The sequence below is a fragment of the Camponotus vicinus genome, unplaced genomic scaffold (genome assembly GCF_025532165.1).
Source record: "Camponotus vicinus isolate PSW18456_S1 unplaced genomic scaffold, iyCamVici1.0 SCAF_11, whole genome shotgun sequence".
In the NCBI taxonomy this organism is placed as follows: Eukaryota; Metazoa; Arthropoda; class Insecta; order Hymenoptera; family Formicidae; genus Camponotus; species Camponotus vicinus.
In genome coordinates this window covers 15,021,143-15,479,209 of record NW_028141947.1, presented here as the reverse complement: position 1 = coordinate 15,479,209, position 458,067 = coordinate 15,021,143, and the positions used below count along the sequence as shown (strand labels likewise).

The following is a 458,067-nucleotide window of genomic DNA, read 5'->3' as shown; positions in this document are numbered from 1 at the left end:
CGCGAACGAGACGAGAACAGATTGCCGCGGTCTGCCATAATCTCGGATAGCTTGCCGAAGAAAGCGATTCTCTCGTAAATTATATAACGTGTTATTCTGTGTAAGGGTTTCCGATACCGATCTATCCACATCATCGTGAACCATATGACGCCTGAGGCGAAGAAATTCAAGCGGGAAAAATATATGCAAATAATTCTTGCCGGCATGATGGATCTTTTTACGAAAAGTTTTTTATTCAATAAGCTTTCTAATATTATATACAGTATAAATTGAAGGAAAAAGGAGAGTATAACAATTCGATATGTTACGCGAAAAAAGAAATACATATAAATAATGGCGGTACGGTACTCACTTTATAATAAATCTGACACGAAGTGCGATACGTATATTGTAAAATACGAAAATGAGAAATTTATTATTTAAAAGTATATTTAAAAATATTTTTAATAAATACCTTAAACGATAATTGCACATGCATAAGGATAAGATTTAAATAAAGATTAGTGATTGATAAATTAAAATTTAGAATAAATTGTATGTGAAAAATTATGATTAAGTATATATACAAGTTTTTTGAGAGAAAATATTTTTTTTTATTTAAAAGATACAATTAATTATTTCCGAAAAAGTTTAAGCTTAATAAATCCTGTATCTCTTTCTCACGAGATTGTGTTTAAAAAAATATCTGGTTTTATAAATTAAAAACCTTTTACATGTACAGTTAAATATTCATACAAATAAAAAGTATTATACGAGAATAATCATTTGAGGTATAGATTAGGAAATATATCTTGCACAGTATAATAAAAATTTTTTATGAGGCAAAAATATAACCATGAGAAATCTTATTAAAAAGAGAGAAATATTGAGAGGTATAAAAACTAGGAGTTAAAACTAGTGGATATATTTAATAGTTCTTCTTAAAAGTGAGGAGGGATGTCTAAATATATATAACACGCGCGTATGCGTGATAGATTAAGCTCGTTTTAGTAGAAGATAGAGAGGGAAAGACAGGAGAAGATTATCCAGGCGTTAAGGTCCGTATGGGGATCTGAAACCTAATTAAACGGAACTTTAAGCGAGAGTCTTATCGCATAATACGCTATATATCCTAATGTCCTCATGCTAAATAAATTTTATACGAATGTAGGAATTACTTTGTCGAGAATATCGGAAATCTTTTGGACGTGAGTTGAGAATCTTCCTCCCGTTGACATTCGTGTGAGAGAATTGAATGGTTTATTTCCTCAATATATACTTATGACATATGGGTTATTTTTATAAAAGTCTACACTAATAATATTTTTGCATATATTTAATAATGACAATGTTTCAGAAATTTTTTATACGAAATTATATTAATTCAATGTTATATATCTCGTAATCGTTATGGAAATCGTTGAAATTTTGCAATTCACTTTGCTCGAGAATAATCAAAAAATTATCGTGTATTATATCATGCAATAAGTTTCACGTATAAAAAAAATCTTGCACGATTTACAAAGACATGCATACAACTATTCTCGAATCAACGTTGAAATCCGATGAAAGCGAGACTTTGCATAATCCTAACGAGATTAATTGTAGAGAATTTAAAGCTATCTTCAAAACAGAATTCCGTTATCTCTCCATAAATATGAGAAACCTTGGAAAATGCAAATTAGATTAGTCCATAACCCTGGAATACATTTTTTTAATCACACAACTTGAAAGACGTGATGTATTTCCTGGAAATAAAATGTGAGAGAAACCACTTTTTAAGACCACTTTTTTGTATCAAATTATATGAAATTTTAATTACATTTTAATATCTACGATATGCGTACGAAAATTAACTTGCAAAAAAATTTAATTACCATAGAATGTAAATTTTATTTGTCGATTTCTATAACACAAAAACACGACTTTCTCTCTCTCTCATCCGTTTATTTTATTTCACCTTACGAGAGTTTTCGCCATTCCTGTTAAAGGCATTATCTTGTTTAAAGACAACTATTCAGTGATAGTCGCCAGTTATCCTGATCGACGGGGAGCGGGCGCTTGCGTGATTACAACAAGATTATCCTGATACAGAGAAGGAAGAGGAGGGCGAGCAAGGGTTGAAGGGAAGGGAAAGCTCGGGGAGAGGCCTGCGCGACGTCGCGCCGCAACGTCCTCGAGGCTTTGGCCAACGCTCGGAATCATCCGAGGCATCTAGTCTTCGGCCGCGATATACGTCGAAGAGAATTCAAGACGGCTCCAAGTCACATCGGATTACATCGGAAACTACGCGCCGCGGCGGCGCGAAAGGACGTCTCCTTGCCAACGCGAGGCGGCCTGCTAACAGCCCTCCCTTCATCCCTTATATTTTTTTTATTATACATGTATCTTTCTCCAGGCTTTCCCGGGGCTCCCGATTCTGAATTCAGAAAAATTCAGAATTTTAATTAGAAATAAAAGAAGAGTGATTATCTATTGAAAGTAATTGATTATTGTGAAAAAATATCTTGAGACAGGAGTTGGTTATTATTTGATAATTTTTTAAATAATATTAAGACAAATTATAATAGTGATATTTCTCAGATATATTGAACAGAAGTATAATTGATGGGAGAATTTTTTTAATGTTTGAAGAAGTAGCTTGAAGATTTTGATTTTATTTTCAAATTTTTACGTATGCGATTGCGTTTTGACTGCATGTGACACAAGAAAAAATTACGCTCTTTGCGAGGTGAAATTCCGAGACTTTTAAATCTTCTTCCTTCTCCTGCTAACTTTTCACTCGCTAATAAAAATTTATTGACATTTTTCACTTACCCTACTACGCTCTCGCGAGCTTTCAAGGATGCCGGAAAATTGGTTCGAAAAACAAAAATCCGCGCGAGCAAAAAGGCGAACCGCTCGGCACAAAGACATCGCTCCGCGATGATGCCCCCGTAAAAGTGGGCGAGGCATTGCCCTCCCGTGAACTTTGGCAGATGTAGGTATTCCAGCCAGCCGCCGAATCCTGAAAGGAGGCGAGAGTGACCCGTTTTGCGTCTCGCTCCTCAGGGTTGTACTCTTTGCGATCCCGCGATCCTCCCGCTCCCTTCCTCTGCACATCCTACTCCTCTTCCTCCTTCTCTCGACCCCAGCGCGAGACGAGCACATCCGAGCCGCGCCGAGCTTCCACGATGAAAGGGTGCGAAAGGGAGAACTACCCTTCGTGTTTGCGAATGCGCGCGCGCGCGCGCTCGCTCGCGTGTCTGCGGCTGCGTATATGTGTGTGTGTGTATGTACAGTATGCGGGAATGCAAGCTCTCTCATGTAGGTCTCCGGGTTTGTACCACTGGACGGCGAATGAAAAATGAAGTTCGGAGCCTCCGGACTTTTCGCGCGGTTGTTTGCGGGAGGGTGGAAGGGGGAGATTGCGCGAAGGGCGCGTCTTTATTCCCTAGATGTATGTATACGACGTCGTTCGAAACGTAGAATGGTGAGAAGGCGGAGGGAGGTGGGGTTCGGAGGAAGAGATCGGAAGGGAAAAGAGAGGGATGGAACCGGCACTCTCATCTCGCGGATTTCTCTAACGTCGTCCGATAATAACCGCTTTTAACGATAATTGGCCTTGTCTCTTCTGACAGGTACCGGGACTGCGGAATCGCGCGGATGGGATTTTAATAGAAGTCCATGTCGCGTGCGCGAATGTGTGCGGGCTATTTCGTGTCGGGCTGTGTTAGTTTTCTTTACTAGAGAGACAATCTCCATTATATATCGGTGTGCACTTTGACGTACCTTTGTATAGTTTTCAAACGCGAGAGTTTTCATGGAAAATGTATATCGCCAACTTTCCCGTATTTAATCTTGCTTAGTTTAACGTCTTTCGATGGAATTTTATAACCGTAAATTGATCGATATAGTCTGATTCTGTACGAACAATTGAAAAGAGGAGAAACTTTCGAAATAAAGCTATATGTATGCAGATAGAAAACGAAATATTATGTGCAGTGTATAGAGCAATTGCGAGAGAAATGGACTAGAAATTTCTCAATAGTGTTAATCAATAGTCATTTTCGATATAATATATTAATATATTAATATATTAATAACTATATTAATCATTGAATTAGCATAGTTCATCAATTATTGGATAATTTTGGACAAATAAGGCGATTCAATCATTATTTTGCTACAAAAACAAGATTATTAATGTTAATTCTCTAATAGCGATATAGGCAATGATATAATTTGAAATACACATGTATCGTTATCACAGATTTTTTTTTCTCATCCCTTTCTTCATTATACTCGATTAAAAAAAACTTTGAATTTCTAGGACACCGCGTTTATCGAAAACTCCTTTGCTATAATTGTCATAATTGCGATGATGTCCGGGATTCTCAACGTGAACTCAAGACTCACGACTGATTAGACGTTCGATCGTGTTGCTCCGCCGCGAGAGAACCGAGATGATCCACCCTCAACGGGGAACGCCACCCCTATTTCCGCGTAATCTCGTGGAGTGCGAGAGCGGATTATTACTACAGGGCGATCGGCATTTCGGCGAAAACGTGTAGACTAAAACTTTACTCCGTTTTCTATCTTCATACGTCTGGATCGCTGCCAGGGGGTAATTTTAGCTTTTATTCGACGCTCAATAGTCTATTTTAATTCCCGTGAAAGCGGAGCATAAAATGTGACAGACGGCGCTGGATTTACATAAAGTTTACGTATCCGCGTAATCGGCGGCGAGGACCAGTAGCAATCTCTCTATAGGCGTGTCTCTGCCTCTCTCTCTCTCTCTCTCTCTATATATATATATATATATATATATATATATATATATATATAAGGCGTTTCAAAAATCATTGCATGTTCCATTCGATAACAAATTCCTCGGTTCTAATTCGGAATTGATTTTTCCTGCGCGAAAATGTCGAAAAGATCACATCGATGATTTTCGAATTACAAACGATAGAGGAGGAAATGAGCGGTCTTTCGCAAAGTAAACTTTGGGGAGGCGAGGAGAAACAAAACTTTCCCCATTAATTACAACTTGAGTTTATTTTAATAGAATTTTAATTTCGGACTTAATTATATAAAGCTATATGATGGAAAAGATTGGGAACTTTGCAACAAACAATCGATATCGAGGAAAAATCTGCTACTGAAAGGATATGGTTTTGGAGCATCCTATGCTCCTAAAGTTGAACTGTGTATATATGAAACACCCTATATGTATATAGGAGTAATAGCTCCTGCTCTCTCCAATCAGACCGCAAATCGGATCGACTATCGAACGCGTATTGGAATATCTGTCAAAAACCACGACCCACCGTAATGAACATCTCTTTTTGTTAGCGTGTTCGACTGTAAACCAGTACATTTCAGTTAAGTATTCCCGAATAACCGAAACTGCTGCGGCGAGCCGCAGAAATACACGATAGTTGGATAAAATATAATCGACGCAATTCAATCAGAGACTAATCAAATCGATTCTCGGAGTTAATGATTAGACGAAAAACTTATGTAAGATAATTTATCAGAAGTATAAAAGAAATCTCTCTTGGACGAAAGAATCTTTTTAAATTGAACTCTTCCTTTGATAATCTTTTTGAAATTTCAAGATTCTCCTAAAGAAAAATGCAATCTCAGGAGTTTAATTACATTTTAACAATTTTTCGTGAGAGAAAAAATCTATGGTCGGAATGCTTTTTTTATTTATCGAACGTTAAATTGTACCAAACAATAAACTGATAAAGAAATTGACACATTGATTAGTTTTGTTGATTTTTCTTTTTTCTTTTTTGCAAATGGTATATCTGATTCTTTTCCTATCAGAGAACGATAATCTAGAATAGTTTGAAAAAATTATATATGTTTATTTATTAATAATTTCGCAGATATTGCTACCAAATAAAAACAGTAATTAATATGTGATAAGTGATTATCTTTTTCTGGAAGAGGTCGGAAGCAAGAGACGGAGAAATCTCAATCAATCATCTCGATAACAGTCTTTAGTTGATTAGCACTTGGTTTGGTTTATTATGGTTTCAGACCGGTGTTGATTTAAACTCCCCGAAAGTTCTCGCCCCAGCCGGAGACTCTATCCGATGAGAATCTAACTCTTATTAATGATTAAACCACACCCCGTGATGAGTCCCTGCCAAACTCACGCATCTATGACAGTCCGAGAGGCGGACCCGAAGACAATTTTCGTCGGTCGCGATTGGTTGGACGTTCTTAAAAATAGTCATCTCGGGGTGTGACTGTCGACGATACACACATGTAAATGCATGTAAAATATTTCTACTCGCGTCTCTCTTTCGGCGAGACGCGAGTGCGTGTGCGTGACGCGCGCCTAAGAAGAGATGCCATGTGGCGGAGGAACCGATACTACACGGCAAGGCATCTTCGCTCCGTGATCTCCGGCTACGAGATTTTCGGATCTGTCGCGTCTGGTCCGACGACCGGCTCGGTTTAGTCACGTCGGATTCGTAAGGAAGGAAGTCGCGCTGCCGGTTGAAGATCGACCTCCTTCCTCCCACGCTACCGGGTTTCGCTGGAACGCCGATTTGGAGTCTCTTTCAAGTTGAGTGCGGGATTTATCTCCTTATTTTCTCGTCGTTTCCGCAATCTCTATCTGCGGAATAAAAGTGCATTAAAATGCGCGACCATCGAGTCCATTGACGTGAAACATCTCGTGCTTTGAAATCTCTCAATTCAGCTTCCGAAAAATCGAATCTTTTATCTTCATGATTGAGATTGCTCGAACTGTGGATCCAGTCATCCGATATACGAAGATTCACGGAAAACCGGGCAACGATAAAGTGAATTGACTAAACTTAAATAACGAGCGACGAGGGAGGAATCTGTCCAGCGGTTCTAGAGAATCGGAGCGGAAATTCCGCGCCTCGGGACGAAACCGGTCTGGAACGACTTGGACAAAGTTAACGAGAAAGTTGAAGGAAGAAGAGTTAACTGTACCGAATATATATCGAGAACGTCTGTGTCCTCGCTGAGACCAGCGACTCATATCTTTCCCAGAAAAGAAGCGACAGTTAAATGGGATAGAGAAAAGAGCGCTTTCGCAATTTTACGAGTATCTTTAGCGTCAATCAGCTTCACCCTTGGTCGATTTCTTCATCTATTGTAGCCACTGCTGCATAATTTCAAAGGATCTATCTTCTGAATATTAATATCTGACGAATACATAATCGTTTGATGGAGAATCTGATGATGCAAGTGATTATGCACATACGTCACTCGAGAGGGAAATTCAATTAAATCGCCGCAGAATACAATTTCGCTCGTGATGAGGTCGCGCGAGATCGAACGCGTGGACGATCGGTGCGTTTTCGCTTCGGGCGATCGAGTACAGTGACGAGTCCGTTTCTTCTCGACGAAACTTCGTGAAATGATGACCCTCGTGACGGACGCGGTGCCCTACGCCTACGAAGCGGCCGCGAGAACGCCCTACGACGGTTACCGTCATCACTTGCACCACCATCATCACCATCATCACCATCCTCACCCTCATCGGTATCGGCGCGTTTATGCACCAACGGAATCCGAGTATCTGCAGGAGGGATACATCGCTACTCAGGTGGATACGGACGATCGCGCGAGGCTTATCGGCAATAATGCCCTGGTGTCAGCCGGCTCGTTGAATTATCGCAACGATCGAATCAGGTGAGCCTTTACTTTATCTGGGCTGCATTTCCGTATTGTTTAACTGAGTGCTAATCTATACTATTGATAAAACAAAATGAGGAGAAATAAAGTCATTACGACAAATTCAACTTTTTCAATATGTATTATATTTAACAATAAAAGAATAATAATAAAAGTTAAAATATTAAAATATTATAATCAAAATAATGAAATATAACTTTTAACTAAATGAAATATAATTAATTATAAATAAAATGAATATATAATTGACAACTATTAAAATTAATAAAATATATAATTAATAAAATATTAAAATATAATTAAATATTAGATATTAAATATTAAAAACAATCAGATTAAATATTAAAAACAATAAATAATTCCTGCCTCTCTCTCCCGAAATATTCGATCAACTGAGAAAAATGCATTTAAAATTATTATCTTATTTCAGCAAGCTTGATTAATTAATTTTGCGGAGTATCTGTTCGTAATCTGTGTCTATATTTTATAATTTTACGGATACAATTTAGTTTAAATAAAAAAACATATTCTATATTGATGTCAGTCTCAGTCTGACATCAAACTATTTTTAATTCCATTCGATTTTTCTCTTTTATACCTTCTATTTTTATATCTTCTATTTTCGATAACTATTTAACAGAAGAGATGGAAGGGAAATTTGCAAGAGTTGTATAGTCAATCCTTTTATATGTGGCACTTTCAATATTGCATCTCTCACACTAGACATTTACTCAGATGATCAATTTACGTAATGTAAAAACTTATTTAATCAATTTACGTAATGTAAAAACTTGTCTAATATATTACAGAATATTACAGTTTTTTTAAGAATATTCAAAAGATGACATCGGCTCGAAATTAAATATTGTGTGGATTCCACACCTTTTTTCCCGTAGAATTAGTTGTCTTAGGGAGAATCCAGTGCGTTACTCCGATATAGAATGTCACGTTAATAAATTTAAATTAGTAACATTAAAAAGTAGAAAAATTTTTTTAGTGTTTCTCTCTTTAAATTAATAAGTCACGATATTTGCTGACGTTAGTATTGTAATAAACTCTCTCTCGCACTAAAGGAATCCCTCTTTTGCCGTTTATACATATACAAATATACAATTGTATATAAAGTTTCATTGTACGAGACTCTATTATAGCGGTTAACGATTTAAGTCAGCTTATTCCTTTGTAGCGGTTTCCATTTCCGTCAGTGCGTCGCAACTTTGTAGTGTTTCGCTTGTAGATATACATATATATACAAGCTATTTCATGAAATGTAGATGTAACTTTAGAAGCGAATTCAGCACACGGAAATAATGAAAGACATTCCGACGAGACATCCCGCATATTCGCATGTACATTCTGCAAAGGACCATTTGAACTGTGTATTAGTCGGCAAAATACATGCCTTATCGCGAAACGAGAGAAAGAAAAAAATTACTTTTATCAATTTAACTATCAATTTCTCTCTCTTTGGAACATGTTTCATTTCAGATATCGTGTAGAAGCGCCTCTCCTCACAAATAGCTCCAACATGAATAAAAAATAATTTAAGAGCTTGCAAGTATGTATGATTATTACTGATTTTTCAATGAAATCTTACTGCCATTATTAAAATGACAGAAGAAAATATAAATGTTTTCATTGAAAATCATTGATCTTCAGTGAAATGTTATATTACTGGTTTAATCAGTGACATTTTCACTTATTTAATTTAGAAAAGTAGATATCTCGAATATACCTTGAAGAGTTTGACGCATTCGATATATATTGTCGAAAAGAATTTGATACCTTTATCTCGACTTGAAATATATCGGGTTTTCACAAGAGAAATGTGACACTTGATGAATTAGCGCTTTCAAAAGCTTCAGCTTCTGATGGATACACTCTCTAAAATATGACTAATTGTACTTCATTCGCGAGACGCCACGTGACAAGATTGATCGTCTCTTAGAGAATTTTCTTTTTTTCCCACTTTCTTCATCTTTTTCCTTTGCGGCATTCATCGCATTGAAATTGAAATCCATTGAATTTGAATTACAATTAATCTACCATCCCACTATCTACTGTTCTATCATCCTATTACAGTATAAAGCTAGCAAAAAATGCTTTATTGAATAAAGCATATAGAATAACAATGAGATACGATGATTTTTGAAATTCCTTTCAAATTATCATGATAAAGGTTTCAAATAAAAACACATGTTGTTAATGTTTATTTGCGTTACTTATTTGTATGACAATTTTTCCATCACTACCTTTTGTATTGTATGATGTACTAACAAAAAGATTAAGATCAATCTCTTCGAAACAAACATTTTTCTTACTTTTTACCTTTATAGTATTGATTTCGCAAATCACATTTATTTGACAAAAATTGTTTTATTAAAATGCATAAAACCGCAATATATCATTTTCATATTAATATAACAGTTTTAGACTTACGTTTGTATAATAAAATATACGAATAATGATTACATATTGTATATAAATTATGTAATAATTTTGTATGTGTATTATTTTCTAAGTATTTGATGGAACTATTCTTTTAAAAAATATTCTTTCTTTTTTTTCACTATGTTAAAAATTACATTTATTAAAAATTTCACAAAAAATTCAATTTCATCAAAATCTATTAACGCGTTTTTTTAGATATTAAGATACTATGTAAAAGTACGTGAGATTATCTCTTGGATTGTATAAGAGATTGAAAGTTACATTATACGGTTTGCATTTTTGCATTTTGTTTTCAACGCTTCTTCTTTTTTCCTATACGAATCGATTTCTCTTTTTTTTCTCTTTTTCGACTTGTCTTGTGATACGCATTTGTGTTGAATCGAGAAGCGACGCAGTCGTTATCTTTCGATGAACCCGACGACGGCTTTACCACATATTAAACCATTTTCACTTCGTTCATCGCTTTTCGCCTTTACTCCCGAGGGGAGAAAATGAGAAGAAGGGAAGAGGGCAACATCTCCTCGCGAGAAAATACGTTCGCCGCGGGACCACCTGGAACGTGTCCAATCGCGGAAATCGCCTCGTGATGGACCTACGCGCCTGCGTCCATTATTAACCGCCGTCGCGATAACTAAAGGATGATTAAGGCAAGAATTCGTTCTCTTACTAAACGCCTATACCGGATCTTTCAGCGCACGTTTGCGTCACGACTCTTACGCTCGGTGGTGCAACAATTCGTTTTACGTGAAACGGTGACATGCACGCGGAAAATTTATATACATTTATACATTCTCGCATAAAAGCGTAACGTTTTTTTTGCAATTGCGTTATATTATCTCGTGTTATATTATCTCGAAAGATGAATATTTTTACAGATAAAAGATACCAAGCGAAGAGGTACTCGAGTTTATCTTTGAAAACTCTATAGCTTAAAAATAAAAATTCAAATTCACAAATAATTATTTACAGAATGTGCCCTCTAATATCATATTACAGTTTTTATAATAATATTATATTCCAATTTTTTTAGCAGACATATTTTTTTAAAAATGGACAAAAAATGAAACGGACGAAAGTTGAGGTCTGTGGAATTGATTTCAAAAACTGACATACTGAAAACTACTAGAATATAATGAAATATGGTATAATATGAATTATGTGATATTATATATTGAATTTATAAAATAAAATATTGCACTTTTTTTTTTTAATTTGTTCATGAAAGTACACATTTTTGAATACACATTTCTTTTCCTTTTATATCTTAAAATTGAATCTTTGAGAGAGCAAGAAATGATCTCATCTCGACAGATGTCAATAAAAATAAATTACAGATCAAATCAGTCAATCGTATTTACACATTTTTTGAATCGACACTTCAAAGCAAAGATGTTAAATTACATTAATATACAAATTGCAAAATACAGTTTGCAGGAAACATCCTGATGTAATTTCCTTCATCGCACTGCGAGATAAAGATAAAAAGAAAAATGAAACAAAACTATTTCATTAAAAAAAAAGCAGTAAAACGTCAAATTATGAATGCTGACAGTTTATAAGGGATGAAAATTACTGTTTTTTTTTTGTTTTTTTTAAGAATTCAATTACATTGATGTACAATTGTACTAAAAAACAGTAGTAACATCAAATTATGAATGCTGACAGTTGATAAAGGATAAAAGTTCTCTGTTTTTTTTTTTCAAGGATTCGATTTCTCTGATCCAATGAATACTTATAGATTAATGCTTTCAGATCGCAGTCCCGCTACGCCCTCGATTCGGACGACGCTTCGTCAGTGATATCGGCGGACGCTTCGGCCGACCTCGAGTCCGGTTCCGCGGACGCCGACGAGACCAACGAGACTAGCGAGACCAACGAGACGAACGAAAGCGAGTCGATCGAGCACGTGCCGCATCCGCACGTTTTGGACGCCGGTTCGCCGCATGGTCCACGCAGATGCCTCCTGTGGGCCTGCAAGGCTTGCAAGAAGAAGACGGTCACCGTCGATCGGAGGAAAGCCGCCACTTTGCGCGAGAGACGGCGCTTGAGAAAGGTCAGTTTCCACTCATTCTCGAAATGCATTTCCGTTCCGGAAACGTCGCGTGCACTTTTCATCCTGTGCGTGTTCCATTTATATCTCTTATTACCGTCCCCTCTCTTTCTACTTCTGTCAACATTTTAAAGAATCTTGGTAAATTAATTATCTGGATTCTTTGAAAAATTGTAAGTATATTTTTAAAATGACGGAGAGAGTCGATTGTAATGTCTCTCTGATGCACGTTTATGTATCGTATTTCTCATTTACCGAATTTACGCACGTTGCTGTTTTGGCTCGTCTGTAATTACTTAAAACATGCCGGGCGCGAATCGTGTTTTCGAAGTAAACAACCTCAAAGAGAGCGCGCTGACGGAAGGAAAACATCTGCGAAGTGGATCGGTCGCGACTAAACGCCGCTCTTTGGACGATTCGAATGACGAATGATGTTTCGAGAATGGGCACGAGAATATTAAATCTCACAGAGTCATTTGAAATTCGACACTACACCGGGGGCTACACGAGGAGGAATTTTTAGAGAAATTTTTTATCCCTTCACATACTCAATAGTAGAAAAAACTTTATTACATATAAACTCGATGTTTGATATTTTAAAAAAATTTGGACGATAAATGAAAGCGCGATTCGCTCGTACTTTTTTAAATTGAATCAGTGAAAATGTCATTGATTAAAACACTGATATAAGATTTCCTACAAAATCAATGAGTATTTTACCGATCTTTAGTGAAAACATTCAACTGATTGAAAAATTAATTCATATTTGAAAAATTAGTAATAATCATATATATATTATTCATAATATATGTTGTAAGAAACAGCGACGTGTCCTTGTTTACATATTTGGCGACATGTCAGTACAGTTTATTGTAGTGGGACATGTCCCACTACACAGGCATCGAGAAGGCGAAAAGGACAAGGACGCAGATGAAAACATTGTATTAATCAGTCAATATTCGTACAGTGAGAAAAGCGTACGTTGTTATCCATCAACAAAGTTCTTCTAGCTTGGTAGTCTTTGATAGTAATTCCATTTGGTTCTCTCGTAAAGCTAATTTTCTTTATATTATTTGCAAGATGTAGCTTTTAAAACTTTCGCGATTTTTTCACACCTATTTATCCGGAATAAAACAAATATATTTAATTCTAATATTTAAACTCAGAATTATTTTTTTACTTTTAAGATAATAAATCCACAAAAAACGAACAAGATTCTTGATTATATTCAGATGTTTTTTAATAAAATATATTACTTTCTCTCTAATATTATATAAATTTATCTCAAATATAATATTATAAGAGTCACATTTTTAAGATATCTTTTTTTTCTGATTGAAACAATCACTACGAATCGATTCTTTTAATTGATTTTATTGAGATTTAGTACATTTATAATTATTCATTGCTTTTCAGCGATAATACATTAATTTAAGAGAGTACTTACCAAAATAAAAAAAAACACGCGTATCGTGTATCGCTATGTCTATACGTATTGCTTAAGCAATCGGCGGTATATTAATGGTTAATCGTGCAATTTCTATTGTAGGTCAATGAGGCCTTTGAGGTGCTTAAGAGGAGAACGAGCAACAACCCTAATCAGCGTTTACCGAAAGTGGAGATACTGCGGAATGCTATCGAGTACATCGAGAGTCTCGAGGCGCTACTGCAGGGAAATCGGTCCCCCGGACATCAGGATCACCCTTCCGCCGAGAATATGGTATGTAAGACGTGCGATAGTGCAAATTAATAAGATTAGCATACACACGGGATTAGGCTCAGCGGGGAATTTCATATTCCACATTCAAATCGAGCTTGTTGAAAACACCATTCATTAATTAAGATTATCTGTTTGATTTATGATTGCTGATAAAAATTGCCGAGTAAATTTTACCATTTTTTTACATTAAATACCTTATGATTTAATAGAAGAGATTTTTTAATTAAGCAAAGTTTTTTTTTATAAAAACAAATAAATATAGATGAGAAAATAAAAAAAAATATTTTATAATTAATGATATTGCAAATATGATGTTGCACTATAATAAAATTAACGATTCTTGTGTAAAATTTATAAAAAACAATTAAGAAATTATGATTAAATTTTATGTCATATTTATTTCATAATTATTTGAAAGAACGAAAACATTGTATTCTTCTGCAACGAGATGCATTTAGGAGTTACACAGTTCACGCACATGTCTGACACGTGCATCGCACACAAGCGACCAACTCTAATGGTTTTTGACCCGCGACACCATTAGCTCAGATCATCGTTTTTTTAGTGGTAAAATGAATTTTGCTCGAGTTTCTCGCTCTTAAAAGGACGCGCTGTCGCTTGTAATAATTACCACAGCGAAAACATTGTTTGCGCAAATGCATTTTGCGTGTATACAAGGAAACATTCGGAAAAGAAATATTGGTATAATTTTTCAAACGCATATTAAAAATAAAACTTCATAAAATATATACTTAAATCCCATAAAATTTTGTTTGCAAAAGCAATTTTCTTTTTTAATCACCTATAACTCGGAAATTATTGATGTGTCAATATTTTTGCTGAGAAAAAATTGTCTCCAAATTGTCTCGAGAATCTGTCCTTAGAGGGATTTCGGGTTTTAAGACACTCCATTATTAAACATATATAATTTTAATTAAAATTTGGCAATTGTGGTCAAAGAATATCATTAATTAAGTTATATCGAAATATCAATTTATATCTATTAATAACATTATAACGTTAAAGAATTATAATTTCACAATATGTAATATGATATTCTTGCGTCAAAATTCAGAATTTACGCGTATCTCGGATATATTCGAATGATGAAACCGCGAATGGAGATTTTCAATTTGCTGGGTTCGTTAATTTTCGCGTCGAGCAACCGTCAGCGATACATCGCGGAGAGATGGACGTCTCGGAGCCATTTCGATTTCAGACGTTAATTGGAATGTAATTGTGTTTTTTTCTTTTTCGTCGAATCCGTTACCTCCGAACACGTTACATCCGACAGGTTTTATCCACTGTTATGAAAGATCTATCGACATTGCGTCTCGCGTTCATTCGAATCGAGAATTTTATTATCTCTTTAAATATATGTGTGTATTATCGAAAAATATAAAAAACCTATAAAATATTCAGTAAGGAAGTATTATTAACGTAATATATCTAATTTCAAAGGATACTAATTCCTGTATAATTCAACGATAAAAATTCTTTCATCGCGTTTCGCAAAGACGGTCTCAAATTCCAAGAGAATCTGGTATGTCTCGAGTACAACCTGCTGTTTGATGTTGGATCGCGGTTGACATTCCGGTTTAGGTCGAAGGGCAGAAGGGTTTGAATGACTCCGGAGATTCAGAGGATCACATAAATTATCCGGTTTTCGTAGCCAGGAGAAAGAAATAGGTCTGTGTGCTCGCGATCGTCGACGAGAGCGGAATTCAATTGAACTCCGAGCTCACTTTCCTCGGGAAAATCGTGAGCTCGCTTCTCCGTCCGGCGTTTAAAGTGCTTTTAAGTAACATTATCGAGCGATCTCCGATCGTTAATACTCTCCTCCGGCAAGGTGAGAAAACGGACGAGAGGAGGGATTGACCTGATGGGATCCGATGCGAGAGAGAATCTCTCTTTCGATTTCGTTGCTTTTTCGCCATCGAGATTTGTTGGATCTTGCGCGGAGATTATATTTAGCGAGGATACAGAGAAAACGGGGAAATATATATTTCATTGTGTAATCTCCTCGGACGGGTGGGAGGAAGGGGAGGAAGGGGAGAGATAGACTCCCGTGGATGGCGGCGAGTCGCGCCGCGAAATTCCTGCGCTCGCTCGCTCTCTCAGGAATTCCTTTTCCGCTCCTCTCAGGATGACGTTCCGCGGTCTGGGCGTTCCGCGTCTTACAAAGCCTCCCCCGGATTCTGTAATTTGTCTCGCGCTTTCGTCGACCCTATCCCTCCACCGCCTCGACGGACTCGCTTAACCCTCTAAGCACGACGAGAAGGAGAGAGAGAGAGAGAACGCGTGAAACGCCGCCGAGGGATTTTCGTTCGATATTAATACTCGGGGATACTTCGGGGTGTTCGAATCTCGGGATACATAGGTAGATATAATCGCCGTCGCGTTGATTGAGAGATTCGCAGCAGAGGGAGTCGATGCACGTCCGAGTGTTTGCGTATAAGATACGCACAGAGTGAGTTGCGTTAGTTGCGTTTATTAAAATGAGAAGATTTTTAGGGAAGATTGTTAATTGATCGTAAAGGTGTATATTAATTATCATTGTCTATTTAATAAATATCATATAAAATAATGTTTTCGAAAAAGACGAGCGGATAAACGATAACTCTTGCACGGTTTTTTGCTGTCAAAGAGATGAAATAAAGAGATGAGACGGTTCTTTATATATTTTTATTTATATACTAGATATACTTCAAGTCAATTAATATTTTAAATAATAGAGACAAGATGCCAAAAATTTATCATAGATTTTCTAGATCGATTAAATTCTGCATGTTTCATCAGAACTGATATGAACCAAATTATTTTTCTTATTAAATCTCTTCTTATAATTATTTTTCTTATTAAAAGTCCAAAGTTTCTGTTTGTTTCTGCTGAATTTGTCGCTTATACTTTTTTGTTAAAATTTAAAATTTTTTTCTTTGTAGATAATTTAAACAGCAAAGTAGTAGAGTATCTTTTTGATAATATTACCTACATGCGTATGATTTTTTAAATGATAAGTTCTGTGTTTTTGCTTTTGCCTTAACCATGATTTTTACTACATTCTCATAATTTTCAGTAGTTTAACCGAACAATTTTACAGACTTGAATTTTTTCGTTTGCTTGTCAAAAAATAAAAAAGAAATAGATTTCGCGAAATCAACTGCGATAGGAATCTGATAGGAAGTAGTAAATATGTGTGTGTATAAACTTTTATTTTGAATTCTCGGCTATATATATATACATACATACATACAGAGAGGGACTAGAATTCAAAAACGAAATAGTGCAAAGATAAATTTTAATAGTTTCTCTCTCGCTGTTATCGTAAAGCGACCGTTTTCCCCTTGGCTCTCGGCCGATTGCGATCGATAACGTTATTTACACCCTGAACACGTATCTCCCTATCGTCGAAAGGGTATATCGCGCTGAATGTGTCGCAGAGTGTTTCACGAAACACACGGTTACAGGACAGTAGGAGAGTCTCTTTCATTCCGAGAATAGTTCGCCACATATAGATGCACGTCTTAGGGACAAATAGATGATACGGGACCGAATGAAATGCTTAACGTGTGTTTTGTGCCGCTTGTGGATGCGAAGGGAATAAATGAGAGAAAGAGGGAAAAAGAGAACCGAATTCCGCGGATAGAGAGATGCGATCGATATTCGATGACGCGTCACGTTGATCGATCGAAAAGGAAAGAGAGGGAGAGAGAGAGGGAGAATGCGGCCGATTCTCTGGAGAAGTGATTCCCAGTCACGGATTTGATTCCGCAGACTTCCCTCGCATCCCCGGAATGCATCGATGCGCATTCGCCGACCGTGCTCCGATGGTAGCCACTGAGGGGGAAAACGAGCTTTCAATGCCGATCGAAACGATCGCCTTCCCGTTAAGCTCTGATTTCTGGCCGCCTGGTTGCATTCACATCCATCTAGTCTCTCTCTCTCTCGTATCTTCGGTTCCTCTCTGTTCGTTTTATTCCTTAATATATTTTTTATGTTTCCCTATATGTGTGGTCACTTGCGTTTTTATGCTTTCATAAATATCTGAAAAAGACACGGTTAGAAAAGCGAGATTGAGATGAAAGTTCTAATTTTTCGAGTGATAATTTTATTGACAAATAGAATCAGATAATTATATCAGATTATTATTTATTTCAAAATATAGAATATAATCGCGAAAAACTTTGACGTCTATCCGCTCTTGCTTCTTCGAGATTACATTGTAAAATGATGACAAAGATGACATGGACGCACTAGATTCTTCGTATATAACACAGCGACAATTCAGATCTGTTTCTGACGTACTATTAGTTTTGCATCAAATTAAGCTCTCTTGTTTAGTGAAATGTTCGCTATCAAACATTGCGTAGATATTACAACAATATATATGCGAAGGGAAAATCTTCAAATATTTTTTAATATTCACGCGATAAATTTCAGCAAAGGCTGATTTTCTATTTAGATTTTTTTCGAGAATTTATTTATTATTTTGATACAAATAAAAGATTTTATTTAATGTGATTCGGAGATCGATTGGTAACATATAAACAATTTTAATCGAGGGATAATCGATAAAAAATTATCTCTAAGCTACCTCTGCTGTTATCAAACTTGTATCTAAATTAACATTGTATATAAATTTATTATCTTTAAATTATTATAATTATAATTAACTACCAATAAGATAAAATTGATTTAGCTTGCAAGAACCATTCTCATTATCTTACACAATCGATTAAATACATACATGATTATACGCCTTGTGGAGAAAGAAAAAAAGAGGGGGAGGAGCAAGAGGGAGAGGAAAGAAAGAAAGAGAAAAATATGTAAGAGATTTATGCGGCGTCAAAGTCATTTTCTCGAATATCCTTTCCCCTTGTACGTCTTCGGAGATTTCCTGTAACAGGAGTGAGCGATCTGAAAATCACGCGCGCGCGAGAATATCTCTAAAACGCGCTTCGTATTCCCGGTCGCGCGATTATTCGGAATTTATTCAGTCGTCGCGATCTACGGGGTGCATTATCGCGCCTGTCGGCGGATACATTAGCGACGTTTATATATCCCCCATATAGATGCGCTCGCGCGCGCATCTCCGCCAGAATCTACAATTCGTAAGTAACAATCCGGGAACATTTCGTTTGGGTTAAACGCTCTCTCTGACCTTCTCTCTTTTTCCCTCTCGGTTTGTAACCACGTAGTCCTAAATCGCGTGCGCGCGAAGCAAGACGACGTATCCTTCGGGGTTTACGACGCTCGCTGGCATAAGACGGAGGAAAAATTGTTCTACGCCACGTGCGCCCCGGCGCATATAAATATTCATTGCGCGATACACGAGACGTGCTTAATTCGCTTTTCCATCACCGGAAGAATCCCCGAAGATATTTCTGTGTTTAAGAAAATTCGTAAAAAACGCAGACGTTCAAACTGTTTAATTAATTACACATGTTCAATAAATATCTTTTCTTTTTAAATTAAAAAAAACAAATTTTATTCCTCGTAATTTCTTTTACGGTGGTTCCAAATTGCTTACTGGGCGTAAAATTTTAAATTGTTAAAAAAAAAGAGTATTTTAACGTACCTTAATATCAGATTACAATTTTCATAAATATGTAACGTATTTAAAAAAAAGATTTTTTTTCAAAATTGAATATATCTATTCTTGGAAATTTTAGTTTTCAAATTAATTTGTAAAAGTTAAAATAAAATGAAAAGTTGAAATAAAATGAAATCTTTCACGCATGTCATAGCTAGAAATAACATAAATTGACTGCTTTGCATAACTTTAATTCGAATTTCTAAAAATTCTGACGTATCCAAGTATTTCTAAAACAAATTAAGTATAAAAAGACTACAAAAAATAATTATTTTTGCGTTTCTTTTTTCTGTTATTAACGTACGCTATAATTTTATAAAAAGATTAATTATATTCATTTGTTTAATATATGATTATATGGATCGTTGTACAAGTTTCTCTCGAAAAAATGATTTCCTACTGCTTCAAATTATAAATTTCTTCCATGTTCCTTTTTCCTTTTCTCCGTCATCCTCGATAATGTCATACAGTTCATGCTACATGATTTTATTACAGCCTAATTAGAGCCAAATTTGCGCACCGCTCACAGTCACGCGCGTCACCACAATTATGTCATGATTACGTGGGTTTGTATTACGACACTATGGCGCAATGTAATGCATATCACGGGGACTGTTCGAAAGGGCTCTTGCACGTGGACGGATTAATTGAACGTGCTGCGGCATCAATGATTCCGCATCCGATAGCAAAACACATATACGGTTGTATAAGTTCCGAAATAGATGCGAATTCATTCAAGTATACTTTTCTCGAAGTATAGCTTTCAATGTGTGTATCATACATATATTTGATCAATCGATATTTATGAATTTTCTTATTTCGTGTCGCGATAAAATTTTTATGAAAAGCGTAAACCGCAATTTTATCATCCCCGAAATCGGAGCCGTTCTTTAAATAAATCTCCTTTCGCTCCTGAAATTACGTCAGAATTCAAATCCTAAATTTGTGCCGCATCATGTCGTGAATCATCCTGTATATGTCTCTCCTGGCATATAGTATGCTGGTAACTGAAGTGCTTGGACGACAAGGCTAGACATCGCTTCGGTCCGCTTGTCATAGTGTGTATTCTCATTATTTAGAGAGGTTGAGTTACATTTTGCACTTTTGGGACGAGGCCGAAATATCATATATGATGACGGGGAGCTCATACAAGTGTTTTAATAATGATTGCAAAAATGATTGCAAAAGCGACATTTTTATAATTATTTCAATATCCTAATTTTTCTTTGTTCTGATAATCTTTATTTTTATGTCCTTATAAAAAAATATATATTAATGAGGTTTGCAAAAATTAATTAAGGGCAAAAATATTGAATGCAAGAAAAGTTGGCGCTGCTATGACAATTAAAAATAACGCCGACTATCATAATGACGATTGAATCAGGCGCGTGAACTCGGCGTCTTTTCTCGATCGTTTTCCACGTTACCTCACAATTAAAGCAAACAACAAGGGATTAAAAGCAAATAAACGTATAGCGCGTTCGATTGTCGATTCGCGCATCCGCCCCGGTGCGCTTCCTGCTCGGCCGATGTGACCTAATTTCTCTCGAGCTTAGAGATAGTTGGGGCCGCGCAGAGAGAAGCAAATTGGGTAACGATAATTCCAGCGATTCCTCCCATCGTTGCTTCCCACCTATCGTCGTCACGCTCCGCTCGCGGAATATCTTCCGGATGATCTTCGACCAAGAGGATAAACTGAGACTCGACCGGGTTTCGCGCTCTCGAGTTTACAATCAGAATCCGCTGCAACTTGGCTTTCGGAGATTAATTTGCTACGTCCGCGAAGTCGGGAGGTTTGGACGTGTATTTCGCCTCGTCCGAATGGACCGACTTGGACAAAAAAACCCGGGATAAGACATTGATTGATGTCGCGATCTGCGTGTATGTTCGTGAAAATAGTCTCATGCTTCTCCCGAATCTACATCTCTCGGTTCTCTGTCTGTCAAATGCAAATCTTTGTCGATTAATGTTGCCAACTATCTCGATCGACGCTTTCCATATGAAAGATATTGGTCGCGATTTAATTTGAAGCTCTATCCAAATCCTTTCCTACCCTTCCTTGTTCCTATCGAGAATCCATTATCCTCGAGCACGCTCGTCTAATCTAGCTCTCGAATGATCCGCGAACTATATCTGTTTCATTTGCGTCGCGTAATAACTATACTTGTTCAGCTCTATACATTCGTTTTCCCTTATTTACAGAATGGAGAATCGTCGCAGTACGTGACGGACAGACTTCGGCAATTCTCGGATCCTTTGGCGAGGTTTCAACCAATTAACGGTGAGTGAATATTACTCCATATTGCATATGATTGCTTATACGAATTTAGATTCTCGACAGAAAATATTTACTGCTTTAGTTCCATCTAACGTTTCACTTTTAGCGATCATGTAACTGGAGTTACACAATAATAAAAAGACAATATACGCATCAAAACGTCAGAGTTATCGCGATGATATTCTTGTATTAAGTAAAAAGTTAAATAAAAATTATATCGATCCGCGCTTTTTCGTGGAGTCCACAATAGAAAGATACACATTTATTCCATTTAACTTCTTCAAAGTTTGCATCGAAAATTGTTGCGCAAGTTAAATTTTTCTCCTCTCCACGCTTCAATAATTTAATTCTCTCGTCTATTATAACAAGCTTATTACAAGCTTAATTATAATTAAGAAACTGTTATAATAACAGTTTTCAATTAATTAATATTATACTTTTAAAAAAGGAGAAGAAAATAATTTATTACTCTCTTTTTTGTTAAACTGTGTTATTGAAAATTATCACAAATTAATAAAAGCTTTGCATTTCGAATTTTCGCCCTAATCCTTAAATTCGCATTTTAGTCACGATTATCGCGGATGTCATTAGCCAGGAGCGCATGCGGCGCGGAAAAGTCGTTAGAGGCAAGAATGTACGGCGGATATTCGCAGCAGAAACGCCGAGCGATCGGGTCGCACCGCGGTTTGCGATTCTCGTCTCTCATGAGTCGTCCTGTCACGCAAAAAATCATCAACATCTGCATCGCATAAGGCAGCATCAAGCGCGCGATCGTTAGGCGACCGCTGCGATTCTAAAGCCCGTAAGATTAAATTCGTGTTCGTTGCACGCGTCGAATAAAAATAGGCGGGTAAATGTATTTTTCTGATACACGCGTACAATATGTCCTCCAGAAATCGTCAGATATCTTAGCAGATTCGACGATAAAGTTCTTATTCTCTTTCTGGAAGGAGAATTTAATGGACACTCGATATTATTTATATTTATTACAAATTTTCAATTTTTTCACTATAATTTGATAAATGTTATATAAATTTTGTGTAAATTACCTACGTGAAAATACATACATATACGTAAAATTTATAGAACCAACAAATTTACAAAATATACATTTGTTTTTTCGAAACAAAATTATTATCGAACAGTTTCAAAAGCATTTTATTTTGCTTGATTAGTAATAAGCGTGAATGCAGGCCATTAAAATATTAAATAAAATTATTTAAAATTTTATCTCTCGCGTAAATGTAAATACAAATATTTATTGAAAAATATTAAGTGCAAATATTTATTGCACACATTTAGTTTCATCAAATACCATTAATTGAAATAATAAGCTTAAAAAAATAATCAGAAATTCTTATTTGAAATCATATCTAAAGTTTATAAATAATATGTTAATCATTTAAAGTGTTATTTCAAAAGTAATCCTTTTTTCATACTAATTTACAAAAACTAACGTGATCTGAAAAATATAAATTGCAAGAGAAGAATCAATAACATAAATAAAATAATCTGCGAAAATAATATTCACACACATATCTTTACAAGATTGACTTGATTATACAAAGAGAGAAATAATTATTTCAATTAAAATTTCTGACAAAAAAAAATGCAATCTTTGAAATATTCATCGCATGATTCCTGAAATTTACTACAATAGAAAATTTTAATTAATATATAAAAATAGAGAAAGAATTATTTCATATTAATTATTTATAACCTCTAGGAAAGAATAGCTTGCATCAATATTTTTGTTCTTTACTTCGAATATTAATTTTTTGTCGACCTCTGATGTTCAGAGGATGGACAAAATTATTAAAGCGAATCTTATGGAAACCATCTATATGGAAACAATAAATCAGTGTCTCGCGTACAAAGATATCAAAGACACATCGCCAGCGGCTATAGGTCAGATACAAAAATAATATCTCACTTTTTCTGTATATATGAGTCATGCGATTGATCGTGCGTTGGACTCATCTAAAATAGTTCAACGGCGAAACCACGAGAGACGTGAGATAAGATCGGTGGAGGAGTTCGGGATCGAAACTTTTGCCATTTCCGTTTCCTTTTCGAGTTGCGGTCTTGTTGCGCGAGAAGTTTCTTCGAATGGAAAGGGAAAAGAGGACCCTGCGGATATTAACAGCAGGATGCACAGCGCGTGCCGTGAGATCGTCCGATGCATGCATGCATGTTAACAAAGTGAACCGCGACACGGATGATCTGAAATGGCGCGTTCGCGCTCCTTCTCTCTCTCTTTCTGCGCACAGGTATTTTTAAGTAGATTAATGTCAGACACGCGACGGCGCATTAAGCAGATCGGTATTAATGAGTTTTGTCACCCTTGAGTGACACTCGGTCGCCGTTCGGTTACACTCGGCCGCTATAGATAGCCCACCCGTGTGCACGCGGGTCTGTCTCTATCTTCCTCCCTCCCTCTCCCTTTCCTTCTTTTTTGCGTACACATTTCCCTCACGGAAATATATCGCGTCTACGAAAATCTTCGGTTGTATACATGTATGTGAAAACTGACGAGATTATCCGACGCGCGCGCTTGCATTTGCGAGGTCCGTCTGGCTAAAAGAGCAGAGCGAGTTTTGCTGGAGAGCAGAATCCGGGTAATCGGACAGAGCACCGTCTCGTTGACATCGGATGTTGCGGCGAGTTAAATGAAATCTTGGATGGAACAGGAGAGTCCGTGTACTTAGTCGAGAATTGGCGAATTTTCCTCTTACACTTTGAGGAAGACAATATATAATGCTTGGATAACATGAATGAGAGAGTTATTTCAAGATGAGAAAAGTAAAAATATATATTTCGGCTTATTTTCTTTTCTAAATAAAGATCCAAGTGAGAAGCTAACAAGAGAAAATTAATAGCTAGTATAAGTTATTTCAATTGAGTTAAAGTATTTTAAATTTGGCGCAATTACTTCTTCAACTCGTCACATGATAAGATATATTACAATAATTATTTTTGCAACTTTAATTACAAATTTTTTAAAATTATGGAGCAGTTTGAAAGCCAGAAACATATTAGCATTAAAAAGACGAGAAATTATTTTCTTTCTTTATTTCATTAAGGTACATTAATAAATGAAATGATTGACAACAATCTTTTGTGCGATACTTTAAATTATACGATCAAAAACTTATTTAACATAATATTATTATTGATTCAATTTTTTAAAGAACAAATGTTTAAAGCGAGATGAGATTTGATTTATCGGGCAACTTTAGAAAAATTGTAATAAAATGAAAACGCAATGGAAAGAATAATTTGTGGTTTTAAAGTTTTTTTGATATTCAGAGATTTCAAAGATCTTTAGTGCTCGTTGATGTAACTTTTTAACAGTTTCAAAGACTCTCCCTCTTTTTAATTCAATCAATATTTTAGTATAATAATTGAATCTCCTAAATATTACACTGGATAATTTGCATCTCGATTATTTTCGTAGGTTAAAAGGCTCGTATTTTTTCTATTTTTTGGCTTTCGAAAAACTTTATCCCAGCTTTAACTGTTCGCGCGTTCCAGACTCTCTATTAAAAGTTTGTGCAACGTCCTCTGAACGCGAAAGGGTTAAAAATCGCTTTGTCGCGTCCGCTTTATCCGCCCTTTTCGTGTCGGGTAGTAAAACGTATGAAAGTATATAAGCCTTGACTATGGAGGCAACAATAACCTGCCATCAAGCCATGGCCGAATCTTTATTCACAGAGACACTTTATGTGAAAAATGGGATTTTTTCCATTTTTTTGCTTTATTTCTCAACACTTGTCCTCTATGCTTAACGCAGATAATGCGTCAATACGCATTTATTTTGGAAAACGGAGGACGAAGGGTTTTTAAATGACTGAAACATAAAAGCATTTGAGGATTCAACGAGAGCATTCAATTAATGGATTCGGGCAGATACTTGATATCCGGTACCCGGAGACAAAAGAGGTAATAAATCCAATATGCTCCGATTATATCCGGTCGTGTTTGGCTTTTTCAGATATACGCAAACTCGCACTTGCTCCGATATGTTGAATATTCACTCTCTTAACTCTCTCACCCTTTTTTCACGGTGAAAGAAAAATCTTTGAAGATCCTGATCTCTCTCTCTCTCTCTCTCTCTCTCTCTCTCTCTCTCTCTTTCCAATCTTTACAATCAGTTTAGCATACAGATAATCTATTCACTGAGATAATAGCAAAGATTGATGATATTTATTTGCGTTTGACATTTGTCAATCACATCATTTGTGATCCGAGAATTGATTCTTCTGTCAGTAACTCATTTTCCGACGATCGATTTTAAACGACCAAGTTTGCGACGTACAAAAGTGAAACTATGTGTCGCCAGCCGTTTTTGCGTCAGCTCCTCTCTAACGACGATGCTTCGAAGACGATGCGACGCGACTTCGGGATAAATTATTCGGGAGGGCGCGGCCCTATTTTCCGGTCGACCGCCTGCGCAATTTCGATCGCTCGCGCGCCAAGAGAGCTCGTCACGATACAGACCACCACGATGCAAACTCGATCTTCGCGATCGATTTTCTTCTCCGGCACTTTGTCAGCTCGTAAATAAGTTTACGCGCGTCACAAATAATCACGCTGTTGATCGCGTCGGGGCGGAAACTCGTCAAGCCCTATGATAAATGAAAGGTGCGCGAAATATCAAGTGTCCGATGTATTTTTCCCGCTCGTTTCAAGCGAAAAGAGCTTGTTTCGAAAAAGCGAGAAAAATATCACAGAATTTTACAAAAAATGTTTTTAATTTGATTTGCACGCGCTTCCGTTTGACGTAGCGTTAGCTTTGAATACGCTTGATTCCGACTTTTATTCGTTTAACGTCAAGATTGCACAATTAATTCGATTTACTCGTAATCTCGGGTATAAAGTGTCGCGATAATGATATTTGTTATTTATGTACCATCAACGCAAATTTAACAAATTTATTTCTCATCATGTTTCTCAACACTTATCCTCAAAAGATTCTCGCTTCTACGCGTATCGTCTATCCGCTCGTAAACGCTTAAGATTGCTCGTGTAAACGCCATTAGAGCCATCGAGATCAAGAACCTCTTGATACCTCCCGCCTACACCTTTAACTCAAAAGTTACGTCGTTAACTTTTACGATCGACGTTTCGTATATTTTTTTCTTTATTTTTCAACGAAGTAACACCCGCCAAATTAAAGTTCTCCGTATTTAATCCATATTAATTATAAACTAAAAAATTACGAAAGATTATATCTCTCTCTCACCTGTTCGTTAAAGAAAAATTGAGATCAGAATTTAAAAAATCAAGGATATATAATGCAAATATGACGTATAACGGGATACATCGCGTCATAGAAACGTAAACATCCTTCTGCGTGCGTGTGGCCAACTATCAGGGTGGCGGCGCGTCGAAGTAACTCTAGCGGACTTACATATGTTCTCTATTAAATTATTGCGTTTACCCTCGCACGTTAGGGAAGAAAGAGCGCAAGAGAAAGAGAGAGAGAGGGAGAGAGATAGCCTGCGACCGGGTACTTGGACATTTATCCCCACGGCTATTTCCGTGAGACACTTGTAATGTTTTCGTTTTTCCCCCGTGCCGAAAATGCGACGGGATTAATTGGCCTACATTCTGAAAATAGACGAGCACCTCGGGGCGCGCGCGCGAGTCAACGCGCGAGCAACGTTGCAGCAACATTCGTCAAAACATTGCGATCGCCGATTGCTTTTCTTCTCTCGAGAAGACGAGTTGTTTGGGACGAGTTTTCTAGTGTTTAATAATGAGAAACAGTTTCTGCAGTTTCCCCCCTTCCTCTCCCGACCCCGAAGCGTCTCGTTCGTTTCGGTGCGAAGACTGCAAGGGGGATCCCCTTTACTTTAGTTGTATGAGAAATTGACAATTTTTGTGAATTTTTTTGAAGAATATTAAAAATTAATTTTTTTGACGTTTTACATGTGTTTTTATTGATGTTTAAACAGGACGTTTAGTCAGTAGTTTTTAATCTTGGATATTTTATTTAGCTTTTTTCCGTTTAATATTCCTGCATGTGTCCCAACGTGTTCGCTGGTGCATTCATGTTCAATATCATGATGTGATATGCTGCTCCTTGTGTAATTGCTTGAAATGAATAAACTCGATCTAATTTTATTTTAAGATATTTAAGAGGGATATCGGACCTAATTTTATTAGAGAAAATTGAAAAATAACAAAACAGTGTCATATTTAAGAATTAGATGTATCAATTTTGCTGAAACTTATTTACATTTCTTGAAAAAAAATATTAATTACTAATTTTTTAAATTCTGAAACTAAAAAAGTGTTCTCTTTCATTAAAAAAAAAATTGAAGTTATTGCCTCTATTAGTTTTCAAGATATTCGTCACACCAACTTTGAAAAGTGTTTTAAGAAGAACGCATTGGAAGTTTTGCAAATCCATTTCAAGGACTGCGGGCCATCCTATTTCAAATCTTATTATTCTGTTAATTTTACGAATTCTTCAATAAAATTTGAGCGACATTTTCAAGACATCATTCTTTAAATATCATATTTTCGGAAAATGTAAAAAATAAATCTATTTTTTTACTTTTTAAACTAAACTATTACTCTCTAAACTAGACTAGGCTCTTAAGAGAGATTTTTGTCCTGTTTCTTTTAATTTCTTTGTAATAAAAATATTAATACAAAGATGCAAATTTTATGTTATATTGATGTATGTCTATTCATGCGTGATGCTCTAATAATTATGTATTGTACTTGGAGCATGCAATTTTTGCTAATTGCGTAAGACGATTTCTCGAGGTTCTATTGCTTTTCGTTTCCATTTACGCAGCATTAGAATTGTATCATTGTCGACATGTTGTCACGATATGGTTACTTCGAACGTGCGAGAGCATCGGACACGTCAACTCATGTCACGTGCGCTGCGTACCGTGTCAGCTTCGTAATAGTTTGCGAGAAGATACATCTCTGAACGTTGACACGTGCATGTAATTCATGATAATGATTAATCCTTAATCAATTAAAAAATTATCGATTATATATGTGTTGCGTTATTCTTTTTCTCTCTCTCATCACTTTTGTAATTCTCAAAAAATTTCAATTATCTATTTTTATTCGCAATCTTTGTATTTATAAAAATTTACATATCGCAGTAGATTAAATATTATAGGAAATGATTTGCAAAAGAATTCTTCTTTTCCAAGATACAGATGAAGATATATAAGATAAAGTGATAAATTAAAATATATGATTATATAAAATTATATATTTTAAAATTAGATAATTAGGTACTTTAATTTATTAATTAAATATTTTTATTTAGATAATAGAAAACACTCTTAATACGCATATTTATAGAATGAATGGAAAGAATTTTTGGGTAGTACTTTCCAAAAATTTTATCGCATTTAAAAAGAAAGTGAGAGACATTTTTCATAGAGTTAATGAGCAAATCCATATACTTCATTCGGCGGTTCACTAATCTTCGGTTCGTAACTCATCGCGCTTATCGTTGTGCACGCGACTTTGCGAATCCTCGCAAAAGCATTTCACGCTGCCAAGAACGCGGCGAAGCTATACACGGATACACAAGTATCGTGGATCGGTTCCAAAACAAGCTTCATTTGCAGCGCGCTGCGATGTCACGACGAGGCAGCAGCTAGATAAGTAGGTGTATCTCGTTCGCGATACACGGAAGGGCGGATATATAGGGAGGAATACGCAAATTTGCGTCTCTCTACCACACACGCAAACATATATATACACCAATAATATAGCTCGTGGATGCCGGCCAAGCTCGGGATTCAACGCCCGCCTAATGCTCGATAAGAGAGCGCGATCGCATGAAGGAACGAAGAAGAGAAGACGAAGACGGGAGAATACGAGGGAAGCGAGGCGAACATCTGGAGTTACCGATTTACAGAATTTTATAAAAGCAATAATCGTGAAAAAATAGCAAAATTTAAATTTTTTTATATTGTTTAAAATAGCAGAGATATTTTAAATGAACAGAATTGGCGGATCATCGCACACACTATTTTAATAACATCACGCTCGAGTGAAATCTTTTCAACACTCATGAAACATAAAGCGTCTGGAGTTGTCGGCGGGATAATTAGTATCGGTTGCTGAAGCTTTTTCGCAAGGAGGAAAGGGAGGATGAATACGCGAGAGACACGCCAGCGATCGTCCCGCTTGATGAATCGCGAGACGAAATTTCAGCGTTGCGATTCGCTCATAGACATTCGCAAAACGAGCCCGATAACAATGCGACGTTAAAATCGTCGCGACGCACGGTCGGTTGTTAAAATAACTTGGGATTAATTAGCGTTAATGAATACCTGGCTCCTGGCTTGGCGAGCGTGGAGGATATTTCAGAGATGCATCTCGCGCGTTCCTTCACTGACACTTCACGTGGTTCCTTCCGCATCTGTACTTTCGTCCAAATATTTCTAAGTCACCCCTCGGTAAAAGGGATTATCTTTCTTAGGTACAACGCTTTTGTGAAACAAGAAATTTTTTTTACATGTTAAATTATATTTTCATATTCGCAATATTATATTTATTTCTTGCGTATATTTTCGTTCTCCTAATATATTGCTGATCCTCTTTCGTTGGTCATCATCGTTCACTCTAAATGTTCCACGAGAGAAGTTCAAATAGCACCGTTTCTGAATAAATTAAAAAATTAAATTAAAAATTTCGATTAAAAAATCGAATCAAATGTTGAATTAAAATTATATACAATATTGACTTGGAACGATTCTAAACACCTATATATAATATTTTGCATATCATATCCTTCCCGATAAACGATAGTATCGAAGGACAGAAGGAGTCTTCGACTGTCCTCGGGCTATTTCTGTCGGCTTTATTAAATCCAACGCTCCATCTCGAGAAAAGAGAGAGAGAGGGAGATAGAGAGAGAAAGACAAAGTCGTCAATTAGACAGAGAATCGCGAACGTCACGCTCCGGCGTGTTAGTCGAGCGAGCATAAAGTGCGAACGCTCGATTACGTAAACAGCGGAGTCTACTAATCCGCGCTGATCAAGACAAATGCGCTTCTCCTCCTCTTCGTCGTCGTCGTCGTCGCTCGCGTCATCAGCGGAGCCTGATATGATGCCCGCCGATAAATCGCGTGGGCGCAAAGTCTCCTCTCCGCTTCCCTTCCCGGCTTCCCGGATGCGCATCGAAATTGGTTGGATTATACGAACCAAGGGCGGGAGAGGAGGAGAGGATATTCTCCCTCGTTACCGCAAACGCGACGCGAGTTATAATTCACGATCGCACTAAGCACGTGTCACGCAGATTCGCGCGCGAATCCTAATCTATACGCGAGCTGCCAGGCGACTCTACCGAAGCGTGCCTTAACTTTAGAGCGCCTGATTATTTTAATTGATGCGCCGCCGTTTCGTCCCATTTAATAGCCGTTATTCGTAAATAGCCCTCGTCGAGAAAAAACTTTGCGAATTCGCGAGGGGATACGGGGAGAATGAATGAACGGGGGACGGGATGACAAGAGGGGTAGTTTTATTGAGAGTTTTTGAACGGTTGCACGAACGAGACTTAAACCTTAAACTTTGGATTCGAACCGCATAAAGTTAGTCCCCCAATATTAGAAATAAATTGATTTTTTTATGATCGATTGCACATTGTTTGCACAGGAATGCACTTTTTTTATTTCCGTCAGCATACCTCTAGTAAAAAAGTTTGTTTAAAAAAAACTTTAACTTCACGTTAGCCACCAATTTGTACAAAAATAGTTTTCAATAACTAATAATTTGCTCAAAAATAGTTTTCAGCACGTGATATGATGTATTGTTAATCTCGTTTCGCGACAAGAAGGTTTAAAGTAAAAGTTTATACTAAACAGTACAGATGACTATTGCTTATAAATATTGAAATGAATGATGAGAGAGAGAGAAAACACCTGTAGAAAAGTACAGATGTTAACGTAAAACGTTGACGTTCGCTTCACTTTACATGTAAATCGCAATATGATGCGATCGTTGACGCCGCATCCAGATTAATGTCACTCTCTCTAATGTATACAATGTATAAGTAATTTAACCGCCGCAAATTATCGCTCTTTTGATCATCTTGCGATCATAGACGCTCGTAAAGCTGCGGCGTGAACCGCGATGGTGGTGGCTGACGCGTCTCTAATGTGTTTCCCTTACAACGTGTATGTGTCGTTTGATTTGGGTGCGCGGTATGCGAAGTGTAGGAGTTTACCCGTTCTCTCTCTCTCTCTCTCTCTCTCTCTCTCTCTCTCTCTCTGCGCTCGGAGATGATCAAACGACTCGTCGAGGCACTCAAAGGAACGTATGCAACCGCGCACGTAAATTACGTCGTTCTAAAAGCAATTAGCGATTGCTACTTATCGGTAAACAGTAAATATTTACGTCGATCCGCAACCTCGATAGCTTCGAGATATCACGAGCGATCAAACGTTCGTTTCCTTTTTCTCTTTTCGAGAAAATCGAGTAGAGAATATATTTCTTCGAAACTTTGTCTTTAAAAAAAATATTTCCGTTCGATGCTTTGCTCTTATTCTGTTCATTGATGCATTGCATTTCTATGCTTATTGTTAATGCTTTTATTGACAGAGATAAAAGTTTTTCTTTTTTTTTACTAAAAAGAAAAAATCGAATTGATAGAATCGTTGATACTCTTGACAACTGTTTGACAGATCCTCGATAATCTAATTCGCAATTTTTCCTGGCAATAATTCCATATTTAAACATAATATTTTATCCCATATTTAAACATAATATTTTATAATGGACGACGAAAATTCCTTTTAAAGGTTAAAAGTCTTAACTTTGATTGAAACACGTTATATATTATAATCGTAAGATACATTTAAACATTTAATTTATTTTTGCAACTTTTACCATAAATTTTTCAAAATTGTGACGCGATAGAAGCTGGAAACTTATTTAAAAAACTACAGGAAACGATTATTTTCTTTCTCCTCTTTCGTGACGTTATTTTTATTTTGTTAAACTGTAATTATTAATACGCGTGCGTATGAGATTCGCTTTTAAAATTCCACTTGGTAGGCCGGCGTGAATTCGCGGCGATGAGTGCACGTGCGAGAAGTTATCTCGAAAAATATCCGGACTTTCGTCAGGAGGATAAGAAAATTCAAGCTACCGACACACACCGGAGTGCCATATATTGCCACGGTACATTAGTATGACGCATCGTAGTCCTCCTCAACTCGGCGGAACGCGAATTTAAGCGCGGACGAAACCGCAGCCAAGGTACATACTATGTTGTACGCGGGAATCCGTTAATGTTGTCTGGAAAAACATTATTTTCCCTTTCCCATGACACGATAAAAGGATATGAAATCCGAAAAGACGGATTGAATGTTATACGATCACTTGTTTACGAGGAATTGACGTTTAGTGTGTATATGTCACGCTTGTCCAATGTACAATTTTGATGATATAATCCAGATGAAATTTTCTGATATTCAGGGAATTTTAGAGTAAATTAAGATGGTTGGTTGAAGTAGTTTTTTTTCATGTCCTAACTACATTCGCAGTTCGATTATTTAATGATATTTTTCAATATTGCATATAGCGTAATTAAATTTAGATAAGGCGTCATATATTTTTTATCGATAATAAACGTTAAATAATTTGACAGATGTAATGCGAGATGAATTGCCAGAGATTAAATGAACGGTCATTAGTTCGTGGATTTAAATATATCGTCAGAGCTTGTCGAGTTTGGAAGATTAATTACAGCTATTCGTTTCAATAATCATTATTGATTTATTTATTCGATATAAGCAAATTTTGATGTGAATGACTTAATTCCTAAATCGGATACTATTAAATCGCGATGAAAGTTTGTTATTATATGTATTTCGATTTGTGATGTTTCAAACATAACTGATTAACTCATACGAATTATAGTCATGATATAATAATTGTGTAATATCTGTCAGAAATTCTTCTAACTGCACGAATAAATTCGAAATTGTAGCATCATAAGTATCGTGAAATCACGATATATAATGCTATAAATTAATGCAAAAAAGCAATCATAATTATTCTCACAAATCGATATAAATCTCACAAGGTATTTTATAAGATTAAAACAGCCAACTATAATAAATATACAAATAAATACTGTGTTATGTGATTATTCAGAGCGATTTGTGAATTAATTGTGCATTATCTCTACGCGATTACGAAATTTAATTGCAAGAACCGTAAGTATGTCAATGTCTTCAATCGTCGAGTCGCAAACTGATCCTGCGCACGTTCGGACTTTCCCTTAAAGAAATCGCGATTCATTTGGAGCACCGGATGCGATTAGGACAGCGAGTGAATTGAGACGACTTAATGGCGTTTCCATCTTCAAAGACGTGTCCTAGACAATTTGCTGAATCCGTGCAGACCTTCGCACAACGAACCTTTGATTCCTTCTCATTAACGCGAAACGCATCGGTGGCTTCGAACTTCTCGGGACAAGAGCCGCTCTAACCGCGCATTCTCGTCCCCGGGTCTTTTTCCGCGACGAGGACATATTGAGCCTTCGCACCCGAAATTATTTCACGCGAAACGCGAAGTGCAACCTATTTTAATGATGTACGTTGATCGAAGCAGCGTAATTAAAATTGTAATCTCGTGCGGTTTATATTATTATTACGTATAAATCCTTTATAAAGTATTTTTAAGTTGTCCTCTTTCCCGTTTCCTCTAGAGAAAGGCCTCTTTTTTCCTTCGCGTTCAAAATCGACAAAAGCGCTCCTATTTTTTAAATAATGTACTTCATCCAATTTGTATTTTTTTTAGCCCTTGTCACGTATATCGCGATAAATCACTTTAACTGGTACTTAGACATTGTACGTGCCGAGTACGATATCATTTTGGCAAGTATTCTTCCGATTCAACGTTGCTTCCTATGCCTATCTATATTTATAGACGCAGTTCCGTTTTCAAACGTATCCCTCGCATGTTTCTTCTGTAAGTTGATCGGTTATTCTTGCCGCTCTTATTTAATCCTAGCCCTCTTATGAGGCATTTGCAAATTAATCTACTGATTTATCGAATCGATTAAAGTGACGAAGTGCAATATAAAAAACAGATATTTCGTATATATCGAAATAATGGAAAAATATTAGATCCCTATTGATCCAATCTCGCTTATTCCATTTATTGCAAAATTGATGCTCCGAAATTGATACTTCTTTCAAATCAATTTGCACAAATATGTGTCAACCAAAAAATCATCAAAAACAGATCGGATATCAACAATTTTGTTTTATAAATTTACGTAACAAGTTTTTGTGTAAATATATTGAAATGGGTCAGTTTAGTTGGTTCCAAAAAATTTTTACGTTTTATCATCAAACTATTTTCTCCGAATATCATTTCGATATCAGCTGGACACATAAACTAAAACGGAATATATAAAGTAATTAATTAAATTAATGAAAAATTAATTTTTTATACGTTTGAATATCATTTATACTTGATCATGCGTTCCATTCTTTATTACAGGCACAGAAATGTCCACTCGTTTGTTTATCCACTGATACATATATCAAGAATTACGTCGAAAATTACGGCCAGCAGATCTGTGATAAATAATTCACGTCATCATCGCGAAAACTGCTCGGTCTCGCACGGTATATCAAACAAATCTGGCGAACAAACTAGGTAATACATCATCCGAAGCAGTATGACATCCAGTATCGTAGGCAGTGATCTATAAATAAATACTCATGCCTCATGCCTCGCCAAACAATCGATGAACACGATTAATTGTTCAGTGCAGTGATATCGGAAAATTTCGAATTAAACAAACTCTATCCCAATTATTATACTTTCAAAAACTCTTACACGCGCTAAAAGCTGTATATTTCTATAAATTACTTATATATAAATATTTTTATAAAATGTAATAAACCACATATCTCCTTAATTTTAATAAAATTATCGATTCTAACATAGGAATTCCAATATGAGTCCTTAGCATTCAAATATGAAAAATATATGAATCAATATTTTAATTAAAAATTTTATAAATGTACTTATAAAATTTTAAAATCCTATTTTCATTCAATAATTCCTTATATACTTAATAAATTTATATCAAATAGATGATTTTAAGTTTAAATATAATTTAAAAATAAAAAGTAATGATGAAACAAATAAATTATATATTTATTTATTTATAAATAATATGAAGTTAAACATTTAAAATTTATTTCTCATTAAATAATTATAATAAATGTTATGAAATTAGTCTTAATTTAAATAAAAAGTAAAATAATATTAAAATCAGATTTATTTACAAAAAATATTATTAGAATAATTAATATAAAGATTAAAATTAATGTTTTTATTATTTTATATATTATGATTTATTTTACTAAAGTAAAAATTTATTAAACAATTAAAATTTTAAAATTTATAATCTTAAAACAGTTTATATTTTCTTGTTTTGATTCTAACGAAATATACTATTTTCGAGTGCAATAAAATCAGGGGAAAGGGCGTGTCATACGAATAAATATTGTGATAGAATAAAATTTTTATCACGATATAGATATTAATTATTGGTATTAATATTTAAATGGTAATTTATCATTGATATATCTCTCATTTACACATTTTATGTTTGCATTTATATCATATAAAATAAATATAAATTTCTGGGAAAGGGGGAGAAGGTTCATTATTGAATCATCATAAAAACATCGAAAAAAATAAGGATGCATTTACTCAAACTAAACACAATATTTTATATATATAAGGTAATATTTTATTAAAATACATCAGATCATCATCGTAATCATCGTTATCACAAAACATTTTTATTTTGCGATTATTGTTATTTTTATATTGTCAGATACCGAGCAAGCTATATAAAAACCTTTTCAGCATTTTCTCATTATTTTACCATCTTAGGTTCATGAATATTTATATAATCTCTTCATTTCTACATTGTTCTTAATATTATGGAGATTACAGTTGTTGAGCAAGAGCGTTTTCGCACAATATTTATGAAGAATTTTAGCAGACGCGGATAATTCTTGTACAGTCTGTACGGACTTGAAAAATAAGTAGCTTCTATAAAACCTTTACGCAATCTTCTTCGACATGCAATCGATTTTTCTTCAACGAAAGTTTGATTAAATCCCATTTCTCTCCATAAGTCTCTTATTTCCGAATGTCTTGATATAATTAAGAGCTTCCAATTAAAATTCTATTAAAATGATATCCATTCGGAATTAAATGAAGATGAAAGTCGATTTTCGCGAAAATTGCTTTGTGAAAAATTATTCGCTTTTAAATCCCTATTATTTATTGTTCGAGACTATTGTTATCACAACATTTTAAATAAACAAATCGACATAGATGGTAAGTTCGTAATTTATAAAATATCGCAATAAAAATATAAAGCTACTACCTAAATCCTACGTAAAACGAATAGAAAGTGCAAAAAGAGAAAATTGAATTTAACTGTCATCTTGTATTTATCAGCGCATGTCGACTTATTCGCTCGCGTTCCAACTAATATTATTAGTTTCGCATGTTTCCTCCGTTTTCTCAGTTACGTTTTGCAATATCTTTATCCGAACTTTCGTGCCAGCAATATATCCAAGATACTGGCGAATGTGGATGGCTAATTAGATCATCGACGCATTCGATGATGATCTACCGCGACAGTTTATATGCTTGCTGTTCTAATCATTAAATTTAACACCGCTAAATATCGCATGTAAAGAATATATATATTTTTCTATTTCTGTTTAGATAATTTAATATACTTTACCGATTGAATTTTAAGAATTGCAGTGTTAATCATCATTTTGCTTAACAATAATTGAGGAACATTACGATATAAAAATACCATACAAATATGCCATTAAAATACTCTTTTTAAAATTCTTTTCCATCTAATTGTAAGGGCAAACATTTCATTTATTACACATTGATGAAAATAAAATAAAAAGAAATATATAAATTTTTAATTTCGAATCTATTCGCACATCGTAAAATTGTGCTTTGTAACAGTATATTTTTGCTAAGAAAGCGAAAATTACTCGATAAATTATATAACAACAATACGCAAACGTGATCCCTTTACGAAACATTAATATGCACGTGGATATACATACCTTGCGGTTGAAAAATACGAGTCAAATTTAAAACGGAAAGACCAGTGCCAAGAATAACGGTCTCAAAGCTCTTACACAGAGGGGTGCATAACTTATGCAAGTGCTTTCGCCGCGAAGGACAACGAAAAGTGGAGGAAAAAAGAGCCGACCCCGTCGCTCCCAATTCGTTCGTAATTCATCCGTATCTGGATATACACTGCGGTTAAAGAGCATCCAAAGCTTGGTTTAAGCGCAGTTTGCGCTTCGCACACAGCGCATTGCACTTGCCTAGGACTTGCGATCGCGACGGTTCTTTCGCGTTAAACGCGCCGTGAAAACGGAGTTTAATTTCTGAGAACGGAATTTCGATTTGTTTGGGATTTCAGGAACGTAATTCCGCTCGACAAACATCATTAAATAGAGACTATGTTGCTCAAATAACACATGTAAAATATATAAGTATGATTCCTTCGACTTATATTCTAATATCGTTCATATTCTTATGTTTCCAGGTTTCGAGCAAACCGAGCAAGCGTTATCCTCGCAAAATAACGGCAGCAGCTTGGATTGTCTCAGTATGATCGTGCAAAGCATTAATGGACCGTTACAACCGTCATCGGAGAATCATTATTCACCGCATCACTGAAGTTGCACAATATCGAGTCTTGCTGATCCCTCTTTGGATCAAGCCCTCCTTCTTAGCCTTTACGGCAGCAAAATGTATGTCACTCGAATTTTCAATTTAACGTGCATATATAAATTACTGACCATATACATATATGGTCAAAGATCTGACCTTTTTCGAAATAATTCTATTGCATTGCACAGGATGTTTCGAAAATCGTTAAAAGCGTACTTTTTGCGACTCGCAGAATGAAGATGAATGACGGAGATGTTGACAATAGTAAGTTAGGTGGCTGTTTATTTATAATTAAAAGAAATATAAATAAAGGAGAGGAAGGCATTTTCCGTCTCTAAACTCGAGGAATTCCTAGTCGAGCAGAAGCGTTCGATTTTTGAAACATCGTATACATTTTAATCGGTCGCACGAACGCGCGATGGATTTTTGTCGAAGCAAAAATCACGTACATCTCTCGAGCGATTAAATTGATATTCAACGAAAGCCGTACAAAGTAATATAGATTTCCGATTATCCGTCGTCAAATCTATGCGAAATATTGGAAACGCCGTGAGAAATAATATAAAAAATATTTTATCTATACATATATACCAAAGAAGAAATATTTTAAAAGATAAATTCTAGATTTTCTTCTCCCTTTGCGAGAACTTAGCTTACTATTAATTGTAGTTATTATAAAAGAACGCATGATGAAAATTTATAGCGGAGTAAGGACTCGTTATGAGCCCAATATTTAAATATTTGGAATGAAAAAAACGCTATTGAAATTAAAAATGCGTTTTGTTTCCAATAGGATTTATAGATTTTTAAAAGATTAATTTCTTTCTATTTTTTACTCGTCTCTGTTTTTTTGGCGGTATTAATTTAGAACAAGCGCGAGGATTCAGACCGATGTAATTGCCAAATATTAATTTAGAACAAGCGCGAGAAATGCAGAGCGATGTAATTGCCAGAAATATTTTTTGCGCTTTCATACTTTTCGTACTTTTCTCGTTATCTCTGCAATACTTGTATAGATGAAGCGTACTATCGTTATTTTCAAAATTAATCTTTATCCTCATAACTACAATGTATTCTTCTCTCGATATAGAGTTTCTTCCTCATTAAATGTACAAAATTATCTTTCCTTGCATATGCGTTGTTTTGCATTTCAATTCGAAAATTATGGATTTAAATCGTGATATTTTAGCGTAAAATACCTTACAATTAATTTTGAAAAATATTAAGGGAGACACGCTCAAGAAAATCGTCGGAACAAGCCTTTTCATGTGCCTGCGAGATGTATCGATTGCGTGGAGTATATATCTAACCGAATTTCTCATCGATATCAATGATGTAAATATGCGGAAACAATAAAGAGGAACGAAGAGACGGAGAGACTTTTCTTTCTGCTAATGTCGTACCGCTTGCTGCATCGGATTTTCGAATCATTCGTCCGTATTCCCCTTAACGAGCTTTTCTCGGATAGCGGCCGAGAGTCATTCATCAGACGGCGGATGATTAATCAGTCGGCTAACCATCGTCGCGTTATTAAGGGCCGCATATTTTAACGCTATGTCTTCTACTATATTACGAGCTTGTCACACATGATTAATGGAAATATAATTAATGATAATGTAAATCGACACGTTTAATGCATGTCTAAACGTTTAAGAATATTGATCCTTTGGTTCTTCTTCTTACATAATATTTTAATGATTTTTATGAGTGATTCTAAAAAGAAAGGAAATCTTAGAAATTCTTTTAAAATACCTTCAAAAAGTTTCAAAGACTTGTATCGTGAACGTTTAACATATATTTAAATATCCAAGAATTTTCTATTCTTTTTTGTCCACATTTTGATGATTCTTGTAGATGATCCTAAAAAGAAGGGAAATTCTAGAAATCGTTTAAAATACTTTTGAAAAGCTTCGAAGACTTGTTGTTGAAACTATCGCGCCTACATTTTCATGATACATCGTCACTTTGGATCTACCGCTCGAGGAAAGCAAAATAAAATGTCAGCTGTCGCGCTTCCATCGCTTCCACTCGAAAAGTGTCGCTTTCTCCGCATTCTTACTTAAAACGGAAATCTCTCGAGTGCCTCGAGTGTCGTAAAAACTGCCTCTCCATCTAGTGCATATTGCATCGCGAGGAGCTAAATCGATAAATGTTTACGTTGGACACTGTAAACTTTCCATGCGAATAAACCTCCAATCTTCCGTAAATAACGATGAATTGTCGATCGTATATTCGATCGTTGCAATTTCGTGTAAAATGCATGCGAGAGAAGATGCAGGGCAATCTTCTCTGTATCGTTTTCGATGACGAAAACGATCGACGGAAGGAGCAAAACGTTCACAAGCGAGTATCTACAACAGGAGACAAACAATTCGTGTACCAGGGGAAAAGAAGAAATTAATCGTGCGAATATATTTTCTGCCATGTTAAAAAAACAGATACTTCCGCTTCTATTTTCCGTATTTGTGCATTATTCTCATTCCTTTACGATCTGTTTTGCTTAACGCCCAGGATCGCCAAAGACAGCTGAAATTGCCGCCGACTTATGAGAAAGAGAGACACTCTCTCAAAGAGAGGACCTCGTACAAGCGACACGGAAATCGGAGCGGAGGGATCGGACACCGGACATATCTAGCTGTATAGTGAATCCGAAAGCTTGTCTGAAATTGTCACAGGGCATATCGGCACGTTTTCAAAACAGAGCACGTCTCCGGAGGCACGTCGAATGCATCTGCGCCCATTCGTCACGTCGCGCTATTAACGGCAAATTTAGAATCGGGGATTCTTATGGGGATTTTTCTCTCTTTCTATTTCTCTGTTTCTCTTTTCCCCTGTTTCTCTTTTCCCCTGTTTTTCCCGAATCCCGTGTAAGTAGCCTGATATATCACCGGTGTTTTGCCACGCTAGATCGTTACTCGACGTCACTCAGAGCTTTCAAGAGATCTTGTAATGTTATTATGATATTTCAAGTCTCTGTAACTGTCGATGACATCTGATTATTAAAAATGCTTTCAGTAACAAATATTTAGATTAACAAAAACTTTAAAAATGTATAGAATTTAATTTTATTCAAAATTTCGCAATTGCTTTTCTTTTACTTCTCCCACAATGAGTTTAAAGCTTTATTTATTTTTTCGATAAAATTAAAAAAAGTTTATATCGATTTCTCGAAAAATTAACAGAATTAGTGAAACGCCAATAAAGCGTGTTTCAAAACCAAAAAATGTCTTTTTAACAACAGATTCTCTAGTCTAATTTGAATGAAGATAATATTTCGATATTATATGACATATGTATGATATATCGAATTTTGCAGCGCGTGTCTGTGCACTCGTAATCTGTAATAAATTATTCTCCTTTAAATCGGTCACAGGGCTATGTGACTGTCTGTTCGCACGGTTGTTTCTTTAACGCGCATACATTTCCCGAGGCAGATCCGCGTCGAATTTCAAAGCGCTTCCTCTCCTTGACTTCCCTTCGCGCCAAGTAATCGCGCGCGTGGAAGCTCTTTCGCCGTGCGTTTAATACGTCGGGAAGCGTTTTCCAGATGCTCTCCCTCGTAAAGCACGATTGACGCGTCGTTTGTTTGCGCGACGTGTCTCTCGCTTACGATAAACGTTCCGTTCCCGTAATGCACAGTAGAGCGAGCATGTAATTACTTATTTAATCCTTTGAATGAAACTGCTACGTTTACGTCGACGGAATATATCTGGCTTGAGGGAATTCCCTACCCATGTGCGCATCTCTCTACGAAATGTGTAGTAGTCCCTTCTCGGGGAATTCATGTCCGCTGCGTCTCCGACCGATACTCTTGAAGCTTATCCGCAAATATTAGGTGAATTGAATGAAATTGCTGGAAATACATTTCCATTTAAATATATCCATGAATTTCTAATTATTTAAAATCCACGAGAGACTAAATAATTGTGTCGTCAATTTGCGTTGATAGAAACAAAAAAATTTTTCAGTATCGGAAACTTTATGCATTTAATAGATGTGTTTTAATTTCAACGAAAAAAGTACGATCGATCAAAGTAATTAAAGTTAGTCGAGCTGAATAATTAATTACATTTAGCGATTCATTAAATTAAAAATTCATTAAATTAAAAATAAAAATCCTCTTTAAATTATTGTCGGATGAGTCAATTAAAAAGAAATAAATAGATAGCGTCGAGATTAAGAGCTTCCGATTCATCGGCAATGATGGCTGAAGGTGTTGCATAACATGCTATCGTTTTCACGTGATACGATCTCTTCGAATTTTCTGAGAGGTAAAGTTTTCCGGTAGCGAATGTTCTAATGCTACACAGAATATGCAGAGTCAAGTTGCTTGATCGCAACACATACAAACACACAGACAACGATAGATCCTCGTTCAACTTTGGCCTCTGTTGCAACATCTGTTGACCTCCCCACGCGATCCTTTAGACTCATCGAAAACTTCGATGTCTCGAGAGTCCCTTCGTTTGCCGTCCTCGGTAACGAGTGAACACTTCACCACCGCCACCACCACTCGCCGTGAAGATGAACTGATGTTACACCGCTGTATCGGAAGCCTCGATGCAAGAAGAATGGAGGAGAAGTGTCGGTACTTACGGATGATCACCGAGCAAAGTATAAACATATATTGACATATTAAGCGTCACAAAGTTTCTATTCTTAATAGTAAAAGGAAAGTATTATAAGATCTCTCTTTAAAAAAATAAATATGCCAAGTATGTAAAAATAAAAAATTCCAACTTGTATGTATTTAACAACTCGATGCAGCTAGCCAAGGCCGTGTTTTATTTTGAGTATTCTTTTATTCGCTTCGATGCGTCGATCTATTTATCTATGCATGTTTTTCATATATGAGAGTTAAAGAATTTTTTTGAAGATATAAAGTAAAGATAAATTGAATTCTCTCTCCCCATGTTGACTATGCTGTTTCAAGTAACGCTTTTCCACGATTGTAGAGATTTTTCGCGATGGGTTTGCACCAAGTGTAAATAAGTTTACAATTTTCAGAAGAAAATATAACGTTTTAATGAGAAGATATAACGTTTTAATGAGAAGAAAAATGCACGCAAGTGAGAGTCCAATCGACGTTTAATAAAACGATCAATAAAACAACAAATTTGTATAGATTTGTATAGATGAGAAATACGAAATTATATTGTGATTTTTCGCGAGAACATCACCGACGATGACAAGTCGGATAAATATTCTTGCAATTTTCAAAATGATATTTTTAGAAGTCAGCGAATAGTCGTAATTAGGAGAAAAGCAATAAAACGTATACGGAGTTGCTCAACATTAGACGAAAATATCCATGTCGCGGGTGTAAGAATAGTTTGGGACGACATAAATATTTTCGGAGTTACTGACCCGTCAAAACTCACTACAATTTCGTCGAGTAGGCCAGAGTATCGGCATCTCTCGCGTAACTTATCGAAAAATATACTCCAGCTTCGATTTTATTACGACATATGAATGCATAATTCCAACATTTCTTAATGTAATATAATGTAAAAAATTTTTTATTTTTTTGTGAATGATATTTTTAAATTAAATATAGATAATTAAATCTAAATAATACAAAAATTATGCGCGCTGCCTTTTTGTGTGTCATACATGAAACATGCTATTGTAATTTAGAAAAAAATAATGTAATGTATGAGACGATATAACTTAAGTTTTTTGTGTGTTTATTTATAATTATTATAACTTTTCATTAGAATATATTCTTACATTTTTTTAATTGATACTGTGATCAGTTATATTTTATAACTACTTTATTATATTTATTGGCAGTGCGTAATAATTCTTTTTATTTCTATAATTTTAGCATCAGTAGCATATATATATACATATATATATACCTCTGGGTATCTCTGAATTCAGTGCCAAAATTGATACGGCTTTAGAACATGAAAACAAGTCGAAAATGTTAATAAACATACGTCCGAATTCGAACAGAGTTATAAGGTAATAAAGTTGCTTTCTTAAGACAATATAAATTGAAATAAATGTTGTTTAATGTTCTTTATTTTGTTTAAAGCTTTACAAAAGATGCTCAAAAATTCTTCCGTCGACTTCGATACACTCCAAATATTTTCCAAAATGCTCAAAACAATTTATTTATTCGTGCTAGAAAGTGTATCGAAGTCGACGGAAGAATTTTTGAGCATCTTTTGTAAAGCTTTAAACAAAATAAAGAACATTAAACAACATTTATTTCAATTTATATTGTCTTAAGAAAGCAACTTTATTACCTTATAACTCCAAAACTTGTTTTCGTGTCCTAAAGCCGCTGTATCAATTTTGGCACTGAATTCGGAGACACTCTGTATATACATATATATGGAATTGGAAAATTAAGTTTAATAATATATATATATATATATATATATATATATATATATATATAGATTATTAAAATTAATTTTCCAATTCCAATATCGATATCTATATATTTCTACAATATATTTATAAAATTAATTAATTGATATCATTTTCTATTACTCTCTATTATTATAATAATATATAAATTTCTTATACATATATTATTTATATATCTAATATATATATATTGCATATTCTTATTCTGTATTAATAATTTTTCTACTATTATCCTATTAACCCATAAGCATAATAGATTTGCTTAAATATAAAATTATTAATATAAAGCAATATATTAATAATGTAAAGAAAATAAAATGTGCGAGAGAATTTAGTTATAATTGGGCTGTTTCAAGGAATATTTGAAATTCTCGAAGCGAGAAACTCTTGTAACGTTATAAACTTCACGTTCGTTCAAATATGTATACACATGTATACACATTCTTCTCTCTCTTGTATTGATATTTTTTCTACATCTATACCTCGAGTTGAATTGAGTTTACAATCTGATGAAATATTCTGGAACATTGCTAGGACATACGAGTGGGGAATAGGTCGTACCATCGCGATGAATCGCGGCTCATTCTTTCATGTACCTGTCATGAGTACGGACGTCCGTTATCATAAACTCGAGTTAACATCACAGCAGCAGGACTGCAGAACTTTTATAAATATCGAACTTTAGTGAAATTATACAACTACAAGTGATAATTTATAATAATAAAATAATGTAAGTATATGTTGATTTATGAAATTTATAAATTTCTTACATTTTTTCGCGCGCGAATACTGCTTTATTATATATATTAGAGAACTAATCTTTAAATTATAATCTTATTTTTTTAAAATTAATAATGAAATTAAATAAAAAAATATAGAAACTTATGAATTTTATAAAACAACCAGTGTATAAAACCAGTATAAAACAAACAAGTGAGTATACTTTCAATTTATATCTATCAATTTATATTTATAGATATAACAATGGAAGAAACTATAGCATTGATAAAATCGTGCATAATTTCGAAGAAAGGAGGTGTGCCAATTGGAGATCTAAATGGTAAGTTTCATTATTCCTCGAGAAGTTTGATTAATATTTTTTTTAGATTATTGTAAGTTTATTATTCATATCTGCGTAATATTGATATTAAATAAAATTGATTAAACAAATTCTTAATATTTTAAAAAATGTTAATACATTAGAAATATTAAATTCAAAAAACTTAGAAGAGTTAATATCTTTTACGCTTAAATACGGACTACGCGTTTAAATAAAATTTATAAATCTTTTAAACTTACCTAAGTTAGCAAAACTTATTTCTTTAAGATTAAAATTATATAAATACATTAACATTATTTACACAAGGAAAAGAACTTTCATGATTTTAAAATATTTAAAAAAATATTATTTAAATTGAAGAGATTGTATAGTTTATAAATTTAAATATTAGAAAAAAATACTGTTTTCACAGATGAATTTCAAAATCTCGTCGGAGAGCCCATTCCTTATCGTAGATTGGGATTTTCGAGTCTCCGTACATTTTTGCGAATCATAGATGGTTTGGAGGCAACTTGGAATGAATTTGGTGAACAGATATTAAAGATAAACGATTCTAAGATCGCTCATATCGATAGACTTATACGCTATCAAAAGGTCGACTATTCGAAAACAAGAGTACGTTCGATGATTTCCGCAGCATATAATGATATATTCATAATAATGATAGATTCATAAAATTAAGGAATTATAAATTTTGTTTCAGAACAAATATTATAAACAATTTGCACATCGCAAGAATAATTCTGAATATAACGATGATCGTAGACAAAGAAACAGAGCAACGCACAACATCAATCGTGCCAATAAGCGAATTGAAGATCTTGATTATCGTCGTGATCCGTATTTGTCAAAAACCAGTAAGATATTTCTTATACGGCACATCCATTTTGGGTTATCAGGAAATAATATTTCACTAAATATTTTATTATATATAATTACATGTCATATAAATATGTCGCATAAATAATACATAATTTTAATTTGTACTAATTAATTTTATTTTAAATTCGCTTATTATTTTTGCTCTCTTAGAAACGTTTCTATATTTTATTGTACAATTTCAGATTTATCTATTTCTAGTTTTTCTCCATATTTACATTGCTTTATATATATTTTGTTAACTGTATTTTTTACGATTTCGATGTCTTATTATATTTACCTTGATATTTCAATTGTGTAACGCGAATCACTTGGGATAATTTAATCGAAGACTCTTATAAGAGAAGAAAGATTTTCAAAACAAGTTGTAATACTTGTTTATATTTCAGATGGCTTTCATGAAAATAACAGCTTTTCGTACGAAGAAGAGAATCATTGTCCGGTAGTAATAGAACTGAATGAAACGAAAGAAATTGTGAGTATATAATAATATTTACATTCGAGACGCGTCAAGCAAAATCCTCGGCGGTACTTTCTCGAAAGTATTACGAAATATTATTTAATATTCCAGACCAGCATACACGAACCTACTGCAAGTGGCCAGCAATTGCTTGGCGATGATTTTTTCCTGCAACTCGCAATACGAAATCTTCATCTTCCCATCTGGAGATATAAAGGTACAAAGTTCTTTTCCTAAAATTTCCAGCAAGTTCTATTTCTTTCTACTTTTGCGAAAGTCCATGTTATAATTATGATTTGTTTGATTAAAACTATTATTGCTCTCTGTTAAAGTCATACACAAACAAAGTCGTAAAAATCGTATAATATAGAAAAGTTAAATTCTCTCTCGAGAGACGTAGATATATTCTAAAATATAGTGTTCTATAGTTTTTATATTGTTTTGATTATTATATTCTGTAGATAATTTAGCATTACACTGTGGTTTGTGTATCTCTGGCCAAACCATAAGTGATTGTACTCGATCTTTGAGGAATATTAGCACCATCTCCAATCGTGTCGTGATCTTGCTTGGTTCAGTTGATGTTTACAACGTAAGTTGATTTATCTCTACTTTATTAATAATTAAGTTTTGTAATATAAAATAAAATTTTTATTAAAAATAATTTATTTAAATAATATCCAATTTGTGTACTTTCACATAAATAATACATAATTTTAATTTGTATCAGGGCGCCACTTGCGAGGAGATGATATATGATATGACGGAACTTTTGCAAGTTCTTCGGTCCAAATTTCATCTTTCAAACTCGGCCATCACTATCTGTACAATTCCACCCTTGGCCAATCTCAGCATTTACGCCTATAAAAAACAAAGCTTGGCGTTATTTTGCTTTAATAATTGGATCAGATCTCTGGCTGATGATGCATCTAGAAGAGACGCCTCTTTCGAAAGCTATCCGATAATAGATTTGTTCGAAAGTTTCTGCAATGAAACATACGTTACTGAGTACGACTGGTTTCAAACGTGAGTAGAATAATTCGGTTCTGAATTTGCCACAACTTCTATCGTATACAGATTTTTTGTTGAAAAATTTTTTGTTGTCTAAAATTAAGCCTTTTTCAACAAAAATGCCTCTCTTTGAGTTATAAACATTTCAAAAAAATCTAACTCTTTATAATTTAAATATTTTGAGAAATTAAAAATAAATAAAAATAAGTTAAAACTTATTCAAATTTTATATATATATTTCATATAAACATTACTATGTTTTAAATAAACATTACTGTCGCAAAATTTTAATTTAAAACTTGATTATTAAGAATTTTAACGTTTTAAAAATCGAAGACAAGGGATATATTGAAAAAAGAATTGATATCTAAACAAATTGTGAAAATTATTGAAAGACAAATTCTAAATGTATAAAATTTCATGATTTCCCCGCATAATAATTAATTTTCTGTTTCATGTATCTCACATATATATATATAAAATATATTTAACATTATTAATAATTTTTAGCCAAGCACGCAGAGTGTCTGGAACTAAACATTCTTATGTGTTGTGGAATAATAAAGGGCGAAAGCGAGCGATGAGTCTCATTTGCGAAAAAGAAGACGCAGAACGCTCCAGAAGTCCCAATTCATTGCGGATGCAATGAGAGTTAATAGGGATCTTCCGCTGTATATGAATCGCGACATAAGAAAAAAAGCAGGACGATACATTTCGGAAGACCTTATTCGTCTTTCGCGACGACTGCTGTTTCGAGGCTCCTCTCCGAGATATATCTTCCTGCTTTCTTTGTAGATGCGCGTACGGTAATCGGATCCAATTTGTATTCATATATTAATCATATATTGTGCCTTGAACGGAAGAAATTGTACAATGTCATCACACACGTACATAAATCGCTTTATCGTGCTTAGTCAAAAGACTGTTGTATAAGACTAATTTAAGAAAAAGCAGAAGCAAGCTTTTTACTTTATTTCAAAAATTAATAATTGTAAACTAACAGAGCGAAATTTCAGGCTCTACATAAGTTTTTCAAAAGTATATAATTTGAAAGGCTTTACCTTTCAATCTATACTGATTTTTATCGGGCATTATATAATTTCGTTTGTTCGCATTTTAAAAAAAGTGCGGATGTAAATCTCTTGTTTAATCGAAAAATTAAATTATTTTATATTGTAAGCGCTCATTTCACATGGTATCCGGAAGGCTTAAATAGAAGACAAACAAGCTCGTATTTAAGTATATCGGAAGAAGCATAGTGCATTTTTTAATTAATTGCGGGTAATTTAAAAATGACACGCATACTCTTTTGAAATTATACGGGCGAACATTAATTATTTTCCACGCCGTGTGTTTAAAATTAATTTTTCTTTAAAGAATTTCTTATACGTACGTTTAATGTTTTATCAACATATTTGATAATAGAATGATTATAAAGTTCTTCCTATAAATTTAATTTTTAATATCAATTAATTGATAATATACAAGATTCAAAAATTTATATACTAATTTAACATAAGATATAATTATATAAATTTGTTAGTCAAATATAGTTACATAGTATTTCTAAATTTAAAAAAATTATCATAAAGTAGAGAAAATTCATCCGCTTTCAATGTGAATAAATTAACAACTGTATTTCATAAAATACGATCGAACGAAATTTAATGATTACAATTGTGTGTGATAGAAAGTTTTGCGTAGAGAGATTAAGTTATGAAAAGTTAACAAATATTTATGGATATTATGAAAACTTATGCGTCCTTTAATGTGTGTATGCAAATTATTTATTTATTATAATAATTAAAGTAATTGGTTTTACGTAAATAATTCAAATGTTAAACAATTAATTTATTTAATATTGTTCAATTGTTATTACAGTTTTTGTGAATTTAAATTGCGAGGAAGATCGATAGTAATAATTTGGATTTTTAAAATCCATTTTTTTGTTAAAATTTAAAAATAGTCTCTGTACTTTAAAAAAGAAAATTCCTAAAGTTCAAAGTTTGTGATTCAGAAAATGTTGTATTTTCAATTAATCTTGAACACTTTAGGAATGAGTGCGAGGAGTTATCTTTTTTTAGACAAGAGAGAAAGAGCGAAGGGTTTATTAATATATTGAGACGTACAATTAGAACAATTGTGATAATAATTGTGAAAAATGTTATAAATAATAATATAATGTATATAATAGCGATACTGTCAAACGTTTATAATAATACTGTTGGCTAAAATTGCAGCATTATATATATATCTATATATACAATGTTGCAATTTAATGGCCAGCAGTATGATATAAGTAACAAAAATAATGAATATAATAAATGATAAATGTGTGTGTAAAATAGACTTATAAATATATGTAGACAGTGCTAAATTTATGTTATTATGAAATATTGCGAGTATTATGACCAATAAATTATCAATACACATACTCTTTATTAACTTTTTTCCTTTAAAACACATATGCAAAAAAAAATAAACATGTTATATAAATTATAATATAATTGCAAAAGATATATATATATATATATATATATATATTTATTTATTTATTTATTTATATATATAATTTCTTCTACACTTCTTTTTCAACATACACACACTTTATTCAAGTTTTTCTTTCTCAGATTTTATATTATTTAATATGCAAAAAATGATAAAATTGATAAAATTTATCGTGCACATACATGTTTTGATATCTGTGTTTTATTTTTCTAAAAATTCTTGTTAATCATATATTTCGTATAATATGCACGAAATCTAAATATTTGAAATTAATTTTCTATTACTTTCTTTATAAGAAATAGTTATTATAAATAATTATAATTATTATTAAACCTATATAATACAAAAAGTAAGAATAGTTAGATTTTCTTCTGAAGAAGACTAAAATATTCAGAGATGAAAATATCTTTTATTTCCAATTAACTATTTGTAGATTTTACTTAATTAACTACTTTACTTAGTTAATTTTATTTTAGTTAATTTTAGTTAATTTTATTTCCAATTAATTATTTGTAAATTTTGATTTTTTTATTATGTCCTTTTTCAATGATTACGAACATACGTTAACATATATTGTTCTATTAATAAAATTATAAATATAAATATAGGTAATATAAGATTAAAATCAGAAAAAAAACTTAATAATGATCATGCCATATTATTTTCGATGTAAAAATTAAATTCGTATATAGCAATAATTGTATATATTTAATAAATATTGTATTAAAAGTAGAATAAAAAATTCTATTATATACATATATTGTAAAAAAAATTTGATGTACAATACTTGATAAAACTTTTCCTAACAAAAATTATATAAGAAACTGAAATATAAAATAAGTTTTATTATTTATTTCTAAAAAATGAGTTAATTAAAGATTATTTTCTTTCTTTCTTTCTTTCTTTTTTTCTCTATCAAGAATAAAATTTAAATATATACGCATATATATATAAATATTTTAATAAAAATATGTTGATGTCAGTATAGTATATGTTAGAAAAAGATTACATGCAATTAATGAAATATACAATTAAATTTATAATTATAAATAGATAGATATGCATCGAATGATTTTACCGGCAGTATGTCAAAAAGTAATTGTATCCAAATAATTCCAATTCTAAATATATCTATAATGGCGCTGCTTTACAGGGGGATTTTAATGACCTTCAAAAATGCCAATGTAGACGCTCCAGATGGTCCTTAGGTTTTTTTATTGTCTACTCTGGGCAGAGCTAAAACGAGATTTCTGTTAGGATGAGTAACATTGCTTGATAAGTCTTACAGTATGTGAGAGATAAATATGAAGATCCAGTAATAATAGAGAGAAAAGGGACAAAGTATAGTGTCAAGATGTTGTAGATCACTGTGTGTTGTAGATCACTAAATTATATTTGGATTTATTTTTATATATAATGTATTTTCTTTATAATTTATTTAAAAAAACATGAATATAATGTGCATATTGTAAAATTCAACTTTTAGAGATAAAAGATTTGACGTAAAACTTAGATGAAAGATTTTATAAATGATTTAAAGAAGATATATGAAGAAGATATGAATTCTTTTTATGTGTTATATCAATCTTAACAGAAGGTTTAATAAAAATTCCATTTTTATTTCTAGCAGACTTATACGTAGATAAAATGAGTACAAACTTCAATAACACTTGCCCAAAAAGGGATCTGAGAAGTATTTTTGCCAAAGGAAGCAATTTTAATAGCGAAGAGCCTGTATTCTGTACAGAGGATAATTTAGAGCAATCTTTGTATATAATAAATGAGGTAGCAAGGCATGGTTGACAAGTTTATTGAAATGTGTATAAATATATGTAAATGTTAATCAATATTTAATTTTGTAGGAATTTGAATCATTTGGTATTTCACCATTAAGTAAACATAATGATCAGGAAGGATCAGACCCATTTAAGAAGTTATTAATAAAAGTGATAAATGCTACTTGGAGTTTAACACATAAATATAGATCACTAATGCGATTACATGACAACTCAGCTGAATCGAATCACAGGATTGTTAACGATAACTTTAATCTTAAGGTGAGTTTGCTTTATGCTTTTAAAAATATCTAGTGAAAATATATTGTATTATTTCACGCTGCATAGAAAAATAATTGGTAAGCATGTGAAAATAATGCATTTTGCTTAAAAAGTTCTAACATCTAATTATAAATGTATTAAAACAGAATCATGTAAAGCGCTTGAAGGAAGATGTGCAAAAGAAAGAGCAAGCATTGTGCGAAGCACAGGAGAGAGAAAGAAGACTTAAGGTTCAATGTGAGAGTGTATCGCGTGATTTAAAGCATGAAAAAGAAGAGGTAATAACTAGGAAGGATAGACAAGTCCAGACTTTATATAGAATACTGATAATTTGGATAATTTATAAGCACTGAAATTAAATTTTGATTTTAAAGATACGGAAACTAAAGAAACAAGCTCAGTCCAGAGATATTCAACACGAACATGAGATAAGAAGAATTATGCGGAACAGTGAGAAACTCCAGGAGCAGTTACAAAAGTCTCTTGGTTGGTACATTTTATGTTTTTATACTAGTTATTCTTATTGTTGAATATTTGGCCTTTTGTTTAATTTTTACTTTTTTCATAGAATATATTAATATTGTATTTTCCATTTTTTTTATACGATTCGAAAAAATGTGCAAATAAGTATTATATTTCTTTCGTTTATGCAGGAACCTTTGTGTCAAAAGATAAAGTCCTACAAATGATGCAGACAGATCATGAGAAGGAATTAACTTCTTATAAACAAACTATTTGTCGCCTAGAAGAGAACAATAGACAAATGCTGGAGGAAATCAACAATCTAAAACAAATTCTCGAGTTACATAAGAGTGCCATCGATTTACAGGTTGAAGCGTCTGGGTGGACCAGTACAAATACTTAAGCACTTAATATAACTAATACTGTAATTTATTTGTAACTTATATACAGCACACACAATTGCTTGAAATATGTCTGTGCATTAGTGTAGAAATAGAGTTTTGTACTAATATTGTTTATTGTAGAAAATTGAAAGCTTTATGTTTCGTGCAAAAAATTGTATAAATATTTTGTTTATAAGGATTTTCTTGTTCAATATTTTATATATAAAAATACTTTATGCTTTCTCTAACGTATATTCTTAATTTTTTGGAGTATTCTCATTTTATTTATATGAGAAAAAGCCCAATCATCTTTTTAGAGGCATACGCAACAATGGAGTAAGAATCTAAATTCGATTCTGTGATCTGCCCCAATTGATAGTTTTCCAATAGATCCAGAAACTAAACTTGGATCCAATATAGAAAGAGTAGCTCGATTGAGAATTTGATAAAACAAATTTTTCTGTAAATTGTATAAAATGCTGAGTAATTATAATGCCATTTTTTTTGCAAATTGTGAAATAATTATAGGAAGCCTTTTGATAGCAATGACATGAACAAGCAACCGAGAATGAACGTCGGAACAATCGACTGACATGGAATTTGCCCGTTACTCTCCAAGCACTTGCAATTGCCCGCTTTGCAGACAGTATTGTTACGATTCGTGAAGAATTCCGGTTTCTGATTGTTGTCCCTCGGATAGGCAATCTCGTTCGGCAGCCGATTGCCAGTACTGTTGATGTACTTGGCCGCTAGTCTCAGGGTACTTTTACCAATTGCACAAATGCCGTTTATAGTTATAGAGTCCTTCGCCACTAGATTCATGCTCACGTTCGTGAAGACGCTGTTCTTCACGACTGCCACGTCGCCCTGGATGGACACCAGACCCGGTTTCTGCAGCTCGAACTTGGAACCGATGATCTGGATGAACTGAAAGTTGGCGAAGTTTAAGGATGTCGCGACGTTCCGTATTCTACTGTTGACGATACTCAGCGTCATGCCCTTTTCGGAGATGTTCAACCTGTTGACTCGCTCAATCGTGACATTCGTTACGATAAAATGCGACACATTGATGATGGTGAAATCTTCCTCAAAGTTTTCGATAACTGCATCCGTGATCTCAAGCCTTTCGATCGCTATGAGGTTTACGAACGTGTAGCTCGCAATCATTGGTATTCGACCAATATTCGATAGTCTCAGCAGCTTCATCCGGTTTGACGTGATAAAGATCTCAAAGTCCAGACGACCACTGATATTCTGAACTATTATTTCCTCGAGCCCATTCGCTTCCGGTAGACTCGAGTAATGAAGATTCGCTGAAACGCACCCCGTGAGAGATATGCTGGTAACATTCTTGTAATTATATTCTTCCGGCAGCAGAAATTCCTGGAAAAAAATTGAGAATTCGATTACTTTTTATCATCCATGCATCGTCAAAATCGCTTCAAATAATTTGAAAACTATCGAATATTGAAAAAAACAATCAATTGACTAAATTGATTCAAGAATCTAGCAGAATTCGGCAATTTGTTTTATTAAAGCTCAACCCATATAGAGAAAAATATTTGATGCATTTTTGAGCGGAATACGTGAATTGTTGTTGCCTCTTTTTTTACAGCTTTTTCAAAAAAGTTTTCATAATTCGTTTAGAAGTATCTCAAATCTCTCTGTGAAGCTACATTCTGTGAAGAATTGAAACTATACGATTTATTGTGATTTATTGTGTAGATTACAAAGAGATGTAATCAATATATATAAATTGATATAACATAAATTGATTTAAAAGAAGCGAATATAATTTTTTAATATGTATTATGAATGTAGAGAAATATTTATTTATTATAATACAATATACAATAATATTTATTTATTATAAATGGAGAAAAATATCCTTTTAATACAAATAATTACAAATTACTTTATTAGAAAAAGGGATAGGAAAATCTAATGAAAACAATGAGATAATAAACATTTAAAAAAACTAACAAGAGACGTGAAAAAATATACGCGATTAAAAATTTCGTTTCTCATTAAACGTACCTGATTAAAGGGAAACATAATTTACGTTTGTCATAGCAATTTCAATGATTTTGCACAGGGTATTAAATCGGTACCTCGTTTCCGATGCAACTACACGTAATCCACCTCTCATTGTGAACCTGGCATTGTTCGCTGATATTATTCGCAGCCGCAGCGGACAATATCGTCGCAATGAGTATTGCGGCGAGCTGAATCGCTTTCATATTCAGCGTCATATCACTTGCGCATATAAGATCTCCCCGTCGTCGACTATGTGTGCACTGAAATTATAAAGGGAAATGCTGTATACATCGCTTTCCGATTGACAAGGAAACACGCGCGACATACTTTGGATAAAACCCTGTGAATAGAATAGGTTTTTCCTTCAGGTAAGCAATAAATTAGTCGCTGGTTGGGCGCACGGATATTTCAAACAAATTTTAAATTCCGAAATATTATACGTTCCATGTGAAATTGAGATACGCTATAGTGTTCCTTTCCCTTTTTTTAATCCGGAGTAGTAAACATCACATAGGACGATTTGAGTATAGTATACTCTTTTTTTTACAGTATTTTGTTGAAAAATTTGACTTATGAGAATCTCCACGATTAGTTTATTGGATTTAAATTATGTTAAGTCAAGTAATATTTTTAATTTTTAAATTAATACTTGTTTAAGATAAAAATTAAAAAATAAAAATTTTAGATTGAATTTTCGTAGCCCATTATAAAATATATGACAATTTCAATATATCCGTCTTTGATATGATAAAAAAAACGCTCTCACCATACTTTTAGAATTTTTCCTCGCGATGCGAAACTGTAAATTTTTCGTCGGCTTCGTTTAAGCCCTTTGTTAAAATGATTTTTGTTTTTCGCAAAATTCCTCGTCGTAGAAACTTGGCACTATTCGAACAGATTTCGATCCCGTCAGCGGATCTCTTACGCTTCAGGAAGCGAACAAAATATATACAACGGATCTCTCGAACACCGGTCTCGTCGATGCCGAAAATCGAAATATCACAGCACGAGCAATAGCTATTTCAAAGGATCCACACACCATTCGACCATTCGACGGATGGAGCCACGGTTGAGTGCATGATTAAGATGGACAGATCTTTCGTGCCGCTCTTTTATGGTGACTGACATGCATGCAATGTACTGTGTAGCAAATATATTCCGGTAGATCATCACGGTGGATTCCGTGTGTTCGCTATATTATACTCTGACAATATCAGTCCATTGTCATGGGAACACGCCGGAAAAACGCGGTTAAGCTGACAGAGACTATCGGAGAATTCCGTACGATAAGCTGCGATGTGCTCACTGCTCCGTACGATGATGATATTATTCTGATATTAATGCTAACTGCAATAATCTTCATAATTTATTCCATAATTTCCGACTATAATTTTCGAACGATGTTTTCTGACAAACTTTTTTAATCAGTTTTTCCTTAGTGAAAATATAGGATTAGAATTAACAGTAGAACATTAAAAATTTCCACAAAAAAGAAAGAAATGATCAAATATAATATATTCTTCAAATTTTCATTGCGGCTATAAATTTTACTTGATTAGAATTTAATTTAAAATTTAATTTTAAAAATATGAATATATGATATAATGACACTTGATATTTTCACTGAAAAAATTTATTCTAGATGTTAGCTGAGAGGAGAGTCTTAGGGAATAACATATAGCTCTCTGTGAAAGCTGTGAAAGATGATAATCGGCAAATTTAATTGGGCTAGATCTTAATCTTCATTTTACATGTATTATATTTCATCGAGAAAAGTTTAAAGCCGATACAGCCGCAGGAAGTGGAGAAATTTGTCTGAAAATCCCAACCATGTCGTCGATAATCGACTGATTATTTTTAATACTGATGCTGTGCCAAATGCTGAAGATAGCATCGATGTACTGGTTGATGCACCTCTTAATGATATATTGTTGAGTTTTAATGAGTTTCGAATCATCGATGTCACAAGCAGATGATCTCTTACTATACAACATAGGACGTTTTAATTATTAATCGATTTGATTCGAGGTAAATCCGAGTCAAAATTTTGTTCTTATTTTCAATCTTATTTTACTCACGTTTATAAATTATAAAGAATTATGATATATTTAATTATTTTTTTGCAAAAATTTTTGTAATAATTCAGATAATTTAAATTTATTATAAAAATTATAATAATGATATCAAGAAAGATATACCTATTTAACTATCATGATATAATTGTATGTATGTGAATTAATTAATTATTTCTCAAAAACCGATTAATTTTAAAATAATTTTTCAATTCATGATTTTTAATGAAAAACCAATGATTCAATTAATTAAATTTACCTTGATACGGAAACAGACGAGACACACACACACACCCATAACTACGTCCGTAACAATTTCGAATCTCTCTATCTACTATTTGATTGTTTTACTGCGCTTTTACAAAGTCAGGTTCTATAATATAACTTTTAATTTTATATTTCAAATTAAATTATTATTTTAGACATAATAATTTTATTTCTCTGCATTTCTATTATAATCTAAAATCTACTAGTCGATTGTTTCTCTTTGATTTAAATTTGCAATAATTAAACGCGTGAAGAAAACCGCGCTGACGTCAGACTGCGCGTCATTTTCACGCACTGAAAGTCGGACGGATTATATTCACTCCTCTTTATTCTTTTAAAAGTGAATATTAAAAACAAGATACAGTGTATGTACACGAATATTGTAAATGTTAAAAAATGACCGCGCGAATATTATAGTGAATATATAAAAATATATTGTGAATATATAAAAATAAATCCAATATACCGTGCATTTTCTACGTTATATAATGAATCGAAATCGCGCGAAAGAGGAAAAGAAAAACAAAACTATGAATAAATATTTCCATCCTTTACTAAAGAAAACTAAAAATATCTCTCAATCTCTTCTCTCTTTCTTCGGGAAAATCTACATATATGATCAATATGATTAATTGATTCTATCTTTATATATTTATTATTATGTGTTATTAATTAAAGCCGTAGACAATATTCAGAAATCAAAGTCGCGCGAACGTCGAGCGCAGTAATGGCCATGCGCAGAAACGAATGCGCATCGTTCGGCCGCCATGTTAGCGCGTCATTGATACGTCATACGTGAATCGAAGTCATACGCAGTTTACGCAGATCGTCGTACGTCCGCATTTTTCGCGTCTTTTAACGTAAATAAACGAATATCGCGAGTGAACGAGCGTTGAGAGTGTCCAAGGATGATCGCGCGACTTTCATAATAAGTCGATGGAAGCGCGCGACAGCGGTTTTTGACAGTATTCAGTGATGGCGTCATCGCGAAGGTGGAGCGAAGTCGCGCCGCGTTATTCCACGCCTTTGATGATGATTATCGGATACGAGCGAGTATCGGGAGTGCCGAATAAAGTGTCGCGCGTTCGCGTTGATGACATCCTGTGAGTTTGTGTGCATCAAGATCGGAATGGGACATCCCGAGGCGAGCGAATGGAGCGGCCTGTGAAACAGCCGGTGAACGGTGAGTTGATTTGATTTATCATATTTGCGTGACAATTCGTGCTCATTCGACGCTTATACGGCATCACGATGTCTCGAATTACGTTCGGGCAAATCGGCGCCGCATCATAATTCGATGCGACGCGATGTAATTCAAATAAAGTCGATCGCGTGAAGATGGTTAGGCTAGAAGCGATTTGAAATTTATTTCGTATACGCGCGCGCAGTGCTTGCACAGTCTCTTGTAGGGATGCCAACTGTCAAACGATAACTTTTTCGATCTAACCTAACCTAACCTAACCTCTCAATGTCTTCAGATGTCGAATGTAAACACGAGCATATGCTGCGTGGATTTTACCATGCTTTTAAAAATAATATTTAATCATTAGTGTTATACATTTTATTACGTAGTATATTAATCGTATTAAATGTGCAATGTACAGTTTTACACATTTTAATGAGGAGCATATAATATAATTGGTTAGGTTAGATTAAATTGATCAAAAGAAGCTGCTGTGATGATGCATTTAACGTAATAGTATTAATTTGACCAATGTGCAGCTATTGAAGTTAAATGATATTTGTGGGCACATTTTTAAAGTAATCATGAGTGTCGTATCTCATCTCAATTATATGAAACTAAAATACAAAATATTTATGTATTCCACATTAATATTATTCATTACGAGTACTATATTACTTTTCTTATATCTCAATTGTATTTAACCACATTATTTCATCGATGAAGCTTTTCATATATCGCAGACAATACGATACTGTACATGGAATTTTACACAGGTAATACATGACACAAAAATAATTTGCTCTTAAGTATTGTGCGCAATTCTCAAAAATAAATAAAATAAAATTATTTTCAGTGGGATCCAAAAATCATTACATTGCCAGGATTGTATCTTGTTACAACCGCGATATTATCATCTTTTAATATGTGCAATATTACAAACATAAAATGTACAAATTTATTTGGAACGTGCCTAAATCTTTATCTTATTTATAATATTTATAATATTGCAAAAGAAAATTGCAAATCTAATGAAACAGAGCGGTGGAATAATTGGTTGATACTTGTGCTGGCCTACAATATTATCCTTTTTCCATCATTATACTTTTGGTACTTTTTTTATTATGCAGATGTTATATCTGTAAATATAGTACTCGTAATGTTGTTTCTGCATCAATATAAACACACAAAAATGACAGCATTTGCTTTTCATTACACTATATTTATATATCATAAAAAAGAGAAAATAAAATTAAAGTTGAATGTTTGAATGCGTCCTAAAGTAAATCTCATCTAAATAAATAAATGCATAAATGTGCGCTTCACATTCCTCATGAAAAAAAATACATAATATTAATCTTTACACTGTATTATTATTTTTAGATGTTTTTTATTCTTTTAAATTCTCTAGATGCAATTTTCTTTTCTCCTCTCTTTCTTTCCAACTACTAAATCTGTCATTTTTAGTGTACATTATTGCAGAAAGTGCAAGAATAAAAAGCAAACCTTTTGGCACCTTTAAAATGCACAAAAAGATCAGTTTTGTCCGATGCGTTTTTTACAATAGATAAAAATATCAAAAAAAATCTGAAAAAGTTCACGCCTTTTTTGAACCTTCTAAATAAAGATTAGAATAATAAATTTGCAAAATAACTTACTTTAATATATTTTTATTGCAAACATATGAAACAAAGTGCTCAAGATGCATTATTGAATAGTATGTTTTACATTCTTAGCTCCTTCTACTTTGGTATACATATCCTTTATGCCAATTGCCTCGCAACACGCTTTTATTGCACGATGACAAACAAGCCCATCCTTCATGCATTTTCTTTACAAATATTTTTGTACTCCCAAAAATTGTGTAAAGAAGTCATGTAACACTGAAAAAATACAAAGTGATATTAAAAGAAGGAATAAATTTTATACTATATTGTATTCACAATTATTTTCTTACCAGTGTATTCCTTATATCTGGGAACATATATTAATCTTTGACCTGCCCTATTTTTCATCATTAAGGATGCTTTAGCTGCAGGTACTTTTGATAACGCTCCAGCTAATCCATTTCCATTTCCAGTTATTACAAATGTTTCTAGTCTTGCGCCTTAGATTACTAATCAGGTTATCATTTTGTTTTCCAAAATTCAGGTTTCAAAACTTTCAAAAGTATTTATAGAACAAAGATATTAGTTATATAAGATTCTAATAATATCAGGACTGAAATGTCAAAGAAAAAAATTGAAAATAGACATCGTATCACATGATTTTTGTATGTGTGTGATTTAACCATTATAATCCAATAATAGCATAAATATTAACCTTCTCAAACAGGATCCGGTGGTCCAGTCTTTCTGCCATCCATTGTGGTGCTCGTCCAACCACGTTCCAATGGTGATAATTTTACTTGCATTGGTCTGGTTTGACTTTGTCATAATTCCATAAGTTTTTGCTTTCTTTTAGGATCTACAGAGAGTTTTTGAACTAATTCTATTCCTCTAAACACAGGAGTGTTTAGGCCAGGAAATTGTATCAGAATTTTTCCCATGCCAATAATTTGCCCCTTGTTTAGATCTCTCTTTTTCGCTACTCCTCTTGCTATACCTCTGTGTCTTCCTGCATTACTGATACACTTGTCACCTTCCATAATTCATCTCTAGTTCCTGTAGAACAAAAGCACAGTGAAATACAAACTATTTTCTATTGTGAAAATAACTTCTGTCAAAATTCTGTATCCATAAAAGTTTTACTTACTATTCACAAAGAACGTAGAATTTCTCGCTTTACTTAATAAAGGGACGTGTGTTTTTAACAAATGTGAGTAATTGACAGACAATAAATTGCATATACCTGAAAAAATTTCATAATTTTATTAGAGTTAATGTATAGAGTTAAATTGATTAATTAATTTTAATATTAAATAAATTAATTTTAAATACACATTATATGTAAATTACATGTAATGATTTAGACAATGAGAGAAGAACGAGAGATGTCATGGTCCACTTTTAGGTGAAAGCAATGCATCCTCTATAAATAAAAAAATGTGAACATGAACTATGAAGCCAGTATCTACGAATGTTTTCAATGGGTAATACAATTTCGGGTTGTGTTCCATGCACGAAATATCGATAACACAAGTAACGCAAAACGTTTGTATATATTAAATAAATTTCTAATATAAATAAATTTTGTGGTTTCTCTCTCTCTCTCTCTCTCTCTCTCTCTCTCTCTCTCTCTCTCTCTTTTTCTCTATCTATCTATCAAGTATAATTATTTATGAAATTATTTACTATCCGATATTATTATATACATATGTATTAATCACACATCATCCAATCATCACCATTGCCATTACTACGTAATTTGGTATAATTTTTACCACACTGATTCATCATTGAAAATGAATTATAACACAAAAAATATTCTAGTTTATTTCTAAATATTAAGTACTATAAATATTAAAATTAAAATAAAAAATTGGCTCGAGTAATAATAATTAAAAATTAACTAAACAATTGATAACTAAGAGCCAGCGCGGTAATTGGAGTACAAGAAAGAAACCTTTCTCTTTCTTTTAATTATTAATATATTTCAAATTATTAGTATATTTCATATTACTCGTCACAATACATGCAAAAAATACTTACCTTCAACATGACATTTAATATTACACATTAGAAAATATTCGACAATAACATATGAAGTTATATAAATTAGATGCAGATAACATTGTAATATCTGCATGTCGATTGTGAAACGATTTATATAATTTCATATGTTATTGTCTAATATTTTCTAATGTGTAATATAATGATACGCCATTATTTTTTTTCTAGATACGATCGCGATCAACATCGGAAAATTTTTTATTATAACAATATGATTAATTATCTTTTATGATTAATTATCTTTTATGATTAATTATCTTTTATAAATAATACACAATTATCTTTTATAAATAATACACAATTATCTATATACATATCGCAACGAAAATTCTCGAATCGCATATCGTAATTTATTCATTTAATCAACTAAGAATCATATATATATATATATATATATATATATATATATATATATATATATATATATATATAGTAACAGAAATCTAAAATAATAAATTATAATTTCGATATGAAATCGATTTTTACGAGCAGAAATTATTTCTTTAATATTTATAGATATTTATAGAGTCGAATATAATATGTCTGCGACGTTTTATCGCTTTATTTTTCAATCATTGAAATATAATTCGAATTGTGAGAACGCGCAATAAAACAATTGAATCATGGATCTAAACAATTAACATAATGAAAGGCTCCATGATACATCAATCTTTTAATAAATAATCATATAATTAAAAAATCTATATAATCTAAAATACTTCTATATATTTTAATATATTCCATGTATATATGTATATGTTAAAATACGTAAAATATTTCGATGACGAACGAACAATAACACCGACCTTAGCGGCGTAAACAATAGCGCGCTAATGTTTATATGCCATAGTCTTGAAAAATGTTTCGGTAAAAAAATAATAATAACACGGTCTTTCGGACTAATTTGTTCGGCTCTATTATTATTCGCGCGACGACACTCAAAGAGTAAAGTAGTGGTACAAGACGCTCCGTTAAATCCTTTTCTAGACGCGATCGCGATCAATATCGAAAAATTATTTGCTGTATTAAAATATGTAAAATATAATATAATATAATATGATATAATATAATATAAATATGTTTATACCAAGATCGGTATTGTTGTCTGTTTGTCATCGAAATATTTTACGTACTTTAACATATTTATATTATATTATATTATAAAATATATTATAATATAATACAATATATTTCGATATGATGAACGGATAATAACACGGTGTTCGGTCTTGACGATGTAAACAATAGCGCGCTAGTCATACGGTCTTGGTATCATTCACAAAGCGACACTCGAGCAATAAAGATCGTAGTGCGAAATACGTCGTATATTCTTATATGTTTATATGCCATAGTCTTGAAAAATGTTTCGGTAAAAAAATAATAACACGGTCTTTCGGACTAATTTATTCGGCTCTATATTATTCGCGCGACGACACTCAAAGAGTAAAGTAGTGGTACAAGACGCTCCGTTAAATCCTTTTCTAGACGCGATCGCGATCAATATCGAAAAATTATTTGCTGTATTAAAATATGTAAAATATAATATAATATGATATAATATAATATAAATATGTATTGTTTACACCAAGATCGGTGTTATTGTCTGTTTGTCATCGAAATATTTTACGTACTTTAACATATTTATATTATATTATATTATATTATAAAATATAATATAATATAATACAATATATTTCGATATGACGAACGGACAATAACACGGTGTTCGGTCTTGACGATGTAAACAATAGCGCGCTAGTCATACGGTCTTGGTATCATTCACAAAGCGACACTCGAGCAATAAAGATCGTAGTGCGAAATACGTATATTCTTATATGTTTATATGCCATAGTCTTGAAAAATGTTTCGGTATAAAAATAATAATAACACGGTCTTTCGGACTAATTTGTTCAGCTCTATTATTATTCGCGCGACGACACTCAAAGAGTAAAGTAGTGGTACAAGACGCTCCGTTAAATCCTTTTCTAGACGCGATCGCGATCAATATCGAAAAATTATTTGCTGTATTAAAATATGTAAAATATAATATAATATGATATAATATAATATAATATAAATATGTATTGTTTACGCCAAGGTCGATATTATTGTCTGTTCGTTATCGAAATATTTTACGTACTTTAACATATTTATATTATATTATATTATAATATAAAATATAATATAATATAATACAATATATTTCGATATGACGAACGGACAATAACACGGTGTTCGGCCTTGACGATGTAAATAATAGCGCGCTAGTCATACGGTCTTGGTATCATTCACAAAGCGACACTCGAGCAATAAAGATCGTAGTGCGAAATACGTCGTATATTCTTATATGTTTATATGCCATAGTCTTGAAAAATGTTTCGGTAAAAAAATAATAATAACACGGTCTTTCGGACTAATTTGTTCGGCTCTATTATTATTCGCGCGACGACACTCAAAGAGTAAAGTAGTGGTACAAGACGCTCCGTTAAATCCTTTTCTAGACGCGATCGCAATCAATATCGAAAAATTATTTGCTGTATTAAAAAATAGGTAAAATATAATATAATATAATATAATACAATATATTTCGATATGACGAGCGGACAATAACACGGTGTTCGGCCTTGACGATGTAAATAATAGCGCGCTAGTCATACGGTCTTGGTATCATTCACAAAGCGACACTCGAGCAATAAAGATCGTAGTGCGAAATACGTCGTATATTCTTATATGTTTATATGCCATAGTCTTGAAAAATGTTTCGGTAAAAAAATAATAATAACACGGTCTTTCGGACTAATTTGTTCGGCTCTATTATTATTCGCGCGACGACACTCAAAGAGTAAAGTAGTGGTACAAGACGCTCCGTTAAATCCTTTTCTAGACGCGATCGCAATCAATATCGAAAAATTATTTGCTGTATTAAAAAATAGGTAAAATATAATATAATATAATATAATACAATATATTTCGATATGACGAGCGGACAATAACACGGTGTTCGGCCTTGACGATGTAAATAATAGCGCGCTAGTCATATGGTCTTGGTATCATTCACACGACGACACTCGAACAGTAAAGATCGTAGTGCGAAATACGTCGTATATTCTTAAATTAATTATTAATTAAACGATTATTGTATCATGACTTTCAATTATATTAAACTTTCGATTCTATAATTCGTATTAATATACATGTACTGCATATATATTTCAATAATGAAAACAACATTTGTAACGAATTAGTATTTAATTTGATCTCATAAAAACGTTGAGCGAATCGTAGTTTTCTATCCCTTATACGATATATTAAAGTGCGTTTCTCGTAATTATTCCGCGATCGGGAGTGCCGTGTAAAATGTCTCGCGATCGTTTCTATATATGACTAAATATAATAAATTTGTTTGTTCGCGAGTGAATATGTGTGCTATGAGGAAACAGCAAAGGATGAAGAAGAAAAAAAGGGACATCTGGAAAGGTATCGGAAAGTCAGCGAGCAGTGAAAGAAATAATTATTCTTATAAAAATCACAATAAAATAATAAATTATCGTTTTATTGTGATCTTTATAAGAATAATTATTTCTTTAACGATACTTAAAGATTAAGTGTATTTTATTCGATGTTTTATCATTCAACTCTTTAATCTAATTACAATTCAAATTGAGAACGCGTGATAAAATAATCGAATGATAAAGTCATATAGTTAAAATTTTGTGAGATATAACCATATATTTACATTATCGCGAAGATAAAAATGGATCGATTAATATTATAATTATTTTTTACCTCCAGTAAAAGAAGAAAAAATTATAATTTATCGCAATTAAGAATATTCAAACAGCTATTTTATAAGTAATAAATAATAAATTAATTATAAAGCATAGATGTAGTGTTAAAAGAAGATGTACTGTTTATTGATAATTAATTAGAAATGCAAGGAGTAAAATTTTTTGTGTGAAATTATATATTATAAAAAATGAGAAATATATGTGTAATATGTAATAAAAAGTAATACTATAGGATTATAATTATAACAAATCGATTAGTATACATTCTTGATAAGCAAAGTTTTTTGATTATGCTGATCGAGATGCTCTGTGTGATGTTCCTTGTAGTCATTATTCACAAACAATTAGCGGTAGCAAACAGTTCGAATAATTAATTAACTTCACGGTTAAAGATTTATTAAATGTGTCAAAGAGTGTGTGATAGTTATTTACTGAATTAAATATTTCACACACAATTTATTCATTCTCAAAGTAGAAATCAAAGCGACGAAAATAGATAATTATTAACTAATACCTCATTGTAATATATTTACAAGTAATAATTATTTTCATTATGATTCTCATGTACATTTCTTATATTCAAATATACTCTCGTATCACGAATAATAATAGATCAAATGACTAATAATTAATTTTCGATACAATATTTTAAATGAATTTGAATTGTGTGATATGTATACTATATAATTTTATAATATATATTTTATAATTATTATATATATTTTATAATTTATTTTTTAATTAAAAGGCGAATTAATCGGGACTTGAAGCTTGTTTTTTTAGAAACATATCTACATCTTTCTCTTTTTTAATCGAAAAAAAAGAGAGATGCTATATAGATAATTTTTCAATTATAAAATAAATTTCACACAAATTATACATTATATTATAAATGTATATAATCCACCCCTGTATGGGTACACCTTGACGCGGTGGGGTGGCTCAGTACTTGGATGGTGCCTTGAGGTTTATTTTAAATTTTTTAATTTAGGATAAATCTCAAGGAGCCTGAAGGGGAAGCTAAGTACCCAGCACAGCATTGCCACGAGTCGCATAATGGCTCATATGTGGCACGCGCATCTAATGCGTTGGACGCATTGCGTCGTCGACTTTCCGTCGCCGGTGCCGTTAACGTGTCGCGGACGGCGGCGTTTCGTTACCGCGTTTTCGCGTTTAGCTTTCTCGCGTCATCGCGTTTTCGCGCTTCCGCGTTGGACTTTTCGTATAAAAATTCCAATTTCGTTATTGTCACGAGTCTCTACTTTCGATGCCAACTAACTAGGATTTCGAGTTTGCACACGTTGCTATGCAACGTACACTCGTGCTTCGTGCTTCGTCAAGTGATTCGGCTCGAATTAGTTAGAACTCGATCGATTGCTCGGAATGGTCGTCAATGGGTTCCTTCTCTTTGCTCGTCTACAGCCACACGCACTGCGTGTGTTAACCCTGTCGAGGAGTCGAGTGGATTCCCCTAGGCACGATTTTCGCTCGGTAAAAGGGGTTGCCTCCCCATTTTCTAAATTGCTGAATGTTAGCATTTAAAAAATGTGGGTATCCTCTTCTTTTGCCGTCTACCAGCCTGGTGTAGCCATATCCTGCATTGCGGGAAACTTCGTGTTCCGGGCGAAGCACCTGAAATCGTGCTTAGCGGGTCCAGGTTCGGTACGAGATAGGATAATTATGCGCGAAAAAGAGTTGGTGAACTTCATTTTCCTCTATTTCCGTCAATCGTTTCGTCTTCTTTCCGGTTTGGGCTTAGTCCTTGCTCGTTGTATCGTTGCATTCCTGACCTGTTGGCTCGAAGCTGATTCTCATAAGTGAAATGGGATTTTCGCTCGTACCGAAACCGGGAGTGCCGTTCAAAGTACATACATATTAAGTATATACATCGCGCGACCAAATAGAAAATTTTCTATAGTACCGAAATAGTGCGGAAAGCGTTTAGTATCGCGCGTAAAACTGCGAAAATAGCGATAAAAATATCGCTCGTGAGTGCGGGAGTGTCGTTAAGTATCGCGCGTCTAACTGGGAGGAGGAGGAGGCCTAGGAGAGGCATCAGGCTCCGGCAGAGCAACCTTCTGGTAAGCAATTTATTTATTTGTAATTATATATTAAATATTAAATATATTTATTATAATTTAAATTAATCACAACAATTAATTTGATTTGTTTATTTATATGATTTAAATAAGAGAGAATTGAAGAAAAATATTTTTAAATAAAAGCTATAATCTCTTGTAAAGGTATAAGCTTTTATAAAGTTATTAAAGAATTATTAATAATGTTTTTTTTTAATTTATAGAATTATTTTATTAATCTACTTATTATTATATGGATCGAATATAAGATTCAATACATACAATATATTTATTAAAATTTAAACAATTAATCGCGTAATTTGATTTTTTATTTATATGATTTAAATAAGAGAGAATTGAAGAAAAAGATTTTTAAATAAAAGCTATAATCTTGTAAAGATACAAGCTTTTATGAAATTATTAAAGGATTATTAATAATGTTTTTGTTTCAAAAATTTATAGAATTATTTTATTAATCTGCTATTATTATATGCATCGAATATAAAATTCAATGCATACAATAATTTTTGAAATATTAATTATTTTGAACGTTATTATAATTTAGATCTTCTATTTGTATGTTATAGATCGACCCAGATGATCTGAGAGGAGGAGCAGGCCTAGGAAAGGCATCCTGCACCAGCGGAACAACCTGATGGTGAGTATTATTATTTATATTAATTGTGTATAAATAAGTAAATTAATTTAATTTATTAATTTGATTTATATGAGTGATTTAAACAATAAAAAATTGAGAAAATTTTTGTATAATTCTTTCTATAAAAGTTTCTACTTAAAGAAATTAATTAATTATAAAATTATTTCATATTTATATATCTATTTATAATTGCGTGCATCGGATATAAAATTCAATGAGTCCAATAATAATTTCTTAAAATATTAATTATTTTAAACATTGTTATAAGTTGTATTTTATATTTGTATGTTACAGACAACGTAGCTTCAATATCAACTCCGCTGTTGCGCATCAGTGCCGGTAAGTGACAATCTTTTATTTTGAAGCAAAGGATTTGTAAATGCATGAAGAAATCCGTTGCTTCTAACTCTCGGTTGGCGAGACAATACGCGTGTAAAAATTAAAGTGAAAAAGTATAGGAAAAATTTTTAAAATAAAGATATAGATGATTTTTATTGTAATTTTATGAGAGACATATACATGAAATTATTTATTTTCATTATATATATCGGCCTTTATAAAAAACAATTTTAAAAATATAGATTTTTAATATGTAAATATTTAAATATTTAATCTATAAGATAAAGATATTTATAAGTAACCCGCCGACCGAGAGTTAAAATGCATGCTAATTATATTTTATATATGCATGATGATTTATATTTTGCAATTTTTGATGACTGAATGACGTGCGTTAAAGAAACGATCATAATATCGCACGATCGTTTTTTAAACAAATTAGTCGTCAGGATGAATGGCCAGAAGTAGAGATAACTGGCTTGAAAAATACATGGTCAATATTGGCCAAAAGATGTGTTGCGCGGCTAAGGCCTAAATTTTATCGCGGATTTTCGGTTAGGACTCCTTAAATTCCTCATTATCGCGGATTCCTAATTAGGGTTTCCCTTATTTCAACTTATCGCGAATTTCTGCTGGTGTAAGCCAGCAAGTAGGGCGGCTAGGGCTGTTAGGTCTGTTAGGACTGTTAGGGCTGTTAGGTCTGTTAGGACTATTAGGGCATATAAAAATTAAATTTATTTTAAGGAAAAAAAACATAATTATTAGGGCTGTTAGGACTGTTAGCTGTTAGGACTGTTAGGTCTGTTAGGGCTATTAGGGCTATTAGGGCTATTAGGGCATATAAAAATTAAATTTATTTTCAGGAAAAAAAACAAAAATATGTTATTTTTAGGGGTATTTTCATATAATTTATTTTGTGTAAAATTAAATAAATTATATGTAAAGAATTGAAATTGATTATAAAAAAATTATAAATAAAAATAAAAAATTAATGTATGGAAAATGTAAAAATGTAACTTAAATACATAATACATTTAAGTTGCATTTTATTATACGTATAACATGTATTAAATTTAATATTTTATTTTTTATAAATTGTATTAATATTTTATTTTATCACTTGAATTCAAATGTGAATGTTATTAGTATCTAATATGATAATATTCATTTGATAAAATATTGAGAATAAAAAGTAATTCAAACTAAATAATATTTTTTTCTAATTTATTTGAATCTATATACATTGATTATCATTGATTAATCATTTCAAGTAATAAAAATTTTATAATTTTCTTATGTTGAGAATATTGATACTAATAGCATCTATAAATTGTATTATTTTTTATTTTTCATAATTTTCTGCACAATTGTATATAAATTGTAATAATGTCTAATTGTAATAATGTAAAAGAAATCTATTGTACATTACACGAAATTAGAAGAATACGTACAATAAGAAAATTTGTTAAATTAACACATTTAATATATATTTTATTTGAATATTTTTATTGCAAAATTATTAAAGTATTTGGATAGCTTATTTTTTTATACTAAAAGATTATTAATAAATTCGAGAAACTTTTCTAATCGCGCAAATACCGTAAAAAAAATTCTTTTACGTAATATAAAGATATTATTAAATAAAAATTCGTCGCGCTTTTAATATTACAGAAACACAAGTATATTCGAAAATAAAATATTGCGAAAGATTAAACATTATCGATCACGCGGAAATTAAAATCTGTAAAACAAAATAATTTTCTTTGATTATCATTTTCAATTAAATGTATTTCGAGGATTTCGTATCGCGTTAAATATTTATTGAACGATTTTATAATAAATTATATTGCAAACAATTGCGTTGTTTTCACGTTTTTGGACGTGATCGCTGTCTCGGCGAAGAAACCTTATCGCTATCCTTCATGTCAGGTGGACGCTAGCAAATGCGCGGTTTGTACTGGCGGATAGTCAAAACGACTTTCATTGTGGAGAGTTATTTCTTGTCGGTTTTGGGGATCTATCTTCAACGCTTAGTTCGGTGCGTTATTAAAAATTGGAAGTTTCCATTACAGAGTTGAAATTAAACCCAAGTTTTCTTGGCGGTTCCTGGAAACAATGTTTTTGGCAGTGATTTAACGGCGATCACCGTACATTGTTTGAAATCGAATCACAAAATTCATTAAATATACTTTGAAAGAAGATATATTTTCTTTTTTTTTGTTAAAAAATGTTCTTCTATTAATGTCAATATTATTTTAATAATGAAAATGTTTAATAATAGTTCAAAAATGGATATAACAGATAAAATTCACTTTTTCAAATATAAATTTAATTTAATAAGTTTTTGCAGACTTTTTGTGCAAAATTTTCATTATTTGAAAAATTATGGTTACAAACAAGTATATTTTACTAATTAATTTTGAATTAATTTTATTTTTGGTCTCTTTTAAGAACCATTTGCAGGCACTGGATGCTCCACTATTTCAGTATATTACAATTAATTTATTTATTTTAGATAAGACGAATGTATATGTATATATAATAAAATACATGTGCGAAATTGTGATATATTTGAAAAAACTCTTTTTTGTATTATTCTTAATAATATATTAGGGATGCATGATATGATATAAAATGTGTGAGTAATTAAAAAATTCGAGACAAATCGAATGGGTACTCTGATATCAGTAAGATGTCTGCAAATTATTGTTACGTGCTAAGTGTTAACTGTTAAACGCAACAGAAAAATTAATTCCTTGATAATCTTTCATTTGATGTTGCTAAATATTCAAATTGAATTTTTTTTAAATCTCGCTGTTATCAGATTTGATTTGTCTCGAGCACATTTGGTACCCTACAATTATTATTATTCACATATTTAACCAAGCAACGATAAAAGCACATGTATTTCATTTTTTCTAAATATACTCGATTGTAACATGTATATAAAAATCATTATATCCAGTCATTATTTAGTAAAAAAAGATATTTCTTAAAATGGAAGAACATGTTTTTTTTCATGCGAATTTTAATCTCATATATTGAAAATGATAAGAAGGGTAACACAATCGTTAATTTGCTGCCGAAATCATTGTTATCGGGAGCAATCAGGAAGATCGGGGATTCGTTCCTTCCTGTAGAGGGGCTTCTGATGTTTAATGAATCACTTAACTATTCGTTGGGGATCGATTTCGCGAGATCCGAAATAGAAGAAATAAGACAAATTGAAGTCGCTTTCCACTTTTAGGATCGTTCTTCTCTCTGTCAGATATTAACCAGCGTGTCACTCGGCAGAGGGATTTTGATCTGGTCTAATCGTTGGGTCAATTATCCTTCATTGAACGTGGCGATAACGCGATTTTAAGGAACATTAAAGTTTAGCCTGTTTGCAATTGTCCGCGGAACAAGATATATATTTTACTTTTGATCGCGAAATTTACATGAAATTGTATATTTGAAAAGAAATTGAGTATTAGATTTTGCATCTGCGTTTGATTTTTTACGTATATATTATAATTGCAGATTCCTCGTATATTATAATTACAGATCATATGAAATGCGCCTCTAATGTCGCAATCTTTTTATTATCATATAAAACGATAATAATTATATTGCTTGTGTGCACGTTGTGTCGCGATTATTATAAAAATTATATGGATTGTAATTAAACGTTACTATTATTGTCAATTTATTTATTTCTCATGTATATTCGTGAAATTTAAATCGCGATTTTTTTTCTCATTTAATCGTTGGGTAACATCGGAGCTTAGTTTATCTTTTCGCGATAATATTTCTTTTAAATAATATTTCTTTTAGAAAACCTTGCAAAATGCATTAAAATTCCGGGTACTCTCTTATTGAAAGACATAATCGATAAATTTATTAATGATTCTTTTGGTTGCGATAGATTATCAGTGCTACGCCAATCTAAAAATTTCTAATAAATTTTACATTGTACGCATTTTTGATATTTTCGTGTAATATAATAAAATATTCTATGTATATATTCTATATAACAATTTTTTATGTATTATTTTATGTATTCTATATAATGTATTTTTTATTATTGTTAAAATTATGTATTACTATATATTTTCAACGAAAAATTTTATGTACTATTTTATGTATTATCAATGTTATATATTAGCAATAATGTAAAATTTTATATATTAACAATTTTATGTATTATATATTATATATATTTTATTATTGTTATTGTTATACATTATATAATTTCAATTTGATTATATTATTATATATTAAATTAATTTTGTAATTTATATAACTCTTTATATTGTATTTCGAGCTAAAATATCGTCAAAATAAAATATTATGTATCAAGTTATATTATTATGAAAATTATAACAAAACTATATGTAAAAGTTATTTATAACACTCACAATAGAGAGAATAAATCTTGAATAAAAGTCGAAAAATGGAAAATATATCTTGCAATATCTTCATTTTTCGAAAAATTGTCTTACTATTCGGACATTCCTTTCTCTTTCTTTCCATATATATATATATATATATATATATATATATATATATATATATATGTAATATTATTGTAAGTCCAAGCGTGTGTGTGTTAATGCTCTCAACATCATTATCCGTATTATTGAAAATATTTGAATAAATTCGAATATATATTTATTTAATGTTGATAGCATCACCAATTTATATAAATTCTTCTATAATTATAATATATATTAATATATTTTTATATGGTTGCAAGCTATGTAATATGTTATACACTATGATATTTTGTATAATTATATAATATATATTTTATAAATTCTTTGTATATTCTTTGTATTTCTATATTTTCTATTTGGCAAATTTGAAAAACCTGTTTTAAAAGAAAATAAAAATAAAATAAAATAAATTTCTTCCTCCTCAATGTATCTCCACCTTAACGAAGGCATTTGCCGGGTGAGGAGGTTTGAGTACTCTAATAAAACCTGAGACCTATGCCGGCGGTAACGTACGTCGATATTCATGTAGATTATTTTTATATTTTTAGATTATCTTAAGAGCTTATGATTCCATTCGGCTAATAAATGTATAAATTTGTCAAATTTTATTTATGACGATTTTAAATATAAGAACAGACTATGAATACCGGCCGTTATCAGCAGGGTCACCCATGTTGGACAGATCGAAGGGGAAGAGTCAGACTAAGAGAGATACATAAAATAATAATTTGCTATCATAGTGAATAACGATTAATCAACTCGATAATAAGCGATGCGTAATTGTATCGAGATAATGGCTTTTATCGAATCGTGCATTTCTCGCGATTTATTCTTTTATTATTTCAAGTACGAACCGAAAGGAAGAACCGATAAGAATAAAAATTATAAATTATTATTTTATTGCAAAATAATAATTTATAATTTTTATTCTTATTCTTCAAAATAATAATTTTTAATTTTTAATTAATAATTTTACAATTCTTAATTATTTAGAACTAATTTTAATATTTAGACATAGAAAGAATAATAAATACGTCTTTAAGTAATATATTAGAAAAATCGTGATTTTATAGAAAATTATATTACATTGTCCAAATTTCCCTATAAACAGCGTTTATTTTTAATATACTAGGCAAATAATCGTGCACGGAAAGAGGAATAATACGGCGGTTAATTAAATTACAAATTAGTTAGCTCGTATTTTGCGATAGCTACAATTCCCCGTAGTGAATCATTATATATGCATAATATGTAGATGCGAGGAAAGAGAAACCGTCTGTGATGGAAGATTGAAATATGATTATGCAATCATCGTCTCCATATAAATTTAATAATTTATTACCTCGAAATATTGAAATTGATAAATTATGCTAATCTACATTAAGTAAGCGGCGCCGAGTTGATTATTGGATATTAAAATTCATAAATTATTCTTTCGTAATTTGTTTTCTAAGAGAAATATACAATTTTGATAAAAATATTTAAACGATTTTTATGGGCAAGATGTGCACTCTTAAGTTTATGTATATTTTTAAAGCTATCTAAAATTTATCTTCTCGCTAAGATATATATATACACACAATAGATATTTTGCTTACTCGACAGTCTAATATTTTAGAGGTTTATTTAGAAAAAGTATTTTAATTTCTTACTACAGTATCAAAAGCAGAGAAATTTTAATAACTTTAACGACGCGATATGGAAATGTTTTCTGAATATTGATTATGAAATCGATGGTAAAAATAAAAAGTTGTTGCGATTATTTTTTTCGAATAATTAATAAAACTTTGAATAAAAATAAAACAATCTAATAGAGTCAAAATTTATCTCATTTTTTATTTTATCTATATTATACATAATTAGAATTATTTAATATGTACATATATATATATATATATATATATATATATATATATATACATAAGTAGAATTATTTAATAAGCATTAAATTATATAGAAAAAGATTAAATTTTTTTTGAAGGATGAGGTTGTAAGAAAAACGAAATTGTTCTTTCGCTCTCAGATTTATTTTTTATCGGAAATGCAATTGAGATCATTACAGCATTTGTTTTATTAAACAATCAATTTAATAGGGCAAGATTTGTGCGTGTTGTTTAAATAAATTTATTAAAATTAAATTTAGATTTATCAGTTCTAAAGATACTTAGATTATTTAATTTTTTTTATAATACACAAACTTTTTTAATTTTTGTAATTTAACTTACATGACAAATATAATATCGTATTTCCATTATTATTTATATTCCATAAATATTATATGGAAATTTCTTATTTTCTATGATACATATATGTAAATAATAATCCAAAAACAAAAAGCTATCGCGTTCTAGAACTTTTTGTTGTAAAAAGAAGTAGCTACAAATATTTGTTAAATTTTGCATTGTCAAAATTATCGATTATATTAAATCAGCCAGCAAGGATTCACTGGATATAAAACTAATCATTTTTAGATTCGATGTGCAAATAATTATTGCAAATCGTTCGTTGGTAGTGCGGGAGAGATGGGAATACCAAACGGCGCGATTATCATGTATGTAAAAATGTATTTGCGATTTACATATAGGAATATATTAATGCAACACGATACACACACGCATGTTTCGTCAGAATTGATGCACGTTTTCGTAACGCTTTTGCAACATACCGTACTTACACGTCACTTATTATCTAAGCGTAGTAGTAGTGACTTATGTTAGTATCAACCTTTCGATTTGTAAAACAAACACGTCTACGAAGCTAGCGTCTTAGCTATTATTTCTCGTCCCTTTTTCCTTCTCTATGTTGTAATAATATTTATGACTGACTCATGTGATGATTTTATAAAATTAGCGCTCCTATTCTCTGCATTTCTGAATAAATGACGAATAATGCGATATGAAAGAAAGATAACTAGAGGAAATATTTTTTAATCAACCTTGATATTTTTCTTAGCAGATGACAAGTTGATGAACAGTTAGGGAAATTGTATAATCACTTTTTCGTGTGCATTTACGTGTGTTTGTATCATACAATTCATTATATACATATGCGAGCGTTTAATTAACTAAAATTGTAAAATAACGTGAACATAAATGTTTTTACTTTACAATATTGATAGAAAATATATACATGTTAATTAAAAAGAAAGACATTATCTCAGTACTGGATGTTAGAATTGCGAGTGTGTTTTGCAAACATTGCGGTTCAATATCTTCGTTGTTGATCGAACATAATAATTTTGAGTAACTCAAGTATACTTTTTGTACATTTTTAAACTATAAATTATAAAAATTCAAGCCAATGTTTAAAAAAAAAATCATAGATTAGATATAAGTAAGATATTTGACTAAAATTCTACGTTATTAAAAAGTATTTAATCGTTAAAAATGCTTCTCTATTAGTTGTGAAAGACTTAAACATTATCGAAGTGCAACGGTTGCAGTCTACGTAATTAAAACTTAACGACTTAAAGTGATAATCTTATTTACCATATTTTAACTGTACAAAGTTCATAAGCAACACAACACTAGAATATCCCGTCTAGCATAAAATGTCTATGTTTATAATTATTATTTTTATAGTCTCTTTTTATATATTAAAAATAATATATTAGTACACTGAAACTCTAGTTCCAATGTGAATAATAAACATTTCCGAAAAAAAGAAAAGAGAAGAAAAGAAGAGAGAGGGAAAATGTGTAAAAAGAAAAGAAAATATTATACACACACAAATACACAACATATTTTTCTCTTATTTCTACCGTCAGAGAAGAATATTGATCATTAGTTCTTAAAGTTATACGCCCGCGTTTACAGATCAACATCGCGAATATGAAATCATAATCACCTATTATAAATTGCTCCTTATCAGATTCGCAACTCGAATACTTGGACTATAACAATTTCGTGTGATCAACAATGTGTGTACATCTCATATCGATATTCTTTTTCTTAATTTGAGGGTCACAGTCTTGAAAGTTTTTTCGCGATGAACGTGTCGTACCAAAACGGTACGGAAAATCTTCGTGGAGTTTAAATGCTTGCTCCTTCGAACACTTATAGAGATCAGTCTTGTGTAGAGTCCGCGATCGGTCGAAGTCTATTTCGCGTGTCTATTAATCATAATTTTTTATAGAATATTTTCTTGATAGCCTCCTTCCTTTCTGACGACACGAGAGCTAGAGGTGTCTTTCCTTGTCGATTCTGTATATTGGTCTGACCACCGGCTTGTATCAGGAGTCGGCAAACTTCCTTCTGCTTCTCCAAAGGCACGGCATTCGAAACTGCTGCGGCCATGTGTAGTGGCGTGTTGCATATGTAATTGCTCTCGTTTACGATCCTCAAAGTGGCCTTGCATAGTAACACCTGTTGAAAATGAGAAAAATCTAAGTGTAATTCGCGAAAAATGTAACGATATATCGCGTATCACTCATGATACAAAAATTCAATCTCTCCCCGAATCGAAAATGTGGCGCAAGTTTGTGACCAAATTCTAAGTAAATAATTCATATTAAAAATTCCGTCTCATATTTTCTAGTTTCTAGAATCTATTTTTAAAAAATTTGATTTTTAAAAGTATTTTAAAAAAAGGCATTTTGTTTTTAAATATTATTTTATTTTGAAAAATATTTAAAATATCCTTCTAAATCCCTTTTTATTGTGATTTTTAAAATCAATAATTGGTTTTAGAATCTCTGAGTGCACTATTTATAAATTAAGAAAATTATGTTAATTATTAATATAAGTAAATTTTAAATGTATGAATTTATTGTTAATAAATGCCTTTTATATATGAGAGAAATAAAAAATGATGCTTTCGATAGATACATTTTTCTCTCAAGCAAGAAGCAATTATTGTATGTACGTTAAATGCGACAGAAGAAAAAGCGTGAGATCACTAAATTGATTTTTTATTAACGCCTGAAACAACGCGGTATTGTTTTATAATTATTAAATACAACAATCCACTATCGGACTTAATGGACTTTATCATGAGGCTTATCACGAGCGTTTAGATGAATGAGAATGAAAAGATTACTTTTTTCTCTTTCTATATATATATTTCTAATTGATTGATGTTTTCCTCTAGTCAAACATGAAAAAAAATTGAGAATGAATAATATCTCATTTGAGTACATTATAAGTGAGCAATCATATAGAATGCTTTAGAAATCGTATATTGTTTCTATCTAACTACAGAGGGCTCGCAAAATCGCCTTTAGTAACTTTAAGTTTGTCAAGATTAAACATTTTAACTACAATTAAGCTGCAAAATAATTCATGTTAAAATAAAGTTCGCTTGAAATCAGTTGTAAGATAATTCATTTACGCTCGTCAGAAAATCAATGGGGGAAACTCTCGCAATTTTCAAAGTTTCAAGATTGTTCAGAAACTTTAGTCTCCTTCCATCGAAACAATTCGCTATAAGAAAATCGCGGAAGACTTTACATCGATAGTTGAAGACAGTTTCTTCGTAATTCCAATGAGCGATGTATTGCAATAATGCAATAGCCTGCGATACGTGGCAACGATTTCGCGAATAATTGACGCAGGAATTCTGCGGAGGGAAATCCTCCTCAGACGAAGATTACCTTTACGAGCGCTGGATCGCAACTCAACGAGGCCGCCATATGTAAAGCGGTGTCGCCGCATTTGCTATCTTTGGCCTTGAGATCCGCGCCGTTTTCCAGCAGCAGACGCGTCGTGATCAAGGACTTGACACCCCGTCCGATAGGATCGTGCGATTCGACCGCTATGTGAAGAGCGGTTTTACCTGGAACGATACACAAACACGTGTTCTCACCCCACTTATCTCAGATCGGCAATCTCAATCTTTTTTTAATCCTGTTCTATGCATAACTAACCATCGTAATTGCAGTGAGAGAGATTAAAAACAGAATTGCCTTCAGGCGTTTTTAACGATAATAATTCCGCCAGAACCTCCCCGTGAGAATCGCCTCGCGCCACGACATTATGTATTAGCGTGTCACCCTAAAATGAAAACACGATGATAGTATCAGGAAAATTGCATAAAATTATCTTTAAAACTACGTCATTCGTTTAATTACGTCCATTCCTTTTTTCAAGTTGCAATCGCAATTATCTAGTTAATCGTAAATAATTAGTCATTTGAGAATATATTTAGAAATAATCGTGCTATTATTATTTCAGCGATAAGAAGTGTTTCCGTAATAGAAATCGTTTTTCATGTACAAACAAATTCATCCTAATGTAATAACCCTCGATTAAAACCAGAAGAATCGTATATATGTATGTGCGATTAATAAATTAGAGTTGTACAAGATATTAAGTCTAAATATTTTAGGCCCGGTTGCACCAACATTATTTTAGCTTTAAGCGAAACTTAAATATATGTCTGTCTTTATTTATCTAGAAAGAAAGATAAAGATAGACATATATTTAAGTCTCGCTTAAAGCTAAAATAACGTTAGTGCAATTGGGTCTTAGTCTTAATATTGTTTTATCTTGTCTCGAAATTTAAGACAAGATCAAGATAAGATTTTTAATTAGTTATCAAAACAATCAAGTCTTGTCAAGATAATTCGTTTTTTAAAAAAGTTAAAATATGTATATTTATAAATTATATGCAAAAAAAAACACATCACATGATATACGAACTAAAAAAATTTTATTTAGTAAATAAATATTAATATAAATTTATATTAACAAATTTAAAAATAATTAATACAATAAATGAAATAAATGTAATGTATTTTTTACAATTATTTAGCTATTTTAAAACCTTGCATACAGCACATATACGTGGTTTTCTGATTGTGTACATATAAGTCGCGTCTAACTATGCAACTTTTCGGAAAGACAACAAATATATATATATATATATATATATATATATATATATATATATATTGTGTTTTAGGAAGTAAACGAATGACATAAATAGTATAATAATTATCTTAAATTTTAGAAGGAGATATTATGTTATATATATTTTAAATAATCGTTTAGTGTAAAAATTGTTAATAAAATCAAGACAAGACAATACAAAATGAAATTTTTACTATAAAGATTCACTCAAGGCTAAAACAAGATTCAAGTTTTTGAAAATTTTCAAATATCAATATTTTTACGAATATTGTCTTGTTTTGAATCTTGTGGAGTCCTATAACAAACTACAAAAAAAATCACGAGTCTCGCCTATAATAAGGAATCAGATATATATGAGAAAACTCACATGTATGTGGCATAATCTTTGATTAATATCAATCCCCTTCTGCAGCATCTTGGCGGCTAGATATCCACTGACATACGGCATTTCCGGGCAATTCATAACGGCCAAGTATAAAGCGTCCTCGCCGCGATTGTTCATCATCGATAGGGCGCCCGGTATGTTGTCCAATCTTTCAACCAACGGTGCCAGATAAGCTTTCTTCTCCGTCAATTCTTCCGGATTGCCCACCAGGCACATCAATGGCCTATTATATAATACACATATAACGACATGAAGTCGATGATGATGAGTTAAAGACTAGTAATTAAATAGAGGCGATTTTGAAAACAAACCGATGTGATCCACAGATTTTTTTATTTAGAACATCTCAAATTTTTTTAATTAAAAAGTAAATTAATAGAAAGTATTTTAATTAAGCACGCAGCATATATATATAATTTTTAGTGACTTTTTGTGATGGATTTTTATTTAAGCTAATAAAAATTATTATTCTAATTTTTTCCTTATCAACAATAAAAATTTTAAATACGGCTTAAATAAAAAATCCATTGCATGTCACTAAAAATCAGATTAAAAGTAAAAGAAAAATGTTGAACTTGGTTAATTAAATTTTGCATTTAAACGACAGAGTTTATTCTTTTTTATTAATTGCATAAAAATAATATGTTCGATGATATCAATCGATATATGTATTTAAATACATATATAAGACGCATGTATTTTTTTTTACACACGTACGCTTTGTTCGTACACTTACATATAAAATGAAACGAGTCACTTACGTATCGCCATCCTCATCCGCGGCCGCTAGTTCCTCTACGGACTTCTTCAAGAGATTACTCATGGCTCTTTCTACTTCCTTAGGATCCAATCCTTTCTTTAATCTCTCACTCGCTTCTACGGATGGCAAGTTTAACGAAGGCCACGGTAATATGCCTCGATTCGAGTTTCTGTCGCAACAGACCGGGTCGTTAACCACACATGTTATCATATCATATTCATGCGAAAGCCATGATAATTATATATTTTAACAGCGATATAAAAATTATAGCTTTCGTACAAATTAAAATCGAAAAATTAATCAAAAATATATTTATGTAACACGAGAATTCAGAGATTATTACTTGCGATTTACGAATTAGTCTCTACATTTTTCAATGCCCTCAAAAATATTATCAGAGAATTTAAGTAGTTAATCCATCGTAAAAAAAAACTTTTTCGTTATCGTATGTTTTATTGCGATTGCGCTACTAATTTTGATTTTATAACTTGTCGCAAATATGGAATATAATATTTTTTGCACTGCATAGCACTGGATAATAATACACAATGAAGATGCACTTAGAAGAACACAGAGCACATTTTGGAGCACATCTTGATCATCTCCGAAGAAGAGAAAAGAGGCTTTTTATTTGTAATAGAATTATTTTGTTTAGCTTACCTCTGCGGACGACTGGATGTAAATGAGGAGAAGACCATCGTCGGTATCTGATAGTCATTGGATACAAATGTCGACGATGCCTGATTGTATCTTTTCTCTCCGTTGGATATGGCACGTGGCATCGCGTAGTTCTCCCGAGACACTCCGTTCGGCTCGGGCATCTTCACGGGCCTCTCGTTATCAGTTAAAGCGATATTGTGCAAGGTATACGTCGACACATCGACCTGAGGGTTCTTTACGCTCGTCTCGAAATATCTCTGTTCCAGACCAGTAGCCGCTTGGCCGTTAACTGTGCAATTCACAAGCGTGCCTCCACTAGTGTTTTGCCTGTTCGTGTAAACCGACATGAGGTTGCCGATGGGGTTGGCTTGGCTGTTAAGTACATCCAAGCAGATGGGCTTCTCGCTCTTTCGCGCATCGCTCGTCACAGGACAATTGTACTCCAGGTTGTTCTCCAACGTTCCTCGCATCGGGGGAACGCATTGATCGTTGTAGCTCGACGAGAAACACGGGACGTTGGAGGCGACCTGCAGTTCCTTCAGCGACTCCTTGCGTTGCTTGACCTCCTCTATAACCTGCTCGACGAATTGCAGCTCGTGCAGCAACGAGCAGTCGATGGTATCACTGCTGTTGACGATGGTTTCTGAGGAATCGTAGGTGCCCTTCCAACCGGACAGCGTCTCGTCGAGTTGTTCCTGGAGTTGACGATTCAGGGGTGTCTGATAATTCAACGGGCTGGATACGTCGCTGTAGGATTGATTAGACGACGAGGACGAGGAGGATGGTAAAGCTCGATAAGTTGACGCAATCTAAACGAAAAAATTCCGATTCCGATTAATCGAAATCACCTGCCATCGGATTCACTTCACGCTTATCTATCACGGTGAAATATGATGAATGTCCGCGACATAAATTCGTACAAATTGTCAGATAGTTATTTTACGAGACTCTGTGAAATAGATGATAAAAGGTGTTTTATAGACGGAACGACACAACGCATCGGTCACGAAGTCAATTTTAAATATTCAAACTTCGTTTATTACGCTTCTTCTTTCCCACATTTAAATTTTGTTTATTACACTTTTTCTTTCTCACATAATAAACTTAGTACCTAATAATAGAATCTTTTGAATTAAGAAATAATTTTACGAAGAGCCATAAAAACATACGTCTGAAAAAATGTCATTATTACAGGCATCAAATACTTAATCAGATGAGCACAAATATATAAGGAACGGAAGAGAAATTGTACAGATAACATCGCAAAAGATATAGTCGGTTGAATGTATAATAAAAATATCGTCTACAAAAATTGTCTACAAAAGTCGCACCAGATTTTAGTCAGTCTAGAGATAAATCGCGCCTTGCTCGATATCGATCTATCACGAATAAATTTAAAATCTATAAAAGAGATTCCATTCGAGTTTATTCCGCTCGATCGAGATCGTTACTTGAAACGCGGCGATCGTTATTTAATATCAAATTCTCGCCGAATTCAGCCGCTCTCCTTCCCGTGAAAAGCTTCATTATGCGCCGCGGCCTTACTTATTCCTTTGCTGTTTATGCGCGCGTCGCTCTTCATGCATTTATGCGAATTATCGCGCCGGGCTTACCTGCGGTGAACCGAGCGGGCTGCCAATGACGTTGACGTGCATCTGCGGCGACTCCAAGTTGGTGGCCGATCCGGGCGACTGGGCGCGACTCGACGCCCGACTGTTCGACCTCGAGACGACGTAGTTGTGGCTGCTCGCCGGGGAATCGGACCAGGTTTTCGTGCTTCTCGGCGAAGGGATCGAGTGGCTACCGGCGTCTGAGAGTATCGCCGCTTGGAAACCGTCGCGCGACAGGATGTCCATCAAGGACTCCTCTCCCGGCTCGTTGACGATTATGGAGGGAAGTGTCGCGGTCTGAAACAAGATAAATCCTCGTTTAACTAAGCAAAAGTACTTGGGAAATCTTTCTGCGAAGCATTATGTTTTATTCCGATACTATTTAATTTTAGCCGCGTGTAATTTATGCTTTCCTTCATCGATCGATTAAATAATTACATAATTGCACGATTGATTTGCATAAGGCAAGAATCTTTATAATTTTTAATATATTTTTTTTTTTCGTTTCAAGTCGTTAAAAATTTTTGTTTGCCTAAAGAAAAATTGATAGAGTCAAAAATAATAATATGTGACATGATTAATTTATTACAATCAAATGTGACATTTGCAGATTAATCAGTTTAATTTGTTTTTTACGTGATATTAAATCGCAAGTGATTATCAAAATATTTCGCATATTAATTTAAAAATATATATAAACATAAGTAATTCTTTGCTTTTGACGACTTGTATATAATTTTATCGGGAAGAAAAAATGCGCCTCAATATTTGAACTCTCATGACGTAACGATGACCTTACGAGTACACAATCTTGTAGGAACGTTATCGTACGTCGTAATACTACATAGTCTCAATGACAATTTAATAGACTTACGTCATCGCTAGGATGTCCGCTGTGAAAGATATCGCCGCCATTCTCTCCAGTCCAGCCAGAGTCCAGCGTCAGACCGACTATCGCTCCAATCGACGATTGATTATTTCGATAATTCGAGTTCGATAGTTGATCCAAACAGGGATTCAGTTTCTCGCTGTAATCCTTGTTCCTCAAAATCTGTTCGGCGGTCTTATCGTAGTCCACGTGAGCTACTACGTCCACGCTGTCGTTGACACGTGACAGAGAGCTCACCATGGAATAGGGATGACCAGTCCGTATGGTCTGGAAATCGGGCTTGATCGGTCCCCGTGCGATCAGATCGGAGTCATGCTTCTGTCGTCGCTCTTGCTCGGCTTCCGAATCGTCGTCCTTGTTGGAATTTCGATCGTCCAGAGAGAGACGTGGTTCCTCGTCGCGGAAGTTGAGGGGTAGGCAATACTCATTGTCGTCGACCGTGACGTTGTCGTCCTCGTTATTGTTTTCGTCTTCGTTATCGGAGTGACAGCTCGCTCGCGATTTGCAGGTATCCCAATACTCCTCATTGTCCACATTGTTCTCGTTGCTAACGCGACACGTCCTATCGACGTTCTCATTGGCGTTCTTCTTGTTGTCATCGTTCTTGTTCTCGTTGGACCCGAAATGTAAATTTTGGATTTTCTCGATTATATTTTCGAAATTGTTCAATTTCTCGCGAAAGTTATCCTCGAGATCGAAGCTCTTGCCCACGTCCGCGCTCGACGTGTCCGGGCTGGTCGACATATCTTCGGCTGATCCGTAACCTTCTTCCAGAGAGCTTATGGATGAACAGTCCGGAATCGAGACGCGTTGCAATGGACACTCCTCGATTCGGATCAGCGTGACATGGTCAGGATTCGCCTTGTTAGGTGTAGCCTGGGTTTTTCCTAATTTTGCGCAGTCTTGATTAGGGACCTTCATGTTTCCTGGTTAATTAATATCCCTTCAAGTTTGTGAATCTGAAAAAAATCAATTCCACAGATCATAGCATAAAAATAATTCCATTAAATTAATTAACATTCTTTTTTTTACGAATGTATTATTAATTATAAAAGTCATATTTATTGCTGTTTGTTAAAGATTATATTTATTTATATAATATTTTTATTACGTCTAATTTTTTTTATTCATCTTTCTAGTCACAGAAATTATTTCTAATCAATGAAATAAAATATTTAGGTTATTTTAAAATTGCTTAAATAATATCATCTAAATCAATCAAAAAATGTTATCATAAAAAACATTCATATTTTATTATAGGAAACAATACGATGCACAATATGATTTTTACGTCTTAACGCTTAAATGTTGTAGATATCACATCGTATTATTCGGCAAGAATTAATAATAAACATATAGCAATAAAGATTTTTTGAGAGATTTTTCAAAAGATGAAGTCTAATCGTATCCTTTCAAAAGCGCGTCGGTTTTTGCATAGAAGCAATTTTTATTCTTTCGCGTTATAATTATACATATGTAGATAAATACTGTTTTTTTCTTTTTTTCTGACCATTTCCGGTCACTGCGATCATCGCAAAAGTGTTTGTCGAGCAACTACTTAACGCTATTAGTAAATATGAAAGCTTTCCGTTATGATATCTGGGACTATGTTTTATATTATTTGACAGCTTTTTATCATTCGATAATATTCGTTCATTAACATCGCACATCATATGTTCGATGCGAAAGAAATATACAACGCGTAATATATACACTCTTGCATAAATTTTTAGCAGATTAAAAAGAAACTTATATATAAGCGATAGTTAAAAACAATGATTATTGATGAAAAAAATGTGCATGGGGAATCTTGCAACATCACGCATGAAGTTCAATTGCATTTTAAATAGAATTCGTAAAAAATTTCACGATAACCTATGTTCCCGAGACAATAAAGCTCGTATTATCATTTAACAGTCGATTGCCATATGGATGAACGATGCTCATTAAATACGTAATAAGACTTTTATTAATTTCAATCATTACAACTAACAATATGCGACACTACAAATTCTCAAATTATTTTAAGACTTGTATTATTATATAAATAGTTTTATGTTATAATAGTTTATATTATAAAACTATTTTAAAACTTTTACTTCTGTGAAATACAGAATTTTTGAAAAACAATAAAAATATTAAACATAATATCAGCTATTTTATTATAAAATATATGAAATGAAAAAATATATAAACAGCTTTTAAATAACTCGGTACAATTTGTATCTTTTCGTTGATAACTCAATTCGTTTGGCTTCCGCTATTCATCACGGTAATATAACGATAACTTTGATCGAAGTTTAGAAGGCCATCGGATCCCCGGATGCCCGGATAATTGATTGACAATTTTTTCAATAAAACTGAACCCTTACACCTGTGAGTTAAAGAGCTGTTTATATAAAATATAATACGCTTAGAAAAAAAACAAATAATGACGATATCAAAATTTAAATAACGTAATTTAAATAAGCGTATAAGGTAATAAATATTAGAATCATAAATTCTTTTCTTCTAATTCGGAATTCTAAATTTCACCAACAAAACTTTGTTTAAAAAATCTGACATCTTTTGTTTTTCGAGTCACGCTTCAAGAATTCTATTGAAAAATATTATAATTGTTAAATCTCAATCTCTCTCCTGATTAAAATAAAAAAAGTTATCTTTTTGGGAAAAATCCCTTTTTGGGAAATATTGGATCATTTAATCTTTATATGAAAAACATTGATATATAAAATAAAATAATTAATCGATTAAAATATAAAATAAATAAAAAATAGGAACAAAATTTGAGTAAATTAGAGCGTAAATTGGTTCCCTATTCTTTTTGGCAGAATATTTTTGACGTGTGTTTTTTGCATCTATAAGAATGAATATGTGATCAAAAACAAGATATGCGCGCGATCGTTAGAAAATTGCTAGAAACTTCCAAGAAATAGATATTAATTTGATGTCGACAAGAATATTAATTCTCGTCTACATCGACACACGACTATCACGCAACTCGCACACGCATAACACTCGCAAATGTATAAAATTATACTGCATAACAAAGTTTTTATTGTACAAGTGCAATGAAGTCTCTCTCTTTCTCTTTCTCTCTCTCTCTCTCTTTGTCACGATAAAAAATGTTATAACGCTTCAAATCTATTTGCTTCTCTTTCTTTTTCTCATCAATGATTATAGAGCGATAAATGATGGATAATAAAGTGTTTTTCAAAAATAAAACTTCAGAGACGCAAATAGATAAGAAAATCTTATTCTTTGATATCTTATAATTTTAGTCTTTAAAGACACGTAATCTCATGAAAACCGATATTTCAACTCGAGAATTTATTTTAATATTTTTATTCAAGAGAGTTTATTGGCTGAATATATATAAAAGTTAAAAAATTAGATTCTCTCTAGACTTTCTCTCACTATAACGGCTTTTTAGTCCGGATAAATTAATTAAGTTACGCTTTACATTAGAATTTTTTTTCAAGAATTTTTTTTCAAGAAATTACAAATGATAAAATAAAAATTAATATTTATTGATACAATAGAAACCTATTTTATAGAAAAACTTTTCTTTCATTCGTAGACCGGTGCAATATCTTTTATCCCAATTTTCAATGCACATGTAAGGAAAGAAAGAACGAAAAAATTGGGAAAAACGATTGTTGTGGATTGTTTCTTCTAAATTTGGTATATAAAAAAAATCTCAAAACTTTGCGAAACTCTTGTCTCTATTCATGAATCTTTATTCGAGAAAACAATGTTTACGTAATTATTCAAATGAGGCTCTTGCGCGATTCGAGCTACTTCTCGCAAAAATCGACCTGTATCTATTGGTGGATATTAAAGAGCTCGTTAAAAAGAAAGCGAAATATTGCCTCACGTAGTGTCGTAATAACGTAACAGGTTAATTAATTACCACGGGCGTCTCCTTGGGACGTCGAATCGATGGCGTCGCAACTGGACAGGTTTTTGACGATACCGTTGAAACTCGCTCTCGAAAAAGCGCGAATCGCTTGTCAAAGTAACGCGCATTTCACGCGCGGCCTTCGCACTCGCGAAAGAGACAAGCGCCGAAAGTCCGCGCCGGTTTCTGCGCCGATCTCGAACCCGCGATCTCTTTATCGCACGGCACGCGATATTTCACATTCCGGGCGTCGCTCTCGTATCTTCGTCTCCGCTCATCGCTCCCAAATTGTTCCGTTTTCACCCTGGAACTCGAGCTTCTTTCTCTCTCACGATCGGTCTCGACGATCTCGTTGCGTCTCGTAAAATCTAATTTAGGATGCGTAGAGCGTAGAGCGAATGTCTACGCGTACATTTCAATTTTTTTCGAGAAACACACACACACACGTATACATATATTTTCTTTTGCGCTCCGTGAAAGTGCATTTAATTCGATTTCCGATTCGATTTTCTCTTGGCACCTCGAACGACGCGAGAATCGAGCCCATCCGAGACCTCGTCGAGGAGAAGAAGAGACCCGCTTGTGATTCTGCGAGCGATCCGGTGCACACTTACGTACGTACGCACGCACGCACGGCCGCACGCCCGCGCGCATGCGCGCGGCAACAGTCGAAAACACCCGCGCGTGCTCTCCCCAGCCTGTCAGTCGGATTACGCGTGTACGCCGACGACCTTCGGCGCTCGAGCCGAAACGCTCCGCAATATAATCGAGCGAGACACACTCGGAATCCTTATCTCGCGTCCGTGACTCCTGTCGAATCGGGGACGGGGCACCGCCAACGGTATCTCCGACTCTCTCGCTCCCTCGGCTTCGTCGCAAACGTCAGAAGCCCCCGAGGCAGACACCCCGAGGAAATCGCTGCTCCTCTCTCTCTGGAATTTCCACGTCCGCTCCCACGTCCCTGCCTATTCTAATCGCGCGCGTATTTCCCGACGCGCACCGCCAAGGCCGCGCGGATTCGCGAGACAGATCTGTCCCCCACCCTCCTCGACGACGACGACGACGACGACGACGATGACACTCCCGCGCTACGCAAAACGTGCCGATCCGAAGCGATACGCGCGCGCGACTGCTGGACTGCTGGCTACTCATTGACGCGTGCCGACGACCCACCGACGCGTCATAATCGCATTCTTCCCAGTAACGTAGCTAGCTCGGAGCAACACGAGTCTAAAAGAGAGAAAGAATGATTTTTTTTTTTTGAAAAATCAAACACAAAATCCGTCAAAAATTTACTCGATGAAAATAAACGCGGTTCTTTTTTTTTTTTTGTTAAAGCTCTCGAGAAACGTCAGATCGACATTACAATTGACCAACATTCACTTCGACTCTGAACTTTTCCTTTCTTTTCTCACTGGCTGATACAAACAACACCATTTTTGTTCCTTATCTTTTTTTTATCACTTTTGTTCTTTATCTTCTTTTATCTTTAGACTCAAGTTGAATAGGAGAAGGGAAATGCTCATTGATAAACCTCTTCCTCTGGTCTATTTCCGGTTCCAATTGATCTCGCATGTTAATTGGTAATCTCTCTGATCAATTGAACTCTGAGGTCATCGAATTGATCCCATTCTCAGAAAACTTGAAATTCTATATATTTTATATCAAAACGTGAAAAAATGCAATATATATCGATTAAAATCGAAAATTTATGTTTGCCGTCTTTTGGAAAAAAACTTGTTAATGTTTGTCGTTCTCAAAGGATTAAAGAGCGTTATATGCGTCTTCCAAAAAAGATAATTGGGCATTATGGCGGCGCAAGATCGCTCTGTCAGATTGCATCGCAATAAAGTGTCGGCTCGTTATGTTAAGCAATGTTAAGCAACCATACCGTATCATTGTACGCACACACATTTATATAGTACGTACGTATCGTATCGGCGATAATTCCGTTATCGTATCTCGCAAGCCTCTTTTGTGCTATCGAGCTTTCTCGTTATGTAATTTCGAGCAAGCCGATAATATAAACTCGCGATACGTGTTTCTTTTTGTTTTTCAATATTTTAAAAGTCATTTTCTCTCTCGCTCTCTTATTTAAGTACCAATCGATCCCCTAATGCATATAAAAGTAATTCTCGTAACCGTTAAACGTTGCAGTATTTCTGGAATTTTATTACCGCTGTCGTCACTTGTTACCATATGCAAATTATTGCGAAACTATTTTTGAACAATAAGTTTTCTATTTTAAGCAATACGTTTTTTTCCTCGCAAGATATAATAATACATTTCGTATCTAAACTTATGGATGATATGTAAAATATTATATTGCCGAATATCAATATTTTACATGTATATTAAAGGGTATTAAAAGGTACAGCAGATTGAAAAATAGAATATTTTTTAACATTGTGTAAAATATTTATTTAAACAGATAGACAAATAATATTTTTTGAATAAAAAGATCGAGATGAGAAATCGATATTTATAATCTCTTAAGACAAATTACAGATACTTATTTAGTTAATTAATTATTGACGTAAAAAATTCAATTTCCTCCCCATTTCGCTCTTCTTTCTCCTCTCAAAAAAAATATAAGTCATTGGTAAATTAAGTGTGACTAACGAGTTTTTTTATTTTTAAAGGAAATAAGATGCGAGCGGAAGAGATTTCGTTAGGCTACCAATCTCTTCCAATCTACTTTCATTGTTGGATTAAGGATCCAATTCCGCTCATCATATGGTACGGTCATGGATCGGATCCATCGTGGATGCGCATGCGTCGGCGATGATGTCACCGTCGTTTACGTCGTTCTCCACATGGATACATACGTTTGTCAGCGCGTGTATGTACACCACCGCTCGTCTAATTAACATTTGAGCGCGTGTCAAGACGCGCAAAATTAATCGCTCGCTCTCCCTCGGGTATACACTATGTAGTGTAGTAACACGTGCGTTAATTTCTATGCATACATATTACGACCGCATCTTATCTTCGGTGAGTCCACGCGTCGGTTCTCTCTCTCTCTCTCTCTCTCTCTCTCTCTCTCTCTTTCCGTCTCTCTTTCTCTCCCTCTTGTTTTTATTTTTAACTTTGCTTTACATTGGACTTTAGCTTAACGAGGTGTATTCAAGTCGCGCTGTCTGTTTTAACAATTGTACAACGCTACTTGCCACGCATAACATTTACGAATTGTTTATGGAAAGACGGAGAAGTGTTGAAAAAAAACCCCGTCTTCGCGACGATATCATGTGCTCACAAATAATTACAGGGCGAATTTGCATGTTAATTAAACGAACGATATTAAATATATATCAAAAAACGACAAATACAATATAAAAGAGTACGAAAAGGAAAATTGGAAGATTAAATCGATACTATTTTAAATTTAAAAAATTTAAAAGATTCTCACTTATATGTAAAAAAAAAAACAAATATCTCCCGATGTATGGCCGAGACGTGAATTATAGGACGCGCATTCAGAAACCGCCGAAAAGATATCAATGACACAAGTACTCGCGGAGACGCACAAGATAACATAAATATTTACACAGATATTGTAGGAAAAATGTTGACGCATGTATAATACATATGCAATTATAATCAAAAAGCGCTTACTCTTGTCAATCTTATAATAAACTTGAATTGTAGAAGTATCCGATACGCTGGAGTGTGAAAAATACATCATACGAGAACGATATATCTCTTTTTTCGCGGCTTTTCTCAATGAGAGGCATTGTAAGTAAGCGAGAGAAACAACGATTGCAACAATTATGAGCGATTATAAAACGCGCGAGAAGGAAACAAGTGCATCTTTGATGAAATTTCGCGAATAATTCAATATATCACTGTCATTTATCAATGTTGTTTACTCTTGGTTCTACATCGTTTAGGTAGATTTACAAGAATTCAAACGAATTCTTATGAATTTGCGACTGATGATGGATTCCTCTCACTTGTTTCTTTCTTTTCGTTTGGCGCATTGATGCTTGACAGTCAGCGTCACAGTTGTGTCTACTCTGTAATAAGTATCGAACTGAATGAATTTCCACTTTTTGTTCTTTCCGATATAATCATCCTGCTCCCTTTTCCTCTTTCTTTCTCTCCCTCTAAATATGTATTTATCTTTATATATTTTTAATTAATTATAATAGTATACATATATATTTTTAATTAATTATACTATAATAATAATATATTATTAATTAATTTTATATATACTTGTCTAATTCATATCGAATTATGCCAAATTTCCCACCAGGTATTCGGTCGAATTCGATTCATATACGAAATAAGCGTATCTTGATCTTTTCTCGCTTCTCCTCCTGCCCCTTCAATCCTCTGCTTCCTCCGATCCTCGTACTGACAAGTATCATCGCGGAACCACTTCCGAGGAAGGCCGACCAGTTTAATTTGCATTCAGAGATTGAGCCGACTACGTCGTTCGTAAGCGAAATTAGTCACCATCTTCTCTCACTGGTCAACGAGAGGAACGCTATCAACGTAAATAAATATAAACAGATATATATATATATATATATATATATATATATATATATATATATACACATATATATATACTTAGAGATTAAGGAATCAACAATATAAGTTGCGATACTAAATAGTATATTTGTTTTAAATAAGGTTTAAAAGATAACGATACATATCAATATGTATGTTAATTATTAAATATATATTTGTATAATAAATATATATGTAGGAAAACGTTATCGCATACCAACATAAACTAGCTTTAAAAATAAATAATTTTGCCAACTTTTTAGAAAAACAGAGAATTTGTAGATATTATTAAAATCCACAAATATTAAAATTAATTCGACTATTTTGGCTATTTTTCAGTAAATTTTAAAAGCGACGTTACTTTAGCAAAAAGAAATATCAAGTCATAATAATTTTCTAGTGATTAACTAATTCTAATGATGCTGAACTTATAATTTTCGAGTGATAAAAATTAAAAGATCTTCACAAAATAAATTTTAAGAAGATAAATAAACGACGAATTACATTTTTAATAGATTTTATTTTGCAATGTAAAACTTTTTAATTGCAAAGTTACACAAAAACACGTTAAAAATAAGAGGGAAATAAGAGAGAAATCTTTAAAAATCTTTAATAGCTTTTTTAAACAAACGCTCAAAAGAATTAGAAGAAAAACTGAGTGAAATAAGTGCGCGTTAGTTGACGTTTATTATTGACTTTGACACAAACGCGACACTATTGTTTGTTTGCGTTTCAAGACAAATGTTATATACATATCCTGTTTAGCGATATTCCAGGTGGAAAAATGGTATGAGAGGAAAAATTAAATCCGCTCATTAAAAATTGCAATAAAAATTGATCGTCATTGTTAGTCGCGATTTATAAAGCAGAGAATGCGTGACACAAAAAAAAACATACGAGGGATATGCAGCACGGGGAAAGCGGACCAATCGATTCGCATATGCAGATGCGAATACATACGGGCGATAAGAATATCCGTCTCTCTTGTCGCGAATAAAAGAGGTCACCAAGTGCTCCTCGAATCATCGGAGACACATCGAGCCCAGAGATAGCGCCATGATTCGCGCGATCCAGATCGCTCCGAGTCCGGATGTGGTTCACGTTGCCAGATCACGTTTCGCGCGAAAAGTATTATCTGTCCGGATGTCTCGGTTGATTTTCAAATTAAAGATGTACAATGAATGTTTTTGTAATCAAATTATAATACCTATCTAATCTATTACCTGTATCTATTACATGCGGAAGGTAGACTTTGTAAACTTATCGCTCTGAAAATTTTGTATTTATTAAATTAACTGATAAGACTGATTGGAGTAATTGATAGAAAAGTGTGCTTTTTCTTTTTCTTAGAAATTGTTTCACAGGATATAAATAACGAAGTGTTAAATTATACAGACTATTACGTTTCATTAATCAAAAATAAGTCTATCGAATATGTATAATATGTAGATTTGATTGATACGGCTGAAAATTGACGTGCGATTGTGATTTGAATGTATGCGAAATTTTCCATAAATGATTAAAGCCGCGTGGATCGCGCGATATAATTTATTCTAAAATGTCACTTTACGCAATGGTCTTATTTTTGCAATGGAAAGGTGTAACGTGACGTCAATGTATTACTTACTCGGAATCAAGAGACCGGACAGAGTAGCCGCGAATAATTGACATTCGAATCTGCAATTAGCATATAATTTTCTTGCAAAACATTTATCTGCTTATAATCTTGTGACGTAAATAGGTTTAAACCCCCGATACGATTCATCGATAGGTTTATACGTCACTGAGATTAATATTAAATATAATTAATGTTAAAAATCTGTTTTAGATCTTTGTGTGTCTCGTGTTGTTTTCATAAACGAAATTTAATCTGTAGAATTTCACGCGAATCATTTCAAATATATTTGAAATCAACTTATTCATTTACTTTTTTAGTCAAGTCAATTTCTCATTAATTTTAAAATATATTATTATATATAATATAAGAAATATATAATTAAATATAAAAAATATAGAGATTAAAATAAGAAATAAAAAAATTTATTTCAAGAAATTTAATTCGGAAGACTGCAGAGAGATAGCTTAAATTTAACCTGAAAGTTAAAAGAAAACGTTTAATTTGTTTTTAAATTCCATAAAAAACATTACCTTTTATATTCTGCTTAATTACACGAGATATTCGAATAAAAACAATTTGTCTTCCACATGCGAATTTGTAATATGCTAATAAAGTGAAAACAATTGTTTTTTCCAATAACAAGTGACTGTTGTGATAAAACATGCTCACGAAATAAGTTAAATGAAAAATTGCTTATTCTTCCGATATTTATTTTAAGAATCTCTCGATTTCAAGTAGGTAATATTCGTTCGGAAATACCTCTTCGAATGATTCTTTCCTGACTTACTTGAGAATGGTTGCATAATGCTGGCGCTATTTCTGTTCGAAAAGCGTATGAGGACGCGGAATGCATAAAATCGCTTCTTGTCTATGCGCTCTTATGTTGTCGAACAAAATAATGCACATTTCAAATCGAGCATTGCAATCTACAAAGACTTCTGCACGCATCTTCAATAAGCCTCATGTATTTCGTGCGATTTGAATGAAAGTAGATAAAACATTCAACGCTTCAGAGTTTCAACAAAAGTAAACAAATATTTTACAGTTGATGATTCACGTGAAATGCAGAAAAGCAATATCGACGTAAAATACAATAAATTCATTATATTATATATAAACACAACAACAAAAATTCAAGAAAATAAATAATTATTCTTTATTTTTTTTCTGATATAAGATTTTAGTCTCGAAAATATTTTATTATAATAATTAATATAATAATTTGAGAAACTTGAAATTAAAATTATAAAAAAGAAAGAATTATATCAGTTTTTTATATAGTTCACTATATACATTACAAGCTACATAGCTTGAAACTTTTATTTTGTTTGAAATTAAGTATGTTTTATTATAATTTTCACATTGACTCTCAAAATAGTTAAGTGACATCGCATAAAAGTTATAATTATGTATATTTATGTTTAGTATACTTGTAAAGCTTTATAATTATAATACACAGATATATAATTATTATAAAATATTATATTAGTTATATATTATATGTTATATATTATAAAATTTTTATGTTTGTACAAGAATTTATATATATAAATTATAAAGTATATATACTTTATAATTTATATATATAAATTCTTGTACAAACATAAAAATTTTATAATATATAACATATAATATATAACATAATATTTTATAATAATTATATATCTGTGTATTATAATTATAAAGCATATATATATATATATATATATATATATATATATATATATATATATATATATATAAATTCCTATACAAACATAAAAATTTTATAATTTCAATATTTGTCATAATAATTTCTCTATTTTGATTTCAGTTTTGATATTAGATTTTTATTTAATTTTAATATATTTACAACAAATTCTTCTTTTAAGAGTTGAAAGTTCTGATCATTCTTTTGATCTTTGCTTCCATTGGTTGAGGCGGTAAATCTCCTTTCTTCCAAGCTTACGTAATCGTTGTCATGAAAGATACAGCGATCGTACACAAATTGTTGATTTTATCAGGGGTAACAGTGTATATGTAAGTGAAGATTTCGCGAACGCAGTTTATCTTTCCCGCAATCCGTTAATTATTTTCGCGATTTTCCCAGCCTTCTCTCTCTCTCTCTCTCTCTCTCTCTCTCTCTCTCTCTCTCTCTCTCTTTCTCGTTGACGTATGCAATTTTATTACCACGTTGGGATAACGAGAAAAATTAAAAGGAAAGCTCGATATTTCTATAATCGATAACATTCATGGCATATATAATAATGATTTATCGCGAATTGATATAATCCTAAATAATTGATATTAACAATCTTATTTCCTGCTCGACGCATAGTAAAAGGATAAGCACTTTGTAAATCAGATTGAGGTGTGATATCGTGCAGGCGTGAATTCCGCCTCCTTACCAAGAATATGGATATGTTGTTGCGTATATTTCTGTTACCAGTTCAACGCCGATTCGAGTAGACTCGGATAACGCTTTTCCTTGAATTATGAAACAGGTTTTCTCGATTCTTAATCCGCTGACGTTTTTCGTTTGAAAATACCGCACGCATAAGTGTATTATGTGCGTAAGATCGAGTCAAGGTTGTAAGTCAAGACATTGTTTTTTGTAGTAGCTTGAATAGTGTGCAAAAACTGTTTGAATAGTGCGTAATATATTTTGGCGGAGGACGATGACATGAATTCAGATAGAAAAAGAAAGAGAGAAGATAGACAAATTAATCAAATTAAAATATAATAAATAGGAATATATATATTCTAAGAGATTAATGTTTAATTTTTATTAATATCTCGAATTAAGAAGATAAATAAAAATAATACTATATAATAAAAATATACTTTGCTCAAAATATTATTAAGATTATAGCTTATAATATTATTAATTTTTTTATAATATTATTAATTATATCTTATAATATTATTTAGATATTAAACAAAATATATATCTTAAATAAAAATTATATTATATTAACATGTGGTTATTTTTTTATTATTATATAATTGTTATTATTATATTATATTGTTATTATTATATAATTATACATGGTTTGTTATCACATCTTTTATATTTTTATTTATCAAATCTTAATTAATGAGATATTTATATAGTTATGCGATAATTGTCTCGAATCTTTTGTGTATATGTGAATCTGTACATTACTAAAAATTATTGCAAGAAAATTACTAAACTTATATAGCTGTGAATGTTTTTATTGCCAGAATACTCAATTAAAGCAAGATTAAAGTATACATATTTGGCAGTTTGAAAAATTACGAGAATAGTCTCAGCGTTAAATTTTTTATGAAATCATTGTCAATTAACGAGGGATAACAAAATTCGTAATGTAAGACAGAGTGTTACTACGATAAAATATCCATAGAATGAGTATGACGAACAACATCGTGGTTATTCTGTTGAGCCAGTCCATCCTGAAACGTTTTGAGAATATTAAGCATTATTTTATTCTCTTTTCAACATATTGATTTATGATCAGTTAGTAAAGTAAAATTTGCAAAGCGAAGGCAAGAATCTCAGAAATGATGAAGAAATGATTATCTAATTATGTTTGATTTAGATTCAATCTAATAAGCATTTCCAGGAGAAATATTGACTTGAATTCGTTAAACTTAAGAAATCCGAGGGAGAAAAAAGGTCAAGATAAGCTCTTTACGAGACGGAGAGTATCGATTATGATTACAATAACTACAATTTAGTCTAGACAGATTCTTGCTACATTTTACAAGGAAAACTAACGAAAGAGCTAATAATGAACAAATCAATGATTGAATACATGGTAGATAAACAGCGATAAGAAGTGCTTTGCGTACGTAATTCATTACGCACATTGTTTTTGCGAGAGATTTATGAAGCATTTTTTACACACATGCGACTAATAAAATTTTAATATCTTCGTTATTCTCTTAGAGTATCACTTGAATTACAAATAATTGAAATGTAAAATCGCGGTCGATAAAATCCGTCTATATGTAAATGCTGAAGTGCGCAAATATACGATGTATGTAATTAAAATGCAAACGCGTAATCATCGATGAATGTTTTCAGATCCTTAGGAATATAAATGTGCAAATACAAATATATATATTCTTACAATTAACAATGCAAACGTCTAATAATATATATGCTGTTCTGGACGCTAGAATGCAGCAGCTATGTAGAATTTCTGTAAATCGTTGTAAGATTATTTGGAATATATATATATGATTGATAAATATGTAGCTATGCAAATTTTAATCCTTAATTTAAACCTTCTCATTTAATATAGTTGAAAGATAAATTAAACTTGACTCTCTATGTATAAAAACTTTGTAGCTTGATGAAGGAAACACGATGAAAGCTAGGAGATAGAAGAAATTCTGAAAAAGAAGATAAGAAATATAGAATAGTATAAGATAAATTATAATCATTAGAGAATAACAATACCTATTGTATATCCATAACCAACCAATATGTATCTAAAGACAGTTTCTCTGATACAAAGAAATCGTTGCCATAGATAGTTAAGATTATTGATTAAAAATACTATAAAAATTTGTTGGTAGATTCAAGATTAAAAAGAAAAACTCTAAAAAATTAAAATAAAAAAGTTTCTAGCTAATATACTTCCCAAGTTTATTCTTATTCTTTGCGCGACTTCTCTCATTCACGACAATGCATTTTTTCTTCGTCAAATTGAAAATTCATAACATATCTTCGTGCTTTTCTATGAAATCAACTAAAAAAAATTGCTAATATAAATCTAACACTAAATCAATATCTTCGTTTCTCGTGAGATTTAGATGAAATTTTAGATGAAATTTCGATGTAATATGTCATAATTACATATTTGTACCATCCCGTTGCGATTACATTGCGAAAGAAAGACACAAAAAACCTAACAAACGCGCACATCTGTTTCTTCTCGGTGAAACTAAAATTAACAGGCGTCTAAAAGTAGTTCGACGGCGTAACAATTCGCGAAAATTTTCGTCGGTTGCCAATGCGCGTTCCTACGTTACGACCTAAGGACTTCGCACAATAGATCGACCAAACAGTTGTATACGTAACTTCGTAACGTCGAATTTCCATGTTAACGTTATCTCTAATTTTTTATATCTCTGTTTGATTTTCCGATTTTATTTTTTTTTAGAATCAGCTGTGATAAATTATACACGTTCCAATCTCGAAAATGACATAATCTTCTCGCATGTGTTGCTATTCTAAGTGTGTATTTATTTAGTGTGTGACGCGAGTTTCGCAACTTCATCGTCGATAAAAATTTTTCTTTTCAATCGCTTATAACACTTAAGGACTATTAATACCTTAACATCTTTGTTTTTCTAAAGAAGAAGAAGCAAGCTCGAAAAATTAAGCGAAGAAAAAAATTTGCAGTTCCAAACTCCTTCATTTTATAAAGTGTATGCCATCTCACCTTTTTCGATGATATCTAGCTGCTTCTAGCTGATTCATATCTTCGTTAAGTAAGTATATTTTTGCGCCAATTAATCCATTTCTAATAAATAAACGAATGTTAAAATCTCTGTAATTAAATCCAAAATATTCTTTATTTTCTGCGCTAAGATCATCGAATAAATTAATTAATTTTTCATTGTGAAATGTCCATACGTTGGTCAAAAAGTAGGATAATGCGTTATTTGCGCAGTAGATTTTTCTCTGTAATTTTAATAACCTGTAATTTTAATAAAAAAATAGAGCATTCACTTAAATATTTTTTTTATACGTACTCGTACGTAACAAGCGTAAGCTTTTACTATTTATTATAAAACAGATAAATAAAAAATATAAAAAGTCTAAGGAACAAACATTTACTGCAGCTATTTTAATTCTCGTAATATTTATTAGCTTTCTCTCTAGGAATTTTATTGCTTAAAAACTTTTTATCATATGTTTAACATTGATAAAATTAAAATATCAACATAAATAACTGCTAGAAATTTTGCTAAAAGATAGTTGGAAGATCCTCAAAAGAAATCCTGAAAGTTCTCATAATCAAGAAAACATGCGATAATTATAGAACATCTCATATAGAGACTTAATTTTATGGGTATGTTTATAATTATGTTGAAGTAAATAAATAAATAAATAAATAAATATATATATATATATATATATATATATATATAAATTATATATACATATATATATATATATATATATATATATATATATATGTATATATAATTTTTAGAAAATCCTTATATCTCTCTCAAATGAAACTTACATTGGACGTGCACCAAATAATTTCATGATTCTATCGATGAAAAATGCAGGTAGTATGTGCATAATTAACACAAGTATATAATACATATAGGGGCTCTTTGTTATTGTGGTAGCTGGCGACCAGAGGATGTTGTCCAGTGGAACGTCTTCCGTGATTTGAAAAGCCATTTGGATAAGATTCTTGATATTTATCTGCTTTACATCGTGCGACGAGCAATTATAAATATGCATCGTATTGTCTTCGGTGATGCTGAATTACAGAAAATACGGTATAAATATCAATCTGAGCGTGATATACATCTACTTAATATTTTAAGAAATAACAATAAAGATTGATATACAACTTTATCGTGTGAAAGAATCAGTAAGCTTACGGTTTGAGTCCACGTTTCCAAGCAGCAATTATCATCGCTTTAATTGTCACGTCCACGGGTATAAAATCGGAAGTAACAACAGGATCAACGTATACAACACGTAAAACGCCTTTTCCGCCTCCAACAAATAATCCAATAGGACCGTTGAAATTATCTAGCCACCCTTCGACAGGCTCAATTGCCGTCGACACAACTATGGATGGCCGGATGATCACGCATGGCAGTGATTTTGAATAATCACTTATTATTGCTTCCGCTAATCTTTTCGTAAATGTGTAAGTGTTTGGCATCGTTGCCAGATATCTAAATTAAATAAATGTAAATTAAAATAATTATTTTAATGAAATGAAAGCGACAATGCGCCATGTCTATATAACTTACTTTGCTGTAAATGTTCTCAAAGTATATTCGTCCACGGATTCGGCGACTTTAATCGCCTCTCTCCAATCCAGTTCCGAGGGATACAGAGTCTCGTGAACCACAAATTTGTCAGTTTGAGTATACGTCGAGCTAACGTGCAGCAGAACCTTGAATCATTCACATGTATGAATTAAATATAAATATTTTATGGAATTTACAATATTTTCAATGACACGCATAATAAAGGCGTATGTGTGATAAATATTAGACTAAAATAAATTTTTCTTTCATTATGAAGCGTTTTGTGTCTCATGATTTATTAATTTTGATGAAATTGTTTGAAATATTGATGACCGTAAGCAAAAAATATCAATCTGAGCGTTTAAAAGCTTTTAAGACTTCGCTAATTGTTTATTACAAAAATATAAATAAATTAGTCGCATCTCAGTGTTTTAAACGCAAAACAAAGTTTAAAAATGCATGGTTTTGCATAATTTTAAATTTTTTGCTTTTTTATAGTAAAGAGTTATTGTAAATAACTCTTTATTGTAAGTATTAATTTCATCTTTATTCTGTATTAATCTTTATTACAATTACTAATAAAAGATTTTACTACTCAAAATCATATAATCATATTTATCAATCTAATCTCATTTATTAATTATTTGTATAGAAATAGCGATACATTTGATTTTAAATGTAAATGAGTAAAAATATGCATACTACTAATTTTTTCATTTCTGTTGCTAAAATACACAAATCCCGCGTTGATCTCGTGTTGTTGAACATCGCTTCACGCAAACTTTCATCAAACCTTACACTTGCCGCAACATGAAATATTATGTTTACTTTTTCAATTAGCATTTTTCTGTCCGAAGGAAGTAATCCTAAACCCTCTACACTAACATCACTTGCAATAGGAATAAGTTTATTGAGAGCACTTGGTTGCTCGCTTCGCAAAATGTCAAAAAGCTAAAACAATCGTCAATAATTATTAGCATGATTCATATTGCATTACGATATTATTAATTTTACATCTCAGGAGTTAAAAGAAAGGAAAAATTGTTAAGTAAAAAGCTATAACAAAACAATTTTATTCAAATAAAGAAATAAGAAAAAAGATTTCTCATATTAAGATTTTTTTCATATTTCATAATTAAAAAATATTAACGGTATTGTGTGTGCTTTGAAAATTATTTCTTTTTCGATTTCTAAAAAATTAGTTGGAAAATTTTAAAGGATTTTTTCATTATTCTGATCTTTTTTAAGAAAATTTCTATTTAAAAAAAAAGAAACAAAATATTCTTTCGACTTTCGAAAATAATTATTTGCAAAATTATTTGTTTAACTATTCTCTAAACAAATTATATATAGCTTTTAAACTCGAGTGAAATTTCTTTGCATTTACAGTGACAAATTTTTTTTATATTTATTTATTCTTTGCGCGAAAACATATATACATATAATCTTATCATGATTTTACCTTGTTTTCTAACATTTTTTTGAGTCTATCGTTGACGCTTAATTGCTTCTTCGGTCTTATCAGGATAAATATTTCAGCAATATCAGGACAAGAACGCAGCAATTTCTCACATAGCACTTTGCCTAAAAATCCAGTAGATCCTGATATCAAAACGCTCTGACCAGTATAAAATGCTGGTATAAATGTATTTGCCGCGTCTTTCTTCATGTTTAAACGCAACTGTGTTTCCGGTAAAAAATGAATAAAATATTAAAAGATAATATGTTTGGTTACAGAACAGTGCAAATAAAAGATAACGAAATGGCAAGATTTTATTTGAAGGCCAATCTAAAAAAATTGAAAAAACAAATCAAATTATTTTGAACTTAAGTCACGATAGTTGAACTCGAAATGAGAGTCGCAGTACTTCGTCTTCGATAAAAGATGACAATGTGAATGAACAGCACATCGAATTTTGTGCGCAGGAAATGACGCAGAAGTTATCCGATAGTAATGATATGCCTAAAGTTCAAAAGAGCAAGTTCTTCCATATTCGTATTTTGCTCTGCATATATCATGTGAGTTACGTGATTCTTTTCGTAGACGAATGCAACAGTGTTATAATAAACAAGCGATTTATACATGCTTATAATTTCTTTTTTCGTCTTACATTACAAACACATATAGAATTGTATTCATTTTATTTATTTATTTTATTTATTTATTTCTATTTATTTTATTTATTTATTTATCTGTCTTACATTATTATATTCTTATTTGTATTATTCTTTATATTACATTAATTATTATTACGTATTACATTATAATTGTATATTTTCCGATCCTACACTAATCACATAACAATGTTGTGTGATTAGTGTGGGATCTGAAAATATTTAAGTACAGATCCACTTATATATCATCCACAGTAGTCCAATAATGGTAATAGTTTTCAATGTCGTAACAAATAGATCCACCCTAAAATATTTGCAGAATAAACACATTATAAATATCTTGATTATTTCCATAATATTTATCCATAACAACAAATTATTTTAATTTTATTGTTTTTATTTCATATGTATCTAATAAATTCCTTATGTATTAATAATTTTCTTTCAATTCTATGAAAATTCTATTATTTAAATCATATAATATATATTGCACAATATCAATGTGTGATTTGAACACAAATTTAAAAATGCCTTTAAAGTTGAATTCTTATTTTCATAAAAATTGAAATCATTTTTACTTAATATAATAGGATAATAATTAGTCTTTTAAGGTCTTGTTTAATAGCTAATTTTAAGCCTTACATTCCTCATAATGATAGCAATTTTCTGTTTATAAAATATTTTATACTTACCTTTTACGACGCGTTTTGACTGCATCTAATCGATTTATATCCTCGTGGAGGAGATATAGTTTTACTCCAATTATACTATTCCTTCATTTTATAAAATAAATATCTAATGATTTAACATTATCTTTGATACAAATGTTACTTAAAAAATCAAATTAATAAAAAACATTCACCTATAGTAGTTCTTAATATCTATATTAAATATATCGAGTGAAAATATTTCTTTGTCCTTGGGTGGAACTGAAGTCAATAATTTCACACCATTCTTATTTTCAAATTTCCATTCATTATGTACAAAATGTTTTAGAGCGCAGTTGGCCACGTATACTTTTCTTTGCAGTTTTATCAACCTACATATTATACATTTGCATAAATGCTTTATTAATATTTATACATTTATGTCAGCCATACTATTGAATTCGGAAAAATGGAAAGTCTAATAAAAAAGCTTTAAAAAGACAGATATATTATTTTATAGAGATGTATGTGATTGCGTTAAAAAACGTTTTTCTAATAAGTTTTTTGCCTACTTGTACAAAGGAAATATGCATAAGTTAATATTTTGGATTTATTTATGATAAAGGAAAACATTTTGCATTAAAAATAAAGTATTTTATTAGTATTTAAATAGTATGTTTCTTTTCTCTCTAATGTCTTTTTTTCTTTTCCTCTCTCTTTCTAATCTTACTCTCTATCTAATAATACCAGTATCTAATGAGGTATGAATGATCTATGTGTTCTAAGACAATAACATAATTAGTTAATTTGGTACTTACATAGGTTGATATTTCGCAAGTTTTAAAATCAGATCTATTAACATAGCTGGTAAAATATGCAATAATATTGTCAATATGTAATATGTGATGGAACTATCAGTAATTATTGTACTAGGAGTCCAAACAACTCCCTCTAAGGGTATCTCCTCTATGAGTTGAAAACCTATTTTGGTAACTCCTTGCAGTGACAAATTCTTTTGATTAAAAGTAGCACAATTTAAGATAAAAGGTTGACCTGTCGGGAAGCTAGTAAATAAGGAAACGAATTAATCAAATTATTCCTTATACAAGATATACAAATTGCATTAAGCTTCAACAATATTTTTGAAAAATTTACAATGTTTTAACACCCAAAGTTAACAAGTTTTGGTGAACTAAGCATTGAAAATTTAAACAAAAGTGATTATTTTAAAATCATCAATTTAATTATATACGCAATAAATTGTATTTAAGTTCACTCAGAAATTAACCTTTTTTAATTTTAAACTTTTTAATGGGACAAAAGATTAACGAGAAATTAAGTAAGATGCGTACGATTCTTCTAAAATGTTGATATATTTTAATTGAAGAAAGAAAGCTTTCTTTTTCGTATTTGTAGCTTAATGCAATTAAATATGCATATTTAGATATGCATTGATATTTCTGTTGATAATCGTACGTGTTCAATCCAAGCTTCGAAGTTGCGATTATTATAGTTTGGATGACAATGTCTACTGGCATTGCATCTAGACAAATATATTTAGGAGCATTGAATACTCGTAGTACTCCTTTCCCGCCACCAATGAGTAGTCCAATTACACCATAAAAGTTATCTATCCATCCTGGAAATGGATCGTTGAATGAAGGTGTCACTAAAAAATGAATTATGTTTTTTAGATAATTATTGCTTATGTTAGTGATATCAAGATATTTTTGATTTATACATTTTTAAAGGAAAATGAATTATATATATATATATATATATATATATATATATATATATATATTTATTTATTTATTTATTTATTTATTTATTTATTATTTATTTTCGACAGTTTTGATATAAGTATACAAAGAGAAAAATAAGAACTTATTTCTAACATTTTAAGGAAAAAGAGAGAGTAACATACCTATAGAAGGTCTTATAATCGCACAAGGTAATGATGAAGAATATTCCGCTACTATAGTTTCAGCTAAATTCTTTGAATATATATATGTGTTGGGAAAATTATTCAAACATCTGTACATAATAATTCAAAAATTATATATATATATATATATATATATATATATATATATATATATATATATGGAAAATTATATATTATACATGGAAAATTAATAAAGTCTCCGAAAATGATTGTAATGATACTATGTGAGTGAAAAAGGATGGTATTATATTTTTTTAATTGCATATATATCCCGCATACTTGAAATTGACAAACACGTATAACATGTTTGATTTTATCTTATCATACTTACTTAGTTGTAAAAATATCTATAATATGTTCATCTAATGACTCGACCATTTTGATTATTTTCCGCCAATCGGCTATAGGTGGGTAAACCTTTTCTTCTATGAAAGCATTATTTATACATGCGAATGCTGTACCGATATACACAAGTGCCTTTAATAAATAAATGTAATAAAATGTCATAAAATTACATTTTTTGTTTTAAATAATGGAAATTTAAGCTTAAAATTGGCGTATTCTCATAAAAAATTGAAATTAAGACAAAGATAAATATAAAATGATATATGCATATATATATATATATATATATATATATATATATATATATATATATATCGTAGATTATTTTATTTTTCTGTTAATTATTTAATTGTAATTTTTTTCATATATATGACAGTTTAAAAATTTTTTTATAATAACAATAGATTTTTAATGTTTGTTATTTTATTAAATTAAATAATTTATTGATAGATATTGTGGCACATCTTTTTATAATAATACATTTAACCTGTATAAATAAAATTTTAAATGTCTTATAAAATACACTATATAAAATAGTATACGCAATAGAACATAATAAATAAAAATATAAATAAAATATTGCTTTATACTTACTATTAAATTCTTCATACTTTGAGCTAAAATGCAGATATCTCTTGTTGATCTAGTATTAGAAAGAATAGCGTATTTTAAGCTGTCATTAAATTTTATACTCGCCGCTGAATGGATTATTACAGTCACTCTTTCTGTTAGCATTTGTCTATCGACAGCTGACAATCCTAAGTTTTCTTCAGTGACATCACCGGAAATCGGAATTAATTTTTTGAAATTTGAGGGTTGCTCTTTTCGCAGTCTATCATATAACTGAAAGAGAATATATTATGTGACATATTTATTATAATAATTGCCCTGATTCTTAAGAAACCTTTAATAATATTACATAAAAATCATAAAATATTTTGATTATTTTATAATATCTTATAATGCTTATAATATCTTTTCATGTTTTTTATCGTATACTTTTATCAAATTTTAAAATTAATTTTCTAAAATAAAAAGTGTTTTATATAATAAAATTTATAAGAAAAATTTTGCCACTTAAATATTGTAAAGTTTTTACAAAAATACGAAAACGTTGTAAAAAAAGAATCTACTTATGTAATAATCGGTAATTAACTTACCGGTAAGTTTAATATTTTTTCGAGCCTTTCGTTAATGCTTAATCCTTTTTTCGAACGCATCAATATAAATATCTCACGAACATCTGGGCAAGATCGCAATATTTTCTCGATGTATACTTTACCCAGAAATCCTGTCGCGCCTGTTACAAATATACTTTGTCCAACGTAAAATGTCGAAATTGAGTTGGCTGAATCAATTATATTCTCATCCATCGTTAAGTAAAAAAATAAAACCAATATAAATTATAATAACGACACTAGATACTAGCCAAAAATATATGCAAGCACTCGGAAATAGAATCGTTTTTTTATGTCGATATCGTTATTAAGAGTACGATCGGATAGAAGTGATAAACTGGGACTAGTCATTAACGACATACGCTATTTAATGAAAACGTAACCGTTATATGTTATATAGTCATTTGCTAAGCAGACGTATGCGACTGTATGTATTAATAAAACGGAAATTCTGCAAGCCAAAGTTGAAAGAGCAAACTTATATAATGCAGTGATATACGTAAATATTATAGTGACATAAAATTTTGCACTTTATTTTACACTTGTAATTCTACAAAAAGATTGGATATAAACAATTGTATTTAAACAATTTCATTATAAATAAAAATAAGTATATCAATTCAAATTAAATTGAATAAAATATTTTTATATTATGTATAACTGAAATTTATGTATAACTGAAAAGTGTGACGAAAATAGTAATGAAAATGATAAATAACTTAAAATATTTCTATAAAGCGATCACTCTAAAGAATTTTTCTGATTTCTCATGTTGTTATTAATTAATATAATATTTCATATACAAAATATCGAATATATACATGTATATATGTATTAAAAATTAAGAACTTTTAACTTTTTAACAATTTTTCTACCTTTATTATTTTTCGTATATTTTTTTAAAATTTATTTTCTAAAATATACAAAGCTTAATTCTAAGAATGTGTATGAAAAACGTCTTTAATTTATTTCTTAAACATTTTTTTATTTCCTCAACAATTAAATGTTGATCTATCAAAACTGATATAAATTTTCATTCATTTAGTTAGCTTATTTATCAAGAATTCGCGTATTTATGCGCGTTTATATATTAACTCAATTGGTATCAATAATTTTGGAGATTCCAAATTTTTTTTTCGTATATTATACGTATATTATCGTATATATTTCGTATATTTTATTATTTCGTAAAGTTGTTCTTCTTTAGCAGTTTCTTAATTGAAGTTTTTCATGTATTTTCTAATGATATTCTAATGATTTTTTATTCGATATAGTTTTTGTCCATAGGACATATAGAATGTAGAATAATAATGAATAATTAACAAATCTGGAGTTCAGGTTCAGGACATAGAATATAGGACATAAAGTGATAATTACATAATAATTAACATAAGCAAACGTAAGGTGGAGGTCTGGATAGATCTAGGAATTTATGTTTTTACATATTTATGCAATGATCTACATTATATTATATCGTAGTACATCTTTTTTCCTACATAGATTGCAATGGCAAAATGCAATATATCTAACAAGTTTTCCTTTTTATCACCAAACAAAATATATATTTGATTATATTTCTTTAATAATACAATAGTTAAAGGCAAAATTATATTAATATAAATGCGAAATTATACTAATATAGAAATAGGTTAGATATTACAGAAATCAATTTTTATACAGTTATCTATAAACCTACTAATGATCTAGATTATATTTCGATATGACTACGGTTATCTATGAAGCCAAATTATCTCTCGTAGAATAATCAATACATGTTCATATATCGAGTCCATATTATCCATACGAAGAGAATGCCGATTAATATTTTCACAATTCTGTCTATCCAAAGCATTCTGTAGTCATAAAACAGATTTAATTATTATTCGGGACTAACAATAATAATAATGTTTGTTTCAAATCATTAATTAGATTTCTCTCAAAATAATTCGATTAATTAAATCTATAAAGAAAGCTTAGTTTTATATATATATTGCTCGAAACACAAACCAAGTTTAATAACCAAACATTAAACAAAGTTTAATAAATCAAGAAAAATCAAAGTATTATATATTTAATATAATATTTCTAAAGACGTATCTAAGTTTTCTAAGTATTTTGAGAAAGTTAAATTATTTTGAGTAATGTAAATATTTTTAGCTACAATAATTGTGTGAAAAAATTTATTTGATATGCGACTGAAAAAATAAATACGAAGGAATAGCGTAATGTTTTGTATATAACTGTGGAACACGCAGTCTTTAAAATCTCACCTTTTATGATGGAATCTCGCTGCATCTAGTTTTGTTTGATCCATGCTCTCGTTTAAAAGAAAAATTTTACCTCCAATTATACAATTTCTACGAGAGAAAATAATATTTTATTCAATAACACATTTTATACAAAAAAAACTTTTTATCACTCTTGCAGTATTAATCAGATATACACACAGAATTGTTCTTATTTTATTAAAGAATGTTTTCGTTTTTAGAATTGATTGTTATTTTTTCTTAAAATTAATATTTTTCAACAGAAACAAAAGTGAGATAAATACTAATCTTTCGCTTGTTTTCTGAAGATAAGTAAATTTTGCGATCGTGCGATGCACAGTTTTTGTCTTACTCACTTATAATACAGTAGCTTGTCACCATTGTAATTTACGTCTGCCACAAACCCAAAGTCTTGTTGATTGCCAAGCGGTATTTCATTTGATAAACTTAATAGTTTTTGATTTCGAAAGTCCCAATCGTTGAATAAAAAATGCGCGACATGATTATTAACTACAAATATTTTCCTGTATTGTTTCAATAATCTAAAAATATTTGAAAATATATATAATAAATATAATAAATAAATATAATTGAAAATATATATAATAAATATAAATATATAATATTTAAAATTTTACTAACGTCTCGAGTGTATAAATGTATATATTTCGGCAAAATACTATTCTGGTCTACAATAATATATTTTTCTTAATAAATTTCTCTTTAACAGTCAGGAAGAAATTACTTTGATACAAGAAAAAAAGAATTTTTAGAAAAGTTTCCTTAACGTCTCCTTATTTATATTATATTATATTGTATGATGTAAGGCAAAATATTTTTAAGCTTATTTTTGTTTTCTTAATCTTCTTTGAACTAAGATTAACAAGTACATTCTGATCAATAAAATTTTACCTGGGATTTTTGCCTACAATTCGTAATAATCCGTCGACAAATATGGCCGGTATCACGTGCAGCAGTAATACTAATATTCTATAAAAAAAATGATTCTGTATCATAACTGTTTCAGGAGTCCAGATTATGTTTTCTAAAGGAGTCTCCGAAAGGAGGATTCGCTTGCTCATTTGCAACATTGTTAAGCGTGATAGATTCGTGCTATGATCAGTCGAGCAGTTATAAACGAGTGGATGAATATTTTCCGTATCGTTGCTCTTGCTAATAAAATTAAAAATTGAAATAATCATTAAATAACTTACAGAAAACGATATTACTACTTATTACACAAACTTTTTATAACATATTTTTATCATATTTTAAATTTTATAATTATTTAAATATACTTTTAATAATATTTAATTATGTTATAATATATATTAAATAATTTTATACGACATGTTCTACATTTCTCAAATAAAAAACGATTTATAAGAATGCAATTTATCGTACTTCATCACGCCACGTTTCCATGCCGCAACAATCATAGCTTTAACAACAGTGTCAATTGGTATATGATTGTCAGAAATAAATGGATTATTGTAAAACACTCGTACTATCCCTTTTCCACAACCGACCATAAATCTCACTGGACCGTTAAAGTTTTCCAACCAGCCTTTTGCAGGTTCGTTTATCGCTGGTGAAACTGGATATAGAAAATTTTAATTTAGGAAAATTTTATATCAATAAATCCGTGTATGGATTATCTTATTGTTTAATTTAAATTATGTAGAAGTTTAAGGAACATAGGATAATACTTTTTGATTTTATAAGAAACTGTTTTGATATTATTCGAAATAACGTAAAACGTAAATTGTTTAATTTATCTTTGTTTAATATTAAAAGAATTGTATATTAAATGTGTGTGGAGTAATTTGTATATAAAATTTATATATAAAATCCATAAAACCAATCATAATTACAATTACATTGTCAGAATCATAGTGATAAATTACGTTAAAATATTCTTTTATGATGTATGCATTTATTTGACATAACAACATACTTATAGATGGTCTGCAAATCACGCACGGCAATGATTCGGAATAATCAGTTATCACCTGTTCCGCAAGTTTCTTGGTAAATGTGTATGTATTCGGCATTGCACCTAAATATCTGCAAATAATCTCAAAGATATGTCAGAGCTATATAAATAAAAATATAAGAAAACAATATTATTCAGATTAATTATGAAAAATATTAATGTAAATAATTCAAATGAGCACCGAACACAGAGAATTATTTCAAAGTTGTTTGCGATGCACTGGCTATAAATGTAATATATAAATAAAAAAGAATTTAAACTTTATCAAAAGGTATATAAAATTATTATAATGAAAGTACATATATAATTTTTATAACTTGATTATCATAAAATATGAGATAGAGGAATCAATGCAAAAATTTAACACTCACTTTGATTTAAATACCTCCAAAACATAATCATCCATGGTTTCGGCAATTTGAATCGTTTTTCTCCAGTCGATTTCCATTGGATATACGATCTCATCGACGACGAATTTATCGACTTGCGAATAAGTCGAGCTGATATACACCAAGGCCTTAAGAATAAAATTTAGTTAATGCGATAATGTTTGCGAGGAATTATTTTTAATTAATCGCGCAGAATTTTCAGGCGGAAAACATGTTATCTCGGTATTTCTATACGATCACTTACCATCAAATTTTTTAAACTTTCGCTTAAAACGCAGATGTCTCTTGTCGCCCGAAGGTTTGTAAATATAGCCTTCTTTAGTGTATTATCGAATCTCACGTTCGCCGCTACGTGAAATATTATAGATACCCTTTCGATCAAAGTGTTTCTGTCAGCAGACGACAAACCTAATTCCTCCATTTCGATATCACCCTTCAACGGAATCAATTTTTCGAAACAATGGGGTCGTTCGTTGCGTAATCTATCAAATAACTACAGAAAATAATATGCATAAAATGGTATAATTTCCTTGAATCCCATAATTTTGGAAAATCTATGTATATATATATATATATATATATATATATATATATATATAGATATTTTACGGTTTATGTAAAATTATGAAATGATTTCAAGCCTCATAACTCGGAAAGTACTTAATGAAAACTAACTTAATTATAGTGTTTTAGAAAGCTCTCGAGATGAGCTACAAGAATATGTAATAAAAAATTGGGGGTTCCATTTAAAAAAATTAAGTTGATCTTGAAATCTCCTTAATGCCTGCATCTATAAAAATATCGGTTGTACCGTACGATGTCCCCCTCTGTGTCAAACATCTTTTGTTATAAAAATTTTTTCATAGCTCTTCAACTTTAGCTAATATTCACATCGGTCGCTTTACATGAATCACCCTGTATATATATATATATATATATATATATATATATATATATATATATATATATATATATATATATATATATATACAGATAGAAATAAATAAACGAATTATTAATAAATACAACATTTTTATAATACAATATTATATATAAAGTGGACTTGATGATACAAGATGACTAAGATGAGGGAGGTACAAGTTAATAATTCGATATTTTACGTAAAGTTTGTATTTCCGTACAATTTGAAAAATTATAAATTTTTTTTACAATTCTACTTAAAATTAAAATTGAAGTTGTTCCATGAAGGGCGAACTTTATCATTGTTATAAAGTTCGTTTGGACATTTAAAAAGTATGAATAGGTCAAATTGTTCTGGAGTTGCTTACAATATATATTGAAATTTCTTGTATATATGTAATATTATTATAAATATAAATTAATTAATATTTTTAACTGTTTCTCTTATACTACTTGCCGAGTTTGCCAGTATCTGCTGGAGTCTTTCTTCAATGCACATATTAGTCTTCGGGCGCATTAATAAGAATATTTCTCGCGTATCGGGGCATGACCTCAGCAACTTTTCTATCAACGCTTTTCCCAAATATCCTGATGCGCCTGTGATAAATATACTTCTTCCAGAATAAAATGTTGGTATCGACAAAGTCGTTTCTTTATCCATTTCTCACAATTGTAACAATATCGAAATGATTAAATATACCGAAAATAAAATAATGCGCGTATTCAGTCAAATGGATTATAGAAAACTTATAAATTCTATTGTTATCTTATAACAATGTATCCGGATAAAATCACGAATGAGTCTGAAAAGATCGACAAAAGAAATATTTCTTATATATATTTGTATTATTCACTTGCATTGCTCATCAATTTGTAAGCGACATTAATCTGTGAACCGGCGATTAATTTGTTTAATTTTAATCATTTAATTTAAATATCGATCATTATTTTACCACATTATAATTCTTCCCGAAATATTTTTTATAGCCATATATATCATATCGTATGTATATTCATACATATTTTTGTGTTATAAAAGTTAAATTTGAAAATGCAAATTCATATATATCCACATCTATTCCTATTTTTGTACATTTTAATGGCATACAAATATAAATACATTTCTTCTTTAGCATTTCAGAGTAAAATTAATTATGTAAATTCGCTGTTAAATACAAAAAAATCGACCATAAATATAAACTTATTTCAATAAGTTATTGTTTTCAATTTTGTAGCATTTAACTTTGTTTACATACATTATCACGAGATAAAAAAGTGTTCCTACGCAAATTACTCAAAAATGTACGTATATGTATGTAATTAGTAGCATCATACATGTATATTTTTATATATTTTTAAATATATAAAATATAATATATATGTTTTCAAACATTTTTTATTATATAATGATAATTTTTGGTAACTAAATGATTAAATGATTTTAGTGTTTTGTTTCATTATATCAATATACATGTGTATGCGAACATGCGCATACTGTATAATGCGATATCTGACGTGTGTTTCTGATTAACCTTGCTTTTGAAATTAATGAATCTCATCGACGAGAAATTCGATTGAATTTCGATTGGAATGACTTGCAGCATTTTATATTTGACTATTCCCTCGCTTTCTTAATGCGGTGTATTTAGCATTATATGCGTTACATTTAGCATTATTGTATTCCATTTTCAATAATGCAATCTTTCCGTGAGGATATCTTTTACGATACTCGATAATTGGACGCAATAAAGAGCAGAACGCTTATATAATGCGGATGTACGCTATTAATATGGAATCTGAAGAAGAAATCCTGCATAAAGCACGACATTCCGTCGTTGCTTTTAGTCCCATTCGTTTCGATCCTGACGAAGATATTCCCGATGAAAAGTATGAAAATTTTATATGTAATATCATATGATGATTGTTTGCGCTAAAAAAAATGATATTTATTGATATTGATTATTCCCACAATTTCATCATGTTTGAAAAGACTTTATCTATATTAACATAAAAGGTTTTTATTCTTTTTTATTAAAATTTTTCTATTTACTTTAGGGATCCTATTCGGAGTAAAGTTAAAATTGCAAAAGTGACTGTGGAGAGCATTGGAGGTAAGAAACTAAGCTGATAGACGCGATATTTCTTTCCAAAAACAAAGATCTTTTTTTGTTGTAACTCAGATTCGGAAATTTTGTATGACAAATACGAGGAAGATGAAAGCCTTATACAATGGCAATTATCGAGGATAAGAAAACTATTGGCTTTCTCGTCACTAGTATGTTATATATTTGTTGTGATTATTTACTAGAAAGGGGGCTAAATTTAAACCTAGATTTCATTTATAATTGATTTAGAAATCAATTATATCACGCTTTTACAGGAAAATAATTTATTATTTCAATATCTTTTTTTTCTTGTAATTTAATAGATATTTTTTAATCGTTCGAGAGACTTTCTCGATGTTTCTTTTTCACAGATATTAAAAGAAAGTTAAATTGTGCATCGTAAACAGATTTTTTGACAATTCCATATTTATATTAATTAATGCACTTGTGACGTTGCTTGATCGATTCGGTTTTTAATTTAAGCAATTGTATACCAATGAACTGATAAATTATACAATGACTTCTATAAATACAATATGTAAATACTGTCTATAAATGTAAATACTGTCTATAAATGTAAATACTGTCTATATATGTAAATACTGTCTATAAATGTAAATACTGTCTATATATGTAAATACCGTCTGATAAATTATACAATGATTTCTATAAATACAATATGTAAATACTGTAAAAGTAAAAATTATAATATCAAAATTATTTAAATTTATCAAAATATATTTTATAAATATAAAAAATACTATACTATTATATACATATATATTGCTTCTGAATAAATTTTTGTTTCAGTTACGTGAATGGAATGTGATACAGGTAATTCTGTTACATATCTAAACATTATAAAATTCGACTATCACAATGCAAATGCCTTCTTTATTCTTAAATTTATGCTACATTAATTAATATATCTACAATTTCGACTAACATCAGCAAACAGGAAATCATATAGATTTTTGATTTAATATTAGTTGTATACTTTTTATCATTAAACGAAAAAATTAAGACTAAGAAGATAATTTTATTGTTACTTTAATTGTGATATTATATTCTAATACTATTTAGTATTTTTTAATTATATATAAAGTATATTGCATTCAATTTTTATTCAATCTTTTAAAAATATCTTTTAATAATATCAAAAAGATATTGGAAAATATCATAAATAAACTGTCATGTTTTCAGGTATCGATCATATTTTTCACGTAATCATATTATTAAAGGAAAGATATATTATCATACGATCGATTTAGCCCAAGCTTCTAGAAGTTGAAATAATGACGAAGAAAGCACGCACAGCGTTGGAGAAAGAACAGGCGGCAAACGCAGCTGCTGAAGCCGAGAAAATTAGGTAAAAGCTATTCAATGATACACAAAAGAAGAGGGAGCAAGTTTAAATTATTTAATGCATAAAATACTGGATGTAAAAGCGCGTGTATAATCAATACTTATTTAGTCCTGAATTTAAATCAAGTCAAGTTAATCTAAAAAAACTTTCCGACTTTATTATCCCGACTAATTTTGCATCAATTCGCGACATTATATGAATCGATTCGAAAAAAAATTCTCACAGATTATCTAAAAACAGATTAATCTATCATACCAACAATTTGTTGTCAATTGATAAAATATGACACTTTGAGCCTTTAGAGTTTAGGTTTTTTTTTATTAATATATTAACGCAAAGTATCTTGAAAAGAACGCAGATGATTAAAGACATGCATGAGGAAATTCGCATGGAAAAGTACAATATGGAGAGACAAGCGTTACTCGAGGAACAGGAGGCTCAGATGCGTAAAGTTCAATTGGAGGAGACGCAATGTGTGCTTCGCAATTATAAAGATGCGTTTGCAAAATACGTAGCTGCCACCGAAGAAGAAGAAAATGTAAATACCTTGTTCTTTTGTTATATTTATTGTTATACAATATATGCTGTTAATATTGTTATATAATATATACATATGTATATATGTTTTTCATATACTTTTACGTTGATTTGCTAGCACATATTAAATGTTTCGAGTATATTAATGACATGGTTCAACAAGAAAAAAAAAATAATTAGTTTTCAGCAGTTTTTTTACTAAATACGATTCCTGCAAATTTCTGCATATTACAATACAAAGAAATTTGCGATTTAAATTGTGAAAAAGGTTATTTTTGGTTGTTGAATTGTAAAATTAAATATAAGAATTAAATTTAGATTATATAAATAGGCTTTTATATATACGATCACGTGATAGAACATCATTATAATGGAATAATTGTTTATAGTGGCTCAGATATATGACATGCGACGGATTGCCAGACCCCGGGAGCTTATCCGAAATGAATACCTATATATTTTTATGGTCCATGGAGGATGAGAAAGTTAACATGAACAATTTCATCGTGAGATACAATATTATCATCAGCGTACGTGAATCTTCATACGATTGAGACAATCAGTAACGTAATTAAATATTACGTCATTTAATTTGTCAAAGTGTGCAAGTAGACATTTCCGCTCGCTGTTAATTTGTGAATGAAACATTCTTTCTGCCAGTTGTACGAGAGTAAAATCTTCTTTATAGCTTTTAACGAGACTCGATGAGATAATACGATTTTCTGTAACGAGACCGTCCGATTACATAGACGAATGCGAGATGGTGAGTCGATCGATCAACTTGCTGTGGTTTTCACTTTTCATAAAGTGATCGTTCAAAAGTCATTCGCATCATTCTGTATTTTGCACAGATCAGACAACGATTCCGAGACAAGCTTCGAGAATGGACAAACGCGGCGTGTTACTCTCTCCTGCGTGAAATAGAGAGGGACATGATTCGCGAGGGTATAAAAACGGCGAGATATACCAACGCCTCCGATCAGATTATTTACTGCGTTTGGGCTTTGATAAAATTGCCCATCGGACTTAAACAGGTCACCGATAAAGATCGGCACGTGTCGACGATCGCGGATACATTTATCTATTTGCTTCTCCACGTGTATAGACGTATGTCAGTTTAGTTGGAATAATGATCGCTCGTATTTTTCGATAGAAAACCGATCGAAGTGCATTTCGAGGAGTTGGAATTGACCGTCAAGATGCCTCTCGACATCGATTGCTACTGCATGGCGATTCGGGTCTTGTGGCTAAATCACGATTACAATTCCGATTGCGCGATCTCGTATGTCGTGCCAAGATTGCCAGACGAATACGAAAGCATGTATGATATAGGTATGTATAGACTGCAAATATTGTCGATATTTATGTATTTATTACGCGAATACTATAGACATACTTTCATCTCTGTGACTTGGATCTTCTTCTTACGTGAATATTTCAGATTTTCTTTCTTTCTGCCAAAACGAGTATGATGCAAAATTGAAGATACGCGAGGATCAGGTCGAAGGCCGTTACTTGCGACTGGAAGAGAAAAAAGCTATACTCGAGAGAATAGAGAACCCACCGGTCCAGGTGCCCACGAAACCCGAGAGGAAAGGGAAGCAACAAAAGAAAGCGGGTGCGCCGGGAGCAAAGCGTCCAGAACCAGAACAGGAAACGGAACAGCTACCGTATTTACCTACACCGGACGAGATAATTTTACAGAGAGAGGGTACAAGAATCTCTGTATTTCCAATCTACGAACATGCTTATTTTGATGCGTCACGAATTCTTTTTAATTTCATTACACAATTTTTTCTTTTTATTTTATGTTAAAGATAGGACTAAATAACCCAGAGATCTTTTCGATTTGTTGTAAAATTTATTTATAATATCACGGAATTATTATTAATATTCTGTGGACAATCGAAGTCGTTAATATGACGAAAAGAAAAATATATTATTGTTTCCCTTCCTTACAGACGAATCGCGAAAGGAAATTAGAAAATTACTGTTTACGCGATGCGAGAAAACGGAAATAAATTTGCGAAAATACAGGATACTCGGCGGTATATTGCATATCGATTTAGTTTATCAGCCGCCGCAACCAAAGGACATGATCAAAGATATCATGCTTACGACATGTAACTAATGATTATTCTAATTCCAGATAATTATTATATTTATAAATATATCTTTTCATATTTAAAATTCATCTTCTTTGCAGTACAAATTCCCAAGAAATTGAAATTCGTACCATTCTGTAAACCATATAAGGCGCCACCGCCGGCGCCTGATTCTGAAAGAACACCGGAAGTGATCGAAGCAGAGATGAAAGCTCTGGAGACTGCGATGGAGGCGCTGGTTCTGGTAACTTTGAAGTATGTTCTATAACACAGTTTCCAACAAACTTATTATCCTTTCTCAGAGTATCTCTTTCATAAGCTAATAAATCCCTCGTAATCTTGTTACAAGCAAGATTTTATTATAATGTAACAAGCGAAATTGTGGAATAGATGAATCACTTAAAAAGTAATTATTAAGAAATTTGATACAATGGCTAGACACATGAAAAGTTCTCTTATAGACAGGTCACTTCTTTAGAAGGAAGAAAATGATAAAAATTAATTTGGATAAAATTTTCTTGAGAGGATCAAGATCAAAGCCTCACTCGCGTCCAATTTCTTTCTCATTTTCAGATTGATTACTAATCGCGTGCGTATTCTTTTCTTCAGACTTCCCAGTTCTATTATTTGGTTTGAACCGCCATTAGTGGCGCACTGGATACCCGAGAAAAAGTTATGGTCCACGCAGGACGTGCACGATATCAAGTACAACGAGGAGAAGCAAACTATCACGTTTAGAACTGGCAGACTGGGCATCCATGGCCTCGCTACCCTCAAGTTCGTCAACATCCCTTTTCAAAGTTGGGAGCTCAAGCCCGAAATGGGCAGAAACGCGCGCGGCGGAGTTGTGCTTAATATATCCGGTGCCATCATTCAAGCAGAATTTATCGTCAGGGTATTCAATTCTATGAATTTAGTTTGATCAAATAACGTTCATATGTAGAGAAGATGACTAGATAAAAATTCTCAATAAAAAAAGAAAAACGATAACGATATAAAACAATAATACAAAATACGTTAATACCTTCTTATATATGTTTGTATATATTTTTTTACGTGTACGTGCAAGATATTCTCATATTTTTAAAAATACATCTTAATAAAATCGCGAACGTTACTACTTCTCAAGATAAAATGTAAATTATATTACAATGAATTCAATAATATCGTTCAGTTTTCGTAGGAGGACTTGATCTGTCTAAATTCGCTGGCTGGCGGTATGTCGACGGCGCTCAAAGAAATGATTGGGGAATATATGAAATTATATCTCTTGATTGAGGTAATCTCTCTATTTCTCCTTCTCTCTTTCTATCTTCTTTTTATTAACACCAAACATTTTTCTTCTACAGAAGATGCGTAATGCTGGATGTGACCTGTTTCCAGAGCGAGATGCCTTTAGTTATGTAAAGGCTCTGCCAGTAAAGCATCCGGCAACGGAGAAGCACTTGCGAGAATGTATCGCTATGCTTTGCACAACGTATACATTCTCTTGGTCACGCTGGAATGCTAGTCGAAATTCCAGAGAAATTGTGATACAATTCAAAGAACATCATGGATGCGTTGCGAAAGAGGTAGAGCCTTTAATTGTTTGTCGAACGATTCATTGTTACAACTATTCCCGTTCGAGCAGCAGGATACATAATAAAAACAGAAGGATAAAGAGACGATCTTATTTTTACTTTTTTCTAGCGAACAAATTTGACTCTTTTGGTAACTCCCTCGCGAACAATGACAGTATCCTGTACCGAAGTAAGTTCAGAATTTTCCGATGTACCTCTGGATGGTGAAAATTCAAAGGTAAATACATTTAATTTAAAAAATATTAAAGCACTACGTCAATCATTCGATCTTTAATTATTTCAAAGATAAATCGATCCGTTCAAAAACAATTCAGAAAATATAATTATGTACACATCATGAGCAAAGATGATTAAAGAAATATATAATCTCATAAAAATTAAATTATATAGCTTACTCTGCATCTAAATTTTAAGAAAGATTAATATGTAAGCCAATACAAAATTTCCCTGACATATCTCGAATCGAAAAGATAATACATTTAAAAAAAAATCATAAAATATAACTGACTGAAGGATGTCTTTTCCAACAGTTTTATGCTGATCTGTATCACTTGGCGCTACAAAACGCCGGAATCAAAAGTCGACTTTTGATGAAGAACGTCTCCTTTAAACTTGCTAATACTGTCACGGAACTTCTGGGTTACACTAATGTAATCAACATGTCATCTTAACAAGTGTTTTTGAAGAAAGAAAGAAATAAATACAATACCTTCTTCACATCAGATTTGTTATGCATTCCATTTCTCCATATTTATAAAATATCCTATACATATATCGTGAAATTTGTGTTTCTTGCCACAAATAATATGCAATCATTGACATTTGAATAGATAGACGGAGCATTAGCTATCGATTAAGACGAGGAGGACTTTGATATTCGCGGTAAGGAGGGAACAAATTTATATCCAAATTCTAATGGAATTCAGTAAAGCATACTCTCTAAAAGTGAATCAGTGAAAATATCACTAATTTAAACAGTAAAATAAGATTTCACTGAGAATCAGTGAGTATTTTACTGATCTTCAGTGGAAACGCTTACTTTTTTGTTATTTTATCTTATATCTCACTGATTATGGTCAGTTAAAATAAAATTTACTGTAAAACCAGTAAATTTTACTGTAAAACCAGTAATCGCTAGTTCGTTCGTTTACCGCTATGATCGCTATCTCTCTCGTATTTAATTTTAGTCATAAGAATTATATAAAGTTTGCAAAAAGCGACATTTAAAATTAGAAGTATTACTTCGATTTAATTATTTGATACAATCTCAATAGAGAGGCTTCAGATATTAAATCGATCTTTATAAGTCGGACAAATAAATGTCTGGCGACTTAATGAAAATTATTCGTTCGTTATTTATTTAAAATAACAAGTTCAATATGCATGTAATATATAAATAAAATAAAATTTTTAATATAATAAATATTTAGTAAATATAAATAAAATTTTTAAGTTTATATGAAACAGGTAGAGAGATGAATTGTAATTTAATATTACTGACAATAACGAACGAAATATTACTAATATTGAGAAATATTACTGATTGAAACAGTCAAAATTATTAACTGATTCTTTTAATAAAATATCACTGATTTACAGTGCTGTACTTATAACTGCTGTAATAAGTGACTATTTACTGTTTTTCAGTGATAATACGCTGATTCACTTTTATAGAGTACATGCATAATTGAAAGATGTAAATGACGGAAATGATAAGAAAAATGATAAATAGCTTTCAGCAATTTATGCATGACGCTGCTTATTGACTTAGAAAATTGTATACGATAATTTCTTTTGGCTTTTGATAAAAATAATTTTTCATACATGTAATATAGTGTTTAATATAGATATATATACATATATATTTTTTTCCTAAAATTATAACATTATCATCATTTAATATATATATATATATATATATATATATATATATATATATATATATATATATATATATATATATACAGGGTGAATTTTAATGGTTGTGTCAATCTTTTTATCATGCGGAAGATTATCGACCACAATTGTAATAAATTGATCGGTACATAGATGTCAGATAATTGGATCGGCCGTATCGAAGGCCGGGATATAATGTGTACAATTAAAGCAAGTTAAAAGCTGAAATTATGTGTGTAGTATGGATTTATTTTTATTATTAAAGCTACGTATTTATTATTATTATTATTATTATTGTTGTTGTTGTTGTTGTTGTTGTTGTTGTTATTATTGTTATTATTATTATTATTATTAAAGCTACGTATACATATTCGATATATTAAAGCAGTAAGAATACATATTTAAAAATTTAGTTCAAATTTAACACTAATGTTTCATGTAAAACTTTATTTCAAATTCCGCAATTATTTTTATGGTAAATTTTTATTATTGTTTATATGCTAAAAATACGCAGCAAAAAATTTTCTTTCTTCTTAAATTAAAATTACGCAATTGTTTCATAAGAATGTATTTCTCATGGAACAGTTGCGTAATTTTATTTCAAGAAGGAAGAAATGCTACATATCTTTAGCGTATAAAACAATAATAAAAATTTATCATAAAAATAAATGCGGAATTTGAAATAAAGTTTTACATGAAACATTAAAGTGTTAAATTTGAACTAAATTTTTAAATATGTATTCTTACTGCTTTAATATATCGAATATGTATACGTAGCTTTAATAATAATAATAATAATAATAAATACGTAGCTTTAATAATAAAAATAAATCCATACTACACACATAATTTCAGCTTTTAACTTGCTTTAATTGTACACATTATATCCCGGCCTTCCATACGGCCGATCTAATTATCTGACATCTATGTACCGATCAATTTATTACAATTGCGGTCGGTAATCTCCCGCATGATAAAAAGATTGACACAACCATTAAAATTCACCCTGTATATATATATATATATATATATATATAATTTATCTTTGTGATATATTTAACTTGGAAAAGAGCGTTTCAAAAATATTTATTAGCTTCTTAAACAAATATGTGAAACTTATTTTTCGAAAAATAATTAATCGAGATAATATTTTAGATAAATATGTATTATAGAGAAAGAGATGCTTGGACAGTTTTATATATATGTACATATTTATCTATATAATCGAATATATTTTTATATTTAATTCTTGTTTTTTTTTTTTTGTATGTGTATATTTAATTTGTATTTTTTTACTTATTATAAATTATTTTATATATTATCTTTTATTAATTTTTTAAAAAACTTGTTAAAACAAAAATATATAGAAAAAAGAAATATTATATAAAGAAATCAAATCGTATAATTTACATGAGTTTAAATTTTAAATTTTATAAGTTTACTTTAAAAAAAAATCTAAGACAAAATATAATATATAAAATTTTCTTGACGTATCTCTCAAAGTGATGAGAGAAAGATAATTCAAAGAACTTGCAATCTTAATTATATAAGGGTATGTATATATTAATCGTGCATAAAAGCTATATTGACACAACACATATCATGTACAGATAAAACGCTTAGGTCTTTATTGTAGGGATATACAATCTGTTCTTTCGATATATTGTGTCCAAGTTACCTTCGGTATAGTAATGTTATCGCACGCACATTTTCATAATCAAATGGCAAAAAAAAAGAAACTCTAGCCAAAATGATTTATGTATCCAGTCATAAAGCGAATTTGATGATTAAGTATCTTCCCGAGACTCAGCGCACCGCGTATATCACACATTTTTTTATGATCAACAAACAATTTTCCTTTATATTTCCGCTGATTTATTATAAAAATATTTATGGTTTGCATTATATGGAACAACCACTGTCTTTTCGGCAACAATAAATAGATAGCAGTAAATGTTTGCAATTGACATATTAAAATTTGTAGAATACGTGTTATGAATGAGTGTATCACATAAGTAATATTTTTTTATTTTCTCTCTCTCTCTCTCTCTTTCTGTCTTTTTTTCTTTTTATTTTTAGTGCATAAAATATATATATATATAACAGATGAAATGCATCTAAAAAACGTGTAATATATAATAATTCAATTGTTGTTGCTCAAACATTTGTATTTATGTACATCATATATAACATATGTAATACATTAGGATGATACACACATGCGTTTGGCGTGTAACCGTCATAAGAAAAGTATATATTATGCTTGTTACTTGCTATAAAAATAATTATATTAATTTGCTAAATGATCGCTACTCTCGAGATTCTAAATTTTATATATATATATATATATATATATATATATATATATATATGTATATATGTATATTGAAGCAATACAGATATGCGTGCGATGCGCACTAAAAGGAGAATAGTGCCAGGTCTCGGGAGGATATGCACAAAGAACGCGATTCGGATATTTCAGAAGAAGAAAATACCTTTATCTCTGTCTCTTCTTCAAAAACAATTCATTTGTCTCAGATTGCGCTCACTGTATGAAATTCCCACTTTCGAAGCCAGACGCGGAGAAACTATTAAATCACGATTATCGAATCCGCTCCGAATCGCCTTCTCCGCATTTTTCGACAAGCTTATGACAGTCCATATGCGAAAAATTGCATCCACTGGCGCTCGATTGATGTGCATACATAATTGTGCATTGACTTAACACTTACTATATGTATATATATATATTTATATACGAGTATATACATGTATGCAGAGATATGTTGCTAGTTCACTGTCGCAGACCGTATCGTTTGACGAAGAATAGAAGGAGCCGAAAATAAATAGAGTACTAATACATTTTTCTTTTTTTTAAAGTAACACGGATACACTTTCAGAATTGGTACCTGAATTGTAATTAGCACAATCATACACGATTTTCTAAATGTTTTGGGAAATTCAATTAAACATGTTTTGCTTGCTACTTTAGGCACTTAGAAATAAAGTCACGGATAAAGATAAAACTGAATACTAATGAATTTGCATATTAATGTTTCAAAAGATAATCAAATTTAATTATCGAACAAAAAAATCTTTAAATCTTCATAAAACACGAGCTCCTGAAAATATTCACGGAATCTTTTATTTATATATTTCACTATAAAAAACTCCGTTTCTTTTTTTATTATAAAGCATTTTATTACCAGAGTAATTAAAATTTATTTTTATATTCCAAAAGAAAACACTTTTGAAACACACATATACATACAGTTCGAGAATGTTATCCAGTCTATATTCAGAAAGCTAGACAAAAATGGCCAAAGTCTAATGTATAAAGTTACGAGAACTTTTTTTTATTTATTAAAATATAATATGGATGAGCACTTTCTTCTCTGGCATCTCTCTGGATGATTATAAACAGCCATTTTGCTTAAGCATCACGAGCTTTTAAAAATGTGTCTTCTATCAAGCGACACTTTAATACTTTGCACTCGATGAACGTTTCAGTAGCTTGGAAATTATTTTTGTTTCTAATCGTCAACTGAATTAATTCGAATTAGACAATATAAGATCTTCAATCTTAATTAGTTGTAATAATATTATCTGAGAAAGACTTTGCGCAAATTAAAGCTTTGAAGAGTTTAATATAACGCGAAGTCACATATTTTTTATTAGTTCTTCATGTTTGCTATATTTTAATAAACATTTTGCTCGATAATTAAAAATATAACGCCAAGAAATTCTTCATTTCTCTTTCGCTCTTTGCTCCAATGCTGCACTGAAGTGGATGTGTAATGAACCGTAGAAAAATTCACCGAGTGCAAAGCACAAGAGAACGAGATCCCTGATTTCCGGTCTCGATTGGCATGATAACGCAGTAGGGAGTATGTCGTGCAACAGCGAACTACTATCGGAAGGTAGAATGGCTCCTTTATTTTTAGTATCTAGTACGAATCACACGGTACATTTCTCTCGCCTCGAGATCGGTTTCAACATCGGTTTCAAGTGCACGAAAAAACTGCATTTTCTTTCTTTCTTTTTTTTTTTTAAGCTGCTTACAATTGAGGTAATCCATGATATAAGGCCCACGTCACACTTTCCACGTCGGACTATCGAGCATACACTAGTACTTGTCTTCGTTCCTTTCTTGTTTCTTTTTTTCACCATTAAGTACTTAGAACTATATAATGTGTATCCCGCAAGCCCCTTCGCGAACCGGTCACATCTACCGGCAATCGCTTCGCTGCTTTACTCTTTCACCCTCCCCCTCGGCTTGTCCTCAACTAAGTTATGCTATGACTACGCTTTTCGACATATATATATCACGATACGGATTATAATACGCCTAACACACACGACATTTCGCTTTAAAACTAAGTACTTAAACATTAGACGTTCAATCCAGTCTATAACAAACGTTAAAACCATGGTAATGTAAAGAGGATGGGATCCGGACGCGATGAACGAAGAAAGAAAAAAAATGTGACAATGAGAGACTGTCAGACAGATATGACACGCTAGTGAAACATCGAATGGAAAGACGGAGAATAAATCATCGCAGGAAGTATTACGGTTCTTTCTGTGAGCAGAAAGCTTAAGAAAAGAAACAAATTGAAATATACTGGTTGAGAGACATAGAGAGCAAGACAAGCGTTTTTTTTTGATAAATCGTCTGATGTTTCAAACGTTGTAGCAACGATTGAATTCTTATCGAATGATCGATTTTTGGAAAATAATTATTAACACGGTTAAATTATTAATAATAAATTGATGTTAATAGCCTAGGTAGTAAAAATTTTGATGCCAAATTACATCAAAATGACTATTTTTATTATTTGGGAAGTTACTCGAACGAGAGAAAAATCGATTAAATCGAGAAACATATAATAGATACTAATAAATTGATTTCATTTCAAAATAGAATTTAAATTGGACTTTCCATTAAACCGACTATGGTTTTTTGTTGATTGCTTTATCAGGCAGATTTTCAATTTATCCGCGTTTCGAGCGTGTTATTTGCAGTAGAAAATACGATAGAAAAAATTTGAACAGAGTAGTAAAAGGACTGAAAAAAAATTTACAAAGCAATTCAAAGAATAGAGACATCGCGAATACCCATTGAGAAGAATCGTTCTCGCTTCTCTACAACGCAAAAAACATGCAGATCTATCTCTCTTACTCGACTCTATATATCAGATTATTCTCGTACAAGAGATTGAAATGTAGATACACACTTAATTCCCCTTAATCAAATCGCGCGTACCTTAATTACCTCTCTCTTGTGTCTTATAACACGTATACGCGATTCGCATAACGTGATCGTTCGCGCGAAAAAGTGATCTTACGTGTTCTATTCATTATATTCATTTTTGGCACCTTGTGTTGTATATTTTCGCATTATAACAATCATCTTCTAAATATGGCCAGAATCGCTGTCTTGGAGGATAAACGATAAAAAAGCGTCCGTATCGTTATAGCAAACTAAAGCTGCGTTCGAATGTATTATAATCGTATTCGAGAATAGAAAATTTTCAAAAAGATAAAAAGGGGAGAACGAAAAGATACAGTGGATTCTGCACACATCTCGATTGCTATTAAAATCTCTCCTAAGAGAATGTGGAAAACGAAAAGAACTGAAAATCAAAAGAGAGAGAGAAAGAGAGAGAGAGAGAAAGAGAGAGAGAGAGGATCGTGTCTATTTCTCTTCTCGACGGAAACAGCAGTATTTTTTAACGATAAAAAGGGGAGGAGCATCGTGCATTTTCAAAATTTTGCGGTAACAAACTTTGTTTTTCAGCAAGCACCCATGTGTTTTTGTATATATACCATCATTTTAACGTGATACGTAAACCGGGAAACACTCTTATATACAATGTATACAGACTACGACATACAAATATTAATCTAATCTTTTTTGTGCTACTCGATATACTTCCGCATAATATATGTCAGTATAACCATTTATTCGCACAAGTTTATATATATATATATATATATATATATATATATATATATATAAACTATTTTTTATATTCGCTCTCCGTGTTTCTCTAATCTCTACGGTATCTCTTCTCTTCTGCGCGTGCGCGCTAGAAGGCTATTGTTATTACGAAAAATCGGTAACACCTTCGACCCAAATATGTAACGCTTAAATGTAAAAATATTTCCGGGATGTATTTGTCGCGATTGAAAAAGGAAGGCAGGAAAAAAGGGACGGGAGAGGAAGGGGAGGAAATAGGTAAATGGATAGATAGATAGGTATGTATAAGGAAACCCCTTAATAACGATACTCTTGTTTCGCATCACGTCGAACGTACACTCGAGAAAGAAAAACTGTGCTGTCAAATCGATCGCGATTTCGCGACTTACACGACTTTCGCAATTTACGATATATTTCCCGTTCGTACGCGAGGAAACGTCATTAAGAGCGACATACGCGTTTGGAAAGTTTCTCAAAGGAAAAGAAATCTTTCTCATTAGCGAAATTTCTTACATATGTGCATGTCGCTGCGATAAATTCGAATGCTTGCGAATTTATGTCCGATAAACTTCACGGTTGCGAATAAACTCGTTCCTGCATGCGTAAAAAAAATATTAATATTTTTACTTTTATCATTAATCATCACTATTGCGATTGTAATTTGAAAAAACTAACTAATTAAAAAAGGACAATTGAGCGGACAAAGATATGAAATACATCGTATCCTCCAAGTAAAGCCGTCGAATCTCAGTCCATTTGCTTTCGAAGCGATTTAAGGGAGTAGCCAAATCTTCGTCTCATTCATCCTCGTCTCATTCAGCTTCTTCTCGCTTATTACCCGGTAACTTTGTTAACAATATAGACGCTCTCCGTCGAGAAACTTCCCAGATGCGAACGACGCTTAACGCTAAAACTTAGTTTAAATGTAACATGGATCGTTTGTCCTTTCTTTTTCTGTTTTTTTTTTTCATCATTTTTTTTACATCAACGGCGTACACTTTTCGGAGTGTACCGAGCAAATTCGCAAATGAATTTGTCTCGTGTGTGTCTCTATATTATTGTTAACAACAGCAGACTATCGGGTATAACGTAACATTATCGTTTTTTTTTCCTTTCCCTGTTTCGATGCGTAAGATGCATCGATCGCGCTCTCTTTGGAGCGAGTAATCCCGCAAATAAAGCCCTGACTCTTTATCGATACAAAAGTGCCGTCAAAAATATCTCTCTCCCTTTTTTTCATCGGGCTTTAGTTAATAATCGAAAGTCATGCCACAAAGAAATTTGTGTAGGATTACTTCGGTAATCACGGTCAACGCTAGCCAAGCGTAACTAACAACAGGGTAGGGACAGGCGAAACTAATCAATCTTTTCGACAACTAATTATTCACTTTTCGTTAACCAGTCGTTAATAGAATACTGTTTTTTTTTATTCTAACACTTGTGCATCAACACTGATCGTGCGAAAAATCGACACTGATTAAACTACGCGAAATGCAGCGGAGTCACGTTGAGTAGAGACTTGATAGCCATTTCGTTGATGATTCGTAACACATGTATGCCAATTACATTCAACTTAATTTAAAATATGCTATATTTAGCTATCGGTCCTACTTCAAGGTCAAAATTTAAATTTTCATATAAAATAAAGCAAGTTACGAACATTCAGTTATTGTTTTATTTTATTCATCCCTCGAATATTTCTTCTTGATGTCATGAAATCTGTTATTTAGAATATCTCTCTTATTTATCTTTCAAATATCAACTTTAAAAGTCCTTTTTGAACGGCTAGTTATCTTCGCACAGTTTTGATAATCGCTTATATTCTTATGGTTAAAACGACTGGTTACTCACTAATTATTGCCCATCCCTACAAGAACATCGCTTGTCTTCTAAGGATTATCTCGAAGTGTTTTGCCCATCGAAGGGGCACACTCTGGTTTATGTTTTTATGTGTGTGTGTATGTGTATAGGGATGTGTGATAACAATTTTACGTTATAATTTATATTTATCTCGCTCATTCTTGCTCGCAGCTTCAAAGCATCCTCTACATCACAAAAATATCAACGTTTGGAAACTACTATAATATCCTGTGCTCTTTTCGACCAATATTCGACTCCTCGGTGAAGAAGCTGATGCTTCTTTAATAATTCTACCGATACGTCGCTTGCGTCAAAATCAATCATGTATTGTATTCTATAAAAATAAGAAAAAAGGATTATATCGGAGAGCAAAGCTAGAACTCTCTTCGAGAACAAAGTTAAGTAACAAAATTAGGGATAATCTACCAAATCGGATTATCCCTAAAAGTGATCGCTTGTACGCAACGGTAAACAAGGTTGTTTCGAGAGGATCGTTTGATTTTAAAACTTTGTTGGCAAAAGTAATCCTAAAAGTCACGTTTGACGTAGGTCCGAATACAGTTGTGAAACTTACTTTACCTTTGACATGTTTTTAGTTACGACCAAAAATATATATAAAAATATATAATATTATATACATATATATAAAAGAAAATAGTACAGAAAATGTTTTTAAATTTGTGCAAATTTTTACATTTATATACGAATCGATGATGAAATCTAAAGAATCTAGAATTGTTTTGCATATGTTTAAAAAAAAAAAAAAATATATATATATATATATATATAATAGGAAGAATAAAAAATAGTTCGCAAATTTTCAATATTTTTCTATAATTATAATTTAATTTATATATATTATCATTTTCATATTTATTATTTAATTTAGGTCGTTTCTAAAAATATGTCTTTAGGAAATTCTGTCAAAAATTTTTGAGAAATTTTCTGTAGATATAATTTTCAAAATAAAAAGTAAATACATAAAAAAGTAGATTTAAAGAAAACAAATGTGTACGCATGTATATTCGTTTATCATAACAATTCTCGCTTACCTCAAGATTTTTAATCGGTGAGATCCTGAAAAGGATGAATTTTACAAATATAACGGTGATGCGAACGCGCGCGCATGTTTCTCGCCCACGTATCGGTATATCCTGGTCATGTAATTCTAAAAATGCGTATAATAACGTTTATCGTAAATGTAAATATTACGAATGCAGATTTATAACATGTCTATCATGCTGAAATGGTACACGTCGTTTCGGAAAGCTCATCAAAATGTTGCTATTTTTCAGGTTCCGCTTTCTTGGCGCGAAATAATGTTCTTTAACTAGATGCTTGAAGGAGCAAGTAAAAGAAGGCAATACGTATCGTTGCACGATTTTATCGCCTTTAATCTTGAATTAATGATCACAGTGATTTAAAATTTAATATTGTACGTACAAATTCTTCATTCGCGAACGAATCTCAAAAAATTCGCATCGCTAAGTTGATATCACGTGTGCTAGTATAACACTATAGTTCACTCACAAAACTAACGCTTCCTTTTCATAAAATATCGACGTATCTCTTTTACTTGCCCCTTTAATTTTAGAGTCTGCACGATTCTCTGATATAATCTTGCCGCAAAAGCGCGCAGACGCAAACATATAATACAAAAGCCCGTAAAGAGACGTCTGTGAAAGACGCTTAAACAACTTCTAAAAGATTTAAACATCCGCTCGTCCGTATTGAAGCTCGTTCTCGAGCGAATAACTGAGATTAGGTATTCACAGCATAATTTTTCGTAGTCATTGAACCGCACCGGGCGGCAACGAGGTGAATACGGAAGGAGAGGAGGGAAGGGGAAGGAAGAAGGAGAAGAGATGATGAAAATAAAGAGAGCAGCGCCTGACGTAAAAAGCTTCCTGATTTTGCTACGACGGAAGACTGAGTTTCGTCCGTAGCTATGTTACTCTCTTCCATTCCTTGATGCGCCGCTATCGACGTCATCGACTAAAAATTTTCTTCAAGAAATTCGAGAAAGCGTGGCTTATCTCGATGGTATCGAACGATGCGTTTAGAACATTCCTCGAACCGAAACGCTTTAAGGTTCATCATTTTACCAGCGATAAGAACAATTTTCACTCTTATCACTCGTCAACTCGATGACTCGCAACAACGAATGATAACGCGAAAATGCCTTCCGTTAATCGCGATGAACGCGACTCGATCAGCACGGCTGCCCGACGACCAGCGTCGCTTGTAAGTGCCTTACACGATGCGGGGGATACATCCAGTACAGTCTCATCGAATGGTATAGAAGGGAGAGGGAGAAGATATCTGTTGCAGGGATTATCGAGCAAAGGAAAAGGTCGCTTCGTTAACGTAACTTTGACGAGCGTGGTGCACAGGGGAAGGGTATGAGGGGGGAAGGAACTCGCTCGACTAGAATATCATTTATCGTCGATCAAGGTAATCTTCGTTCCCCTTACTCGGGCTTCAAGCGATGCCATTGCACGATGGTCTGCCTCGGCTTTGTGATCATATCCTGCCAATGCTTCGTTTCACTTGCGCCACTTCCGTTTTTCCCTGAAAAGGAATTTACGCTATATGCATTAAACATCGGACTCCAATTTCTCGTCGCTATCTGTTTCTACAATGTTTCGACGTTTGATCGAACGGGAGAAAAAAACGCTAGTTTATTTCGGTTGAGAAAAAGATTTGGAATTTTCAACGCTTTTAATCGTCGACAAATTACATTGGAATTCTGGATAATCCAGACTCATCCAAACGTATGACAAGTTTAATAAATATTTGCAGGATAAAAAAATTATATAATTTAGATATTTGATATTTTTTTTCAAATTATTGACAATGATTAATAAAAATATATTTGTTAAAAGATTTATGTTTGTTTCGCTATTCTTCCTCTATTTTAAATGCAGACATCATTGATAAACATATAATGTGAATTCTAAAACGGGCTTCGTTAAAAAAGATTCAAGATACCTGCGAGCTGAATCCGTCCGATCAGTTCATTTCGTCCAATGTTGTCGAAATCCATCACCATCACATCCAAAGAGCATTCTCTGATCTTCTCCCATGGTACATTGAAGGAGAATACCTCGTTGAATACTGGATTCAATGTACATTTGAAGATCGGGGTCTTGCGTTTCTCGATCCTCTTGTCGCCAAACTGCAGCCACACCTTGACATACGGATCTGGAAATTACGAATATTAATCGTGAATATTATCGAATCTCTCATTCTTTTAAATGCGCAATGAAAAACGAAACAGAATTCATTATCACATAATTTTTATTTGAAAAGAATATATTTATATGCGTAGCGTATTTCAATTTCTTAAAAAAGTAACGCTTGTTGAGGAAGGACAATTTTTCAAAGAAGAGATTTGGTCGACGATGATACAAGATGACGTGCGAACAATGTAATGTTACCTGATTTTCCGTTGATGTCCTTAGCTTTAAGATTCCTCGCCTTCAAAAGAGTCAACGTCAATATGGAATTACTCGGATGATAGCACAGCGAGCATAGAAGTTCTCCGCATTTATCCTTAGCCGGCGGTTTGAGAGCCTTCCAAAACGACGGTTTCTCCGATAAATCGACCTGCGACAAATCCGCGAGATATTATCGATAATTGTTATGTTTTCAGTATCCATTTTACACTGATCTATCTCGTACAATTTTCACTCTAATTTTAGCGAATCACAGAGTTTGAACTTTTGCAAAAGAGAGAAGAAGGATTATCTTTCAATATCTATATTAAGATTAATTACTTTCCATAGATTATTAATTTTATTTAAAAAATGTGTGGTTTTTTCGCAACCGTAATAAGAGAAATAATGAAATTAAAAATAGAAGTTTCCGCATGCGTGCGTGCGTGTGTGTCTGCGTGTTTACATGTCCTTATGAAAAATTATACAATCTTTTATAAGGGAAGGCAACGTTCGCCACGTTATCATTATTACCTTCGTCACGTTTACCCCTTATTAGAGCGTACGACGAACGTGTACCAATTACGTGTTCTATTCCAAGTGGTCACATACGTAATAATTAATTGCTATCGTATGCTGCGAATGAGAAATGTGAAATTTTTGCGGCATAAACGCCTCTCAAATCGCACAAATATGTCGAATTTAAACAGTTTAATTCACTATTAAAACACTTGTTTTTTAATAAAAAAGAAAACAAAAAAATTGCATATTGCTTTTCATTGTAATATTTAATTTACAGTTATTATTATTAACGTATATACATATTATATTATTAATGTCTCGTCTTTCCATAATAATAATATTGATATAGGACCGGAGTTACGTTACTAAGTGTTTAGCATGACTAGAATTAAATTTCGCTCGCATAAATAATATCATTAGGTCTTGCGCTTTTATTATATTATTAATTATGTATTTTAATATAAATAATATATTTCATATATATTTATAATCATATATTTATAATATACATATATAATTTATATAATACATATATATAAATTATTTATGTATAAATTATTTATTTATATAATACATATATATAATTTATATAATAATATTAATGCATATTAATCAATTTTTTAAATTAATCTTTCTATATATAATTCTTTCTATATATGAATATGCGACGCGAAGATGCACGAGATGCGTGAAATACTGATGCGATGCCGGCAAATGTAGGTATCGCTCCTGGGAAATGAATATGTGCACAGCGCGTAGAATTATCACGCGCGTGTCTCCCACGTGTTATTGCGCGTGCAGATTATAAATTGTCTCTCTTGATAATATTGATACCGTAGATTGAAGTTATGCCTCTAAGCGGTCCGCCGGATTAGCGAATTAAAGCTCATTCATTCACGTTCTCCCTCCCTCTCTCTCTCTCTCTCTCTCTCTCTCTCTCTCTCTCTCTCTCTCTCTCTCTCTTATAAAAAATAACTGGCGAGAATTCAATTGGTCTTACTCTCTGAAATTATTCCACTTTAATATGCGTTTGCAAATAACACATTATAATTATATAAAAATGACCTCTTTAAATTAATAAAAAGATTTTTTTGCTGATATAATTTACATCTGTCTATATTTGAAATTGAACTCATGATTATGTTGCTTTCAAATAACAAGTTTTAAAATTACTTCTCTGTTATATAACAAATATTGAAATAAAAAAATATTATATCGATAAAATTATTTCCTAGTTTAATAACAGGATATTTCATGACTGACGATGTAATTGAGAAAAAGTAAGTTTCTTGACGAAAAAATAAGCCAAAATTGTAGAATAAATTTTTATACGTTTTGTCTTTAGAATTTTTGCTTTTCCGATATCTCCAGTTAAGGACATCCGTATATCATTCTCCAATAAATCCAACTTTATTTCAAGATAAAACAATTATTTTGATAAATTCAAGGAGAAACACATTTATCGAATCTCTCTCTCTCTCTCTCTCTCTCTCTCTCTCTCTCTCTCTCGTCGTGATTTCTCCAAAGTAATCAATCGATTCGCATGTTCATCCATTAGACGGTAATTTCATCCGCCATTGCGAATGATAATTACGAGATAAGAGCCTGCGGATCCGATTCCAGGACAGACGTAAGGCGACAGAGACGTACGATGTGCAACATGTCAGATTCTGCGTATCCTGTCGCGCGAATCCCTTAAGCCGCGTGTAATAATTAAACCACGCAAATTGCAAAAGCGGGAACGAGTAGGGAGGGGGACGCGTCTCGCCAAATTACCTGGCAAAGCGGCAGAAACATTTCCCCTATGGAGTCGTCCCTCGAGAATCGATCGTAGTCGAAGACATGCAGATGTAATACCCTGCTCTGCAGCTTCTGTATGGGGAAACCTGTCGGGAGGTAAATGCGTATGCTTTATTGAATTATCATAATCCTATCTGCCGAATCAAATTTAATTGCATTCACGCGTCTTCCTATAATTTTAGCGCAATTTATTTTTTTTTATCGGTACGATGAATGGAGATATAATTGATAATTTATTGTTTTTTATGTTTGAAATATATTTTAATATATATATATAAATTTACTTGTCTAAAGAAAATGAAACATATGAGATTTATATATATATATATATATATATATATATATATATATATATATATATATATATATATTCTGTTTTGTTTTTAAATTGAATTTTCTGACCGCTACACCATTTCGCTGCAATTTCTTTAATCGATGTCGCTTGACTTAATTAAATTAATACGAAGAGCATTATTAAATACATGTACGCTTACCTTCGAAATAAAAGGTCTCGTTCCATCTCGGGTTCAACGTGCGTCTTTTGATTTTTGTCTCGAGTCGGTGTTTCTTGTCCGGAAGCAACGTCACGCGGACGTACGGATCGGAAGTACCTGACAAGTCCTTCGCCGGCAGATCTTTGCCCTGAAGCACAATCGGATATATAGAGATAAATCGTGAGAATTTTAAAGAACGAGAGAGGCTTTCGACGCGCGCGAGATCCCTTCGAAGATCTCTCTTTTCGCGAAACATGCAGATTCGCTGTACCTTTAAAGTAGACAAAGTCCCCTTTATACGAAAAGCGAGGTTCGATGTAAGTCTCTGCATAATCTGTACGCATAATGCTCTTGCATTATCTTACAAACAAAACCGGATTTCTCATTAGTATAATGCTAAGCGCCTGTGAAATTTTCAGGGCAGGAAAGAAAGACGGAAAATATATATTCTTTAAAATAGAAAGGAATATAATGACATTCGCATGTTACTCCAAATGGCATAATCGCAAAATTTCGAAATAGACAGCAACATATTATTTCACTGTATAAAATGCAGGAAAGTAATGTTAAAAAATTTCACACAGTGTAAACTATACTCTAACATAAATAAAAGAAATTTAATCAACATGCACATCTCAACTGTTTTCAAGATAATCTATGTATCTTGCATAGAGATAAAAAATGCCAGCATCATAATTCGGCCTCGTTTGTAATATTTACATATATCTGTGTGAATAGGCGTTGTGTATGTTTCGTTTATAAAACTACATAGAATGTTTATAGAATGTTTAAAACACCGGATTTCCTCTTTTGCTAGCAGATTCTCTCTGGTCTTTAAAAATAATTTTTCCTTAACAAAAATCTTGGGATATTAATATAATTTTCAAGTTATAAACATTGAAAGAGAAAACCTTTTCATAAACTATAAACTTTGTAGAGTCAAAAATTTAACAAAATTACATTCTTCAATTAATTTCAAGGAATTTTCGGATTTATTTTATTAAAATTTTGAATTACGATTAGGATGGTATATAAATATGTGAAGAAAAGGAAAAATTAAAATCATGATCTTTCTTAATATATTTGCTAAAGATAAATCAATTTCAAATTGATTGAAGAGAATCTGCTATCAAGAGGATATTCGGTGATTTTGCGCATCTAAATGGCAGGCAATGATGCATCGAGTGTCTTTGTCTCCATCACGCGACGTCTTGCAAAGTTATCGGCGGGGTCCTCCAAGTCTATAGGTAAGAGAATTCAGTAATTTTGTGTGTGTGAGACTCGCAACAGTAGCTTTGCGTGTGTATGTGTACGATATAACTATAAGCGTCGTTCTCAACAGATTGTAAGCGGTTCTCTTGTGTGCGCGACATAGTCGATGCTGCTAATGGGAGCTATATGGACGTGGGGCAATCAATAAGAACGGCTCGTAACGGCCTCGATAGCCGCCCGTGTGTTTTTCACGAAACTATAGGAGAGGGGTTCGCTCCAGAGGTGCCGCCTTTTCTCAACTTTCTGTGAAAGTCACTCGTCCGGTCGTTTGAAAGCCGTTCGATCGTGACCTTAGAGGCGCGTGATCTTCGAGCCGCGAGATGAACCATCATTTTTCATTCGCCTGTCAGAGAAGTCGTCTCCCCAACTTCGTAATGTCATTATGACGAGTCAAACTCGCCGAGATGAATGCTGCGCATTTATAATATCAAGGTTGCGCGAAGATTCAAAGACATTTTGAAATTTAATCTAAAGTATTCTTTTTTTCTTTTTTTTTTCATATTCTAAGCATCGAAGATGAATTGCCTCTTGCGAAATAATCCTTATGAAAATTTTTTTATTTTTAATTTTAATTTTTTTATTTTAATTTTTTTATTTTAATAAACATTATTTAAACGAGAATTTTAATACGATTACATGTAATTGTCAAAATATTTAATGTTAAAAATTAAAGCGTGTTTGTAGGAACAAATTCCCTTGGTTAAATATTTAATAAAAAAAAGTCCATCGTATAACGTAGCTGTAATTTACAGCTACAATTCCGTAATATCTTGCATGCATTTGTACGTTTGTATATGTGTGTTAAACACGTACTTTTGTAAAAGAAGCTTCTACTTTTTCCGAGGTTGTATAAGAATATTGAACGTAATCGAATAAATACGAATAAATAAATCGAGTAAATACGGTATCTTTGGTGAATGTACGGTTGAATATTCTGTGGTGCCAACAAATTTTCACACGAGAGAAACACAGAAAATGGCGAAAATGGAAATTTTTCGGGATGAAAGCACGGGGGCGTTCCACTTTCATCGAGGTACATGCGAGCCATTTATAATTCACGTCTGTTGCGAAGAAAATACGAAGCGAAATATAAAGTTAACCAAATTACACTCGAACAGAAAAAGAGGCCTCGCGAGAAAATCGCGTTACACACGTGTTATCAATATTCGCCGAGGAAATCAACGAGAAGAAAACAATCGCATTTCTTTTTATAGTACAACGCGCACACACAATGTCAGAAATATAAAATAAAAGTCGCAACAACACATCATTCGCCAAAGTTCTCTATTAAATAATTCACCGACGGAACGATTAAATTCGCCAAGAGAAAAAGGTCGGATGCAAATTGAGCGAAAAATTATGCTTTTTTTCACTAGCATGTGTTTAATAAAGTACGCGATAATATTAAGCGATTTTATTATAATTTTTCGCTAAAATAAGAAAGTAGCACATTGCATGTAGTTATATCCTCTCCTATAGCATCGAGAAATATTAATTTTATAATAATAATAATAATAATATTAATAGTAATAATAATAATAACAACAATAATAATAATAATAATGATAATAATAATAATAATAATAATAATAATAATAATAGAATTCTTCTACGAATATCTTTACTCGAAAAATTACACATTAAAACTTGAATCGGGAGAGTATTTTACAAAATTTGAGTCGCGTGCAATGTAAAATATAATCGCGTAAATATGACGATACTGTGTGCCTGACTGTTGAGATCTCTTGGCACGATAATCCTTGTGTTGCAAAGAGAACCGAGTAGATATCGGTGGTCGAGCGTGTTTCACTTAACGTCGGATTAAATCGTGCGGGACGAAAAATCCAGCGTTCGGTAATTTATGCGTCTGTTTACAACCGAGAAGCCCCCACCGCGCTGAACATGCTATTTTCCCTGAGACTGTAGCGCATTTCAGTTTCAAAAGTCCTTGCTCTACGTAACAGAAAAGTAATGTACGGCGTCCCAGTTTTGCAGGATATTTCGTACACACATTCACATTTCGGTGCAAAACGGTGTCTCGTCTGCGATTTATGGGTGATCCTCATCGTCCAAAAATCGACTATAATGCGTTCACACATATAACCGCAAGTATAATCAAGAAAATAATAATTCTACGTCAAAGAATGAATTAAAAGTTTTATGAAATCAAAACTATCTCATATGCTTTAGTTTAGTTGGAAAAGAAAATCGACTTTAAAATGTGAAAAATTAATAACATATCTGTGTTCGTTTAAGTTTGAATAGTCTCTGTCTCATCTGGTGTCACATATGTTTATATCGAAAATGATTATTGATATATAAAGTTACAACAATTTTTATTTGACAAAAGTCAATAATTATAACAGATCATTAGAAGTCACTCAAGCTCAAAAACATAATGTGTTATCAATTTTCTAACAGAATTTATTTGTCAGAATTTATTTTGTCGAAAACAAGGCTTTGTTTTTGGCAAAAAAATTGATTTTATAAATCTTCAATTTATTTTTGCATGTGAAATTACTTTTCCCCGATTGCACCATCAATTACAGGACATCTTGATAGCCCCGATTTATATTTTTAGACCGTATCGGAAATGCAAACGCTCAATCAGAAATACGCGTATCGGTCAATCGGTGTAGAATAACGCGTATTATACTATAGAGTAATTTGAAAAGCGTGATTTTCAACAAAAAAATAAAATCGTCCCTTATCATTATTCATGCGTAATTATCAACCACAACACGTTATTGCTATTAATGCGATAACCGCTTTCAATTTTGATTTAATATATTATTTCCTGCATAATATTATTCTCTTTTCTCCCCTCCCCTCTCTCTTCCTGTATTCTATTATTATTATTATTATTATTATTATTATTATTATTGTAGTTGTACGATCGTAGCAATATCATGTGCAACGGACGCATGCAAACACGCTCAATAACAAAATAAACGGCTGGCAAGTAAGTTTCGAAGAGCCAAGTTCTGGCGCATCGAGTTGGGTACAACGAAAACTTGGATATACCGACCTGTATGATGCGCAGAATAAGCGTGCTGTTCTGAAAGTCATACTCGAGACTGAAGTGGATCTGACCGACGTTCTCGCTCGGCTCGGAATTGTCGATATACATGTCGACCAGGGAAATAGACCTGCTTTGTAGAAACGCTTTCTGCAACACATGCACACAGCACAGATCGTTACGATTCGTTCCGAAGAAGACATCTCGAGATTCCTCCGTTTCGCTTCCAGAAGCAATACTTGGATTAAAGTTTAACCAGAGTGCGATCTCTTAAAATCGAATTACATTGCAAAAAATACAAAGATCTCTAGAAGAATTAAATATTTTACGTTCGTCCATTTCTATCCGAGATACGAGATACGAGAATCCATTACATCCACGTAAGCAATAATTGCACAATTACTGTCACTTTTATAGCTTTCTTATATGTCACATTACAACATGATTCTTCGATTAGAGAAAAGAAGATAAAGACGACGAGCTTTCGATTTGCCAATTTTTCCTGACTCTGAGCACAGAGAAAAATGTATACTGTATTCAAGTAAATATTATTTATTTTAAGTATATCATAAGTTTGTATATCCGCAAATATATCAAAAGTTCACTACAAGCATTAAATTGAATTATTCTATATAAATTTAATATATTCTGAATTTTAGTAAGTGCAGTATTTTAGTCAAGAATATTAAATTAAAACAAAAATTTGGTTTGCTTGCTACATAAAGTAAGTTTGATTTTTCTTTGATACAACTTTACAATATTCTTGAAGAGAAAATAAATTCTTCTTTTGTGTACATGATAATGAGATTTTCTAATACTTGTGATGAGTATATTTTAAGACTATTATCAAGAATATATTCTTTGTTAAAGAAAACTATTACTTAAAAAAAAAATAATAATAAACTGAGTAATCGCTTTTCTTGGCAGTGGAATAATATTTTTCTCTGTGTGCGAGGACATAAAAATAATGATTAATTTTTTTATTAACTAAATCCTTCTCTATCGTCAACAAAAATTGAGAGGTTGATAAACAAATTAGATTTTTTGAAATTATAATTCTTTGACGACAATTTCATCGTATTATCTCCCCTTCCCTCTTTCCTTTCCCAATCGACGGTGAAAAATCTAGAGACATTTACCGAGGGGTGTTCTCCCTTGACATTCTGCAGCTGCTTGTTCTGCGGCCCGGCGGTAGGTGTACGGGGTTCTCCGCTTCCGACGTTGCTGGCGCCGCTACCTGGCGCCGCCGTCCCACCCGCGGCTCCGCCGCCGCTCGCAGGTCCACCGCTACCACCTGCCGGGGATTTGCTGGCGGGGCTGCCGGTCGTCCTGAAAAATACACGTAAGATTTGTCGCCGTTATTCACGCACATATTTTCACGCCCACGCCATGAATTACGGTCGTCTCTAGCTGATCGATTATTCTCGTTATCCTTTGACAGAAGCAGGAATCGTCTGGAGACCACTCCGCTAAAACAAACTCGATATTTTATTTGTTTCGTTACCTCATTGAAGTCTGATTAAACGCCAGAAGAATCTAAGCAAAGGAATACTCTATGCAATTTTTCGGCAGAGATTTTTCTCAGAAATGCCCCTTCGCAATTTTGAGAAAATCGAAGTTAAATTGTAAAAGAAAATTCTTATTAATATTCTTATAATTATAAAGTTTGATAGTCGTCGAATTATATTTTGGCATCAAAAAAGATGCAGAAAACAATTATTTTCTTTTATGGATTTAAAAGAAACTTAAATTATAGTAGTTAAAATATTAAATTATAGTCTTACTTTGTCACAAAAATTTCTAGTTATGAATGTGAGACACATATTTGCCTTTATTATATGATTTTTATAATTACAAGTCTCATGGTAATCTTATAATATTATATTACCTAAAATTCCTTTCGAAAGAGAACGAGGCAGTTTTACAATTTTCTGTACAAAATTTTCTAGAAACAAATATTTTTATTAATTTCAAGATTTTTACTACGTCCATTGTAATTTTACTTCAATTTTCAAAAATATTACAAATACTTAAATAGATTATAAACATTTCGATAAATCTACAAGTGCGAAACGCAACAAGCGATTATCAGTCCAATATTCGAATCCATTCGATATCTTTCTGAAATGACATTTTCCTGTCATCTGTTTATCCCTGACAATCTCTCGCTCGTCCCTTCATTCATGCACAAGCTTATCACCAACCTAGCGTATATCCTAGCGATACGACGTTTCGGTGATGTTACGTTATAGAGGCGCACTAGGCGATAACTCTAACAATAAGATCTAGATAAATTTATCGTTCAATCTACTCTCTGTCGCATCTACTGCGAGCTACACGTACATCGCTAATCGGCGCGTCGTTCTCTCAGGCACGCAAGTCGATATACGTCATGTCGTCGGTTCGTATTAATAGTTGCTGTTTACTACTCAGTCGCGGAGCGTTCATAATTGTACAAAAGCCACGGCAGGAAAGAAAAATAAATGCCAAGTACGTGAAAAAAAGAAGAAATCGATACGTAAGCTGAAATTGTTTGATACGGAAACGCTAAAATGCTGTCGTCTCTCGTTTCTATTAAATAGAAAAAAAATTTCATCCATTTTATGGAGAAAATGTAAATTTCTCGTTATATTTATCTACTTGTCAACGTTTTAAAATGTCCCGAATGGATCGTGTACAGGGTATTCTAAAATCATTTCATTGGTCAATTTGACGATTTTCCATCAGGGAAAAAGCCGAGGCATCAATAATTTGTGATTGAAAACGAGGGCTCTTCGCAAGCTAAATTTTATAGAATCAAAAGATCAATAAAATTATTTTTTTCGATTAATTTCGAATGAAATTTACTTTAATAGAATTTTAATTAGAGAAGATTTAATTAACAACGATACGTGATGGAAAAAATTTGCAAAAGTGATGATCTTTCTGCAGATTTTCAGAGAAAATGTCAAGTCTAGATTAGCTAAAAAAGTCAAGTCTAGTTAATTAAAAAACCTACTATCAAAAGAATAATTTCGAAATATCCTATTTCACTCGATATGCAAATTAATGTGTATCATTAATCGAATTCTAAAATAATTGAATTCTTTTTTTGAAGACAATGAATCAATGACATCTTTGCTAATATAATTAATTACAAATTAATATAGCACCAATTAAAATTTTTACATCTGTTTTATTTGCTTGGCTGCTATTTCGAGTTTATGTACTTAAATAATCCGCAAATTTATTGCATCGATATGTTTAAATGTGTTCGACATCGACGTTATTTATAAAATATCGTAAAAAATGCGCGTATTCTCATGGTATCACAACATCGCTAAAAGCACGAAACGTTACATTTCGCACGTAAGCGCAATATACACATAAAGGGAAAAAGGTATACGTCCGCATAAATTTCTTTTTATTTTTTATCCGATTAAAGGGAGGTCTCGACAGCGAGTATTTTACCGGATTCGCGGCGAGTGTTTCCTTATTTACTGCGAATTTTTATTCATAACTCATAAATAAGAATGAGAAAGAAATCCGCGCGGAGTGCTCTGCTATCGATGTGCAGAAAGATGCATTGCGAGACACCTGTGACAGTGGTCCGCAATTTATGACCGTCGTCGATTTTTACGGTTAAAATGACATCAAGATATCATATCACGTAATTCTCAGTTGGATATATATTAATAAGTTTTGTTTTATACCTAACTAAAAATTATTAATTATTAACAGTATCAAGCTTAATGCCATTTTAATCGTTGAAAAATCTCATTAATCTATATTAATTAAAATTATTTTCGAACAGATAAAGTATAAAAATATACAAATTTTTGTTTGTACAGAAACAAATGAGATAAATATAACAATAGAGATAATAGGTCTTCTACGCTCGCTCAAGATGTAGGGGAATCACATAGAGAAATATTTTTGTCATGTAAGAGGTGTTTACCTCTTGTCACATTACACGTATAAGCGGTATTTATTGCAGTGGCAGAAGAGTTTGCTGGGATGCGTCTGTATATTTGCTGCGGTAAACAACGAATGATACGAGGGAATCCGCGTTCAAGTGTAAGAGACGAAAGTGCGATGTAAGATTGTCTGAGAAAAATCGCATTTTCAATAGACATAGAATTTCACGCATCGCTCACGAATGAAATTAATTTCACATGATTGCCCGAGAAATTTCCTTTATCGGATTTAAAAAATAATTTTTTAAATAATTATTCTCCCTCTTTTGTTACACACCTAATTAATTTTATTCATACAATAAACGTTCCTTGCAGATTGTACGATCTTCACACATACACATACGAGTATGAATTTCAAACCAAAAACTTGAAAAGTAATGTAAAACGTCATATCTACGTCGAACATGGATTTTATAGAAACTGTTGATCCAACGAGCTGCTGGCCGTATAAACAAAATCTATGATGCAGATCCATTTGACTGCAGACAATGTATTTATGTATGTATATTGTGTATTTATGCAGGCGAAGAAAAATAGAGTGGTCTCAGAGTAAAGAATGAGGATAAATCCAATAGCTGGCCGATCGAATGGACTTAAGAAATAGAAAAAACAATATATATATAATATATTCTCGCTCTCTGCAGATTATAAGAAACACAAGACGAAATGGCGGGCAGATAGATAGATGACAGATCGAGAAAGATAAAGAAATAGAGTTGTACAAACGCTGGGGCTACGCAACCAACAGAAACGACGTGACATGATCATCATATCATCATCGGGCAAAACGAGAAAATTGTGATAGAAGGGTGAACGAAGTGCAACTACTTACGCAATCAAAGTAGACGGTATATATAGTGTATTCCGTTAAGAAGAGAAGTCGGAAGTGAGAGAGAAGACAATAGGAAAAGTTAAATAAAGTAGAGCTGAGTACATGTATAGATCAACGGACCCTTTCCGTTTAAATGTCACACACCTTTATCTCCCACACACGGTCGTTCATACTTACTCTAATTGCGCTCTGCGAGGTTCCGATCGAAACGAGGGGCATGAAACAGAAAAAGAGATCAGTGATTAATTAATTAACTGGACGTGCACACGTACACAGATACACTTTAGACGAACGATAGAGTTCGAAACAAAGTTCGGGCAGAGATAAGGAGAAAACATTGCGCCACAATATTTCGGAGACAAAACACATAACATTAACGTCGTAAAACATCACTTATCAATCTTAAATTAAGAGAGAGAAGATGTAAGATCCACATACAAAGGAGGAAAAAAGAAATGCGTGCATTGTAACACGATTAAGGACAATTTGCGAGCGTGAAATTAATTTGCGAATTGTTATTTCACGACACTTGTATACAAGTGGTGCGATACTCGCGTCAAATATTGTCGAGAGACAACGCAATAGTTGTAAATTGTACGCAGTTGTAGAAGTGATAACATCTTTAACACAATGTCTAGCTAAACCGAGTACGAAGAAGTTTAAATACTTGGAGAGCGTTGAGAGTTAATTGCCATCTCTCTCGTTCATTAAAGCGAAAAGTTTCATTAGATGTAAAAGGTATACATAATACAGAAAGAGAAACAGCTAATAATTTTATCAACGTCAATATAATCGCCGGTTCGCCTCGTAATTGCAAGATGTACAAAGTTATTTCTTGCATCACTCTTTAATTTGCCCATGATTTGTGTACAATAGTCGATCATATATTAAAATCTATTTTCATTACTCCTTTTTCAACCTGGGTATAAAGTATAAAGTTTGTTTCAAACTTGCGTTCTATCGGCGCGTAAAATTGCATAAGTAAATAAATCTCATAAGTAAATAAAGAACCGCGACGCGGGGGAAGCGGGGGGAGAGACAGAGACGACTGCATCTCATTATCATTATATCAATGTTCGCTTATTGATGCAATTACTTTTTTAGAGAGAGAGCGAGCGACGCATCTAGAATTTTAATGAGTCGATCATTATGCATCGTTACGACGCAATACATCGCTCATTTGAAATTTATTTAAATTTCTCGGAAAAATGTTCCCTCGAGGAGATAGCTGACATTCCGTGCGATATAGTTGCAAATGTATCGTCTTTTTACATTGTTTACACCCGCGATCGATTACGTTATCAGGCCATTAACTCTCTTCTTAAGGTATATTACCTTTTACAACCGCGACCGCGGAATGCCTATCGATATTCAATAGCCACATTTGATTTCGCATTATTGCGGAATTACTCCGTGTATGTATACATGCATGTATGCGTTAGGAATTCAGTATAACTCGCCAGCGAAAATAGGTATACGTGATACTGATAAATGAACAACACAACGGAATACAATATGCGATCTCATGGACGATATCGCGAAAGTTTTGATATTAAATCAACCGAGACAACATGTGTTTCGGCCCCTCTCCCCCCCCCTCTCACTCTCTCTCTGTCTCTCTATTTCTCTCCCTCTCTTTCTTGTTTCATATTATGTACATTGTCATGTTAAAGATAGATAGTATGAGCACACATATGCAAGGAAATCGATAGAACGCGCTTGATATTATTTATTTCACCCTAACAGACTTTCGCGGGATTATTATCCGCCAGCCGTTTTTATATCAATATCTCGACGTTAGGTTCGATCTGTCTTCAAATTTGAAATTTGTATAGGAAAGATATGACGGCACGTATCCGTCGAGTATATAAATAAATTTTACGTCAAATGTCTCGCGATTCAAATCGCAATCTGAATCGAATCCAGAATGTCGCGTTGCCAAACGTACACAATATATCTGAAAAATTTATTTTCTCGATATTACCTATAATATGCTGGATTGATCGTAAAGATATACATGTGTGTGCACAGACAGCAACATAATAATCAAAATTATTTATAGTAAATTAAAGTATATTTACGTGTAAAGTTCTATAGAATTGCATACTATATATAATTACTTTATGCATAAAAATGAGAGGAGAGGCTTATATTATTCCGTCTGATATTCTGATATGGTATTTCAGGAAATTAAAAACCCTGCGTGCAGACACACGTGTGTGCGCTCTCCAACAAGTCAATCGATAAAATTACAAGCGAAGTATAGTATAAGAAATGGGGCGCATAACGTTGCTGTTCTCGTTTAACGCACGCGAAAAGCCAGCGGGCTCATATAAAACTCCTGTAAAAGTTATATAAGTAATAATTGAGATATATAAGAATGGATATATTTATTTTTTACATTCGACAACTGATATATTGATATGTATATATGTATCGATATGTATATACATATCGATATATATCGCGTATAAGTTATCTTTTCAATTCTTCCAAATAGTTAAATTTCACTACTTTTATCTACAATCGATGTATATATTTATCTACAATTATTTACTTATTACCTTGTTGCAATTCGCACGGAATAAAATCTGGAATTAATTCTTGCTGGAAAATCCTTCGGAAAAAAGCTCGACGAAAATAAAAATTCTCTTAGAAATTAATTTAGCCTTAATAAATATACAGAAATAATCTCTAAATGGGAAATTTTCCTTATTAATATAAAATGTATTTTCTTTAGAGCACTTGCAGTAATTTTAGAAATGTATTAAGCTGCGAATCAAAACTGTGATAATAAAGAATTTATAAGATCTTAGTAGGATTATACTTTATGTGTGAGAAAATTAATCCATCCTGATCATTAAAGAGAATTGAAAATAAAATTATTATCGTGTGTGTATTATTCTCGTTCATATTTTTTATTTTTCTCCTATTAAATTAAAACAAATTTTTCAGAATACGAGACCGTTTCCTTTTTCGTCAAATTTTGATAAATTATTCGATAAATAAAAATGAGTTAATTTTCCATGTGGAAAAACATTCTTAAGACCTTAATTATATAACGTCACAATTATTCTATTCTTGTTTTATTTAATATAATTTTGATTTGTTTCGCCGCAACACACCTGTTTATTATTCTCTAACATATCCCGACGACAATACATGATTAATTTAACGACATTATTATTCCAGTATGCACATATATATCATGTATGCGCCCAATCTGTTGCTGAATCGTTGCTGGCAATATTATCTTAACATTATGCATTGTCACAAAATCACATTTTAAAATCGCTCTCAAAATATTTCTTCTACAATATTAGCACACAAAATAAGAAGAAATTGTAAATTTCGTCGACGCTATATAAAAAAACACTCAATTATACTCAGATAAAAAATTAATTGAATAAAAACATAATAATGTACATAAATATGTCCTCTCAACAAGTGATAATTTTTCAACTTGAAATTATAAAAGACGATATGTGTTTTTTGCAATTCCAAAAGATTTTCTAATTATGCTTTATGTTTTCTTGAAACAAATAAATTCCCGCGATTCCTATTACATATTGTCGAAAACAACGAAGATATTTTACGTAATAGAAGATAAGATTGACAATAAGTATCTCATATAAGCTCGATATTTCATTTCAGATGTTTTAATATTACAACACAGCCTCTGCTGGCAACGTTCTCGGGAACGTTTCCAGCAAAATATACACATCGCTATTACGCGTCGTGAACGCTTTAATAAATAAAAAATATAATATCAGCCGAGAGAAAGAATGGCGCAAATGGCGCGCAAATTCGGCAGCTTCCTCATTTCTGTCTTGTGTCAGGTCGGGAACGTTTCGACTCCCGACGAAACACAGAAATTACCTCTGTCGTCGCAAAACGGCACCAACGGTACTGGAAACGAAGACGACAGCTTTTCGAGTGACGTCACGTGAGGACGTTATGTCAGCTCTCTCGGATATTTTCAAATCGAGAACAGCCACCGACTCTGAAATTGTTCGTATTTTCGAGACGATTCTCGACAACCGACAACGCGAACGCACATTGATGCATCCTCTTTTTTGACTCTTAACCCTATCATTGCACACATTTTCTGCTTATAAAAGTACAGTTCTAAAAATGTCACATTGACGCTGAAAAAGTATCACTGACGCGACGAAAGCGTCTGTTTCAAACTTTTCCTACGCGATTTTATATCCGGCGTAGAAATCGCTTCCGTGCAAGGACATATCGTGAAAGACAAACTGTCCCTAACTCTGTTGGTGTTTGTTAAAGACGAGAATTCAGTGATGCGTTTAAAAAGTGTGTTCCAAACAAATATTAGAGGTAGTATATTTAAAAGAATAATATCACATTAAAAAAACGATATAAACAATGTATTATATTTTTATGTCATATGTATGCATGTGTGCCTTCTTATCTAAATTCAATTATTTTGTTAATGAAATAAAAACAAAACAAAAACTTGATCTTCAAAACTGATCTTCTTATAAAGTATTGAATTTTTAGAAGATATTTTATAAAAAACACAAGTTTTTTTTCGAGTCGAAATTTTGCTTCCATTTTCAATTTCAATTTTCTTATATTTTAGAGGATTTTAATTTATGTAGAAAATCCTACTTTGTATCTCAAATAAGCAAACAATTTTTCATTTAGAAATTTAAAAGAAAAGCTTATAAAATTAAGTAATTTCAAAAAAGAGAAGTAGATATTAGTTTAAAAAATAATATAGAAAGCAGGAGAAAAATTTCAACTTGAGTTTCTATAAAAAGATTAAATTTACCAAAAGCTCAAGGTATATATACGTATTAATATATTCATATAGGTGATATTTTTATTTTCAACTGTGCTATCCCTCAAATATCATTCTTTAATCTGCTTTTCACATATATTCTGTAAATATATGTCATAAAAAATGAATGGACCATAATCCATACACGAGCGCGCTGTAATTTTATATAGGTTCTTTTATATATAGATTTTTTCATTATCGCGCAAAAAACGAATTACAGTGTTTTGTACCGCCCTATTCGTATTTATTGTATCCGTATCTAAATGTGCAAGGCAAATGTGTCTCGTTCTGAAAAATACGCGCACGTAGATCTTACCTGGTTGTGTAATATTCGAAGAAGGCAACGAGTATCTCCAACGATCTTGACACAGCGGCCCACATAATTTCCTTGTTCCGGTGAATTTCAATCAACTAATCTAATCTCGCTAGAGCACTTTTATGAAAGTTCCAGTCGACGAGGTATCTGACGATTTGAATTTAACACGATATTTCGAGCGATTCTCGCATTCTTGTTCTTTCCCTTTCCCTCTCTCTCTCTCTCTCTCTCTCTCTTTTTTTCTTCCTCTCGATGTTAATTTTTGTTACCGATACATCATCTATTTGTACATGTACAATTATAAAATATGAGAGGGCGACAAGTGATTGGCCAATACTATTTTGATTTATATATTTATATATTTATATATTTATATAATTTATTAAATATAAGATTATATATAATGTATGCTCTATATATATTATATTTAATTTTGGATCAGAAGAAAAGCAAATGTCAAAATTCAGGTAAATTGAATTATTACGTTAAATATAGATATTTTCCATAAAATTTTTGTCATATAAAATTTATAGAGAAAGCACATTTAACGTATAATCCGATTAACGAAAAGTTCGATATTAGTTTTATTAATATTGAAATAATTTTTCAATTTGGAATTACATAGTTCAAATGCGAAATATTTGACAATTTACTTTTTAAAAGTTTTAGAGCAATGACTGCAAAGCAAAGATAAAAGAATAATTTTCTTCAGGTTACTTTAAATTTTCTTTTAACAAGATATTTTGACTAAAACTTACTTGTAAAGGAATATATGATATGTACAATTGAGAAATTGCAGAAAATAGTGTCAACCTAAGACGGATCGTTTGCAAATTTGCTGATAATAATTAAAATTATGCTTGCAAATCGTAGGATATCATGTATGCAAAGATGTATTCTTAACAATAAATTTTGTTTACATGCGCACAAAATTTATAATAAAACATAATTTATTCTCATTAATCAAACATAATATTAACAAAATATAATTTATTCCCGTTTATTAAATAATATAATTCCGTTTATTAAATAATATAAACAATATTTACCATATCTCTCTAAGAAAGCTTGTTGAAAATTGTTTATTATTCCCTTCCATCCTATACAAAAGTACACTATTCATAAGACTCGCTATTCGCAAAATAATATAATGAATTTTTAGATTGAAAAGCAATTTGAACTTAAACCGACTAAAATTTATTTCCGTTTATTAAATAATATAAACAATATTTACCATATCTCAGAAAGCTTGTTGAAAATTGTTTATTATTCCCTTCCATTCTATACAAAAGTACACTATTCATAAGACTCGTTATTTGCAAAATAATATAATAAATTTTTAGACTGAAAAAGCTATTTGAAATTAAACCGACTAAAATATCAAATTGTATCGATACGTTTAATTATTTTGACCTACATTGTAATCCATCCTACGTAGATTGTATGGCCGATGTGTGTGCAATTAGAATTTAATAAAATCCTTACATTGTGTATATTGTTACAATACCATATTGTAGTCTGCAATAAGGGTCACGAGCGTAACAAAATGAAATACTTTGAACAATTAATTCGTACAACGCACGCCGAGCCAATCATCAATTCGACCTGGCTGTTTAGTAAGCAAGTACGGTACATTCTCATCGATTGCACGACGGTAGATAATATTAATGTAACGCAATTATCGGCCGATAAACAGTTATCCCATATTAAAGGTTACGAAGCTACAACGCATCCAAATCATCAAACGTCTCTCTCTCTCTTATTAAATTAAACGGTATAATGAAAATTGACTTTAGAACATTGAATTATTATAACGCAAGCGGTTAGCCCCGATGTCATCAAGCGTAGGTGAAATTTAATCGGGAAGTCCATTCAAATACGAATCTTTTTAGATTAGACACTTTCACCGCAATTACGATTTAATCGGTTAATTTGAAGCAACATATTGTTAATACGCAGCGGATTTTGATGAAACTGGCTAGGAATAAAATTGATTTATGAGCGCGCGACAGGTCAGGTGAACGTGTAGTGTGATGCGATGATAGCAACGTGGTGACCAGAAAATATTGTATGTACATCGTGACAACGATATAGGAACAACGTCATATTTATCACTGGCATCTGGCGACGTCATATGGATAGAAATACGCGATATAAAAGCTCATTTCGTGGCAACGATTGATTTTTAAACATTTTATCGACTAAGAATTACGTACGTATTTGAAAATGTCAGAAATTCTTGCAGAAAAACATGAAGATTTAAAATGGTTTGATATATCTCAAATAAAGAATATTCTTGCTTACATTATGGATACTTGTATTTCGAAAAAAAATTATTTTCTTATTGAATTATATAACTATTTTCTTCTCATCCCCCAAGATCATTGGCTCAATTGAAGGGACAATATTCGCTAACATTTGAGGATGATTTGAGGATAAAAATTTCTCGTGATAAAAAGAGACGAGTGTATCTGTTGCGAGTTTACGAGACGCATATAGTGTCAACCGATGACCGATGACACAATTAAATCACTCGCGAAATATCGTACTCGTCGACGGACAACCCCCGCGTCAATATTCGATAACGACGCCCCGCTTTTAACGGGTTAGGCACGTGGGTCGTGTGTGTAACCCTTTTAATGAGTTTCAACAAGCAATTTAACGGAGAGCACACATAGCGGCGACGACGGGCGCCCTAACATAGACGGCAATTTTCTTCGTAATGACGAAGTAAGGCGAACTTTCTCTTTGTTTCTTTTTTTTTCATCGCGTACTTGCAGCTTTCACGGTCCAGCTCACGAGCACAGCAATGAAAAATAGGTGAGAAATGCGAGAGGAGAGGTGGACGGGAGGGAAACGCCTTTCGCGAGTTTTATATCCGACAAAAGAGAACTTACGAGAGGGAACAAAGTTAAGGGAGAGACATTAAACAGACGACGCAGTTACGGACAAAAGTTGATAAAAAAGCAGTTGAATTATTTATATCCCCGTTACACAAATATATATCCGTCTTTATTCGTTTGCGATGAAATCCGCGTACGGTACAAAAATACGCGAAATACGAGAGCAACAAATGGACCGCACGCGGTCCATCACGCGCGCATCAGTTGCGGTTTAGATTTCTCCCTTCGGTTGATTTTATCAATTGTTAATTTGATTTCTTCGCGGAAATCTCTGCAGCAGATAGAAATTTTAGACAAATACGCGAAATACGCAATCAGCAAAAACTCCGGAAAAAGACGAATTACGGATTCAGGTATCGCACGAGACCTCCTTTCTGTTTCTCCATCTATCTATCTCTCTTTCATATCTTTCACCTACTGGAATGTTCGAATATAATGTAAATTCCTCTAAGTTATGCAGAATTATCCTCGATCGTTTCTAGTAATACAAAATTAAGGATAAGTATTTCATGAGTTCGTGAGATATTCGGAACTAAGATTTTAATACGTATATACGTACTTGACACCGAGTTCAAATTCGCTCTTCAAAACGATAGAAAAATAGACGGATAATAGAAAATACGAGATATTATACTTTCATTAAAGTATTATTAATGATATTCGAATTATGCAATTGCTGTTTCAATATGCAACTGCAGCGAAATCAGAAATATGACTCATTTAAAGGACGTCGAAAAAGAGTTTCAAGTTTTCTTCCAATCTTAAAATAATTATATCCTTTTTTTACATCTATAAATTTCTAAGTGGGAAGGTATCTCGTTATCGAAATATTGGATACTAAAGATGAATAATATGCATTTCGTGTTTGAGGAATATTTCAAGAAGACGTGACGCGAAGTAGGAATATTAATCTAACTTTTCAGGAAAGAGAAATGTTATGTTAAATGGTGAAATTATTATAATAGCTCACTCAAATGTTATATTCTTTCCGATAAGCACAAAGAGACATATCATTCATTAAATAAAAGTTCTAATTGCAAGATATAAGAAATTATTTGATATATATTATAAATTATAAAATGTAGTAAAATTGTTCAAAGTTGGAGTATTTTAATCTTGTTTATATTTATTTTGCGGTTGTGTGAGGTTTCTCTCTCTCTCCTTTCATTCTTTTTTTCTGTATTATATCATGTAATCAACTTCTGCTTAAATAATGTTAAGCTACAGCTCGTAAATTACGAACTTTATGGCAAAAGAGATTCAATTGCAATTCGAGGTAGATAAAGTTTATATTAAGTAGCAGCTCTCTTTCCGACGATGGCGATCAGTTTCAAAGTTATCTCATTCCGCGGGTTTCGGATGCGCAATGATCTTGTATCTCGTCTTAATCTATTAATGAAATTAAGGAAACGTTGATCAGAACTGTTTCATCGAGTTGAACCCGCCAAAGTTAGATGAGATAGCTTAGGAATTATAAAGTGTGGATTAGCGCTTGCATAGAAATTATAATAAAACTTATACCGCGTCACGTCTTTAAAATTTAACGATGTAAGCGACAAATCGGATGCACTATTAACCACCATTTCACATGAAATTTGAATTAATTCGAAGCAAAATTCGTGTAAAGTTATTAATGGACTATTAATGTCTCTTATAAAGCAATATCACAGACCATAATATTCTTCTTACAAAGAATTATTTATAATATTACAGGCCATAATATTCTTCTTACAAAGAATTATTTTAAGTTTATTAAAAAGAATTTTTCACTTTCGAACATGTATATTTGTACCCCTCATTTTACCCTTTTATATAAAATATTCTATTAAAAAAAAATATATATAATACATTTTTATAAAGATAATAGGGTTAACTAAAAATAGAAAGTTTTTACTAAAAACATTTAATCGAAAAATTTAATATGCATCTGAAGATAATGTTTTAACTTAATAAAAGGAAATTATATTAATCTTCAAATTATGTTAATTGATCATGTGAAAATTATTACACGGCAGAAAAAATGTTATTTTATGTTTTTGCTCTTTAAATTATTTGTAATTAGTTCCTTATAACTTTTATCAATAAATATATATATATATGGTATCATTATTTGATTGACACACAAAGCATTATCTAGACAGTAAATTAATTATTAAAAGCGTATTTCAAGAATCTCGTTTATTCACGCGATTCTCTGTCGATACATCGTTGGCACGCCGGTTCGTGTCAAAAGGCAGGTATCGAATACCTTATTGGGAATCACCTGGAAGTGTGCTATGTTGGAAGCAAATAATGACTAAATTTAGAGTAAATTTAAACTAAAACTATTTAACAGCAGTTTCTAATAAACTGCGTGAAATGTCTACAAAAATTTATTCATAACATTTACGTCTGAGTTAAAAATCAATTGAAATAATTGAAAGGAATGAAGAGTAACATGTATATTAAAATCATTTTATGTAACAAGACGCATTGTCAGGAATCGATAAATGTCGACAATATTCGCATGTCGAAAATATTCGCATGACCAGATATCACGATATAATTCTTCCGAAAAAAATTCATCACACGAGATACTAATAATTGAGAAAAAAAACTATGAAGAGAAAAAATCCGAAAAATCTAGATAGCGGACAAACGAGCAAACTATACGGACTCCGGAGATGGTACGTGCTGTAGCACGTCGGGCTGTTCACATCGGGTCTGAGTAACCAAGAGAGAAAGAGAGAGAGAGAGAGAGAGAGAGAGAGAGAAAGAGAGAGAGAGAGAGGATGGACGACAGAGGAGGAGAAAGAGGGGAGGAATAGTGGTCGGAAGACAGGAGGTTGGATCGATCCTAGCCACCACCACTACGAGAGAGAAGCGGAGCCCGCCGCGTCCGGGTCTGGCGAATCTCCCGAAGCCAATCCCGAAGCACGTAGACTCTCGTCTACGTGGGGTCGAGTTGCAAAGAAAAATTGTATCGCACCGATCCCGGATATCGTGCGGGTATCACCCATGAGATCGCGGGATGAGCATAATGGCGGGATAGTTATCTCGATTATAGGGGATTATTCGTCGCGCGCGCGTCCTCGCTCTGGAGGGAATACGTAGCGACAGGTGGGAGCGTCGAGATACAGGCTACGTGTATCCATGTGTGTGTGCGTGTGTATGTTTTGGCAGGCGCGTGCACTCGAAAGCGTGGAGCTTAACGGATTCTCTAGAGGTCCTCTGCGCCCATTTGTTCTTGCGCAAATGATTGTCGCGGTCGGCTTTTCCCTTTATGCGGCAGGGTTTCTCTAACAGCCACGACAATCACATTCCGACGGCGTTAGTCGAGGAAACACCGGCAAAGGCTTCTTTTTTTGAACGGCGAGAGTTTATCGATTGACGCGATTCGCCACGAGACCGCTTATTGGCGAGCCTTCGACATAATTCCGCACTCGATATCGATCGATCCTTCGCCAGCTTCGCTCTTTCTCTCTCTCTCTCTCTCCCTCTCTCGTAACAATTCAGCATGTGTACCATAACACATATTTGCATATCAAGGGAAGAGAGAACTTATCCAGTTGGCCGCGCGATTGGTTTACTATCGATCAGTCCGGAAAGGTTGAACACTCTTCCGCTTGTGTTCCGCTGCTTTGAGCGATATATTTGCGAGGAAAAAAATTTTCTCTCGTCGATCCCGCTTCTCACGAAGGATGTCGCAACAAGTCATCCACGATATTCTTTTCTAAGCATCTCCTTTTGTTTCCGAAAAGCAAGAACGTAAGATCGCTCTCCCGCGCTTCTTTCTCTTGGATGATAAATATTTTCATTCCTCCCGATCGATCATGGTGTCAACTTGTCGCGTGTAACCGTATCGAAGCCAAGCGTGTCGCGAGCATCAGCTAAAATAACCTCATCGAATATCCATATCGACGTAGAGAGTTTTCATTCTAACAGAAATTTTCCCCGCTCGGCAAATGTGTCAGAAGATATAAGCGAACGCGTACAAAGTACCTGCGTATTCCTGAAATTGTTTGAAGCGTGATAAGAATTTACTGGTGAAAATTTAAAGAAAATGTAACGGAAAAGAGAGAGATACACGGAGGGAATAATGGGAGAAAGCAAAATGCACATCGTAATTCCGCACACGTTCGGGATCCTTCGATTATTGATGTCCGCCACTGACGACGATCACAAGCGAAGCGGTTTCATCCCTCGGATGAAAAATGTGGCGAAAAATTTCTCGTACGAAATGAAGGACACGCTTATTTTTCTCTCGCGAAATGTCCGTCAAAGCATTTACTTCTTCCCCGGAGCACTTGCCTCGATCTTATTACTCGCGTGTCATACCGTCGCACTTGTCAGCGCTAGGATGTGTGTAATAATAGATGCGATAAACGAGCAGAGTTTGCGCTTTCGATCCCGGACTTTGCCGACAAAAGGAACGTTTGTCGAATAGACAGGCGAGGGCTCGCGCTGACAACAGAAGCGAAAACCGCCATCAAGTTTGCGCGATACTCCGTCACGACTTTACCGGAGAGTTAGGGGACTTAACCCCTGCCGCCCCTCCCAAGCGTTGACAATTAGACGCCGTCAGCTGTTATGCCATGTCGCGGCGCCTCGAAATTTTAACGAGCAAATCTAATCATCCTAACGATCTTTTCCTTCTCGTTAACCGCGAGAATAGTAAAAAGTCACTCGCCCTACGTGCCAGACGGCCGGAAGACAGACGAGCAACAGGTTCCCTCTCCTATATACACATGTAAAGCGAGATCCGTCGATTCCCCTGTTCAATTACTCGCTCGCCCTATTTTTTTTTGTTCGTAAAACGTCATGAATACGTTGATGTTACGAAGGGCGTGATGAATCATCTTTTGATAATCAATAAGCACGGAAATGAAGAGAGGATATATATTGCTCGTTTCAGAAACGACGTTGAACGTTGCTACATTAAATTCTGCATAAAATATCACGGGAAATTTATTTAATGATAATGACGCGATACTTTTCTCTCTATCGACTATCTAGACAATATTTTATTAGAATAATAGATATTCTTCAGCGTTAAATTTTTGATTAAATAAAAATTGTAAAAATTCCCTTGGATCTATTTGAAGCAAATTAATCTAATAATTTTATCACACTTTATTACCATCGTGATTTTAAATTCGTCGGAAATCTAATCTACTTTTCAACGTTAAATCGCCTCGATTCCCATTTTATTTCGAAAAGTTTATCTCAAGATTGGCGGATATCATCTCACCTCATCCTTTTATAACTTTTCAAGATATTTTAGACACGATATCACATTTAGGACTAACTTTTTGTATTTCTCCCTGCAGCACCATTTTTTTCGCACTCGAAAGTGCTTCAGGGAGAGAATACATTGCGATGAAATTTTTAAGTTGACACTTGGCCTGAATGATGTACGTTGTTTCCCAATATTGTTTACGACTTTTGTGACGTTACACATAAAGGGAGTATCTCACTCTTACTTCATCTGAGTAAGTGAATATGCTCTGCGAATACATAGAGCCAAAGTGATGACAGCATGAATTCATTTATTCACAAGACTCGTAGGCAATTATTCTCCTCTCGCGAAGTAAACGCGAAATTCATTCGCATCCAACCTACAATAGCAGGAGAGAAGGGAAATATAATTATTTCACTTTTTCCACTTCATAATATTTTTTTCGAAATAAATTTCAATTTGGGTTTTGCAATATATTTTAGAAATTCAATTATTTAAAAAAACGCTTGTGTGCTGAAAGACGAAAAGAAAAGAAGCAAATGTACGGTACGCTGGTTTGATATTACATTAAATCTGAAACAATTTAATTCATTGTTTTAAACGCTCGTGATTTAATTAAAGAATTATTTCAAATGTACACGTTTAATTAGTAATGTCACTCTTCGAAGAAAAAAAAGTGCAACAGATGGCATATTCCGATATGTTTTCGTCGCATACATAAAAGAACTCATCGCATGTACGATTGTAACACGTGCGAATTTAAAGAAACCACCGAAGCTTATGTTATTACAGATTTGCAATAATAATTTTCCCCTTTTTTCAACGCAACAAAAATTTAATATTATCACAAGAAATTTACTTTTATACTACACGGTATAAGCATGCGTTGCGATATTGAATGCACAATCGATTCGAAGCAGCGACCGGTGGAAAATAGACGCTAGCTCCCTTCCCCCTTACGAGGAAGTTAATATAAGTTTTTTTCCCCCCTTCATATGACGTCCTTATTAAAGAGCTACGTCCCACTTGTCAAGCATCAACCTACTTCTCCAAGCAGCTGTGCCCGATCGCGCGCGCACCGATATAAAACTCAAAACCTCGCAACGCATGACTTGAGCTTCTTAACGCAGCCACTTCCTCGCGTTACAACATCGCGAAATGTAGATCGAGCGAACCACAAAGCCGCAAAAACGTACGACAGATAAAACTGTACCTAGAAGGTGTAAGAACGCGCAGACTTTACATATATTATAAGATAATTGCGTTTATAAATGTGTGATGATGAGTGCCATTTTTCCTGGAAACGGATCTAGTGGTTTTCGCAACATTTCATGCCGCATATTTTTTTAATCTATAACATGCGAATTTTTAACTCGCGCATAGAGAGAAAATCGCTGATGAATCTACTGTAGCGGAGATGCGGAATATAAATTTTACCAAACGCAAAAGTAATTTGCATATGTTATTAATCTAATTTTTGTTGCGAATAAAAACTGGAAAAAGCATTATTATTATATATTTTTCGTATGGAGCGAGACTGAAAGATTAACTCTAAAATATTTACAATATTTCCGCGTTTAACAATAAGCTATATGCATCAGTTTTGTGTATATTTACATTCAAAATACATATTCCGAACCAGAATATTACTGGCATACCTTCCTTCTCCGCACACGAGATTCCTCTCCGTAATTTTTCAGGCTTTCCAATTCGTAGCATTTTTTTTTTAGTCCCTACATCGCGAGGCGATTCCATAAAAATCTGAACAAGAGAGAACCACCGCTATTTTTCTCCTTAGAACAAAAGCTCGTAGGGTTTTTGGGGTGAAATGAAAAAATTGTGCAACAAAAAATGTGCCCCAATCTGTCGACGAGAAACAATGAATATACATATATAAAAAACGGTAATGAAAATACATTTTTCAATTAAAAGATCGCCTATCGAGGTTTTTCGCGAGCGTCGAATCTCGCTCTCGCGCCATATCACATTCACGCTCTGAATTTCTGGTTTATATCGCAAGCGCGAACGTGTAACTCCTATATTCGATATATAATGGACGTAAAATTGAAGAGAATTTTACCTACAAATTATATATAATTTTATAGAAATAGTGTCTGGATGATTTTCAAACCACTTGCGATCGAATTACCAGAGCGCATTAACGGTTTTTCGACGAATTTCAACAACCGCACTCGACGAATGTGAATTTTAATCCCTAACGAATTTAACTTCCGATATAGTATCGCAGAGAGGCGTTTTACGTCGAGAAATAAAATGCGTATAAATAATGTTCTTTCATCAAATTTTTGCTAAACGGTTTATTAAAAATTTATAGCTAAAATGCAATCTATGTATGCGTAGGTAATATCGCTAAAATACCTCTTGTTTATTAAAACGCGAGCGTTTATATTCAATAATGATCGATCGGCCCGGTACCTATCGTATTGTGAACCGCCTTTCGAAGAGAGGTATTCGCATCGATATAGCAATACGCGCGAGTGTAACTTTTAGAACAAAAGCGAGCTTGCAGAGCCCCGTATCCCCAAACATCGCTTCTTCGTCGTCTGAATCGTACAACTGGGCGAACTTGGTTGCGGTGAAAATTGTGCCGATCGAGGCAGTCGATTTCCTTCGCTAATGACATGCTCGGTTTATTTTCTTTTTTCTTTCCCTCGAAACAACCGAGATTGATGCGCCAGGAACCGCGTTTATAAACGTTTCCCCCGAGGTCACTTGTGTGCGGGGGATTTATCGACTCGTCATTTTTAGCCACTTTAATCCGTCGAACGTGACGTACTTAAACTTGGTCAACTTACTAACGCCCGCTTAAAACTTATCAGTCCTAACAGACGGAGACTTAGCACGAGGAAGCATAACCATGAGGGATGTACTGGTATTTATAATAAGCCAGTGTTTATTATACATCCGCGTTCTATTTTTTTAGCGAAACGAAAATGGAACAAAATATGATTGCGATATTTTCGTTTGATAAATATTTCATCCAAGCGAAAAAGAATTAAATAAATAGCATTTAAAAACACACGTATTTAAAGGGCTCGGGCGAAAGGGAAATAGTTTGTTTTTCGCAAATGTTAATTATTTAATGAGCACCGTTACATGTACGATTGCAGAATTATTAAATAAATTGTTAAATAAATTTGCAAATTGAAGATTTGCTCTCGCGCTTGTATATCGAACGTCAATGACGTAACGACTGACAAAATTCTCTCTATTTCTCTTTCCTATCTTCGCAAATTCTATTTGCTTAATCGTCGTCGAAATATACACTATCGAGGATTAAAAAGTTACGGCGAATTCGATTACCTTTCGTCATGAATTTTCGCCAAAAACTAGACTCTGAATTTATCTGGAGAATGTGTCGTTAAAATTTCATCCGACGATGAGACACTCTATATGCACGGACGTAAAACACAAAGGAAAAAAAAAGTACGTAGATAGAAACATTGTATCGGATATATAGTAACTGCACCATCATCAGGGTTAATGCGACGTGGCCGCTTGATTATTATCGACTTTAATTTACTCGTAATTACATGGCTACTATAAAGAAACACTGTTCATTAGCACGTTCCCAGTTTCGCTAAATTAAAAAAAAATTAAGAGCAACGAGAATTTAAAAAATGCTTCATATTTCAAATTTCTTTTTAAAGACAAAAATATATACATCATTTCTTATTGAAGATATATTTTAAATATTATGTGTTATATAAAAAGATGCTGAATAGAGTTTAATTATTTCACCACGTGATATGTGTTTTAAAATAAAGCGCTAAGGGTATCACATCGACTGTAGCAAGCAAAAAATGCTATATTTTCACGAAAAATTATATTAAAGAGGAGAGGAGAGAAGGGGAGAGGATATAATGCCGCTTCTGTGAGAACACTTTTACTTAAAGCGGACGGAATTGGTGCGGAACGAAGGTTTAAAATTCAACGGAACGTTTCCTGGCTAGCGTCCATGCGAATTAAAGAAACGCAGCATCAGTCCCACTTAAATCCCACTTGATCCCAGCTCCTTAATCCTGTAGCGACGCCACTAAACGCCTCGACAACTGGCATCCACTCGCTTAGCGAGCAAGGTTTTATATAAACCGCGAAAGTTTCATGTATAAACCGCCGCTCTTTCAAATCCCTTTGCGAGAGATACGCAAGTTTTTACGACGTACAGGGAGCGGAAGTTGTTCGTTGCAAGAAATGTCAGTCGTGCGCGATCGAATTCGCGTCCTTGACGCGAAACGAGCATCTTCGGGTTCAATTCAGCAGTGCCACGCTCGGTCACAAGTGGGTCATCTCGCATTGTTTCAGACCGACGCGATATTATTGGACGGGCGTATCTATCGACCGACTTTCAAGTTTCGACGGCAAATAGGAAATTAGCAGGCCGCATGAAGGGATGAAGGGGCCTGCGCGTGCGAATTAGATAATGAAGCGTCCCGGCGTGCGCGACTGTTACTCTTCCCGTGATTAGATTACTCGAAACCGCCGCCGATTCAATCCTCGTCCCGCCAATTGAATCCGGTCCGACGACGAGTGAGCTATAATCGGATCCCGCGTGGGTTATGCAAAAGGGGAGAATCACTATGCAATCAATGCAAATGTAATATACGCGGATATATATGATCCGGGGAAAAATGAAAAGAAAAATCATCTCGATTTTACGAACAGCTGTTCCATTGTCAACTGTCAGAGTCATCGCCAAATATGCGCGGGCGGATAAATTCGATGGCGCTTTGTTGGCAAAGTTTACGCATTTATGCGTGCCTCGGAGGGGGTTAACAAGAGACGAATTATACGCTTAATTAAAGTATGATGTGACATTATTAATCGTAAAATTCTTTACTCGAATTCGCTATTCCATATCGCGCGTCGCGTCGACTGTTCGCTTCGAAAATTGCTAAATTAGAACAAACAAGCGTTCACGTCGCATCCTTCCGATATTCATCCGTTCGATGGGCGTGCATTCGATAACAATCGCAATATATAATGCGTTTAATTAAGCAAATCTGTGGTCGCTAATTATTACAGATGATGTAACGTACCCGCTATCGTGTCCCGCTAAAACCCGATACCAAATTACGCGGAAGTGACACGCGCGCGCACACAAACGGTAATTTTTATATGAAATATCCATACAAAGCACACCTACACATGTATATACATACACGGAGAAGAAGCGAAATTATGGAGAGGCGAGTGAAACGGAATGATTAAAGGTGCGATCGGTCGGCAAGTAATAACATTCTCTTCGTAGCCGACAAGCTCGGATCATTTTCCCATCAGTTTGAGTGCACTCGGTCGTCATTTACTTACGCAAATACTCCAAGTGAGATCGAGGAGAATATTAGACGTCCAATAATGTATTGGCGTTTAATGAAAGAGATCGAGAAGTGTCCAATTTAACCAAGGCTGAGAAATCCCTATTTTATTACGAGCTTTATTAAACCATATCGCGCGAACGATAAAATATACCGAGTTTTCCTGCCAAGAGCTTTCTTTACCCCTTATTTATAAATTCCGTCATAGATTTCGAATCGATTTTCTTTCCCTAACGAAAAGCGAGGGAGAAGCCATCGCATTCACGTCGTGAGTTTTCAATTTTCAATATAAAGTATCTCTCTTTAGAAGTCTTTGTCTCGAAAGTAATCTTGGAAAATCGGATTCTCTCTTCGACTGGCTTCTTCTCTTTCTCTTTTCTTCCTCTGTTTAAAATATCGGCGTAAAATAATGAAAGGAAAACAGAATATCTCGTCGTGCCTTCTCCCTCCCCTCACCCTCAGTTATTATAATTTAATTTAATACCGACCATCATTATTAAGCCAGATTTATATGGCGAAATTCTCGCGGGAATGCGACACTACGGTCGATACGAACCTCTCCTATAGATATACTCATCGATGATAAGATTTATCGCGAACCACTGAGCGTCACGATTCCACTCGACCCGTCGCTTGAAAGTAACGGATACACGGATTTTAAGAGACACGGCGTAACCTAAGTCCGACGCATTTTTAAGTAACAATCATCTGTATCATTAGCTCCGCTTTAATGCTTCTTTTGTGGGAGCAGCAAAGCGTTTGTTGACATAAAAAGTGACAAAAAAGGAGGAGCAAAGTGTAAACGAGTGAACGGGTTTATACGAGATATAAAACTGATTGTTTAGAGTGAGGAGATACTTGAAAGTATACACCTGATAAATGATGATAGCATGACACTTGAAATAGAAAACTCGAGTGGAGCATTTCAGCGGTAATTTTAGTCAAGTCCTTAACAATGGATACGTTCAAAAAAATTAAACTGTTGCGCTATTCGTTCGTCGATAGGCCCGTACAAAGCATATGTTATAAATGACAATAGGTCATATGCACGTCACCGCAGAATCTGTCAAAATATTTGGAATTACATTTCGACGTATGACTGACACATAACACCGAGTAGAAACTTCGAGCGTTTTAATAACTACAAAAAGGCGCGATACGCATAACTCAAAATTGACAGTTAATTTGAATATTCAAATGAACCGCGAATCGAATATTTAATATAAAAAAAATTACAAAAGACAAAGAAAGGGAAATGTGATCTGTTTTGTGTGCATGTGTATAATTTTATAATTCCACATAATTATAATAAAACTTTAAGTGATTAATTTCTGTGATTACGGAAAATCTGAAAAGTTCAAGAACAGAAGCTTTTTAAAGATTAATGAGTTTTTTGTTTAATCTCTTTAGCGATTAAGAAACGAGATTAAGAAATCTTGAAAAACTGCGAAGAAAACTAGCTGATGCAAATTCATGGAAAGGGAAAAAGATTCAATTTCTGCTTTTCGTAAATTTAATATGTAAAGTATAATAGAGGAAGGGTAGAATGAGAGGAAATGGAAATGGAAAGCCATACTGGGAATTACATACATATGTATATACCAATTATTGCGCTGGTTCTCGTACAACCGCACTCGATATACGTGTATGTTATATACATATATATGTGTGTGTGAGTGTATAAAAAGAAAAAAAAGAAGTATTGAAACGTCAGTGCATTTCTCTCTCTCTCTCTCTACGTCTTATACCTCCATTGGATACGATCAAAAGATCGCTTTGACTGAGAGACGACTTTAAACGGCGCGTCTTGTCTATAGCATCTTATGAAGCGATACTTGGTTCGCGTTCCCAGTTCTTTGCGACTTCATCGATCAAAGCATTTCGAAAATTTCGCGTCGCTTAAGAAGACTTTCAATTTAACTACCTGAGCGTCATGTCTATTCAACTTGGACATTAATTTAATCGAGTTGCGATATAAAGAACTGAATTAATCACCGCAGTCGTGTTTACACAAAACTATGCCTTTGATATTCCGTTGTCCATTTTTCCAAATATTTCATGTTTTGATCACTTCTCTACTTTTATAAATAGAAAATAATTCCTTAATTTAATTAAACTAATTTCATACAACTTTCTCGGAAACCCTTCGTGTCTATTCATCTTGTTAGAGTTTAGCAAATTTTCATTACGAGTCGCACGCATCTCTCGATTGCGTAGTGCGTTATCAACAAAGGAACTTAGAAATAAGGATAATAGGGATCTAGGAACCGAGAAATAAGGTACTCGTGATGAGGAATTCGGAAACGGAGGGATTTGCTGAACGCGAATTTATTTCGGGAATTAATGTACGTGCTCAGTGATCGTAGATAACACACGTATTAATTAAAGATACCCCAAATAAAAGGTAAAAGGCTATTAGCCATACCAATTTTCGGTTGAATAAATTCTGTATCATTTTCATCGTTAAACGATATTGCTTTCGCGTGAGCAGGTCGAAAAAAATAAGGTATTGTTGGGCAATTTTTTTTCTCGTCTCATCAATAGCGGTGCATTCGTGTTATTTACGAAACCACCCCCGCTCGTAATACTTAAAAGTTACATGTGCGTACGTGTGTGTTTTTATACGAGCGCGTGGATATAGAAAGTTATTAAATATACAATAAAGAGTGCTCTTTGTGCGCGGGGCAAAGTAATTTCCCGGGTTTCAATCAATAAATCTATCAACCGCTCGCAGGTTTTACTTCCTCTCGATGTCATAATTATTAAAATAACTACACAGTGACGTAATTCAACGCTCGCGCGCGCGCGGACACACATACACCTATGGGAGACATAATCTCTATAAAACAAAAAAAATCAATGAGGTAACCTTTACGTATCGACACGATGCCCCCTTCCGCCCTCTCCTCTTTCACTCGCTCGAGAGGGAGCGTGTGCATGCACGCGTGTATAATCGCGTATTTACGAGGGTGGGAAGGAGTCGGAAGGGACGCACGTTTCTCGGTAACGTGGCGTCCAACTCGAGTAAGGTATACGCTTGATCGGGGATACGATTGTCTTCGGGGATGGCAGACCGCAAAATTAAAAAGCTCCAAACATCCCCCTCCCGGGAAAGGTGAAATACTCGAGAAAACACGAAGATTAAACGCGCGAGTGGGTGGACACTTTATATTAGATGGAACGTCGGTGCCGCATATAAAAATAACGGTGCTTCGATGACATTATAGCTTGAGCGCTCTCATAAAGGAAGATGAGGCCCGGCTGATCGCGTAATCGGTCTTGCGAGCGGCAGCGGGAGGATTATATAAAACGACTAGTCTCTCCCTCGCGAGAGATCAATGGAAGGTACGGAAACGCATCGAGCCGACCGAGTATCACAATGCGCTACGTCACCCCCACGCAAAACGATCTTGTTTTACCCATCCGGGAAAAGCGCGCTGTTATCCTCGTAAGCCGCGTTTATGTTCCCCCTACAGCACATTCTTCTTTCGTCTAATAGCGAATATGTATAAATTGCGGGCACGGGGTGGAAAACCGCTTGCTAGGGATCCGGGAAAAATTTCAACGTTTGTGGAAGTTTAAAATTTTACTTTACACAAGTCACACGTGTCAGTAGTCCATATGTCTTCCTCCAACCTCCCTCATAGCTCTAAACCTTTCGGGATAGGATCTTGAAAAATTCTGGAAAAAAATAGTGCCGAATTCCATATCGTTTAACACTTGTTGACTTGAACGTGGTAGAATATTTCTGAAGGACATAGTTGAGATTCTCATGCTTCAAGAAAGAGGTATTCTCGAGTAACTTTGCTCGCGCACCTCCAAGCAGTATTAAACGATACGGAAATCGACATTAATTTGTCGATTAAATCCTACTAATTAATTTTTTTAATTTTCCACCCCGTCTAATCGCGCGTGTGCATCCCTCGAAATTGAATTCAAGACACTCGCGAGTGATTCCCGAGTGAATATTCATCTGGTGGATATGGACGATGTAACCGGAAGCTGCCCGTGCGCGTATCGATCGCGGAAATGTACGGTACTTTGGTGAGGTGGACGACTTGAAGCGAATCACGGCGCTGCGTTTATTCGCGAGGCGAACGAAATTAAATTAACGCTCGTTGCATCGTAAGATTTCCAGAGCCAGGTATGAAACCACGATTCCCGGACGAGCAATAGTCACGGATGCAGTCTCACGAGCTTTCATCGAGTGGCGATGCACAAAGAGATATTGCTTAAAGGACGACGAGCTCGGCCCGAGTGGCTCTCGTTGCATTTCTGTTAAAATGCATTTAACGGAGCGATGGAACTTCTTCTGCGAAGAATCTCGCTCCCAACGACTTCTTTTTGCCGTTGCTTTTACGCTTGGAAAAGAGGACCGAGCGCGATTCCAACGTGTATCTACAATATTGCACTTATAGACGAGGTGCTCCTGAAGCGGGAAACGTCGCTTCTCGCGTCAAATGCGTACTTTCGTCTCCCCTCCATATCAAATGGTGGCGACGAAATTATATTTCGCATGACGATGACGCAAGGTTGCTTAAGAGCGCCTGAAAATTTTACCCGATTCGACGTCGAAATCGTCGAATAGATTCAAATTTATCGCGCGACAGATAATTGATAATTACGGAATTTTCGCTTGGATTGCGTTTCCATTAACTCGATTGTATGAATTTGACTCGTTCGTCGAATCGAATGAGATCGTTACGCTAAGATGACGAAGCCCATTCGGCTCGCAGAAAATTATAGACGTGCAAAAGCATAATTCCTTCGCGATTATTTTAACGTAAATAATTCAAACACCGGCTTATGCAGAGATTTACTGGTTTCCCGTGATATTATTCGTCTCCGTCCGCGGAGGTAGAGATAAAAAAAATATCCTCTCTCGCCGTTTTCTTCCGCTCTAAGTAAGATAAATATAACTGCTGTGTACAATCATCAGTTAAAAACTACGGGTATTTTATTATGTAACGGAGTCCGATTTACGGCGCGCGATTTGTGAAAAAGTTTCGCGACAACTTTAAACTCGCCCACGATGCGCGCGAGTTTTCCTTCCCCTGTGAAAAACAATGCAGGAGCAACAAAACCATGCGCATTATCGAGCAAAATGTCAACTTTCCGTAAACATAATGGCGGATTCGATCCGCGCGTATCTATTACGTATCGTACACGTCCGCGCGTTTGATTCATTTGCTTTTCTTCGTGTTTTTCTGCTGAAATCGCAGTAATGATTTTCCAGCGGGGATAACCCGCGATTGCGCATTTTTATATAAACGAAAAGCGAAAGAGAACTGCCAGTGAAAAAGAGAGACGGCTGCGAGACATTTATTTAATTTTCGAAGATTTTCGCGATGTCGTGCATCCGTTTTACGTGCATATCACGTAACGATGATACTCCGAAAGAGACACGTGTCTTTGAAAAAGATCGCGATTAAATACACCAATCAAAACGGCAGAAAGTTTGTGTCGAATTGTAAAGCGTATGCATTCGAACAAATTAATTCAAGATATTATTTATATTATTTTGAGATGAGAATTTTTAAGAAAAGATCATCATACATCAATGCGTGTAACAATCGGACACGATTATTCTCATGATGAAATTTTTCGCAAAAGAAGCGAATGTTTTTTCACACAATTCTAATAATTTGTTGCTAAAAAATTTACCGTCGTTAGCAAAAAAGTATCTTACTCTCGCGCAACGTTAGCGAAAATTATTGCCGTTACCAATATCATTAGACGCGCCATCGGGAAAAGTTTAATGCTATAAAACTTCCTCTTTTAAGAGCGAAACAACGGGACATTACGCCTCGTAGCTTTATTCGAATGAGAAAATGGAATTTCAAACGAGAACCCCGCTCGAAACTACGGCATTTCAGCACTTGGGTGGAAACGGAAGAGTTTCTCGTAAGATAAAACACGGACTTACTGCATTATACACAATGCTTACAATTAGTAAATATCGCCAGTTCTCTCAATACTCGACTTAATTCGTTCATTGTGTAGCGTTTCCTGTAAGCAAATTAATATATATGTGCGCGCAAGGATTTTTATACTTCTTGTTCTTTCTATCTGAACAATAAATTTCAAAGGATAAACCTGTTGAATAAACTACAAAAATAATGAAATAATAAAAAATAGATTTCCTACAAACTAGCTCTTATATATCTCTATTTTTCAGCGATTAAAAGTTATACTTTATCAACGTTAATATAAATCTGTGTTTAATCATCATAAGCTCGTAATTTACACATTCGTTGCTCATTTGCTAAATCAGTATTAAAAGTCCTTAATGTTCTTAAAGTTGAAAGGGATTTTTCTCTATGATTTTCTTCATCGAATTAACGAATACTTTAAATAGTGAAATATGTGCTGCATAAGATTGTGTCTTTTTCGACAATATTGGGTTATTCTCTTTGTTTGTCCGTTTCTATTAAATTTATTATAATTTATTATAATTTTATTGTTATCTTTTTGTCATATTTTTTAGCGAGTACGTTGTATCAATTTTCTCTTCAAAAAAGCCATTTGTTCGAGAAATAATCTGATTAAAACCGAGATACGATATATCTAATAAATATTTGTAAATGTAAATTATTATTATAAAACGTCAGGTAGAGAGTGGAGCTTAAAAATAAAGCAATATGTCGGTTTTGAAATATATATATAATGCTTCGATTAATTCCCCGTAACAACGAACACATTGATCAAATTGTTTATGCGCGCGGTTTATCTTCTATAATTTATATATACATATATATATATATATATATATATATATATATATATATAAAATTTTCCCTATAAATAATAAACTATAAAGGATAAACCATTAGAGAGAGCCGATCGAAGCATTATTGGCAAATTTTAATTAATAAATATTGGCTGAATTTATAAAATTCCCTAATGTACCTCTTAACAAGCTTCTCATAATCAATTTTGCTCAATATGAATACCATCAAAACGAAACTATAAGTTTCTGTACCATTCCCAAATAATATATAAACATTTATCGTAGCTCTTAACTCTGACGTTTAAATCTCAAGTTAAATTAAGAATCAAATATATACTCCGTACACATTTATTCGCATTGAAGATTTCTCTCAATGTGTGTCCAACTGGGTTAATTATCTCAGTTTACAGCGTAGGCGTGCCAGTCCTGTCGTTGTTCTCGACGATACCGGTCCTTGCTTTACTTTCGATCGTAAAGTTCACACCAATTGAGCCAACGAAATGGATGCCACGACTGATTAATTATGCACTCGATTATGCGAAAGGGACGTAAAAGGGTTATTTCTTTTTCCACAGGACTGTGAAAGTTAGTTGTTAATTACCCGAAACTTTAATCATTTCGTTACGATAATGCAAAATACCTAATGAATAACGTGCAGTTCTACGCAGAGCTTTACCTACCCGACCTGATATTATTGCACGCTTGTATAAATACGTTTAAATACGTGCGTATAATAACGTACTTATTACATTTACGCGACGAGAGTAATTGGATTATTTACACCAATTATTGGCTTTACATGAAATGCTATTCAAAATGTTAAAGCTTGATAATAAAACTCAAATGTTTTGATGCATCGTAATATAAATTATTCATAAACCGTTCATATATTTATCGTTTCAGATATAGTCTTACGATAAAATGATTGTATAATATTTCCAGACCTTACTTAAGACGATTTAAATATAAGATTATGAATACCGGCCTAAAATATTACAGCTTCAAGGTGTAATTCTCGACGTACTTGCAATTCCCAATCTGTGTGTAATATTATTATATAAATTTTTCCGTAACTTTCTTTATTATTCTCAATTTTTTGCTATTTTATTTTCCAAGATATTTGAATCGGGGACAAAGACGCTTCGGTATTTTTTGCGTACAAAATTTATTTCGCGTTTTAAAACTTTTATGTCACGTATAGAGCGAAAGAAACTTGCACATTTCTAAAAGGATTAAAAGCATCTATTATACGGTAGAGAAATTATTTCTCGCAACGAAACAAACTTTTAACACAAATAATTATATATTAAACAAATTGCAGTAGACATGCAGTTTCATAAAATATCCTTTCCCGAAAATGCTTTAATTTATTTAATAAATATAAAAAAATATATATATAATTTTCTATAGTAGAGATAATATATTCATATTGTAAAGCGTTAAAAAAACAAGCATGCTAAAATACATTAAAAATCCAAAGAGAGTTGATACATTCATCAAGTAAACAAACCTAATCCAAACAGTTTTATTCCAAATTCTCGAGTTAAAATTTTGCTCCTATTTTCAACTTCCATTTTCTCACGTTTACGGATTCTAGAGGATTTCGAGGATTTAATTTATATAGGAATTTAGCTTTTCTATTTTGTATCTCAAATAGACAGTAAGCGAACAATTTTCTACATGGAGATTTAAAAGGAGCGTTTTCGACAAAATAATAGACTAAATAATTTTAAGAGAGAATCCACTTATCAAGATAGCTGGATTAAAAATCACGACGAAAAATAGAGGAAGAAAAATTTCGAGGAGCCCCAATTTATGCGCGCGGTTCGTATGAAATTTATTATAAAACATCATCCCTTATCCCACAAGTGTCGTTAAATCCTCCCGCCATCCGACGTCCTTAACGTAATAATTAACTCCAAGATGCGCCATTTCGTCACTCGAGTTTCCCGCCGCTTACTTATCAACCACCCTCATTAATCTCGCGCAATGGAGGCTCTATCGTGACTTTCATTAATCGGAATGAAGGCGTGCGTTAAAATTCGCGAAAGTATGTCCGAGAATCGAGCAGCCCGAGGGAATCTAGCGTGGCTCGCAAGGGCGCGTTTATCGCCGGCCGCCATTTATGTGGCACAGAATAGAGCAAGTGGGTAGATAGGTAGAGACAGAGAGATATATATATGTGTAGGGAGAGAAGTAAGTATAGGGGGACTGTGGAAAATTCTTCGCGGGCGACGATACGTGCCCAGCGTCGGCGTAGTGAGATTCTCACCGGCGGAACACCCCTGACCCACCTGTTACTATCGGCAGTCTATCTGACCACGCGAGAGAGAAAGAGAGAGAGAGAGAGTCGCACCGCGCCTTGCGTTTCACGTGCGTGACCTTTGCGGTTACGGCGAAAAATGCGTGACTGTGGAAAAAGAAGTATCATTTATAGCCAGCAAGTTTCCCTCTACCCTCTCTCTTTCGCAGTATCGCACTTGCCTGCTACCCTCAATTTGCATATATACTCTTCCCTCACTTCGTGACTCGCAACTCGTCCACGTATCAGCTCGGACACAAGCGCGAAGCAAATCCCTCTATTTTTCATTTCGTGTATTTCGGTTAATACTTGTACTAGAAACGCCTGTTTTTCTATAAAAACGCCTCGCCTTTTACGAAAATAATCATCATCCAAATACCAACAATTTTCATATTTCAATTAATCGCGTTAAGCTCATCTTAATCTATTATAATCTCTGTAAGTCCCAAAGTAATTATAAATCTTGTCACGTCGTGCCTGGTTTCACGCAGGAATCAAGCAATATTGGCCGATCGTTGGACGGGGAAAATATATGTGATTAGAGGCGACCTCAACAATTAATCATCGAGAGTGGAATTTAAAGAAAAACCTCCCCCGCATCGAGAGAGAGAGGGACGGGTCTGCGAGGGACCCAGTGTACCTTATCACCGATTGCGATCCTCACGGGCATGGTGTTACGACGTCGCATCGCGGCACCAATTACGTCGCTCGTACGTCCCGATCGTATCGTCGCGATCGTACCGTCCCTCGATCGCGAGTAACGAGGGAGGACTCGGCGACGACGACGACGCCACGCATATCACAAGTGGTACGTGTCCGGCTCGAGTCAGACGAGCCGCGCGTCCTGTTGCGCCTGGCGAGCGTACTGGCTGAGTGCTGAGAGTCACTTTGGTCCGACCATAACGGAGTCGCATCACTGACTGAGGCCTTGCCTCGTGCGGGGACCGCGTCTCCCACTGCTCCACGTCGATCCTGGCTTTGGCGGAGCTCGGGAACACATTGGCGTCACCTGGCGCCACTCGATGGAAAGAAATCACGAGCACCCTGCCACGAGAAGAGGAGCTCCAGCTCCAAACGAAATCGAGAAACGATGTCACCCCAAATGTATACGGGAATCTCGGGGGAAGGAGCGCGATTAATGTTTCAACGCAGCCGGGAGAGCGATTTTATTGAATCCCGAAACTTGTGTTTCAGAAAAGATCCTCTTTGGTCTCGCCAAGAGAGATGTAGCGCTGCTGGCTTCATAAACAAACATTGTACGTCACGTATCCTGTTTAAATATGTATAATTAACTTGATTAAATTTTAATTCTCGAAATTGTGTTACAGAAGAGTCATAAAGTTTTCCGAATCGAAAATATATATCGTAAAAATATTTTACAGAGGAATATTATTTTTATAGTTATGATTTTTCATAAGAACTATTGTATTTAAGAGCAAAGTCGCTTCTCAATTAAAGATAAAATCGAATCAATTCGATGCACGATCCGTTCTTTCAATCGTCTTGTGTTGTACGTGTGTATAAGCATTATTAAAGTTCTGGTATATGCACTGTATGTATCATTTTTCCTGTCAAGCCCGTTTATATCCGACAAAACGTATGTATTACCATGAAAGTTTCAAGGCCCGACACACAAGGTGGAACGTTTCACGATCGAAAATCCAAATAATTCTCAGTCGAAAATTTGTTCCTATTTTCGCTCTCAATTTTTTATATTTATGGATTCCAGTGGATTTCAATATGTTTAATTTAGGAATTGTGAGACTTTATATTTTGTATCTCGAATATAAGCGTTAACAGATTCTCGCTAAAAGTTTAAAAAGAGAAGTTTATTAAAAACTATAGATTAAATAATTTTAAAACAGAATGACTTAATGGCTTAAAGCAAATATTAGATTGAAAATTGAAATAAAAAGTAGAAGAGAAAAATGGTAGATGAAAGCGATAAAATTTTTATATAAGTGTATCCCCTCTCTCCCGAATATTTCCTCGAATCGAGCATAATTTTTGTATTCATGGCTATTGTATACATGCAAATAACCGATACAAACATTGATATTAGAATACGTTTATTTTTCGTGTCGTTTTTCATTTTGGCAATTGTTGTGTAAAATACATACGAAAACAATTCACGACACGTGCAGTAAATGCAATCTTTCTCGAAAATTCGAAAAGTAAAACAGTGATATTGCAAAAATTGAATGTTTTTCCAACGTTTATTCATGGAATCGTATATAATCGAAAGACAAAGAAGACAAACGTTACATACGTTAAAAAATATAAAATACAGCAGAAAATACAAAGACCGACAGACTTGAGAAAATAGTATGTAGATTACAAAGATTTCCATAATGTAACAACTTGTCATCGTTGGTCCTTACATTTATAGCCGGATTACAGTCTCTTTACAGCGGATCAATGAGACAAAGAGAATTGCTCCCCATTTTCATTTATCATACCGAAATTCCCAAGGTACTTCGAAGTATGTCAGAAAACGCCAGTGGCACATTATTTTCTGTGCTGACCGGTATCGTAATTTTATAAAGGTTGTTGAAAACATCGAAAGAGAGGAAAAATATAAAAGTCGCGTTATTGAACTTCAAGGAGAGAGAAGTCGTAGTTAAACTTTTCTACGTTTGAAAGGACCACTCCTTTTGAGACGTTGAAAGGACGAACAATATCGACTAAAAGCTTTCAAAGTGATACAAATTAATGTCCTTTTTTATTATCGCAGCTATCATCGTAACGAAGGATTCGAAAACTAAAGTTGCCCTGTAAAGAGGATTCTCGAGAATGGTGTTCTCGATCGAACAGATTGTATTTTGTACATCTTTTCGATTATGCGCTTTTCAGAAGTTTCAGCGAGCTTTCGCTGAGGCATTCGTAATTTTACGTACTTGCAGAAATCATAATGATGCCATTAAACGAACTCGCATCCCGAGACTTGACAGGACTCATGTGTCACGCATAATGATGCCGCTGAGATGACATCGTCGTCGCTGAAGAATCGGATGTCATCCGCGCTGATTTTCAACGATGCATCCTATACACGAGTTCTTTCTATTCAAGGTCGTCCATTATTTCTCGAACAATCGATGCAACGAGAGGCGCCAAAATAGGAATCTCCCCCTTCGTCGCGAGGAAAAAGGAAGGAAGCGAGGCTTTTGGAGGTCGATCGTGAAAAAAATGGAAAAAAACGGCGGGATCTTACTTTGAAGTTTTAATTTCGGACGGTATGTGAGCTCCGCGAGATATTTGGGTCGCGTTCAACGGGACGATATATTTCGTATCTCCATTCCGATTCTCCATCTAGATTCTATATCTTTTCGTTATATCTTTGAATATTTTTTATCGCCTGCTGACTTTGCGACATAAATAGAACGTCAGCAAACAGATATCACGCGGTAATGTCATGTGAATAAAGGGTAATTTCAAGTTTTATTCATAATTAAGTGAATAACAATATCATAATAATGCGAATTTAAATGATGATTAAGGGATTTAAGTAATTTGAGCGAATTTAAATATAAAATTAAAAAACGAATGCGTTTATATAATCGCAGCTGTCATTTTTTTCTATTTTCGATTCTGTATATTGATAAATTTATTTCAAATAAAATAATTTCAATTAAATACTTGACAGAAATTATTCTTGACAAATATATCAGATGACTTTTCATTCAATAATCAATCTTGAAATGAAATATGTGTCAAAATAGAATTTTCCACATTGCACAGCTACATCCAATTAAAAACTCAGTTGAATATAATTAATTTTAATTTATATAAATTTCTCTACTAATTTTTACTTCGTTTGATAGCAGTACTTCATTTCCATTACAAATTTAATTAAATTCTTTTAAACAGAATAAATAATAATCATTCTACTTTTAATGAACTGTAATTTTTAAATGATTCCCACATACATGCATTCCCCTATTCACATTGTTAAAACGATTAAAAATTTGTTAATTTCAGTTTATTTATAATTTATTTATAATTTGTTAATTCAAATTTATTTGAATATTGTAAAATATTGTAGAAAAGAACTTCGATATTGTTCTTCTGTCAGAAAGTGACTATTTCATTCGATCACTTGTTGCTCTCTAAAAACGTGTCGTCGCGAAGTTTCAAGCTCACGTATTATCAACTGCGTACATCGATGTTCTCGCCCTATCTCGGGGGTTGCTCGGGTACTGCTAGAGGAAACTTTATCGATTATGACCGACGATGTCAGCTCTATTTCGTCGGGGTTTACCGACTATAAGCAGTGCATCAGAATCATTCTAGTTTACCGACAGACGAGCGATTCTGCTGCTTGTACATTATATTAAATCGAATTTTATTAATAATAATAATAATAATAATTCATATCAAACAATAACGGTAATAGGTATATCCATGCACACATATATATATCCCAAGTTTTATCCTTTAATTATTTCAATCTTTTAATTTCCACTTTTCTATCACGCTTTTTTATAACGCTTTGTTAAATTAATAATCGACAAAGTTGCCCTTTCCCTCATAAAAATATCTGTACTTAAATCAATATTTTTATCTCGGTGCTCGCCAATATAATTTAAAGCTAATTAAAGGATGATCATATCTCTCCTCAGTCGTATAAAATTATCATTAATTACAAGATTGCTGGTATTCGAGAGATAACGTACATGCGTGACGGCAAGCGATGTTATCTCTAATGTTAATTCAAATTACATTACTAATCATTTAGAGAATAGCCGACTGTATGATTTCTAAAGCAACGCCGCGTATAACGAGCGCTCTTTACTTAATTAAATCCTCGGGGGGTACGGCGCCAGTGCATGTTCGTATGTCTATTTATAAAAGTAACATTTAAAACAATCTGCCTGATTGCTGCCCGTCTCGTCGTCTCGTCTGAGATCGATTATTATCAAACGCGACGGTTCCAAATCTATCGAGCCACCCTGTCGCTTATTCGATTTCTTTAGTTAGCAAATTCAAAGTCGATCTTTTTTGTTAGCAAAAAATAAATCTAAGAAGATCAGGGATAAGTATTTCTGAATTTTACTATTAAAAATATTTTACAATTATAAGTGCAAAATATTTTTCTTTCTCTTTTTTTTCTCCCTCATATTAAAAATCTGTCAAAGTTTCCTTGAATTTAAATAGAGAACAAAATTCGCGCGTCAAGTTTTCCAAAGGCTTTTCGCTTTCATTAAATGTTCGTAATAGCTGGTCCCTCGAAATTTTGATGGAGAAAATTCCAATCTTACAACCACTCGAAATGGGTCAAAGAATCCGCGGATAAAAAATAGCCTAGTAGGTCTAGGACATTACATACGTATGTGTTGGGTACAATCTCGTCGACCACACCGTTGTAACACAAAAACGCTCGTTCAATGGAAACCTACATGTTTCAACCTCGTTCATCGTAAAAGCGGACATAACTGGGTCTTAGATAGGAAGCTTTTGACTTATATGCGATAGTCGAACCGATTCCTCGGAACGCCATAACTCGGTAACAAACCATGCGTAATTTCTTGGCGAAGGAGAAAAATCGCATGCCAGAGAAGCAGAAACGAGAAGAATAATACATAGAGAATAAAGAGAACGTATCTCTTATAAGAATACATGTACCACCCAATTTTGCATATCAAATTTAAATTTACGTTTTTCGTATAAAAAAGAAAAAATTCCAATAAATCAAACCGAAATTTTATTAGTTATACATACCATTATGTATGTTTATATCATAGATATAGAACTTGAAAAAATTTTAAAAATAAAAAATGCAACGATTTTAATTTTTGCTATTTCATTTCTCTTCTGATTAATGCTGGAACAATCGCATATTGACTAATATTTTAGTCATTTGCCTTTAATTTTGAAAATAGCATCTAAAATAGTGCTAAAATCGATTAGTGGATATTATATATATATATATATCTAATTGAAATTCATGACATTCTAAAATTGAATTTATACTACTTTCGAAATAAACAGCTCAATAATTTACAATCTACATAAAGCTATTTTAGTTGATATTAAGAGATATATATTATTACTAAGGATACAATAATATCATTTATCAATAGATAGTATATATATATGTGTATTTACGTGCACGTGTGCACGTAATCCACAAATTATGACAGAAGTAAATTGAACTTTTATTCATTCTATCTTTGTCGCGACGAGCGATGTAATTTTCATAAATTTTTCTTTCAATTTTCGCGCGTAATAATGAAAAATTCCATTTTACGTTAAATACCTAAAATTCCACTCAGAAAAGCGGACTTTCGAACACGATATGATTTTACTATTACTATTTTGTTTTAATTCTGACATACATACGTTTCTCGTAAATTTCGCTAAAACTTTGTAATATTTTTTTTATTTTGACGTAAAAACGTAATAATTTTTTATCTTAAATATATTTTTAACATCTTTTTTTAAAGAAGATTAATGTTTGCAATTATTGATGTAGATTTTTGTACATATAATAAACTTCATTTTACAAAAAACTTATCTGATTCTTGTGAAACATTTCCATTAGAATGTAACGGATGGAGAGGATAGAGCGAGAGGGAAAGAGGTCGACAGAGAACAAGTGCTACAACGCTTCCGTCTCGACAGAAGAATGCATTTTCTCTTCTGATATCGATCAGATCCTTCACCAAAAGCGTCCCTTCTGCCCGTTTCTGTTTATTAATCATCGATCTTACATCTGTGATGGTGGAGTATACTAATGGAGGCGAATCACAAACAAACGAAAATAGCATGTATTATCAAACGTTCGTTGCTCGGAGCTGAATTCGATGGATACTCTTTCAATGGAGGATTTCAAAGCAGAGGCCGGTTTTTTTTTTCCTTTGTCGCTTAATGTTTCGATGAGTGCTCGTTGCAAATTGCAATAAACGTTAAATTATTCTGCTCGCGTAAATTTATTGAAACTTTTAGAGGCAGGTCGTCGGTCGTTGCTTAAAAAATAAATTCATGCAAAAATCTCATCTATATTCATCTACATTTATAATATATTCATATCGTATTCGATTGTGGTAACGATAAATGACATACATTTGTATGTGATATCTGCGATCTCTCTCGCAAATTTGATTAATTTTAACAACGATATACGATGTATTCATTTCATTAAAATCGAGCAATATAAAAATTGCTTTTTCCGAATACAAGAAAAACTATGATCATTTATCTTGATTTTTGACATTGGACATGATTGCGGTCTCTAAATTATTATATAACGTTACAATTTTGAGAAATTTGCAGATAAAATCACGAAAAAAGCTACATATTTTAATGTATTTTATTGTATTTTATAATTATCGTATGTGTAATGTATTGGAGAGCGGAAAATCATATTCAGCATCAAAAAAATTGCGAGAAATAATTACTCTCTCTCTTGATTTTTTTTTTAATTAATAATTAATAGCTATTTTTTAAATACCGATAATAATAATATTTGTGCAATTTCCTACAAATTTTTCGAGTATAATAAAGTGCGTTAAATTCAGTACAATGTAAAATGGAAAATGAAGAGATCGAACGATATCTTTAATATCGCCGAACGCTATTTAATATTCATGTGTCTGTATAAACTAACAATGCTATACAATATAAATTTCTAATAAAAACAGCTCTAATTTTAATCGCGGCGCTGCAAGATTCGTTCATTTCTTAAAGATTTATAATCAGTGATATAAATGAGAGCAATATAAATATAATAACGTGTCAGAATACGAGACAGAATGCACTAATCTTACGACAGATCCGTAGATATTTAATTATAGATATTGTTTACAACACTTTTAAAACATGATATTGATCGCGACGGTATTCCTCGTCAAATTACATACATACGCAGAGTACTAAGGAGAAATAAAACTCGCGCACGCGACATATATCTTCATACACGTATATTATACATGTGCCTTCCTCCCCTTCCTGTCATTCGCAATCCTTGTGATAGGTCGGCCGCTACGTCGTATCAGTCGTGCCGCTTTATGGAACGTTCCTATCCTCTCCGCGCTGTTAATCAGAGTGGGACACGATGAGGGGCAAAAAAAATATGGGGAGAAACGATTTATTTCCATCGTCTTGTTTTTTCTCGCCGCATGAGATAACGTTATATTTACGCAGATCCCGTGCATCTGCCCGCCTCTAGACGCGTGAACTTTATCACATTTTAGCTTCAAGAGGGGTTATTTCACGCGATTTTATCCTGTAAACGAGAGTAAGTATACAGCGCGGAGATTTATCGTAACCGCACGAGAGATTCGTATATCGTCCTTACAAATACTAATAATGGAAAGGAGAAAGCAATGGGCGGACAATGGGCGTTACGTAAACTCTTTATCGACGATAATAATAATTTATCGTCTCTATCTATCGTGGCAACGCGATGACGGCACGTTACAAAGGTGACGTTTATTTTTAACGCAGGCTGCGTTAACCGCTTTATGCGGAAGCAAAGGGTTATCCGGAACCATGGATCCCTTCGAGATAACAGGGGGTACCCTGCCGTAAAGCAGAATTAATCGCGACACGCGGGAACGATGTTCGTGTCTTATCGATGGTCAGTCACTTCCACATATTACCGCGAAATTGTATTTTATACGGGTTTAAGTCCTCAGTGTCTTTAGTCTACGTATTTCCTTTTTATTTGCAAATTTTAAGTTGTAGTTTAGACTCATGATTTATAAAATTTGGAAAAATAAATGAAAAAAGAACCCCTCTCTCCAGACATCTCTCCCTTATTGCAAGAATATTGTTACTTCTATTAAAAATTAGTCCCGCTATATAAACTCTAATTTATTTCAAAATTAAGTTAATTAAATGTTTAATTAGCTAACTTAATGGAAAGAGCGAAATATAATTTAAGATATATAAAGAACAATGTGAGAATAAAATTCTTTGTTTTTTGAATCATTTTTATTTCGCAAAAAGTGAGAGATTTTAAATAATTTATAGATGCCACAAAAGAGTTTTAAAATACTTATACAAATCATATAAAATATAGATAAAAAGAGAGAGAAAGAATTGGATCAAACAACGAACGTTATTTGTATTTTCAATTGGCACAATTTTCTGATATAGTTAAATAAGCGGAAAAAACATAAATATAAATAATAAAATTGTAAAGTATTTTTCAAATTTGCATATCTTTTCCATAAAATTAATGTGCATATATAATGTTCTCTATTTTATATTCGTATAGCAAATATATTCCTAAATGATTTTAGTTTGCACTTGATGAAAAATCATCAGTTGCACTTTTTGAGAGAAACTACTCTCTCTCTAGTTTGAAACTAAAATACAAAATTCTAAATTTCTAATTTCTCGCTCTATTATAACGATGCAATAAAGTGTAGCTCAAAGTTTCCTTTTGTCGCAACATTTCACTCCGTGTTACATAAACTATGAAAATAATTAAAAATGATGTGTCCAACGCGCTTATAACAAACGAACATTGTCGTCACGTGAAAGCTTTATAAAGACAAAATATCCTGCAGTCGATATTTTCATTTAAAAAAAACCACTGCGAATTAGTTGAAAGGTTTTATTGTGCGCGGGATATAAACGAATTTTGGTACATTCTGTATTCGTGATTGTGTGATTGCACAATATGGTGCGCATACGAATGTTCATTTTATTCAGGTGGAGATGTCACCCTTGTTTTCTTTTCCTGTTCTTTCTTTTTCTTTTTTTTTTATAATATGGTAATGTAATTTCGCGAGGAAGAACCCGCTACGTAAATCAGCTATAACTATTTGCGCCGGCAAGATGCCTTTGAATGCCTCCGGATATGTATCTTTACACGATCCGGAAGGAAATATTTTTACATATTATATTTATATCTAACCAGAGCAAAATCGATCTGATTTTTATGTCTTCAATATTGCAAAAATGACATAGGTTCGAGAACATGCGCGCTTTGTAACGATATAAAATTGTCGTTTTATCACAGGAACTCCTTTTTTCATATTTTTTTCCTTTTTATTAAAATTCTTTGCATTCATATCGCACAGCGAAATATCATGTTAACGTTCATGTAACGTATCTTGCAACGCAGCGTTTCATCATCAAAACATCGTACGCGAATAAAACGTACATCCAACAGATCAATTTGGAACTATTTGCGTAGATAGCGAAAGAAGTGTGAGAGTATTCTTTCTTTTCTATAGTTCGAAACAAAACGACGCGATATGGAGAGCCTCGTTTGCATTTGCTGCGCACGTGGCTGCTCGATAAAATCGCAATTATAGGAAGAATGCGGCACGTGTTAAATAGCATTAAACGCAGTTTTTAATCTATTCTGTTGTTCAACTATCACTTAAACTTTCTAATGCTGAAGGTGCGTAAACGCGTCAAAATTATTTAAAATAAAAAAAAAGAAAAAGAAATCAAATCTCTATTTTTTATTGCATTCGCTAATTAATTTTTGTACAGAATTAGCTCAATTTGCACACATACGTTGTTATACAAATCTGTTCATTTTGTTAAAATATATGTGTCAAAAGAGAATAATTCGAGTAGTTTGTTCTAATCTTGTTATGCTTTCAAAACTTCTAAATATCTCTTGTATAATTTTAATTATAATTGTGGGGAACTTATAAGAGATATTTAGAAGTTTTGGAAAAACATACCGAAACATACATACACACATTCATATATATAAATATACGAAATGTATATAAAAAGAAAGAGAGAAAAAGAATTGAATCAATTAATACGCTTTCTTTTTATTTCAAGTAAGCGTAATTTTCTGATATCATTAATTTTTATAAAAACACGTTCGAATAAAAATATAAAATATTTTTTAAATAAAGTACTTTACATATCTTTTATTTAAAAATAAAATTTTGCATACCATGTTTTCTAATCTATTTTTGTAACAAATATGCTTTTAAAGAATTATAAATCGTATTAAATATTTCTTTAAAGAAATTAGTAGTTCAAAGCTAAAGTTTACAAATTTCCAATTTATTATTAGAATATTTTATCATACTACAGTAATATATGACAAAATAAATAGCAACTACTTCTTTTTGATACATGTACGCTCTCTTTTTCTCCTTCTTTCTTGCTACTTTTCTTAAAGTAAGATTTACTAGAAAATTAACACATGCGGGTGAATAAAGTACACATGGGAAGCGAAGAGGAAGAGAAACTTCGATGAAACAATAGACGTCTGCTTCAGAAATTGGAGTCGATACACGTATTGTTACTCTTGTAATCGTATCATCATAGAGTATTCATCAACAGAACTTCGAAATTCGTATTTCTTATTGATACGAGATATCATTGAATGGCGTTCGATATAAATCAACAATGAGAACTCTCATAACGCAAAAGCAACGAAGAGGATAGAATCAATTACAACGAGAAACAATCCTTGCAACAGTTTGAATCCTTCACCATTACGCACAATACAGTAGAATAAACAGAATTAAATCCGACAGTATGACGTAAAAGCAAAGCCTTTCTACAATATACAAGAGAAACTTCATGATAATTAAGAGTTTCATTTAAATGACACGAAAAATTGTATACTAGAGATTGTGATGTCTAGGAATATTTTTTTTTAGTTTTAGAGAATTTTTTTTATTATAATTATTTTCTTTTTACTTCAAATATTATCTATGAATAATGGATATTTATAACTTGAGTAAAAATTTTTTTAAATAATTTTTTTTAATTTTGACTAACGATTTCGTTCTATTTAGAAATTTTCTATTTCTAGATACAATATATGTCAAAATTCAATATTTTATTCAGTTAAACTGTAAATTATAAGAAAAATATTTTTTGATCCATTTAAAAGTAAAATTCGTTCTTTTATTCGTTCCCTTTAATGACTCACTTAATTACTTTGGCCACCAGCTCCCCAAATTAAGCGACGCCCACATGGCTCAAATTGCTTGGCTGAAAAACTTTTTTCAATTTTTAGCTTCAAGCATGCAATCTAGATAGAAAAATTAAAACGCAGCAACAGTTTTCATCTAAGAATTTCATAATTTTCCAATAAAAGAAAATCATCAATTTATCATCTTCCCATGAAAAGCCTAATATTCTAACGGTCCGCAGCAATATATCGTGACATCGATCGCAAAATATCATTTCGTTCTGTCGCGCAGAATTTACTTTTCATTTAGATAATGGACCAATCATAAAGATTATTCGTACTTGAAGAATTAAATCTTCGAGAGAAAAATATTTTAAGCGAGATGTCACAGTGAGTCCCATGGTAAAGTGAATTATGTTTGCAATCAACAACAGACATCTTTTACGACTAGAAACGATCTATTCGGCGATACTTCTAATCGTATAACATGCCAGTTGTTGATTACAAACAATAAATATCGCGCCGCTGGCAGTAAATTAGACCAGCGCGAAGGTAGGCGCATTTCGTGAAGTTTATCACCGAGAGTTTTACACGTGAAATTTATTGGGTAAACGCTCGTGATAGCCCGATAATCTGAAACAATCGCGAGCGCGCAGATGGTGCAATTTTATGACACATTTTTGACTCCCGCTCTATGCGACCGCAGAAATCATTTGTGAATTTTTTAATCGATCGTCAATAAAGTACATTCGAGTTTATTAAATATGAAAGCAAGCAGAATTATTTAAGAGACAGATCCACCGAGCCTAATGATTTTTGAAAAAAAATAGTGATATATAAAAGATATATTTGATTCGCATCACGTTTTGAAAGAGTCCGAATTTTTTCTACCTTCAATAATTTCTCGTATCTGAAGAGATAAAAAAAATGGTGTTATGTGCATTTTATTTCCACCGCGAAAATAGAAAGACTATAAAATATTTTAGTTTTTAAACATGTGAAGTTTTATGACTAGTCGATATCGAAATAAAATTGACACACACGCTTGCTAAATTACATACGTATGAAAATTCAATTAATTCAAATAATTGGCTCTAAAACTATCGTAATAAAAATACTCTCGTGATGACTTATCGGAAAAAAAATCTAATGTGATTTATTAGTAATTCGTATCGCAGATGTATTCTCTCTCTTTCCCTAGATTTAGCACATCGAAGGTACAATTTTCACCGTAAATCCAGAAATTAATTGAAGTCTTAGGTTACGCTAGGCAAAATCTATATATCTCGGATAGTTCCGATCAATATCAATATTCTCTGATAGTTAGCGGGCGATAAATCAATTAGCCGACGATAGTGCGCGGAACGTTTAAGCTCGGCTGGAAACAACACGAGTTACCACTCAATCGTCGGAAGAGCGAGTCGTAAGAGTAAAGAGAACCGACCGGAGAAAGCAGCGAGCCCCGCAGGTACCGGCAAGGAAATTGGAATCGTTCTCTCTCGTGCGGAAGGAAGCTTAACAAACCGCTGCGACTGAAGGGATGATAAGTTTACGCGAGCGATCGAAGTACACGTGTCTGTTATGGATCTAATCATGCCCTTCGCTAAATAAAATAAATCAATAGCGCGCATTTTTTATTCTCTCTATTTTTTATATTATTTTAATATATATTATATATTTTAATATTTTGTTATATATTATTTTATTATTTTAAATTATTATTTTATTTTATTATATTATTTTATTATTATATTTATATTATTTTATTGCATTTTATTGCATATTATTATTTTATCGCATTAATTTTAGATCATTATTACATACAAACCAATCAAAAGATAATAATAATAAATAAGCAACAGCTGTAAATATAGTTGAACGCGGATTAATTCATTGCAGATTTTCCTTGCGCTACGTCAAGCATAAATCATAAAGTAAAGTATTCGCAAAAAGATTAGATTAGCCGCGTTTTCGGACCAGGCAACATAGAATCTAATCATTCTTTTTTTTTCTTGAATTCAACGATCGATATAACAGGTATAAATCATCGTTTGCGCGATAACATCGTGCGGGTAGAATCTGGCGTTACGCCAGTGTTCTCTCTTCGCGATACATGTGGTACGCAAAGAGGCCATTAAATCGCCAACTCTCCTTTGTAGTCATATGTACTGACAATGAGTAGTTCAAACGTGATAATTAAGGAAACATTAGCTAAATAGGATGAACGATAATTAGAATGATTGCTCGATAGTTTGGTTATTTGATATTTTTACAGTCGAGTATCGATCTAAAATTCGAATTTGACGTAATAATTACACAATATCGATCGTTACGCTAGTTGCGTATTTTGATTCGATCCTGCGTACCTATGTTATTCTCACTTCTATTCTCGCGAAACGATAATTAAGGCCGTAGATGTGTATGGCAGACATTAATGCATCGTGGAATAACAGAAACGCATGGCAACATATTATGCATACGCGTTCGATAACAAGTTCGATTGTTTGTCAACTTGATAAAAGCACAAGCTCATCCTTCACGCTCCTTTAATTACGTAAAATGGTTCGCGTGGCAGAGCGATTATCATTCGAGCCAGTGCAAATACACAAAATATAGCAGCGAAAATAAAACTGTTTCAAGCGCAGTCGTTGCAAACAGCCAGATTATATGTCACTAACGACATCAGTTTCGTAGAATCATCTGTAAATCGCAAAACTGGGTCATAAAATAATCATTCGCGAATACAACATTTTCATCTTCTCCTTCGAACAGAAGAAGGAAAAATTATAAATCAATAAATGTCGAAATACTATCTTTGTGCAGAAAGTGCTTTCACATTTCAAGAACAGACAGACGTTTCGATGAAACGGCATTTCTATCAAATTTTCTTTTCTATATGTTTTATTGAATCCTTTTTTTCCGAAATAAAAATTAACATTCAAATTTATATACATGCATTTGACTCTTTTTAACTTCTATTTAATTTCTATTTTTAATTTCTATCTTTAATTTCTATTTTTAATTTCTATTTTAATTTCTATTTTGCAATATCTTAATTTTGACATTAAATACCACTAGAAGAATAATACATCGAGGAAAACACCTTCCTCATACATTTCCTCGCAATTTCCGTCTTCCGTTGTCGGAATTCTTTAAAGTAATGTTGTATTAGGCGAGTATTGGAAAAACACACGCGGGAAGTTAATAGCAATTTTACGGCACTCGGATTTTTCCCTTCCCCGATCCCTATCGCGGATATCGCGCGCGCGTACTTTAATTGCAGTAACTCACCTACAGTGACGTCCGTTTGCTCTATCACCCGAAAAGAACGATAAATTTACTCGGAGTGCACTTCCGTCTAATGCAAGCGTCGCGCGCCCAGAACAGGGCGTTTATTTGTTCGTGCCATTTTATATTTCCCCGATAAAGGACATGCGTGCGGAACGACAGGGATGCGAGACATGCCTGTGAAATTCTGCTTTACAGGCACAACTCGCGCGTAAAACTGTCTTCGGATTCACAGAATAACGTATGTTGAGCAGCCGTGCCAACGGAACCGATCGAATATATTTCTCAATCGCGACATAAGGAATTTCCGATACAACAAAAACACGTGTACTTCCTGTGCAATCGTGTTTTTGCTCGTGTAACGTTTTCTTCACGAGCAGTTTACTCCACTTTTCAGATATCGCGCAGTAATATTCGACTGATTTATAATCCGCAAACATTAAGTCGACTTGAATTAAGTCTCGAATAACTTTGTTGAAACTATGAGCTATCATCGATATTACAGAGTCGATTGAATTGTCCCCGTGGACGAATCAGTGTTGTAAGTAGTTATCTATTCGAGTACTGTAAATTTCCCAGAATATGTACAAACGAGCTAAATTTGATATAATGCTCTGATATATGTAACAATGTAATTCTCCGGACATTTCGCTATGAAAACGCTATCTGCGAATAGAAATTAAAAAGCCGTTATAAATAAATAAATAAAAATATACATGTATGTAAAATGCCTGAAGAGCTGTATGTATGTAAAGATTTCAAATATGTAAAGTTTTTTTCAATTCCTACTCAAATAAACATTCCACCGAAAGAATTCACGAACCCTTGTGACGGACAGTATGAATATCAAAATAGTTTTCCCTTCTCGTTTCCTTAAAAAACAGTGGGTAATAAATATATTTCTATGAGACTATATATCCTGCTTTTTTAATTACAAACGCAAAAAATGTGGACAATTTCGCTTATCAGCGATCTCATTTACTGCGGAATTTCGCAATCTCATTTACCGCAAAATACGTATATCGGAATTGAACGTCTGTCACGTAGAAATATAATTTCCTCCGGCAAAAAGGATATGTAAAAAAATGCCCAATCGGAAATAGTGTAAATTGGCTTCATTTGAGCGAGTATTTTTCACAAATAAAGTTCCTCGCTTTCGTAAATTGGAGGTAAGTGCCGTGAAAAGTCCATTCTAATTGCAAAATTACTCTGAAAGTCTTTAATCATTTTATAAAATAAATCTATGAAATTTTCTCTTGATTGATTATATAAATATATAAATTAAAATAATAAGCAAATATCTCATAATATAATTATAAAAAATGGAATTTTTTAAATAATAAAATATACTAGTATTATTATATTAAAACTATTTCAAGATGGGCGAGATATATTTTTAGAGTGAATACAATTATTTAATTTAAAAGTTGCAATCTGGAATGATTAAATTATACGTCTTGAAAAGAGACTAAATTTGCACTCTCATCGTTGCAAGCGGAGCGTTTTCTTAATTAACATTATCAGCTTGCCCCATTTTTCCGATTTCTACTTCCTTGTAAATATTGCTTTATGTGAGAAACACTATATTAGATAGATTGATTACTCTGCACTCTTTGCGATATGAAACAAACAAGTGAGAAAGAAAGTGACAGATTTGTTGTGATGTGAGAAATTCGTGAGCGAGAAATTTAATCATATCATACTTCTCTCGAATGCAAGCCGAAAAAGCTACGGAATAGATATACTTTAAGCTGACGAAAAGTCTGTAAGAAGGTAGTCGAACAATAATCACAATCCGCGGAAGTGGAAAATAGGATCTTGTGCGACTTAGCAGTGTTTTCGGATGTTTGAGGAAATTTTAATTTTCAAATTGTTAGCTAATTTTTCATGTAAAATATATCCTCAGTAAATGTAATATGTGAAATATTTTTTATTTAGTTTAAAAAAATTGAAAAAACTATGTATGCGCGTATTAATGCAAATTAAACAATACATTAGAAGAGATGGTAGATAAAAAATATGTAACTTAATAAAAAGTAATAAAAACATGAAACAAGATTATATGATATTATTAACCAGCCTGTGTTATATTTAATCCACTATTACTTATAAATTTTTTTCGAGTTTGTAAAGAGTAATAAAACATAATATCTATAATAATCGTTATGCTCCTAGAGAAGTCTATGTTTTAATATATACTTCGTTTTATTTTGGTATCTTAATCTCGTCGTAACTATATCTCATCAAATTAAGTGGATCCTACCTCACAGCTTGATATTTTGTTCTTTTATGTAAGGAGCATTTATTCTCTTTCTCTATCTTTCTCTATTAAATCTTTATTTGAAGGCATTCTCTTGGCTTGTCCGAAATAATTTAGTATAATTTTTATTTTTTTTATTTATACATACATACGCACACACATACACACTCTTAAAACTATGAAAAACGTGATCTAATATTTTATAAGGCATTCTATCGGAAATTAATTAGAAATAAAAACATGGAAATTTTTTTCAGTTTTTTTCTGCGACTAGCATTATTTTTCACGACTCATGTATAATTAATAATATCTTTATTTAAAGAACAAAGAAACGTTTAAAAACATGAGGATTTGTTAATCAAAAAGTAAAAAGTTACATAGCGAGACGATAGCTTTTATATCGTAAACAACAATCCGTAATTTACATAAATTTTTAATATATATTAATAATTTATATATTTATATATTTTAATATTAATATATTTTTTTCAATAATGCACTTGTCTCACAATAATGCATAACATTTTTTCAAAAACATATTTCGCAAAAATTATATAAAGTCTTCATGAGAAACTAGATTTTCCGGATGTCTCAGAAGTTGAATTGTCGCAATTTCCAACGATTTCGAAATAAACGGGAGAATCAATTTCGAGAAAACGCGTGATGAAAGAGCACTTTAGATAAGCGTGTATACCCGCTCGTTCCAAATCATAACAATATACACACAGTCGTGTTTATTGTAAATTCTACAGTACACTTACATTGATTGAAGACGAGCGGAAAGAAGTATCGACACAACCGCGAGATTGTCAATAAAAATGCGTAGACACATGCACACACGGACAAACATGCGAGTTATTTTATGCAAGTTGAATTCATTAAAGTTTCGACGATTAACTGACGCAAAATACACGTACAACGTACATATATATTTGTGTCATTACCTAACGAAAATATTTCAGTATCGCTCAACTATCAGAATATATTCAACGTACGTTGTATATAAATTATTATCATCATTTTACGATACATTTAATAGGAATCTACGATTAATGTTTTGTCGATGTTGATTAAATTAATGCGTCTGACATTCTCATATTTCATACGATTACAATAAAATTCCGATTCAACGATTGCCTGATATGTTTATTTATAAGATACGTTTATTTATATGGTAATGTGCTACGATTCTCTCTCTTTCTCTCGCTCTTTGCTATTTCGCATTTAACTATCTCATGCCTGCGATATGTTCTGTATAATTATATAGAATAATATAATCTAATCAATATTCGTTTGATTAATTTATTGCTTTTGACAATTTTCCACAACGTCCTGCGCCTCGAGAATTATCCCCTGCGAAAAATTATAAAATTAATTATAAAATGACGGTCGACATTATATTTCATTTTCGGATCACAAAGAAGAGCAGAGTGTGAGAAGATGCTTATAAAGTTGTATCATGGGAAGAAGAAGCGTCGCAACTCTTGGAAGAATAATCTTGGGACAACAAGATTTATCATTACGGTTAACAGACAGATCAACAGATGTTCTCGTAGAGGGACATAAATTTTACTTGGCCACACAAACTAGCTAGCTTATAATTTCCGTTTCTGAAGAAGATAAATTTTACTTTTATTTGTCTACAATTATATTTCTTTCGCTCCATGCAGAAAAAAATCATCCTACGAAGGAATGTTCCTTCAGCGTCGGCATGCAAGAGAAAAAACTTGCAAATTTTCAATCGCATGCATACAAGCGTAACATGTACACAGCCAGCGGACAAGGTATTGCGTGCGCATTTTATTGAATTTTATTGGTCGTGGTCAGCGTCTCGTCCTAGCAATTTCGTGCTTCGCGAAACGCGACTGAGATGATTTCTACTCACAGACTCTGCGACAAGAAGCGCGACAGCGCCAACTTCCCGATACGATTGTTCTTCAGGCCGTCCAACATAGCCGACGCCGCGATCTCCATTTTCTATCGCGTGCTCAAGAAGACGAAGATTCGTGGTACTCGCGATGGGTTCCGCGAACCCGTTTGATCCGACTTAATCGTTCGCAGAAGAGATCTGGCTCCCTTGTTCCCGTCTTCTTATCCCCCGATGGCAAAGTGCCCTTTGCCGATCCGCTGGCAGCTCATCGATACATGACGTTTCATGATCCGGTGATCCAGTTACTTCGATCTCTCGCTCGCTCTCTTTTAAAGTGTGGCTTTTTTTCTTCGTCTCGCGAGATGAAGAAGATACTTTACGATACAATGATGGGAGATGCGAATACGCGAACCCAGTCGCTTCGATGGATCGATTCGATGTTCCTCGTTGACGCAGGTAATTCACCTCTCGTTCGACCGCGCGCTATCGATCTGACACGCGGTATCGGTATCGCGAGTAGCCTGAGCTTTTACCGGTTCGACTTTCGGCTCGAGAAGAGTTCCGCTTCCGATCTCTTCCGTTACATAAACGTACTGTTTTATACTCTCTATCGATCGGATAAACTTACATTAGTTCCTCTTGTTTCCTTCTCTCGCCCTTCTTTATTTGTATTATTCCTTTCTTATTCTTTCAGTTGGTACAAGTGTTTACTTTGAACGAGATAAGGGTCTTTGCGAAAGAAATATCAGCAGACGCGCTACAAGGCGGAAGTTCGGTTCGATGGAGAGAGAAAGAGAGACAAGTTCAGTTATTCTATTTTAACCCAATTTCCAAGTGGCTGGCTGGCTCGCTCGTTATGTTTCATTGAAGGACGGTCGTTAAAATTATCACGCAATTGCGGTGCTCTTTAACGTCCTAGATTAACGCGAGTCCCGTTATTTAATGGCGTGTGTAAAAAATGTGACACACGCGCGCGCGCGCGCGCGCGTCACGTACGTTGACTCGTGTATCGAACCGACTGGTCTCGCGCCCTGGAAGTGCGCGAGTTTGAGCGCACGCACCGGAAAATTGTGCTTGTGCTCCAAATAATCAACAACAAACAACGTAACGAACTACAATAACAACTAGCGGGTCGCCGCTGGCGACGCGACAACGGGACTCGACCGTCACATTATACGTGATCCCTCGATGAATCCGGCTCACGAGCGTGGTTCTCTCGTGGAGCCTCTCTCTTCAGGTACGAGGGCCTTCCCTTCGCGCACACACACATGCACACGCACTGGAAGAAGCTCGGGAGTCTTGGCGAAACGAATGCGCGATGCACCACGAGAAAGGCACCGAAACAATCTCTATCTCTTTCCTCTATCTGGCCTTTCTTTTCTCCCACGACTTCTCTTCCTTTTCGTTTGTCGGGTTTATCGCGCGCGCATCTAACGCGGGAAGAAAAAGAGACTCGACTTATATCCGATGCGATGGAAAATATGGGAAGACGACTGTTTCCGGATCGCGATCTATGATCTCTCTCTTTTTCTTTCTCTCCTCACAACAAAGTCTTGGATCGATAAATTCGCTTCGAGGATCATGCGAGCGCGCTCGAGGAGAGATCTCGATCCACTCGAGAGTAAGATCGCATGTTTTCTTAAGAGCGAGTCGTTTTAAAAGATGCAGCGCGAATGGACAGATCCCGTCTGGACTTGGTGGCGCGTGAGAGGCTCGTGCATTTGGGAAATATCCGCGACAGAAGACAACAACAACAGAGAGAGGTCGGGGCCTCCGTTCGCCAAAACGCGGACCGCCACTCTGATCGACGGTGTGACCTACTCGCACTGCTCTCAGCTGCTACCAACCCCCCAAAGTCGTACTCGCCATCCCTACTCCGTAACGCCATCCCTATCCCCCGGCTTCGCGTTCACCCCCCCGGAGCACAGTCGGTAGATTCCTAGCCCGATCTTCTCGGCCGTTCCCCACCTCGCTCCTCCATCTCACCCCCTGGCTCCCTCTAACCGAACCGACCCTCCTCCTCCACCCTCGAAACCCCCACCACGACTGTTAACCACTTCCACCCCGCCGCTCTCCCTCCTCTTTATCCTTCGACCGAACTACTCGCGTCGCACACACACTCTCTCGTTCTAAAAACTCCCCGGTTTTGCCATAAAACCGTTACCGATTTTCCCCGATGGGATACGCACCGCTGTACAATTTCCGCGTCTCAAGACTTCTTCGTCGTATCTTCCCCTCAGCGAGGAGATTCGATCAGTGCCAACGTTCCCGCGCAAGAATGACTTTTCGCGCGGCAAATGCTTCGTCGATGTGTGTGCTTCTCTTGGTGTCTACTGTATATATGTTTCCACGCGCGTATCATTAACGTGAACGGATCTTATCGATTATGTGGATGCCGAAACACCCACGAGCGCGGGATTGTGAACCGAACAGGTACAACAACAGCGTAATATTCGAAACAAGAAAGTTTCGACGTAGAAATCTGGCAAGATTGAGAGTTTGCCAAGTAACAGACTTTGGAAAAGACATGGATGTATCTCTGAATTTAATTTTGTTGAAGATACTTATTCTCTCTTGACAAAGTCATGGAGATGTATCGTAACGAAACAAGGCTGTTGCGAAAAAATTAATTTGAATAAAAAAAACGTGGTCGATTACAAGCTTGAAATCCCTCGCAAGATAAACAAGCGAAAAGATGCAGCTTAAGGGCGAAATTAAAATACCCAGAGAATTTGCTAAACAATATTTTTTTAATCGAATGTATATCATTGAAATGTTTCCTCCAGGAGAGAAGAAACGTTCTTCTTTTGCGCGAGCGGGTAACTTTCTCGTCCCGAAGATATAACTCATCTGACGTCGTCAAGCTTTTAGCTGGCGCATGTTTCTTTTCCTCTCTTTTTTTCTTGAAATAAAAGCGTGGCACATATGCACCTAAAAGTTTCGCTCAAGTCGTCCATTCACATTCGTGCACGAGCAGACTTGATTTCCCTCCTGCATCGCATGGTATAGAGTATTTCTTAGATCCTCCGATCCATTGCCAATTTATCAGTCGGGTATCTAACCGGGCGAGATTGTGAAAGTTTCCGCGTGAACAAGACCGCCGATAAAATCGACGATCTGAAGAGACGATCGATCGAAACGTGAAACGTGACGAACATTTCGAATGTCCGTGTCTTGTGTTTTGTAGCCTATAGCTCTGATTAGGGCGCATCTGGCATCGCAAAACAGTATCGCAAGGCAAACGCCAGAATGCTATACTAAAACGAGCAGTTGTGACCTTTCCTGTTTGCTCACGTCCCACATAGTTTCTAAGCGCGTGCACTATTACCAAATGTGTGATTATGCATCAAGTCTAGAATACACCAAAGTCACCGGATATCCTTTTAATATGACATTTTCTAAGAAAAAAAATAATCTTCAAATTGACTAGGAAATCTATTATTAAAAGAACATCCGATGATTTTGAAATACTCTGGAGAAAATAAATCCCTTTATTTAAATCTACTTTATTAAAGTAAAAAATAGAAATAAGTTCAAACAATAAATTACGTCAATATTTACTTAAAATATCAATCTTCAATGTGGATAGAAGGAATAAAAAAAACAAAAAGATTCGTCTTTCTTCGTTAAAACCTAATTAGATTGCAAAATGGAAAATAGATGGATCTATGAGGAATAAATGTCGTGTTTTAAAAATTGAATTAATACAATTTTCCGCAAAAAATTAAAAAAATAAATAAGTAATTATTCTTAGATATACGATAAGTTTGTATTAAAATACAAATCATAATTGTTATATTATAAAAATGTTTATTTCAACTCTCAAAATCTTATCTTGTTGTTAATAGCGCATTGAATAGCACTTTTCAATCGCTGTACTGTTCAAAAGGTTAAATATTCTTGATTAAATATCAAAATTAAATGCTCTTTCAATATTTTATTTTTATTTCTATATAAAAAGTAATCAGAATATCCGTTTTTTCTCTGTAATCTATTTTATTTGAAAATACACGATTTAAAAAACCAAATTCATCTCTTTTAAAAAAACTAGTTTGTCTATAAGCTTTAAAAAATGGTCCAACTCTCCTAATTAGAATGTATAAATAAATCATCTCTCACAAAACATTTTTACTAAACATAATCGAGCAAACTACTTGAAATTAAAAATATTTAATGTATATATGACTCGGTTTCATTTTAGTTTTTAGCTTTACTTTTATCACATAAAAAATGCGTAATATATGTATACAAATATTTCTTTAGCTTTCGTTATCAAAAGTTCTGACGCATTGTCTCCAAAAACTTAAATCACATTGTCTCCAAAAACTTAAATCACATATATATATATATATATATAGCGATATTAAAAATAGTTTAGTTAATCTGAATGTAATTGAAACATTCATCATCCGTCTCATATCTCAAAAATTTAATTATGTCAACCAGAATCCCTCTGGTTTATTTCTACCAGAATAATTTTAAAATAAAAATAGCACCTATATTTCATGCTTATTTTCTCATATGTATATAAAGTATATTTTTCTAAATTATTCCAATAAGCGCAATTTAGCTACGCAGGAAAGAACACAAGGAAATCTCTCATCGATATATCACATTCCACAGAAGCTTTCCGCACAATCTTACGTTTCTAGGAGCTATCGCAATAAGAGAATTCTCATAATACTATAATCGCGAGATGCAAATAGCCGCGTCTGCACGTTGTCGAGCGAATACAGACGAATATACACTATACATTAGAGGTTGTGAGGGTTCGCATCGGCCATTTATCGCGACTCTTTTCGCGAGATACTCCGAGACTCCGATCTCTTCCCTTGGCGGAAGCCGATCGGGAGCGGCGAAATGTATGAAACCGGTCGAAGATAGGCGCGGTAACTTCCGCAAACTTCCGGCTGACGATGGACATTGATGGAACGCTTATCCGTCATCTCGCTTTGTCGTGAGATCGCTCGAAAAGAGGCTCATTCTAGGGGGAGGTTTAGGGGAGGCGTCTTCACCGGTATGTGTCATCCGATCCGATCCGATCCGATCCTCGGACGATGAAGATTCCCCCATGGCCACATCCTGGATTGCGCAATATCGTGATGTTTCTAAAAGCCTGCGGCTATCTCACTTATTACCAGGTATATCAGTCGGACGATCGCGTGATCCCGGGATATTCGAGGCGCAATCACGCGTGAAAATGAGGCTGCAAGGGATATCCGATTGCGCATATCGATTACAGATATTAAATACGAGGGAACTGCAATTATCGCGAAGTAACGGTTTCGTATTCGTCGCGATCAACAGAGGCAAAATTTCTCGCTGAAAATTAAAATTTAGCTACAAGAGAGAAGAGGGGAAGAGAGAGAGGGGGGGGAGGAAAGGATTGTAAATAGCTTTAATATCGATTATATATTAACGTGGAGGGACTCGTGCGCTTTTCTGTAGATTCCCATTAGCGCGGATCGAAACGTAAATTCTTGTAGGAAGAAGGGCCCACGTGCGACTCATCTCGCCCGGATACGAGAGAATTCGTTCGAGAAACGTGGCTAAATGAAAATTCTCAATCTTCCCGCTCCCATTATCGCACATTCCGAGATTGTTAATAAATGATGAGATTGGCGACATCAAATGTCGATGGAGCCTGGGCAAACGACGAGCCGAAATAATGAGAAAGCAAGGAGCAACTCGAAAACAAATATCGCGACAATTAAGTAAATGAGGAGGAAAAAAGGCCGGATCGTATCGCGAATTAAATTTGCCCAATCCTTTCGTATACTCATAAAAACGAGTTATTTCACGGCTTGCTGCGCTTAAACTGACGCTGACGAACGAGTTATCGCGCGCGACGCGGTGACGTTTATTTGACGTTCGGACGACATATCTCGTCCATCTGACGTCGCATATGACGGTGCGCGTTGTCAATACAATATAAGTTTAACTTTTCCAATAACATAGATGTAAACGCACGATAATGCGAAAATGTGAGAAATCGCGCATGAAATAAATATATAATAATATAATAAAATATATAATAATGTGAGAGAGAGGCAGGATATTTTATCCCGAGTAAAATATTTGCTCTTCTCGTTGAAATAAAAATTACGAAAGAGAGCGTAATGTACGTTCGTCCTGAAAGTATCCTAAAAGCCTTCCTCGAGAATCTCCTGGTCTCAAGTAGAGGCGGGCGATCTGTCACTTACGTTGATGCGATCCGATCTAAGTCGCTTAGCGACGTCCTTCATAAATCGACAATCAATATGTGCAATCAAGTATGCTTGATAACTAATTTCATATCTGTTTTTCTACGCTATCGAACTCTTACGTACATATTATCGTGTAAATTAAGATTTAAGGGAACGTATAGTTTGCGAGAATCGGAAGGGCGTGTGGATTGTGCTCTCCAATGGTCGATCGTCTTTAAGCTGGACGTCATTTACAGCGCCTAATAATTTACGGCATCATATTACAGCGTCGCCATTATAGCATGCATTATTTTACATAGCACACTCGCATATATCTATATATCGCGTAATACACACTCTAATATGCAAACACTATAATAACATGTATGTATATCGTATTTTCGAATATAATTTCTAATTTACACGTTAAAATGATAATCTCAAAGTATCTTCTCGGTTCACAAACTTTCTCTAATTATGTCTTAATGGAAAATCTCAACAGAGACTCGTGATATCTTTGGAGTAATTTTTATAGATTTAGCAATTTTCGATAAAAATCACGATCGTTAACGACTCGGTGTTATTATTATATCTCTGGAAAATTGAATGTTCTAATATTACAAAGATCGTTATATCGGAAATCAAATTAGCAGGACGAATACGGACGACATCGTTAATTCGCAGCGCAACGAAATTTTCCCATATCTTTCACTATATTTGCTATTCTAAAATACGTGTCTTGACGTGTATAATAGGCAGATTTATCTACTTGTCGCATTCACCAATCATTTGTAACATCCACTCGCGACAGAATCCGAATACTTACAAGAGACGACGCGACAAATAATGACGCGAGAATTTTCGTCGAGAACATCCGGAAAAAATGCAGGACGGATGATAAATCACCCGTGAAACGCATAATTTAAGCTTTAAATCGAAATGTTGGTCAACCATAACTTACACTGGAGAAAAAATTAACGACGCAATAAATAAATAAATATTTATGTATACATTTTTTAAATCATAAAATATATATAGTGTCTCTGTAGATCGTAAAAATAAGCTAATAAAAATTTATATGATATATGATATAAAATATATGATTTTAAAGACAATTTCTGATTTTTAATTTATTAATTATCTCCGATACTTTTAATTTAATTATATATTTCCAGAGAGAGAGAGGGAAGAGGGAATATATTTCAATTCAAGGATTAATGAGATAGCCGGGATGTATCGGGTATCCGCGTGTGTTTCGCAATATCTAATTAGATACATGTGACCAACCTGTATGCGCGATCCTACATCCTCGACATAACTGCCCGCTGCACGTGAAAGCTCGTATATGCGGGCTATGGATAATATTCTGGCATGTCAGCCGCATTACACGAAATGCGCATAGTCGATATTTCCCACGCTCTTTCAAATATTCTCTTTCTCCTTGAAAATTTCCGCGCCGGACAGAAACGATAGGCAAACGCAAATTAACACGAAACGCAAATTATATCGCGGATCATCGGGTCACATCGAGCCTACGATGAGAGCCGATATCCGCGATTGTCCTTTCAAGGATTTCCTCCAAGTTGTCCTCGCTGGGCATCATCGTATTCGGGGGAAAAAGAATCAGTTCCGTTCATTAAGAGTGCTTCCTGATGTCTTCCGAGCGAAATTTCTTTTCCAAATAATCTTAACGAAGCAATTTTCCGGATGAAATATGATTAAAGTTCTAATCTGGTTAAAGTCTGGTTATATAGTTAAACGGAAACTTACTCGGTGTTATAACCGCAGATTTAACCCTTTGAAATTTCGCATTTATACGCGGAAGAACTTGAGGCAACAACAGTGAGGGACTCGAAAGAAAAACCTCGCTCGATCCTCTCTCCAACTTTCATACACAGAATCGCTTAAAGCGATCCTGATTACTCACAAGAGCTCAAATTTTGTGCAACGTAAAATATACCGGGAGGGTAAATTCTGGAAAGAAAGAGGGTAAAGAATTTCGTCGCTAAATGTGAACGTCTGATTCTCGAGCAACATCGTTTCTCATGCGATCTTCATACGAGACGGATATAATCCAGGTCACATTTTGCGCTAAAAGCGCAACGTTATACGAATACAGACGTCGTGAATTTCGGATTATCGATCGTTGTTACTGACGATGCGACGGTAAACTTGTAGGTAAGGCACGAAGATTGAGAGGCGGATCCGACCGACAATCGCGGATGCGGAGAACGATACATCATCTCTCGTGTATTAAATTTACGGTGATATATATAATAACAAAAAGAGAGATATGTGTGCTGACCGATCAGATCGTTCGGTCGGAGGTGACCGCATGCACTAATAACACCCCTCCATCCACCCCTCCTCCTCCCTTCTCCCTCGCCGAAAGTTAATCCTCAGAATGTGACTAAGTAAGCTCTTTGCTTTCGAGTTGAATTGAATTTGAATTCAATCCCGATAGGAATTATTCTATTCAGTCATTACTATCGTATAATCCGACGATTATCGTGGCGAAAAGTTGGAATTGCGTATCGTTCGACGATGATTGTGCAATTCAGCATCCAATCGAGCATCTTAAATCTCCCATCCATCGAACCGCGACTTGCACATCGCGATTTGCACATCGCGATCGAGAGATACGCTTTCTGTTTCTTTCCGCGGCTATTGTATCGATATCAATGGAACTGGAATTACATGTAATTATGCAGTGAATATTAAAGGTCAAAGGTTGAGTTTTATAAAGCAAGAAAATTTGATTGCTACAATTACATTATCACAATAATTATCGGACAAATATTTAATTTTCTGCAAATATTACGCGAATGACAATACATTTAATATCTGACAATATGAGACGTGAAAAATGCAACAATGCAAGAAAATCGTAGGAATAAATTGTGCTTTATAATCTCGATTGTAGATGCGAGCAAGCATCGAGTCGATATATTTCCATGTTAAAATCGCATGCGTCTATCCGCATGTGTTTTAAAAGTACGACCGCACACGACGGTTCGCAAATATTACATGAAAAAAAAATAGCCTGCCGTAGAATACGTAGGTATTGGAACAAGAATTACAAACGGATGAATGTTAAAGTATACACGTGGTTGACATCCTTCACGTATGATATTTGTCACGTGCAATATGCACACATGCGATGTATGTACACGCTTCATGTTACTCGCGAGTACATCTACTAAAAAAGTGAGAAAGAGGGACTAGAAAAAAATCTATCGTCGAATACGAAAATACGTGCACAAAATACATATACGTCATTATTTTGACATGATTTGTGCAACTGCACAGAGGAAAATGTATACTGTATTCAAGTAAATATTATTTATTTTAAGTATATCATAAGTTCACAAGCATTAAATTTAATTGAATATATTCTGAATTTTAGTAAGTGCAGTATTTTAGTGAAGAATATTAAATTAAAACAAAAATTTGGCTTGCTTACTACATAAAGTAAATTTGATTTTTCTTTGAAACAACTTTACAAAATTCTTGAAGAGGAAATAAATTCTCCTTTTGACTACATGATAATGAGATTTTCTAACATTTGTGATGAGTATATTTTAAGACTATTATCAAGAATATATTCTTTGTTGAAGAAAACTATTAACTACTTAAAAAAAGAAAAATAAACTGAGTAATCGTTTTTCTTGGCAGTAGAATGATATTTTTCTCTGTGTGCGACTATACAATTTACAACATCATACTTATAATTTTTAATTTGCGTAATCGAGATGTAGAAAATCATGATGTACCATAACACATGCGCTTAAAATGGGAAACTTCCGAGTCAAAAAATAAAAACTTTATATTTAAGAAGATATGGAATGTTCTCTCGAGATCGCATTAGTTTTTTGCACGATAAACCGAATCGCCTGGAAAATGCAGATTATGATGGAAAACGTGATATTATTTTTATACGAGCTCCATGCAAATGATGTTGCACGCGAGCGTGTAAAGGATCTGCGGATTTCCGGAAGATGGAATTCAATATTTGTATAGCATACAATGCAATATCGGATCTTTTAGACGTATAAATCCGATCAACCTCTACAGTTTATCTTCTTACGGAACAAAGCTAACGCTATATCGTTCAAAATGATAAACGTTTTTCGATAGGACACGATATATAATCGCATCGATGATGCAAGGGTTAATTCTTGAGCACAATTTCACGTCGAAACTAAATTTATTTTGCATTTAAAGATACAAATTTTCCTTCTCGTATGACAAATAATTGTCTTCGACATTGACGACCTTTCATTGTTATATTTTAGTTGGCGAACTGCAAAAATGTAGCAAGCGCAGAATTTCTGCTGAATTTTTCGGTCGAAATGTAGAGTCATTTATTAACGAGAAAAAAAACTACAGAAAAGACTTCACGGGCAGGTTTTACATGTCCGTCAAATGCAAGTTCATTTATTTCGACGAATGTTGTAAAAAATTACGAAACTCTCTTTCCCTCTCTCTCTGACGTTATTCGACGATTCACAATAATATAATTATTCCGAAAATTTGATGTCCAAAAACATGAATATATTCTCGTTCGTATGTCATTATAAATCTCTCGATCGAATCATCGGGCCATATGCATATGCATTTTGAAAAGAAATTCTTATCGAAATATTTCACGCTCGTTTCTCAAGCAGGATTATACTCTAGGTGTCTCGATAAATTGACCCGGGGTCGATATCATGTATTAAACACGCATCTGCAAACCAACCTAAGCACCTGACGCCGCCGCAAGACCAATATTTGCGATGAAATCCCGATACAACTACTTGGAGCGGGCGAATTCGAAGGGGATAAACACTGTAGTATATCGTAAATGACTCGGTACCCGACCGAGGAAGGCCGTTATCTCCCTTCCGCCTGCCTGGTGTAGATGTCTATGAAGAGAACCGTACATTAGACTTACTCGTAGCTTCCACTTTCCGCTTTTTACCCAGATAGTTTCCTAACAACGGCTTCCTCGCACAATATTTCGATGCACACGAGCATCCGAGCCGAATCAATCACGTATCAATCAATATTGGGAGTTACTTCGTACGCTCTCTTGCATATTTTTTTCCGACCAACATCAAACATGGCAATTTTTATTCTCGAAATCGAACTGCCTTCGTTCCTCCATCTCTCGCGTTAGCTCCGTTTTTATTCCCGCAATTAGTCGCGATTTATACGGGAGATTTTCTCGTCGCCCCGGTAATACAACGGGATGACTCCTCGAGAGAAAAAGATGTGCGTTTCGCCTGTCGATTCTTCAGAGATTCTGAAGAGCCGAAGGAACCGCGCCCCCTCGTAAATCAGGATTCCGCTGTCGCGACTGTCATGTTCAATTCCGCGCAAAGTCCTATCCCTCGAAGGCCTTTGACGAGCGCGGTTCGCATATAAAGCCTCTTCAGACATTCCTTTTCGACTCGACGTCGACAAAGCGCGCCTTTCGATAGTTCTCCGCTTTCCAATAGACATACTTGTAACCTGTCCCTCTTACGAGCCGGCGTAATGTCTCTTCTCTTACCGCTCTTTCTATCTCTTCTCGCTTTTTTCTCTCGGGGATATTTAAAGCGATCGACCGCGAACGACGGTCTTGGCTTTTTAGAAAATTCGCGAAAAATTTCTCGAATTAACATATATTCGCGTGAATGTTGAATAATTTGTAATAAATATAATATTTCTCCATCCAGTTTTTGCATATGTTGATTCTATAGACGAATGCAATTTTATTATCGATCAATGTCACCAACAAATAATGGATAAAATTTTCGAATGATAAGTTATATTAAAATTTATTCCAACAATGCTCATCTCTGAATATAATATATTCGAGCTGAAGGGTGAGCGGATCCCCAAATAATGTCATCGATGAAGCTCGACTTCTGGGGATCTCTCCATCCGCAAAATAACTGGCGTATCTTAATACGTGGGTCTTATTTATGGCATCAGACTACTCCTCTTTTTCTTGTACGTTTCGTCGAAGGGGAATAGATGTGAGTGTCGCGCTCCACGAGAAATTGTATCAAACGATTTTCGATTAGGCCGGTCGAGGAGGCTGAAGAGGAGGTAACTCCGTTCACCACGAATCAATAATAACTTTCAACTGATCGGATATCTTGCGGAAGTTTGCTGAAAAATTCTCGGAAAAGCTCTTAAGCTCATATATAGAGTGTCCCGTAAAATATGGACTATTACCTACTTCAAAAATGGATTTGGCACTTGAAAACAATAAAGGAAGTTCACTCTAAATTATGTTCGATTTCAATTTGTTTACGAGTGCATTTTAATATCAAATGATTATTTTGAACACTTGGCGAAGATATGAAGATACATATTGTCAAAATACAAAATTATATAACTCAAAATTAAAATCAAATCAGACGTATAAATTTTTTTATTGTTTTTGAATGCTAAATCCATTTCTGAAATGAGCCTCATTTATTACAAGACATTCTGTATAAAAAGCCGGAAAATTTTAAAATTAATAAAAGCCGCTAAAAACCATCGATAATCATAAACGGCAGAAATTACGAAAATCTGATATCGATCTTTTATAATGTAATGTCGAAACTTTATATAGTTATATAGATTCTGGGATTATGTATGGTTATATGAGTTTTTTGAATTTTTTAAAAAATTCTATCAGATTCCATGCCGTGTTTCTGCTTTAATTTACTCGATAAAAAATCGCATTACGCGAACATTGACCGTGCAATTTTAACGAGTACTTAAATTCTTTACCTTCTCTTAGGTACTCACGAATTCTAATAAAATTCTAAATTTATTACGCAAGATATATTACAAGTGCCTCTTAATAACTGCTCAAAATGACAAAGGAACGTCGTAAATGTTTCCTCTTACACCCGCGACCCGCTAGATCTATTTTTAATCCCCCAGCTAGCATAAATTCGCAAACATTTTTCACATCCACGCAAGAAATTGCATCGTTTCAATATCGAGCTGAAACGACAACGACGATTCATTCAGCTCGTAAAAGCGAAATACGAAAAATTACAAGTATTAAAAAGACAGCTTGTCTCTTCCAATAGCGTTTTTCATTCGTTACGTCGCGATATCGAGTCGATTCGACAGAGGAAAACGCGTAAAAAGATTCGACGAATAGTTACAGGGACGCAACGTAACAAGTGGCATCTGTTGCATTTCGTCGGTCTAAGTGCTGCGAAACACTTCGCGTCCCTTGGCGCGCTGCCAATTGACTCAGTTTCCCATTCCCCGGGAGAGAGGGGGGCGGGCAAGATGGGGGATATATAGCGGAATTTATCGCGCGCGCACCGTTGCGTTTTCATAACGCCATTTTTCCGCTCATGGTCTCTCAGCGCGTGAGGCGTTGAATAATTTATCCATGTTCGACGTGGTAACAAAGAAGCGGGAGAAAAAGAGGGAGAAAGGGAGAGAGACAGAGCGAGAGAGAGACACTAAAAATCGACGGAAAAAAGCATATCCGTTATTTCTATCGCATGTTCCGATGGCGTGAATAGTCGATGGTGAACGGGATTACCTCTCGATGACACGCTCGATGTTTAATCGATTTGAAGTACCGACTCTCCGTCGAAATTGTAACGCCCCGCGATCGTAAAGCGGCAACATCGGGCCCCTCTTTTGATACACTTTATTGCCCGTGACACGGAAAAAGCGATTATACTTATTGCACCTATGTACACACACTTTCACTATTTTTTTTCAATGATGCGTAAAAGATGAATGTTAGTTTATCTGACAAAAATATATATGATGCTTTAAATTAATAATATTATATAAAAATTATATAAAAATATATAATTATATAATTTAAAAAATTTAATAAAAATTATATAAAAATATATATATATATATATATAATTAAAAAAATTTCTAGCGCAATTCTGAGGATTCCGCAGCTCGATATTTGCACAATACATTGCGCAAAATATACGTAGTAAATTTTCTGCGTATACAATTATTTGCACATTTTAATTATAATCGAGTAAATATCAAGTTACAAATTACGTATCGGCATCATTCGTCCGTATTTATTTTTCGGACCTCGGAGAGATCCTGGGAATTTTAATAATTATTACGGTGCGAACGAGCTTCTATTAATCACGCCGCGCACATACCATGCAGTGCATAAACAAGTCATATGTGCGATAGGTAATCCGCGCATCGATGTTCGCGGAATTCTGGGATGTGTGACCAGGACGTGGACCTCGCTCCGTTTTGCACCCTTCGCGTCAACGAGCAACACGCCCCGTATCATTCGTGATTTACGCTCCCCAGCTTCCTGCAGCTAACGCCCAACTTAAATATCTCGATAACACGTGGCCAATATCCACCGAAATATTATACGGTTGTGCTCCCCCGCTTGTCGCGCGCTCCTAAATCACTCCCCCGCAGTAAATCAAAAAGTAACGCGCGCCCACCCCCCAAAGTCCGCCGGAATTATCGCTCGCATTATCGAACTAAAACAGACAAGCTCCATGCCTCTGCTTGCAATTAAACGCTTCGAACATACCGGGAAAAAATATTTGCTGATAATTCTTTACAAAATTGCCTTCGCATTCCGATGCGAAAAAGATGAACACAAGTGAACCGGTCCATTATGCGGAATAAATATATATATATAAATTCGAAAGCTTTTCCCAGAGATGCTGCTTTTAAAACTTGTATTGTGAAGGGATACTTTCCTCTTTCTCTCGGAAAATAATCCTCTCTTTCGATGACTTTTGAAAATAATATTGACACAAATCGCATATATAAACCAGGATATAAGCCGGGAAATGGGAATGTACGGCTGTGTGTGGAAATTGCACGTCGACAGCTACGTACACATCACGCAAAGGACCGCGATAATTTCATTAGCTTACGGTCACGGAATTCCGAGAGCTAGGTAGGAAGATATAAGCGCCGCAACGTGAAAACAATGGGGAACTTCTACCGCCTAACTCGTTCATGTTACCTCACCCCGTTCCGTCAAAAGAGCCAAAGCCCCTGAGTCTGCTATCTTATGTCCGAAAACTTCACACAGTTGGCTATAAAATCACACCCCCAGGGAAACTTTGAGTGCGCCGCCAAAGCACACAGCGGCATTCGTGAAAAAGAATCGCATTTTTCGCGCTTGCAAAGCCGATTAATCAAACTCGACGAGCGAGTTTTTAGCTAATGAAGAGAGCCTTAAGTAACTCGCTCTAGAAAAGTTTTCGGAATATTCCAAATTATAAAATTTGAATTACATTATATATGTAATAGCAATATTATAAAAAAATTATAATTATAAAAGTACAGAGTCAGGTAATAATCATTTTAAGCGTCAATAGTTTGAAAGATAAATTTCTTTCGCGAAATAAAATCTCTTGTATTCGAAATAAAGTGCCATGTCATTTCATAAGATGATTTCTTCAAAAAAAAAAAAATGAAAATTTATATTACATGAATTTCATTAATTTTACTTCATTCTAATGAAAGGGTAACATGCATTAAATGAATAATAAAGTAATGCCAAGTTTGCACGCATGCACGACATGAAAATAATTTTAATTTAAAAACTCGCTAGAATAAAGAAAAAGATGCGTATATATTACTCGCGCGGAGAAAATTTTCAGAGTAAATCTATCGGGTGAGCCACATAATCTGGCATGGCAGTTACGTTGTTGCCTCAGGAGTTAGCAAACTATTTCCTATTCCCCTTTTTTTTCCTCGCCCGCGCTTGAAAGTGGGAAAAGACAGGTGGAGTTGGTCAGACAGAACTCAGATAAGTTGAATAACTTTCTCGCTACTCCAAATGTAGAAATACCGAAAAGCGCAATTTTATGAACTAGACCGAATATATATAGCTACTTCCGCTCTGCATTTTATTACGAAGAACTCAAAATATATAATATCAGTTCATTTAAAACATTTTTATAAATTTCATTGCAAGTTATAAATAAATGAGAAAAATTTGTCATCAATATAATTTTCTTTTTCCTCGATAATCTTTTTCCATAGTTTTATTTACTTTTATGACTATATAATTTTTAACTTAAAAAGTGTACGAGTAAAAATGTATGGGTTATAAACAGATATTATTTAATAACTCAATACAAAGAACCGCGCGTACATTGATGCAGCAAGATGCTGTTAAAACCAAAAACGTTTTTGCTTCACTGTTTTTCCCATGTATTTCAGCAGTACCAGAATGCGCATTATTCAGTCAAAAAGCTCCAAAACACTTGAAAACGTGTTAAAACACGTCGCATATGTAAAACCAAAATGGAAAAACAAAAGTCTTTTAAAGTGCAGTGAAATGCTATCGAGCATTTTTTAACAAAAAGCCAGAATGCTTTGAAGTATAATGTAACATAATAGATTTTATTCGGTTAAAAAACAACAACAATTTAAAGCACCATAAAACATACTTAATGTTGAAATATTATCTCTTTCCTTTCGAGCAACTAAAAATATTTTATTCTACATTATAGTGACACATAATCTTTTTCTGTTTTTATTTTAAAAACGTATCGCTTTTCTCAATACGATTTAACACCGCATTTCTTTATTCTTCGCTGTGAAACAAATTATATATTTCCGTTTTAACTTCATCTTAGCAGAGAGAACAATATTTTTCGCTTACAGGAAAAATCTACTATTACTGCTAAGCACTCACTGCGTTTCTAGCAAAAGCATTTTTAGCCTCTGTCTCGAAGGAGTCATCTCTGTTGCCAACCTAAGCAAAACCTCGAGTAAAATGGTTTTCGTACCTATGTGTGCTTTTTGTGTGAGTTTATTTTACGTTAACTGATTTTCTTTAACTCTAAAATTACATAATTTTGTAAAAAAGAATTACAAGAATTAATATAAAAGAAAAATTATTTCGATAAATTATTTTCCTTTAATTTACTTTTTTCAATCATTTCCTTATAAATTTATGTAACTTTAGAAATAAAGAAAATAATATATTTATACATATATTCATATATTATAGCATTATTACATTAATTTGATTATATTTTTGTATTATATTTTTCAGTACATGTGTCATTTAGGAAAGAAAAAAAAATTTGTAATTATTTTTCATTATAATAATAATTAATTACAAATTTTCCCGTTCTCTTCTAAATAATACATGTACTAAAAAATATAATAATACAAAGAGGAGAGATTCAAATATATTTTCATTTTAAACAAAATGGTCCTATTAGCATCTCGAATATGCTTATGCGACGATTCGTTTTTATGCTTGACATAAATCATTTTGATGCTTCAATTAAACGCGTCTTTACTACTTACCTCAATATGGAGGAATATCGTTCTATAGCTGATATTAAACGATGTTATCCGCACTGTAAATACCATATTATGGCGAGAACACAAGAATGGCTATCGTTATAAGCCAAAAGTAATATTCCATATTTACTTTCTCTTCTTTTCTCGCTTCTTCTTTCTCTAAAAGATCTCTCGCGCGCTTCATTATATCCCGGAGATTTTCTAAAACCTCGATAACGATCTGTAAGTACAGTAGCTGTCTATTCTACTGTCTGCTTTTCTCGCGTCTTTTGCTTATCGATCTTTTCTCTTCCTTGCTCCATCCTCTCAATCTCTTCGCTTCCATTTTACTCTCTCGTGCTTGCATATCGATCGGTCGACAATAGGAATCCATCGGGACAATCAAAAGACGAGGAGAGAGAAAGAGAGAAAAGAACGAGATGATGAAGAGCGAGAAACGTAAAAATAAATAAAACTACTAGCGACAAAAAGTTAGAAATACAGAGAATTTACAAGAAATGTGCATTCAACATAAACATTAAGTATTTTTAATAAAATATAATATACACATTTCTACACGTATTGTGCTTGGATGCTGTGGTCGCAAGCAAATATTTTGTACGTGGACGATGTATATTGTCTTGCATACAAAACGAAAAAGTCAGACAAAGGTCTGTAGAGATCAAAATGTCTGCAATTTCTCTCGAAATTTCTTTATCAAACGATAGATTCAGTTAGTTGTGAAATGTAGTACAAAAAAAGATATTCTCGAATCAAATAGATTTTAAAAAATTATTTTGTGTAACATAATGATTAATACATAATGCATAAACTATATTGTCATCTAGTGAATCAAGAGTTCAATTTAATATTCCATTACTATTAACTTTAAAAATCCTTTAGATTTAATTAACGCTGCAAGTTTTTATATCGACAATCGCGCGACCTTTTACTGATTGTGATGAATCATTTGTTGATGTTGTTAAATTGTAGAATCTGTCGGAACAAAAATAAATTATACTTTATAATAGTTAATTGCAATTATTTCATTAACGGAGACTCGTCTAAGATCTTGATCGATCTCAAGGTGCCTTCCAGCAAGGTGAATAAAGCGCAATGTGACGTAATAGGATGATGGTTGACTTTGATGAATAAAGCTAGACACGATAAGGTCGTTTAAAAGTTAATCGATGTTAATTACTTTGTTACCTCTTATTAGAACGCTTGCCATTTTCCCGCTGAGCGTAAGATGGTGTAATCGTGTCGATTAAAACGCGCTTAGATAAACCTCCCGCCGTGCCAATTTGTTCGGCTCCATTCCAAAACAAATTCTCGCCGCTGGGTTTCGATTAATATTAAAAACAACGTAATAAGAAGTTTCGAGACGTTAATGTTTTAAGATGATTAATGGTTGAACAGTTTTTATCTTTGACCCTTATTCCACTAATTTATTTTCTAGGAGCAAGTTAATATTATTTTTATAAACAATATGTTGTGCGTATTTTGCATAAAAGATGATATCTATATAAATATACTTGTTTTTAATTTATTGTGTGTTTAATAATTATTAATTTAATTTGTATAAATCTATTTCTATACATTTTACTATATAAAATTTTCTAAGAAAAATCTATCATTTGATTTATTTAAAATTATATAATTAATTAAATTAATATAATTATATAATTAAAATAATTCAATATATTTTATTGAATATATTTTATTATAACCAAAAATATATTATTTTATATTTATTTTAGATTTATTCTCTCTCTCTCTCTCTGGACTATATGTATATTATATAGCCATATATTTAATTTGTAACTAAATTTTATATAAAATCTATAAGCAGTCCCCATTAGTGCATGGATGAAGATTCAATTTAAATTTTTTCTACATTATGAGAGTTTCAATATTACGTCGAAAAGTTTTAATAGCGTGTTAGATTAGGAAAAATTGTAAAATAATAAAAGTCATCTGGATAGAATCCGAGAGAAAAAAATTTATGAATTATTTTACGAGTTTCGCGTAAAAAGATTTAAGTCTGCCGATTCTATCTATATTCGATACACGGTAAACCAAGTGCATTTTAAATTTTACATATATTGATGTATTCATCATGATCCTTCATAACCGACACTACTTAATTATTCATAAGAAAAGTAATTGAAATATTTCGCGTATACAAACCGAGTTTAATTTATCCGACATAAAATTGACGTTTGTATAATCCTAGAAGAGTAATATAACGATTAAATCGTAATAAGATAAAGACACAAAGGAGAAAACGGATATACTTATTCTTCCAGAGCCGAATTAATAATGCATAAGTAATCGGATACTTAACAAAGTAATGGCACAGATAATATTGTACTTGTAATTAGAATCTTATTGTTATACGCATTTGCATCAACTGCGCAGCTGCTTAGCTTACAGGATCAATTCTACCGTCGCGGGAGCAGCAGGATGACAATATGTATCTTTTGCGAAACGGCTCGTAACGATCTCGGTATCCTGAATATACAGGGTGTCCGAAATAAAATAAAATTGAAATCTGAATGATTTATAAATAGTAAATGTTGGAAATAATTGTTCAAATAAAAATTGTGAAGTATATAGGTGGCAAGCTGAATATGATTTTACCACTACCCCACCATTTTTAATTAAACAATTATTTTGTAACATCTACTTTACAAATTATTCAGGTGTATTATTTTATTTCGGACACCTTGTACAATATGTATGATACAACGCAACTTTTCCCCGAATAAGTGAATAATATCTATACACGCAATCATAATTATATGTTATGAAAGATATAATTTTTTTAATATATATAAAAATATATAAAGACAAATTATTATTAATTTATACTGTTAATAAATTTTCTTCTTAAGATTTTATTATGTATTAAATTCACTACAATAATACACACACATTGGATTAACAAAATTGTATATTGTAATATTTTCTATTATAATTAAACATCATGATTTTTTTTATTTCAAAATTTCTATTAATCTATAATCTAATTATCTATTAATTAAACAATTAATATTTTATATTAATTGTTTTCATTATTAATTATATTCATTATTAATTACATTACATTATTAAATTTGCATGCGTGTATGCGCGTGTGAAGCAATATTGTAATTATTCCTCTAAATTTTTTATTTTTATTTTTATTTTTACATATTTTGTATTTTAATTATATAAAAATATTAATAGTGAAAAATAGTTGTTTAAAATGTTGATAATTAATATCGCCCAAGAGTATTTTTTATGTCAAAATTCTTCGAATTTTTCGAATACCAAAATTCTGCTAGAGACGTTTTGTTAGAGGTGTTTTCAAGATACCTCTTGTGAGAATGTAAAAAGGATATGACTATAAACGCGGGAAGTAGAATGACCACATGCTTGGTTAGCCAAGAGTGACTTTTCTCGGGAAACGTGTGTCCGCATAATTCAGTATTTTAAAGTACCTTTTATCTAGTAAACTTTTGACAAAAACACAAATATGTGAAAATATAAGAATACTGTGAAATATATATTTGTGCTTCGAAATATGTAACTTATTGTTAGTTGCAATGTAGAAATCTTGAAAATCAAGTGAATCTAATTGTAAGTGTTATATTCAAAGCAGTTTACTATACTTTAATTAAAAATTTTATCGCGTAGTATTTTATGTACTTTATTTACTTTGATATAGGCAGTATATTTGTGTTCACTAGAAACCGTCTGATATTTTTATTGAAAAAATCCAATGTTATTACAAAGAACAGCTCCGAGTATTAATCAATCTTGAAAATTTAGTTAAGTATATATTTTTTTAATAAAACAAAATATATATATATATATATATATATATATATATATATATATAACTTTACTGAAAAAATTAATATTTGTTATTTTCTATTACATATGATATTTTTGTGAGAAAGATTGCGATTTTATATGACTGCAATTTCTAAATAATTCATATCAAATTATCTAAATAATTCATATCGAAAATTTTGATGTTGTAAATTACATTATAATCTTTGTACATAAATGTACATAATTTCAAAATTTATGTACATTTTTGAACTTTATTATTTTATTTATATGCACACACATAAAGATTATAATGTAATTTACAACATCAAAATTTTCGATATGAATTATTTAGATAATTGATATGATTTTTCGCTATTTTATTATACGAAATGTGTTCAACACTTCGCAACGTAAATAAATTTATTATTTAAGTATTTCAATGGCACGCTATATATATTGTATACACTTATGTACTCCATTTCACGCTCCTCATTAAGGCATGAATGACAATAATGTACTATGAAAGAAAAAATAATAAATAGGTCGACTTTCATTATGCTCTCAACAATAAAATGCCTTTTTCTGGTTTTTTTCTTCATCTTTACGTTTTTCTTTCATGTGGGTTAAAGAGAAAAGTAAATTACTTCCGTCTTCAAGCTGTGAGTGCGTCCGGAATAGTGGTACAAGGAGATGATTCCTTATGAAGAAATAAATCGAAGCACAACAATGTGAAAGCAAATTTTTTTTGTAAAAGACTTTCCAAAAATAAATATAAAAAAATTATAAAATTAGCATATTTATACTCATTTATATAATTTCTAATAACTTTGTAATATATTATATACAGGGTGTTAGAAAAGTCTGGAGTTAGAAACATAGTTGTTTTTAAGAAAAAATATGTAATTTGCAATTAACAATTCCATATTTTTTCTTAAAAACAACTGTATGTTTTCTTTACACCAATTGATTACTCTCATTATTTTGTACATAAAAGTATTAAGGTAAGATAATCGAAAAATGAATATTTTACTAGATATTTTATGGTTTATATAAAATTAAGAAATTATTTCAAGCCTCATAACTCGAAAAGTACTCAATGAAGAAATACTTTATTATAGTGTTTTGGAAAGCTCTCGAGATAAGCTACAATAATAAGTAATAAAAAATAGGGGGTCCCATTTAAAAAATTCTAGGTGACCTTGCTCTGACCTTGGCGACGCCACCCAAGGTTAAACTCATAGCGCCAGTAAATAGATCTTTTGAAATCCTACAACTTTGGTTGGAAATATTTTTCTCAGAAACGTTTCGTTTTCGAGATATTTGACCGTTTCCAGACTTTTCTAACACCCTGTATATCCTCGACTTTATATCACTACTGGCTATCGAAATATGTATAGAAAAATTCAACACATTTTGAAAAGATAAAAAAAATCTTGATATTTTAAACAAAACTTTATCAATAACTTAAATTACTCTAAATTATTAAATTTTTTAAATGGAATATTATGTATTTTTTATTTACTATTAATATTAATGTAAAATCATTAATATAGTTATTGTTGAAACAAACATTTTACAATATATGACATAAGCTTTTAGAAATCATTCAAGTTTAAAAAACGTAAATATCTTATTAATAAATATATTAATTTTTCAATTTTTTCTAATCTTGAACGCATTTTATATATTGTAATACTCAATTTATCATAAAAGCTTTTTGAAAGATTAATCTAAAAAGTAAAAATCGAGATCATTTTAAATATTAAAGTATGTGATTCCATTAGAGCATTACATTCCTGAAATTTTATTTAGAAGCAATAACTTAAATAAAAATGGAAAAAACAGCTTTCACCCTTATTTATAAGAATAAATATAACTAATATTTGCTCGAAATTAATTATTTGTAAATATGAATAATATTTACCCGAAATTAATTATTTGTAAATGTGAATAATTATTTGTTCGAAATTAATTACTTGACATAAAATGTATGAAACTTACTTTTAGAAATTGAAAATTACATAAATATTATAAAAATATGTCAAAATTAAATATTGATATTTATGTTTGTAGAAAAATATTTGGACGTGTACAATAAACATTTGCAAAGGTATTCACGTCAAATATACGAGTTACTTTTTGGCTTTTATTTCTGCTTCTAGTTTTTGGCAATAGTGCCAGTTTCATTTTTATTCATTTCAGTTTCTATTTCCTAAAATAAAGAGTCGTTAATATCTGTTTTCCTAAAATGTCTCAAGTTACCCGAAATAATTGCTAGAAAATATCCAACCGCAGGCATTTACATTTCTATGCAAACCGCGCAGAAATTCGAGGCACATGCGATTTACTAATTAAGGCACTCGGCTTGAGATAACGTTGCGGAAACGCGAAGCTTATCGCTGGCCAAAAATGTCATGCGTGTCTCGCAGACATTTTCGTTCGTTTCGTGTGTTCGGTAGGGCTCGATGCTTTAATGCTTTCGCGAGAATTCGTCTATCGTACCGAGTTGCATATACTCTTTAAATCGACGCATATTGATTAAATACGGATTCGGAATTAAAAGAATTAATCTCTTCCGACGTAGATAAAATTTGAGAATAACAAATGTCATATATATTTCTGGAAATTATTATATAAAAAATAAATAATTCAATTATTATCATATAAATAATTAAATTATTATCATATTTCTGTAGATGAGTAGATAAATAATTAAATTATTATCATGTTTCTGTAGATGAGTAGATAAGAAATTCAAATTCCTAGCTAGAGATGAAAGACTCAAATTCCTAGAGACTCACTGATTTATTAAAAAAATGCGAGAGAGATCGCGACTATTTCAATAGCATTGTCCTGTCCAATTTATATAAAAAATATAGCAGATATATAAGTAAAGAAACTTGCAATTTAAGATAGATTACCTTATGAATCTGTCGATTAATTTCGAGATCGGCAAATTGCACGAGCGTCCAACCACGTCGCAAAGTATCGACGTGAACGTCGAGAGCGAGCTTATAACTTTTCTTCGCGGGGTCACATCGCTTCGAGGCTAAAGGCGACGATATACAACATCACGACAGGGTGCTTTAGTGGTCGTTGCAAACAGCTTAAGCGAAACTGCCGAATAGGGGGGCCTATTTTCTGCAAGAGGATTCGAGTCGATAGACCTCGAATACGACGTGTATTTGTACGCCTCGCGTTTTGCATGCGCGTTTCCCACGCTCGTGTGCTACCGCTGTATAAAAGAATGAAAGAAAAACAAATGCGACAAATTCGTTCGATGGAAGAGCTTCGTCGGAAGAGAGTTGGAAGAGACTTGTTTTTCATTCAACGTAGCTGAATGCAAAACTACCCCCGCGCTTCCGTTTTCCTTCGCGGAAAAAGCTCGCTCGATACCAACGTATTCGTTGACGCTCCCATTTTCACGAATAGCGGACATTCGCGACGTGCGTTTCCCCCGATAGCGAATTCACGCGACTGTAGTCGCGCAAATTAAAACTTTATGAAAGCTTATCGGTCTATACCGAACGAACATTCCAAAGATTAGAATTTCAAACGCGTATAAAGAGAAAGAGAGAGAGAGAGAGAGACACATAATCCGAGACGTGTCGATTTAGGCAAACGATAATTCAAACAACACGACGGTCGTTCCCTGTAAGTTTTCGTCTCCGAGGAGCCCTCGTAACTACTCGCGAACTCCATCGAAATACTAATGCGCCGCTATTCGCGCATAATACAGATAAATCACCCTTGATTTCCCTGCAGTCGCGCCACATCTCGGCGCCGTTTGTATTTTCGTTTCATGAATATGTAGAATTGAAAGAACAGCGAAAGAAAACCGAATTAATCCACCGTAATATTTTTAAATTATCTTATCGCGAAGATGAGATAATTTAAATAACCGACTGTATTTTTATACAAGAGGACAAGCGCGTTTAACGCATCGCGTCCGTAAAACTTTACAGCGGTTACTGTGTTAACTTCAATCTTTTTCGTAGCGGGACAATGTGATACGACGGAATTTAAAGATGGAAACGTCATTATTTGAGTTGGGTTTGCGCTTTCGCGAGCAAGTAAACGCTCGTTCAATGTATCGCTGTCCATATTTACACAAGATGAATAAATTATAAGACTTAAGAGCGATTTTTCTGCTTTTCGGTTCAACCGAATATCCCTTCGAGCTATTCATACGGCGCCGTTTTGTTCCACCGTGATTTATCCTGGGAGATACTGAGAATATAACGTCACAGCGCATTTCTGAAACGTGCATACAGTCGAGGTTACAATCTCGACAGCCATTGAAAATTGTAATATTGCTGCTTCTATTGTTTTCACCTTCTGTCATGGAAAATTCCATAGTTAAGTAACATCCTGGCAGCCCGACCGCATGCAAATTTCTTGATAATCGAATCGACAATACGATTAGAATCCGTTACCGTATCTCTCGATTCCTACGTTCGATAATCTCTCATCGCTATTTTGCATAATATCGAATATCCAATCTGCGACAATCTATTTTCGCGAATAATTCTCATATATTTATAGCGTAATGCAAAAAGATAAAGAGAAAATAGACAAGTAGCAAAAAATTAATAAATTTTCGTTTCTTTGTGTGTATTTCTATTTCCGTTTATAAAATCGGATTAAAATTTAAAAAGCTTATTTTTTGTAATCAATGATAAGATTATCTAATAAGACTATTAAATTTTAAATTAAAATAATTTTGTTTATTTTTTAATTTATTAAAATATAAATTCTCGCTTGTCACTATTTTTTTGGAATAACCGCTTATGAAACTGTTTCTTGATGGAAAGAATTTAGTACGGTCTTCAAAACAGAATTTTGAACACTTATGCGGATATCGATATTCATTCGAGTAGTTTATAGACTGAATTGAATATTTTATTATTTATTTAGCGCGATATCATAAGAAATTCTATTCTTATTATTAAAGTTTTTTATTATTATTTAGTTTTTAATTAATGTTAATCATCGTTATACATTCTACAATATCTTATTTTTCTCTCTGGGATAGAAAAAATATACGATATAGACTCAATAATATGAACGAGTGGAAAATAGCCATAAAAAGCAGCGGTTACATGAATTGCTCGTTAACGATTCTAGATGCTCCATATAATTGCACGTTAAAAGAGGTGGATTCAGCTTTATTTATAGAGTTCGATATATTAGAGTCCATCACGTTTACCGATGAAATTGCGAAAGAATATCTGCCTAGCGCGGAAAAATGAGTTTGAGCTCCAAACGAGCACTAATATTGAATCCTTAATATCTTTATAATTGACAGAGTTAGAAAATGAGCCATAAATATCTAATATCTTGAGACATAATATCCCATAAAGTCATAACGCATCAGCAAAACTATCATATTACTCTTAATCCCTTAGAAAAAAAACTATATATGTTCAAATCGTCATGCATCACAAGGACGTGTAATAATACTTTACATAATTCGTTAACAAAAAGCACACACACATGTACGTGTAATTATAAATAGTAACAGATATAAAACTGATGGAAAAATTTTTTAATATAACGTTTAAAGAAAATCTCAGATATTTATCGGATATCGATATTCAAATACCTCGTACAATTAAAATCGAACAAGATATCGTTTTATTATTTATTTAGCGCGATATTATAGGAAGATGGCAATTAATCCCTTAGCTGTATTTAATATGATAGAGTCTTTTATGCTATAGCCCCTCTAAAATTGCAAAAAAAATTATATTTCATTAGAAATTTTCAGAATATTTAAAGATAAGCGATATAGAGACGATGATGCATTTCACTTTACCTCTACCAAGTAATACGCGTAATGAAGTGAAGTCTCTTAGCCCTCGATTACTCGGCTAAGGACAATGATGAAGGACTGTCAATACTAAATGATCTCTGCCAGAAATTTCGAGTATCGCTCGACGATACGATGACATCTGTCAATATTTTATCGATACGAGGCATGTTTAAATTCCTGTTATCCGCGAGATAGAAATGCTCCGCTTACGATAAAATTCTCTCGTTGATAACGCCGAGGCTTTTACCAGCAGGATAAACTTACCGACAACCGTCGGTAAGCAACCCTTTCGCGTGTCTGACTAATATTCGGGCTCTACTACTTGGGAAAATTACCCTCCGTTTTGGAGGGTACTCGAACAGTAACGGGGAGAACTATGTGTCTCGCGTAATATCGAAAACGTATCAAATTAATTCAATCGGCTATTTCTCATATCCAAGAAACAGAATAACCATTCTTTCGCTTCCTCAATAATTTTTTCAATATTCGATATAAATTCAGCCATCAAAAGACTCCATTGTCACGATGTTGAGAAATGTCAAAGTTAAATTTGCAAAGGAAAACTATTTTAACTTAATTTATCACAAGCTATAGTTATCATATATCACATGCCAGAAAAGTTTCATATTTCTGTTCAAAATTAAATATATTGTCGGAATTTCCAATTTCAAATTTCTGAAAACTGACATGATAAAGCATTTTCGAGAATAAAATCAAGCAAAAAACTTGAAAAGAATAATTATTCCATTTCTCTTGAATTGACGTCTTTTTTGTATAATAAATCCATTGCACTTAATTATGCAAGAATATAATATTTTTTTTAAATACGAATTGTATGAAAATCGCATTATTGATGTGCTACTGTAAAATATGATTTCATCTTTATCTAATAAAGCTACAAAATGAAAATGATGATAGAAAGACAATGCACGCACAATTTTAGAGATAAAATAGAACGACATTTTTAATCGCGTACGCGAAAAGACATAACTCAAAATTAATGATATTGTATATTAAGTTATTGTAGTTTCAAAATAAGAAAAGTAAAATAAACGGACGTGAATTTTATAATAACCGCAGTTTTTTTTACCTTCCATCGAAGTCTATGACTTTATAAATAGCATACATTTATTTATTCTATATATTAACAATTATTATTGTTATTAATTATTGCAATTTATATACGATATATTTATATTATACAAAAGAGACAGAGAAATGTAAAAAAAATATATTTATATTATATACTAAATTATATGGTTATTTATATATTGATGAAAATATTGAATCAGTAATTTAGAAAAATAATTTTTCAGAAGAAATATAATCGATTTCGAAGAGTTATATCATTAATGAGAGTTATATCTCGGCTATTTCGCAAAACGAAAAAGAAAACAATCGCTCACCCAAGAGCCTTCGTACTGATGAGAGGTGTCTTCAGGTTCAGAAATCCATTTTTCTTGGTAGGTTGCTGTTGCTGGCTCGAACCTTCGCCATTTTCATTCTGGTCCTCGAGATCGTCGTCCTGTTGCTTGGACTTTCTAGCGCGCAGATAAAGCCACATCGCCAGTGCAAGTCCTATTAAAATTGCAAGAGCTCCGACTGTTCCGAAAACTGCTGTCAATATGACGTCACGACGTTCCATTCCCACCTGAAATGCACAAGAAAATACACATCAATCGAGATGAACGCATTTACGTCACTCGTGTTTACATCATTTTCGCGACAATCCTGATGAATTGAATAACGAACGAATCTCGTGAATCACGTTCAGAGTACAAAATGTTCTTGTCCTCATCATGTGCATAGACATTTCACAAATAAAAACATAACTCGTCGAATTTTTCTTAAATTTCTCAATACTGTGTGTTTGTGGATCGTATTCGGTGCAAAAAAAAGCTACATTATTTTTGGATAAACGATATAAGAGAGGGCAATTTCGACGGTTCTTATAAAAAGCGACAAGCGTGATACGGCCTGAGTAATAAAGTCGGCGAGACATAAAATTTTTTCGGCCGTGTAAAATTGGCGAAGGAGAATATGTCTTTCGCTCGCAGGTCACAGCTTGGCATGATGGAGCACGTCCGAAAAATTCATTCGCAGACTTCGCACGTACTATGAGGTTGCTGCAGCCAAGGCAAGAGCCCGGTCAATACGGAGTGTTATACCTTGACAGTGGTCTATACATACGTAGTCCCTGCCTACAGTAGTCGCGAAGGCATCCGCGCTCGGCTAGACGTTACGCCCATGAGAGATAAACCATTGTGTCATTCCATGCACGAATGAGATTCGACCGTTGCAATTTGGGATATCTATACGTGCACGCCAACTATTTCGACTAAACCTCCGAACGTGGGTAAACCACATATAAAATAAAGACATCGTTTGAAAGACGGCGTTCGATTGATCGGAACATTCCTGAATACCTGTGTTTATTCCCCGGATTGTCGACAATATTGTTCGAAAATGTAAAAATGTTGGAATCATCATGGCGCGATTAAAATTGTTTATAAATATTTCAGGCTTTTTTCAATATTCAGTTACGAGTAGGCAAGTTTGAAAATATTCTTGTTCTAAATATATTGATATAATTTCCTTGCTTTATATGAAGTGATAAGAATTATCCTCACATGTGCAAACTCACTTAAATAAATTAAATTCTAATTCGAAATAATTGCTGTTATCTGAGGGAGATTTTATATCACTCTTATTTATAAATTTATATCCAATTTTATATGCGAGAAATATATTCATTTCATTACAAGATAGCATCCAAGGTATCCTACTTCTGTTAGCACTTTGCAAATTAATTCTGTCTTATCTGCTTAACGAATGCGAAAAATATATAGAGTGTCCTCAAAAAATCTCGTGAGATTTTTAATTTATTTTAAATAATTTTACTTATAAAATATGTTTCTGCCTCCCTATTCCTTATATCAATGTGATTTTTTCTCTCTAAGATTTTAAATAGAATCTATGACTTTTTCAATAATTACATGTAAAATTTATAATTATTAAATTGATGCAAAAGGCGAAAACACTCTGTATATATTTTGCTTAATGCGACTCTTTTACATCAACTTAACAAATGATGGAGATTTTTTCCGAGATATCTCTTATATATTCGTGTGTCGTATACCCTTAATCTGAACGCATTATTTCCAATGATGTTCGGACTAAACTATGGCTTAAAAGAATCCGCCCCACATTTTAGCTTCCAAAGCGTGTTACGTATATTATGACTCTCTTTGAATCGCTAACGTGTTTCCATAAACATTTGTTCTCGATTCCCCTCACGATACTTCCGATCCTCGCGTCCATCAAACCCATCTTCTTCTTTTAGAGGTGGATTTCTTTCTGTTTTTTATCAAAGAACGCGTTAATAATAAAATACTATATTTAATTCTCGGAATAATTAGTCATTTTGCGATTACACTCAATGCTAATTCGATTCACGACGATGTAAACCAGCTCTGCAGGAACGTTAACAAACAAGCAGGAAGAAGGTCTGCAATAATAATGCAGCACGAGCCCGGACTCATTAACATTATGGGCGTGTTTTGCGAGCGAATGCACCGAAGTGCACTCTAGAATGAAAAGTCTTTTCTCACCGCAAAAGCGACCATTTAAATTCGTTACATCGTGCGTTCCATTGAAACACGATTATCGGCTGATAAAGCGATTACAGTTTGCGGACAGAGAAAATACCGGCGCGCAATCATCGGTAACTAATCAACGATGGCTTTCAGGCAATTTTAAATACGCGCGACAGTCGCGATCAGCTTTTCCGTTCGTTAAAAGTTGATCAATTACACAGAATGTACCGACGCGATAATTATCGCACAGTACAATTCAGTATTGCGCACATTTATGTATTATAAATGCTTGATTATATCTTGTTATGGCGTAAAATATATTCCTTTTTGTAGCAAAATAATAGAAAAGTCTTTAATTTAATAAGCGGATTTTACACAAAATAATTTTTATAATTTTTTAATTTCTCAGAACAAGATTTGCTTTTTCGTGTACAATGATATCACATATATCATTAAAAACTTTTGAGATGTGAAAATTATAGAATGTAATGTCATAGAAAAATTGTGTTTAATGTGTAAAGTGTAAAGCGGTATAAAGGGATCTCTAAAGTAAAATGTTCACTTGGTATAAGTAAAGAAAATTATATATTAAATGCTACTGCAAAAGAGATTATATGGCAGTCTCATTTCATTGTTTAAAATTACACTGAGCTGTGGCGGATTGAGATAAATACTTTAACATATAAATTTGAAAATAGAATTAATGTGGATTAGAACGTAAAAAATTAAATATGATTTTAAAATTATATATGGCAAATGCGGGTTTAAATCGTAAATTATCTGATTTTTTGCATTAAAGAAGAATATCAAAGAATTTCTGATTAAAAGGAAATGCTATTGTTCTGTAGCTTATTACAAATGTACATTTTACAGTAGCACTTAGTGTTGGAAGCATAAAATAATAAAGCGCTTTAGAAATGTTGTTTTCAATTTTATGTGCGCAATGGGATACATTTCTAATCAATTTTAAATATCTAAAATTCATTCAGAAATAATCTTTAATCTATTTTTTTACATTTTTTACTTAAACTGTTCTTTTATGAAAGAAAGAGAAATATGTTCATGCTATTCCTCTCTTATCTTATACGTACATTTATTTAGATAAACGAAAAGAATAAACAAAAATTGAAAAAACAGCTATGCAGTTTAATAACGAAATATAGTTAATAACAGTTTCCAACATCGTAAACTCAGTGTAAACAGTGGATCTAATTTAAAGAAAATATATAGAGATGAGAGTTTCATCATTCGTGTATACATACATAATTCAAAAGTGAAGTAAAAGTACTTAAATTAATCCAACAATGCAATTGCAATGTTCGAGATATAAGATAGATCAAAATTAAATTTTTATTAGAAATTGACACTAGCGTAAAATTTTCAATAATGTAACAATAAATAAAGAGTATGCTTATTAAGATAATAAATAATGAAAGGCTATTCCTTAAAATTCATTAATTCGTTTTATAAATAAATATATTTTCCCAAAAAAAACTTATTGTACAAAAAACCTATAAAATTGATTTGTGTAACAAACGGCATTATTAAGACTAAATTTAAAAACTTTGTCAGCGTGAGAATTTGTTACTTACAAGTTTGCGAGCACGGACATCTGGATCGACTGCTCTTGGCGGGCCATTGAAATTCGGATCCAGCTCCGAGAAGTATTGCCCCGCGAGTCCCATATACACCATGTTTACCTTCTCTTTTCGGTATTAAAGACGCGTTAGCTAAAGTTTCCACTTATGTAAATAAGTTCTTAAAAACTCTGCGAATTTCGTCAAGGAAAACTCTCTCAAAGATTCATTGCAACTAATTTCGAGCAGGATGAATCGAAGTTATCATCCTTCAGTAATGCATCTACAGTACGACCGAAATGAGCAATGTCCTTTGACACAATCCATATATTTTCTTAGATAAGATTTAAATATATAACAGATATGTACTGTGAACAAGGGCGTGTTAAAAGAGATGTATCTTTTTTAGCGTAGAAAATTTTTCATGCGGTTTGAAAACTTTTACAGATATTTAATCTCCTCCCCCGGTGATGTTTTTGTTCGACTGTCATTCAAACTGAATTAAAGTGCTTTTAATCTCTTAAATGCGTACAAGTAAAGAATTCTGTTCAAGATATGAGTGACGTAAAGATACCAGAAAACATGAAATTTTTATAATAGTATTTCTTTCTGGTCAAGCATTAAAAAACAAGTAACTTAGTTCAACATCTTGAAAAGTCTTAGAAAAGATGGATGATCAGTCTATGTGGAGTTACGAGACTCAGCTATGTCACAATATAGACAGATCCTATTTTGAGATTGCCTTTACTTATTACACGTAGTTGTTAGAAAAGTAACATATGGTTTATTCGATAGACTGACAAAAGTTTCGTACCCATTTGTTATAGCAGCGATACTTGTCATAATTCTTATATTTCAGAACCCTTCAAATCCATACTATTGCGTATCGATGCTAGCATTTTTGACAATAAAATAAATTAAAAATTAAGATACGAAAAAATATTAATTAGCAGCGCATAAAAAATATCGTATTTATTAATTGAGCCTGGAAGACGAGCACTACTGAGATTAACTCGACGTTAAATGAGATCGTTAAAATTAATTCTTATGATGGGTCATTACATTGATGGCAAAAACGTTAAGCCCCATTTAGCACGAAATACTTGCTTTGCGAAAGTATATTACAAGTTCGTATAAGCAATTTGTGATATTTTCAAAACTAACTTTACCAAAACTTTAGTTTCATCCTCGCTTTTGTTCAGTAGAAATTTTCTGCTGCGTGTTTTTTTTTCTATAATAGATTATATTTATGTAAATTGATTAATAAAAGCACATAAAAAATTCACAGAAATTCACGTTTTCTCCTTTTTTTTCTATAAAATAATCGACAATGCAAATTCCAAAAATTACCTTTCCGGTAACTATCAACTAAACAAAATGCAAGATCTTGATAATACTTGCACAAAAACTATGATTCTGAATGCAAAAACAATTCGTTGCTTTTAATAGATTGTTAAAATGCGATAATAATCACAGAAACAAAAATAAATCACCGGCAAAAATAGATAAGGTGCAGCGCAAACGAGAAATTTTTCCCCCATAAATCATTTTAGCACAATTCCTGGCATTCCGCCATGCATAAGAGTAAGTTCAGATTTAATTCCAATTAAAGTTCTATCGCAAAAATTACGATCGTTGAAATATCGTACGACTCATTGATTGTCTGAAGATGCGCCATTTATTTCGAATTCAAATATTAATATATCATATTTATATTAAAAAATTTATATTAGTTTATATTAGTTTTATATTACATTAAAATTCATAAAATAATAAAACAATAAAACTAAACAAAATAAAATAAACAATTAATGTAATTAATATAATTAATATAATGTTTACATATAAATTAATATATCTTCGGTTCTCGGAGAGATTTAACTATCTCTTTATATTAAAGTTAAACTTTAATAATGTTTTTGTATTTAATAAGTTATTATATATAATATGTGTTCAATTAATTAATAATTTTGATAAGATTTTAGTGAAAACATGCGCGTAGATGTTACAATTATTGTGTCTGTAAATTTCAGAGCTATCATGCATAAAAATTATCAATTGTCAATTGTATCAATAATATAATAACAATAATACAAAAATTCACTCGCATTTTCCACTCGCATAAGCAAGCATTACAAAAATTCTCTAATTATGTAACCGTTAAATTTTGCATAAGTTTAAAAAATATACAAAAAAAAAGATAAAATATTGAAAATATAAAAACTTATTGAATCCATAATGTGCATAAGATATTCTGCGTAGCGTACAAAGAATGGTATCTCTCGTGTACAATTGATATTCCTATCTGCTTTTAAAATAAAATTTCATAGATAAAAGTTCTTTTTACATAATGCTTCTGTAACGTTAAAAATAAATAAAAACATCGTTTTACAAAATTTTTTAATAAATTTTAATCAAATTTTTTAATCCGCATTCGATCGTACTTAAAAAGCACTGTATAATAATTTTTTCATAAATTTAATACGATTAAGTTAATAAATAAGTTATGAAGTTATCAAATTAGTGGAAAAAAATAAATAAAAACATCGTTTTACAAAATTTTTTAATAAATTTTAATCAAATTTTTTCAATCCGCATTCGATCGTACTTAAAAAGCGCTGTATAATAATTTTTTCATAAATTTAATACGATTAAATTAATAAATAAGTTATGAAGTTATCAAATTAGTGGAAAACAGAAATCACACAGTATTTTCCAAAATATATGTCTATTTTGTTCATTTTCCTGAAAGAGAAAGAAAAGATGTTAAGATTTCTAACTTTAATTTCCTGACAAGCATTCTGTGAGTAAACATCTTGAATTTATTAATTAAAAACAAACATTATTAGTACAATAAACATTAACAATAATTTCCAACACCTTCCCTCCCCCTCTTTCTCATTCTCCGCATTTTATTTCCACGAAAGGTAAAAAGCGCAGAAATATGCATCTAAAAGCAATCATTCGCTCGAGCGCACTCTGCTTCGCCAAATTTCCCATCGGTTGGCCTTTCCGCCGCTGGTTATTGGCGAACCGCCAGGAATGAGACTCGGCGAGCCAATTAAAGTACGCCGCCGATAGGAGCACCCGCGTTTCACGCCAAGCATTTACTGCTGTGGAGAAAAATCAGCTCCGATTCCCATCATAGCTGCGGAAGCAACGGCAGCATGCGAGCTAACGACGTAATTAACTCGCTCGCTTCATTTTCGTCAAGCCGATTTATCGGGGAAAACGAGCTATTCACTCGTGCTATTCAATCGCTAAGTGACAGTTATGATCGCGAACATAAAGACGCTAGGTAATATCATTTGCGCATGCAAAATCTGCGCGACACACACACGCACGCACACACACATACACACTCATATTTCAACAGCGGCGGAAAAACGTCACGGCGACCTGCATCTTGCACCAGAGAGAAACCCCGGTGTACGCCGAGGGTGGTACGCAGATGTCAGCACTTATCGCGCACCGATAGTGCACCCCCACGGGGTGATAAAAAAATGCCGCCTTCAAACAACAACGCAGAGTACGAAACGCTCTTCACCGTCGCTCGATGATATCGCCACGCTATCTATCTCCGCGTTTCGCCCTCACCCAATTTCCCTTTCCCCGTTTGCTCCACTTTCCGCACGCGGTACCCTCCTCCCCCCCTTGTACCGGGCTCTCCGTCCTCGTCCGCCCCGACCGGTGTTTCTTGTCTGTCACTCGCCGAATGCCGCGAGTGAATCGCGACTGACTCGACGACGAGCTCGGTCCTCTCCGGAAATTCTCGCGCACCTTCGGAGGCCACCATCGGGCTACCAGTTGTTGCCCCAGTGCGTTATCCCGTGACCCGCATCAATCTCTGCGAGAATTTCATCCCTTTCCCCTCTTCTGCCCGTACCCGTTCATCGCCGAAAAGCCAATTATGTGATTACCACCTTTATGCACATTCATATGCTAATGAAGAGTCGAAATGAATCAACACTGAATCAAATGGATTTGAAACGCGGAGGGAACCGTCAAACTTCAAAATGCTAAAAAAATATACATATACCGGGTCTTAAATAAAATCGGTAACCTTTTACGAGCGTTTTTTCTTTTTTTCTCTCTCTCTGATAGATCTGCGAGTAGAGCAAAATGACAATTTAGATCAAAAAGTAATGACATTAACTTGTACACCAAGAGTTGTATATGTAATAATTTTTATATACATTATAAAAAATGAAATTTTAATCATCTCTTCTTTTTAAAGAAAGGTTGCATCTGATTCTTGAATTATTTCGAGAGAGAGAAAGAGAGGGCTAATATTTGTCTATTTAAATTTGTATATTTCAATTTAACATTTTGTAATGTCCGTTTTTTCAAAAAATTATGTTTCATCACGTGTATTTTTTAGAAAATCTGAAAACAAATATTCGCACGCATTAAATTTTGTATATTTTAGTTAACTCAAACTATCAATTGTATTTTATTGTTTAAATTCATTGTACCATTTCACATCAACATTATTAGCAATATGGGCAACGTGATATAATAAATTACTGTCAAACATGTGGGAAAAGCATAACGTGACGAGAAATCGTGATTAAATCTTCACTGTAGTAAAGCAGCATGTCACACGTGGGACTCGTATTAGCTATTAAATACTAATATTATACGGATAGCTATTATAATATTATATGGATTAGCTATTAAAACAATTTACCCCATTCCTATTCCCCTCAATTTAATTGGACAATTGATTGCAAATTATATCGTTAAAATATATTTAAAAAAATCGATATTAATTTTTAATATAATAATGTCCAATTCTATACATCATTTTGTGTAATAGTATTTTTTTGTAACTGTCATAATAAAAATAATAATAAGCATAATTAACTCTTCAGCTGTAAACGAGCCTCTCGCTCCTTCATTTTTAATAGTCTCTTTAACAATCTCCTCAACTGTTATAAAATCTCATCACCAAATTTGCATATAAAACTAAATTACTTATACAAAATAGCGTCTTGAAAGAAATTGCATCTTCATTATATTATAATCGATACACGTATAGATCAACAAAAGAGCTGTTAATTATATTATTTGAATTAATTTATGCTAATAAGTGTCAATTTATTCACGTGTATTGCGTATAAAATCACGCATAACTATATTATCGTTATATTGTTAATTTTAGTAAACATGTAGCGCACTTTGTCCCGTCATTCATATTGCGATAAGCGCGATAACATAAATGTGACTAATATTATCTCTTTCATTACGAATCATATACCTGATGTCGGAAAATCGATTATACGAGGTCATATTTTAGTGATACCCATGAGAAACTCAACACGCATTACGCACGATATGATAAAACTGATAAATAACTTTTTATGGCAGATTGAATCGATAATCCGCAACTCGATTAAATTGATTTAACGCTCAATCTCAATCGTCGGATAACGCGAACCAATGCAAAATGAAACGAGCATAGTTGAGACTTTTCATGAAATGGAAATCGGACGATATAGCGTCCGAATTAAACTCGCAATGACTCTGTCCTAGGATGTACAATTTCGCGAAAATGGCACGAAGATTGTAGATGAAAATTGCAAACTGCAATTACGGTTGAGAAAAAAGCAAAACATATTAAACGCTACATCAAACAGTCACGAAATAGAAATTCTGTGGCAATATCAATGTTATATTAAATGGATTATCAATCAAATTTGAACATATCCATGTGTGACATGTAGTGATGAAGTGATTGATGATGCTTTGATTTCGATGAATAATGGTAAAATGATGTAAATGTACACCATATTCAATGTGAAATTACAGTACCATCAATAATTCGACGTATCTCAGTGATTTCGTGCGTTTTGTGTATGTGTGTCTAAAATTATGATTGAAGAAGTACAAAAATACCCACAAAATCACTAACCACATCCACACAATTTTCTAGATTCAGTAATAATTTAGAAATAGGTTTCTTGATAGATTTATAACTTTACATATTCTTTTCCGAACGAAAATGACAAATAAGATAATAAAAAAATAACTTGTAAACTTTGTCTAGAAAAATATATAAATATATAATGTTGTATTAACAAATTTTTCTCAAGTTCTTGTACATTTCGTTTTACTATATGAAAAATCTTTTTCTCTTCAAAATTTTAGTGAAAAAGATAATTGTTTTAGAAATTAATTTAAAGAATAATTTTTCCATTTTATGCATAAAAGAAAATAAGAATTAATATCCGATCATCATAAAAAACTTGATTATTTCTCTCACAATTGTCACAATCTTTCACAATGGATAATAGTTAAAAACTTTTAAAAAGAATTAATTAAAAGATATAATTATCAATAATACAATGACGCACATATTATCAACGATCATTCTAATATTAAATTTATATCCATTTTTCCTTTTTACAAAAGAGATTAAATGGTAAAATGTTTCAATTTCTCATCAAAAGTATCGCAATTTTATATTTCACGCAACAAATAATTTCTCTGTACACATATATATATATATTTAATTTTTATAACAAATTAGTTTAGATAAACCTCCAATGATTTTTATTCAATAGGTAGATACATACCGCCACCTTGCAACCCTTAAAGGAAGCGTATTATTTTGATTCATTTATTCTACGAGAAATAGTTATCGACAGAGGTTTATCAGTTCTTTACACTAAAGTTACATAATTAAAAAAGTTTTTCATCCATAATTTATATCGTCATAAAACTCGATAAACGAATAATCACAAGAAATATGCAATTGCATTATAATATATAATCGGAAAATAATTTGTTTTAATAACGAAATTATCGACCTAGGATGCAGTCTCTAGATTTTAGCACGATTGTAACTTTCTGATGCATAAAAAGAGCAAAGATAAAATCAATAATAATAGTTATAATTTTGAGAGCATTATTTATAAATTTTATAATAGTATAAATTATATGCATATTTATAAATTTCCCGTGAAATGCATCATCAAATTTATACCTTTCGCATGTGCACAAATGTATTTCGTCGTGCTGCAAGTGCGATAAAAGATTAAATAATGTTAAATACGTTATTTAATTTTTTATAAAAATTATAAACAAATATTTACTTGACTTCCAAACATCTTCAACAAATTCATAGGTTTAATTTTTCTCTTTTCAATTCTTTTTTTTCCTGTTATCATATTTTTCTTTGTAAAATCTCTACAAGTGAAAAATAGTCATGCACTTTTAAAAATAAAAAAAGAATGTATTTCACTGCATTTATATAAATTTTTTTCGTTTTTGGAGATTTGTATGCGGCTATCAAAATGTATTCCATATTGCTCTGTTTATGTAAATGTAAAACAGAAAAAAATTGACGACATATCGAATAGAAAAAAATATGCATTCCATTATTCAAAATGAACAATCCCAGTATAATTATATGCAAATCTTTTTGGTTCGAACAGGATTAGCATGCAAATTAGCAAATAATGATATTGATATTTTGATAAATATTAATTTGTTATTTCGATAAATATTGTGTAAAAGATATATTTTACTTTTTTTAAGGATATGTGCGTTCTCGCAGATTTAAAGTATAATTCGATTTTTTAAAACAAAACATAGAATGTATATAAGAAAAATCATCGCATGATTTCATCGTAACTGATGAGCAATTACATTTCCTTCGGAGAAAAATGAACGTTTGCACGGACATATTGGAATTAAAAGTTTTCGAAACTTTCAATCTAAATTTTCTACCTTGCCGTTTCAGCGAAATTATTGCGGTACCCGATAGTTACGATTGGCAACTGTGGAATTTTCTTAATTGCTTGTGAAACTTTTTTCTTTCTCTTTTTAAAAAAAATTAAGCGTTTTAATAAATCGCGAAGATAATTTAGTACCGTAATTTTTTCCTTTTGAGTCTGACACAGCTATAATATTTTTACGATTACACTTCACTCACATTTATTGATGAAAAAATCGTCTTCAGAACCGATAAAAAAAATATATATATTAAAAACTATTACTATGGACTAGTTTTTCTTTCTCCTTTATTATATATATCTATGTAATTTTCTTATCGCTTATGTGTTATTATAGATGGATATTATCGTATATCATTACATGAAATGTTACTTATATTATAAGGATCAGCAACTGTGAAAGTTTCTTAATTGCCTGTAAAACTTTTTTCTTCCTCTAAAAAATAAGCGTTTTCATAAATCGCGAAAATAATTTAATACCGTAATTTGTTTCCTTTGAATCTAACACAGCGATAATATCTTTACGGTTATGTCACATTGACATTTATTGAGAAAATCATTTTCATCGATAAAGAAATTTAAAAAAAATATATTAAGACTTATACACTAGTTTTTCTTTCTTGTTGTAAATATTTGCATAATTTTCCCACCGCTTATGTGTTATAGATAAATGTTATCAATTCAAAATATTACTTATATCATATTTTAAACCTTATTTTGAAAATCCCTGTCTGTCAAAAATCCTGAGAGACAGATATACCGGAAACCATTATTATTCGTGAAACATCGTTCTATTGCAATCGTCTGTCGAGCAAATTGTAGATTTACGTACCGCTCTTATCGGACGGGCTTCGAGGATTGACACGTCGTTAAAAAGCCAAGTACCTCGCTCCGATCGATGGATCTGTTAGTACATCGTATATCTCTCTTTCTTCCCCCCTCTCTCTCTCTCTTCGGATGCAACATGGTGAGATACCGGGACTCGCAATGCGAGCGTTTCCCGCACAAACTCGTTCCGCCCGCGGCATATTTATTACTTCCGAGGTTTTGTAGATAAAAGCTTTCTCTCCCCGTTAATCGCGAGACGGAAAATTCGCCACTAATTCGCCGTTGAATTGACGTGTTAATGCACCTCTTCGATATAATGCAAACACCAAGTTATTTAATGTCTCAATAAATTATGTGTGTATGTATGTATGTACATATATATGATGGCGAGATGTTACAACCGTAAACACATCATATGTAATAGCGCAGCTTTATTGCTGCTTCTGCGGAGTGGATTAATTATACCGAGCAGACTACCATCCGCATCTCTCGGTACCGAAAATCATGCATATATTACAGTGCAGCTGGTGTCATTTAAAGCCGATATGCAGTTAAAGGAGAGGGGATTTCTGCGCATTGTGCTCCGGTTTCGAGATCGCATTCGTATATATGTATATGTACAATATACCAGGGGATGATTGTAATGGCCATAATACATATTGTGAGAAATTCGATATCACTGATCGAAGCTCTAATCTTCATCTCGCGAATTTCGAATTCCTCTCCGGGATTCACGACGATCGTACGTCATATGACGAAGCGCGTGCAACGTCATTGCAAATCCGGCTGAGCGATAAGTCCCGTAAACCTATCGCGAAAAACTGGCGGAACCAATCCTGTTACTGACAGAACAGATACACGCTCGATATATCGGGGAATTATTAGGGAAAAATTATTAGGGAAAATATAATAACGCTCTTGTCGAGAGAAAATTCTTTGAGAGAGAAAGAAATTCTTTTTCAAATATGTAGCGACGTATATATTCCGCTAATGATGTGAATGACGCAAATAATAATCAAATATTTTATTAGTTATATTAGTTATTGGAAATGTTTCAAAGGATCGTATGTTTAAAATTTGTATTTATTTATAATAATTAATTTAATGTCAAATAATCCGCTTATTTGATTTCGTAATCTTGTGTATAAAGCGATTATAACTTTACAGTTTAGTCCAATTTCACCGACAACGAATAATATATTTGTTTATAAATTAATACACATTCTTTTTTCCGTATTATTAAATAAAAAATACGATAAGTGCACTTAAAACGCAAGTGTGTCTTAAGTGCACTTATCTTAACTTATATTCTAACATGAGTGCACTTTACTTATATTTTATAAATAAGAGTTTTATCGTTGTAGTGCCGAACATTAGTTTCCTGTAATAAAACTGAAAATGTGAACAATAAATTCTCTGTCGCGAGAAATTGTTTTTTACCAAATCCTAGCGAAATGCTTAAAAATTTATCACCGTTATTTAATTTTGGAAATAGTTTGATGAGAAAACAGTCAAGCAAAAGATAATACTAGTTGGGTCAAAAATGGGGCACGAAAAAGAAGAAAGAGAAATGTGGTTATTTTAAAAAAAATTAAATATATACATTCAGTAAAAATATTAAATTAAAAAAAAAACTAAATACTAGTATATATTTTAGTAACGATATATTATAAAATATAACACACATATTTTCTTATAAAATATTGTATTATAGAAAATATTGTGTTATATATTCTGCGTTATCATTTCTTTCTCATCGCGTGCGAGTTTAGAGTCATAACAAAAACTGATATCTCTGCAAACAACGTGATGTCCGATTCATAGTACAGAGTTTAATCAAATGCGCGTACGGCCATAAATCTAAGCACTTCTCTTTCAATTAGTCCGCTTGTATTTATAAGCGACCCTTATGTCGAACGTTATTCGAACGATAAATAACGGTGACGGGACATTGGCTGAAGAGCAAAATGACAAATTTTCTTCACCGCAAAAGTGGAAGAGGAAAAAACCGGCAGGACTAGATCTGGAGAAAATGGTATTCATAATTGACAACCGCCGCTCGCAAATGAAAAGAAGCGAAATTGGGTCAAGCGCGCGACTCTATCATCCTGAGAATAAATGTACACAGTTTCGCGAAAGAAGGGGCGCGACCAAACGGAAAACGTCGAGATTTTAACGAAGGAAAGCTTAAGCTTTCGCGACACAAGAAAGAAAAAAAAATATATGGAGCTCCCTTTGTGCCGATTGTGTAATTTCCAAGTGTTCGTAGTGACCGAGTGAAACGTTTTTCCGTTACTCCGATAAAAAGAAACGCGCGGATTCCCCGCGGAGAAAAATCCGTAGGAGACGACGATGCGGGGACAACTTTCCTTTTGAGTCGTCGTAAACCGACAGAAAATCCCTCTTGTGCATCGAGGTATATCTCGTTTGAGTTCCCATTCACGGTCCAGGTCCGTTGAAAATCGTGCGCTTGACGATTGCAAATTCGGTCGGATCGCCAAAGTTGAGGCGACCCTTACGTTCTTATTACGATTCATGCTACATTAATTATCCTTTACAATGGAAAATTGCGCGTCTTTCTCAGTAATCCTCAAGAAATACGTTCTGTCAAAAGACGTACCTCGTCTATCGATCGCGAAATTAATTAGCAAGCTCCGAAATATTGCATCGGAGCAAACTATTTACGTAGAGCTCTCTTGCAGTATATTACGTAATAAATGTCCCGGTATACAGCTAAATAATCCAATATTATCATAAATATCGTACATGGTCTTTTATTATCAGATTTTAATGTAATTATAATGAGGAATAATTTTCCCGCGTCTAGATGTATTATATAAAATACAATGTACAAGTGCGCCAATGTATTTTATTGTTTAATCGAGTTTCAAAATAATTGAACTATATGAACGAACAGAAATGGCTTAATTAATTGGATTACAACAAACAGAGAGAAACAATATTTTAAATGGATTTTTTACCGTGATTAAAATACTATAAAATATAAAAAATCTTCGATTACATTCAATTTTCACGAATATTAGCTTTCGACATTTTCAAGAACGCACGTAGATCGTAAATCCAGTTTAATGTCCGTAATATTTAAATCACAGACCTTTCATTGCCATAATCAGTACATATCAGTCAGCATTAAAGAGAAAATCGGTCGACGATTTAACGAAAATATTGCCGATTTTTCGTGCACTTTCTGCTCGTAAATTTCCTACCACGGTCTTCTCTTCTTAAATAATAATTTGCCCAGTCCCTTGAGGAGAGGATTCGCAATACGAATTGGTGCTTAGCTCAGCACAAGGAACATAAACTGGCCAGACTTGTACGCGGTAAGAGAAATCATGCCGTTTATGGCAATCTAGATTACACTGGACGCGATCGAAGACCCTTCTGTACTAGAAAATACGGGAAAAAGTCGAAAGGCAAACACAACAACAGTCCTATGTTCACGATCCCTATTTACCCCGCGAATCGGCTTGATTTAAATCCTCAAAGTTTTCTTACCATGACATATTTAGAACTTGTCAGAAAATTTTCACATCTAAAATGCTGATTCCCCTTTACTTCCGTTTATGACGATTATAGGTATGCTTTTTCAAAGTTATTTTCCATCAATATTACTCCTCTTTGCTATAAACATTGAATTAATCAGCTTCTCATAAATATACATTAACGTTTCTTAAGGCAAGTTTCTCGTGCCTGAATTGCATTATTTACTTTGATTAGTTCATTCATTCGTTATTCTGAATACTAATTAATATCAAGATGATTCATCGATCTTTCCATTTTTTATATTACGCAGCATCCATCTTACATTTCTTTCGAGAAACTAATAATATTGTTCCATTTCGCGTATATCCATCCGTCTAACCAGATCGCTCATCCCATGTGGATTAGTTCGTACATAATTGAGACAAGTTGGAAGGATCTTGACGTCAAACGAGAAAAGAATGTCCGAGATAAAGGAATATTTTATTTCAATCGTCCTACATCGATAAATTATTCACGTTAACATATTGAATGATGCGTAATTTCGAAAAGAGAGCATCGATAGACCGCACGATGTTCCAAAGGTGGTGTTCCAGAATCTCCATCAATCGTCGAGCAGCCATCACCGCGCGATAACCTGAAAGCAATTATTCGCGACTAGGTCCGCGCTATACATCGCACTTCGTCGACCTTTCCACTAGCAATCTCAGCATGCTCTCCTATCGTATCATTTACCAGTTTGCCGCAACTTACGCCACATGGACACACGCGACCTGTGTTGATAGGTCAGACTTCTACATAATGCACTACCAGACTGCCAACTTCCGTTATATCCTCTTTATGCGGCGAGTTGTCTGAGAGGATTTACTAAGAAATGAGATACTCTCTGTGTGTGTGTGTGTGTGTGTGTGTGTGTGTCAACGATGAAAGCTAGCGAAAGATAATATTCTATGTAAAGATTGTGACCTTTACAGATTTTATAGCAAAAAGAATGATTCAGTGATCTACTTTGCTCGAAGTAAAAAAATGAATAGGATATTTAATCGATAAATTTAACATTCTCCGTGATAAGGATAATAATAATTCTAAAATAATTTAAAAAAGTATGATAATTTTTTAGGTAGTTATAAAATTATGTTATATAATTATTATTATTGTTAAAATTATTATTATTATTAAAATTATTATTATTAATTATAATTATTATTAAAAAATTAATGTTGAATTGAAATTCCTTTATTATAAAAGAGAGATATCGCAGAACACATTATTATTATTATCCTTATTAACCTCAAATCTTTTAAAATTGAGGATTACTTTTATAGAAGATTTGTAGAAGTGGTGCAATTTCAATGTTAACAACAATCTTTTAAAAACGCTAAAACTCCCTTTTGTTCTTTTAAATATATAAATCATAATAAGATTGCGATGACCTTTTGCAAAAGATCTCTTCACGCATACAACATCTCTTTGTATTATTTTTGCTGATTTGCTTTGCAAATTAGAATCAATATTCAATATTTTTTCGTGAATTATGCGTCTCGCTCGTTTATTCGGTTATGTAACTGTACCGATTGTATTCAAAATATTACGCATTCAAAATATTGTAACGGGCTAAATTTTTTTATCAAAACACAGAACACAATACGTAAATAACATTTATTTTTCTAATATGGAAAAATTTTAAAGAATTCGACATGTCAATTAATTTGGACCTACATGTACATTGTCTTCAGACACAGAGATTCCAAAATTTTGAATTAAAAAATTGACAATAAGATCTATCCAATATCTGCAAAAAATCTTCAAATTTAATTAAAACCTTACAATTTGGCATTTTAATTATACGTCAAGATAAAATTATATATATTTAATAAAATTAACGATAGTAAAAGTTTTATGATACTACGCAGTGTTCTCGATATAATGTGCGATGAAAGAATTTTAAGACCGAAAAAATGCTATTCAAAAATTAATTTCTGTGACTTTTGATTGTTATTATTTTTGATTGTTTTATTTTTTAGCACATACCTTCATCATAAACTTAATTATCAAAAATTGCAGAAATCTCCAGATTATGAATAGACATAATTTTTTTTTCGTTTAAGACCGCTTTTCAAATCATTTCAATTCATTAACTTTAACGTAATTATTAGAGTCATTAATTATTAAACAATATTATAAGTATATGGAAAAAAACAACGAATCGCGAATTAATCTCTGGAAGAAATTCAAGTGGAAACCATTTTGTTACGTATCATTTATTTCGGATTATTATCGCAAAAATGAAAGCGTCGAAAATACGATGGACATGGCTGAGAAGCCAAGGGTTATAACGAGCACGGCATTCGAGCCAGATGTCGCCTGACATTTCTGCACTTTGGAAACTAATAATTTAATTGCTCTTACAAGAGCCCCATACTCCGATCCTGTCGCAGTTGCTATTTTGCACTACGCTTGGCTCGAAGGATGTTACTTCGTTGTACGCGATAATGACGTTAACCGTTTGGTTTTCTCGCCATCGATGCGATCGCTGGCTCACATCAATATAAATCGCCGGGAATAAATGTAACATTATGAGCACGACGCGAAAAAATCGAACGTCCACAACAATCTTTTCAGAATAATCTGGATAAATTGACCGATATGTTCAAAAGATGGAAAAATAATAATAATTTCTTGTAAGTTTTTTATGATTTTGATCTCATAAATATTTTATCTCGTCACAATTTTGAGAAATTTGAAACTGTGATTATAAGTAATCAGATATGACATGTAACGTGTTGTTGGAAAAGTTTTATTCCATTTAAAATTAAATATATTGTTAGAAATGGCAACTATTAAAGAAATGCACATTGTAAAGATTAAAATTAATAAAATCTCTTTATGATGTTTCAAATATTCAATCTATTATAAATGTAAAAAATTAATTTCCTGTATTTACTTTAATGAGTCATATTAAACTCGATTTTATTATATGGAAAGCTCTGAATTTTTGAAAAGATCTAAAATGTTTAAAATTTTGACATTCATTATATTAATTTTACTGTTTTAAATATATTTTAGCATCAGATTTACATTTAGCAAAAAAAATTCTTAAATTTAGATAAACAATAAAGGAATATTAAATATAAATTTTTTCATGTGTGATTCAATAGCTTAATTTCAATTTCAGTTAATTACGATTTTCTCATAATAAATTTTACAATATTTAATCACGAAAATCTTATCAGTCTTAATCTTCACAGTAAATTTCTTTTAAAGATTAAAAGTTTTAATACCTTCATTAGACTGACACGCTTAATGGCACCAGAAATCGAATTAGAAGCAATTATAAATTTTATTATTAATTATAATTTTATTATTAATTATAGCATAATTAAATAATAATTTGTATATATAGCTTTAATTCTAAATTTATTTCTATTAATTATAACAGGCAATTGATATTATACATAGATGAGAGAATCGACTTTATATTAGGCGCTGATAGCTTCATTTCCAAAAATACTTATTTATAATGAATCGTAAATAAATACAAAATAAATCAGAATAAATTTTTATTAATTGTATTAATTGTTAATTAATTACTCTTAAGAGACACTGGAAGTAGATTTTTAAAATATTGAATTTTTATAGATGTACCAAAATACGAAGTATTATAACCATATAACAATAAACAGGTCAAAAATTGAACAATGAACAATAAATTCAATATTTCGAAAGCAAATAATTCAAGAGATATTTGATATCAAAATCGAAAATGTAATTAATTAATATAATTTATTTTTCTAGTGTTGGAGTGTCTTTCAAATTTATTTTGCGAACAATATAAACGATTCATTACCGTAAAGTGCAAGCAGTTCATTTTATAAATAACTAATAAATTATATAAATTACTCACTTTACAATTATTCCGCATTGTCCGATGTCTTCTCATGTTATCTCTTTTTCTCTTCTCTCCATCGTTAATTTCTTTGTGGCACTCCCGAAAGTAAATTAATTATAATCGCGCACTAATCACCAGAATACGACGATACGGTACTTTCCATAATACTCCTAACATTAATAGCGCACGATGCGCACTTTATTTTATCGCGAAATCATGATTACACGAAACTATTCATTTGGAAAACTAAAAAATCGCGCGATTAAATGCACACACATGTATCTAATACACGAATATACGCACGCATTTTATAGCGATCTCTTATAGTATCTCTCATTATAAGATAATTAGATAAGACAATCAGACAATTTTAAATTAGAAATGGATATTTTTTTTCGCCGAATACAATATTCAAAAATTAATATCGCTTGATTAATATCGCGCGATTGATTTCGATAGAATAAAGTACGCATAAAGTCGTATAAGATATCCATTTCAATAGATATAAGTTTTCATCACGATCGCGATTCTAACTATAATACAACAGAAAACTTGTCTCGTCACCTTCTCGGAACGCGAATAACAATAAGAAAGGTCTCGTGCCGCTATTCCCCCCACTCGAGTGGGCCCCCCCCCCCCACTCAATCTCATCATAAAAGTGACGTATAGCGCGCTATTGTTTACATCCAATTGTTATGAATAACAATAAGGTATGTCTCGTGCCGATACCTCCCCACTCAATCTCGTTGAAAGAATTCGACTGCGTACGACGCGCTATTGTTTACATACAGTGGTCATTCGCGCGACGAAGAGTGAGAAGGTAGCGGCGCAAAATAATCCTTCTGTATCGTATTATCGAATCGTGATCAACACTTTGTATTTCGATTCGTGAATATCATAGCTCGCGCAATTAATTTTCGCGATTATCATTGATTTGCGATATCAAGTTTCCGATGTTATTTCCACATTTCTCTATCGTTAATAGTAATAGTCGCGGATATGTATACATAAGATCGAGCTTTATTGCGACACGTTTAATTATGTCGTATACAAATTTAACTATATTTATATTTTAATATTTATCAATCGCGTATCATAAATTTGTGTTTTAATAATTTGTTGAAATGCGTATTTTGTCATTTATTTAATCAAAAACTATCGCGTGAATCGTGTATATTCATTAATTTCTAACGAGAGATAGAATACAATGGCGCTATTTGTTAGCGACAAAGATAAGTCTTGTGTTACGAATTTAATCCCGCGATTTTATGGTACTAAGCAGATCGTGTAACTCTGATTCCGTCGTAATGTAAAGTGCGTAATTAACCTCGGAACGTGCTACGTGAAGTGCTGCACGATCGTCCTGGTGATTACTGTGCGCGCGATTGTAATTAACTGTATTTTCGAGAGAACGTGAACATCAGCAAAGGAGTAGTAAAGGACAAATAACACTCAAGAGAGGAAGAGAAGACGTCACATATGGCAACCATAGAGTGAGTAATTTAATTTTGTTAATTTTGCAGTATTTATTATTTGTAAAATTAATTATTCTCGCTTATCTTTGCAATAGTACTTCAATTTATTACTCTAATTTTGAATTTACTGCTTGCAAAGTAAGTTTACAAAATAATCAAAAATGCAACAAGAGTAAACTATGTGTTAATGTAATTAATTACACTCCTTCGATTTTAATGTTAATATGTTTCTCGAATTATTTGCTCTCTAGATATTCCAGTATTAAATTTATTACACATAGTTTAAATTCTAACTACTATTGTATCATTATATTTCATGTTTTGTGGTGGCTATAAAATCATAATATTTTTAAAATTTATTTGCAATATTTCTTTGCAAAATAAGAAACTAAATTTGATATTTATTTTTTTGCACACGATTCGAGTGTTTTTGAAAATATAAATGTGCTAGTCTAATATAAAACACACCCAACTGTAATTTCAATTACATGCAATTACATGCTATTGTTGATAAGATCAATAAATTCGGAGTTAGAAGTTAAATTTGAAATTAGATTTGTGTGCAATAAATTAGCAATAAATTATTATTTATCATATGATAAATTTGATTTTGTGATGAGAGTCCCACGATAAATATACATATAGTTAATAATAATAATAAAAATATTTAATTTAAAAAAAAAATAAAAAAATTTTCCAATATACATATTTCAATTGCAGTATGTTAAAATACGTTTAAAAAAACAGTTTAAATCTCAAATGTCAATAAAAATGTTAGTATAACAGAGCAGTTTCCTAATACGAGAGAATTTCAAAATATTCAACGTACAAAAACTGTAAAAAATATGTAATTATTCCGTTCCATGAATTTGAAAAAAATTTTTTGTTGAATTGTGGATCTCTGTTAAATTAATTACCGAATCTGCACGTAGAATAATTGAAGTACTCGTATACATTATTACAATTGTATCTTTTTGTGGAAATGCAAGAGATTATAACATTTTCAATTAATAATCATAATATTGTAGGACATTAAAGCGATCTCTTGTTAGCGTCAATAATCATTCGCTTGATTTTGACAAATTTGACATTTACCGACTGTAATTAATTTGATTGTATTCTTATGATAATTTAAATTCTCCAATCAGTACATACGTAAAGCGTGCAAATATATCATGAAAATAATATTTTCATTTTACAAACAGTTAAATAAATCTATAAAAATATTTTTTAACCTCTTTAGAGAGAAATAATGAATATATAGAATTTACATGTTTACTTTATTTCAAATTATTGTATATATATATATATATATATATAATCGAATTTAAATTTAAATTTAAATTTTTCAATTAAATTCTTAAAATTACTTTTCCGAAAATACTTGTGTCATGTTTTACATGAAATCTATTACAATACATTTTATAGTGTATAAATACATTTCATTTCTTAATATGTGTGAGTTATATAACATACGTATACATCGGATTAAAAAAAAAATTCCTTCTATATTATTTTCTATTATGCAATTAGTTGGCAAAATTCATTAGCGGATTTGTTAACATCACCGCACGTCTGCATCGGCGCTGACTGTCGCAATAGGACGATCGATGATATTTGACCCTTTCGATGAGTGAATCAACGTTAACTTTCAACACCGATGTGATATCAAACATGTGCACTACATTACATTTACATTTCACTCGCCTCGATACGAGAGAAGCGCGGGTTCTTTTGAATATGAAATACTTGTCATATTCGAGCAAGCCTATTCAACGAATCGATCGATCTTCGAATATCCTGAATTAATTTGTTATTTGTATAAAAAATTCCCTATTATTTGTATAAAATACTATTACGTTGCACATATTAAAAGTGGATTTTTCTGGAATTTTGCAATGAAATATAATCATAAATTTTTCCATTATTTGATAATCAAGAGTACGAAAGAACAATCAAAAGTCTAGAAAATGAAAATCATTGTGAAAATTAAAATTAATGAAGCGAAAATGAAATAAATCTCGATTTTAAAAAGAATTAATGGCATTATATAATATATATATATATTAAAACATTCGCGTGGATAATTTTTTAATAATTATATATTATAATTAATTAATATCATATATATATAACAATAATAATTATTATTATTAAAATAATCTTTTCTTTTTTGTTTAACAAGGTTTTCTCATAAAAATTTTACATTTAAAAATATTACATTTCATAGATGTACAATATAACTACAATAAAATTGAGAGAATAAATAAAAATAATAAATAAAAATTGGACGAAAAATTTCATTTTAAAAAATTTTTATTAAAAGAAAACTGAACAACTCGAATTGGATAAAAAAAATCTATAGAGAAAGGTATAAAAAGAAATTAGAGAAAGAGAGAGAGATCCTGACCTTTCTGTGCACTGAATCAGATATATATTTCCCATTTTAGTGCTTGCAATATAACTCCTACGATACATTGACGGATTATTGTCGATTATTGAACTGTTAGCGCCGGCGCGCGATTACCTAATCCATTGTTAAGCTTCAATTAATGTCACCGAAGATTCGGAACCTCCACAAATCCTCGACGACAATTCTGAAGGGGCGGATAGAGAAGGGAGGGAATCAAGACGAACGTGAGAATTCTATCCGCGAAAATCGGGTCAAGCGATGTCACGGCACACGTGGCAGCGACCCGCGAGGCGGGTATAAATCACCGCAGGCGCAGTTAGAATATTCGATTTATACGAGTAAAAATTTTGTAAATCCCACGCGTGACGATACCGCGATACCGCGATACGTTGCATAATTTACGACGCGCGTCCTCGACGGGGAAACTTTCTTGGGCGACAGCTCTTTTACGATCGCAATCGCGATAGATTCAATTCATGATGAGAGCGAGGAGTGTCTCCGTAAATGCGTCTCTTTACGCGAACGAACAGGACCGAAGTAACTTTACCAACGTGCTCCCCAGCGGAGAGCGCGGTATCAATCATTAGAATCCGAATCGACTGGCTGACGGATTTCCCTTCGGACCTAGAAGAGATGAGGTGACACGACGCGACGCAACGCCACTGATAGAGACACCTTCTCGTCTCTCCTATGCCACCAAGGTCGATCTTGAGGATAGTTCCCTCCCTGACGACCAAGCCTCACAAACTTAACAACAATCTCGCGGCAACCAAACTTACATAATGGAAATTGGATGGGACCAAGTTTACTAGCTTGCGACATAAGTACGCGTAATATAATACGAAGAAGTTTCACCTATGATGAAACGGGATAGGATGATGGTTGCGAGCGAAATTATATCCTGTAAAAGGATGAATATATCGTATTTGTTTTATTCACAATTAATCTATCATGATAAAATTTATTATAACGATACATATTTCTTTATAGAGATATTTATAAGAATTAGATTATATAAAAACACTCAGAATTATTCTAGATTTAAATTATTCTTGTTTATAGCATAGATGAAATTATAATCCGGAAGAAGACTGAAAATCGTTAAGTTAAATGCCTTATTTAATATTGAGATCTTTATTTTCACTACATTTGAAAAACTATATCGTTTTTTGCTCTTATGGTACATATTTTATATATTTAATATATATGTATATATATATAAAATATTTATATACAAACTTATTATCAAATTTATTATAATTAATATATAAATATATATATATATATATATATATATATATTAAATATATATTAAATATTTTTTATTTATAATACGTAGTATTAAATATATTTTATATATTTATTTTTTAACTTAATTACTATTTTATAATTAGGGCTATTCGTTAATTTAGAACCACATTCGCATTTAATACAACTCCTACTATGCAACTTGCTGTGTTATGAAGTTCCTATGAATTTCATATAACTTCTCGGAAAAACAATCTTTCTCTATATACTGCGCAAACACACAAAACCATTATCAGACTATTAAAGCCATTAAAAGTCGTTTTATAGCTTGCTAGCGGTGCAATTTTTTATGCCGCGCAATTACAATGCAATCTGATTCACGATGGTGTTTGTACTTTAAACTTTTGCAGTCAAGAGCCAACACATATTCGAGCCAAAAAACTGTCTATAGAAATATATATTACCTTTTACATTATTCGGTCCAAAACAGCATGTTGCAATATTGTGGAATAGAAAAAGGGAAAAAGAGTAACTTCTATGGCCAACACACGAACGGAATATCCAAAAACATTATGTACTTACAAAGTGCCAAACTTCCTATGAAAGTTCAACAGGATACATGCTTATCCCCATATCTTGAAAGTGTTGGATATATAATATAAGATAGAAATAAAATATATTATAAAAAGGCAAATTTGTAGGAAAACTTCTGCTTTTCCATTCATATCAAGTACTACAGGATAATGCACATAACAGAAACGAATGCGTTTCTTTTCAGAGAAAATATTACAAAGAGAAAAATAGAAAAATAAATTTCTAAAAGGAAAGATAAACTTTATACGATGACAATATCTGAAAAATGCGCGTATAATCCCCAGCGTCATATTTAAGTATGGACGTCGCATATAAACTCATATATACACTTTGAGAGTTTTAAAATATAAAAATAATTCAACATCCCCCCAAGAGATAAATATTATAAAATCCGTTGACATTGATCGAAGAATACAGATAATATTATATTTGATTTTGTTATTTATTACAAATTTTTTATAAAATTTTATTTTATTTATTATTTTATAACATTTTTAAATTTCATAATATATAAATATATTACAAAATTGCAATATTATGAAAACGCAACATATATACACCTATTTATCAAAAAATGTCTAAAATCATAAATAGAATTTCAAGAAAATTAATCTTCATGAAAATAATAATGCTGTTTAGAAAAAGTTTTAATTATAAAATTTTCTATTTACAAGACGTTTCATTATATCTTTCGAGTTGTATACGCGAATCATTTCAACATTTTTATAAATTTATTCATTCATGTACTGACAAGAAAAAAATTACAAGCCGCTAATAAATACGTCAAATAAGAGATAGCGGGCAATTTTGTCATTTTGTCCTTTAATTTTCCCCGTACAAATTTGTCTCGACGCGTTGTGGTCGATGAAATCCCACGTGGAAAGCGTTTCGCGTATGTGAAAAGAGAGAGAGAGAGAGAGAGAAAGAGAAAAAGAGAGGAAAGTTCAATCGACGGCCTCGAGTGCGATGATCATTCGACGTTCACGTGATCATGAACTTCGCGAGCGCAGGGGAAAATAGTGCTTTGTAAGGTGAGGAGGTAATGTGGTACAAAGCAAGCGAACCCTCGGTTCTCTCGCGCGCATTCCTTTATACGTAGTACGTACACACCATTACGACAGCGATTCTTCCCCTCTCCCTCGTCCCTCGTCACCCCTTTCCCGATTCTCGTCTCGTATGGCATCGATCGGCGTGCTACCGCAAAGGCGAAAGCGGAGTTTCCGAATTAATTATACTTGCTCGTTGTGATAACCGACGTTTTCAACAAAAAGGAAGGAAAGGTGCGATCGAAACCGTCCCTTTATCTCACTCGGCAACGATGTACGCCATTACAAGTAATCGATCACGGACGAGCGGGTCACGGGATATTTATGTCCTTACGTTCTCTTATTCTCTCCCTTTCTGTCTCTCTTTGCTTCTCTCTTTTCTATTCTCTTTCAATAAAACGGAATAGACTAATGACAATTTCCTATGAAAGAAAGAGGAAGTTCTCGCTCTCTCTCTTTCTATGTATCTTTTGAATATTAAACTAGAAGTCAACCGAGTAATAATTTAAAATCAATATTCTTTAAGCGCGTATATATAACGTGGAAAATGTGAAAACGCGGGTAAAGAGCGAATTTTACTATCTCCTTATACGAGCTTCTCTAATTCTACGTACAATTTTGTACGATTCCGTGAATTTTCATAATAAAATTCGATCATGAAAACTGCTTCTGAAAGTTTTATCCTTGCATTCGACTTGATTAATAGTTCAATTTTCAAAACCAAATGGTTACGTCGCAGAAAGAAATAACCGTGTATGTAAAATTCGTCTACCTAATAATCTTACGCGAAAGCTAAAATATTCACACAGGTCGGTACTTTATTATTTATTTTATCATTAACGTGCTGAAATATTTTAATTGATTTTCTTTAATTGATTTCCTCTATATCATATAGATTTGCTTTTAATATACATCAAAATGAAATATTTAAAAATACGCTAAATTAAAACGATATTAACTATTAATTACAATTATAGGTATATAAATTATGATACGAGTTGTATTTCATATAATTTGTATTATTGTTATATATTGTTAAAATAACAAGCTTTATATACACAGAAAAAAATAATCAATTGTCAAATCAAAACTTATATACTTAAATTAACGCGTTCATTGTTTTATACGCAACAATTTAAAATCTTAGAAGAATTTAATAATTTTAAATTTCAACAATATTATAGTCTTATTTTAATATTGTAATTGTCAAGAATATATAATTATTTAATTCTATTATTTTAGATTTAAGAAAATTATAATCTTTGATTTAAAAATGTTATTTTCTACCGAACATTGTTTCCTTTCCATTCAAGAAAATTAAATCATAAAAATATATCTTTCTTGATTGAACTATATAAAATGGCTTCATTCGAGCAAGCAATTATTCAAGCAATTATATTTTTCTTTAATTAACGCAATATAATCTCATTTCAAGATTTTCATGTTAAAACTAAAGATATATTCAAAACAAGAATGTCCTTTTTTTCTGTGTATGTATATATCGTGTTATTCTTTATTTATTTATTTACTTAGAAATATTGGCTGGATATTTAGGAGAAAAAACGATGTAGTATCGGCAAAATCTTTGACAAATATATAACAGTCGCAAGCTTGACATGATATAGGAACCGCATTTTCCCGATGCTCATAAAAACGAGGATATGGCTGTTCGCTCTAAAAATCACGCGCGGTGCTTCCATGCATTACAACCCGGTCGTTTTCGAGAATCTCTATGTCCCTAGCGGAAAATTGAAGTTTGTGACTATAGTTCTCTATATATCTCTCCTTTTTTTAAGAGAGAATTGTCCGAAACTGTATACCACGACGATACGTATGATAAGTGAAAGGCCGTAACAGAGAAAATATTGCTCTTCGAAGTTATCGTAGCATCAACTTTACCCTAAAGTGCAATATTGCGCTCACCTCTCAAGGAAGCGGGAAATTTTTCTCGGCATTTTTTAATCGAGAGAGAACTACGCACGCATATTGGACACGAATGAAACAAAAATCGATTGCACGTTATCGCATATTGCGAACAATTTAATCCCTTAGCCTACGTCGTTGAAACTTGCCAAGCGCCCTACTTCAATGAGCGATTACGATCATATTATTTTTTTTAAATCGGTGTAATAAATATATATGAAACGTAATCTTCGAATAATTTTCTAATAATAAATCGTAATTTAATCATTGCAATTAGAATGATTGTAATAGTATAATAATAATAATGATAATAATGTAATAGTATAATAATAATAAAATAATAATAACAATAAAATAATAATAATAATTAAAATAATAATAATAAAATAATAATAATAATAATAATAATAATAATAATAATAATAAAAATGATTATTATTTATGAATTCTTAATATAAATATCTAATAATATTACGGTCGTTCGAATTAACAATATGATCGGGGAAAAATTTTGTCGGCGAAGGACGAAAACGTTTTTGCCTTTTTTCGGAAATAAAAGCCGGACGAAAGATTGAGAAAATGTACGGAGGATGAGGATTTAATTAACGACCACTATTGGACATTATAGAAAAATGATCCTTTCTCTCTGTAATTAATGGATAAGCCTCGGCAGCGAGTTATTTTCATTTTAATCAACTTCTGCCACATTCGAAGGCTTTATTTAGAAATTGATATATACGATGCGAACGAGAAACAAACAATTCTTGGTGCGCAATACGAGACTATGATTTTGAATTAAGCTGATTCAATAATAACATTTTAATATATATTTCTAATTATTACATTTCCTTTATTTAATTCATAATTTTTTATTCCGTACGGATTAACTTTGCAGAAATCTAAAAATAAAAGATGTAATATATTAAGATAAATAAATGTAAAGTTTTTTTCATGAATATATTTCTCGTATTGTTATCGTTTATTTGATGGTCTACGCGATTTCCAAAATACAGTCTGTTCCCTATTGTACGCATATCAACGAGACATGTCGGTCACACAACATTGAACGTGTTAATCATTCCCCTATTCAGGACTACTATAATTGCCTACCGTTTCACACGTATTAAGAGCGGAATTGTATGTCTATTATCTCACGACAATAATAAGGACAATTTGTATGGTTTAAGGTAGCTTCAAAATTATGTAGTTGATTATTATCTATTTAATAAATTATAATATCGCAGCTTTGTAAAAGCTTTTTATCAAAACAAAATGATAAACTGACAATGTCATTGTCATCTTCTCTAAATCATCTCATGTTAAATTGCTTCAGAGTCTTTGGAAGATTTATCAACGAATATTAATTAATCACATGAACCTAATTTATCTTGTCGCTTCTACGCCTCCTGAATAATAATCTTAGAAATACGTTCATGTTTATATACCTATCAGAGTCTTGTCTAACCGGTCTCTTAATGAATGCCGTTAAGCTTCTTATCGATGAAACTATCCTGCTGATACTATTTTCCTCTCCGTATCATTAACGCTAAACCGTAAAAGTATTACGTTCGCTTTTTGCTACGTTCTATGTTTTGCCATATGCGTATATAATCAGTGAAAAAAATAAAATATTCTCTCATTGTTCACTAACTCTCTGCCTTTTATTTAGCGCTGATATTTCGTAGAAGGAACTCCGAAGTTTGATTTCATGTAATTAACAGTAATCGCTTTCTAAAGCTTCAAGTTTACCGATAAATCTTCATGTATGAAACTACATCTCGGTATAAGTACAATTTTCATAAAGTTAGACGCGATAATCAAGCGATCGGGAGGAAGAATAGAATATCGCGAGACTAATCGTGCTAAGTTTCTTTCAACAAGATTTTACGACTAAATAACTAAATTTTCAACAAGAATTTACAACTAAACAACTAAATTTTCTTTAGCATAAAATTCAACAAATAATTGTTATTTTTTTGCTATTATTATCAAATCTAATTTCTATTATTACATATGCAAATAAAAGTAAGAAAATTTCAAATTATGCAATAATCTTTATACACTCTTAATTATTCGTTTGTCAAATAATTTTGTTAATTATTTATACATCTAAAATAAAAATAAAATAAAAATTTAATTTTACTCTAAAAAGATGTAAATTTAGTTTTACTTTAAAAATTATTCGAGATAGTCACGTCAAGTGATTCGCTGTAAATAATATATTCAAAACAGAAATCTACTAATAACTAAGAAATTATGTATTTATTAATACAACAAACATTGGGAAAAGGATGATTAATTAATTTATTTTATTTTATTATTTTATTTTATTTATTGATTATTTTATTTTTATTTTTTATTAGCTACATAATAAAAACGATCGCGGTCCAATTATCACATCTCGGTAGCATTTCTTTTGCAAGAGACTGTAATAAGTAAAGAGACCAATTATCTCCTGCATATATTCATAAACTAACGTAATACATACATACTAATGCAAGGTTACAAAAACAGAATAGCTTTAATACCGTCTATTATTTGTATGTAACAAAAGAACAATGGTGCATCTTGTGCGAAATATATATTTCTGCTAAATATACCTGTTTATTCCGGATTTTGTGTAAAAAACGGCAACATTAGATAAACGCCAAGTAAAGTAAAGAACGTCCTTGCTATGTTAAGCTAGCAATTTTCATATATATTTATATACGTAACAAGATACATGTATGTATATTGTTTCGAATAACATCAGAATTCAAGATAAGGGAGACACACGAGAAATACATAGTTGAAGATGACATTTATAAGCAGAAAGGAATCCTGATGGTTTATCGGATGGGATTTTTATGACGTGCCTTAGAAGACGACTACGTGTAAGGAGAGAAGAAGTGCTGTGACGAGAGGAGAACGCATTTCTCGCTATTCTTCTATCGAATTCTTAAGCGGCTCGATAGAGATCACGCTCATGAGAACGAGCAGAATAAAAGTTTCACCGCGATGCCGTGTTTTCTTGTCGTGTGACGGCGCATGCACCGGAAATAAACTTCGCCATCCCTCGAAAACCTTTTCCGCTACTCTGTGCACACATGCATATATTCGCTCTACGAATTCTATGCGCTCTGCGTCGGCAAGTATGTGTGTATTCCGAGGAATTTATCAAGAACGACGCAGGCCGCCTGAGGCAGTATTGTAACAAAAGGATACAACAACAAGACTTAATAAATGCTTATCCGCGATCCTCCCACATTCTATAGGAGCTTGGCATGCGAGGCGCTTAATTACCTCATGAGTAAACGGATTGATTATATTATTATTATAATGAGAGCTTTTGAAATCCAACACGCAGAGACAACTGCGTGATTCCATAATTTTCGAATACACATTTTCGACGTATCTGTAAATGCAAAGTTACGTTCGGAAGTTATTTTAGTTATTTTTCGTATAGCAAAATTTATGCGAGGCCGCAAAACAACGGGAAATATTTCTTTATATCGGTATTCCTGACAAGCGAGCTTGAGCACTTGATTCGGTGCACATCGAGCACGTCACATTTTAAGAAAGACGTCTGCAGTGTAATAGAAGTGAAATTTCCTGTTCCTTACGAAACGACGAAGTCGCAAAGAAAAGAATTGGAGAGACGGGAGGGAAAAAGCATCAAACCGTTTCTCTGCATTGAACGTAAATAGAGATAGATTCGGCCGATATATTTTCAAGCGCGCGCGAAAGAGAGGAAGAGCGACAGAAAAATATGGAACGAATGGTCTGGTATAGGAATACGCGAGGAAGGGAGGACCAACGCATTTTTCTCACAAGGTCAATACGAGTGAAGGTTGAAAGAGGGCACGTTTTCGGTCAATTAACTCCCTCCGGGATTGTCGGGCCGTAACACGCTCGTATCCATGTTCGCGACGGATCGATACTTTTTAAACACGCGATACAATCTTCCCGCATTTCCCTCTCCTCCCCTCCCCCCTTCCCCGACCGTTTAATTATTAGACACTGTGTCACGAGAGTAGCCGGGTCATGAAAAAACGGGAGGTCGACTTTAAGCAAATCCGTTGAAAGGAAAGGGAAAATCTGTAGGAAAAGAAACTAGCCATGCGACAACTTTATTATCTCGCGGTGACGCAAAGCGCCACTTTCGCGGAGGAGAGCTCCATAATTATTCTTAATTACGTCAGTGTGGAATGCATCGTATGTGTGTGTGCGCGTACTCGGAAATTGCCTTTCGAGCCCTTCAAAGGGCTTTAGATAGCTCGACTGCTCGTATCGCGTTTTTCGCATCGAATTTCGCGAGACCAAAATCCAATTTTGAAAAATAAAAATATCGGAGCGATATTAAATAGTATTAATATCGGTAGAAACGGAAAGAGAAAAAGAGAGAGGAGAAATTTTACAACTAGCAATTTTATTTTTCACTTTACACACCAAAACAGAAATATAGAACCGAAACAGTAATGAAGGAAAAAAAAACGAGATTCTTCGTGTGAAAATAAACCAAAAGTGCCGGGTAGATTTTTCTTTGTACTTTTTCTGTTTCACTGCTTCTATTTTTCCTCAACTTTTATAACTTGTTTGTAACGTACCATCCATAAATCTGTGAATACACTGGCGGAAAACGACCTCTAATTTCATGTTTCGAGAGACTCTTTCCGTAGAATGCTATATCTTCTCCAACACGCTTCCCAATGCAGAATTAAGCGCGCGTTTTATTCAACGGCTTTTTTTATTATTATGTCTCTCTTGAACTAATTTAATACATCAGTTATTTCCAGATTATAATTATATATATATATAATTTTTTAATTCGATAATTTTTTAATTATATTTTTTTTATTCGAATATTTAACGTTAATCTTATCGAGCGTTTATTAAAATCGAAGGAAAGTGTGAATTACTTTAATTATAGATTTTTAGTATAAATATTACAGATTCGCCTTCGTTGAAGAACGTGATATCAAATGTATTCTGTAACGAGATATCAAAGAATACGTAACCGCCGTACATAATTAAATTAAAAGAGAGGGAAAAAAATATACATAAAAATATCCCGGAAAAATATGCGAGATAAAAAATCGATAGCAGATACGTCCACATCGAATAAATTTTTAGCATGGGAATTGTTCGGGATGATGAAGCCGCGCTCGGGAACTTTTCTCATTTTCGTCAACACCCACGAACTTGTGCTGGAGCCGAACGATTGAAGGATACTCCGAATACGCGATTCGACTCGTCACTATGAAGTATTCAGCGCGACGTGAACGTACTTGAAGGATGATTGGCTCTCTGATCAAAGATTTCTAAAGAGACGCAAGTACGTGTTTCATGTCGATCGATCGAACAATGATTTAAATGAAACAGATCCAATGTGACAAAACATTAGTGAGAATATCGTTTTGACAAATTTAAATGGAGCATGAAAATGACGGATATGAATCGATTCAAATTATTAAAAAATGTTTATTTTTAGGACAAATCTGTGTGATTAAGTATAATTAATAAATATTCGTTCCTCTCAAGATACGCATCAGAAAGTTTATAACCATTTTGTTATACGCGACGTGAACATGACAGCATCATTAATTTATTTTGATGCGAAATCTGCCTGATAAAATTACCGAGGCGCCTATATTTTACGAATAAATTTCGTCCGGTAAAATTGTCATTTTTCAAGATTGGAACTTTTTTCGAGGAAGGGAGCAAGTCCTGATTGATATCGCATTAATATAGTCATAATTATCGAATATCATGGAATTATGGTCGATTAATAAGTTGTTAAAGCCCTAAATCTCTTCAATAATATGAAGTGAACCGCGCTAATTGAATATTAAACTAATGCGAAAAACCAAATTACATCAAAGAAAAGTGAAAATTTAAATTATTATACAATTAAAAAATTAAAAAGAAATTATATAATTATACAATATATTTACATCGCAATTCGTATCTTGTATTAATTTTTATTCAGAGAAACAAGAGCGCAAATTCGAAAGTGTTTGTGGTAAAATCAAGAGGAAAATTTTGCTATTGCATAAAACAGATTTGTATCGGATTTCTATTGTTGAAATGAACATAATGAAATACACAGAGATTGATCGGATTTTCGATTTAAAGTCCGTTTAGTCATAATCAATCAAATATCAAATTATTCCAGATGGAGTTAAAAATCACATTTGGCACACACATACACACAAATAAAACGTCAAATTCGAGCTCGACTCAGATCTTTTTCAATGTTTTCAATGTCAGTTTGCTTTCAAAAGAACACAAATTAATCCCCGGGTGAATAACGTCCGCGATTGTTGTATATAGAGACGTATAGTAATTAACGAAGCATGTCCATTCCATTTTGTTTATTGCCGGAGTATCGAATGCACACCGTGTTAGCCCATTGCAATTCTCAATATAATGGATCGACACACTGGGAATGCCTTGAACGAGAAATCGACGACAAATAGATCGAGAGAGCCCGTCCAAGCGTTGCGGACTTTGATGTCACGCACAGTTTGAAGTTCAAACAAGTGAGCATGGATAACGTTTACACGTAATTAATCCATTAAAGCCGGCTGTGTATCGTACGGGATCCCATTTAAATTCTACGGCAACGTAAACATTGTGATGTATCTCCGAGCCGATGATTATCCTTAAAAATATCATTCGGAAATTACAACAATTTAATTGCATACAGTTTATTCTCTCTTTCTCGCTCTTACTCGCTTTTCACATTATATTTTGAACAAACGCATTTCCGCAGCGCAGTTTCACCTCGAATGAATTTGATAACAGTTTAACCTTTGACTTTTTACCGATCTTTTATCATTTAATGTGACTCGTCGAGTTACATTCTACATAAAATTTGAAAATCAATCGTTAATTCTCGAGAGACACATACATATCTTTTCCTGCAGAGAGAAGAGAGAGAGTACATAAATATAAAATTACCGAAATTGCAAGATTTATAAAAATAATCTGATGACAAATCTTTATTATTTTGAAAGAAAGAAAAAAAATATTTCTAAATGCATATATTAATGTATATATATTTACAAAACTTATATATATTTATATAATATTTGTTTAAATTGACAAAATCGATTTGAAAATACGTGTTTGAGAAATAAAGCAATATAGCATGTAAATGCATATTATCGAGTTTCCGTTGTGAATTATTTGGTCAGTATACTTTTATTAGCTTCATCGATTGTAAAGTCATACACGCTAGTGACCGATTAGAATAAAATACTGTCGACAGAAGCAAACTATCATTATTTAGAGAATTATGGCATTTTTATTACATCGCAAATTTCGCGACACGCTCTTCTACCATAACTCCGATACTTTAATTTTATGCCTCTTTACTTTTAATCATTCTTGATTTCAGATACTTTACAATCCTGTAAATCCTTTTTAATGTTAACTATTTTAACGTCACGAAATAAACGAGCTCGTTATTTTCCCTGTAAAGTTAAAAAAAAATATGTCCATATTTTAATTTTTTAATATTTTTACATCTAATGAAAATTAATAATTTTATGTTTAATATTTTTATAATTTGGGGAAAATTTCATGATAATTAAACATAAAAATATAAAAATCATCATTTTCTGTATTAATCAGGGCAAACAAGTCTGTTGATTTCATGAGGAAATATATTATTGAAATTGAATGTAACTATCGCAATTGAATGTAATCACATTGATGCTGACTTGAGATTCGACATTAACAACTTCAAAAAACTTTGTCAAGAGACACAAAATACCCTTCAGGATCGTTCCGTTCGAAATTTCGTTTTCTCGTAAGCGACGACAGTTTTCCAACCGACCTCCTTTCTAATTTATTGACCTGCCCCAATGGCGAACACCGTCCACACATTTTCGGACCAACCACGTCTCATCCGATAGATAGAATTGCGGCAATTGCGACATGACTGTAGCTCGATTCCCTTGCGACAATTATAAAAGGATGATGCAATAATCAAGAGAATACGATCGCGATAACAATATTAAACACTTCCTCGTTCAAATCAATTTTATAAACCTGAAGATCTTACACGATCGGAAATGAATCAATAGATATAAAAGCCTTGAAAATAAGTACAATACATGACGCCCTTTTCTCATGAAAATGTATGACCCTAGTTTGAAATAATCCGAAAATATAAAATGTACAAGATGATAAATAATTGAAAAATAAGATATAATTTAAATATTTTAAGCAATAAATTATTTACATATAACATACAATCAAATTATATAAATTTATACATACGTGGACGAAATAACATGGACAAGAGGAAAGTTTAAAATTACTTGGCAATATAGAGCAAAGGACATTCCTACGTCAGGTTACATCATTTGTCGTTTAAAGCACAGAAATGGGATCTCTGTTACCAGTCTATGTGACTACGTCTCCGAGTTAACTCTAGCATCAGTATATGGAACGAAATATTTCTCATGAATATTGCATAATCGCTATGTTCACCTAGTCGATCTAAGCTTGCAGTTTTGAATTACAATTTCCTCCATTCGAATCCTCAAGTTTTATTTGGCGAAGATTGAAATAAAAAAAGCCCTAAATTATTATCACAATAATTTTATGATATTTTATGATACAATAATTTATAATTACTATTTCAATAATTTTATGATATAATATTTTATAATTACAATAATCCCAATAATTTCACGATATGAAACTTTATACGATATATCTAATAAAGTGTGCAGGTTAATATTAATGAAAAAAGTTTGGTTTTTCTAATCTATTTGTAAACTTAATCTGCCGAGAGACTTTTTAGTTTTCCAATATATTACACAAACCCTTTTAGAAACTTCCGATATTATTACAGGTCCCTTCAGCAAAGATTACGTATATTTCTGTCGCAAAAAGATGGATTCAATTTCCTGGAAAAATACACCTTCATCATTAATTTTATTTATCTTTTTCATATTTAACGTGCCTGCATAAAATGTGTGTTAAAACGTAGAAAAATCAGTAAAAAATTTCTTATTCTTTGAAATTAACATCTTCCAAATGAGAAGATTTAACTGAAGTTTAATTACAAAGTGACAAAGAAGATGATTCTTGACGAAACAATTGAATATAATATTCCTTTTCAGTTGATTTGAGGCTAATTTTCCGTACTTTACTTTAAAAAAACTTTCAGCTGGGTCTTAATTGCCAAGATATTCGATGTTGAACTTTTGAAACTTGCAACAACTAACGACCTTCATTAATGAAAAGTCGACTTGAAACTTGAAGAACATGATCATACTATTAATTCCAACATTTTACAACACTCCATTTTCTCTATAATATAATGGAATAAAATATTTCAATATACGGATGCATACGCTACGGTATATAAAATATTGCAATGAATAGTCGATAAAATCTACAGTTTCAGTTTTGCTTATATCTATTAAATCCTGTCGTCGGTAATATTACCTGTAAAATCTCACAGTAATACTTTCTGTCAACCAACGGCTAGTGTAAAATAAATATAGAGATCTCTGTGGGAAAAGATAGGCACATCGAATGGAAATGTCAGCGAATGCAGCCAAAGCCGACGCTGAGATCTTATCCGAACGACAGATGGATACAAACCGAAAGCCCGAGAAAATGAAAATACAAGCGAACAAAGAGAATCCGTCCGTTAGAATATTATAACACTTTTGAAACTACCAAGTTTCAAATTTAGCCTGGTTTTATCTCTGGTGGGATACGTTGCCTGATATCAATTATATCGAAAGACCACTTAACAAATTGCAGGAACGCAAATTATGCGAAGTCTCTGGAAAATGATGAACTTTAAACGCAATATATTTATTACCAACCACGTGTTTCCACTATTTCCAGCAATCATTAATATCAGCTTAATATCGCATTATATTTTCGTAACCGGATGTATGAAAAAATGCTCTACGAGAAAAGAAGAGAGAGAATAATTTATCCCTAGAATATTTCGCAATAAAGAGCCATAAAAATAGGAAAAATAACATAAAATGTTGCATCTTTATATCACATCTGGATCAATAAATATCTGGTTTACGAGACAATATAAATTCCACTGTACATTGTTTGTTCAAGATACACTTGAGTTCTTATATTCAATTTGTGTAACAAGTATCCTTTGAAACTTAAAAATTATTATTAATCTTATAAATTGTTAAAATTATTGCTAAAATTATTACTACTCTCTCATTAAACATATAATATTTTTTAAAGTAACGAAAGTATCATCAATCTACTCTCTATCGTTAAATAATTTTTTTTTTTTAAAGAAATAACTTTACTCGTAACAAGAGATGAGTCTTGTAACGTGAAAAACCTAGAGCAAAATATTTCAACAGTGCTATATATTTGACACGAACAGAACCTGGTAGATTTAATTGAAATTTCCGTGGTTTGTGTGGCCGTGGACCATATTCCGCAAAATTTACCTTTAGTAATATATATTACAAGTAATTTATTAACCTTTAGTAATATATTATGCAGCGACGACATAAAAGAGACGCATAGTTCTGCGTTTGCAGTACAAATGACGGTAATATTGTTTATAATTGCAGCAATTCACTCGTTCTAACGCATTATGTACACTCGCGATGAACAACGCGTAATGACACACGGGAGTTAAAGATCGTACCCGTTCAATGGCACCGCAATATGTCGGTCACGCGAATGCAAATCGATTCTTAAAATTCTCCGTTATTTCCCGAGAGAGCATATTTTACGATGTAACAACGAACGAAACGCACAGTAACGTCGCGTACCGTTTTATAACTAGATTTTCGCGAAAGTCGAGAGAATGCTTATTTCATGCGACTAGCATTCCGCATGAAAAATTACGAATCTACACGATACAGCCGTGGCACGTATACAGTTATCGAAAAGAATGCACATAAACATAACTATACTTTTTCCATATACATTGCGCGGATACATTTCTTCTTATCAAAGAATTACTATTTAATCCTTTAGCTGAATTATTCCACAAGAAAAACGTTGTTGGGTATGTTAAATTATTTTAAATCGCTCAATTATGAAATTTGCATTACAAGATTGTGAAATTTACATTAGAAAATGAATAAAAAATTAGGCATATGCGTTAGAGAAATGAGACGCTATTATTATGTGATTTATTCATGTTTAATCTTTTATCGCGTCATACATCACTTCGGACGTACGTGCTAATATCGAATTTCCTGTGTCAACAAGTGGAACGAGCTAACATTGGTCAGACGATAACATTATACATTGTACTTAAGACGTTCATTTTTACAGCTAATCAATCAAAGTCGATATTTGTCTTAAAATATTTGTACATTCTAACATTTGATACGCAAGATGTTGGTGAGAAATAAACAGAATGGATCAGTAAAATCACACGCATTTCGGAAAATTTATTTTCCTCGTTTTTATAGGTATATCAAAATGTTTTAAATTTCCATCGAATGACTTTGATCTCAATATATATATGTATATACAGATGTTTTTCTTGGCACCTTGAAGATAAACAAAGTCGAAAATATGTATATTAGATTTTTAAAGATTAATCTCCACACTACGTGATCCATATTTTTTAAAATAAATAAATAAAAAAAAATATATATATATAAATTATGCGTTATAGGAACAGAAAAGAGAAATAAACATTTTAAAAATTTTATTTTAATATATGTGTAGACTTATACACTCCTGGACAAAATTAACGCATAATTTTTTTTTCACTTTTTCTATAAAAGTTGATATTTAAATTTTAACGAAAAATTTTAAAGAAAAAGTGAAAAAAAAATTATGCGTTAAAATTTTGTCCAGGAGTATATATATATATATATATATATATATATATATATATATATATGTATATTGCTATGAAAAATTATTAAGAATATTTCCAGAATTAACCCCTTAAAGATACTTCTAAAAAAATAAAGAAATCACGTCAAATTAATATCGAGTAAAAAGAGAGAATCTCATATTATTCCATTATCATTTAATTTCACATTTACGCTACATTCCACCCAACGCTATTCGACAGAAACGTCATCATCCGACCAATTGGCGTCTCTGTTCTCGTTGAATATTTTAGGTAGATCGCTCAGTAATCCCGAATTAACTTGCAGCTCTGCATAATACATCCAATACCGCGGCTCTCCCCCGCGGGGGTTTAAGTTAGGGGAAGCGCGACGCCGATGGAAATAAAACGCGATGGGGCCAAAATTCGAGCGGTTATTCATAGGTGACCTGTTCTACTCGCCAGAATCGTCCGATATCGGAGTCGTAACCTTGACCGTTTCCCTTAATATAATGTATCATCCGCGCTTGCGTGCGTGATTGATGAACCCCCGCGTAATCAAATTTTTCCCACGCGCGCCAACTTTCCTCCCCCTGCGAACGTTAACGAAAGAATTCGCGTAGGAGACGTAACGTGTGCAATCATCGAGATAAACAAGAGTTGTATCGATCTAACGCGAGAGTTGGCGAGATAATATTTTCTGCTCAAATTCCTGTCCCTAAAATATATACTCGCCTGTGTTTTCCGGCTTATTGATCAGTTTCGCCACAAACTTTCACCCACTTTGCTTAAAAGGTTCTTCGATAATATAATCATTAGGAGAGTAGCGACGGTCGCAACAAACGTTGTAAACAATGTCGTTGTCCTCTCCTACGAATAATAATTTGCACATTTCTCAATATTTATGCATGTGTATTCGAACCGTGAAATAACCTATTTCTTTATTTTCTATATAATTAACTCACATGTACAAAATTTAATTTAATAGAAATATAATTTAATTTTATAGAAATATAATTTAATTATACAAATATATATCCATATCTACAATATATTCATATATTTATCTCATGCATGTACTATTTATAAGATCTATATATTACAGGAAATTTTACTTCTTACAGACTGCTGATAAATATACTAGCACCTGCTATTTAAATATTTATACATCCGTGTTCACCTAAGAAAGAGGCAGATATCCCGTTTTTCTATTTTTATTTTTGGCACCCTCATGCCGTAATGACATGCGAAAGGTTGAGTAAGGGCTGGTAAAAAAAAAGGTATAGGCGATTAAGTAATTGCCGCAATCTCGCGAGGTATTTAAATCCCACCATTACACTTGCACCGTTAAAATTACGTCGGTACACGCATAATTAATTTTTTCTTTTACCCGCATTTGGCGACGAAGTAACAAACCTGCCGGTTTGTCCTGCTCGATAAAAATTATACTACATCATAATTCCATATCCGTCACATGACGATTCAACAACCCTATAGTAGACTCGTATCACCCACTTTCCTCGAGGCACAAGGTCTCTCGTTATACCCTATGTCGATTACAACATTTATAGCCGTTCGATTACGCTGTTCCATCTAACCAGTTATCCGGTCTATTATGTCGCTCTCGATATAATGTCGAACGCAATGTACATAATAAGTGTGCTTTGACATAAAACTAGTTATCTAATTAAACTGCCCTTCCCCTCGATATACCCATGAAAATTAGTCAAATTACTACATCGCAGGCTAATAATAATAATCGAATAATATGAGGATATGTGTAACAGATTATAACGTTTTAATCGATTATTATTACGAACTAAAATGTCGTAACATCATTTTCATTCCTCGCAAAAGTATAGAAAATAAATATGATAAGATCGCGATATAAAGAGTCGCTAGCTACGTAAAAACAATTTCGATAGAAAATTCGTCGATACAACCCTTCACGCGCACCTCGATCGAGCGAAAACGAATTACCGCTTTCCGATAACGCGCGTATATATGACATATACGGCAAAATACGAACCGGAAGGACTTCCGTCAAAACTCGTTAATTCGAACGACCCACCGAACGGAAGGGATGGAGAAAATTGCGTTATCCCGTAGAAGGGTAATTTCCATCTCCCTTGCTCCCTTATTGAAAGGCAGCCTCAAGATGAACGTACTTATCGCAGCGGGTGATAAATTGTATTTAATACCGGAATGTCTGGTTTATACGTAACAATGACGTCGAGAATTTTCTTTTGAAAATTGGACGTTCGTTTAGTTACGTGGCATTAATATTATGGTTCTTTGTTAAAGCTTTCTTATCGCGGCCGCTCACGATAAATTACAAAGACCTCCGAAAAGACGGAGGGAAGACATTAAGACCGTGTCATTGGAACACGAGAGCACGATAAATAATTCAACGAGGTAAATAAACTTTTAGCGCGTATTTCAAGAAAAAGAAGAACGAAAGAGGGAGTGAGAAGAGGAGGAAATTCGCCTCGAGAATCTCGATGTGCGATGCATTCCGGTATGCGCACTTATACCAGCTGCGACCGAGAGAGCATATTGATTGTATTTCCGGACTGTCAACGTCTTATAACTCAGATATGCTCGCTATTGTTGGAATTAGTAAATCAATAGGCAACACAGGTAGCTGTATTAGTCGTGTGTACAATGCTTAGAGAGTAATTCCGGACACAATGATATAAAACGGATTATATATTATCGATTTATTTCGCTGGACAAAACTCATTTTCAAAGATAAAAGACTGTAAGATTTGTAAAAGCAGATAGAGACAACGATACATTTTAAGGATTTTAGATTTAATACCGATAAGAAATAAAAATACTGGTGCAAGAAAAATCCTTCGATAAATTTCAATTGTGCTGAAGTCGATTTTGGATTTCGCGATGAACAAATCTCTTTTGCCGCGATACTTATCTTTGCGGGATGATTTGTACCGGATGAAATTCTCCGCAAAAATGTGTCGCACGACTTTCAAGCGATTCGGACATCGCAAATGCCGGAGGGTAAAGTTAAGGTCGCGAAATCACTGACGCGTGCGTTGATGCAACGAGATGAAGTTGTAACAGATGTGTCTGTTCGATTTCGCGCGTGTAACGTGACAAATACACAGTGTGGATTCGCCAGAGAAATATTTTACCGGTATATTGGAAGTTACAGTTCGGAGTTTCGTTCCACCTTAAGAGCTCTTAACATGAAACCCCGCGGCCCTTCCTCCGGCTACACGACTGCTCGTGCGTTTGCGAGAAGCAAGAAAGGAGAATCAGTCATGAAACACCGCATCGTATATATATCATACAGATTCCTCTGAAGAGAGAGTAAATATTCAACGCAGTTTCTCATGTCTCTATGAATTTCTCGTGTCTATATGAATTTAGCTATGTTATACAATGGTCGTTTTTATGAGAGAAACAGAAATAATGTATGTAATATTAATGAGAAAAATTTTCGAGATTTTCGAGTAAAGAGATAAATCATCTGATATGCAGAATTTTTCAGTAAAGAGATAAGTCACTTGATATGCGGGTTTTTTGCTTTTTATATTCCTTGCTACTGTGTGTACTCAAAAGATATTATTTTTATAAAGTGGCAAATATATCTGAGCTGAGATAAATTTTTCATTTGCGTTATTTCGTTTACAAGATTGAACATTAGAACAAATATACTCATACAAATCACTATCGTATTTGGTTGGCCCTTAAACATTTTCTCCTTTATTGAGGAGTGTTTAAGATTAATAGTACCAGTACCAAAGTGGAGTTATACCTGCAGTTTCCAGTCGTAAAGTCGAGTTGACCAAGCCATGAAACTACTTTTACGACAAGAGACTAACAAACATCTAAGCCATTAAAGACTGCAAAAGTGTAATAGAAAATATACATGTAAAACTAGTTTACAATCTTTCTTTACTTTTCTCGTTTATCTCATATATTTTCTTTCTTTTCTTTTATCTTTTATATCGCATAAATTACGTAATGATAAGTTACTCGCGAGGAAAGAGATGAAACAAAAATTTATTTTTACGTAATACATGCGCTCCGAGAGAAGTATAAAATATTTTAAATTGTCATAACGTAAATTCGCAATTTTGAGAGAAATGTCTTTAGAAAATACCTAATTTATTTAGACGTAATAAAAGTCTGTCGTAAAATAAATAAATAAATAAATTGCTTTCTCGACAAATATGTAAACATCGTCAGCCTTCCTTTACATAAATCCATATACAATCTATGTGTACAGTCCATTATATTTGCCTACATCAGAGGACAGGATCGATGATATCGATTTGTACTGAAATTCAGTTCCACGTTAGCAAACAACGAATCACGCATAGTCATTTTCAGTATTTAGGATAAAATTTATGTAATCACGGAATTTCCGGCCACGGTGCGTTCAAGGGGAAAATCGTTCCTATTGAAAGTGTCACGCCTCGAAAGATTTGCGCTAAATCCCGCCTAATTCTCGTTAACTGTACGTTTGCACATACAAGTGTGATATATATCATGTAAAGAAATATTTACATTTTTATATCAAAAAATTTGCGTACATTTTACATTCTAAAAACGTGTGTTTCAGACATGTATTTTTATTTGTCTTTTTTTTCGTACTATATTGATTTAACGCGGTACAAAATCTCGTGAAAGTTCGCAGGCGTTGTACGTGATTATGATTAATGATTCGCTCTGATCGCGATATTTGTTTTCCGCCGTTCGAAGTCTGGGAGAAGCAGTTAAAATCTGGAAATTTGCACTTCCATGCCAAGATAAACGCGTCTTAAAAACGATATTAAGTGGACGTTGATAGATTTGTGCAACTTACCGATAATTCGAGGATGTGAACCTATATCCTAGATCCTCATTGAAGTTTGAAAAGGGCGGATGGGGTGGAGCCCGTCCGACGAGATCACGCGCATTTACATTCTCCGGGAGGTGAAAATAACCTGGAAAGAAAATAGTGATTTATCAGAAGAGATACCTTCTCTCGTAGCTAACTTTTCTATCGAACATTCCGATGCGATCCTTTTGTGCTGCAATCGAGATATCAAAAAATTCTGTTCTAAACCTGTGTAAAATCCTTTAATTTCTTTGGCTCTTACATCACTTATATTACAGTTCTTTAACTTTCTCGAAACAAAAATTTCTATTGAACAAAGCGAAAGAATACTGTTTCAAAAGAATCAAGAATCCTTTAACATTCTCGAGTAAAAAGTCAATCAATGAAAAAATTTTATCTTCTATTTTCTCTCTGAAAAGGTTGGAAAGCTGTCGATTGATAAAAAAAATACTTTTATTATTTTTTACAGTTATCTTATTTAGTTCTTGATGCCAGTCGCATAATAAACTTGCTATTTGCGTCACGGTACCCCAAGAGAAATTAAGAATTATGTCATACGTAACAACGACGAACGAATGTCTCGTTGAACACGCTCGTATAATTAATATTCCTGTAATCGATAACGTATTATAGAGAGAGGTCGAGACGACAGATCGGGTTGGCACCAATCCGAAGCACGTGTTCTCCCCGCGAACCCATCATCGAGGTCGAACAATCATCTTCCAATTCGCAAAGTTCGATCAGCCGAAATTCCAGAAACTCGAAGAGCGCGCACAATTCGCGTGCACAAGAGAGCGTGGTCTTTGTCGTGTACCTGCGGAATGTAAACGCACGTCATACGGAAAGTGTGTTACGTAAAAAAAAAAAATCGATCTCGACACGATAATCAACACTACCACAATCGGACGCGACAGACTAGTCGGCGCAATTAAGCGAAGTAGCTCAATTGTTCCGGCATGACAGCTCGGCGCTGTCGATATCGCTCTAATGCCTCGTGGAAATCGAAATCTACATACGTGTGACATATACAAACACACACACACATATATGTGCGCGCATCGGAAGTTAACGCGCGAAACGTCTGATGGATGACAATGTAAGACTCGCGCATGTCACACGTGGAGATCGTGACAGATCTCCAAATCGATGTCGCGCAAAATATACAAACATATTAAAGTTATTGCTAGTTAGAAAAAAAAGGCTAGGTGTCTCGCGCTCATCTAATAATAATCAGCTAATAAATCTTAATGACTTGAATAAAAAGAAATACTAGTCCATTGTTTGCCATAATTTTTCAATATTCCACGTAATATACGCCTTTACGAGTAAGCCTCAAATTGAAACTCGATTAAAGTAAAGTCCCCTTAAAGTTAAGTGAAAAGTTTAGTCTTATCGTTTATAGCTGCTCTTCTTGTAAAGCTTGCAGGAGGCAGCCATATTCAATCGCTAAGTACTCGAAAATTGTTGGCGCCCAAACTTTTGCTGTGAGAAAAAAATAAACTCCAATTCTTGGTTAACTTTGAAATGCGTTTTATTAAGTCATCTCCTGATTTTTTCTCTTTAATTAAATTTAAATGCAAAAATTGTATTAAATGTCGTTTTCAAGTCACAATATGCCACGTGCGAGACACATGCTGTACACATTAAAAGATTGAGGAATCTCCCTTTAAAATATAACGCGATCGATGCAAATCATTCTGTATACATCCTCTCAAAATACACTGCCTTCCGAAATATAACTTTTATTGTTGCATGAGTCTTTTTCGCCTTCTCTTTCTCTCTTTCTCTTTGTCTCATATATACACACACACACACACACACATGCAGAGTGGGTGTGTAATGTGACCTCCATTGGTAGTCACGCAGCGTAGTGTCGACGCTTCGTGTCATTTATTACTTCACGTGTTCGCAAAATTTATGCAACACACATATAAGTTTAATAAAATATTATAGTTTTTCTATCACACTTCGCATAAAAAATATTCAATTAAAAATAACGTTCAGGCATCATCTTCTTAAAAATCTTCAGAGATTAAATATAATATAAAAATAATTTTATCGATTACATAGTTTATTTTTAACTATTTTATTGTGAGTTGACAGCCGCCCAACTTTCAACTTTAAAAAGTAAAGAGACCCTCAAGACGCAATTTTTTGCTAGTCACTTGTTTTCATCGAGGCACTAGTTCAAGTTATTAATCAAGTATCCTGTCAAATATGCTTATCAAGAGAGTAATAACGAACATCTAACGAAGACTCTTCCGGTCGTCAAGGGAGCGACCGAGAAATACTTGACCTACATAAATATTAACTATAGGTGGTTTTCGTGCTCTCGGCCTTGAAATCACGCAAGAGATAATCCCGCATCAATCAGAAGTAGAGAACAATCTCGAGAGATGCGTATGACGAGAAACATAACGAAAAGACTGAAAGAAAAAAACAACATCAGACGAGATAAACGCGTTCGCGCAAACTGGAAATAACATCCATTTAATCAACTGAGAAGTCAAATCGGGATTCCGGCGGATTTATTTGCCGCAAGAGTGGCTTCCAGTCCCGCTGCTTGAGGTTAAGCGGTTTAATTTACGCGCAGCATTTTAAATGCTCGAATCGTCGAACAGAAATGCCACTCGTACATCGACATAAGAAATCATCGATCGCGTTTAAGAGGGTCCTTTGGAAAAATACTCCAATATAAAGATCGAGGATAGTTTCTGCAGCGCACACTGGGAAAAAAATCTGGTTGTATTAATTAGAATTCTGGTAGATTCAACCAGTATATCTGTTGGAAAATGGACGAATTCCTTTAGGAATTACCAGATAAGTATGATATAATTTCTCCCTGTTAAATTTATCCAATTTTCTTGGTAATAATACTAAACTTACAACAAAAATGGCATCACTGTGTCCATGTTTAGTTAATATAACAAGAAGTTTTATAGATCCAACTAGAAAATATTAACCAAATCCTTGTATTAAAATCTATTAAATCTATTAATTAATTCTAGTTATAAAAAATCAAGTCTTATTGCGATAACTAGAAATTCTGTTTGGTTTAATCAAAATGCCTTCTATCAGATATGTCCTGTAGATACAATCAAACTTTTTCTCAGTGCACGACACGTTCAACGCGAAAAGATATTTTAAGGATTATATTTCAGATTGAGAGAGATTAATTTTTCTTTTTTTTTTTATATAAAATGCCAAATAAATATATCGCAAAATTAGGCGCACGATCGTCCTGCGTCATAAATGTAGTAATATATATATATTTTTTTTTTCTTTCTTTTTTTGCGCTTTTCCGCTCGCGCAGATTACTTCGCTATTTAATTTCCTGTTAGCATTCCGCAGCGTTATTCCAAATATATCAAGACGGCAATTATTCTGGCTTTAATCTCCGAGCGACGGCGGCAACAACTCGGTTGGTGCCGCTTAGAGATTTGCGGCTGTATTTATTTATGCGTGATACGTCAGCCGCAGCCGCCTTTCGTTCCCTGAAACTTCAATTGCGAGTTTAATTATGATTCGGCGAAATGTAAAACATTTCACACGCGGTGACAATGTCCTCATCAAGATTCTCAGAGATTGTAAAGTTTTCCGACAGTTTTTCGTTTATCAGTGTACTTTAAAATAAATAAAAAGAGACAGAGAGAAAGAGAGATTCGCTTCGTTTATCGAGCAACGAAGATTTTGCCTCCGAACAAGGCAAATTGGCAAAATTCCACGGTCCATTAATTTCAATCAACTACATCGCTCGGTCCATTCAGAGTTACGTACTCGATTAATAAGCACTTGTGTGTCGCGTAACTCTCGCAAGAGTTACGCGCCGTTAAGTGCAAGATAAAATTATCTACGATCATACATATACATATAGGTCTACATACGTCAATGTAACGACTACTTTTAGCAACTGAACGATATTCCACACGAGATTGAAATAATCCATCCGCGAATAGCAATTTTGATTAAATTAAGTTTAAAATACAGAGGGATTTTCACAAGATTGTCAAATGGTGACAACTACGTGTATGGTTCATTTCTTTCCAATCGCATGACTAAAGTCATTTTCGCGGTGCATATTCAATGTTGCGAGTAAAAAATTAAAATTTCTGAATTTACGGCTAAAGATTACTATCTTTAAATGAGAATCATGTTGATTGTAACAGTAACATTTTTTACTGTCATAATCAACATGATTCATTTAGCGTGTCATTTACATTTTAAATTTTAGCAGTAACAAAAAATGCACACGTAACGTTATCTCTTATAACATTTGCAATCGATTTTCGTTAACAAGAATATAGAACGATTCTTAAATTGTAGATTATTAAAAGTACAATCAAATAATATTTACTAAATAATACAATAAATAAACATTATTAAGTATTTATTATTCGATTTCAGTAAAATTAATTTTATCAGAATTTTAGCGATCTTTTTTTAACTGCTAAAATATTAGATATTAAAATTTACGATTGTAACAATGTTCTCTCTCTTTAAATTTGCATGAAAGAAAAACAGCTTATTCCGCGTCCTATGTCCAATATCGGAAGTTCCGATAATATTCCGCATCTAGCCTTTCGAATCATTAAAAATGCAGCGATAACTTCGCTTTAGCGAGTATAAATTAGAAAAATGAACAGATAAAATATCAGCCAGAGAGCCTTTTCCGTGAATACATTACGGAAAGCTTTGATGAGACCCTCGATCTTGTTCGTTCCATGTCAGCTCACAATCTACGCGCGTCAACCGCGATGTCTCCTTTTAAAATAAATACGCTATAAAAGGGTGATATACGATGGTGTAAAATATCGATTTGTTGTTCTCGAATGGAGGTTCTAATCATCAACGGCAGTCACAAAAACGTGTTCGCATCCATCCTCGTCGATCGAACGACAAAATGAAACGGACATTCTTATCGTTATGGCCTGCACGCTCCATTATGTATGTCAGTACGCGTATCTCCCTCGACTGATTATCGAAAGGTCCCTCTCCGGAGGAAAAGGGGAAAAGTCGATTAGTCCATTTTTCCGATACGCAATTTTAAGCGGAATAATATTTCTGCATGTGATAAGTGAAATGACATGTAGTAATTAATTGTTTTATTTGCAACAACGTGATTCAACCGACAATTAATTTTTTATTGAATTCTCTTACAAATGAATAATAATATAATATCTTCCTTTTATTAAATTAGTTATTCATAATGTAAAGATGCGTAGGATATTGGAAAGATAATTTGGCGAACATATTTTCGTTTCTTTTTTTTTCCAAAAATGTTTAATCGAAATAGAATAAAAGTACAGACAAGAAATGTCTGCACGGGTGTAAGAGCTATCATTGTCGATGCACTTGCTTTAACAGTTGACAAGATTATACCCAAGTCCATTAATCCAGAGTACATCTTGTAATAAACTTCCTGAATGTAATAAAGTTTTCTCTCGACAGAATGTCATCGTAAATAATGTACTCTAAAAGACTGATGAGCAAATAATAAATTTCACCAGCGGCGAAAAATTAGTTTTACACAAGAAACGCTATAAATTTTGCGATCGCCATGTACCCATATATTTTTTACTTTACTCATTTTTTTTATAAAGCTCGCTCAACAATAATCAATGCACTTCGCGGTAATTAACTTGATTAACGCATGAGGTAGCGAAAATACATATATTATGTTTAAAAAATGTAAAATATCATGAGATGTACATATATATATATATATATATATATATATATATATATATTAAATATAATTATTAAAACGGTAGTCAAATGTCGGACGTTGAATTTATCGTTGCTGAACGCGGGAAAAATATATGGTCTCGACACCCTCGGTACCGAGACGAGTACAAACTCGATACATGAATACCGGGAGCACGCGAATACTTGTAAAATATGTATGAAATGAACCAAATACACGCGAATTAGCTCCAGTCGGATCCGGAATAAATTTTTCATCGTTCGATATGTAAATTTAAATAAATGTTGAATTATTCAACTATCGACAGCCTCAATTATTCTAAAGACGAGAGTTCGCCTTCCCCCGTAATGTTCTTCGCGAAATTCCAAAATCGGATTCTCCCACGACTGGAACAGGTTCGGATCGAAGGCCGAGTACCCGGAAGAGTATCGGGTACTCGTGCAACCTCGGTGAGCAGCGCGGATTAATTCGGAATGTCGGAGGATACTTACGGAAATGGGGTACACGGTGCGCCGCGGAAACGCGTGCGAGGGTAACGCGCACCGGACACACACCGCGCGAGTGCACGTTTTTCACGGATGACACCTTGGCGTGCGGCACTCAAGCGGCGCTCGATGGCACGCTACGTATCATGATCGACGACACGCTACCGGGGACCAGAGAGAAAGACCCGATTTTGACAGCGCGACGACGAGAGACCGAACGGTGGAGGCCTTCTTGTCGGAGACGGAAGAGAGAAAGGAGAGAGGTAGCGAAAGAGAGAATGAAAATAGATAATGAGAGAAAGAGAGAGAAACAGACAGAAGGGGAGAGAAGAGAGAGAAAGAGAGAGAGAGAAAGGATGAGAGAAAAAGAGAGCAGAGAAGAGAAAATGTCGGATACCGATGGATACGATCGGTCTCACTGATTACTAGGAAGAAAAGGGGATCCAATTGTGAGAGAATAGATTGATAGGCAACCGCGTGGCAGCTAGAGTCGCGACGCACTGCTGCTTCACGGCGAGTCCCCACCCCCACCATGGATTTTCACGAGCTCCCTTCTACCCCCACGCGCCCCCGCGCGCGGTCAACCCCCACCTGCGCACCAGCCAAACTACGGCACCTCGCGAGCTACCTATCTCTCTACCTACCCTATCCTACCCTACGCTATTGGCCACCACACCCCCGCGACTTGCACACGACTTGTTCGCTCCCGAGGCTTCACTCGCAACGGCTCTTTCTCCCTGTTTCTCTTGCGCGGGAAGCGAGAAATGGAAAATCGACGCGAAATCGTATGACCGTATCCGTGACTTCGATTCCGGTGGCTTTACGTAACATCCGAATCGAAAACTTCAACATACAGAATTGCCGTGAAATCGTTTTATGCATTTTGAAATGCAATAAAACTCCGGTGCGAGAAACCGAATTGCATGACGTAGAAAAGGAAATCGTTCGTGTTCTCGCAAAGTTAATGAGAGCAATCCCTTTAAAAAATGAGCTTTTTCTAATTAACATTTCGCGAACAGAAGAAATAAAGGGATTGGAACATTTTAAATCCATGTAAATTGATTGTGCGAATTTACAAATGTCCCTTTATCATTTTAATTAATAGATCTTTCCTATTATTAGGGCATAATTAATCATAAATTAATTCTTTAATATAATTAAATTTTTATCATATCTTAATCTTCTTTTTATTTAATTCGTTCATTTTTTTTCGATGCACGAAACTATACTTAATTCCTCTCTTGATTATATTTAATATTTTACATTTCTACTGATGTAGATATATACATCTATTATTTTCTGTTATTAACACAATAATAAATTGACATTTTAATTATTTACTATTCAAATTTCGAGGATGCTGTATCAAAATAATTAAATAATCTAAATATAGTCTCTTCACAGCGAATATACGAGTGTTATATAGTAGATTGAACTATGCTAATTTAAATGAAAAGTACAAAAGTTTATAGCGTCGAAATACTCCAATACTCAATGCAACAATTTACTAAGTGCATTTAACTATTAAATAGCTTTTCACACATAAAACACTAACTCTCTCTTTCATGCTAATATTAGATTCTTAAGTCTTATTAGAGAGTCAAAATCCTTAGCACAACTTGTATACTTTAACCGAAATTGTAACATATAATATTGGAACAAAGAGATATTAGTTTTTAGTATCGTTATTTTAAAAAAATTATATTTTTTAATCTTTATCTTAAATTCTTTATCTTAAAAGTCTTTACTTAAAAATTCATCTATAAAAATTTTAATGCATTGAATTATTCCTGAGAATAGAAATAACTACGATTAAAAACAGTAAAAAAACATTATATTAAAAAATATACTAATTGAATTAATTAATTAATTTATTTTAAAGTATAAACTTCTTAAAATAATAAAGATAAATTATAGAAATAAACGATTTGTTTGGCAGATATAAAAAGTATCTTATTTAAATTAAAATATATAAGACAAAGGGAACGGTGTGTGTATGTATTGCAGATAACGGAAAATAATAGATGTATCTACATCAATAGAAGTATAAATACAGTAAAATTAATATCGATAATACAATAATAAATAAAAACACTATAATACAGATAATAAAAACAATAAAATACCAATAATTAATAATAAATAATACATCTCTTTCATGGCAAGTTTATTTTTCTTAATGATTTCCTAATCTGAAGCATTACAATGATCTTTGATAAATCACGAAGTCTCTAATCGCGTTTGTCATCGATACTTGAGATGAAGAGATGAGATGCTGCTTTAAAATTCTTTTTATTAGCATTAAAGTAACGAAGAATAAAACTGAATTAATTCTTACAACCTGAATTAATTGTGTAGTGAAACGAGAGAAAATGTAGAAGTAATGAACAAATTATCTCGTTTATATCTCAAAATTCAATATATTAGGATAAAATCGGATTCTTAACAACTCTCAGAAGCAATCATGATCACTTTAAGGCCACTAATTAAACAAACTTGAGACAATCTCGAAACTTGGATTTGATTTGCTCGATCAGGATTAATCCACTCCAAACATTGTTTATTCGTATTTGAAAATATATCATAAGTGCTTGTAGTTGCATTATACATTTAATCAATTGTCTGATTCATTTATTGTTAATATTTTATTTCATTTTATATCTTCACATTAAGTAAATTAAATTTATAATTCATAAGTGCAAATATAGATCATGTTATATAAATGCTATAAAAAATATATATGATGGATCAAATCAAAATTTATTTATCAATATGTAGAATGTATTACAGAAATTGAACAATTTTCTTTAGAAAAAAATGTATTCGTGATGCTGTCTCTGACTATTTGCAAAATCTCATAAATAAATTGATAACGAATATATTATATACATTATTATAAGGGAAAAGATTTAGAAAAAAGCACTTTTCAAATGTCATTTCATTAACAAGCAATAATACAATAATTAAACAAATAATTTCCAATTTTATCAATTTTTTGAATTAAAGTTATAGTTAGTGTATTTCTTCGTTAATAACAAAATTATTTTTAATTTTTCTACAATAGAAAAATAATCATCTTTTCTTTTTTTTGCTACTGCTAGCATAATTTTTTATTTAAATATTTAAAAATTGTTCATTCTTACGTTTTTATTGTTTTATTGTTTTTTATTATCATTTCAACGAATGTGGAAAACTTTTGAAACAGTTTTGAACGATAAATGAGCCTGTGTCTTTATTAACATAAAACTTTCTCCTGAGACTCTCGAGTACTTTCCTGTTAAATGAAACGATATCATATATAGAATCTTTTTTATAAAACAAGATTGTACCGCATACACGGAGTGGATACTTTTAGATTCACGATCGGTATATTGATGATGGTAACACATTTTCACAGTCAGAGTTATCTATCCAAGATTCAAACCGAAAAGAAACCTATCGAGGTACCATCTATTTCGCAAGTTCGCGAAATTAACGTTCGCATAATATGTATAAAATCAGCATTATTAAGTTTGGAAAGAAACGTTTATTAACCGCCAATAAATTTTGCTTCCATATTCTCTCTCAATTATGTGTATATTCTACGTGTGTGCAAAATAATTATTCATAAATGAAGAAATAATTTTCAGCAATTTTTATTGGAAAAAATATATATCTTTGTCTTTTTTATGTCAAAAAATATTAATTTATTTACTTATTAAATAGATTTTATTTTTTATTGAATAGAATTAGGTGCATATATTATATTTGTAGAAACAAATTTATTATTATTATACATATTATATACATACGTACTTTTTCGTGACAATATAATGTCTTGCATTATTTTATGTATGTGTGTGTGTATGACTAAATATCGTGTGACTAAAATATCATTATCTGTGTTATGTTCTTAATTCATTTTATAATTGCACAAAAATTGCACGTGATAAGACCAAAAAATAATATAAAAAAAGATAATATAAAAGATAATATAAAAATTTACCTTTCCTACCAGAATAATATGGTCAACATTAGCTTTGAAAAAGAATAATGCTATGACGCAACATTTATTACATGTGTAACGAATATCTTGAAGTAAATAAAAGACATTACAGAACAATATAAATCCACATGATATAAATCATGACATAAATCTACGGTTCAAATGATACATTACTTTTTGCAACAATCAAACGACGAAACGCATAATAATATCTTTTATGAGATATGAAATATCTTATCGTTATCTATACACAAAGCGATTGAAACTTGGAAACATTCTAGCAAAAAATTTTATTATTGAAAACATGATTTTTAATTTCGAATAGTAATTTTTAAACTATAAGAATTTCAAATATGGTCAATCGTAAAATATATTTAGCATTCGTTTGTTCATGATTGAGCGAAGTGATTGATTATTCATCAAATTTATTCATGATTCACGATGATATTCATTATTCACGTTTACGATGTGGCTCCAAACTTTTTATTTAATAAGCTGTTTATAGTCGGAATATAATAAAATAATAAAAAAAGAAATATATAATAAAAAAAGAAATCATAATTATTTTTACATTTCTGCAAATTTTGCCGTTTCTGTGAACACTATGCATAATGATAAATGTATTTTTCCTCTTTCCCGGAGAATACAAAATATGTAAACAGACATGTATGTATATAGCATATTATACACATACACATGTATAACGTATATAGATGGGGAAGCCCGGCTCGTGAGTCTAGTTGGCGTGAAACATTCGTGCAGAACGCTTCGAGGAAAAAGCCGAGTCAGTGTGAAAGGAACTCGAAATTGCCAAGGTACACCAGTAAACGTCGCGCTTCTGATGTGAGATATTCATTCTTGTCGCGATTAGCAGGCAAAGTGATTTACCAGGTAATTATATTTATCACAATTTCTCTCAACGAAACATATTACCTTGCGATATTGGATACGCTCGGAACTTATCTTATTCCAATTTAATTGTTAATTTATAGTGTGTGAAAATATTCCGATACGCTTCTTCCCGTGAGAACTTTGTTAGCGTTCTACGAGCAGATTTCACGGGAAAGATTATTATGTAAATGCAAATCTCCAGAAATGCTTTATTAAACGTGATAGCAGAAAACTGCCTGACAGATATATAGCATACGCTGAGGTTTTCCTAATTACTTTTTAATCAAACCATCGTAAACTCGTAAACGCATAAGTGCTACTTCACACAAACACCATGATACTAATGTCACCATTATTACATAGAAATAATTATTCACGGGCAAGGAAGTAATTTTATCCTTTCCGTTTACAAGCATTAAAACAACCTATTAGTGTTCTCGATATTTAATATTTTTATAATCGCAATTGCAAATTTTGCGTTTTATTTAATGCAAAGTTTTTACTCTTTCTGAATAAAAAAAAATTAATATTTGTAAAACTTGGTTTTATTTTTTTTTAATTTTTTCTATTTTATTTCTTTTTCTTATCTTCCACTTCTTTTTTTTATCTTCCATTTTTTGCTTCCATTCCAACATACGTTAAAAATATCCGCGCTAATTCTATTACGTAACGCATCAGCTGTTTTCTGTTGATTCGCGCATAACCGGCATAATGTATTTTAATGTCTGTAGTGACAAGATGCTTCTGTTAAACGATTTTGTAACAAGAGCATCATTAGTTCGACATAAGCTGATGATAAGAGATGCTTTAAAATATGTGGAGAGAATAAGACGTTTATCTTTTTCTCTGGTTCTAGATTATACTATTTATTACAAACAGACAAGAATGTTGTTTTGAGTCAATGGAAGACAATAACCTAAACTCACAAAACATGATGTACAAAGATATTATGCTAATATTTTAACATAAGAAATTATTTACGCGTATATATGTTATATATGAGTTTTATTTTACTCAGCTTTTTCGATAAAATGTTGCAAAATACAATTGCAATTAATACAAATATAAAAGTAAATCTTTTTAAAGGAAGAAATAAAATGCTTATAACTGTGAGACTTCTGTTATAAAACAGTTCTCTTTTTTTATATATTATACATTGAATTAAATAATAATTAAAACAAAAATCGATTTTGTAATACATAAACTTTTGGAAGTTTGAGTCATAATATCTATTACTTACTATAAGATAACTGATGATCTAAATTCCAATTTTTTATTTAAATATTTTTAATTCACAATCTTGGAAATTATTTATATACTAAATTTTTTTTGCTTCCTTACAGAGACATCAAATATGAATCAACAATGGATTATTATATGTTTTCTAATAGCATGTGTACATTTAACGCATCAGGTAGATATAAAACAATTTTGATATATTTACTAATGATACATATTTTCAATATATTAAATTATACAGCTCCAAAACAGTCTTGTATATATATTCTATTATGCTTATAGATCTCAACACCAGAGTCATCAACTTATACAGCAGCTGTAGTAGAATATCACCCAAAATATGTAACAAATGGTAGCGAAACCTTAAAAAACAATTCTGATGCATATGTCGAGCACATTCGAACAGCTAGTGAAAAAGTAAGTATCCTTAAGAAAAAATTAATTTTAACAAAGAGATAGAATTTCACATAAAGAGATTAATATATTGTTAACATACACACACACATACACACACATACACATTGTAGGTTAACATACACACACACACACACAAAATATATCCTTGACAATGCTCATTCTATATATAAAAATTATTAAAAGCATCTAATCATATCTTTTCTTAGAATGCTGACATAATTGTTTTCCCTGAAGATGGATTAACAACAGTTCAAGTTTCCAGAAAGGAAAGAAAAGAAATGCAAGATTGGACAACCACTATCCCTGCTGCTTCATCTAATTATACGCCTTGTACTGATAATACTGTTGAAGTCAGCGATGTATGTATTTTGTGCACTGTATAATTTTTTTATATTGCAAAAAAAGTAATTACAATTTTTAATTAATTGTAAAAATTCTATAGGCACTGAGAAAGATATCGTGTGCTGCCAGAGACAATAAAATCTATGTAGTAATCAATATTGCTGAGAAATTGCCTTGTACTAGAAATGCATGTCCAAGAGATAAAATGTTTTATTATAATACCAATGTTGTATTTGATCGCACAGGAAAAATTATCGCCAGGTATCTATTAATATTAACGCTACAATGTGTGTATATTTCTTATACTGATATCTAATTGTGATAAATAGATATCGTAAAACGAATCTTTATGGGGAACAAGAATTTAATGTGACACCAGAGCCCGAGATAGTGATTTTTGATACTGATTTTGGAGTGAAATTTGGAACTTTTACATGTTTTGATATATTATTTTATGAGCCTGCGTTAAAATTAACAAGGTTTTATAATATTACTGATATTGTATTTACTACAGCATGGTTTTCTGAAACACCATTTTTAACAGGTAAATGTGAATAATAGTAGGGTAGATTTTTTGCTATCTGATATTTGTATTTCATCAAACGTATTTCATATAACAGGATATTATTAATTATTCCAGCTGTACAAACACAAGCAGGATGGTCGTTTAGTGAAGATGTAAATTTTTTAGCTTCTGGTTATAACGAACCTGCTTCTGGCAGTACTGGCAGTGGAATTTATTTAGGTAATGAATTGAATTTCTATTTTATATCTTGCTTATAAGAAATTTGCCATGTAAATAATTATATAAGATAATATTATACAGGTCGTAGAGGAATAGGTAAGGCTATAATGTCTAACACTATACATGACGATGTATTGGTATTTGAAGTACCTAAAAAGAAAGATAAATTCAACAAGAATTACGATCATTCAAAAGATCAAAAAATTTACGATTATAAAGAGGAAAATATACATCAGGAAAAGCCATTTAGTAGCATAACGGCAAATAATGATAACTTATTTTTATTACGCGATAATATTGGTGCTTTTGCAACGTCTTCCTTAGAAGGAAATGTCAGTCAGGCAACTGTTTGCAAAAATAACTTCTGCTGTGATTTTAAAATAGACGGTGTGAAAATAGATCCGAGTACAAAATATCGTTTAGTAAGTTTTAGTGGTAATCGTTTGTATGGTACTGTTGAAGCTGGTGCACGCGCTTGCGGTATAATTCAGTGCTCAAATGAGTCGATCTCATCATGTGGTTCTGTACAAAAATCAAAAACAGTATTCAGCAGTATTGAAATCGCGGCAACGTTCCACGATTATCAGAACATTTTGATCATGCCATCCACGTTAGATTCAGATTTATCTCCGCTTTCTGAAAATTGGACGTATTATGAACATGTTCATGACGATCATGTGCACATTAATATGGTCTTAAATGGCAATACAAATAATTTAGTAACATTTGGAATATATTCTAGATACTACAATAAAAACAGCGCAAGTGGAGCAGCTTTTAATGCTATCTATTATTTCATAGCATTATTAGTGAATTTGTATCTGTTAAGATTGTGTTAATTTGTATATTTTACACATACAACAATATTTTATACATTTACTTGTGCGCATATTAAATGTTTTATATATATATACAATTTTTTTATACATATGTCAAAATTGCCTATAGGTTTGTTAATGATTTTTGAATAACTTTAATAGTTCAATTATTTCATTCTTAACTTTTAATTTTTAATGTCAAATATATTATTCCATAAATTTTTAATACATATATATGTATATATGATATCAAAAGTATATGATATCAAAAATATATGATATCAAAAATATGTATATATGATATTGAAATTTAAAAGTACAATATTTGTATATATTATTGCAACATATTAAATCATAATTTCTAATAAATATGAATATGTTAATATATTGTCTTATGTTATTGACAATTGAGGTGAGAAAAAAGACATATAGAAGTTTTGTGAAACTTCAGACGTTAAATATATGTATCTACGTGTCAAATAAGTTACAGTGATAATATATAAATGTATCGATAATGTTTTATTGCTAATGAAAATGTCTTTTGCAAAACAATACATCCTCAATATCTTTATCGCGAATCATAATAAATATCTATCATTCTTGCTACGACCGTATTCAATAAATCGTAAGTATTTATATGAAATATAAACTTTTTTTGTATTTTTTGAGATATCTTCTATAAATTTGTTATTGACAATTACAAATGTGATAAGTAATGGGACATAATTTTATTTCTGTATCTAATATACAACAAAAAGTCATTATATATAATTATTTTCATATTATTTCGATTGAGACCTTAAAAAGCTGTACAGATGTGCTCATACTGATATACCAAAGCCTAATTTCGAGGAATATCGACGAAAATCCACGCAGGACCCCGAAAAACCAGCTGCGGAAAATATCGATAAACGAAGAGCGCTGAGAAGCGCTATCTCTTTTGGTGAGAAAAAATGTTATCAAAAAGATATGATATTTATACTGCTTTTATTTGTTGGCACATCCATTCATGAAAAACACATCTCTTCTACGACAATATTAAATATATTATATATATGACTTTTAGCCGGCTGGGTTGCTGGATTGTACGCCTTTAAATCTCATCTATTACATTATGTACTCTTCTTGTCGCCTTCGCGAGATGTATTAGCGGAAGCTCAATTAGAAGTGAAATTAGATAATATACCGGAAGGGAAAGTATCGGTCGTTAAGTGGCGCGGAAAACCTGTATTTATCTATCACCGGTAAAAGATCTATTACGAATTAATAATTGCGCACAAAGAAGGCATAGACAACAAATTCCGAATAATTGCTGTTTAAAAAAATTATTACATTTATACAATATTCTACTTTCGTTACGCGTTTCAACGTTATTTGATTGAACATTATTCGAATTCAATTCGTACTGATCAGAAAATTTTTTCTTCAATTCACGCATGTATTTATTATACATTTTTATAATATATATTTCACGCGGTCAACGCGGTCAATCTTACTTCCGCTGATTGACGGGAATAACATTTACAGGCCTCGATCGATTATCGAGCAAGAGAGAGCCGTGAGTTTATCGGGGCTACGCGACCCGGAAACGGACGACGACAGGGTCAAAAAGCCGGAATGGTTGATCGTGTTGGGGATCTGCACGCATTTGGGATGCGTGCCGATTCCAAATGCCGGCATTATACCGGGTGGTTTTTTTTGCCCGTGTCACGGGTCGCACTTTGACGCGGCCGGTCGCATACGAAAGGGCCCAGCGGCGACCAATATGGAGATACCCGAGTACAAATTCATAAACGACGACCGTATCATTGTCGGATGACGTGTTTTTTTCTTAAGATTAAAATAGATATTTAGCAAAAAAAATAAGCATGAATCCAGACAGCGCTTGTTGATGTCATAAACGTATATAAATGATATTAGATACATTTAGGAAACGTTCTCTTATGGAAGAATCAACATGCAGTGTTTGAAAACCGGCTTATGACATCATTGTAGAAAATATAATTTATTTTTTTTCTTACGACATATGACACACAGATCAAAATTTAAAATTATGAAAATTATGTAGAGAATTTTATAAAATTTTCCAATAATGATAAATAATATAATAATAATGATATAATTAATAATTAATAATAAACCGATTTATGACATCATTGCAGGAAATTTATTTTTTTCTCACGACATATGACACGCACAGATCAAAATCGAAAATTATGGAAATTATGCAAAGGATTTTATAAAATTTTCCAATAATGATAAATAATATAATAATAATGATATAATTAATAATAAATAATATAATTAAAATAAATAGTAAAATTGATTTTTTAAGAATTGATTTTATAAGAATTTAAATGATTGTAAATTTTAGAAAGAGAATATCTTTGAACGATTGAAATTAGATATTCTCTCTCCCTCTCTCTTTCCCCCTCTCTCTCACCTTCTCTTTCTCTCTCCCTCTCTCTCTTTCTTTCTCTCTTCAATTTTATGAAACACATGCATATATATATATGTACATACCCAACGATAATTCCGCAATTAACTGCATTTTTGCTCCGATGAAACATAGTTCGGTGAAAAAACAAGATGAAATATGCAGGAGTCTCTGATCGAGTTCCAACACATACACATACACACGCACAGAAACGCTGTTACTTTCAAAATCAAGATATTAATATATAACATTGTATTGCACATGGTATATTCGCGTTAGAATGAACATTTTCAACAGTTTTTATCTCGACAAATTGCATTTCGGTCGGAAAATAACGCGAAATACGTTGGTTTTTCACCGAACTCGAGCACTTATACACACAACGCAATTACCGATACTTCCGAAATCGCGATATTGGCGTATATTGGATATCGTGCACGGTATATTTACGATATATTCACGTTGAGACGCGTATTCGCTTCGTCTTTCGATATTTTTCGCACTCGAAATTCACTTTTAAACTGTAATAATCGCGAAAAATCGCCGGAGATACGACTCCGACTCCGCAAGCGACGCGATACAACAGTTATTTCAATATTTCGAGAATCGCAATATCGTCTCGCGATAGTATCGATAGTATCGAAGCAGCGAACCAATGGGAGTCGAGCGCGAGATACAATCGATTTTCCGTCAGCCAGATGTCTCTTTCATCGAAAGAAAGGCACTCTAACCTATCGTAAGTCTTGTTTATATTTTTCGATCTTTGCACTGATTAGGAATAAATTAGGATTGAGATATGAATGAAATTTATTGAATCTTAAAACGGATTTTTATAGGTACTCTAAATTCAAAAATAAGTGTAATTACGAATAAAAGACGCAATGACACCGCCGATGGAAAGAATTCAGATTTTGGAGACTATCGAGAAGGATATTATAATATGTTTACAAAGTGCAGGTAATTACAGTCTTATTAATAGCTTTTATTTTTTTCTCATTTAATACGACTTTCTTGTATATCAAAATACACATAGATACAAAGAGACATATGTACAAAGCAAACAATTATAGAAATAAAACAAAACTAATTATATATTTGATGTACAAAATGTACTAAGCGATAAAAATATATATACAGGACAAGCCTGTATGGAACTGAGTAAGGAGAAATCAAGCTTAAAGCAAGCAGAGTCGCAGACGCATCAATTTTTAAAAACACTAGGACAGTTGGAGTCTAAATTGAGCGAGCAAATTAATTATCTTACCCAAGTTTCTACAGGTACAGAATGTATATCTTGTTTCACAATACCAAATACTCTTCGATATATTTATATTTTTAACATGTCTGTAATAATGTATCTCATAGGTCAACCGCATGAAGGTTCTGGATACGCAAGTCAGAAAGTATTACAAATGGCATGGCATAGATTGGAGCATGCACGAAGTAGAGTTAATGAACTGGAGCGTATAAAAAATAAGTTACGATGAGTGTGTAATTTTCTTCGTGAATGTGAAATGTCAAACTGTAAATATGAATAACATTAATATAATTCATGTATGTGGCAAATCTTTTAAATACAAGTTATTTGAATAAACTTAAATATTATTATTAAATAAAATCTCTTATATATTATCTTATTTATATTTGTCATTATACACATATTTGTATCATTTTCACTAGTCAAATTGTATAATGCTAATATTTTATAATGTAAATCTAATTTTAAAAAATCAATGAGTTTTATAACAATACATATATTTTCTGAGTATTTCTTTTATTACTAAGTGTATAACATACTAAAAAAATACATAAATAACTTCTTTATATATTGTCTGTCTCTTATAATACTTATCATAAAAATATATGCATATATATATGTATGTGTATGTGTGTGTGTGTGTTAGGCGCGCACATATGTGTGTGTAACAAATAGTAAACTTTATGAAAACATTCCAACAATGCGCAATATATATAATGCGTTTTATAATTAACTTATACATATAAAATATGAACATTATGAACAATTTATTTTGGAACACTCTTTTTCTCTCACTCACTCTCACTATCTTTCTCTCTCTCTCTCTCTCATGATTTGATATTGACATCTTTATCCATCTATAACTCCCATGCTACGTTTTACTGTAGCAGCTAATGAAAGTCGTGATCTTCTCTCTTCATCTAATTGCTTTGTTAGTAATGACATTTGTGATTGCAAGTCCGTCATTTGATTTTTCAAGGTTTTAACCGTTTCAGATAATGTCCTGTGTATAAAGCATATATTAATATTAATATATAGTATTAACATTACACTGATATACTATTGTTGTGAATTTCTGAGTTTCAATTCTTTTTGAATTAATCAAATCACAACAATAATATAATAACAAAGTGTTTTTAAGAATAAGTTTAAATAAGCAACGTTTGGCTTCTGCAGAAATTACCATTTGAATATATTTGAGTATATTTATTGCAATAGAGGACAAAACGAGTATTTTTTTCCAAATATTGATTTTTTTATACATACCTATCATTACAAGATTCCCAATTGCCTTTATTATGTGCATATGATGTCCTATCGCGTGATTTTTGTGAATCATAATCTAACATTGCTGAAAAAAAGTATAATTTTTTCATGATATATAAAATATCTTGAAAAGTTTATAAACAAATCGTTAATATTTATCTCTCTTTTAGATTAGTCATCACTTACAATTAGATTCTCCAGAATGTACAGTAAATCTAGCATTGACAGAAAGACAATAACTCTCTATTACTTTCAGTATGATTGCATCTTCTTCAAACTGTCGCTCGTCTATGATGTAAAACATACAATAAATGATTTAAAAAAACTTAATACTTCAATACAATTTAATACAGATAAATCTTACTGCATGATCGTTGTAGACGTGATGTATCTGTAGTAGTATCTATTTTTCCAAAGCTCTTAAGAGAATATAAGGGAGGAGCAGGTCTTAATGATGCAAGACTCCAAGGTGTCTTAATTCCTGGAGACGTGCAATGCTCCATTATCGGCCGTTGATGCTTCCCGTTCAACTGGTTGTTCACTTGCTACAATATACAATATCATTTATTTTATTTCAAGAATATCATTAACATATAATGAGAAATATTTCTATTATTTGTATGCATGCATAGTTTAAAACTTTATCTATTAAGGTGTTTCTCTCACATCTTATAATTTTTATATATGTTACATATATAACAATATAATTATATGTATAACATATATATAAATATATTTTTTATTACAGAATTTTTTATTCTATTGCGATCCTATTTTTGATAAGAAATTATTTTGAAGTTATAAAACATAATTGTATCAATTTAGAGTGCACGCCCTACCTAGAAGCCAAAGCTGTGTCTAATAAAAATCAATAGAATTTTTCACAAAATGAATGATGCAAATATGATAAAATAAAGGTATGTGCAGAGAAACTTGTAATGTTTCTCAAAGTTATCCTATAACATATATTGTGTTAGTAAAGCAAAAGCTTACTTCACACAACATGGCTGTGAAATAAGGGCATACTATTTTCGATGAAAAATGATAATTAGTAAAAACGCCAGCAATTGTTAAAAAACTGAAATGATCAAAGAAACAGCCATGCCATGGAAGCTTGCCTTGTTCTGTATATCCAAATATTGGAATAGGTTTCTTGAGCCACCAATGAGCATACAGTCCAGATGAATACACTTGATTAGTTGGTTCACATTCTTCCATAATCGGCTGTATTGGACGAACTACATGTCTCCCGACTTTTTTAATTACACATTGATGTGCGTACGGTATCGGTTGCGTATATCTCCTTCCTTGTACATTTCCATAATTTATCAGGGGGTGAGTTAGCAGAGAGATTTCTTGAATTTTTTTCTCGCTATTATTCGAATCGTTATTCACATCGCTATCGCTAGGTTTTGCAAGACTTGTACATTTATCAATATTTTTGGACGAAGCCAGAGAATGGGCACTATCTCGAGGTGTAGAGCCAAACGGCGAGGTGCAAATACACTGGTGCTCAAATTTATTTTCATCATTATCGCTTTCGCTGTGAGACGTTCTTACAGGATCTGTATATTTGGTATGACTAGATGCATACGACTTGTAACAGGAATTAATTTCAGACGAATTTAGGCGATAACTCTCGGCCATTCCCGAATCCGATGATTGTAAACTAGTGTTTGCGCACGTTTCTTTTTTTATGCTATTTTTCTCGGTGGATGTCGAATATTGAATCTCCGACATCTTCGGATAGAGTTCGATCGTTTTCGAATAATTCATCGTTAGACCGCTGTGCTCTTGGTCTTGTGGAATTTCCAAATGTTCTCGACAAAATTCGTTACAATGTGTATGAAACTTCGACGTATAGGATTTGCTTGACGCGAGTGGCAGGACGTGACTCATTGTGGCATCGGCCGGTAAACTTTTACTAGTTTCGAAGGTAGAACGATCGACTCTCGATGCGAAATTCGTGAGTGAGGAAGTGTTCGCGAGCCCCACCATACTAAGATCAGTATTATCTATCGCATATCTAACGTCTAATATTAACGAGGATTTACGCAATATTCGTGGCTCCTCTTGTATGTTACTTTCAATGGATGTGTTTGACTCTTCACTACTACGAGCAGTTAAAATAATATAGGTCACATTGCATTTTCTCATTTTTACATCACTCAAATCTGGCTTCAAAACATATTGCATATATAACAACTTTTTCATTAATTCAGGATATATAACTTTTCTCCTCACGAGCTTCGCAAAGTATCTCGAGAGTCGCGCGTACGGAGGATGATGACAACTCACACGAGACACTGTTGGCGATTTCAAGAGACTATTAGTGCCTTGTTCCTGAATCAAGAGATCAATCCAACGCTGCCTTTCTTCCCTTGTGGCACACAACACGACAATACTCTCAATCATTGGCCCTTAAAATTTACATATTATATTATTTATATAAATCACTGTTTTAGGAAATAACTAGTCATTTTGTAATTTAAAAAAATAGATGTAGCTATACATATAATATATAAACAGATCGTCATTATTATTTTCTAAATTACAAAATGCATATTTATTGTGCTTGTTATAAGATAGAATTATGGTACACAAAAAATAACAATAATCATACCAGTAATCTCAAGAGCATTTCTTATTTCATCTGTATCTTCAATTCCAGTTACATTAATACCAGTTAATGGAAGTTTTCCCTGTACATATAATTGCAATACACAAAATAAGATCATTGTACTATTAAATTATTAGCATAATAAAAATATATTCCAAATATATACCTCATAAATGAAGGAACTCATTCTGGGGCTGGTACTAAGAACTAACAGCGTAGTGGGAAACAAAACAAAGTATCTATCTCTGCGATCTACAGTTGCTAGAGTTACAGATCCAACATGAATAATCTCGCCTAACGAACTTAATTCTTCACCTTCCCATCCTTTAATTCCACTAGTTAATATTTGAAGTGCCAACTCACGCTGTTTACGTATGGAAGCACAATGATCCTAATAATAAAAACAGATCATATTATGAGTAAATTTAAATGCAATTTTAAATACATTTTAATAACAATTGTTTTGTAAATACAGATTGAAATTATATATCATTGAGATCATACTGTGATTTCTCTATACACTGCTATACTACGTTGAGTATCTCCTCTATCAGGATGATTCTTTTCAGTATATCTTTCTAATTCCTGAAGCATAGCAGAGTACTTGTCCAATCTTCGGAATGGTTTACTAAGGCCAGTGGTTAATACCAATATGCCAGGTGATATTGCTCCACTACGCTCCATAAATTCATTTAATTCATCTCTAAAATATGATATATTAATTATAATAAAATACATAATCAAATACATTTGATTATTATAAAAATATAGTTTTAATAAAGTAATCTTATATCTTTCTCAGTAGCTACCTGTATCTATCTAGTATACAAACAGCTTGTGGATGATTATTACAATATGTAGTATGAATAGATTTTAGCCTTGGTGCAATAGTTAGGAAAAGATTCCCTACTCTTGCAGAGAGTCCTTGTAAAATGGTTGCTTCTAAATTTGCCAATAAACTATGATGAGTTTCCAAGATTTCATGTATATTACCAAGTAGCTGCTTATATTCATCTTTCTTCAGTCTGTATAAATATATACATATAATTGTAATATAAGTTTTCATAGTATATAAGAGAGATATATTTTTATAATATATAAAATATATATTTTTTTCTTTGTGATTTATTATGTAACTTACATGTTTGATGCTTCAAGAGGTTGCAAAAAGTTATTCACCAAACCTTGCAGTTCTGCTACATTTACTCTCTCAGAATCTACAATATCCTTCAATACTATGTCACGATTAAGTTTCTGATGGGCAGGTGATTCCTGTGGGCTCCTTTCTGGAGATGTTTTGATTGATGTATGACCACCATCTATATACATATTTATTTATCAATATAGTATGTAACATGTTATTAAATTGATAATATTAAAATTATATGTTAGAATTAATATTAAAATTGAAACCAAATAAATTATGCATAATAATATTATTTAAAACATTCAAATTTAAATATGTTTAAAAAATTTCCTGTACCTGGAATTCTATATTCTTTGACATAATTTGAGGGAAACCAACCAGTTTTATCGTGTAATGTGCCTTCCGACCAGCCTTCGTCATCTACTTGAGTTATTGTTATTATATCTCCCTTTTTAAAACACAACTAAAAAAATGAGAATATTGTAATTAAAAAAAAAACGTATTTTTGGAAACTACTATATATATTGCTCCGATATCGTGCGATATTTTCTCAAGCATCGTTCAATGAGAGGCATTTTTTTTCTTTTACATACCTCATCGTTATTCTTCCCTTTGAAGGAAAAAAGCGCTATAACAAATTTCGGTACATCGGGTTTCGACATAATTTTCGTGTTTCGTTAATTATGAATCGTAAGAGAATGTCAAGGAACTAAAGTAGTATCCCCGGGCATCTCCTTCTTACGGAATTAACATTCAAACTGGCCTTCAGAGTATACGAGAAGGTGCTTGTTCCAGAATCACAACATAACTCGCAGGCATGAAAACGCCATAACACGGAGAGTATTTTGTCATACATATATTTCAAATATCCTTCTCGCTTCTGTCATGCAAGAATTAGTCGCACGCCTGCAGGAACGCGATAGTATTAGGTATCTATACTTATGCACATACACAACTTGCTCAATTACACTCGCTATCTATAAATAAACGCAACTGCAAAACCGCACGCCACGTGACTATGCATACGTCATGAACAGATCTCCAGTCACCTTGTTTTCGAAAAAAGCATGTGATCGCAAACAAAAGATGCATCGAAGATCGGAGATTGGAAGATAGTTGTTTTTATTTATTTCATCAATTTTATTTTATTTTATTATTTTATTTTATATTTTATATATTTACATATATATACATATACATATGTTGATTTAAATATCCCGCCAATTCTTGCTATCTATAGTGTGTTCGAAAATCCTATTCGTAGAATAGAATATCTTTTAATTGACCAATCAGGACACAAAGATTTCTCTGTCCTGATTGGTCAATTAAAAGCTGCTTTATCCTATTAGTAGGATTTCTGAACGCATCTTCTGATACATTCATGTGCAATACTCGACGCTATTTTCGTTTCGAAGATTCTTCACTTTGATGGGTTCATCGAATATTTATACTTTGAAGCGAAAATAATATTAAACGGAGGACAGCCTTCAGTTCTGCGTGTTATAAGATGACACCAGAGCGTGATATGCGATGTAATATTTTCAACAAGCATCTTCAGAAAAATGTTACAGAGGTAAAATTTACTTTTATCATACGAGTTTATTTTTGCGATTAACAAATATATGTGTGTGTGTGTTAGATTTGCATTATATTACATATACTATAAGGACAGTTAATGCACACTAGCAACCAATCTAATTATTGCGATATTATTTCGATACATTTAGATTATCTCGATATTTCGATTTAACACTCCACTCAAAATTTTAACTTTAATTCTAACAATAAGATAATCGAGAAATAGAAAAATATTGAGAAAGAGACTAATTATATATATAATTATATATATATTATTTTATATTAAGCTCTAATCTTTTATACTGAAAGTTTGAAATAAAATTTATATTTAATAGAGAGACTGTATATGTGCTTTTTCTTTCAGATGAGATTATATCGATATTGATAATATTATTTTAAGCTTTTGAACAATTAATCGCAACAATTAATAAGAAAGGAACAATGAATACGAAAATGAACCAAATTTAGAGATTCACATACAAATACAATAAAATAACATAATATTTTTAAAAAAGAGCGTCTCATCACCAACAGATTACATAATTCTCTAAAAAAAAAATTAGAGAAAAGGAATTCTCTCTTTCACATTTTACGAGAAACGAAAACAAGAACGAAATGAATTGATTTAATATTTAATATATAAGTGAGCAGCAAACTCGTAAACAAATGAGTAAACTAATTAATAAACAAATCAAGTATCAAATCTAATAAAGTACAACAATTTAATTAATTGTTGAACAATGATACGCCGGTATATAAGATCTGTCGGTCCTGATATTTCTCTTCTACATTACATAATTACTCTTGAAATAATTACAATTAGCAGATTTTATACGCAGATTACGTATTTCAATTGCGATGACGATACAACGGAAATTTATTTAGCAACGGAAACGATATTAAGGTTGGGAACAAACCGGATGCGCAAACCGATTGATCTGTGACTGAACCGATTAATTTAAAAACAATGCGAGTCTCTTGATTTATGTTTATATATATATATATATATGTGTGTGTGTGTGTGTGTGTGTGCGTGTGCGTGTGTGTGTGTGTGTGTATTACTTTTAAAAGGACGTATACAGAAAAATTATAGTAAAACTATCTGTTTCATTTTTTCAACACTAGATTAATATTTCTTTTTTTTTATTTTCTTGTACATATTTTTGCTATATTTGAATCACTACTTCTTGCTAAATTAACTCTTTCTGAATTTTATTTATGATTTCAATATAAAGTTAATTTTTTAAAATTTCACTTTTTAAATTAAATGATATATAATTATATTGTATATATAATTATATATCCCAGACAGCACAAAAAGGCCAAAAGATGTCTTAAAGACGTCTTAAAGTCTTTTAGACGTCTTTAAGTCGTCTTTTAGATGTCTTTTGGACATGTGTGCTGTCTGGGTATCATATATATAATTTATTTATTTTTTAAGAATTTTTAAAAAATGACAGGCAGTCGAATGAGTGACAGTAGAACGGTTTAAAAAAAGTATATAAAAATCAAAAAACATAATTTTAAGTCCTATATGCTTACAGATATAGTTTTGAGAATAAAAAAGATGCGGCCATTGTTGAATCGGAAATGCAACTTTCTCTATGGTTCTTTATCATCGATCAGGGGATTGCATTTTCACATAATCGATCAGCACCGTCAATGCCATTAAAGCGAGAGATGATAATCGGATGAATGTAATAGAGAAAGAAGCGGATAAAAAGAGAAGCAACGCATAAGGGTAGCGAGGGAAGGGGCACGGATGGAGATAAAGCGATTGACCCTCGCCCTCAATGACCTGTCAGAGAGATATCATTCCACTAAATTCACTCGCGTATCAGTCGAACGCGTGCATACACTCCTCTATAGTCGTCCGAGCCCTATGCCACACGTCGTCGTCATTGATAAGCATCTTTCTCGGGAGCCAGAGGAAGATCACAGTGTCAGAAACACTTAACAACGCAAAGCATATGTGTGTATGTGCTAAAATTAAAATTAATTAATAATTAATCTAGTGATTGATAAAAATAAAAGTGATATGTGGTGCGAGTTGCGTTCGATTCAATCGGAAATGCGAGCAGCGATTCTCTTCATGGTGTGCTGCTTCCTGTGTAGCTTGTGTGCGGGTGATGAGTCGAAAAAACTGAACGATATCTCATCTTCGATAAATGGTATGATTTAATGATATAATTTCAACGAATTGTTTTGTAATTAAGTCTATATACTTATCTAACAAGTCTATATACTTATATTTAAATGTGATTCAGTCAAATTACAAAGATCACGTGGGAGAAACATGTGCTTTTTGTAATTAAAATTGTCGATTCTCCTTAACTCTATATAAATACAACCAATTTTATATTTTTTGTAAATTTCTTCAATATTTTCTTAATCGAATTGAATGTTATGTGTACTTGTATTTTTTTTCTTCTAATTTAAAATTGTATCTGAAAAACTCAACTTTGAGAAACTAATTTTCATCATATAAACAATAAATAAAAGAACGATTGATGTTATTAATCGTTTGATAAGCACGACAAACAGTCGCCACATTATTTTTCATGCAAATCATTCTTTTTACGCAATATAATGTACAGTTCAAGAGGCAATCATAGCATAAATCATTGTAAGATATCGTTTTCAAAATTTCGTTAATTGAATCCAATAAGCTAATTTGAACTTGAATATTTTAAGATGATAATTTTTTAAACTAAAAATTTTATATTATTAAGATTATATATAGCTTTAATATTATACTTTTTCTTCATATTTATTTATCATTTAATGTTATTATTAAAAGACATTATATTAGAATTATTAATTAAGAAGGAGATGATGTATGGTTTATTCTAGACAAAAGTAAGGCAGCTCAGATTGCAGCAGGCGAGCAACGCCTCGGGGATCAGATTCGTGCGATCCTCAAGCATTATCAGCAAGATGATCCGGTCGGGCTTCCGGGCGCACCGATACCGGATCCGATGTCCGTGCCGGATATGAAGCATTCCTTTTCCATGAACACTATGAATTTTAAGCAAGTCAACGTTTACGGATTATCCAAATTCCGTATCGAGCATGTAGAATCGGAGCTGGCTCGTATGCAGGTAAATTGAAAGATTGTCAAAAGAAAAGAGATATAAAAAATTAAACAAGATTTTGAATTTAATACGATGATATTTTTATTCTAATATTTTTTTATCAGATACATGTTTCTTTCTAGATTAAAAAATTTTTTCTTTTTCTTATTTAATATATTGTACTTATTTAGACTTTATTTTTATAAAATTTTAATTTGAAACTTATTAAAGTATCAAGAGAGTAAAACTTGCAAAAAAATATTGACTTCTTTTCGGCTAAGGAAAAATCCACTCAGATTGGCTACAAAATTTGCTATTAAAAAATATATATATGTATAACGATTCGGAAACATCTTATATATGCTATTTTTGTACAATACATTTAAATTACTTTTTATGAATATTATCACATATTTATATTATTTATACTTTTTTGTTTGCGGAAATCTCTTCAATTTCGGGTTTTCCATGATGAATATGAAAGGCAAATGTATTTTTGAGGTGTCCGTCGTAGTGAGGATCGATAATCTTGACATTCGCGGATTGTACACACTGTCATCGTGGCTGTCAAGATCGACCGGCAATTTTACATCGAAACTCACCGGCGTAAATGTGGAGGGTCTCGCTAGGCTGGAAGTGGCCACCGACGGTAAATTAAAGGCCGAGAACATCGACATGGATCTGACCTTTGACAAGATCGATTTAGATTTCAAGAATCTGGGATTCTTCGGCTCGGTCTTCCAAGGCGTCATCAATTCTGTCGGCTCTTTCCTTTTTGACAGCATCAAGCCATTCATATTAAAAGAAGTTAACACAAACGTGAGGTATAATATCCTTGAATTCCTGGGCGAATATTTCCTTTACGCCGAAAAGTAATAAAATAAATGAAAACTGATTAAAAATAACAGTAAGAAAATGTTATATACATGTTATACACATGAGTAACAGTGATCAGATACAAAATAGTAACTGAATATTGATACTGAAGAAAATATTAATTTGGATCGGACACGTCATTCTTTTTATTTAAATTTTGTGATGTTTTACCATCTATTAAACAAATATTATATATAAATCTTATGTATAATATATTTCATAAAATTTCATTTAATAGAACAAGTATATTTCTTTCTTTATTTCTCTATTTCTTTTTTGTTCTTATCAAATAATGTATAATATATATTAAATTCTTTAGTTTGTTAATTCTTATTCGAAGCACTTTTTTTAATGAAGTTGATATGTTTCAGGGGTGAAGTGAATAAGCATATATCACAATTACCGCAGTATTTCCCGAATTCGATTTCACCTTTCGACATGGCAGTGGCGGAAGCTCGTAAGCAAGTTTCTCAAATGGGTTACGATCCATACAAATTAAAAGATTACAGCCAGATCGCCGGTATATTCACTGTGACCTCGTCACATACCTGGATCACCGGTCTGGCCAGTTTCTATCGCATGGGCAACATAACAATTACCTTGGAAAACGGAATTGTGAGTGTGGCTTTTAAAATGGCTTGATAAAATCTGTAACAGTTATCTAAAATATCTCAATTGAAAAGTTTTAAAGTAGTATATAGCAGTTCTGTGTAAAAATATCACGAGAATAAGTATGCTATAGAAGAATCTCGCTTTAAAGAAAATGACATTAAAAAGGTGAATAAATTTGTAGTCGAATTTAAATCAGTTCTATCTAAGGATCTTTTTGAAGTATAGACGACATACACGCAGTCGCATTATCATAATCGCAACGCAATTATTGCGTAACGTTACGTAAAGACACGATTTGTTTGAGATTTTGGCATGCACGTGTGTAGACGTGTAGGTTTGTTTTTTATTTTCAAAGTGAAGAGATTTATACGCTATGACACTTTGCTGCAGGTATATGCGCTTCTGGATGTCGGCACCCAGGAGCTAAAGGGCATGACGCACTGGGAAGTGAGCGTGATCGGCGGCTTCCTGTCTCGCGCCGGTACTGTGTCCTTCATTATACAGTACTTCCGAGTACAAATCAAACTGAGCCAGTCGTTGGACACGCGGAAGCGCGCCACCTTAGAGGAATTGGAGCTCGAGCTGGGCAACATCCAGACGAGGGTCCACGGTGCAGGCACGTTCGATTATCTCATAGAGGCAGGCATCAATATAGTGCCGAACCTGTTAAGGTAAATTGTAATGACCATGACCATTATTGTAAAATGTGCGTCAACATCTCAAGGCGACGCCTGCAATTGGATTTTTTAATCTCGAACAGATTAGAATAAATATTAGGAGATGTGTATTTAATATATCTTTTCTGACAAAAGAAATCTGGCATCAATAAATATTCGGGAATGTTATACATGTTTTCTATTTAAACTTTTTATTTAACATTAGAATACAAAGTTCTCGGATTTTTATTTTTTACAAAATTCTTACCTATATAATATAATAATATAATAATATAATAATAAACCTATATTAATGATAATTGCAACGATCCATCATTAAAGACTAAATGAAAATGTTTCTTTGAATTTTTCTTGAATATCTATCTTGATATTTTATTTACATTTTATTAAACTTCTTCGTATATGTGTATTTTATCTTTTGAATCTTCTTTATACTTCTAATTCTGATTTTTTAATTATGCTGCTTTATTTTCATAGGTATCAGATCATGGATGCGATTGAAGGTCCGTTGAAGAGACGCATACAATTAGAATTGAGAAAGGTAGACGTGGAGAAATTGATTGATGAAAAAATTCCGATGATAGAGGAACAAGTCAAGGGTTTGATACCCGTAGAAGAAACGATCTTAGAAGAATCGACACCATCAAATCAGGACGATCAGATACCATTCTCCGATAGCGAAGAAGATCGAGGACCATCGTAAGAAAGCCATAGATAATAATCAAACATTTTTAATTCCATTTTAGATAACCTATGATTCAGAACGAAATGTGTGTTATTTATAATCTTATATATCTATAGCCTGACATACATATATATTGGATTAAGAAAAAAAATAGTTTATGGCGATTTTTACAGAAAAAAATCACATTATAAATACAAGTTTCTTGTGCAAATTATATCGTCTAAAGCAAACTTTATAACATATACAAAAACAAAAGGAATAAAAATTGTATGCATATACATTCTTATATAATGTGTTTTGCATAAATGCGCACATGATCAATAGAAAATTCAGTAATGACTTGTTTAAAGCGATGAAATATTTATTGCGATGTCTCTCGTGCGTATAAATCTTTATGCGCTCCATTAGTATGTTAAAAGATATAAATATTCAACAACATAATCGTGTTTAAACCTAAAGCATTGCTCTTCATAATTAAATCACCAATATTAAACAAAAGTATTTGCAAAATTTATACGATTATAGTATAAGCATAAGTAATGATCACTTTGTAAGAATTATATATGCATTTAAAAAATAGTATCTTTAAAAAAATCATCTTTATTAAAAAAAAAACAATAATATATTATAATTATGATATATGTCAAATATAATAATAAATATAATAATAATAAATGTTTAGAGAAGGAAAAATAATAATATTCAAGAATAAATTGAGAAGAAATCTTTATTGCAAAAATATCATTAGCGCGTGAGATATTATATTACAATTATAATTACATAGATTAAATAAAAAGCAAATGAAAAGTACAATCATCTTTAACACTAAACATGGAATATGCATTTAATCGCTTGAACACAACTGATTCGAAATACGAATATATATGAAATACGTTACATAATATATTACATTTATATTTCTACTTTACTTCTTGGCTAGTAATGATAGGTAATCGATATCGATTTACCGATAATTCTGCACACACTCTATATAACTCGCATTCATTGTTAAAAAGAATAGTTACGTAAATGATGTTTGAACATATAAGTACGAACTCTAAGGAATCATTAAGTTAATACAAAGAAACTACATCAATTATTACATAACAACAAGCTCCTTATAAGCGATAGCAGTTGATACATTTTGAGAACGAATCTTGACGGCATGAATCGAAATTGATCGCCAAATATAGGCTCTAACGAATCCGAGTTACATTTAGCAACATTATGCAATTTCGTAACAATGCTGTTATTTGCAATCCAATCAGTATCGCATTTGCAAGAGCTTGTCAACAAAATAATTGGCAACGACTGCAGGTAGTGATTATGTATAATTCTCTACAATTATGGCCACAGGCATTCAAACGCGCGAAGAAATGACTCACGGTTGCATTTATAAAGACAAATTGATGTACTTGCTAATTTTTACTCTTAAAAATCTCACGCAGATGTAAAAATCTAATTCTCAGGCGATCGATCATCAAACTATGAGTCAAATTAATATCGAATATGACTTGATAACGATTGACTTGTCCTTGATAATACATATAACAATGCTCTAATATACATATTTCATATACATAGATTAATGTATATTAGCAGGTATTTACTGTTGAGATACATGCACTATTGATCGTACGTATCTAACAATAGATTCGCAAATCGAATAACGCAAACTTGTCGCAAGGACATTTGAAGATTATCAAAACATTTGATTATCCTAAATGCCGATCAATTTTAATCAATTCTCTGTTTCTTTTCGCGTATCATTTGCTATAGATAATAGACAATTCAGTAAATTTGATCAGTTTTAAACATGATTCGAATATTTAAACATAATATTTAAACAGGACTTGAAACGCCCGGACAATTTTGCGTTATCCAAGATCGTATCAGCGCATTACGCAGCCTTGATGGCCGGCTTGAAGCTTCGTTGAATCGGTACGATTCGTTCACCCGGCGCCGGGAGTGCCAATCTAGGAGCCGTGATGGTCAGGATACCGTCAGACGACAGGCTGGGTTTCACGTGACCGATATCGTAGCCTTTGGGCAACACATAGCGGCGCACGAACTGGCGCGAGACGTAGCCGTGTCTGTCCTTCCTCTGATTGTGTTTGCCCTCGACGGTGATGCATCTGTCGTCGGTGCGTACGGTGATCTCTTCCGGCGTGAACTGCTGCACATCCACGATCACCTGGTACTTGTCCTCGTCGCGCTCGACCGTCGCCGTGCCACCTACTTGACGGTCCAGGTTTTCAAACATGTCACGCCAAGGCCGGAAAGTGTCGTGGAACGACGGAAACGGCGATGTCCATGGATCATTGTGCCGCAAGCTCAGCTGCCGAAAGTGCTCCTCCACGTCGCGATGCCAGTGATCCATATCGTCCCACCAGTTGCGGAATACATCTCTCGGTATCAGGGCCATAATTTCCTAAAACTAGATTAATGTTTGTCTGAATGCATATGTCATTTTTGTCATCTATTAAGGATATAAATTATTATTTCTGAAAAGCTTTAATATATAAGGAAAAAAAATAATGTAAAAATTACTTTTAATTATTATTATTATATTATAATTAATATATACTTATAATAAGGAATATAAAAAACATATATTCTAGGCATATGGTAGAAATATAGTAAAATAATAACGAATATATAAATACATAGATATTCTATAAGTAGAAATCTAGAAAACAAAAAAAGAGTAAATTTGCTTTTTAAATTACAATTTCACTTAGAACAATATAAAAAATATCAACATATAATATGTTTCTAATATAATTATATACTATCTACCTTTAAAATCAAACAAACAAGATATCTATATTGATATTTATCTTATAGTTGTATAAAGGACTCCACAATTTTGAAATAATTTTATATAGACATTATATACAACTTCAAAAATAACATTTACATAATAATCTTTCACATTGACGTTAATCAAAGTTATATGATAAGTTTTTAAGAATTTCAAATCGTAATAAAAATGATAAATATCTTGAAAGTAATAAAAATTTAAATAAGAAAGCATGAAAAAATAAAATAATTAAAAGCAAATCTACTCTGTCTTATATAAGAATTATCCAAATAATAATCGCAACATAACATCAACATTCAAAAATGAAGAGAAGGAAACTTGAAAATCTTCATATAAATTATATACTATTACAATAAATGCGCAATCTTTTTTTATCAAAAAACAATTCCATAATTCTAATATCGCATAAATATAACAATAACATAATAGTTCAATTAATTCACACAATTCCGTACTATTGTTAAATAATTATACATGATGCAATAATTCATGCAACGAATTTGTAGAAGGCGAATCACTGTTGTATGTACGTACGTATACTTTGTTGCCAGAAGTCACTCGCGTCCTTCAATACGATATACAGATGTTCGATTAGCGTTACGCGAGATTACTTGTCAAACTGCGCAATAAAAATATTCACTGTCAAGTTCACGATTCTTCCAAGATCCTTCGAGCGCGAATTATTGCAACAAACTGCGCAATAGAGCCGCAGCATCGGTTTATATTTGGTTTGCCGCTCTTTTCGAGACCATTCGACCGTCTGCGCGCGCGCATGCGCAACGCACACATTGCCGCACTCGCTCGAGTATTCGATAACGTGTTTGTTTTGCGTCCGTCAACCTTCTCGTAATTTCTAGCAATGTCAATCGGCCAAATCGAGACTCGCTTATCCAGGTGATTTGTATCATTCGCGAAAGAATTGTATGTTGAATTCGTATAATTCGGTTCTGAAAGAAAACACTGTGTTTCTATATAAAATTAGAACATATTTTATTTTTACAAACACCGTGTCTATACTAATCACGCATTGTTTATTAAAGTTAAAAAGATTTACTTGTAATTGAAATTTAAGGAAAATATAATGATGAAATATCTAAATGAATGATAACTAGTACTGTATTTTATCGGTTTTATAGGTTAGGAGAATTTAAAGAGACAAATTTTATTTTTATAATCAAATAATTTTTCTCATAATTTTGAAAATTCTTTATGATTAGCATTTATTGACAAATTGCACATAAATTCAAGTGTTATCTTTAACAATTAAAAACTTAAATTAATGTTTTACAAAAATATTTATAGAGAAAAAACAAAAAAAAAACAGAAAAATAAAATCTCTTTATTAAAGACTATAAATTATATATCTATTGAATAAATTATACAATTATAATTAAGTAAATTATATAAAATAAACATGATACATTAGAGTGTTATTGTCAGCCTTTCCATTTGTAAAGATGTTCTATGATTCTATGTTTTGATATTTTTCATATCTACTATCACACATATACACACACTTATGTTGCATGTCTATTTTAAGATAGACTTATTGAAATGCTATTTGTGCTTTTATTAGCAAATAGAAATTAACCAAAATGTATTTACCAAATATTATGTGTGATCAATGTATATATAAGATTATATATATATATATATATATATATATATATATATATATATATATATATATATATATATATTTATAATTTCACTTCTCAATATTATTCAATATATATAAAAAAATCCCTCAAGATGAGAGATTCTTGAAAATAATTATATAGATAATCCATGCAGCTTTCACTACATTTCCTAGCTATTTTATTTAAATGGCACATTGAATATGCATCATTTTGCTTAGAGATAATTTTTAGGATTGTAATTCTGTTGTAACTGGCGTTAAAACTTTATATGGATTCAAAATGCCATTTGGATCCATCAGTTTCTTCAAATCATACATCATTGCAATCTCAGAAGAGGTTTTACTCATATGAAGATATTTAGTCTTCTTGAAACCAATGCCATGTTCAGCGCTAATGCTACCCTGGCATTGTGACACATATTCAAAGATAAATGGCTCCAATTGCGCAGCTACATCCACATAATATTCTGGTATAGAAACTTGTACATGGATATTTCCATCCCCTGAAAATATAATAGAAGGAAGTTATTCATGAATTATAAATTTCATTTTTATATTTCATTATTATTATATATTTATAAATACCTAAATGACCATAACCACTAATTCTAATAATGCGAGGATCGCGTAATCGGTCTCGAAGCACCTCGACGACTTTGTAAAACGATGTAAAAGGTAAGGAAATATCATACTTAAAGACATAACCATCATGCAGAACGCCTTCGCTGATTCTTTCCCTAAGTGCCCATATATTCTGATAAAAAAATTAAATTTAGTAAATTAAATTTTTAATATGAGAAACAATCAAGTTAAAAAATGTTCTTTAAAGTTTTGAATATAATTTTTTGTATTTGAAAAGATTCAAATATAATAATCAAATATGAATATTTAAATGAAAATTTATATTACATAAAATCAAGAACAATAAAGCGTTTTTTCAATTTTCAATTTTTTGAATTTTCAAGTTTGCATACATTAACTTTCGCTGTTTCATTAGTCAAAGTGCCATCTTCAATGATATCATTGTTCATTGCTTTCTCCACAAAAGAGGAGAGTTTCTCGTCATCATGGGCCAAATGACTACCAGAAGTTTCAATAAGCATGTAAAATTCGTGACCATTTTTATAACTTGTCAAAGGATTTTTCATGCCCAGATTGTTAATGGAGACGTCCATAGATAATCGATCCATCATTTCACAGGAGGACAAAATCTCCCCTAGTTCGCGTTTTGCCAAATGATATGTTTTCACTACTTTATCAAAACTGGCCAATCCTGCAAGAATTATTACATAATTGTAATTGAAAATTAAATGTTACTAGCAAAACTTTGTAATAAGAAAAAATTATGCTATGCAATTCATATACTAAATCTGGCAATATATATATATATATATATATATATATATATATATATATATATATTTGTGTGTATGTATGTGTATATATACATATTATCAAACTACTTTCCAAATATTATCAACTTATAATATCTAATAATATTTACTTTTATAATACCTAGAAATGCAAGGTGTACAGCTTTTGGCAAAGGTGGACACTGTATAGCTACTTTTGTTACAATCCCCAATGTACCTTCGGATCCAATAAACAAATGTTTAAGGTGATATCCAGTATTATTCTTCTTTAGCGTATTCAGTGCATCTACAACGTCACCGTTTGCTTTTACCTGAATAAATATAATTATTGTATTACTTTTATACATAGGTTTTTTTCTCTAACTAATTTAAAGAAAGTTCTTGGAAATAATTTAAGAATTAAAAATATGTCAGAAAAAAGATTTAAAAAAAGATATACACATAAGTCTATCTATAAAAAAAATCCTCAAAAAAATATTTTAATATTTTCCGACGTGATAAAATTTATGAAACACAAAATAATAAACAATTTTCGACGTTGAATAATAATTTCCGACTCATACTTACTGCTTCGACTCCCAAGATATTGCCGTGAAGATTACCATAACGTAACAAGCGCAATCCCCCCGCATTAGTGGAGACGCATCCACCAATTAAGCAGCTGCCTTTAGCTCCAAGATCCAAAGGCATCATCAACCCGACCGTGGCCAAATGATTCTCCAAATCCTCGAGAATACAGCCAGCTTCGCACGTCAGTACACCTGACACAAGGGAAGTGTTTGCGTTATTTTAATATAATGATAGCAAGTGAAAAATGAATAATCATACAGTCTACATTATTTTTTAAATTATTTAACAAGAAAAAAATATATCCCATCACGACATTATTTACTATTTTTTCAAACGTATAAATTTTTCCAAAAGACATATGTTAGTAAGTTAAAATTAAAATTAAAATAAAAAAATAATTGTTAGTAGATACTGATAGGAGCATGCACAGTACATTTTCAGAATTTTCTAGCAAACATTTAATTATTTCGTATTATCAACTACAATAAAATTCTGAGCTTTAATTATCATTTAATGTTTTAATCTAAAAAGTTATACTATATTGTTTCATAAAAAATTGAATTATAATTATATATTAATTGAATTTTTTCAATGCTTAGATAAGCCAAAATAATATTAACAGACTTAATTACAATGTAATTTGAGATTTTTATCTTGTTTGTTTAGAGCAACTTTTGAAGATAATTCTACCCGCCAATTCATTCGTATCCAGGATCTTATTCATGGACTTCATGGAGATCACGATCTCGTCGAAGATCGGATTGCTACCTCCAACTAGACCAGTATTTCCGCTTTGTGGAACAACCGCTAATCGCCTGTTGTTGCAATATTTCAATATAGCAGAAACTTCCTCGGTAGATTTTGGCTTTAGCACACATCGACTGGCACCTGTACTTAATATAAAAACCACATCTTTTAAACATAAAGGACTTATATTTCAAAATGTGTAGAACATACAGCAATACGTTTTTTCTAGTTATTACGTGGATTATGATTGAACTTCTAATATTTCTCTTTTCTTAAAATACTTAAAAAAATATTTCTACATAATTATTCTACAAAATGTATACAAATGTATACAATACTTCAAATTAATTTCCATCTTTTCAAAATATTTCAAAAAAAGTTTTATAGAGATATTAATCATCACGATATTAAAAATTCTCGCACGTTTACCTCTGACGGTACTTGGAAAATCTATGTTATAACTCTCGCACTCATCTGGATCCGTGATAAGACGATTAGGACCCAGCAATGAATCAAAGAAACGAATGTCCGTGGTCGAGATCGTGTTGTAAGGCCCGCGTTGCATTTTGTATCTGATCGACGTTAATTCGGGCTTCGTTGAATAGTAACGATGCGTGCCCGTGATATTCCGTGGACATCGAACAACGTTGTTGCATCGTCGAAGCACGATGCTTGTTAAAGTGCTTCGCATCTTTTTTGTTTCTTTACAATAAGTTTATCCTGAAAAAATCAGCGAAATGCAATTTTAAATATCTGTATTTTTAATTAAACATAATTAGACAAATCAATCAGTACATTTTGCTTCAATAATCTTGAAATAAAACTAAGACAAATGTATATTAGATAAAAATAAGGATGTTCTATTTTAAATTTATCTAAAAGATGAAAGAAAAGTTAATAATAAAATAATATTGCTTTAAAAAAAACAATTCAGAATATAAAAACAATATATTTTTTTATTCATAACTCTTTATTTTTTAAGAACAAGAGTTTTTTTAAATGTGCCATTTGGCAGATTTTTATATAGCATTTATATGTTACCCTAAATTTAAAAAATATTGATAAAAGCAGGTATTTTAAAATTTTATATGTTTATATTACATACAATGTACACATTAAATTCATTAAACATCCTCTTCAATAATTTGAAGAAAAAAACGCTTTTTTTCATTTAGTTATAGAGAGATGATATATTTTGATAAACTAAATAAATATAAAACTTTCAAAATTTTGCAGAAAAATTTATCGAAAATCTAATTGTTCGTACAAAAATATTTGTACAATTATAATGAATTCATAATTATAATAAAATAATATTGTTATATTATTATTAAAATCAAAGATATTTATAAAACGAAAATTAATTGCAAAGAAAGCTACATACAATATTCGAGGTTTCTGTAGAAGTTATAAAATTTTGCTTTAATTTATAGAAAAATATTTAAAGTTATATGAATAATTTTATAAAATATTGCTATGTAGATAATTTAAGTAAATATTAACTATGTGTTATACAATTGCAATAAATGAAAATTTATGTAAGTAATCCATAATTTTGAATTCGCGGTATGATTTATCGACATAATGAATTCTAATTTACCGACATGAAACTACTGCCATCTGTAGACCATTCACCTTTTTTATCGACTCAATTCTTTTATCTCGCGAGAGTAAACTCACCCTTCAAAATCGAATATGTATAATGAATCGCTTCCTACAATGCATTAATATGTCTAATGGATTTTGAACGAAAAGTTCTCAAAAATGACAATGGCTCTCATCGTGTTTGATCGTATCGTTGTACATTATCGCATACAATACATTATAATTAAACATAATTTGTATTATTATACAATCTCATTTTCAAATCGCCTCATACACATACTTAATCATAAATCTCTCTAGATATTGAGCGCAAAATTTACATGGCATTGCAAAAAAAAAACTGTATTATGCTAATATAAAGCATTTATTAGCTGGATACAGCATCCAAAAAAAATATCTATGCTTTAGCTCATATTTCAAGATTAATTATTCATTTGCATTATATACTAATTGTATGAAATTTATGATGTATCTCTTTATATTATATATTTAGTATTTAATATTTAAAACTATTTTTCAATTTTGAAAGCGATTTCATTGTTTCAGGAAATGTCAGAAACATGAGAATCTGAGAAAATAAACAAAAAATACTATATATATAGAGATACACAGATAAATTCCGACAACAAGGATAAATATTTATATCGAGTCAAATAGATCGAAGATATGTTTATCTTCCATTTCAACAATTTTCAATTTTTGTGGCATAGAATTAAAGGTATAAAAAAAATCTAATTTAAAAAACAAATCCATATTTATTATTATTTATCTATATCTCGATCGTCGATTTGCGAATTTACAATGAGTAGACATTTTATTCGCTTAAATTGAAACTTAAACGTCCCTCTAAATTCTTCGACTTTTCTTTCACAGATCATCCCGTTATAATAATCATCACGATAACAGCTAATTGCGGCACGATAAGAGGAACACGACGTACCATGAATATAAGGATTGTGCAAAACAACCGCCGTCTGTCGCAATAATGTGAGAAGAACATTAACACCGCTATCCGTACCGGCGGTCACAGTGATTAAGGCGTGGCTATCTTAGCGTGCCTATTTATAGCCGGATGTGCATACGGCGGTGTGCCTTTCACGCGCGCGCGATCGTGCAGAAAATCCAATTCGTCGTTGAAATTCATGTATAAAATCGCACGCATTTTTTGTGCGTACCCTGCCGCGCTCATCACGATGTGTAATGGCGCATCATGGCCGGGGGCGGTGCGATTTTCGAGATAAGAACCGAAATTGGGTCACGTTCGCGCAAAATCATCGCGCCCGTAAAATTTGAGAGACTGCAATAAGTAATCTCTCGCAGCACGTATCCCTGCAGACACTCGTCTCTCTCTCGTGGATCTCCTCTGACATCTGGCTGTCATAGGGCATTAATTTTCGTTTTAATGACGGATTTTTTAAAAGGGAATTTATGACACGAATCCTTAGGGATCTCCTGTGATTCGACATTAAATCACTATTTTTGTTAGTCGACCCACAATTTTTAAAATATACGTTTTGAAGTTAAGCGAACAGTAAGCTTCTGTTACTCGTCTAGTCTCGACAGATGTAATGAATAATTTATGTAAATATGCAAGTATATATTAATTAATTGATGAATTTTTATTATTGATATCATGTTTTCTAAAATACAACCGATCGTCATACATGATTAGAATAACGTTATGAAATAATTCTAAGAAGCTTTCCTCCCTCTCAGTTTACTGTAAATATTGAAAAATACCGATAGATAATGTGCGATCAAATTTCTTTTATCAGGGCGTTATTAAACTGTTTATCTTGATCTGTTCCATGTATAGTGATCTCTTATTGTCTTCTCTTTTTATTATTATATATAATGTCTCATTGTATAACTCCCTGTTATTATAATTTATTCTGAAAATGTAAAATTGCATATAAAATTGCATCTTTCTCTAAGTCTCAGTTTTTTAAACATTTCTGCAAACCCCCAATAAAATTCGTTAAACGTCAAAACGTATATTTAAAAGAAAAAAAAGCTTACCTTTCTTATAAGATCTAATAACTTAGGATTACATTTTAATTTGTACTAGTGATTATCGTCTTCTGGACAACGAAGAGGTCGAGATATCGCGCTTTCTCTCTGATGATTGTGATTCCTGACTATTTTTATCGAAGAGTCGCGCTACGTATTTCTCGAACAGCGACTGCAATTTTAACGCCTCTTATCCGCGACAATTGCATACGGGGTCAATGTCGTGCTACTTTGCGAATCGGCGCAGAATGCGGTTTTGGATCACTCCGATATCGAATTAAACACGAATTAAACTAGATACGAAATCGATGCTTAGCAATAATTTTGCTAAGCGAAATTGCATTTTTTTCTTTAAAGAATCGCTCGTAGGAAAACCTTGTCACGCTTTTAGAAACGATTTATTCTTGCGTCCTTCAAAATATCCTTCATAACTTTTTACTTATCCGCGTAACATCGATATAAAATTGTTATAATTGAATAAAAAGAAGCACGAGAGGCAAAAGATGCATGTGTAAAATCATTTCTTTTTCGTGACAGGAAATTCGAACAGGAAAGCAAACGAAATGCTTTGTGCATCACGATCGTAATTGTTCCTATCGCTTTTACTTGTTCGCTCCCCTCTCCCCTTTCTTCCTCAAATAACAAAGATATCGCTAATTTCCAAAATATTTAATAATATTTGATATATATAATTATTTATAATTATCGTTTTTTTAAATATTCTTTAGACATTTCTCTGCAATAATATCGAGTCCCCGAGATATAAATCATGGTATCACGTTTATGGGGTGTACTCTTTCTCAAAGGCTTTATTCTGTCCATATAATCCCGAATAAACTACCATGCCATATTGTATTCAAAATAATGATCGGATTGCGGTTTTTCGATCAATCGTGGAGTTTCTGGGTTGTGTATTTCATACACGTCTGTAATTGTATTTTCATAATTGATCGATCTCGCGAATTGACTTTCGCGATTGATGACAATTCGACTCGCTCATTAGATCGTTTCGACGACCGCGTGGAGGAAAGGCGTTATTAAGAATTTAATTTTAGCATTGGCCGATGGCTCCCCGCTGGTAGAAAATAGAAGGATCGATGGTGCTTAATCCAGTCGCTGAAATCTTAAGTGTCCGATCGATAAAACCCGTCGCGTCGTCACTTAAGCCCGGCATCACGACACAGGCGTAACTTGGATTCGTTTCTGAAATTCGGAGAACATGTTGTTCCAAGGGGAAGAGTACCGTTCGCGAGAAATACCACTAGGAGCATCGTTAAAATCCCATTAGGCCTTTTTCAAAGGAAGTGGTACAATGAAAATACATGAATCCTCGCGGTGAATTCAACGCAACTATCTTTTATAAGTAAAAAAGTCCACTAGTAAAGGTCGAAATTAGTTGGCATTGAAAGGACACTTCGTCCTCACATTATCGCTTTAGTCATCCATCCATATCTTTTCAAAGATATTGAAAAGATTTTGAACAGTCTTTTTAGCCTCGAAGCAGACAACAGACATATATCGTTATCTTTGTGAAAGTCAATAAAAAATGAGACATTTTGAAATTTTTATTCTTATTATTTAAAATAAGATTATTTAAAATAAGATTATTTAAAATAAGATTATTTAAAATAAGATTATTTAAAATAAGATACAGATCTCAAACAATCGTTAAATATCTTTCAAATAATAAATTCTCTGAAATAATTTGAAAGAGATCGATTAAAACAAGGATTTTCATGAATTAAATTTCGGGGAATTGATTGGATGACAAAACTAAATTATTCCATTAATTTTCAGATAAAATTTCTCTCGAAATTTTAATTTTATTAAAACTTAATTATGCACACAAGATTATGATGCGAAAAATTAAAAAGTAACACAAAAAATAATCTTTAAAATTTTTCTAAAGAAAAATTGATTCCACATTGGTTAAAAGGATACATCTTTAAAAGGACATCTAATAGTTTTGGATGCTATATGGATGTGTGTGCATATGTGTGCTTGTCATGTCGTTCTCGACACACATTCGTACACACCCACATACCCACACACGTACACACACATAATCTCTTTTACCATAAATACTAATCTATGATATTGGCTCATTGCCATAATTTTTTTTTAAGATAAAATATAAAGCGATGTTACAGATTAATCTATATAACAAAAGAGACTGTGTGAACATAAGCCAACGTGGCGTGGCAAGTTTCATAATTCTTCAGGAACGTCTTGGAAGGATCGTGTGGAGTCGGTCTGTTAATCCCTAATCGGTCGTGTAGAATAGTTGGAATATTATAGCGACCCTACCCAAATGCAATGCGTGAAGAATGCGACGTAAAAGGACCGTAAGATATACTTGTAGTAGTATATCTCTCTTCTTAGTCATCACAATCTATCGAAGTTATAGTAATTAATTAATTGTATATTTTATTTCAAATTAAATCGTAAGAGGGAATCGTGTAATATTATCAATGTTCATTATTTTAATCAATCTAGTACAGGAAAGAAACATAATGACATTATACGAATTCCATGCGATATTAATTGTGGTGGTTAAAAAATATAACAATATTAATCTACACGTGATAAACATGCGTGTAGATAATGAGGAGCAATCTTATCGCTCGACACAATATTACAAATCGAATATCGTGATACCCGACGAAGACTGTCCGGTGCCCTCGTGCGCGCTGACCCAACGGATCTGTCATGGCACTCGCGCGACAATTACACCTCGCCCCCTTTCGCTAAGGCTGCTTCCATTTTCTCGACGTTAATTCGAGGACCGATCGGACGGACATCGGATATATTATAATCTACAGCGAATCTTTCAATGGGGAACCCTCCTACTCCTGCCCCCTCTCCGTCATGTATCACCGAACGGTACGCGGCGGTATATTATCGGTCGGGGGACATTGTGGGGGGGAAAAAGAGGTCAGAGGGGGTGAGAGAGGGAAGAGGCGGCGAGTGTGGGAAGGAGGAGATGGCAGTAAACCGAGCCAACGTAGAGAGAGGGAAGCGCGATGGACATACGGAGAGAGAGAGGAAGAAAGAATGGCCCGGTGAGCGAGGAAGAGAAGGGAAGCGAATGTCGAGGGAGATCGGGAAGAGCACGCGGAGTGGGAAGGGAACCAATCGTCGCGACGACTTAAGCGTCGTGCGCGCGCGCGCGCGGCCTTTATTTCTACGATGGATGTACACGTCCATACGTGTAAGTGTGTGCGCGAGTCGCCAGTACATGTCACTGGCCGAACCAAGACGTACACACGCATACACGTACGAATATAGCTCCCCAACCGAGATCACACACGCGCACCGATGTGCGCGCGCTTAAATTCACGGCATCGACCGCGTATCGTTGTGTGCGGGGCTATATCGAGAGCCATGAGCGACGAGAAGGCATGCGACGCGACGAGCGAACGCGCCAGACGAGGATAGTCAGTGCCCCAGAGGCAGCGCGGCGCATGCGCCCTGCTCTGGGAAGACGCCACACGCGACGTCCGCACCGACCAGACCAATTCCTCCGGGTGGTAGCCCGAATCATTAAATTGTTTCCGTGGCAACCCGCTGCGACCCATGCCATTGGCTGGCAGCTTCCCCCACCCGCGCGTCCCCACGCTCCGACGATCGGACGGTAAACTACGACGCGAGGATACGCTCCTTCGCTCGCAGCACGATATAAACGTGGACTATAGCGCGCTCCCCCTCTCTCCTCTCGCCCCTACCCATCCCTCCCTTTCGCCCATCCGTCGACTCGACCCTCGTCCGACCGACACACGCGTACCCGCGCGTCGTGTATGTGTGCGTACGTGTGACGCACACGTACACGCGTGCGTTTATATAGGGCTGTTTACTGGGATTGGTACAACCGCGCGACTCTTCCTACCCTACGCGCGATACGTCCTACCGTCGTGTCTCGCGTCGAAATCCGAGACCGGTATTGGGAGATGAACGATAAATCGGTTGCACGCTTCACGTCGGTGTGTCTCTTCTCTCCCTCTTTCTCTCTGTTTTTTTTTTTTCGGCTCTTGCAACCCGCCGGAGAATTCCATCAAGACGGAATCACCGCTGCGCAGGGATGGGGCACCTAAGGGGGGATTTTTAATCGAGGGTTCTCTCGATTAATCATTCGAAAGAGAAAAATGAAACGTTCGTGTAAAATAACTCGCGATACTAACGGTATTTCATTGTATTGACAAAATATAGAGATGGGGAAGGGGAAGATTCTTTTTTAAGGGCCGAAATAACGAGAGATTCGCGCGTCCTTGATCCAACGAGAGAGCCTCGGGCGAAACGGGATGCATTATGCATGGGAGGCCTCGGCATCAAAATTGGAGCTTTCCACAAGAGCCCCGGTGGAAGCGCCATACGTTTCGCGTCAAGGACGCGAGACGCTTATAATTTTTTTTTTTTTAAGATTCGCTCGAGTATCTCATCACGTTAGAAGAAAAAAGCGACAAACACACCCGTGCACACCGATTGTGGCGGAAAATGTCTGCGAGAGTTGCGATGAACCAATCGCATGCGGCTCGTGAGTCCTCGAGTTTCGAGCCGGGAAGCATAAACTCGGCTTAGAGAAATCGCGCCAGGGACGTGATCATACTTTCGTGGAGCCCCGTGCTAAACTTATCGAACGCTATTATTACATTGGTATTTTATCAAGTAAATGTTATCAAGTATTTCATTTATTATGACTAGATTAACAAAAAATAATATCATGTTTCCACGACTTAGATTAGACACAAAAAGAGTAATTTTACTAAATGTCAATTTAAATACTATAAATGCTAAAAGAAGCTGTGCACGATATAAAATTATATAGACATATTTTAATTCAATGTGTTTTGTGTGAATTTATTGTTATATAATAAAATTTTATGAGAGAGAAAGGAAACATATGTTACTAGAACGAGAGATGCTTTTTATATATCAAATTTTTTTGAAAATTTGTTTCGTTACTGAAAGTGGCCATTGTTGCAAGAAGTGCCTTTCATGCCAACGAGAAAAAAAGGTCAAGCAATCTCTTTTAAACAGTGGACATTTTCCCAGTTTCCTCCGCCTTTTAGATCCAGGAGGTCCAATAATAATGGAGGACCCACACACACACACACACCCAAAACTTTGTAATCAAAATTCCTTCAGAGCCAGAGATAGATATTTTATAATTAAACAAATACAATTTCATTTTTTGTCATGTTTTTAATATTTATCAAAATTTCTTCAAAGATAGATACTTTATAATTAAAAAAATACAGTCCTGTTTTTAAAAAAACGTATCATATCTAATTTTTTCAATAGTAACAAAATTTATAGCAGACGTTTTAATACTGGTACATGAGACTTTTTTGATACTGTGCAATCGTGTGATAATATTCATTTTAATATAGCTGGATATTTTAACTATGATCGTGACAATATTGTTTCCATTTATGCAACAAACAGTATTAACATTCCGGATTAGTAATAGTATCATGTCATGATTATATGACTTGTCAATAATGTGAAATGATATATGCAATAATACATATTTATATGAGACAAATAATGTATTTATATATTTTTTATTCGTGCAATTGTTACTATATAAAATTTTTCGATATTTATTAACGGTATTGACTAACTATTGATAATTGATCATACAAATATAACAACAGTGTATTACGTAACAGAAATTTCTTATTCACGTTTCTTGTGTGTGTTGCAATAATAGATTACTATCTAATCTTTTTTGGGGAATTTGTCCTCTCTTTTGTATCCTCAATAAAACACGATCTCCTTTAATAGGAAACAGTTAATTTTTCTATATTAATTACATCTTCATAGAATCTTAAATCTTGTATAAAACGTAATATATGTAAAATTAATGTATTGTACATGTTCAGATTACTAAATAGAGATTATTAAATTATATAATTATATAAATGACAGATATATGTAGACAAAAAACATCAAATGGAGTTTTCACTTATACCTTTACTTACTAAAGAACAAAATATTACTCAAAAGACAATTTTAATAATATTAATGCACAACAACATAATCAAACAACGTAACATGCAAACATAATTACTCTTTAATGTTAATAAAATGCATTAATAACGGATTAAATATAAATATAACAGAACAAAACAGAGGAGAAAAGATTATCAATATAATTTCTAAAAAAAAGAGAAGAAAAGAAAATTCTTAAGAAAAAAAAAATGTTATATCTTCGTAAGATAAAATATAGAGCAGGGCGCCCGGAAAGGTTCGTACAACTCTGACCGCGTTATACTGTGAAATATGGTACGGACTATAGACCCGTGTACGTATAGAAACGAGCGGTTCGCGTGTGTGCGTACAACGACTGGGTGCGATAGGTGGCGGCGAGTGAGGAAGAGAGAGCGAGAGAACGTTAGAGTAGAGAGTACCGTTAGCGAGCATGCGCCTATAGCCACTATATCTGATGGCTCCGCCTTTCTCGGCGCGGACGATGCCTTTGGGATTTGTCCCCCGTCGAACCAATCAGAGAACGCGGGATCGGGGAGCGACGCGCGGCGAGGGGACGGAAACGGATGGGGATAGCCGCTTCGGGGACGCGCGGGCACAACGGAGGAGGTAGTTGTGTTATACCGTGTGGTAGAGCAGGGAGGTAGCCAGCCAGCCAGCCAGCCAGCAGTAGCAGAAACGGATAACGAGAACTTTGCGAGAACGCAGCTTACGAGATCCCGTGACTGCGGCAGCGAGTTTTTTTTCCGTCTGACATTGCGCGGTGGAAAATAGTGAAATTGTGAAAAGTGAAAACGCGAACGGACGAAAACGCCGTTGGCATCGTGCGTTGCGACGACGGGGCAAAGTGTGGTGTCGGTACACACACGCACACACTACGCGCGCGCCCGCGCGCGCGCGCGCACACATCCGTGCACGCACTCGCACACACGCGCGAGCCTATTCGAAACGTGCTTTATAGGTGTGACTGCGCAGTCGCCATGTGAGTACCTGAATAAAGCAAGATGTCCGTGGCCGAGGCTTCCCTCGTTCGTGGTGGCGTCGTTGTAGTAGTAGTAGTAGTAGTAGTAGTAGTAATAGTCGTCTTGGAGTTTACACACTTCCCTCGTTACGCTTTCCGTACCGTGCATGCTACGTGAAAAATACTCGCTAGACGAGTCGCTTACGTCCTCGATCGGTATCCCCGTGTCGTCGCGACGCGTTTTGCTCGATACACGTCCGCATGCTCTATCTCCCTTACCCTCTCCGGTCGCCGCGTCCCTTTCTCCGTCCGTTTCGTCTCGCTCTACCCGTCCCGTCGTTTCTCCGAACGGTGCTTAATTTTGTAATTCAATATGTCGGCGTTAGAACACCGCCGCTCCGGATTCGCACGAGGGACGGACTGCGACGACCGGATACGTGCGTGCTTACGTGCGTGCGTGCCGTTTTATTATCGCCTTCATTCGCGGCGTCTCTCTCTCTCTCTCTCTCTCTCCTTCTCTCGTTTCGACGAAGAAACGTGGTCTCTCTTCTCACGCGCGCGGAATCGCGCGCTTCTTGAATATCGTGTTATTGTTATTATTTATTATTGTTACAACACATTCGCCCGTTATATATTGCCATAAGAGAGAGAGAGAGAGAGAGAGAGAAAAAGGAAAGATCCATGTTGTCAGCCGTCCCCCTGGCACAGTTGTTCTCCCTTCCCTGCATCCCCCCCTCCCTCCTGCTTTATTTCTTTCTCCTCCACCTCTCCTTTTCGCTAACCCGCCTTTCAATCGTATTTTTCGCTCTCCTCGTCCCTCCCCCCGCCGGTTTTCCATCCCCTCCGTTCCTCGCTTGCTATCAACGCGGCACTAATTATGGTGGGTATATGGGTTGGGGCGACATTTTGTTCGTGCGCCCGCGCGCACACACGCACCACGCACGCACGCACGCACGCACGCACGCATACGAAAATGTACGTACATCGCCGTCGTCCCGCGTTTTGTACCGGATCGATATCCACGCGCGATAGTTTTTATTCGGGTGACGGGATATATAGAACTCTGCTTTACCGCGCGAGATGATCGGCGTCAAATTCCTTTTTCTTTCTCTTTTTCTCTCTCTCGTCCTCCTTCCTTTCTCTCTTTGCCTTTCCCTACGAAGCGCGCGGCATTTTCTTCCTTTTTTCCCTTCATCAGGAGGAATATCGAACTCTGGCATTATAGACGGATACGCTTCGAACGTACCAAATCACCTTTTATACATACGCGTATTGACATTCCATGTTCCAGTTTCATTGCAAAATCTGTATTCAATTCCGCTACGAGAGGCACACATTGAGCTGTCTCTATCATTTAACGAAAAGAAACTGAAGACACGATATTAGATTTGTCCCTCAATTTTCTCCACTAGTCTATAATAAAAAATATATTTATTTAGAAATTAGAGAAAAGACAAAAGTACAAGTTCCTACAAAGAACAATCCTATTAAAAGTCTCTTGAATTATACTCTATCAAGAATTAAGAATTTTCTGAGAATTCACTCAAGTACAGATAATAAGATCTTACTCTTTTCATGCAGACTTTATCTTGTTTTGCATATCAATTAAAAAGATATTTAATGAGAAGAATCTCTCTTTAAAAAAAAACAATGTCAAACTGATCAAAGAATTTATAAATAAAATGTAGTTTTTTAACTATGAGCAAAATTTATTTTTAAAAGGATTTTGGAGTATTAAATGTCAATATACGTTTTGTATTTTGCATAGAATGTGCTTAATTAAGTTACTTTCATGATATTTATGAGAATGATATTTATGAGACTGATTATATTTCTCAGTAATATGCTATCATTGGCATACAACGTATTGATTCTTATTTATAGATGCTTATATTACAAACTATGGAAAATAAACTTCCGATAACATTTAACTTTGTTACAATAGTATTAAATTTGTGCATCTCAACATTATTTTTAGCATATACTTTTACATTCAAAATGAAACAGGAATACATGTATTATCTTTTCAAGGGAAAGGCAAAAAGAAAGGAATCATGCGGTTAAAATAAACAATTCTGATATTTTAATACTACTATATTATAATACTTCAATCGTGTTTGAGTGAAATGATGAAGTTATAATGAAAAATATGCATCTATGTAAGAGGAATATTCAGGCTATCAATTGTGAACAGAGATTATAATATTTTTGTAATACTTTACACAGTATATCTCTGAATTCTTCTGACAATATTTGCTGAAATCGCTACTTCCGCTATACATTAACAAGAATTTAAAAGACTTGAGTGTTTTGAGATACTCAGCATTATTCTTATCACACATAGCTAACATAACAAAATTTCACAGCGAATAATTGCTGTAAAATACGTATCTATTAATATGGAAAAGTCGCCTTCATATAAAATATCGACATGATTTTTACGTTGAATATAACTCTTGGCATGCATATATGATATAATTCTGACATATACAAGATAATCATGATATACCTAACATAACCTATCAATTGTTTTATCGGTTGCTTAATTTCCGAAACGATAAAGTGTGAAAATACCTCGTTGATAATGAAATTCGATCGAGCGATGAAGCACCATGATATTAATAATGCCGATAAATTGACCTGTATTTCGAGTAGATCGGTGAAACCGCACACATGTCTTTGTTTCTCGGAATTCACTTGTACATGCGATCGTCTCGCGCAATTATTTTACGATAACGAGAAAGCACCGACGAGAAATCGGCAATTTTTAAGAGACTTACTTTGTCAGAACGAAAAAAAGATTTCCGTGGACGTAAAAAAAAAAAATGTAGCGCACACCGTACACTTCACTCTTCTACATCGAACTCGCAACTCGCAATAGCCTCGCTGGCAATGATAATCGTCAAGTTCAAACCTCACAATGCAAATACGCGTATCTATGAAGGTTATGTTAAGGGGCGACATATGTATGCACGATTAATGGCTACCTCATATTTTTTGTATTTTTTATTTTTTTTTTTATTTCATGATTTGATTGTAAAATAGACACTCGCGATATATTTGTTAAGGTGAAAATAAATAATGCTGTATGCAAAATAGAAATATGTGTTTAAATAAACATGTTGTTTAAATAAATATAAATTTCATAGTTTCTGTATTATTACATATTACATGTACATATTTATTACAAATGTTAAATGAAAATGAAATCTGCTCTTTCAAGGGAATTTAGAATAGATTCTAAAAAAAATAAGAGATTTATAAAATAAGAGAATAAGAATTATATATATTTAGGAATATGTTGGGATATATTTAAAAATTAATTTTCTTTCTTATTTTTATATTACAGATACAGTATAATGAAAAGATTGAAGCTAACGTGAAAATAAATATAAAATGGCAAAGAGAAAGGGTTACATATAAATGAACATTATCAGTGCGAAAGAAAGATACTTCTATTTCTAAGAGGAAAGAAGTTTATCTAAGTTTGTACTCGAATTTTGCAAGAGTATAAGAAAACATGACAGATGTTAAACCGATTGGAATTTCACCGTCTCAATCACAACAACAGTCACAGCAGTCGCAGCAACAACCTCAACAACAGCAAATAATGATTGCAACTCACGATTTGCAACAGCAGCAAAATGTTCAGCAGCAACAGCATGTACAGCAACCTCAGCAACCTCAACAGGTTCAACAGCCTCAACAAGTACAACAACAACAAGTACAACCTCAGCAGCAGATGCAGCAGCAGGTTCAATCGCAACAGCAAATGCAGGTTCAGCAGCAGGTTCAGCAGCAGCAGCAACAACAACAACAGCAACAATCTCAGCAGCAGCAGCAGAATAATGGACCGCACAATGTTGTTCCTACTCAAGTTCAAGTGCAGCCACAGGTAGCTGCAAACATGTCTCAACAACAGGTAGTTATCCATTTGTAATTTTAATTCTTAAATATCTATCAATATTTTTTTATTATTTTTTACATCTTGTTGTTGCAAATAGCTGCAGGGTGCTGTTGCAGTATCAATGCAGCATCAGCAACAGGGAGTAGGTGGTGTATCGATGACATTATCTGGTCAACAGGGTGCAACTACTATTACTACAATGGCTGCACATCCGCAGGCAGTCCAAGTGATTCAACAACCGATGCAGAGTCAAGCTTATCACTTACAACAATTATATAATACTCAAGGCACGCCTTTATTGATGCCAGGAAATCTTGCGCTGCATCCAGCAGGCATAAATCCTTCTTCTATTCAGGTACAATTTAATTTGTTTAATCTCTACATCTTTTTATATCCGGTAATATGTGTCAAAAATTAATATGCTATATAATACTAGAATATTTCTCTCTCTTTTCTTCATTTTTTTTCCTGTTAGATTTGCGTCTTTCGATTTAAAGGAACAATATATATTTTGCAGGTGATAACAGCTGGAAAACCATTTCAATCTGCAGCTCAATTAACTCCTCATATGCTAACAACGGCATCAAACCCTGGTCAAGGCGGTGGTCATCCCGGTGCAGGTGGCACCAAAGTCCAAGGATTTCCTACCGGCTATTTACCAGTACCCACATCTGCTACTCCTGGTGCTGGTCAAACATTGGTGTTTGGACAGCTTGGCGTATTAGGTTCACCACAACCGCCACCTTCGTTACAACAGCAGCAGCAACAACAATCCGCGAATAAACAGGATCAGGTGCAAAAGGTGAACATAATGAAGAACTTATTCCTTGTTATTAGAACGTGTCACATATATTTATTCTTGAAAAATACTATTATTATATTATGCATATTTACACAATCTTTATTATATTGCGAACAGTATACAGCTTGCACTGCTGGAACACCTTCTGGTGGAAGAGGTGGTGGTATGCAGTTTGCTCCTTGGCAATTTGCACCCCAAGTATGGACTGCTGGTTTACAACAACCAACTCTTCTCACTGCCGCGCCCAATCAGATATTCATTCGCGGTCCGACCCAACCGGACATGTTTATACAGAGTCCACAACCGATACAAACACACAATGGTAAGAATTTTCGTTTCCTAATAGATCTAAATATTTTCAAAATTAAAATTTATACTTCTTATTTTTTAAATATTTTTTTCAATAACATAATAAAAAAATTAATGCAGAGAATAATTGAATTATTTTATTATTGTTGAATTAGCTCTTGCGACACAACAACAGATACAAGGTGTGCAGCAGATAACAGCGGCTAGCGGTAAACCTACCAAGGTAATGGATATTCAACAACAGCAGTCCCAACAAGGTAAACCGAACACGGGCGCACAGCGGCCTTTGAATATCCTGCCATCATCCTTACAGACAGTGCAATCTGCCAATTTACGTGCTGCTAGTTCTGTTTCTACACAAACTGGAGTACAAGCTACGGTACAAGTACAGGTTACTATATTAATATTAGCACACAATAATCGTCATGATTATCGTCATGATTATTTTGAGTGCTATGGTAGTTTATTTGCTCCAATGACATTGGAGTTACTTAGAGAATTACACATTTATTAGCATAAAAGTAAAACTAATACTAAAATAATGTTAATAGGAAATTATCATATAATATTTTATCAAAATATTTAGAGTGGTAAGAGCGGTGGCGGTGGGGGAAAGGGCCGCGGCAAGCCAATGCAAACTCCACAGCAACAACAACAACAGCAGCAACAAGCTCAACAATCGATACAGCATCAGCAGGTCTTCATACAACAGAAACAACATACGCAACAACAGCAGCAGTTGCAACAGCAATATCAACAACAAGTGCAATCCTCCCAACAACAAATACAACCTAAGCCTATTATAAGTAAGAACACTCATCCAAGTTAATATTTGAATAATATTTATATAACATATTTATATTTAATATATTGATTGCCGAAATATGAAATTCATTCGATTGTCTCACAATACAATTTATAGTTTTTAAATCGGATTACAATATCACGCGATAGCCAATGTGTTAATAATATCACGAATAGTGTGAATATTTAACAATATTTTAATATGGAAATTTTTATTGCGTAGCAAATATGACATTGCAACAACAGCAACAATCCGGCGTTGTCTTGGGCACAGATCGTCCTATTATGCCGGTAGTCTCGGTAGGTAGTGTTGGAGTTGGAGTCGCCACTTCGCAAATGAATCAGGTGCCACAGCCTCCGATGTCGACAGTACAACAGCTTTCTTTACCGGTATTAATCGTTGAACTATGTTTATATTACTAATTTCATTAATTGACATTTCCGTATAAACATTCTTCTCGAAGTGCAAATGGAAAATTAAAGGATATCTTACTTTTTTAGGCCATCAATCCAACGATAATAAGTAATCAAATAGTGAATGGAGCGTCACAGGTTCAAGCAATGCCAATCGTGAATACGACCCAGGATCAGCCGACGCACGATAATACCAATCCAGCTATAATGATCACATCACCAGATCGTAATCCACAAACTGAATGTTCGCTGATACTGCCATCTACTACAAATCTAGCTCCAATGACAACTGACGATAGTGTAAAATTAGTTATGAAGAAGGAAGACATGCCTGTACCTACAGAAGAAGTCGCGGCAGCAGCACCTCAAGCAGAAGCAACAGGTATCTAACCAATTTCTATTAATAAATGACAAATTCACCGAATTCGATTGTACGAGATAAAGATACAAATTGGCATATATACAGATGGAGATCAATGTAAGACAGCGACGATGAAAGAGGAGGAAGTGATTGCTCCAAAGATGGAAGAAAAACAGTGCAATAATCCGTTAGCGGGGCTTGCCAATGCAGTCAACGCGATTACGAACGGTGTCATTGGCGATGAATCATCGAATGTGACGATTTCGACTCCAGTCACAGTGAATAATAAACAAGCACCACCTAAAGCTATGGTGAAGCCACAGGTCCTTACTCATGTAATAGAAGGATTTGTGATACAGGAAGGTATGATATAATTGCATTTTTTTTCTCTTTTTCTTTCTTTCTCAAGTATTTCTCGTATTACATTTTATTTACATGTTACGATATCAAACATATTTTTCTTTTCATTTTTACTGTAGCATCAGAACCGTTCGCGGTAAGTCAGGAAACTACCAATATTCTTAATCGAAATAACACAGCTGCGGACAGGGAAGCTCACGAGGAACCTCCGAGTAAGTAAACTATTTTTATGAATGATCTCAACATTATATGCTTTAAATTCATTTTAATGCAAAATTTAAATTGTATGTATGTAGAGAAGAAACATTGTCCTAATTATTCGAATGAAGAAGATGGAGCTAATGGTCAAGTTAACAAATGCGAAAGCTGTGGCAATGTAATTGATGAGCAAAATGTCAAGCTCAAGAAAGAAAAACGTTTTTGCTCGTCGATGTGTGCAAAGAGGTGAACACTATATCTTGTATATTAATAATATATATCAAATGAATGTTTTCTTCAGTTATATTTTTGTAAATATTTGTTGTAAATAATTCTAATGAAAAACTATATCGTTTCTTATCTGTAGTAAAAAACGTGAAACACGAGATCGCGATGGTACGGAAAAACAGTGGACTGAGATAGAGACTGAAACTAAAACTGTCGATAATGACGTGACGAAGAAGAATGGTGAAGAGAGATCATTATCCACTACTACCACTTCTTCTGTCGATGAATCACTGCCGAAAGTAAATCCAGTTAAATGGACGGTAATTAGATATTTTTATATTGTTATGTACATATATGTACGCGCGAAAAAAAATTAGTTTAACGCAAGCAACAAAATTATGTGTATTTTTGTATAGGTGGGTGAAGTATGTGATTTTATACGTGGTCTACCGGGATGCGCCGATTACGCAGAGGACTTTGCTATTCAGGAGATTGATGGTCAAGCTCTTATGCTGTTGAAAGAAGACCATCTCATGTCGGCCATGAGCATCAAATTAGGTCCCGCATTAAAAATCGTCGCCAGAATCGATTCAATGCGCGTGGACTCGATATCGAACTCTAATCCTACATCGAACAATTCATAATTGTCTACCTATCAATAGCATCGTTTTCCAGATTGTCTCTAGCCTACGGGCTACAGGGTTTGTGCAAGTATTCAATTTTCAAATTAATAAGAATATAAAATTAAGAATTATAAGATTAGGATTTTTCAAGGCTACCACATTATAAGCGATTTTCATGCCGCGCGTGAAGTAATTCGCTAAACTTTCATTATCTATGAAAGATTTTTCGTTTAGCACTATAGTTACAGTACAAACTGTAAAATGTATTTTTCGTAAAGAAATCGTGGCGGATCGGCAGCAATATCTACTTTTAATTTAGAATGTATGGGCGATATATGTGTGTATGTATATGTGTATATATACACACCCACACAAACAATACACAAACTACATATACAGATATGCATATGTATGTAGATCAATATTAATATTATTCGTTACTAAATTATAAAAATTATTTTGAATCTAAGAAAGGAAAAAAAAGTGATTTTTTGCCACATTTAATGGCTGCAACTATGTGAATTATACAAAGAGCAATGCATTTTCTGCATCAGATGGGATTTTTAAATACTATTTGAGTGAATGAAATAAGGATACATCAGCGTTTTTTCAATATATAATATGTATAATATATATTCTTTGCTGTATAATAGATTGAAATGATTTGAACTCTTGATGATACACTTATGGTATATCTTTCAATAATACTGTTAGGGAAAAATTCATATGTATATATGTATGTGTATGTATATTTATTATATATACATATATACAGGGTGATTCTGAACAAACGTTTGTCTTTAAAATATCAAATTTTTGAATGAATTCTAAGACGATTTTTCCTCTTGCAAAATTTTGCCCGGAGCTTAGTTTTTAAACTATAAAGGAAAATAGTTAACTAATTACGGAACGAGTACGAGAGGTAGGCAGGGACGGCGTGATATAGGCGATTACGTGGGGCGCTCGCCGCGATCAGCTGATTGCTATACGCGATGAGTGTAGCAATCAGCTGATCGCGGCGAGCGCCCCACGTAATCGCCTATATCACGCCGTCCCTGCCTACCTCTCGTACTCGTTCCGTAATTAGTTAACTATTTTCCTTTATAGTTTAAAAACTAAGCTCCGAGCAAAATTTTGCAAGAGGAAAAATCGTCTTAGAATTCATTCAAGAATTTGATATTTTAAAGACAAACGTTTGTTCAGAATCACCCTGTGTATATATGTGTATATATATATATATATATATATATATATATATATATATATATAAAATATATTATATATTATATAATATATATATATTTACATTTATATATTAAATAAATAAATATAACGCATTTTATATTTACTCATATATAATTAAATGCCTTATATTTTTTATTTAACACATGTTCTATTGTTCATTATCTATATATCACTGAACATCAAAATATAGATTTTATTTTAAAATTGTGCTGTAAAATTAAAGAAATTTTATGCGCTATGTATAATATTATTATTTTGAAGATGATTATATTTTTATTATATTTATATATCTTTTCAATTGAATTCACTTTTTGTGTAAAAAATAATCAAGTTCATTTCTTGTGTGAAAAATATATAAATGCTATTACTTGGTGTAAAAAATACATCGCTTTCTGTATCATTAAAATAGTAGCTTTACAATTAAATATGATTGAAGATAATTTGCGATAATTTTTTGATATCTTATACAAAATGAAAATTTTTATAATTTATAACATATAAATTTTTATAATCAATGGCACATTTTGATCTGCATACAAACACAGACACACACATATATCTGTATATGTAGTTTGTATTATATGTATATGTATATAATTTTCCTTTTTTTTTTTTTTTTTTTTTCTTTAGAACTGCGTTTTTGGTAATATACCTATTTTCACGCAAAGGACGAATTTATTTTAGAAAACATATATATATATATATATACATGTATATAAAACATAATCATCTTCAAAATAATAATGTTATATTAAGCGCATAAAATTTATTTAATTATAGCATATAATTTTGAAATGAAATTTATACTGATTAATATATTTAATGACATATTCAATGACATAATAAGAATATTTGTGAAATAAAGTATAAAGTATTTCATTTCATATATATATATTCATATATATATACAAAAAATACACATGTCTATGAAATAATCATGTCTATGAAAATTTTTCCAAAATGCACTATTGGAAAATATACTAAATGGATATACTGTCAAGAGTACAAATAATGTCCATTATACACAAAGAATATATTATATATAAAAAACAGGGATATACTGTTATATTGATAAACTGCTACTTGTTGTCATTTGTTGTACTTTCGTAAATATGATTATGTTTTCATAAATGTAAGACTTCATGTGCATGTAAATGAATTGAACGACATGTGTAAATAGTAGATAAAATTTTTATTTGATATACAGATTTTCTAATATACATTTTAATTGTTGCTGACAATTGTCTTTCCATTATTTTTAAACTAATGAAAGGGAAAGAGTAATCATGTATGGAAAAACTTATAATTTTGTCACTAGTTGTACACTATCATGATGATAAAGTAATAAGGTAAAAAGAATTGTTACTATTTTTTAGTAAATATTATCTAAATGACATGAAAGAAAAAAACTCATATGATAAAATTTTCAAAATATTATTAAAAAAAATATATCATTGACATGCCATTGAAATTCGATGTAAATATATTTATTATGTATAAATTCATATAATTAATAATTTTAAAAATAACTAAACAGATTGCTGTTTTTATATATTTCTTGTAGGATTAATTAGTTTTATATATATTTCAGTATTGTGCAAAACAAATGCGAGTGTATTAAATTTAATAGAACTCATTTTTTTATGTTTGAATTAAACGGCGATTTATTATGCATTTTATACAAATGTTAAATGTAAGTAGATGTTTTCTTATGCGTAAGAGAACTTAGGGAAAGAAGACATGTTTGTATATAACGCTCATAGAAACATCACACATCACCATGTTTATTCTGTGCTCTATTTATGTCTACTAATAGAAAATAGAGTATATATAATGCAAATTATATATATACATACATTCTCTTAACCATTGTATAAAAATGTGCATTTTACTCATAAAAATCTTTTATGTTAGGTTCGGTTGCACCAGCAATATATTTATCAAATTCAGAGAACATCTGTTATTTTCTTCCAGATTGTAATGATTAAAAAGTTCTGTTTTATGTCTCTGATGAAGCAAAAAAATTTTTTTGATTAATTGATTATTGATAATTTGATGTAATGTAAATAAAATAAGAAAATCTGAGTAATGCTAACTGGTGCAATCGTTCCTTATAAATACAAATCTCGTAAATATTAAAATTCAGGCTACAATCTCAAGGTTCAAAATTTTGCACCAATTTCGACGAAGATAACTCAGGGCCCCAAATGTTTCACAATACATATATACTTTTTATACAATAGAAAAAGAAATAAACTCTACTGGCATAAAACTTTATTATTATTATTATCATTATGCATTAGAGGGAAAAGAGGTAAGATAATTATAATGCAACTTTTCTGCTAAAACAAATATATTAAATATAAATCAATTCATTTCATAGAATGTTTATATGATAACTCAAATATTGTATTTTGTGATATACATTTTTTATAATTTTCATATTTTTGTAATTGATAGAGAGTGCCTTACATTTAATATAATTTTGAAAGATTGCATGTTAATTTTTTACAAGTAATTTAAAATAATACTTGAGCTATGCTATCATTATAATAATTAATATTGTAATAAAATCCATTTCACTCGATATATTTGTATTTACCAAGATTATATTTATTATATGAAACATATAATAATGTATACATCAGGTTTATTTATAGGTTCCCTGAGCATAATTTTTATAATATATTACATAAAGCTTATAATGTATATACGTAAAATTTATACAATACATACAAAGTATTTCTGATTCTTGGAAATAAATTGCTTTATATATTCTATTTCACATATTTCTAAGTCTTCTACTTTTCTCTCAATTATATGTCAAAGAGATTGCTTATATTAGTTGTATAACATTGTATCTTACGTTGACAATTCCATATTTGAAGAATCTTCCAAGTTTCTACCTTCAAGTAAGAGCTCGTCATCAGCCAATTTCTTTTGCGCCACTTGCAAAGGTCGAACGTATCGATAGTATTGAAATACTTTATAACCGAGGCAAAGACATGTGAATGCTGTGATACCCATGCAAGTATTTACAAAGCCCCTGTGAAACTTGTCATACATTCTCTCCTTTATTCTCTTTCTTCTCTGGGAAATTTGATCCATTGTGCGCTAATGGTTTGTTTATTCGTTGACAAAAATTCTCCCTTAAAATTCATTACATAAAAAATATCATCACATCACACTTGTAAATTTATTTGTTCTTTTGAGATGGTAAATAACCTCACCTCACAAATTCAGTCTGAAAATATTAACATAGAATATCTACAATTTTGTTATACTTATATGTAGTAAAGTAGCGCACCTGTATAAAAGGTCTACTACTTAGTTCTTTATGAACGATAGATTATATTTTTTTTCTAATCAGCTTTTCAATCCACGTTTGTGGATCAAAACACTGATTTTGCGGAAGCCGAATGCGACATAGGGTCTGTTCTTTTTAGCTGCACTGCTGCAATAAGTTAGAAAGAGACAAACATACTCTCTTTCACTCTAACTAATTGCACTAGTGCAGCAGTGCAGTTAAAAAGAACAGGCCCATAGTGTCACGATTTTCCACTGTATGGCGCTATATACATGTGAAGCTTTTACGAAATTAACTTTATCAAATTTGTGCTAAATATAGAACTTGCGCAAATATATGATTAAGATATCAATTTATTTATTGCACGATACAATATATAAGGAAATTTAACAAAATTTGTTTTCTCGTATCTATACATATGAGTTTTATTATCAGGATCTCTAAAAATTCTCTTTAATCAAAGCGTTGAACAATATATAATACTAATATAGTGATAAAATATACCTATAAAAAGATTATACAAAATTCTAATCAATTTAAAAATCAGTGTAGGCATTGATATATACATACATTGACATGCGCACAAGATTCTGGAAGAGTTCATTTGACAATTTTTTCACCATTTTTACAAGTCTTTATATTAGAAAGCTTGAATTGCCCCAGTCACAGCCTTAATATCTAATTATTAAGAAATGTAATTGAAGATTATATTTCATCACATATAATTTCATCTTGAAATGAAGATCATAATTTTGTAATAATACACACACTCATGATATCTCTTCTATTACTAATTTTCTAAAAATTCATCAAATATCTTCGAATCGATGTCTAACACTATTTCGTCCAAAGATGGGCCTTGTGAAGAAACTGGCAGTTCTAGATTTGTAATAGATAAATTAATAGATTTATATATATATATTTTTTTTTTGAAATATAAAAATAAAAATATACTTGATATAGTTCCAGTTGCTTTGTATTCTTCAAGGTCTTCTTTGAAAGCTTCTTCAAAAGTCTCCCGTCGTTCTTTCAATTTTTGTTGTTGTTTTAATTCATGTTGAGAGACTCTCTGAATATGCTCTTTACCAAGTTTTGCTAAAAAAAACAATTTAAACTTAATAATAAATAGATATATGTACATCAAATGCATTACATTACATTACATAAAGTACCTTTAAAATCATTTAACTCTATCAATTTTTTTTCTTTGTATAAAGCTAACTGAAATCTATGATCCAGTTGGCTACTTTGCAACTCTAACATTTCGTTCAGATCTTCCAATCGATACAAAGCTCCTTCAACTTCTTCAAACATTTCCTGTAAATTTCCTTAAGAGAATATAATAAAAAATAGTTTTAGAAAGATTTTCATTTTTGTTGTATCTTGTTATATTCATTTTTAAAGTTGAAAAGCTACCTATTTGGTCCATAAGATCTTGAATTGCATTATTAATCTTTGGAATATAAGCTAAAGTGCTGTTTAAACACGCAATACTATTCCATTCATGTTCAAACTTGTCATAAATAGAGGATATCAGTGTATCAGCTGCTTGAGCCTTTCCTGTATTTTCTTCTGCAAGCTCATGAAGTTCATTCCACTGTAATTGAAAGTGGTGCAATAAATCTGCACCTGCATTATAATTTACATTTCGTACATTGACAAACTTTTTGCTCTTTGGATGTTCAGCAGTTGACAGGCCTCGTATACTGAAATTACGATTCAACATCTTTAATTTTTGTTATGCTTATATTACTATATTATCTCTTTCATTCTACACAAGCCATAGTTTTCTCAATTATAATTTGTGGTTTGTGTGATACTATTATTTATATTAAATTTGTATAATAAAAACAGGCAGTATATCAAATATAAATATTTTTTTACCTAGCAGATATACCTTCTTGCACTGTCTGAAACTTGCTACGCAATGATCCAAACATATTTTGTTTGTGACAAACATTCGTTATTAACTTTGAACACCTCCCTCTCAGATATATCTATCTACAATAAACAATAGTTGTTTTAATTTTCTTTTCGATATTGTGTAACAAGATTTTTCTACTTCCAAATGTCTTCTATATATTGTATAAAAAGAGTTTGTGCATGGTGCAAACTATAATTTATATAATTGTAGTCTTAATTATACATTTCCATATAATTTATACAATTTATTCAAAATGTAACTGCAATTATATCTGGGCTTAATTATCCATAATTGAATCCTTAATTATATTATAACCAAACCTTTCAATATTGTATATAATTATATTAGATAATGGAATTTAATTTCTTCAATAACAAATGTTGCTCTTATCATAATATGTGCAATTTTATGAAATATTTTCATTATATTTACATGTATTATTATATATTTTAAAACATTACAAGTTATTAATCAAAAACAATCTCTAAAATAATAAAGAAATTTTATTTACATTTATTTCTAATTTGAAAACAAAAAAAATAATAAACATAAAAGAAAGGTTGTTTTTACCAGTTTTTTATTAATACACACAATTGACGTGTCACGATAAAATTGAACTGTTTGAGACACTCAATGTTTACAAAACAATGCTCTCACAATCAGCATCAATCAATACGCAATAAAAATGAATCCTCTTTTAAAAAACTGTTAGAATTTAATTAACGGAAGAATATTATTTCTGTGGGTGTAAAATTACACTAAAACTGGCAGAGAGAAAAAAATATCAATGTTATTCGATAGCTTTGTTGGTAATTTAGCTTGCTGGTTGTCGTTCGCGATGATATCAATGGATATCACAAATATAGCAGTGATTGTAATTATGGAAGCGTGCTCTAGATGGAAGCACAGCAAGATTCGATATTGGCGGTTTTTCGATACCGTTTATAATGAATTAAAGATAGTCTACAAATATATTGCACTAATTATATATCTTCATTACTGCATATTAATTGAAAGGTAAATTTTTCTGTAATTTTTTTTGGCGATTGAATCTGAGATTATTTATGTTAACTAAACTAGGTATAAAGTACAAACTTAAGCATAAAGATTCCCAAAGAGTTTTAAAGAACATCAATACCTAACTGACGAAATATTATTAAAGACCGATAGTTTTATAGACTTTAGCATGACTGGACAAAAACTTGCTGCATGCTACTATAATTAACAATTAAAATTTTTGCATGGTCGATGATAAAATGATTTGGTATAATAAATTATTCATTTTATTATTCTTGAAACAGGCATATAAAAGATTTAGATTTCATTCTCGATAATAAGACAATAGTTGGGTGACCTAAAATGCTCGCATGATTTAAATATAACTCTTGTAATTATCTTCAACACAATCAAAACGGTCGATAATATTAATTAATCTTTTATTATTTTCGAGCTCATTTGGTGGTCATGAAAATTTACCCAGAGGCTGTATTGTAGACGATAACCAATATTTGCCGTTGCGCATATTTTTTGGTATGTTAAAAATAATTATGAGACCGGATATCAGTAGTCGTATACAGAATCGAGCCCCGGGGCTGCCGGTCTTTGATAGTATCTCGTTGTGACAACAATATTGATTCAATAAAGATTTATATAGTCTGTATTAAAGCTTTTAAAGTACGCGTGTAACAAATTTAATCTGACTGGTACAATATGTTATTTTCTCATTAAATTTATCAATACATATTACTATTCACAATTTTGTATAAAATAAACAATGCAGTCGCTAAAATAACTTTCAAACTATTCAAAGAATTATCCAGTGAATTATATTACATTAATTTTGGATGATAATTTTTAGGCTTTTGTCAATATTTTAATACATGAGATATTTATTACACTCTTAAATTGAGTTTCATGCTCGATATATTTTTACAATATATATAAAATTTATAAGATATATATTTAAATTAAATAGTAATTAAATATTTAATGATTGAAATATTTAATGATGAAATATGTAATGATTAAAAATCAGAATGAAAAATTGTTTTATTAATTTCTATTAATAATTTTATTTATTTTTGTTAGATTTACTTAAGATGAAAATAATTCAAATAAAAAATATTATTTTTATTTCATACTTTATTTTAGTTATTGAAATAACTTATTTGATTTCTATAGTATGTATTTTTAACTCGAATAATTGTTTCATTCTGTAATTTAAATAGTTGAATAATGAATAAAATTAAATGTCAAAATGTAATAGAAGAAAAATATTATTCAGAGTTACATGTATGTACTTTAACAATAGCTTTTAATGATATTAGCATCAGCATTATTACTTTAAGTTAATTATTCGGATATTTGATATAATTTTTATCAATTGAGAGATATGAATACAGATTTGTACGCGTTCAAATTAATATAAAAAAATTCCCCAATTCTCTTATTACTCGCATTGTCAGAAAGATTGTGTAATCTCTCCCTTAATTTATTTTAAATCGCCCAATTAGGAGAAAAATACATCATTAATTCTCATGAAAATCCTTTGACATCTTAATAATAATTTTGAGATTCTCAATGGAATACTATTAACGTATATTACATCAAAAAATAAGCGACATGTGATTAGAGATTACATCTCTCAGTTTAGTTTCTCTTAATCTCTTCAGCAAGGCACTTGTCAGCCGTGTAGTATTACTTGACAGCCGAGAGCAAGTGTAGCACGGGATATTTTCATATAACGCGTGTTTTATAATAAAGTATTACGAATGTGTAATTAAAAATGTATAATTTATTGAATATATAATATGCAGTTCTAAATTCGTATGTGATCACATAATATTTAAAGTAGAACATTTTTCTCTGATTATTTCTTCTGCTTCTGACTCGGATGAGTAATCTTCGCTTGATATTTTCATTTTTACGTTAAAAAATGATATTGTTTTCGCTTCATGAATTATACATTGTCTATAAATTATTTATAATATAAAGTAAAGCCCAAACAAAAAAATTTATAAACAATAACAGTATACAGTTACATATTATGAAGCAGTCGTCCAACCAATCAATTATTTAACTTGATAAATTGCACGAGTATACGAGAGTTAATAGACTAATTGTAATGTTAGCCCAATAAAGTGCCCAGATTGACTAAAGAAAAAAACATAGTAGTCGATCAAAGTCGACGATCAGCCATATGAATGCAATGTTGACTGTCGATTAAAGTCGATGATTGTTAATAATTGAAGCCGCAGAGGTAAATATTTTATAAGTTTTTGTATATCTTCTGCAAGTGAGAAAAACATGAAGGAAAAAAAACCACTGTGTGTGAACAATTGAAAAATATAATTTTGTAAATGTAAAATCATAATTTTGTGCATTAAGAAAAACCACTTATCATTTAAAAGTAATTAATATATCAAAGTAATGTTGTATTTCAATATTGTAAAAAAAAATTGTAAGTATGTCAAACTCATTGAGAAACATGTATTCTTCTTGAGAAAGATATGTATGAACTCTTTTATTTTCATGTACTTTGAATGTGTTATACAAACAACTTAAAGAATTTGATATATGTACTTTTTTATAAATTTCAATAGTAAATTATTATTTTTACATATTTTTGAGTAGTTATATAATTGCATTTATATAAAAATATAACTTCAGATACAACACAGATATAATCTCATACATTTCATTCATCTTGACTTCATCATTTACGCATTTATGTCAAGAATTTGTGTGTCAAAAACATGTGATTACATGATATGCAAAAATTTATTTTTCCCAATACAATATATAATAGAATAAATGTATAATAGATAAATATGTATAAACGCGAGCTAAAAATAACTTACTATCTTTTTGTGCGACAAAATTTTAGAACATAAAATATATTTGACAGAATAATATAAAGATTTTTCATAAGATTACAAAAATAAATTTATTGCTGAAAACATAAAATTTGTACGAAAGAAGAAAAATGATGTAAGAGCAAGAAGAAGTTAAACATATTAGCTAATTACTATTAGTTAAGTACTGAACATATTGGAAAAAAACGTTATTCGATAGAAATACTATGAAAAAGTAACTGAAGTTATACTTCAACATGAAAAATATGTATCTATGTATTGCAACATAATTATGAAATTATAATAATACATATTTTAATCAAGTATGAAAGATATTAATCTGTATAAAAAAAAAATTATCCAGTATAATTAGTAATTTGAGATGGAACAGTAACAAATCATAAAATCATAAATAAAATCAAATAATAAAGTAAAAGAGATTATATATACGATTTTATAATTATGAACTTATGATCATATCGAGAGAAAATAGTGAGATATTTGATTTATCGATGTATGTATAATGTATAAGTCAAGCAAGTATGAGAGAGAGAGAGAGAAATGGACTATTTTCTATATTTTATCCGCGCTAAAAATAATTTACCATTTTATATGTAAATCATTTAAAATTAGTTATTGATTACGCAAACATAGTAAATGTAACTAATAACAGGTTAACATAACATATATCAATTATAAATGCATATTATGTGCTTGGCTGTTTTAATTATATAATAGGAATAATTCATATCGCATTACATCATATATAGTTTTGTGATTCTAATTTGAGCAGAAAGGAGAGAGGGGAAACAGCAGAATCCGACGAAACTAGCTGCGTTTTATTATCTGAAAATATAAAAGTTCATCTTTCTCATTCGAACATTTCTACATTTTTTTGTACGAAAAATACTTTTATGAAATATTGGAAAAAAGGAGAAAAATAAAAAAAGAGAGGAGGGAATATAGTAAGATTATAAAATCTTGTTTAGTTGTATTCTTTTATTTCCTTTTTATAATATAATTTTTTCGATGATAAAATTACTTCTATATGTCAGTAAAAAGAAATGCTAAAATTTTAAATATATTAATGTATTCATCAAAGTAAAATGTCAACATTTCCAGGAATGTGTTATTTATAAGAAATATATATTTAATTATAAATTATAAATTATATATGTGTGTGTGTGTGTGTGTGTAATATGAATGTGTAACTTTTAAATATGAAAAAAAGAAAACATCAAAGAAGAGACAACTATCAGTTGTATTTAATTAGCAGATTAATTAGGTCGGTTTTGTGTATAATTGACCGATTATCCTGTTCACGATGCTAAGAATTTTCAACGCATTAAACTGTCGGTTTACTGGCTGACTGGCTGACTGGATGGTTGGCTGGTTGGTTGATTGCGTTGTGTTGGTTGGTTCGTTCGCGAACAATTTGGCAACGTCGCAAAAGCTTAACCCCTTCTCCTCCCTTGCTCCGTGCACTAGTGCTTAGCAACCAGTGAGGTCAACAAACGAGGTCAAACTGCGAATTAACCGCGCCACGAGAGAAAATATCACGACCGCATTGCTGATGATCTAATCAATCATATATTCTTAGAATATCAATTGCCTTTGAGTAATAAACTATCACTTCTTATACAAGAAAAAAACTTGTCAAAGAAAATTGTTTAGAGTTTGAACAATTTGCATCTTTTTTGATAACTAACTCATCACAAATAAAAATAAACAAAATAATGCATTATATATCAAGTTTAAAATGTAGGAAGAACATAAAGATAAAAAAACAAAAATTTTGTTGTAAACTATTTGTGCATAATTTATTATATATTCTCAATACAAAAAGTTATTCACAATAATTTTCACAATTTCTTTGTGAGAAATAACAATTGTTCAAAGTATTCTATTGAAAAGTGATATTCAGAAAACGTAAAAAGGTCTAAAGCCATCGGTAGGTAGATGAAATAGCGCTCACTAATAGATACCATTGTATCTTTACAGCTGTGTGCGGCTATAAAGCAATGATAAAAAAAATGAGGAAAGCAGGAACGTAGACAAAAAGAATCGTTGTGTCCGTGAAAAAGAGGGATAAGGAAGAAAAAAAGAACAAAGGTAGAGGGATCGACTCAAAGCGAGTCGCAAGTTTATTGGTATGGATAAATATATAGAAGTTCTTTTAGGTAGATATGTGAGAGAGAATAGACATCTCTGGGGTAGACGGAAATGGAAGAGGAGGTAGAGGGGGTGCGGGACGAATAGATGAGTATCCCCCGCTGCATTTCCAAGCTTCTCTCTCTCTGTCGAGTCTAGTAGTTTCTGATATTCTGTCACGCAGAGTGAGGTGAGGGCAAGCAAGCGCACCAGCAACAGCGGCGACCGATTGACCAGCAACACAGCGACGCACAGGCGCAGTACGAGCGTGGAAATTTCCAGTGCTATTTCGCCTTTACCCTCTGTAGCAGCAGGAGTAGCGGGGTCGTAGATGAGAGAGAGGGAGAGAGAAGGAGAGAGAGAGAAAAAGAGAGAGAAAGGGAAGGCTATTATTTTTTATTGCGTTTTCTACAAACGCATTAACTCACGTCAGCGTTGAATAATATTGGGCTTGTTACTCGATTATTACATTCGCGTTGGCTATACAGATTTACATGCGGCTATATGTTATACTGAAACACGTGATTGTCTCGCAAAACATACGGGAATACGATATGCACATATCATATTGCAAATATGGATAATGGATACGCATATTTTTGACATAACATGATTCTTTAATTGCAAGAAATATATTATTTTGCATATATATATGTAATAGATTATTAATATTATTTTATTGCGATGCAATAAAACAAATATTGCGAGTAGTTTTTTGCATAAAATGATAAAATATAATATTCTCTTCCGATATATAAATGCAAAACAAGAAAAAATTTAATAAATTTTAATTGGCTTGCAGGTCGAATTCGTCGATTGTTATGTTTATAAATGCATTATTATCGATTTGATATCGTTGTCTAAATGCATTAAAAATTTACCACGATATAATTACTACCATGTAAAAAATGCGAAATATTATGTAACTCGTTATAGGATGGATCGTGCGCAGAACGTGCGCAGAACGTGCGCAGCAACGAAAATAAAAAGAAGAGGTTTCGAAATTTTTGTGCCGGGACGTGAAACCGGATCGGAGTGCTTTCGCACACAGTAAGCTCGAATAAGTTATAAGACTGCCGCTCCGACTAACGAAGCACTAGCTTCAAGAACCCGCAGCTTTTTTCATCACTTCCGTTTCTCCTCTCTAAACGAGTGACATAACTTGAACAAAACTCATCAGGAGGGAATTGAGCTTAGAAAGTTGTGCGCAACTCGTAATAAAACTGGACTTGAGGGGAGGCAATAGGAGGGAACGATGGGTCAATGTACGTCACAGGACGTCTTTCTTTCTCTTTCATTCTCATCCTCTTCTCTTCCATCTTCTCTCTCTCTCTCTTTCTTGTCTCACTCTCGCCATTTCCGTACCCAAGTTACGCTGCTATTACATTGTGGTAATCTTGCCTGCTCCATGAAAGGGATTACCCTCTCTGCGTCAACTAACACGGTCATTGCGCATACTAGTACGAAGTTTCTAACCGTAGAATGGGGGAGTTATATAGGCGAGGGTGGGAAATGAGAGGAATCGATAGTCAAGTATTTCGCGGAATGTGAATACCGGCGGCAGCCGGATGCATATTTAACCATCCAATTGCATGCAGCTTGCAGCTTTACAGGATAGAATCGATGCAATTACAGCTGGCTCGCTAATTACGCTTTAATAGAGATATTTACCATTATATTAATTTTCATCAATGTGCAACATAGTGATGCAAGTTTCATATATCGTCGTAACGTAAAGTATAAAATGTAAATACAGCGCTAACAACTTTTTCATGCGATTGACCACCAATCTAAATAAGTAGAACGTCGTGGCCTTTGGCTGGGGCTCCATTCTTCTTTGATTGCTATTCATTATAAGTGATGACATCATCGGAGTTTATTTATTATGTGGTAAGGTTCTTTCATATTGCGTGTAAGATTTTTTTCATATTACAAGTAGAATTCCTCGATTAACGACAACTACTACTTTCAAGGTAAATCAACCATAACTCTAAAAATATACTCGTTTTCAACTAGTTTACAAACTCGCTACTTTTCTTATGCCTGAAGCATACAAATGTTGAATGCGAGACGACCATTCTATTTGCTTGTTCTGGGGCTTTCCATTTAAATCTACCAAGTAGAGTTTTGCTGACGGCTAAATATAGAATCCCCGGCTATTGTGCTATTCGAATATCTCAGGACCGAAATCCGTTACGATCAATAGACTCGGCAGATTCGGCCGTTTTCGACATGTTCCGTTAAGTTTCCCCTACTATATTCGTCCTCATCGACCTCCATTGCCAGCCACGCCTCACTTGTGTGAACTACGTTAGCCAAACCGGTTATTTGAGATGCAATTGTACTATTCAAGCATTATAGTTTTCTTAAAAAATTATAAGATTTAAAAATATCATTTGTGCTCTCTTTTTCACAAGCGTATGTAAAATTAAATGATGCGTGTCACGTTGATAATATTATGTGATATATGCTACATGTTATTAATTGTAATAAATTGATGATTGATTTGTTCAATTTTCTTAACTTTTTTGACGTTAAAAAATAATATATAATTAAATACAGAAATATTACAATACGTTTATAAGAATTTACAATAGTATTCTATAATATACTATAGCATTCTATAATATACTATAGTATTCTACAATATAGTATATTTCACTTGAATAGCAACTTAAATCAGGATGTTGCTGAGAACGGAAGAGTTATGTTTTAAGACGTAATAAACTTTACAAAATCGAGCTAACAGTGAAAAATTCAATTACGATAGGATATAAAGTATAATAAGTTTATCATGAGTATCTCTGAAATAGCTTGAAGAGTTGTTCAGATTGTGTTTGATTTTTGTAGTACAACTACGGCGATCAATATACGTGTATAGAGTTCACAATGGCTATGTGATATATCGGAGAGGAAACAAATCGCTTCAATTCCTATAGAACCAGAAGAACCGTCGCAAAATTATGGATATAAATGTCGGCAGTGCTTTTAAGTACAATGGATGACAGGTGGCAATTGGATAGCTGGCGTTGACGATTTCGCTGGGAAATTGTATGGAATGAGGGATTTGGTCGAAAGCTACGGTATTTGGAAGAGCGAGTGCGAGTAAGAAAGAAAAAGAAAGAAATGAGGAAGAGTGAGGGGAAACTTGATAGGAAAGGATGACAAAGAGAGAGAGAGAGAGAGAGAGAGAGAGAGAGAGAGAGAGAGAGAGAGAGAGAGAGGAAGAGGAGAATGGTAGGAAAAGCAGCAGAGAAACACGGAAGGGAGGAAGGAGAGGAAGACGAGGGACATGGGATAATTTAGCGTACTGCGCTTGCGTCGCGAGCGATCGCTGCGACCATTGGTCCCCCACTCGCATTTGAGCGCATATTAGGTTGACTTAATTTCAATTCGAACTCTTTCCACAACCGCTTTCTCCCGTTGCGCTTCTCTCCCTCTCTCTCTCTCTCTCTCTCTCTCTTCGCTTCATCTTCTTTTATTCGCTATCCTTTATCCGCATTCAATATAATATTTTTTTATACTTGCTGGGTTCCACGTAAAGAAAATATACATACACGCACACCTCGCATGTGTAAGTATACAACATACATCAAGTACACAGCGATCCTCCAATCGCCGAGAGCCATACCAAGAGAAATGACAGGGGGCAAGGCAAAGGGGAGAGTGCAAGAGAGCAAGAGAAAGAGAAGGGGCAGGAAACAAATAGAGGGAGATAGAAGAGAGGAGGAGGGGAAGCAATAATCCCGCCGTCTACAACAGCGGACGACAGGCTGGTTACCCCACGATCTCGCTCGCTCGCTCGCTCGCCCGCCCGCTCGCTTGCTCGCTCGCGCGCGCGCGCGCGCGCGCGCGAGCGCGGTCTTACAAGACAGCGCATCTGAACATTCTGAACTCGTCGCTGAACCGTTCGGTGCCTCAACAGTTCGGCACGATTCACACCGAGTTGATTATCCTGCCGCTCGCGCGCGCCCGCGTCTTTCGTCGCCGCCATATTAGCAACTCGAGATATACATATACACCATGTACTAATAATAAATTGAGATTAGACGCGGCTAGTAGGACGACGGATCGCAAACCGCGGCCACCACCGGAGATTGCGCATTTAACCGTTGAGAATTTGGCTGAAATCAAAGTACAATTCGACGAGTGTAGTATTACTGCGTACACATGAGCGACCAACAGTGATCAAGCCATAATATTGTCAGCCATGTTTAATCGTATATAAGAGAAAGCCTCTCCCCGAGGGAAGCGCGGGAGTACGATTGTACCCACGCGATCATAAAATCGACAACAGAAGGGATCGACTACTACAACGTGTCCAGTTACTCTCGCGCAAAATATAAAAGAAAAGGAGGCCGTACGCATACACGCACTCGTAATCTGCGAGATAAGGGAACCGATTTCCCCCGCCTATATCGCTTATGCGCGCCAAGAAGCGCGCGTGTTTAATTGATTTTACCTACCGCTGAACAGTGAGTTTACCGATTTAATGCAATGCCAAGTTGCCGGTGTGTTGTCATGTAATATCGCAATCAACATCTCCTGTTCTGATCTTGCGTGTTTAAATCCGTCGTGATTAGAAAAGTAGCAGGCATTCGCTCTTGACTCGAGAGTCGATCGAGAGAGAGAAAGAGAGAGACTCCGAGTTGTTTCGGTAAAAATTACGATTCGGTAAATTACATTTCATAGTAATACGATATTGTGTTGCCGATCAACGTTCAGCGGAATTTCAACTAAGAATAAGCCGATGTTGACAATCCGCATTGTTAATAACAATGCCTGTAAGTATAACGCATGTTGCAACTAATATAAATTTATGTGCGAAGAATAAGGAAGAGAATTGCAAGTTATGTAAATATGAAATAATTGTTTGCTTGTTTGTGCCTAATCAATGAAGCTGCGTGAATAGAATATAACGATGTTGAAACAAACGCAATTTTCCGCCTGTCTTTTATTAAAATTTCTGGTATTGTTTGTTTGCAGATTGGAAATGAATAGTCCGTTGGATCACGATTTTGAAAGATTTAAATTTTCTGCACGAAATAAAATCTGTAAGGACGACGCTGTGGAGCTGTTACAAAATTTCGGTATGTGTTTGTACGACAATAATCAGGTGTAACATAGATTAATATTAATTCCAAGTAAACTGTGTGTAAACTAAATATAGAATTATTTTTTTATGTGTCATAGATCTTGGATAATTCTTTAAAAAAATGTTGAGTGCAAAGTAATTTAGATATATTAATTTGCCTAGATATATTAGTATGCTCTTTATCTTCTTACATATGTCGTCTTTTTTTTTAATTATACAGGAAAAAAGTTTCATAAAAATTTGATTGAAAAACAAATTTAAAATTATAAAAACAAATCAGCTAATTATGTTGGTAATATTATTGCTGCTTTTTTGTGAAGATTAAATTCTACATTGAATCTGTATATTATGTAATATTCATCTATTTTCAACTTAGTTTTTGTCTTTCATCTAATAAATATTTTAATGTCTCTACCGAGATATTGATATATCTACTAGAGAGTATGCTCTCTATCTTCTTACACAAATTATGTCGTCTTTTGTTTTAATTATACAGGAAAAAAGTGTCATAAAAATTTGATTGAAAAACAAATTTAAAATTAAAAAAACAAATCAGCTGATTATATTGGCAACATTATTGCTGCTTTTTCCTTAAAGATTAAATTCCACATTGAATCTATATATTATATAATATTCATCTATTTCCAACTTTGTTTTTGTTTCTTATCTCATAAATATTTTAATATTTCTCTACCATGATATATATCAAGATTATTTGTCTTAAAAGTCTGAATTATATAATTACTTGTCATTTCTTGACACAATGAGCAAATAATTACTTCTTCAAATTTTGATAACATATTTTTTTTTTATAACATTCTATATGTTCTCGATTTTCTAATATATATTTTATAATACTCATATGTATGCTAGTTACTGCGTTATTTTGAGAATTATTATAAATTTCATAATAAATTCTAATTAATATTGATTCGGCAGTTCTATTGCTTTGTACAAATGAGTATTTCTTTTTTTTTATTCGCCACACACATATTTTCTTCTAATTCTATTTTGTAAATTTGCATAAGAAAAAAAAACATAAATAAAAACAAAACACATACATGAATTATAGCATTGGATATTATTTACTCGTGCGCTTTTTTTCTCAATCTTTGTTTGAGCTTGTTTTCTTTCAATATTATTCTTTTATGCAAATCAAAGTTGATAATAATTATCAAAATATAGATTTCTTTTATGTTCTGTAAATTTGCATAAGAAAAACATATAAATAAGTAATTCAAATACAGTGTTGAATATTATTACAATATTATTACAATATTGTATATTATTTATTCATGCGCTTTTTTTTAATATCTTATTTTTTTCAATGTTATTCTTGTACACAATCAAATTGATAATAATTATCAAAATATAGATATATTTTTGTAAATATATTCGTGCGTTGAATATCTCAATAATTATTATTAGCACCTTTGTGATTACGTGTATATAGGAATAAATATGCGAAAATTAATTGAAAACAATGAAAAAATTCTCTCGACTCTTGTGGCGTTAATACAAGCTGCACAAGCTCGTGTCACCTACAGGTTAGGAATTCGTAAACACGCGGCGCGCGTCAAGAAGCGCGTGCAATCGTTTCGCGCGCGATAACGTCGTGTAACATATAATGACACATTCCACCTCGCAACTCACCTTTAATGCCTACGATACTCCGCTGACATATATTCTCGGTCGTCGACGAACTCCAAACTTTCGTACTTAACGAGAGATCCGCCATTCTTCCCATCAAAGCGTTCTTCCTCGTCACCTGTTCTTCTTGTTTCCCGCGAAGTTTTTTCCCTTCCAAAATAAATCTCGCGACCTCGAGACCTTTCTTTCATCTCTCGACGAAGTTTCGTTCGATCGTTTCTAATTCTCTTTGATCTTTTCCTCAAGTTATATTAGAAACGGAGACCTCCCTAAGGTAATTCAGATCCGATCAAAGTCGGTGCCGAGGAAATCAGAGCGCTTTTTTTGCGCTTCCGCGACTCGCCGAGCTATCGCGAGGGAACGCATCGCGGTGGACCAATCGGTGGCGGGAAATCGCGCGCCGAAAGCGGCCAATGTGACGTGCGCTTTGGCCGCGTATTGATTGGCGAGTTGCGTTTTCAACTCATCGGCGAGAGGCAATTGTTTTCCTCGAGGGTACCTACCATTTTGCGTAACCGTTACCGAGAGTGAGGCAAAATCGCGCGCATGGCTTTGTTTACATATCGTATGTAAATATACGTGATATATATATACAAACATATATATATACATATACGTACCATCGCCGATGTAACGTGCCTCTCTCTCTCTTTTCTCCGTTGCGTGTAACGTGTGCGCGAGGACGAGTCGAGGAACGCGCGCGCTCGCGCACTTCGGTCGTGCCGAGTGTCATCGTCGTGAGAACGCTTTTGACAGAGGTGAAAGAAAACGCGGCAAAAGGCGGGTGACTCGACGTTTTAACGGATTGTATCGATGAGCAAGGACGTCCCCCATCGGCATTTGATGTTGGTACCTTGTTTGCGATTCTTTGCTTTGACTCTCCCTTTCTCTTTCTCCCTCGCTCTCTCTCCTTCTATCGCGCGTCTATATTTTCTCTCCCCCTCTTTACCGCCCCGTGTAGAACTATGTAACTTCTGCGCACCAAACAAACTTACACGTACAGTACGTAACGCCACGCGCGTGTGTAATGCATGCGCGCGATACGGCGATTTCGGACAGTATGTAACCTACTTGGAACGAGAGAGGTGTAAATGATAGCATCCATGCGTTCTGTTTTAGACAAGTGCGCGGGCACTCCCAGCTCGCCGGATGACAGCTTGAACGATCAGTATTTACTGCTGGATTGCGGGATTTGCGGCCAGCAATTTGCTTCCAAGAAACTGCTACGTGTCCATATTCACACTCACCTGAGGAAACCTCGTATTGTCCTCAGGAGAGTGACCAGTCCAAAAGTAGCGAAGGTGAGGAAGCAGAGCGAAGATACGTACTGGCTGGATCCTGAGAAGAAGGGTCTGCTGAAACTTACTCTGAAGAAGCAGAATATAACCGAGTCTTTGAAGCTTACGTTGAAGAAGACATCTTCAGAGTCGGAAGATTTTACCGTTGTCAATAGTAATTTTAGTTCAGTTATCAAGAATCATCAACAAAGAGACGTGGCAGGTGCTAAAGAGAATGATCAAAGAAATAATAAAGCAGCGAAAGGTTCTGTTAATGAACCTTTTGAAAACGTGATGGTGGATCAACAAGTGAGTTGTTTTGTTAGTGCTAAAGTTGAAATTTTGTTTGTTTTTTTACAGCAGTTTTGTTTACAGGATGATTATGACAACATTAAATTTGATGCAGAAGATCATAATCCTTTGGAGGAGAATGAAAGACCATCCATAGATGTTAACGAGGGTGATTCTGGTGTAGGAAGTGATATGGCAAATCCATCCGAAAAAGAAGATCAAAATGTTGATGATATACAAAGTAGCGATAATTATGACAATTCTGAGAAAAGGCTGTCAGAACCCGAAGATCATGAGGAGCCAGATGCTTTAGAAGCAACTTGTAGAGAAACTATTGAAAATTTGAAAAAACTTGGAGAGCAGTCAAAGTAAGTTAATAGATTATAACATCGGATAATGCAGAAGCAAACATTTCAGATGAGAATGTCAGGATCAGAAAAGAATTTGGTTATTTTAATGTAAAATTTCTTCTTGATAAATTTTCCAATTTTTATATTACAAATGTTATAGCTTATTTACGCGCGATTTATACGCGAACGTTTACATTTTGATTAGTCAATATTTCATTCATAAATTTTTTTAGTTCTAGATCAACAAATCAATTGATCGAGAATTCGTCTGCTGAGGAAGAAGATGATAGAAACCATGATTCCGATATGATACACACTCTAGGGCAGAATCCTTCCATCAGCATTATTCCAAAGTCTTCCACATTTCCCAATCATTCGACAGAACGCGCTCCGGTATGCGACAGTGAAAATAAAAGCAGAGACTCGACTGAGCAGCAAGCACAAGGTTTTAATTGGAATCAATTATCTACCGACTTGTCCAGCAAAAGCAATGAGGATCTTAATAAAGAAGATGGCGAGCAACAGGGAGATACTGGTGGTGACTCCAACATGGAAAACACTGGATCACTCTTGCACAACTTTCTGATGGAGCATCAGAGACGTAACACGAACGAGGTTTCTTTAGCGAACAATTTATCTGGCGAGACATCCGAGTACGTTCCCCTTGAGAAACTAGCGGAGACTGTCAGTACGTGTCGCATCTGCAATGAGAAGTTTAAAGATATTGCGCATTTAGATGAACATCGTAGTAAAGCTGGTCATTATCAGTGCAATATTCCGGAATGCTCTAATCTCATCTTCCATTCGGCAATGGAGATATCGATGCATCGGGCACAGGCGCATGGTACCCCACTTTCGCCAAATGTGAGCCAATTGTCTCCTCATAATCAATTATCAAACTCGCCACATGTGAATCAGAATTCGCCGCATTTGAGTCAAACGTCGCACTCGCCTCATGCCACCTCTGTAGATGCACCATCAACGAACAGTTCACAACAGCAGCAGCTCAGTAGAAATTCGCCATTAACGTCACCACATCAGACTAATTCGCCAACATTTAACGCGACTGCGCCAACGACGGCTAGCGCTCCAGGTCAGCAAATGCAAATACCGCCGGTAAACTTTGAGCAGCTACCACCACCTGTGCAGCAATTGGCCCAGCAGGTGCAGCGTATGCCTCTTCCACAAGCGCAAATGCCTCCTAGTCTTCCTCCAGGCGCAAACACGATGATACCCGGACCAAACTATTTTGTACAGCCACCGGGTCGACCGCCCTTGTATAGAGTACCCGGTCCACAGGGTATACACTATCCTCCGCACATGGCGCACTTGTATCAATATGGACCGGGTCCATATCCTCCGATAGCCGCACCTCCTCCGCAGATGCATCCACAATTGCCTCAGCAAATTCCGCGTGGTGGACGATATCCACCATCGACATCTGTTCCTCAAAACAGCAGGTAAATACAAACTCAACATATTATATGTACACATGTATCCGAATTATTTGATTACTTTTAACTTTTAGAGCACCACGGTTACCGCAGGCTGGTTCAGTTCCTCGTCAACGTATGAAGAGACCCATGCAACAATCTAGTATGCAAGTTCAACCGCAAAATAACTCCGCGAAGCAAAGGCGTATGGATGTTCTATTACCCGATAGAAACGAGGACGCGGACTGTCATGTCATAGCGCAACAAAAGAGAAACGACGGATTACCCGTTATTCAAAATGTTCAAGGAGCTACCACCCAACAAGCCAATAGAAATGATTCCACGATACATCTCACAGATTCAATTACTCTAAGTGTTCGACAACCTGGTAAGTTTAAATTTACCAATTATTAAATTTATCATCAATGAAGAATCTTTCTCTGTGACTATAATTGATCGTTTTCTTTAAGTTTTATTACTGTTTATATTTTTTTATATGTCGCGCGATTCTTATAAAGTAAAGTACCTCTTCTATGAAATTTAATTTTTTATAATTTTACCCCACAATACTTTGATTTGTGTTTGATTTTGTGTTTTTGCAAAATTTACGTTTGCATTATATTTGTACAATTTAAAAAATTTTTAATATTTGTTTTACAAAGTTTTTCTATTAACTTTATTTGACTGCACATATATATGTTCCATTTTTCTTTAGATATATATAGATTTTTTAATGAGAATCACTATATTCACAGAAGGGGTGCATTACAATAAAATAAAGAGTGCCGTATTTTACTAATCCAAAGGTTCAACCCCAGCTCAAGTCCAGAACACGTCAAATCCGGGGGGAAAGAAATCCGACGCTAAGGCAGTGGCGAATGTCCTCGCGGCTCGAGGTATAACAGTTACTCCAGCTGCAAATAAAAATAAAACAAGTGAACAAAGCAAACAGCAGATATCCTCTCAGCAGCAGCAGCGGCCACCACCTTCACAGCAGCCTTTAAATGTTACAGCGCTCAATCTGAATTCTGCTATTTCTATCATACCAACTAGTTCACAAAGAAAGCAGCAGGAGCAAGGGCAATTTGCTGTTCCGCAAAACAAGCAGAACAAATCACCGGTTAATGAACAAATTGAACGACCGCCGAGACCACCAACCGTAGATCTTACGCAGGACACTCCACCACAAATGCCAGTTGTTAGACGTGGTCGTCCACCCAGGTAAAAGTTGCTTATTGTTCTTCATCATTAACTAATAACAAACAATTATTAGTGATTATATGTATATACAGATCATGATCATACTATATTCGCATTTTCCAGAGCGTTATTAACGTGTCAGGTATGTGATAAAAATTTTCAAAATCAAGATATGTTGACACAACATATGGCAACTCATCGAACGACTAGCAAATTACTTCATAGGTAAGTTAAATTATCTCTTTGTTTTCTTTTGTTTTTTTGAAGAACGATAACAGAATGGATACAATTTTTTTTTCTCTTTCTTAAGGTGCAACCTCTGTCCTGCTCAATATCCTACAGTTCAAGCGTTGACAACGCACAAACAAGCTTATCACAAGGAAGTCGACACTGTGGCACAAAATGGAGGCGCGGAATTGGCTCTACCAGTCGTGGATTTAAAATCGCCGCATGTGTTAAACCGCTTATCAAATTTGGGCATTCAAAGCTACATACCATTGTCGCAATTGAGCGCTCAAACTGGCGGTTATTTCGGTTTGCCGATCATCACGATAGACGGTGCAAGAAACTCGAGTACCTGTAATCTAGGTGCGCTTGGTGCTACCTCTATTTTAAGTCTCGGTCCCCTTAAGCATTTATCAAACAGGTAACTGTGGACGCATTTGGCCTATTTCACGTGTGCAATCGCGCTTCTTTTTTATTATTATTATTATTTTCACATTCAAATCGATTACTGTATTGCCACTGACCATGACACATTGTCTTAATCATCGAAAGAAAATGACCGTGATATAGAGTTTAAGTAAAATTATTATATACGCGTGACATTTTTTATATAAAGAATATACGAAAATGTGCTTATGTGAATATACTTGCATAGTATATATAAATATACAAGTATATTTTATATTCTTTATATAAGAAATAATAGAAAAGAATTATTATTTGAAATTTTTTTTTACCTTGTTACAAAAAAATTGGTTGACTGACTTAAACATAAAATTTATTAATTTATTTATAGATTTAGAGCAATACAGTATTTTTTTCATATAATTTTCTATTAAAGTTATATTACGTTTTGATAAAATAAGATTTAAAATCTTTTAAGAGACCCTTAATTTAGAAAGTTAAAATACAAAGTATACTTTTGTCATCATATCATTTACAAAAGAAGTCTTAAGTAATGAATTATTCCGTGTATATTTTTTTTTTAATAAAGATGTATTAAATAGAACATTTTCTGTGCTAAACTTATATGTTTGACATTTAAATCAAGAAACTAAATAATTAAATCTTTTCGTTGCAGTAATGTTATTTTTTTGAAGATATGCACAAAGAAAATTTAATCGACGAGAAATAAACGATATCAAATATGAAATAATATTATTTTTTATGTAAAAAATAGCATTTTTGAGATTAATATTATTTATTTAAAATCTCTTAATTTGTTTAATCGCTATTAATAAATAAAAATTAATTTGTTTAAAAGCAAATTCTGTTTATTCATATCAAAAAATAATTTTTTGTTTATATATACTTGTGCAATATATGTGATGAAATATGCTAATGTGTACCTAATTAAGCAGAATTATTCTGCTAGATAACAAACAATACTTGAAAAGATTATATTGATAAAGTTATATATATATGTAATACTTGATATTGTTATATGCATATATATATATATGCATATACATATATGCAAGATTCTTATTCACACTCCGTCTTGAAAAGTATGAAAAGTACATTTCCTGAAATGGGCAGCATTTATACATTAATAGGATTATAAGAAAAATATTCTACTATGTTTTGTTAAAAGAAGAATAAAGAAAGTCTCTTAGTTTCTATTTAACAAAATATTAAAGTGCAACTTATTAAGTTGTACATACACATTTTGTAAAAAATAAAAGAGATAAAAGAGCAGTTATATTTGTTTATATTTGAAAAATATCTTTATAAGGATAATATAGATAATTAATATTTCCACATTATCAAGTATATAATTCATATGCACAAAAAATCATGCAATCTTTATTTATTATCATTCCTATTAATTATAATGTTATATTGTAAATAATTATTATTTTCTTTACATATATATACACACTATATGTATATATTATATAGTTTATATGTACACACTATATACATATATAAACTATATAATATAGTTTATATGTATATTTTATGTATTATATATTAAGTACATTATATACGTACATGTATATATAATATACGTACTATATATATGTATAATATTTATAATATATAATAATAGTATGTATATGTGTGTATATATATTTTATATACTTTAAATAAGTCGCCATTTCTCTATCAAATTTGTAGAAGAACGCTCTATTATCATGAGTGATTGATAATATGATATTAAAACATTGTATATATTTGTATTATATAATAAAAAGAATAATACATATAGATATTTCTGTCACAATTCAAATGTATAAGTAATAACAGTTGGGCATTATATTGTTCATCTTTGTTTAAGCGGGATATTTGAATACTTAAATAAATATTTAGTTCCTTTGTAGTCGGGCAGATCAATTTTTGCAGATTCCAAGATGTGATTTTACTTGTTTCACTTTTCGCCTGAAAATATTCTAGCTTTATTAGTTTCTCAAGCAATAGTTGCCATTTAAAAGGGAAATAATACAGACATAATTATTTTTTTCATTTGACTTTTATTGCTATTTCCCTACCTGTCAGTGATATAATGTCAAATTTACATGTTGATAGAATCAACATGTATATAATATTAGTTACATATAATTTTTACTATTGTAATACGTTATATACATATTTTTATATTATTTTTGATTGCATAAATAGCAATCGAAAAGACTACCCTGGCAAAAATGAGACGTTTGTTTGGCGTTTACATGAACGTTTGTGGAAGTTCGTCGAGAGTTTAAAAACGATTAGTAAAGAGTTTGTAGAACAAAAATTGCAACACTGCAGCGTTTAAAAGACGTTTGTACGTTATAGCGTAAACGTAAACGTTTGAAAAGTCTGAGTAAACTCTGTACACGAAGATGTATCAACGTTTACTGAACGTACTCTGAAAAATGTTACCTCAGCATTGCAAAACTTTCATGTAACATTATATAAAGAGTTTGTAGAACAAAAATTGCAACACTGCAGCGTTTGATAAGCATTCAAAACCCAACAGCGTTATGTAAGTGCTCTTACAAAGTTTGAAAAGCATATAAACTCTCAGAAAACCCTCACTCAACGGTTGTTAACGCTTTATAAAGTTTCTTATTTTCGCCAGGGTACAGAGAAAATATAAGAAAATTATATAAAGTATCTTGTGATAATTTTTCTTTAGCAAAAATATTAAGGAAGATTGTTATTTAATGTATTTTTTCATTTTTTAATATATTTTATATTTTAGTTCTAAATTGATTAAAATAATTTTACTCTGACTTAATTGAGAAAAATGTAAATTTCTTTGATTTCCTTTAATTGACAAAAAAAATTTCTTTTTTCTTAATTTATAACTGAAAAATTAATATTTTAATGTTTGCTAAAGAAAAAAATTCAAAATTGACTAAAAATCATTAAAAAAATAATACAATAAAAATAGAATATATTTTATATTATATATGAGAAAATTATAAATTTATTACATATATAAAGAATTCTTAGAAAAATTCAATTTGTTCCATAAAAATATCTCATTAAAATTGTAATTGCAAATTCTAAAATATCAGTCAAAAAAAATATTGATCAAAGGGAATGTTCCCTTTATATAATCAAAGTTTTGTATTCTTGCTCTAATTTTTGAGATATCTATTGATATCGGTCAAATGTATTATTTGCACTATTTGATATTATCAAAGTTTCAATGCGTTGATCACAATTAGAGCAAAGAAATAATTATATAAATAAAATATCTTTCATACAGGACATTTTATGCGTTCGGAAATCTTACTCGTGACGTAAATAGCACTGACCAATCAGGATAAAGAAGTCTTTGCACTCATTGGTCAACTAAACGCTACTTTGCCCCATAGGTAGGACTTTTGAATGCATCCAAGGCTTGCCGCGTCTTTAACAATACTTTGCCGGTGGCCATATGCCTACGGGCTAATGCTCAATGCACTTAATATGGATTTAAAAAAAGAAGAAATTGCTTTATATAATTTCTATGTGCTATATTTAATTATGTTCAATTGCCATTTATTTTAAACAATTGGTATTTACATCTTCCTGAATGTGATCTTTAACGATGACAGTTTACTTATAGGCGTCTGCTGATTGTTCCGTGACATAATCGAAGAGTGTTGTGTCAATATAATTTTTGCTACTTTTATTTATGTATTGTTAAATCAGATGTCAGGTATGTATATCAAAATATTATTTTAACATTTTGATAATCGTATACAGACTCGCATTCTTCGCATTTTACACATGTGTGATAATTATATTTACAATTGTTAATTTTTTATCTCGGTCAATTTTTGCATTTTAGCAAAATGAGTTCCCTTGCTGTAAGAGCAGAGCAATACTTTCATAGTATTAATCCTATAGCTCAGAGAATTGGCGAAGATATAACCGCGACAAAAGAAGCTTACGAAGGGCTATGGAATACCTTGAGCATGGCAGAGCGCAATCAAGCTATCAATGAAACTATAATTCAACCTGAGGTAGCTTTAAAGTATACTTTGAAGAAGGTCGAGTTGACCAAAGAATTACCAGAATGGTATCCAAAACTGCGCATACAGACTGGAATGAAATATGTCATAGATGAAACTGGTTCTGTGAGTAGCCATGTTATTAATGCTTATGAAACATTAAATATAAAACACATTGATAACTTATTTCTTATATTACAGACATTACGATGGCGAGACGAGCATTCTGCGCCATTTTCGTTTATGACTCAGTCACAGATGAATCTCAGTCTTATAGATCCTAATGAAGATACAAAATCTAAATCGATGAGAACTCATTTTGGGGAGTCCCCACATTTTTCCAGTCCTGTGAAGGCACAAAGAAGCAATCCTTGTTCAATGAATGATAGTTACAATTCCGCACTTCAAATCAACTGTTATCAGTCGGATTACACTAACAGTCTATTCGAAAACAATCAGTGTAGCGATTTATTGACAAACAGAATTGATAGTGAACACTCGGACAGTATATTTGCTAAACTGATTAATAAGACTTCTTTGTTAAAGTTACAAAGCAAGGATGTCGAGGATGATATGGAGAGTTTGGTGAGGGAGAGAGATTCTGACACAGATAAGAGTCAATCAAATACTGTAGTGATGTCGCGAACAAAGTCGAGCGATATAAACGAGTCAACCGCTTTGTTAGAAACGCCTAGTTCCTACAGCAGCTTTCAATCGTCCCAATTAAATCAAGAAGAGGAAGAGAGAAGTATACCAAAGACTGGATTCGAGTTTCTTGATAATTGGTAAATTTATTCTGTTGTAGGAATAGTCAATTTCCTCTGCATGCGCTTTTATTGTATAAAAAATATTTCCATAGTATTCTAGGAATATAAGTTGGATATATAGATACACATATTCAAACAGTGTATTTAATCTGATTATTTTCTATTGCTGTGTGTTCTATGAAAATGTTTACATGAATGTATGCGTAAAAGTCAGAGTATTTATGTAGGAGATGATGAAATATTTTTTACAGTATCGAGACTTTTTAACAAGATTTTTTATACATCTTATATTTTATAACTTAATTTTATTTGTACTATATATTACCAGGTACCATTTATACAGATGACATAATAGATGATATAAAGAAGATTAAATAATCTTCAAAGACTGAAAAAAATAATTTCCAGAAGAATATATATGATCTCTCATAAGATCTAAGTCTACCTAGAATTTTGATAGATACAACTATATTATTGCTTAGATATTGAACAATATGTAATCAATTTAAATTTATTATAGTCCTTTTTTATAACATTGTATTTTATATATTAATATTTCGTATATAGTATGAGCTTATGAACAAATAAATATGCTTAATATACTCTTTGATCACTATTTACAAGCAACAATTTAGCTTAAACAAATTTATGTAAATTGTCGATTGTATCAATATTATGTATGAATACATATATCATATTTCGTGACAATTTTCATACATATCATATCTCTATAATATATATCTGTATTAATTATATTATAAATCATGATTCATTTTTCTTGATTCTCAAAAATTTCTTAAATCCAACTAATTAGCGCTACTTCACAATCAAACTTTTTCCATCATTTTCAAAAAGAGTCATTTGATTGATTTTGCCTTTCAAGTAGTCCAGAATCCAGACAACCAAACTAGAAATATACACATTAATAAAGAAAAGAAAATATCTTTTTCTTGCTTGTTAATATAAATGAACAAATTTTTTTACGAGTTTTAATTTTGAAGATTTCCTATAAAAAAAATAAGATGATAAAAGATATTTTAGATCTGTCATTCTTTGTATATTACATCACGGTCGATGCTGTTATACCTTCAGTGCTGGGTGATTGTATGATCGTTATGTTTTCATCACCGCTGCCATTTCGAGCGATTTCGGAGGTCCGATAATATCCGAACATGTTCCTTCTCGTCTCAGAGAGCGAACAAATCCCTCGTAAATCCGTAGTCTTCATTATTCGTCTGGCCTCTGATTTGCGCTCGAAGGGTGACATCAGTATCAGATGCCGCTTCGATGATGTCCGAACTGAAACTTAAAAGAAAATCAAAAGGTACTGATTTCGAAATCAATTTTCTCAAGATTGCATCGAATATCGAATATTCATGTTTACTTACCATTTGTATCGATTTTATCTCCTGATGCACCCTTACATATGTTTTTCGATTCCTTCGATGGTCTGTCAGTCAATGTGGATAAACTTCTCGAAGCGATAGCCGGCTGTTGATTATTATCGTTGCACGACGATCCGCGAAAGACGTTTGGCAAGGATTTACCTTTCGGTTTCAACAGGGTGATTTGCGGAAAGCAAGAACCTGATAACGAATTATTAAAATTGTTATTTTTATCAGAGGAAAGAAAAACGGGCTCTCTGTATCTTCTCCAACATACATTTTATAGAAATTTCAATAACTTTGAAACCGTCACATTTACCCTTTCTTTCTGGACGTCCTCGAGAAGGACTGCATTGTCCATATCCCGAACATCTCTGTCCATCGAAGCAATCCTGGTTTTCGGAAGGCATCGAACGCTTCTCGTCACCTGCACTATTGTTTCCATACTGTTCCATCGCTTGACGTTCCAATTCCTGCAATATAATAATGTGTATTAGTGCGAGCTATTCTGTTTTGCGAAAAATAAATTGAAAAAAATATACTTTTGTGTGAAATTAAATATCCAATCTTCGGCGTCAAGGTTGTGAATAGATCGAACTCTTTCTATTATAAAATATCTGTAATAAAACTATCGAGATGGAAAGGAAATCACGATACAAAAATCCAAGCCTTGATGTTAAAAATTAGGAGAAAAACCATAATTTTACACAGCCCTTTTAAATTTTTGTCAATCTTTCTATGATTTTTTTCGCGGCACTATTTAGCTACCATGAAATTAATATTCAAGTTGCCTGGTATTTGAGCGCCAGTGACTCTTCTGAGTTTCTGTACTGTTCCATCGCCTGCTGCTCGAGCTCGTCGTATCTAAAATAATTAAAGAAAAACGGTTATCGATCTTAAATTTTCAAATTAAGTCGACAAACTTTAGTATTACCTTTCCTCGAAGACGTTCTCCAGGGCCGCCCCACTCGAGGCATTCGCTAGGACGTCTCTGTAAAGCGGTCGCTTCGTCCTCCTGTTTCTCTCTTCAGCATTCGAGGTTCTACATCTTGAGCTATCGCTCCCAAATGCTTTGTTTCTCGATCTCGAAGTCTCGGACGATCTTTGTTGACCTTCAACGGCGGTTCTCCAGCTAGTGCCAGCCCCTTTACAGCATTCATACTTCTCCTCAAAACTACGCAGTTCAGACACCAATGCGTTCACAGTCACAACCTCCCCTCTCGTACAGCGATCCCTGTCGAACCATTGTAATTGCTCGTTGCGACCAGAAGTCCTCGGACCCTGTTTGGACTCTAGGAGGAAAGATTGCTGAGCAGTGCCCTTTGAACGTCGCGTCTTGACATTATTCTTCGTCAGTAGTATGAGATTGTTGAAGTCGACCCCTTGACTCTTCCGCTTTGGCGTAGGTTCCTGGTATAGTTCCATTGGTCGTTGGTATACTGGTATGGATGTCGTTGGACTTGGTTGCGTGCAGGGCAAAAATTTTTCGTATATCTGTAAATTATACAATACGCCACTTCGTCAGGATCTTTTATCTTCATACGAAGATTTATAAGAAATTTTCTAATCAACGCAAATATAATATCACACATCGATTAAGGGCAATTAATAATCATTTCAATAATAATAAAATTTTAAAATGTGAATAATAATTGTAGCTTGGGATAATCGATGAGGCAAATAGAATAATCTTAACTTTAACGTATTATCTTAACGTATTATCAAATAATCATGATCATTGAGATGAACTCCTATATATCTACATATTTAATTGACAAAATTTTTCTCTGAATTATTTTATTAAAAACATACCTGCAAAGGACGATGAACGATCGTAGCGTCGTGAATCGACCGCAAAGACGTGCAGATTGGTAGAGATGACGAAGAAGACGCTGTTAATTGTAACTGCACCGGCGGTGCGACCCTTTGGATCCATTCCTGAGATGAATGGAACATGTTCGGTTCGGTCACTGGTAATATAGACATTCTGGTGTTCTATAGAAAAATCGCAAAGAATAAATTATTGAGATTTCATTCTCTCATAGACTTTCCACTTACCGGAAAAACGGTTGCCGCGATCTCCTGTTGCGGTCTATTGTAAGGAAATAGCTCGCTTTGATAATTTCTGTTGTTTAGTGACGGAAAGTAACGTATCTGGTAAGCCCTGTGTTCTTTATTACTATTTATGTTATAAGTTGTTATCGAAGGTAAACTGGATTTCGGAAAAAATTCTGGCACTTCGGCGCTTAAAACCGGCGGGGGCGGAGGTGGTGGCGGAGGTGATTGTAACATTCTCCGCTGATATTCCGTCCTTAGAATCAAAGGCTGATACTGCAAAGTGCAGTAAAATTGTTGTTGATGATGTTGGACGGCGGGCTGCGCTTGTCGCGCGATTTGCTGGTGATTCTGCCGGTGTTGCTGCTGCTGTTGCTGAAACTTTTCGGGGTTCCATATATCGCGCACGGCATCACTCACGATGCGAGACTCCAGTTGCATTTCCGCTGCGGTTTCGATGGTGTATCGACGATGACGAGCAAATATTTCGATCGACTTCTCATGTGATCCTGACAACGCAATATACGCAGTCAGAAACATAAAGGAGCGACTTTGTTTTTTTATAAAAAATTTAAATTTAATTTTGATTTAATTTTGATTTATTTATTTGAGCCAAATTCCTAATTATTAATTTTAAAAAATTAACTTTATACATGTATAATAATAATCATTAATAAAAACTTTTGATTTTTAGATAGAATAAATGAAAAGATATGAGAACTAGAGGGAAGTTGTAATTTTTGCTTTTTTTACTTAAGGATAATAAATAGAAAGTATAATTTGTTATTTATATCATTGTTGATTTATAGGGATATTGCTTACCATTATTGGTTTCTGATTTGTGAATTGGAAGTAATTCGTTATATAATCCAACCTTTTTGCTCTTCTTCGGACTGATTTTTTGACATCGCTTTTTCGAGCCTTCGTTCCAATTCGACTTGAAACTCGAGCAAGCAACTTCGTTTTCCCTTCTCACGGTGTTACACTTCAGTATTGGTATTGCTGAGCTTTGCATATTGAACATACTATTAATGTGAGATATGGAAATCTAGTCGCAATCACACGATATCATATACATATATTTACATATATTTGCCTCTGTGAAATAAAACTCGAATGTCGCGTTTAGATATAATTATTCATGATTTAATATTATTAGATTCCTTTCTCTTCAATTAATTTATTGAATTCATTATCCCCCCTTATTAATTGTTATCGTACAGATATATATATATATATATATATATATATATATATATATATATTATTAATTATAAAATGATAATTAATTTCGATATTTTTATCTCCGAGAATTTCTCGCGCGGAAGAGAGGTGGGAGGAGGATATTCGCGAAATATAAGGATAATACGGAAGTGCTGAGGCGAACTAACGGTTCCCGATGCGATCGCGTGCAGTTCGGTGAGATTAACCGGGCGAAGTGTTCTTGAACTTCAGGAAGCATCCACGGTTCCACAGCCTCCGTAGTTGAACGGAAGTGGCGAAGCCCGCTATCCGACGATTTACCGTCGTCCGGCCTGTACATTCCCTCGTACTGTTCGTCGTACTCATAATTACCGTATTTCGCCAAGCGCGATTCAGAGATGACGTCTCGGACGAGTCTTGGACGATAATCACTATTTTCTTGGTACTTCGCGATTACCTCGCAACTCTGACATTAACGATAAGTTATCATTATGCCAGAATAGATTTCTCCTCCCTTTATCTTGAAGGTCTCAAGTATTACGGTAGTTTTTTCACCTTCAATCGACAGTATTTTTGTTATTTTCAATTTACGAGATATTTGTGAATTTAATTAATTAATCGAGTAATGATTGATTGAGCAATGAATACATAATATATAATATATATTGGATTTATATATTTGAATATATAATATATATTTGATATATATATTTGAATTTACGAGATATTTGTGAATTTAATTAATTAATCGAGTAATGATTGATTGAGCAATGAATATATAATATTTTTTTTATTTTCGATATATAAACTATGCTTAGAAAATTTACTCTGACAGGCTTTTTTCCTTCGTATACAAAACATCCTCAAATAACGATAGCGGTCGATACTAATAAAAAAATGTTCAAAAATATGGAAATACTTTGCGGTACTTTGGATATCTATCGGATACTCGAAAGGGAGTATCTGTTGAGCATCTCACTTGAATCCAGAGGGAATGATTTAACTTTCGGAAGGGCTCCTCGGGATCGTAGGTCCAGACCTTGTCGGCGATCAGACTGATATTTGCATAGGCGCTATTCAGAAGCTCGTCGTCGTATGACGGAAGTGGAGATATCATTATCTGTACATTATAACCGATCGATCAGATATTCCGATAGTTCGACGAGAGACCAATGAACTTTTGCGTTATAAACTTCCTCTTGTATTCCCGTGTTTTGCAAATCGATCGAAAATTCGAATTAATAAATGCAATAAATAATAATAATAATAAATAATAATTAATGATTAATATTCGATGCCGTATTGTATACACAATGAAATCGGTTTTGACAAAAGTATTAGAGCCACGTAAGAGATGAAGATCGAAGATGGCTTGTTCACGATTTATCGACGTAATGGATAATTAACTTTCTTCAGGCGCCTTTGAAAAGCAAGGTAGCTTTTTTCACTCAAGTTTAATTATATTTATATATTTAAATTTGATAATTGTACTTTGAAATGAAAAAAATATTTGTAAAAATTATGCGATGTATAATACTAAGTAAAACGGAAAATAATTATTTATATTACAAGAAAAAATAACTGCAAGTTTAATGTATCAGAAAATTCTATCGATATCTTAAAATGATAATTTAAGGGGAATAAGAGAAGGGGATAAATGAAGATACACGGCAGTTTTTACAAATTTGTCGTCTATTACGAGTTATGGTCGATGATGATAAAATAGCACGCACCCGCGCACGCATTCGCACTTTGTACAATTCACACACGACAGTTTTATTTACAAGGTAAGACGGATCGTAGACAGATCTGTCATAATTTACAACGCATCAAGCGAGCCGCTACTCGCGATTGCAAAAATAAGCGGAAAAGGAAAATCAGTCTGGTAGAGTCTGCGAGAAGCAGATACTCTCAGGAACGCTACGACGGCGTCGCATTATTATCTCTCTAACGAATACGAATTGAGCACGAAATCGACACGACGATATTATATTATTCAATATAATCCCGTCAGCGATGTTTCGTTATGTTTACGATTCGAATAATATAGCGAAGTAGTTATTTCTTATAATGAGGGAGGACAAACTCTCTTTTCCTTCTTTCGGCGGACATTCTTTCAATCAAGACGCATGGGTTTCAATCGAATGGCTAAGAGTGGCTACGACATGACTTCGAAAAATTAATAAATTTAATATACATCTAATTCTCTAATTGTATTTGAAACAGATATTATAATTCAATGAATTTAAAATTGATTGATAAAAAAATGAATTTTTTTTACATTGGTACATTCTTTTACATTCTGTTTTCATGGACAAAATGAACATAATTTAGCATTGAAAGTGAAACTCACCGAGATAGCATTCCTATTCATCGAATTGCAACACATGAGAAATTTTCAAAACAATCGCTAATCACTAATTTCTTTTATACTTTATTATATTTTTATTTTGTACTTATTATTATCAAGAAGTCAATTTTTAAAACATAATTATAAATATGATAAGTTCAATTATATATAAGAGTAATATAAAAATTATATATATAAAATTATATGGAAATGTATGTATATGTTGCAATTATATATTTCCAAGATTTCTCATGTTGCAATCTTAATAAATAGGAACATATACCGGTTTTAATTTCTGATTTAAATACTACTGTGAGGTAAGAGCACTTATATGCCACGCACACACATACGCATGCATACATTTAGCCATTCAACCAATAATTATGATCTGTGCGACTGTATCGAGTGTATATCTGGCATGGCTGTTTAGGATATATACAGAAGTCGCTAGTTAATTAGATTACCTCGATATTTCTAGTCGCACATTTTTCCACCTCATAATTAAAATGACATTCAACGTAAATTCGCGTGATCGTATTTAATATCGCTATGATACCGTTCGAAATGCATAAAATAGAAATAAGTTTCCCGCAACGTGCGAATTGAGCATCAATATTAAATAATTTAATCAAAACTAATATTATTAATAATATTAATATTGCACGATTGCGTAATTTTAATATTAATATTAAATAATATTAATTTTAATCTCAATTGTTTAAGTGATTGATATTAATCTATCATCAGTCGCAAAAGAAATTTTGTGTTCGACCGAATATATAAGCATTTCGCGAGCGAGTCGTTTTGATTAGAAACGTATCATTCAATATTTACAAAAATTCGTGAAATAAAGAGTACGATAAAAAATAACGAGTCCTGCTCTCTCTCTCACTCACTCTCTCTCACTCTTTTTTTTGAAAAAAATTACATTTTATGGCAAGATGGTCGCGCGTTTGGCGCGGCACCTCGCTGCAACATTAAATGTTGCAACGATTTTTCACCAACAATACTTAGATTCTACGTTTTAAAATCGGCATCTTTCTTAAACACGTTCTCGCATGACTCAGGATTACGATCATCCAAAACCCGTGGATGTCGCGATTTATATATATACTATCGTTTTACAAATGTCTACTAGTCAATTAAACAATTTGACAACATTTCTACGTTGTAGAGTTCACCGTTTTTTTCAGAGAAAAAGAATCTTTATAATCTTTACAATCTTCTCCGAAACAATTTTCAAGATCACTAAACTAGTCACTAAATTGTCTTGGCACCGTCCGTGGGACTGTTTCAAACGTATTCCTCGGATGGTTTGGCGATGTTCGCCGGTAATCTAGGTACTCGGCTGGTGCTGTCCGGTAATTCGGCGATGTCGATGAAGACACCGACGAGACTCTCGAAGTTGGGTCTCCAATTGAGCAGGTAGTCCCAGCTAAGGGCGTCCTCGGCGGCGGTGGTGATGGTAGTGGTAGTGGTGGTGGTGGGCGAACCGTTGTTAGGATGACTGCCATAAAGGAGACCACTCATATGAGTCGACAGATCATCGTCCGAGGCAACGAGGGTGCTAAGGGAGCCACGGAACGAGCTGTCGAAGCCGTCATAGTTGCCGACAACATTCGGCGGCAACGGTGGTTTCGTCGACTGCGACGACTCGTTGTTCCTGCTACCCTGAGGTCCGCTCCCCTGGTCGTCCTGTTTGGCGAACAGGTTTTCGGACCGCTTGTCACCTACTAGCGAGCCGTTGTCGTATTCGATCTCCGAGCACGTGAAGCTGTCGTTGCCACTTTCGTCGGTGGTCGATGAGTTTCGTCGCTCGAGTCTCTCCGCGGGTGGCGTATGACGTCGATGATGATGCAAAGGTCCATGAGCTGGTGGTCCCCTCGCTTCACTGGACGAGCTCACGGCGTCCAGGGTGGAAACTAGACTAGACGTTCTGGGGCGAGAATTCAGTCGCTCGATCTCCTCTGCAGTGAGACCCATTGGGCCCGATGATACGTTGTTTACCGAATTCTCATTGTTGGATTGCGGAGCCTTCCTGCTGGCGGTCGAGCCCGACAGCTGGCTCATGATGGGCGAGTTTAGGCTCCTCTCGCTGTTGGAATTCAACGCGTCTTTGCCGACGCCGCCGGACGAGGATGTGGTGGCCAGCAATGCGCTTTGCAGTGGCTTCCCGCTGATGTCATGAAGCGTAAGAATCCGTGGTTGTTGAGCGGATAACTCACTGCTGGGCGACAATCTCGCTAACGGGGTACTTTGGAGTAGTTTCGGCGCCGGTCCAGGTGGTTGGTTCACGTTGGGCGGCGGCATAGCTCTCGGTGGAAATGGCCCGGTATGACGGTGTTGCTGTCCCGTGTGTTTATGATGATTGCTATAATTACCTGTGCGAAAAATTGTTATTTAAGTCGATCGCATGTAATATATATTTCTTGAATTTTTTTTTTAAATTCGATACAAATATATTTTTATAAATATTTAAAAAAATTTTAAATTTAGATTTTTTAATCACTCTTTTATTTTATTCGCTATTAAATTATTATAGCAAAAATATTTGATCTATAGTTCTAAAATTAAACAATATGGAAACATGGAAATTTTTTATATTCAAATTACTTTACTCTTACTTTGAACTTTCCAACATCTTTCGTCAATTGTCAGAATACATAAATGATTACAATTTTCTCTCACCTAAAGGAGGCGGAGTGGCTTTATACTTTCTCATGCCATCGCGATAACCCTTATAATGATATACGATATCGATGTCGCTGGGGGCGATTGAGCTGGCGTTCTCCAAGTCGTAGTGTTCTGGGATGTCGGGTTCCGGATTATGCTCATGCGAGTGTAAGGAGGTCTGAGCGGGAGGTGGCAGTGGCGGATGTTCGTCACGAATAGGTGGTGACTTGGTGACCTCTCGCTCGATGATGTCAGGTCGTTGCGGTCGATGCTCGGTAGTAGCATTGATCTCACGCTCTTTATATTTTTTCGAGATTAGCTCGGGCCCCATGTGACCCACGCCACGCAGATCCGACGTGTCCGAGATGTACGTGTTTTCATGTCGGGACATGAGATTGTCATTTCCGGCGCCGACCAGCGAATTACCGGTCATGATAGCGTTCGTATTCTTGTTGACAACTGATGGCGCCGACTTCTCCTTGTTCTGCCGGCGCAGTCGGAATACTATAAAACTCACTAGCATGGCAATCAGCAGAATGACGAAGAAGACGATGACTAGGGTGATGCCGATGCTGAGGGGATCCGCGGTTGCAGCGGCACTGATGCCGATCGGTCCTCTGCATCCGGTATTTACTTTACCATGATACAGTGCATCTTTGAAGATGGAACCGGAGCCATTGAACGGCTGTACTTCGTTGTTGATGGTAAAATTAGCTAAACAACCCTCGAAGCTCTTAACATCAGCGTTATGAACGTAGAAATCCCGGTTAACTCCGCCGATCGACAGGACAGACAAGTAGGGATCGAGAAAATCGTGAACACCCGCTGAATCCAACTCGTCACCTGTCACGACACCGTCGACTAACAGTCTTAATCCTCCGGTGTAGGCATGGAGAGTCAGATTATGCCAGTGTCCATCGGCAAGTCCGCGCTCAATGTTGATTGACATGTTCACTGGTGATCCGAGCAGAGAAGTGTAAATCAGCTGACCATTACGAAGCTGAAACAAAAAATAATCATGTCAATAGAGCCACAAAGTAAAATTTTATTTCTATTTATTTTTTTCTTATATTTCATAATATTATTTATTTTATTATTTATTTATATTCCGAAAAAAATCAAGAAAAGAAGAAATTGGAAAAGAGTAATAATTAATAAAATTCTTGAAAATTGAATGTCATTAAAATATAATTGTTTTAAATAATAAAAGGTGCTGTGTGTTTCAACATGTGTCTTACCTCTACAGATGTAAAATGCTTATTAGTGGCGGCATATATCAAGATACCATCAGGTTTTACGGTTCTAAACATCAGACTGATCGTCTTGAATGGAGAAGAATTTGTTATAAAGTTCGTATCATCGATAAGATCGCGTCTAACGCGATTCGTTTGCCAAATTGTCGAGCCACCATAGAGGTATTCCAACAATTGCATCCTTTTGTGTTTCTCCGAAATCTGTGTGAACAATACCAATTATTCCAACTCAAAATTATTTAAAGATAGCACGAATAACATTGCAAATTAGATGTGATATATAAGATCTCATAGATATTATAAATAATTAAATTTTTAGAAATCATATTCGTAGTTTTTTAATTTTTAAATTAATATCACTATTATCTCTCTATAATAATATTGCTACAATATACTTAACATCATTATCACTTTGTTATTATATTTATATTGTTAAAAAATGCGTATTATACATATATTATACTTATAATTAATTTTATAATCAAAAATTACATATAAAATTAAATTAAATGTTTACTTATTATTACCTTAAATTCGATAAATCCTCCCTCGCTCAATGTGACGGGTCCCAAGGCATTGTGACAATTGGGCGCTGTCAGAGATCCGCATTGACATATCACTTGGTGCCACTTGTCGTAGCATCGCGCGCCCGCACCGCAGACGGAAATGGTGTCCTTTTCGTCTCTTAGGCAAGGACTTCGCTGAGATTTGATGCATGTGGATTTCACGCCGCGTGACGTAAGCGGATTCGTTAAATTCAGGGCCCTTCCGTTTATCGCCACCGAATGAATGCAACCCACAAAATCGTCGGAATGCACTTGACCCGGACGTTCTAACACAGGATCGGCGTTTTCCAGGCCACCCAGTAGAAGAGGGTTATTGTTGAAGTTTAGGGTCCTGCAAACATATATGAATATATCGATTATTAAGATCCTCGCATATAAATTAATTTTGAATGTAAAATGTTATTGAACATAATAATCAAGAAAAGCATAATCAGGAAAAACGTCTTTAAATATCAAGATAATGTAATTTCTAATAATTATTCTTACATTATTAAATAATAATCGAATTTTTCAATTATTAAAGTTTTTATAAATTTATAATTTTATAACGATAAAAAATTTTATGTAGTAATGATGTATTAATTTTAACGATAGAACTTTATTAAGATTAAAAGAAAAATTCGACTTTTTGCAAGATCTTATTCGCTTCTACGATTTAACTAATTTTTTTTGTTTTACAGCTTTCATCAGTGAAAAATCAGCAAAAAACACTAACCCAGTTGGGCCCACGTCATCTGCGTAGCAAGTACCATCGCCAGGTCTACAATCGTCGCAGACATCGCCGTGTTCCCTGCAAACGGAGACGCTGAGCGAGACGACCCTGCCGTTTCTGGTAGCGGTGACCTTGCGCCACTCGCCGTCCGATACCGGTTTCTCGGTCTTGATGGCGACAGTGGTGATTGCGCTTCTGGCACCTCCATACGAGAAGACCACTCGGCCACCAATTAATTCCAACACGACAAAGTCCGAGCGGCCGCCCGTTTGCGGCGCATAATTGTACAGCAATAAAGCGTCCGGCTTTGTGGTCGCGAATACGATGGTGATGTCGTTCGTATTAGAGTCCAGTGCTGGGAATGCCATGTACGACAGCTCGTCGAAGCCGAAGGTCGAGCGCTCGCAATGTCGACCATAGCGACCTTCGGGGCAGCTGCATCGATATCTACGCGCGACAATTTTATTTTTCATTTTTTTCATATGAAAACCAGTCACTTAAGATAAAAAATATTAGAAGAATTAATAAATTATATTTAAAAACTATTGAAAAAACGCGATAGTATAAATATATCCACATTAATTTATAATATATGTTAAAATATATTAGTAGAGTATATTTTATTTTGTATAAAATTATTTTATAAAATCTGAAGAATAAACGATAATTTTGTGCGCGCGCTCGTTTATTATCGTTTTTATGAATATAAGCAAAATATTATGATTATATATAATTAAAGGATCAACGAACCCAGGTTTCTCTCCAACGCATAAACCACCGTATAAGCAAGGATTCGGTCGACAAGAGTCGGTGACTGCCTCGCAGTGATTACCCCTGTAGCCTGCTCGGCAGAGGCAGAAAAAGCTGAAGCTATCTGGGCTGTTTCTACACGATCCGCCGTTTCGACACGGATTGCTGGCACATGCATCGCCCCTCTCGAGCTCGCACAGCTTGCCATCGCGATCGATGGGACAAGCGCATTGGAAATCATATCCCAAACGTCGGCATTGTCCTCCCTACAGATAAAGAAGAGAATGTATTATGCGTCTGATATCGACTTTTATGAGAAAATCTAAGTTAAAAAAAATAATCAACGAGATTTTTACGATTCGAATATACGTTATATATTGTTTAATATTTTGTTATTCGCAAATCAATCTTAAAGACTCGCATCTATTTGTCATTAAATTACACAAAAATTATATAAATATACAGTAACATCAATTACATTTAATTTTATCACATATGTTGAATTCTATTTTTTTATATTTTAAATTTTCTAGCGAAATAGTTTCCTAATTTTGCTGAATACTTACCAGCAAGCAAGGATTTGGCGAACACGGATCCTGCCTTTTCTCACATTTGTCACCGATGAAGCCATCCCGACATTTGCAAATCATTTCGTGCATCATTCTAGGCGATGTCAGAATCAATGCCTGGCTGTCGGTGATTCTGGCATCGTCATATATGGCCAATCGATCGCTGCAGCTGCCACCATTTTCGCATGGCATGTGCGTGCACGGAGAATAACCGATGGTGAACATGTTACTTTCGAGTAGTATCTGGATTTGGTCCCGATTGCGTATCAATAGATCGGTCACTTCGTACTTCGTACGATATCCTGTAAAATGTAAAAAAAATCATGTTATTTCCTTAAATCTATAAATATCAAATTTGAATTGTGATAGCACAATTTATTTCGTCTCTCATGATTAATACATAACACTGATACTAAATGTGCATATATTATATATGTGATATTTTTTGATATTCATATAATATAATCAAGATATAGATCAATTCTGATATACATGCATTTATGATATTTTTAGCTTACCTTGCGGAGATTCCACTGCCAAGTAGACATTCACATTCTGTCCGTCCTCACCGATGCTGAAAATGGTGAGTGTATCGCCGACGTCGATCTTCTCCTGCAGAAGATCCAGAAGTGCTCGGTAATATTGACTGAGAAAATCTTTTGCGGTCATTTTGGAAATTTGCAGAGTTATGCTGTTTTCGATTGTGGCATTCGAGAAAAGCAGGAATTCGAGCGTGACCTTGGAGAGTACGTCGGGATGTCGTCCGTCGTTGCCGGAGACGCTCAGTGAGTAGCCAATTTCTGTGTCCGCAAATACAATTCAAATATTAGTAAAAAGTTTAACATTTAATCGAGGATAAGAGAAACAATATTCGAGAAATTAATGCCAACGATAAGATACCTAAAACTTTTTCAATATTGATTAAAGTTTTGTTTAATATACTTATTAAAATCAATATTATTTTTTAAAAATGAAGAAGCACATAGATTAAGATTAGTCGCAAATTTCGAGATATCCAGGGATTGAGAGTTTTTCTTTTACAATCGATAAGTCTATACCTGGTGTAATCTTGTTAGTGTGTAAGTTACAGGCGGCGGGGATGCTGAGCACACGCGAATTCGAGCCCTGAAGTATCTTGCAAGAGTAAGACCCGGTGATATCCGGATCATTTGGATGAACGTCGGCGATCTTTCCCAGCGGTGTCTTGCCGTTGAAAGAATGCACGATCACATGGACCGATCTCGGAGCGGATGGGCTGTCGTTCTGATCGGTGACAATCACGGTGACAGTGTGCTCACTCTTCATCCGCGGTACGCCCGAGTCCTCCACCTCAACCTGTATGAAGATACTCAGTTTATAAGAGAAGCTATTCGAAAGTTTAAGAGAACCGTTCGAAATCAATTATCGTTATCATTCGTATACTGACCACGAGATCCAGTTGCGGCATCGTTTCTCTGTCAAGACTCTTGGTGGTTCTCAGCACGCCAGAATGCTTGTCCAAGGTGACCACGTCGCTTTGCCTTCCGCCGATCAGTTTGTACGTGAACGGCGCACCGTTGGGCGGCAGATCGGGATCAGTCGCGCTCAAAGTCATCACACTGGTACCGGCCGGTTCATTCTCGCTGACGTAACCGATCACCTCTGGCGGATCGAAGACTGGTCCGTTGTCATTGACGTCTAGCAGGTCGATGTGCACCGTCGCGGTGCCGGTCTGTGGCGGCGAGCCGGTGTCGATCGCGCCGATAGTCAGATCGTAAGCGGGCATGGTTTCGCGATCCAGCTGCTTCGCTGTCTCGATGTCACCGGTCTGCGGATCGACCTTGAACGCCTGGCCATGATTGCCGCCGATGATGGAGTACGAGAATTGATTGTTCTGCGGCTTGATGTCCTTGTCGACCGCGCGAACGGTGACGACACGAGTGCCATGGACGGCGCCCTCCGACACGCTGGCATCGTAAAAGCCCTGTTGAAACTCGGGCGGATCGTTGCCGTCCTGAATGGAGATGATCACCTGCGCCTCATCAGTGTCGTTGCCGCGAATACCGCCACCGTTCTTCGCCATCACCGTCAGCACCACTCGATTCTGCGTCTCGCGATCGAGCCGACGCGACACCCGAATGATGCCGGTTTCCGCACCGATGGTGAAGCCGCGATCGTTGGACGAGCCCACGAAGAGATAGTACACGCGGCCGTCCTCGCCCGAGTCCTGATCGGTCGCCTGGACCAGACCGACCGACGTGCCAACGTCGGCGCTCTCCGACACGTCCATGTGGAATACCGGTTGAATAAACTTGGGATAGAACTCGTTCACGCCAGTGATGCGTACTACCACGGTCGTGAAACCGACCATCTGCGGATTCGAGTCTGGATTGGCCGCGACAATGTCGAGATTGTACTCGTTCACCTCCTCGTAATCGAAGCTAGTGTCCGAGGTGATCTCGCCCGTTTCCTCGCGGATGTGGAAGTGATCCTTGCCGCTACCACCGAGGATCTTATACTGCACTACAGCGTACTTGGGCGAGTCGATGTCCTGGGCGACCACCTGGAAGTGCGCAGAAAATGAATAAATTTCAATAATTCCTTTCAATCAAATAGGGAAATATTTTAGCAGATATAAAAATAAAAAAATTTTGCCTTTTAAAATATATAAATCTTTTTCTTTAATTAAATTACACAAAGCAAACAATTATTTAATTATTGATCCAACATGACATTTACTTTATTGATTTATTATATAATAATTTATTATATATTTACTTATTTTATTTTATTCTATAATAATTATATAGTAATATATTATATTTATTTAATTAATTTATTATATATTTACTCTATTAATATATTATAAAGTTGCAAAAAATAATTGTTCTCAAATGTAAGAAAAGAAATAATTATTCAAATTTTGATCAAAATATCAAAAAAGATGTATTAGATTTAAATACTTGCACGAACATACCTTGTAAACAAAACTATCGGGCGGCGAATTCTCCGGTAAAAATGCCTCATATGTGCTCTGATTGAAAGTCGGAGGGTTATCGTTGATGTCAGAAACGTTGACAATTAAAGTGGCTACCGCCTGTTTCGGTTCGAATCCCAGATCCATGGCGGTAATGTTCAGCTGATATTCCTGCACTAAATCGTAATCTAGAGGCTTGAGTATGATGACCGCGCCGGTGATGGAGTGCACGAAAAACTCGTTCCTTTCATTGCCTGCCGAGATCTTGTAGCGCACCATACCGTTGGGCCCGTTGTCGTCATCCACGGCGCTCACTGTCAAAATGGTCGTGTTGACCGGCTCGTTCTCTGGCACTCTCACTTGATGACTGACGGCGGCGAAGGTGGGCGCGTATAGGTTCTTGCCAGAGATGACGAGCGTGAGAAGGACCTCGTCTCTCTGCGGTGGCACGCCCTTGTCGGTGGCGTACGCCTTCATCAGGAACACCGTGTCGATAGGAGTATCGTTGAGACTTTTACACACGTAAACCCAGCCGGTTTGTTCCTCGATAGCGAAAAAGTCGTCGGTGCTGTTCATAGACGTCAACGAGTAACTGACTTCCGCGTTCACGCCAAAGTCGGCGTCATCGTGGGCGATCAGCTGAGTGATACGCTTGCCCTCCCCATAGTTCTCCGGTACCGGCGACAGGTAGGATCTCTGCTCGAAGCGGGGCGCATTGTTGTTGGCGTCCACCACGTTCACATATACCACCGTCTTCGAGGACATCGGGGGCTTGCCATTGTCAGTCGCGATCACCGTCAGCGAGTATAGGTTCTCCGGCGAGGACGACCGATTGGAATGCTTATAGCGCAGGGTGCGCTTGCTGAAGACGTCACCTGTCGCCGGGTCGACGGCGAAGAGATCGGATGGTTGTAGCAGATTGTAAGATATGACGGAATTCGGTCCCTGCTTGTCGTAATCGATCGCCGTGACCTGGCCGACATGCGCCACCTCTGGCTGGAGCTCGGGAAAGTGGAAGTGATAGGTGTTCTCGTCAAATTCGGGCGCGTTGTCGTTCTGGTCTTGAATGGTGATCGTTAGAGCGGTCTCCGTTAGCCACGCGCCGTCTGCAGCTACAACCTACAATCAAATGGAAAATGGCAGGTAAAAAATTATTTTAATTTAATTGTAAGATATATAATTTAATTGTAAATATAAGCGAAATGAGCATTTTTATAAAACAATTTTAAGGGAACTTTAACATAATTTAGAAGATAATGTTTTCCAGGCGAGGTAAAAAAAATTTTACTATTTAATTTAAAATTGATTTAATTTAATTTTATAAAAAATATTCTGTATGTTTGAAATTATACTATACAAGAATGCCTTTCTTCTAAAAATATATGATTTTTTAATTTATTATTTTATTGAAATAATAAATACTATAGATTTTTTTCGTTAATATATAACGTTAATATATATAATGATAAAGATGAGATTCTACCTTTAGCAGATACTCGTCCTGCTCTTCTCTATCGAGGTATCCAGCCACAGTCACGTTTCCACTCAGAGCATCGATGAAGAACTTTTCTCCCGGATTGTCGGTGAAGCTGTAACTGACATTCGCATTCTGACCAATATCCGGATCCCTGCTGGTGATGCGTATGACAAAAGTGCCGATCTCCGCGTTCTCCGTCACGTTGACGCTGAACAATCGCGTGAAATGCGGTGGATTGTCATTCTTGTCCAAAACGGTCACCAGCACGATGGTAGTTCCGGTTAATCGCGGGTGACCTTGATCCCTGGCCTCCACAATCAGCTCGTAGGACGCGATCTATAAAAGACACATGAATTTAATTAAATAGTTATACTTAATCACTATATATGTGTGAAATGTCTCTAAGAATTCTTAATTGTTCTTTATAATAATACTATCTAAGTCGTATAATTGAATGAATTGAGTATTTATGTACCTTTTCGCGATCAAGCTCGGCATTGGTCTCGATCTGTCCGGTGTTACCGTCGATGATGAAAGTCTCGGAAAAATCGTCGACCAGATGATACACGACCTGACCGTTCTCGCCGAAATCGCGGTCCGTCGCGGTAACCTTGCCGACAAACAACGGCGGATACTCGTTCTCCAGCACGGTGGCGTTGTAAATGGCCGCTTCCATCACCGGCGCATTATCGTTGGCATCCGTGACATTCACCAGAAGCTGCAGAACGCTCCGCAGTGCGGGTGTATCCGAGTCGCGAACCTCGATCCAAGCTTCATAGTACGGCGCCGTCTCGTAATCGAAGCCAGACGCGACCACGACCTAAACAAAATATCCGTAATAATAATAAGGTGTTAAAAATGAATCATTTTCGGGACATACGTGCAGTTAAACATTTCTCCCGATTTCTCGCGAAAAATAACGAGTATGACGTTAAATTAAAATCGAGAGGGGGTGAATTGCTTCTCGAAAACATATCTCAATTACCTCTCCAGTGTGAGGTTCGATTCTCAGAGCGTCCCCCACGTTACCGCCGGCCATGCCGTATATTAGATTACTGGCCGACCCACTCTTCGGGGTGATCGCGCTCAGCTTGGTGATCACCCTACCCTCGGGCACGTCTTCGGGTAGCGTGAATCTCGTGCTGACGCTCGAGCGGAAGCTGGGAAACAGCTGTCGCTCCCACAGGTGTATCATCAGGTCGGCGGTGACGTGCTGGGGTTCGGGACCGCAGTCCGACGCCTCAATTTGCAGCTGATAGGTGATCTGGACGCCAGTGAGTTCTTGGGCGGCGCGTATCACGCCGTTGTAGAGGTCGATGACGAACCGATCGGCGTCCTTACCTTGCAGTCGATAAACGATCCGTGAGTTCTCGCCATCGTCGTCGTCGATCGCTTTCGCGCCGAATACGAAGTCGCCTTTAAAAGTGACAAAAAAATTTGATATGAGCACATTCACTTAATTAAAGTGAAACTGCATTATTCTATCAATCTCTTTGATCAGCAATTAACATGTTAATTATGCATTTGGGTATTGCCATCGTCGAGAGGTATCATTTACCAGGTTTGATCATGCTCGGGACATAGGCCGTGTATCGTGGACTAGAGAAGCGGGGCGCGTTGTCGTTCACATCCATCACCAGGATGGTCAGATTGACGGTGGAGGCACGTGGCTCCGTTGGACTCGAATCCCGGGCCACTAGGGTCAAATGATACACGGCGGTCTGCTCGCGGTCCAACGGCACCGTAGTAAATACTTCGCCCGTATCGGGATCTACGAAAAATCGCTCCGCTTTGTCCCCAAGTAGACGATATCTGTCGGAAAAAATATTGATAAAAATTATTCAAAGATAGAAAGCAAAAAGAAAATTAAATTTTTCATCAGCATTATTATTCAAAACTACGAATTTGCAATCATTCTAAAATTATTATAATTAAATATTGAAAACTTCAAATTTATTTTTTTTTAATTTTTCACTGCAAAATATCGTGCAACAAATTTTTCATGTGAAATTATAAATAAAAAATATATGTAAAAGAAATAAGATTGTTAAAAAAATTAAAGCTAAAAAAAGAGAAAAAGAATATAAAATTAAATAATAATTCTCGTTATTAAAATTATAACGAAATTTAAATCTCCCTTTATTTCCTTTTTTAAAATGAAATTATATAAATTACGCAATATCTGTCGAAGATTACCTTATTTTTGCATTGACTCCTTCATCCTGGTCCGTAGCATGCGGCTTGGTGACCCACGTTCCTGCGGGCATGTTTTCCATCACGGTGGCCTTGTAGTCCTGCCGAGTGAACTCGGGATTATGATCGTTGACGTCGAGGACGATGATTCTGACAATGCCCGATCCCGTGAGGGGCGGTGAACCTGCAGAGAAACGCAAGATGCGAATTTTCAGTCGTATTGTCGTCGGACAGTCGTAAAGACAGTCGCCATCGCGCGCTGTCGCTCTAGCCCGGTTTTTTACGCTTTTATCGCTATTTCGCGAACAGTAAGTCGCCACACCGATCTCGTAGTTGGGTCAGTGGTGCGATTATTTCGCTAAATTTACGACCCCGCTCTCGCGCGTCTCCTTTATGGCGGTTTAAATCGGTCCAAGCGGAAGAGGTACATAAACCAGGGCTATAATTTTAACAGAATATTATTGCAGGGCTCTGTGTGACGCCGATCTGACTCGTAAGTGAAGTGATTTAGAACTTGCCTGTATTCGTCGTGAAATATACCTTCGACGAACGATATATCGGCAAAAATCCTCGCTTTTGCAGCATTCTCTTCGCCGATTATTGCGAAATTGGCCCGGGACAAAGGTGAAGGATTTAGAAAGATCGGTGAAAGAAGCTCGACTGAAGCAAAGGTCTTTTCACATTTTTTATTTTATTGCAGATTATATCTTTAAATGCATCAGTTTAAAATAATTACTTCATGCATAACTATGTGTTTATCGTCAAAATTTACTATTTTATTCATACTGGATGAGTTTGAGAGAGGTGCATCAACGAGCTTAAATCGAAATCACGCCTTTCATATTTTCGACGTCTTCGCCGAATAAAAATCGCATTGTTTGCTCTCTTTTTTTTAATTTTCTCGTCCAGAGACATTTGAAATAATTTCGTATCCGACGAAAATAATACCCGATTATTGAGTCTCTTGGAAGAGAGTCGCAAGATTAAAGGGCGGTGCAACGAGATAATTGAGGTCGCGGGTAGGGTAGGAAAAGCGACCTCTCTCTCTTTTCTATGTCGCGGAAGTGCGCGCAACGGCGGCGAAATAACGGCCAGATAATTCAGACGCGACATATACATATGCATTCTCCATACGATGCCCATTGTGCTACCGCTTATGATTTACGGATTGAGGTACCGGGAGTAACGACGTTACAGTGCACGCGGAAAAGTCTTAATTGCGCCGCCTAAAACGCGCCATTACTCTCCCGAGGGGTGAGCGAGGGAGGGAAAGGGGAGACTCGATTTCTCTGATTGCGCACCAGGTATATATACGGCGAGCGTTGGCGTAGCCCAGGGCCACGCGCCTGGACTGACGTACACCGTTCAATCACGCGGTGAGTCGAGGAGCAGGAGAAAGGAAGGGAGAGAGGAACGGAGACTGTGCGACTCTGAAACCGTATTTATCATGTTCTAGGGTAAATATCTCGTAAGAATACAGATTGGATATATATTACAGACCGCGTTAAAAGTAATTGCAGAATCCTCTGCTCTTACTTGCTTAAGGATACATCTGACAATTAAAGATAAGAATTAATAATACATAAGGATAATAAAATACGTTCCTCGATATGAAATTTCTCAAGAGCGTTGCTTCACCGAGTATCGTACTTTTTTTTAGAAAATAATACTTTGGAGAGGCAATGAATCAAGTGTGCGAATTGAGTAATAATTTTGACTTTTTTTAATAATTATTTTTATTTAAATAGAAATTTTGACGCAATTTTTGCACATTTAAAGTTGTGTCTAAAATCGCTTCTATTGCTTTAAATTTCTATCATCTTATGTTATAATGAGTGAATTGTCGAGACTTCCTAACTCTAAATATTTCGATTCGTTCTACAAAGTTAATCGAGAAGAAACGGTAAGTTTCGAGAGACTAGAGAATAAGAACAATGATAGCAATTATAACCGATGAAAGCGGGAAAATAAAGGAAATGTATAACAGGAAAAAGAAGAATGAGAGATCATGCAACATAATATCACAATCGTAAAGCGCGCACAATAATGTAGCGAACAAACGAATTCCCAGAGATTCATAGTCTGAAAAAAATGACCCACTTTGCATAATTTGCTTTCCGTTTAATTCCGGTTATAAAGTAACTAACTCATCACTAACTACTCGCCGATTTTCACGAAATAGGATTTCAAGCTTGGCCGGTCAGAAATATTTTTAAGAAAACTGCCAAATTTTTAGAATAAATATGAGGAGGAAGCTAAGATAAGTACATGTGAATTTTTGAGAAAAAAAAATGAATTTTTCTCTTTAAAAGTGTTTTAAAAAATAGTTTTCAAGGTACAAGTGGGTCTATCTTTTTGTATATTGAATAATAAGAAGTCATATGTAATCACAGAAAAGGGAATTTTGTCTACATCTAATACGCAGACACGCAAGGGATCGCAAGGGCTCGCAAGGGCTCCATATTCGCAGCCAACACGAGATAAAAATATGTAGCCCGAAAGTGCGCGGTATATGAATAAAGTAGAATATAATGAACGAGTGCTTGGGCAGTATCCGAGAGACGCACGCATCGGTGAGGAGGGGTGACGAGACCCGAAACGCGCGACTGAAGGAGAGGGGAGGGGGTGAACGGCAGATGAGAGGGAAGCGAGGTGAAGAGATGGAAAAAACGAAACAGAGGGTAAGATAGACACCGGGGTGGGGAATAAGGCCCGCGGTCGAACGGGAGTGCCAGGAGAAGGGGAGGGGACGATGCAGCGCGCTGAGGAAGGTATTCGAGACCGATTATCATAATCGCGCGTCATAACTCTGCCTGGCCTGTCTACCTTGTCGGGGACCGATTGGGCCATCCGAGCCATCGCGACCGAGGGCGGAACGGGAGGGGGAGGAAGATGGGGAGAAGGGGTGAAGACCGTGGAAGGGAACCGGGGGAGGACTACCGGCTTCTAAGAGGAAGGAAGGGAAAAAGGAAAAAAGGAGCCTTTAAGGGGGAGGAACTGCCCACCGCTTAAAGAATCTCATCGAACAACCCACAAATTTATATCCAATTTGTATATTACCGCTCATTACTTAAACCCACCGCCGTACAATGTCTATCGTCTCTCGTCTATGTGCTGCGCTGCAGCTACTGGCGGACAGGTGACATTTCGATGGGTCATCGATTGATGGATGACTGATCGTACGGTTTGTATAAAAAATTAGCGCGAATTGATCGTGAGAATAATTACGTTCAAGCTAGTCACAGGTAGGATAATCGCGAATAATAGCAATTGCATTAAAGTCAGACAGCGCTAACAGAGTGGCTTTTCTTTAGAAAAGAAAACAAACATCTTTACTAAATAATCATAATATTATGATTAAAATATTTTATAAAATAAAAACGAAAAAATATACAGAAGTGTAGAGAAGAATATTAAAGTTATTATAATAAAGGAATATATATTAACGTAAGAGAGATATTTTCAGAAAAAAATTTTGAAAACTAAATAATATTGGATAACTAAATGATATATATTATAACATAATTAAGTTACCAATTCAAATTATCCCATCGTTAAGAAAATAATTAATGTGTCACCTTCCCCAAGATACAAATATATTGCTAGCAACACTCTCATAGCTCGTGATCTTGTAATAAACTATCCTGAAAGAGAGTCCGTTAACTGCGTCGTTAGAATGCAGTTTTCTCTCATCTGTAAGCGATCGAGTATTTAATAAATAGTGGAATGACTCACCGGTATCCATGGCTACTAGGGTGAGCGTATACTCGGGCATCAGCTCTCTATCCAATGATCGAAGGAGCGATATGTCGCCGGTGCTGGCATTTATGCGAAACAGATCCGTGTCGCCCTCCTTGAGGAAGTACGTCACTTGATCGTTGTACGGTGGTGTGTCTGCGTCGTAGGCCTTAACCTTCGGTTCGAATAGACATAACTTTCGTTAAAATAATTGCAAAAATAAGATCCAGAATCTCACACATATAATTAATGAATTATTTGATTTATTAAAGTCATCATAAAATTGTTTAGCCATTCAAAAAATCGCGAAAATTTCGCGTATATATACTTGTATAACGAAACCGCCATCCGGAGGCACCATGTTCTCCATAACGTGCACCAGGTAAGGGGAGTCGAGGAAGACCGGCGCGTTGTCGTTAATATCGAGGACGGTGATGGTGACCTGGGTGGTATCGCTGCGCGGAGTTTCGCCTGCTTCCGCCGCGCAATCCTCGCTGCGGATTGTCAGGTAGTAGCAGGGCTTGCGTTCAAAGTTTAGGTTCTTCGCCACTCGGATTACGCCACCGTCCTCCGAGATCGTAAAGTCCCGATTGTCGTCCCCCATAGCGATGCTGTATCGCACCCTGCCGTTCGCGCCCTCGTCGCGATCCATCGCCGATACCTGGGATTGAGGGAAGAACGATTTTTAATCGGAAAGACTTATATCTCTTTATTCTTTTATTATTAATTAATTAATATTATTATTAATTAATATTGTATCTAAAATTAAAATATTGCGAATACACGTTTCGTAGAAGTTGTAGAGATCCTTATTAAATTTTTGCGTGAAAATTTGCTCTAGATTCTAAATTTATCTTGTTGAAAAACTTCAGACACTTTGAAGAAAAATCGTATCCTTCAATTTTCTTCGAGATCGCAATTTTACTGACCTGAAGAACACTGGCGCCGATGCTGGCGTTCTCGGCGACAGTGGCGGAGTATTGCCTAGGGTCAAACACTGGCGAGTTGTCATTTTCGTCGAGCACCATAACAGTGACATTGGTGGACGACGATCTCGACGGTTCACCACGATCTCTGGCGATGACTGCCAGGGTGTAGTTGGACTTTTGCTCGCGATCCAACGGTCCAGAGACGCGCAGCAGTCCGTCCACCAGGCCCAGAGTGAACGGCAAGTCGTTGTCTTCGAGCATGTATTCGACATAACCGTTCCGACCCTCGTCCCGGTCGACGGCCTTTATCGCCATCACTACCGTGTTGCTCGGCGCGTTCTCAATTATCGATATCCTCGTGGGCGATATGAACTCCGGCGACATGTCGTTCACGTCCAGTAACACCACTGTCACCTATGTCATACGAGCGAGAAGATAATGGAATCGATCCTCTCTTTAGTCACAAATATATGTATATATATTCTTGTGAACACTATTTTTTTTAAATATATTATATATATAAAATTAAAATTAATTTTTTAAAATTAAGATTAATTTTTTTCCTCTCAAAATCCTATATATCATCTGAGGCATTTTTTGCGCAATGTCAAGTTTCGGAAAAACTATTTTTTACACTAAAAAAGTGATCTTGCAACTACAGCAACAATTTTCTAAGTATGCAAAATATTAACTGAGATAGATAAATAATTAGTAAATATTATAATATCATACATGTTTTGCATTTAATTAATCTAAATGACAAAAACAGATTTTATATAAGCGGAGATAAAAAATAGATAAATTTTTGTTGCAACAGAATGAATAGAAACTTAACTATATCAGCTATAAAATGTTTTGTTAGCAGCAGAGTTAACACTTTATCTTTATGTGAAACATCCTACGTGTGTATATATAATAAAAAATTATTTTTAGAAATTATTTTTAGAATTCACAAACCTGCACCGTGGAAGACAACGGCCTCGCTGGCGGTAGCGGACTGTCAGTGACGCTCAGCACCAGGTTGTAGAGCGGCTTACGTTCGCGATCGAGGAGTCGGCGCGTGAAGAGGGTGCCGTTCGGTGCCACCCCAAAGTTCCCGTCCTCGTCGCCGCCAGTGATGGCGTACAAGATCCTGCCGTTGTCACCGGAATCCAGATCCTGGGCAGCCACGGTGAGCACGGGCGTTCCGATGGTCGCGTTTTCCACGACGTCGGCCGCGTGCGGCCCGGTCTCGACGATGGGCGCGTTGTCGTTCAGGTCGACCACGTTGCAATACACTGTCACGGTGGACGACAGCACCGGCACACCGCCGTCTGTCGCTTGAACGACGAGGATGTAATGCTGCACCTGTAGACATGAGAATCTACAATTTAATATAAAGTAGCAGGGATTGCATGTGCTTCTCGTCTTACAAGCTGTTTTCTCCCTCCGAAACTATTAAACAGTACAAAAATGTCTTTTATGATCCATTAGAATCTTTTATGTGACAGATAGAGGCAGCCTTCAGGTGCTGGAAAAATGTCTAGAAGAAAAGTCTCTCTCTCTTTATTTTTTTTAAACAAAAGTATCATAAATTTTTATAGAATATTTATACGCTTTTGTATCTTGGAATAAATTTCGAGTAAGATTTAATGATATTTATTTAAAATCCTTTATTTAATTTCCTTTTGTGCATAGTTTTAAAATTGTTTTTACTAAATAAAGACTCTTGAATAAATATACACTGCTAATTTGTTTAATATTTCTGTTGAAAATTATGTTAGCATTAAAAAAATATATGAACAGAAGAAAATGGAGTTCTCTTCCTGAAGGAATAGAACTACGTTATGTATCGAGAAACTGCGACAAATTAACTTTCGTTCAATTATCGCAAATCGATTGGTAACAGATCTTTTTAAGAGATCCGTAATTAACCGTTTTGTAAGAGAGGACTAAAATGTCAGTTTCGGCGCGGTCATTATTTTCTTTGTTTCCGATACACACATGTGTTTCACGATAGACACGCGTACTTCGTAGCCTCCTAATGACGTTGGCGTGTATCTGAAAGGGCATTACGTTGATGAAGGGTTCTATAAGCTACCCTTATCTCGCTCACACTTTCCCTCGCTTCTTCCTTCGTCTTTCTCGAAGCTGCACCAATACGCACTAATACGCACCAATACGCACTACTACTAGTTTTCATCGTATTCTTACACATACATATCATAAACAGTGGCGTAGTCAACGAATTGTGTAAAAACAATAATATTATTGTAATATTAATATTAAAATGTAATATACTTGAAAAAAGTAGTTTCAAACATCAGATAGCTTTAAATAATCATTTCTTTTCTTTTATTCTTCGGATAAAAATTATATTGTGAATTAAAAATATAAGTACTTCATAGTTGATAATATTTTTATGTCAATAATAAAATATTTTCTGTCTGAAACTAATAAGAAAAGATTAATTTTTGAAACTTTTTCATGTTAATAAAATAGTTTAACAAAAAATAACTTTTTTTTTAATACAAAAATAATCGTTTCAATATTTATTTAATTCTTTATGCTTAAGCTAACTTTCAAAATTTCAACAAAATTTTTTCCTTATACGTCACACCTATAGCATGATAGATATATTAAAGTAGTTTATTTGTGCAACTTTTTTTTAACAACAAATTTCTTAAACTTGATAAACATAATTTGAAAATCGGAATTGTATTTAGTCAAAAAGCTATGGAAAGTGGTATGCCTTTTTTTTATTAAATTGTATCATTAATCTTTTTTTTCTTTTTATTTAGAAGATCATCGCGAATTGTTAGAATCTCCCTATAGAATCTCGGTTACGCTATTGGCGAGACCCACAAAGTGTATGTGCGCTAAAGTTCGCTAACTATGGCTTGTCTCCGAAATGCAGAGAGATCGCCATTAAAGACTATCTGTTCTTCGATCTGTTCGACTGTTATAGCGTTAAACCCTAAATTCTAGCGTTTTGCTCTCCGCTCCGGATAATATAATGGTGCGCTTGAATATAGAGGTGGTGTTCGTGGTTATAATCGCTGCCCCGGGCGTCGAACGCGTTTTTTTAGCGTCTTTTAGTTCCGACCATGAACCAAATGGAACTTCATCTCGACAGGTCGCTGTTAACCCTTTCGTATCCATCGACCATTATATGATGAACATATCTATAGTATTGATATGTAAACATATAACTTCAGGATCATCCGGTATCGTTCCAGTTCATGAACATGTTCTGAACTGCCGGGTCATTTCATAATGTATCTCTCTTTACATGTGAAATAATAAATAGAGAGCCACGGGATGTCAAATCAAAGGGAAATATTTTTCATTCAATCGTGCCTATGATCGACGAAATTTCGAATATCATAAAATATCGAGAGATTTTTCGAACAAGTTTATGAACCATTTATAAGAGATTTATATGAGAAAGGGGAAGACTCGTTCTCATGAAAAATTCAAATTTTTCTATTAATAAATAAAAACTTCGATTCGAGAAGGATGTAATCGAATGATCGCGTTGCCTGATTTACAAATTATCACCATCGACGATAACTTCATTAACGGCGTCATTTTTCGATCAAACTCCAAACTATCAAACTAATTCATTGAAAACTGCGAATATTCATTAACTACAATATTTATAATCTTGAAGAAATGAGAGATTCATGCGAGATGTAAATCTCCCTGCGAACGTAAATAAGAGAAGCCTAATATGGAAATGGGGGGAATCGTCTGAGATTTACAGACAATCGTCGTCTATAACGATAACTATATTCGTGAAAAAAAAAAGATGTAACACGCGACTCCTCTCTTCCAGTATACCAACCTGTTCATAGTCGAGGCTCGCGGTGAGCGTAAACACGCCGGTGCTCGGATTCAGCGAGAACACGTCGTTGGCCCAGTCGGAGATGAGCACGTAGCTCAGTTGGCTGTTGGGTCCTTCGGCATCCGCGTCCGTCGCGACGACCTGGCCCACGCGACTGCCCCTCGGGACGTTCTCCGGGATGTCGAAGGAATAAGCCGTGCTTTGGAAGGTCGGCGCGTTGTCATTGGTGTCGGTAACCTGCGAGGAATGATTTTTCAGATTTTTTATTAGTCACGAGACGACGTATGAACCATCTTAAAGTTACGTTCCCTTCGCATCGTCGACGATGTAGACGATGAAATTTTTTTAAGTATCGTACCTTTACCTCTGGAATGCCGTGAAAATCTTTTATCTCTAATGTTCAAACGCAATCCCAAGGGTTAAATGCCCACTTCCTTTCCAGGAATTCCCCCGCGAGAACTTGTTCCTTTTAAAGAGAGCCGTTTCAGAGGACACAGTGAGTTGCTTTCATTTCGTGCGCACCTTTCGTCCTCGCATGAACGCGAAGTAGAAAAGATTTACTGACACATGCGCGCGCACCTCTTAATAGACCCGGAAACCGGGTACGATCTTAAAATAAACACTCGGGGAATAAAATCGACTCGAATCTTGCGCGCACTCCACGTCATTCTTGGATAAACACCGCCGCCACCGGAAATATTCGCACCGTTCCCCGCGCTCGCCTCCTTCGCCCTTGAATTATTGTACCTCGCTCCCTCGCGGTAGTCCCAGCGCGAGAAGAAAACATTCTCAGGACTCCGCGGGCTATTTATCCATGTAACAATGCGCTCATTGTGATCGATCGTCGGCGGTGGAAGACGCTCGACGGGAAGGGACGGTCCTCGATCGAGAGAACGAGAGAATATAAGTAGCATCGGTGTATAAATATAATTTTTTATCGCGCGTGCAACATTATAACATCTCCCTCTTAATTAAAGACGTACGAGCCGTTGCAAAAAATATGTGCAACGTAATGCGAAGATTTTTCGTAGAGCTGCTACTTATGTAGATAAAAATCTGTATTATATTCAGGAAGAATGACTGATTGTGAGAACACATTTGAAAAATCGGTATAACGACGAAACATCGTCGAGTACACAGAACTTATCTGACAGAAAATTGCAATAATTTCACAAATAATTCGATATGATCAAGGCGCGGGTAGCGCGCGTTAATGTCGCCGACGTTTCATTTATTCGACGTCGTTAAATTTCACGCGAAGCCTCAATTTCGTCTTTTTTTATCGTTCGATAGAATCACGCGGCAAATCGAGAAACGAGCGGTAGATTTACATTTTACATTTCCGCAAAGAGGCAGAGAGGGGAGGGGGAAAAAATTTACATTTTTCGCACATTTGTCAACCTAAAACGAGTAGCAACCGGCTCTCTCTGTCATTCGCCGAAAATACGAATGTGCAATAATTTAAACAATAAATGATACCTCGGAATTACGCCAATCTTGCGTACATGTATAAATTATAAATAGATATGTAAATTATGCCATATTTTCACGTGGTGAAACCGTGCACGCGGCTGCTCTAACGCGCGCCGAGTCTAATTTAATTTAATTTATCTATCCTGTAAATCGGACGGAAACTAAACATCGCGATAACGTTTTCGCATATTATTTCTTTTTGTCATGCTAAAAAGAGGCTTGCGAAATGTCTGTAATTCAACAACATCGTTAGCGAATGCTGATTATTTATGTGTTAATTATTTCGTTTGCTTGAACAACATTTTTTCTCCGTCTTGTCCTCCGTATATATCATTAAAGAGAGCTAGAAAAATAATTCAAAAAATTAAATTTATAAATTAGAATACTAATAGACTTACATATACAGTGTGATTCTGTATTATTACGCGGAAAATTCATTGTGTTATTCGCTGCGACGTTAAAGTAATCAAATTTCGTTGTAAACAACTTATAATTACTTATTTAATGTTACGATAAAATTAATTGCGATATAATCAAAAGATGATACTATAAATTGTTGCATGTTTCTAGAGATAACTCGAGCATGCTTGAAGTTTTCCGGAGAACGGGGTATGCGCTATGTCCAGTACAATAAGGTGGACACAGTTTGATTAAGGAGGGCTCGGAGACCGTTTGCAAAAAGCGACGGTGTCTCGAGACGACAGTGGATGACGAGGAGTCGGCGAGTAGGAAAGAGAAGACGAAGAAAAAGAATCAGAACTGGGTAGGAGTTGAGGAGGAAAGAGATGCTTTAAATCTCACAATCAGCCAAGGATATGAGGGGAGACGGCGGAAGGAGTAGATGGGGCCCCAGATTCTGCAAGAGACGTGTCATTCGGGCGACAACAATATACACATATTTTCTCCCCCTCTCTCACATATGTTTCTATATGTTGCAAATATATACGTGTAATTATTTATAATTGTAATAGAAACAGATCGAGACTATACTCTATTTATAATATATAAAAATTACCGGAAAAACGTAATTTATCTCGATTTCTTCAGACAAAAATTATTGAGAGTGATAGATATTTTTTTAATAATTTTGATATAATTGATATTTAAATTCGTAAAAAAGAAACAAAAAATTAGATGTCAGACAATCTAATATCTATCATTTCGGCTTTCAGTTATTCATAAATATAATAAATTACTATATTTATATTTGTACAAAGAAGACTTGAGAGTGACTTTAGATACATTTTCGGTATTTTTAGAATCAAGAAATATTCGTTAAATAAATTTATTCTTGAAAATATATAAAGAGTGCTCCAACTTGATGCTAGGGTTATTCTGGTAGCGCTGTCACTACTCTGTCTCATTCTTTTCTTCCGCGATGACTTCGAATGAACGATGAACGATGCGATGAGATGATGAGAGGGAAGGGAGGGGGAGGAGAGGGACAGAGTCGAAGAAGAGATTCTCCAAGGGTTTCGAGAAGGTCGGTCGTGAAAGAAATGGTTAAGGTTAGCGGGAGAAGAACACGAATGATGGGTGAAGAGAAGAGGAAAACGGCACAAGGGGATCAGATATAAGAGGCCAGTAGGGGCAGATTCCGCGACTGTCGGCCAATAGAGAAACGGCTCGCTTTCAACGGAGAAAACCCGAAACCACCGACCGAGCTATGATCAGGTCCAGCATTCCTCTCTCCTTGCCTTTAAGGATAAAATAGCGGGGCGCGCGAGAGCGCGCGGCGAGCAAAGAGGTCCTTAAAAGAATTCCAGCCATTACGCATCATAAAAATAATTTTTGCGATTGTCTCCGAGGGACCCCGGCCCCGGTGGTCAGGACCCCTTCTTCGGGCTTCGTTAAACGGTCGGGCTCCCCCGACCGAACTCGCTTTTTTATCGCCTCTCGCTCGAGCCGCGTAATGAATTATAAGGCGGGATACGCGCGATATCCTTACCGAGCACGCCTCGCGAGGATAGCGCAAGGATTAGGGATAATGAACAGAGGTGTGAATATCTTGTGATTTAACCTAGATATATTTCTCAACGCGGATACTTCATTAAATTAATTCATTAATTTATCAGCGATGTAAGATATGGGAGAATGTAATTTAAAAGAAAATAATCCCTTGCGCGCAAAAAAATAATTACAAGTCGAAAATAATATTAAAAGATATTTTTCTTATAAAACCTTGTTTTTTTTTCGAGAATTAATTTGAAACATTGGACAAACTAAAAGACATCCTTAGAAAAAAATGGAAGAAATCATCACAAGGTGAGGCGTCACGCGAGAATTTAAAGGCTAAATTTGCCTTGTCTCACCGATCAGGAATTCTGATTGAAATCTCGAATAGTTGTGCGATTTATCACTCTCTATCTCTTTCTCTCTCTCTCTCTCTCTCTTTTTCTCATTCTGACGCAATGACCGATCTGCGCGCAAATCGATTCTTTCGCGGGGTTTCGTAATCGCACGTAGAAACTAACTCGATCTTTTTCATTAAGACGAGGGACGGGCGTGCGCCATTGTTGCATATACGTGCAGAACGAATGTGCGAGCAATCCGCATGGCTGGTCGCCGGGCGATCGTAGATTTATCTTCCGAGTGATGCTTGCGCGGGTACGCAATAGCACAACATTGTTCTGCTCGAGATCGCTCGTTGCGATAGACAGCGCTGACTTATGCATATGGCATTATAACCGTACACCCCGACTTTCCTCGCCCTCCCCTCCGATTACTGCCATTAATTGAAAAATATCAAGTTCCGTGACACTCCCGCAATGTAACATATATATCAGTTTAACTAATTAATTTCTAATTAATTTTGAGTTTTCTGCTATTCATCTAAAACAGTAACACTAATATTTTCATTTCATTGCGAAAAATTTCTCGATAGTTTTTATATAAATTTTTATTAAATCGAGATTTCAAATCATTAGATTTCTTTTATTTAAAATAAATATTTTAAAGCAAAAAAAGAAACTATTTCGGTTAGAAAATAAATAATCGGTTAAGAATCTTCTCCTCTTCCTAGATTAGACAAATTTCATACTATGTACCGTGTCGTGTTGCCTATAGCTCGATTCCGTTAGAGATTGATTGCCTTTAAATTGACCGGTATAATTGGTCTCGCCGTCTCTCGGCAATAACGATATCCCATGTAAGTACACCCATAAATTAATTCGTCGCTGCGCTTATTTAACTTCTCTCCCTCTCTTTCTCTCTCTCGTAGAGGATATCTTCACTCATGCTTCATTCGTTACTCATGAGATTCTTCATTCCTTAATCGCGCAATTGATCCTTTCTAGCGAGGAGAGATTAGCCGACGCCGAGTTTGTCCGTTCGAACAATGGTCAAATTCCACTTTACGAGAGAGAAAGAGAGAGTACCGGGTATATTATTTATAAACGAGAAGAGGAATTGTCGATATGAAGCAATAGGTTACAGTTATAGTAGGAAGTTGTCGGCGACCTTTCGGCACGGGGACGTGTCTAATGCATTATCGATTTGACCCCTCGCTCGTCGAACATTCCGATACTCGGGAACAATCGGCCGATCTCTCTGGATCTTAGACTGTAGCTTTTCCCATCCTTCGAATGCCATTTGCGATGTTTCGCGATGCATTTGAAGAGAGTGCTTGTATTTCGTTGGTGTTTCTAGTTACGTTGCTTTTCTTATCAATTTCACGAGACTAGATGACGATCAGTTGACAACCGATCGAGACTATGAATTAGAATTTTAAAAGTAGCTAGTACATAAGCATAATAATCGATATATGAAATTAATTATATTGCTATCAGTATTTGCAAGAATGCTTCTCAATGAAATAAAGGTAGCCTAGTCTGCTGTAGCGATAATTTAGCGAGTTTTTTATATTTACTCTATATAAAATAGATTTAATATCGGAATGTTTATTTATAAGACTTTCGTTTCGAATATTTGTGCAAGTGTAACACATTCTTACCTGTATGTTGAGCACGATATCCCGGTGTTGCAGGCCATCGTCGGCGCGCACTCTTAGCACATATTTCTCTTTCGTTTCCCTGTCGAGGACCTCTGCGAGCGTCAGCTGACCGGTGGTTGGATGCAGCTGGAATTGCTGCGTCCCGTCGTCGAAGTCGTCGGCGTCGTTGGCGACGTTGTTATTGTTATTATTTTTCGCGAATGGCTCGGTGTAATTGTCGGGACGACGATGACGATGACGACGATGATTCGGCACCAGGGTGTAAGTCAGGGTACCGATGGTGTCCGGATCATGGGCCTTGAGTACCGTGACAACGGTGTTGGGCGGCGCCTCCTCGGATATCTTAAATTTCCATGGGCCCGAACCCCACGTAGGAGCCACGTCGTTCTTATCCAGCACCGTCACGCGTACCTGCAACAAGAAGGAGACGATTAGAAGTGGCTCACCGAGGTCTCATCGGTCATTCTGATCAGATTGAGTCGTTGGTGACTCGACGGTAACGATGGGTATTGTCGGTCAGTGAGGAATGTTTGGGAAATGTTAGGTTGGGAAAGTCTCGTGTGTTCTTGGTCAAGGCTTCCCAAGATCGATTATATCGGTCATCGTAAAAATTCTCTATCGTTTAATTAAAATCTTGTCACGTGACACTTTGTATCATAGAAAACGAATTTTTCTCCGATATAATAATTTCTGCGATAGATGTCGAAAGACTATAATAATTATATAAAGCGTGAGATAAAGAAGCAGAAAATTAATTCTGAAATATATCGAGATGCAAGCGAGTTCGATATGAGAATTTGCGACAAGAAGATTCGGCTAACCCCGGGAACATAATTGCACGTCGAAAATTACGTGTCGAAGGAAACATACGAAGGCCACTACGATGCCGAAGTCACGGTATGCATGCGAAGATCCGTGAGAAAGTTAGTTTTTCGATCCCGCTCTTGTGCATGTCTCATTTCATTAAATTCTCAGTCACGTCAACAGCTTCAAGGTTTGTATGCGACTACGAACAACTGGTATCGAGAAATGGGACAGTATATGAATCATTGGAAAGGTATAATGCGCGATTAATAGTCGACCAAAGGTAAAAAAAAATTTAATTTTACATTTAATTTAAATATATTTATTTAATATTATATATTTAATTAATGTTATATATTTATTTAGAAAAGAGATGATCACGCACAAAAAATATGGAACTATACAAATCTGTAAATCTGAAATTATTGATGTAAATTCGTAAATTATAAAACATCAATGATCGATCAATTTAAACCTAGACTGTTTCTAATGTCAATATTTACATAAGTAATAAATGCATTTCAGTGTGCGTTAGAATTAAATAGCGGACTCGATTAAAATACTTTCTCATATGAGTTATCTTTCTCTTACGAAAGAGAAACATAAATTGTTTTTCCTTTACGGTCAGCCGATGTTACCTCGTAGCCGTGGTACTATTCTCTTATGTACACATAATCCGGCCGACAGATAAAGTACGCGGACATCTCTCAGATATACATAGAAAGCTTTTATATAAGCGGCCGATCCGAAGACGCGGGCGCATTTGTCTTCCTAGTAATTAGTCGGATCCCCCTTCCCACCCCTTGTCATTGACGGAGTGGTTACCATCGATTACTGCTCTCTAGGCGTGCCTGTATCGTCGTCGGTGAAACAACGCGTGGATGACGAAACAAAAGTCCAGACGCGCGGTGCGAGAGTAAAGCGGATTAAGCGAGAATAAATCGACGCGATCCCGTGACCTGCCGCCGCAATAAATCGCGTGTAACCCAGATGCACCAATCATTGCCCAGATGGATGCGCTTATGCAACTTGTGCATGATCGACGCGTGTCGCGTTTGTAGGCGATCTCGGCCGGCGATCGATATCGCTCGTGTGTTATTAAAGGATTACGCCACCTTGGAACTTTCAATAGAATGCGAAAGAGAGACAGAGAGAGAAAAAGATCGCATGTAAGAGAGAAACGAGTGCGTATATAAATATGTAAATAAAATATCATATCTCTTCAAGAATAAAATATTTAAAAAATACTTAATAATTTTTAAAAATAGATTTTTTTCGAAAATTACGAGAAAAATATAATATTTATGTATTATTTTTTTGAAAAATTTAATTTGCTAAATAAAAAGAGGGAGAATTTTCTTGTAAAGAAATTCTAAATGTTTCCCATAAATGTTTAATTGTATCACATAACATGTATGACTAATCGGTTTAACTCGCTACATTTTAAGATTGCTTGTCGGATCACAGTTCCCTTTTTTTTTTCGAATCAAATGTTAGATCAACAGACCGTTATGACCGTCAGCATTATCGACTGCCAAAAATCGACACGATAAGGGACATCGATAACGAGCCGGGTCTGGGCCGGGAGCTCGTTCGCCTAATGTATTCACGTGTATTCACGAAGTATACCGACGTTGTTCGACGAGATAAATTTATGCAAAGTCCGTCGAAGCGGGTCCACCGATAATTATAGGAGGGCCCTCTCGCGCTACGTTGTCATTAATAGCAGCTATCGGCAGTCACGTGTTAAATGGCCGCGACGTATCTTAAACTTCCCGACATAGTTCACACGATCCACAAGATTGACTCTTATCTCGTAATGATGCGATAACGGCGGATTTCGTTGCACGTGAACCGTTCGCCACCCATGCATGATGCCTCTGTTAAGCGAACCGATACTTATTTCAGGCAGGCGAAAACGCAGCCTGCGTGAATAACGCGCTTCGTCACGATCTCTGTGTCCCATTAATTCTTGATTTCGCGATTAATTTTAAACGTCACCGCGCGTTAACGTTCGCCTAATCAATTGTAAGAATGTCACGTACGTCAATCTTTTCGCCAGTCAGATATCGATCATTTTGAATGACTCTGATTTCCTAATCAATTAGATAAGATTGATGTATCGAAAAATTATTTCGCATTTTTTATTCGATCCGTTGATTTGATTGAAAGCATGTAACGCACATTCTCAATTAATGTAATAACTATTGTATTAATTATAACGCAAAATTTGCGTTGCTTATTACGACGTTATTCATATATAATTTGTTAATTATATACGAATCATTGATAAAAATGTAGAAAAATTTGAGAAACAATAGTTTAATTTGCCGTCCTAATTCGTCATAATGGTATAAACTTATTTATTGCCGCAACCAAAATAAACCAACCATACTGTCTGCGCAAACCCGCCATTTAGGGCGCTATTGCATCAGCGCCGGTTGGCAGTAATCCTAATTAACTCACTTCCCATCTCCGTCTAGATTATACGCATGGCTGTAGGTCGAGAGAGGAGTAACAATTCGCTAATTTGGAGTTAGTTAATGTAGATTGTCGTGCGATGCAATCTTGGATCTGATATTGCATCGCTGTGACCTAATCGCTAATTATCTCAATTAAAAATCCTCGAATTGTTTATGCAATTGTGGCAAAAGAGGAGTTGTACGAATAATTAGCGGAAAGGGCAAGTTTCTTTTTTTTCAACGCGTAAAGATTCAGATCCGAGGAGCGAGGATCAATCTCGAGTCTGCAGAACCTAACATTGGATCGCAACGAAGAGCGATGTCTCTTGCGTCGGCGTTAAAATCACCGCGTCGGGGATATCGACGGCGCGTCAAAATCCTCCAGCTCCGAGATTATCTCCAGTTACGAGACTCCGGAAGATCAGTTCGCCCGTTATACGACTTCTCTCTCTCTCTCTTTCTCTCGTCGTCATCATCCTCGTCCGCGACATCATCGTCGCGAGCGAGCGGAAACAGCAACGAACGAGGCAACGGCAACAATAAGCAGACAAATCAGTGCGGTCATATAGCTGTCTCTGGGCTACAATCCCACCCTCTTTTCTCTCCCTATCCTCTCTTTCTCTCGCTCTTTTCTCTCTACTCCTCCGACGCGGCGCGAGAGCGCGGAATATGGACGGTAAGAAACGCCTGGAGAGAGGAGCATTCGGAGTGCAAGGAAAGATGGTATCTGCGTCAGCGCGGTCGGGGATCAGCGGATCGGATCGAGTCGCTCAGCGGGGGTTTCTTTGGGTCATGCACGAAGTGAGTCCCATTCTTCTGAGAGTCCCGCGTTCCACCGTCCCGCTCCGCCGCTCCCGGGCCCACCGGCTCGGACTCCCCTTTCTCGTCCCACCCTTTCGCCTCGCGTCGGAGGCATGCATCGAGCGGGCCGATACACTCGAAGAGCGCGATTCCCGTCCCTTTTACCGAACGAGGTCCTATGGGTTCTCTATGAGGGGTCGAACCACTGACATCGGCCGATTAATAACGCGTCTTCGTGGGGGCCCGCATGGCCCACGACGACGATGACGACGACGACGATGACCGAGCGAGCGAGAGGGAGACTTAAAGGACACCGTAATTCTCTGAATAACGACCGAAGACAATAAGATATGTATCTACTCTAATAGCCGTTTTCCTCCCGCATTCCGTACGACATATAGAAAAATTTGAGAGAGTCGGGAAATATATATAGTAGAAATGTAAGCGCGGAAGATGCTATCTGCAAAGCTCGTATATCGATGTTTCTTTCGAGAGATTCGTGACATTTACTAATAAGTTAAAATTCTTTGAATGATTACAGATAATCTTGTATAAATTCTGGCTGCAATAAATCATTGTGATTTTCCTTAAGCAAGCCTTCATCCTATGTTTTTTAACTTTATAATATATTTTTTAAATTAAATTTCAATATTAAAAAAATATATGTATTAATTAAATTTCAATATTAAAAAAATATATGTAATTTAAATATTAAAAAAAAATATTTTATTAAAAAATTCACTTGAAATGGACAGAATTTCCGGCGAACGATTTTTAAAATAAACGATACTAGCGTACATGTATACGAATGAATTTCGCGTGAATAATTATATTCAAATAAAAGTGTCGTGTGCGATATTGCAACCCTATACTTTTTCCATGCACGATGCGTGGAAAATTAAACGTTATAACGTAACGAGCGGTAATTATCGAGTGTTATAGAGAGATTCGTAAATCAAAGAAGCGTATACTGTAAAATCGGCATGATTATCGCGCGATTTTCCGCCAACTTCCCGCACTCGGCTCGCATGGAATTTGAAATTCCGCGATGTGTATCTGCTAATGGCTGCTTTACGCCTCGCGGTTGTAGGCCGCATTCGTGAGCGACGAGAGCGTGCGGTTGCAACGGTCGTAGCGTTATTGCGACGTAATTATTAGCCGGTTATTACGCGCGCGAGAGCGCACGTTCCCCACATCTTTGAATGTATCGAAGCCTCATTTGCAATCGAGGAGAACCTTATTTTTCAATTAATTAATTAAACCGTTTTCTCTCATTCCGAGAGAGCTCAATATGAATTTCTCGGCGCTGTTCAGTAGCTTTGAGATGTTTGAATCTAGTGTTGCAAGTGTGTATACTAATTGTAAGTTTGTATAATAATTTTGAACCTTTCTTCGTATCACTGTTAGAATTAACGGAACTTTTAATAATCTTCCATTTTCTTCTCTTCGTAGAAATAATTCGCGACAAAAAGAATTAAAATTTATTATACATAAATTAAGGAGGACACGCGACTGGCTTTAATTAATCCGAAAGTAATTGTGTTTCTATATAGATTATTTTTTATTTCTCTTCTGCTTTACACATACATTTATATATTTCCTAATAAATTATATTTTCTAATAAAATCATTCAATAAAGGCGAGTCTAAATAAAAGCGATTAAAGATAGCGTATTGTCGCCGCGCGTTCAAACGAACGCGTAAGTCTCTTGAAGAGACTCAATTATTTCTCATTCTCCCCCATCTTCCCCACGAACCATGAGCTCAACGATAATAGTTTTGTCAGAACGAAATATATTTTTCGCGAGAAGGGAGAGAAAGAAGGAGAGAGAAGGAGCGAGAGAACAGGAAGTCTTCTCTCGCCGGCATTCCACGGCTTAATAACGATCCGCCAGCGCGGATCCCGTAGGCCACTTAAAGGGTGTACTATAATTCCGTATAACGGCCACGACGGGACAATAAATCCGCGGTGCTTAGGACTAATAGCTTTGTTTTCCCGTCATCCACCGTCCACTCTGCACTGTCACTCAACACGATACGTCAGAACGTCAGGACGCTCGGTATCGCGTCGTATAATAAATCTGACGGATGCCATAGGCCACGGCGAGCTGTTCCCATCAATCGTTAATAACCCTCCGTCATATCGCTTGTGTCCCGAGATGCCTGAGCTGGGTTCCCTTTACCGGGAACCTCTCTGAGCGATATGAACGTAACGAAGATATCGAGATGTCGATTAATAATGATTCTCAATATTTCAATTCGATTTTACGGAAAGGAAAAATTTGAAAAGGGATCTGGAAAATTCAATTCAGACTTCGTCAAATTTGTAGAAAAAATTATTACTCAAATAGCAGCGTGATGAATCTAAATATCTAGAATCTTTTGAAATAACATAACGAAGTTCGTGATAAACTATTCGTTTGCTCTTTATTTCGAGTCTCCGTGTATGAGGAGGGATTATTGGTGCATCGACTCCTCTTCAAGGATTGTCGCGCGCACAATACCGGGTGTACGCATCCAAATAAAAGGAAGAAAATATATTTGAGGCCGGTTAGAGAGAGCCGGTCGGCCCGCTGACATCGTCGACGATCGATAACGTGAATTTGCGACTTTGTCAGGACACGAGTAAAGTCACAATGTCGTCATATCTCATCGCGCGCCGCGATCGTGAGCGATGGCCAGGTATGCGCCGATCGCATCGTTTGCAACATTGTGTCACAGGAGGGCCAAGCATATTAATTTCCGTCGGTCGCGGGGCCTGACAGGCGACGATGAGAGGAGAGGAATCCGGCCCCGATGTCCTTGAACTCTTCGTCATTTCCATCGTCTCGCGTTACTTCTCTCTTCGTCACCGGAAACGCAGGTTTCGACTCCGCAACTTTTGAAACAGTTCTTTCGAGGTGTTGCGTTTACACTTATGTAGCCTAATAATTAATATAATAATAATAATAATAATAATTTATATGACGCTATAAATGCTATATATATTAATTCCATCTGATAAATTAGAGGAAGTAGATAAATATTACTTGAAACAGGGAAATTTTCTACAACAGCTCGTGCCCTGAGAGATATAAAAAAAAAATGAAAAAAAGCACATTTTTAAAACTTGATAGAAAAGTCTAAGATTGTCACATTCTTCGCGAGGATGAGTTACATCTCGAAGATGCAATTAAAAAAGGAGAAATTGACGAATGCGCGGGGACGGAACAACAGGTGACAGGAGAGAGAGAGGGGAAGAAGGGAGGACAGATACCCTTCAACGAGGAAGCCTTCCAAGTTCCCGCTGCGGTCTCTCGCCTGCGGGATCCCGCTTTGTTTTTCTCGCCGCTCTCGTCCTCCCTCCCTCCCCCTGTGCCGCAGAAAGTCTCTCTGATCCTCGACTGATCGGGGCAGCATTGATCGGAGCAAGATGTCGCGGCAGACCGCAACGCGCGGCTTAAGTGTCCGTTATATGCGGAATATGTCACGGGAAAACGACCTCGGCGAGAAGAAGATCGGTAGCTCTCTTCTTTGCGGAGTTAACCTTCGATCGGCGTGTCGCTTTCGATATGAATCAATGTCCGAGACGAGAATCGCGTTGTTCTTGTAACGTCAGTTCTACACCCCAGTACGGGCCACGTAGGCTCGTAAATACTTGGAAAAAATCGAGGAAATTTGTACAACACAAGATCCATCAGGTTTAGTTGTAACTTTAAAAAAACACACATTTCTCTTTTTTCTATATATATGCTCTACAATTTCTCTTGAAAAGATACTTTTGATACGCAAATCCCGATTTATGCCCGATCGCTCTCTCGTACATAGGTATTTTTTCGAAGACATGTCATTAAAGCAATTTGTTGACAGTAAAAAAAGTAGTAATAATTTGTAGAAATAATTATAATATTCATTACAATTATAATTTAAAATTATAATATTGTGAGTGATTGATAAACAATTGTAAAACAATTATAATAATGCTGCACGATTATATTGAGAAAATTTATAATTTTAAGATAACTTATATAGAATATATAATAATACCATGGTAATAATATATAATAATACCATGGTAATAATATATATGATATCAGAGAATCCATCAAAATGTTACTCTCCCACGTTGTATGTCTATCAAGTTTTCAATAAAAACAATAAAGTAAAAAAAATTGTTACAACTACTCTATACAAATATGAAATTAATAAGTTGAAATTAATGATATCGATCTTGAATCGCACCTGGCGGCAATCGTAGAATTCGCGTTTCTTCAGCGGAAGAACTTAGTTCGTTTTACGGGATAAAACCGGCGGCTAGTAAATTTATATCCCTCCCGTATTATCATAACAATGCGCACATCTTTTTCTCAAGATTCACTACGACGTGTCTTCTCTGCTAAATCCTAATTTAGCGACGTTCTCTCTCTCTATCTCCCTCTCTTTCTCTCTCCCTCCGTTTCCCTTTTGCTCCGATGAACGCAGCGCAAGACATCGGGTTTAGGTGGATGCAGGTCTTTGTGCAAGATCCGTCAGGTGGCCGGTGATGGATCATCCGTTTTGAAATACGGCTGCCAACTTATTTTTATCTCGCCTCCGCGGGAGGATTCGTTCAAATTGTATTACAATACCAGTCAAATGAGAAGTAACGAGCAATGATGGTGGATTTAGGGCTCTCGGGGCCCTAAACGCAACAACATTCCCGAGCTACATTCTTATCCAGAGCTTATTAAAGAATTTTGGAGATATAAAAATCTATATTAATATATTTTATATATAAATATTATTTTTTTATCTCACATATTAATAGCTATATATTTCTCGCAAACTTTTAAAAACAATTACAATTACAATTTATCAAATAATTTGAGAGATACTTGAAAATATAACTTACATAATAATTTAAAGTTTTTTATTTTTAATGATTATTCGATAATTTAATTACACGTTATTAATGAACAAATACTAACACACTTTAAGTGATTTAAATTTAATCTCAGCTTTCTTTACCGCAACAGTAAATATAGATACTATATCTTTCGTTAGGATTTACAAGATTAATTGGAATCTGTGCGTCCGACGTACTGGAAGGAAACTAATTTCCGGCAGACCGATCGTGCGAGAAATCGAGGGACACGCGGATCGATACCCGCTGCCGATCATCGGACAATTAAAATGACATCCCGCGCTCGTTCGCGCTAAATTATGCGCTTGGCGAGGTCTTCTTATTCGCGAGACGCGTCTCGCGAATAAGAAGAACATAGGTGCGACTATGTGGAAGGGTAAAAGAAGAGACGCGCGTACGTGCGCGTTTATATATAAAGGGTGTCGCGCAGCTACTATATTCTTAATCGTTTTTACAATTGATAAACGATTTTTTTTCAGCGCAAAACATGTACGCATCATGAGAATTGTCAAGACAAACACTTTGTATATTTTTGTAGTCAAGTTTCTTTAATAGAATAACGTCGATTAAAATTACTCTGCAACGTGATCTTGTCCCACACATTTGTTCTCCCGAATTTTAGTTTTTTGACAGCAAACTGTAGATCATTAATTACTAATTGTTCAAAATTTACAAGTATGATCATGGAAGAACATGGATATCATATTAAAGAATCTGTCGTAAGGGACATTTGATAATTTCGAGTCACCCCGTATACATTTATGTATAAGCAGAAGAGCGATCGGAGCGAGAGGAGAGAGAGAGGCGATGAGGATGGCGATGAGAACGGTGGAAAAAAACGAGGCAGAAGGTAAGTGGAGTGACGTGCGTGGAAGTAGAATAAGGAGGGAACAAGACGAGGAGGGAACAGGATATAAAGAGGAACTGGAAAAGACTCCAGAGAAAGATGAGAGAGAGAGAGAGAGAGAGAAAGAGAGAGAGAATACGAGGGATGCTGCAGAAAAAAAGAGTAGAAGAGGAGGTGGCGCGGCGGAGGGTGAAGGAGGTGGGGATTGTCTGGCGAAGGAACCTCTAACAACCTATGATCACGTTATTAATTGAAAGAGGACCGCCGATGCTACCGGTTACGCCACTGACTTTACGTGCCGTGTGGCACCGGCACGGGCTCATTTTTTAACGGAAACATTCTCGTCGATATATATACACGCGCGTCTGTGTGCGTACACGCACGCGCGTCCTTGTACTTGTGTGTGTGCGCGCGGCATTTATATAAAATCTCGCGCCGACATTACCCTCGTCCCGGGGGTGAGCTTCCACGGAGATAGGGAGATATCTACGCGCGAATGTAATGAGATGGTAACGAGTTTAGTCGTAATTGACGACGGTCCAAATACGGGAGAAAGAGAGAGAGAAGAGAAGAAGAGAGGAGGCATGTCGTTCTTGCAAGAGTTGAGTTATCGAAGCCTTTTATGTAAAAGTCGGCGATGGGAGAATTTATGGCAAAAAGCGAGTCGTCGCGCAAAATGGACAACGCACTTTTTTTCTACATTTTATTAAACTTTGCGTAAAAAAAGTAACTTAAATAATATCTTATAACAATCATCAGTCTTGCTTGCAAAAGTTGCATTTTTTGTTATACATTATAATAATAAATTATTCGTATAAATATTACACACATTATTAAATTAATATAATAAATTAGCTCTACACATTTTACACATTCTACACATATATGTTATATATAATAGTGTGTAATAAGTGAGATTCCTGCATCAATTACTTTTATTTTTATACTTCTACAAATATCTATATTTCAATTTCTGCAATTTTTTTTCTACCTCACTTTTCAAAGATACTAAAATTATGCAAAGATATAAATCTCTACAAACATTTATATTCGGTAAAATATGACTTTCGAGATGCTGAGATATATTTTTGCCACCATACGAATATCATTTAAATAAATTAACAAAGTTATTTTGACAAATAAAATTTACAAAGAGCAACAATAAAAAAAATATTTTTCAGATTTATATATTTATTTTTTTTACAATATTGGACAAATCGGCGTGATTGAGGATTATAAAGTAAGAAGATTTTCGAGATGCTGAGATATATTTTTGGCACCATACGAATATCATTTAATTAAATTAACAAAGCTATTTTGACAAATAAAATTTACAAAGAATAATAAAAAAATATTTTTCAGATATTTATATATTTATTTTTTTTTACAATATTGAACAAATCGACGTGATCGAGGATTATAGAGTAAGAAGGCCACGATAAATTCTCGCGGCATGACGCGGTTGTCGCGGTAAGTCGATCGCGAGGTCTTGGTCTTTTTACTAGGTGGGCAGCTCGATATCATGTCGAGGGAGAAAGTCGCGAGTCTCAATTACACATTGTAGTAGCGAGGAACGTAACTTACAGCAGTGTATGTCTCCTGTGGGAGTCGTATGCGCCTCGGTTACACGGGATACGACACTCGCTACTCGAGGGAAGAAAGACGGCCCATGGTCAGACGCGTGCAACGCGTGCTAAAACGCACAAAGTTGCATAGACGCGGCGATGGAGCGGCCATAATTTCGACGAGAAGAAAAATGTTTTTAAATTGGCTAGAGGGATATTTAATTAAAGGGACACCCGATTTGATTCTCATGCACGTGTCGTGCATTTATTATTAGGAAAATCTTCGCGAAGGAATAACAAGAGTATAACGTTACACGTGAGGGCGAGGAAATTACACTAGGAATCTGAGATCGAAGAACATCGCCCTGGTCGGTTATGCGGGATATGACACGCGTGCAGGGAAACCGGGGGCCAGGTCGCGCTGGAAATGGGGACCGCCCGAGAGAGAAAGAGAGACCGCGAGAGAAGAGAAAGAGGAGAAAGAAAAATGCGCCGGTCGAGCAACTCTTGCGCGCGACAGTCCGGGTGTAGGCTCCTACTCGCTACGTTATACGAGCGCATATATGAGCGTGCAAGCGCGTAGAACACGTTTCGCGAAGGAGAGGGTGGGTAAGGACGGTGAGGGGACCTGCGGGGGAGATCTGCGGAGTCTGGACCCGCTGCTTATCAGAAAAATTTGTGGCGCGCGAGGCGTCGTTCTTTTCGCGCGCGGCGCGCATTCGTTCGCCCCTTGTGACGCTTTTGTGAGATGTTAAATTCCTTGTTTATTGTCGCATTGTGCGACAATAAATGCCGACATCGAGCAACGATGGGACACTAGGAGGAATACAATTCGTTCCATGTGTGTTCTCCGATCTTCTCGAATTCTCTTAAAATTAATACTATAAAAATAGTAAGGGATGATGCGCGTAACAATGTCATCCCCTATTATTAATTACTAGCTTGTCGTCCGACAGAAGAGGAGAAAAATGAATATAGAATTTCTTTAATGGACAGCAAAACATACAAACTTAGCTAATATTGGAAGGGAAAATATTCGCGAAAGCGAGCGAAACATTTAAAAATTAAAGGACCTCAATTTAAACACATGTATAAATTTGCACCTTTATATTATCTTTTCTCCTCTTTCTCGTTCTTTATTAATAAATTTATTTACTCACGATCTTGCTTCGATGCCCATTCATCGATGACTAACTCCTTCATATTTGGAAAATCTTTACACTGGTGTACATGTTTTGCTCTCACAAAGACGTGATATAAAAACAAAGGTGACATTTGAATCAGTATACATATGAATTTTCCCCCACCTCTTTTACAATATACAAATTTTACTCCAAAACAAAGAAATATAAATATTTCGAGCGTTTACACATTTATCGAAAAAAAATATCGCAGTTATTTTATATTACACGAATCGATATTGTAAAATGTTTATTTGAAAGATCTTGACCGGGTGTTTTTATTTACTATCATAGATTATTGAAAAATATTAATAAGATATAAATAAAATATGATAAAATAATAAGATATGATAAAATAATAAGATATGAATAAAATATTAATAAGATATAAATAAAATATGAATAAAAAATAGTGATTTGTTTCATTCGATAGGAGTATAATACTGCTTCACACTCGTGACGTCATCCCAAGTGTCTCTTTCGCAACATAACGATCTCCCTGGACGAGCCGGTCTCAACCGCGGGTCAGAGAAATTCGCGACGTTGTCTCCTCATACGCGACCCAACGAGCGGAGCTAAATTATCCGTTGTTTATTATCGCATTGTCGCGCGCCGTAAGTTATTTCCTCTTTTGATTTATTCCGCTGGTTGGCGCGAAAACGTCGTAACCAGCTTATTTCCTTTTTTCTCGACTTGACCCCGACGTTCGGCGCGCGATTCTTCTTATGTAAAAAGCCCGACGCCCGCAAAAGGCAGGGTTTCGAAATTTCGCAACGCGACAATTCACGCTTATTTATCCTTGAATTTCGGTCTTTCTTTTTCGAGCGAATTCGGATTCGTCGCAAAAAACTGTTGTAAGATGGACAAATTTATGTGAAGCATCTTTAAGATGAGGCGATTACTATTGTTATTATATTCCATTGTTTCTAAATTTTGTCTCAAAATTAATGCAAATTTGCTTTTTTTGCGAATATTTAATCAAGATAATTCTTGCGATTTATTCGTATCGATAAATTGGAATAAAAATTCGAGAGTCAATATTGCAAATTAATATTGCAAGTAATAATTTAATACCTCGTGTGTATAAAAAAATCATCGCTTTGATATACGCTATCCTCGTAATTTTAGAAATTTTTCTAGAACACTTTCTCTTACAATGCAAATATATGTGCGAATTTGTACATGTATATAGGCTTCCCTAGATGACTTGCATCGCTAACGGGAAAGATAATTTTGTTCTTGAAAGAATTTCACTATTGTAAAATACGCTTTCCTTATTTCTTCACGCTGTGTGCATGAGTATATATGCTAATATTATTCAATACGTTATTAAATAAATCTGCGATAATGCGTTGCATTAATGAATATGTCAATGATATAATAATTTATTTGAACGAAAATTTTAATGTGTAATAAATTCACTTCAAATTATTCAGAGAAAATCACACGATTTTATCGTATCAACTATACAGTATGAAAACAAATAATAAAACAAACAATGAATAAGATGTATTTATTTGTATCATAACCGCACTCACTTTGCCATCTTAATTATATAAATTTAATAGAAAAAAGTGAAGTAAAACCGAACGTATGCTTTTTAATTTTTGTAAAATCTAATTATGACAGAATATTTAAACTCAATCTTTTAAGGACGAAGGACAGAATTCCATCGTCGTTAAAAAATATATCAAACAATCCCAAGACAAAATGCAAAAAGGAAAATGATGGCGATTTTATCCGGAGTAATCGAGACGCGAAAATAGTTGCGTTTTATCGCGCGAACAGCGACGAGACTCCTTCGGTATAAAGCGTGCAAGGATTAAATAAGAAAAAAAACGTAGGAAAAAGTTCTAACGCACATCCGCATGCCTCGAACGCTCGGTTCAGCGGAAAGAACGACGTAAAAGCATTTACCACATTTTATGCATACGGTAGGCTGTACTCGCGCGAGAAGCTTCATGCGCATCGCGACTTGCTCATCATCGATTTGTCTCTCGAATATTTTGTCTATCGCGTGCGCTTCATTTTCCAATCTTTCCGTATCTGTCGATTTTATTTTTGTAATGATCAGGAACACATTATATGTATGATTTGAATAATTAATTATTGCGAAATTCATAAGAAGGAAAAAATATAAGAAAAATGTATATTTTGCGAATTTTCATCTTTTTTTTTTATAATAGTAATAAATAAAACAACGAATATTTCTTGCCTCGACGACTATAGATGTGACAGATTTATATTAACAATAGCGCGCGTATATTTAATAAAATTCCCACCACCGAATCAATCGAATTTCGAGCTCGACAACCGATCTCGTAGCGATATAAATATCTCCCTCTCCCTCCCACATTCGTTTCCGCTTTCATTTATCATAGGCGAGAATATGCGCGTCGCGCGCGCAAGCCTTTGCTTCATTTCGCCGTCGATTTCGAGATATGTTACTCGGTCGCACCTCTCCTTTGCAATCTCCTTGCAATTCTCCCTCCTCTCCCGCTCCCTCGGCAGCGAATTTATTTATAGTCCCCGTCGAGCTATGTATGATTCATGCACCGCCGTTTATGATATGCGCCGGCTATATTCTCGCGCATTCACCTTTCTGCGATGGTGCGGAATCTCCGCGCATTCCGCGAGTCGCGAGACTCGCGGATTTTACCGGCGCATTTATCACAGCACCGGAATCTCGCGAATTCTACAAAGTTGCAAATTTCCGGGTGCTACTCTAAAGACACGACACTTTGAAATCACCGAAGGAAGAAACTTCAAAAAAGAAACTCGTAAGAAAAGCGTTTTTACATATAAAGAGAAACTTTGCAATAATAAAAAATACTCTCAAAAAAAGAGAGATAGATATTGTATCAATAAATTATAAATCATAAAATTTTATTTTTTTTCTAATAGAGTATGTACTAGAGAGAGGTCTTAATTGTGAAATACATTTTTTTATGCGAAAATATTACTGTTTGATTTTTATTTCTATACCCACTTATCATTTATATATGACTCTATCAAGATAGACTTTTTTCGAAATTAATAATTATATTTATAATAATATAATGAAATTAATATACAAAATTATGTGCGACTGCCAAGATTATATAGAATCAGAAGGGAAATGCTTTCCTCTCCTTTTTGGAAGAAAAGAATTGAATGAATTTGTTAAGTTGTTCGATGTAACAGAACGGATGTATTTAATGTCCCCCATGCACCCCAAAGCACGCGTCTACGGCATATTTTTGTGCGATCGTTCATTAAGAAATTTCCATAGTACATGCTTATCTCTTAAAACAACTTTATGATTTTACGAACGTGTAGTCATTTCCCATTTGCGTGTCGTTACCTGCTTTTTTGTCTCTCTTTCTAACTTTCGTGCAGGCGACTCTTTTGCCTAGATTACGCAAAAACGCGCTGCTATTTTCTACAACACGATCATAAACTCATGCGTTTTTACGAGATATGAATTCCGATCGATAACAGTTTGAAGGCTCTCGTATGAAGGAGCCGGGAACTAATTTCGGAATCAGATTTCGGATCATTTTTGAATGCATTCTTTTAACATTAAATAAATTCATACGTATATATTTACACTTTTCATATTATTTGTCTAATATTGATGAGAGGTCCAATATTAATACACGAAAAAGCATCAATTTATTTTACTCTTTTTAAATTAAAATATATTTTTTATAATATATATCTAATATATGCATATATTATTTATAAATTATTTATTATATTATATTATTTATATTACATTATATATATATATATAAATATATATATATATATATATATATATATATATATATAAAATCCTTATATTATTTTAATTATATAATTTTTATAAATATATATCAAAAATATATTAGTTTATTTCTTTCAAGACAATCGGCTCTGTGTCATTTTTTTTAAATTTACTTTATTTGAGGCACAGCAAAAAGAAAGTTTGTAATTCCGCCGAAAAATGCGCTTTTCCCAAGCATTCTTTGCAAATTGCAATTTGAATCTACATAATAAGTATGGTTTCGTAAATTTCCATCAGGATTTTCCCGCATCGCGAGTGTTCTACATTATAATCCTCTCTCTTACGCGTCGATGGGGGTAAATTCTTGCTAGGAAAATTAATAAACTTAATCGAGGGGGCGTCCATTCGAGGGAACTTGGCGTCGTTTAGTGACAATCCGAACATCTCGCGCTTTTCTATAACTAATCCGTAAACGAAGTCGCGTGACGACGACGACGATACGAGTTAATCGCGATAAAGTCGCAATTTCGCCGCGGAGAGCGGATTGCAATTACCACTTTCCATCTCGTGTCGGCGCAGTAGGTCAGATGCAAACTGGTTCTCGCCTCGGGCCGCGTAATAGAATACGAGGACAAATGTACAAAAGCGCATGGGATCATGGTCGATTACGCTCGTGGTTTTTGCGATCGCGTTCGCAGATTTTCCGCGGTTCGCTAAAGATTAAATTGAGCAGGGGGACATAACGGAGAGAAAAATTGCCAAAGGATTGTTTGATTGGAATAATTCCATAAAAAGATCCTTTTGATAATGTTCCCATTTATATTACTTATACTTAATTGAATTATTATTTATCTATTATTTATTTAATTGGGAAAGGAATATATTAGGTAATCATTTTAATTTTTTTCTTAAAAAAAGACCCTAATATAATGTATAACCGAGATATAAACTGATATATAAACTGATATATGTACTTGGTCGAAGCGTTATCCTAGAAAATCGGAAGAAGTGGCTATCTGAGTGCGGTATTGGCAATAATGTTAAAATATATATCTCACGTTTACGATGTAAAAATTTATCGTGAGTATGCTATGAAAGAATCTTTACTTATCGTGAGTATGCTATGAAAGAATCTTTACTTAAAATCATTGGGTCATTTATTTTATGACGTTCTGCTGAGATCATTTCCTACCGGAAGGAAAAATACGGAATGCAAGAAATAAATATTATATCGATCTATTTATGTTCCTTTCATATCGATAATTAATTTATATTTCTTTCATATCGCACTAAACCTAAAAGAATTATATATCACAAGATTGCATCAATATTCTTGAAATTCTTATTATTAGCAATATTTCCTACATATATAGGCTATATTATATTTAAGACGCAAAATGCAAATAACACCGGTGAAAAAGACTCGACAAAAGTTCTTGAAGTGCCAATAAAGCGACATTTTTCTAGACGAATTTCCTCGAAGGAAGAGGAAGAGAGACAGCAGGATGTTCGCACGAAACATGAACAAGAGACAAAAGAGAGACGCGAGTTGGATGCTGCGAGAGACACATGAGGAGAGAGCGGCGACAGCAACGGCAGTTACGCGTGCGAAGAAAATGAGGGGGCAGAGGAGGGAGGGAAGGAGCGAGGAGAAGAAGAGTAGAAGAGGCAGAGAGGACAAGGATGTAAATCATAATATGTAAATCCGTGTGATTTCGTTTGACTCCGGCTGGCTGGCTCGGATGGCCGGCGCTTCGGACTGATGGCCACTTGGCGAGAAACTCGAAAAGGCATTCCGGGACTCGCGCGTCTCTTTCGGTCCCTCATCGCTCTCTTTCTCTCTCTCTTTTTCCCCTCTCTCCCTCACCGAGAGCCGTCCTCTTCCTCCTCTCGCATATCCCGCCTCGGGTAGATCCTCGTCTTTGACTTCCCGCGATCTTTCTCTTCCTCGTCTTCTACTTCCCTGTCTTCACGAGTCTCCTCGTCTTCCTTCCCTCTATAACTCCCCCCTCCCTGCTCCTCCCCCCGTCCCTCCATCGCCACATCTTCCATCTCTTCGCGTGTTCACGGCTTAACAATCCGCGTCGTCCGCGCGCTGAGAAGAGTGAAAACTAGGAACGGTCGTAAATAATTTCACAGATCCGAAAAGGTCGCGACGTGTGCGCGACCGTGTCCAATGAAGATTAGAATGTATTCTCACGAAGTCGGCACGAGAGGATCCGGCCCGGCATCGCCGACGACTCGATTAAATTATGTGACAAGTCTGAGAAACTTGCCGCGCGGATGATTAGAAAATCAGTGGTCTCCATAAAGTCGCGTCAATATCTATACATTACGCTACACGTACAAAAATATATACAAGTATCGAGTAAATGGTTATAGAAGAATCGAAAAATCAAAGAGAAGCGCATCCAGAATAATTGCTATACCTAACGAATTATATTATTACCATATAAATTTTATTTTTTTTATCGATATGGATTTAAGATTCGAAGAATAAAACGAACAGGAGGGAGGGATAGACCACATTTTCTAATCGAGGACACATATATGCGCGATTAAAATCGGAAATAGATCCATAACATCGTTTTCTCTTCTCTTAGGGTGTCTTTACTGCCGCGTGTTAAAAATTTTCTCACGGGAGGAAGAGACTAGAGAGGGCCATAAATAATTCCGAGGATCCATTTACCTGAGGGGGTAACACGATGGATCCTCCATGTACACGTACATGCGAGTATTCGACAATGGCCCCCGGGTGTTGCCTTATCGATAGCCGATGCGTCCGTACGTAATTAAGTTACAAAGTGGCTGTTGTCAAGGATGTCTATTTTCTGCACGAGTGCCAGAGTGCGTCCTGATGATATGATATTTCGATACTTTGTGGTCTAATCAGAATTAAGAATCACCATTATGAGAAACTTTACACTAGAAATACTTCTTGTTGCCTTTTTCGTAAAGATTTAAGAAGAGAAATATTTTTTTAGTATATATATTTATTTAGGAAAAGCTTTTCTCTCTTATATTATACTCTTTATATTAGAAATAAGAGTTCTATAGATCTGTGCATCTGTGTTTTCGAATTAATTAACACAAATTCCATTAAAAATATTCATTTTGAAGAATACATCCTGGAGAATACGTGGATTATTCGCGTTATCCTTAAATAACTCGTAACGTTTCCTCGAAGAAAGTCCATTAAACTGCTGTCCTTTATGTACGAATTGCACGAACTCGCGTGCGGTTCGTAGCCAACGGCTCCTCCTCGCATAGTCAAAGGCAATATAAAAGGTATAGAGAGTGTGGAATTCAGCCTCCTCTCAGCTTGAGACTCGGGCTCCGGGCTTGACTCGCATCTTCGAGTCGACTCGATCCACGAGGCACTCCACAGCATCTCCTCTCCTCCGGTCGATGGTGGAACGAAGCATTCTGGTTCCCGTCATGCTAGCCGTAGGCTTCGTGCGCGCGCCGAGCCTGGCCTGGCCTCTTCTTGAAAGTCGGCTTTGCTGCCGAGCTATACAACACCGGTCTACGTCTCGTTTCAACCTGCCTTTGCCTCCTCGCTTTTAAATCGAATCGGATCGCGCTCGCCGAAAACAACAGCGTATTTTTCAAGAGACCAAACGAGATGAGTTTAATACGATAATGGTCGCATTTCTCTCATTGGCATCACATTTTCATGAAATAATTCTTTCCCAACACTTGGAAAAGAAATTTTTCCACGAGTTTTTATGATATTTTCTAATGATTTTTGCAGAATTTCAAAATTTGATTTTGGAGATTATTATTAAACGGATTATAATGAATTTTGAACAATTTTTATATTCTTTGGGAATTTGTAAAAATTAATCTTCAAATTTTTATAATTTTGCATGTTCATATACAATTAATTTTAGAGATAAAAATATTAAAGTTCTTACGAATATATATATTTCAATTTTTTCGAGTTTTCGAAAAAAAGTGATCTTAGATATATTACTATTGTATAAAATATTTTAATTTTAGCTATTATAACAGAAACAGAAGCGAAAAAAATTTAATGTAACTGATTTGATTCATTTTTTATATTTTTATGAAATTGGCACAATTAATCTAAAACTTCAAATAAAGAAATTTAGATCGATTTATTAAGTTTTTAAAAAGGTAGAAAAGAGGAAAGAATTATATAAAAACCATCCTAAATTTTCTCAATTTTTCTTTAATTATTATATTGGATAAAAAACGTAGATATTAGATGCAAATTTTGGCATAATCGATGATAGAATTTTTAACTTATTACAACGTAAATTATAGAGTAAATTTTTCGTTTTTCTATAGAAAGCGAATCGCGATCTAGCATCTCTTCAAGAGACGAGGAAAAAATCAATCTAAACAATTTATCGATCAACGAAGATAACGACGCGGAGGTTTCAGCTGAGCAATTTCAGGCAGAAACTTCGAAAGTTGGTTCGGATAGAACCAGACTAGTCCACTCTCCCTTCCGGGGAAGAGGAGGAGATGAAGATGGAGGAAAAGAGACAGAAGATAAGACTAGACGAGAGAGGACGAGATCACGTGCTTCGCTTCCTTTTAAATTGATCGACGACCCATAGGCGTATCACCGAAAAACATCGGGGTTGTTCTTTACGATACCGCGTCGTTCGGTCGTAATGCATCTCGATCCAATCCAAAACCTGACTCCACAATTTTACGACGGATGTTACAGAGACTCGCAGCTACCGTTATATCTTGGGACACTTGTAAATATTATCCCGCGAGCGCTCATAAATCGTGAATATTATAAACGAGATTTATTTTGCTTTCTACAATTTTCAAGTTTTTGATGTCAAATGCTTGCATAATTAAAGTTTCGTCGAGAATAAATTAAATTAGTCGAAATTATAAGAAAAGAGAAGATTAAATTAATTAATTTGAGAAAGCTATTCATTCCATTGGTATATCTTTTTGTTTGGTAAAAATACACAATGATTTCAAATAAATACACCTAAATAGATAAAAAATAATTTAATCTATCTTAATTAAATTATTCTAATCGAATCTAATTAAAGCCATAAAAAGTGTCGAACGAAGAAACAACAGACTTTATGTAGTAAAGTATAGCATGATACTAATTAGAAAACGCTAATGTACATGTGGTATTATTTGACATGTTGTGAATTAAATTTTCTCATCGGAAAAAATTTTAACTTAAAGGTATTTATTTCATATTTTCTACAAAAGGGCATAACTACTGCGTGGGTGGTTCTCGGAAGTTCAACCGATTAAAATTCCATTATCCATACTTCCATCGATAACATTTAATTCGTCAAGGATGCTGATTAGACCTCGGGGCGATTGTATACTTCGCCTAGAATTGATCGACGATCGTAGGAAGGATATCGCCCGTAAACATCGAGATCCAAAGCAGAGAAATAGATTACGGCGGAATGTGCGTGTCGTTTAAATACGCAAGTAACGTATCTCGAAAGCTTGGAATTTTAAGTATTTTCTTGACATCGTGAAAGAAACACCGGAGCATTAAATTTGATTAACGCGCGATTCGCGGCTATATATAATATCGGAATTTCGGGACAGGAGAAAGAGAGAGAGAGAAAGAAAAAGAGAGACAAATACGCGACCGGATTTTCGACGAACGTATTTCGAAGATATGTCTCAGTTTTTTATTCGCGAATCGCGTCAATCCTTAAAGAATGTGTGTGCTTCGTAATTAAAATAAAATTTAAAACTCTTCCGCGATCCCTCAATAATTGTATTTTCTTTTACTTTGTCCGTTATTATATATCGTATAATATTTATTAAAAATCTCAATATTATTAAATACACCACTTTTAAGAAATTTATCATAAAATAAATTAACTTTATATATTTTTTTTACGCATGATTTATAAACGTATTCGAGAAAGAGAAAGAACGTACATTATATATGTGAGGGATAAATGCGAGAACAAAGATTGTTCGTGAAAGTTGGCGTTGCAGCAACGCGATATGTCTACCTACGCGAATGGCAGTCCGTCAGTCGCGAATACGTTTAATAAGCGAACAACAACAACAACAGCAGCAATGCAATCAAGGTATACGTCGTGGGAGACGTCCGTTCGCGGCGAGAAACCGATGTAAAAGGGGGCATTAAAACAGAACAGTGGAAAAGTGGAAGAGATTTTTGCAATTTGTTGCCGCTTTCTAAAATCGCGACACACCGGATCGTTTATCCGGATTACTCGAGCTAGATAACTCTCTCGACGGGAAGAGGAAGAGAAGGAGGGAGATATTAGAAAGGACGGAACGATAATCGAAGGTCAAATGTTAAATGCGCTCGCTAAATGTTCTAAATGCACAGTCGCGAATCTAGAACTCTAGGTTTGAAAACGAAGAGGGTAATTTTGTCAACCTTCATTGATAATAAATGGCGTTTCTTTTCATTTTCACTTTGAGAAAGGTCTTTTTCATTATCTTTGTACATATATTTTGCTCTACCAATCATCTGATCTTTGGATGATTTCGAAAGATACTTAATACACATCTATATTTATATGTATATTTTTTATAAGATATAATAATATGTAAAATATGTATTATATAATGAAATAATAATAAAATATATAAAAATATAATTAAAATATTTTATGAATATAATGTGATATTAATGCCGCCCCAAGTGAAAATATTGAAATACAATCTATAACACAATGCAATGTAAGATAAAATAAAATTAATAAAATAAAATTAATGAATAAATGATGAAATAAAATTAATAAAATAAATGGAACCGAAGAATTGTGATTTTGGTGAATAAACAGATAGACGAGTAAGCATTACAACGACATTATTCCTTCTTTTTACTTTAGCTTGGCGAACGTACATACAACGGGAAGATGATCTGCGGGGTGGAAATTTATTGAAAGCGCCCGTCAATCAATTGCGGAATAATTTGCGCGAAGCGGAATGAAATGATTTCGCACGTCGATCGCGAGATAATAGATGCATCCAAGTAACGGTAACTCCACAAGATATTACGATCTTTGGGAGGTTCGCAACGAGATTCGCGCGCGCAGCTATCGTAATTACATCGGTAATACGGCTACGTAATCGTAAATACAATTAGTGTTGATTGCAGCGCCCGTATGATTTTTTATCGCCGTTTCCAAGCGTTATCCGTCCGCGATTTTATATGAACATGCATATTTCGATTTGTATCACGCAGAGAATGCCATGTTAAAAAATATGGATACATAAGCTGAATTTTTATTTAAAAATTTTCACATTATCATTTTCATGTTTTATATATATTGCTATTTTTTTAGGAAAATCAATACATTATGAGAGAGAGGGGGAGGATATCAAAATACAATATATATTAAAAATCAATATGTACAATCTACATGTGTCAGAATTATTCACACATACAAGAGCTATATATATTATATAGAAAAAAAGTTATTATAAAACGAAAAAGAAAAATACGTCATATTTTAAATATCATCTTTTACATCACAGGACTTTTCGACTCGGGAACTTTTAGACAAGTCAATAGTCTTATTTATGGACTTTTTGATTTATATTTAATTATTATCGTTTCTTAAGAAAGAGGTGCGGCTAATGACAGATTGTCAAAATGGTTGAAGTTACAGTCGATTCGAATGGCAGAGAAACGGGATTTGATAATCGAATTCACACGTCCGTCGATCGACGCCCACGCATCCTGGATGGCGGCATGGTGTCGAGTAAATAAATCGTATTGGTAATTACGTGTAAAGTAATGAATTCTAACGTTATTTACATCGTAAAGCGAACCCGTAAATATGTGCGCGACACGACGTGCCTCGGCCGTAAAGTATCCATAGGTTTCATTACACGAGAGCAAGAGTAGAGTAGTGGGGTTGACATGTTAAAACGGCGGAAATGTTCGCAATAAGCTTCTATTAAAAATGGCGCCGATTCGTTCTCCATCCCGCAATCGAGACACGCCCGATGATATAATTATGGTCGACGAATCGTATGTAAATTTAAGTAGCGAGTGTCGGAATGTATTGTATGATCTAGATGCAAGTCAAGTAACATTGTTGAGTTGAACTTAGATTCCAATTTATTAATCGATTTTATTAGGAATATAAAGTATAAATTTCCATTTAATATATACAATTATTATTATTATTATTATTATTATTATTATTATTATTATTATTATTATTATTATTATTATTATTACCAGGAAATAATATTTTCATATTGGCAACTGAAAATTAATGTAAGATATTTGTTGGAATTTTAAAATGTCGTAAATTTTTTAAATCTCTGACTTATTTTACGTATCTCAAGAATCTTTTAACATTTCAAGCATTTATTGTTTTTTAAACAATTTTATGTAATTTATTTATATATTATTATTCATAGATATATTTATAAATATTTATAGATATATTTTAGCACTCGCTAAATATACAATAATCGCATAATAGATGCAATTACCGATTGTACATTTATTTTCGCGAGCACATTTTGTCTCGCGCGACGAGCTTTTCAACTCAGATCCGCACAAAAGTCTCGTCTTCCGGATGACCTTCACGCGATGCCTTTATTAATGAAGGTATTCCCGACCCTTTCTTCTTTTTCTCGTTCCCGTTGATCCTTTTCACCATTCGCGTCCTTTAATTTACAAAGCAAGCAGTGCTCGCGAGCAAAGATCGATAATTCCAGCGCCGATTCTGCTGCTGATTCTGGCGCTAAAATTATCGTAATCGGGAGAACCTGAACGGCAATTTTAATTGATGATAATTTATATATTCGTAAATATATATATCGAGATCATTAAATCATATTGCAAGTCATTGAAGAATACTCTGGACACGTAAGATGAATATGCCGTTCATCGACACTATAAGAAAGAGAGGAGGGGGAGGCAGAGAATGTAAAAAGGGACTGCACCCTCCTGGGTTTTTAATGAGAATAGAGGGGATACAGTGAGCGAAATTAAACGAGCGCATGGAGGGGAGGGGTAATTATACCAGTTTTTAATCTTCTTACGAATGTGCGGTTGAAATCGGAGAAGAATGTGAGATTTCGGACAGAATGATTCTTTACGCGATCAAAATAAGACTAGAGCAGTAATGGAAATTAAAAAAAAATGGGTGCTTTCCTTTGAAAACTTAAAAAAAAAAGAAATCCCAAATCATTCGAAGAAGAGAAAGATCAATCTCGAGTCTGCATTTTTCCCAACATCCCGCATTACATTGTCTCGCTCAAGCGGATTTCCCGTGTCGCGCGCAGAGAAAGGGCGCGCATTTAACATCCGTAAAATCTCAATGGCGAGATGCGAAGAGAATCGTATCGCGTCGCGTCGAATCGCGCGAAGGCCAGGCCCCGGAGTAATTGTCCGCGGCCTTACCGCGCGAAATACGGCTCGGAGTCGGTGTGTCAAACGATGGAGAGCGAGAGCGAGAGCGAGAAAGCCGGCCGTCTGACAGGCCCGAGCTCTCTCGCGACCGTTTTCCAAGGACCCGGTGCGCGGGGTCACCTTGGGTTGGCTTGATGCCTCTTTCAGACCTGAAAAGAGAGTCCCGCCGACAATGCCGGTGCTCGCGTCCGCTGTATGGGCCCTCTCGGGCTGCACAAGAACTCGCCGTATCTCGCTATGCCCTCTCTTTCTCTCTTTCTCTTTCCTTTCGTCTACTGCCACCTTCCTTTTATTCCCTATAAGCCCGCCATCCCCAATACCCTTCCCCTCTCTCGTGCCAATGTATACCGGGTGTAAAAATACCTTTTGTCAACGGAGAGACGAGTTTGCCCTTTTGTTTTCGTCCTCGCGGAGCCGTTTCATTTCTGTCATGCTCGATTATCGCCTAATTGTTATCCGCTAATCGAGAAATGCACGCGCTCTTTCAGTTTTAAGCGAATTTGTAGAAAAACTTTCCATCGGATTTTTGAATAAAATTATTGTAAACTATTGAAACTTGCTGAAAGTTGATATTTAGGTTTTATATCGAAAATTACACTGTATAATTCTCAGATAAAAAGTCTCAATGATCTAAAAACTTTTTCTCTAAGATAAATGATATATAGGTGACTATTAGGGATTTGAAGGGAAACGCATTTGCGAGTCCTGTCACAACGGAAATGCGGAGTTTTGCAAACAATCTATTGAACTTTCAATGGCACTTTCAGAGGGCGAATATTCTTGTATTCCACGGCGGACATTCAGGTGCAAATTTATTCGAAAAGTTTGTGAAATTCAAAAGGTTGAAGGATCGGAAACGACGCGTGTCTAGCTGCTTCGACAATACAATTCCTGAATTCACAATGTGCCTGCTCTCTCCCTCCTCCCATTCCCTACTGACGCGTGTCTTTTAATCACCGTTTCCCTTTTGTATTCTCACACGGTCAACTTTTCAAGCGTTCTTTTTCCATTCCGCATACAAACGACAAGTCCTCCGCAAATCTGTTTTATTTTCAGGATCCAAATATACAATCCCTTCCAAGTTCCTTGAGGATATCTGCGTATATAGAAAAAAAATATTGATTTTAAAACTTGACTGAAATAATTCCCATTTCGTTCTATTTCACATAAAAAAATAGGCAATCTTTTAATAAACATTTTGATTACTCGAATCATAATCTAAAAAATAATAATTAATGCGAAGTCAACGACCCTAAGGAATAATCTTTATCAATTTTGAGAAATATCGTAATGCAATATTTCACGAATTATTCGCGCATGAATACTTCAATTTACGAATCTCATACGAGACGCACAGTAGCCGTCTTCGGCGCGAGTTTGACGCTCTTAGCAGGCTTTAAAGAGTACTCCTTAATCTTTCCGCGATCCGTCACTTCGATGATCCTTAACTTGTCTTGCCGAGGATCGCGCGCGGAATATGGCGATGCATTAAGACCTTAATAGCGCCGCCGCCGTTATTATGATATGATAATGATACACTGCCGAACATTGTGTAGCACATTCGCCCTTCCTTCCATTTCTCTCCGCGTCCTCCGGAATTCGCTCGAGCGCGCGCGATCGAAAGGAGCTCGTTGACATGTTATTATATTTTAATCGTTTATTACACCATTACTAACACGCCCCATCGCCTTCCTTTTCTTCGTGATTATTATGCCCGAGTGAACAAGAAGAGGGATGTTACCCTCCCCCGTCCATCAGTAATAAAGATGTTTATTAAAATTTTGTGCGTCTTCATTAAATTAGTAAATTATGAGGACGTTAAATTACAAAATTACGAATTAATAAATTATTGTGCGTTTGTCGAAAGGCTTTTTTTCCATTAAAACGTTTAAAAAGTAAATTTAATTTAATTTAAATTTAAAAATATATTGTACTCTCTCTTGTGTCCTCCCTTCCAAGCATAAATAAATTTCGCCGTTCGAATTATCGTATATTTCGAGACAACATCAAGCGAACCATCCATCGAATAACTTACGCTATCGAATTGCTTCGACTCATACTACTCGTGCCGGCAATTTTATGTGCATCGAATAAAATAATAAGTAACGATTATATGGGTTCCGCGAGACGTTTTGACGCAGGCAAAGGTAGTCCGGTCTTGCCCATGAGAGGAAAAAAGAAGATGAAAAAAAAGCCGCGAACAAACAAAGCTCACCTACCGTGGTGAGAAAACCGGTCCTTAGTTATTTCGTAATTTCGGAATAAATCACACGTGGATCGGAACTTGCAGGAGCGCTCTTCATTTACACCTACGCATCTCGCGACGATGATGACGAATGGCCACCCGTGAGCTCGCGTCTAGAGTTTGTCGTAATAAAGGGAATGATAATGAAATAATGATCGACTCTTGCGAGAAAAGATGGTACACAACAGTTACACGTTATAACGACTTGAGCTAAAAGCGAAAGAAACGCGGGATTGCCGATGCAACCTTCTTCGGATTTTTTTCCTCACGGAGTCAAACTCTTCGACGTCTTCTCTTTATGATTCAAATCCTCGTGTCATGAAATGTCGACGAAATTGACGAGTAAAGAAAATGCTGCCTGCAAGTGTGAAATTTTTTTCGTTCGCGAGTGTATGTAAATATACAAATACAAATTACAATTTATTATATAAATTTTATATTATGTATTATATTATATAAAAATATAATAATAATAAATATAAAATTATGCGAAATAAATACGTGTAAATTTCCGCGAAAAATACCGATAAATTGCAGCAAATAATAATTTTAAAGCTACACTCGCGTTTTTTTACGAGACGAATGTCAAATTAATTCGGATAATCCGGATTTATCGGACAAACAAAATAAGGCAGAACGCGAGATGGCAACATGACGTTGAAACAGCGAAAACTTTACACGTGTTTTCATCGTCGATTCAATCTCGATTCGAACAGTTGTGTTCGAGATACAGTTAAAAGAAGGAAAAGGATAGAGGAAAGAAGAAGGAAAAGAAGGGAGAAAACCAAGTCACTGAGATTGGAGTCACCCCGCCTTCCGTGTCCTTTCGGGCCCAGAACGTTTTCATTCAGGGATCTACCTCTTTCTTTCTTTCATTCCCTCTTTCTCTCGGTCAGCCAACGATCGAATTATGTTAATTCTTCTCTCCGCGGGAAGAAGAAAAGGACGCCATTAAGAATGCACACGTATATACGTAAGTCATAAAAATATAATATCTATGACAGTTACATCTGTTCCGGTTAGACACTTAAAGTTGGGGGACACGATTATAGATGGAGAGCTCTTTCGGGACGCCATAAGAATTTTAATGACACGAGAATACCCACCGATCCGCCTCGAGAAAGTGGATTAATTAATTTCCCTGGGGTGTTTATCGAACAAATGCCAGTCGTAAGTCGGAACAGGAATAAAAGTCTAACAGCGCGTGGTGTGTCAACTCTCAAAATTCTCTTATATATAAGGTAAATTGGGAAAATATCGCCTATAATGGATAAAAATATCGAAAACGTCAAAATAAACAAGAATGTCGCGATATGTCGCTATAATTCTGATTCTTCACCATCGAACAATTTATTTTTATCATAGACATCGTTATTACATTATTACATGATATTAGATTGTTTGACCAGTTTTCTTAATTGTTTGAATTATTTTTATACTTTTATAGAGGTAAAGGATTAGAAAATTTTTTCGAATCTATATATTTTCTAAACAATATTCAAATTTTTTAGGAAAAATATGAACATCATCAAGTAATTATATAAGAACAATATAAAATATGAAAAATTAATTTTTTTGAAACGAAAATAAATCATCTTCTTAATGTGATCTGTATTTACGAGGATTTCTCTCATCAAAGTCTCAAAGCATCACAAAATTTCCTTCTAAATAATCCGGCATATGCTCGACGGCGGTCTCGGATCGACGACTTCGCCCCGAGGAAATGATCTTGGATATCGATAAGCGACGCGTTAATTTTTGCGCGCGCCGATTAGTCGTGGTCGTCGGAGAAATCGCTTATCTTGCGCGAGTGAATCGAAGGAGAGCGAGAGAGACAGAAGGGGAGGGATACAGAGGGAGAAAGAGAGAAGGAAGTGTTCTCTTTATTATCCCCGGATACAAATTCCGACGCTCTTACACCAGTTACACCGCTCGACTCGCGCAGCGCACCGCGTGTATTAAAACGGAGAAGTACCTGTAACGACGGCGATCCCGCGCGATATGTAAATACGAGACGTAATTATCAGCCGGGCGGCCCCAGGCGTCGAAGAATTTTAATGCCGCGACGCGGACAATTCCGACTTTATTCACGCAACGAGTTTTCGCCGGGAAATTTATCTCGCTGCTTCGGATTCGCGATTTGTTTCTCGATGATGATTTCGAATCGTGATGTCGATTCCAATTTTGAATTCTCCTTCTCCTCCTCTCTCTTTCTTTCCTTCTAATTCCATCCTACTTCTACGATGCTGGGATCGTTGTTGCATCCGCGCGCGGATCTATATCTGCATGTGATAGATGAAACGCATGTTTGCATCATTTCGTATACTCGCGATTACCGCTCGGGATTGCAAAATACAATCTGTAAGTATCACGAACTCGAATGAAATTTATTGTGGACGGTAAATAACTATTAATAACTTGCATACCTGTTTTAATATAAATATAAGTACATTATAATAACTTATGCAAATGAATAATATTAGAGAAGTGAAAAATTTATAGCACATAATTGTAATAAATTCAATGAATTTAAATGAATGAATTTCATTCGTTTAAGTTACGAGCGTAAGAATCGTTACATCGCAAAACAAGATCATTATTATAAAATTTTTCTCAGGAGGAAATCAAGATAAATTCGCGCGGAAAGTTGTCGAAGGAGAATTGTTGAAAGATCATCAAAATTCGATATAGCGGCGGCGAATAATCCCGCCGGTGGTGTTTTGCTACGCACTTTATTTAATAAAATTCTCGGAAGAGGAACTTGCGTAGCTTAATATTCAGCGAGCGAGCGAGAGCACAAAATGCTCGGGGATCGTGGCGTATATTTTTCCTGAAACGCGCGCCATGGCGTCGCGTTAATCTTTTCCTCTTTTTTTTTTATCCATCTCATATCTGACATACAACCGCGAATTTTTTCACACACACACACGTACGTCCGTGTGTATAAAATGCGCCAAAAAAAAAAAGCGCGCGCTCCTAAATCCCACATCGGACGCGTCGCGCATCGCGCGCGAGCGCAAATGCACGCGTGTACGTGTGCGTGTGCGTGTAACACGTAGGCAAAGAGTTCCCGCGGGGCTCAATCGTTATCGCCGCGGCCTTATCTCGTCTTAAGACTTCTTTGCAAGAGCAACGTAAGAGAGCGAGACCCTTCTGCAATTATCCCCCTCCGCGCCCGCCAACCTCACCTCCTTCGCCCGCTCTGACGTCTCCCTCAGAGTTTCTTGGAGGCTTTTGCGCGTCTCGAGATTCCCTCCCTTTCTTCCTCCTTATCCCCCTTACCCCGTGTCCCCTTCCCTTGATCCAAGAATTTGATTTTTCCCTAGCTCAACGCATGTGATGCACGCTCGATGCAACGCGCGGTGCATTTATTATCTATTCGTGCGTACGATACGTAGAAATGTTTCGTTCGCTCGCGTTCACACGCGAAACTACTGTCGTTTTTACGAAATGTAAATGTATTTTTTATTTAGCAGATACGCGAGGTACCAGTCTTAGATTATATATGAAATCCTGGATAAGTAATTCGACTCTCAAAAGATCTATAAGTTAAACCTTGTATTATCTTTAATTATGTTTTTTCTATTATCGAATTAATTATTGTAAGTGACAAAGAAAGAGAGAGAGAAATCTAATTATAATTATTATAATAAATATCGTATAATGTATATATTATTCATGATTTTTATGATTATTCTTTCCTTATAATTCGATGATTATTATTCTAGTGTTCTCCCTAAGATATATATAATAAAAAAAATAAGTTTCCGCTTCTCATATATATTAGCATCAAAGTTAATGCATCATTTTCAATGCTTACTAGCGTGAGCGAAAAACTTTCCAACGATAAATTTATTTGTCACGATATTACATCTTATGCTTTCACTCTTCTTTATTTTCTTCACAACATATCCAATTATTGATTATAAATTACAATTTCAAATATAAATATATGTGTGTATTCCTATATATATGACATTATATTTGTATTTAAAATTGTAATTTGTAATTAATGTTGAATATGTTTCTGGAAGGAACAAGGTGAAAGCGTAAGATATAATATCGTATACATATATGTATAAAAATATATTAATACTACTTTAGCTTTTATTATATTGTGACATTATTTCTTTATCTAGGGGGCCAAATCTAGATTTATTGTATTAAAATTAAATACAATTTCGAGAATATATTTACATGTAGCGTTTTTCCTCTTTCTCAAATACGGAAAGTAATGCACGATATAATCTCTGTATAATCCTCGTGTACGATAACTAAAATTAATTAAAAGTCTAAATTCATAATGCAATTTATTGTTATCATAAAACGACCTAACAATACTTCTCGTGACATTCATTCTACGAAGAAAGAAACAGAGAAAAACAGAAAGAAAAGGATAGAGGGAGAGAGAAAGAGAGAGTGCTCTATATATTAACGCGCGCTCAAATTAATTAACGGATATTATGGCCGTCGCGGAATCCGCTTAAGTGTAGCTGAGGCAGCGAAGGTGTTAATTTAAGGCGGTATGCAACGTAACGCTCGCAAGCTATTCACAGCTATAATTCGGCCTCGATCAAACGTCTTCGTATGTAACCTGCCGCTTGATCGAAATCTAGATTCCAACTTTTGATCGGAAAATAGATGCCAATTTGGTCGCCAAATATAGTTAAAATATACATACACATTATGTATTATATAATTAGAATATATATAATTATATATAAATTGTGAAAGTATATATTGATAAAAATGAAAATTTAAAAATTAAAAAAAATGTAAAATTAAAACGCTTTTATGTTTTTATCGCTTTTTCAATATTAAGGAGAAATATGTAGATCAGTTTTGCATACGTGTCGTTCGCATCGAGAACTTTATTCAATGGAGTTATAATGTTTGGCTTCTTATCTGATATGTTATTCAGAGTGAGCGCATTTCCCGCGAATAATGCATTTCGCGCAGAAATTATCCCGATTATTCCGATACGAGTCGCACGCTTATAAAACGCTATTATGTATTTTACGAGAACCGCTCGTGCTTGTAATTAGATTATTTTATCGGAACAAGAAATTAAATGACGACGAAAATTCAGTAATAAGAACTTTATCGCGACTAACAACTTTTATTTGCCATTAAATATTATACTATAATAAGAGAACTTTGTCTTTGCAACTTTATACAATATGAGAGGAGTTTAAAAAATGTATAACTAGGACCATATATATTCCACATTCCTAAAACGGTTATAAAATAATTTATAACTATTTCTAAAAAGAATTATACGGTAAATTATCTTCGTAAAAACATTATGATTCGATAAACATCGGTGAAGAATAATAATACATTAACAATATTTTTTAAATTATTTTTGTATTATTTTTTAAATTATTATATTTTTTTGTATTATTTTTTAAATTATTATATTTTTTGAAATTTCTTTATTTAAGCTCCCTTATATTATGTAGCAAACAAAGTCACATTATTTTACGATTCGTTCGTGTTGGATATTACACTTTAAGAGACATGTAGATGAGATAAGCGATTTCGCTCGATGCATTATTCGCTGCGACAGCAAATCCGTACTTTCGCGGCACCCCGTATACACAATGCACATGAGGGGTGCGGCAGCCCAGGGCAGGTCGGCGGAGGGCCTGACAGTCACTCAATGAATTATTGGCCATAATAGCAGTGGCAGCGAGGCCGAGGTCTGCTTTCTCCCTCTCTCTCCGTCCCTCTTTCTTTCGCGTTTCTCGACGGGTCCTGTGCAATTCGATTCCGGGGGCCGTCGTAACCCGTTGGCGTCGTCTTTCGTATCCCGGTTTGGTGCGGGACGAAACGTATTGTTGCTATGCATGCTCAGTAGGACACGCTCTTTATGAGCGCGGTCCTCGCAGAAAGAGCGCATTTGGTTTCTGCGCTTGTGCTCGTAGCCGCGAAAATCTACATATGAATCTAAAAGCGTCTCGTTCTGCGAATATGCGTTTTTAATTTCTTTAACACGTGCATATGCAATAGTTGACACCAAAAAAATAATAGTTCCCGCGAAATAGTATTTAATTAAGTTAATTATTTGATAAAAATAAATTAATCGAGATCTATAATATTCACAAACACGTGTGTAAAAATTAGTGTACATAATAAATAAAAATGTACGATAATAAGTTAATTACGATACAATAAATTTATGTCAGATGCAGAGATAGAATCGTATAAAAAAAAGATCGATTTTTTTACACAATATCCGCAAGAAAGAGAGATTATGTGGCATTGAAAAAATGAAATGACCGAGATTATAAATTTATTTCGTTGAGTCACTTGGAGTTTCGAGTGCGAAAATGCGTTTTGCAACGGAATCACGTTTTACAATCAATTAAACAGCCAGCAGCAGCTTCCTCCGGCGCGATTCACTCGACGATCGCCGCATTCAATCGCGCTCGCGCACGGCGATTATATAATTAATTAGAATGAATATTGTATCGAATCTCTGGCCAAAGGGATCGCGTCGATAACGACGGCCGGGAATAAATCCCGTGCTGCTTTTATTTTAATCGGCGATCTGTGTTAATGATTCCTGCGCGCGGAACTCGCTCTCGGAAAAGGATCATTAACCTTGGAAGTGATCCCGGAACGTTTGCGGTGGCTGCGGTGTCTGCCTTCACCTGCTCTAAGAGTTTGGAATCTAACGGGAGTCGGGATTTTCGCGCGTGTGCGCGTACATTACTTGTCACATTTAATTCACGCAAGTTCGCGTTTATACATCTCCTTGCGTATCGCGTATTCATGTGAGACAATTGGCGCGTCATCGCATCGCCTGTTCGCGGAGCTCGCATTGAAATCACTCAGGCTGCCCCTGAGTTCCGCGCGGTTTAAATATATTTATAATCTCGATCGTTCAAATCGAATAATCTCGCACAGAAATATTTTCAATCTGGAAAAATATATTCACTTTATTAAACTTAATCTGCCAGAGAGAGAAACGCGCGAATTCTTGTATCGTTTTCGTTTTAATTTAAAATCAAGAATCCATATTTGATGTAAAAATGGGAAATACTTTCAACTGACATAGCACGATATATCTATCTGGGACTTTGGAGAGATTTCCGATTGGAATTTATATCGCATCTGGGAAAACTCGGAGGTCTTCGTTCCTTCAACAAAACGTTTTCGCCGATGGCGCGTCACGTTACGACACGGTCATCGTAAATGTAACGTTGCGACGATACTCTCTCCGCGACGACGTAATATCACTGTCGTAATTATCGCCGTTATTATTACTATTATTTTATCATAATAGTAATAATAACGGCGCGCGCGCTTATCGCCGCGGGTATCCGCGATCGATGGGACGAGGCTGCGCAGCTGATGGTTGCGCGCGATGGTGATGAGGATTCCGCTCCTCTCTCCCGGGATACCGAGTTTCTCTCATCGCGCCGGAGAAGAGGAGGAGGAGGAAGATACCGAGGAAGGGAAGGGGAGTGGAGCAAGGTAAGAGAGCGAACGCGGAGCGACAGATAGAAAAAGAGAGGCTGAAAGGCGAGGGAAAGAGGAGCGTATATACCTACGCATTGCAGCAGACATTATGCTAATCTGTGAGCGAGGATGTATGCCCGATAAGCCGCTCGTGTGTAAGTGCGTGCGTGCGTGCGCGCGCGCGCGTATCTCGATATATAAGTCTCTCCTCCTGCCTCTTCCAGCTCTTCCCCCGCTGTTCACCGGCCTCGCCGGTGAAGCCCAGAGGCTCCACGCCCTCGATCTCATGTACATGTGCATTATTGGCCATGTGTGTGTATGTGTGTGTATGTTTGTATGTGTGTGTGTGCCTCACATTACGTTTACCCTCCTCGCACGGGGCCTTACGGCGGACGGGCGTCGCGTTATCTCTCCTTAACGAAAACGTGAAAGAGCATTTGGGTGTCGCGCGTGCTTTTGGGACCTGAAAAATGTCGCGTGTATACTTTGCGCGACCGACTTTGGAATCTATATCGAATCCTATACATCCGCTTCTTTTTTTTCACCCTTTTTTCTACGTACTCCTCAAAAGATGGACGCCTTCGTAGATGAAAACATGAATTGATTCGAGGACAAATATTATTTTATAATATATAAACGTATGTATTTATATGCATTTACTATCAAATATGTAACGAAACAAAAAGTAAAGAGAACAGTCAGGATTGAGCAGAGAGAATATTTTATCGTGTCTTGTGTCGTGTATTTTGTCGTTGTCTGATACTGAAAATTGAATTATTGCTATTGAATTCAGACACGACAATTTAGAAAAATGATAGGCTGCTCTTTTGTAACTTATTAATGAGAATAGGTTTTTTTTTAAATTGCTGGAGACTTCTATTAAAGTTTCCCTAACAGTCGAATTTTATTGTGTAAAATTATATCCAATTTTTGCACTTTTGCAAAGATCTGTAATCTTTTCTTTCGTGCACCGGTTAATCTCAATTCCCGTTATTTCTTTTAATACATCGCGCAACGATGTATGAAGTGACTCAGAAAAAACTGATGACAATTGTTATGTGCAACCTCCTTTCGTTCATCGAGAAATGTCCTCAATGATGAAATTATACGTTAATTGCCGTTTCTTTTGTAAGTACGCGCGCGTTTTCTCAACATTCTGTCGTAACAACAGGGTTAATGTTAATAATAGCGGATATTTTGCGGGCACCGTTAAAAGACACAAGCGGATATGTCATGCGACAATTAGAAACAGAGATTCCATTTAAAAACTGTAATAAAAAACATATATTAGCATCTATATATTCCTTAACACATATACCATGCTTTTCATTTCTTTGATCATTTAATATCATAAAAAGCTTATAAAAATCCTCGTATTAAGTGCCCGTTAATTTTTCAAGGAAATAGAGTTTATCGATCGCGGCGATTTTTTATATCTGAATTATTATCCCTGGTGACAGGGATATTTTAAAAGGTATCAATTTAAATCCAATGGAATTCTATCCTGTCGGAACTAATGAGCCCTTGGACATTATGCTAACTGAGTTTAAATGCACGGATTATAATAGTAGGCGCTTTGGATGCATATGATAAATCTGCTAATTCCTGTCGCAAAGTTCCGCCGGTGCTTCTGCCTCTCTTTTCTTTTCTTTCTTCCTCCTCCCCTAATCACTCTTTCTCTTTTTCATCTCGTTAAAGTCGTGCTCTCTGACTCGTTTTCGTAACGATAGCCTCTTCGTCTTTCCCCTTGACAGTTAGAGCAATTTTAAGGAGTAGTTTAATTCATGCGAATTAGAGACAAACGTGGATTATCGCAATCGAGGGGTACAACAACACCGGGGTTTTTTAAAAGGCGACGGCGTATTTGTCCGAGAGATCGAGTCGGGATAAGAGCCGAAAAAAATGACAACGACGACGCGCGACTCGCGTTGAGACGCGAGAGAAACGGACGACGACAACGACGAGTCTATTTGAATACAATGCCACGAGAATATGCATTTTCTCGCATTTCTACCTCCCCGTAGCTGTGCACGTCTTCCTTTAATACCATAGCTCCCAAGTCATCGTTTGGGACGCATTCTAGGTTCCGTTATCGAAGTATATAGCGTTTTGCATCTACATCAAAACTGATAACGTATAGTCTTTCTTTTTTTTCCCTTTTTTTCATATTAATATACATATAATAATAATAAGGGTTATTATATATATTAAATATATATTAAACATATATTTGATATAATATATACATACATTTTACTCAACTCTTAAAGTTTTGAATTCGCCAGTCTTGGTTGAATAAAACAAATGTAGAAATAAAATAAAAAAAGTAATTATAATATATATGCAAGTTCAAAATTTCGAGAATGTTGAATAGAATCTCTTGAGATTGGAAAGATCTGAGCGATCGCGTTGTTTGCGCGTTGAATCTCTCGCTACGTCATACACAGGGAAAGGTGAGGGTGGAAAAGGGGGATTCGAGTTTCGTACGTCCTTTCATGCGCGAGGGGGGAGCCAAATAATATTTTAAAATTAATGTCATGCGAGCCCATCCAAAGAAGTCCGGTAGGTTCCGTACCACCCTTCCGTATAAGATAAAGAGCTCTTGACCACCGCGCGCGAGAAAGAAAAAGAGAGAATGAGAAAGGAACGAGTATAAAGAGAGACTTAAGAACAAGATGCACCGTGCTCAGAGAATCCCGTGAGATCGAGCGAGAGGGGACGACGAAGAGAGAGGAGATGAGAGAAAGCTCAAGGCGCAGAAAAAGAAAAAGAGGCGGAGGAAATAGGAACTCTGCGCGAGATAAAACGAGCCAGACGATCGTAATTCAATGGAGCGAGAAGAGGGAAGAGTACGTCGGTAGAAAGCGAGCGATACAAGGGATAGAGAGGAAAATGAACAGAAAGGGGGGAGGGGGAGGACGGCGACAGCGAGGAAGAAAGGAGAGCGCGAAAGCGACGAAATCGGAAACACGAGCGAGACCGAAGATGAAACGCGAAGCGAAGAATGAGAGGTATGTGAGATACGAAACAGAGAGAGAAAGAGGAGAGAGGGGAAGGGAAAGGAGAGAAAGATGAACGAAGAAGGGAAGGAAGTTTTACGTGAGACAGACGAAGGCATGCGTGAAAAGACGGCGTGAGAAGAGGAGAGAGCGAAGAGGACTCGCTATAAAGGTAAAGGAGATAGAACGATAGAGAGAAGAGAGAGAGAGAGCAAAGGAGACGATATGTGTGCGGAAAGGAAGAATAGGAGTGTATAAGGAGTGCGCGACGGAAAGAGGGAACAGGAATGCGCAAGAAAGAATAAAAGTGAAGGGAGGGAGAAGAGCAAAAGAGAAAGAGACCGAGAAAAAGAGAGAAAGAGGAAGAGAGAGAAAGAGTTGGAGGGCAGAGGCGAGGAATAACAGAAGGCATGAGTAAGCCGGAGTGAGAAATCGAGGATTATTGTAGCCGCGAATAGGAAAGAACGAAAATGAAAAGAAAAAGAGAGAGGAAGAATTCATTTATATTCCGAAATACGCGATGTGTTATATTCTCAAAATAATATATTCTTAATTAGATACATATTCTTAGAATTTGTCAAGAAAGAGAACGCTTGAAATCAATATGTCATTAACGAAAAAATAAAATTAAAAGAAAAAGAAAATTAATAATAGAAAAAGATAAAAATATAAAAATGATAAGAATGAGATTTAAGAATAAAGAAGAAGAGAATTTCGCCAAAGAAACCAAAGGAATTTAAATTTTAACGATTTAAAATTCATTATAACAATAAATTGAATATAAGGGAAAGATAATAATTTGCAGAACATATACAACCGACGCGATTATAAATTTTAAATAAATAAATCTTTAAATTATACGTAATTATATATATATATAAAATCAATATTTAAAAGTATTAAGAAAGTGAGTTAAAGGATCCATATATTAGTGGTATATTTAATTGTACTGACATATTATTTTGATGAAAAACATATGAAAAAAATAAAATATAAAAAATATATTCAACATATAACAGTATTTTTATAAAAATAAATGTATATAACAAAAAAAGTAGTGACACTTTATACAAAAAATAATTGGGAAAGAATGAAAAGATAAAAAATATATTCAAAGAAGAGAGCGCGTTCGAGATGAGAAGATCGGTAACTATGTCGTAACTATGCTATATTGATGCGATTGACTTAGGAAGACTAGAGAGAAGCGAGCGAAAGATTCGAACGAGAGAGACAAACGAGGGGCCCTTCTACCATCGACTTTTTCTTTCTCTCTCTCTCTCTTTTTCTGTCTCTCTTTTTCAAGAGTCCTCGACTTGGGAGAATTTCGACTCTCCACGAGGCTCTTACTCTCCTCTCAATCGTTCGTCGTCCCGTCGTGCTCTCGTCGCGCCTTCGTCCTTCATCTTCGCGTCTTCCAAGCGAAGACAAGGAGGAAGGAGTTTCTCCCGCGGATAATCCTGCCACTTCCATCGCGTTAAGAATCTCCAATTTTTCCTTCTCCATTTTACTTCTTTACTCTTTTCTAATGATATGATCGCCACCCTCTTCTTTTCTTCTCCTCTCGTTAATCATTTATACCTAACATATCTCTACCCTTTTCTTTTCTCCCGTTCATTCCTCTTGCGCAACTTCCTTGTCTCACATTTCTAGGCTCCCGCTCTCTCTTTCTCGTCCCTGTTCTCCGTCTTCCTTCCTCTTCTCTACCTGCATTCCTCGCGCAAAGGATATAGGTGCGGTTTCTTTCCTCTTTCTACTACTTCAATATTAATTCACGTTGACATCTCCACAGCGAATAAACAGATTCGCTCGACGGTTGCGAAAATCTTTTACTAAGACTCACATGTTTCTATCTTATCCCATAATCTTCTATGATTCGATCAATGGCAAAAATCTGTCAGTGGCAAAAGTCTCTAAAATGATTTTCCGATCGAATTTCATTCAACGACTTTTATTACTTGAATATTACTTGAAGATGTTACAATCTTTAAACAGATTGTTTATCCAGGATTAATCATGATCGCGATTCATCGCCGCAAAAAAGGCGGCTGAAGAAAAATCAACGATTGGTGAATGGGATGAATGAGAAAGAGGGAGGGAGAGTTGGACAGATGGACGAATCCCTGCTCGGGAGCACAGTAGACATGTAGTGATTCGTGTTCTTTGTCTCGAGTGTTTGTCTAGATCCTAAATAAATGTAAATCAAACGCGGGTCGGTTTGGGCGATCGTCGGTATGGAACTGGCCCGGGTTCCGGACCAAACTCGAAACCGAATCTCTCCGACTCTCATGTGTCATTCGATTTTACGTTACACGTATGCTCACGCCCGTGTCTGACCTTTTCTCTCCTTTACCATGTCGCTACCTGCCAGGTGAGAGATGTACAGATGGATCGATTGAAAGAGAGAGAAAGTTATTTTACTCGCGTACGTGTTTGTAAGCGACAAGATTAGATATAAATACAAGATCCAATTTTAATTCTAATAACTGATATTTTTGACAGAGCACTACTCGTTCAAAAAAGTGTTTTATGTAAAAGTTATTTGATTTCGAAGAATCTTATGGTCAACACAATATTACTACACATGAAACGTTTTCAAAATTTTAGGGATATTTTTGTTTTTACATGGTTATATATTTTTTTCTTAAATTGCGCGATTCTCTTTATTATTCTATAAAAGAATTAAAAATGATTTCACAAAAAACGCGCAAGATATAATTTATTTTATCCTTATTATGACATAAAAAATGTGCAATATCTTTTAATAGTTTTTATAATACTATTTTAAAATATAAAATATAAATTATATTATATATATAATTTTTAGGACACACTCTTAGAAAAAAATCACAGTCTAAGACAAGAAAGATGACATAAGTATATAGCAAAATTTGTAAATAGAATAAATGAAATGTAGACAGAAAATACACAGAATTGAAACGATCGACACATACATATGTAGATATGCGATTACTTACAATTAGTTCGAAATAAAGAAATAACGGAGTAGCAACCCCGACGTCATTGAAGGAAATGAAAGTTGCTTCTACAGGAAATGTGTCACAAAATTTGCAACTTTATTTCCCCGAAGTGCCACTTTGCGATGCGTACACCCGCAATCTACAAACCGCCAATTACAGACTTGGACGCGAGAGGCGATTCGCAACCGAGCGAAATCGTAACGCGACTAGCGATGTCGAATCCAATTCACAACACGTCCTTCGCGTGCTTATTAAATCGTGACCGTACAATGTATACTTGTACGTGCGAGTTCCATGATATATCAATTTTATATGTGAGATAAACGTACGTGCTGAAGGAATAAAATATCGCGCAAAAATACCTGTGCGATTTATTTGACAGAGAAAAATTGAATCGAAATGGTTTTAAGGATACAATTGCAAAATATCAACATTGATGTTAAACTCATTTTAAACCATTTATAATTTGCGATTTCAGTAAAATACTTTGATGCGCGTTGAATCATATAATTATAACATGCGAAAAAAGATTATAATTAAGATTACGTGTTCTACATAGTGTATAAAAATTCTCTCTCAAATTAAATAAATCTTTTAAATTAAAATGTAAAATTAAAACTTAATAACTTTTTTAAGATATATATCGTCGATGTATTTGTTGTTAACGTTTAGTGAACGACCTTAACTTGCGTGATACGATGTATATTTATGTAAGAATTCCATCGTTCTGATATAACACAAGCGGAACGGATTGCGTAAAGTAATTGGATCGAGTTCTTACCTAATGATACGCTGAAAGCTCATGTGCACGCGAAGAGAAGGCTAGATCAGAATCTCGTCAAGTGAATGAAAATCAGGATTTCCATCGTAGATGAATTGGAACTCCACCGATACACTCAACACCGAGAACGAACAAATACTCAATGAAAGATACAGCGACACGTATTTGTTTATTTTATTGACATACTTGGTATGTCAGCACGATGTAAATACGCGCCACTACAAAAAAGAGAGAACCATAGACTTTTATAATACACTAGGACGATGCGTGAGAAGGACGAAAATGTTATTATTATTAAAGATTAATTATCAAAGATTATTATTATTCACACACAACGTTCGTACATCGATAAAGTTCTTTTATCTTGGCAATCTTCAACAGTGATTTTATTTTTTCGGCAACTAATTTTTTTGCTCATATTAAATATAAGTAAATTTTTTAATGTAAAATATTTTAAAAATATGAAAAATGAAAACAGTAATAATTTATGTTAATATATCGCGGAAAATTAAATTTTTATATTCGCACAATTATGTGAAGCGCCCAGTGCGATTTCCACAATTAGCGAATAATCATGAGCGCGTCGTTCAAGCGTGGTCCGGATTTATCGGAGCAAAAGGAGTAAGACGAATAAAACGCGTATAGATCCCTCGAGTCGAAATCCGTCGTAATGCACGTCCCCGAAACGGTGAGACTTGGCCGTATCTGGCGGTCATTAGCGAGCGCGCGCGCTTCTGAGCCAGCTGAGATAAAAAGCGGGGGACCAACCGAGTAGTATTTTACCTCTGGGACACATAGTTCCCAGGGAATGATCACTATGCGAAGGTCGCCCGTGATTATGAAAAGATACTGGCTCTTCGGGGAATCGCTCTTTTCACAACATGCGCCCGCGTTAAAAGCGCCTTCGTTGCAAAAATTGATATGTCCCATTCCCTTGACGATCGACTGGGTAATTAAAGTGAATTAGAGACACCGATGTGACGAAGGACAACGATAAAACGAGAAAAATACCATTTTTCGCTATAGCTTATTTCTTATTTGCAGAATTATTGTCATAGTTATATAAATTGCTTTTCTTTATATCTAATTATATGTGCAAGTATTTTATTAACAGTGATATTTATTAATACATGTAATATATTTTTATTGTCGCATTTCAAACTCTATAAACGAGTTGGACACGAATAATTTTTTTTAGAAACCAGCATGCACACATCGCACATTAACGTTTATCATGCTGCCATTTTTACGACGTAGAATAAAAATGTTTATGACACGAATAAATAAATAGTATTCTATAAGATGACCAGTCGTTCGTGCAAAACATATGTTTTTATCGCGATGCGGCGATTGCGGTTTATCTCTAAGAAAAAGAAAAAACTGTCTAATAAAATGTTGGAAAGCATAAGCTCCTAATGACGTCATGATTGAATAATGTTCATAATCCAGGATTTTTTCGGTCATCCTTGGCTACGACTCTTTAAATCGCATAAAGATATGGATATCATCGAACATAAACGCAAGTCAGACCTGCTCGCATTAAATCGAATCTATATTCTTTTATCACTTCTAGGCGAATGCTCGTAAAAACGTATATATTCGTCTTTTAAAACTTATGAATCCTGGATTTTATTATTCTTTGAATAGTTGATCTTTAGCTTTTGAGCGTGAACCAACTGAATAATCTTTTCTTCTCATGCGAAAAAACGGCATTATTTTCGATTATTGTCAATTGTACCTTTTTAACGCTTAACGTGCGAAAAAGGACGGATGCGATCTATCGGTGAAATCTAGCGTATCATACGATCCGAGATTAAGATTGTCTCTTGTTAGAAAAAGTGTCGGATGTACTTGACAAGTGGTAGAGGATCTATCCATTGTATAATAATGGGTGTGCTCGTGTCAAATTTTGAACAAGCAGGTAGGAATTACGAGTGACGTACAATGAACATTGAAGAAAAACTCGTATCAACCATAGAGAAGACACAGTCTGTGTGATCGTATAAAAAGAAATTGTGAATGAAAAAGAATCTTGTGAAATACTGGACCTTCGAGAGAAAACGAATTATATATAAATAATTTTTTGCCACATTGATATTAAAAATAAAATATTAGATTTCTCAAGGAATTTTAGTTGATTCAATTGGAGAAATAATATTTTTTCTTTTTTCTTCAAATAATAAAATTATCAATCTTGTTATTTAAACATAAAGCGATCATACAAGATTGCGTTGTAAGGATTGCATATTCTCGAATGTCAAGGGAAACGATTCCACCAATAAAAAATGTATATTTATATATTAAAAAAATATTGCATAACGTAACATAAAGTTAATTTATTCCTATTATTCTTTCCAATTTTAATTCTTTTTTTTTTAATTATACGTCATATATAATCCCACATATTCATAGAAGATTCGTGTTGTTATTCATCCGAGATTAAGTTATTACAGCAGTATCTAAATACCCAAATGTCCTTCGACAGAAGAAGACCAGAGAGAGACTAGTTATAAAAATATCTATGAGTGTAGTCATAGATCAACGAGGTAGCATCGCGCCGGCCATAATCGCGGGATTCGTCAGGTTACCGACGAATTAGTGAGGTGTCCCGCTTGTACCTGCTTTGCCGAGTGTTTGCATCCGAGCGTCCAAGCAGGAGAGGAACAAGCAGGTAGAGATTATGAGCAACACACAATGTGCCGCCGGTGCCCATGCGTTTTCAAACGAGCTGAGTGGCAGTAGAAGTGGAGGTTCTTTGAAAGAGCCAGCCGAAGGAAGGAGAAAGGAAAAAAAAGGACAAAGAGGGAGCGATAGAGAGGCGGAGAGAGAGACAGAGAAAGATCCCAGAGAGATATTCCCTCATACGATGGTCCGTAGAGAAACGGTATGCGGTTCTGGAATTTGGTCCTTTTTGTTGCACGCGCGGCGAACGTCTCGTGTGTGATTTCAATAGACGAATCTCGAAGTCCCGCTGCGAGTAGTATTCCACGGCGACAATTCCACCGATCCGATCCACGCAACCCGAGCGATCGGAATAATATTTCAACCGCGCCGTCGAATCCGTCAAAAACGTCGGCCCCGAAAAATCTATCGACATTGAGATCTGCATTCTCTCTCCGACGTATCTGGTATCGCAACACTACACATAGCTGCTACTTGATGCTGTGCCATGCCTCGGTACCTGCCATAAAGGGCGATTTTTTTTTGCGGTCTATCGCTGCGACTCTTTCTACTCGATCGATATATATATGTATATATGTAATGTTCTCTTTTAATTGATTATTCGCTGACAGATATAGCGCGCATTTATTGCCGAATTTCTAAGGATCTAGGATTTTCCTCCGACTCGGCTTATCACGAGGATGATAAGCAGCCGAGGGTGATGTTTTGACGCTCGCTACACTTCACGCTTGCTGATTCGATCCTTTTTCTCCTTCCCTGCCTTGTCCGGTTCCGATTCTTCTTCTTGCCGTGGCCTTCTAAAGAAGACGTTGAAAAATGAACGGGATGACGATTGTGATTACGAGCGGACGCGAACAACGGCACGACGAGACAGACAGACAGACGGACGACGGCGGCGGCGGCGGCGGCGGCGGTGGATGATGATGATGAGCAAGAGCAGAAGATTAGCGTAGCATTAAAGATGCCATTTCTCCTGCGTTCTTTCTTTATTCCGACTCTCGTGAGTCGGATCGAGCAGCGTGCGTCCACTGTATAAGTGTATCGTTGGAGAAATCGTTCGTTTTCTGCGCCATAAAACCCGCCGCCCGCCGGAAAGGTTCATTAACAGATAGACCGAACCCTGCTATTCTGTTCGTGACCAGCAACAAGATAAGTAATGGTGATAAGAAGAGTGATACGATGCCGAAAATGACCGAATAAGAATCTCACATGAGAATTCTCAAGTTTTTTAAATACCTTTTCATATTAAATGTTCCATAAAATTTTCGCGAATCACAGTTTCTCGCGATATTTCAATAGAATATTTCATCAAAAATAATTAATAATATTGAATCCAAACTATAATCACTAACAACAATTTTTATAATCTTTTTAGAAAAAAATCGAATCGCATAGCATCTCTATCTGGGGTATCATAAGATTCTTCTCTTTTTTTCTATTGAAGTAGAGAAGTCGTGTCGTCACCAGGATCCTTCTTTTCTCAGAGATATTTTCATACAGTTCAATATTGATTTTGTATAATGAACTCGTATTTCAAATTAAAATTCATTTTAATCCGAATACAATATTATCTCTCTCTTAAACTTCTGTCTTCTTTTTTCAAAGAAAACCTAAAGCGCCACAAGTAATACAATTACATAATTATAAAATTAATCTATAGAATTTTTTAAACATTTTTTAAATGAAGAATTAAAGTGTGGGCGCTTTAACACCTTCTTTTCGGTGATATATCGCATAAATTCATATTGTGATGCATGACAGATGATCGAGACATCAAGTGGTCGAGTGAGCAGACGACGGCGCGCTAATACGAGAGAGGAGGCACCGAAAAGTCCCGCGTCCGCGAGCAGATATAGATATGAGATCATATCTGCGTATAATTAATTGCTTGTAAACTTGGTCCTGAATAATTAAGTGGAAACTGCGAATTCGCGAGCGCCGCTTTTTTCTTCGGCTCTTTTTTTCACCCTTTTTTTTAACAAGCGTGCCGAAGATCTCCCGATAGGAGCGAGAGAGAAGGAGAGAGGAAAAAAATCGTCGTTCAACGAATCCTTGATTTTTTTTCCCTCTGCCGATCAGAGTGTAAAAGTATTAAATGATGATCTTAACACTTAAATAACGGAGCGAGGTTTCGCCCAACCTTGGACGCCAGAAGCGATTATTTGATTGTATATATTGATATATAATAAATAAAGCAAGTCTCGAACCAAAACAAAAGAGAGAAAGAGAGAGAAGGAGAGCTCATTATAATTAGTTGATATGAAGCAATATTAGACGTTTATTTTCTACATATTATTAGGCGTCGCTAGATGTTAATCATCCGTTCGACAACCAACAAAAAATTTTAATAGTCATAAAATACAATCAAGAAAACGCGCGTGTAATATTTAACGTCACTCAACTTTGCCGCTGATATTAGCAACTTCAATTTCACATCAATTATTTAATAAAATTCTTTTCAATACTTTCTACTGGTCTATCTTTCGTTCGAAAGAATGAACAGAAAACTAAACAACTAAAGTATTATTATTATATAAATAGGAAAATTACGAAAATTAATAATATTCTCTCTGATGCTCTCTCACATAAATATTTATCTGACTTGTTCTCGATCAACAAAATTTAATTTAATTTAATTTTAATCTCTTTTAATCTTTTCTCTACAACATACTAGAAGAACCTTTAAATCGGCAGTCTTTTAAATCATGGATCGAGCTGTCACTTTGTGGATAGCGCCGGACACGCCGTTTATATCCTCGCTCTCGCGCAACCGTAACGGATAACAAATAATCTGCAAACACGCTAAAGCGATCGCGTAACGGCCGCGCGAGTCTGCGAAATAGAAAGAGTTAATTGCGGGGCTTTAATGCGTTTAACCGTGCATTATTAATCACGACGGTCGGTCGTAATTATTGCCGGCTATTATTAGGCACTCGCTCTCTCGTACGTTAGCGCCGACATTATGCTCGTTCGTTCCATCCCGTACGTAGATATATTTATCCGCCGGAAAAATGAATATCACGCCCACATTTCGCGCGAGACCCACCCATGGCCGCGAGGACGGACGCGCGGGTCAGCGATTCGAATCTCACACCTTTGTACTTGAGCATACGTTAACATCACGTTTGCGGCCACTTCCTTAAATCAAATGCCGCGCAACTTGCTTCTCGTCGACGTCTTCGCTCGAGACCATGCTTGGCGAGAGCGTGGTATATGTAACGGCTTCAAGTACCCTCCTAATTGTAATTTTGAGAGAAACGTATCTCGATAAATTTATTTCAAAGTGATATGAAAATTTTATAAAATAATATTTTTAAAAGTTATCTTCTTATATTGTTATTACATGGATTATGTATTGAATGTTGCATATAAATTTTCCTCACTACAGATTTTTTCAGATTGATTTTTTCCCTGCAAAAATGCCAATGCAAATTTGTCAAATAATTGAAAAGATAAAAGACTTACTAGCTAAAAACTAAACTTCGGGATAGAAGTAATATATTCTTCTATAACTCAAGATTACTTCGAATTATTTATTTTAGAATTGTAATATTTAAAGTTTGTTTTTTTATACGAAAATTAAAAAAAAACTGTGCAAAGTTTCGCTTGAACGGAAATGAAATTGATCGGAATAACTGCGATTAGAAATACATCCAATAGAATGCTGAAACACACTCTGCGCATTTAATGGACCTTGAAGTTGAATATTCAGCGTGAGCAGAAAATTATTGCGTTCCGGAGGAGTCGAAGGCACGGACACACGTGCGTTGAAATCATCGGCGCGGCGGCATCGCCGAGATATATACCTACTTTGCCGTACGTCTGGATCCAGACGCGAACCCCATTGCGCGATAATTGAAGTTACGCTTCGTGGGAAGCACAGCCTTGACAGAGCAGAAGTGCCGTCCAATACAAAGAGCTTAGACAAAGGGCGTGCTTCGGGGGTTTCGATATGACTTCGTATGAGAGAGGCCGCCTTCACAACCCCGTCGTGATCCTCGGGACAAAAAACCGTCGACGTAGACGAAGCCATGGATAATGCTGTTCGCGCGACGAAAAACGGCACAGCTTTAACCCGTAAGGGAGAGAAGCGGGGGAGAAGCAGCCCGGGCCCCGGGCCGATCGGTCCCGGGGAGACCTCGAGAAAACGGGGCGCGGGACCAGAAGAGCGGGTCCCGAAAGCGAAGCAAAAACATCCGAACGGCAGAGTCGGCGATTCCTGAGGAATCGGGGATCCTACAGCGAGTGATAATCGTACGAGAAGAGAAAGATGCGACGAAAGGGGGAGAAGTAGGGACAAAGAAAAAGAGTGGCAAGCGATGCTATTTATCAAGAGACACGGTAGTGTCTCGAGCAATCACGATACACAGCGAAGTGGACCGTGTATCTATACACGTCCCCCTTCCCCCAAAATTGCGAATATATACATATATTAATTAAACCGTATAGAGTTGTTGATCGATAGCCAATTATAACTTGTAAAATATAAAATATAAAAATAATGTATGATATAAAAATCAACGCTCGTTCGATTTTTGCACCCCTAAACATCTGTCGCTGTTGTGAATAATTTTCACATATTTTAATTTGTATTTTAACTTTTTAGTACACAATAATTGGAGATGAATATTAATAATAATTTTTTAGTATTAGTCAAAATGTTGTTGTATTCCCACAACAGCGCCAAGGGCTGTCTCTGGATTAAATTTTATTACTTTTATTACTTTTATGATTACTTTGATTGCAGCATTTTTACTGATACATATTATAAGAAAAGAAAAGATGAACGTGCAAACGAAGACGAAGATACATAATGAGAAGCCAAGGGCGACAGTAGACGAAAGAAGAATGGGGGAGGGAGAGAACGGGGAAAAGGATCTTCAGAACTAAATAAAGCGGCAAGTGGCGCACGAGGATAGAGATGGGACCGACCGCGCGTCTCTCGGCAGTTTTGAGATCCCGGTGCGAGCGCGGAGGTATAAGGGCTGCGCCCGTTCGTCTGAGATCAAGTTTTTCTCGAGTCCTCCAAGAACCTCCGGGAGAGCGAGAAGAAAGAGCATGGGGCCCGAACCCGAATCCGAGTTGATTTCGCGGCACGCGGTTCATCTTGTCGTTTATTCTCTCCGACTCTCTCCGCTGCAGTCGCCCTCCTCTTCCTCATCTTTCATCATCTCATCTACACTTGAATTCCGCGGCAGGACTGGATCGCGATGGATTATCGGTATCACACTGATGACACCTTCAATTTTTTAAACAATTTCGAACAAGATATATATGGAATAAAATAACTTATATTCATTATATAACTTATATTCATTATACTTAATTCTTGGATTGTGCAGCTTCAAAGCTAACGAAGCTTTGTGAACAATAGAAAAATGATTTTTTAAAATTAAATCATATACGAACGCTGTCGAAAAATAGCCATAAGGTTTTTCTACAAATTAAAAGAAGAAAAAGTCGATTGTAATTCAAATGACATTTCTATCCCCGAAAGATAAGATCGCGAATTGCAAGACATCCTATATAAGAGTAGAATAAAGCGCGAATTAATTAGAATAGCTTCGTTCTAATAAAACGAGGCGAGATGCAGCGGTGGCGGCACCGCGCGATACTTTCGTATAAATTTGAAACGCGCCCTGTAATTTGAGAAAACGTCCCTGATCCTAAACCCTATTTATGCAGCACTGAACCGGCTGTAAACCGTTCGTATTCACGATCTCTCTCCTTCTTATCCTCCTCCGCATCCTCCTTTCTCTCTCTCTACTCTACGAAAGACGCTCGTTCTTCTCCTCGTAAACGTGTGTTGTCCTTCCATCTATCGCTTCTCGTCTCCTGAGAATCTTTCTCTCTCTCTCTCTCTTTTTCCCTCCTCTCCCCTTTTTCTCTTTTTTTTTCTTCCCCCTTTCTCTCTTTCTCTTTCAAATAAAGAAAAATGCATAAAGTTCAATTATTAATTATTTTAAAATCGCGGTCTTGTATCTTGATTGACAATTTTACATTTAAAGTCAAACAAACAAGAAACAAGAAACAAGAACGACTCTGATTTCTTATCATGCCTCATAATATCGAATTTTTCTAAGATCCTTTAAACTTATTACTAATAAAACATCATTTCATATATACATCATATATGTATTAAATAATATAAATATATTGGAGGAATTTAAATGAGAGTATTGTTCATTATTATTAAATTAAAATTTAGTACAAGATTATCTTGCTCACAATTAACAAAGTATGTTTTTTTATGACTTGTTACTTGTTTCTCTTTTCTTCGACATGTCAACAAATATACATATTATGAACACATTAATTGCTATATACATATAGATTCTATATTATAGAATGTAATCAAATTTGAGGGAATCTTTTAATAAGATATTCCTGCGACCAAATCAATCCAAAAAAAGTCTTTTTATGATTTTTTCTCCGACAAATAATTATCGAAATTTTATGAATTAAAGATTAAAGATGTTCAATCATTTATTATATCGTTACAATTATTATACCATCATGATTAAAAAGATTATTTAGTCATTTATTTTTCTCACAAAGAGAGAAGTATTTTTCTAGATACTTGTTGAAATATAGTTGTTATATTATTTCATTAGTTGTTATAAACAAGTATTGTTTTTAAATGTATATTTTATTAGACAAATTTGCTATTAAATCTTCTTATATCATTAATTCTATTAAAAAAACATATTTAAGCAATAAAATGTACATTAAAGCAATACTTCTTTATACAACAATTTTTTCGACAATTAATATATTTTACTTTTTATATCTTTATTAATTATGTAACATTTCTATTTAGAGTAAGTTCATTTCAAGTCAATATATTCAACTTTTAAAAACTTTAATTAGTCATTTAGCTTGCATAGGAATAAATGTATAGAAATTATATCTATTAAATAAAAAGACTGTCTCAATCATCCTTTGGCGCCTGTCATATTTATCATATGATTTTAGCAATTAAAATATCCTCGGCGAATCTTGCGCCATGACAATCTGGACTCATTCGCTCGTTTCGCGAGAAGGGGTCTTATCCGGCAATCGAGAAATTACATTATGGGACGAGGGAGGAGAGGGGAAGGAGTGGCAGACCGCACAAAAAGCACCGACTATCTTTCAGGAGCCGACGAAGGAAGCATCATTAATATCACCGAGACGATCAATCAAAAAACCAAACGTAAACTCACTTTGGTGGACGTCGTACTGGGCCTGGTGCCGCCTATGCCGATGGCGTACAGTTCAACCTCGTACCACTGGACGCCGGTTTCGCGATCGAGCTTGGTCGCTGTGGATAGCACGCCTGTCTTCGTGTCGATGTCGAAGAGCCGATCGACCTGGAGCCCGTCGTCGAGCCCGCCGCCGGCGGTCACGTTCGTCACGTAATACTCGAGCTCGATGTTCGAACGTCGACTACGCGCGCTCACACACAGGATGCTGGTACCGACCGGTTCGTTCTCATAAACGCTGCCCTCGATCTGACCCCGATGTTCCCAGATCGGTTGATCGCCGTCCTCGCCCGGCACGATCAAGGTCACATAAGTTTCCGACGAACGACGTTCCGTCTGGACCGCTTCGTCCGTCGCTCGAACACCGACCTGATATTTGGATACCCGCTCGGAGAGACCCTTTGGGAATGATCGTGGAAATCTCATGGTAAGTTGACCGGTGCTACGGTGGATACGAAACATGTCCAAATAGTTGACGTTCGAACGGAGCAATTCGTACGTCACCAGGCCGTTCGTGTTGGAGTCAAGATCGCGGGCGACCAGCTGCATGACCACGATCTCCTTAGATGACTGATAATAGTCGAGATTGCCGGCGCGCAGCGGCGGTAGCACCACTGCAGACATGCTGACGAATAACGGCGCGTTGTCATTGACGTCTTCAACGATCACAATCACTAGCTTCTCGGCGGATAGGCGCGCGCTTGGTGGCTGCGCTCTATCGGTCGCAACCACTATCAGTTTGAAGGTGTCCACTTCCTCGCGATCAATCGGCAGCAGCGTATGAATTATGCCGTTCGACGAATTGATACCGAAATGCCGTACCTGATCTTCCGGATCCTGGTTGAGGATCGAATAACTGACTATTCCGTTGTCCCCCGAATCCGGGTCCTCGGCGGTGATGGTGACGATTGGTGTTCTCACGGGGATACCCTCGCGTATTTGACGCACTATTGCCGTATTCGGGAACACCGGCGGATTGTCATTGGCATCGATCACTTCGACGATCAGGCTGGTAATAGAGCTAAGCCTCGGGTGACCACCGTCACTACAGGTGACGTTCAACGTATAATAATTCAGTTCTTCATAATCCAGTGATTTCCGCAAGTACAGGATACCAGTCAGTGGATCGATATGGAAGGTATCCCTCCTGTTTCCGGCCGATATTGCAAACGTCAGCTCGCTGTTAGGTCCGAGATCATTGTCAGTAGCCTTGAACCGCAGCAATTCGGTGTTGATCGACATGGTCTCCAGCACGGAAATTCGCGATTTGTTGTCGATAAAACGCGGCACGTTGTCGTTTTCGTCGAGTACCTCGATATAAACGGTCGCACTAGATGACAAACGTGTCTCGAGACCGGCATCGTGCGCCACGACCGTCAATACATAGGTGTCAGATGTCTCGCGGTCGAGCTCTTTCACAAGCGAAATCTGCCCAGTGGCCTCGTCTATTATAAAATGACCGTGCTGATTGCCATCCTCCAATGAATAAAACACGTCACCATTCAAGCCCTTATCGGCATCGGTTGTATATACTCTCAACAGCTGCGTGCCAATCACGGCGCCTTCGCTCACTTGCACTCGATAAGGCAAACGCTGGAATTGCGGCACATTGTCGTTTACGTCGGTGATATAGATGGTGACCTTGACGCGATCACGAAGACGATTGACACCATTATCGGTGACAGTGGCTTCTAAGGTAACATAGCTGTCGCCGGTGTTGGTCACTAGGAGTTCGCGATCGAAGACGCGTAGAGACTTGACGAAACCGTTCCTCGGATCGATCACAAAATCTTGCTGACTAGCTGGTAACGAGAATATTAGATCAGCGTTACGACCGACGTCACGATCAGTGGCCGACAACTTGCCGACGAAAGTATCGGGTGGTTCATTTTCACGCAGATGGAAGCTAAAACTACTGTTGGTGAATTCAGGCGCGTTATCGTTCTCGTCGATTATATGTACCACTACCGGGACCATGGAACTTCGCGAAGGATTACCTTGATCGAACGCGGTAACTTCGAGTGCGTAATAATCTCGTTCCTCGCGATCGAGCATATTCTTCACGTAAAGCTGGCCGTCCGGGAAGATGCCAAAGCTACTCTCGATGTTACCGTCGGTCACGCTGTATCGTATTTTACCGTTGACGCCAAGATCCGCATCGTGAGCTATCAGCGAGAAAAAACGTTTGTTGACCGGTGTGGACTCTGACAGCGAGATCTCGTAGCTGGTCAGCCGGAAAACTGGCGTGTGATCGTTTACATCTTCAATTGTTACTTTGATTTGATGCTGAGAGGATAGCGATGGTTCACCAGAGTCAGTCGCCGTCACTTCTAAATAGAGGATCGTACCGGGTGTCGCTTGGATTGGCTTATTTAGGTAGATGATGCCCGAATTTTCGGCAATTCTAAATTGCTCACCTGGATTATGAGTAAGCGAATAGATAATTCTGGCATTGGCGCCAGCATCACGATCTCTGGCACGGGCTAAACATATTTCTTGTCCTACTGCCGCGTTCTCTCGCAGAAAAATTTCGTCGCCCCGCTCGCTCCTAGGAAATCTGGGAGGATTGTCGTTAACATCTTGCACGGTAATGTTAACGGTTGTTTGACCATACGCGAGATCGGCGCGCGCCGACAATTGTAAACTGTAATAAGCCACTCGCTCGCGATCCAGGCAGCCAGCGGTGCTGATAATGCCGGTACTCTTGTCAATTTTGAAATTACCCTTAGAATCGCCGAAAATAATATCATAATTCACCTTGCCTGTATTACTATATTGCGTAACTTGTACCGAGCCGACTTCTCGACCGAATCCGGATATGGAGTCGCAATCGCCATGGTCCTCGGTTATGCGGAATTCGTAGCCGTTGTAAGTTTCGAACTCGAGGTGTTCTAGATCCTCATCGCGAATTATTTCCACTATCGCGTTCCTGTCTGCAAACCGGTCGCCAGTATCTTTGGCCGAGACGGTCAGCTCGTAGAGAGTCTTATGCGCGGCTCGCAAAGAACCCTGAAGAGCAATTTCGCCGGTTCTTTCATCGATTACGAAGAGACCTTCGCCGCCAGATTCCAGGATATATTTTATTTGAGCGTTTTCCCGGGCATCGGCATCAGTCGCTGTCACTTTACCTATTATCGTGCCTGCTGGAGCATCTTCAGAGATAGGCATTAGATATTTCCAAGGATAGAAGACTGGTGAGTTATCGTTAACATCTTCCAACATTAGTATCACAGTAGCGGTTGACGATTGCACTGGCGTACCCTGATCTTTCGCTATAATCAGAATTCTATACTCTGCTACTGTCTCTCGATCTAAGGCAATCTTGGTTGTCAACTGACCGGTCAGGGCGTCCAACGCGAAAGTCTTGGGATAATCGCGCGAGACACAAGAATGAAAGCTATACACGACACTACCGTTGGTACCTTGATCGTTATCGAGAGCTGCCAGGGTAGCTATTAGACTGTTGGGTGGCGTGTTTTCCGATAACGTAATTTGAACGACGTTTTTGGAAAAGTGTGGCGCTTCGTCATTCTCATCAAGAATTGTCACCTTGAGATGCGTGTTCGCATACTTAGTGTTTGGACCACCGTCCTGTGCAAACACGAGTAACTCGATACTACCTTGAACTTCACGGTCCAGTGTGGCAACAGTGGTAACCAGGCCGGTATTTTTGTCGATAGCAAACCAGCCTAGATTGTTACCCGATTCTAAATTATAATAAACCTGCGCGTTTAATCCGGAATCCGCGTCCGTTGCTGAGATGCTTGCGACAAAACTACCATTCGGTGCGAGTTCTGATAGTACTGCCGAATATTCACTCTGTTGAAATACCGGTTCATGATCGTTGACATCGTTCACATGAATCCCAAGATAGACCGTAACCGATCTGGGCGGAATTCCCTTGTCAGAAGCGACTATCGTGAGATTATACGTGGGTACCTCCTCACGGTCTAATCGACCGTTAATTTTCACGAGAGTGACCCGCGTGACAGTATTCCTGTCCTCCAATCGAAAATGGCCTAACTCGTTACCAGCGCGTATCTCTACGCTGGTTTCGCCGTTCAAGCCTTCATCATCGTCGGTTATTGTCATCGCGGCAACAATCGTATCCTCGTTGGCGTTTTCGTCGACGGTGGCAAAAGATGCGGTCCCGGGAAAGTAGTTGAAGTTAATCACAGGATCATGATCATTCGTATCCAATAGATTCACCGTAACGTAAGTACGACCATCTTGCCTGGGCGAACCATTATCACGAGCGAAGACCGTAATGACGCAGGTCTTGGGACAATTACCTTTGCAGTCCTTTGGAGGATCACAGCTCAACAGCTCGGCCGTCGTGATTGTTCCAATTTCTGGATCGATTGTAAACTTGCGTTCGTCGTCTGGTAGATAATACGTCAATTTCGAATTATCTTCCGAATCTTTGTCAGTAGCATGCACCGTCAGGACCTTCGTGCCGACTGAAGCGCTTTCATTTAACGCTACCACATAATCGCTTTGTTGGAATACGGGCGGATTGTCATTCACGTCCAACACTGTCACATTCACTAGCAAATAACCTAAACGTGGAGGTCGACCGCGATCGCGTACGCAAATGTTAAGCGAATAGAATTCTACCTGCTCGCGATCCAACTTGCCTGTAGTTTCAAGGTATAAGTACGATGTCTCACCAGTAGGATTGCCCGTGACTTCCAGACGAAATTTGCCATCTGTATTACCGTCCACGATAAAATAGTCATCTAGCACACCGTTCTCCGGCGTATCCCGATCTGTCGCGGCATCCAGCAACAGCTTAGTACCAGCTACAGCCGATTCTGAAAAGCTCACGGCAATGCTAGGTTCCGGAAATTCCGGATCGTTGTCGTTAATATCAAGCACCAAGATCCGCACTTCGATCGGATAAGTTGGTTGACTCGATAATACGACAAAATCAAACCGATTGCTGTTCAGAGCTTCGCGGTCGAGGACTTTGGCTGTCCGTATCTGGCCTGTTTCCGGATCAAGTACAAACTCTTGAGGCGGCTCATTGAACCTATAGGTAAAATCAGGCTTGACCGGTATCGTGCCGACCAGGGTACCTTTGGGCTCGCCTTCCCTGACCTCGAGCTGGACCCGCGTGTCGACCGCTCTGCTCTGCATCGCCAGGCCCATCGTTGCGGCGCTGTCCTGCGGCAACATCGGTGACCTTCGTGGCACTAACCGCGTGACCCTTTGAGGTAGGTTATGCAAGGTAAAGTAGTTGTCGGACGCCGCCGCCGCCACCATCGCCGTCGCCGTTGCCGCCGTCGCGTCCTGGCCGACGACCTGGCCGCCATATTGGTAGGATAGGAATCCCAGAAGAAGGGCCAGGAGCATCAATCCCCTTATGATCATCTCTTCTATCTCACCGCGACACGCCCACCTGCCTTAGCCAAATTCCGGCTCACGGTGACTCGTCGTCGGCATAAAATCGCGCGCTCCGATTACGCACTATCTGTCGTTCTTCCTCCTCATGATCGTGGCCGGCGATAATCTCGTCGTCATCCTCCACGTCTACGTATCGGCACATCATTGCACGTAGCGCGACATCCTCCAAGAATGGAGATTAATCGCGCGCGATGATGCGAATTGCCGTCCTCTGTCCGGCGTTGCGTCGCATTTTTTCCCCACCTTCGAGAGGTTCCGATTTAAGCTTGCATACCAAAAGATGGTGGGTGCTTTCTTTTCCGTCTTTCGTTCTCCTCTTCTTTGTACCTATTTCTCTCTCGTTTTCTGTGTCTTTCCTTATCTCGTTTCTTCCTTCTCTTCTCTCTTCTTCTATCTTTTCTTCGCCGCTGAAAGTCAAGTGTATACGAGAGAAGACTTCACCCGGCAGAGGGGGCAGTGACCTGCCGAGAGCCGCGCCTCGCGAAATGCGCGTCTACGGATGCTCGCGAACGACTCGCGATCGCGAAAACGAGATGTTTGAGACACTTTTTTGATTAGCGACCCGTGATCGATAAATCGAAAGAACGTTCTTCTTTCTTCATCCAAGGAACAGATTTCTCCTATTTAAAGCTTTATTCTCTTCTTCAAGTTCTTGTATATCGAGAATTTATACCTACGTTACGTGTTTTCTTCGCATTCTTTTGATATATATATGAATATATCAATTTTTCCTGACAAAAATGATCTTTGATGATAACGAACAATTATTTTTTTATAGCGATCTTGAGATCGCTCTCTCAAAACACTCAGAATCTTCAAAATTCACAGTTTTATCACTGGCCCGTGCTTAGATTTTTGGTAGACTCGTACGTAAACACTGCACAGAGACGAGGATCCGATATTTGAAACACAAAAGCACGATTCGCGATTAATATATTTATATATATTTTTATATGTATTATATTTTCTCGCGAAGTATCGATATGACCGAACGAGTTTAGTGACCGAGCCTCGAGTTTACAATTCACTCTCGAATATGCGACTTGCCGCTGGACCCGCACGATTCGCGCTATCTTTTGCAAAAATCGTGAGGAAGTTCACGCGATCGCGATACAACGCTCATTCGTATTCGCTGATGGTGTAGCGATCTCACGAGCTCGACACAACGGGTTTGTGCGCGCGCGCGCGTGCCCTTCGGGGTAGGCGTTATCGGGGGATGAAAATAAATCTCGTGAGCGAGAAACGTTTGACAGCGGGAGAAGAGAATAGGAATAGAAAGGAATAAACGCGCGCGAAGGGGCCGCGATGAGCGCAACGTAAGGCCCCGAAAAAAAAAAAACGCGGAACGTACACCGCGGAGAAGAATATTGTCTCCTCGAGGACTGACCTGACTCGACTGAATCGAGCCGGTCCCAGAACCACTGCCAGGAGAGGCATTCTTCAGGCTGGCTGACGCCGTCCCTCTCCGATCGGATCCTTTCTCTGTCCTCCTCTCGCGCTCTCTCTCTCTCTCTCTTTCCACATCTTTCTTCTCTCTCCCTCTCTCTCTTTTTCTGTCTGTGTCTTTACCCCGGCCACTTCGCACGAGGCCCCTATCGATATCACCTTCTCTGTCCGCTCTGAGAAACATCGTGGCTCTACCACGCGCGTTCCCTCGCTCCGCAATAATCGCGCTCGCTCTTTCTACCAACATTGCTCCTTCTCCCTTTTTCTCTCGCTCCCTCTCTTCTATGTCAAGAAACGTTCGATCTCCTATCTTCGTCGCTCTTCCTTTCGCCAAACGCTCATTTTCTTCGCTCTTACCTCAGTTCCCTTTCTCATCTCCCCTTCTTACGCTTTCCCGTTCCCCTACCCTTTTGCCATACCATTACCTGTCGGTGTACGGGGGCCTCTTCGTTCGTCGCACGTGGGCCTTTCTCTCTCTCCCACTTGCTCTCCTTTGAGGCCCGCTGTTTCGACCGCAGCCCTCTTCTCCTCTTCCACCCTCTCATCTACTTCTTTAGCCTTCCCTCTTCACCATCTTCCACGCGCGATCCTTCCACCTTCGACTCGCGCATCCCGTCGTCGTCTCGCTAAGATATTCTCCCTTTTGCCCTCGAGGAACGAGCAATGCGGAGGCTCAGGTATGCAAGATGGCCGCTGCGTGCTGGAACCCCATGCGACGAGAACGTTGCTTCAGGTTAACGGGAACGAGAAAGATATAGCAAGAAGAAGAAGGATATAGAATGGACAAGAGGGAGAAAGAGAGAGAGAGAGAGAGAGAGAGAGAGAGAAGGAGAATAAGAGAGTAAGAGTAAGAGAGAAAAGTAGGGGGAAGTAAAAGAACGAAAGAAAGAGTAAGAGTGATACAAGAACTAACGAAAAGAAGGATGACAAGATCAGAGAACGAGAGATGAATAATGCGTGGGGGAGGAGAGAAAATACCTGGAAGGGTGGGCAGGGGGACACCCCGACTTAGGGGGTGCAGCGTAGAAGGAGGGAGGGATGAGTCGCGAGATCCGGACTCACGGCCCTATGGATATGTGTCCGCGGGCTTATGGTCACTTTTATAACTAATCCGTTACTACGATCATGTGCGCGCGCGAATGTTCCGCTCAATCTTCTAGGCTCTCTTTCTCTCGAATTAATTCGCTATCTCGATCCTTCGTTCCTATCTTTCCTTCTTATTTCTCTTCTTGTGTTTAACAGCTTCGAAATTGAAAGCTTTGAATTTCGAAACCAGCAGATACACGAAAACTATTATCGATATATTTGATATATCATAAAATATCGTACTTGAAATGTCTGTACATATGTTTCCTTGAATGCAGTAATAATAGTGCTCCTCCTTGAAATGTTTATATGGCTAACAATAAAATCACTGGGCGAATGCAAATCTACAGGATTTTATATAAAGAGTTTAGCGAAAAATAAAATATCTTTTAAAATTTTTCTTTGAATAGAGAAAAATATTTTTTTCATCAAAAGATAGCTATTTTTAATAACAAAATTAAAATAAAAAATATTTAAGATACTAGAAAAACAGAAAATAAGAAACAGCAACACAAAAATGGCAATAGCATTCCAAACAATTGCGCATGCTGGCCAGGAAACTCAATTTTGATAAATTATTTAAAATTAAAAAATAGACTTTTTTTATCTTATTTATTATAGAGATATACATATCGATCGACGCTCTGATTTGGTTCACCGTTTTACGTACAATAGAGAATGAATCTTCTTATCTTCTTTTCAAGAAAAATCTTTGGACCCAATATATTGGTTATATTGGACGTAGATAAAAGTACAAGTTATCTTTCAAGGATGAGAGTGAATGGCCGTTCGAAAAACGCGATTCCTTCCGGATAACGGAACGATCAGAAGAAATGGACAAGTCTTCTCTCGGTCTAAAGTAGCGATGAAAATTGGAAAAGAATCCACTGATAATAGATGACAATGCGTCAAGTAATACTATCTTTAGGTTTATGAAACCTCAAGGTAAAAGTGCATCTGCATCGCTCTCGAATTACATCGAATCCTTATACATGCATCTCGTCGACATTATTTATCGACATTGTGCACACACAGCAAATAATAATTTTCTTATGTCCAACAATTTATAAAATGAAGAACATAAGTTATGTAAATTAAGAATCATAAATTATGAACAAAGAACGAAATTATGAAAAAATGTGGCAACAGTCTTTTTAATTATAATGTATAAATATATTATATTAAAAAAATTATATATATATATATATATATATATATACACACACACACACACACACACACACACACACACACACACACACACACACACACACACACTTTATATTAATATTGAATTTTTTTATATACCATCTCGATGTAAAAAATAATTTTGGATATTATTCATTATTCGAGAAAAAATTTTAAAATTGATTCTAAAATCTATTCTTTAAGAAATGCAACGCAGGACATTGATTCGCTCAGACGCGTGATTAATATCCTGTGTAATTTCGTCACGGTAATATGCGCGTACGATAACGTACACTGTTCCCTGATATTAGAAAGATCGCGACCCGAGGAAGAAGGCAGAGGAATTCCAACATTTATCCGGATGTAGAAAAGCCGTGACATTTTGTGCGTCGAAATCAATTATATAAATCCCTGCGTACATTGAGTTTCTCGAACTCTAAAAATGGCAATATAATTATTACTTATGAATAAAAGCTGTTATATATCTGCATCTTTGCATTAATAAAGTCATACAGAGTTTGTCAAAATACCTAATTATATAATAAATAAAATATATTTATAAATATTTGTATATATGTGTTATTTAAAAAAAATATTATTTAATATAAAAATATTACATACAGATACACGTGCGTACATAATGTATATGTATGTGTGTATGTACACGCAAAATATTTCAATATGACTTTTAAACTAGAAGCGATAGAGAAGAGATATGCGATCATTTACGTACACGACCATTTTTCTTTAATGATCTATAAAGTCTCCTTTCACAGTACTTTTCTTTCTCTATACAAAATGCAAAAATTTTGTTTTATTATTTTTTAATAATTGATAAATTTATTTTAACTACTTTATCTTTTCAATAATGCTGAATTCAAATGTTTAATCCAAATTTTAAAATCTAATATGACCGTCATATTAGAAATTATTTCTGATAAAATTTATAATCTGGAAGTTTTTATTTATTATTAGCACTGCACTTGAATCTCTGAAATCAAATTCTGAAAATAAGCAAATAAATTTATACAAAAAATATAATTTACGAAGTATAAAATAGAAATAGAAGTTTCCTTTTATCATTAAAAGAGAATGTCACTGCTTTTATTAAAATGTTTGATGCGATTCTTTTTCACAAAAAGAAATGAAATAAAAAAAATTGTGGCAGTATTCATGTGTTATTCGAATAAAAATATTCTGTCTCTGTGTCAAAAAGAGAGAGTAGGGAAGAGGAGGAGAGACAAATGCAGGTTTGATAAAAATTAGAATGCGAAGGCAGCAAGATAGATATATCTCTCCCTTTCTATTGTACTTTCTACTGTTGCGCGTGGGCTTCTTTATATAAACCTATCTATACATATACAATATAAATTGAATATTATTTTGCAGAAGAAACAATGCTTTTCTCAAGGTGAATATTTTATATATATATCCTAAGTTTTATTAATAAAAGATACAACTTGTTTTTAACGCAAACAAGATAAAGTTATCATACAAAAAAATAGAAATTGCCTATCTTAATAAACTAATGAATTCGATTAGCTACACTTGTATGCATTGATGCACATTAAAGTTACATATAAATGTACAATAATATAAATAATTCAAATAGTAAGATAATTCTATTGAATAACAATAATAAAAATTTAATTAATTATCTTACTGTTTGCATTAGTTTGTATTTAATTGAATTCACTATAAGTTTACTTCTTAGGTGCACCATAAGCATCTGGCATCCGTTCTATCGTGTATCTATGTTGAGATACATACATTATTGGCACACCTGATATCTTTCGTATTCTTTTTTTCAAGTCTTTATCATTGGTTGCAACAATATAACACTTGTGCTGAAATAATATATAATTCAATGTTTTCATCTGTAGCATTATATAAATTTACTTCATTATTGTCAAATGTAAACTCGAAATGCATATTAAAAAACTGTGTTATAATAAGATTCCAATCTATTTACTTGTGTCACTCTGTTCACGAGACAGTCATCTGCATAAGTTCCTTTATGCATACATTTTAATCTTTCAAAACGTGGATCTTTGATAATTTTCAATGCTAATTTATACTTCTGCCCAAGCTTCTCCAATTCACCCATCACACAATCTGTTATATATGGTGTACACTTTGCATAGAGGCATTCCATCATATTTTGCACGATATCCAATTTGTTTTTAATAGAAAAGTTAATGAAATTTGTATCGACTAAAATATGGTATGGCGGTCCAAGTTGTGTGTTATATTGAAAAAATAATGCGGAGGATTGTTGTGGCCTAAAATCATAAATATATGTATAGTTTCATAGTTTTAAAATATAAAAAAAAATTTATGATAGTATCTTTCATAATGTCCCACACATATGAAAATGTATCTCTATCAAAACTAATATAAATATTGTTAAGATCGAATATAATGTTATATATATTTACGTTTCTGTAACTTTTATCTTAGTCTGATCTTCTTTTGGAGTTTTCTTGGATGGCAATCGCTTTTCTGGTTTTCTACAAAAAGAATTTATTTCTAATATTTCTTCTGTCTATTTTTCGTAGGGATAAAACAATAACTTTCTGAAAATTGTATTTAACAAACTTACATTCGTGAATCACTCAGACTAATCATTTTCTTCATCTGAGCAAATCTCTGCATCACAACTTTACGTGTTTTCTTATTTTTCGGCTATAATACATAATTAATTTCACTGTAAGTTTTGCATTATAGAAAATAACGAAATACAAAATATTAAGATCGAAATATAATTTCAACACTTTATATATTTAAAGTGAAAAACAACTTTTAACATATTTAATAAAATGTATGTTTTTATGAAAAAAAAATAATTTTTACCATTATAATATATTTTTTATATATTTATGAACGTCCTAATATAAAAATAGTAATAATTGTTGATGTTTATACACTCCCTCCAGTTTGTACTAATTCAGTAATGTACAGAGGAATTTCTCCTAACCTAACTTGGCTTCACATGTAACAAACCACGTGACTGCTTTAATTAACCATAGACATAAAATATATAGAGTGTGTGGTCAGGAAATCGTTGATTGGTTGATATTACCAGAGAGAAAACTGAGAGATGTCATATAGTCGTTTTTAGATGATCTTTGAAAGCGATACTTCCTCTGTGAACATTAAAAACGTGGACATGAACTACAAAGCCAATGTCCTCGAATGTTCTCAGAGGGTAATATGTATATGTCTTCTCTCTGATAATATATAAATCTATAATTTAATTAATAATTTGTTATATAAAAATATTATTAGTATCTTTCGTTTATTTATTTATGTGTCTTCGCAATTATTTATTTATGTCTTCTTTTTCTTCTCTTTATTTATATATTCATTTATTTATTTATTTATTTAGCTCGCTAAGTCAATCTTTTAAAATGTAAAATTAAATATACTATAGAATTTGACTTTGGAAAAGCGCGGCAAAACAAACAAATCTGTTTTTATCTTACAATTAGTATCAAATAATCGTTTAGTATTAATTTTCCCATATAAGCCACAAACACTATGGACAAAGGGAACAATAATGTCCCTGTATCACCCTATTATAACGTTACATTTATAATAAATGCACGCGAAATGCGACGTGTAATCTCTTTTTTAATTATTATATACAAGTACTATAACTAGGATTATTTTTAGTAGTTACTAATAAGACCCATTGCGATATAAAATATATATATACATATAATTTATACGTAATGATCATTGTAAGCCAGTGTAAGTATCAACCAATTATTCCATCGCTCGCTTTTATTAGATTTACACACACATAATTTTCTTTTAAATATTATAAATAAGATAAAGATTTAGGTACGTTCCAAATAAATTTATACATCTTATGTATGTAATATTGCACATATTAAAAGGTAATAATATCGCAGTTGGAATAAGATACAATCCTGGCAATATAGTGATTTTTGGATCCCACTGAAAATAATTTAATTTGATTTATTTTTGAGAATTGCGCGCAATACTTAAGAGCAAATTATTTTTGTGTCATGTGTTACCTGTGTAAAATTCCATGCACAGTATCGTATTGTCTGCGGTATATGAAAAACTTCATCGATGAAATAATGTAGTTGAATACAATTGAGATATAAGCGAAATAATATAGTACTTGTAATGAATAACGTTAATGTAGAATACATAAATATTTTGTAGTTTAGTTTCATGTAATTGAGATGAGATACTCATGATTACTTTAAAAATGTGTCCACAAATGTCATTTAACTTCAGTAGCTTCAATCAAATTACTTATAAAAATCAAATTACTATTACAATAAAATACTATTACGTTAAATGCATCATCACAGCTTGTTTTGATTAATTTAATCTAACCTAACCAATTATATTATATGCTCCTCATTAAAATGTGTAAAACTGTACATCGAAGATTTAATACGATTAATATACTACGTAATAAATGTATTACACTAATGATTAAATATTATTTTTAAAATCATGGTAAAATTCACGCAGCATATGCTCGTGTTTACATTTAACATCTGACTGAATATCTGACATTGAGAGGTTAGGTTAGGTTAGATCGAAAAAATTATCGTTTGACAGTTGGCAACCCTACAAGAGACTGTGCAAGCACTGCGCGCGCGTATACAAAATAAACTTCAAATCGCTTCTAGCCTAACCATCTTCACGCGATCGACTTTATTTGAATTGGATCGTGTCGCATCGAATTATGATGCGGCATCGATTTGCCCGAACGTAATTCGGGACATCGCGATGCTGTATAAGCGTCGAATGAGCACGAATTGTCACGCAAATATGATAAATCAAATCAACTCACCGTTCACCGGCTGCTTCACAGGCCGCTCCATTCACTCGCCTCGGGACGTCCCATTCCAATCTTGATGCACACAAACTCACACGATATCACTAACGCGAACGCGCGATACTTTATTCGGCACTCCCGATACTCGCTCGCATCCGATAATCATCATTAAGGGCGCGAATAACGCGACGCGACTTCGCTCCACCTTCGCGATGACGCCATCACTGAATACTGTCAAAAACCGCTGTCGCGCGCTTCCATCGACATATTATGAAAGTCGCGCGATCATCCTTGGACACTCAACGCTCGTTCACTCGCGATATTCGTTTATTTACGGTTAAAAGACGCGAAAAATGCGGACGTACGACGATCTGCGTAACTGCGTATGACTCCGATTCACGTGACGTGTACAATGGCGCGAACTAACATGGCGGCCGAACCGGTGCGCATTCGTTCTGCGCATGGCCATTACTGCGCTCGACGTTCGCGCGACTTTGATTTTTGAATATTGTCTACGGCTTTGTTTAATAGCACATAATAATTCAGTCTTTTAAAATGCAAAACTAAATATTATAGAATTTGACTTCGGAAAAGCGCGGTAAAACAATCGAATAAATTGAAATAATTAGCTCCGTGATGAACTGTTAAATAAATAATCAATTTTAATCAATAAATTAAAATACTTCTATAATTAAATATTCCGCGTATATTTTAGCATATATTTTATAACATATAAAATATTTCGGCAACGAATTATCGATAACACGGTGTTCGACTTTGGCAATATAAAATGTAAACAGTAGCGCGCTATGTTTACGGCTTTGTCATCATTCGCACGGTGACTCTCGAGTAATAAAGTAGCGGTGAGAAACGCTTCGTATATTGTAATTTTTTTTTACTAAACATGATTACGATTAGTATCGAAACATAATTTGCTATAAATATTAATAATTAAAAATTAATTAACTTTTAGATGCAAATAATTAACATAACGAAAGGCTCTGTGATAAATTGTTTAATAAATAATCAATTTTAATCAATAAATTAAAATACTTCTATAATTTAATATTCCGCGTATATTTTAGCATATATTTTATAATATATAAAATATTTCGGCAACGAATTATCGATAGCACGGTGTTCGACTTTAGCAATATAAAATGTAAACAGTAGCGCGCTATGTTACGGCTTTGTCATCATTCGCACGGTGACTCTCAAGTAATAAAGTAGCGGTGAGAAACGCTTCGTATATTGTAATTTTTTTACTAAACACGATTACGATTAGTATCAAAACATAATTTGCTATAAATATTAATAATTAAAAATTAATTAACTTTTAGATGCAAATAATTAACATAACAAAAGACTCTGTGATAAATTGTTTAATAAATAATCAATTTTAATCAATAAATTAAAATACTTCTATAATTAAATATTCCGCGTATATTTTAGCATATATTTTATAATATATAAAATATTTCGGCAACGAATTATCGATAGCATCGTGTTCGACTTTAGCAGTATAAAATGTAAACAGTAGCGCGCTATGTTTACGGCTTTGTCATCATTCGCACGATGACTCTCAAGTAATAAAGTAGCGGTGAGAAACGCTTCGTATATTGTAATTTTTTTACTAAACACGATTACGATTAGTATCGAAACATAATTTGCTATAAATATTAATAATTAAAAATTAATTAACTTTTAGATGCAAATAATTAACATAACGAAAGGCTCTGTGATAAATTGTTTAATAAATAATCAATTTTAATCAATAAATTAAAATACTTCTATAATTAAATATTCCGCGTATATTTTAGCATATATTTTATAATATATAAAATATTTCGGCAACGAATTATCGATAGCATGGTGTTCGACTTTAGCAATATAAAATGTAAACAGTAGCGCGCTATGTTACGGCTTTGTCATCATTCGCACGATGACTCTCAAGTAATAAAGTAGCGGTGAGAAACGCTTCGTATATTGTAATTTTTTTACTAAACACGATTACGATTAGTATCGAAACATAATTTGCTATAAATATTAATAATTAAAAATTAATTAACTTTCAGATGCAAATAATTAACATAACGAAAGGTTCTGTGATAAATTGTTTAATAAATAATCAATTTTAATCAATAAATTAAAATATTTCTATAATTTAATATTCCGCGTATATTTTAGCATATATTTTATAACATATAAAATATTTCGGCAACGAATTATCGATAACACGGTGTTCGACTTTGGCAATATAAAATGTAAACAGTAGCGCGCTATGTTTACGGCTTTGTCATCATTCGCACGGTGACTCTCGACTAATAAAGTAGCGGTGAGAAACGCTTCGTATATTGTAATTACGATTAGTATTGAAACATAATTTGCTATAAATATTAATAAAAATTAATTAATTAAAAAATAATTAACGACATAAAACTGTATCACGACGATAAATCTTTATTGAATCGCAATTATTCATTACTGTGAATAAAAATTGAAACATGCGATACATAAAAGGCGATGAGAGAATTAAATATGTTATGATCTTTCGATCATCGGTGCTTATTACAATATTTCTTTAACAATCTTAGAATTAAATATATTTCGATCAATGCTTTAAATTTTCTTAATCGGCAATTCTTGTTAATTAAACAATAGTATGTATCACGGCATGTAATTAGTTTAATCTTTTAATCTTACGATACATTAATACGTCAGATATATGAAATACATTAATATGTTAAAATATTTAAACATGAATTAACAATTAATAACATAGTATTCGATCTTGGCGACATAAGCAATATCGCGCTAATGATTTTGTTTTACTATCTTGTTATACGAATATAAATTTATATACTATATTACAAAATAAATTCCAAACCATATATTATATTATATATAAAATTATATATAATGTAACCCTCCCATGGGGTACACCTTGTCGCGGTGGGAGGGCTTAGTACTTGGATGGTGCCTTGAGATTTATCCTAAATTTTTCTATTTATGATAAATCTTAAGGAGCCTGAAGGGGAAGCTAAGTACCCTTTCGCGTCGTCGGTGCCGTCAACGTGCCGCGGATGGCGACGTTTCGTCATCGCGTTTTCGCGTTTAGCATTCTCGCGTTATCGCGTTTTCGCGTTTTCAAAATCCCAATTTCGTTTTTGTCAACGAGTCTCTACTTCCGATGCCAATTAACTGGGATGTTTCATCGAGTCGTTGCTATGCAATGTACTCGCGCCTTGTGCATCGTGGCACTTGGTGATGCCGGCCGCGCAGAACGTATGTCCAGTACAAAATGTACATGGGCGCGCGGGTTCGAGCTTCGCGCTCGATCGGCTTAGTGATGGACACGCTCTGCTTCGTCAAATTGATTCGGCCCGAATCGGTTAGAACTCGATCGATTGTTCGGAATGGTCGTTAATGGGTCCCTTCTCTTTGCTCGTCTACAGCCATACGCCCAGCGTGTGTTAACCCTGTCGAGACTCTGTCGAGTGGATTCCCCTAGGCACGATTTTCGCTCGGTAAAAGGGGTTGCCTCCCCATTTTCTAAATTGCTGATTGTTAGCATTTAAAAAATGTGGGTATCCTCTTCTTTTACCGTCTACCAGCCTTGTGTACTGCGCTAGTGATATAGCATCCGTGCGGGTCACCTGAAATCGTGCTTAGCGGGTCCAGGTTCGATACGAGATAGGATAATTATGCGCGAAAAAGAGCTGGTGAACTTCATTCGCCTCTATTTCGTCAATCGTTTCGTCTTCTTTCCGGTTCGGGCCTAGTCTTTGTTCGTTGTATCGTTGCATTCCCGACCTGTTGGCTCGAAGTTGATTATCGTGAAATGAAATGGGATTTTCGCCCGTACCGAAACCGGGAGTGCCGTTCTCAAAGTATATACATATTAAGTATATACATCGCGCGATCAAATATAAAATTTTTAATCGCATCGAAAGTGCGGAAACCGTTAAGTATCGCGCGTAAAATAGCGGAAATAGTGATATAAAAATATCGCTCGTGAGTGCGGGAGTGCCGTTAAAAGTATCGCGCGTCAACAACATGAGAGGAGGAGGAGGTCTGGGAGAGGCATCTTGCATCGGCGGAGCAACCTGATGGTGAATATCTATTATTTGTATATTAATTGTTATAAATCGTTATAAACGAACAATAATTCGATCTTATTATTCAAATGAATTAAAGAGAAAATTAGAGAGAAAGATTTTTATAAAAATCATACAAAACTTTCTATTTAAAAAACAGTTTCAAAAATTTATAAAATTTTTCCACACGTGTTTATCTCTGCTTATTATTTTATGCATCGGATATAAAATTCCGCGCGATAAAAATTTTTTAAAATATTGATTGCATTTTGTGAACATTATTGTAAATGAATTTGATATTTGTATGTTACAGACAACGTAGCTTCGATAACTACAACTCCGCTGTTGCGCATCAGTGCCGGTGAGTGAGAAAAACTTTTATTTAACTTTAAGGTAACGGATTCGTAGAGATCGTAGATGTAGATGTAGATGTAGATTGTAGATAAATCCGTTGCCTTAAAATGGATAAGCTAGGATAGATTAAATTAAATAACTTTTAATAACTTCTTTCGAAATGCTTAGCATCTATTGCGAAAATATATTGAAGTATTAATTTAAAAAAAAGAATCAAGGAAAGAATTTTTTTATAAAGAACACGCATTAATAAGTTTATCAATTTTATAAATTTTTGATATTACTTTATTCTTATAACGCGCACTTATTTAATTCTAATTTCT

At 34.2% G+C, this 458,067-nt stretch overlaps 23 protein-coding genes and 5 long non-coding RNA genes across 75 annotated transcripts; 14 read left to right on the top strand and 14 right to left on the bottom strand.

Moving 5' to 3' along the window:
• Positions 1–6,275: 6,275 nt before the first annotated feature.
• On the top strand, positions 6,276–39,865 carry Nau (myogenic-determination protein nautilus). Its single transcript, XM_083081905.1, has 5 exons — positions 6,276–7,647; positions 11,854–12,154; positions 13,701–13,871; positions 21,667–21,745; positions 38,367–39,865. Exons 1-5 carry the CDS (start codon positions 7,373–7,375, stop codon positions 38,498–38,500), a joined length of 960 nt encoding a protein of 319 aa, XP_082938031.1. The 5' UTR covers positions 6,276–7,372; the 3' UTR covers positions 38,501–39,865.
• Positions 39,866–45,418: 5,553 nt separating this feature from the next.
• LOC145961823 (uncharacterized) lies at positions 45,419–50,684 on the top strand. Its single transcript, XM_083082281.1, has 9 exons — positions 45,419–45,605; positions 45,852–45,935; positions 46,348–46,550; positions 46,639–46,792; positions 47,204–47,289; positions 47,386–47,491; positions 47,736–47,866; positions 48,005–48,300; positions 48,796–50,684. The coding sequence occupies exons 2-9, from the start codon at positions 45,860–45,862 to the stop codon at positions 48,932–48,934; spliced, it is 1,191 nt and encodes a 396-aa protein (XP_082938407.1). The 5' UTR covers positions 45,419–45,605; positions 45,852–45,859; the 3' UTR covers positions 48,935–50,684.
• A 1,273-nt stretch (positions 50,685–51,957) lies between these two features.
• On the top strand, positions 51,958–53,938 carry LOC145961509 (afadin- and alpha-actinin-binding protein A-like). Of its 6 annotated transcripts, none has more exons than XM_083081773.1 (6): positions 51,958–52,080; positions 52,421–52,578; positions 52,656–52,850; positions 52,997–53,128; positions 53,225–53,336; positions 53,504–53,938. In XM_083081773.1, exons 2-6 carry the CDS (start codon positions 52,441–52,443, stop codon positions 53,713–53,715), a joined length of 789 nt encoding a protein of 262 aa, XP_082937899.1. In that variant the 5' UTR covers positions 51,958–52,080; positions 52,421–52,440; the 3' UTR covers positions 53,716–53,938. The 6 variants fall into 6 exon arrangements, with proteins under 6 accessions (XP_082937899.1, XP_082937901.1, XP_082937897.1 ...); XM_083081775.1 differs by having other exon boundaries at positions 51,971–52,134; positions 52,424–52,578; XM_083081771.1 differs by having other exon boundaries at positions 51,971–52,134.
• Positions 52,392–62,270, bottom strand: LOC145961508 (uncharacterized). 6 transcript variants are annotated; one of them, XM_083081766.1, is made up of 7 exons: positions 62,212–62,270; positions 62,009–62,104; positions 61,577–61,917; positions 61,212–61,474; positions 60,913–61,137; positions 55,807–55,992; positions 52,392–55,078 (listed from the first exon to the last, which is right to left on the bottom strand). In XM_083081766.1, exons 6-7 carry the CDS (start codon positions 55,945–55,947, stop codon positions 54,218–54,220), a joined length of 1,002 nt encoding a protein of 333 aa, XP_082937892.1. In that variant the 5' UTR covers positions 55,948–55,992; positions 60,913–61,137; positions 61,212–61,474; positions 61,577–61,917; positions 62,009–62,104; positions 62,212–62,270; the 3' UTR covers positions 52,392–54,217. The 6 variants fall into 6 exon arrangements, with proteins under 6 accessions (XP_082937892.1, XP_082937894.1, XP_082937890.1 ...); XM_083081768.1 differs by having other exon boundaries at positions 61,212–61,414; XM_083081764.1 differs by lacking the exons at positions 60,913–61,137; positions 61,212–61,474; positions 61,577–61,917; positions 62,009–62,104; positions 62,212–62,270 and adding an exon at positions 56,499–56,910.
• LOC145961510 (uncharacterized) lies at positions 58,905–63,190 on the top strand. Its single transcript, XR_014435647.1, has 3 exons — positions 58,905–59,254; positions 62,226–62,406; positions 63,094–63,190. It is a non-coding gene; the product is annotated as an uncharacterized LOC145961510 (long non-coding RNA).
• Positions 63,191–67,636: 4,446 nt separating this feature from the next.
• On the top strand, positions 67,637–70,737 carry LOC145961645 (uncharacterized). Its single transcript, XR_014435670.1, has 3 exons — positions 67,637–68,794; positions 69,379–69,449; positions 69,744–70,737. It is a non-coding gene; the product is annotated as an uncharacterized LOC145961645 (long non-coding RNA).
• A 6,073-nt stretch (positions 70,738–76,810) lies between these two features.
• Positions 76,811–90,455, bottom strand: LOC145961295 (uncharacterized). Its single transcript, XM_083081344.1, has 9 exons — positions 89,332–90,455; positions 85,404–86,377; positions 84,533–84,826; positions 82,920–83,728; positions 82,261–82,428; positions 81,482–81,722; positions 80,130–80,256; positions 79,857–80,038; positions 76,811–78,630 (listed from the first exon to the last, which is right to left on the bottom strand). Exons 2-9 carry the CDS (start codon positions 86,337–86,339, stop codon positions 78,385–78,387), a joined length of 3,003 nt encoding a protein of 1,000 aa, XP_082937470.1. The 5' UTR covers positions 86,340–86,377; positions 89,332–90,455; the 3' UTR covers positions 76,811–78,384.
• A 1,268-nt stretch (positions 90,456–91,723) lies between these two features.
• LOC145961296 (uncharacterized) lies at positions 91,724–94,887 on the bottom strand. The gene is made up of 3 exons (XR_014435610.1): positions 94,798–94,887; positions 93,538–93,811; positions 91,724–93,425 (listed from the first exon to the last, which is right to left on the bottom strand). It is a non-coding gene; the product is annotated as an uncharacterized LOC145961296 (long non-coding RNA).
• A 3,674-nt stretch (positions 94,888–98,561) lies between these two features.
• On the bottom strand, positions 98,562–109,022 carry LOC145962290 (uncharacterized). The gene is made up of 16 exons (XM_083083248.1): positions 108,649–109,022; positions 108,083–108,331; positions 107,475–107,620; positions 107,123–107,232; positions 106,672–106,864; positions 106,014–106,259; positions 105,411–105,587; positions 105,241–105,321; positions 104,779–104,852; positions 103,896–104,143; positions 103,136–103,384; positions 102,434–102,579; positions 102,053–102,355; positions 101,680–101,928; positions 100,870–101,127; positions 98,562–98,869 (listed from the first exon to the last, which is right to left on the bottom strand). Exons 1-16 carry the CDS (start codon positions 108,859–108,861, stop codon positions 98,758–98,760), a joined length of 3,054 nt encoding a protein of 1,017 aa, XP_082939374.1. The 5' UTR covers positions 108,862–109,022; the 3' UTR covers positions 98,562–98,757.
• A 1,361-nt stretch (positions 109,023–110,383) lies between these two features.
• On the bottom strand, positions 110,384–114,922 carry LOC145961271 (fatty acyl-CoA reductase 1-like). Its single transcript, XM_083081302.1, has 9 exons — positions 114,697–114,922; positions 113,563–113,811; positions 113,301–113,446; positions 112,891–113,000; positions 112,338–112,530; positions 111,846–112,106; positions 111,290–111,475; positions 110,937–111,023; positions 110,384–110,519 (listed from the first exon to the last, which is right to left on the bottom strand). The coding sequence occupies exons 1-9, from the start codon at positions 114,898–114,900 to the stop codon at positions 110,432–110,434; spliced, it is 1,524 nt and encodes a 507-aa protein (XP_082937428.1). The 5' UTR covers positions 114,901–114,922; the 3' UTR covers positions 110,384–110,431.
• Positions 114,923–115,633: 711 nt separating this feature from the next.
• LOC145961270 (dynein axonemal intermediate chain 7 homolog) lies at positions 115,634–122,634 on the top strand. Of its 4 annotated transcripts, XM_083081297.1 has the most exons (18): positions 115,648–116,126; positions 116,295–116,350; positions 116,420–116,514; positions 117,155–117,178; positions 117,616–117,713; positions 118,062–118,248; positions 118,637–118,777; positions 118,936–119,010; positions 119,099–119,298; positions 119,401–119,579; positions 119,689–119,958; positions 120,209–120,370; positions 120,454–120,607; positions 120,962–121,247; positions 121,536–121,631; positions 121,702–121,923; positions 122,042–122,149; positions 122,463–122,634. In XM_083081297.1, exons 1-18 carry the CDS (start codon positions 116,008–116,010, stop codon positions 122,601–122,603), a joined length of 2,613 nt encoding a protein of 870 aa, XP_082937423.1. In that variant the 5' UTR covers positions 115,648–116,007; the 3' UTR covers positions 122,604–122,634. The 4 variants fall into 4 exon arrangements, with proteins under 4 accessions (XP_082937424.1, XP_082937423.1, XP_082937427.1 ...); XM_083081298.1 differs by lacking the exon at positions 120,209–120,370 and having other exon boundaries at positions 115,634–116,126; XM_083081301.1 differs by lacking the exon at positions 116,420–116,514 and having other exon boundaries at positions 115,651–116,126.
• A 2,799-nt stretch (positions 122,635–125,433) lies between these two features.
• Positions 125,434–274,129, bottom strand: Syt7 (Synaptotagmin 7). Of its 8 annotated transcripts, XM_083082996.1 has the most exons (11): positions 273,627–274,129; positions 267,417–267,537; positions 222,363–222,607; positions 147,181–147,192; positions 143,355–143,544; positions 142,225–142,365; positions 137,925–138,072; positions 137,407–137,516; positions 135,112–135,280; positions 134,663–134,875; positions 125,434–134,242 (listed from the first exon to the last, which is right to left on the bottom strand). In XM_083082996.1, the coding sequence occupies exons 3-11, from the start codon at positions 222,599–222,601 to the stop codon at positions 134,142–134,144; spliced, it is 1,323 nt and encodes a 440-aa protein (XP_082939122.1). In that variant the 5' UTR covers positions 222,602–222,607; positions 267,417–267,537; positions 273,627–274,129; the 3' UTR covers positions 125,434–134,141. The 8 variants fall into 8 exon arrangements, with proteins under 8 accessions (XP_082939122.1, XP_082939123.1, XP_082939120.1 ...); XM_083082997.1 differs by lacking the exons at positions 267,417–267,537; positions 273,627–274,129 and adding an exon at positions 234,701–234,718; XM_083082994.1 differs by lacking the exons at positions 267,417–267,537; positions 273,627–274,129 and adding an exon at positions 226,145–226,327.
• Positions 269,635–282,609, top strand: LOC145962121 (vanin-like protein 1). 2 transcript variants are annotated; one of them, XM_083082992.1, is made up of 9 exons: positions 269,635–270,255; positions 278,319–278,496; positions 279,840–279,910; positions 280,018–280,152; positions 280,359–280,511; positions 280,595–280,755; positions 280,824–281,038; positions 281,135–281,239; positions 281,321–282,609. In XM_083082992.1, exons 3-9 carry the CDS (start codon positions 279,851–279,853, stop codon positions 282,076–282,078), a joined length of 1,587 nt encoding a protein of 528 aa, XP_082939118.1. In that variant the 5' UTR covers positions 269,635–270,255; positions 278,319–278,496; positions 279,840–279,850; the 3' UTR covers positions 282,079–282,609. The 2 variants fall into 2 exon arrangements, with proteins under 2 accessions (XP_082939118.1, XP_082939119.1); XM_083082993.1 differs by lacking the exons at positions 269,635–270,255; positions 278,319–278,496 and adding an exon at positions 279,227–279,432.
• LOC145962125 (cytochrome b-c1 complex subunit Rieske, mitochondrial) lies at positions 282,582–284,207 on the top strand. The gene is made up of 4 exons (XM_083083002.1): positions 282,582–282,682; positions 282,854–283,000; positions 283,124–283,301; positions 283,585–284,207. Exons 1-4 carry the CDS (start codon positions 282,586–282,588, stop codon positions 283,874–283,876), a joined length of 714 nt encoding a protein of 237 aa, XP_082939128.1. The 5' UTR covers positions 282,582–282,585; the 3' UTR covers positions 283,877–284,207.
• A 1,029-nt stretch (positions 284,208–285,236) lies between these two features.
• Positions 285,237–286,088, top strand: Med11 (mediator complex subunit 11). The gene is made up of 3 exons (XM_083081707.1): positions 285,237–285,451; positions 285,632–285,772; positions 285,860–286,088. The coding sequence occupies exons 1-3, from the start codon at positions 285,376–285,378 to the stop codon at positions 285,979–285,981; spliced, it is 339 nt and encodes a 112-aa protein (XP_082937833.1). The 5' UTR covers positions 285,237–285,375; the 3' UTR covers positions 285,982–286,088.
• Positions 286,089–286,112: 24 nt separating this feature from the next.
• Positions 286,113–291,818, bottom strand: Rtgef (Rho-type guanine nucleotide exchange factor). Of its 4 annotated transcripts, none has more exons than XM_083081705.1 (12): positions 291,379–291,806; positions 291,122–291,248; positions 290,780–290,957; positions 290,448–290,663; positions 290,143–290,341; positions 289,805–290,029; positions 289,642–289,726; positions 289,317–289,438; positions 287,383–287,563; positions 287,205–287,306; positions 287,019–287,103; positions 286,113–286,755 (listed from the first exon to the last, which is right to left on the bottom strand). In XM_083081705.1, exons 1-12 carry the CDS (start codon positions 291,445–291,447, stop codon positions 286,602–286,604), a joined length of 1,743 nt encoding a protein of 580 aa, XP_082937831.1. In that variant the 5' UTR covers positions 291,448–291,806; the 3' UTR covers positions 286,113–286,601. The 4 variants fall into 4 exon arrangements, 2 of the variants coding, with proteins under 2 accessions (XP_082937831.1, XP_082937832.1); XM_083081706.1 differs by having other exon boundaries at positions 289,642–289,720; positions 291,379–291,805; XR_014435645.1 differs by lacking the exons at positions 286,113–286,755; positions 287,019–287,103 and having other exon boundaries at positions 288,137–289,438; positions 291,379–291,818.
• A 352-nt stretch (positions 291,819–292,170) lies between these two features.
• Positions 292,171–302,213, top strand: LOC145962308 (uncharacterized). 3 transcript variants are annotated; one of them, XM_083083284.1, is made up of 8 exons: positions 292,171–292,358; positions 292,728–293,267; positions 293,908–294,534; positions 295,217–295,464; positions 295,939–296,261; positions 296,685–296,928; positions 297,316–297,596; positions 298,080–302,213. In XM_083083284.1, exons 3-8 carry the CDS (start codon positions 294,402–294,404, stop codon positions 298,303–298,305), a joined length of 1,455 nt encoding a protein of 484 aa, XP_082939410.1. In that variant the 5' UTR covers positions 292,171–292,358; positions 292,728–293,267; positions 293,908–294,401; the 3' UTR covers positions 298,306–302,213. The 3 variants fall into 3 exon arrangements, with proteins under 3 accessions (XP_082939410.1, XP_082939408.1, XP_082939407.1); XM_083083282.1 differs by having other exon boundaries at positions 292,728–293,332; XM_083083281.1 differs by lacking the exon at positions 292,728–293,267.
• On the bottom strand, positions 298,997–302,084 carry LOC145962309 (protein lethal(2)essential for life). The gene is made up of 2 exons (XM_083083285.1): positions 301,646–302,084; positions 298,997–300,724 (listed from the first exon to the last, which is right to left on the bottom strand). The coding sequence occupies exon 2, from the start codon at positions 300,710–300,712 to the stop codon at positions 300,188–300,190; it is 525 nt and encodes a 174-aa protein (XP_082939411.1). The 5' UTR covers positions 300,713–300,724; positions 301,646–302,084; the 3' UTR covers positions 298,997–300,187.
• Positions 302,214–302,314: 101 nt separating the features above from the next.
• Positions 302,315–318,952, bottom strand: D2hgdh (D-2-hydroxyglutaric acid dehydrogenase). 7 transcript variants are annotated; one of them, XM_083083273.1, is made up of 11 exons: positions 318,579–318,952; positions 317,272–317,417; positions 317,077–317,193; positions 316,034–316,174; positions 305,870–306,160; positions 305,384–305,581; positions 304,691–304,884; positions 304,266–304,434; positions 303,725–304,023; positions 303,336–303,504; positions 302,315–303,253 (listed from the first exon to the last, which is right to left on the bottom strand). In XM_083083273.1, exons 5-11 carry the CDS (start codon positions 306,129–306,131, stop codon positions 302,979–302,981), a joined length of 1,566 nt encoding a protein of 521 aa, XP_082939399.1. In that variant the 5' UTR covers positions 306,132–306,160; positions 316,034–316,174; positions 317,077–317,193; positions 317,272–317,417; positions 318,579–318,952; the 3' UTR covers positions 302,315–302,978. The 7 variants fall into 7 exon arrangements, with proteins under 7 accessions (XP_082939399.1, XP_082939404.1, XP_082939405.1 ...); XM_083083278.1 differs by lacking the exons at positions 316,034–316,174; positions 317,077–317,193 and having other exon boundaries at positions 317,259–317,417; XM_083083279.1 differs by lacking the exons at positions 316,034–316,174; positions 317,077–317,193.
• Positions 307,649–313,873, top strand: LOC145962310 (uncharacterized). The gene is made up of 3 exons (XR_014435847.1): positions 307,649–307,763; positions 307,919–308,032; positions 313,473–313,873. It is a non-coding gene; the product is annotated as an uncharacterized LOC145962310 (long non-coding RNA).
• Positions 315,657–324,911, top strand: LOC145962306 (uncharacterized). Of its 3 annotated transcripts, none has more exons than XM_083083272.1 (14): positions 315,657–316,025; positions 319,354–319,926; positions 320,090–320,266; positions 320,429–320,713; positions 320,831–321,035; positions 321,178–321,413; positions 321,609–321,828; positions 322,050–322,216; positions 322,328–322,622; positions 322,707–322,964; positions 323,081–323,173; positions 323,258–323,405; positions 323,527–323,707; positions 323,804–324,911. In XM_083083272.1, exons 2-14 carry the CDS (start codon positions 319,525–319,527, stop codon positions 324,029–324,031), a joined length of 2,895 nt encoding a protein of 964 aa, XP_082939398.1. In that variant the 5' UTR covers positions 315,657–316,025; positions 319,354–319,524; the 3' UTR covers positions 324,032–324,911. The 3 variants fall into 3 exon arrangements, with proteins under 3 accessions (XP_082939398.1, XP_082939396.1, XP_082939397.1); XM_083083270.1 differs by having other exon boundaries at positions 320,009–320,266; XM_083083271.1 differs by having other exon boundaries at positions 320,009–320,266; positions 321,178–321,401; positions 323,804–324,910.
• Positions 324,912–326,891: 1,980 nt separating this feature from the next.
• On the bottom strand, positions 326,892–328,733 carry LOC145961682 (uncharacterized). Its single transcript, XR_014435683.1, has 2 exons — positions 328,486–328,733; positions 326,892–328,404 (listed from the first exon to the last, which is right to left on the bottom strand). It is a non-coding gene; the product is annotated as an uncharacterized LOC145961682 (long non-coding RNA).
• A 164-nt stretch (positions 328,734–328,897) lies between these two features.
• Dysb (dystrobrevin binding protein dysbindin) lies at positions 328,898–343,604 on the bottom strand. Of its 5 annotated transcripts, none has more exons than XM_083081140.1 (7): positions 331,057–331,307; positions 330,447–330,563; positions 330,217–330,268; positions 329,979–330,159; positions 329,735–329,890; positions 329,517–329,657; positions 328,898–329,441 (listed from the first exon to the last, which is right to left on the bottom strand). In XM_083081140.1, exons 2-7 carry the CDS (start codon positions 330,500–330,502, stop codon positions 329,353–329,355), a joined length of 675 nt encoding a protein of 224 aa, XP_082937266.1. In that variant the 5' UTR covers positions 330,503–330,563; positions 331,057–331,307; the 3' UTR covers positions 328,898–329,352. The 5 variants fall into 5 exon arrangements, with proteins under 5 accessions (XP_082937266.1, XP_082937263.1, XP_082937265.1 ...); XM_083081137.1 differs by having other exon boundaries at positions 328,898–329,240; positions 329,331–329,441; positions 329,979–330,268; positions 331,057–331,305; XM_083081139.1 differs by lacking the exon at positions 331,057–331,307 and adding an exon at positions 343,240–343,604 and having other exon boundaries at positions 329,979–330,268.
• Positions 337,399–349,781, top strand: LOC145961192 (uncharacterized). 4 transcript variants are annotated; one of them, XM_083081135.1, is made up of 10 exons: positions 337,399–337,541; positions 341,478–341,581; positions 344,356–344,822; positions 344,889–345,172; positions 345,388–346,614; positions 346,683–346,975; positions 347,406–347,483; positions 347,601–347,808; positions 347,911–348,012; positions 348,098–349,781. In XM_083081135.1, the coding sequence occupies exons 1-10, from the start codon at positions 337,429–337,431 to the stop codon at positions 348,435–348,437; spliced, it is 3,216 nt and encodes a 1,071-aa protein (XP_082937261.1). In that variant the 5' UTR covers positions 337,399–337,428; the 3' UTR covers positions 348,438–349,781. The 4 variants fall into 4 exon arrangements, with proteins under 4 accessions (XP_082937261.1, XP_082937259.1, XP_082937260.1 ...); XM_083081134.1 differs by having other exon boundaries at positions 337,404–337,541; positions 347,394–347,483; positions 348,098–349,778; XM_083081133.1 differs by having other exon boundaries at positions 337,402–337,541; positions 347,406–347,808; positions 348,098–349,778.
• Positions 349,782–351,866: 2,085 nt separating this feature from the next.
• LOC145961191 (uncharacterized) lies at positions 351,867–353,929 on the top strand. Of its 2 annotated transcripts, XM_083081130.1 has the most exons (4): positions 351,867–352,147; positions 352,280–352,568; positions 352,644–353,227; positions 353,538–353,846. In XM_083081130.1, the coding sequence occupies exons 2-4, from the start codon at positions 352,284–352,286 to the stop codon at positions 353,554–353,556; spliced, it is 888 nt and encodes a 295-aa protein (XP_082937256.1). In that variant the 5' UTR covers positions 351,867–352,147; positions 352,280–352,283; the 3' UTR covers positions 353,557–353,846. The 2 variants fall into 2 exon arrangements, with proteins under 2 accessions (XP_082937256.1, XP_082937257.1); XM_083081131.1 differs by having other exon boundaries at positions 352,644–353,929.
• Positions 353,745–359,191, bottom strand: LOC145961190 (uncharacterized). Of its 5 annotated transcripts, none has more exons than XM_083081126.1 (11): positions 358,772–359,191; positions 358,041–358,318; positions 357,472–357,656; positions 356,653–357,158; positions 356,407–356,589; positions 355,529–356,088; positions 355,386–355,458; positions 354,914–355,067; positions 354,598–354,795; positions 354,296–354,508; positions 353,745–354,116 (listed from the first exon to the last, which is right to left on the bottom strand). In XM_083081126.1, the coding sequence occupies exons 1-11, from the start codon at positions 358,967–358,969 to the stop codon at positions 354,088–354,090; spliced, it is 2,577 nt and encodes an 858-aa protein (XP_082937252.1). In that variant the 5' UTR covers positions 358,970–359,191; the 3' UTR covers positions 353,745–354,087. The 5 variants fall into 5 exon arrangements, with proteins under 5 accessions (XP_082937252.1, XP_082937255.1, XP_082937251.1 ...); XM_083081129.1 differs by having other exon boundaries at positions 353,746–354,116; positions 358,832–359,191; XM_083081125.1 differs by having other exon boundaries at positions 353,747–354,116; positions 354,296–354,514.
• Positions 359,192–359,526: 335 nt separating this feature from the next.
• Positions 359,527–446,607, bottom strand: Ft (cadherin-related tumor suppressor fat). Its single transcript, XM_083083427.1, has 23 exons — positions 439,304–446,607; positions 387,270–387,680; positions 381,845–382,081; positions 378,976–379,365; positions 378,019–378,432; positions 377,418–377,750; positions 377,087–377,264; positions 373,355–373,535; positions 372,717–372,970; positions 372,144–372,574; positions 371,634–371,978; positions 371,165–371,494; positions 369,682–370,800; positions 368,152–369,267; positions 367,784–368,060; positions 367,244–367,525; positions 366,723–367,027; positions 366,157–366,422; positions 365,410–365,853; positions 364,656–365,025; positions 364,114–364,329; positions 362,891–363,875; positions 359,527–362,583 (listed from the first exon to the last, which is right to left on the bottom strand). Exons 1-23 carry the CDS (start codon positions 444,713–444,715, stop codon positions 361,496–361,498), a joined length of 15,384 nt encoding a protein of 5,127 aa, XP_082939553.1. The 5' UTR covers positions 444,716–446,607; the 3' UTR covers positions 359,527–361,495.
• Positions 446,608–449,770: 3,163 nt separating this feature from the next.
• Positions 449,771–453,670, bottom strand: Bka (FCF1 rRNA-processing protein Bka). Of its 2 annotated transcripts, none has more exons than XM_083083429.1 (5): positions 453,309–453,670; positions 451,071–451,153; positions 450,907–450,978; positions 450,441–450,750; positions 449,771–450,315 (listed from the first exon to the last, which is right to left on the bottom strand). In XM_083083429.1, the coding sequence occupies exons 2-5, from the start codon at positions 451,121–451,123 to the stop codon at positions 450,172–450,174; spliced, it is 579 nt and encodes a 192-aa protein (XP_082939555.1). In that variant the 5' UTR covers positions 451,124–451,153; positions 453,309–453,670; the 3' UTR covers positions 449,771–450,171. The 2 variants fall into 2 exon arrangements, with proteins under 2 accessions (XP_082939555.1, XP_082939554.1); XM_083083428.1 differs by lacking the exon at positions 453,309–453,670 and adding an exon at positions 451,322–451,491 and having other exon boundaries at positions 449,773–450,315.
• Positions 453,671–458,067: the final 4,397 nt, after the last annotated feature.

Bases quoted from the DNA above. Each gene is read 5' to 3' on its own strand.
- Nau (XM_083081905.1), top strand. From the start codon at position 7,373: ATGATGACCCTCGTGACGGACGCGGTGCCCTACGCCTACGAAGCGGCC. The intron at 7,648-11,853 runs GTGAGCCTTTAC...TAATGCTTTCAG, and splicing joins TATCGCAACGATCGAATCAG to ATCGCAGTCCCGCTACGCCC. The intron at 21,746-38,366 runs GTGAGTGAATAT...TTATGTTTCCAG, and splicing joins GAGGTTTCAACCAATTAACG to GTTTCGAGCAAACCGAGCAA.
- LOC145961823 (XM_083082281.1), top strand. From the start codon at position 45,860: ATGGAAGAAACTATAGCATTGATAAAATCGTGCATAATTTCGAAGAAA. The intron at 46,793-47,203 runs GTAAGATATTTC...TTTATATTTCAG, and splicing joins TCCGTATTTGTCAAAAACCA to ATGGCTTTCATGAAAATAAC. The intron at 47,290-47,385 runs GTGAGTATATAA...TTAATATTCCAG, and splicing joins TGAATGAAACGAAAGAAATT to ACCAGCATACACGAACCTAC.
- LOC145961509 (XM_083081773.1), top strand. From the start codon at position 52,441: ATGAGTACAAACTTCAATAACACTTGCCCAAAAAGGGATCTGAGAAGT. The intron at 53,129-53,224 runs GTAATAACTAGG...TTGATTTTAAAG, and splicing joins TAAAGCATGAAAAAGAAGAG to ATACGGAAACTAAAGAAACA. The intron at 53,337-53,503 runs GTTGGTACATTT...TCGTTTATGCAG, and splicing joins GCAGTTACAAAAGTCTCTTG to GAACCTTTGTGTCAAAAGAT.
- LOC145961508 (XM_083081764.1), bottom strand. The intron at 55,079-55,806 runs GTACCGATTTAA...ATTTTTTTCCAG, and splicing joins GTAGTTGCATCGGAAACGAG to GAATTTCTGCTGCCGGAAGA.
- LOC145961295 (XM_083081344.1), bottom strand. From the start codon at position 86,339: ATGAAGGTCCCTAATCAAGACTGCGCAAAATTAGGAAAAACCCAGGCT. The intron at 84,827-85,403 runs GTAAGTCTATTA...ATCTTGTTTCAG, and splicing joins GCGGACATCCTAGCGATGAC to ACCGCGACACTTCCCTCCAT. The intron at 78,631-79,856 runs GTAATCTTCGTC...CATTTTCAACAG, and splicing joins GCGATCCAGCGCTCGTAAAG to GTGTTACTATGCAAGGCCAC.
- LOC145962290 (XM_083083248.1), bottom strand. From the start codon at position 108,861: ATGGATGAGAATATAATTGATTCAGCCAACTCAATTTCGACATTTTAC. The intron at 105,588-106,013 runs GTAAGTACCAAA...TATAATATGTAG, and splicing joins CTTGCGAAATATCAACCTAT to GTTGATAAAACTGCAAAGAA. The intron at 102,356-102,433 runs GTAAGTTATATA...TATTTAATTTAG, and splicing joins TTGAGAACATTTACAGCAAA to ATATCTGGCAACGATGCCAA.
- LOC145961271 (XM_083081302.1), bottom strand. From the start codon at position 114,900: ATGGATAAAGAAACGACTTTGTCGATACCAACATTTTATTCTGGAAGA. The intron at 113,447-113,562 runs GTAAGTGATCGT...TTTATTCTTAAG, and splicing joins AAAGTTTAAAAAATTTGATG to GCCTTGGTGTATATCAGCTC. The intron at 112,531-112,890 runs GTATGTTGTTAT...TTCTATATCCAG, and splicing joins GATTTGCAGACCATCTATAA to TTTCACCAGCGATAAACGAA.
- LOC145961270 (XM_083081297.1), top strand. From the start codon at position 116,008: ATGCGGATGTACGCTATTAATATGGAATCTGAAGAAGAAATCCTGCAT. The intron at 120,608-120,961 runs GTATGTTCTATA...TCTTTTCTTCAG, and splicing joins CTGGTTCTGGTAACTTTGAA to ACTTCCCAGTTCTATTATTT. The intron at 121,248-121,535 runs GTATTCAATTCT...CAGTTTTCGTAG, and splicing joins AAGCAGAATTTATCGTCAGG to GAGGACTTGATCTGTCTAAA.
- Syt7 (XM_083082994.1), bottom strand. From the start codon at position 226,246: ATGGTGTATATGGGACTCGCGGGGCAATACTTCTCGGAGCTGGATCCG. The intron at 222,608-226,144 runs GTAAGTAACAAA...TGTGCATTTCAG, and splicing joins ATGTCCGTGCTCGCAAACTT to GTGGGAATGGAACGTCGTGA. The intron at 138,073-142,224 runs GTCGGTATATCC...ATTGTGCTTCAG, and splicing joins TTATTCTGCGCATCATACAG to GGCAAAGATCTGCCGGCGAA.
- LOC145962121 (XM_083082992.1), top strand. From the start codon at position 279,851: ATGAATCAACAATGGATTATTATATGTTTTCTAATAGCATGTGTACAT. The intron at 279,911-280,017 runs GTAGATATAAAA...TTATGCTTATAG, and splicing joins GTGTACATTTAACGCATCAG to ATCTCAACACCAGAGTCATC. The intron at 281,240-281,320 runs GTAATGAATTGA...AATATTATACAG, and splicing joins TGGCAGTGGAATTTATTTAG to GTCGTAGAGGAATAGGTAAG.
- LOC145962125 (XM_083083002.1), top strand. From the start codon at position 282,586: ATGAAAATGTCTTTTGCAAAACAATACATCCTCAATATCTTTATCGCG. The intron at 282,683-282,853 runs GTAAGTATTTAT...ATTTCGATTGAG, and splicing joins ACGACCGTATTCAATAAATC to ACCTTAAAAAGCTGTACAGA. The intron at 283,302-283,584 runs GTAAAAGATCTA...TAACATTTACAG, and splicing joins CCTGTATTTATCTATCACCG to GCCTCGATCGATTATCGAGC.
- Med11 (XM_083081707.1), top strand. From the start codon at position 285,376: ATGACACCGCCGATGGAAAGAATTCAGATTTTGGAGACTATCGAGAAG. The intron at 285,452-285,631 runs GTAATTACAGTC...ATATATATACAG, and splicing joins AATATGTTTACAAAGTGCAG to GACAAGCCTGTATGGAACTG. The intron at 285,773-285,859 runs GTACAGAATGTA...TGTATCTCATAG, and splicing joins TCTTACCCAAGTTTCTACAG to GTCAACCGCATGAAGGTTCT.
- Rtgef (XM_083081705.1), bottom strand. From the start codon at position 291,447: ATGTCGAAACCCGATGTACCGAAATTTGTTATAGCGCTTTTTTCCTTC. The intron at 289,727-289,804 runs GTATATATTTGG...TTGCAATTATAT, and splicing joins TGAGTTCCTTCATTTATGAG to GTACAGGGAAAACTTCCATT. The intron at 287,564-289,316 runs GTGAGTTGTCAT...TGTATATTGTAG, and splicing joins AATCGCCAACAGTGTCTCGT to CAAGTGAACAACCAGTTGAA.
- LOC145962308 (XM_083083281.1), top strand. From the start codon at position 294,402: ATGTGGTGCGAGTTGCGTTCGATTCAATCGGAAATGCGAGCAGCGATT. The intron at 295,465-295,938 runs GTAAATTGAAAG...TGTATTTTTGAG, and splicing joins CGGAGCTGGCTCGTATGCAG to GTGTCCGTCGTAGTGAGGAT. The intron at 296,262-296,684 runs GTATAATATCCT...GATATGTTTCAG, and splicing joins GAAGTTAACACAAACGTGAG to GGGTGAAGTGAATAAGCATA.
- LOC145962309 (XM_083083285.1), bottom strand. From the start codon at position 300,712: ATGGCCCTGATACCGAGAGATGTATTCCGCAACTGGTGGGACGATATG.
- D2hgdh (XM_083083278.1), bottom strand. From the start codon at position 306,131: ATGCGAAGCACTTTAACAAGCATCGTGCTTCGACGATGCAACAACGTT. The intron at 305,582-305,869 runs GTAAACGTGCGA...TATTAAGTACAG, and splicing joins TTTTCCAAGTACCGTCAGAG to GTGCCAGTCGATGTGTGCTA. The intron at 303,505-303,724 runs GTATGCAAACTT...TTTTTTTATCAG, and splicing joins ATGAAACAGCGAAAGTTAAT to AATATATGGGCACTTAGGGA.
- LOC145962306 (XM_083083270.1), top strand. From the start codon at position 319,525: ATGACAGATGTTAAACCGATTGGAATTTCACCGTCTCAATCACAACAA. The intron at 321,036-321,177 runs GTAAGAATTTTC...TTGTTGAATTAG, and splicing joins ACCGATACAAACACACAATG to CTCTTGCGACACAACAACAG. The intron at 323,708-323,803 runs GTAATTAGATAT...ATTTTTGTATAG, and splicing joins TAAATCCAGTTAAATGGACG to GTGGGTGAAGTATGTGATTT.
- Dysb (XM_083081139.1), bottom strand. From the start codon at position 330,502: ATGTTTGGATCATTGCGTAGCAAGTTTCAGACAGTGCAAGAAGGTATA. The intron at 329,891-329,978 runs GTAGCTTTTCAA...TATTCTCTTAAG, and splicing joins AGATCTTATGGACCAAATAG to GAAATTTACAGGAAATGTTT. The intron at 329,442-329,516 runs GTATATTTTTAT...TTACAAATCTAG, and splicing joins AGCAACTGGAACTATATCAA to AACTGCCAGTTTCTTCACAA.
- LOC145961192 (XM_083081132.1), top strand. From the start codon at position 337,429: ATGGATCGTGCGCAGAACGTGCGCAGAACGTGCGCAGCAACGAAAATA. The intron at 341,582-344,355 runs GTATGTGTTTGT...GTTCTGTTTTAG, and splicing joins GGAGCTGTTACAAAATTTCG to ACAAGTGCGCGGGCACTCCC. The intron at 346,615-346,682 runs GTAAATACAAAC...TTTAACTTTTAG, and splicing joins TCTGTTCCTCAAAACAGCAG to AGCACCACGGTTACCGCAGG.
- LOC145961191 (XM_083081130.1), top strand. From the start codon at position 352,284: ATGAGTTCCCTTGCTGTAAGAGCAGAGCAATACTTTCATAGTATTAAT. The intron at 352,569-352,643 runs GTGAGTAGCCAT...CTTATATTACAG, and splicing joins TCATAGATGAAACTGGTTCT to ACATTACGATGGCGAGACGA.
- LOC145961190 (XM_083081125.1), bottom strand. From the start codon at position 358,969: ATGATATCTCCACTTCCGTCATACGACGACGAGCTTCTGAATAGCGCC. The intron at 358,319-358,771 runs GTATTTCCATAT...CGTTAATGTCAG, and splicing joins GATATCCAAAGTACCGCAAA to AGTTGCGAGGTAATCGCGAA. The intron at 357,657-358,040 runs GTTAGTTCGCCT...CAATATGCAAAG, and splicing joins ACGCGATCGCATCGGGAACC to CTCAGCAATACCAATACTGA.
- Ft (XM_083083427.1), bottom strand. From the start codon at position 444,715: ATGATCATAAGGGGATTGATGCTCCTGGCCCTTCTTCTGGGATTCCTA. The intron at 371,495-371,633 runs GTACATAAATAC...TGTCTTTTATAG, and splicing joins CCGAGCTTGATCGCGAAAAG to ATCGCGTCCTACGAGCTGAT. The intron at 367,526-367,783 runs GTATAGACTTAT...TTGCGGACACAG, and splicing joins CACTAACAAGATTACACCAG to AAATTGGCTACTCACTGAGC.
- Bka (XM_083083428.1), bottom strand. The intron at 450,751-450,906 runs GTAAATATATAT...TTATGATTTTAG, and splicing joins AAGATAAAAGTTACAGAAAC to GCCACAACAATCCTCCGCAT. The intron at 450,316-450,440 runs GTAAATAGATTG...ATATTATTTCAG, and splicing joins TCGTGAACAGAGTGACACAA to CACAAGTGTTATATTGTTGC.